This window comes from Talpa europaea (genome assembly GCF_964194135.1).
Source record: "Talpa europaea genome assembly, chromosome: 1".
In the NCBI taxonomy this organism is placed as follows: domain Eukaryota; kingdom Metazoa; phylum Chordata; class Mammalia; order Eulipotyphla; family Talpidae; genus Talpa; species Talpa europaea.
In genome coordinates, this window is record NC_140073.1 from 115585992 (window position 1) to 116162707 (window position 576716).

The following is a 576716-nucleotide window of genomic DNA, read 5'->3' on the forward strand; positions in this document are numbered from 1 at the left end:
TCAGAATGGGGGGGCTGCAATTGTATGGGGAATATAAAAATAAAATTTATTATTAAAAAAAGAATTCTTGAGTTGATTCATTCTTTAATAGCTTTCAAATTACTATCACTTTATTAATGCTCAGCCTTAAATGTGGTTAGGCTTTACTAAAAAATACTATAGGCTAAATGGGTGTTATGAAAATGGCATGGTTAAATTTAAAGTAATTTTATGATATAGCAGCTATGGACATAGAATTGAAATTTGATTTTCTTACAGACTCACCTGAAATTTTAGTGGACCTTAAACTCAGTCCTAAAACTTTCTAATGTTAAAATTCAGAAAGATAGATCTAATAAAAGACATCAAAGTTATTTTTCAAACATCCTCCTTAATTCCCTCACACAAATCTGTCTGGGTAGGTTAGACTCTCTTTCCAGACCCAAGGCTTATCCCTGAATTATCTAAACCAAACAGAGGCTGCACTTCACACCTTTATTAGGTCAGGTTATTGAGGCCTAAGTAATCAGCACATGAGTCTTCCTTCTTAAGTGGCCGGGGGGGAAGCCTGTTTCCTCTCTCTTTTTGGATATGAGTGAGAGTGAGGGGTAGGTAACCATAGTTGGTACTGGCAGCCATCTTGGGAAGTCAAACTGGGAACAAGGCTGATTTATGAGGGCTGGAAACCCCAAAGAACCATTTCTCCTAGGTCTGTACTGTCGACTAAATCTTGCCTCAATACTCACACAATCTGGATATTTTTTAGCCTTGTTAGTCAAAAATTTCCATTTATTATTTAATTCAGTTTGGGTTGAGTTTTATGCTATTTGCATCTGAAAGAATTTCAGCTGACATAAAGCATGATCTGAGTCTCCACAAATATCTCCTTACTTCTGGTGTCTTTCTTTCTTTTAATACAATCATATAGGCCCTCATTCTGGGAGACTGCTGTAAGTACTGTGTCGTTTCCAAGTTATCAGAGGATGGCTGGAGAGTGATTCTATCTCGTGGAGTTCTCGTCACCTTTTCTTTTTTAGCTGCATATATTTTCATAATCTAAGGTCTTTTTATTTATTTCCCCCTAGTTAGTTCAGGATAGCAACTCTGCTGTTTCTGGGAGAACTACAGCCCCAACCAGGAAATTCCAAATCAGTTATAACAATCTCTACATTTGAGGAAGGCAGGCTTTAATTAATTATGGATAAATTATTGTCCCTTCATTACACCTCACTGCTTGATTATGCCCCAACTCCCCCAAATGCCACCCTAGCATCAAAATGAGGCCTAATCTTGCCTAAACAAAAAATCATTAATTTTTTTCCCCAATAAATGGACAAATTTCCTCATGGAAGTTGCAGGTAATTCCATTTATATATAATACACTTACTTTTTTATGCTACTACATATGAGAACTATGCAATAAATGGGTGAGTATTGCTAAACTTTTTCTAATCCCTAAAATTGCTTTGTGCATTTTAAATGGTGAATAAAATTTGAGAAAAGTAGTAGAGAGTATGAAGTGTCTTTATTAACTCTTACAGCATAGGGCAAGGAATGCTCAGAAGTTTAATAAATATCACTTAATGTTTAGATATAAAATCAGTAAAACAAATTTCCAATTTTATTGGGATTCTCTTGGATATAATTTAGCAGATGCAATTCTTTTTATAGTTTCGATAACATTATTATTTCATTAAGAAAGGCTTTGGTTAAATCTCCCTACTCATCAAAAATGCCTTCATCTGATTTATTTTTGTATTTCATCAGTGAAGGAATAGGCAAGTAAACATCACTGGGGAAGCATTTGAGTCTGGAAGATGGTATTATGATTAATATTGTGCTTTAATTAAGTTACATTGACATTCATAATAGATTTCTATCTGGCTAATAAGAGCTAATATTTTCTTGGATAAAGAACAATGCAAATTACAGACAGTGATCAACTACTTGCACTTGGTTTTAGCACTTCAGATAAAATGGATCATATTCTGTGGGAGAGTAAAGAACTAATTACAAAGAGTAATGATGAGCTGGAAAAAAAAAGATTCTTGGTAGGAGGTAATTGTAACACATACTGATAGGTCTAAAATGTTTAATATCTGAAACTTTCCATGATTTGTTTGGAGTTCTACACTGTAACTTTCTTTTCAAGAACCACCATGATTGTGCAACCTTCAAAATAATTCAAGATGAAACATACACTATAAAGTGATAAGATACCACTTCAGATATGCCTGGTGAAGTGAAGATCATTCTAAAAGATTTACTTGTGAGCACCAACAGAACTCAAGTCAACCCAGCCCCAATCTGCAAAGCTTTTTCCTTCCTGTGCAGCCGTTAAATAACCATGGGCAATATAAGCATGTGGAAGCACAGCAGAGTTTGGGCTTTCAGCCTCATCCATTTTCTTCTTCTCATCTCCATCTTCCCCACACCCACTACTGCAGAGGAATATACCAGTTCACTGAATCTTCGCCCACATATTTTTATACTTACCATTCTGCCTTGATCAATTGAACTGCACATACTGGTAAGCTTTTGTTCCTCAAGCATTCCAAATTTAATCTTGCCTTGGGACCTCTTTTGTAGCTGTTCTTTACCAGAAGTCTCTTTCTGAAAGACTTGAGTGGTTAACTCCCATTCAGGTCTTGGAGTAAATGTCACATTCTCAGAGAATCTTTGCTTGATGATCATTCTGAAGTTACTCACGGTTTCTATTCACAATCTCCTTATCTTGTTTTGTTGTTGTTTCTCTATATGTAGCAAAATAATTTTTGTTTCTATGTCTGTCCATTGTCTCCCCGTTCATATTCTAGAATTCAGTTTCCCCAGAGTAGAGGCATTTTTAATTTATTTTTTTTTTACAGTTTTTGCCAACCTATTGATTTCTAAACACCAGTGTGTTCTTTTGCCTTGATTTCCCTAAGCCGTAGATGTCCTGAAACTAATGCAAAGATGTGAATCTTTTCTTGCTCAAACTCTACTTATCTCTATCCCTGTGTATGTAGGCATGTACAGGATTATATTAGTGACAGAGACACCAGAGGCAGACCTGGGAAAGTTTGCTTGACTGTGGCATGTGCATTTTAATGGGTTTAAGTGGGAACATTTCTTTCATGTCTTATTACTGAAAGATTTAGAGCAACCAATAAGAAAATGTACAAGTAAACCCTCACCCTCCATCAAACTACCAAAGTAAAGGATGGTGGGAATATAGAAACACTGTTAGGAAATGTGCTTTCTGTGTGTGAATGATTCACTCATTTATTCATCCCATCTACTGTGCATCTGTTTATCAAAGCCATGCTCTAAGTGTTGGAAATGCAGTTTCTTGTCCAAGTCATACTGTTAGATGAGGCAGTGGGATTTAAGCCCAAGTAGTATTACTGTAGAATTTATGGGCAAATATGATTCTTCAAAATTAGGTTAGCTTGTTCACAAAGAGGGAACAGAAGCCAGAGTCAACCCCAAATCTCAGAACCTAAGTCAGTGGTTTTCATATGTCAGTGTGCTCAGAATTAATTAGGGAATGTTGTTACAATGTAGATTCTGATTCAGTAGGTCTGCAGTGGGGCCTCTATAACAAGCTTATAAATGCTGCTGCTGCTGGTGGTCTGCAGACCACATTTTGGAGAATAAAGAGATTACTAGGAAAGACAGGTGCTGACAAAGTTGACTGTATAGTCACTGATAGGCTGCCCTCTTGTGGCTCCTGAAGTAATTGCCCTTTGTGCTTCATTCTTGGATTAACTTCTGTAATCATTTTCTAATTAACTCTGGCAATATGTTTGTCAAAACTTTAGTCTTCTCGAAATACTTTCATGCTCTTTCCATGCCCACATGCCACACATTGCAATCATAGTTTTTTTTTAACATATCCATGTATAATCTCTTCTCCAAACTAGTAACTTTAATAGCCTTTCCTTTCCTTAAATAGATTTATTTTCCAAGGACACTTGACATTACTGCCTCAAATGGAAAGACCAGTATTGTTTATAACAAATAAAGCATAGCTATAAAAATAATTCAAAAACAAAGCAACGTTCAGCAGGTCCAGGTAGGTGTATTTCAAAACTCCAAGTCTAACATTTGCTCTGCCTTGATGTTAGGAGAGATTAACAAGGGTTAGTGGTAAAGACTCAGAGCACTATATTGGCTTTTCCTTGATAACATCAGGAGGATTGAAAGAGAGCCGAATAGAGATTAATTCCCATGAAATTCAGTGATGTTTAAAGCAGGGGCTATGCACCACCTAAGTCATCTCTTGGAGAACCTGCTGCAGATAATGTATTAAGGTTTTTGTTTCCTTCTGCACACTCACATTGTTTGTACTTGAAAAGTGTATTTATAGATCTAACTTAATTAGAATCACAACAGGATTGGTCTAAAGCAAAAGCATGTGTGTGAGAGAGGTACTCTTACACCCTTTCTGCATAATCAATGGTGTGGAGGCATTGTGGGCATTGAGACCAGACAGGTTTGGTTTATTTCTGTGCCAATTCACTGTTTTCTGGATGGTACTGGAAATTTCACCTCTAGTCATAGAAAAGTTGTTCTTATTCATTCATGAGAACAAAAGCAGTAACTGAACCCTAATATATAAAATTTCTGATGATTAGTCAATTATTTCTGAAAATCCACCTGCTTTTCAAAGTGAATATTGAGCAGCCTGAAGCCAACATGGTCAGCGAAATGTAGAGATGCAAGGGAATACTAGCTGATTGTAGGAAATATGTTTTCTTATCTTTACTAGTCTTCTCTTCTCTCAGATGTGTGATTGCTGCTATTTACCCCAAAGGTGACCATATTGCTCTCTCACCATTGAGGGACAGGAGCTTTAGGGAAAAGCAGAGTCTGTGGAAGGAGCAGAGAAAAAGACTCTAAGGTCTTAAGGAATTAACTGCCCCTCAAACCAGTTCTGGCTACCCTCCTACGCAAAATAATTGATTTTCTTCCTGCTTAGCCCATTATAAATCTGGCTTCCAGAACATGTACCCAATAGCATTCTAACTGACACAATGAGGATAAAACAGAGTATGATCCATAGGATTTTTAATCTAGCTGGGGGGACTATATCTCATAAAAAAGTTAAATATAAGTGCATTTCAGTATTAGGAAAGAATGATATGGTCATGTTCTAATATTTATTAAATGCCTCATATGAGCCCAGCACTGTGCTCCATGTTTTATATACATTATCTCATTTACTACTTCTAACACAGTAAGGAGATGTTGTTATTCCAGTTTTTGGAACTGAGAAAATTAAAGCTCAATTCGTATCTTAACCTATTACACAGGGAGTGAGTTGAGAATGTGAGTGGATTTTATGTCCTTTTATGGAGTAGCTGAGAGTAGAAGGTTGGATAGAAGTCAGTGTAGCAGATTGGTTAGTCAAGGAATGGAAGTAGAGTTGTTTGTTTGCAAACACTTTTTAAAAAAATGTTTATGCCCTTTGCTATACACAATGAGGATTATACCTAGGCTTCTTGTGTGCCCACAGCTGATTTCAACAGTCTTCCTACTAGGGCCTTGTGTTCACCGGTCCACCGCAGTGCCTCTGCAGTGGGCATCTGTGAGACCTTGAGCAAAGCCCACTGGACAGAGGCTGACCCAGCAGGAGGGTCCCCAAACTCCCAAGTTCTTCAGAGATAAGAGCTTATCTCTCCATCATTCTGCTCATGGAGACAAGGGCATAGGAGAGAAACTGCCAACTGATGTTTTTTGGAGGAAATTCTGCATTGCAACTGCTTTATGTATTGCAAGCCCCACTCCACCCCCTGACTTCCCTTGTGCCCACCTTTGTGCTTACCCTGAGCCTCATCCTTGTGTCTGGTGGGCTCATTTGATCATCTCCAGCTGCCAGGCTTATTCTACAGTTTGTTTCTCCAGTTTCATGGAGGACTGACTTTATCTTCTGGCTTCTGCCACTGGCAGGCAAAGCTGTAGTAGCTGTGGAGGCCCAGATCCTACCCTCATTTACTGGCATATTCTGTCATCTTTTCAGAGATGCAAGGGAATACTAGAAGAGTAGGATCCGAGCAGCCTCAATGGTGAGGATTTTTCCACAGGCCTTCCCAATGCACCCGGCAATCTCATCTCTGGTAGTGTCAAGCAGGATGTCCATGTAGAAGGTATCGCTCTCAGTGGGAACATTGCATTTGGCGAGGACAATTTGCTGTAGTTGCCCTCTCTTAGGATTGCTTGAAGGACACTGGCTGCTTGATGTATACATTGGTATACATTGATGTGTACATTGGATGTCCTTGGCAGGACACAGTCCTCGGTTCTGGGACAGCAGTAAGAGGTGATTTAGGCTCATGAGCTTGTGTGTGTAAGCTGACTTGGGAGTTGTCCTTATAGTCAAAGTAGCAGCATTTGAGCTGGGCCAGTACTGCTTGAGGGAAGGGATGTCCTTGAGTAGGATGTATCACTGAGCTGGGATCTCTGGTATGTCACAGGCAACATTGAGTTGCCTGTTGGGCAGCTTGGTCTTTATGGTTGGTGGGAAGCTGAATTCCAGCAGGGAGATAGCCTGGCTCTGCTCTGCATGTGCTAAGATTGGGGCGTATATGGTTCCACTGGCTCTTGAGTTACTTGACCATGCCTGCAGGGCTGCCCTCAAGACCACAGCTGGCTCAGAGCTCTGGATGCCACCCCTGGGTTACCTGCCAAAGCTCCCATTTTCTGTGATGCATAACCCTGCCTGCCAGATTTACCATAGTGACAAGAGGGGTTTTGAGATCTGATAGACCAGGTCTCTGCTTCTCACTGTCGTATAATTTTTCAACAAATGACTAATTTCTCTGAGCTTGTGTGAAATAGGGGATAATAATATCCAGCTCAAATGGTGTTTGCCAGGATGGGTAAGAAAATTTATTTATAATGAGATCATGATACTCCTTATAAGCAACTATATAATGATCGGGATGCAGAAAGCGGTTGAGGAGGCTTCTGTTAAAATATCACATTCATACACACATTTTATGTAGAAAGTATAGTTCTGTGTTTGGGTAGGACCTATATTTGTTTGTAAACTTTTTTTTTTTTTAAAGATTTATTTTTATTTATTTATACAAGCACTGGGTACAGTCAGAAGCACGGGAGGGTGACAGAATTCACCAGAGCCAGAGCGGGGAGCAGAGCAGGCAGAAGGACCGAAGGACACTGCTGAGGGGAGCAGCGGGCGGCAGGAGAGGTCTGCGCGCCATGTGGGACCCTCCTCCCGTGGCCGGGGAGCAGCTGGGGATCGAACCGGCGTTGCAGAGGCTGCGGGCAGCTTCGCAACCCAGCGCTCAACCGCTGCGCCACCGGGGAGGCCCTGTTTGTAAACTTTTTATTTTGGAGTGTTTTTGAGTCACAAGTCGCTTCCACCGATACCCAGTTAAAAGACTTAATGTGTGAAGATTTTCCTGTACATCCTGTTACACTCTATTCTCTTGCTTTAAAAAGTTTACTTTTAATTCAGTAACCTTTGGGCAATATAAAATGGAGAGTTCAAATGTAGCCAGACTTTGATTCTGAAGCTGTAGATATTTGAAGATCAATAGCTAAATCAAGGTGTCCCAAAGCTCAGAAGTCTCACACATCCACCCTCCCAGTCCTGTCTATTACAGGAGCAGAAGTCATCTTTCCTTTTAAAGGGTGAAAAGACGGAAGGAAGAGGCCAGTGGGCAAAGACGAGAACTCATCAGAACTCTGTAGTCCCAGTTGAGGGCTGAGCGCCACCTCCTTCCTTCTAAGTAAAGGAATTTTCCACTCATAGCATTTTCATTTATGAAATAGGATTTTGCACAAACTCTGTGGAATAGACTTTGTACCTTTTGCCTTGTGTGAACTTCTCGCCCACTTTCTTGATCTTCCTGAATTTGCTCCCTTAGAGAGGAACTCAGTAAGTCCTGGGAAATGATTCTGTTTTCTCAATTGACTGCAGCTGCCCATAGAATGTCTGGTGCTCTCCTTAGTGACTCAGCATCTTCGAAAGAAAAATTGTTCTGCAGGGAATGCGAGGACAGGCCATGCTGCTATTTACAGGGAAGAAAGAGAGCAAACATGTCCAGGAAGGTCGAAACACCAAACTTAAATATTGAAGGAAAACAACAAATGATGGAAATCCTGTGAGGACAAGGTAAAGGAGAAAGGGAGTGACAAAGTTCTCTTAAGCACACACAGGACAGGTTATGCAACGCTGTTCTCTTGTTGCCGTGGTAAAGAGCCCCTGATGGAAGATCTGTGTTGAGGAGTAGGCAGAGCTTACACTCCTTTTTAACTCTTGGCTTGATCCTCACTTTTTTGAAGTTGAAAATTTGTTACCAGGGGAGATTGTGTAATGAGTGGTTGTGATGTAGAGTACGACCTTGGAAAATTACAAGGCAAGAAAAAATTCACTTCTTTGGCTCTCTGATTTGCCCACTTGAACCCAGCCCAACTTTCCCTGAGGAAATAATCCATCTTAGGTTGTCAGAGAAGATCTATCCAGAACTGTCCATGAACAGGCACTAGGACTCTCATCCTTCTTGAAAGCTGTTAGTGGGGGAAAAATCTTCCATTTGTCATGTTTTATCATGTTAGCAACACTTGACTCACTGAAGATTTTTCTAGAAAAACAAATAAAGCAACAAAACTCTTCATTGTGTTGATTTAGAGTCATAGTGATACGTTCCCATTATGATTTTTCATTCATTCATTCATTCATTCATTCATTCATTCATTCATTCATTCATGTATTTATATCTCCTACCTCTCCTTTCATACTTTTAAGGAACACATGAAATGTAAAAAGAAAGGACATCAGTGCCAGGAGAAAATCAGAAATAAGTATACCAAATATGTATCTGGACATTTCCTAGAGGGACGCTGTATATTTGGCCCAGAACTTTACAGCAGCAGCAAGACAGAGGAGCTAAGATTAAAATAAACCCCTTGCTTAGAAAGAGCACAACAGGGCCTCCCCCTGGCGCAGCGGTTGAAGGCTGGGTTGCGAAGCTGCCCGCAGCCTCTGCAGCAACGGTTTGATCCCCGGCCAATGGGTGAGGGTCCCACATGGCGCGCAGACCTCTCCTGCCCCCGCTGCTCCCCTCAGCAGTGTACTTCGTCAGTCTGCCTGCTCTCTTCTCCACTCTGACTCTGGTGAATTCTCTAACCCTCCAGTGCTTGTGACTGTACCCAGTGCTTGTATAAATAAATAAATCTTTAAAAAAATAACCACATTAATTCTAAAAAGAAAAGAAAAGAAAGAGCACAGCAACTCTTGGCCTGGGCAAATCCCGTCCACAATTATATATATATATATATATATATATTTTTTTTTTTTTTAATGCTTGCCATCTCTTTTTTTTTCCTTTAATATTTATTTATTTATTTATACAAGCACTGGGTACAGTCAGAAGCGCGGGAGGGTGAGAGAATTCACCAGAGCCAGAGCGGGGAGCAGAGCAGGCAGAAGGACCGAAGTACACTGCTGAGGGGAGCAGCGGGCGGCAGGAGAGGTCTGCGCGCCATGTGGGACCCTCCTCCGGTGGCCGGGGAGCAGCCGGGGATCGAAGCTGCTAGCTTCATGGCAAGTTTCAGGTCAATAAAGGTAATTCTGTAAGGAGCTCAATCAGCACAATGTGGTTGTAGAATTCTGCTGTAAGATTTTGTGTTAAAATGTCAAGTCCCAGAGAAAAATAGAGAGACTACATGGCCACCTGAAGTTTTACCTGAATTGTTTTAGTCATTCGTTTTTTGGACAAGAGTTCAAAGTTATGTTTTCTGGACTGACCCCCTGATATAGATAATCTATGACGATGATGAAGGACGCATCATCAGAATCAGTTGAGCTGGTGGTGGGGTTGACATTTTCTTATAAAAACTAAGGAAACTAGTGCAAGAAAGGATTGGCCAGGAGGTCATCTACTTCTGGTCATGATTGTCTCAGACAAAAACAAAAACAAAGCACTTCTTTAGAAATTAGGAAAAAATCATTTTAGGAATTTTAATGTTTTACTGTGTTAATATTTGAAATTCAAAGGTAATAGATGGCCATCTCAAAAAAAATTAAAAATACAGAAATAAAGAAATTAAAATAACATTTAATTCAATCAATAGCAACAATCAACATTGACATTTTATTATTTTAGAACAAAATTGGGATTTTACTGTGTAGCACTTTTTCTTTTAATATTATATTTTAAACATTTCCCTATGCCATTAAATATTTGCAAAATCATTGTTATGTTTTATTATTGTTTGGTAATGGATAAACCACAACTTATTTAGTCATTTTGCTATTTAAAGATTTTCATCTTTTCTTTGGTAGATATTCTAGCCAGAGTATCATATCTCACTTGACTTCTTCAAAGACACAAAACATCTGCAGAAAGATTGCTTACATTCAAGTGTCAGTTCAACTACTGTGTGACCATGGGAAAGTTACATAATCTCTCTGATTCACAATTTCTTCATCTGTAAAGTGTCTTCTAGAGTTTTTCTGACAATGATGTCTGTAACAGAGCTACCATCTAGGAAGGACTCACCAAATGATAGATATTATGGTCGTCTTCCATAGGAAACTATCCAGAGTCATCACATCAAAAATCCAAGTTCATTCAGGTCTTGGGTTCCATACCCCAATCACTGCATCCTGCTTCTGAGAGGATTAGGATTTTACAACTCTAAGCTTCAGGAAAAAGGGAAGGAGGTAACCATCACAATGAATACTTCAGTATTTATAATAAAGGATGAATGGTAAAGAGGAAGGAAATTAAGTGCATTTGGGTTTGGATTAGTACTTTGTTTTAGTACTTTGTATTAGTAACAAAGTACCAAAAAATGGGTAATATAAACAATGGAAATTTATGTTTCCCAGTTCTGGTGAGATGTCCAAAATCAAGGTGCGGCAGTGTTGGTTCCTTGTCATGGCTCTTAGCAGAGGGTCTGGTCCAGGCCTCTCTGCTTGGCTTGTATATGACCCTCTTCTCCCTTTGTCTTCTCATATAGTCTTCCCTCTGTGTGTGTCTCTGTGTCCAAATTTCCATTTTTGTAAGGACACAATTTATATTGAAAGAGCGTTGACCCTTGTGACCTCATTTTGATTTGATGACCTCTGCCAGCCCCTAACTCCTAATAAGGTCATATTCTGAGGCATTAGAGGTTAGGACTTCTCTGTATGAATTTTGGGAGGGACACAGCTAAAATCACAACAGTTTCTGAAGTGAATTTCATCCATTTTTATTTTGGAGGAAAATCTCTTCATGAAGAAAGATAAGAGCCATACCTGTTCTCACTTTTTTTTTTTTTAAAGATTTATTTGTTTATATATACAAGCACTGGGTACAGTCAGAAGTGCGGGAGGGTGAGAGAATTCACCAGAGACAGAGCAGAGAGCAGAACAGGCAGACTGACAAGGTACACTGCTGAGGGGAGCAGCGGGCAGCAGGAGAGGTCTGTGCGCCATGTGGGATCCTCGCTTGGCAGCCGGGGATCGAACCGTTGCTGCAGAGGCTGCTGGCAGCTTCGCAACCCAGCGCTCAACCACTGTGCCACCAGGGACGCCCCTGTTCTCACTTTTTAAAGTAGCCCACAGCTGCATTAAAAGCATGTGTGCCCAGTGTAAGCTTTCTGTGAGAGCTGGCAAAGGAGTGACTGTGGGGGAAAGACCTAGATCCCACAATAAAAGAGTTCTATAAAGCCATTTTCTCAAATTTTACTGTTCAAATGATCTGCCTTTTCATCAAGCAATTCTTTCATGAGTCCAGAGGTATTCGTTCTATTCTTGAATTACCTATATGAACGTTTTACAAGACGTGCAAGATGCTGTACTGTGAAATTTGATACTGTTTCAAATCTAAAGAAACCTCATTTGACCTTGATAAAATTATTAGAACAAAATTGAACTTCTAAAGTGACCCAACAATGGATTAAAGAGATAGGAGAAAAGGATATTATAGAGAAAAAGTGTTCTTTCCTAGGACTAGGGTTCAGGGAATGGGATGCCCATTAATGAGCAACAACTGAGAACAAATATTTTTGGGGTAGAGATGGAGTCTGTACTGAGACTACCCTATCCATAGTCATTCTTGTGAAACTACCAAAAAAAAAAAAAAAAAACAAGATTCAAGTGAATTCACCGATGAATATATGGAATTATAGAACTTAAAGAGGCATTAAGTGTGAAACTGGCAAGCAAGGAGCTACTGACAAAATTATATTTCAGAGTTGAGTTCTCAGCGTTATTGATGATTGTTTTAAATTTGGAAACTGATATTAGGCGGAGACTCAAGCTCAGTCTTTTGCTTTATTTCCCAGGCCAAGGACTCAAAACTGATGCAGGCCTGTGACAGGCCTACAGACTCTTCCTCCCAGATTACATTTCTGACTTCCTTTGGAGTGGCCATTCATGGAGTGCTATCTAGGATCTCCCAAGTTTGCCAAGGAGTTCAGCATGAAGCTGCATTTTCCCTGGAATACTGACCAACATTCCTCTAGAGGCAGAGCTGAGAACCGCAGAACCTTTAGAAAGGAGAGGAAACTGGAAGTAGGACAGTACTTGAGAGCGCATTTGTCCCAATGGCTTTTCATGAGTTTTCAAGATATTGTGGAAATTTCAGGTTTCAAGAGTTTTAATGTTTCTTAACCTTCCTAAATAAAATATGACTTCCTCCTTTTTTAAAAACGTCGAAGTATGATGCTACCAACCTTCTAGATCATTTAGAAGCAAGATACAGAAATAGATTTTTTTTTAAAAGATTTTATTTATGTATTTATTTTAAGCAGGCAGAAGGACCAACGTACACTGCTGAGGGGAGCAGCAGGCGGCAGGAGAGGTCTGCAGGCCATGCGGGACCCTCCTCTGGTGGCCGGGGAGCAGCCGGGGATCGAACCGGCGTCGCAGAGGCCGCGGCCAGCTTCGCAACCCAGCGCTCGACCGCTGCGCCACCGGGGAGGCCCCAGACGTAGATTTTTGTAGTGTTTTTACCCAGAGTTAGATGAATTGGACAGTAGCAAATCATAATTGGACAGTAGCAAATCATAGTTCTTCCTCAGAAGAGTTTGCTTCTGTATTTTGCATTCAAATCGCAATCTATTCTGATGTGTGCAAATAATGAGGCTGTTTGGAAATTGTGCTGCCTCCTCCCCACCCCCAACAACTTTCTTCTCAGTTTAGTAATAAGCCAAATGCATCATTTCTTGGTCTTGGAAATTATGATATTTATAAATACCTTATGATTTATTTCAGTGCACTCATTTTAGTGGATGGGTAATTTAAATCTCCTTGCAGAAGGCTCTAATGCAGAGGAATCTTCCTGAATTTTAGTTTTATAGTTGTGATAGAAGTACACACAGAAGTGTCTATAAATAAAGAAGTATGAGTAACTCCTTGTCATAAATGTTTTATTTTTAAGTTTATATTTCTATTTTCATCACATAGACCTGCAATATGTGGTTGAAATACACATCTGTAACAAACCTTTATAGCAGATATTTGATATGAGTAATGAAAGTGACTTAGCAACTTAGATTTTTTTTTTTTTTGGAAGGATAACAAGGACATACTTCCCTTCCTGAAAAAGTGGTCCACTACACTCTTAATAAGCTTAAAAATAAGAATGAGTTAACTTTTGTCTCCTCTTAAAAATCAAAATGAGGATATCTTTCTCCCAGTAATTCATACCACACTATAAATAGTACTTGCTAATAATATTAACAAGGAACTGACCTACTTCCTCCCTTTAACCAAGACATAAAAGGTAACTGACTTTCCAATTACTGAGTGCTGCTCTTGTTATCAACTTGTCTCACTTCATAAATATATTGAAATAATTTAAATTCCACACCTAGGGAAAAACTGTTAGAATCCTCTGCCTTTCTTATCAGGGCAAATAGGAAAGTATGCCTCACATCATATCTAACTCCTTGGCATTATAGCTCCAGAAAAAATATTTGAATGTTTTCAATTAAAACCTAACAAAAGATAAATTCTGCATGAATGGAGGAAAATCAAATGCCAATTGTATTAGCAGGAACCTATTAGGGAGGCCCATTAAAAACAGGAATTGATGGCAACTTAGTGTTCTGAGAGACAGAAAATGGGTCTGTTGTCACTCAGAAAATGTTTCCCAGCAATATAAAACAAATCCAACATATACAGATAATGCAGTTAGGAATCTTCGTTCTTTGGATCACCAGGAACCAGCCATTCTCGTCAACTCTATCACTCGGGGGCTAATACCTGCACTTTATGCACTGTGTTTCCCAAAGGCAAGAGTTGTATTCACTGAACCTTTGAAGCCAGAGATATAAGCTTTTATAAGATATAATTTTATAAAAATTCAAGTTACTGAAAATATTCCGTGAAAAAAAATTCAAATCTCTATGACCCTTTCCCTTGACAATAATTTATTGGTGACAGTGGGTAGCCTGTCACTGAGACTTCATAGACTTTTGAAGGGTTATTTATACCTATCATTCATTATAATTGAGACTGAAAAAAATACCCTAACGAATGATTGAGTTAAAAAGTGAATCCAAGGTGTAGATTGATGGCTGAATTCTGAGAATAAGGCAGAATTTTCTGTGTGAGAAAGAGGAGTTTTGTTTTTTTTTCTTCTTCTTCTTCAAAAACTGGGCTGAAGCAGAGTAGACAAGAAATAATCAGAAATTGGTAAATGAAGGGGAGGAGAAGGGAGAGAGGAGCTCCAGGGGGCTGTGTGGAGGTGTGAAGAGAATTTGTGCTGTTGGGTGCCAGGAGCATGAGCAGACCTGCCTTCTCTCAGGGCAGCTGTGTGTACTTGCTGTGTAGGGGCAACACCACTTCTTTCCTGCCTCTTGGGGTTCAGTCGAGGCTGTTAAATCCCACAATAATATTTGGTGTGAGTTAGGTTTTCTTGGGGAAACAATCAAGGGACTAAGTATCAAAATGGTATGGAAGCTGTGTGAAGAGGCCCCCACCATAGGCAGATGTGAAACACAAACCTCTTCTTCCTCTGCTGTCTGATTCTCATGATATTGAAGAACACAGTCAGCGGGGTGGGGAATTGGAGGATTGTTTTAGAATTTACAGGAATTGAAATTGAGGTTTTGAACTATTTTTTTCTGGAAGTGTCAGAAATACCCCATATAGGGCTTCCCTGGTGGTGCAAGGGGTTAAGCACAGCACTTTGAAGCATCCCCAGCCTCTAAAGCATGAGTTTGATGCCCAGCCAGCCAGGGAGTTATCCCACATGGCACAGCAGACCTCTCCCGTCTCTCCTGCTGCTCCCCTCAGCAGTGTATTTTCAGTCAGTCTGACTCTTCTGTTCCCCACTCTGTCTCTGATGAATACTCTCATGCCCCCCTCCCCCCGCACCTCTGGCGTGTACCCCAGTTCTTGTATGCATAAATAAATAAATCTTTAAAAAAAAAACAAGCAGAAAAGAAATACCCCGTATACTATCTGGTTTATAAATACTTTAATCCATGACAATGAAACTGCTCCTCAGTCTTCTATAATGATTTGTGTAGAATCTTTTATAAAGAAGGGCTTGCAGATATTTTCTAATGGGTTTTTGTACCTAACATGGCTGAGGAATACATCCCCGTGGCTTTTCCCTTCTGGTTTCCTCTTATCAAAGTTGTCTTTGCTCCAGACATGATACTCACCATGTCTAATCCAGAGGACATGGGAGCCCTTTGGCAGTAACCACTGCCCATAAGCATAGACACACTCCAGTATTTGCCCTCAGTCCTGTTAAGACTTACAGGTCAGGGACCACCCTGCCAGGAGTCCCCTGTGAGCTAAGCCACCTTTTTAACTTGTCATCAGCTTGTCTCCATGTGGTTGAATACAGGTCAGGGCTTCTGGCACCTCACAATCTCTTAAATCTCAAACCTAATGAAAAGAGGAAAATTTCCTCCACATTTCTCTCTAGTTCTTGCTCACTAAATCCTCAATTCCTGTCTCTACTCCAAAGTATTGATAGCAAAGAAACTCCCTCTCTTACAGAGAACCCATGTCCTATATATAAGAATAAGACCTGGTTCTGTCTCCCCAAGAAAAAAAATCACATAGATGTTGCTTTTTCCATCATCTGGGTTTGATGGACTACCCTTCATTAAATTCTTATAATATTATTTAAAAAATGAAATCTATAAAGCAACTATGGTTGTCCATTTCCATTTACTCATTTTACTTGATAATGTATCTTTTTTTTAAAGATTTATTTATTTATCTATTTATTTATTTATTTATACAAGCACTGGGTACAGTCAGAAGCGCGGGACGGCGAGAGAATTCACCAGAGCCAGAGCGGGGAGCAGAGCAGGCAGAAGGACCCAAGTACACTGCTGAGGGAAGCAGCGGGCGGCAGGAGAGGTCTGAGTGCCATGCGGGACCCTCCTCTGGTGGCCGGGGAGCAGCCGGGGATCGAACCGGCACTGCAGAGGCCGCGGGCAGCTTCGCAACCCAGCGCTCAACCGCTGCGCCACCTGGGAGGCCCTTGATAATGTATCTTGTACATTATTCCATATAAGAGTGTATTCCCATCACTCTTTTTAATAACTTCATGCTATTCTATAAATGATTACTCTAGTTTAATGATGAACATTTTGATAATTGTTTTTAAGGTACTGCAGCAAATTTATTTAAAAAATACTTTAATAGATAATTTAAGTATAATGTCTGCCCTAATATTCATCACCCAACCGTTTTTAAAATTACATGTTAATATACATAACAAAATTGAATTTTCCATTTCAATCACTTTTAAATTTATGGTTTTGTGGCATTAAGTATATTCACATCGTCTTGCAACCATCCAGTATCCATCTTCAGAACTTTCTCATCTTTCCCAAGTGAAACTATACCCATTATAATTTGACACCCCAGTCTCCATTCAACCCCAGCCTCTAGCAAACACCATCCTACCTTCTGTTTATGAATTAGACTCCTTTAGGTATGTCAGTAAGTGGAGTCATACAATATGTCCTTTTGTGACTAGCTTACTTCTGTTGTCATAATGTTTTCATGTTTTCAATTCATCAATGCTGAACATGTATCAGAATTTCTTTTTTAAGGTTGAATAGTATTTCATTGTATGTACATGCCACATTTTTAAAATCCATTTATCTGTCAATGGATAGTTTGGCTGTTTCCACCTTTGCTTACTATGAAAAAATGCTACAATGAACATGGATGTGTAGATATCTGTTGAAGCCCCTGTTTTCAATTTTTTGGAGTATGTATCTAGTGGAATTACTATGTTTTATTAAGATTATATTTACTATTTTGAGGAATTGTAATATTGTTTTCCAGAGTGGATTATTTTTATTTTATTATTTTATTTTTTTTATTATTATTTTATTATTTGGATTATTTTTAATAATATACAAACTATGTGTATAGTTAATCACACACTTGATGATGAAAAGCAGGATAAAGTACTAGAAGCGTGGAAGTGAAATTATTGAGTCAAAAAAGCAGTTTAACAAATACTGCCAAACTAATCTTCCAAAAGATTGTTTTATTTACATTCTTACTTAACAGTACTAGAACTCCATGCTTCAACACTTTCACAAATGTTGCATTATAAACTTTTTATTTTTGCAGAGATCATTAGTGAAATTTGTAGCCTGTTTAGATTTGTGCTCTGTCATCACTGGTGGGGTGGAGCATCTCTTCATAGCTTTCTGCCCTTCTGTGCTTGTTTGCCTGTGGTTTACCTATTTGTCTTTTGGCACTTTTTCTGCTTGGGTGCTTCCTCTTAGTGACTAAAGAGAGCTCTTTATAAGTTAGAAAATTGGTACTTTGTGGTAAAATAATGTAAATGGTTTTCCAATTTTGCTTCTGACCATAATGATGGAAGACTTAGAAATATTTTAGAAGTTTAGAACTGTGAAGTGTTGTACTTGCAAATATTTTTCTTTATGACCCCTGGGTTTCATTTTATACACAGAAATGTTTTCCTTACTCCAAGATTTATTAAAATACAAATTCTTATTAATTTTCAACATTCTATTATCTATTAAATTTTAATTCATGGGCCTAACTGGAATATATTTTAGTGTGAGGAGAAAAGTAAGGCTTTGTATTTTTTCTCCAAATGGTTAATTAGCTGTTTAATATTTTCCTCATCCATTCAAAATGTCAATGCTAGCATTTGCTAAAATACCACACATAATGTTTTTCTATTCCATTGACATACCCCCCTTTTACTATTTGATAAATGCTGTTTTACTTACTATGGTTTCATATTATCCTTGAAAACAAATTAAATCTAGTTCTTCCAATTAATACCCTATTTTAATTTATTGTTGCTGTTATTTTCACTTGTACATTCTTTCAGATAAACTTGAGAAGCATTTTGTGAAATTTATTAAAACTCAGTTGGGATTCCATTGAATTTATGAATTAATTTAGGAAAATTGACATCATCTTTAAATACTTAGTCTTTTTACCCAGGAACAAGATTTTTTAAAATATATTTATTAAAGTCATTTTAATTTATGGTTATCTCTTGATTATTCTCAGTTGATCACAAGTCTTAAACTTTAAGTTTCTGTTAGAACTACCTGCTATACTTGATTACATTCTTTCTTTTTCTTAACTGCTTTTATTATCATCTATAGACAAACTGTAACTCATTAGGAATTGGAGGCAAAAACTTTAGAAAAAACACTTCAATTCCTTCTTAAGCTGTATGTGGAGAGAGTTACAACAGCTCTTTTAAAGTGTGTGGTACATCTTAGGCTGGAGAGAAAACAGAGTGGGGAAGACAAAGCAAAGAAGGAAAGAAAAGTGGATAAATTCCTAGTTCTTGTAGAATCAGGAGTTCCATGTGTGTCTTCTATATTTTATTTCAAATGTGAATTCTCAAAAAATTAGATGTGCTTATTACTAAACATGAATAAAAGGGACTTCTGAATGAAAATATAAATGATGTTTTGGGATATGTAAAATGTTATAACAGTATTCCAACATGGAAAAGGAAGAATCACATTTTTAAAAATGTGGGATAAGGGCCTCCCCGGTGGTGCAGCGGTTGAGCGCTGCGTTGCGAAGCTGCCCGCGGCCTCTGCGGCGCCAGTTCGATCCCCAGCTGCTCCCCGGCCACCGGAGGAGGGTCCCACATGGTGCGCACACCTCTCCTGCTGTCCGCTGCTCCCCTCAGCAGTGTACTTCGGTCCTTCTGCCTGCTCTGCTCCCCGCTCTGGCTCTGGTGGATTCTCTCACCCTCCCGCGCTTCTGACTGTGCCCAGTGCTTGTATAAACAAAACAAACAAACAAACAAATAAATAAATAAACATGCCTCTATTTAAAAAAAAATGTGGGATAAAATATGAGGACAATGAGTTAATCTCCTATGATACCACTTTTGATATATTTGTAAACACCATGGTAGTGCATTCAAATGTTTTTTCTCTTAAAGATTGATAAAATCGCTTTATATTATATAATTTACAGTATAAGTCCAAATAATGAAATAAATATACTGCTAATTTATGATAAAAGACTGAAGAACAAAATATGTTTCTAAAAAGAATGTCACACTCACCACTAGAGGGTACAATAAACAACCTTTCTTTCAGTTATGTGAACAGAAGGATATTACTGAGAAATAAAAGGCAATTTAGAATCACAATACTTGAAAAGCCCTCCATAGGTCATCTGGAAGAGAACTAGCTTTTAGAAATGTTCATCGGATTTGACATTTAACCAAGGCAGTAATTTTCAAGTAACCTTCAAGAGCAGCGTTTGTTGGGGGTAGAAGTAAAGTGAGTTCATCCAGAAATACAGAACTAAAGTAATTTTGCCTTTTATACTTGGATTTGTGCTTCCACCTACTTCATCAAGTCTGATGACTGGAGTAGCTGCTACAGTGATTTTACTCTGGAAAGATAAACTTCATGAGCACTTCAGATGCAAAATGATGACATGCACTTTTAGAAGATCCACATTGGCAGTAAAAGAAAGAGACAACACTCTCAAACCAGTTAGTGGGGAGTGGTGTGAGCCAGATGGAGCACAAATAAATTACTCACTTCAAATGTTTCACCAGACCAGTGGAGCCCATGTTGTGAAAAATGAACATATTCCTCATTAGAATTGTAAGAGCAGGTTTTTGTTTGTTTAAATTGGACCATCTCATCCAATGCACTACCTAATCTGCTGTAATGTTTCTTGAAGAAAAAAGTAATCCTTTCTATAATACAGGATTTCCACTATATCCCATTATAAACATGCTTCCAACCTTCAAGCTTTGAATAATACTCTGTAGTCCAGAAGAATCGTGTTTCTTAAAAGGAACACACCAAGCTTTGCAAACAAACCTCATTATAAAAGGAAAATTTCAACCTTCTTTTAGTAGCATTATTTCTCAGTATAACATTGCTTAACAGGCACAAGGTGCTTTACAATGTGTAATGTACTTTTACAATAATCTTTTGATCTAGTCTTTACTCTATTTTCTGAGTGATGAAACAGACTGGGAGCAGTGAAAGGCTTAGCCAAAATGCCCCAGTTAGTAGAGGATGTGTTAGGAGAATGGAACTTTGGGCTCCTTCTTAATCCAGTCCTATGGCCACTATACTCTGGCTCCCATGCATCTAGGATGATCAGTGTTAGAACTTCCCTTAGTGGCATGTTTACTTTTCTCTGAAGGAACTTTAAACTTACTATAAGAGGATTCTATAAGAGGATTCCCAGGTTGATTTTTTCAGTCAACCTGAAAATCCTTGTGTTTGTGCCCAGAGTGTCAAATAACTAATAGTTTTGATTTCTTGGTCACTTTAGCTTTTTAGGTCCATTTCATCATCTGGGCATGACACCCCAGGTCACTAAAGAATTTCCTTTTCGTGGTTGAATCCCTTGGCTTCCGTTATAACATTACCTTGTCTTACTTTATTGATTAGGTGAAAAGCATTCTCAAAATATGTAATCATGGGGCCTCCCTGGTGGCTCAAGGGGTTAAGACGCAACCTATGAAACTATCAGCAACCTCTGCAGCACGAGTTTGATCCCCAGCCAGCCAGGGAGCATCCCCCATGGTGCAGCAGACCTCTCCTGACGTGCCCGCTGCTCCCCTCAGCTGTGTACTCTGGTTAACCTGCCTGTTCTGTTCCCTACTCTGTCTCTGGTGAATCCTCTCACCCAACCTCCCACACCTCTGTCCTGTACTCTAGCTCTTATATGCATAAATAAATAAATCTTTAAAAAAAAAGTAATCACAGAGTGTATGCTTAAATCAATTTAGCATTTCTTAAAACACTAGAAGAGTTTATACTATTTGCTTATATTATTGTTCATCAATGCTAATACCCATATATAGGATATAGAAAAATATTTATCATATTTTTATATTTTAATATCTTGAAACAGCGATGTCATTCAAGGATTATAGAAACCAAACAGAAATGCAGAAGTATTTTCTACACACTAAATATTTCAACATAATTTGGAGAGAGAGTGCTATAGACAATTTTTTTTTCTAAAAATATTCTATTTCTATTCAAGTCTGGACTTAATGTGGCCACAGGATTACTTTTGAACAAATTTTCAAGATGTTTATAATTTCATATGAACTTGATGTGATAAAGGTTCCAAATTTCAGTTATTTCTCTTTAAGATTTTTGCCAAATCTCTACGCCATCTGTACTTATATTTACTATAAACACATACATACACATATACATACAATCAAAGTTGATACAAATTATTTTTCTAATATATATATAAAGTGTATAACTGCTAAAATGTTTTTTCATGAACTATTTAAAATAATCTTGGATATCATATTTTGAGGACACTGGTCCAGTAGAATTTTGAACTAAGAAGTAAGATTTTGTTTATCATATGAATATTACCATTTTCTAATTTCGATCATTGAACAAATCTGTTGACTCCCTTAAAATGAACCATTTAAAAAAGCAATGTTATAAAGGTCTTTACACATGCAATGTACTTAAATGTTAGTTTGCATCCCATATAAGTAATTCAACTAACGAAAGATATAGTCAAGACAATATGATTTGAATCCAAACACCTTATTCTCTGCATAATTCTTATCCACATGATATGCAACAAAATACTAATGAAAGGCACAGAAGCTGTTTCAGAGAGGCCAGTTATCAATGAAAAGCAGTGGAGGCAAATCCCCAAGTTAATGCTTTGCAATTCAAGTTCACACAATTATCTATGGCACTCCCTTACTAGCTCTATTTCTCTTTTCAAGGCAGTAAGAACTGAGGCCACTAAAACAGCTCACATCAGGGCCTCCATGGTGGCACAAGGGGTTAAGACATTACTAGCACTATGAAGCTGTCTGCAGCCACTGCAGCACGAGTGCAATCCCCAGCGAAGGAGGTGACCCACATGGCGCAGCAGACATCTCCTGACTCGCCTGCTGCTCCCCTCAGCAGTGTATATCAGTAGATCTGCCTGTTCTGCTCCCCACTCTGTTTCTGGTGAATCTTCTCACCCACCACATCTCTAGCCTGCACCCCAGCTCTTGTGTGCATAAATAAATAATTTCCTCAGAAATCTCTTGGAGTACAGGATACCTGGTGGTATACAGTTAAGTCTCATGTTAACTAGACCTGAAAAGCCAACCTCCATCTTTCAAAGACTCTATGGTCTCTTCTATCTGTCTTCCTTGTAGCTCTTTCTCATCACAGTCTCCTCTGCTCACTTATTTTTCTCATGATCCCAAAATGGCAGTAAGAGGAATCTAGTCCAGCCTAACTATTTCCCTGCAATCAGAGGTCTCTGACTAACCAATAGATTGGTTCCTTTGGGCATCTGCTTCAGAAACAATGAACTGCTTCAGAAACTTCAGAACTGTGGCCACCCTGGATCAGTTGTCCTTCTTTTAATCAGTCATAAATTTATAAATCCTTTTCCTCACTCCAAAGTATAGATAATATTTTGCTAGAACATAGCAAAGATTTACAGGAGTACATGGCTTGAAGATTGGTGTTTTTATATAATATACCATTTATCAAATGTCAAATCTCTGTGAGTATGATTTACTCTATTTTTTTTTAAAGATTTATTTATTTATTTGTTTATTTATACAAGCACTGGGTACAGTCAGAAGCACGGGAGGGTGAGAGAATTCACCAGAGCCAGAGCGGGGAGCAGAGCAGGCAGAAGGACCGAAGTACACTGCTGAGGGGAGCAGCGGACAGCAGGAAAGGTCTGCGCGCCATGTGGGACCCTCCTTCAGTGGCCGGGGAGCAGCCGGGGATCGAACCGGCGCTGCCGAGGCTGCGGACAGCTTCGCAACCCAGCACTCAACCGCTGCGCCACCGGGGAGGCCCCATGACTTTACTCTATTTTAATGCTGCTACCCCAGGTTGTTTTGGCTTTCAAGTTAAATCAATAATGCTTTCCAGAGCTAGGTCAGATTTGTACTTTAAATTAAAAAAAAATATATTTTTTTTCAAAGAAATTGGATCTGTGAATCATATGCCTCTAACTGGAGAAACATAGCCCCACCAAATCTTTCTAAAGTGGGGACTGAGGAAACAGTAATAACACCATACTAACTCACTAACTTTAATATAATGTCATTAAATATTTTAGTCTTTAAGCAGAGGGTTGGTGGTTAATTTCTCTTCCATATATTGATATCCATGTGGACATAGAATATAATAATACCATTAAAGAAATGAAAATTTACATTTTCAGTACTATTTCATATAAAGAGTAAATTAAATACAATGTATGTAACTTCCTTATGCAAAATTTCACTGGACTCAGTACAAAGATATGGGCCTTTTACTCTAACATGCTTTAAAATCAAGTGAAGATTTCTTTTCCATGGGGTCTGAGATAGTACCAAAGAAACGGCCTTTATAATAAGTCCCCCAAATTTTACTGGTGAAAGTGGTCTGAGAACACTTTGAGAATCATTTTTGAGGAACTGCCTTGCATAGAGGAGAACAATCTAAAGGAGCTCTGATGGCCATGATTTGGTTTCTGCTTTCTACCAAGAGATGGCACGGCATGTACATAATATTTGGGACAGTTGTGCACTAGTTATATTAGCACATGTCCCACTTACCTACTTTGAAATCATTATATAACCACTGATTTTTAGGAAACAGGGTTCTTCAGTGCTCTGGAGAGAGCCTGGACCCTACTGAGTTAAGCATAACCAGGCCAGTTTGGTGCAGTGGGATTTAGGTGTTGGTTCCTGTTAGTCCACACTTTAACATACATTGCCTGGGTGGTGTTCTAGGTTGTCAAAGTGTGCTGGAAGAAGCTTTGTTTCACTTTATACAGGTGTCTTGCCAGGGGAGAGGTGTTTTTTAAAATAGGTACATTTGCTTGGCTGTTAGAACACATTATTATAACAAATGATAATAGAAATTCTCTGATAGTCTTTGGGGCTATTTTAAAATGTCATACCTAATGATTTTTGAGTCATAAAAAATTGTAAGTGGTACCAGTGCAAACTGAATATTCCATGACTAAAGTACTTAAGATATACTGAAGCCCACAGAGATTTTTTTTATCCCCGTATCTCTAAAGGGATAAAGGTAGAAAAATTGTAGGCATGAGATAGCACAAGAGACTTTAGGTTGTTTATCATAAAGATCTGTGTTTTAAATGGAATTTAAAAAAATGATTGTGCCAATCTGGAAAGGAATTTAGAAAGCAATAAAGACCATCTTATTTTCCAAAGTTTAACCTGTGTTTCTACATGTGATGCTTCCTACATGCTGGTTACCATGCCTCTATTATTTACTCCTATGTTTATACTGGCCTCAAGTCTTTAAAAACTTTCATCTGCTTTAAAACTTTTCTTTTTATTCATGGTCAACTTTTTTTTTTTAACATATTTTTAATCTTTGTGCCACAAAGAAAGTTAGATTTTTGAAACTTACTTCTTTTTCCCCTTGGAGATTTACATTAACAGCCACTACACTTTTTCCAATCAAATTTTAAGATACCTTCAGTGATTTTAGATTTGATTTAACTCCTAATTGCTGCACATACTATTAAAGGAAAACACAATTTATTTTCAAAAACTAATTAGACTTGTACACCAGGAGTGCCTTGTCATGATGTCCTTGCTATGAAGCCTGCTTTTTCTTCAACCTCCAGTTTAAAATCTTTCCATTTATCCATAGAGACTCAGCCCAGAGCTTCTTCCTCTTAAAGTCTTTCCTAAGACTTTCCTGCCTACTTTGGTGGTCTTTTTCCTATTTTTCAACCACTACTTCTGCAATTATCCTATGGTAGTGTGGTCATTCACATATCTATCTCCACATTAAGTAGTATGTGATAGATTTGTCATTAGATAGAATGACAAAAAATGCTAAACTTTCAATCATCTCTTATTTATAAATTTCCTCAAATACCTTTAGCTAACTTTTGGGGCTTTTAGTTAATATTCTAATATTTAAACCTGAACACAGTCCTTAGGTCTATATTGGACTTTTATTTTTTTTTTAAAGATTTATTTATTTATCCATACAAGAGCTGGGGTACAGGCCAGAGATGCAGAGAGTAAGAGGATTCACCAGAGACAGAGCAGGGAACAGAACAGGTAGAATGATTGAAATACGGTGCTGAGGGGAGCAGCAGGCGAGTCAGGAGAGGTCTGCTGTGCCATGTGGGTAGCTCCCTGGCCAGCCGGGATCGAATTTGTGCAGCAGAGGCTGTGGATTGATTCATAGTGTGGTGCTTAACCCCTTGAGCCACCAGGGAGGCCCCCTATATTGGACTTTTAGAACCAGGACATCAGGGATGTTTGGAATACCAAACATTGGATATCACCCCCGCCTCTCTTATTACCAGAGAAAGGGCATCCCTATGTGTAAGCATGGAGGGAAAATTTTTCCTGGCATGTGGTATGTGCTGATTCACATAATTATCCTTAGAGATAAGTCTCTTAGCAAATTCTAGTTCATATCTTAGTAGTTATAGCATATCTAAAGTATATATGAAAAGCTTACCAACTAAGGTATGCAGATTATCAGTTGACATAATTTACTGGGCTATACCACCATCCTTGACAACTCCAAATCTCTCCTACTTTCTAAGAGGTGATATTATTTGCCAGTTTTTTCACTTTCAAGCAAGAGGAAATAACTCTGGCTAACATAATTAGAAAATGAATCTACTGGAAGATAATAGCAAGAAGAATGGAGAACTCAGGCTTGGAAAATAACGGTAACTATGTTATCCTCAGGAGTTTGAAGAAAATCAAATACACAGCGGTCTTCCCAGAATGCTGTTCAAGTCATTCTTACTTTTGATCATCTCAAAGTTCAAAGTCTTGATAGAGTCCAGTTAGCTAGTATTTGTCCCTGGCCCACCCTGGGGTAGGGAAGGAAAGACACTCTTGATATCTGGTTCCAAGATTGCATACAACAGAGGCAGGAATTTTCCAAAAGAAAGAAAATGGAGGATAGGGCAGCAAAAACAACATATGTGCCCTTTGGTGGCCAGTGAAAACATGTCTTTTTCCCAGAAATATATTGCTAGTTGGTACCACAGAGAACTTATTCACCCTAAAAGCAAACTCAGTAGGCCTGGCATTGGTGTTGTGAATGTTTTTTATTTTTATTTTATTTATTTTTTTTTTTAGGTTTTTTTTTTTTAATAAATTTTATTGTTATATTCCCCATACAATTGCAGCCCCCCCATTCTGACCCCAATCCCTCCCCTCCCACCCCCGTCACCCTAAAAGTGTCTCTGGTTCATAGTTTTTTGTTGATTTTGATTTTCACTTTCTTATAGTTATTCATTTTCCTGGTCCCTTATTTAAGTTTTCTAGATTCCTGCTATGAGTGAGACCATCCGGTATTTTTCTTTTTCTTTTTGGCTTATTTCGCTGAGCATGATCCCTTCCAGCGCCATCCATGTTGCTGCAAATTGCATGTGTTTATCTTTTTTGAATGCTGAGTAATATTCCATGGTATATATGTACCACATCTTCTTGATCCAGTCATCTATTTTTGGGCATTTGGGTTGTTTCCAAAGCTTAGCTATTGTAAACAGTGCTGCTATAAACATAGGGGTGCAGGTGTTCTTTGGAATTGATGTTTCTGTGTCCTTTGGGTAAATACCTAGGAGTGGAATTGCTGGATCATATGGAAGCTCTATGTTTAGTAGGTCCAGAAATCTCCATACAGCTTTCCACAGTGGTTGGACCAGTTTGCACTCCCACCAACAGTGCAGAAGAGTTCCTTTTTCTCCACACCCTCGCCAACATTTGTTGTTGCTAGTTTTTTTAATATGTGCCATTCTCACTGGTGTAAGATGGTATCTCATGGTAGTTTTGATTTGCATTTCCCTCATGACAAGTGATGTTGAACATTTTTTCATATGCCTGTTGGCCATTTGCATTTCCTCTTCAGAGAAGTTTCTTTTAAGCTCTTCTGCCCATTTTTTGACTGGATTATTTTCTTTGTTGTTGTTGAGTCTCATCAGCTCTTTGCAGATTTTTGTGATCAGTCCTTTATCATTAGTGTTGGGTGCAAAAATGTTCTCCCAGTTGGTGGGGTTTCTCTTTGTTTTTGTTATTGTCTCTTTTGCTGTGCAAAAGCTCTTTAATTTGATGTAGTCCCAGCTGTTTATCTTTGCCTTCACTATCACTGCTTTGGGTGATGTGTCTGTAAAGATGTCTTTGATGTGCAAATCACGTAGTGTTTCGCCTACATTTCCTTCTATATATTTTATGGTTTCAGGTCTTATGTCTAGTTCTTTAATCCATTTTGAGTTGATTTTTGTGTATGGTGTGAGGTGGTGGTCAAGCTTCATTCTTTTGCATGTAGCGACCCAGTTTTCCCAGCACCATTTATTGAACAAACTTTCTTTGCTCCAATGCATATTCTTTGCTCCTTTGTCAAAGATTAGTTGACCATAAATCTGTGGGTTTATTTCTGGATTTTCTATTCTATTCCATTGGTCTGTATGTCTGTTCTTGTTCCAATACCATGCAGTTTTGATGATTATGGCTTTATAGTATAGTTTGAAGTCTGGGAGTCTGATGCCTCCATTCCCTTCTTTTTTTTTCAGGAGAGCTTTGGCTATTCGGGGTTTTTGGTGATTCCATATGAATTTCATCAATAATTGTTCTATTTCTTTGAAGAATGACATTGAAATTTTGATTGGAATAGCATTGAATCTGTATATTGCTTTTGGTAGGATGGCCATTTTAATAATGTTTATTCTTCCAATCCATGAGCAGGGGATGTCTCTCCATTTCTTTGTGTCTTCTTCTATTTCTTTTAACAGTGTTTTATAGTTTTCTTTGTATAGGTCCTTTACCTCTTTTGTTAGATTTATTCCCAAATATTTGATTTTTTTTTGTTTCAATAACAAAAGGGATGGTCTTTTTGATTTCTTCTTCTTCAGATTTATTGTTTGTGTATAGGAAGGCTACTGACTTTTGTGTGTTGATTTTGTATCCTGCCACTTTACTGAACTGATTGATGAGTTGAATTAGCTTTTCTGTGGAGTTTTTGGGGTTCTCTATGTATAATATCATATCGTCTGCAAATAGTGATAGTTTGACTTCTTCTTTTCCTATTTGGATTCCTTGGATGTCTTTCTCTTGTCTTATTGCCCTGGCTAGGACTTCCAGTATTATATTGAAAAGCAATGGTGAGAGTGGACATCCTTGTCTTGTTCCAGATCTTAATGGAATTGCTTTCAGCTTTTCACCATTGAGAATGATACTGGCTGTTGGCTTGTCATAGATGGCCTTTATGATGTTGAGGTATGTTCCTTGTATCCCAAGAATTTCAAGGGCTTTTATCATGAATGGGTGTTGCACTTTGTCGAAAGCTTTCTCAGCATCTATTGATATTATCATATGGTTTTTATATTTCTTTTTGTTGATGTGTTGGATAACGTTGATTGATTTTCGGATGTTAAACCATCCTTGTGCCCCTGGAATGAATCCAACTTGGTCGTGGTGAATTATCTTATGGATACATTGTTGGATTCTGATAGCTAAAATTTTATTGAGGATTTTTGCATCAGTGTTCATTAGGGAGATTGGCCTGTAGTTTTCCTTTTTTGTGTTGTCCTTGTTCGGTTTTGGTATTAGTATAATGTTGGCTTCATAAAACGTGTTTGGTATTGTCCCTTCCTTCTCAATTTTTTGGAAGAGTTTGTGAAGGATAGGCACTAATTCGTCTCTGAATGTTTGGTAGAATTCATTTGTAAATCCATCAGGTCCTGGGCTTTTGTTTTTGGGGAGGTTTTTGATTACCATTTCAATTTCGCTAATTGTAATTGGTCTGTTTAGGTGTTCTATTTCTTCTTTATCTAGCTTTGGGTGATTGTAGAGTTGTAGGAATTTGTCCATCTCCTCTAGATTGTTAAACTTGTTTCCATATAACTGTTCATAGTAGTTACTGATTATTCTTTTGATTTCTGCTGTGTCCGTTGTGATTTCTCCTCTTTCATTGATGATCCTGTTTATTTGTGCTTTCTCCCTTTTTTCCTTTGTGAGCCTGGCTAGGGGTTTGTCTATTTTATTGATTTTTTCAAAGAACCAGCTCTTGGTTTCATTGATCTTTTGGATTTTTTTTTAGTTTCAATTTCATTTATTTCTGCTTTGGTTTTTATTATTTCTTTTCTTCTACTGGTTTTGGGTTTTTTTTGTTGTTTTTCTAGATCTTTGAGCTTCGAGATGAGGTTGTTTCTTTGCGTTCTTTCTTGTTTCTTGATGTGAGCTTCTATTGCTATATATTTTCCTCTTATTACTGCTTTTGCTGCATCCCATACATTTAGGATATTAGTGTCCTCCTTGTCGTTCAATTCAAAAAATTTTTTAATTTCTTCTTTGATCTCCTCATTAGTCCAATGGTCTTCCAGTAGTGTGGTTTTTAATCTCCATGAGGTAGGAAAGTTCCTTGCCTTCTTTTTATGGTTTATTTCTAGTTTGATGCCTTCATGGTCAGAAAAGATGGTTGATATGATTTCAATCTTGGTGTATCTGTTGATGTTTGTCTTGTGCCCCAGTATGTGATCGATCCTGGAGAATGATCCGTGTGCGCTTGAGAAAAATGTGTACTCCGTTTTTTTGGGGTTTAGTGTTCTATAGATGTCTGTTAAGCCTAATTGCTCTAGGTCCTTATTTAGAGCTTTGGTTTCTTTACTTATTTTTTGTCTCGTTGATCTATCCATTGTTGATAGTGGTGTGTTGAAGTCTCCCACTACGTATGTGTTTTCTCTGATGTCTGTTTTCAGAGAGGACAACAGTTGTCTGATATATTTTGGTGCTCCTTCGTTTGGTGAGTATATGTTAATGAGTGTTATTTCTTCTTGAAGTATTGTCCCCTTGATCATAATGTAGTGACCATTGGGGTCTCTTTTTATCTTTTTGAGTTTGAAATCTGTTTTATCTGATATAAGTATAGCTGTTCCTGCTTTCTTTTTTGGTCCATTTGCTTGTAGGATTGTTTTCCATCCTTTAACTTTGAGCCTATTTTTATCTTTTGTAGCTAAATGTGTTTCCTGGAGACAGCAAAAGGTTGGGTTTTGTTTCTTAATCCAGGCTGCAACTCTGTGTCTTTTTATTGAAGAGTTTAGTCCATTTACATTTAGAGTTAATATTGATATGTTAACATCTGTATTTGCCATTGTGTTTGTCTTTCCTTTGATTTTATTTATTTATTCTTTTAATAACTTTTTTTTTTTTTTTTGGCCTTCTTTCATTGTTATTCGTCCCTCTGAGGTTCTGGCTTTAGGACTCCTTGTAGTATTTTTTGGAGTGGGGGTTTAGTTGCAATGAAATTCCGGAGTTTCTGTTTGTCTGGGAAGGTCCATATTCTTTCTTCAAAGAGGAAGGAGAGCTTTGCGGGATAGAGTATTCTTGGTTGGCATCTGTTTTCTTGGAGTCTGTTGACTATGTCCCTCCACTCTCTCCTTGCCCATAGTGTTTCTTCGGAGAAGTCTGATGTCAGCCTGATTGGTTTTCCTTTGAATGTTATCTGTTTCTTCCCTCTTGCCAGCTTCATTATTTTTTCCTTGTCCTGGATTCTAGGGAGCTTTACTATTATGTGTCTTGCTGTATTTTTCCTTTCGTCGTGGAAGTTTGGTGTTCTTCTTGCTTCTTGTATATCAATTTTCAGCTCCTTCTTCACATTTGGGAAGTTCTCTTCAATTATCTCTTTGAATATTTTCTCTGTTCCTACATCTCTCTCCTCTCCTTCTGGTATTCCTATAACTCTTATATTTCCTTTCCTCATGGAGTCAGATAGTTCCCGAAGTCTTTCTTCGTTCTTTTTCCTTCGTACTTCTCTTTCCTTTTCTGTTTTGGTTCTTTTTATTTCTGTGTCTTCAAGATTACTTATTCGTTCTTCCATTTCATCTATTCTGCTTTCATTGCTTTTCCCAGAATTCTTTAGTTCTTCCATTAATTCTTTGATCTCCTGCATTTCTTTTACTTCCCTCTTTAGGGACTCAATTTCTTTCTTCTGACCATTGTTTTCCCTCTCTAGGGACTCAATTGCATTCTTCTGATCGTTGATTATTTTTCCCTTATCATTGTTTTCCTTTATGACTTCTGTCAGTTTTTTAATCACGGCAATTTTAAATTCTCTTTCTGGAAGGCTCAGAAATTCTTCCAAGTTATTGTCTTTGCAATCTGGGGGCTGGCTTTCTTTTTGTGGTGTGCTTTTTCTCTGGAGAGTTGCTAGGTTGCGTGTGGTTCTTCTCTTCCCTACTGTCTGTTTTCTAATTTGACGTATGCGTTGGGACACTGTGTTGTTGGGACTGGCCGGCATCTTGGGTGGGCTTCTCTGTTCCCCTCTGGTTCTTCCAGGAGTCATCTGTCAGTTTCAAGCAGCCTTTACTGGAGAAAGGTCCCTGTTCTAGAATGCCGATGTGGGGACACACTCCCCTGTGCGCCTGGTCTGCCCCGGCGGTGGGTTCCTGCTCCCCTCTGGGCTTGGACTGCAGGCCAGAGGGGGTCTGGCGTGGGCGAACTTCCCCCGCTCACCTCTGGCTTCTGAGGAAGCCTTCTGCAGGTAGTCTTTACTGAAGAAATGTCCCTGTTCTAAAATGGTGATGTGGGACACACTCCCTGCGCGTCTGGTCTCAGGCACACTCTTCTGCGCGCCTGGTCTGCCCCGGCTGTGGGTGCTCGCTCTCCCTGTGGGCTCAGACTACTTGTTCGGAAGGGGCCCGGTGTGGGCTAACTCCCCAGCTGGCCACTAGCTCCTTCAGTAGCCTGTGCTGGGGTCAAGTCGCTAGGTGGCGCCAGAGATCTCTCCTAGAGCCCTTGGGGAGCTGATTTTCCACCCCGTGGGACAGGGAGCAGAGCAGGGATGGTAGGGTACACCTCAACGGCTTTGGGGTGCTGTGTCTGCCTTGTGCCCCACCGTCGTGGGGAACCCACGCCCCTAATTTCGTGCCCCGGGTCTCAGTTCCAAAGCCCTCAGTTCCAGGACGCGGGCTGTAGCCCAGATCAGTGGCGCGGGAATGGCGCCTTTTGAATCCCGCTCCCCTGCCTGGGCGCCTTGTTCCTGCTCACTCAGGGAGGGCCTCCGCCGTCTCCCCGCAAGCCTAGGTCGCAGGCGTGGGGACCTGGGCAGCTGTGATCCGGTCCGGATCCGCGCCACTTTCCGCGCAAGCTTACCGGGCGGCCGGGGCTGTGTGCTGGTGCTGGTCTCCTCTTGGGGGGCGGGGCTCTCTTTAATGGCGCCTGGAGCTCACCTCCGTGGCGGATCCTGCCGGGTTCGCCTCAGCTCCCGTTCACGGGGTGTGGTGGCTGAAATAGTTCCTTTCCACTCACAGTCCCACTTGCTGTGTCCGTTTTTCTTGTTGGCCGTTTTGTTTTGTTGTTTCCCTCCTCTCTGCCGGTTGGAGAGTGCTGCCTCTGTGGGCGGGGGAGGGGAGCAGGGTTCTGCGCTTCCCTCCCTTCTCGTCCTCTTTTATGGCAACTTTCTTCTTTGGGCAGTTTGCTGGAGTCGTCGGTTTATCTTCCGTGTCCCAGTTCTCACTGGGACCTGCCGCTTTTCCTCCCTATTAACTTTTTTTAATGGGAGATCTTACTCGCAGCGTCTCCTCGCCGCCATGTTGCTCTGCCCCTGTGAATGTTTTTTAAAAGACTCTCCATACCAAGGCAAAAAATAATCATTCCTATGATAACTATGAGAATAAAACATTATGTCTGAGCAGGAACTGCTGTGACAGAGCTATTAAATCCTGAAATTATATTCTCAACATAAACATGATGCCATTTAATTAGAAAAAGATAAGAATTGTAACACTTGAACTATAATTTCTGATTGATGATTATTACAGACTGAATTCTGTTCACCCCAAATTCATGTGTTGAAGGACTAACATTTAGTATCTCAAAATGTGACTGTATTTGGAGATAGGACTTTTAAAGAGGTAATGAGTACTAAAAATGAGATCATTATGATGGAATCCTTATAAAAAGAGAAGATTAGGACACAGAGGTGCACAAAGGAGAGTCTATGTGGAGACATGGAGACATGGGGGAGACCCAGCGACGAAGCCGGAGGTCTCAGAAGAAACCAAGCCTAAAAGCCATGAACAAGAACGTCCAGCTTCCACAATTGTGAGCAGTTTCTGTTGTTTGTCATCCATCCTGTTCTAGCAAACCAATATAATTACAAACTAGATAGCAGATATACAAATTTACCAGGATGACAATATTTATGTGGCCATAAATAATAGCCCCTTTATTTTTCAATAACTGACTCAATTTTTCATGTGTACCACTCAATAACAGAGAGATAAACAGGACCATGGAATTGTAAGCCTATTCTATGTTGGTCATGTTAACTAATTTAAATTGTTTCCTTATATTATTTATTCTCTTACTGACCAGGTACATGCAGATTTGTGTGCTCTTTTCTGCCCCTCTTTAAGATAGATGTGAAGACAAAGGATAGAATTATATATTATGTGGCATTCTGGAGTTGGATGAAACAGTGTGTGGGGCCATCTGTATCATTTCAGAGTGGTCAGGCTACTCTCCTGCTGAATCTGATAATGATGGAGGTACCACTGGCTTTTCAGGGATCATTCTTGCTAACTTGTTTACATAGGTTCCTAGTCATTTGTCCTGGACCTGAAGTCCCTATCAGGAAGTTCTCTGTTGGCTTAGTGATGGTCTTAGTGACTCCCCATACCATCACCAAGAATGAGGATATTGTGGATCTTTCAACATGGGGGGAGCTGGGCTCACCTATCTACCATCTTTTGCCTCCACCTCTATTCTGTGTTGAAAATGGTTGAATGCAGACATCCTTCTGGGCTTGCAACAAGGCCCTGAGGTTTCTGGGCTCCAACATACCTATGAGGATATTTCTAAGGCTCCGTGTGCTTTCAGGTTGGGTGCTGGAGAGAAGGAGGGAGTCAGCAGCCTGCATGTTTCTCCCACTCACTCTCTCTTGCTCCTTTCTGACCTGTCTTCTTTACTCCATAACCAACAGGACTAGAATGGATTGGCTCTCCATCTTCCTCCTCCTGGGTTGATGGTATCTCCCTTATGCAAAACAGTATGACTGAGATTACCAATCATGCCTCCTTAAAGGAGGAGGTAAAGGAGTTTAGAATATCCTTTTGTTTTCTTTTCCTCCAAAATATGTTGCTGAATTTTGAGCATCAAAAGCTGAATATTATTATTTTTCCTCTTTGTATTCCTCTTTTAACCATTCTAAATCTCCCCTACATAAATTTATTGGCAGAATAGAAATAAGATTAGTATAAGAAAATGCAAAACAGTAAATCTCATGAATATTTTTAAAAACTCTCTGCTATTACTAGCTTTCAAGTACCGTTATGGGGTTATTCACCTCTCCCATTAATATAATCACATTTAACATAAATTCACTACTTTGTAGTTAAGGTTGGTAGAATCCCCTTTGCTCAGAGTGTTTCTCTGAGGTAGTTGATGATAGCATTTCTATCCCTTTAAAGAGAGGGAGCAAAACAGGGAGGGAAGGGCCTCCCTGGTGGCACAAGGGGTTAAGCACAGCACTATGAAGCAATCCGCAGCCACTGCAGCAGGAGTTGGATCCCTGGCCAGGGAGCAACCCACATGGCACAGCAGATGTCTCCTGCCTCACCCGCTGCTTCCCTCAGCAGTGTATTTCAGTCAGTCTGCCTGTTCTGTTCCCCATTGTGTCTGGTGAATCCTCTCACCCCCACACCTCTGGCCTGTAACACAGCTCTTGTATGCATAAATAAATAAATCTTAAAAAAAAAACAAAACAGAGGAGGGAATGTGTTCTTACACAAGGGACTATGGTGATGTGGTGATGGTGCACGTGTGAATTGGTGATGGGGATTTACTAGGGGCTACACCTGAAAGGAGAAAGCATGTATTGCACAAAAAGGAAGAACAATGTAAAATACATATAAAATAAAATTTAAAAACAACAACAAACAAACAAATAAAAAAACTAGGTAGGGGTCTCCCTGATGGCACAGGGATTAAAGTCTCAGCACTATCAAGCTATCAGCAGTCACTGCAGCATGAGTTGATCCCTGGCCAGCGGATTAACTTAAATGGCATAGTAGACCTCTCCTGCCTGCCCGCTGCTCCCCTCAGCAGTGTATCTCAGTAGACTTGCCTATTCTGTTCCCCACTGTCTCTCTAGTGAATCCTCTCATCCCCCTCACCTCTGGCCGACATCCCAGTTCTTGTATGCATAAATAAATAAAAATAAATCTTAAGGGTTTCCCTGATCGCGCAAGGGATTAAGACACAACCTATGAAGCTGTCCATAGCCACTGCAGCACGAGTTTGATCCCCGGCCAGGGAGATGACTCACAGCAGACCTCTCCTGCCTCGCCTGCTGCTCCCCTCAGCAGTGTATTTTAGTCAATCTACCTGTTCTGTTCCCTACTCTGTCTTTGGTGAATTCTCTGGTCCCCCATGCCTCTGGCCTGTACCCCAGTTCTTGTATGCATAAATAAATCTTAAAAAAATAAATCTTAAAAAAATATTATAAAGCTCAGTGTTCTCCATTCCAGATAAAACAAGCGCACCAGTAGAAACCCACAGAGAACCACCAAGGCATTCTTGATTCTTGTTCATACTTCTATATACGTGGCTCACTCCAACCACATCTGAGATTGGGAAGAATTCAAATTCTCCCTGCCAAGCTTAGGTAACTGCAACATATCTGAGAGCTGGAAGATAAACCCTACTCAAATTCTCACTGCTGTTCTCCAGTCACATAAGCACAGCTTAGGTTGGTTGAAAGAGAGAAGACACAGTCTGGCAATGTGATAACGTACATTTTTTTCAAATAAACCTTTTTTTAAAAGATTTATTTATTTATACAAGATCTGGGGTACAGGCCAGAGACATGGGAGGGTCAGAGGATTCACCAGAGACAGAGTGGGGAGCAGAACAGGCAGATGACCGAGAACATTGCTGAGGGGAGCAGTGGGTGAGACTGCAGATGTCTGCTGCGCCATGTGGGTATCTCCCTGGCTGGTGGGGACTCGAACCCACGCTGCAGAGGCTGCGGACAGCTTCATAGCACTGTGCTCAACCTGCTGTGCCACCATGGAGGCCCTGATAAAGTACATTTTGTTTTGAAAAGTGTGTCACTTCAGATTTTCACAGAATAAAGTTGGATTAATTCTCCCCATTTATGTATACTCTTTAGTTAAAACTCACATCCTCTTGGGGTGGGGTGGATTTTCTTTAGGGGCTCAAAACTACTGTTCTGGATCTAAAGCAAATGAATTCATATTTCACAGAGTGAGTAGGGGAGAACTCGGTCAGGAAGTCTACCACCAATGTTGAATCACCTCCCTTCTCCTCACAGGTACCTATTGAAAGTCATTATTATTGGGCTAGATTTATCACAATTCAAAATATTGATCAGCTGCTATGCAGCTAGAATGAGGCTGAGCAGGATGTGGAATACTAAGTACCTGAAGCTTATAACCTTGTGGGGATAACTTGGCACTTTGAGTGGAAAACAGTGTGAGTTAAAATAAAACTTGTCAAAATATTTAGTAATCCAAAAGAAAGATAAGTATATTTGTATACAAGTGTTCATATAGCAACTTTATTTTCCCTAGCCTAAAACCTGAAACAAACACTATTTATAATTTCCTTTTGCTATGCAATAAGTTACCCCAAATTTAGTTACTAAAGCAACAAACATATATTATCTCGTAGCCTGTGGATCTGGAATTTGGGAGTAACTTAGCTGCCTGGTTTCGGCTTTGGGTCTCCTATGGGGTTGCCATGAAGCTATCAAGGGACTGTGGTCGTCAGAAGTCTAGACTGAATTGAAGGGCTTGTTTTCAACATGGGTCATTCAGATGGCTATGGACAGAAGTCTTTTGCTAATACATCTTTTGCAAGATATATTATTACATATTGCCACAATAGTATGTATGGTAACAATTTCAGCTTCCCTATAGAGTTTCTTGAGTTTCCTTACCGCATGGCAGCTGGCTTCTACAGAGAGGGTGATCCAAGAGAGAGCAAGGACAAGTCTAAATCCTTTCCAAAAGTTGCATGTCATCACTTCTGCTCTATTCTGTTCATTAGCAATGAGTAGCTACATGCATTCACCTTGGAAAGGAGAGGGAAATTAAGGATTAGCATAAAAGAATTTTTGGATATATTTTAAAACCACCACCCAACCTAAATATCCACCAACAGAAGAATCTATGAGGAATGTGTTCACTTATCATAAATGAAATACTATTTGGCATTAAAAGGGAATGAAGTTTTGATAGAAAAATATGTAGAGATCTTAAAATAATTATTGTAAATAAAAGAAATCGGACCAAAGAAAAAGACACTGTGGGATTTCACTTATTAAATATATTAAAAAAAAAATCTACACACAAAGCTATGTATGAAGCAACTCAGCTGTTGCCTGGGGCCTCTGTTTGAGGGGATAGATGGTGAAGTGAAGGAAGGAGGGATTTCAAAGGAGCACAAAGAAATATTTGCAGGTGATGGACATATTCATTATCTTGTTTATGGTGACAATTTAAGAGGTCGGCACACTTGTCAGAACTCATCACACTGTAGGTTTTAAATATATATAACTTGTTATATGTCAATTATACCTTAATAAATTTGAAAAAAAAATTACACTAAAGGCAAGAATTTTCTTTTCAGTTCATATGCCAGTGATATTTTTGAGAAATTTACTTTTAGCTCTAACTTTTTATTGACCAAATATAATTAATATGTCTGGGCCTTGTAACCATTGTGGGGTAGTTTTCAGGGTGGAAGTAACTTATTAATCTCTTTTAACATAAGATATTACTTTTGGGACTCTGGGTTCTTATTCAGTTAATCAATACACTTTAGGTTATTTTCATTTTAAAGAAACTCCTTAAAGAATATTAATATACAAATCCAACAATGTCTATTTTTTGTGTGTGTTCATCTAAACTCCATAAATTCACTCCTTTATCTCAGTTTCTTAAATTATCACTCACCTAGCACCATGCCCTCTGACCTACAACTACTACTTCTCCTTCATCCCTCACAATTAATTAATTTAAAAACATTCATGAAATAGGGCCTCACCTGGTGGCGCAACAGTTGAGCACTGGGCTGCGAATCTGCCCGCAGCCTCTGCAGTGCCAGTTCGATCCCTGGCTGCCGGCAAGGGTCCCACATGGCACGCAGACCTCTCCTGCTGCACCCGCTGCTCCCCTCAGCAGTGTGCTTCGGTCCTTCTGCCTGTTCTGCTCCCCACTCTGGCTCTGGTGAATTCTCTCACCCTCCCATGCTTCTGACTGTACCCAGTGCTTGTATAAATAAATAAATAAATCTTAAAAAAAAATCCATGAAATAACTATGACATACCAAATATACTATTGGTTTGTTGGAAAAATCATGACACATTTTTGCTTGAAAAACATAGAAAATAAAGTTTCTATGAAAAACAGAAAAAAATATGTCATGACTTTTCCAACAACCCAATAGTTGTTAGGTGGACAGCAGTGAGCAAAGAGATCTGATTCCTAGCCTTGAACACCTTATATTTTAGTGGAGGATATAGTCTGGCCAATTGCTGAAAAGGGCTCTTATTTCCCTTCTGTCTTCCACTCCCATTGCTACTAATTCAGTTTAAATACTCATCATCTGCTGCCTAAAATGATTTTCTAGTTGGTCTCTCTTTATTCTTGCCTCAGATTAATTTGTCCTCTCTATTGCTGTCCATGTCTCCTTTCTAAAATATAGATATTAGATTATTCTCTGATTCAAGTAAGTCTTGATGGATCCAAATTCCAGCTGAATGAAGTCAAGCTCCTTTCTGACTGCTGCCTGCTGACTTAGCATTCAACTGACCAGCTGACTTCTCTTATCTAGCGCATTGTGCTATGCAATCTGCTTGCATTTTGCTTCTCCTTGGAAATAAACTTTGACCTGTCCTTCACCCATTAAATGCCTGTGTATCCTTCATCACATAGGTTTCTAAAGAACACCTATGCCTAAGCAGAATGTATTATTGTCTCAAGCTGCCACAACATCTCTGCATTCTTACCATCCAAGGTATTCTGTGCCTTAGTATTGATGAAGAAAAACAACCCCCTGGTTTATTTCGCTGAACATGATCCCTTCCAGCTCCATCCATGTTGCTGCAAATTGCATGAGTTTGTCTTTTTTGATTGCTGAGTAATACTCCATTATGTATAGATACCACATCTTCTTGATCCAGTCATCTATTTTTGGGCATTTGGGTTGTTTCCATAGCTTAGCTATTATAAATAGTGCTGCTATAAAAATACCGGATGGTCTCACTCAAAGCAGGAATTTAGAAACCTAAATAAGGGACCAGAAAAAGACTAATTATAATAAAGAAAAAAATCAAAATCAATAAGCAACTATGAACCAGAGACACACTACAATGGGGGTTAGGGAGGGAGGAGAGGAAGGATTAGGGTCAAAATAAGGGGCTGGAATTGTATGGGGAATATAACCAAAATGAAAATACATACATTGTGCAAAAATGAAAAATGTAAGAATTATATAAAATAAAATATATTAAATTGAAAAAAAACAGCCCTACTTCTCAGCTAGGCCATGGTGTTACCCTGTGGACCTAACATTCCAGGAAAACCAAAATCAAATGACATTATTTTGTGGATAATCCACAGAAAAGATTAAAAAAAAAGACAAAAACCCTTTATAGTCATGTCTAAACACAACACAAAAATACTGTGCTAACCACAAAAATGGTTACATACACTTCTTTCCCAGTGTAAAGGCAGGACCAGGACACAGAGCAGGTTTTCTGATCCCATGCAGACCGGATAAAGGAGTCAGAGTCCTCAGTGGTTTTGCAGGTTTTTATTGGGGTTCAGCGGGTATGTGGCAGGCAGGGGTGCTGGGGGGCTGGGAGGCTGGCAGTCCTCCCAGCCCCCAGCAAATCTTCACTCTATCTGGGCTCTCTGGCGTTCTCTGCTTCTGCTTCTCTTCTCTTTCGGCTTCTTTCTCAGCTTCTGCTGGCATCCCCGTGACGCCATCCTTAAAAAGCACAGTCTTAGCTCAGCTGAATCCCATCTACCTATGCCCACACCCTATTCCAGGTGCCCGCCATCAGGCATGCATTCAGGACAAGGATCCATCATCTATGATGGCGGAAGGACAGAAAAGCCTGACATTTTCTTTACCCTACAGTCCACCCCCTCAGGGTTTTCTGCCATACAGTCTATATATATATACACTTTTCTTATCAAACAAACAATGCAGCCATGGCCCACAAAAGCAAATACATCACAACAAAATACAACAGAACACAAATAAGTCCAGGCAGGGCTCCAATCTAGTGCAAAAGACAATTATTGGTACCAGCAGATGAGCCACCAAATCTGCTGCCGAAGGCACTGCTCATACAAGGGAGGGGAAATCACTCACGGCATCTACTATAACACACCAGGAGCCGTCAGGCTTCCTGGCTTCTCTGGCTGTAGTCTTGGCTACAAGCCACACACAGCATCCACCCCCAGGATGCACTCGCTCTGGGATTGGTGATTCAATTCTGTTGGGGGTAATCGCCAACCCTCAGGGTTTCTGTCTGCAGTCGCTCCAACACTCGGCCTTCATAGCCACCAGTGCGACTCGCAGACCCCTGCACTCAGGCCAACCCACTGCACAAGCACATGGGTCAGGGATCCAAACTCTGCATTTGGCTTGGGGTCCACCCCAAGCCACGTTCCCCACCTGTCCCCCAAGGACAGGTTCCTCAGCTCCTCACCCTCACTCAAGAATGAGCAGGGCATCACCCACAGGTGATTTTACGAGACTCACAGGTCTTCAGCATACTCAGGCTGCTTAACAGCCACTCAGGGCTTCTCAAACTTAGCATCAGCACCAGCTTTTGCCTTCTCAGTTGGCTTTTCTCCTCTGCCTGGCTGCTGGGCATACACAGGCTGCTTTTGGCCACCAAGGCCCACTGGCCACCCACAGATTCCCATCTCCTGGGGTTTACAAACAAAACTGTTCCACCCCCAGGGTCCCAAAAACCTATCAACCTGCAAGGTCCTCCGCCTTCTGGCGGGTTTGTCAGTCCAAATTAATCAGTCCATGTCCAGCAGTTGAAGTCCGTTGGCCTCTCCCTGCATCAGCACTGGCGAGCTCTGAATCGTGGTCCACTCTTCGCCAATGATTCTGCTGCCTTAGGGGTCGTTGGCTGGTCCTCTCAGGTGTTGTTGGCTGGTTCTCTCGGGCGTCTCCTTCACGCCAGGTCTCATCCTGTAGCTTGTGGACGTTGTCCACCTTCTGTGCCGCCATGGCACCTCCAGCGTCATCACAGGCAAACAGTCTGTTCTCCTTAGTCCCTCCAGGTCTTCAGAGGGCTCCAATACCCGTCTGCATGGATCATCTTGCCGACTTAGACCAATTGTAAAGGCAGGACCAGGACACAGAGCAGGTTTTCTGATCCCATGCAGACCAGATAAAGGAGTCAGAGTCCTCAGTGGTTTTGCAGGTTATTATTGGGGTTCAGCGGGTATGTGGCAGGCAGGGGTGCTGGGGGGCTGGGAGGCTGGCAGTCCTCCCAGCCCCCAGCAAATCTTCACTCTATCTGGGCTCTCTGGCGTTCTCTGCTTCTGCTTCGGGCTTCTTCTCCTTCAGCTTCTTTCTCAGCTTCTGCTGGCATCCCCGTGACGCCATCCTTAAAAGCACAGTCTTAGCTCAGCTGAATCCCATCTACCTATGCCCACACCCTATTCCAGGTGCCCGCCATCAGGCATGCATTCAGGACAAGGATCCATCATCTATCCTGATGGCAGAAGGGCAGAAAAGCCTGACATTTTCTTTACCCTACACCCAGCTAATGTGACTGCTGCTTCTTTACCAATTACAGATTTAACCTCACTCCATTCCTTTCTTCCTAGATAAAAATCATTAAGATATCCAATCATAGAATTGCTTCCACTTTCTGACAGCACCTAATGCAGAGAAAACCCCTGCTTCCTTAAAGCTTTCTTGAACCCTCCTCAAAATTACCTAACATAAACCCAAATCCTACACCAATCCCCTCTTAAGCCTTGTGAGGTTCCCCTTTGTTCCCATGGCATGAGGTTTCTCTTGTTGCAGCAAATAATAAACCCAACTTTGTTTGAATGTGGGTATATACTCCTAGTGGTGTTTTGCAGCCAGGTATCAAAGCATTTATACATTTGATCTTTCCACCAGACTATGAAGACTTAGAAATCTGGGACTTTATTTATTTATTACTTATTATCCATTTATTTATTTATGTACCCCTTACCAAGCATAGTGCTTGACTAGATATTGAGCACATTTGTAGGATAAATGAATGAATGTGTATTTTATGATTGAAGGCACACACTTTAACAAATAGAAGAAGCTGCTTAAATAAAACATTATCTTTCATCAAAGTGCTCTGCCAGTCTACTACTGACGAGTTTGTTTTTATGTGTGAAGGTGCTCCTATGGTTTTGATGATATTGCCTTTGGCCACTTCCCACCATCAGCAGAACTTATGTCTCCATTTTTGAAGTGACAGTGACTTGTATCATAGCACCACAGGTCTTCACATTCCTGGCCATTCCCAGTATGCATAACTACACAGCCCACCAGGTGTGAGAATGCTGTTATCTCAACACATTACTGGGAATAAGTCACAGTAGGAAAGCAGATTAGGACAATTTTAAGATGTGAAGAGAGAGAAGCTATGAAAAAGTAGAAAGAAAATTGATTTTACAAATAGATCTCATACTTGTTTTGACTTCATGGATGATTCAAGGAAGAGTATAGTTGTCCCTTCTCTCCAGGGTTTATTTGTATCTGTAAGATTTCCAGATCCTTCTCAACCTTAATCGTATATTTATCTTTCTCTTTTGTGTTTTAGTAACATACCATTCAGAATGGAATAGAAAGTGCAAGTTCTATTCAAGGTACTTATCACATTTTTGTCCAGGATAGTGGAGTGATTAAGAACTCAGGGTTTTTCATCAGAAAGACATGGATTGGAATTCATGGATCACTCTTCCATAAAATAGGGATATCAATAGTAAATAGTCTTTAGAATTGTGATGATAATGACATGGCATAAAAACTTTTGTACAAAAATTCTCAAAAATTACACCTCTTATTAATATAGTTAGCTTATTTTTATTAACTGAAATTGCACTTATGAATTAAAGTGAAAGTTGAATACTATCTATGCAATATTATATTATATATTTTAAGATACATTTTATGTAAATTATAGTATATAAATTAAAATGTAATGGTTTTTGTTTTTACAGGATTTAGTTAAACTTAGTTACAAAAACTTTTGCAAAATGGGTTCATGTATTATATTATTATATCATACCTGAAATAAACTTCTAAATCTGGCGAGAAACTGTATAATACCCATCACAGTGGGAATTTTACTGACTGGACTGGATGACTTTCAAGGTTCCCTGTTGTCAGAAGGAGAAGAGTGAATTTGATAAACAGCAGGACAAACTAAGCCAAGCAGAAAAAAGAAAACTACATGTCCTTGGGAAGAATGAGCATTATTATTATCATAACCAGCTCAGTCAAACTAGCAGTATTGACCAGAACGATAGTCGTTAATTGATTGGGCTAAGAAGGCAGGCACCATCTTCTGAATTAAGAGAAATTAATTTGAGCATATTACAACTGGGTGAAATATGTGAATAAGATGTTTTACTATTAGTAGTTACTACGAATGGTTTCTTTTGATGTCCTAAGGGATGTTCTGAGCTTTTCTTGTTAGCTTATTTAATTCTCATAACATCTTGGTGCAATGAATACTATTATTATTCCTACTTACAGAAAAGGAAATGTGGGTTAAACAGATAATGACAGAATTTGATTGCAAACAAAGGTAGCCTTTGTTAGGTCAATTTGGGTTATATTTTCTTTCAGGTATTTTAAGTCTCTGACATGCATTGTTCATATATAGAAGATGAATAGGGCCATTTTAATGTCTTTCATGTCTTTCCTTAACATGCTTATTTTATTTTATATTTGTGAACACATGGCTATCAGTCAACTACTCCAAAATATTTATTTTATGAGTTTAAGTCCCTCATAGAAAAGACATTTCTGTGAAGGTTACAGGGCCCCTGGAACTTGGTCTTTGTTTATGCTAACTTCATTCTTGTTTATTACCTTACCTTCCTGTAGTTGAGTTTACCCAGTAAAATCCCAGCCATCCAATATCCTGTTTTCCTGTTAACCTGCCCTGGTAATGAGTCCCATAAAAGTAGGGCTCCATATATTTTCAGGTCAAGAGAATGGCTCAGGACAATTGATGTCCCCCTCCTATTGTGTGGTCCACAATGAATGCTTCTTGCTTGAATCCTTCATGCTTGAATCCTTCATTGAGTTTCTCTCTAAATTCCTTTCATCCTATCAAAAAAGTCAAAAGGTACTCTCAAAGGTCGATAGCATTAACAACTGTAGAAAGTTCTTATGTTGTGTCAGATTAGCTAGCCTTGGATTTCATGGCCATTTTATGCTCAATCACTGTGGTCTGTTACAAGGACTGGTCTTAAGTTCTCCTGAGTCATATGGGGTGGTTATCCATGAGAAAGTGGGGTTCTGTTATCAGATAAAGAGATGAGATCTTTGATGCAATGAAGTCAACTAATTTAGGCCAAGTGACCTTATCTATGAAAATAAGATACTCTGAGAATAAGGCCTCCCTGGTGGCGCAAGTGGTTCAGGCGCAACCTATGGAGCTATCGGCAGCCACTGCAACATGAGTTTGAGCCCCAAACAGGGAGCTACCCACAGGGCGCAGCAGACCTCTCCTGACTCGCCCGCTGCTCCCCTCAACAGTGTATTTCAATCAATCAGCCTGTCTGTTCCCCGCTCTGTCACTGGTGAATCCTCTTACACCCCATACTTCTGGCCTGTACCCCAGTTCTTATATATATACATAAATAAATAAATCTTAAAAAAAAAGATACTCTGAGAATAGATAACCATTTCTACCTTTAATACTGTTGCCCTCTTGGCTGATAAACATTCCTTACTTCTGGAAACATTTTACTCTCAGTTTTTCTGTCTCAACCATTGCTATTTCAGTCTATCTTTTGCTGGTCTGGCCTCTTGTCTATTTGATTTCTAAAAGCTAAGTCCTTAGTTCTCTTCTTTTTCTATAGCCTTTCATTAGGTGATCTCAAAATGTGCTGGTTAATCCCAAATCTGTCTCCAGCTGGAGCCTTTATCCTTAGCTCCAGATTTGTACATCCAACTGCTAGGCTGACATTTTCATCCAGGAATCAGACAACCTCGAAAAGTCTGCTCATCCTCCAGATTTTGCTCTCTCCAAAAATGCTACATCCATTATGCCAGTATCTCAGGCTACAAACATCTTTCTTGGATTGTTGCTTTCCTCCAAACATCACAACCCCTCCTTTATCATATACTCTCAGCTCTATCTCCAGATATATCCCAAACATGATCACTTCTCATCAGTTTCACTGATATAGCAGTTACCCAAGCATCCATCATATTTAACTTGAGTGCTGCCTGCCCCACATAATGACCAGGGTTATCTATTAAAATACATACCTGATTATCCCATTTTTGCTTCCCATTGAAATTATAATACATTCCAAGTGTCTTATCATGACCAAAAAGACCTCCTTGTTAGTTCTTTGACCTCATATCTCACTACTTTCCCCTTCTGTTCCCAGTTTTCAGCCACACTGACCTTTTCCATGCTACATAAATGGTCAAAGCTCTATTCCTTTTCAGGGATTTTGCATTTGGCACTCTCTTTGCTCTCAACACCCTGTCCCATTATTTCTTCTTTGCTTTATTCAAGTCTAAACTCAAATTTCAGTTTAGAGACAACTTCCCTGGTGAGCCAGCATAGAACTTCCTTCTCCCCCACCCCATCTTACCAGTAACTTTCTGTCTCACTGTGCTATTTAATTCTTTTCCTGGCACTTAAAACAATTTGAAGTGTTCTTATTTATTTGTCTCTTTCTGTACTGATTTTCTACATGCCTTCATATTAGAATGTTACTTACATGAAGACAATAACTGTCTTTTTATTTTTTTGCCTTTTTTCCAGTACTTGAGTAGTGCCGACATATAATAGGTGATCAATAAATGCTTATTGAATGAAATGTTAATTGTTGAATGAAAAAATCAGTAAAGTCACATAAGGCATGTTAGTGACCCAAACCCAATTTATATTGTGTATTATATCACTTCACAAAAATAGTCTCAGAGTACGATAATTTAATAATGCCTGCATCATTTCCTTTCAGTAAGACAGACAAGTTACCCCAAAATTTTGCCAGTCCTTCACTTTCTCAGTTCTTTATCTCACTATAATGACATCTCTTATTAGACATTTAAAACTAAATAACAAATTTGAGAAGGAATGCTGCTATCCAGTCAAATTTATTTTCTGTCTGAAATACAAAAGAGAAAATAAAAAGGACAGGAAAGGTAGAAGAGAAAGATGAAAGAAAAACAAAATACAGGGCCTCCCTGGTGGCGCAGCGTTTGAGCGCTGGGTTGCGAAGCTGCCCGCGGCCTCTGCGGCGCCGGTTCGATCCCCGGCTGCTCCCCGGCCGCTCCCCGGCCACCGGAGGAGGGTCCCACATGGCGCACAGACCTCTCCTGCCGCCCGCTGCTCCCCTCAGCAGTGTACTTCGGACCGTCTGCCTGCTCTGCTCCCCGTTCTGGCTCTGGTGAATTCTCTCACCCTCCTGCGCTTCTAACTGTACCCAGTGCATGTATAAACAAACAAACAAACAAACAAATAAATAAATAGAAAAACAAAATACATGAAAAACAGTTTTCAGTTTTCAAGGTGCTGGACATCAGGCACTAGAAGTCAGTGATCCCTGTCAGACAGGAAAGAAAAGGGCCAGTTTGGTCCAACCACTATGGAAAGCTGTGTGGAGTTTTCTCAGTGTGCTAAAGATGGAGCTACCATATGATCCAGCAATCCCACTCCAAAGTATTTACCCAAAGGGCGCAGAAACATTAATTCAAAAGGGCACCTGCACCCCTATGTTTATTGCTGCACTATTTACAATAGGTAAGCTATGGAAACAACCTAAATGACCAAAAATAGGTGACTGGATCAAGAAGATGTGGTACATATACACCATGGAATATTACTCAGCAATCAAAAAAGATAAACTCATGTCTTTTGCAGCAACATGCATGGAGCTGGAAGGGATCATGCTCAGCGAAGTAAGCCAGAAAGAAAAAGAAAAATACTAGATAGTCTCACTCATAGCAGGAATATAGAAAAACTAAATAAGGGATCAGGAAAAAGACTAATTATAATAAGGTAAAAATCAAAATCAACAGGCAACTATAAGCCAGAGACACACTACAGGGGGGGAGAAGGGAGTAGGGTCAAAACAAGTGTGGGGGGGAATTTTATGGGGACTATAACCAAGATGAAAATGCATACATTGTACAAAAATGAAAAATGATGTAAAAAATATGTAAAATAAAAATAGAAATAAAAATAAAAAAATAATAGAAAAAAAAAGGGCCAGTTTGGTAACTACCTGAGCTGTGGTACAGGGAGGAAGAATCTGGCAGATTCCCTGAATTGAGATGAATTTGAAGTCAGGGACACAAGAGGCAAGCACTGCTTAGGAAGGAAATCCATTATCTGCTGAATGTCTAATAGATCATTCACATTCCATTTGTCACTTGACACAATAATACCTTTTATAATACTTTGTATTTCTCCCCTGCCCACTCTAGAACATTTAAGATCTGGGATTGCACTTAATTGCTATGTCAAGCCTTTTTTAATTTGGAACATTTCCATACCTTTTCTTTGTCTTTTATGATACTGACATTAAAAAAATTAATCACTTTCTCCTCTTTCTAAATGGGATATCATCATTTGGGGTTGGCTGATATTTCCTCATAATTTAATCCAAGTTGTTTTGTTTTTTTCTTTGATGGTGTTGGATACTTTCTGTGTCTTTCAAAAGCAGCCACTTTATGTCCATCGTCCCTCATAGCTGTCAATTTTGATCACTTTTTTAAGGTCTTTCCAATATTTAATTACTGTTTTTTATCCTTTACAACTAGTAAGTTGTAAGGCCAACTCTAAGGTCAATTGTGTAAATACCCTTTCCTTACCAAAACATTCCCTCCAGATTTAGCATTCATTGATGATTCTGACACAATATTTTTGTGAAGTCACAAAATAATGATTTTCAAGGATGCCTGCATTTACCAATTTTGCTTTCTACTATAAGCAATAGCCTTGCTCTCATGTGTTAACTTATCTATTGGTAAGAACTAATAAATTAACTGTTTTTCAATGGTTTATGATTCATTAATTATTTTGATGGTCATTTTTGCCCCAGATTTGCTCCTTCACTTTGGAACCTGTGTTCTTGGGATGTGCTCTCATAATTTTTTTTACTTTCTGGCATAATAATATGTTCTAAGCTCATCTTGAACTTCAGTTGGAGTCAGCCATTTCTTTAAGGATCCTGGTTCCTTTTGATGGAGAATGGCAGTGTAGACCCAGATCTGGGTTCTAGATAACTGTCATATATTTTAATACCTTTCCTATTAACTAAAAAATATTTTTTTAACCATTAATGGAGCTAGGTTACCTGAATCTAACTGTGCCATTAGCTATTTCCCCTCTATTCTGTTTTAATATTTAAAAAGCTTAAAATTATGTCTATAAAATATTACATGATCAGTATTAAAAACAATGAAAATATAACAGTTGAGACAGATATGAAAATGCTAAATAAACAAACCAAAACCCAAAACATTTGAATTTTTGCCAACCAGTCATTTCTCCCTCTTAAATATTTTGGGTTGTTTATTTCATAACTGATTGTTGTGCTGGAGACTTAGTGGTGGTAAACTGTTGACTAGGTAAAGTATCTTTTTTCTTTGTTTTAACAAAAAAAATCTTTGTCTGATCTTGAGGATGGAGATAGAAGGGTGGAATGATTTATCAATGGAGAACATAAGGCATACCCTCACCCCTAACGTGGTTAAGCAGGGCATATGTGTCTAAGCTAGAGACCCCTTCTGAGAAAGGAACCAAATAAGCATTTTGAGTACCAAGGTCTATAAGGGTGTGTGCAGGAATGCGGGTGCTATGAGAAGTGAAATGAAGGTGACATACCTTGTGGTTATTCCACAAGGGGTTAACAGACTTTCAGGTTGACAGTTTTGGTCTGATGTTGAGGAGCCATAAGTGTCGAAGAATAGGCTGTGGTACAACATGGGGTGGATGGGGAGAAGGGATGCCACTGTGTCACCCTGATTATTGGTCTATTGTAATGGTTTCTGGCTCCCATGTGCTAAGGACTCATCTATGTCTAAGCTTCAGGTATGTCACCAGAGGGTCATCTGCTCATTCTGATTTTTTACATAATTTATAGAAATTCCTCTTTCTGGTATTTAATAACTTACTTCATAAAAGGAGAATAAAATATAATTCAGCTCATAACCATAATTTTTAGTGCTTATTAGATATCAAGCACTATTCTTTATATGAAGGATTCAAATATGGAGAAAGCCTTTCTACCTCATAGTGTATTAATAGTATTGACTGGTTTCACAAAGTTGTCACAAAGTACATTTGGAATGAAGGAAAAGCTGTATCCAAGTCCAAGTTTGCAGGAAACATAAATTGTGTGATTTAGAAGTTCCTGGTCCCTTGGGCCTCCCTGATGGTACAAAGGATTGAGATGTAGCCTTTGAAGCTGTCAGCAGCCTCTGCAGCATGAGTTCGATCCCCAGCTCTCCAGGGAGCTATCCATATGGCACAGCAGACCTCTCTTGACTTGCCTGCTGCTCCCCTCAGCGGTGTTTTCGGTCCCTCTGCCTGTTCTGCTCCCCGCTCTGTCTCTGGTGAATCCTCTCACCCCCCGCACCTCTGGCCTGTACCACAGTTCTTATATGCATAAATAAATAAATCTTTAAGAAAGGAAAAAAAAAAAGAAGATCCTGGTCCCTACAGTGTCAAGCTTGGTCAACCTTCCATCTTACCTAACCATGTGATTTCTCTCTGGAATTTGAAATGTGAACATGTATAGAAAGTTATTGGTCATAGTTGTCTTGGGTTGGGATTCTGGAGAGAAGATCCATAAGCTTTAGCAAAGGTCCCTGGAGTTGTCTGGTTTCTGTTCCTTCCAAGGCTGGGTTGTTTAACTTCTCCTGATATTTTTGGGAAGCATCCAGGAAACTTCCAATAAATCTTTCATTTCCTTTCCTTAGTCAGAATTCATTTCTGTTCCCTGCAACCCATGAAATTTACCAAGGACTGGAGGCTTCAGAAAAGAGGGAATACATCAATAATATAGATAAAAAAAATAAAATAAAATCAGTGTTGAATTAAATAAAATTTCCTTTTTGAGGACAATTGCATTGGCATAGCTAGAAGAAACTGAAGAATTAAAGGCAAAAAGATAAAAAGTATTGATCTCAAAACTGGCCAAATCCTTTTGGTCTGATCATTCTCTGCATGGGGCAAAGGGGTATTTCAACAGCAGCTTCCTGGGATGAGGATCTACATACCGCTAGGCTCCTGGAAGGGAATCAGCAATTTGTTTTTGTTTACAGACATGACAACTTGCATAGACTTGTTCTCCCTGAGTGTAGTGGCATGGCAGGAATTTGTCAAGCTAATCTAATTTTGCCAAGTAATTCACAGATTTAAACACATCACCTCTCTTTAGACCCTTCAAAGAACCCTAAGAGATTTACAGCTTTTTTTCTGTCTGAGGGATTTGGGTTATTTTCTGACCTAAATTCCTGGTATATTAGAGATTACTTTAGACAATTTCTTATACTTAGGATTTGTGTATCTAAAAACTCACAAGACTTCAAGGAGCTAAGAAATTCTCAGGGGCCTCTTAACTGTGGGGTGCCCACGTCCTTTGCTAACAGAGCCAGTAGTCGCACAAATCTTAGGTTAGAATCCTATCATAGAAATGCAGGAAAGGACCGGGTGAAATTAAGTAAGACATCAGCTATATGCACTCCAATAGATTACACTTATGGAATCGACAAAAACATTTGTCCTTAAGTGTCTAGAATTTTATCTGTGCAGACAAACCAAACGAGTTTGTCAACATGGCTAGCCTTCAGAGCTCTAACGGAAAGCCCAGTTTAGTGAGACAGGTATCAATGTTATCAATTGATACAATATCAGGTATCAGATATCAATTTGGATATCGCTTTGTTTTCAATTTTTGTGTCTTTTAGCATAGTTATTTGTGCAGTAAAAAACACAATAATATATTCAGATGGTTAAAAAATCATAAAGTACCAATAAACTTAAAAAAAAATCAGTCCCTGACCAATCTTCATTCTTGCTACACAAAGACAAACTAGATTTTTAAGCTTTCTTCTGTTCTTAAAGACATATTTCTAAATGATATAATTATGATCCCATTTCCTCAAGTTATTAATTTTAGGCATCCTGTCTTGACAGATAAGAATCTTATACCACCTTACCTCTTACCCACCTCTTATTATATGCTACTATTTTTAATTAAACCAATACTTAGCATAAAATCACTATAACCATGTAAACACTGTTTACTGTAGAGCTAAAGCATATGGTATGCTGTATCTCCCCCCACACCCAACTCTTTTTTTTACAGTTTTTCAGTTGCCGTTTTTTTTTTTTTCCCCCCACTTGCAGCACTGGCTAGCCACATACCCCCACCTTGTCTCCAGCCCAAATGCTCCATAACATGAACTGAACTTCTGAAGAGTTTTCCCTGGAATACAGCTGATTCAGGTCACTCTGTCCTCTCGCTCCCATATGGGCTACACGGCCAGTTACCTAAGAATCCTTTCTGCTGTTTTATTGGCTCGGTTCCATTTTCCCTTTCCTATTCTCTTCTTTTTTATTTTTTGCTTTGATTTTACTGAAGGCCTTTCTTCAGTGACTCCTTTTGAAAGAGTGCAGAGAAGGTAAAATATCTTACCTTCTGCAACGCTGAATATGCCTTTACCCTCATCTCTGAATGGTAATTTGAGAATGAAAATTTTGCCTCATCATTTCGAAGGTATCACTCCATTGTGTCTGAACTTACAATGATATTTCTTGAGAAGTCAGTGCCCTTCTCCATCCCACTTTTTTTTTTTTTTTGATGTGACCTAATGTTTTTATATTGGAAGGTTTCAACATCGTCTTTTTTTTCTGATGCATTATTGTGGGCCTCTTCCCACTTAATATGCTACACATTTGAAGGTCTTTTTTTTTTTAGAGGCATGTTTTATTTATTTATTTGTTTGTTTGTTTTTGTTTATACATGCACTGGGTACAGTCAGAGGCGCGGGAGGGTGAGAGAATTCACCAGAGCCAGAGCGGGGAGCAACTCACCCTCACACCAACTGATTGCATATTCTTCCACATCACTTCACTTTATTCCTTAGACTTTGACTTTCCACCCAAATCATCAGCTTCTATTCTTCTTTTGTTTTTTGCCTTACAAAATGTTAAGTTCTTTTATTTATGAATATTCCTACCTCCATTCTTGTGATTTTGATTAGTTTATTCCCTCATCTTAGTCAGTTCTTGGGAGGGAAACGGGATAAATATGGGCGGAAAACTGTCTTCCCACCTTTTCCTTATCCCTGAGAGTACATGGCTTTATTGGGATCCTTAATTCTAAGGGTGACTCCTGACTACAGAGGTAAGCATGTAACTCAGTGCTGGTGAGTTACAAATTCTTTATTTTTTTAATTTTTACAAGCACTGGGGTACAGGCCAGAGGCGTGGGAGGGTAAGAGAATTCATCAGAGTCAGAACAGGGAGCAGAACAGGCAGAAGGACTGAAACACATGGCTGAGAGGAGCAGCAGGTGAGACAGGAGAGGTCTGCTGCTCCATGTGGGAATCTCCCTGGCTGGCTGGGAATTGAACCGGTGCCGCGGAGGCTGCGGACAGCTTCACAACGCTGCACTCAACCCACTGTGCCACCGGGGAGGCCCACAAAATTCTTTTATATATCTAATTTTTTTCAGGTGTAGATATGACCAAAGAAGAGGTAATCTGATGACTTGGTACTGGAGGAAACATAGCCCTTTTCTAAAGATCACAGAAACTTGATCTCGGTGGAATTGCAGAATGACCAGTGGTCACATTATCTCTACACGGAGAAAATATACATGAGGCAAGAAAGAAAGATGTTACTCTGAAATGAGAGATGATTAATAGAGATTTAGCAAGGTAAAATAGTGTTTGAATTCTTGGATGCCATCATGCCTAATCTTGTTCCACTTCTATAAAATATTATAAAGGTAAACAAATAATGAGAAAGGTACTCTAGACTTAGATGTGATTGACATGGTTTCCAATCTAATGTGTAACACTAATGCAGTGTTGTTCTATTGGGTATAGTTAGGATTTTGATAGTAATATCTTGCCTATTTCTGAATGAGAATAAAGTCCTTTAAAAGATTGGAACTCCTAATTTTATTCAAAAGAAACATGATTTAATCTAGTCTAAGCAAATCATTACTTTCATAGAAATGAAAAGTTAAAGGATTGGTTAGGTACAATTGGATCTAAGTATTAAAGAAAATCTTTATAATCTGTTTCTTTTCCTCTCTTTGCTTTTCTTTTATAGCAGCATTGTCTTCAATTCTTCCTCTTCCATCAACTCTATTCTTAAATTCTATCAGCCAAGAAAACCCTGGAGGAAGGACAATACTCTTCATGGATTGACACAGCCTAGATCCTGTAATTTTCCCTGGACCAATTGCTGTGACCTAACAATGAGGGGAAGTGGTGGTGGAGTCAGCCTTGCCTGAACCACATGGATTCAATCATATACGACTTTGAATGGAGTTAGTCAAAAGCACAAGTCACATTGGGCATAAAATGTTAGTGGAATATTATCCAAACCTATAAGGATGAATTGATATATGACCTTATAGAAAATGATGATAAAGTGGTAGAAGAACAAAGTAATGGGGAAAAGTAGTTTGAAAGTACACACATGCACTGAGGCAACTTCCATGTGGAAGTTATAAAGAAAGTAGGAAGAATTTTATGTAGACAATAAAGACAGGCCCTTCTTCCATGGATACATGTGTAGACAATGTTTTTATTGAGATCAATTTCTTTTATAAGATGTTTCTCTCATTTTTCTACCCAAAAATGGATAGTGTAGTCAATTTAATTTTGTATTTGTGGGTCTATCTAAGTAGCATACATATGATTGATGGCCAACCAGGAAATTGTGAACTAAATCACTATTTGTGATAAAGAAGGGAAATATATTCATTAAAAGGAAGGGGTGAATATTTTCAGTGCTCTGGAAATTGAGTGCTAATTAATTTATAGATTTAAAAGGCCACTCTGACTCAACCTCATAATTTGAGTAATAAAACTCTTCTAATGGCTTTATAACTGATTTATAAAATAAATGAGCAAACTTAATCAAACCACAGTGCTTGGCCAATACAAACATTTCTGTTGTCATCCATTTCTCTATCAATTGAGAGATTTAGCCATGAATTTGGATGGTGACATGCCTCATATTCCATGAATATATTAGTGGGTCCTTCATAAATGCATTCTCTATAGTAAATTAAGAAATTCTTAGCAATCAGCTAAAATAAAAGATTCTTTATTCTTTATTACAATGAACAATTTCTTTGCAATCCCATAGATATACATTGAATGAATTTTAAAATAATTAGTTTTATATTTACTATCATTTCGGATTACTAGAATATGTAGACATGTCCATTTATTAGATGTTTTATGTCCCTGTGGATTTAATTTGCAAATACAAAGCCAGAAGACATTCATTTTTAATTTACATTTTAAAATCATGAGCCAGAAAGTAATGTAATTGTAGTCTATAGTGCTTTTCTTGGAGAAATAGACCGAGATGGAGCAAAGGCATTGTGTACAGTGAGGGAGAAGTGTCAAGGAATCCCTCTTGTCCATCAGACAGTGGTTAGGCTGACCTCATTCATATGTATATAAAATTCATTTCAAGATTGAAAAGCTGATTTTACATTATGTGGGTCATGGACTTTTTTGAGAATCTGATGGGTGCCAAAATTCCCCTCCCCCTAATAAAATACACATAGGTACATACATGCACAGTATATATAATTTCAGTACTCCCTTTGTACTCCCTTTGAAGGTCAGTTATGAGATCCAAAAATCTTTGCATCACTTAGCTGTAGTCTGACATTTACAAAATGTATGGTCTTTTATATACAAAGGAGATAATATCTTCTCTAACACATATGTTGAAATGAACATGTAAAACAGGGCCAAAGACACTTAGATATTAGCGTATTGTTTTAACCTGGGAAGTCACTTGCATAGAAATTTAAAGTATAGATTATGAAGAAATTTTAGATTCGCTCTTGCAAACTTCCTGTTAAAAAAAAAAAGCAAAAGGTGCCTTGTTTATGCAGTAGGTAGTACTTCAGTTTCATATTAAAAAAAAAAAATTGCAATAAGGGCCTCCCCTGGTGGCACAGGCAGTTGAGTGCAGCGCTGTGAAGCTGTCGGCAGCCTCTGCAGCGCAGGTTCAATCCCAGCCGGCCTGTGGGAAACCCACATGGCGTGGCAGACCTCTCCTGTCTTGACCGCTGCTCCCCTCAACAGTGTATTTTGGTCAATCTGCCTGTTCTGTTCCCCGCTCTGTCTCTGGTGAATCCTCTCACTCTCCCGTACATCTGGCCTGTACCCCGCTTCTTGTATGCATGAATAAATAAATCTTTAAAAAAAAGGAAGAAAAACTACACTTGTTTGGCAGTTGGGATAGGTACCTCCACTGGGTCGATGGAAAATGGGGGGATATAGAGCCAACCAAGCACTCCTAATATCCAGAGGGTTTCAGGCTGGGGGTGTAGGAGAATTAAAGGACAAGCTCGTGTAAAGTTGTGGGGCTTGGAAGCAAGAGACATTAGTTGGTGAAAATTCTACAGTCCACGTGGAAACTATTGAGAGGAAAGCAAGGGGGAAGAGAATTTGTAAGTGCATCCAATTGCTTTGAATAATGTGGATTAAAATATCAGATAACAATTAAAATGGAGGCGGGTTGTCAGAATGGGGGTAGTCCAAGGTCTTTCTACTGTTTGGAAGACAGATTTTTTTTTTCTTTTTAAAGATTTATTTATTTATGCATACAAGAGCTGGGGTACAGGCCAGAGATGCAGGGAGTGGGGCTGGGGTTAGTGAGAGGATTCACCAGAAACAGAGTGTGAAACAGAACAGGCAGATTGACCAAAGTACACTGCTGAGGGGAGCAGAAGGTAAGGCAGAAGAGGTCTGCTGCACCATGTGGGTTGCTCCCTGGCCAGCTGGGGATGGAACTTGTGCTGCAGAGGCTGCGGATTGCTTCATAGTGGGGTGCTTAATCCCTTGTGCCACCAGGGAGTCCCCGACAGGTTGTTTTTTTTTTTTTTAAATTATTGATTCTGGACTTTGTTAACCAAAAGAAAAAAGCACAGACATAAAATGTATTACTTTTAAATTAGTAAAGTAAAAAAAAAAACAGGGCCTCCCCTGGTGGCGCAGTGGTTGAGTGCTGGGCTGCGAGGCTGCCCGCAGCCTCTGCAGCGCCAGTTCGTTCGCTGGCTGCGGGAGAGGGTCCCACAAAAAAAAAAAAAAAAAAAACCAACCCACACAAAACAAAACATGAAATCCCCACCGGAATTTTAAAAAAGAAACATGATTAACAGAAAAAAAAAAGATGGTAAAAATAAGTTCCAATGTATGTTAATAATAATAATACAATAAATGTGAAACATATCTTTAAAAAGATAAAGCTTGGGCCTCCCCGGTGGCGCAGCGGTTGAATGCTGGGTTGCAAAGCTGCCCGCTGCCTCTGCGGCGCCGGTTCGATCCCCGGCTGCTCCCCGGCCTCCGGAGGAGGGTCCCACATGGCGCGCAGACCTCTCCTGCCGCCCGCTGCTCCCCTCAGCAGTGTACTTGGGTCCTTCTGCCAGCTCTGCTCCCCGCTCTGGCTCTGGTGAATTCTCTCACCCTCCCGCGCTTCTGACTGTACCCAGTGCTTGTATAAATAAATAAAATAAATCTTAAAAAAAAAAAAAAGATAAAGCTTATCTATTTAGTTTTTAGCTCTGTGCTCTTATAAAAGACAAATCGAACACAAAGTAAACCATGAAAGTTGAAAGTAAACAGATGGGGAAATTTGTATCAAATAAATTCTGATAATAAAAAGACAATGTCAACATTAATACAATAGTAATATAACACACACTTACGTAGCCTTTAAGTGAAAAGCTTTATGAAGGCAGAGAGGGTTATTAACTTTATAAAAATAAACTTATTTAGTTGTTCAATATGCTTTTATTTAAAGGTGTGTAATGTAATGATTTAATATATGTATATAATGTGAACTGATTACTATATTCATGTTGGTTAACATTACCCTAACCTCATATAGGTGGCATTTGTGTGTGTGTGGTGAGAACACTAAAGATCTACTAAAGAGGGTTGCTTTTAACGACAAAAGGAACATTTTAACAAGAAGTTATGACTAAGATTGTAGGTACCTAAGGATGCCTATACATCTATGAAATAAACAGATTTGGTTTTCTCACCAATCCTTGTATCTTTTTACTTTCTTCCCTTACTGAATTTGTTAGGATAGGAAAATACAAATGTGCTAGGATGGGTCATCCTGATGTGCAAGAACAGAAGTGTCATGTTGTATACAAGTGGTATAGTCGTTCTCTTTTTATCAATACTGATTTTTTTAAATGGAAAATTTCTAAATGTTTTCATTAAAAATGATACTGCAGAAATTTTTTGGTAGATAAGTTTATCAGATAAAGAAGTATCATTTTTTACAGGAATTTTCTAGTGTCTGGTTGCATTCTAGCACAGAGAGGACTTTATCCAATAATGGCTGGACATTTGTTTTTTAATTACCCAAATACCACACTCATCTAGTTCTTAAGCATAGGGTGTCATTCCTGGAAGGGAAAAGGAGGTCAGTGACTGAACTGTTCTTAAAATTTGAAGTTTCTGGCCATCTGCATTGCTGAGGACTAGATCTCTGAAATTATTAGAATTCTTAGTGGAAGCTGTGGCACTGAGTAATTGCTACTCAGACTTGTTTTTGCAAAAAGTAGCATGTCTGGGACTAGAGAAATGGATTTTTGGTGGGCACTAACAGAAAGTCAGTAAATGATATAGTAGTGGAAAAACGCAGATGATTGAGAAATACTTTCAGCTAAATTGTCCAGTCTATGGCAAATAACTCACTGATTTAGAGAGGGCATATGTTATGGTAGTCAGTTAGTGAGATTCATATATCAATTTGATTACCAATCTTGGAGAAATACTGCATCGAGTTGTACTTCTTGGAAGAACTATTGCATTGTGTCGTCCACCAGGGGGCAATAGAGTGATGCCTGGAGCCCTAAAGTTCCTGAATGCCATTTCAGATGAGTAGAGTTGGGATTCAAGCAACAGTGCAGTCCAGGAGCCCCAGGAGGGCTGGTGTCCTCCCCATATTTTTTAGGGGAAACCCCAGGCCTGATCGGGCTGAGAGTGGCGGGGGCTTGTATCACAGGGGAATCATTAATTTTTCTTTACCAGAGGATATCCTCCAGACTTGTGTGTGGGTGGAACAGAATCATCAACCACTTTCAAGCTTCATAGAAAACTGGAAGTGGGAAAGAGTCCCATTTTTGTCTCAACTGTGAACAGAGACAGTACTTACATCAGCAGGGAGACAACCAAGTCACTTTACAGCTAGTACTTGCAAGGCACTGGGATCAAACCCTTATGAATGATTGCTTCCTGAAAGTTCTTCTCCCAGGTTCAAAGTTTGTGAGTATGGTGGGCAGACCTAAGAAAAACCCTGCTTACGCAAGAAGGAAAAAGATGAGCAAGAACAGAGATGGTGAATTTCCCTCTTCAAAAAGAATCGGAAATGTTTAAATGGGACACAGACTATTTATTCATTAGCTGTTGGAGTTTTAGGCTAAGAGTGAAGATTGATTTTTCATTAATCCCACACCTGGTGTGAGGCAGGACAGGAAGATACAGTGAGGTGCTGTAGGGTAGCCTTGCCATGCAGAAAGAGAAACAGCTAAAGTGTTTTGTTTTCTTTTTAGTGTGCAGTGGGTATGAAATCAAAGGGTCTGATGACATCTTTGTTACAGTAATCCTAAAATGTAAATATGCTGCCATTTAACCTACTCATTCCTTAAAACAAGTCAGTAACGTTAGCCTTCAGCATTAATTTTGTGTTCTAAAAGCTTACCCATCTCTCTTGGCTCTTTTTCCTTCTATTTACCTTCTGTTTGAAACACATTGAAAGTTGGTGATTGTGAAAGGTTGAAAAACTTTAGGTTGGTTGAATAAATGAGTAAAAAGCTTCTATCACAGGATCAGTGGTAAACTACCTACTTTGTGCGACTTAGTGCAAAATGAAAAAGTATGACCCTTATTCAAAAAGGAGTAAAATATGCCATTAAACTATTATTATATACCTTTCCCTTTAAAACTATTTTTATTACTTATAAGTCATAATAAGGATAGCTGCCATCCTAAAGAAAAATTGAAATAAATATTATTAGATGAGTTTTACTGTTGAACTTTATATTATATAGTTTCTATGTTAATAAGTAACTCATATGTGGAATCAGCAGTATTTCACAGTTCATATGCATTTCACTCTTGACTGACCAATTGAAATGCTGGATAAAGCACCCGCTTTATTAATTTCTTGTTATGCACACATTCTGTCAAAACATACTATCTTTGACTTATCAATAAGAAGAACTGAAAAGAAAAGGGACTATGGGGTGTTCTATTGTCACTTTTTTATGTTTTAATTTTTAGCATAAATTTTAACTAGGTGGTGCAAATAAGAAAGACCACGATAGGGCTCATTGGATATTCCTATTTCCTAGAAGGTGCTTTCTGTCTTAGTTTGAAGCAAGTTCTGGTTCAAATGAAAAGCATGGCCTCTTTGATCTGTCAAGGTCCCCACTTATTCGATCTTAGGCTTGTCATTATAGAAATGACACAGAATTCTGGTGAATCCATGACTCACAGGAGTTAAGCAAGACTCAGAGTTTGTTAAATCTGTTAAATCTGTTATGGAAGCTGCATATCGATACTTGCACTGTTGGAAGTCACTGCCACCCGCGCATGCCTTATCCCCTCCGCACCAGTCTCATCAAACTTTTTTACAAAATAAAAGTTCAAAGATAAAACTATCAAAAATTGAAGGTGGCTGTTGCAGAGGCTGTGGCAAGTACAGGCGCTTCTGAAAGTGGGTCTGTGCATTTGCTGCCTGAACCTGAAGCGACCCTGGAAGCTAAAAATCCAGATCCATCAGCCCTGATATGGTTCTTTTCTCATTTGGGACTTCCAGGTTCTGCCTGGAAATTACTTTTTTTTTTTTTTGTTTGTTTGTTTCTTTTGTTTTTACATGCACTGGGTACAGTCAGAAGCACGGGAGGGTGAGATAATTCACCAGAGCCAGAGCGGGGAGCAGAGCAGGCAGAAGGACCGAAGTACACTGCTGAGGGGAGCAGCGGGCGGCAGGAGAGGTCTGCGCGCCATGTGGGACCCTCCTCTGGTGGCCGGGGAGCAGCCGGGGATGGAACCGGCGCCGCAGAGGCCGTGGGCAGCTTCGCAACCCAGCGCTCAACCGCTGCGCCACCGGGGAGGCCCTGAAGATTACTTTTGCGATACTAAAAGCTGACCTGCTTTTAGAGCTGCCTCCTTGCCATTGATCTACTTAAGGTAAGCACTGGGAATAGAGGCAGCCATCTGAGTAAACTCTGTCTGGGATTTGGGGGACGCATCTTTTAAGGATAACATGTCTTCTCCCCATCAGAAAAAAAATCTGAGACACAGAAGAGGGCTGAGTTTTGTCATCATGTAGATTACATTTTGATACATGCCTCTGCACAGCTGATGTCCCTCACATGTCTACTGTCTGTCAATGAGGAAACACTCAACTTTGCTGAAATGTCTTAAAAGCCTCACTAAAGGTCTGGCACTTCCATGGTGTCAGCTATTACTGTTCTGATGACGACTAATCTCTCTAGCCCAGGGGATTTTTCTTTGCACTCCAAACTAATAGTTCCAACTACCTACTTGACTTTTCACTTGGTGCTTTACCCACATTTCAAACTGAAAAAATATATATTTTAAAAATTTTAATTACTTTTAATTTGGGAGTTACATTTGTACTTCCCCATCTATACACATGTTCCATTCGCCATCAAGTTACCTGCCTCCCTCCCCCATCCCCTGTGGGGATCTCTGAAGTCATGGCTTCATACCTCAATACTCTCCTGCCCCTTCTTCATGAATTTCCATTTTTGGTGGGCAGTCACATCAGCCTAGTCTTCTCTCTGTCTTTACATCATGCCCCTTCATTGGGGCCCCAAGTATCTTGACACCAGTTTTTAAGGTGTCTTGAATCCAGGTCCCTCTCTGCAACCTCACTGCCCCAGCATAATCCAATTCTTTTTGATGCCCCCTGTACAACTGTCTCCCTAAATTCCCTCCCTGTTTCCAGACTCCTCCCTTCCCAACTAGCTCCTAGACGGCTAACAGACTGATTTTTTTTATTTTGAAAAATATGCAACACAAAATACTTCACAAAGAAGTCTAAGTTTATAATAAAGTTTATAAATAAGTACAGTTTATACCAACCTATATACTCAGCACCAAATTCACTTACTCTTAGTTTGCCAAATTTGCTTCACATTAAATATACATATATTTGTTTAATATATATATATATATATATAACATACCATATAGTGAGACCCATTTGTGTGGTTTTTCCTATTCCACCCCCCCTTTTTCTTCCCCCCAGAGAGAACTACATTAGTGTTTCTCTTTCCTGTTTCCGTATCTATGTGTTTGCTAGTCATGGATTTTATCTGTAACATGTATATGATTATGAATTTAAAAGAATTTCCATAAATGATGTCACACTGTTCATATTCTTCTGCAACTTACTTATTTCACTGAACATTGTATTTTTTAATTTAATCATATGAAAGCTTGCCATTTCAAGATTTATTTCAACTGTCATTTTATGTCTTTTTTTGAATGTACCCAAATTTGGTTATCAAGAGCTCATGTAATATTGAGATTGCTTTCACTTTTCACTATTATAAATGATGAACAATATTCTAATCCATATTTTCCTTTGCAAATTTTGAGTTTTTCTGGAGTATAGTCTTAAAAATGGAATTTGGGGGCAAGTTTCACTTAAACATTGACAAATTGTTCTCCAAAATAATGGCAGGTCTATCAAAGTTTCTTTCCTTTGTTCAGTGGTTCTGTTTATACTTGGAAGTATCAGTATTTACATTTATGTCAATGTGATGAACATGTGTAATACATAGTTGTCATTTAAATTATTTTCTTTGATTATTAAGAAAAACTGTTTTCCTATGCTTGTTGGCCTTTCAGTGTCGTTTTCACTGAATTTCCTTTTCACATCATTCATCAATTTTTTCGGCTGCATTATTTGTCTTTTCCTTATTGATTTATAAAAATTTATAATTTCTGGGGCCTCCCCGATGGCACAGCGGTTGAGCGCTGGGTTGCAAAGCTGCCCGCAGCCTCTGCAGCGCCGGTTGGATCCCCGGCTGCTCCCCGGGCAATGGAGGAGGGTCCCACATGGCACGCAGACCTCTCCTGCCACCCGCTGCTCCCCTCAGCAGTGTACTTTGGTCCTTCTGCCTGCTCTGTTCCCCGCTCTGGCTCTGGTGAGTTCTCTCACCCTCCTGTGCTTCTGACTATACCCAGTGCTTGTATAAATCAATAAATAAATAAATCTTAAAAAAAGTTTAAAAAAATTTATAATTTCTGTATACTAATCTTTTTAGACATATGCATTACAAATATCTTCTCTATGATATTTTTACTTTGTAGTATCTAAAAATAAAGATATAATATAAAACAATTCATCAATTTTATGAATCTTGACATTTTGGTGTCTGTGTCATATTTAAGAAATCCTCTTACCTCATGGTAATAGAAAATTCTATATTTTTCTACTAAAAATGAAAACCCTTTGCTTTTTAAATTTAGGTAAAGGTTTAATCAACCTAGAACTTTGTTATCACATCCTAGACATTCCTGCCTCAGCCCAGCTTCCAGCTAAATGCAAGTACATTAGTAACTCTCATTCACATCATGCGAAGCAGAACAAGCCAGCTGAGCCACACCAGATTCTTGACTCACAGGATCACGAGAAATAACAAATTGTTGTCTTAAGCCATTAATTTTTAAGGTGGTTTGTTTCACAACAACAGATAATGAGACAGTGCTATTTGCCAGAAACATGAAGGGTTTTGTTAACATGCAGATCCAGCATAATACATTTTTGATGACTGTCATACCCAGAGTATAGTGGAGAAGACAGACATGAACACATAAAATTCAAATATGATTCAGTAAATACTATAATTAATATAGCACAGCAGTGTTATGAGGTAAACCAGCTTGTACTAGAGGAGGGGAAGGACCCAGCTGCCTATAGTCTCCCCTAAACTTCTGTTTGACTAACTATCCCATTCCTTTTGGACAAGTGACTACACCTTGTCATTTTTTAATGTCTACCACCTAGTATGGCTTTGGGCTCATAGTTGACATATAATTGGCAAATGAACTTAATATGGTCTAATTTGGAAAAAATGAATTACACCATTCTTCTTTTACTAAGGATATATATACTGATACCATATTAAAGTTGCCATGACTCAAGGCTTGACCACCCATAGCTGAATAGACATGGAGTGATTTCAAGTGCCTTGTAAAGTAAAACCCCAAGTTATCTTTCTGACTGTCTGCCTTCAGTCTCAAATTTCAGCAGACGTGCACAGCTCCTTGAGCTGAGGATTTGGAGTGTAGTCAAAATATACCTTCTTTTCCCAGGGAAATTGTCACTTTAAGCTATGATGAATTATTTCTACCATTTTGAGTTTCTCTGAATTTTTCAACTTTAACTCATATAGTGGAACTATACAGTATTTGTCCCTTTATAACTGATTTTCACTTTGCATTATGTCCTCAAGTTTCACTCATATTGTGACATGTATCAGAATTTCCTTCATTTTTAAGACTGAACAGTATTCCACTGAGCAGAAGAACTAAACAGACATTTTTCCAGAGAAGACATAGATAGAAAAGAAAAACATCATCATTCAAATGCAAAACAAAACCACAATGAAATGACACTGCAACCACATTTATAATAGCCAAACTATGGAAGCAACCTGAGTGCCCAAAGACAGAGGAGTGGATCATAAAAATGTGATGTGGTATATATAAACATTGGAATACTACTCAGCTATGAAAAAGATAAACTCTTGCCATTTATGACCACATGGTTGGAACTAGAGAGGATAACTCTAAGCAAAATAAGCCAGAAAAGAAAGACAAATACTAAATGGTTTCACTTACATGGGGAATGTCGAAATAAAACAAAGGATCAGACAAAACCAAACCAATAGCCAGTCATTGACATCTAATTGCAAAGTTGAAGCAATCAGAAGGGGAAGGTGTCTGGGTGGGGGTTGGGGAAGGAGAGGACATAATGGAGCATGGTGGAGGATTACCGGGACTTTGGTGGTGGGCATGGTATGAAAATATACAATTGTGGAGGTTTGAACCTATAACTTTAAAGACAAATACAAAAATGTAAACCAACTTTACTTCAATAAATGTATCTGGAAAAAATGAAGTTGAAAGTAGATATAAAGGTTATGTTTGTTTGATATGATGAACATGTTCTAAAATTAGATCTTAATGATAGTAGTGCAACTCTGTAAATACACAGAAAGCCACTGAGATATACAATTTAACAGGTAAACTATATTTCTAAATTTCATATCAATAAGGCTATTAAAAATATTACTCCATTTTCTAGGCTACATTTTATGTAGCCATTCACTCATTGATAGACACTTGTGTTGTTTCCATAGTACAGTGCCCACAGTATTTTGGTTATTGTGAATAACTGCTATAAATACAGGTGCGTAAATATCTGTTCAAGTTCCTCCTCTCAATTCTTTTAGGTATATAGCCAGAAGTGAAATTGCTGGATCATGTGGCAATTCTGATTTTAATATTTTGAGGAAGGGGGCCAAACTATTTTTCATATCAGTCACACATTTCCAGTCCCTCCAGCAACACATAAGGGCTCCAATTTCTCCTTGCCAAAACTTATTTCCTGTTTTGTTTTGTTTTTTATGATAGCCATGCTAATGGTGTGAAGTAGCATCTCATTGTGATTTAGATTTGCTTTTCCCTGGTATGCTGGTTTTTATGACCATCTTTCCAATGTTTGTTATTATTTCTTCTAAAGGAGTGATAGCTCATGACGTAGAAAGTTAGTGAGCATAGAAAGAAAGAGGACCCCTTTATATACGAGAAAATCAAAATGGATGTTGATTTTGGAGGTAAAAATTTAGAATAATTGATTTTTAATCTTAAACACATGGAAAGAACGAGGCTCTGGATTTCTCTCTGACCCTTTGCAAATGGAGTTCCTTGTGTGGAGTAGTACCCAGGAGCACCAGGAGCCTACAGCTTAGCTTTAGGATAGCAGGCTGTCTGCATCCTGTCATCAGTCCCTTTGTTTCCTCTGACTGTACAGAATTCCTAGGTGGGAAATTTGAAGAAGAAACAATTTCGGGGCTCCCTGTTGATTCTGCTAGAACTGGGGAAGAGTTAACAAAAGTATATTCTCTCATGTCCCATGAACTTAATTTAACCCTCAAGAGAATGACCTGAAAAACCAAGGGCTTTTGGATCACACCAAGGTTATGGATTGTTTCACCTCAACGACAGAGGAAAGGAAATAATTTTTGTGTGCCAGGCATTGAATCAGATACTTTTCACATAGTGTCTTATTAGCTATGCAATATTGTTTTATTGAAAATATAATAAAGGTTAGCATTTGACAAGGTCACAGAACTGATAAGTCCAAGAGACAGAATTAAAATCCAGGTCCAATTTAGAAGATGCTCCCTTTGGAAATATCATGCATCGGGCATAATTATGGTTATTTTTATTATGTTCACTTTAAGGACTGAAGAGATGATTATTTCTGCAACTCATAGATTAGATGATTTATATACCCTTGGCAGCATCATGGAATTTTGAAACCCTCTAAAATCAATCCAGTTAGGAAAGAATGCTGATTCTGGCTTGACACTTATTGAAAAATAAACTACTGTATGTTCTATCATTTACTTACAAACTCTTGAGCTTGTCCAAGTCACAGAAGTAGACTTGGCTTGGCCCTGTTTATAAGAACAAAGTTCCAGCAAATGTAAAGCCCAGAAAAATTAGGACTTCTATTTTTCAAACTGCTTGTGCAGTAGTTGAATATAACAAAGCAGTGTAAGCTAAGTGGTGATTATACCATTGTTTATGAGTTTTGTAGGAATACAATTTTATTCCCTTCACTTCACATGTTGATCTAAAAAGAAAAAAAACACCAAAAAACAAACAAACACAAAAAACCCATTTAAAATATAAAGCTTGCCCTATTATGACACTCAGTGGCCTATCATGTGATAAAATGCTCAGGAGCACTTTTAATCTGAGGGTCTCACAGTGTTTTATACATTCATTAACATCTGTTTTACTATATTTTATAGTGGAGAAGTGGATGCACCATGGAAACCACAATATGTTGGTGCAGTGGTTTAATAGCAACTTTTTCAGCTTCCAAACATTCAGCCTATTTGCTCCTGACTTAATATGAATTCCCAGATATGGGGAACAAGGGATATAAAAACTAATGTTATTGAGAATCTATTAAGTTTTAGACTTTGTACTAAAGGCTTTATATATATTGGCTCATTTACACTTTTAAGAATTCCATGGGGTATAAGTTCCTTTTATTAGACAGGAAAACTGAGGACTAGAGAGCATAAGCTACTTGCCAAATTACAGTGAGTGATGGAGCCAGGATTCAAACCAGGTATAACCCACGTACTTACTCGTGACACCGTGTCTTTAAACATATTGGAGTTTAGTGGCTCTAGAGAAGGCACTTATTTCTCTGAAATATATAAAATTGTGAATCAGAGTATTAGGTCCAGAACCAACAAGATGTACCTACCTCCCTACCTACATATGGAGTGGGGGGTGGGGGGGGGAGAGAGAGAGAGAGAGAGAGATTGAGGGCAAGTGTACTATATGTAGTTATTGTAAGGAATTTGGGCTCACATGATTGCAGAGGCCTTTGGCAGAATACATTCTTGCTCAGGAGAGGTCCATCTTTGTTCTATTCAAGCTGAAAATAGATTAGGTGAGGCACACCTACATTAACAAATCAAATGTTGGTCTCATTCAAAAAACACATTCATAGAAATATCCAGAATGTTTGGCCAAATATCTGGGCACCATGACCCAGGCAAGTTGACACATAAATTTTTTTTTTAATCCCTGTGTCCTATTAACCACTGTGATCAGACAGTATCAGGAAGCAATTTTTGTGATAACTAATAGGTCCTCTAATCAGAACAGGCAGAAGTCTCTGTTGCTATGAGTAAAACAGCACCCTGAGCCTTGCCTTTATAACTCAGGCTGTGTGAGATACAGGGCTTGTTCCAGGACACACTGTTCACTGTGGGGTCCACTTAACTTGGGTGTTGGGGATCTTACCCTGCAGTCAGGGTGCATCTTCTCTCAACTAGTCATTTTTCACAGTTCTGGGACACTAAGGACACTGGAAAATCTAATCATCTGAATCATATACTGGCACCCTCTTCCCTTTTACCTCCCCTCTGAAATTCATCTGGTTTTAGTTTCGGGTCCTCTGTAGTTGGTTCTCCATACTGCTCAAGGTGACAGCTAATTCAAATAATCTAGAAATTCTAAACAAAAAGCTCTTAATCTCCAGGGGAAGAAAGGAAACAAAGCTAAATTATTAACTCTTCTAAATTTAGGTCTTCTATTTTAAACCCCCATGGAGACCATACCGGGCACTTATTGATTGCTCAGAAAACTGAGTAATGTGTTTGCCACTTTGACCTACTCTTTTAGCCTCTTTCTCTGTTTCCTCAACTATAAAATTGTGATAATACTACCTGGATCTTCAGGTGTATTGGGAGGTATACATGAGAACAGTTGTGTTAAGATGCTTTTATCCCAGCCTCGAGGCTCAGGTGTGCACACTTACACATGCCCACACCCATGCTCCAGGTGTCCACTATGAGGCACTCGTGCCCTGTGCCACGCATCCAAGTGCCTTCTGCATTAACACCATCAAGGCCACAGATGATAGCTATGGAAACTAGTGGTGAAAAAGCCTGATGAATTCATTTACCCCCCAACAGCCTTCAGTAATTTTCATCGTTACAATATTAAATGGAGAGGTGCTAAAAAAACGTTTCAGTAAACTGCGGTTTTAAGGGCCTCCCTCATTTACTCCAGAAATGCCCCTGTGTTTTAGAATATACACCAATACCAATTCCCAAAAAAATGACTTTAAGACGGTATTATTTAAATTAGGTAAATGTCCCTCAGCCTTCCCAGTCTGTAGATACAGATTGGGTCCCTGAGACATTACACCCATTTTGTACTGACTTCGTGCTTGTGCCCTCCCAGATTGAGCCCTGGTCCCTGTGGCTTTGGTAGGTGCTCCCTTAAGGGTTGCACAGGTGTGGCATTTCCATGGCATCTGTGCTTGCTGGGCACAGCTGTCCAGTGCTGGTGGCTATCTGAGTGCCTGGGGTGGAGTGGGTGAGACTATCCTCCCCGCTGGAATAAAATCCAGACACAGGAGAGCAAAGCAGTGCCATTTGGTGGCCAAGTGTGTCATGGAAGTAGTAGTGCAGCAGCCTCCTCTGTGCTCAAGAGCAGGCCTGCATCCATAGGGCAGAGGCTGCCATGCTGTTCTCATTCAATGCTCAAGAAGCCGGAAAGGGGCCTCCCTGGTGTGGGGCAGGTGGTTGAGCACAGCGCTGTGAAGCTGTCTGCAGTCTCTGCAGCGTAGGTTCAATCCCGGCCTACTGGCAAGATACCCACATGGCGTGACAGACCTCTCCTGTCTCACCTGCTGCTCCCCTCAGCAGTGTATTTCAGTCAGTCTGTCCTGTTCCCTGCTCAGTCTCTCACACATCTCTCACCTGTCACCCCCCACACATCTGTCTGTACCTCAGTTCTTGTATGCATGAATAAAAATTTTTTTTAAAAAAAGCAGGAAAGTGCTTCCAGGTTCCATGGAAACACAGGTGGTGACCCACAGACAGTCCTCCAGGAGGCTAGAATGCCCTTTTCATTATATATGAAATGCATTGTTATAGGTGCAAGGGAAAGTTTTTCTGTGGAGAGGTCTCAATACTTACACTAGATTCTCAAAAGGGTCCATGAAAGATTAAGGGCTGTGCCCAGCAAAGCACTGAGGTTAGGTCATGCTCCTCACCTCAAAGCTCTGTCCTCCCACCCCAGGGACTCTGTAGGTCCCTCCACTTGGGGCAGGTGACATCAAGGAAAGTCTATTTGCTCAGCTCTATCAATACACTTTTCTCACCACCTGCCTCCCCTAACCTCTCCAAATATGCTCAAATACACCCAAACCCAGTAGGAAGTGACCCCAAAAGACATCCTTATGAGTATAATTAAATTTAGAAAAGGTAAGTTTGCAATTTTTTGTCATTCTTCCTGTAAGAGACTATATTATCATTTTAAAACAGTCTCATGAGAAAAAAAAAATCTTAGAGTGACAGCTTATTCTAGGGAAATAGTAGGAAAGGTAATGGTGAGTGTTGATTTAATGAATTTTATTGGCTATCTACATCACCTGTGAACAGATGAAATACAACATAAAATGGTAACATTCCATCTTCATGGTCCCCACAAGCAAATCATTTAGTAAATTGTGGAACCCACTGTGCAATGTACAGTTCAAAGAATACAACAAGAGCCTGAGGTCCTGGGGTTCAGAGACAGCTACCCTGGGCCCTCTGAAGCTGGTTCCAGTGGGAATGTGGGCACCTGTACAGTAAAGGGATGAAGCTGGACTGGGGAAGGGCATTGCCAGGTTAAGGGTCATGGCTGGAAGGGGACAGGGACAGGCATGAAATCTGGTGGGAGGCATTATTTTCATGGGAGCCTTGTATTTCCTTAATTTGTATTATTTCATACTTAATTCCATGCTTTTCCTGTTTAACTTGCTCCAGAGTGGTGTAATTAATTAACAAATAGCCTGTTTATCTTTTTCTAGAACATCCCATTTCCTTCCAAGTGTCTTTGGGGACCCTAGGAAACAGCTTCTCACTTACAGGTGGGGCAGCAAAACTGCAGGCTTTCTTCTTCCGTTGGCTCCTGTAGTTGTCATGGTTCCCATCTGCTCCCCAGAGAAGGAAATGAAAGCTGCACCACATTCCACACGTGCTGGATCAAGGTTTCCCACTGATGGTGGGACCAGAGTCAAGTAAGTTTGCAAACATTACAGTCCTTCTTCTCACTCATTGAACTATTGGGAGGGGGGAACTGTGCCACAAGGCAGGCCCCCTGCTCAGAGCCCGTGCATCAGAGATGACTGCTGGTCTTCCTGAACGCCATCTTGCTCTTCGTCTAAGGATGTTGAATCGTTCTAAATTGCCAAATCCCAACACTGCCTAGGAACTCGACTCTACTACCTGAGTTTGCCTGTAACAAGTGCTATTGTGTCTACTTTTTGAGACAATGAAAGTAGGTGAGCAGGCTAGGGAACCCAGGTCTGAGTGGGGAGCCCAGCTGGTGGTTTCCTCCAAGCTCAGTCCTGGGGAACTCAGCCCCAAGAGGGCAGCAATACCTGCCAGAATCTTAAACCCTTCACAGCCTGTCAAATCCACCTGTTTTATTAATCAGTGCAAACCCTGCTCACCTCTCCTCGTGCCTGCGCTTGTTGAGGACCGTTCTTAGCTTCCGGGTGTGAGGGAATGAAAACAGGTGGAGGCTTCCACACCTCCTTTATTTTTTTTAAAAGATTTATTTATGCATACAAGAACTGGGGTGTAGCCCAGAGGTGCGGTGGGTGGAAGGATTCACCAGAGAGTGGGGAGAAGAACAGGCAGACAGGAGGGGTTTGCTGTGCCATGCGGGTTACTCCCTGCTAGCTGGGGATCAAACTCATGCAGCTGTGGCTGGCCAGAGCTTGATAGTGCTGTGTCTTTAACCCTGAGCCACCGGGGAGGCCCCGGCTTCCATACCTCTTGATTTCTCTATTCAGTGGGTGGTCAACGGGAGGTCAAGACTTGGAATCCTTGGTGAATTAATGTGGTTGCATATCTTCCTCTTATGCAGATTTTTAGCTTTGCTTTAGTAAGTGTTGCAACAAATACAGAAAAGGAGTTGCCCCACTTTTCTCTAGATATTCATGGTCTGAACCCACACATGTCATCAGTACTCTCCCCACCCCCCACCCATACCAGATAGGGCTTTCCCAAAGGATCTTTATGTGGCTAATACAAAATGGGGCAAATTCTAAAGAGACAAAGTAGGGAGATGCACCCCCCCCCACTGTCTCATAAAATAGGACTCTCTGCTCATAAAATACAATCTCTGCCTCATGAAATATGATTTGCCTTTGCTTTTGGAATGTTAGCTATTCTCTGGGAAGTTTTCCTTGGCAGCTACTCACTCTGCACACGTGCCACCCCCTTCAGTTACCAGTGGGACTAGTTGTCGTTCCTGTGCGCTTGTATTTTGAAATCGTGCTCACATGTGTCGTCACAGCCACTTCCTCTCTCTAGTGCTCCTTTCCTCTGCTTCTGAGCACTTGAAGCAACTTGAAGGCAGGGACCATTTCTTATCTGTTCACTGTATTTCTGGAGTTTGGCATCAATAATAAATGGCTGTTTAATGGGACTCAGTCAAAGCCCTTTCCCCTTCATTTTTATAACTTAGATGCTTGTCTCAGCAGTACCTTTGTAAATAGTTGACAAGCTCTTTGTTCCCACAAATGGGTCCCAGGATTTGATGTGGAATCTGATGCTCAGAGTGCTGTGGGAGTTCAGGGAGCAGGGGTGCTGGCAGCTGGCTGAGATCAACTTGTGGCAGAGCCTTCACCTCTGAGACAAGCCAATACCATGATAGCTGAAATTTATTGAGCACAGATCACTGTTTATATTTTTTTCTCACAGAAGATTTGGGTATATGCAGAACCAAAGCTACCATCCCATTTTATAGATGACGATCTTTAGTTTCACACGTGTTTCGGGTAACATGCCCAGTAAGTACAGTTTCTAGGACTGGAATTTGGGCACTCTGACTTTCGGTTTTGTGTCCTTTCCGTAACTATGATCTCTGCTATATCGTTTGTGTGCGGCTATGTGCCACAAATGAGGGTTTAAGGATGAACTTGAATCATCAAGATTACAGCCAGTGTATCATGCATGCGAAGCTAAGACAGTAGACAACACATTTTAAGCAATTCCATTTAAGCGTTTAAATGAAACAAAAAAAATGTGGTTCTGAAAAGACTGAGAGCAATGGATGTGAAAGATAAACTTACGGTGGCCAGCATATTCCCCGATTTATAAATCAAGTATTGTAGCCAAGTTTTAGTATCATTTGTAGATTATAAGGAAGTAGGATAGTGGCATAAAAAGGTTGTTTGAGATAAATTCTAGAGCTTTCTCATGTTGGTATAAAACAGGCTCTTCCTATGCCACATTGTGATGGATACGGTGTAGGCCTCTGGCTTTGAAAGTCACCCTTAGTGATTCCCTTATTTTCCTAGAATTGCTACTGAAGAACTAGCCTGAATCTTTCACAAACACCTAACATTTCTCCCTTTTAAACTAGAGGTAACCCTATTTATCGTGAATCAATGGGTTCTTTTCCATACTACAAATTATTTGCTGTTTGTCTTTAAGAATTATACATAGAATTTTGTTTCCAAGGGGAGAAAAATAAGTGGATTCATTTGAACATTTAAAGTCTTTGTTTGCCTGTATTTGGTTGTTTGGACATAGACCTCCTTGTGGTCTTAGTGTGAGGTTTGGTTTACTTAATGTAATCTTTGGAAATTATTTATTGCTTTAATCTGGATTTGTTATGCAGCACTCCCTAGACAAGAGGGTCGAATAGGTGTCCTGAGGCCAATAAAGCTTTCTTCAGTTTCAGGAGCTGACTCTTTTCTGTGTTCTTCCTGTTACCCTGGAGGTAGGGGGAGGGAGGGAGAGAGATAGAGAGGGGGCTCTGTTAAGATGCAGATTTCTGGGAATCACTCTGAAACCTGAGATTTCCCCCCTCCCCCACCTCAGGGCTCCAGAAATTGGCCCCAGGGTGCTGCTTGCTGTCTGTGCTACAGCAGTGGCCCCACTGGGGCTCAGGCTGCTGACAGAGACCAGCAGTGATGGCAAGGTTGCCCTGGGTCACAGCAAGCACCAGCATAGGAGGCCACTGCCAGTCCTGCAGCCCCTGGCAGGACTGGAGCCCCTGGCCCATAGGGCCAGCTCCAACTCCGTGGCTCCCTCCAGCTGCAGGCAGTAGAGTGGCCTGTGGATTAGGTGCCTGGATCACAGAATGAACCCATCAGGTGCAAACTATGAGCTCTCTGGTAAATAGTTCAGTCAGCCACAGTTTTGAAAATGGTGCAATCAGACTTGTAGGTGGGGTCCCTGAATGAGGAGATAAAGCAGGAGAGAAGCCAGCTTGGGATTCTCTCACTCTCTGGACTGGAGTCTCAGACTCTCTCTGGATGGACAATGCTGGATGCTGGACCAGACAGTAACAGAGGCAGCAACACTGAGAGGGGGTGCTGGATGATCAACAGCTCTCCAAAGGTGACTTGGACAGAGTGCTGATCACCCACCTATAGTGCTGGGCAGCAATGACCAGTAGTGCTGGTCACCGGTCACTAGCGTTACAGCTCTCTGACTTGTTGGCCCACACCACCACCAAACAGCTCTTTGAGACTCCAGGCCTGGGGACTTTGGGTGAGTTAAGGGAAGCTTCTGAGATAAGGGCAGAAAAATTCAGGAGGGTCAATGAGGGCAGTAAATTTTAAGGCTAAAATGTGAGGCTAATTGGGATAGTAATTTTAGGAAAACTTGGACAGGGAGGTAAAAAGATAAACTAAGAGATGGGAAAATGGGCACATCTGCCCGGAAGAGTATAGCCACTAGGAAAAAGAGCTAATCACACAGTAGGGTGATGAGATTTTAAAGAAAAAAAAAAGGGTTTAAATATTCTCTAGACACGGGTCCATAGCAGCATCATTTGCCCCTCCTTGGCAACACTAACTTGGAGTCTTTACTTTTGTTCTTTTTCCTCTAAACCATTTTTTACTCTCTTGAATAAAGTTTGCTTCTCTTTGCCTACTCATCTAAAAAGTGTGAATTCCCTTTGTGGGACAGTGGTTCAAGGGCTAAATTAACAGCCCACACCACAGGCATGGGAAGCCAGAGGCAGATGCAGCCCCTGCCTCTTTGAAGCTTTTCTACTTATTGTTTTCCTATAGAGGTCAGGAGCTGAGTCAGTGAGTGTCCCAGTGTCCCTTTGGAAGCAGCAACCGAGAATCAGAACGCAAGTCTGAGTGTGCCGAGAGAGCCCTAGAGAGTGAGTCTAACCCATGCTAGTCCGGACCTGGCTCCTGCCCTTCCTTTATATTCTCTTTCAGCCCCCACCCTGCTCACCTTCCAATCTGATTGGACCAATTTCCATCCTATGGCTGATTGGACCATTTACCAGTCAGCTCATAGCTGCACCTGATGAGTTTGTTCCATGATCCAGGCACCAAATCCACGGGCCTCTCTACTGTCTGCAGCTGGAGAGAGCCACATCCCTGGAGCTGGCCCTGTGGGGCCCCATGCTCCTCCTTACACCTCTGAACTAGGGGCTGCAAGTCCTGGGGAGGTGTGGTTGGGGAACCACTGCTGCCTGCCATCCCTGCTGGCCTCCACCTGTAGCCTGAGCCCCAGAGGGGTCATGGGTGATGGACAGTAAAATGCCCACCACCAGTTTTTTGCCCTGATCACAAGCAGTGGTCTGGGGCCTAGCACTGGAGCCCTGGGGATGGGGAGGAGTCTCTGGTTTCGACTCTTGCCCTCCTGAATAATAATCTCTGGGGTTGGAGAACATATAGCCACATTTTAACAGATTTTCTGGGTGATTCTTCTGCACTACCCTTTGAGAATCTGTGATTGAGACTGTACTTGGTACTTCAGTGAAGACTCAGGAGTCAATTCAAGTTTTTTGCTGCTTTCTGGCTTGGGACCAGTGGCGCTTTCCACTTGGTTCTGCTTCCAAAGCCATTTTAATGCTTAATAGCTCAACTCAGTATATTGATTGAAAGTGGACTCAGTCATGTTGCGAATTGTGTGGCAAAGTTAAAGCTAGTCTTTTGTTTTAACAAAGGTGTTGTAGGGGCAGGACAGGACACAGCGCAGGTTTTCTGATCCCATGCAGACCGGGTAAAGGAGGAGTCGGAGTCCTCAGTGGTTTTGCAGGTTTTTTATTGGGGTTCACCAGGCATATGGCAGGCAGGGGTGCTGGCTGGGGGGCTGGGAGGCTGGCAGGTCTTCCAGCCCCCAGCAAGTCTTCACTCTATCTGAACTCTCTGGAGTTCGTTCTGCTGCTTCTCGGCTTCTCTTTTGGCTTCGGCTTCTGCTGCTTCTGCTGCTGCTGCTGCTGCTGCTGCTGCTGGCGTCCCCATGACGCTGCCCTTAAAAAGCACAGTCTTAACTCAGCTGAATCCCATCTACCTATGCCCACACCCTATTCCAGGTGCCCGCCATCAGGCATGCATTCAGGACAAGGATCCATCATCTATCCTGATGGCGGAAGGGCAGAAAAGCCTGATATTTTCTTTACCCTACAATTGTGAACTTGACTATCAGCTATTCCTAATGAGATTGCATCTGAGGAGAGCCTCCTAGTACCAGGAGCTGCAAGGATGTACCTGCTGGTCTTTATCTTGGAGAGCCAGAAATTAGCACAAAGTGTTTCTTCACTCCAGGATTTTCCTATTTATCAAGCAAGCGTCTATTTTTGTGTTCAGTCCCATCCCTGCCACATATTTACTATATTTAGTACAAACAGTTATTGACATCCAAGATAATGATTTCTCTTAGGGAGATTGTCTGGATCGGCTTCTCACACCTTGAGTTTATTTACATCATCCTTTTATCATTTGAAACTTCTGGGCTTTGTAGGTTAAATGCTGTCAGCTTCTCTTCAAAGAAGTTTAACTAGCCCTTCAAACTCAATAGTTTGCTCTTGGCATGTGGGATTCTTCTTTGTCTAAATTACAGACAATATCAGACAAATGTCTAGATGGCCATCTCTTAGAGGGAAAAGGAGTGTTGTCATTTTCTTTTAGTTAGTGTCTAATCACCCAACTATGTATTTTATAGTAAAAATGCTTTTCCAATCAATAAAATCAAGTGCATTTTGATCTTCATAACAGAGACATTCCTAGAAGAAATCTGTTTAAAAAAATGGAGTCACTTGAATTTATGTGGTGGTTATACAATTCCCAAATTACTGGTTTTTAGTAATAAGACACAAAATTAGTTGAGAAATAGAAGAACCCAGAACACAGGAGGAAGGTGGGAAGATCCATATGAAAGGCATTGAGAATCATACACCTCAAGGTATTACATACATTATTTCATCAATTGGGTGTTTCCGTCTTCAAAGTAAGCTTATACTGATTTCTGAACATGTCATGAAAATAGTATTTCTCAAAGCAGGACAAAATATCTGAAATATCACTAAAACTAATCATAAAAATTATTTTTATAATTAATGATTATCATTGGATATTATATATTTATTTTCTAATTAAAATTTCTTGGAGTCTTTTGAAATTGTCTCCCTGTTATTATATAATGGAAGTCATCTGTTTTGGTTACAATGGGACATTTGATTACATGATTCTGCACCACCTGTTTATTATTAAAAAAATTTGAACTACCCCCCCAAATATCAATAAAATATAAAGCCATAAGAAAATCTATGACTTCGGGGCAACTTCTATCAATCTGAAGAACACTAATCAGACATCTTTCCACATATATGTGTTTGTGTGTGTGAGTGTAGGGGCAGGACAGGCCACTGAGCAGGTTTTCTGTGAGCCCTCAGTGGCTTTTGCAGGCTTTTATTGGGATTTACCAAGTACATAGCAGGCAGGGGTGCTGGGGGGCCGAGAGGCTGGCAGGACTCCCAGCCTCCAGCAAGCCTTCACTCTGGGCACTTCTCTCACGTTCTCTCTGCTCTTCTCGTGGCTCTGCTTCTCTCTCAGCTTCTCTGCCTCTTTTGTTCTGCTTCTCAGCTTCTACTGCTTCTCTTCTCTCAGCTTCTGCTCCTGCTGGCGTCCCTGTGACGCCACCCTTAAAAGCCCAGTCTCAGCCCAGGTGAATCCCATCTAGAGATGCCCACACCCTACTCCAGGTGCCCGCCATCAGGCATGCATTCAGGACCACAAGGATCCATCATCTATCCTGATGGCGGGAGGGCAGAAAAGCCTGATACCTTTTACCTTACCCTACAGTGAGTAAATACACATATGTACAGACTATCATATAGTGCTAAAATGTAATATGATGTGATCATAGTCAACATTTTGTTCTGTAACATTTTATTTTCCCACATGGACACATATCATGGACATCTTTTCATGTCAACAGAGAATTGTTTTATATGTGCCATTTCCCACAGCATGAGCTCTGTAGTGCCAGCAAAGCATGGGGCAGAGTCTCTATTGATTCAGGCAGAGAGTCCCAGAGCCCTCAATGGCTTTTTGCAGGATTTAATGCTCTTTCTACACTAATTGTTGTGGGGCAAGCCAGCAGGCGGAGAGGCCAGGGGAGCCTGGGAGTTGGGGAGCCCAGCAAACCTTCACTCTCTCTGGGGTCTCTCGAGTCATCTTGTGGTTTCTTCCTCTCATAGTCATTCTTCGCTGCCATCCTCCCTGTGATTCTGCCCTACAGCCTCCAGGCTCAGGTGTGCCCACTGACACATGCCCACATCATACTCCAGGTGTCCGCCAACAGGCATGAGTACCCTGTGCCCACGCTGCTCCCAAGCACCTCCTGCATTCAAGGCCACAGGTGATAGCCACAGAGGCTAACAGTGCAAAAGCCTGAGCAATCTTCATTTACCTTACAAGCTCCATAATTGATTTACCAACTCCCTAGCATGGACTTTTTCTTTTACTATTTGGAAACACACTTGGGTGTAACTCTTTCTCTATTCGTAGGATTAACACCTGAGGGTAAAGCCTTGGATACAGAATTCTTGGGCCAAATGTTGTGTGTAACTGACCAAATGACCCAATGATTTAACTGACCCACCATGATCCAGAAAATTTGAATAGTTTTATTTACAATATCTAAGCTTTGGAAACAACCCAAATGCCCCAAAATAGATGACTGGATCAAGACGTGGTACATATACACCATGGAATATTACTCAGCATTCAAAAAAGATAAACACATGCAATTTGCAGCAACATGGATGGAGCTGGAAGGGATCATGCTCAGCGAAATAAGCCAGAAAGAAAAAGAAAAATACCGGATGGTCTCACTCATAGCAGGAATCTAGAAAACTCAAATAAGGGACCAGGAAAAAGAATAACTATAAGAAAGAAAATATCAAAATCAACAAACAACTATGAACCAGAGACACTCTATGAGGGGTGGGGGGCGGGGAAAGGAGGGATTGGGGTCAAAATAAGGGGGTTTTACAAAAAACTATGAACCAGAGACACTTTTTGGGGGGTGGGGGGAGGGAGGGGAAGGATTGGGGTCAGAATGGGGCGTTTGCAATTGTATGGGGGAATATAAAAATAAAATTTATTATTTAAAAAAAATAAGGGGGTTTTAATTGTATGGGGAATATAAAAATAAAATTTAAATTAAAAAAATTTGAATAGTTTTCTTAAATACCAAAAGGGCATGAATGTGTCCATTGCCCCTCTTTCACTGATTCAAGGTTTAAAAGATTTATAATTTTTGGCCAATATGCTAGATCAAAATATGTTCATTTCATTAGTATTACTTTAGTGACAATATCTTTTCATATTTATTAAGCATTTGTATATATTTTCTCTTCTGGATTGCCCTTTCACCTGTTTTTCTGTTAGCTTTTCTTTACCAAGAATTCTTCCATGCCCCATTCCATGAGTTCTATGTATAATTAGGATATGAAACTTTATGTCATGTGGATTGTAATTTTTTTGTTTGTCTGATATACTTAAATATTTTATAGTGTTTTCAATTTTTTACATAAAAGGTGTTGTGATTTTATTCTTTACAACATGAAGTTTTTAATTTTGTACAACTCAAAATTCTGTTTTGATATATGGAAAATAAGGCATAAAATTCAAACAAACTTATGCACAAACACTTTACAATTCCTTTGGCTCTATAATCTTAGTATTATTCCTATTTGAATTATAATTTTGAGAATGGGAACATAAACTTACATTTAATGAATTGTCTATTCCTTTTCCACTGCATACATTTTTCTCTAAGTTTAGATTACTATATAGAATTAAAATTGGCTAATTTTTGAGAATCTCACTTAAAATTCAGAAATTTAAAATTGATTTTATCTATATATTATGTAGATACATATAGCAAGCTGTAATTTCAGAAACATTTTTGCATGCTTAGTTTTATTTGCTTCTCAGAACTACCCTCAAAATTGAATTCTCTTATATCTGTGTTTTGCAACCATTCCAGGCCAAGTAGGTTCACCATCAATTCTAGCAATTTGATGGAGAATTTTGGAGCCTTTGGCATCATTTTCACAGTTTTTTAAAAAATATTTATGTATTTATACAAGAACTGGGGTACAGGCCAGATACATGGGAGGGTGAGAGGATTCACTAAAGACAGAACAGGGAATAGAACAGGCAGAATGACGATATACACTGCTGGGGGGAGCAGTGGGCGCAACAGGAAGGGTCTGCAGTGCCATGTGGGACCCTCACCGGTGGGCTGGGATCAAACCAGCACTGCAGAGGCTGAGGACAGCTCCACAGAGCAGTGCTCAACCGCCTGCACCACCAGGGGAGGCCCATTTTCACAGGTTGTAATGGTAAGTAGGGGAAACAAGCCAACAGGGAGACAGTAACTTGAGCCCTCTTCCTCAGGGTGATGTTGACCTTTATCTACTCCCTCCTAAGCACAGGTGTGCACACTTGCACATATGCACACACCCATGCTCAGTTGTCCACAATCAGTCACACCTGCCTCACACCCACGCATCTTCTATGTTAACAAGATCAAGGCCACAGGTTATATATAGCCACAGAGGCCAATGACATAAAAAGCCTGATCAGTTTCATTTACCCTACAATCTGCTTTATATGTGTGAAGAACTATGGCTCTGAGAAATTTACATGACATTATATTCTGACATAAAATCACCAAACTAGCGAATGCATGAAAGGCATTGAGAATCATACACCTCAAGGTATTACATACATTATTTCATCAATTGGGTGTTTCTGTCTTCAAAGTAAGCTTATACTGATTTCCTGAACATTTCTGATCAGGATCTGAATTCAGGTCATTTGAGTACTGATTATGTATTATTTTGATTTAATTCTCTGTTCTAATTTTACTTTTTCATGGTAATAAAAATGAAAAACACATGCTAAAAAACAGGCTGCCCAATCATCTGTAGATAAATGACTTCTTAAAATGAGTAGTATAACATGAAGACATTTTAACTGCAACCAAGAAGGGATTATATCGGCAACCAGAGATTTGATGCAGTTTGTGCATTTGGAGAGGAGTAGAAGAATACATTATATTGTCACCCTGGCTTCAGAAATTTCAGCCAAGGAAATCAGGATAATTCCCTACAGTTACACTCCATAGCTGCTGAGAACCTGCGTCACGTCCCTGATGAATTCCCCCATGGAGCTAATTACGTAGAGGAAGGAAGGAGGCAAATATGACCATCCCTGGTGGAATCTGCATTTGCACTATACAACTTCTTCTCCACCTACCAAAGCACTAAAGGGGTCATGAATTCTGGTATTGAAGGACAGCCATTATGTTAACAAACCAAGGATCTGATGAAAGAAACACTGAAGAGATAGAATCCACACAGAAGACCTACAAAGGTGACGAGAAAATCAACTGTTACCTGCATGTTTGCACTTTTCTAGGTTGTTTTGATGCTGACTTCATCTATGAAAGTTTCTGGCCATCTCTCTCCTCCCACAATGTTCTCTCTCTTCGATGGCTCCTTAGGCAGTGGGCACCATTTCTCAAAACATCTCCAAACTTAATCTCCTCAGTGAGTCTCTTTACACCTCCTTTGGGAGTCTTAGCACAGCAGAGTTTCCACCTAATGCTCTGTTAGCTCTTTATTTTTTTCTCCAGTGGGAATCCTGTGGTTTTCTTTTTCTACTACATTAACTATAGTGTAGTTTTCCAGAAAGCTCTTTGTAAGAGAAATATTCCACATGGCCATATCCATTTCTGGAAATATCAGAATTGCTCAGAGAGGATCACATCAGAGTGTTTTATTTGGTTCATGATACAAATGAAAATTTTGTTTTTTGCCCTTACAATAGTTTCATTTTGTTAAACTGGTGTCTGTGTATCTTAAGTAAGAAGCATCTGTAGCTACATTTTCTCCTGTTCCGGTCCTAGCCAATTTCAACATATCATTAACTTTTATTTACTTCAAGTTCCTCCTTCTGCCTATTGTAAGTACATTTCACAATGTGCCTTTAAAACACCCTCATTATTTAGTTTTTAATACCCATGAGTTTGCTTTTCTCCTGAAGAAGCTTCAGTTGAAAAGGAATGCTCCTGAGACAAGGGTTGCCAGATTCAGCAAATAAAAATACAGATGTCTGCTTAAATTTGAATTTTAGATGAACACAATCTTTTAATATAAGTATATCCTAAATAATGCACACTTATTTATGAGACATGCTTATACTATGTGCCAATCATACTAAAAATTATTAAAATATTATTCATTGTTTATCTGAGATTCAAATTTAAATGGCTGCTTTATTTTATCTGGCGATTCCACCTGACACCAATTTCCAGACTCTACAGAGACCAGAGTTGGACTATATCAGAGTAAGCAGCACATTTTTAAACTTTCCTAGTAAGCAGAGGCAGATTAGTTGTCTTTTCCAACTAGCAATGACAGAGGAAGGGATAGTGGTCAGATGTGTATCTCCCTTCAGAAATGACCTACTCTAACACCTCAGAATCAGGGTGGATAAGAAAGATCTGTTTAATATTATTTTATAAATCATTGCTTGAAGTGACATGTTTTCTTTTCGAGCCATGCATTTTAATTAATGGCAATTCGCTATCTTCCTGAGGTGATGTTTAAAATCTTAAATTCAATAAGTCTAATCATTAAGTCTATTTAAATATTGACATGAAATTTTTTGAGGATTGCAGTAATTTTAGTGAAATATAAGATAGTACAAGAAAAATGTAATTGTCATTGGCGTTCACAAGAATAAAATTTTTTTTTTCCAAAAGGTTAAATGAAAACACAATTCCGGGCCTCCCCGGCGGTGCAGCGGTAGAGCGCTGGGTTGCGAAGCTGCCCGCGGCCTCTGCGGCGCTGGTTCAATCCCTGGCTGCTCCCTGGCCACCGGAGGAGGGTCCCACATGGCGCGCAGACCTCTCCTGCCGCCCGCTGCTCCCCTCAGCAGTGTACTTCGGTCCTTTTGCCTGCTCTGCTCCCCGCTCTGGCTCTGGTGAATTCTCTCACCCTCCTACGCTTCTGACTGTACCCAGTGCATGTATAAACAAAAAACAAACAAATAAATAAATAAAACATGCCTCTATTAAAAAAAAAAAAGAAAACACAATTCCTTCCGTACATGATGTTTATGAGACATGTTTGAAAGTCAAACCAAGGCTTAGTATACTAGTATTAAATTTCAAATGAGTTGCACTGAAATAAACAAATTCTGAATGCCAAATTGAAATCTTAAGTGATTAAATTCTTAATCTTAAAACTAACCTGGTTAGAATATTAACTTCAACTATGCTGGATAAACTTATAGTGAAAGTCTATTGCCATGTTACCACAGTTGCACGATCATCTACTGACCTTGGAAATTTCTCAAAATATTAAAAGTAGATCCACAATATGATCCAGAAATTCTAAATCTAGGTATCTATTTGAAGATTAAAAAAACACTAATTCCAAGGGATATATGCACTCCTATGTTCATTGCAGCAATATCTATAATAGCTAAGCTATGGAAAAACCTTTGTGTCCAAAGACAGTTAAGGGGATTAGGAAGATGTGTATATATACACAATGAATATACTACTCAATGGAAAAATACTACTCAATATATACACAATGGAATACTACTCAGCTACAAAGAAAGAAAGATAAACCCTTGCCATTTTCGACAATGTGGACAGAACTGGAGGAGATTATGCTAAGCAGTCAGTAAGACAAATACTTGATGGTGTCACTTATGTGAAATAGAAACAAAATAAATGGTCAGATAAAGTCAAACCAGTAACAAATCCTAGAATTCTGACTGTAGAGTGGCTATGGGAGGTGAGGGGAGAGAAAAGTGGAGGCAGAGCACAAAAGATTGTGGTAGAGGACTATGGGTGTCTTGGTGCTGGGTGTGGTATGGTAACAACACCTGAAGAGGGTGATTCCATACTTTAAGTCATATGCAATGTTTTAAATCAATTACCTCAATAAAAAAATAGAGTACCCCCCAAATAATTTTTTAGAAATGGGAGCTGAGTTTTTACTCTATACCAATTCTTTTCATTTTTAAAAATCGACATGGTTAGGCTTAAAGTGGTGGCAAAGGAGATCTGTAATAGTTTTGTTACCACTCCCCTCAAAATTCTGTAACATAATTAATGTAGGTTAAAGATAAAAACTAAACCTTTTCTTCACATTGAAAAGTAAAATATAATATATACAATGTAATATTGTTTGGCCAGTTATAAATCAGAGACATCCTGCAGGGGAAGAGGAGGGAGAGGGGTCAGAGGGAGGGAGGGAGGAGCACAGGGGACTGAGGTGATGGTGCACAGGTGCATTGGTGAAGGAAACTATGGGGAATATTGTTTAAAAATGAACAATGATGTAAAAAACAAAAAAAATTAATATAAAAAAATAAAGTGAAAAAAAAAATGAAATCTTGCGATTATCAACACCATGAATGAGTGAATCCTGAGGGCATTAGGCTTAAGTGAAGTAAGTCAAACAAAGAAAAATAACTTATTATCTACTTTTATATGGAATCTGAACAAAACCAAGCTTCAAATCTTGATAATAGATTGGTGGTTGCCAGAGGTAAGGGCTTGGGGGTGGTGAAAGGGGTGAAGATTTAAAGGACAAACTTCCAGTTATAAAATAAGTCATCGGGATATAATATAAAGCATATTGATTACAATTGACAATGCTGTAATGCATAATTGAAAGTTGCTAAGAGAGATCCTAAAAGTTCTCATCACAAGAAAAAAAATAGTAATTATGTGTGGTAACAGGTGCAGATAAGACTTACTGTGGTGACAATACATACAAATATCAAATCATTATACTGTACCCCTGAAACTGACACAATGTTATATGTCAATTGCTCCTCTAAAAAACAAAGGAAGTGTAATTTTTCTTCCTTTTGAATCCTGATTGACCTTAGTGACTTGCTTGATCAGCAGAAAGTAGTATAAATGACAGGCTGAGAGTTTCGATGCTACTTTATAAGAAGCAGTTTGCCTTCCACCCAGACCTCCTGAAATGCTCTTTCTGGGGGACCCTGAATTACTAGGTTACCTAAGATCAAAATGCTGGGGAGGCCACATGTAGGCTCTCAGTAACTGTTCTAGTAGTATTCAGTCTTTGAACAATCTCCATCCAGGCAGACAAATGAGTGAAACCATCTGAGACCCTGCAGACCAGCACACCCACCAGCTGGATACCACCTAAGGGACCTCTACTGATATGTGGGGGGACAGAACAATTCAGTCAGTTCCTGGTGGGATTCCTGACCCTTGAAGTCGTGATATAATGAAATGGTTGCTTTTTAAGCCACTAAGTTTTAGAGCAACAGATAACTGGAACAAGTTAGAGTAGGATGATTAGAGAATGTGAAGGCGGAGCAGAAGAGAATTCTCTGAAAGAGGTCATAAAAACTTTGGAAATGAATTAAAAGTGAGCTAGGGATTCAGAAAACTCACAGCAAGTTTGAAAAAAAAAAATCAGAGTCACAAACTTTTAACAGGCCGCTTCTGTGATTTTGAGCCTCACTCACAACTTTGGTTCAACTTCTTAGAGATTCAGAGGAAAAACAGCAGTCAAATCTAGCCTCATGCAGATTCTGTGAACAGTAATGAATAAACATGACAAATGAATATGCTGCAAATAAGAGCTGAAAATGCTAAATATGTAAAAGCAATCTTTGCACCTACTGAAAATCTTCCATCAGATGATTTCAATTTGGAGATGTCTCAGGGGAAAATAACTTTCAAAATACAGATTTTTATTTTTTGCACTTTTATTGAAAAGGTACATTTAAAAAAATACACAGACATTTTACCATTTACAGATTGCAGATATAGATGCTCTAAAAGAATTCACCCTATTTTGTTGTTTTATGATACCTCTTGCCCCTGATATCACAAACATTCCAGTCTTGTTACTATCAGTTTAGAAAGGGGGGCATGGGAGCATGACCTGCAACATATTCAGTGAACAGAAAGACAGATTGTTCAATTATAAATTTTTTATCTTCTGTACATTATTGCATCAGGGAGCCACAAAGTTATGTAGCATCATTACAAATGAAAACAGGTTAAAAATGAAAAAGATAATTACGTAGAAATACATAGATTCTTTGTCTTCTTGCAGAATGCACTAGAGGTGCAAAAATGTGCAATTTAGGAAGCTCTTTTTCTGTGTGTACACATTTGCTTAGCAACTCAAACCAGTGAGGAAGCTACCAAATAAGTTAAACAAAAATAGCAAACAGATAGTAATTATAGCTATGTTATATGGCTTTCTATTTTGTTTAAATATCACCAAATAAAATGTAAAATAAAGGAAACACATTACTTTATCTTTTGTTCTCTTAAAGAGAAAATTCAAAGCTACTTTGCTTCCTAACGTTTACACAGCAACTAAAAATGTTTAATTCAGACAAGAGATACAGATCTAGAACTACACAGGATACAACAGTACTTGGGTCTAAAACAGTACACAATCCCTGTCAACAAAGTACACCAAAAAGAAGACGTTGCGATCGTCGGGAAGATGGTAGCCACAAGTAAGCACTTGTGTTCATCTATTTTTGTTCCACACTTGAATGTGCCCAGTTGGATTCCAGAGTTATGTACAGACGTGTGAGGAAGACCCTAGTTTTCAAGTCTGTCAGGAAAATATTCCATATTGTTTCTAAGCCAAATCACACCCATGGAAAAATAGTCAGAGAATGATATATATATATATAATTTTTTTTTTCTGACCAATACATTTGCAAGAAACCAAATATCTCAGATGCACGAATTGATTGGGGGAGGGGGATGTAAGAAAGGGGATAAGGAGATAAAGCCTTGCTGCTCAGATTCCTAAATGACAGGAGCGGTCTCTAAAAGCACTCATGAACTAGTGATTTGTTACTCTTTGGAGTCAGGGCTCGGGTAGTCTGCTGCATTTTATGACTGGGTGGGAGCACTGCAACACAAAATGCTTCAATTGCTGTATCCTCGTGGCTTTCCTTCTCTGTTTTGCTACTGGCCTCAACATCGCAGGGGTGGGGGGGGGGGCGGAGGGGCTTGCAGCCCTCAGTATGGAGCGAAGAGGATGGAGGCAGGCGTGGCGCGGATGGGCCCGTGGCCAGGTCTCAGGAGCGCTGGAGGTATAGCTGGAGCCTGGAAGAGCGAGGCTGACGGCCGAGGTGGCAGTGACAGTGCCGAGGTTACGGCCGCCGCCGCCGCCAGGGGCGAGGACAGGAAGGCGGGGGTCAAAGGCTTCATCATATCCTTCTGGAATGCAAGTTTTGCCTAATGGAGGGAGAAAAACCAGGAAAGGGATGAAGATACTGTTTTGAACAGCAGCAGCACATCTAATTTCATAAGTAAAATAGCAAATTAAGTCAATTTGTAAAAGTCTTTACTATGAGAAATCAAATGGTTATTTTCACGAAACTGGTTTCCAAGAAGCTTGGCAAACCTGTACTTGGATTTGCTTCTTTCTCGACTCTTTTCTGGTAGTGTCTGCCCCTGGGCACTGGGGCATAGGGCCACCTCTCTGAACAGACACTGGGGTGATTTCATGCTATAGCTCAGAAAGAACAAACATACCCAGAAGGTTTCCTGCTTTAGATAATGGAGCTAAATTCCAGATTCTGATTTGTTTAGACCACAATGAGCCTTGAGGGAGTATTTTTTATTTTTTTGACAGTATGCATGACCCTTCACTTCACTTCTCTTGAAAATGCTCACTGAGCTAGGTAACTGAAGTTTGGAAAATTAGAGCTCCATGAAGAGTCATGAAAACAGTCTCAGCTCTTTTTCTCTGACCACTCAAAGAATGTTTCTTGAAAAACTGCAGCTAACTTAAATTTCTCATTGGGAATGATTGCAAGTGGGCTAGAAACTTTATTAAAAGAAATCCAGGGAGGAATCATTAATTTCTCTTTTGAAATCAGGAGGCGCTTTGCAGGCTGGATTTGCTTAATGCAGGTAACACCTGCTTGCAGCATCAGACAGTAGCTTTGAAGAAACTGAGAGGTAATCTCAGCATTGTATCCAGCTGGCCAATCTGAGCTTTACCCTCACAGGGATTGCCACACTGGGCAGAGTCCCAGGAAGATGATGAAATGATCCATCTGGGATGGATATATGACACCTATTGCTGGACCCCTGGTAGACATGGAGAGAGAACACAAACACCCATTTTACCTCTGGGGGGTGCGGGGAGTAGGGAAAAAGAGAGAGAGACTTGTTAAAGCGTAAGGCATTGCACTTCATGAAGTTCAGTTTCTCTTCTGGAAGGAAGCTCTCTTCAAGGTGTTCCACAGAAGGGACAAAAGCACTTCAGTCTGAAACTTTTGCCTACTAAGGCTATTTGAAATCAAAACCTCTCAATGACCAATGAGTCCCTAGGCCCTCCTTACCCATGGTCCTTGCCAAGTTAGCAAGTCTACCCCACAAATAGCTGAGCAAGAGAGGTGATCTTACTGCTAAAATGCTTGGGCTCCGCTGGAGTTTGTTGTAAGGGCTGTATTTCGGCTTCAATGGTTTCCCTGCAACACGATCCTTATGCCTTCGACTAGAAATGTGCTGGAAAAAAGATGATGCATTAGCTGAATCTAAATGTGATATTTATCCTGTAAAATATATTTCCTAAAAAAATAATGGTAAAATACATTTCCTAGATAGAGGTAGCTGGTTTTTCCATTCTTAATCCTAGGTCCATAGTTTCAAGATGGTTTGGGTAAAATCACCATGTTCTCCACATTAAAACTCTTGCCACTCCCTTGTAATGCTTTTCTCCCTGTTCTTTCTCTATTGCATTCACCCCACTTTGCCTGGTATTACCACTGTGACGGATGAGTCTCTTTCCCTAACCAGATAATGGCCTTGGAAGACAAGCGCTGGCCATCTTACTATCTTTCCAGAAGATCCTTCTGAGGACTGTAAGCTCCAGGTGATGGCTGTGCTCACCTGCCTCATACCTGACCTGCGATCTGACAGAGAGTAATACAGGTGTGTAAATGTTTGGTACTGACTCTCTTCTACGTACCTTCTGTATGTTTTCAATTGCTGTATGGATCCCATAAAGGTTAGTAAATTTAACTGAGCACAGCGAAAGCCATTACATAGATTCAGAGATACACAGTCAAATGGCAATGCTAAGCAACAGTAGCTACTAATTCAGGATATACTACCTGTTTGAGTTGAATTTCTGAGTTAACATGAACATCACAGATTTCACAATGAAATGTTTTATTCTGTAGTCCTGAACCCTTACTGCCATTCTGCATCTTTAACCTTGAGCCAGGTCGAGGATAGGATTTAATTGGACCAGCTCCATTACGAGCTTCAACCATAGTCTTGTGTTTAGATCCTAGGACAGAAAGAGACATATTAAATAGTTATTTAAGAATGATAGGAAATGCTTTCTTTTCATATCCCTGAGAAATTTATTTTTAATGTTTTCAGGCTGAATTTCCCATTGCTTTTTAATGACCATTTTGATAGTAATTATACATTTATAACATTTTCATTGTAAAAAACAGGAAAACATAATAGTGTAAAATAAAGAAAATATGGATAGTAGAGTGAAGCATCAGAAAATAAAGATTACTCTTATTTTCACCAACCAGGGATTGCCACTGGTTATCATTTTAGTGTATTTCTTTTCAGGTTTTTTTCCTTAGTATACTAAAATCATACATAAATATCTTTAAAATCATACTAACATCCTAAAAATTTCATGTATACATATTTTCTTGTAATTAAATTTTAATGACTAGGTAATATATTTTACCATATTCAGTTACTGTAATTTATTCAATATTTTCCTACTGAGGAACTTTTAGGTTGTTTCCATTTTATTCTCTTTTTTTAATGTGTACTGCAGTGAACATTGTGCACAGATATTTGTTTCCCTCTTTGAAACTTCACCAACATGAATTTTGGAAAGTATTAGAGGTTTTTGAGGGAATAAAGAACAGAACAAGTTTTATCTCCAATCTGTTTTTGCCTTGCTGTTTCCAAAGTCATGATTATACTTTTGTTGAAAATAGTCCTTTGAATCAAAAAAGTAGAGAAGACATTGAACAAACTGAATGTCTGAACAACAGATATGGCATTCTGATGGGGAAAGCTGGGCTTTGTTATAAACATTATTTAAATTCAAATGGTAGCTGCTAACCTGTATTGTGTGCTTCTAGCTGTGACAGGGAGTTCACAGCCACTTTGCATAGTGAACAATAAAGTAATTTTTTGGCTTTTTCTTCTTCTGATTCAGAAACAGTACCAGGAGCTCCATTTGTGCTCTTGGAGGGAGAAGTGGCAGCTCCAGGTGCCAGGGGTGCTGTGCCAGATTTGAGGAGAAATGAGCCACCTTCAGAGCTGGATGGCTGACTGGAACTGTTCACTTTTAACTTCCCTTTATCTTCTAAGAGAGACACAAGAGAGATGACATTAAAATTTCGTATGTCATATAAACATACATAAACTGCCATAAAGGAATTAAAACCAGAAATTTGCATTTCTATATGTAGTTTTTATGCCAGCACAGATTTTTAGTTAATTGAGTCATCTCAGATCATGATGACTTATGAAAAACAACTTTGTTCTACCACTTAGAACAGGTAACTTTCTGTCTGGTATGCTTGAACTGTAAATTCTGTTCTAGGGAAGTTTTTAATATACACGAAAGCCAACTATTCTGTAATGTGATTACATGACATGAAGATAACAGGAGATAAGTCATGATAGTTTCATTTGAATATTCAATTTAATTATGACATAAATATAAAATCAAAATTCAATTTTGTACCAAGTTAAACTTTTAGCTTTGGTGTGCAAGGTAGAGGAGAGGGAGGGAACATGGTTCATTTTGATTAGGTTTAGTTAAGTTTTTGCTGCTCTGAGTGGCAACTCAATTTATCCAAACTACAAGACGCAAAGATTCTACTCATTATGCTTATTAATTACTGCCAGTCTAAATCATAAGTTTTAAATAATGACACTAACTTAAGCACAAAATGAAGATTAACCAAATCATTTACAGACATCTTGGCATTTTGATCATGTAGCTACTAAATACTTATAATCCTCAGGGCTCATGTGCAGACTGCAAGAAGGGTCAGAGTGACTTTAACAGAATCTAACTCATCAGACCTCATTTACTATTCAACATAGATTCTGTTGAGTGGCTCCTTTGGGAAAGAAACTGGAACTTCTTAGGCAACAGCAAACTCCATCACATGTTTAATCCTAGTAGAGCTAGTGCTCTTAGAAATTGTCTAGATATGCTGTCAGACTCTCATTAAGAGAGAAAGGGAATTGAAAGTGAAAATGTATTTGTTAAGTGCTCTGTTAATTGGAACTATGTACCATGGGCTCAGGTGACCAAGTGGGAAGGACTGAGCAGGGGAACAGAGAAATGGTAGTATGAGTCTGTTCTGTAGAGGGGACAGACCTACATAACATACATTAAAAGTGACTGGAGATCCTATTTCTACTTAATCAGTAGTTGATTTTCATCCCTTTTCCTGCATTGGAACCATCCAGGTCAAGACCAGACATAGCAAGGATTCTATAGGTAAGTTCTAAATCTGGTGGTCTCTGGAACAAATGAATGTCAGTAACCTTTTTATCCTTGGGTTTCACAATCTATATTCATTTTCAGCAAGTTTATTAAAAGTTCAGGATGCCATGAAGATAATGGAAAAGATCTAAAACTTATTAAACTGACCTCAATAGTATGAGGGAAGGAAAAAAAATCATTCTTCCTAAATGGTAAGACTATGTAAATTAAGTTGAGGATTACTTTCAGCCCACACTCATCTATGACTCCTCAGATTGAATTTGTAATTTTATAGAACTCACAAAGCAGTGAAATAATTGAGTAATCTTAATATTTGCCCCTGCGGAATGACTCAATTTCTGGTGATGGAAACAAATTATTACACACCAAAACCTTTCTTTCCTTCATATTTTATATAAATTTAACCTAAAGAATATGACCTGTCAATTACACAATCTTAACTTATATTACTATTTTAATATCCCTTATATTGATCCTCCTTATGTTCTCTTACATTATAACTATATAATTATACAGAACTTTGTAATTTACTAAGTGCTATTACTTATATTCTTCTTATCACTCACAACAAACTTGTGAAATAGGTAAGTCCAAATGGTTATTTCTATCTTAAAGATGAAACTGAGCTCATCAAAGTGAAAAAATGCCCTGCAGACTAGGATGTGGCATAAATGGGCATGATGGTTTCTTTCACAAATCACCAGTCAGGGCCTCCCTAGTGGCGCAAGGGGTTAAGCACTGCACTATGAAGCAATCCATAGCCTCTGCAGCACGAGTTTGATCCCCGGCTGGCCAGGGAGAAACCCAATTGGTGAAGCAGACCTCTCCTGTCTTGCCCGCTGCTCCCCTCAGCAGTGTATTTCAGTCAATCTGCCTGTTCTATTCCCCGCTCTGTCTCTGGTGGATCCTCTCACCCCCTGCATCTCTGGCCTGTACCCCAGCTCTTGTATGCATAAATAATTAAATCTTAAAAAAAAAAATCACCAGTCAGTGGATTAATCTGCTTGCCCAAAGGGAGGACCTGGTAAGGTACACAATAGCCACCCAGAGATGTGAAATAGCTGTGGCTTTGTTATATAATTACTGTTTGTTTTTAAAGCATATTTGCCTTACATGAAAATATCTATTCTATTCATCAATCATGGAATTCAGATTACAGTAAGACAAACACAATTTTGTTTCTTCTCTATAGCCTGATTTTTTTTTAAAAAATAGATTTCCTTTTCCTAAGTCCTTTTCAAGAGACCATTTATTCATTAACAAGTGCATATTAACTATGCTAATTGCTGACAGTGTGCTATTCTGCCCACTGAAGAGAGCAGTAAATACAGTAGGTATATGCTTCAGCAAGTAACGGTTTCCATAGAGAAGGAGAGAGTTATTCAGAGACATCTAATTGGTGATAGAAACTGGGAAGAGGCATGAGAGCTTAGAGCAGGAAATGATTACCTCGGGTTAGGAAGGAGACATTTTTCATAAAGAAAATAGTATTTGGCTGGATTTTGAAGGTCAAGTTTAGATAGGCACAGAATAGAGATGGAAAAAAAGTAGGAAGTAGATGGTTAGAAGTGAAAACATGAGGAAATGCTTAAGTCTTAGGAAGCTGCGATTTGCTTGTTGAGAACTTGATCACTGGGAATTGAATGAGGACAACAGTAATAAGAGGTATTAATATAAAGGTGGATTGGGTCAAAGAATATCTTAAAGTAATTAAAGTAGACACTAAGGATAGCAATTTCCTTTTAAAAACAGTAAGAGATATGATGTAATTAATATTTACATGATCTAAAAATTAGATAAAGTATGTTTTAATTTTTATCCACCACATAAGGTTGGAGTCTTAATCTTGGAGAGCAGGGAAAAGTTCTGACTTTAGAAATGTATGACTTGTTCCATCATATTTACGCCACTGGACTAGCTTGTCAATAAAACAAATCTTAAAATCAGGAAAGTCACTGATGCATTAATACATTTAAATTGTGGCACTCTTTCTGGATATGTAAATTGATAAGTTTCAAAGACTAATTTTATTATTTCTCATTTCAATTGCTTGGTGTTTTAAATCAAAATCCATTATATTATTTCTCTTTCCTTATGGCATTTTAAGTCCTTTTATTTTGTGTATTTGAAAGTTTAATGAATGTACTGTTTACTGCCATTTCTTTTTTTTTTAATATAAATGATTATCTTTATTTATTTATTTATTTTTTATACAAGCACTGGGTACAGTCAGAAGCACAGGAGGGTGAGAGAATTCACCAGAGCCAGAGCAGGGAGCAGAGCAGGCAGAAGGACCGAAGTACACTGCTGAGGGGAGCAGCGGGCGGCAGGAGAGGTTTGCGCGCCATGTGGGACCCTCCTCCGGTGGCCGGGGAGCAGCCGGGGATTGAACCGGCGCCGCAGAGGCTGCGGGCAGCCTCGCAACCCAGCGCTCAACCGCTGCGCCACGGGAGAGGCCCCACTGCCATTTCTTTTTAATAAAGATGCATGTCATCTGGAACTTCTAGTTAATACAAATTCCATTTTCAAGTATTCCCTCACCTAATGTTAATTAACAGGTCTTTTGACTGTCTTAATAATTTCCTGATTACTCAAACATCTTTTTTAAGGTTTTATCCTACAGGATTTTTTTTTTTTTAATAGAGGCATGTTTTATTTTTATTTATTTGTTTGTTTGTTTTGTTTATACAAGCACTGGGTACAGTCAGAAGCGCGGGAGGGTGAGAGAATTCACCAGAGCCAAAGCAGGGAGCAGAGCAGGCAGAAGGACCGAAGTACACTGCTGAGGGGAGCAGCGGGCGGCAGGAGAGGTCTGCACACCATGTGGGACCCTCTTCTGGTGGCCGGGGAGCAGCCGGGGATCGAACCGGCGCCGCAGAGGCCGCGGGCAGCTTCGCAACCCAGCGCTCAACCGCTGTGCCACCGGGGAGGCCCTATCCTACAGGATTTTTGAACAAGATTTGCTTAGCTGCATCAGAATTGCCCTTTGTAACAAATAAACATAATTTATTCATCCAAGTGAATTTGGTTTTTCAAAGTAGCCTCCTTAGGAGGTTTCACTTTGATTCACTTATTTTCCAAAGTTCTGAATATTTTGAAAACCTCAATTTTTGGAACTGTTTTCATATGCAGTTGACAAATCCTGTGAAGAAAATCTGCTTTCAATATGTATTTGTCACCCTTTTTTTTCACTCCAAAAAACTACTGGAATTAACTCACCTATTCATGAAATTTAGCACTATATTACTCAAATACAGCCTCAGAAGACCAAGATGTTGACACAGAAAATGAAAGGAACATGCCAAAAGCTCTGAAAGCAGTTTTCAGAAACTAGTCCTGTTGGCAAATAGAAGAGTTATTCCATATATGGTCTTAATTTTTAAACCAATCAACATTAACTGCATCATAGATCTTGTATTTGAAGTAGAATGTTGGAAGTGATAATTAAATTTTTCATGATTCCATGAAAAATATAAGGTTTATTTTGAGTTTAATGTGATTAATATGTTTTTTTCTAAACAGGTTAATGGTTTAATAACAGACACATGTCTTCACGATAAATTTATGCTCACTGTAGAAAATAAGAGTCAGACAAAAATTAAAAATCACCCATTATTCCTTCATCCAGAATAAAAGTCAGCAAACTTTTTCTGTAAATTACCAGATGGTACATACATTAGGCATTACTGACCATATTGTCTCTGTTGCAACTACTCAGCTCTGCTCTTGTAGCAGGAAAGCAGAAAACACATGACTGAGATCCAGTAAAACTTCATTTACAAAAGTATGCAGCAGGCCAGACTAGGTTTGCTGACACTTGACCTACAATGAATATGTTTTGTTATCTATTTCTCCACACTATTTGTTATGAAATAGTGAGTATGAATGCACAGAAATAATTATTCTGTAACATTGCACTTAGCAATAAATCAACAATATTTTTCCATGTCAATAAATGTAAACTGGACCATGATATATAACACCAAAAGAGATTTACTTATATGGCTTCACTAGAATTTATTCAACTAGTCTTCTTTTGATATTTGAGTTATTTCTGGTTTATACTTTTACTAATGTTAAAAAGGTATCAAATGGGACTTCTGTTGCCTCAGATTGATGGTCACAGTCTCAAATTGAAAGCAGTTGGTAGTAACAATCTCAGCATGTTAGAGAAAGTCCACAAAAATTCCTTAGACACATACCAGTAGCATTTATAAGAAACAGTATACTGCTACCAACACCATATCACTCATCTCCCTGGATTATATAAGGATTGGCGATTAGAAGACTCACTGGCATTCTAAGTTGCTGGCCTGATTGGGAGCTTCTCAATCAGCCAAGTGAGAAAAACTAGAAGGGTCACTGGCATTTCATTTCCTAGTCTTGGCAATCTATCAAGTAAATTAGGGACATGAAAGGTGGAGAGAAAGTGGGCTGGACCAAAAAAGGGTTGAAGAACCTGCAATTTCAGTTTGGCATGTCAAGGTAGAATGAGTTATCTTTGGGTCTTTAGGTCATTTTGAAAGGTGGCCAGACTTATGTCATATAAGTGCCCAACACAAAAAAAGGCTGACTACGAGGACTCTGTCAACAGAGGTTAAGGAGTGGACATCTGGTAGCAGAAGATGAGGAAGGATTGGAAGAACCTTGGAAAAACTTTACACTTGGTCCCAGAGAGAAAGAGAGGAAGAAAAGGAGGGAGAGAGGGAGGGAAACAGAAAGAGAGCAGAAGAGAGATAACATCTGAATGCCTGCCATGTACAGGGCATGATTTAAATGTAAAAACATTTGCTCCTGTCCCCCCTCTAGTTCTTCCGCCTATACCTAACAACTGGAAAGGGCAAGAATTAGAACTGATGATAGGGAAGAAGGAAGGAACAAACTATGCTCCTTCCCATAGTCCACTCTGCATCAGGAGGAAGGGAAATTAAAGCGTCAAGTGGATGAAGGCCTGACGTTTCAAATGAGACCAGACTTTCTGATACCCAGAAATGTCTTTGAGGAGTGAGAATGAGAAATTCAACAGAGTATATAGACAATGATATCTGTGGTCTATTGAATCCATATATTCAATAAACCAGTTACAAGACCACTGTCCTGCTCTGTGGCCGAAGGCAGGGGTATTTATCCAGAGTTACAAGGAGTGGAAGGGGGAGTGGGCAGGCTCAGCAAGTTTATCCTTGTAATTGGTTGAGTGACCAATGAATACATACATTTTTTGAGCTTATAATGTACACTGCTGACTGGTATTCCAGAACGATTACACAAATGAATACTCTAAGAATTTGTAAGAGATCGTGTTCCCTCTACCATCACCAGTCTAATCATCCATTGTCTTTGACCAGTAGCTCATTGTTTATGTTAATTTTCTTTTAATATTGAAAGAGATGAATATCTTTTCATAAGAATAATTATGATTTGTGTTTCAAAGTAATTGTTTTTTAAATCTTAATTCTGAGAGGGAACAAAAAACTCTTGACCTGAATGCAATTTGAGGAGCTAAAAATTTTAAATAAACAAAAAGTAACAAGATTCCTTTTACAAACAACTAATAATATTAAGATGGTTGGAGCATGATTGTTAGAAGCTGAATTCAGAGGCTCAGTCACTATTTAGGGAAGTCTGCCTTTATGCAGGAACACAAAAATAGGCCTAATGGCTGCTTCAAGCAGTTATATCTTACAGTGATAGTAAACATAATAATAATAATCACAAATCAATAGCTGACACTAATTGAATATTCACTAACCATACAGCAAACACTACGTTAAGAAATTATAATCATTACCTCATTTACTTTTCATACACTCTAATGAGGCAGATACTGTCTGCACCTTCAAATTTCTTTTTTTATTGAGGCGAAACATAATGTAAGGTACATAAAGTTAAATGAATTTAAACACATGTATACCTTTGTATGAACATGAGATATATAGAAGATAGGAGACATTGATGTATTAAATACACAGATATAGAATGTTTCCACCATCCCAAAAGACTCCTCCAAATCAATTGGTACTCCCCCGCCTCCTTTTCAAATAACCACAGTTTTCACCTGTCAACTTAAATTAGTTTTGCTTTTTGTTTTCTTACATTCTGAGGGAAAAGAGGAAGATAGCATCTGAACTGCTGACCACCAGGTGATGGCAAAAGCAAGCTGGCGTCACTCAGCCAGTTACAAGGATAAACTTGCTGACTGCCCACTCCCCCTTCCGCTCCTTGTAACTCTGGATAAATCCTCCTGCCTTCTGCCACAGAGCAGGACAGTGGTCTTTGAGATTCAAGTCTGCTGCCCTCCTCAGTTTGTTGACAAATTAAACTAATTTCCTTCTCCTCAAACTTTGTTTCCTTTTATTCCTGAGGACTCTGAAAGGGGCATTAGGTATCAGAATCACATATGTCTTCTTTTATGCCAGGCTTCTTTCACTCAACATGTCTGTGGGATTCATCCATATTTCCAAATTGCTACATATTGAAGTTTTGTCTTTTTAGTGGCTGGATGGTATTTCATTAAGGAGACTTTTCAATGCATGATTTATATATTTCATAATATGACTATAACACAATTCATTTGTCTGTTTTACTCTTGAACATTTAGAATGTTTTCAGTTTTTGGCTATTCTGAATAATGTTACTAGAACTTTTTTTTTTTTTTAATGAGAAAAGGCTGTAGAGAAGTTTAATAATAACATGTAGACCTCCTATATACATGGGAGTGACCCAGCATGGCTGAGTAACTTGCTCACAGTCTTAAACAGCCTAGGAGAAGGGAGATTGGGGAAAGAAAGGGAAATCAGTTGGGGCATTTACTGGAGAATGCAAAGGTACTTCTGCCTTTGAGCCTTTAAATCTTCCATTGAGAAGATTTAAGGGGATTAAATCTCCCTAGAAAAGATCCTTAGATACAAACATTATTAAACATGTTTTTGGTAGACATAGGTACTTATTTATGTTAACTATATATATACATGGGAATAGAAATGCTGGACCATAAGATATGGCTTTAGCAGATTCTGAAGACAATTTCCCCCAAATAGTTGTATGGTTGTACAGATTTACATTTCTACCAGCAACGTACGAGAATTCCTATTGTTCCACATGCTCTCTAACACATGGCGTCTGTGTTATCAGTACTTTTTATTTTAGTCACATTTTTGGAGGTGTGGTAGATCACATTGTGGTTTTAACTTGTATTTCCTGAATATCTAGTGACATTCAGTACCTTTGCATTTGTGGGATCAGTCTTCCCAAAAGGTCTGATAGGCTTTTCTCAATTTGCCCACAGTAGGCTTTTTGTCACCTTGGTGTGGGAATTAGATGCTATTTTAATTACTCATCTAGCCTCAGAAGAACCCAGAACTATACAGGATGATTTCTTTTATGCACTGGCACATATTTTTATTGGTTATCTGTGTACCTTCTTTTGTGAAGTGCTTGGCCAAATCTTTTGCTTTTTTTTAAAAAACTAAATTCTCAGCTTTGTTTTATTTTGATATATAGGATTCTTACTATAGTAAGAAGGTTAGATAGATTAAGTAATTTGCCCACAGTCTTCAATTAATAAATGGTAGAGCACAAATTCAAATGTAGAATTCTGAATACTGAACCAGGATTGCTTAATGCTCTTCTATTTTAAAGGAGAACAGAGTAAAAAGGCTCAGTTTCAGTGATATTTTCCTGAAAGACTGACATTGCTGAAAGTTGAATGCATGGTTATGTCTTTACATATCTTAGTTCAATGATGCCATACAAAATATAGGATGCTATAAGCAACTTGCTGGAAACCAGATAAATGTTTGTTTTAATACAATTTCTTTAAAGTTAAAACTTTGCATGTAAACTAGGAAAGCAAATGACAACAATATGCATTTCAAGCAAAATTTATTTAAGCATTGCTTTTTCTGAATTTTCATTTCTTAATTAATGGACACCTGAAAGAAGGTCTCTGATTCCCTATGAAAAGTAAATATTTCCTCTTGTTTTTGCTTCTGCTAACAAGTCTTGATTTATTAAGCTGTATAAATTCAAGCCACTAAAAGGCATCATTTTCTGCCATTGAGAAATGTAAAGTATTGTATTTAAAAATTATAATAAGAAAAAGGTAGATAAGATGTAGGCACACACACATATACTTCTTGATGAAGTGATAAGTAACATAACCATTTTGAAGCATATGACATTCATACTATTTTACCAACCAAGACCTCTTTAGGATTATATCCTATGAAAATAATCATCCATCCATCCATCCTTCCATCCATCCATCCATCCATCCATCCATCCATCCAACAAATCTAACAAATAATTAGAGAGCACCTATTATGTATTATACACTATTCTAGGCACTAATTTACAGGTGAAAAAGACCAAATCTTTGACTCAATGTAATTAATCATCTAGTGTAGAAGACAGAAAATAAAACACACACATTTATAGTATTTGTAGATATAGATCATAAAACACAACATAAAAGTATATTTTATATACATCTATATTAAACATGCAAATAAAGTATGTTTATGTATTATGTATCTATAAAATTATATGTAAACATACATAAAGTATATATACTTTGTATATGCATATGTACTTTATATATATACATATTAAATGTACATATGTAGTCTTATTGTAATAAGAACGCTAAAAAGAAATAGCAGGTTAAGGCAACCAAATCAGTTTAAGCTTGTTGGACAGTCTTAAAAGGTGATATTTGACAGACTCTTGAAAGAAATAATAGGAATTATAAAAGGAAACACAATCCAGGAAAAAATAGGAAGGATAAAAGTCTTGAAGTGAAACAAGATTGAGATGAATGAGAAGGAGGTGAATACAGGTGTGGAGGAGCTGACAAGGGGTCAGACCACATACAGTCTGGTAGTGCATGAGAGAAATCTGAATGTCATCAAAGTTGTAATTACTGAGCAGAGGGCAGGGATATCTGATTTGTTTTCATAAGATCATTTTAACAGCAATGTGGAAAACAGAATGGGAAAGGATAAATACAGGGCTAGCAGTTAGGAGACTACTGTAGTTGTCCACCAGAGAAATGAGTTGCTTGGTTGGTAGAGAATTGAGGAGTATTCTCGGGATTTATTTGTAGATAGAACTGACTAGACTTACTGATTCAATGTGGATGTCAGAGAAAGGGAGGAATCAAGGATCACTACTATGGTTTTGGCATGAACATGCAGTGAATGGTGGGTGAGGTCTGAGATTAGAAATTATGACATTTAGGTTGCTAACTAAACTTCCTGGTCTTTCATCCAGAAAAATTTGGCTATTCCTCGTTTCCTCTCTGACTGATTTACCTCAAGTAAATGATTGAAGTGATTAGTGCCTTAATCTGGACTAAATGACTACCATTTTTGCTCATTGGGATCTAAGAATCTAAAAGATGGTAAAGGTGAGGCAAGGGTTTCAGGTAGAAGACACAATAAAAACTAATAGTTCTGCATATTAACTCAGACAACTCAATTGCTAATGAGATCAAGATCATGGGTTCTGTTCCATACTCAAGGGCTATGGATTTCTAAATCCAAGTTACCGCTCTCTGAGAGACTGAAAAGAAAATGTGGGACAGTCTTCATAAACGAATCATCACAATTGGAAATCCCAACTCACACCCCATGCCCTAAACCAACGATTTTAATATTTAATATTTTTGTGCACAAGGTTAAACATCCACTTGTATAATATTTTTATCACTATGATTTAAAAGACAAAACTTTTGAATAGAGTTTTAATATGTGTATTTGCTTTCAATGAAAATGTAACAGGTTCTCTGCTCCTGGTATAGTCATTCACCATTTGTCAAAATGAGTCTTTGAGCTGTGCTCAGTTTTACCTACCAATGCAGTGAATGGTGGGTGAGGTCTGAGATTAGAAATTATGACATTTAGGTTGCTAACTAAACTTCCTGATCTTTCATCCAGAAAAACTTGGCTATTCCTAGTTTCCTCTCTGATTTATTTACCTCAAGTAAATGATTGAAGGAAAAACCTTCAATGCCTTTCCAAGGCAAAACCTTCCAGAATACTAAAAGAATCCCAAAACTTAAGAAAAGTGCTCAGGAAACCAAGTCTATAATTTTAGTAGCATTGTACTTTGTGACTTCTGGGTACACAGAAGGCTACTGCTTGTCAATCTTTACAATTAAATTTTGCTTTTTATATTTAATATTGCACTAAAAAGAATTAAGCAGTAAAGACACTCACTGAAATGACTGCAGGTAATATTATTTCCTGTATTCACAAACACTTTGTTCAACATCTCATTATTATTTCAAAAAACAAAGCAATCCCTATATTACTGCCTAACACTCATTAAACCAAGTTAGCTCACTTTGATAAGGAATTCTGAAATCATCCTCTTCTGCTCTATTGTGCCACTTTCTGAATAATGAGAAATTAATGGGTGTCAGTCAGCATACCTACTTCCTTAGCAAGCACAATCTTGAGAAATAAAACTGAAAAGCCCATGGGATCTGCACCAGAGTAGAAGACACTGGAAATCTGTATTATGTCAATTTGTGTGCTGTGCTGCAGAAGGCTTCTTAAGCCTTTGCCTCATTTCTTCTTCCTTATCTACACACTTGACTTAGTAGAAGTGATAGAAACCATTAACTGATGACAGAGAAGCTTAAAGTAGAATTCCATTAAAATAGGTAATCGATTTACAAAAAGAAAGAAAAAAGCAGCACACAGGCTGCAAGTTGAACAAGTCAAATTGGTACCTTGAAGTTCTTTGTAAAACAAAATGTAATAAGAGATGTACAGATGGTAGAGCATCATCACGGTATCAGTGGATGTACAAAGAAAGGGCTACTCTAGTAGGCTACTCTAGTTTGTAGTAAGCAGGACTGCAGCTGTGCAAAGGAGCAGGGAGCAAAGACCTATTTTATATAGCACCTATATAAAAGCACTTTTTTTCTTTACATCGCTGAGGAAAAATTTATTTCCCCTGAATTGTCTTTCCTTTAAATTGCTTCTCTCTTTCTTATAGAGTCGACTATTCTCTTTCTATTGGGCTCTTTCTGTTTACAGAATGCTGAAAATTATACATTTCAAAAGTCATTCCCTGACTTGGTAGACTCTCTACCTATCTTCTCAGTGGTACTGAACTTACAGTGGCAGTGAAGTGGCTCTTTCCACTTCATCTCGATCTGTCCATCCTCACCCTCCTGAAAAAGCAGAACTGCGTGTGCCTTAGAGATGATGCCACCCAAGACCAATCCAAATCCCCAGGGTACTTCAGCTTTATATCAGATGGCCTGAGAGTGACCCAGTACACTGGATTACCGATTCAGGTTTTCTCCAATGGATGCTTCATTTCAACTTGATCTAATTCTAAGAGTCCCAAGGGTTACCTACGCATGGAATAGTAAAGACTGGTTTACCTCACAAAACCTCTTACTGGGAGCTGACTTACTAAGAGCTGACTTGCTCTTTAGTCACAGGCCTTCCTGCTGGAAAATATCTGATCTCTATGTCCCCTTGAGCGGTAAATAGTTGAACCTTTGGAAACCAAAAGACTTCTCTATATGCTTATGCTATTTTGCAGATAATGGAAACCAGAGTATTTCAGTGACAAGATCAGAAACACCAAGTAGCCAAGGACATACACTGAACTTAAAGCTAATTTTTGAAATTCTCAAAGTACTAATTTCCAGAAACCCTGTCTCTTCAAGAATGGTTGATCACTGTGAAGCATGGTAATTCCCAATTAACTATGTTTACATCTAATTTTCTTATCTTGGAAGCAGGAAAAATTGTCTGTAAATTAAAGTGTCTCTTCACTGATTCATAATCACATGTCCTTACCTTGGGGGAAAAAAAGCTTACTTAACTTAGGACACATGAGAGTCAGGTGACTATTCTCACAAGTTCAAGATAGATCTTGGAATTTTTTGCCAGCCCTGACTTAGCTTATCCCTGCTCTTTCCATTTCTAAGACTATATCAAAAGAGATCTGGACACTGGGCTACACCCTGCAGGAAGTCTGTGGTCCAATGAAATGGCAGCCCTTGCTCTCCTTGTCTGAGCACCGCATGACAGCCACCCCACTGTCCCTTGTGCCACTTTGTTGGGGAGCAGAGGCTGCCAGTCTCACACTTAGATAAAGCAGTGGCATCTCCAAATATCTCCATGTTGAAAGTTGGCAGCCACACTCTGTATCAATGAGCTGGCCCTGATATTAGTGAACTTGTCACTTTTCCAAGTGAGCACAAGAGAGGACTTGTTTGCTAGAGTTTGAATTTAATGAACAGCTTTCCCCTATTTTGTGTAGTTTTCCAGCAATTTGACTCATACAATAGCGACATCATACTTTAACTCCTTCAGGTTGAAAAACTGCCCCTTTTTGATTTGTCACCAAGAAATGTGAAACAGTTATTTCTGAGGCAGTTTTATTATGGAAAATATAATAAGTAACTCATGTCACTCAAATCAAATCCCTCAGGGAGTAGGTCCAGCGATTCAAAAGTCAGGAATGAGATTAAAAACTAATTTTCTAGGAGGAATGAAAAGCAGGTTCTTCTTTTAAAAACACAGCCCTTTACAGAGAAACATGGCATCTCCAAATCTCTCCATGTTGAAAGCTGGCAGCCACACTCTGTATCGATGAGCAGGCCCTGATATTAGTGAACTTGTCACTTTCCTAAGTGAGCACAAAAGAGGACTGTTTGCTAGAGCTTGAATTTAATGAACAGTTTTTCCCTATTTTGTGTGCAACCTTAGAATTCTGCTCCTCCCGCTGCCTTCTCTAATGCGGAGTTGATGGTTTAACTTTGATAGTCCAGGCAGGGTGAGGTGCACATTAAAAATGGAAAGGTCAGCGTGAGACGTGTGGAGGAAACTGAGTCTTTCTTCATCCATCCAGGGCAGAGAGTTACTGTTAGCACACAAGCTTATTGCCTCTGGCTGCTCCGGGGAGGTGGGTCTTGGTGCTCACTCTTTTTTTTTTTTTTTAAGATTTATTTATTTATGCATACAAGAACTGGGGTACAGGCCAGAGGGGTGTGTGTGGGGGTTGAGAGGATTCACCAGAGACAGAGTGGAGAGCAGAACACGCAGGCTGACTGAAATACACTGCTGAGGGGAGCAGCGGGCGAGACAGGAGAGGTCTGCTGTGCCATGTGGGTAGCTCCCTGGCTGGCTGGGGAGCGAACTTCTGCTGCAGAGGCTGAGGATAGCTACATAGTGCTGTGCTTAACCCCTTGCGCCACCAGGGAGGCCCTTGGCTCTCACTCTTTATGGACTACACTGGGTCCAGCTTGCCCTGAGGAGACTGTGTAGACATTCATGGGCTGGGATGCCCAGGTATAAAAAAAGCCATCAATACTTTAAAAACATTGCTAAAAGTCAATCATACCTTTACATTTCAAATGTAGCATTTGTGCCTAAATTCAATTTTCTGTTTTATTATGAACTTGTCAAAGCAGTTTTATATTCAAGACCTATAGGTTGCAATACAAAGTCTATGAACTGTAGAAAGTCTCCATTAAAAAACTGATGTAATTTAAGAGGCTTGGATCCCCAAAGGCGTTTGTCTGGGGTTTTTCATCAGGCATGTAGGAATACTGCTGTATGGAGACTGATGACTGCAACATAAAAGCATTGAACAAGAAAGAGATACGACATTGCATGGCAGATTGTGAAGCTCCCGACTACAATATAAAACAAAGGATTCTTGGGAAAAAAAAAAACAAAACAAACACCAAATACTTATCAGAGTGAACTAACTTGGTTTAATGAACGTTAAACATTAATATTGGCATTGGTTTGGTTTTTTTTGGAATAATGAATAATAATGAAATGTTGGACAAAGTATTTGTAAATACAGGAAAGAAAACGACCTGCAGTCATTTCAATGAATGCCTCTGTTGCCTAATTCTTTCTTTAGGAGTTTCTATACCATTCTACCAGTATCCCAAGATCTATAAACCTCATTAAGTCATGAGAAGCTATTATGCAAATAATGTTGAATGTGGAGAACAGAGAAAAGAACCCGTAATCATCTCTCACTAAACAAGGGCTTTTACTATTTTTTTTAAATTTTTAAAAAAATTTTTATATTCCCCATACAATTGCGACCCCCTTATTTTGACCCCAATCCCTCCCCTCCCACCCCCCACAGAGTGTCTCTGGTTCATAGTTTGTTGATTTTGATTTTCACTTTCTTTTTTTTTTTTTTTTTAAATTTCCAAGTATTTGTTTTATTTTTTTTTTTTTTATAAATTTTATTGTTATATTCCCCATACAATTGCAGCCCCCCATTCTGACCCCAATCCCTCCCCTCCCGCCCCCGCCCCCCTAAAAGTGTCTCTGGTTCATAGTTTTTTGTTGATTTTGATTTTCACTTTCTTATAGTTATTCATTTTCCTGGTCCCTTATTTAAGTTTTCTAGATTCCTGCTATGAGTGAGACCATCCGGTATTTTTCTTTTTCTTTTTGGCTTATTTCGCTGAGCATGATCCCTTCCAGCGCCATCCATGTTGCAGCAAATTGCATGTGTTTATCTTTTTTGAATGCTGAGTAATATTCCATGGTATATATGTACCACATCTTCTTGATCCAGTCATCTATTTTTGGGCATTTGGGTTGTTTCCAAAGCTTAGCTATTGTAAACAGTGCTGCTATAAACATAGGGGTGCAGGTGCTCTTTGGAATTGATGTTTCTGTGTCCTTTGGGTAAATACCTAGGAGTGGAATTGCTGGGTCATATGGAAGCTCTATGTTTAGTAGGTCCAGAAATCTCCACACAGCTTTCCACAGTGGTTGGACCAGTTTGCACTCCCACCAACAGTGCAGAAGAGTTCCTTTTTCTCCACACCCTCGCCAACATTTGTTATTGCTAGTTTTTTTAATATGTGCCATTCTCACTGGTGTAAGATGGTATCTCATGGTAGTTTTGATTTGCATTTCCCTGATGACAAGTGATGTTGAACATTTTTTCATATGCCTGTTGGCCATTTGCATTTCCTCTTCAGAGAAGTTTCTTTTAAGCTCTTCTGCCCATTTTTTGACTGGATTATTTTCTTTGTTGTTGTTGAGACTCATCAGCTCTTTGCAGATTTTTGTGATCAGTCCTTTATCATTAGTGTTGGGTGCAAAAATGTTCTCCCAGTTGGTGGGGTTTCTCTTTGTTTTTGTTATTGTCTCTTTTGCTGTGCAAAAGCTCTTTAATTTGATATAGTCCCATCTGTTTATCTTTGCCTTCACTATCACTGCTTTGGGTGATGTGTCTGTAAAGATGTCTTTGATGTGCAAATCACGTAGTGTTTCGCCTATATTTCCTTCTATATATTTTATGGTTTCAGGTCTTATGTCTAGTTCTTTAATCCATTTTGAGTTGATTTTTGTGTATGGTGTGAGGTGGTGGTCAAGCTTCATTCTTTTGCATGTAGCGACCCAGTTTTCCCAGCACCATTTATTGAACAAACTTTCTTTGCTCCAATGCATAGTCTTTGCTCCTTTGTCAAAGATTAGTTGACCATAAACCTGTGGGTTTATTTCTGGATTTTCTATTCGATTCCATTGGTCTGTATGTCTGTTCTTGTTCCAATACCATGCGGTTTTGATGATTATGGCTTTGTAGTATAGTTTGAAGTCTGGGAGTCTGATGCCTCCATTCCCTTCTTTTTTTTTCAGGAGAGCTTTGGCTATTCGGGGTTTTTTGTGATTCCATATGAATTTCATCAATAATTGTTCTATTTCTTTGAAGAATGACATTGAAATTTTGATTGGAATAGCATTGAATCTGTATATTGCTTTTGGAAGGATGGCCATTTTAATAATGTTTATTCTTCCAATCCATGAGCAGGGGATGTCTCTCCATTTCTTTGTGTCTTCTTCTATTTCTTTTAACAGTGTTTTATAGTTTTCTTTGTATAGGTCCTTTACCTCTTTTGTTAGATTTATTCCCAAATATTTGATTTTTTTTGTTTCAATAACAAAAGGGATGGTCTTTTTGATTTCTTCTTCTTCAGATTTATTGTTTGTGTATAGGAAGGCTACTGATTTTTGCGTGTTGATTTTGTATCCTGCCACTTTACTGAACTGATTGATGAGTTGAATTAGCTTTTCTGTGGAGTTTTTGGGGTTCTCTATGTATAATATCATATCGTCTGCAAATAGTGATAGTTTGACTTCTTCTTTTCCTATTTGGATTCCTTGGATGTCTTTCTCTTGTCTTATTGCCCTGGCTAGGACTTCCAGTATTATATTGAAAAGCAATGGTGAGAGTGGACATCCTTGTCTTGTTCCAGATCTTAATGGAATTGCTTTCAGCTTTTCACCATTGAGAATGATACTGGCTGTTGGCTTGTCATAGATGGCCTTTATGATGTTGAGGTATGTTCCTTGTATCCCAAGAATTTCAAGGGCTTTTATCATGAATGGGTGTTGCACTTTGTCGAAAGCTTTCTCAGCATCTATTGATATTATCATATGGTTTTTATATTTCTTTTTGTTGATGTGTTGGATAACGTTGATTGATTTTCGGATGTTAAACCATCCTTGTGCCCCTGGAATGAATCCAACTTGGTCGTGGTGAATTATCTTATGGATACATTGTTGGATTCTGATAGCTAAAATTTTATTGAGGATTTTTGCATCAGTGTTCATTAGGGAGATTGGCCTGTAGTTTTCCTTTTTTGTGTTGTCCTTGTTCGGTTTTGGTATTAGTGTAATGTTGGCTTCATAGAACGTGTTTGGTATTGTCCCTTCCTTCTCAATTTTTTGGAAGAGTTTGTGAAGGATAGGCACTAATTCGTCTCTGAATGTTTGGTAGAATTCATTTGTAAATCCATCAGGTCCTGGGCTTTTGTTTTTGGGGAGGTTTTTGATTACCATTTCAATTTCGCTAATTGTAATTGGTCTGTTTAGGTGTTCTATTTCTTCTTTATCTAGCTTTGGGTGATGGTAGAGTTGTAGGAATTTGTCCATCTCCTCTAGATTGTTAAACTTGTTTCCATATAACTGTTCATAGTAGTTACTGATTATTCTTTTGATTTCTGCTGTGTCCGTTGTGATTTCTCCTCTTTCATTGATGATCCTGTTTATTTGTGCTTTCTCCCTTTTTTCCTTTGTGAGCCTGGCTAGGGGTTTGTCTATTTTATTGATTTTTTCAAAGAACCAGCTCTTGGTTTCATTGATCTTTTGGATTGTTTTTTTAGTTTCAATTTCATTTATTTCTGCTTTGGTTTTTATTATTTCTTTTCTTCTACTGGTTTTGGGGTTTTTTTGTTGTTCTTTTTCTAGATCTTTGAGCTTCGAGATTAGGTTGTTTCTTTGCGTTCTTTCTTGTTTCTTGATGTGAGCTTCTATTGCTATATATTTTCCTCTTATTACTGCTTTTGCTGCATCCCATACATTTAGGATATTGGTGTCCTCCTTGTCGTTCAATTCAAAAAATTTTTTAATTTCTTCTTTGATCTCCTCATTAGTCCAATGGTCTTCCAGTAGTGTGGTTTTTAATCTCCATGAGGTAGGAAAGTTCCTTGCCTTCTTTTTATGGTTTATTTCTAGTTTGATGCCTTCATGGTCAGAAAAGATGGTTGATATGATTTCAATCTTGGTGTATCTGTTGATGTTTGTCTTGTGCCCCAGTATGTGATCGATCCTGGAGAATGATCCGTGTGCGCTTGAGAAAAATGTGTACTCCGTTTTTTTGGGGTTTAGTGTTCTATAGATGTCTGTTAAGCCCAATTGCTCTAGGTCTTTATTTAGAGCTTTGGTTTCTTTACTTATTTTTTGTCTTGTTGATCTATCCATTGTTGATAGTGGTGCGTTGAAGTCTCCCACTACGTATGTGTTTTCTCTGATGTCTGTTTTCAGAGAGGACAACAGTTGTCTGATATATTTTGGTGCTCCTTCGTTTGGTGCATATATGTTAATGAGTGTTATTTCTTCTTGAAGTATTGTCCCCTTGATCATAATGTAGTGACCATTGGGGTCTCTTTTTATCTTTTTGAGTTTGAAATCTGTTTTATCTGATATAAGTATAGCTGTTCCTGCTTTCTTTTTTGGTCCATTTGCTTGTAGGATTGTTTTCCATCCTTTAACTTTGAGCCTATTTTTATCTTTTGTAGCTAAATGTGTTTCCTGGAGACAGCAAAAGGTTGAGTTTTGTTTCTTAATCCAGGCTGCAACTCTGTGTCTTTTTATTGAAGAGTTTAGTCCATTTACATTTAGAGTTAATATTGATATGTTAACATCTGTATTTGCCATTGTGTTTGTCTTTCCTTTGATTTTATTTATTTATTCTTTTAATAACTTTTTTTTTTTTTTGGCCTTCTTTCATTGTTATTCGTCGCTCTGAGGTTCTGGCTTTAGGACTCCTTGTAGTATTTTTTGGAGTGGGGGTTTAGTTGCAATGAAATTCCGGAGTTTCTGTTTGTCTGGGAAGGTCCATATTCTTTCTTCAAAGAGGAAGGAGAGCTTTGCGGGATAGAGTATTCTTGGTTGGCATCTGTTTTCTTGGAGTCTGTTGACTATGTCCCTCCACTCTCTCCTTGCCCGTAGTGTTTCTTCGGAGAAGTCTGATGTCAGCCTGATTGGTTTTCCTTTGAATGTTATCTGTTTCTTCCCTCTTGCCAGCTTCATTATTTTTTCCTTGTCCTGGATTCTTGGGAGCTTTACTATTATGTGTCTTGCTGTATTTTTCCTTTCGTCGTGGAAGTTTGGTGTTCTTCTTGCTTCTTGTATATCAATTTTCAGCTCCTTCTTCACATTTGGGAAGTTCTCTTCAATTATCTCTTTGAATATTTTCTCTGTTCCTACATCTCTCTCCTCTCCTTCTGGTATTCCTATAACTCTTATATTTCCTTTCCTCATGGAGTCAGATAGTTCCCGAAGTCTTTCTTCGTTCTTTTTCCTTCGTACTTCTCTTTCCTTTTCTGTTTTGGTTCTTTTTATTTCTGTGTCTTCAAGATTACTTATTCGTTCTTCCATTTCATCTATTCTGCTTTCATTGCTTTTCCCAGAATTCCTTAGTTCTTCCATTAATTCTTTGATCTCCTGCATTTCTTTTACTTCCCTCTTTAGGGACTCAATTTCTTTCTTCTGACCATTGTTTTCCCTCTCTAGGGACTCAATTGCATTCTTCTGATCGTTGATTATTTTTCCCTTATCATTGTTTTCCTTTATGACTTCTGTCAGTTTTTTAATCACGGCAATTTTAAATTCTCTTTCTGGAAGGCTCAGAAATTCTTCCAAGTTATTGTCGTTGCAATCTGGGGGCTGGCTTTCTTTTTGTGGTGTGCTTTTTCTCTGGAGAGTTGCTAGGTTGCGTGTGGTTCTTCTCCTCCCTACTGTCTGTTTTCTAATTTGCCGTATGCGTTGGGACACTGTGTTGTTGGGACTTGCCGGCATCTTGGGTGGACTTCTCTGTTCCCCTCTGGTTCTTCCAGGAGTCATCTGTCAGTTTCAAGCAGCCTTTACTGGAGAAAGGTCCCTGTTCTAAAATGCCGATGTGGGGACACACTCCCCTGTGCGCCTGGTCTGCCCCGGCGGTGGGTTCCTGCTCCCCTCTGGGCTTGGACTGCAGGCTAGAGGGGGTCTGGCGTGGGCGAACTTCCCCCGCTCACCTCTGGCTCCTGAGGAAGCCTTCTGCAGGTAGTCTTTACTGAAGAAATGTCCCTGTTCTAAAATGGTGATGTGGGACACACTCCCTGCGCTTCTGGTCTCAGGCACACTCTTCTGCGCGCCTGGTCTGCCCCGGCTGTGGGTGCTCGCTCTCCCTGTGGGCTCAGACTACTTGTTCAGAAGGGGCCCGGTGTGGGCTAACTCCCCAGCTGGCCACTAGCTCCTTCAGTAGCCTGTGCTGGGGTCAAGTCGCTAGGTGGCACCAGAGATCTCTCCTAGAGCCCTTGGGGAGCTGATTTTCCACCCCGTGGGACAGGGAGCAGAGCGGGGATGGTAGGGTACACCTCAACGGCTTTGGGGTGCTGTGTCTGCCTTGTGCCCCACCGTCGTGGGGAACCCACGCCCCTAATTTCGTGCCCCGGGTCTCAGTTCCAAAGCCCTCAGTTCCAGGACGCGGGCTGTAGCCCAGATCAGTGGCGCGGGAATGGCGCCTTTTGAATCCCGCTCCCCTGCCTGGGCGCCTTGTTCCTGCTCACTCAGGGAGGGCCTCCACCGTCTCCCAGCAAGCCTAGGTCGCAGGCGCGCGGACCTGGGCAGCTGCGATCCGGTCCGGGTCCGCGCCGCTTTCCGCGCAAGCTTACCGGGCAGCCGGGGTTGTGTGCTGGTGCTGGGCTCCTCCTGGTGGGCGGGGCTCTCTTTAATGGCGCGTGGAGCTCACCTCCGTGGTGGATCCTGCAGGGTTCGCCTCAGCTCCCGTTCACGGGGTGTGGTGGCTGAAATAGTTCCTTTCCACTCACAGTCCCGCTTGCTGCATCCGTTTTTCTTGTTGGGCGTTTTGGTTTGTTGTTTCCCTTGTCTCTGCCGGTCGGAGAGTGCCGCCTCTGTGGGCGGGGGAGGGGAGCAGGGTTCTGTGCTTCCCTCCCTTCTCGTCCTCTTTTATGGCAACTTTCTTCTTCGGGCAGTTTGCTGGAGTCGTCCGTTTATCTTCCGTGTCCCAGTTCTCACTGGGACCTGCCGCTTTTCCTCCCTATTAACTTTTTTTAATGGGAGATCTTACTCGCAGCGTCTCCTCGCTGCCATGTTGCTCCGCCCCCGATTTTCACTTTCTTATAGTTATTCTTTTTCCTGGTCCCTTATTTAAGTTTTCTAGATTCCTGCTCTGAGTGAGACCATCCGGTATTTTTCTTTTTCTTTTTGGCTTATTTCGCTGAGCATGATCCCTTCCAGCGCCATCCATGTTGCTGCAAATTGCATGTGTTTATCTTTTTTGAATGCTGAGTAATATTCCGCGGTGTATATGTTCCACATCTTCTTCATCCAGTCATCTATTTTTGGGCATTTGGGCTGTTTCCAAAGCTTAGCTATTGTAAATAGTGCTGCTATAAACATAGGGGTGCAGGTGCTCTTTGGAATTGATGTTTCTGTGTCCTTTGGGTAAATACCTAGGAGTGGAATTGCTGGATCATATGGAAGCTCTCAGTTTATAGGTCAAGATCTCCACACAGCTCTCCACAGTGGTTGGACCAGTTTGCACTCCCACCAACAGTGCAGGAGAGTTCCTTTTTCTCCACATCCTCACCAACATTTGCTGTTGCTAGTTTTACTATTCTTATTTTTTAATTTAACTTTTTTTGTTTTAAGGAAACTGGTTTACAACACTGTATATGATTCAGAGGTACAGGATCACACCCATCCAGATGCATATTATTCTACTGCCAAGGGACACACAGTCTTCCACTACAGTCCACTGGACCTTCTCTCAGCTTTCCTCTCCACCTTCCTTCTCCCCCTCTGGTGGCCTCACTTTTATAGTCTGATTTCTAGAATTATTGGTTTGGTTTTGTCTGACCCTTTGATCTGTTTCTCTATATTTCACGTATGAGTGAAACCACCTGGTACTTTTCTGTCTCCTTTTGGCTTATTTTGCCTAGCATAAGTCCCCCTAGTTCCAGCCATGTTGCTATAAATGATAGCATATATATATATGTATATATACATATGCACTTTTATACATATATACTTACATATATATATACACACACGTTGTTGATGAGTAGTATTTCATTGTGTGTGTGCGTGTGTGTGTGTGATAGCTCCTTAATTCACTCATCAACACAGGTTGTTTCCATAACTAAGCTATTGTAAATAGTGCTGCAATGAACATACCCTTCTTAGTGTTGTACATTCTTTAGGTAGATACCTAGGAGTGGAATTACTGGATTGTATGGTAGATTTACTGGGTTATTGGAAATGTCATGAAGTATTTCTTCTATGCTTTTCATGCATCATGACTTTTCTGACAACCCAATATTTTCAGTATTTTGAGAAACGTCCATATTGTTTTCCATAGGGGATTGATCAGTCAATATTCCCACCATAAGTATACAAGTGTTCTTTTGTCTCTACACCCTGAAATCTTGTTTTTTTTCTTGTCCATTCTCTCAGGTGTGTGATGGTATCTCATTGTAGTTTCAATGTGCATTTTCCTAATGATAAATGATGATGAGCATATTTTTTAGGTGCCAGCTGGCCATCTGTGTATCTTCTTTGGATAACTGTCTATTTAGTGCTTATGTCTATTTTTTGATTTGATTGTTGTTTTTGAATTTGTATATTTTAGGTATTAGTCACTTGTCTGATGTATGATGTGCAAACATTTTCTCCTATTCAGTAGGCTGTCTTTTCATTTTAATAATAGTTTCTTTTGCTCTGTAGAATTTTATTACTTTGATGTAAACCCATTTGTTTATTTTTGTTTTGTTTTTTCCTTACTGTTGGACTTGAGTCCACAAAGACATCGCTGAAGCCAACTTTGTGGTGTGTTTCACCTTCTATGTATTTTATGGTTTCAAGTCTTACATCCAGTCATTAATCCATTTTGAGTTAATTTTTGAATATATGGAAGTCTAGTTTCATTCTTTTCAAGTGGCTGTCCAATTTTCAAATACCATTTGTTGAAGAGACTTTACTTCTTGCAAATGTATACCTGTGTCTCCACTGCAGATTAACTGTGTTTTTTAAAAATACCTATTAACTATTGTTAAAAATATATTTAAAAAATATTAAAAAAATTTTTTTTTGTATAGAAGAACTGGGGTGTAGGCCAGAGGTGTGGGAGGTGAGAGGAATCACCTGAGACAGAGTGGGGAGCAGAACAGGCAGATTTACTGATATACACTGCTAAGGGGAGCAGTGGGTGAGACAGGAGATGTCTGCTTCACCATGTGGTTAGCTCTCTGGATGGGGATCAAACTCAGATGTTAATAGTGATAGTGCTGAGATTTAATGCCTAGGCCACCAGGGAGGCCCTCCAGATTAACTGTTGATATAAGAGTGTGTTTATTTCTGGGCGCACAATTCTTTTCTTTCGTCTCTGTGCCTAGTTTTGTTCCAATATCATATTGTTTTGATTACTATTGCTTTGTAGGATAGTCTGAAGCCTGGTTGTGAGAGATCTCTGTTCTTCCTCCATATTGTCAGGATTACTTTAGCTATTTGGGGTCTTTAATGGTTCCATAAAACTTCACTAATGTTTTTTCTATCTTTGAAATATGCCAATGAAATTTTGATAGGGATTACATTGAATCTGTATAATATCTTGGGCAAGATGGCTATTTTTAACAATGCTAATTCTTCCCATTCATGAGCAGAGAATATCTTTCCATTTCTTTGGGTCTTCTATTTATTTTAACAATGTCTTTAGTTTTCATTGTACAGATCCTTCACTTCCTTTGTTTAGTTTATTCCTAGGTATTAAATACTTTTTTTGCTGCATTAATAAATGTGATTGATTTCTTTCTCATCAATGATGTTGTTTGCATATAGGAATGCAATGGATTTTTGTAAAATTATTTTTTAACCTATCATTTTACAGTACTGATTTATTGTTTCTAATAGTTTTTTTTTTTATTTAGCAGAATACTTAGGATTTTCTATATATGTCATTTGCAAATAGTTATAATTTTACTTATTCTTTCCCAATTTGGATTCCTTTTTATCTTTCTCTGGCCAAATTGCTCTACTAAGACTTCCACTATGTTAAATGGTAGTGGTGAAAGTGAACTTCTTTGTCTTATACAAGGAAGCTTTCAATTTCTCATAATTTAGTATGGCGTTAGCTGTGCGTCTGTCATATATTACCCTTTCATGTTTAGGTAATTTCCTGCTATCCTCATTCCTTCTATCCAATGCTTTATTTGCATCTACTGTCATCATAGTATGAGTTTTTAACCTTCCTTTTGTTGATGTGGTGGATTACCTTCCAATATTTTGATCAATTTTTGAATGTTGATCCATTTTTGCATCCATGGATTAAATCTCACTAGGTCATGAAATATAAATCTTTTAATGTATTGCTGAATTTGGTTTGCTAAGATATCACTGAGTATCTTTGCATCTATGTTCATCAGGAATATTGTTTTGTAGGTTCTCTGTGTGTGTGTGTGTGTGTGTGTGTGTGTGTGATGTCTTTGTCTGCTTTTGTTATCAGAGCAGTGTTGGCTTCATAATAGGTGTTTGTAAGCACTCCCTTTTCCTCAGTTCTTTGGAAGAGCTTGAGAAGGATAAATATTAGGCCTTGTTTGAAGGTGTGATAAAACTCATTAGTGAAAGCATCTGGTCCTGGGATTTTCCTCTAAAGGTAGCATGTAGTGCTTCCCAGGTAAGACTCTGGCCTTGAAATTACATTTTATGTAGGTGTCTGAATGACTCTGAGTCATTATTTCCCCTTCTAGTTCTTACTTTGTAGTATCCATCAAATGATTGTTACAGTTATTAAATAAGATAACATATATAAAATGTTTAGCGTAATGTCAGGCATTTAATTATTCATTTACATGTTAATTACTAGCATTGTTGTTAGAATTGTTTTTTGCATGTCAGTCTAATGAGCATGAGTCTGATTTTCTAGGATATACTATTTAGTAAGTACAGTAATATGGAAGATGACAATAGCTGGACAACCTAAGTGGCAGTTGTAATCTCTAAATGATAGCAGCAAGAAGGGAAAGCCAAAAAAAAAAACCCAAAAAAACAAAAAAACCACCAGAGGATTAACCCCCTCCTCTCCAAACTGTAAAAAAAATACTAGGTATTTTTTATTATGCTTTACATTTTGCAAATCATTCATTTGATTCATACAACATTGATGTGATGTAGGGAGGGCACGATTCCTATTTGATTGGAGAATTTAATGCCTTCTCTGAAATCATAGCTAGGTCAAAAATAGCAAAGAGAATGACAGTGCTATCTAGTACAACAGCTACTAGCAATGCGCTGCTACTTAAAATTGAATAGTCAGGTCTTCAGCAGTCCAGTCCATCAAGTGCTGTCTAGTTATGTGTGGCTCATGGCACTCATGTTGAAAACATATTGTAGACTATTCTCATTACCACAGAATATTTTATTGGATAGTGCTGTTCTACAGAAATGAGAGCATCAAGTCATACTATGTCTGGTGTCCATAATAGTAAACTGGACTCTCAGAAAAAATAGGGAAGAGAAAAATATTAGAAATATTTCTATGAACAAAACTTTAAGATATATACTGTAAAGTTAAAATTGTCTTGCATTAGACTTTAGTAAGCAGCATCAGAATTATGCCTGCAATCCCCCAAAATGTCTAGTATTAAAGTGCTTTATACACTGGATCTACAGATACTTATTGAGTTGTTCTGTTTGATCATCCATCCATTTCAGAAAAAACTGTCACTATAAGAGAATTCTTCCTGAAGCAAGTAAGTGGAATGACATAAAAATGTAAGTAGTAACCTTTGTTTCAATTTCAAGACAGTTTACAATTGTACATTTAAAAAATTATTCAATACACATATAAAACCCTTTTATATTCAAGTATCTTTTTCTTGCAGAAAGGAGGTTGTAAATAAATGTAATCAAGATGGATACCAGTTAAACAATAAACATTTTAATATATGACTTAACAAGGATATCTCCAAGGTCTGATTTTTTTAATGGTTTGTAATATATCTAGTAAATTATAAGTCAGACTCAACTTTTGGTTTACTTTCTCAGAGAAACCTTAAGAAAAAACTATTTGAAGTGTAAAAACTAACAATAAATGCTCAGTATTATTTTGAAGCAATAAAACATGCTTGAAAGTTTCAGAAGTTCGTTTTTAAAGGATGACAAACACTTCACTACCTAAGAATCTTCAGCCTTGCATAGCAGGAGGCTACTGTCAAATCCAAGGTACATGAACAAAGATGGAGGCAATTTCATTTTTTAAATTGATTTTGAAAGTCCTAATGATATATGTACATTTCATGAAAATATGAGCCTTAGTATAATGTTCTGTTCACTTTAGACAGATGGAACTCAATTTATGTTCTACATGATTGTACCCCAGAATTTCAGACTTAAGATGTTTGTCATATAGTTAATCTATTACTTTATGAGGGATACTAAATCTTGGTCTCCTGGATTTGGATAGATGGATGGCAAATTTATGATGACACTTGTCTATAAGTGACAAGTGCTGCCAAAGCAGAAAACCATTATTTTCTTCTATTCAACAGCACAAGGTCCTGTAGTTGGAGACGGAAAGGGGTAAAGAGGCAGTTTCAAAGACCTTGCAGGCTAATCAATGGAGTCCTGCCAGAGTCAGTGAAAACGAGTTGTCATTTGGAAAACGTGTCCTATTTTGTAAGAAGACATAAAAACAATGAAACACGCAGAAGACCCCATAAAAATGATGAGGCGAGGGTCCATTTGTATCCTAAGCAGAAAAACTCTGATAAAATTGAAAATGCCCTAATATAAGGCAACAAGGTGACTATAAAAAGCTGATCATAAACAGCTTTCCAGACAAATCATACAGATCGATTAGTTAATAATGGCTCTAGATTCACATCTGAGAAATTGCCACCATGCAAAAGTGCAATGCACTAGCGATTAAAATGAGCTATTTTGGATGGAATACTTTTTCCTCTTTCCTTCCTTCTTATGTCTTTTTCTGAGATGGTCATCTCATAGTCTCTATGATGGGTATGGGGATAAACAAAACAATCTCCCTGCCCCCAGTGGGAATCTTTTAAACTGAATGAGTCAAAAAATGCTATTGCAAATGTGGACAGTGTTCAGGACAATTCAACTATATTCCCTTTAAGGGACAGTTCAAGGCTTTGGTCATGGTGGTGATGCAGTTGCCAGTGTTAGTCTCCATTTTGAGTGAAAAGATTTGGCTCTGGACAGGAAATGTCCACAATTGTCAAGCTGTATGTAACTTTGAAAACATTTGTCATTTACTTGAAACGAGAGTATTTGTTCAAAATTTGTCCTTTAAAAGATCTATAACTTGTATAGTTTTGTGCTATTATAATTAAATTCTACAGATAATAACAGTACTAGATTGGGAGCTCTATGAGGGTGAGAAAAATTATCTTTGTGTTCATTGCTGCATCCCAGTATCTGACAAAATATGCAGATATACTGTAATATTTAGTATAGATAATAAACACTGTTGATATTAAATTTGTTGCATGAACTAATAAAAAAATATACTAATTTCAGCCATACTTATAACAGAGTTGTTGAGAAGGCTATTCAAAAACATATATGTGACTGGATTTTGTAAACTGAATAAATTTCAATGTTCCTGTGGTTATATTTCAAGCAGAGCATGCTGGTTCTATCATTTTTTGTTCTTAATTGCATTTATAAATATATCTATAGCATTTTGAATCATTCCATCTGCTTTCATCTGTTTAGACAGCAACTGATTAAAGGTTGTTTAGCTCTAAATAGCTTTAGATACTATGAACTAGAAATATATTTTCCCCATCTTGACATCAAATTAATTAAAAAAAAATCTCATGCTGAAGAGCATTAAGTGATTATCACAATATTTTACCATTAGGTGATTATCATAATATTTTACCATTAAGCTGAATATCACAAGATCTTATGATTTTCAAGAAATAAGGTTTTTGGAAGGTTCTGTAAATTTTGAACCTGTCACAAAAGAGCATTCAATTTGATGTATGGAAAATATTATCACAGGGAAGTTTACTATCATATGGCATTATGGCATTTGAACTCCAGAGAGAAATTTGGGGACAGTGTCTGGTCAATGGGTTCTAGCCATCTTCCTGAAGCTGCCTAATGCTTGCTGTGTTTTGACCTCAATTCTCCCTAAGTACATTTCTCTTCCCTCCTACCATGTTTTGAACTCCCACTGAGGCATCATTAAAAGTTTGAATAGGTCCTACGAGACCTTAAAACCATTACTTTGGATTTTACAGTTAATTCTACCCCAACTTCTAAGAAGTTAATGGGACAGCTATTCTCACTTAACTGTCTTTAATGAAACATGCTTAATTTTTTTCAATCATGTGGTTAGAACTTCTCATAATAAATGAAATTCCTGCTAGTGTGATTTAAAGTCATTTTGTTTACTAAACTGAGAGAATGAAAAAAGCTTGCTATTATACCCTGAAAATTTATATCTGATAACTCCATATATATAATTTATACCTGAAAACTTACATGTGATAGCTCCATATTATAACAAATCTCTTTGTATTGCACAGATCTGGATATAACATGAGCCAAATTTATGGCTCCAAATTTATGTAAGAAAGAAAAAAAACTTGTTCCAAATACCAAATGATCAGATAAGAAGACTTTTCTAGTTCTTTTTTTTTAAAAAGATATTTTTATTTATTTATGCATAGAAGAATTGGGGTGTAGGCCAGAGGTGGGGGGGATGAGAGGATTCACCAGAGACAGAGTGGGAAGTAGAACAGGCAGATCTACTGAGATACATTGCTAAGGGAAGCAGCGGGTAAGACAGAAGGGGTCTGCTGCGCCATGGGGGTCAGCTCCCTGGCTGGGAATCAAACTCATGCAGAAGTGGCTGGCAATTGGGCCTCCCTGGTGGTGCAGGCGGTTGAGCGCTGCGCTGTGAAGCTGTCTGCAGCCTCTGCAGTGCGGGTTCGATCCCGGCTGGCTGGCAAGGATCCCACACAGCGTGGCAGGCCTTTCCTGTTGTGCCCGCTGCTCCCCTCAGCAGTGTATTTCTGCTCCCCGCTCTGTCTCTGGTGAATCCTCTCACCCTCCCACGCCTCTGGCCTATACCCCAGCTCTGGTATAAAAATAAATAAATCTTTAAAAAAAAAAAAAAAAAGAAGTGGCTGGCAATATCTCGATAGTGCTGATTTTAACCCCTGTGCCATCAGGGAGGCCCTAAGTTCTTAGAAGATTTTTAGGCTATTTCTTAAAAGAAATAATCTGTACTCTTGAAGAGCAGAGAAAGATTATCTGTGGACCCCATGATCCTTGTCAAATTCTCTACAATCACACACGACACTAGTCTGATGTTCAATGAATTCCAGGGGTGACTCTCCCAGAAGTTCTCTTCTTAACATCTGGCTATTTCCTCTCTCTCAGGATTTGCACCCATTAAACAAATTCTCTGAGGCTAAGTTATTGATGCTAAAACATGAGTGTGGAAATTGAATTGAATGCTGTGAACGTCTGGACATTTAAAATCTGGTAGCTGAGACATCAACTGTAATAACTAACATTTCACTTTTCATTCAAGTGTCTAAGAATCACATAGAAACAGACAAAGCCCACTTGACAGGAGCTCTTCATTCAGAAGAAAAAAGACCAAAGCTCAGGAATTTCAGGCTCATAAGAATTGCCAGTCAACCATGACTTCTCACTGTGACTGTTACTCTAATGTCTGTTTGACTCCTTAGAGGAAATGTTGTCTAAAATAAGACATTTCAGGGCCTCCCCAGTGGCACAGCGGTTGAGCACTGGGTTGCAAAGCTGCCCGCAGCGTCTGCAGCGCCGGTTCAATCCCCGGCCTCCAGCCGAGGGTCCCACATGGCGCACAGACCTCTCCTGCCACCCGCTGTTCCCCTCAGCAGTGTATTTCATCAGTCTGCCTGTTCTGCTCTCCGCTCTGGCTGTGGTGAATTCTCTCACCCTCCTGTGCTTCTGACTGTACCCAGTGCTTGTATAAATAAATAAATAAATAAATCTTTAAAAAATTAAAATAAAATAAGACATTTCAGTCAATTAAATTCCAGAGGCACCATATCTCTGCCCTCCACCTTCCTCTCCACATCCCACCTAGATCATTTATGAAGGAGTGGTTTTTCATGTCTTCTGTTCTCCTAATACAGAGCTTTAAATGAAATAATAATCTATTACTAATAAAGACTCTGATTCTGATAAAATTGTGGGAGCTTTTTAAGGATTTAGAAATAGGTGGTTAACAATAGGCTATGAATTACATTATTTAGACCAGATCTCCCATCTGGACAAATCTTCTAATTTTCCAACTTGAAAATTCTACAAAACATATGTGGGAATTCTTGTTGAGAAACTGACATATCAATTGAAGGTGACAAAAGAACATATATCTATTTAGCAAATGCAGCCCACTTTATCCTTAAATAGTACTATCTTTCAACAGCTTTGGTACTGCTTTTGTGGATATAATAGGACAATTAAAATACTTTAGTATTTATTTATATGAAGTGAGAAGTTATAAAAAAACAATTTGAGTGATCCAGCCAATGGTTTACCAAATAATTCATAGAGATTTTTGAATAAGGAAACATGGAAAATGAGGTAACCCCAAATTACTGATAGGTTTTGTTACTTCTAATCCAAGTCTGGACAGTGAAATGGTGAGTGAGGTCAATACTGTTGAACCTCAGGTACTTAGCTACAGGGACAGGGAAGTGGCAAAGAAAGGATGAAGGGTTAAAAACCTGCATGTAGTTACTAAAGAAGAGATTTGACTGAGGCATTATTCCTCATTTCCACTTTTATCCTTTAGGGTTCCTCTAGATCTCAGTTTCCTTTCTTAGTTTATACCACTGCTACACTTGACTCTGCTGTGTTCTGATTGCTCACTAGGCAAACACCTGCTTAGGCAATCTCTTTCACTGAGCTTTCTCTAGCAGTGGAGAGTCAGAATAAAAGCCTTGATGAGTTAAACTTTCATTTTAATATATGCTCATTGGGTGTAGGTATAAGCATGCTGTGTTTGTGACTTAGGCATCTTAATTTGCATTTCTATTTTTATACTGCTCTTTCCTGGGGTTTATCTCCTAATCTTTGACTCCCCTCCCCACCTCTGCCACCTTTTCCTTTTCTTCCACGCCTTTGTTTCTCCATTTAATTAAAATATTGATTCTATTCTTTTTTTTTTTTTTTTTTTGGTGGGACCCTCGCCAGCGGCCTGGGAACGAATTGGCCTGCAGAGGCTGCCAGCAGCCTCACAGCCCAGCGCTCAACCTCTGCGCCACCAGGGGAGGTCCTGAGGAGCACTGAGCACACATACAGTGATGTTGGAACAATTTCAGGAACTACCAATTGTACTATTAGCTGAAGTTATAAAATAAGCTGAAAGAATGGACTGATACCAATCTCCACTGTTTTATCATTTTGCTTATGACCAGTTATGTGAATAAAGAATATAATTCAGGTAACGAAACATTTGACAGAGTATTGTTTCACAGAGAAAATAGCCTGTAAAAAATTAAACCACGAACTCAGGAGATGATGGATCCTGTTTCTCCAAACACCTTCAGCAAATAATTGCCACAATGTGGAGCTCCCTTCTGTTTGCTATTTTATAAACCAAAATATAGCATTTGACCTTAATATCTCATGGATATGGGTTAAATATTAGATAACAGAACAGAGACTTTCTGTCAGAAAGACACAGAAAAACATAGAAAGTCTTTGTTCTCTCGAAAGGAAGAAGGGTGATACAATACTCCAATATTTATTATCTGTTCATCAGATAACATGATTCTATCACATCTTCCATAGTCTCTTTGCCTAAGCTTTTCTGAGTCTTCCGCTTAAATAAAGGGATTGCTCTTCTCCAAAGACCCTGGAGGGCCTTTCCTTATACAAAGGAAAGTATGTTTACATCTCCTACTCAAATTCTACACCAAAATGGATAGTGGGAAAGAGTGAGAATTTCGTGTACATGTTTCCAACAACAGAGGTCATTAGAGAGAGTCAAACATAAGTGAAAGGATGTATTCTTTTAGTCTCCTTTAGTGGACATTGCTCCTAAATTAGTCACTGAAACAAGATGACTTATCTCTCTTATGCCCTGAATGGTAGATGTGTATGTGTTAAAATCTGTTCAACATCACTTTCATGATATACATGCTAGAAAAATGAATTTTTTCTCTTTCCACTGAATCATTTCGTATGAGCCTATAAGGAAATACTGTAAATTCATGGAGATGATGAAACTGATGAAATACAAAGTCTTCTTAAGAGATAGCTCCTTTAGAAGCCCAATTCCATCTATATAAAGTTCTTCTGTTAGTCAATTCATAATTTCTATAAATATTTCCCTTAAAATTTTTGGCTATTTGTAATTCTAAGGGGAATTCTATGAAGATCTCAAAAAATCAAAATATTTTATTATTGAACTCATCACCAGGTTGCTTTAAAAATGCTTCGCATTTAAGTAACTTCACCTTTTAGATCCTTCACTCCCCTTTGTAGGGGTAAGAGAATAAAAACAATTCATCAGTAAACAAGTTTAATAGTTCCTTCACTAAAAAAGTTTATAGTAAAAAACAAACATAAGATGAATAAAGGAAAAATAAAGCCAATATTTTAGATCCATTGCTTGATTTTTGGAATCTGAACACAATATAGCCTCTACTTATTTTCATGCATAAATACTTATTATCTCTAGCTACATTTACACACACACACACACACACACACACATATATACTTACATGTATATATTTAACAACATGGGATGGTAACAGATCAAATGCTTAGATACCATGCAAACATACAACCCTTGCTGTGAAGGAAACATATTAATATTATAAAAACAAATCATGGAAAGTCACATGCAGCAGCTGAGGAGAGGAGAATGGGGTGGGGCAGAGGACAAGGAACAGCACAAAGAATGCAAAGAACAAAAAGTGTCATTGACCTGATTTGTCAGAGCTGTTGCCTGTGATTGGAGTGATGGAGCAGCTGGGATTAGCCTTTGCGCTGTCCTTGGAAGAAACCATTTTGGGTTTATTTTTCGTTGCCTCTAGTGCTTTGACCTTCTTGGCATGTTTACTTCCTTTGTAGTGGGCCTCGGCCTGGCTCTACAAAGGAGAACAAATCAGGCTCATTTTTTGCTACTTACAAACACAATGGATGATCATGCAGGAAAAAAATACACCCAATCATAGGCACCACAGACATTTACAACTCAGCACTCAACTATGCTTCTGGCATTTAATGAAGTGATAGACCAGTATCTAAGGAAGTTTTTGCGTACGGAAACCTTCCACACAACACAGAAGACTCGATGTCTTTAAAAACCAGACACCGTCTAAGTGGATGACAGGGCCAGGGAAAAACTGTGACAAAGGCAAGCTTTGCCATCAGTGTCTTCCCAGCATGGCCTGTTAGGGTTACTTTTAAAACATTTGGCCAGCAGCAAGTTGCTTTGTGTGTTCTACCCAGGCATGTCTTTCTACAACAATTCCAAATTGTTTCCCTTCAGCTAAAAAGAGCAACTGATGTGACAAAGCAACTTGCTAGTGAGTGGAAATGGATCTACACTTTGGAGTCACCTACATGCACTTCATGCATCATTTTGATGAGTCCAGGTCAGCCATAATGTAAACTAAAAAGGAGGTCGAAACTCTCCTTGCTTCTGCTCTCAGAAGTGACTGTGAAGTCAAAATAGTTAGTGTTACATTCACTTATCCACAAAGCAAAGGTAAAACTATAATTTTAATACTAGATCAAAAGGAAGAAAAGAGATCAAGATAAGAGACTATTTAAGATTTTCAAGACAAAAACAAATTACAGCAAAAGAAGAAAACAGCCAATTTACTAATATTTGGGAAATTCCCCTCTGCTTAAAGAGAAAGGATTTTGTTTTTTGGCATCTCCTAATACACATTTAGCAAAAGAATCTAAGTATATTCATTTTAATTTTATTTTGATTAGACCCTGTGAGTATAAACATGCATTTGGTAAAAAAAAAAAAAAAAGGAGTAAAACATGTATTATTTAGCATATTAGCATAGATATAAAGGTGAAATGGATGATAAACTTATCATGTAAAACAAGTTATTAGAGGACTTCCAAAGTAATAACTTTTTTTTTTTTTTTTTTAATTTAAAGAGCAGGTTTATTAGGGAAAGGGAAAGGGACAGGTTTGCTGAGAGAGGCCTGCATGGTTGCAGGCGGGTGGCCTTGAGGAGAGCGGCCTCCACTGAGGGAGGTCAATGAAAAGAAGACCCGGCATGATACAGGTCACGGGCAGGCAGGAGGCTGCTGCCCTGCAGAGGGAGAGAGAGTTGGTGAAAAGAAGCACCTGCATAGTCACAGGTGGGCAGTGGGAGTGCTGCCAATAACTTTTTTATATCAGTTTTCCTTATGTATCCATGTATTTGAAATGATCATACTAATGTTTCTATCTGTTTTTCCCAGCAAGCAGAGTACAGATGGGGGGTGTGTGTGTGTGTAAGGAGGGAGAGAAAAGTGAAATTGGACAGGAGTTACCAGGTTTTAATTCTGTATTTCACCTGAAGATTTTCAGCATATAACTCTGATCACCCAAGAGCTATAGCCTTGAACTGATAGTCACACTCCCTAACTTCCTGAATATTTTTTCATAAATATCTTTTTAGTTCATTAGGGACTTCTCATTGCACTTAGTTGGCTTTCTCAAGGACTTCTCATTTTGTTCTTTGTCAAGCTAAAAAAAACAACATACAATTACAAGGGAGGAGAAGAATATAACACTACTTTAAGGACTTTAGTTATTACTAACTAAGAAAGAAAGAAAAATCCAGTTACTGTAGTAGGGTAGATATAAATATATCTAAGAAAGAAAGCATAAACCTGATAATTTAAAAATTGATATTGTGAAGTAATAATAGCAACGAATATTATTGAACCTGTGCCAAATACAGTTCTAAACACATTAAATGTATTAGCTTATTTGTTGCTTATAATACCCTGTGAGGTAGGTATTACTATGAGTGAGTAGTTTACCAACAGAAAACCAGATGCAGAGAATTTACATAACTTATGAAAAGTCACACAGGTAGGTGTAGCAGTCATTCTGTAGATCTGAAAATGTTTATATGTATACCCCTATTTAACTAACAGCCTACACATCATACACACATGTATTTATACTGTCAACATTTTATTAGAAATGGAAAATTACAAAGAAAGCACAATTCTTTTAACGACTCAGTGAAAGTTTTTATTTTAGCAGAAGTTTCTATTAGTAGGGAATATCTACTTAATTCATGGGAAATATACTAACATAATACTGTAGGCCAGATCCCTCTAGAGCATAGCTAAGAAAGAACCACTTTTTAGGTATATAACAATTTCTACAAGATATAAGGAGACCTACTAATAAACCATCCTTCCAAGTATACTGAACAGTGCAATGTTGCTTTAGAAAACTTCCTAGAACAAGATAAGCGTAGTGTCATTTTCTCATTACTATTCCCTGGCATCACTGTAGAAAGTAACAGCATCAATTAACACTTGGTACAAAGATCTAGCTAAATGACACCTCACTGGTTGCCAAGATGGAAAGAACTCTCCATAACCACAATACACTTTCCTTTTGAGTTCTGAGGCATGGAAAGAAGTACAAGAAGGGTTCTTAGCTTCTGCTGACTTCTGTTTGGGAAAAAATCGTGAAATTAAGACAGCAGGACTTACATTTGGTATCTTTCTAATTCTCTTTTGGTATTCTTGGTAGTAATGCTTTGCTATCCTCAGTACTGTATCTGAGGCAGTGTCTACAGCTTCTAAACACTGGGCATATCTTCAAATGAAACTGAGATACTGCTAAACAGAACAAGATTAACCTAGTGATTTATTATTATCTAGAAATTACCTTAATTGAGGAGTGAAAAAAATAAGACAAGAGCCAGAAAACACATGAGCTGGGGAACACACTCAAGTCCAATTAACGATGGCTTTTGTATCACTTCTAAGAGATTTCGTTGACCAAACAGGCTCACGCTCTATTCCAATGAATAATCAACAGATACAAATTTGTCTAGTGCTAATGACTTGCTCTCTGCTTCCTGCCAAATATTTGTGTGTCCCAAACTGGCAGTGACCAAAGGAATCTCTTGACAAGAATTGCCAGAATAAAAGAGTTACCTTGCCCAAAGAACCATACTAATCTCCACTCAAGCATTCATTCATATCTAGGTACTTTTCTGAGAGTTCACTCCAATAGTTACATGCCCACCTACTGGCAGAGGAACAGTTTTGACAGGAAATGGCAAGTTGAAGTTTTTCTTCTATTCATGTCCATCTTTGTTATTAAAGGTCTTCATTTTCCCAGATTCTCTACATTTCTCATGAACCCACTGCTCCAAACAAAAGAAAGTAAAGACTGAAATAATACACTGTACTAAAAATAAAAACATAATAATGGGAAATTATAAAATTCACTGTGCTTCTATTTCTGGTTTTTATCCTATTTCTATTTTGGACTTCAGAGAGGTGGCTAGCATCTTAGAAAATGACGTTGAATTGTGTTTGTGTTGTACAGAATGAGGAGTCCATGCACAAACTCACAAAGTAGCTGGGGAAAGGCAATGCACTCTCTCCAAAGTACTCAACTACTTATTTACCAAGAGAAGCGATCTTTTTGCATTTTAAAAAGTAATTGGAACTGTTCCCTTAATTAAAGAAAGTACATCATTAAAATTACTGGCATCTGTTTTTCTTCCCAAGACTTTAGATTTCAGTGTGATATGGGAAACAGGTCAGTTAGTTTTCAGAAAAACTCTTTACACTGAAATGCCAAATAAAACAGATGTCAAATGAACTACCATAAAAACAGATTAACAAGGGGAAGCTCTGATTATTCCACAAGGAATTATTTACCAGTTGTCATGTGCTACATATTATGAAAGATTAAAAACAAAGACCCTTCATATAAGAACGGTGGTGGGAAGATAAGACAATTCAATAGTAATCCAGAGTGGAGAATAGAAACGTAAAAAGCAGCAAAGAAATAAGGAAATCAGAGGAGGGACGAATCTCTTCTCATTGGAGGGGATGAGGGAAGCTCCCCAAGAAAGAGACTTCAGAGTTGGGTCCTGCTGCAGGGGCGAAGCTGTGACGTGGCAATGCGGAGGAGAAGGAATTTCCAGCCAAGGAAACTACAGTGGGTAGGACAGTGATGTCCTGAGGTTCACAGAATTACGCAATATTCCATGGACACATCGGCTTTTCAGCATTACGAGAACACACAGATATAAATGGAACAACAGGGAAAAATTGCTACACTCTGCTACCTTGAAAATCATCTCCTGTAAAACAGAAAACATATGATATTATACACTTTTTTTTTAAAAAAAGCTCAAAAAGTTCTGTTTGTAAGAATCTTGTATAGAAAGTGGTTGTGAAGTGAGATGTTTTTACATTACAGATTTATCCTCTGTTCCATATAGTCCTATAGTCCTATATTCAATAATATATTCACTATGATCCTATATTAAATTATATTAACCTTCAATAATTATTTGAGGTAAAAGTATGACCCTTAGGATACTATAGCTAAACATATTAGAAAACAAACTAAAGATTACTGAGTAATAGTAAAATACTAACTTAAATCATTGCTTTAACATACACGATTATTTTAACTTATTTGTTTTTGGCATATTCTTACTGTATTGACAAGGTCACACATGGTCAGAGAAAAAGCTACAACATAAGAAAGATAAGATGTACCCAAGAAAAGCCTTGGATACTTAATCCAAAGGTCACTACTAAGTCTTTCTGCTGATAATTGTATTACAAGGTCTGCAATATCAGTAGGGACATGCTACTGGCTTTGACATTCACTTTGTGCAGTCCTCATCTACTGGAATTTGTTGAAAAGAAAGGTGAGACGAAATTATAGCCATTGTCAGATTTTAAGCCTAAAAAGTCACAATTTCTTTGCTGACTTGTAATTTGTAGCTAAGTGAAGCACTCCTGGTTGCTACGGGCTGTGTAGGGGCACCAAATTGCATTCCTCCAGTGGAGGCCAAAAGTGGAGAAAGGAGGACCATTCAAAGTTAATTCAATTAGAGTGGTGTCCTCTGGATTTCTGCAAGGCCAGAAATCTTCTAGCTATTACATTTCATATTTTGAATGGCTTTAGAATATATATGTGAAAAACCCACCCATCAACTGTAGATATTTCTAAATTTCAAAAGAGAAAAGTGGAGGATCTCTAGGAAGAAAATAATGCACATTTTAGCCTGCTAATTCTTTGGGCCTAATTTGGATTCTGTCAAATATCACAAGACATAACTAGGCTGAAGCTTCTTTAAAATGCTACTATTTGAATATACCAGAGTTACATATATGTTCATTCAGATTATCAAAAAATTTCCATGTAGGCAAATTAACTTATTTCCTAAAATGCTAAGATCTTTAATGGCATTAAGTTAAATCTCCAGATGTAGCCTATTAGCGGGTAAGAATTTTGATGTCCCTGTTTCTGGTGCATGAGTCATTGATGCAATTACTTTACACATTGAAACATGAAGAAACTACAAGTGGATTTAACAGCTATGACAGAATTTACATGATGAATTAGAAAAACACTGCAGTTTGAGTTTAAAATCATTGGGAATACAGGAAAAAGTGATTTTTTAACAAAATTGGTTTCTTTCAAAAATTGTTTATTCTAGAGTTTCATATGCACAGAATTTAGCCTCATTTTTCTAATGGATTTTATATTTCAATTATGTGAAGGAGTATTATTAATTGTAGGTGATTCCCAGAAATCTGAGATTCTTACTCTGGACATCCAACTATACTCTGTATTTCCAATTCAGTATTGGTTAGATAAAGGCATGAAAGAGACAGCTATTTGAGCTAGACTAAATCAACTGTAATATGAGTGACAATTTCATTTGGTGACTTTTGCTCTTTCTCTTCCTGTTCTCTCCTTTTTTAAAAATTAGACCATAATTAAAAATTATCTTCTTTTAAAAAATTTATGTATGTGTCAAGGTAAAGTTCATTTCAGAATATTAATTTCTTAATTCTATTCATGAATACAATAAATTATAGTGATTGTATTTTTGCATAAGATTTCCCCTGACCAAATTAATGCAAGTAGGTTTGTATGAATTTCCAACACAGATAATGAATAATGAAATTGGTTTATTAAATGTCACAATTTCTTTACAGTCACCATAATTTAAAGAGTTCAACGAAAAGTATCTGAGATGCTGACCCTAAGAAAATAAAATGATTTATATCTCTATTTCATACTACATTTCAATTTTTGAAAGGTGTATTTACTTTGTCTTTTGGGTTGAAGGTCATTATCTGAGTCAATGTAATGATAACTGTGTATGTAAACTCCCAGTATGTGCATTAAAGTTCAACTGAAGCTGTAAATGAACCCTGGAAAAACATTAACTTCTCTCCCAAGTCATAAGATCAGCAAATCATGAACTCCACACAGAATGGATCTGGTAAGCTATATCCCCTGAGTTATTATGCCCAAAGTGGAACAATTAGTATTCTGTACATTATCATAATCTTGAGTATGAAATAATGGGAACATTTATAATTAACAAAAATACATAATTTTCTTAAGGAACTATGCATACGGGGACCTAATCCCGTATGAACTTCTAAATCTTAGAATTTTTATAAAACCCATGGATATCATCCTTTATTTTTATAATACATTATGAAACATTAAGGATTTATTAATGATCACTTAATATTCTTGAGTAATTTATGATTTTCCCCCAGAGTATTTAAATGCAGGAATTCTCCACTTCTCTCAAATTTGTTTCATATTTATTATTAAACTGGAAATTTTAGTAATACTTCTCAGCTACCTTGAAATTTAAAGAAGAATATTTCAGACTTTATAGTGATTTCATAGTGATTTCACAGTTACATCCTAACTTTCTAAAGTGTTTGAGAGTGGTGCTATTGTTCAGTGGGGAAATCGATTATCATTGTGTGCTTTCTAAGAGTGATTTTTGCAACACAATGATAAGTAACGCAATATAATTCAAGTCTCTGCATTAAAGCTGTGACTCTACAACTAACTTATTCAGGTCTTCCGATGGTCTTTAAAATTAGGGTCCCAGGCTTGTACACATTAATTTTTAATAAGTCTAGAAGGTATTACGTTTACTTCCATTCCATATAAGAGAAATTTACATAAATGACACAAAATAAATCTAAAATTAGAGCTTGCATCGTGTTCCTTTATAGTTGATATATAATATCCTTATGTAGACAAGAGTGGTAAAGTGACTTTGAAAGTGCCATGATCAGAAAATTGAAGAATGGCTTTAGTAATTATCATTACCCATTTGAAAACCTCTTCTACAAAACAGCTCTTTGCAAATCTCATACCTAAAAGTCCTGAACCAATTTTTAAAATCCAGCAAACATTTTATAATTCAGAATTAAGTAAAATATGTTGATGTGAAGATTAATATCATATCCTTTTCAAAACATACAAGTAAAACTAAAACAATGAAACAGTACATTTTTCAGTAATCACTTAGCCAACCTGAGTCATATTAAGGCTGTTACTAGAATACATTAGAACCTTCTGATTAATCTGATCCATCTTCCTCACATGTAAGAGGATTGGTCCACTAGAGATTAAACTAAAATGTCTACAACTTAAGATTCACCCATAAATACAAAACTATTTCACTATAATCAGGGAATGCTAATTATAATTCTAATTTCAGACTCTGTACTCACCAATGAGAGTTACAACAAAGGTTGTTCATATAATATACAAGATGGTCAGTGTGTACTCTGTCTTACTCAGCTCTGAGTTTTCTGAAACACTTATTACATGGTGCACACTCAATAAAGAGTTGTCACATGAAAGCAAAATATATGACAGAGTAAGGAAAACATTTTAGAAGCAAGAGCTTAATGCTAATAGTTCATGTTTTCATTCAGAAAATATTTATTGAACATTTACTCTGTTTCAGACATCATTATAAATGTTATGGAATACAGATCTAGTGAAACTTATATTCTAATGAGGACAAAGGTATATAATATAAACTCATGTATAAAGATATGTAATATAAATTCATGTATATATATGTTAGTGTTAAATGATAAATGATACATTTATGAATGTGTTATGTGGTACTGTTATAAAATAAGGAAAGATAAGTAGGGTGGATTTTGCTGTGCTGGGGCATTTGCAGAGGCCTGAATGATGGGAAGGAGTTAACCAGGTAGCTATTTAAGAGAAAAGCATTTTGGGTGCAAGAAACAGCAAATGGCCATTGCAAGGATTTTGACATTTATTTTGTATAGAAAATAATAGCAGTGCTTTGAAACAAGCTATGTATGCATGGTGTGGAGGTTGGGGTGAGGCATAGTACAAAAGAAGGCTATACAAGCATCCAGGCAAGAGACAAAAAGGGATCAAAATCAAATCCTATTAAAGAATGAGAAAGAATGATTGTCTTATCTAAAAGATATATTATTTGAGAGATTTGTAATCTTTGAATCAACCATGAACTTTGATTCAAAGTTCAGGAGCATAAAAGAGTATACACAGTGAAAACTCTACATCTCAAACTCAGCAAATAATTGTTACTATTAGTGTACCCTGCCAGATGCTTCCCAAGTAAATAAATACATTATGTGTGTGTTTTACCTTTCTTCCATCTTAATTTTATCATGTATTTTTATTATTATTATTGAGGTAACATTGGTTTACCTCACTGTATATGATTTAAAGATATATGATTACCTCATCCCCTTTAGGTGTTGTTACTACATCACATCCACCACCAAAACATCTGTATTCCTCCACCATGGTCCATGGTGCTCCCTTTCTTCTGTATTCTCTTCTGACCCCCGTTCCCATCAATAGGTTTTAGAGATTTGTAAATGAGGAATTAAAAACTTCCAATTTTTTAAGTGTTCGTATATATGTATTCCATTGTAGAAGGGATCCATAATTTATTTGAGCAGTATCTTGTCACCCATGATGCGAAAATAAGCATTAGATATTTTACTTTTTTTTTTTTTTTAATTTTCTAGAGGCATGTCTTATTTATTTATTTGTTTGCTTGGTTGGTTGGTTTATACAAGCACTGGGTACAGTCAGAAGCGCGGGAGGGTGAGAGAATTCACCAGAGCCAGAGCAGGGAGCAGAGCAGGCAGAAAGACTGAAGTACACTGCTGAGGGGAGCAGCGGGCAGCAGGAGAGGTCTGTGCACCATGTGGGACCCTCCTCCGGTGGCCGGGGAGCAGCAGGGGATCGAACCAGCGCCGCAGAGGCCGGGGGCAGCTTCGCAGCCCAGCGCTCAACCGCTGCGCCACCGGGGAGGCCCAGCATTAGTTATTTTAAATGATTATTTTTCTTCCTTTAATAACTAGCAATGATTTTGTTTTTATTTTTTTTTAAAGGTTTATTTGCAGGTGTAAGATTTTCTTTTTAAAGATTTATTAATTTATTTATTTATACATACATAAATACATACATACAAGCACTGGGTACAGTCAGAAGCACGGGAGGGTGAGAGAATTCACCAGAGCCAGAGCGGGGAGCAGAGCAGGCAGAAGGACCCAAGCACACTGCTGAGGGGAGCAGCGGGCTGGCAGGAGAGGTCTGTGCGCATGTGGGACCCTCGCCAGTGGCCGGGGATGGAACCTGCGCTACAGAGGCTGCAGGCAGCTTCGCAGCCCAGCGCTCAACCACTGAGCCACCAGGGGAGGCCCAATGATTTTGTTTTTAAAAACATACTTTAATTGAATTAAAGGAGACATTTAACATTAACTCCTAAGTAATCAACTCCTAACATTAACTCTAATGTGTGATTATGGATATATTGTAATTATATGTCCTCCTAAGCATATTTCTGGTTGTTAGGCAATAAAAGCCTGCTCCAGATTTAATAAGATGGTAATAAAATTGGAGAAAGTAAAGAAACTTGAGGTGGACCTTCAATAATAGAAAGGATTTCAAAGGCAAGAGACATATACTCACAATAAGGAGATGGTGCTGATAGGAAAAAAATGTCTGGGAAAAAATAATTTATGTTTAGGAAAATGTAAATAATCCAGTTGAGTGAAATGTGGGTGTTTATAGAGTAGGAATAGAAGACAAGATTAGAAAGGCAAGTGCCGTATTATTTAGTCCTTAAATATTACGTAGTGGGAAGGTAGTTAAAAATAGCATACTAAATTAAGTAGGTAATGAGAAACCACTGATAGCTTTTGTTCTAGAACAATTTGTAGCAGCAAAGACCTACCAGAAGGAAAAAAAAGACAAGAGATTAACTGGAAAGTTCTTACATAGCGAGACATGGAGTAGCGGAGTTTTTTTAAAACACAGATTTTAAATTTCAGGGACATAATAAACCCAAACCCAAAGTTTATTATTTTTTTTAATAGATAAGGAGCTATTCCTCCATTAAGACATTTCTCTATCTTTCCTTGTCTTAATATGTTCTTTTTGCCTTTCCCAGTCTACTATCCCATCTCTCCCTACATTTATATTCAATGCCCCTTAAACAAATCCCTATAATCGGTGTTTTAATAAGCTCGGATTTTCCCAACCCAAAATAAAACATACCACCAAACTATAGACTCTCACTAACACTTTACCCTATCTCTCTGCTCCTTTCACAGACTAATTAGCTAAATTAATTGTATCTGCATCTCTGTTTTCTCTCTCTATTCTAATCTGGTTTACCTCAATCCAATGAAACAGACATCATCACGACACCAATGCACTAAGACATAAAATCAAGAACAGCTTTTTTATTTAGTTGAACTAATTCACTGTAAATGGCCCTGCTAAAGTCTCACTTCTTTTTTGAAAAGCACTCTTTCCCAAATTCTCCCTAGGTTGGTATTTCCCTACCATCATTTTTGAACCATTTGCTGATTCATTCTCCCTTGCTCAGTCATTGAACATTGCTATATTTAAAGGTTTAGTTTGAGGACCACATGATAAGATGATAGATGAATCACTGGGGATGGACGAGATTCCTGAAGAAGTAAGTACAGAAAGGAGAAAACCTATTGTGAGGGAAAAAACTTAACAAACAGTATATTTAATAGATAATATGTGGCCAAAAAAGTCAGAAGATTTCAAAAAGAGACCGCCAGAAAGTCTGGATATACAAGAGTGAAATAAAACAGAGATCAAGGGACGTGAAAAATGCAAAGGAAAAATAATTAAAAATACATACACAACACAACTATCAAAGAGGAACCATACTGTTACTAAAGTACAATAATACCTTAAATGTTAAAATACTCTTCAGTGTTGACAAAGTAATCTCATAAAATAACTGGACATGAGGTCTTTGAACCCTGGAAGAATATTTGATAATGTTGCACAGAGAGTAAAGAGGTAGCCATGATTGTGTGAAATAAAGGATCTACTTTAAGCTCCTGCTCCAAGGCCAATTATAACATCTCACTTATCATTTAAAAGAGCTGAGGAATGCAGAGCCATAGAAAGAACACAGGAGTCAGGAAGACTGCAAACACAAAGTCGGTTACAAAAACTACTCTGAATTCAATAATAAAAAATAGTGACAATTATCATTTATTGCTTGCTGTGTAGCAGGAATTGTGCTAAATGCTTTACAGACAATATCTCATAAAACCATGTGAGGCAAGTATTATAAGCCCAAGTTCACAGAGACTCAGAAAAGTTAAATAATTTTCCAGTATCACACTGTCATAAATGAGAGACCCTGGATTCAAGTCAAGGATAAAAAGATGGCTCTTAACTACTATACTACAGGGCCATAAAACAAATCTCAAATGTAGGGATCAAACAGCCTTCACCAGGACAGAGCCAAAACAGAATGGACACTTTTCCCTTAGACTATGATAAAAGATGATCTTCATTTCTTTAGGATAATCTGGTTTGGGAATGTAAACTTTAAGGGCATATGTAGTGTTCATTGATTAGGTAATTCTCAATCAATCCTTGAGTTGTCACAAAGTAGAGTTCCAAAATCCTCTTTTGGAACCACTTACTCATTCAGGAAATAGAGAGTCACTGTGTTATATACCAAGGAGAATGCAAGAGACAAAAGGGACTTGGTTCTATCCATGTGGAGTCAAAAACCTAGTGTGTGTATGTGACTTGCAAACAGGTATTAAACAGTTACTTAAACAAAGATGTATTAAGTATCATACATTTCATAGAGAAAAATTATTGGGTATTGTAAACTATTATTGGGACTAGAGCTAATTTAAATCAGGCGATTAGAAATGCTCCTCTGAAGAAGAGACTTTAGAGGTGAGACCTGAATGAGGAGTACTGACTAGAACAAAAGTGGAGTGGTAGAAAGTGCCTGACAGGTTAAAGGAAGTAAGAGTATGTCACTGCGGCTGAAAGCTGAAAAGCAAAGGGACTAAAGGTAGAACTGTGCTAAAGATAAGCATAAGAGGATAGAAACCTGAATTCTGAGGATACTAGGTGACTAATAGAGTGAGGATTTTTATATCAGGAGTGATCATACTCAAACCAGTATATTTTACTTTCTCCAGATTATTGATTTCCTTCTATGACCAGAGGCAGTGAACTGAAGCTGGATTACAGTTAGTTTTTGGCATTTGATTGTTTGATCAATCTCAGTATGGAATAAATAGATTCAACAGACTTACTGCTTGATTATTTGAAAAACAATTTTATATACAGTGGCTCAATCCCTTGTCTATTGAGATAGCCTCAGGTCAGAACAATTAGCGTTATATTGATTATTTGGTTAGCTTAATTAGAATAGATGACTGAGTTGGATAAATCCTACCTCAATGTCTGTTTGGTCTGGAATATGAAATTTAGACATATCTAATGACTCAGAAAACTTTCAGAAAAATGTTAACCAAATCACACAAAGATTTGTTTTAAAAAGAGAATAGTAGTGAATATAATTGAATGTTATATTTCAGAAAAAACATTGTTAATGTAGACTAATTTGGGTGAAGACCATAGTGAAATATTTAAAGAAAGGAAAAAAAAACACTTTTAGTTAAATGATCTTTTTTGATAATTATCAGAGATTCATAGGTGATTTATTAAAATATGTAAGAATTATTTTATTATATCATAATTTGAATTTTAATGAGTACCCATAAAGTGCTTAAGTAATTTTGAAAAAATTGGTTCGGTTGGTATTCTGTATCTCTAAACTTCAATTTCATTTGCAAAATTCATTTGCATTATCTTTGAATAAGAATTTAGACCAAACAGAAGTACAATTCAGTCTATACCTGAATTATCACCAATCCCTAATTAATATAGTGCAAATTAATAAAAATTTATTGCATTTATAAAAATGGAAATTTATGCAGGAAACAACTATCCTATGCCTAGATCTTTAGAAAACTAGCTTGAAGAGAATGTATTCAAATTCATATTTTTAATTACATCTGCAAATTTAATAACTCTATCCTGTTATGTTACAAATACAGACATTCCATAATCTCCCCAACATTTACAAATGTTAATGCATACCCCCTTCTACAACTATCTGTATTAAAAAGACATTGGTGGTGTTTTTAGTTTCAAAGTGCATTGAGGGCATTTTGTTGACTTAAATGGATTAAATTATAAAACTGTAACTAATAACCTAACTATTCCTTTAGTGAGTCTATCCTTTCAAATGATATTAAAAAGGCCAATAAAAATTCATGACATAAATAAATAAATCATCACATAAAATGATTCCATAGGTGTCTCTCAAATAATATAGAATGTTATTTCTTTTCAGAGCAAAGTCCAGGTAATCACCTCAAGCTCACAATTCTGAGGTTCTGAAAGCTACATTTCAGAAAACGCTGGGTGAGCATTATCAAAGAGAAAAGGGAACTATTTGGTGATAACCAGTATGACAGCATGATGGATCTTCTATGCTAAATGTTAACTTGTATTTAAAGCAGAACTAGCATTTAATTAATTGAATTACACATCAGTGTTATATTGAAGGTGGGGCAATCCATCTCAGTTGCATGAAATAAAAGGTAGCACTGTCTGTAAATAATTTAAAACAATAATAAAACTCACTAAAGATCAGCCTGCTTACTGTTATCTCTCCATATGGGGCAACCTAAACTTACTAATAAAATACTCCTGGGGCGGGGGGAATTGTTGGTTGAAGTCCTAAATAATTGTAGCTACAGTTGAATTTTAATAATATATAAGTACACTTAAAATTGGCACATTTTGATTACTAGTCTTTTAATTAATTTTACATGGAAGATAATAGTTACTGGAAACTCCCAAATTCATATTGACTCCACTATACTTATGCTTTTTGTTATTTCCTATGGTTGTGAGTCACTCAAGTTCATTTCAGATGCAGTTCAAATTTGCAAACCACATGTCACTCATCTCGCAGCATTTCAATTGCTGATTTCAAACAATAATAGTCAGTGACTATAAAAAGAAACAGAACTTGAGATACTCCAATTCTCTCATTTTACCTGACTGCTTAGAATTATTATTTGTGTTTAAAATTTAAGAGTGAGACAGGGGCAAATGTGATGTGTATTATTCTTGTTTGCTAACTATGGATTTTAGCTTACACATAACTTTAGCTAATATCTTTAAATTGAAATGTATGCTTCTTTTTAAGTTAGATGCTTTAGAACCAAGGAAAGAAGAAGAAAATAATGTTACAATTTGGTAGGAACATAAATTGGATTTTTTGTATAATTTCAAATTTATTGAAATTCACTTTTTTTTTTACTATAGTGTTACTCATCACTGTAAGAATTATAGGATTTTTTCTCATGAAAACACATTAGTGAAATTAAAAATGATTCATCCCCCCATAATATTAAGTGGTATCATAATATATCTGCACTTTAATAAAAAGGATCTGAATTTCTTTTCTGGTTATTGTTATTATTCATGTAATTTCATAATTATTTTTGAAAATGACTCTGTCCTCTAAAGTCATGTTTAATGACCTGCTTGCAGTGTCAGATGTTAGGCATATCAATGATAAAGTAATACAATATTATTTATATGAGCAAAAATATACTTTTGTTTAAAGGAAACACAAATTAGTAAGAGGTGAATTACATCGCAGCCCCCCAAAGTCAGAACCTCAAAAGAGTGATGTATTCTTGGGAGTTCTTACTTATCACATCTGTTTTCTGAATAGAGATTATAAAATTTGCTCCTCTGTGTGCCCTGGAGGACAGAACCAAAGTGAGGGATAAAAGACCAAGATATATATTTTTTTAACCTTTCTTTATTTATTTTTAAGATTTAGGCAAGATGAAATTGTAATCACTAAAAATGATTAAACCCTGGATTTCAGTTTTCCAAAGGAAATTGTGGAACATTCATTCTCTGAGAGGGGAAGATTTAATCAACTTCACCATCATTAAGTGATCATGGTTTCAGGTATGTATGCAGACAGCTAAAATTTCCTAATTTTAGGGGGCTCTTGGATCTTCTGCAGTCCCTCATAGATCATACTCTTAAGAAGCCCGATCTGTTTAACTCTACTATTTTATAATTCTTAATTCTCTCTCTCTCTCTAAAATTCTGACTACATTTCAAGTCTTTCATGGTTTTACCTTCTTCATGAACCTATTTTAACACAGAGATAATATATGTGAAGTATATTGAGTACAGAATCTGGCAAAACATTTATCCATCAACTATTAGCTTTTTACTTGTGTTTATTCTAGCACACATGCTGTCTCCTTTCCTAAGTTTATATCACACTGCAGTTAGCATCACATTGTTTAGCAGTGGTTCTAAGTGTAACAGTTTTGCATCCCTGGCTAGACAAGCAGGTCTATGAGGATAGGGAACCTGTCATATATTTTCTTGAATTATTCTTTTTAGGCAGGAACTATTATCTTTTTAAATAAAATTTTATAAGTTTCAGGTGTGCATTATTATTATTTGACATCTGTATACACTGCATCACCACCACTGCAAAAGTTTTACTTTCCATCCACCACCATGGATGGATTCCCTCCACTGTTGCTTCCCTCCATCCCAGCCCACTTCCCTCTAGTAACTACCATCCCACCACATTCTTGTCTGATTCAAAATGTTACTTGCTTTGTTAATTTATATTCCACACATCAGGAACTGTTTTGACACTCTTCTCCTATCTGTGGTGAAGTTCACTGTTTCTCTACACTCCTTGAAGAATTCACATTAACCAGGAATACTACTCTTTCAACAAAGTCTTCCTAGAGTGGAATTTTAGAAACAGGCTAAAGCAGGACTTCATCTGCTGTCCCACGACTCCACCCCCTCTCCCACAAGCCATCTATCACAAAGTTTTTTATGGTTAATAGGGTTTTCCAAGAAATTGCTCTTTATGCTTATCTACCGTATGAAATATTCTCTGGCTTTCAGAGCAAATACTGTCACTTTCTTCAAAAAAGTTGTTTTAGAGAAGAAAATAGCTGAAAGTTACTATTTTTTGCAGGATATTATAAACTTATCATTAATTCCCCCACTTGCTTGAAAGTAACAAGGTAGATAAGATTACTTTTTATTGTATCTAGCTTTCTTTGTTGTTGTTTTGGTTTTTGTGTTGCATAAGTAACACTTCTTTCTAGTTTCAAAGGTTGTAATAATTATAGCCAATTGTCCACTGAAGCATATAGGTTGAAAACCAAACTATGGGAAACCACGTTTTCTCCCAACCCCCAAATAGCTAAAAATCTTTTTAAGTTACAAAAATCATTGACAAAATGGCTTGAAAACTCAAGAATCTTTTACTTTTGCTTAAAGGCATCATTACTAAGACATGAATTTTATGCAGGAAAAAGGGCGACTCAGTATTTTTAAAGGTGTTATTAATGTTTGCTAAACCAACTGATATTTAATGGAAATGTTCCTAAAACTTAAGAGTACTGAAGATCAGTTATAGGTACTTATTGGTTTTCTGTTGAGAACACATTCTGTGTGTGTGTGTGGGGGGGGGGGGGTTGGTATCTTCCTTGTAACATTTTTTTTTTTTTTGCCATTGTTCAGAACATCATATTAGGTCAATTGTTCTAATTTTGAATATTATTGAGCACATGTAAATAGCTAAAGTAATGCATCATGTGAGACATCTATGTGCTTTAAGAAATGCCAGAAAAATACTGAATTATGTGTGTCACATAATTTCCCAATTAACTATAAGATCTGAAAGATTTTATGTCATAAGCCTCTCTTTTCTAAACCTTACTTTTATTTTCATCTTTCATTCAGTAATGATTTTAAAATCAGTCCTAAATTATCCAAATGCCCACTTAAAAGAAAGTAGTGCTGAGAAAAACATTTTTGGAATATTATAGTGTTACTTTGGAGGCAAACTTTTTTTTTTTTCCATTTAATAAGTAACTACTCTATGCTTCAAAAAGCTGATGAAACGTTGTTGAGAGCTCTGTTAAATAGCAGCTATTGAACAAAACTTTTAGCACAGGATGTTCCTTCTCCCGGTAACCACGCTATATTTCTGTCATGTTGAAGCAAAAAATGTTCATCATTTTGTCAGCTCTGTCTGCAAAGCAGAGAATTACCTTCCCAAGCTCCTGAGATTTATGCTTTTAATTACCTCCTATCTGCTTCACTACCACCTAAACCTAAGAATCAATATAAATAGTCTTATTTATGGGAAAAATGTAAAATGTTTGACAAAAGTAGGCTATCATTTTTTAGATTTCCATTTGATGCTATTGATTCCTTCTATCTTCACTACCTTTTGACTTGACAGAGTCAGTTTTTCAAAGTTACAAAATTATTCATTTATCTAATAATTTGCACTGCTTCATAGTAGATATAAACTTTACAACTAGCTTCTCAGTTCCCATCTAACAATGAGATTATCATCACTTTGGTGTCTCTTCATTTAATCATCAGCTACAGAATTCAGTTTAAGTGTTGCTTTCTCTAAATCCTTTCACCATAAATTCACTTTTCAGTGTGGATAACTTCTGTGGCTTTTTTATGACAGGCTACTGTTAGTGCAGGGGAAAGCTAGCAGTTTGGGCACTAGTACTTTTAAAATTCAAATCTCTCATCTATCTCAGCAGCATCAAATCTTAAAAAACACCCACAACAAATTATATACATATGAATATATACATATAGATTATATAAATATAAATATAGACTAAATTCATACACTACAGGCGCATCTATCTTAAAAACTTTCAAGAGAAATAGGATATATATGGGTGGCAGGCAGTGATTATTATGTATACATGAAGGGGGACAACAGTTCATCTGTAGAATTAACACATGTAAAAATATGCTGCATATATGGGACAATGGTGATCTAGAAACAGCCAATTATGGAAAGTGACTGTTCAAAGTTTTGCTTGACATATCAATTAGGCTAACACACCACTGAATGCAATGTTTCAGAGCTCAAAAAATATAGGCTAAACATTTTGAAACAGTATATTGGTTAGAGTTTTCAATATTGTGCTCAATATTTAAAGAAAAAAATTTAGGAGCGTTTTTCAAATGAAGAAACTGAATTTAAAGCAATAAATCTGGTGATTAAGCTAAAAATAAAGCTTAGTGAAGACAGTATGAATGTTTAAGAGAGGAAAAAATAGTGTATTTTGCAACAATTATTTTTATTTATTTTTTTATAAAATTTATTTATTTATGCATACAAGAACTGAGGTACAGGCCAGAGGTGCGGGGGGTGAGAGGATTCACCAGAGACAGAGTGGGGAGCAGAACAGGCAGACTGACTGAAACACACTGCTGAGAGGAGCAGCAGGTGAGACAGGAGAGGTCTGCCGCGCCATGTGGGTATCTCCCTGGCAGGTTGGGGATCGAACTCGTGCTGCAGAGGCTGTGGACAGCTTCATAGTGTGGTGCTTAGCCCCTGGCGCCACCAGGAAGGCCCACAGCAACTATTTTTAAACTATAATTTGTGCACTAAATACAACATGAGTTTTCCTATTTCTCATAGACATTCATAGTATGCCAGAGAATAGGAGGAAGGGGGAAAAGAGAAGAGCCAGATGTGAATGAGAAGACTGAGTAGAGAACAAATGAAGCAAGGATGCAATGGTTTAGAAGAGAACACATTCTGATGAGGGAAAGGAAACACTGATAACTTGTGGATAGAATTTCTAGGGTTAAAAGCAAGCACTAGGCAACCAGCAGCAAAACGTGGAATCCCTTAGAAGTAGGTTAAATATTGACAAATAAAAAGCTTGATCCTAAGGAAACGTAAGCAGATGCCCTTGCAGTTGAGTTTCTCTCCTACTGTTGCTGCAAGGGATATCCTCAGATGCTGTATCCATCAGAAGCCTGTTTCCCAGTCATTCTGACTTCTCAGGGAAGGAACCACAGCTGCTGCAGGGACTTGCTGCCCATGGCAGCAGGGGGAGAAGTGGAGTTTGGTGGTCAAAGGAGTTGTAGAGTCAGTCAATAAGGATAGGGCATTTATATGGAAATAAATAAAGCCAAAGTTGTGGCTTTCCCCTACCCTCATGACTACTAAGCTCTCTGTTGTATGACAGAGAATGCTAGGGCTTCTAGAAGAGATGACACTAAGGTCCTTCAAGTAGCAGATGGGGGATGAGGGCAGTTTGCTATGTAAGAGAGAAAATTCATATTGCATTATATTATATTAACTCTAAAGAAATCAGGATGTGGGAATAAAATTTGAAAAAAACAAAAAAGAGATTTAAGCAGAACGAGGGCATACTTAAATAACCTTAACCAAGTGAAAACTGCTAAGATGACAAAGATAGAAAATGTAGAACCACAATGAATTGTGGATGCGTCAATTAACACTAATTGCAGACATGGGGGAATTGAGAATGATTGTTGAACAATTGCACTTTCTGAAAATTCAGACAGATTTATTGTAAAGAACAGGAGAATCAGTTTGTCCTCAGAAACATTCACACAAATAGTGCCATCTTAACTTCTAAGCAAACCTTTAACTTCCTGTCCATTTATACTTGATCAGTCTAACGTAAGTCAATGAAATTGCATGAGGCCATATCCTCATGTGTTGAGATACAAGAAAACGGAGCACAGTATAAAGAAGAGTGGGCTGAAATTAGAGATGTATTGGATAATCAAAAACCAAAAAAAAAAAAACAAAAAACCACAAAGCAAAGAACAGCACACCAAATTATAAACCTAGAGGAACCACAAAGTAGGAAAAAAAAATTGAATTTTAAGTGATTTGAAGCATATAATACTATTCAAAAGGTAATACTATAAATTCAGAAAAATCAAATGGGTTAGTTGCAAATGGGTAATGGAAGACTATGTGGTCATTAAGAACACTGCACGTCATGCTTAATCAATTGTGATATGAATGCGGAGTATCAAAATTTCAGGGTCAGTTCCTGAATTAAAGTATATAAATCTGATTAAAAATATCATTAGGCTTTCTTTTCAATTTGCCTATGGAGCATAAAAGACTTAATCATATATTAAGGGTATTTATGATTAACTGTGTTTTGAGATAAAAATAATAAAGGAAAATGTACTTTATTCTTAAACATTTGAAAGAATTAAGCTGTCTTGATTTTGCATAAGAGAGTGTTTAAGGATCAGTTTCCTTCATTCTTCTGCAACTTTTCTCCAAGGAATTGAAATTAATATATAATTTACAAATTATTTGGGATCTGCTAACATATCTAGCCTAAAAGAGAAGTGTTACCCTCAAAAATATTTTTAAAGCATGTTAGCTCTAGTTTCTGGTCTTTTCTTATGAGAACTGAAAGCTTAATGCATCTGAAAGTCTTATATACAAACAACTACAGAGCAAATTGGTGGTTGCTGGGTGGGTGGTGGGGGGACTAGGGTAGATAAAATGAGTGAAGAGGGTCAAAAGTACAAACTTCCAGTTATAAAATAAATAAGTCATGGTGAAGTAATGTTCAGCATGGTGACTACAGTTAGTAATAATATATTTCATATTTGAAAGTTATTTAGAGAGTAAATCTTAAAAGTTCTCATCACATGCAAAAATATTTTCTAACTATCTATTGTTATGGATGTTAACTAGACTTACTGTGGTGATCACTTTGCAACATATACAAATATTTAATCATTATGTACCTGAAACTAATGAAATATGTCAATTGTACCTTAATAAAAATGAATGAATTAAACCAACTACAGAAGAGTATAGAAGACCAATTACCCAGGCAAGGCTTAACTCTAGAAATGTTATTTCCAAGCAAAAGGATAAAGATTCAGATTTAGGTTGGGCAATTTACAACCATACTACTGTTGCAGTGCACTTATTCACTGGAGAAGAAAAGGCATTCAAGCTTAGGACAGCCTCATTCAAATGCTCAGCTTAAATCATAAGGATAGCAAAGGAGAAAGTAGGGATTTGGGTGCTACACACATTTGTGTAAATGTCTGGGACTCAGTTGGAAAGACATATTTTTCCTGGACCGCAATCCTTGCCCCCTGGCAAAGTTAATGGTGTTAATTTTCAAAGGTTCATTTGGGAAATGTTTGTGATTAATGCCTGCTCATTTACATAATGCAGTATTGTGTAAATAAAGCTGTAGCCTTTTTCTTTCCAAAAGTGGAGGTCTAGTGAGATGATAAAAGCTGGACAAAGTGAGCTTTGGGACCTTAAATTAGGTCACATTGAATTTTAATGCATGAGACCTGTCCTGGTAGATTTTATATGGGTAATGGAGAACTGTAGAATGTAGTCTGTTTACTGTGCAAATCTGCCTTCCAGATTTTTCAATAAATATATTTTCTACACTGAAGAGTGAAGCCAATTCAGTCTCAGGCTGATTTAGAAGTGTTATTAAAGAAAATAAGGATGAGCATCTTCTTAATTCTTACATTAAAATGTAAATAGGGTAATTATGAAATAATAAACTCTTCCCTAAATAAAAAATGCTCAGTTTTAGAGCTCCGTTATGCAGATTATAGCTCTATTACTAAATACTGAGAACATGTGTATGTCACACTTGTGAATTTGCCACCCAGACTCTGGGTTTACTTCCCAGAGTCAAAGCATGATTCAGAAATGTAATTTCTTTCTCCATTACTAACATAGTTTTTGAGTGGTCAAGGAAGCTTTGGTGGTTACATGTACAAGTATGTACAATTTTGCTCATGTCCCTATTACTAAATACAAAGAAAATCATTGACATTGAAGAAGTTCAAGTCCATGGTGAATTCTGAGCAATCTTTCACACAGAAAGAGGAAAGCACACCTCCCTCTACCCAACCCATGACACAAATAAAAAACAAAATGTGTATCACTTTGTTCCATATGATACCTTAATCTCCCTTTGCCATATAAAGTAACATAGTAAAAAGACTTGGAGACTAGGATATGGATATCATTACCTTCTAAAATTGTTAAAAAAAAAAAAAGTGAGGGAACTCTTTTATATTCTGATACAAAAATATTCTCCAGGATATATTGTTATGTAAAAAATGAAAGGCCAAAAAAAAGTATAAATATGCTATTTTTTATGTAGAAAGGGGAGGAAATAAGAATATATATTCATACTTTGTTACATTTGCATAAATAAACTGAAGGAAGATGTGTGATATTAAAGTGGTTATAGATAGATAGGGAATGGCATGGAAGGTAGGAGAATAGGGAATGGGCTGAAACAAGCTTTTTCAATGTATCTTTTAAAATTAATTTTTTTTATGAACCATTTAAATTTTACGATTTTTTTCATTAATTTGAAGGATTCATAATTGTCCCAAAGGCCCTACTGTTAACCTGATAGTTAGAATGTTTTGTTCAACCTTGTTTTTCTGTTCTTTAACACCTCAAGTAGGCAGATTCTCATTGAACAGTTTTAATATCAAGCAGTTCTCTAACATGACATTCAAGGACTTTATGAAATTTTTCATCTTTTGCAAGATTTTTGCAATTTCACTTTATAATCTAATTGCACATCTATTATGTTTTTAACATATGGCACTGCTGCAGAGGAAACTAATATTGCTAGAACTAAATATGAGGCATGTTTTCAGGTGGTTATTCACTTTGTAAGTGGTGAGTTAAGTAGTTAACATTTTCATTTTATATTCATATAGTTAGACTCTTACCATGTGATTGTATAAATTTGGATAATAACTGCAAAACTATTAAACATATTTTAATTGACTTCAGTATCTATTATTTTCTTGTGAAAGTCCTTTAGTTTATTGTACCTTTAATCTGGTAGCAATACTGTAGTTTTGCAGTTATCTTTATTTTGTTCCATGGAACAATTTATGTACTAATCTTCCACTACTATCACAATTTTGATTACTATACATTTTACAGTGAGTATTGAAGTCAGAAAGTGTTAGGGCCTCAAAATTTTCTCTATCTTAAAAAAAATTATTTGGTTATTCTAGGGATTTCCTTTTCTGTGTACCTAAGAAATGGTTGGGATCTCCTACCAAAAAAAAAAATCCACCAAAAAACAGCTTTCTGGGATTATGACTGGGGCTTTGCTGGATCTCTAGATCAATTGGTGAGAGAACTGACATCTTAACAATATTGAGACTTCAAATGAATTGATGGCATGCATGTCTTCACTTACTTAGGTAACTTTAATTCTTTTCAAATTGAGCTATAATTGACATTATATTAGTTTGAGGTACATAGCATAATGATTTGACATTTTCACATATTATGAAATGATCACAATTAGTCTAGTGAACATGCAATCACACACATAGTGACAAATCATTTTTTCCTGATATGAGGGCTTTAGATATTTACTTTCACAATTTTAAAAATGAAATAGTTTTATTAATACAGTCATCATGCCTTATGCTACAACCCTGTGACATTCATTTTATAATTAGAAATCTGAACCTTTTGAACATGGAAGTTGAGAAAGATTTTATGAAGTGCCAAAAAATTTTTCACATGACTTTTGACTGAAATTGCATTAATTAAACTTTCATAAATCATGATAAAAATATCTCCTCTTGCCCAACAAATATACAGAATTATCAAAATATCATTTAATGGTATACAGAAATAAAGATTTTTGTTACTTTATTAAACAAAAATCAGAAATTCTGTTATATGCACCTTAGAAAATGGCTCTGAGGGTGGAATAACTCAGGAAATACCACATGTAACATATGGTCTTTATAGTCAGATCTGCATTGGTCATTGGCTTTACTTGGTAATTGGGTATTATGAACATTCGAATATTATTTATTTTGATTTCAGGCTACTATATTTTTATCTTTAAAAATTTACTTTCATGAAAGATTGATTTTCTTCCTTTTCTTGTTATCTTTTTTTAGCAGCATGGTTATGCTGGTTAGATAATATAATTTACAATGCTTTCCCTGTATTTCCTTAGTCTGGCAAAATATAAATTTTATAGTAAATTATTCTCATGATATTTAATGTAATTTGGAATACACACGGAAACATGATACTTGCTATTAAGAGGAATGGCAATGGTTTTCAGCATTGCATTGCATTTTATTTCAATGCATTTAAAAACTTTTCATATTTTTTGCTATTCAAGTAATTTGAAAAGTATAATTGGTAGAATTAAGTGTAAAACATAAAATGATTACACAGAAAAATCCTTGATTTTTTATATTAACCACTTACTCTATTACTCAAATTTCTAGTCTTGAATCCAAATCCTTTGACATTCTGACAGCATAATAAGCAGGCCACCAAAAGGAGAGTCTGCTAGAGAGTATGTAAAGAAGAAACGTACATGTTCAAAAAATCAGACTTTCAGTTTGACAGACTACAGGGAGCAATGAAAAGGTGATACTCACATCCGAGTTAAATCGGAGCTGACAGACATTACAAGAAATAACTTGTTTCTTCTTTGGGGGAATGGACACTCCAAATGTGTGGTTAATGACTGCTTTTTGCACAGGATCCATCTAAAGAGCAAATGATAAGATAGTCAATTTATAACTTCAGAGGATAGCTATTATATGAGCAAATAAAACTAGCTGTATAATTTCTTAAGGTTTTAAATTTCAGTACCAAACAAGGATAATAAAGAATATCATTCAATATAATTCAAAACTTATTCAAGGATAATAAAAGATAATGACTTTCTTCCAAGAATCAAATACAAAACTGCTTTGAAATCATAACACACATACACACACCAAATCACAGAATCACCACATCCTAAGAAATCTTCTGTCTATATAAAGAATCTTGAAAAACTTTAAATGAATCATAAAACAAGAAATTCTTAGATGTCAAAATCAGGGTTAAAATTAACTTGCTGGGCTTCCCTGGTGGTGCAAGGGGTTAAGCACCACACTATGAACCAATGCACAGCCTCTGCAGCACAAATTCTATACCCGGCCGGCCAGGGAGCAGCCCATATGGCGCAGCAGACCTCTTCCGACTCGCCCACTGCTCCCTTCAGCAGTGTGTTTCAGTCTGCCTGCCTGTTCTGTTCCCCACTCTGTCTCTGGTGAATCCTCTCACCCCCCACATTGCTGGCCTGTACCCCAGCTCTTATATGCAAAAATAAATAAATCTTTAAAAAATAATTAACTTGTTAATGTTCTCCCCATAAGAGGAAGTAATACTTAAGATAGTTTCAAATGACCTCAGTTACAGTTATTACATATGTATGTAGATTTATTAATTATAGATTTATGGTAAAGTCATATATGACAGGCTAACATCACAGCATAGAAAATGATGATCTTTATTTTACTTTATTTATTTATTTTTAAGGATTTATTTATTTATTTGTACAAGCAGTGGGTACAGTGGGAGGGTGAGAGAAGCGTGGGAGGGTGAGAGAATTCACCAGAGCCAGAGCAGGGAACAGAACAGGCAGACTGACGAAATCCACTGCTGAGGGGAGCAGTGGGTGGCAGGAGAGGTCTGTGCGCCATGTGGGACTCTCGCCGGACGGCCAGGGATGGAACCTGCACTGCAGAGGCTGCGGGCAGCTTCGCAGCCCAGCACTCAACCACTGCGCCACCAGGGGAGGCCCTGATCTTTATTTTAAAACAATTTATTGCTTTTCATGTACTACAGATTGAAATTCATTTTGCTGGAAATGCACATCACAACCGTACACTCAAATGCCCATAACAGATTTATTAACATACTGCTCTTGTTTACATATTGATCAAAGTTTTTACTTGTAACCTGTGATTCTCCTCCCATTGTCTGGCATATATTTAGAGAAATATACAGTGATAAAAGTACTCAACCATAGCACAAAGCCATTAAAACAATTGGATAAAGAAAGCACACTATCTGCAAAGCTTATAAAAAGTGAGACACAGCAGTGATTCTCTTGTGTACTCTGGATAATAATCTTCAGCATTAACATCAGACAACTGGCAGTTCAAAAAACAATGCAGATGATGAACAAAGCATTACTTATAAACAGATGTAATATGAACAAGGGCATATTCACTGACACCATCGTGTAGAAAGCCTCCTGAGGTTAGAGCTTAGGACTGGATTAAGACTGGATGATATTTGGTAGGGGAGAGAAATGAATACTATGCCTGATCATGAGTATAAATCAGCAAATTGCAAAGTGAGCAACTGAATGAACTGAAAAACATTCGGAGGAAGGGTCATTACAAAATTCATTGAATAGAAAAGTAGCCTATTTTTTGTATAAGTTTAAGAGAGATGATGATAGGACAGTCATCCATTACAAAGAACAGTTTTGTAGTTTAAGACCACATTCTAAAATGTGAAGAGGGGAGCTTTCTGGAGTCACGGAAATATTCTATGTCCTTACTATGGTGGTGACTACACACATTTATACAGTGTTAAAACTCACAGAATTAAACACAGCTCCAACAAAGTCCATTTTGTATATGAGAAGTTAAAAAGTAAAAAACTCTTAAGATGATGATGTTTAACTATTAAATGTAAAATATCTTTAATGGAAAATCTGGGGATTTTTTTTTTTGTTCATGCTCATAATTGTATTAAACTTTATTTAAAGAGAATTAAAAAACAAAACAAGACAAACACAACCTTTGTGGGCAAAGAAAATCTCAACGGTCAGTAATATAAACCCCTAGTTCACTTTCTTATTTCCTCATGGGTACATACACTTAAGTCTCAACCATTCATTTGTAAAACTTGAAAGCATACTTTCTGATTGTTACTAGAGATGGCAATTTGGACAGGTTTAAAAATAAAATTGCTTAATATATTGGCAGGACAAAAAAATGACACTTTTGCAAAGTTAAAAAATAAGAACATTTTATTGAGATACTTTCAGTGCTTGGACTCCAAAAAATACATCTTGTGATATCTGAACTACATTAAAACAACCATATAAATATTTCCCGATACCAGCTTTCTGAATGCCTTTCCTTATTTTGCGATGCCCAAATATTATTGTGCTATTATGTACTTAGTGTTTTTCTCAAAATCAAATTAAAATGGAGTTTAAAAATGAAGTAATAGTCATAAATTCACAGTTTTAATGTATTTTCTTCCTGGTTACTCATTTCAAAAAATATACTGAAAGTTAACATTAAAAATGAAACTATTCATCATCTAACATAAATGTGCACATCCCAGTTGTTCCCATACCACAATAAAGGAAGAGATAAAAGATACATCTATAAAATATCTAGTTCCAAATTTTTAGTAATATCTAAACTAAATATCTGTTGACAGCTCCACCATGACCCTTTATAAAAATTTCCTTTAAATTCTTGAAATTGTGAGCCATCTACTTAATTTTTCAAATAAATCCAGATACAACTTGATTCTAGTAAAAAACACATTTGCAGCATATCAGCCTGTAAATATATCTTCTTATATTCCTAAGGCTGAAAGCTGTCTGTCTGGAAAAGTGAACTGTATGTGCTGGGGAGTAATACGGGGAAGTTTGGGGGTGGTGTTGGACATGCTGGAAGACTTCAAATGCCAAAAAAGGTGAGTTTCCAGCCATCTGTTCTCTGAAAATCAAACTAAGAAGGCTCTTTCAAGGAACTTTGATTAAGATTGTCTTCTTTACTTTACATTCCTAATTCTATTAGTCTTCATAAAATCAACTAAATGAATAGTTCTTTTACGTCATTTCTTTAACAGTCATTACCTCTTATTGCCTTTCTATTCTTTGAATGACTTACCACTAATCATAAGAAAATTTTAATTCTTTCTCCATGTTTTTCACTTGGGACAGACTTTCTCTATTTTCCATTTGATTTACTATTTTCCTATACATATTCTTGGAAAGTTCCATTCCCCCCAACCCCCATCTAATTCTTCTTTTTCTTCCTCTGCTATTTACTTCAGAATTGTATAATTACATGTCTAAATCAACTATTATTTTAGGGAATATGATTTTTCTAAAAGAAAATGTTAATTGGTATTAAAAAAAAGAATGCTCCACTTGCTAATTCACCTGATACCTTAAAATAGACAACTGTTTAGCTGATATTTTGAATATTTCCCATTTAACACAGTAACAACAGATTCCTGAGGTACTTAAATGGGATTCAGATTTGGTAATAATATAAAGGTTTTCAGAGCTCTCTCTTAAAGCTTACAATGGTAATCATGAATTTTTTAATATTTATAAAATACCCTCCAAATTAGATGAAAATAATAGTGTTGTTAAACTTATATCAATTCAAAATCCCCCCCCCACAAAAGTAATGTCAGTTCTCTGAAATCATAATGAGTTATGTGCAATTAAATCAATAAATCTTTTATTCAATAACCAATTTTCAGGAGGAATAAAATGTTCAAAATAAATAAAAATATTCTCATTAATCCTAAAATGTGATAGATGCAAGTAATTCAGTTTGGTATAGTAAAAACTGTATCTATTTCATCCATTCTACCTATTTATTTCAAACACTCAGGAAAATTATTGGAGGTATTGCAAGATAAAATCTTATTTTTTATAATATCAATTGGCCTATAGCCATTTGATCATTAAAAATGGACAAGTATGTTAAATTTCTTCATTAAAATATTTATATTACTTTTAAATGAACAAATGCCTTGTAAAATAATTATTAAATTATGTTATGTTAATTCACATTGCACAGGAAAACTGTCTAGAATTGAGAAAATTATGATTCTTTGGTAAATAAGGTTAAAGAAGCTTTTTTAAAGGGAAAAATAACTACATGTAATGTTAACTACCAATATTCCTTACCTGCCACAATTTATTGGTTCCTAATAAGAATCTTCTTTTCTAAAAAAAGTATAAGTTAGACCAAATCATCTGGAATTTTGAGGCTAGCTAGCACATTTACAAAAATCCATTTTACTTGTTCAACTCTGATTAAAAAGCCTGAAATGCTTACTAACTAAAAAGTACTGAGAGTTAACACTTGAAGCTTTTTCTAATGAGACTATGTAGAAATGAAAAGCAAAACCTATTAGTGCAATTAACTGGTTGGTAATAAAAATGAAATACAGGGTTGTGGCTGCTACCAGGAATGGAAGAGATAATTGGAGGCTATGTATGGACAAATTAACTATTATATTATAGTACTTATAAAATAAATTAATGAAGCCAGCCTTACCACATCATCATCTACTATATTTTCAATATCAAAATAAGAATAAGCAAATCTCTTTGGTGTGTTCACTGATTATCGAATCACAAATCTGTGTGAATCTTTAAAAAGATCATTACTTTTACTGAGTATGCCAAAAAAGTAATTTACACTTGCACAGTGTAAGCAATCATATAAAAGTATGCAGCTGCAATTAAACCTAGCCACAGGGAAAAGAAACACACTGCAGCATTTCACTGAATGTTGGATGAATGCTGTGGGAAGTGAGAATATAAGGAAGGGGCTACATGATCAAATGATTTAAACTTAGATGTTATTTAGATTCCAGATAATTTTTCTGGTTGGGACTTTAGGCAAACAAAGTAGGATTACACACTCTCAACTACCTCACTAATTTCCTGTAGGCCTAACAGTTGAATTGTATTGTTAAAATCTTAAAATGACTTCACTAGCCATCAAAAAGGGGCTGGGTATAGGAGTAAACTGACCCCTGGCCAATTAAAAAGCAAAAATGAAGGCTTATATTTGTAAAGGCTTTCTTCTATTTGTTTAAATGGCTGAATATCACATTATTCTTAAAAGTGGGGATATTTCACCTTAAACTTAGTCATCTATATTAATCACACTCTAAACAAGATCTGGTAAGAACTTATTGTATAATCAAGGCTAGTTTTTCTACTAAAACAAAAAATAGAAACCAGGTTTCTGAATTTCTTAAAATCATTCAACAAACATTTCTGGAGGTCTATTATGTCTTAGCTGCTGTCCCAGACTATATGGGATAGGATAAGGTAGACACAGGAAAGGAGAAGTCCATTGTAAAAGTTAAAAAAGTGAGAAAGACAGCATCTGCTGTATTTAACTGGCTGGGAAAAGAAGTGGCCATTAGCAAAATAATGAGGCATGAGAAGACATAAAGGTCCACTTCCTCCTCCCCATTTTGTGATTTACTCAGAATATCTTTAATACTGATATTAACATGTTATGTTCCCAAGGTTACCTGTCTTTAAATCCCTTTATTCTGTTTGTGTAATATTAATAATAATAGACATCGTAATGAGAGCTGCTTAGATTTACAGAGCTCTTACTATGTGCCAGAAGTATACTCAGGGATTATCTGGTATAGTCTCCACCATCACATGAGACACATATGATTATCAGCCTCCTTGTACAAATGAGGAACCTGAGACTTTGAGAGATTTAATGACTTGCCACCCTCAAGTTTATAGGGGCTGAAGCTAGAATTCAATCTCGGGCAGAAATTCCTGCCCTCCTGCTGCAGAGTAGGGACCACACATTAGGGAAGGTAGGGATCCTGTGAGGCACTGCTCTTGGGTGTGAGAACTGGGTAGAAAGGCTGAGTGTTCTTAGAGCTTCTGCAGACTGGAGAGCAGCCGCCAGGTCACTCTACATGAAATGTCTACTTGGTGATGAAATAAGTTTCCTGGAAGTGTCTCCGTTTTTCTCTTTCTGTCCTATTTAAACCCATTTTAGGATAAACCCATTTCTTCTCGTGCAACTTCCCAAAAGCCATAAATAAAAATATGGACTACACTGTTCCATCCCCCATAGTAACCATTGGATTTACAGACAGAAGAAAAAAAAAAAGTTCCAGAAATACTTAGAGATTACATGTTAGGAGGTGACAGTTATCATTTGCAGCTGTCCTAAATTTACGGCAATGAGGACCTGAATTACTAAACCCCTGTGACTTAGGACTTTCTGGAAGTTTGACAAAGCATCAATTTTTTAAGTACAATATTATGAAATTACAGTAGTACAAAAAGGAGTGACTATTTTTCACCTCTTCATTTTTCAATATGGAAAAGAATGTGACCATAGGGTCTCACAAGAACTTCAAACAGTCATAAAGTGACACATTTAAAAGTGACAGCTGCAACCCTGAAGAGCTCTATTTCTCTGAAGCTACTTCAAGAAAATTTTTGCCTTTTATATTTAAACACTCTGGCCACATGTCTCTATATTAGTTTTACTTTTTTAATTGATAAAAACTTAAACAGAAAAATACAGTTGCAACTATCACAAAGGCAATTTTTTTCCCCTCAAAGATGAAGAAATATAAACTGCATATTGTTGGCAACATTTGCTCAACAACACATTTTGTTCAGTTTTGGACCTCAAATCAGAAGTCTGAATAAAAATAAACCACATGCAATGTCCCACTGAGACTGCACACTACCACGGTACCTGTATTTTTGCATCTGGAATGTAAAAGCTGAGACTTGCCATAATGACACTGCTTTTCCTACCCAGAGCACCCTGATGGGCGTCCATCTGAGTGCCTTTATTGTCACTGAAAGGAAGACAAGGGGCATGTCACTCGCCAGATTGTTGTTTCAACCTATGGCCATATCTGGAAAGGTATTTCCCTCACAAATCCTAAGCTGTTTGGAAGGACCATACTTTCCAAACAAAATCAATTATGCCCTGTTCCACTGGGATGCCATTACTCCATCAGAAAGTCAGTCATTCAGAACTAGTATAAAGGCTAAAATAATGCAACACCATTTTGAGAACAACAGATCATATTACCTAAAAATCTCAGATCCAAAAAGCTTTCGCTACAACTATAATGATAATGAGGACTACTCTTTTATCAAAATGTTAAATATTTTTAGACTGGTTGACAATTAGCAGTATCAGGTTGCTACAGACATTAAGTGAGACCCCAGACCTCTTTCAGAGCCTCATTAGTGGTATTCAATATTCCCAGTAGAAAACATAAGTGGGGTTGGTCCAGAGACTTGAAGCAATCAATTAGAATAGCACACGAATTACTATTTCACATTTTCCCTTTAAAAACTTTCAAAAGCTTGATATTATTCACTCAAACTCCATAGTCAGACTTTCTCTGAAAAACTCTGGGATTCATCAAACAAGATTTTTCTATTCCACTGATAAAAAGGATGACTAGAATAAGAAAATAACAACTTGTGATTTTTGAAGATTTTGAAAGGAAAACCATGTCTGCAAGATCCAGTAATTTGTGGGAAGAAATTCCATACTGGTTTTATTTTTGGAAGAATAAAAAGAGATATACAGAATGCTAAAAGATGTGTATTTCTGCCATAAAATAATGTCTTTTTTCTAGATCACTCTGATAGTAAAAGATACAACTTTTTCAGAGGCTAAGTGTTTCATATCAACTTTGACAATTCTGTTATTGGAAATTTTTGCTCTTTTCCATGACATCAAACTTATAAAATGTATGATTTTCAATTTGCATAAATACTTTATTTTCTTGACTATTAACAAAATTTAGTAAGTAGCTATCATGTGCTGTTTTAGGAAATGTGTATGCAGTCTAGCTGCTGGAGAATTTTAAAAAAGCAACATTGTAGTCAGGCAACCCATGTATCTAAAGTAAAAAACAAGGTATTTTCAAGTACCATGAAATAATAAAACAAAAATGAAAAACAGACTTTTCCACGGATCTCTAAGAAAATCTTTCTTTCCAATATTACCACGGATAATTCCTAAAAACATTTTGGTTGTCTTGTGAGAACTGATTCTGAAATTTTTAACATGTCAAACCATACCAAATACATGAAATAAGGACAACATTCCATGACGTAAGGAATCTGATGCAGAATTAGAAACATGCAAGTGGTAAAAACTACAGAGCCAGAGGCCTCCTCCACAAAGCTGTCTGTGAGAGCTCGGCAGAGGGTTTTCTTCAACTATCAAGCACCAAGGCCACTGGATCTCTACATCACTGCTATCATTCTCTCTCCAAAGAGAAAGGGAAACTAAAGTGATCTGCATTTTGGAAGTTCTTTATAGAGGAGTGCTAAGTGCTAGATGCATCTCATTTGGAGATCTTCCTAGTGGGGTTAGATACACTGTGATGGGCCTGCCATTTGGTTTACCAGTAGTAAAAATGACCATAAATTATTTCGTTTTTTAATTAAGTGTACATATTGTATAATAGCTAAAACTCTTTTTGAAGATAATACAAAAAAAAATGTTTTTCATTCTTGGTCCCGACCCGTGGGATTCGAGACGCATGGAAGAGGGGCTGGGGATGAAATGAGAGGCTGACACACTGGATGAGAAGCTGCAAAATGGGGGACCTTTACTTCCTCTAGCACATGCCTTATAGACCCTGTGCTGTGCCTGCGCTTTGCCTGTGTCTCATGTTCAGGCTGCGTGCTTCTTTTTGGTTGGTACTTTCCCTGCATGCCTGGCTCGTGCACAGAGCGTGCCGTACACATGCGTTCATCCCATTGGCTGCTTTGTCCCATTGGCTGCTTGCTTAATGATAGGCATTCTTACTGCGCCACAGCTCGCCGGCCCTGAACAATTTTTGACATTCTTAGAGTTTTAAAGAGTTAATCAGAAGGCAAAAGAAAAATGCTAAACAGAAATGAATGGGTGGTTTCACCATCTATTTTCTGGAAAATCCAGTAACACTTTGGACAGATAGTTTTTAAACTATTTTGAGTAGAAGAGGTAATTTTTTTAAGTTCTTTTTTTCAGACAGTCATTAGTAACTGGAAATGTCTGGAGATTATACCTGTGTACTGTACTGGAATTGAACATATAACAGTTGATCCTTGTATGTAACAAATATGGTCAGTACAAATGCAAAATGTTCCATTTTCCTGGCTAGCTCTACATCCCTGGTGATTTTCCATGCTGCCAGGGATCAAGGATGATGCAGCAAAGCTGTAGTTATGCTGCTGGGTAATTTAAGAAGCCACATCAAAGAGCATTTCAAAAGTTCAGTTTAACTTTAAGACTTTCAACTTAGGTCTGCAGTGGGCATGACACTTAATTGAAGGTTCACTCATACCTCATTGCAAGGACACACACATACCCAGCAATATTTTGGGTGCTGATATTTATATTCAGACATCAGATAAGTAAAACTAAAGATATGAAATTAAATGGCCTATGTTCTCATATTGAAGTTAAAATGCATATTGGAAGGTCTAATTGGTTAATGTGATGTATTATAGAAGCCCAGACCACTGTCAACATCAATTGCCACTGCTCCTTTCAATGTGGGAAGAAAAAATTAAAGTACTTAACTGAATTAGGTCTCCTAAGAAAACCCAGAGCTTTTCTTTGTTTCCTTTTTTGAACTAGCAAATGCTTAGATGTGATGAAACCCACCAAGAGAAGAGACATTTTTTTCATCAGTATGCAAAGAAAGTTCTTGGAAGGATTTTTATTTTATCTTCAAGATCTGTTGTTCCTATAATTGAAATATTTTTTGGCCAATGGATGCATACAGATTTGATCTGTAACATCTGTCAAATATAGGGTAAAAAATTTTCAGCTGCCCTTTTGAGAGAATATGAAAAAAGTTACAACCTTTCTAAGGAAAATGAGAAAGTATGGAATTAATAAGAATTTTTAGCTCTGTTGTGTGTCTCTTCAGGGTGAAATAAAACAAGAAATCTATAATTTCAGGGCTATGGACTGAAGCCAGGTTTTTCAATAGATGTACAAAATACTAAATAAGATAGAGATTTGTTGAAAGATAGGTCTTGAAAAGTGGTTATTCTATAGCACATTGGAAGAAGAGATCCATCCTGAGGTTTTGGAAGGACAGATTAATTTCTAATATAGCATATAGTCTTCTAGATCTTGGACTTTCCTTTTGCTCTTTTAAAAAGAGTGACGTAGGCATGCAGACCTCTCCTGCCATGCCTGCTGCTCCCCTCAGCAGTGTACTTCGTCAGTCTGCTTGTTCTGCTCCCTGCTCTAGCTCTGGTGAATTCTCTCACCTTCCTGAGCTTCTGACTGTACCCAGTGCTTGTATAAACAAACAAATAAATAAATAAATAAATAAATAAAATCTAAAAAGAGTGACCTAAAAACAACTTCCAAGACTTATCTCCAAGAATGCACTTTGATAGTTTATAATTCAGTGCCAAAAATAAGTCTGAAAAATTAAAAAAAAGAATTTATTTTTCAAGGAAAAAAAATGTATGCAAGTAACCAAAGATCACTTTGCTAATACTAATGGATACAGTTTTAAAGATTATTGGTGCTAAGTTTCCAAATCTATTGGTCTTTCTTCTCCTTGTAGGCTCACCTACCACACTTAATGTTTTAGCACTTTTATTGGGAAAGTGGTCCCTGAGTGGTTTTGTGGATGTAATATAAAAAATATTTTACATAATATATTCATCTTGCAATTGTCTTTTTGGATGGAAGTACGTGTGTGTGTGTATATATATATATATATATATATATATATATATAAACTATTCTTGTCAAAAAAATTTTTTTAAAGATTTATTTTTATACAAGAGCTGGGGTATAGGCCAGAGGCGTGGGAGGGTGAGAGAATTCACCAGAGACAGAGCGGGGAGAACAGGCAGACAACTGAAATACACTACTGAGGGGAGCAGCAAGTGCGACAGGAAAGGTCTGCCATGCTATGTGGGAAACTTCCTGGCCGGCCGGGAATTGAACTGGTGCTGCAGAGGCTGCAGATAGCTTCACAGCTCTGCACTGAACCCGCTGTGCCACCAGGGAGGCCCCCCCCAAAAAAAAATTCAGTTCAACTCTGAATTTATGCTACAAAACATATCATACTTGTAAAGTAAAATAAAGAGCTTTAATAAAGTGCCCTACACTGCTTTCTGTGGTGAAAATTGCTTTATTGAATAAGGCTCTGTTAATGGTACAGATTGACATTCAACATTTATCCATTTGATTTATAATTCTCTTTACATGATTGCAAGGAGGCTATAGTTCAAACCAAAAGTAGTTTAAATGAACTGTCTTCCTTTTCTTTGCAATTTGTAAGGAAGTGTAGTCACTTCTAAGTAAAACTATTTTATCTACCAAATTTATTTCAAATATTCACAAAGCCCTTTCTGCCTCTATGTTCTGCATAGAGTGACATACATATGAAAACATCAAACAACTGCATCAAGTTAAAAATGTATCTAGTTTAGCAACAACAAATGTTGGCGAGGGTGTGGAGAAAAAGGAACTCTTCTGCACTGTTGGTGGGAGTGCAAACTGGTCCAACCACTGTGGAGAGCTGTGTGGAGATTTCTGGACCTACTAAACATAGAGCTTCCATATGATCCAGCAATTCCACTCCTAGGTATTTACCCAAAGGACACAGAAACATCAATTCCAAAGAACACCTGCACCCCTATGTTTATAGCAGCACTGTTTACAATAGCTAAGCTTTGGAAACAACCCAAATGCCCAAAAATAGATGACTGGATCAAGAAGATGTGGTACATATATACCATGGAATATTACTCAACATTCAAAAAAGATAAACACATGCAATTTGCAGCAACATGGATGGTGCTGGAAGGGATCATGCTCAGCGAAATAAGCCAGAAAGAAAAAGAAAAATACCGGATGGTCTCACTCATAGCAGGAATCTAGAAAACTTAAATAAGGGACCAGGAAAATGAATAACTATAAGAAAGTGAAAATCAAAATCAACAAAAAACTATGAACCAGAGACACTTTTAGGGGGGCGGGGGCGGGAGGGGAGGGATTGGGGTCAGAATGGGGGGGCTGCAATTGTATGGGGAATATAAAAATAAAATTTATTATTAAAAAAAATGTATCTAGTTTGCTAATATTTTGGCCAGGGACATGGCATCAAGGTTTCCTAATGAAGCAATGGAGAAAACCTTCATGAACCACATAGCAGATTGTCATGAAACACAAAATCCCCTAGAATGTTCATTAAATGTTTTAATGATATGAAACAACCATCATTAGTATTTATATTTTATCTACTTATGAATATTTTCAGAAATGTTTCTGAATTATTGTTTTCTATTCTGAAATGCAGCCTATTAGGATGCTTGAGATTTTGAATTTGCAGAACACATCTGAGATTATTGTTCATTCTTCTGTCTCCCCCTTCCAACACATTTATATATAGGATAAACACCTATATCTAACAACATAGGTTATGTTACATCATGTAAAAGATTTTGTATAATTAGCAATCACCAAATTTCCACTTCACAATAGAACAATATCACAATAACAATTGTTGGTAGTTATCAAACCACTGCTGTCTGAATGGCCTCTGAAAACTAGGGTTAAAAGCTGGTCTCTGGAAATCAATCATGCTCTCGGGGAAGAAGAATATTTCAGTGATATGAAAGCTGAAATGGAGACTATAATCTTTTGTGATTACCCTCAAGGCCAAAGCCAACGCAAAAAGGAGTCTATGAATTGCTGATAATTTCCTGTGATGACCGATTCCCAGGAAATTCTGATAATACTCTTGCTCTGTAAGAAAATGACAGCTCCCCAGAAGTGTAGCTTTCAAAGAACTCCACATCTGGGTGTTACAATGCTTCTTTAGAAGCTACTCACACATTAAAGGGCCAAGCCTATGAGGCAGCATCTCACTCGGAAGACAATGGAGGTCTGACTGCATAAGGAGGAATGAGCTGTGTGTTACAGGCTGTCTTTCTAGAAAGTTCTTTATATGAAGGAATTGATTTAAAATGGTCCTCTTTTAAATATTCTCTGCCCACCAGAAGTCTAAACACAATAGCATTTCTCTGCTGTTTGTAATAGCTATGGAGCTATGAACATATTCACTCTCATAATCTTTAAAGTTTTATTGAAGCTGATATTTGTATTCTGGAAAAAAAATAGTTTTCAAAGATATGTACATACCCTAAAGATCTTTATAATATTTAGGGGTAGAATATAAAGCTATTAATCTTTTTTGAGTAAACATCAAATTTACATTAGATGCCACTGCTCAGAAATCAGATTAAGTGGGTGTTTCTAGTATGATTGGCAATTTCAATTCAGAAAAAAGATGGAGGCAGGGTAAAGGCAGATTCATTAAGTCAAAGCTCAAAGGATTTTTGAAATAAATGTCCATTATCAACACTTGAAGGACAAGTCAATATTTTGAATACTATGAGTTTAAAATAGTTTTCAACATTGCCATTTTTAACCATGTGAGTCTGATTAGTAAATCAAGTGATAATGAAGATTTCATGTTTGGAAGACAACATTATATTAAAAATGAAATAGAAAGCATCATTTTGTTTCAGGAGTCAAAGAGAATGTGTCATCAGGGTTAAGTCTCAGCACTATGAAGCCATCAGCAGCCACTGCAGCACAAGTTGGATCCCTTGCCAGGGAGAAACCACATGGCTCAGCAGACCTCTCCTGTCTCACCTGCTGCTCCTCACAGCAGTGTATTTCAGTCAATCTGCCTGTTCTGCTCCCCACTGCCTCTGGTGAGTCCTATCACACACCCCCACCACTACTGCCTCCTCTGGCCTATACCCCAGCTCTTGTATGCATAAATAAAATAAATCTTTAAAAAAAAGATAATGTGTCATTTGACTGTTCTTAAGTTCAGAATATCTTTGTATGTAGCCTTTAAAATCTAAATATAGTTGAAGATAAACAAAAAAATGGAATCCAACCAAACCCATTAGAGTTATAGTCTCTCCCCATTCCTGATCCAAATTTAGTTGCAGTGCTTCTTCACTTCTTTTAGGTCAGGTGATACTGATTTTTAAGTATGTCCCTTGCAGTTTCATTCAGCTAACATAAATTGAGCACCTGTTTGGTACCAGACATGACTAAACCACAGTGTAAATTTCTAAAATTTAAAAACTAGGATTTAGCCATATGTATATCCTTAGCATCTGTCTTAATTAGGACTGCTCTAATGCAGTCAGCTCCAGTGATAAAGATAACTTTATTATGCAATTGTTTAGGAAGCAGAGATCAAAGTTATAGAAATATTAATAAAATATTATTAAAAAGAATAGAGTTTTGGTTTTAAGAGTCCTTTTATAAACATTATTACATTTGCTATTCGTGGGTACTTTACACTATTAAAAACAGCATAGTGATATGTTATCAGGTTCTGTTTTTTTCACAGACTCTCACTAAATTCCTGACATTTTCTAAATATCCAGTCATACCATCAATGATATATGTGGCTTAATTTATATGTGGGTATGTAAAAAGAATTAATTGTTGACTGTCTTTAAAATATGCAAAATCCTCCAATACTAGAATTCATGTAAGTAAGATATATTGTTCCTATAGTTTGTTTTTCATCTTATTTCCAACATCAGAACATTAAAAGGAGGGTAAAAAAATGTAAATTGACAGCTAAGTCTGTGAAAAAAAGTAATTTTCCACAATTCCTTCTGTGTTCCGCAAAGATGCTAAAATTTCACAGATTGCTAAATAGCACTCCATCTTTAGCACTTTTTCATGGCAATTATAAAAGTAAAGGGACTGGAACATTCCAAGATATGTTTGCATATAAGAATATAAGAATCTAAGGGGAAAGAATGTAAGAATCTATAGGAAAGAAGAAAACCCAGTCTGTGCTATTGGATGGGTCCCCAAACTTTTGATAAATGTGATTACCGCTGTCAATGCGCATCGAGGAACAAATTTAGAAATATCTTTTTTGTCTGTGGGAATGAGCTGTACAATAATATTTTGCTTTTTTAATGTTTATTAAGATTTCTACTTTATCACGGGCACATAAATCTTTGGTCACTGAAAGAATTTTAAGAACAAGGTTGTTGTGGTTTCTTAATTAACTGAAGATTTATTAAGATTAAATTAAACTTTTTTTCAGAAAAGAGCCTGACATAAACACTTTTTTTCAAGTTGACTCTACTCTTGAAAAATGCTGACCTGGGATAACGCCAGGACTGAAGACCTGTCTTGCCAGAAAATTTGATGTGCCCTCCAAGTACACATAATCCTTGAAACTCTAGCACTAAAGATGAGGCCCCAGAGCTATGTGAGGTTGAGACCAGGGTAATGAAAGTGACACACAAGAGGACATAGTGGGTGGGACTGAGGGTGCCTCTTTTTTGGGGCTCCTAAAATTTTGTGTTCCCTCACCTTATAAGGGTTCATCAAAGTCTTAATCTGATGTTTCTTGGCAGCTTCTTTCACTTGCATTGACTATGCACTATGAGCAGAACCTCTTATGTTATGATGAATTGTACAAGAAGAGGATGCAATTCCTACTAGACAGCAGTAGGCAGCTTCTGTCTTAAGCTTCTGACAGAAGCTGCCTACTGCTGCCTACTGCCTACTGCTACTATAACACTACCTTAGCACAATGACCTGCACATGTAGATATTCCGTAAGTAGTTGTGAATGAATGCCTTTTCTGAGACTCTCTGAACAAATAATTTAATTACATGTGACCACACATGTAAGTATACATGTAGACATACATATATACCACATGAATGGTATCTCACATATTCTAAAAGGGTCTTAAGAGTAGACAACAGGGAGATTTAAGGACAAAATCTTTAGTAGGTAAATCATGAGATTTATCTAAAGAGATCAGGAGTTAAATTTTAAAATGACATGCTTGTGATTTGAAGAGGAGAGGGATCAACAGTACAGTGGTCACTGTATAGTTTTATTTTCCTCCCATTGGTTATATTTAGATCATTTTTCTCTGTATTGTATTTAATAGGGATGTAAAATTTTCTAGGCAAGAATCTATGTTTAAATAATTGTGTAAAATCTTTGTTCCAGATTTCAAAGATTTCCCATGGCCATCTTTTTCTTATGATCTAAGGAATATAGTTGCTGACTTTCCTAAGTATGAAAAGAGGCAATGATCCTTTGCTTTCTTCAAGTAAATTTGAGAAACCATGGAAAATTTCAACTTGGAATATTTTAATACCATGTTTCTTTAGAATAGATAAATGAATATGACCCTTCAAAATATTCCAAGAATACCACAAAATAAACATTCAGCCATATTATCTTTTTTATTTGGGATGTATGTGCCATTTTAAGCTGTTGGATATACAATATCTTAAGATATACAATTTCTTAAGAATATATAACTTTTAAATGACATCAAAGCACTAGCATAAAAAAGAAGACCTAAATGGCAAAGATTCATATTTGGGTTGTATTAGTATTTTACTTAAAATCAAATACAAGAAAAAATATGTATCCAAATACTTAAATAAGGACTTCATTAAATAGATCAAAGTATTAAAGGCAGGTAAAAAAGCCAAATCTTCTTTCTTCAGGTTTCCTTAAAATTACACCTCATGAGCAACAGGCATGACTTAGCCAAGTAAATGTGATCTTGATGCAAAATTTCTTTTTGACTTCCTTAAAAAATACATTATTACTTCTACTCCAAGAAAGAAAAAATTTAAATTCTCATTGATATTGCCAAACTATGACTCTTAAACCCAGAATGTGAAAATAAATGATAAACCTATAGATCATTTCACAACTGGCCATGAGTGATTCAAAGGCTCACAGGGCAATTTGGGACTCTATACTTTTAGAAATAATCTTTACTCTGCTCCATGTATTGTTCATGAGTCAGGAAGAGATAATTTCAAGGTAGGTATTATAGATCGGACTATTTTTCACAAAATTGAGGTAGATTACTAAGACTCTTGCAGTAAAGCAGCAGTGACCTCCATTATGTTTTCTTCACATTCCTGGAGAGCAGTTGTAAAAACATGGCAGTACTCACAAAGACTTTTGAAACAAAGAGGAATGGACAATGCCCATTAATTTGCAGAGGAACTGACAGATTACTGTGGTCTTGAGGTATCCCTTAATATAGCTATAGTGCTGGAGAGGTGCACCTATGCACCTATGCTTGTACCCAATATGTGGCTGTTGAAAGGAAATTTTATATACTTATCACATGCGATATATAGATTGCATATGTTTCCTAGTCTGCCACAACAAAGTACCAAATACTGGGTGGCTTAAGTAGCAGAAATTCATTTTTTCACAATTCTGGAGGCTAGCATCCCAGATCTGGAAGCCAACATGGTCAGAATCTGTTGAGAGTTTTCATCTTGATTTATAGATGGCTGCCTTATATGTCATTACATGGAGAGAGGACAAGCTCTCTGGGGTGAGGGGAGACGGTGCCTCTTCTTTAAGGCCATTTATTCCATTATCTGGGTCTGGGCACCACCCTTATGACTTCATCTAGCCCTAATTCCTCTTAAAGGTCCCATCTCACTTGGGTGTTAGATATTCATATATTAATCTGGGAAGGTTCATATGGTTTGTGTATGTGTCTTCTATAAGGATTTATCATATTAACCCTGATACATTCCTCATGATAAGTATGCAACTTATTTAAATTCTAAAGAAGTCTCTTCCTAAGGGGAATTAAACAGCAAGTATTATGCCTATACCAGATGTTAAATACAAAGTGTAGCTGGGTTAAATGATGATAAAAGTTGTATCTACAATAAAGGAGATGGGAGGTTTTAATTTTAATAGGAGAGATTATTGAACAGATTTTGGCAGTTACCAAAATTTATGCATTAACTAAAGGATGACCATGGAGCATCTGCCAAGTTTAAAGTGATTAACAAAATAATGAAAATAGCACTACTAGTATAAAAAAAATTCTTTATGGTTTCTTGAACATGTAAACTTGAGTAACTATTTTCACTTTGCCTGTATTTCTTGGTTTTTACTATTCTCTTGCTTTTTCTAGTCTATTTATGCTCATAAGTTTCCTGGGGACTAGGAAATTTTTGTTTTATTTATTTAGTTTATCCTCTTCCCCAAACCTAGCACTCTTCTGTGAATATATTATGTTTTCAGTAAAATTCAACAAATAGTGACTTTGTTAAGTAAATGCTTTTAAGAGTAGGGTCTGGGAGAAGGAATATAGTAAATACTTGCAAAACTTTCATGCCATCCACACACAGAAAGCCAGAACTATAACTGGTGAACAGTTTATAACTAATTACTGTCTTCAAATTAAAAAAAGGATGATGATAGTTCTCAGGAAAATAAAAGCAAACTGGACTTAATACTTTTACTTAGAAAGGGCTCTTAAGCGCTTTTGCTGGATGTGGAGATGGGGGAAAACCATTGAAATCCAGCAGCTGAGCCCTCTTCCTCTGTCCTTTTCTCACTTCCTCCACCCTCTCCTTCAAAAAAGTTTTATTGAACTCCTGTGCCAGACACCAAGCACACAAAAATGACAAGATATAACCCCTCTGCTCAGGGATCTGACATTTTAAGTGAAGATAGATAATCATGTAATTAGAATGTGGTGTGGCAACTTCTATAATGGAAGTAGTCTGGAAGCTTGTTGGAAATACAGAGGATGGAAACTTCATTCAGATTTGAAGAGTCACAGAAGACTTCCCACATTTAAGTTAAGCCCTGAATGACAAACAGTGGAAGGCGGGGGTCTCAGTGATGGAAATAAGCATTATTGGGTAGCCAGGCAGAGAAGCCTATTACACTTTAGATATAAAGATCAAGATCTTTAAAAATTTATGTCTTGGTTTGCACAGTCTTTTACCTATAAGCGGATCAAAACAGTCCCGCTATAAAATACAACTGCTGAAGTACAGTGTTAACATCATCATTCTCCAGACGTGCATCCTTGACACATAGCCCATCATAAATTATCTGTGATCCAAACTCCATCTTTGTCTGTATGACTCTTTATAACTCTGCTTGGACACAAATTATTTGCTTATTCCTTATATACACACTGAAAGAGATTTTGTCAGTGCGGAATATAAGACAACTACTAAATTAAACTCTTCATTGTGTACAATTTAGAAGAGAACAGGCACCTATTTTGTTTTGGAATATGAAAGAATCTCACTTCATTCTTGCTATGTTTCTCATGAAACATTATCATGTTCCACCACAAAAACAAAAAGAAAAAATTGTTTTTTATATAGCTATGTATATATATACATATATAATTTAAATTTACTTATACAGCAAAGCTTCAAAACCCCAAAATTTTCAGTTATAGTCTCAGAGTACAGTGTTTTCATTCTTCTGATAATAATTCTGAATTAAAATGTATTTCTTATATCTACTCATAGTACTCTTGATTAATAAAGTGATTATAATAGCTTTCACCTTGGTTTACAAAGAACAAGGGAACTAGTAAGTAGCATATACTTTTAAAATTTGTTAACAAAAAATTATAACTTTTAAAAATATATTCTGCTTCACAGACTGTAGAGGTTTATTTTACACATTCAAAAAAGCTTTTCCTTTCTCTACTTAATGATTCTACTGAAAATTGTCTACTATGCTTCCAAAAAAGAGCACAAAAGATTTCTGATTGAGCTTTGTTCACAGTGAATGAGGTGGGAGGTGACATAGACCAAAAGAACCATAGAAAAGCCAGAACATGAGTTTTAAAGTTAGAAGATTCTAATTCAAGTCTTATTTCTTCCTTCCTAACTCTTTCCTTCTCTAAACAATAGGAATAATAGTCAACTAAAGTGTTATAAGATCTGAGTTTTTGAAGGATGTAAAATCACAAATAAGCTAAGTTTGTGTAATTATTGTTATTAGTGACGCAAAAATTCTTTCCTGGGAAAATATGGACAGCGATTTTTATGAAATTGCCCTAGGAAATATGTTGGATGAATTGTACACTAAAATGGAAAAGTCTATGGAAAAAGGATTAAAATCACTGAAAGTGCAATTCAGTGAAAAATCAAAGTGACCCACTATCTTGCAAGTTCTTTTATTTTGGCATGATAGAGGATTCTGCTTGTGAGATCTTAATTTTTAATCATACTCTCAAAGTATATAATACTCTGTCTGACAAAAGCCTTGGTTATACTGTAGAAACAGTAGAAAAATTATTTCATGTAGTTTTTTGCTCCATTCTTGACCTTGACAGAAGGTAATTTAATTTGAAAATTACAAGTTTATTTTTCTTTCAAGAATGAAAAAAAGTGAGCTGTTGTTAGTAGAGTAATTCTTTGGTTTTTCTTATACCTACCTTAAACTTAATTTCTAGCTACGGTAAATAAGTTAGGCAGCAAGAAGGCAAGTTAGTATACCTCTAAGCCATATACATTAATAATTCATTATGAAACTGCCTTTTTATCTTAAAAAATTTTGTGAAAAAGTTCTTTCCAATTTCATTTTATAGGCCTGAAGAACAGATAGTTATATGTAAGACATTCTGATAATTGAAAGAAGTGGACTTAGATAATAGTGTAATTAGATGACCACAGTTGTGAAAAGGCAACTGTGATTGGGTTATTAGGTATGTACATTTCATATTTCTAGAAGGGGACTGGAAAGATGACCAGAAGGATGCAAATCAGCTGCTCAGGGCAATTTCCTCTATTAAAGGAATTAAGTATGTACACAGGGACAGGGAATGGTAACTTTCACATTTTGCTTTCAAAGTTAATGTTTAATTAGAATTTTTGAAACATGTATCTATGTATTGTGCTAAAAAAGAGAAGTGAACCACAGTAGGAACCAATTATTCTGTCCATATTGTTAGGTTGACTTCCAGATAGCGATTAGACTTCTGCAGTGGCTACAAACGCTGTTTTCCAAATGTACTTTAATAAAAACACAAATACTTAATGACTATCTAACAGTATAGTTTAATTCAGTTAAGTCTGGAATGTAGCATCCACATTTTGATAGAAGATAACATCAGCACGCTTAAGATCAAGTTTTCTGAAATGGCATGGGTGATGCTTTTGAGCAGTCACTCCTGATGGATTAATATGACCAGGGCAGACATGATTTATCTTTACTGAGATGCTCCACTGCACTAGAAATGATACTCAACTTTTATGCTTCTTTTTTTTAACTGCCTGCCTTGCCTCTAAAAGACCCAAAGAAGACAAAAACATACAACTGCTTACTTGCTAAGTTAAGGTCGGTGTTCTTTAAACAGTTGGCTGGACCCTTACCCTCTAATTACCTTATAATGCTAAGCCATGACAGAAGGCCTGTCAGCAGATTTTATTTACAACCCTTGAGGAAAAATCCTCTTGCTGTTTTCACTTCTTACAGAAGATAAATTTGCAAAAGGTAACATCCAAAGGTATTTCAGATGCTCACTGTCTGGAGGTGTTGATAATGCAATTCTTTTTCTTAATTATGGTATATTCTATAATGCTTTGTCACTCATGTAGCCCATCATGCCCCAACTGAGTGAATTTATTGATTGAAGAGATACAATTCGTGCAATCACTTGGAGTGTTTACCCTTTCTCATACTATAAACTTAGATTCTGGCTATGAAGTAATTTTATGCTGAATTCTACTGTTGAGAAAGATGCCACGCTCCACTAGACACACCTACAAAATGTCTTTCATCCAGATAAAGTAAGGCCAGCTGACCTGAATAAACACTATTGGTAATTATCAGAATTCACTAATATTTATCATATATTAAATATCATGTGTCAAAATATTATGCAAACAATACATAAAAACAGAGTTTCTTTTTTCTTTTACTAATAAACTAAGAATCACATAATCCACAACAGCTGCCAAATAAAAATTCTGTTTGTGTAAGAGTCTATCTAAAGTATCTCCCAAATAAAAATGTACTGAGGGAGATAAAGTATTCACTTTCCCCTTCAAGTAGTAGGGAAAAATCAATGTGGCTTGATATTTCTAAACTGTGTTGCTGAGCATGTGAACAGCATCCCAAAAGTGATATGGGTTCTCAGGCCAATGAAAAGTCTGTCAAAATCATACAAAGCAGCAAGTGAAAAGTCAACTGTGGAAATACTTGTAAAATAAATATGCTGGCTATTGTTTGGACTAACTCTCATGGGTGAATCACTATCTTTCATAATACCACTACGCAGTATAAACAATAAATGATCTAAAAGTATACATTTTAGAAACCGGTTACATCTTCAACTGTTCACAAATATAATAAAAGAAAGAAATTAAAGAGGGCACAAATAAAAGAAAACTGCATTTACTTACTGTGTTAAAATTTGGAAAGAGCCCAACAGCGGAATTACTGTCCATTGGAAAAGACATGAATGGTTTAATATCCAGTGAAGGCTGCATCATCAGGGTAGGTGTGCGCACCAGAGCAGGGAGGGTAGTAGTGTGGCATGTACTACCTGCCCAAAACAAACAAACAAAAAAAATGAATTCAATCTCTCACCCACATCCATATCCCTCCACAACCTACAACACAAAAATAACAGTGCTGAGCTGCAACTTGCAGGAAAGAAAGTTGCCCTGGAAGTGACTGGCACAGGAGGAAGAAATAAGAGCTAAAAGGGAGTAATCCTGCTCATTTTCTAAGACTGTGATTCAGAATGTGTCTGTATGGTAAGAACCAAAGACTCCTCTCACTCAGCTGAGATACATAGTACCCAGATTCTTGCCTGCAAGTGGGGCAGAATATTGTGGTGTTCAATCATTGCTGTTGATTAAAATGTAGGAGGAGGGGAGCAACCTCTTGAAATGGCATGCTCTTTACTATTCAGAATAACAGAATACTAGTAGACATGTTTTATACAAATTAGAGATAATTATTGGGTCTTTACAAGGAGAAGAAACCTTGGTCTCTTATAGTTATTGTCTGCTCCCAAGAATGTTATGACTCAAACTATTTGTTCTCTAAAAAAACAAGTGGAAATTTCTTCTTACTTTGAGGGAAATAGGTTGTCTAGATTTTGGATATCTAAATCTCTAAATCTAAAGAGAATCTAAAAGGAATGATTATAGTGTGGGTAAGAGCAGGGTATTGGGGGACACGGAAGAATCAGGACAGGAGCTCAAATTTTTGTCTTCAACTTCTATTTCTAATAAGTTTTACATTATTTTAGCACCTCTCCCTTTTAACAATTACATTAGCTGTCATCTCTTTAGATATCTGTTTTAGCACATGTGTAGGGGATTTAAAGCACTCTTTAGCAATAAGCATTTTTCTTCAATCTGTAGCCTCCAGAGCCTGCAGATAAGTAACTGCTGATGCAGATGGCTCACCAGGAGACAGGCTCTGGTAAGACTTTTTAAAAATATATATATAATAGCTTTATTGAGATAAAATTCACATACCAGAGAATTCACCCACTGTATCCAAGTGTACAACTCAATGTTTTTTAGCATATTCAAAGACTTGTGTAACTATCGCTACAATCAACTTTAGAACATTTTCATGACCCCTAAAAGAAACTCCATATCCATTTTAGCAGTCATTCCACATTTTCTCCCAAAACCCTCAGCTTCTGCCAACCACTAATTTATTCTCTGTCTGTATAGATCTCCTTATTCTGGACATTTCATTTAAATGAAATCATCTGAGTTTTTTGGCGAATATTTTCTTTCATTTGGCATAATGTTTCCAAGGTTCACTCCTGGTGCAGTGTAAGTTTTTTTGTATCTATCTATCTATCTATCTATCTATCTATCTATCTATCTATCTATCTGTCTATCTATCTATCTTCAGTTCTTTTAGGTATGTCTCTAAGTGTGGAATTGGGGATGGTTGTGTCACATGGTAATTATATAATTGATCCTTTTGAGAACTTCAAGAATGTTTTCCAAACAGCTGAAGCAATTTACATTTCCACTAGCAATGTATGAGTATTTCAATTTCTCCTGGCTTGTCCATATAGAACCTCATGTAACTATATGCCCTAATGCCCCTACTAACTTCAAGGAAAAATGAACATGGGAAAATGCCCCAACTATTAAAATGTCTACCAATGTTCTTATCGTGTTCCTGAATAATTAAAATCTTTATTTCAATGAATTTTTTGTAATGTATTTCCTTAAGAAAATCTGCATCATATTTCAAATCATTGCAGAACATTTTTAGCAATAGCATCCAGGGGACCTTCAACCTCATTTACATTGATCCTAAAAACAGAAAAAAGAATAGTGCCATCTAAAACATTTATCTGTAGTGGGAGTCTTTATATCTATGCCATTTGTCAGGGAATAGAGTATCAGTAAATGAGAGAAAGAAGCAAAAGAAGAGATCAAACAGTATTGTTTTTACTGATTTCCAAGTAAACACTCTGAACACAGCCTACCATTCACATAACCACCCTGTATTTAATTCCATGTTTCTTCTAATTAGTTAAGGTGACATTCATTGCCAACTTTGGAACTTATGGATTCAAGATGATGTACTATATCGATATGACAAACATTGCAGAGGCACTTATTAAAATATTTTAAAAACTTTCCTTTAAAATCTTAGCTAAATTGCAAAACAGATATTTCTTACATTAAAGCAGTGACTTTTTATAAGGTATAATTATTATTGTTGTTAAAAAAACTAAAACATAAAATGTATACCTTAGTATTCTACTTTAAAACTGCCTGGTGAACAAATGTATGATTTTGCCATGATGGATCTCCCAAAGCGAAGAAAAAAATTTTCTTCCCAAGCCTACAAATAGACACTCTGGTAATACTGTGTAATACATGGCCCCCTATGGGCCTGGTGAGAGTCACTTTGTACTAACAAACTCAAAGCAAATAGAATGCAGCAACTTGACAAACAGATTGCTCCATCAACAAAGGTCAGAATGCACAATGATCCTCCCTTACCCAATCAAATATCTATGCTAATAAAGACAAGGCTTGTGAACTACTTAGATGCCACCATTAATTAGCATAAAAAACTTAGCAGCTGTTTACCATTTAATTAGCATTTTAATGACAGACAATTTGCCATGTTAAACACAGATTGTTTTAAAGTACTGGTAGATCTTCTGAATAAATATAAACTATGCTTTCATCAATTCCCTCACCTCAGCCTTGTGCTTTTCACTTTGAAACATGCTTTTTAATATTTCTTCACCAAGAGGAACACTTCAAAGGAAGTTTTTCCAAAGGAGAAATGAACGGGGAAAAAGTGCATTTTTTGCACAGGTTAGTTCATGCTTTGATCCCTCTGCCACCTTATTTTAGATTATACTGTTGCTGCTGCTGCTGTTCAGAGGCATTTCTTCTCACCTCAGAATACACCAATGCCAGGATGCAGAAATTTGGTGAAAATGCATTGCATCCTGCAAGAAAACACTTAATATCTCTAAAGCTCAAGGATTCCAAGAAATAAATAGGGTTGAAAATATAATGAGCAGGTTTGTAAACACAAAGGGTGGTTTGGGACAGGACCAACTTTTGTCTTTTGTGTGTCAACCTTATATAAGATACCTGCTTTAGCTACTTCTGTTTCAACGCATAGGATATAATCTTGTATATATCACAATGAATCAGTTCAAAACAGTGTTCCAAACCTCATTTGAAAACAAAGTACTTTACAGCACTTGATGTACACATATTTATCTAAATGTTCTAAAATTAAATACATACACAGGCATGCATACCACAAAGATCTAACAGTCACCACTCTTGCCACAGAAATTCCACAGGTTCATGTACTCTCTTATAAGAATACACTTGTATTCTTCCATAAATTTAATTTTGATGGTAAATCTAAGTTGTATTCCTCTATAACTATGAAAATAAGAATATGTGAAAGACAACTCACTACTGTGATTATAAAGAAAACTATTATTTCAGCCAACTGTCTCTGTAACATAATAGGTACTTTATTATGTCAACGGTTTATGTCATAATCCATCACAATAAAGCCTCATTTGAGGATCAGGTGACGATGAAATTGCTGCTTTAGTCTTTGACCTTTAGAAATATAATCTTGAAGGTCTATTTAGGTGATACCCTTGAGGCTTCTGTACTGGCAAGAAATATTGGGGTGAGGCCAGAGGCACTGTGATGAAAGAATTCATTAGAGACAGAGTGAAGAACAGAAAAGGTGGATTTGTTGAAATATACTTTTTTTTTAACTGTAGTAGTATTTTTCAAAAAATTTTTATTTATTTTTTACATTGTTCATTTTTAAACAATATTTGCTTCCCCCGCCCCTCCCACCATATAGTCCCCACAGAATTTCCTTCAGCACCCGAAGTAAGAAAGCAGGTGAAAATGGAGTATAATACACTTCTCTTAGTTTTCCCTAATACTACGTTATTTGCTGGGATATCTAGTCTTAGGCATTGATCTTTGACACAAAATGTATCCTGGCCCTGCTTCCCCGTTCACGGAGGAAATGATCAGGTCTTTTGGTCTGGTACCCTATTAGCAGCTTTATCAATTCCCTTATCTATTCAAACTACCCAAACCTGTGGGCTGGGCAAAGAGTGGGGGCTTAATTTTACCTTATTAAATGGTTACCCTGGCAGCTTCCTAGCGGGTCATTTTTTTGGAACCATAACTCAAACAAACATACTTCAGCTTTAGAAAGGCAAATCTGCATGGGAAAGGATTTATAAAATGAACTAAAATCTGTCTGTCTCTCGCCTTACCTACCTATCTTTCTTATAAACCCTGAAGTATTTCCTTTTTATGCCACTATTATGTGTGTCTGCTTTAGTGAGTATTAAAATTAAAAAAGTATAAAAATCTGTTGGGGGTGTAACAGGGTGGTCCTCAGGGAAAGGGGAGGTTCCAGGCTCCCTGTCTCACCCAAGGGATGGTGGAGCTGAGCAGGGAGGAGAAGCTGGAGAGGAGACTGGGGAAGGAAGGAAGCAGGATGGAGAGGAAGGAGACCTGGAGGAGGCACATGGAGCAGAGAGAAGTGAAGAAGCTTTGCTTGCTTCTTAGCCTTGGACTGGTACCAGGGACTTGGAGGACATGGAAGGAGATATTTGAAACAGGTGTGCGTCAGAGACCTATGGGAAGGTTAACAATGGCAGCATTTATCTTGATTTTGATTTTGCTCATTTCCTTCCAGGCTTGTGTGGCCTTTTCTGCCTCTTTCCTATGAGTTCCCACCAGAAGGTGATTTAGACTTATGGCAAGCTTTTGGGCCTCAGTGGCCCTGCTTTGGGCCAATGCTGTTTGGGTGGGCATTTACCCATGAGGGGATGGGTAACTCTGGGTGCTTGATTGGAAACTATTTTATCTAGTCTTTCCCTTTTCTTGTCTTTATTGCACACTAATTGTATTAAAATTCTTTTCCATTAAAGGTCTTACACTCTAGAGTAGGTCTTGATGTGGTGGGTCTAGAACCTATTTAAAGCAGGCTGGTTGGGGGTTCAGGGGTACCCCTCACCCTGTCCAGTAAAAGGGGAGACAATGTCAATTGCAGCACCCTCAAAGGTTTATTTAAAGGAATTAAAACGAGATGCATTTCAGATTTTCCACCAAACTTGTTTTTGTCTTTTCACTGCTTTTCTGTTGCCTTTAGACTGAGTAACTTTCACTCTTACCAGTACAATCACCAACCAATATCACCTCTATTCTCTTCAATTTCCATTCTTTTACCACTTTATCATGTAGGGAAACCAATTTACCAAGAGACCAGGAAGCCTAGCCATTAGGAGGTGGCTATTGATATGCTAAGATATGCTATTGATACAGGGTATGGCTTCTGAAAAGGCCACAAATCATAAGAGATAATACTTTATAGTGCATACAATGTGACTAGAGTCTATCCTAAGCATATTACATCTTTGCACATATGTATACAGACCTATAAATATGTTTGTGTGTGTATATATATATTTATTTCTATATACTAAATTACATATCACTATATAAATTTAAAATAACTATTATATATTAAAGATATACTCATATATATGTCAAATTAATATAGTCATAAGTACATATATTAACAATAACCCAATAAAGAAGGTATTGTTATTAGGCCCATTTTACAAATAATAAACTGAGGCACAGAGAGCTTAAGCCCAACTTCACACAGTTTATATATGCAGAGGGAAGAATTCAAACTCAGGCAATATGACTACTCCATTCTGTTCTTTGCTACAAGCTTTTGGTATTAAACTGCCCACCTGAAAACACTTCAGTTATATAGACACATTCTCCAACTGTAGATAGAAGCATTTTCCCATCAAACTACGAGATTTTTTTTTTTAAGATCTATTTATTTATGCATACAAGAATTGAGGTACAGGCCAGAAGTGTGGAGGATGAGAGGATTAACCAGAGACAGAGTGGGGAGCAGAACAGGCAGATCTACTGAAATACAGTGCTGAGGGGAGCAGCAAGTGAGGCAGGAGGTCTGCTGCGCCATGTGGGTAGCTCCCTGGCTGGGGAGAGAACTCATGCTGCAGTGACTGCAGATAGTTTCATGGGTTGTGTCTTAACCCCTTGTGCCACCAGGAAGGCCCCAAACTAAGGGATTTAAAATGGACCCCTTTGCAGTTGGGAATTAGTTGAAACTTAAATTTGACCTTATCGTACTATCTGATACTAAAATAACTGTAATATGTAAGATTTAAAAATGTACTATAAGGTCTGCTTTTAGATCTCATTTATTTATCTAAAATACTTTCCCCCAAATAGCAGTGTTATTTAATTCAATAGATAGTTGCGGGGGGGCGGCTGTTCAAAATACAGTGCTGTCAGTTAGGGGCATTATAAATTGAGTGAGATGGAATTTCAGCTTTTAAGAGAAGAAAATAACAATTACTACCATTTGGTGATAAGTTATTTGTGTCCAGGATTTAATACAATAATATAAAGTTTGTATTACTATCCCCGTTTCATAAATGAGAAGGGGGAGGCTTCAAGAGATTAAGATCACTTAGATGTAGTAGGGCCTGTGTCCACATTCCTGTTCATCTGACTCTAAAATCCATGCCATCATCCTATACAAAAGCTATATATATAAAGTTGTTTCATGAAAAAGATCCTGTCATCAAATACACTTATAAAATGCTGGCTTCAACCAAGTTTAAAACAGTTCTTTTTTTGCAAGACATCTCAGAGCTTTTAATATACTAACAGGCACTGTGAAAATCTAGGAAGATATAATTTCTACCCACAGTTTTTGGAGCATGAATCAATTCTTCACCCTCCCCCCCAAAGCTTCTGGGTTGAGCATGACACTAAGGCATGTCCTTCAGGAAGGATAGTTTTATTCACATTAAAAGTATCAATTTAGGAGAAATATAACTTCTGAACTACCATTTTCTTGTACATCAGGGAATAGTGATTTTACTTCTTTTTATGTCTTTTTTCTTTTCTATAAATTGGAGGAAATAAGGGTACCTATATCATGGGACTGGTATGATAACTAATTGAGATTTTTCTATGCGTTACCTGATCCAATACCTGACACAGAGCAGGTGTTTAGTAAGCTTCAGTTACTGTTGTTAGTAACAATTCCTACTCCTCTGACTCAATGCTGTATCTCAAGAGAGCATATAGTTTATGCTTCTAAAAAAGCAGGATATGTCAGGAATCACATAAAATGTTAAAGAGGGTGAAGAAGGAAGGAAATTATATCTGGTTAGAAGCTGGATTCATAAGTGTTTCCATAGTGAGCACTCTCTAAAGATAATATCTTGAGGAAAAACTAGTATTTGGAGAGACGGATGTAGAAGGATGGTAGAAGGAATTGCATAAGCAAAAAGTAGAAAAATGGAAAGCATTAAATTAAAAACATTTAGTTTCTCAAAGTTTTCTAAGAGCTCTGGATTAGAAGGTAAAACAGTGGAGAAAAGCAGAACATTTTTGTGACCTGAGAATAAGCAAAGATTTCTTAAACAGGAAAAAGGTACTAATCGTAAAAAAAAAAAAAAAAAAATGATGCATATACTCTATTAAGCATAAGAATGTATTAAGGGAGTGAAAAGACAACCCACAGAGTGGGAGATAGTTACAGTAAATATATACTAACAAAATACTTTAATCTAGAATAAAGAACTACAGGTCATTAAGAAAAAGACAACACAAGAGACTTGAGTGGACACTTCACTAAAGTAGGTACAAAAATGGCCAGTAAATGTGTCAAAGTGCTTAACTTCATCAGTCCTCAGGGATATGCAAATTAAAACTGCAAGGATTGGTCACTATATACCTACAAGAAAGCCTACAATGAAAAAAGATAAAGAGTATCAAATGTTAACAAGGATATGAACAAGAAGAACTCTTATCTGAAATGTAAATTGTTACAACTACTTTGAAAAACTATAATATCTACTAAAACTAAGGATATACATACCCTGTCATCTCACTTCTAGATACACAGCTAACAGAAATGATATATACTAGAATATTCATAGCAATACTAATACACCAAGCTGAATATTAGCCAAATTCTCTATCAACAGTGGAAAGAATTAAATAATGTTGGTATTTCACACAATAAGACATAATGGAATATAGCAATGAAAAGAAAATATACAATTAACACGTGAAAAACAAAAGATCTTACAAACATATTAAGAAAATGAGCTAAAATAAAGGAGCATATCAACATTCTGTTGCCATTTTTTCAAAGCATGAAATCAAGTCAAACTAAAACTAATCTATGCAGTTAGTTAGGATAGTGGCTATATCAACGTAGTAAGGTTGGGGTGGGGGAGAAAGGCAGAGAGACCATAGCCAGCTTGAGAGGGGGTTCTTGGGTGCTAAAAATGTTCTTTTTCTTGATATGAATGCCAGTTACATAGTAAGTTTGCATTCATTCATTCAATTATACATGTATGTGCTTTTCTGTACGTTATACTTTAAGAGAAAAATTTTAAGAGTAATGTGCTCAATGCCATTAATTTAAGTAAATCATTTTGACAAATGTACACAAAATGCTGCAATAAAAACATCTTCAAACACTGTCAAATTTGTATATTTTTAGGATGAATATGATATTTTTGAGTTCTTTTTTCCACTGCCAGCTTGATTTTGTTCAAAATGATTTATGAGAAAATAGAAGTTCCCTTTAATGCTGATGCTTCCTTTCTGAATTTCAGAAGTAGATAGAAGAGACTGACAGAATCCAGTGATGCCAAAGAGAAAAATGTGTATCTAGAACTCTGAGTCTATAAAATCTTAACAATTGGCAGTTCTGTGCCTGAATTTCCCTTGGGTCAGCACAGGGTTATTTCCAAAGATTTCTAACAGCAGCATCCTGGCCGAATGCAGTATTTAAAAATAAATCCTTCTGAGTACCACACTAAAGTTTATAAGCAATAATGAAGTGCTGTATCAAAAAACAGCAGTGAAACCACATCATGATAGATTTTAAGTCACCATATCCTTTGGGTTTAGTAGTTGCCTTTACACAAAATGATGAATCCTTTACTAAGATACAAAATATAGCTTTTTTGATGTGTGGCAATAGAATACATAAAGTCAAGTGGTGATTCATTTATACTGAATATCTTGCTCATGCACTGAGTTTCTTATATTTAAAATGTTGGTGAGACGTATTTACTATATGGGTGACGTTTTACTATAAAATAGGTGACACGTATTTACTATATGATAGTACAAATTATAGTTTGGCTACAAGTGACATACTTTATTACTGTAATTCTTTTTAAAAGCAACATTGCAAAAGCTGAAAATTTCAGAATTAAAGTACAGAAGACAAATAGTTTTCAAAAAGGAAAAAAAAAAACCTTGAGAACTAATTTTCTTTTAAGTGGAATAGAATTTTTTTGGTTTTGTTATAGTTTTTCCACTTGCAACCCAATGGTATTAAGCATGGCATGAAAGATAGGAAAATGGTTCTGACAAATGCTTTGACAAGCTTTTCGAAAGTTTTTAATATACCTGACTTATCAAAAGGGAATGTCATGTGCTTAGTTTCTAAATTACTAAGTCTTTAGAAGCCAAAATTATCTTCAGACAGGGCTTTACTAAAATTGTCTGAGGTCAAGAATGGATTGGGAGGTCACAGCAGCTTGACGAAATTTTCTGGCAAAAGATCCAGGGAGATGGTCCTGAGCTACATGTGCCCAGGGACTCCTGTCTGTGGCATCAAGATGCTTTCTGAGCTCTATTAAACAGAAAGAATCCTCTTTCTGTTACAGAGGAGCTATTTGCTCTCCCTTACAACATGCTTAGGGACCTAATGACAGCTTGGAACTATGACTTATTTTAGAAACCGTCCTAAAATACATATTTTTGTAGAAATGTCGTAACAGCTATTCTTCTCCAACCACTGGATATTTCTAGAGGAATTATATTTCATAAAATTTTAGAGGTAACCATAATCTAGGAATCGACCTAGATTCCTAATGACAAAAATGGAGTTTGGAGAAGTTGATCCAACATGGTACCTGACTATAGACTCAAGCCCAGAGATCCCTGGCAATGGGCTGTTTCAGACACTGCAGTCTGTATAATCAAAGACATACAAAAAAGTACATCTCATAGTCATTATCTTCCTTAAAAATGTAAGCAGATTATTTGATAGAAATTTTAATTATCTGATCTGCTTTCTTTTCATATTTTGACTGATATTTAGGCATATTCATTCTCAAATGAGATGTTAACTTTAATATTTTACTAACATGAACAACAGAAGAAAGAAATTACATGAAAGAACGGCCAGGATGGCCGAGAGCCAAGATTTCCTTCCATTTTTAAAGAACGGCAGGAGCTAGACTGCAACATCTCATTTTAAATAATTACCTTAATATTCCCAATGGGAAAAAAGAGAACAACAACTCCTATTAAATGATGCTTTTAACTGTACCATTTGGATCAATATAACTAATTTAAATAGTCTCATAGTTGGAGGCACACTCACATTTCTGTTGGTGGTTTTTATACTGACATTTTATGTTATCAGAACTGCAACAAAAATGATATCTGTAAAGACACATTTTTTTTCCAGGCACTGCAATTGACCTTCCCTTAGAGCTGATCAAAGTAGCAGGACCATTTAGACCTCTGCCTGTGTCTTCCGCCTCTCCTCTGCTGCTCACAGAATGGCCAGGCAGAAGCAACTCAGAAGGTCAACACACCTGGCTGCTGCTATGAATCCCAACTCCAGGGCAGGAGGTTTAGCTCCCTAGTTTCAGAGAATTTCAGTTCTTGAATTCAGTGTCCAGGTTATTTACATTTAAGAGCCAATGGGGAGATGGGGAAGGAGTAGTGGTTTACTTAATGGTCCTTTCCAGAATGATCCTTTTCCCTTAGAAATGTGCTCAATTTACAGAAGCAGATTTAACATTTGCTCTGGTTTGCCAATATTCTCTATTCCCATGTTTGTAGAGAAAAAAAGTTTTCCTTAACTGAAATGTTAACCAAATATTTCAAAGATATTCAAAAGTTGTAGCCCATTAAAAAAATAAATAAATAAAAAATAAAGGAACAGACTTCTAGAAAGCACAACTTGGTAATAAAAAAAAAATAGTAAAAACTGCACAGTGACTTTTTCCCATTCTGCACATGTATCCTTGGACTGCCACAATTATAACACACTGTAGAGTATTCAGGAAAATTCTTTTTTTTTTTTTAAAAGATGTATTTATTCATACAAGCACTGGGTACAGTCAGAAGCGCGCGGGAGGGTGAGAGAATTCACCAGAGCCAGAGCAGGGAACAGAACAGGCAGACTGATGAAGTATGCTGCTGAGGGAAGCAGTGGGTGGCAGGAGAGGTCTGCGTGCCATGTGGGACCCTCGCCTGGAGGCCAGGGATCGAACCTGCGCTGCAGAGGCAGCAGGTAGCTTCGCAGCCCAGCGCTCAACCGCTGCGCCACAGGGGAGGCCCGTATTCTGGAGAATTCTAATGGAGTGTTAGAAGTATGGTGACTAACATAGAAGAGGTAACTCTTGGTCCTCCATCAGCAAGAGACTTTTTTTCCCCCAGGAGCAGTAGAGATGGCTGCCACCAACATACAAGGCTGCTGTGCCACCAACATGCAAACCTCTATTCTATCCCTATGGAAACCTGGTTTGGGGTGATTAATCTGGCCATGCTATGACGGATACAATGAAGAAATAGTGATTGGAGGAAAATGAATGCATGAGAGGGGGGGAAAAGTGGGGTTTGGGTAGACTATATACAGGGTGGACTAGGACTAGCATCAATTCCTTATTTGGAATTTTCTGACTTCTAAAATGATTTTCTTCCCACATATCTTTTAATTGCATAGCAGAAACTGCATTGTAGTTATTCTGAGACAAATTACACAGAATGAAGTAGAGGCAGGCAAAATGTTATGCGCAGGACATCTAATTCCTTCAAAGGAGTGGGTCATTAGGACACAATGTGCTGTCACCCTTATCCTAAGAAACACAGTGTCCTGTGACTCAAGGGATACTTGCATTACAAAGGGTCTTTAGTGGGTATTTAATTGAATGGCCAATTGCTGGCTTGATATTTTGGAACTCTGCCACTGTCCTGACATCCTAGAAATTGATGCTGCTTGCTTCAGTCACACAGGCAGCTCCTGAGGCACTAGTGATATGCAAAGTAGTGTCAGATAAGGCCCTCCAGCGAATGCCCAAGGAGTTCCTGCATTTGATGTGATTCATTATAAGTGGTTGCTGCTGCTCCTGTGTATCATGGTTTTTCTTGTACCACTGTACTGACTTTGTACCAGTTTTTCCTCTATGGGATTTCTTTTTGACTTCCCAAATGACTCCTCTCACTGCTCCAAATGAACACTTAAAATCAAAGACATAATGACTTTTTAATAGGAAGCCACAAGGAAAGTAGAGAATTTAATCATAGCACTCATCATTTTCCTTTTCAATGATTTGCTTTATAAGGCAACAAAAGAATGGAAATATTTTCTTTTAGAGGAACATTTGTTTTGACTCATGGTCTTTTCTGAAATTCAAAAAACTTTCTAAGCTGTCTTCACTTCAAAGGACACAAAGGGAATGTAAACAACTGATAAAAATGGACCTGGTACTCCATGTATTTAATTTGACAACGTATGTTTCTAGTTGAAGAAAATGCAAAAGGAATACAAAGTCCCCAAATTGCAGAATATCTGCATGCAAACATCAAGTTATTTCTCTTTCTCTCTTCCCCTTCTGTTTACCTATGCTCTCTCCTGTTTTTTCACCTGTTTGTCTTTTTATGCTTTACCATCTCTCTTGTCTCTCATGTCTCTGGCTTCTCTGCCTCTTTCTATATGTACAGATGCTTTTCTGCCTCTCTCTCATCTCTTTGTCTCTGTTTTTTTCACCACCATATTGCTAGAGAATTGGAAAGCACTCATAAAATTTGTCATTTGCCTTGCTTTGCAGCTATATTATGTTAATTTTGTTTTCAAAATTTGCTTCTATAAATCAAAAGATTCACAGCAAGTTTTTACTAATATCAGGATAAGTTTGTCTAGAACAATGGAATTAGGCCACATCTCTGGTTATGTCCCAAGTAGTCATGTCAGTTGTGGCAACAGAGGTTTTTCATATGCACTCACATGACACAGTGGGAGAAGTTAAGAACTTAAATCCACCAGATTTTAATGGTGTATTTCTACAGAAACTTATCTGCAGTGCCCTGGAGTATATAAATAATATACCTTTCCATTGGGAAACACAAGGTGCATTTGCATATATTATGTAGACTTCTAAAATACTACATTGTTTATTTCTTCCTTTGAAGAAAATGATGAGCAGGGATAAATAATTCCATCACAAAGTAAATACAAAATGAGACAATATACAAAATGAAAACAAAGACAGGGCTAGAAAAAATTTTCTTTCCAAGTTTTAGGTACTAGCCTATTGTGATACCTACACAGAACAATGGTGTCTGCTAAGAAGTCACACCTCACAGAGTCTCTAGAACTAAGGAAAAAATAATGTTCATTGGTTTTAATCTACTCATTTTTTTCAAGAGTGTACTGAACCCTCAGTGTTTACACTTCTAGTCTTCCAAGAGAAGAAGTCCAACCTCTTTCAATATTTTCCAAATCACCTGAAATTCCACTAGGGACTATGAGGGTAAAACATCTCCCAAGTGCCAAGTTTTTCTAAGCCCTTTCCTAACAGTAATTTGTTAATATTTTAAGAATGGAAAACTGGATGAAGAGGGATTTTTAGGCAGGGAAAACCAAAGTGATAACATTAAAATAGAAATGAGAATTTCACAAATATCTATTTATACAAACAAAATGCATTTACCCTCATGACAGACAATATTCCCGTTTGAGGTGCTAAATTTACCTGATTTCTACAGGGATTTCCATGTGCAAATGTCTAAATAAACATGAAGCGATTGAGTTCTGATATGAACTAGATGAAACACTAAAATCTTGAACCATGTCTACCATAAAAATCACGTGACAAGAATTCAAACTGCCCGATCACTCAATTCTATTACTGGCTACCAGCCATTATTCAATCATTCTGAATGTGAATTCTAGAACATGTATACATCAGCTTAAATATACTTCTTGACAAATATATGGTGAAAAAGGAGAGAAGGCTCAAACATGCTTGGATCAAACATAACTCATTTTTACTTAGTAGTTATTTTGAGACAAACTTTGAAACAAAAAGGAACCGGAGCTCATAAAGATGAGGGAAATGCAGAACATCAGTCACATCTTCATTACATTTAGCAGTGACTCAATATAGCAATTTAAATAAAAATAAGTTAGGAAAACCAAGATGATACCGGTGGGGGTGGGAGCGTGAAATTAGCAAATTCTGCTTGTTTTAATTCTACTTCTCTTTCCCCAAAATTGATCTTAACTGCATTACATTTTTGTCACATCACAAAAAAGTTCCCTGAGGTGTAAATGCTGATCAGTTAGCAATGCTTACCTTGATTTTTTAAGAATACAGTCCACGTTCACTTCTGCATTCGAGCACTGAACAAGGCATTACATTTAGAGATAAATAATTCCATCATTTCAACCTGGTGCTCCTGTGAAATGTGGTGCTAGGAAACAGCCGACAGGCACTGTGTCTGAACAAATCATAAGTCCTGTAATTGCTGCTTAGCTCTAATTACTATTGAGGATAGTGTTTGCAACTTGATTCCAGGGAGAGGGCAGACTACATTCTGACGACATTAAACCAAATATATCCTAAAAGACTGACAAGTACTTTCTTCCATGAAATTTTTCTAAGTATCTCCTAGCTACTCAGAAACTACCACTCTACTAGGATAAAAATAAAACCAAGGGATCTGTCACCCGCTCCTTCCTAACAAAGAAACTCAAATTTTCTCAAAATATTTATTACAACAATTTGGAATTGTGATTATCACTTAAAGAATTGATTTTTTCTTTTCTAGGTGGACACATATACATCTTTATTTTAAATTTGTTTTTATTTTAAAAAGGAACTTTTATTTTAAATAGGAACTTTATTTATATTGTTAGTCCCAGATTAATTTAGTTGCATATTATTACGCCTGAATAATTTGTTTCCTTTTCGGTGGATTTACAGACTTTAAGTATTTACTGCAGAGACTTCAAAAAGACTAAACAGATGACTGTTTGATATCATTAAAATTAACAGGAGTATTTATGCATCTCAACTCAAACCCTAATTTCAGCTATATGGGTGAATTATCATGGTGAAATTAGAAGTTCTCTATGCTTTGAACTAAGATAATGCGATATTTACTCATATTTATCTAATTTCACTCTCCATCTACTGGCATCTGGCTGTGTGATCAGAATAAGGCTTCCAAGGTGTCCATGTTATTTACACACTGTGACTATGAATGAATGGTTGTTTTCTTATGCTGAAGTGATTGTCATTGGTCCTGAGCAGTTAAACTAGTGGACATTTGACAGAATGAAAGAAACCTGAAATGACTGATGTTTGCAAATACCAGGGAGGATTTTGCACTTTTGCTTGTGCAACTTAGTACATTTGCCAACTATAGCCAACACTTCAGTGACATAAAGAGCAAATTATACCTGCTCAAATTAGGAGACTTGATATATCTGCTTACGTCAGATTTGCAAGGTAACTATCAGGGATAGGTAAAACTTAAGGAATAATTAGATGCAGCAATCAAAATGGTAATTATAAAACCAGCTCTTGGAAATGGTACATTTCTCCAGGACCAATGATCTCAGTTCTTACGGAAAATAACAAAGTAACAATGTAAATAGAACATAGTAGGCTAGCTCTATACTTATTTTCTCTCAAATAACAATTGTACACTTGTTACTTACATAGTATTTACCGCTTCATGATTAAAATAAAATTATAATCACTGCTGTGATGTTCAATTATTTTTTTTTTGTTTAAAGTCTATACCAATGACATATTTAAGAAAACTTCTAGCTCATCTAGAAATAGACAGATGCCTCCTTCAAAGTATTTTTATTTCATGGAGCTAGGCAAATATTTCATTCTTTTCTGCCTGTCCGTAAATGAAACCTGATTCTTGTTTTATTTTTCTAGGACACGCCAGATCTGGCGTATTAGTCTAGCCTCAAGCTCCCAAGTCTTTTATCTGTACCTCTCATGGCTTCTTAGCTTCAGCAGATACAAAGGGTGGTCCCTAGACAAGTAGCATCATCATCACCTGAGAACTTGTTAGGAAATCAAATTCCCAGGCTCTATCTCAGACCTGCAGAATTAAAAAGTCTGGGGTGAGGACCCACCAATCTGTGTTTTAAGCAGCCTTCCAGGTGCTTTGAAGCATGCTGATGCCTGAGAACCACTAGTCCATGGTGTACGTGTATTACAAGAAGAGTTGGAGAATGGGATAAGGAACATGAGATACTCCTCAATGGGGAGAACCATGTGAGAGATAAAGGCTGAGCAGAGAAGAGACATTTAAGTGGTGACCTAAAGGATGGGAAGAGTCTGGATGAATCTGGAAACACTGGGCAATTTCTTACTCTATGTCACTATCATTCTTTATGACATCTGTCACCTCCTTCCCTTCCCATACCCAACAATGTTACCTTCATTTAGGTCCTCATTAGCTGTTAATCAGCATAATCCTTTAATCTTTGTATCCCCCACCCCACCATAGTAAAATGCATCTTTAAGAAGGACAGCTAGAATTAATCATTTTTGTCTTCAAATGTCTTCCACAGCTAGCTCCCGTAGCTAGTGACTTACAGGCCCGGAAGCCCAATACACCTGTTCAAATCACTGCAACTGGGCAACATTAAATGAATTAACTGAGTTGGTATGCCCCAGTTTTTCCAGTTGAAAAGTAAGACTATAACAGTAATTCTATCTCACAAGGAGACCTACATGTAAATTCGTACTAAAGTGTATATAATATTGGAAAATTTAGAAAATGATATGCATCATTATCATCATAACCATGGAATATAATTCCTACATCTGAGTTCAGTATCTGTCCCCACCCTAAATGTAACTGAAAATCATTTCTCACTCTCAATTTCTAAGATATGTCAAACTGAATTATTCCTTAAGAGCAAGGACCACATCTTATTTATCTTTCGGTCTCTGGCTCCTCAGATAGTGGCTTACACCTAATATTAGCTCCAGAAATATTCATTACATGAGGCACTAGATGGAAGTTCTTGTATGTACACACTTTCTTAGTTCTAATACTTTCTTTTTGCTATCATGCCTCACGGATATCCTTTCTTTTCCATCCCCTTTCAAATTCTCTTCATTTTCAAGTGGCATTTTAAATGCCATCTCTTCTAGGAAGCCTTCCTACTGTGGTACATATACACAATGGAATATTACTCAGCATTCAAAAAAGACAAACGCATGCAATTTGCAGCAACATGGATGGAGCTGGAAGGGATCATGCTCAGCGAAATAAGCCAGAAAGAAAAAGAAAAATACTGGATGGTCTCACTCATAGCAGGAATCTAGAAAACCTAAATAAGGGACCAGGAAAAAGAATAACTATAAGAAAGAAAAAATCAAAATCAACAAACAACTATGAACCAGAGACACTCTATGGGGGGGGGGCGGGGAAAAGAGGGGTTGGGGTCAAAATAAGGGAGTTGCAATTGTATGGGGAATATAAAAATAAATAAAAAAAAAAAAAAACCAATGTCCTAAAAAAAAAAAAAAGTATATTGTCTCCTATGACCATGTATAACATTTCACTTACACCTCTCTTATGGTACTTAAGACATTCTACTGTGTATTATTTGTGTATGTGTCTTCTTCCCCAAGGAGTTATAAGCTCTTCTGGGTTAGAGACAAGAATTGGTTTACTGCTGTTTTCCTAGCACCTTGCCCAGAGAAAGTGCTCAGTGAAAATGTTGAATGAATGAATGAGGTAAAGGGAATGACATCTGTATTCTTATTATCAGAACTGGGCTGCTTGCATACCAGTTGATTAAAGGTTTTCTTTCCGCTGGGTAATTACGATAGTCTTCAGAGTAAACAAGGTATAAAATTTACAAAGAGCAAATAAATTTAAGAGGGTTTAGAAGTGCAGTATGTTCCTAACTTGGATTTAAAGTGTGTATTCTAGAACTCAGAACCATTTTTCATAGAAACAAATAATAAATTGTTGTTAGAGTTTTGGAATAGTCCTCAAAAGCTTATTGAACCTACAGGATGAGTGTATTAGATAAAACATTACATTAGCAAGAGCACCTCAATGTCAACATTATAAATGATCTTGAAAAGGAGTCAATATCCACGAGTGTTTAGGAATATGCTTAGTCTTTCTTGCAAAGCTTTATAAAACCATGAATGTTGTTTTCTTCTTTATATTTTAAGACCTACTCAGAAAACCATAACAAGAAACCAATTTTCTTGTGTATTCAAATGATTAATTTCATTGCCAAGATGAATGTGCTCAGGTTAAAAAATCAATTTATACTTGTCAATTAAATCATAAATTTGGGAAATAGAAGTCCTTTATAAAACTGTCTGTATGTTTGACCTTTAAGAAATCAAAACTTATTTTCTTTTTTACTTATAATTCAAAGTTTTTTTCTGTCTTCATTTTGGATTACTTTTAAATCGACTGTGGCCCCTGATATTCTAGTTTCAGTTCCTTTACCAGTATCCCCTGACAAATACATAATGACCTGTTAACAAACTTTTAATTACACTCATTAGGGGAGTCTATCATTTTAAAGTAACTCTTGAGTGAGTAAATAATCCTTTTTTAATGGAAAAATGATTGCTTTTCCAATTATATGAATTACAATCTTGGATTTTCATAAATTTACTTAAAGTAGGCAAGTCTATAAACAAATTATCTATGAAAAAGACATACTTACTGTTATTTTTGCTCTCCCATTAATGAGTTAAATATTATGATAAATTGAAAACTAAGGTACCTGGTCCTTAAGAAGAAAAACAAAAATAATGTATCTGAAACAATTAGGGACTAATATAAAGACACATAAACTTTATTTCAAATTACAGTGCCAGATAGAGAAGTAGTACACAAGAAAATATAACCTCCACCAGGGTTAGGATCCTTCTTTTGTTCACTTCTTTTGTTTCAGTGCCTTAGGCACTGAAAATCATATTTGTACATCTTATGAACTCAGGGAAAAAAAAAACTGGAAAGGCAAAAGTGGGTTAGGATGACGAGACAGTTTCACTGTGAAGACAGGACTTGAATAAGACCTTAAAATAAGAGATTCCTCGGTTCCTCCTTTCACTCACCACCTATAGATAAGAATATTAGCAAGTCCCAATCTTTCTACCTCCAACATATATTGTAAATCTTTCTGCCTCTCTCATATCACTGACACATTCATGCCCAAGTCATCAATACCTACCTAAACTACAGCTAATGACTCTTACAAGGTATTTCAGGGACCATTTATGCACCCCTCTTGGTTGTCCACATAGCAGCCAAGCAAACTTTAAAAATAGAGATCTTAGCATGCTACTCCAGCATATAATGACTCCCTAGAGCACTCTGAATAAAATCAAACACTTTAGCCTGGCCTACAGTTATCACACATAAGTCCCTATTTACTACCAAACCTTGCCACGTACCACAACCTCTTGTCCTCTTCTCTACTCCCAAGACCTAAGTGTCCTCTCTTTCCCAAACATGTGAGATTCATTCTTGTCTCAAGGCATTTGATGCTGCTATCCTTTCAGCATGGAAGTCTTTACCCCTAATTCAGTTGTGTCTCAGCTCAACATCAGTAAGGCCTTCCTTCTATTACATTGCTCAATTTTACGTGTCTCTAAAATTACCTTATTTCATTTGCTTACTTGTTCATTGTCTCCTCTCACTAGATTACAATTACTATAAGAGCAGTAAGTATATTCTAGGTGTTCTATTCCCAGCTTCTAGAAGAGTACAAGGCCTACGGTCATTACTCAAGACATACTTTAAATAAATAAATGACAATACTCCAGGCTTTTCAAGTAGGAAGGCACTTTTTAAACATGAAATGGTTTGAAGGACTCCTTACATTTTACTACTATTTTACCTTAGTATTCACTGATAAAATACAACCCTGTTAGGAAGTCAGTAATATTTAAAATAAAAGTATTTCATTACTGCAGAAAGGCTTACATGTACTTGGCAAGAATATATTGGGTATGTGTAAGACATTGTATTTTTTAATCGCAATGCAAATACTTGGTACACTTTTCCATTTACAGATATATGAGGATTTTCAGTCCACAGATGGTATGAGGACCCCTAACTGACATGTAGACTTAGTTCATATGGGCACAAAGATTTGCAGCCATCCTGGTTAGAGCTTTCTTAATACAGAGATAAGAATACACTTTACATAAAGCTTTATCTTAAACTAAGGATAAAATAACCTATATTTTGAACTCTCTACCACCTAAGGTAGAGTTTATTGGTTAGATTTACGCATTTGTATAACAATAGTTACCATTATATAACATTTATTATATGTCAACACTGTTCAAAGCATTTTGTACATATTAATTCAGCCAATATTCAAGTTAACTCAGTAATGAAGGAATTTGCTATTACCTGCATTTCATGGGTGAGGAAAGAGCACACACAAAAAGTAGCAGGGTTGAGATCCATAGCCTGGCTCTAGAGCTCATACTTTAACCACTGCATTGTGCTGCCTTGATGATATAAGAAGGGACCATCTGTAAACTCAGATACACCATACATACTTCATAAGAAAAATTACATATCAGATACCAGCTATTTCTAAATATGCATGATTCACTCCCATTTCCAAGCAGTTGTTTTTCTCATTACTGCCAAATAGAGGTCTGAAATGCTTAGCAGCAAGTGACTTCAATGAAGCAGTTCTATATCATGTGGGAAATCATGAGGAAAATCTAAATCAAATACCAAATCTTACTGTGCTTTTAATATCACTGTGAAGTCAGCATGGTCTTCTAGGACACATTGTGAAGTCTGAGGTGATAAGATAGCTTATCTTAAAATGACTTGGGACCAGAAATAGATTTGTGAATGCTATTTCCAACTCACCAAGAAAGTTAGAACATGAGGACAAAGATATGAACTTAATATATAAGGAAACTTCATGTGTGCAAATCTCAGTGATTTCTGTAAAGTGTTGGGTCAAGGTATTCATGAAGAAAGTTGAATATTAGCTTATAAAACCAAGACAGAAATCCAGTCAGACTCAGGCTGTTCTGTCATTCATGTAAGGTCCTTCATTTATGCCATCTACCCCCTCCTTTTTAAAAGAGATTAATTAGCTATCATGTGAAATGTGAATGAATCAAAAAGGAGTCGACTCTACTGAGCTTAGCTCATGTTGTGTAACATGACCCTTATGTAATAAATCTTTTGGAAAGCAGATCTTCTGTTCCAAATGGGAACTGTCTTCACTTTTCTCATGTAAGACTTGGCAAATGGGACATTCTGAATCTGACAGGTCACTTCTCTGTTCCTCAGCTGACAATTCTTTTACACAGATGTCAGCTGAAACCTTTACTGAGGCACGTAGGGGATCAGAACTTTTGAATCTCTTCCAACCAAAAGAATCCATCATCACCTTTAGCTCACTGCCTGCCTGTCCTATCCCAGCAGCAGTGCAGCACCTCTGCAAGTCAGGCCAGCACCAATGAGATGGCACAGAACACTGGAGAGGGGAAGGACTGGCTTCAACATGAAGTGGCTTAAGGAATTCCTTATTCAGAAGTTCACGTAAGGAAGAGAAATTTCTGCATTTTTGCAATCTACTCTTTATAAAGCTTTAGGAGACTTAGGAGAGATGTAAAGGAATTTAGGCCTTTAATCGTAAATCACTAGTTTTAGAGTTAGATTTCAATCAACTTTTGCTTCTATCGATGTGATTTAAGAAAATTACTAACTACCTCAGCTGCAGTTTTTTCATCAGAAACATTTGCATTTTTAGATTTGGAAAGGGCATGAGCAATGTATCACATATAAAATGTTCAACACAGTACCTGGATGAGAGTTATGTTTTTTTTAGTAATATTAGCTTTCTCTTTCTCTAATATTGAAAAGGGCCATTAGAAATGCCTCCAATATCCTCAGCATAGTCCATTTTCATTGACCCTTGTTTTGTTTGGCTTTATGCCAGGGACTTATTTACTTGTTTATTTACTGGTTCAACATCATGTATATTTTTGGAGTACAGGATAATAGTTCTTCAAATATATGTTACCATAGCATGTCCACCACCAAAGTCCTAATAACCTTCCATACTACATAGTTCATTGGGCCGCCTCTACCCTTTGCTCCTACCTCCTTCCCCTTCTGGTAACCTCACCTCATTGTTTGAATGTTTTGTCTGTTCATTTGCTTTGCTTCTTTATATTCCACATAGGAGTAAAATCATCTTCTATTTGCTTTCTCCTTGTGATTATTTCTGCTTATCATAATCCCCTCAAGTTCCACCCATATTGTCACTAATGGCAAAATTTCGTCTTGTTTTTTACAGCTGAGTAGTAGTCCATTGTGTATCTTTTTTTTTTTTTATATAGAGGCATGTTTGTTTTATTTATTTATTTGTTTGTTTGTTTGTTTGTTTTGTTTATACATGCACTGGGTACAGTCAGAAGCGCGGGAGGGTGAGAGAATTCACCAGAGCCAGAGCGAAGAGCAGAGCAGGCAGAAGCGAAGTACACTGCTGAGGGGAGCAGCGGACGGCAGGAGAGGTCTGCGCCATGTGGGACCCTCCTCTGGTGGCCGGGGAGCAGCCAGGGATTGAACCGGCGCTGCAGAGGCTGCGGGCAGCTTCGCAACCCAGCGCTCAACCGCTGCGCCACCGGGGAGGCCCCATTGTGTATATCTAACTCATCTTCCTTATGCAATCATCTGTTAATGTATGTCAGGGATTCTCAAGTTAGAATGCATGGACCCAACCCCATTCTAAGAATTATATGCAAAAGTGCAACCATGCTCATTTTGGGGAGAATTTAATCATATATAATTAATTCTCAAAGGATTCTAGGAGTCACATAAATCAAAAATATTTGCATGTTTCTGAAAAGTTACAAGCAGACTGAATACCTTTTACAAACCAAATTTGATTTGTAATGTACCAGAAGAGCCACTGAGTAAAAGAACTTTACAATGTATCTTTCTTTAAAGCAAATATTTACCCCACATACTACACATTAACCCACTGATTTTCAGTTTTTACAAAAGATTCAGATTTTTAATAATCAGCTTCACTTAAAATAGAGCATATCGTGATAGTATAGGCATAGTACTAATGTTGATTAACAACTTAAGATGTAGTCTGGAGGTCAAGTCCAAGTTTAATGTAATTGGAAAAATAAAAGTAGAACACCAAAAAGTCCCTGTTCTTAAGGACAGAACCTTAGTAATCTTCTGCTCCAAAGACCTCATTTTATGGGTGAACAAACTGAGGTTCTGAGAGGTTACATGACCTGCCCAAGGTCAATTAGATAGTTACAGACAATAAGGAATAACAACTGCAAAAATAATGACAGTGATTATGATGATGATGACAGCACTATGATCTATTGAGCATTCACTTAAGCTAAGTCTTTTAGAAACTTTAACCTCACCTACTTTCACTACAACCCTACAGGGAGATTTTATTACCTTCACTCAGCAGATTAAGCACCCTGCCCAAGGCACCAGTCAGTAAATGGACAACTAAGAAGACAAATCAACCCCCAACTCAGAACAGTGTTTTAGCTCATAAGACTGCTGTGAAGCACTACTTTAAACATACGTAATTAATTCTCAAAGGATTCTGTGATTCACATAAATCAAAAATATTTGCATGTTTCTGAAAAGTTACAAGCAGACTGAATACCTTTTACAAACCAAATCTGATTTCTAATGTACCAGAAGAGCCAGTGAGTAAAGGAACTTAACAATGAATAAGAGTGATGGTATGAGTAACACTGGCTTTGCTGAAGGAAAGTAACTAACTGCTCATTAGGGCTTCAAAAAGAACACTTCTAGAAAAAGTGAGGTCTGAATTGAAAACATGAAGAGTTCTCATTTGTAAATTCCTTTGTTAAAGAGAATCATTTGTTTAAAAGAATTGACTGTCATAAAAGTTAACAGGACCATCCAATAAATGACAATATATCTGAATTTATACAACTGTATTTGATTTTGGGGTGTCTCAAATATCCCAGCAATGATTCAGACATAGTCGATGTTTCAAGATTTTGCTCTTAAGTGTTTAATGTTAACCGAACAAACGTTTATCCTTCAAACACTATACAAAAATCAGTTGTATTCCTATATGCAGACAATTAGTTAGGAGAGAAAGTTATCAAGAAAAAAACCCTATTTACTCTTGCATCAAAAACACTGAGAAAATGACTAATTCATATTTCTCTTTAACATTTCTTCTCAGACTTTACATATGCATTTCACATTTACAGCTATATCAGAAGTGAATCCTTATCAGTTTATTCAATTTATAGTCTTTTCCTTTATCTCCAAGAATTTCACAGGGGCTATTAATACCAAAGAAAATCCTAACTTATAGCACTCAGTTTCAGATAAAAGGAATGATGTGATTTTTATTTTTTATTTTGTGAGACTAAACAGCAATTGATAAGCTAATTATTGTGAAGCTAGCAACTACCAGAACAAAGCAAAACAAAAAACAAACAAATGAAAAAATCTTTAGCGGATGAGATTTTTTTCTTGAAAACAAGTTTTTCAAAAGCAAAATGTATCATTTTTTCCTCAAAATTGATGAATAATAGTCTGCATTATTCATGAACTATATCATATGCAGCTTGGTTGGGTCTTTTAAAAAATCTAAAGTTCAGGCTAAACGTCAAATTTAAGAAAGATATTTTGAACTTATAAACAATTGTGCTATGTGAATTTTTGAAGCTAAAAAGTATCAATCAATTCTATAGAAGAAAAAAGAAAAATAGATGAGAAAGCATTCGTCAAGGTCCCCATCAATATTTTAAGCAAGCTTAGAGGAAAAAGTCAAATTGTTGTATCGGCAGTGCCAAGGTTATTCAGATTGAATGCATACATGGCTTTGGGAAAAAATACTGAATTTCTTACATCTCAGTTTCCTTATGAATAAAAGAAAGAATCAAAACAAATGCACCAAAATGCCATCGAAAATAGAGTTTATGAGTTCTGACATTCGCTTCATAAAAATTAGAGTACTAGGGTACTAGGTCCATCTTTTTTTTTTTTTTTTTTTTTGAAGTAACATTGGTTGACATCATTGTTTGTGTATTAGAAGCACAAGCTTTCCCCATTCAAATGTGGTTACCACACCACACCCACCACAAAGACACCCATAGTCCACCACCAATGCTTGGTGGCCCATCTTATTTTATCTTAACACAGACCTATATCCCTGAGAAACAAAAGGAACGATTTTTAAAAAATCACTCCTCTGTGGTAATGCTGATTAAGATTGATAACAAAATCTTTCCCCAGGAGGGAAGGACAAATAAAGGTTAATAAAAGGTGTGCATTTTAACAGAAATACTACCTATGTCTAGGTTTAGGGGTTTGAATCGTACATGTGAATTTCATCACAGAGTTGGGCAAATACAGCTAACACACAAACTATTCAGGGAGAAACAGAACTGTATTTTCTGAGGATATCTGCTTTCTTTGGGTAAAATATAAACCTAAACTGATCTGAATCAGACAGAAAGGGTTGCTCTTGCTCAGAACACTGTACAATAAAATGAGCTTTTTGGTTTATCCTTCTCAAAATTGTTAGTTCTTTTAGTGCAAACAACAAAGTAGAAAGTCCATGGAATCTAAACTATTTCTGTTTGGCTCCAAGCAATGTATTTATCGGTTTCACATTGAACAAGGAGAAGGGACCAAAAAAAAAAAAAAAAAAAAATCCCTGAATAAATAATGGTAAATGCCAGGTAACCAAAAAAATAATGAGTATTGAAATACTTGTATTAGAATCAAATAAATTGTAGCTACTTATAGGAAAAGATCATTAAAATTCACAGTCAATAAACTAGCTGAAAGCAACTTTAAAAGAAGCTAAAGTCATACTTGCACACAGAGGAAATATATACTTCACATCGCATAAATCATTAATACCTTCTAAGTATAGAAAAAATGATAAACTACCACCTTCCCATATGATTCAGAAGAGGTGAGTAAAGTTGGAGAACTGTTAGGAAGACAGGTAGGAGCATGCATGAGAAGTTGGTTTTACCCAAAAAGTTTTTTGCTTTACTTGCTCTTTGCCTCCTTCCTTCTTGAATTTCTCTTTAGCCTTACTTTCTGGTGTATGTCTCTCCAGCCCCTCTCTGTTCTCTCTAATCAAATTACTCTGTCTCTTTGGGGCTTGTTCTTCCTTTTCCGGTTCTGTGTATGCTGATGTTTGTGTTTCACTATTGATTTTCTGCTGGGCTCACTACACCCTCTCTCTGGATGAATGATTCTGCCTCCTAGGCACTGTCTCTGCTGACAACTACTGCTCAGAACCCACCTCTACCCCACAGTTCACCTCTGTATATCCATACACCTGCTAGGTATTGCTTCTACACCCACAGTTATAGCTATTATCTCGATCTATAAACTTACTCAGGCTGAGAGATTTTACTTTGAAATGTGAGAGAATAATGTTACAAATCTTAAAGGAAGATCCTGAGGTCATAATAGATATAGTTAGAAGAGGATCAGTGCCAAAAAGTGAAAAAGCAAAATACTAACAATATATATTATTGTCACCTCTTCAGTGTGCAAGATTTGGATATAATAACATAACTTTTAATTATCTGAATACAAAGTAAATTTAATATTATTTGAACTTTAGGTTCAAATGAAGAGTGTCCCTTTGTTTTGTTGGGTTTGTTTTGTGCCTCATCAAATATTAAAAGTAAAAATTATCTTTATTTGGCTTCCAAACATTGCTCTTTCCCATGCAAAATGGAGAAACAGTCAAAGGCCATTTTTCTGGGATTAAGGCTGCATGCGGATCTCATTCCACCCTCCTTTCCACAGAATGGTTTGTCACTCCAGCTTTATTCTCCTTATATTCATCTCCCAGTCTGCTGCTATAAGAATCCATCAAAATCCAAATTAAATCACATGACTCGTCTACCTAAATTCCTTTTTAATTCATCTCTTCAACAAATAATTTTGGGGGGCCAGGACAATGCACACATGAATGTGAGAATATGGCATGAACAAGGCCAGTGGGGTTTCTGTGCCTGTGGAGTTTTGCTTTCACCATTTGATTCACACAAGTATGGTCTTACATGATGAGATTCATAACTATAAGCTGGACTTCATTTCTTACCATTCTGCTATGTCAAACGCTGTATGAGCAATACACATCTATTTATAGCTCCTTGTATACATCATGCCATTTCTCACTCCTGTAATTTTCTCTTGCTTAAAATGTTGTTCTCCCCATTTTTATTTGCCTATTTCTATCCTTTCTCTAAGAGAGGTCTCTCTTTGACCAATTCAGGCTGGACGGCTGGGTAAAGTATCCCTCCACTATCTTTTTGTAATATGTTCCTCAGTAGCATATCACCTACTCTGTGTTGTAAATATCTGTATATATTTACACACACACACAATCCTTTCAGAAAACCCAGTACTAGACAAACACTTATTTTAACAACTACCAAACTCAAACATGATTCACATATTCTATAATGATTCATATATTCTATAATATAATTCATATATTCTATGGTGACTCAGCATCATCAATTGCATAAAGATATTGATATTACAGAGACATATAATTCAGGGAAGAGAACAGAAAGCAGGAAGTATTTGAATTGCAGCTCTAATCCCACATCCACCGTCAGTTTAAAAATTTCAGGCAGTTCAATAAATATAGAGAAAATGCAATCAAGTGTATTATTCCAGTAATCTCTACTAGACTAGAGTGTCTGTCCTCTTGTTTGAGGTATTAATAATTGAGTTGTGGTAAAAGCTGATCCTTTTGATAGAGAAGATGGTTTGAGAAAAAAAATCTCTTAACAGATGATTTCAAGCATTCTTTATAGAGGATATAAGGAATCACCTGAAAATTGGATATGAACTAAACTATGGGTCAGAAAGAATGAAACAAACAAACAAACACCCCCCCAATTATGAATGTAGAACTGAGCTATATGAGGGGAAGAGGGAAGGTTAAAAGTAGGTTATGGATGGGGTACAGTGGACCATGGTGGAGGACTACAGTTCCTTGGTGGTGGGAGTGCGGTGGTAACATTTGTCTGAAGATGTGTGATCCTATACCTCTGAATCATATATAGCATATAGTGTTGTAAATCAATGTTACCTCAATTTAAAAAAATGTTACCTCAATTTTAAAAAAGAAAATTGAATATGAAAATATATGTTGAGGTAGTAGAATATAATCATTCCCTGAAAATGGACATTGAAACATGGAGATGCCCTATACCATGGGACTAACAGAGTAAAAATTAAGACTTTCTTCAAGGTCTTCATACATCCCATGAAGCAATATGCTGGCTAGTCAAGCCCAAATAAATGGATTGAAGTTGTCTTACTTTTAAGGCCCAGATTAGTGAAAAGTAAACAAAAACTGCTTTTTCAACTGAGATCTTGGAATATTTTACTTCCAATTTACTCTACTTCTGGTTCTAATTGAAATAGACAATATAAAATTGATTACATATAAAATATATAATCTCACAGTGAAATGTAACATTTCCCCAATAACATGTCAAATAGTACACATGAATATTGCTCTTTTGTATCTAGAATTCTCCTCTTTAAGTAAAAAGTTTGCACATGAATGTCAGTAAATTTCTAGTAGAAAATATGGCACATGGACTTGTGCTCTTCTATAATGACTGACTGTGGGGAAATCAGGCTGTATAACTTCTTATTTTTATTAGAGTAAAATCTGTAATTGCTTTTTTAAAACAATATGTATAATTATGTTTCAGTATTTTTAGTAAATTACAAAGATGAATAATACTTATGCACACAGTAAGAAAAACAATGAGTAAATTAATTGCATTGTAGTTTTTACTGAAAGTCTACCTTTAATTTAAAAAACAAGCAACCAAATAACTGCTGGACATGAATACATGTGGATGTGCTTAAATTTCATTTAATTTTCTTAGGCTGATCTATTTAACTCTCATAATGTTTTTAAACTGAACATACATTCATTTTCATAGTAAGAAATTAATAAGTTAATTTTTTTGCCTGCTTGAAAAATTATTTGCTATTTATTTACATATTTATATGGCATTACTGCTTATCAGACACCATAGATATTACTTTCCGTAACTAGTAATGATACTAAGAATACACAGAAGAAAGGATATATTTGTGTATGCATCCATATACACATTGTTAAGAGTCTTCACATCAGGTTTATATTTATGCATGTTTTATATTTAAGTACTCTGGTCTTCAATTCATAAGCTCAAATCCATTTATCCATTCCTTCAGATATTTATTAAATAAAAACTGAACCAGGTCCTGTGCTCCCCCTAAGTAAGACATGGTCTGTGTTCTCAAGAAGCTCATAGGGAAACAAAACAAATATATGTGATAAGTGGACCAGGTAATGTGTGACTCCCTTTCTGAGTTTATACTATGTTAAACCACTTCTTAATATAATAATTATATATAAAAACAAACTGACAGTAGGTAATGGTATCTTTCATTCTCAAATCAAAACCATCAGAGTGTGTGTGGGTTTATGTCCATGTATGTACAGTCACTCTGAGACCATCTGCAAGGCATGTAATTGATGTTACAATCCACCTCACTCACCTATGTTTTCAGAGTTCTCTGTCCAGTTACCAAGACCATTTGGTATCAATACAAGTCATCAGTAGCATTAATTACCAATCAAGACAGTTTAGAATTGACTAACATGCATACCTAGTAGGAAGCAGTTCTTTCATCTTTCAAAGTCATTGGACTCTGTTCTTAAAGCTTAAGTCACCCTGGCCCTTCACTGTTTGTTTAGCTGATCACAAATCAGAGGTAATGACATTTATATTGCTAACAGACTTTGTTCCAAATGTGCTAATTTGGGTTTGGTATAGTTTCTCCTACCTGAGAAAAGCTTACTTGACCTCTCGCATGACACCTTAACTGGAACTAATTATCTGAATAAAAACATTCCCTTACGCCCACATCCACAAACATGCACACATATTAAATCTAGAAATGTATGAAATTCTCTAATTACCTACTTCCTATGAAAATCAGGATTGATGTGCACAACAAATTAAAGTATGTGTTATTAATTTATCTTGACATACATATTACATTACCCAACAAATCTGTGAGCATTTGAAGTGTACCTTCTAGTCAACTATGGATGACATAAGTCTATGTGACAATGACCTCTAATGTTAGTTTTTAGAACTAAAAGAATAAAAAATATGGATTCTGATGTAAATTATCTACTTAACTTTAAGATTAAATCCTGGATAATGTGAACAACTTGCACATAATTTGACTTTACTCTATACCAAATTCCAAGCAGCTAAATTCTTACTTCTTTAATGTTGCTTTGATCACAATGATTAGCATATGGTTACTAGTATTGGCTGACTGGTGAAAATGAAAATGAGAGAGTGCCATATTCAGTTTTCTTTATTAACAAACACTAAATTACCTCAAACTAAAGCCAGATAACTAAAAAAATCCCATTGATCTGCTTAAAGTATAACTGGTAGAATTTAAAAAAGGAATTAATTGTTAGCTGTTTTGATCTGTTACTTGATTAGGCAAGAATAAAGAGAGAGAGACAGATGTTGAGGTGACAAGATGCTCATATCTCAATAAAGTCCATAATTATGGATTTCATAAAAAACTTGTAAAGTGTTCTAAAATCATTCAAGAGTTTACATAATTTGAACAATATTTTAACGAAAGTCCAATGAAAAGTATACATTTGATTTCAGAGTTAAATCCAATGCAATAGGATTTGATATATGCTTAAAAATAATAACCAACAATTCTGAATACTTTTCTATGGAGCAGGTGCTATGCTAAGTGATTTCTATGCATTATATAATTTAATTTTCATTAGAACTCTGTGAGGTGGACTCTATTATTTCTGTGACACAGAGAACACTGAGTAATTTCAGTGAGTTAAGTAACTTGCCCACTGATTGTTAATAAGTGACAGAATTTGGACTGAGACCAAATCTTAGTAATTACAGACACAAATTCCAGCTCCTATTTGGTCTACTGTGGATTAAAAACTAGAAGAACTGGAATGGAGTTTTAGTGTCAATCATTTATTAGCCTGGAGACCGTGGGGAAATCACTGAACTTCTCCAAACTTCAATTTTCTAAAGTATGAAATCGAGCCAATAAAATGTCCTGACCGTTCTCATGGAGTTACCATGAGGATTCAAAAATAAGGTAAGCAAGAAAACTGTGGAATGCTCTATAAATATCATTTTATTACATTGTAATACCTCAGTATTTTATAACATCCAAGGCATTTTGTGTGACCAAACACTGACATTAAATGAGATACCTCATTAAAGAAAGAGACTTTAGTAAGCCACTAGAGTAATTTTTTCTTATACTATTGGAAAATTTAGGCAGATTGCCCAGAATGACACAGGGCATTACTAGACAAATCGTTTACCTTTTGTGGACACCATGATAAATGAAAGGGAGATCAATATTTTGGGATGAATGTGTTCTGTCAGAGTTCAAATTGAACTTTTAGGTTGAAACCCTAACCCTCCATTGTGTCTGTAGTTGGCCATAGGGCCTGTGAGGAGATGACAGTTAAGTGAAGTCCTAAGTGCAGGGTCTCTGATCCAAATAAGGCTCATACCCTTACAATGGGAAGAGATAGCAGAGTGTTCTCTGACTGACACAGGAGAAAAACAGAAACTGAGTTGGAGGGAACACTGATCATGAACTCCCCAGGCCCCAAAACTCTGAAAAATAATTGTCTCTTATTTAAGTTACCTGATCTATATATAACATTTTGTTAAAGCAGTCCAAACTGACTAATAACACTAATATCAAAATCACCCTTCATGCGTCAATGCCATTCAAAGAGCAGGGTCACCTGAGCCCTATCTAGCTGCCAGGTGGATAGTAGTGCTGTTTGATAGATGGCATGAGGAACTGACCACTACACTTGGGGCCCATGACTAAAAGAATGGGTTGAGGGGCCTCTCTGGTGGCACAAGGGGTTAAGTACCGCACTATGAAGCAATCGCAGCCTCTGCAGCACAAGTTCGATCCCCAACTAGCCAGGGAGAAACCCACATGGCGAAGCAGACCTCTCCTGTCTCACCCTTTGCTCCCCTCAGCAGTGTACTTCGGTAGATCTGCCTGTTGTGTTCCCCACTCTGTCTCTGGTGATTCCTCCCCTGCCATCTCTGGCCTGTACCCCAGCTCTTGTATAAATAAATAAATAAATCTTTAAAAATAAATAAATAAAAGAATATGTTGGGTAAGTTTAGCAAGAAGGGGTCTCACTAAAAGTTGCTTTCCTCCCAAAGGACAAAGAAACATCAATTCCAAAGAGCACCTGTACCCCTATGTTTATAGCAGCACTATTTACAATAGCTAAGCTTTGGAAACAACCCAAATGCCCAAAAATAGATGACTGGATCAAGAAGATGTGGTACATATACACCATGGAATATTACTCAGCATTCAAAAAAGACAAACACATGCAATTTGCAGCAACATGGATGGCGCTGGAAGGGATCATGCTCAGAGAAATAAGCCAGAAAGAAAAAGAAAAATACCGGATGGTCTCACTCATAGCAGGAATCTAGAAAACTTAAATAAGGGACCAGGAAAATGAATAACTATAAGAAAGTGAAAATCAAAATCAACAAACAACTATGAACCATAGACACTCTATGGGTGGTGGGGGGTGGGGAGGGGAGGGATTGGGGTCAAAATAAGGGGGATTGCAATTGTATGGGGAATATAAAAATAAAATTTATTTTAAAAAAAGTTGCTTTCCTTATAAAACTCTCAAAGTTCATCAGGTTACAGTAAATATTTTCAGGAAAACAAATCAAACCAAGAGAAAAATGAAAAAACTTCCTAAAAATGCAGTCCCACATGTGTAAATATAAATTATTACTAAAACTTGAAACCACATCCATGAGAAGAGCAGAGAGTAGAAAAACTTGAGTTAACAAAATACAACTGAGTAAACAGAATTTCTCCATTAAAAATAAGAAACATGGTTCACATTGGAGCTTTCCTTTTTCTCCAGAGCACACTTCCTTCTAAATTAATCTATCAGAGTTTCCTGAGCTGGAAGGGAAGTTAGCTGAAGTCACTACATATAAAAACAAGTGCACTTTGAAATATTACTTGTGCACCTATTTTCCTCAGGATGAATTTACTGATAAATCTTACTTCCTGAATGTTGAGATTCAACTTACAAGAAGATGAGCAAGTTTTCAAATGCAAACATAACTTCCTAGGAAGATATTAAATTGAGTGAATGCAAGTCATAGTTGATAATATGTTTCTACTTACCTTTTTTCACACTAATCGTCTTCCAGATGATTTAAAGAGAACATCATTTGGGGAGTACTTATTCCACTTCCGGCATTGCTTCACCTACTTATCGGAAGTTCTGCCAGTTTTCTTGATACGCTCGGTGGTACCGGAAGTTTAGCAAATAGCTTCAAGCAAAAGAAAACACTTCCCAGTTTCCTTTGCAGTTAGTTGGCAGTGGGGGGGGGTGGGGGAGTGTCACATGACTAATTTCTGGCCAATGAGAGATGACGGGAAGTGATAACTTCCAGATCATTCCCTTGGAAGGAAAGGTGCATTTTCTCCAGATTTACGCCTTCCTGTGGTCGGCAACGAGGAGGTGGTAGTGAGTTTAACATGCAAATATATAGATATGTACAGACCAGAGGTAGCTAAGCTGCAAAGTAGAGTGGCGAGTGCACCCCAAAAGCCGTTATATTATTCCTGCATTGTTAGCTGACACAGAAGCAAGCCTCTGTCTTGTGAGGGCTACTGTATTTTTGAGCTCTGGTATTTCCGTTACTAGAAGACTGTACAGGAACCTCGTGAGGTATTATTATCCGAGTTTTTCTAGAGAATTGAGGTTTAGAGGGATTAAAGAACTTCCTCATAATGCATTGGTATTAGGTGATGAAATTAGGATTATAAGCAAATGCCTTTCCCAGTAGATCATTTTTATACTAATAGAAAATAATAATTTGTACGATGTAGGTCTAATCTCTGATCTATTAATCTCATAGGTTTATAAAAAGACTTCAATTTCCTTGAATTAGAATCACTGCAACAAATCCCTGTTTTGTTTTTTAATAAAGCACCTGACAGTTATCAATCCTACGGAATCTATATCTCACAAAAGGTGGAAAAATTGGGAAAATAAAATACACTGATATTCCTGGTCTGTAAAAATCGAGGGTTAGGCAGAATGCCCAAATACAATTTACAAAATGATACAGTGAAAAAAATGACAATAACTCAGAAACATCAGTTTTTTGGGGGGGGGGTAAACATTTTTTTCACTGGTATATCCTTAGGTTAATAAATTGGTTCCCAGAAGGCACCATATGTCCATTCATTCAGAGATAATATGTAGAGATTATAATTAAATGCATCTATAAACCGCTGCATCAGGTAAGACAATGTCTTACATTAGTAAATAACACAAAACAGGATTTCAATATGCCAGTAAATTAGTATTTTTTAAATATTTTATGTTTTGGAATGATTTTTAAATTTACAGTAAAATTACAAAGATAAAACAGACTTTCCATAAACTTATCATCCATACCATGGTACATTTGTCAACATTAAGGAGTTAATAGTCATGCATTTCTATTAACAAAATTTTATTCTGATTTGTTTACACTAATGACCTTTCTCTGTCCAGGATCTAACCCCAGAATACTATGTATTATATATACTCATCATGTTTCCTTTGTCTCTGCTAGTTCTGATGATTTCTCACTTTATCATGATTTTGAGTAGCTTGGGGAATAATTATATATATATAGTTATATGTACACATATATATATATATACTATATATATGACATATCTGAAACAACCATTTTGGGGTTATCACTTTTTTCTCATTACCAGATTGAAGTTTGGGGTTTTGAAAGAATTTCAGAGAGATAAAATGCTATTTTCATCACTTTATAACAAGGAATAGATAACAATACAACTTGTCACTGGTGATGCTAATCCTGATCTTCAAGAATTCCTGATTTTGTTTATTGGAGAATGATATTTAGAAACTCTGGCCTGGGAAATGAGTATGGTTATTGTTACTGGGATGTCACTGCTATTTTTCAGCCTTTAGTAAATGATGTAATTTTCAAAATTGAATAATTTTTGAACGTCAGAACTAATGAGGTCCATTTCTATAAGTCTGCATTAAATATAATAAATATATGTAGGAGTACATATATACACATACACATGAATTTAGAGACAGTAAAACAGTATTAGGTATAGAATGGTAAAATGGATTTGTAAATGCTACAACATACCTCCCTTTTATATTGTAAGACACTGGGTCCTAAGGAATTTATACTTGAGCACACTTAGTATAGCAGAAGTAGGTCTTCGAAGGCTCCTTAAAAGAATGAAGTTATAACCTTCTACTTCTTCCTCTGGTCTGCTACTTGGCATACAGAATTGGTGACTGGTACTCTAGCAGGCATTTTGAGTACTATAACCATACTTAAGGATTAGTCAAGTGTTGAATTAAAAAGGACCTAGGTTATTTAATGATTATGTGAATACATAAAATAAACTCTGATTACAGACTTCTGATTTCCAGTTTCTTTTGTGTGGAAGAAATTTACTGTTTAAGTCATTATTTATCAAGGTTCTGAGTCAAATGCAATTCCCAGCTAATATAAGTAGTTTCCAAGAGGCAGAGGGAAGTAACACTAATTGAGAGCTTAAGTTCATGTAATCATCAAAACAACACTATTCTACATAGGTGAGAAAATTAAAGTTTAGTGACACTAAGACTCTTGCTTAGGTTTACACAGCTCAGTATTGAAACTAAGCTAGGATTTAAACCAAACCTTATTTCTCATCACAATATGCTCAAATGTCTTTATTATAGTAGGTATTCAGACCTATGTTTCTTACTAGAAATGAGGTCAAACACAAACATTGTTATACCTCACTCAACAAGTAATACAGGAAAATAATTCTATAAGTAAAATGATATATATTTAAATATACAACAAAACAGAAAAATGCATCCATTGTTTGAATCTCACTACTTCTCTCCATTATCAGCACCTATAACAGAAATGGCGATATGGCCATTTCAGCAGTGAAACCCCAGAACTTAGTGCCCTAAGTCTACATCTAAATGTAGTTTTTTTGGGGGGAGGGTTATAATGGCAAATCATTCAAGCCATCCACCAATCTAACCACTTATATACTCATATTTAGTGATTGTATACTATATGCCAAGCAACCTGTCACTTTGTACAAAGGAAAGCAAAGTCTAGTCATAACAAGAAGTTGTGATCAGAAAAGGCAAATGTTTGAGAAAGGAGATCAGTTCTGGATGTGTTGAAATTGAGTTGCTAGTGGGACAACCAGGTGAAGATATCCAAGAGAGAGTTAGATTATTTCTGGAACATAGAGGCATATAGACATTGAACACCATCTATAGAGAGAAGGGTGGATAAAATGACCCAGGGAGAGTTTAGATGGGGAAGGAAAAGCCTACAAACCTGACAAAGCAGACAGAGGTGAGAAAAAACAAGGGTGATCCTGATATCACAGAGGGCAAATGAGGAGAGAGTTTCATAAACATGAATAAAGGTCAAGTAAGATGAGGAGTAAGACACATCCACTGGAGTTGGCAATTAAGAAAACATGGTGGCCTTTTCAAGAGCCAACATATTGGTGTACTCTGGGTAGTAGCCAACTTCCAGTGGGCTGGAGTAAATAGAATGGTATCAAGAAGAAACAGTTTCAAGAAATTTGCAGAAAATACTGGAGTGATGCTGTGATTTACTAGAGTGATCTTTCTAGAAGAGCCAATCTAGTAGGTCACAAGATCTAATTGGAACCACATCCTTACTTCTCATGAATTCTAGAATCCTTGGCAGATAAAGTCTTTTCTATTTGTTCCAAATATCTCTCACTTATTTCTTCTCATGTTCACATTCTAGTCATAGATGACCTCTGTTAGATCCTGAGACTTTATGCCAACTCACTCTTCCAGGCCTATGTTCTTACATCTCCCTGCTTCTGTCAGGAGAATGATAATCAAACTCAGTTAAAATAGCTTCTCTGTAAACTCATTGTCCATCTCTGCTCCCCCCCCAAACCCAGAGAAGACTAACAGCTCTGCTTTTGTGTATAGCACTGAAAATACCTGCTAGAGTTACACAAATTTCTTTAGTACTATCAGAACCACATAGGTGCATGTGTTATTTTTTTTAGGTGCCCTTCCTACTAAATGCTCAGCTCCTTAAAGGCAGGAGTTGATTTTCTTTCTTTCTTTCTTTCTTTTTTTAATGATACCAAAAACATAGCAGATATAAGGAGCTCAATAGATACCTGCTGAATGAATCTAGCCCAGTCTATATTATTGCCATGGGCAAACAAGGCCCAAAGAAGTTAAATGAGTTATGTAAGGTCACCTATCTAGTGAGGGGTAGAATGGGGAATAGAAACTAGAAATGTATAGGGGCGGAGCAACATGGCGGCGAGGAGACGCTGCGAGTAAGATCTCCCATTAAAAAAAGTTAATAGGGAGGAAAAGCGGCAGGTCCCAGTGAGAACTGGGACACGGAAGATAAACGGACGACTCCAGCAAACTGCCCGAAGAAGAAAGTGGCCATAAAAGAGGACCAGAAGGGAGGGAAGCACAGAACCCTGCTCCCCTCCCCCGCCCACAGAGGCGGCACTCTCCGACCAGCAGAGAGGAGGGAAACAACAAACCAAAACAGCCAACAAGAAAAACGGACACAGCAAGTGGGACTGTGAGTGGAAAGGAACTATTTCAGCCACCACACCCCGTGAACGGGAGCTGAGGCGAACCCTGTAGGATCCGCCACGGAGGTGAGCTCCAGGCGCCATTAAAGAGAGCCCCGCCCCCCAGGAGGAGACCAGCACCAGCACACAGCCCCTGCCGCCCGGTAAGCTTGCCCGGAAAGTGGCGCGGATCCGGACCGGATCGCAGCTGCCCAGGTCCCCGCGCCTGCGACCTAGGCTTGCGGGGAGACGGCGGAGGCCCTCCCTGAGTGAGCAGGAACAAGGCGCCCAGGCAGGGGAGCGGGATTCAAAAGGCGCCATTCCCGCGCCACTGATCTGGGCTACAGCCCGCGTCCTGGAACTGAGGGCTTTGGAACTGAGACCCGGGGCACGAAATTAGGGGCGTGGGTTCCCCACGACGGTGGGGCACAAGGCAGACACAGCACCCCAAAGCCGTTGAGGTGTACCCTACCATCCCCGCTCTGCTCCCTGTCCCACGGGGTGGAAAATCAGCTCCCCAAGGGCTCTAGGAGAGATCTCTGGCGCCACCTAGCGACTTGACCCCAGCACAGGCTACTGAAGGAGCTAGTGGCCAGCTGGGGAGTTAGCCCACACCGGGCCCCTTCCGAACAAGTAGTCTGAGCCCACAGGGAGAGCGAGCACCCACAGCCGGGGCAGACCAGGCGCGCAGAAGAGTGTGCCTGAGACCAGAAGCGCAGGGAGTGTGTCCCACATCACCATTTTAGAACAGGGACATTTCTTCAGTAAAGACTACCTGCAGAAGGCTTCCTCAGGAGCCAGAGGTGAGCGGGGGAAGTTCGCCCACGCCAGACCCCGTCTGGCCTGCAGTCCAAGCCCAGAGGGGAGCAGGAACCCACCGCCGGGACAGACCAGGCGCACAGGGGAGTGTGTCCCCACATCGGCATTTTAGAACAGGGACCCTTCTCCAGTAAAGGCTGCTTGAAACTGACAGATGACTCCTGGAAGAACCAGAGGGGAACAGAGAAGCCCATCCAAGATGCCGGCCAGTCCCAACAACACAGTGTCCCAACGCATACGGCAAATTAGAAAACAGACAGTAGGGAGGAGAAGAACCACACGCAACCTAGCAACTCTCCAGAGAAAAAGCACACCACAAAAAGAAAGCCAGCCCCCAGATTGCAACGACAATAACTTGGAAGAATTTCTGAGCCTTCCAGAAAGAGAATTTAAAATTGCCGTGATTAAAAAACTGACAGAAGTCATAAAGGAAAACAATGATAAGGGAAAAATAATCAACGATCAGAAGAATGCAATTGAGTCCCTAGAGAGGGAAAGCAATGGTCAGAAGAAAGAAATTGAGTCCCTAAAGAGGGAAGTAAAAGAAATGCAGGAGATCAAAGAATTAATGGAAGAACTAAAGAATTCTGGGAAAAGCAATGAAAGCAGAATAGATGAAATGGAAGAACGAATAAGTAATCTTGAAGACACAGAAATAAAAAGAACCAAAACAGAAAAGGAAAGAGAAGTACGAAGGAAAAAGAACGAAGAAAGACTTCGGGAACTATCTGACTCCATGAGGAAAGGAAATATAAGAGTTATAGGAATACCAGAAGGAGAAGAGAGATGTAGGAACAGAGAAAATATTCAAAGAGATAATTGAAGAGAACTTCCCAAATGTGAAGAAGGAGCTGAAAATTGATATACAAGAAGCAAGAAGAACACCAAACTTCCACGACGAAAGGAAAAATACAGCAAGACACATAATAGTAAAGCTCCCAAGAATCCAGGACAAGGAAAAAATAATGAAGCTGGCAAGAGGGAAGAAACAGATAACATTCAAAGGAAAACCAATCAGGCTGACATCAGACTTCTCCGAAGAAACACTACGGGCAAGGAGAGAGTGGAGGGACATAGTCAACAGACTCCAAGAAAACAGATGCCAACCAAGAATACTCTATCCCGCAAAGCTCTCCTTCCTCTTTGAAGAAAGAATATGGACCTTCCCAGACAAACAGAAACTCCAGAATTTCATTGCAACTAAACCCCCACTCCAAAAAATACTACAAGGAGTCCTAAAGCCAGAACCTCAGAGGGACGAATAACAATGAAAGAAGGCCAAAAAAAAAAAAGTTATTAAAAGAATAAATAAATAAAATCAAAGGAAAGACAAACACAATGGCAAATACAGATGTTAACATATCAATATTAACTCTAAATGTAAATGGACTAAACTCTTCAATAAAAAGACACAGAGTTGCAGCCTGGATTAAGAAACAAAACCCAACCTTTTGCTGTCTCCAGGAAACACATTTAGCTACAAAAGATAAAAATAGGCTCAAAGTTAAAGGATGGAAAACAATCCTACAAGCAAATGGACCAAAAAAGAAAGCAGGAACAGCTATACTTATATCAGATAAAACAGATTTCAAACTCAAAAGATAAAAAGAGACCCCAATGGTCACTACATTATGATCAAGGGGACAATACTTCAAGAAGAAATAACACTCATTAACATATACTCACCAAATGAAGGAGCACCAAAATATATCAGACAACTGTTGTCCTCTCTGAAAACAGACATCAGAGAAAACACATACGTAGTGGGAGACTTCAACACACCACTATCAACAATGGATAGATCAACAAGACAAAAAATAAGTAAAGAAACCAAAGCTCTAAATAAGGACCTAGAGCAATTAGGCTTAACAGACATCTATAGAACACTAAACCCCAAAAAAACGGAGTACACATTTTTCTCAAGCGCACACGGATCATTCTCCAGGATCGATCACATACTGGGGCACAAGACAAACATCAACAGATACACCAAGATTGAAATCATATCAACCATCTTTTCTGACCATGAAGGCATCAAACTAGAAATAAACCATAAAAAGAAGGCAAGGAACTTTCCTACCTCATGGAGATTAAAAACCACACTACTGGAAGACCATTGGACTAATGAGGAGATCAAAGAAGAAATTAAAAAATTTTTTGAATTGAACGACAAGGAGGACACCAATATCCTAAATGTATGGGATGCAGCAAAAGCAGTAATAAGAGGAAAATATATAGCAATAGAAGCTCACATCAAGAAACAAGAAAGAACGCAAAGAAACAACCTCATCTCAAAGCTCAAAGATCTAGGAAAAGAACAACAAAAAAACCCCAAAACCAGTAGAAGAAAAGAAATAATAAAAACCAAAGCAGAAATAAATGAAATTGAAACTAAAAAAACAATCCAAAAGATCAATGAAACCAAGAGCTGGTTCTTTGAAAAAATCAATAAAATAGACAAACCCCTAGCCAGGCTCACAAAGGAAAAAAGGGAGAAAGCACAAATAAACAGGATCATCAATGAAAGAGGAGAAATCACAACGGACACAGCAGAAATCAAAAGAATAATCAGTAACTACTATGAACAGTTATATGGAAACAAGTTTAACAATCTAGAGGAGATGGACAAATTCCTACAACTCTACAATCACCCAAAGCTAGATAAAGAAGAAATAGAACACCTAAACAGACCAATTACAATTAGCGAAATTGAAATGGTAATCAAAAACCTCCCCAAAAACAAAAGCCCAGGACCTGATGGATTTACAAATGAATTCTACCAAACATTCAGAGACGAATTAGTGCCTATCCTTCACAAACTCTTCCAAAAAATTGAGAAGGAAGGGACAATACCAAACACGTTCTATGAAGCCAACATTACCAAAACCGAACAAGGACAACACAAAAAAGGAAAACTACAGGCCAATCTCCCTAATGAACACTGATGCAAAAATCCTCAATAAAATTTTAGCTATCAGAATCCAACAATGTATCCATAAGATAATTCACCACGACCAAGTTGGATTCATTCCAGGGGCACAAGGATGGTTTAACATCCGAAAATCAATCAATGTTATCCAACACATCAACAAAAAGAAATATAAAAACCATATGATAATATCAATAGATGCTGAGAAAGCTTTCGACAAAGTGCAACACCCATTCATGATAAAAGCCCTTGAAATTCTTGGGATACAAGGAACATACCTCAACATCATAAAGGCCATCTATGACAAGCCAACAGCCAGTATCATTCTCAATGGTGAAAAGCTGAAAGCAATTCCATTAAGATCTGGAACAAGACAAGGATGTCCACTCTCACCATTGCTTTTCAATATAATACTGGAAGTCCTAGCCAGGGCAATAAGACAAGAGAAAGACATCCAAGGAATCCAAATAGGAAAAGAAGAAGTCAAACTATCACTATTTGCAGACGATATGATATTATACATAGAGAACCCCAAAAACTCCACAGAAAAGCTAATTCAACTCATCAATCAGTTCAGTAAAGTGGCAGGATACAAAATCAACACGCAAAAGTCAGTAGCCTTCCTATACACAAACAATAAATCTGAAGAAGAAGAAATCAAAAAGACCATCCCTTTTGTTATTGAAACAAAAAAAATCAAATATTTGGGAATAAATCTAACAAAAGAGGTAAAGGACCTATACAAAGAAAACTATAAAACACTGTTAAAAGAAATAGAAGAAGACACAAAGAAATGGAGAGACATCCCCTGCTCATGGATTGGAAGAATAAACATTATTAAAATGGCCATCCTTCCAAAAGCAATATACAGATTCAATGCTATTCCAATCAAAATTTCAATGTCATTCTTCAAAGAAATAGAACAATTATTGATGAAATTCATATGGAATCACAAAAAACCCCGAATAGCCAAAGCTCTCCTGAAAAAAAAAGAAGGGAATGGAGGCATCAGACTCCCAGACTTCAAACTATACTACAAAGCCATAATCATCAAAACTGCATGGTATTGGAACAAGAACAGACATACAGACCAATGGAATCGAATAGAAAATCCAGAAATAAACCCACAGATTTATGGTCAACTAATCTTTGACAAAGGAGCAAAGAATATGCATTGGAGCAAAGAAAGTTTGTTCAATAAATGGTGCTGGGAAAACTGGGTCGCTACATGCAAAAGAATGAAGCTTGACCACCACCTCACACCATACACAAAAATCAACTCAAAATGGATTAAAGAACTAGACATAAGACCTGAAACCATAAAATATATAGAAGGAAATATAGGCGAAACACTACGTGATTTGCACATCAAAGACATCTTTATAGACACATCACCCAAAGCAGTGATAGTGAAGGCAAAGATAAACAGCTGGGACTACATCAAATTAAAGAGCTTTTGCACAGCAAAAGAGACAATAACAAAAACAAAGAGAAACCCCACCAACTGGGAGAACATTTTTGCACCCAACACTAATGATAAAGGACTGATCACAAAAATCTGCAAGAGCTGATGAGACTCAACAACAACAAAGAAAATAATCCAGTCAAAAAATGGGCAGAAGAGCTTAAAAGAAACTTCTCTGAAGAGGAAATACAAATGGCCAACAGGCATATGAAAAAATGTTCAACATCACTTGTCATCAGGGAAATGCAAATCAAAACTACCATGAGATACCATCTTACACCAGTGAGAATGGCACATATTAAAAAAGCTAGCAACAACAAATGCTGGCGAGGGTGTGGAGAAAAAGGAACTCTTCTGCACTGTTGGTGGGAGTGCAAACTGGTCCAACCACTGTGGAAAGCTGTATGGAGATTTCTGGACCTACTAAACATAGAGCTTCCATATGATCCAGCAATTCCACTCCTAGGTATTTACCCAAAGGACACAGAAACATCAATTCCAAAGAACACCTGCACCCCTATGTTTATAGCAGCACTGTTTACAATAGCTAAGCTTTGGAAACAACCCAAATGCCCAAAAATAGATGACTGGATCAAGAAGATGTGGTACATATATACCATGGAATATTACTCAGCATTCAAAAAAGATAAACACATGCAATTTGCAGCAACATGGATGGCGCTGGAAGGGATCATGCTCAGCGAAATAAGCCAAAAAGAAAAAGAAAAATACCGGATGGTCTCACTCATAGCAGGAATCTAGAAAACTTAAATAAGGGACCAGGAAAATGAATAACTATAAGAAAGTGAAAATCAAAATCAACAAAAAACTATGAACCAGAGACACTTTTAGGGGGGCGGGGGTGGGAGGGGAGGGATTGGGGTCAGAATGGGGGGGCTGCAATTGTATGGGGAATATAACAATAAAATTTATAAAAAAAAAAAAAGAAACTAGAAATGTAATCTGACTTTAAACTCAGACTCTTAACATTATATCTGGACACCATCTCATTTCTTTGAAAAGGGCCCAGCTTGCTAACTTGGTTGAATAAGGCTTCAATTTTCCATTTTTTAGCAAATATTTGATGAGTAACTAGTATTTCTTTCTGGCTGAGAGGAAAGTGAGCCAGAGAATATTTATTTTAGCCAGAGAACATTCTTATATTCTTCCCTATTTTTCAGTGCTTCTATTCAGTTGACCATACCAGTTGGCATTTACTTAGATATATTCAAAAGTTCAAGATCCTGGGGTACATACCAGGTGAAGGTAAGCCAAGCATTACCATATTATTACTGACAGAAGGAAAAAACCTATCTCATACTTAAATAATCAATAGTGGGTTGAAATTCTTTTTCGTTTGTTTTCACTAATGATAATCAAATGGAGAGAGTAATACATTCAAGGCATCTTTGGAATGATGTGACTAAGCTGCCTTATCTGAGGAGACTAAGTTTATGTTAGGTTATAATATGTTTTTCTAAATGACCATAAAGATAACCAGCCTGTCCTTCTCATTCACTATCACAAATAAAACAGAACACTTAACTAGTAAATATGTTTTGTTTGGAATGCTTTAATAGTCTTTAGTATGCAACATTAATATGTAAAGGCCCTAAAGAGTCCATTAAAATGCTACACAAGTTACATTTTAATAATGCAGAGACAACGTGAGATGGGAGCCAATTTCTGCTATTAAGGTAACATAAGCAAAAAACAATTGTCAGAAAGAGCTGAAGCTTATAAGTAAAAGGGGTTCAAAACATCCATGTCACACAGATAGCAGAACTTATCAGCCACAAAAGCCAAGGAAATAGAAAGGGTTAAAATAAATTCCCTTCAAATCCAGACTTTTTCCACTCAAAAGAATGATCAAGGGTACTAACGAATATTCAGCTTTTGAATTCCTCTAATACATTCCATCTCTAAACCTATGAAGTAAAGCAAATTTGTCCTATTAGGTTCCATCAAAGGATAAAGTAGTCTTTCATATTCCTCCAGGAGTCTATGGCACTAAACCATGAAAAGACTTAAGGCACTGAGGTGAGATGAAAAGCCAAGTCGCCATTTTGTCAACCTCAGTTTCTAACCTCCATTGGTAAGGAAACCAGTTTGCAGGCCCTTCTCTGGATCAACAGGCCTTCTGATATAATCAAATCCTGTTCTATTTGGGCAATTTTTATTTCAAATAGAGGGAATGAATAGGGAAGATTATTTTTGTTATCTTTATATTGAACATTCCACAGGTCAAGACCCACCCCTGCCACAACTCACGCAAGCAGAAAGGTAGTGAGTGGTATTTGAATTCTGTGAGCCTCACACACCATGATTGCTAAAAATCATCTTCCAACTTTGTCTCTACCTCTTGGGAAGGAGCCTGAGGCTACGAAAGCCACCCATTCATCACCTGCCACACCATAGTGATTCTCTGAGCAGACATCCTGGGTTGGCATAATTTGCCTGACAGCCCTGAGGTCTGCTTTCTTAGCAAGTGAAAAATTTTTTCCATCTTCAAATGTTACAATGCACTGTCCTTTGTGTACATGGATGATGTTCCTGACCTACCATCAGTGATGGCAAAACTGAAAAACAAAATGTGATGATACAATAGGACTGAGCTTGAGGGCTATACACAGAAATGTCACAAAATGACAGGAAATCTTGCAAAACCCTGCCCAGCACCACAGAGAGAGAGAGTTCTGCAGTACTCTGTGTCTTAGGCTTTCAAAAACCTGCTCCCATCTGAGACCACACTCCATCCTTGCTGTTATTTTTCACATCTTTGTCCTATTTTTTGACAGATTTCCAGTATTTGGAACAATTTCAAATGTTGATTGCTTTTGCATATATTTACAGGGACAAAGAAGTATTAAATAATAATATAGTCAAGCAGCTTGGGAGCTTGGGAGAAATTAAAGAAGGCGTGTCAGGCTTAATTTGAAGTTTCTTATTACTTGTCACTTTGTCTCTCATACTTAATGCCAGGAGGAAATAAAAATCATCATTAGACTCTACCTGCTTAATGGCATACATGAAATGAATAGGGGACTTAACTCTCATCTAATTGGCTCAATTTCAGCTTATATCAGCAGAGAGCTATATACAGAGAGGAACTGATTGCAGTCCCATCAAATCCAAACCAGGTAGCATTTCTCAGAATCACACATTCTACAGGGAAAGGAGAACAATACAGAAGAGAACAAAAGAAGACTGAGGAATGGGAGAGCATGAGTATATATAAATTGAGCTAACTGGGAAGCTGTTTTGGTTTTTAGTCCACAGCAATTTCCTGACTACCAGAGAAGGAGAGACAAATGATAGTTCTTTCCTACCCCAGCCAAAGCCCAGATTACATATCTATTTCTTACTTGTATATAACCATTATATATATATTCCTTATTTGTATGCTTGCTACATAGCTTTCTACTACAAAGTCCCAGAATTTAGAAGAATCAACCAATCTCAATTTCCCTTGCTACTTTCACGAGGAGAAGGGAGAATATCACTGAGATAACATCAGTTGAATCACTGTAACACCAGCAGTTTAGACTTGTGAAATTGTCATCCCATTTTGGTTGTCCCACTTTGAATTTTATGGAAAGTCCTACAATAGACCAATTTAAAGAAAAGGATGTTATTGCTTATTGTTCATCTGAAACCTAGGGTTGATTAGTGTTGACTTTTCTTTTGTGAGGCAGATTTAATTACAGTCAGATACTCAAGTCATTATTCAATCCAATAAAAACATTCTTTGTTATCACATAGCACAGTATATTAGAAAATGCATGTTTGAAAAGAGCTGGTTTAACATACTTGTTGCAGAGTCTGTGTGAAACTCAAGGGAAGTCACCTAACCTCCTCCTACAATGGGGAACTATTATCTACATTAGTGGGTGATGATCATATTACAGGGTTGTCAGAATTGAGAGAGGGGGAAAGCAGAACCATGAGACAGACCACTGTGGTTTGAACTCATGTTCAATCACCTCACTAGACCTTGGGCAAGTGAGTGAACCTCTCCTTCTCAGAGCATCTTTTGTAAGGTAGGGGATAAGTTAGAATTTATTTCACAGGATACCACAAGGCAATGCAAATGTGGAGTTTAAGCCCAAAGCTTAGCTTAAATAAAACCTATTTTATCTGTGACAGTTGTTACTGTTGTAATTATTACCATAATTTTATACCCCAAATGTGGTAGTGACTTTATTTTAAAGTCAATAAATAGTGACTTTATTTTAAATTCCACTTCTGTCCAATAACAGTGGCTTATTTTTCCTTTTAAATCCCATTTCTGTACCCCTTCTGAGAATTTTATGTGTTTAATGCTACACAAATACTATTTGATAATTTCAGTTTTCCCTTTAGATATCGTTTTACCTGACTCATACTTATATGTGATAATGGATGGCAGCAATAATCCTACAAAGTTAAGGTATAATGAGACCTTAGAGAGTCTCTAATTATTCAGCTATTTATTACAAGATAAAGTATCTCAGCTCCAGAGTGGCTTATTACCTCTAAGAAACAAAGTATCACTGTGTAGTTTATACACACACACACACACATATACATATGCATATATGAATAGACATAGGTATTATATATCACTCTTAGAAACTCTCTTTGTAAACATATGAAATTCTTTTATTTTTTTCATTGTGTATTTCCCACTTGTTCCACACAATTAGAAATGCTCATTCAATTCATTCTATATTATTTGTAGTGTGATTTCAAAATGAATTTTGTTCAACTTCCCAGTGATTCTTGGACTAAGGAAAAATGTGGAGATTTATTTTAAAAGATATTTTATAAGATATTTTACTTTGAATAGAATATATACTTTGCTGACTAGGAAAATGCAAACAGCAATTAAAGGGCTTTAGGGGATATAAATGTCAAGTAGAACAGACAATCAGAACCCAGAGGGAGGCAGGGGAGCTACCTTTATTTTTTTCCCTGTAGCCTTTCTTTCTATATAATTTCTTAAACAGCTATATAATAATCATCCCTAGAAAGTTGCTCACCTAGCAAAATTTTCATTTAACCTCTTCTAGGCAGGGTTAACCCTCAAAGCACCTCAAAACTATTCCACCCAAGTGGTGACCTCAGCACATGACAGAGCTTTGGAGTGGAGGACAGAAGTAACTTCTTCTTCCACTTTGCTTTATGCTTTGCTCTGCTCTGCCTACTTACCACTAAGAGTGGGCTCTCTTGGGGTTTCACATGGACTTTCTCTCTTGCCTTCATAAATTGGATGTGATGGAATCCATTGGTTGACCTCATTCATAGATAAATTGAGGCACAGGCAGTCTTTCAGTGATTTATCAAGCTGATCTTAGAGCTGCTGGCTAAATCTCAGGTCTCTCTACAGGGACCATTCCATAAGGTCACCTCACCCTAAGGTTCGTTCTGCTCCAGTGACTCTCACTCTCAGTACAGATTACTTTCTTTTCCTTTGGTGGAAAACAAGACCCAGAGCCTGCCCAATGGTCCATAATGAGAACATGGAGTGGTGCTGGCAGTAATATGATTAGGTATCTTGTGATTACAAACTGGGCAGGAACAATGTCCTTTCAAAATGACAGTACCAAAAACTGTGTATATTCTATTTATGAAGAATAAATAGTTTTGAATTCCCTTAAAAATAAGAAAAATCTAGGGCCTCCCTGGTGGCGCAGCGGTTGAGCGCTGGGTTGCGAAGCTATCCGCAGCCTCTGCAGCGCTGGTTTGATCCCCGGCTGCTCCCCGGCCACAGAAGGAGGGTCCCACATGGCGCGCAGACCTCTTCTGCCGCCCGCTGCTCCCCTCTGCAGTGTACTTGGGTCCTTCTGCCTGCTCTGCTCCCCGCTCTGGCTCTGGTGAATTCTCTCACCCTCCCGCGCTTCTGACTGTACCCAGTGCTTGTATAAATAAATAAATAAATCTTTAAAAAAAAAAAAAAAAGAAAAATCTGAGATTGGCAGATGTCTCCTTTCTCTCTCTCTCTCTCTCTCTCTCCCCCCCCTTCTCTTCTTCCCTTTTGCACTGTCTTCTAAAAAAATGGGTAGCTCTCCTAGCAGTGATGCAGTGAAGAGCTCTCCACACCCTCTTCTGTTAGTTGTTCACACAGGCAAACACAATGTCTACTTGTGGGGAAAAAAAAGCTATTTCCTCAAACAACTTAACTGCCATTTTTATTAACTCATAATTATAGCACTGGCCACTATAATTAAATAGTCTCAGTACATTGGATGATGAAAACACACGATTCAATCATAACAATCATAACATGGGCTCCATTTTTGTTCATAGAATGCTTTCCTTTGCCTGTAAATACACCTCATTAAAAAACAGCACAAAAGCATGACATTGTGATTAACTCCAGGTTATCATTACTGAAGCAGAGCCCCACAGCAAATTTCATCCTGTATAAATGCTAGTATTTAGTAACTGGGGAAAAGAATACTGAACAAAAGTACACTATAAGATCTTTGCACAATGTTTACTGAAAAAAAATTATATTATGTTCTATTATTTCATGGTCCAGATGGAATTGTTGCATTTTGTTAACTATCAACAAGATAACAAAATATTAATCTGAAAGTGAATTAGCTCTAATTGAAAGTTGTACATTTAAACTACTTATGGAAAGTTTTTGGCAGCTCTACTCATCACATACTTTATTCCTCTGTGTCTTTTTTTATTAATAGCAGGCTCTAATGGCTTCTTAAAAATCCCTACAACCATCTATTATGTATATTTTAAATGAACACTGTGAAATTTCATATGGGAATATTGTCTTTTACAACCTACTTAGGGATTCTAAAATCTAAGCCTTGCACTGAGTTTTATTTATTCAATCCACCACAAAAATTTATTGTTAGAAAGGAAGAAAATGGAAATACTTCTCTTGGATTCCATTCCATTTCTCAAAAATATTAATATCACTTTCATTTATAAAAATGAATTACTTGCTATCAGTGAGAATGAAAACCTTGTTTGTGGCAAGAAAAATTTTCTTTAAACTGTAAATGTAACAAACACTAAAACACAACAGAAAATAACTTTCAGAAATTATATATGAAGAATATTAAAATATCTGAAAAACATATCATTCTATTAAGTTTATTCTGCTTACTGGACATTTCAAATCTTTTCTATTTAAATAATTTTTCTGTTTACAAAAAATAGTGTCCTTGGAACACTTGGAACAGCAATAATGTCCTTGGAAAAAAGTTAAAAATCATCACGAATGCATTTTATTAAATTACAATTTATTTTTCTAAATATTATTTTAACAAATTTTTAATTAATGAAAAATATTTTATTTATTAAAATTCTTAAAGAATCTGTGTAGTTTCAATTTTTAATCATGTAAACAAGAAAAATTACTTAAATATTTGAAGATACTCTCAAGAGATAACATAGTTCTGAAGAATGCATAGAGATCCCAGTGTCAAGAAAGGCAACACTGTGATGATCATTTTAACAAGATAGTAACTTGACTTTACTGAAATTTCAACGACTATCAACATTTTTAAAAAGCACCTGCATTTTTCTATACCATCCTTTGGCCCATCTTACTTATAGCTAGGATGACTGTAATTCATCATCCAAACCGGGGCAGTTGTGAGAATGAAAAAGTATGTGGTTCATAGGCATAGACTGGGACTGTACTATGAAAACTGGGATAGTCATATTCATATACTCCTTTCACTGTCAGTAAGTTTAAGCAGCACATATATGTTGTCAACTCTAAATTATAATTTCCATCTCCAGGACACATCAGTAATAACTGGATAGGAAGGGGTGGGAATAAAAACAATCAGGAAGATTACTTTCAATTTTCAAGTGGAAATACAGGCAAAAAGGAAGAAAAGACCAAAAAACTATGATCAGTAACTGGAAGGGGCAAAGGTTAATAAGAATTAAGGATTTCTCCCTAAGGCCCAGGTCACCAGGCATAAGTTACCTTATGCATTAGCTCATCACTCATAAATAAAACCCAAATGGTATAATCGTCACACACATGACAAACTTTCATGTCCCTGAAGGTATGTTTTTTGCAGACCTCCCCACTGAAGATAAGGAATGTCTGACAAGGCTGGTTGCAAGGAGTGGAGACCAGCATCAGGAGCAAAGACATTCCTGAAGATTTCCCTTCTACACTACACTACACTATATAACTTGACCTTGCTGTCCCTTCTATGAGATAGTTTCTTTTGAAACACTCATTTCATTGTTTCTATTACTTGGCATAAGGAAACAAATACTTTCCTTTTTGTCTCCATCTTGATAGTATCTTTTATTCAGCCCACACACCCACCAAGAGAACAAACCCTTGCTTGGTCCCACAAATGTTTGTTATATTATGGATTTCACCACAGAAACTTCCTTGTTCTATATTCTCTCCATATAATGGCATGGTTCTGATGTGTTTGACTCTAAGTACGTATTGATAAAACATGCTGGGGTCTTTATATGATGAATAAATTATTTGATATATTTGAATATGTCAAAGATGAAGTGTGTTTACAATGTACATAATATGTATTGCTATAGTATGTGTTACTAAAACAAAACCTAAGTGTATGGAGGGTATGTGGAAATGTGTGTGTGTTTTAACAGACAATAATAGAACATCTCTGCAGAAATAAGTAAGTATTTATAGCTTTTTGACTAACAGATGGCATTTGACTATCCCAATTGACTACTTGTTATCTTTCTATTTTCTATAGAATCTCTTGAGTGATATAATTATGGGTGTGCTTGTCTGTGGTTCAAAAAATATTCACTTTATGGATTAGAAACTGAATCCCAGGAAGGCAAAGGGACAAAACTATACGACTTGAATTTCAAAGCTGAGTCTCAGACCAGATTTTCTGATAATGAAAACCAAAGGTATCTACTCCTTTTTATATAACTTGGTATTGAATTCATGTGGATGGAAAATAATTAAAATAATGGGACTTAATAGAGACAAAGTGAGAATTTCTGATAAACTTATATTGCATATTGTCATACTAAAGAAAGAACAGCCAAATGTTTCATTTCAGCATTGTCAAAATTTCTGTTATAGCTAAATTAATACGCAAAACTTAGAAAAATTCTTTTTTAAACTTTCTTAGTATTTCCCCCAAATAATTTTAAGATAATGATATATTTTGTAGTTATATATAGAATTTTCTTCTTAAACATTTTGAAAAATGAATGATGTAAAAAAATAAAATAAATTAAAATAAATATTTTTAGTGGAAAAATTCCTTTATTAAAGGAGATTATACTTTTTAAAACGTTATGGTATTATATGTCAGTTATACATTTTCTTAAAGAGGGTAGCCAATAAGTACTTTGAATGACAAAAGTAGCTTATGGCATTTCTTAAGCTACCATAAATAGACCAGAAGTAATTAGATCATCCTAGGACTTCTGTAGGTAAGGGAGCTAGCAAAGCATTTTTTTTTTTTTTTTGAAATTCAAAACCATTTGGAAAACTGGTAGTCAGTTTGACGAACCAGTTAAAAGATAATAGAGTATATAATGGTAATTCAGGAAGAGATTTCTACTGTGGGAACAGGTAAACACATTTCCCTTGTTCTAAATGGTTACAGACAATGTTTCTGGTTCTGGGCTGTTCTGTATAGTTAATTCCTCAAGGAAGGTGGACTGTATAAACTATTTTGAATATGTCTCCCCTAAGGGGTGACAGAAAATGTGTACACTAACCTGTACTTAGATTTCTCATTTATTGTGCTGCTTGTTTGTTAGTATACCTGAAAGGAAACAGCTCTATATAGAGTCTGAATCTTTGGGCATGCCAGTCTTTGTACCCAGAGTTGATGGGCTGCCTTGGTATTAAGGCTCAGCCATTACAGACTAGTGAATGTCTGCAATAAGAGGGATTACAGAATAACTGATCTAATCTGAATTCTAATAAATACCTCAAGAAAGAAACTAACACCAGCATACTGGTAATAAAATGACATTTAAATATCATTTCAATATGCAATGAAGAAGGGGGTGCAATTTTTACTGAAAAACTGCAACTGTAAATTTGGACACTAGTAAATTTGACAATAGTAATAGTTAAGTCAACCAGTGGCAATCTAATAATATTCTAACCAAAAGAGAATTTCACATCTTCCTGAGGTGGCTACTTCAAATGAGAAAAATATCTGAATATCCAAGTTTGGGAAAGTTATCATGTATCCATTCCTGTATCTTTTCGATCAAATATTTTATTACTCAAATCTCTGTGTACTCCTTTACACTTTAAGAATAATTAATGTAATTCTTATGGGGTTCTAGAGAGGAACATAGCCATTCAAATTGCTTAATAAAATTAAGCTATTTCAAGTGACTCAAAGATATGATTATCTGTCATAACTGCGTCCCAAATTCAAATGATAATTGTGAATATTCCTCACATCATTTGGACACAAGCTTCATTTCTTGTTTGGTATAATACTGCTTGTATACAGAGCAATCTTGACTGTCATATTGTGAGATCCTTACAGGCAAGAGCCAAATCTGTATTATTTGCTTCCCCTATATTACAGCAACCAGTACATGGTGAGAACTTAAGAAAAGTTCCCAGTTTATATCAATCTACTAGAAAGACCCACATTCTATTTAGGAAAAACATTTCCAGCTTGCACTATTCCTACATAATAGCAGCATTTAAGCTCTCATTGGAGAAGGGAATGGTGAAGTACAGTTGAGTTTCTCAAAAGTTTTTTTTTTTGTTTTTTTTTTTTGGGACCCTAGCCGGTGGCCAGGGATCGAACTGGCGCTGCAGAGGCTGTGGGCAGCCTCACAACCCAGCACTCAACCGCTGCGCCACCAGGGGAGGCCCTCTCAAAAGTTTTAAGAATATATATTAATAGAAAAAAAAGCTAAGGTGAAAGTGACATTATAAACACATAGACCATTTCATTCTTGGATGAATGAAGGCACATAACCCACTTGGGTATCCCAGTCAGCTCTATTTTCTTGAATAAACAAAACAACACCACATAATCTTACAACTCTTTGAAAGCATTTAGAGACTCTGGGTATATTTTTCAGCATTTAGGTTTGGGGATGCTGCCAGCCATTTGAAAGATGTATTCTGAGGGAGGAGGAGTAAGTGTTTGGGATTGCATAAATCAAAAATAAGATATTTTGAAGTTCACTAAGCAAATTCTGAAAATATCCCAAAGCAATAATAAAATATTCATTCCATGTATAAAATTCTTGGTTATAATCTAGTATTATCATTTTATGCCTTATGAAACTGGGTAACAGGTATGGGATACAATTTTCTGACTTAACATAGTAGTAATTAGTATGTAAAATTTCTAAATTTAATTATAACTGTTTTATGTTATTGATTCTATTTTTAATAGTCTGCCTTTATGTAAAAGATATAGAACTCGATATATATATATAAAAAATGAATCTTGTGCCCAAATGATGTGAGGAATATTCACATTTATCATTTGAATTTGGGATACAGTTATGACAGATCATCATATCTTTGAGTCACTTGAAATTGTGTATTTATTGCAGTACACCCATTACAAATATTCCTTGGGGTTAATAGGTACAATATCCCTTAGAACCAACAATAGTTACAATAAAATTTCATGATCAAAAGAAAAAGTTTCCATTTTTTAAAAAAAATTCCCCCAATATACCAGTTGAACAATTTGATTTTTACTAGCTGTTTCCCTATGTAACATCCACAATCTGCTATAACCTTGACTATGATAAGATCCAAAGAGTCAACAAAAAAGAGATTTCAGGTGTAGTACCAAACCGATTCCATTTTAGTGACTAAGCTACAATTCTCATTAGACTGATGGGAGAAGTATGCAAAGACATAGTGTCAAATGAAATTTAATGCCTCTTTTTTAATATGTTCTATCTCAAGGAAGGAATATAAAAATAGCATGTTATAGAAGGATTTTTAGGATTATTGACCACTGGCTTGTTGCTCAGTTCACTCTAGAAGTAGTTATTTTATTTTATATACTTTCTGAAACTTCATTAGAAAAATACCCTGAGAAAATATTATGCAATACTCAAAACTTTCCAGTAACAAAGTGTCCAGTTATATCAGAATATATTTATGAGTTTATTTTTAAGACACTGTACAATTAAAGGTTTGGAGTCTCATTAACCAAATACAGCATGCAAGTTCTCTTTACATTTTGTAAGTGTTACAATAATTATAAGCATTCTTCTCAGTAAATCCCCAAGTCTTACCAAATTGGAATTGCATTTTAGAATATGTCAGAATTTGTTTCTCTATTCACCCATCTAGTCATAAACTCAATCCTGTTTTTTTGCCTTCTACAATATTAACCACCCTTCAGTTTTTAAAGATCATAAATAACTCCAATAAATGATAGTATAGGAAACCAGAATGATTTTCAACTGGAGTAATTTTTATCCTTAGAAATGGAAATTATCACAATTTAAAATGGCACATTAGAGAACAAAATCCATTAAAATATATCACATATCTATGAAATTCATGCATTGCTATCAGGTATATCTTAATCAAGCAATAGCTCATTTAAGATGTATATTTTGATGTTTACTTTTCATTATTCATTACTATTTTAAAAACTTTTTAATGCAAAATTGCTAAATTTTTCCTTAGCTACCTCTGAAGATCAGCATGATTCCACAGGTATTTTCAAACCAACTGAGATTTTTCAAGCCCTATTTTAAACAATGTGGTTCTTGCTATTAGGTTTTCTTTCTCATGGATTTGAATTGTTAGCAAATTCACTGGGCTTTAGCTCAGTGTATTGCTAGGACAGTAAAGAAGAAAATAGTATTGGTGCTAAAATAAATCAAATGTGAATTCAGATCTGTCTGTGCTCCTTTTGATCTACATGGCATTATACTCATTAGTCTTTCTAGGCCACAACCTCACCTACAAAGTAATGATGATAACTGCTCACCTTTATATACAATACCGAGGATTAAATGAGACAATGTGCTTGAAGCTCTCACCACAGCTTAAGAGTGCACATATTCAATATATATTAACTGCTATTAATATAGTCTTCCAAGGAAGCCTAAAATAAGTTCTATTGCAATGGAGTTTGGTTCAAACTATAAGCATTGGTAAAGTTTGAATCTTTTAAAATAGGGTTACATAATGGACTGCGGTAGAGGATTATTGGTACTTAGGCGGTAGGCATGGTGTGGTAACATGTAGTTGAAAAGGTGTAATCTTATACTCCTAAAACACATACAGCATTCCAAGTTAACATCGCATCAAAAACAAAGCAAAACAAACAAAAAAACCAAAACAGGGTTTCCAGGATCTTAATTTTTCAAAAGGAAATCTTTGTATCTCAACCACAGTATAATGGCCAAGGACCATAGGAATCAATATTATTTTATAACATTCAGTATTTCATTATAAAGACATAGTATAATAATCATACAGTGCATTTTTATGGAACTTTATAGTACTCAGAGTATCCTACCTTATACAGTATTTCATATGATAATATCAATAATTCTATGAGGGAGGCAAAGTAAATAGTATCTCCAATTGATCCTTGATAAAGGTGGGTATTTGGCATGGTTGGCTATTTGGAAAAACTTAAAGGGCTAGTCATTGATGGAACTCCCTCATTCAGCACCTCCTCTACACTACTTCTTGATTGAACTGCAATAATGTTCTATATATGGGGGAATAAAACAATGTTATATTATTTATTGAAAGTTAAACACAAGTCTCCCTTAAGAAAATGCATCTCTGGTGATTTGTGATCAATTTTAAAGCCATGTGGCTTTCGATAACTTTTCAAAAGCCATCTCTCAGGATTGGCACTGTGGGAGATAACAAAGTGAGCTTGTAGAGACTACTCTCAATAAGTTTAAAAAGCAAGTAGAAAAACTGCCACAAGCAAAATTCACTGAAAGTGTAAGTGTAGTCCATTAAAAAAATTTTTTTTTAAGTAGCTATCAAAGAAGGGCTAATGATGGCTAGGAAAAATGAACCATCTCAAGGAGTGGAAATAGAAAGAAATAATAAAATTAATTCTGTCCCAATAAAAATAATGTCCTATATCATCTGGAACTTATAAGTTAATTAATGCTAAATAATTTAATTGGAACTTAGAACTTCTATCAACACTTTCCCAATTTAAAAATATTTATGGGGCCTCCCCGGTGGCGCAGCGGTTGAGCGCTGGGTGGCGAAACTGCGCGCGGCCTCTGCGGCGCCGGTTCGATCCCCGGCTGCTCCCCGGCCACCAGAGGAGGGTCCCACATGGCGTGCAGACCTCTCCTGCCGCCCGCTGTTCCCCTCAGCAGTGTACTTCGGACCTTCTGCCTGCTCTGCTCCCCGCTCTGGCTCTGGTGAATTCTCTCACCCTCCCGCGCTTCTGACTGTACCCAGTGCATGTAAAAACAAACAAACAAACAAACCAGCAAACAAATAAATAAAGCATGCCTCTATAAAAAAAAAAAAAAAAAAAAAAAAAAAAATAAAAATATTTATGTTGGCAATCTATTTTGAATTTTGTTTTTTATATGAATTTAAATGCAACCAATATACTAGAGTTTAATATCTGGAGAGGTTGATCCAAAGGAAATTTTTTTTGAATTATAAATATAGTTTTGAATTATAAATATAGTTACAAAACTATATACAGGACTTTTCCTATTCATATTTTAACTTGTTGCAGAGTAAATAGCAAGACTGTTTGGGGGAAACATTCTTGACTTCTTAAAAATACTATTCTTGACAAAGTGGTATGTAGAGGGAACATTTCAAAGTATATTTCCAAAGAGTATTATAACATTTAAAATTGTAAAATGTCACTATGCCTACACATACCTTTTAACTAAACTCAAAAACATTTTATATTCACTAGCACAAGGGAATAATATTTCCTTCACAGGCAAGCACATAATTGTGAAGTGATTTGTTTTCATTATTGCATATTTTAAGAAGTAATCATATGATATTTTGTTTTTGGCTCCCTGTCTGTTGAAACAATGTATCTCATATATTTAAAAGCCCTTTCTCAATCTTAAGGATCTCCAGTGTCTAACAGAAGTATGTTAAAATACACAGTATGATTTTTAAATGTATTTAGCAATGTATTTTGACATGCCAAATACTATTAATAGTTTTATAAATATATATACATATATTTATATATATTTTAATCTCACTACATGCTGCCTTACTTAACACTCTAAGGTTGACTAGAAACACTTTAGATCTAGAAAGAGTCTTCTTTCTGTGATACCTACTTTCTGATTAATATAGGATATCAAGGCACACTAGTTCTTGTGCTATTGCATCTATGTTATATGCTCTGGTTTATCAACCAACCCAACTACCTACCAAGTGAATAGTCATTCTCTAAACATGAAGCAATCGAAATATTCATTGGAATCACCAGATGTTACTAAGTAGTTTCTTTTTTTGTAGATAAATGAGACCAAGATGTGGTTTTGGATTTGAAGTGTATTTATGGGTAGTCATGAAGGTGGGATCTCATGACCATTAATATTTTATCACCAAAGTGAATATCATTGTCCACTGTTTAACAGACAGGGAGACTGCAGGTCCTAATTCTGTAAAAGGCATGTACTGGCAGGCACCTACATGAATACTGAGTGGTTTGCTTCAAATGTGAAATGCCAGGAATCTTTATTCCTAAAGATGCATTTATTTTTGTACTTTATCAAATGAGCATAATATTGATAATTACAGGGAGTTCAAGTGGCCATAACTAATTCATGTCCGTAAGTCCAGTATTCTCAAGTGAACAAACCTAGTAAATACCAATGGTAGTAGAGGCCTGAAACCTCTAGTGTCCCAGTTAATTAGAGTAGTAAACACAATGAGAAGGCAGAATTTCAATCTTACTGATTGAAACAGGAATTTTATCCCAAGACCTATAAAACCTTCCGGAGGGAATACTAATATCCAAGTGAGGAGTGCTTTTCAGTACCAGTGATTTTTGAACTGATTCATAAATAACAGTTAACTAATTAGAACCCATTATCTTGGGCCTCCCCTGGTGGCACAGGCGGTTGAGCATAGCTCTATGAAGCTGTCCACAGCCTCTGCAGCACCTGTTAGATCCCTGCCGGCTGGCGAGGGTCGCACATGGCGCCGCAGACCTCTCCTGTGTCTCCCGCTGCTCCCCTCAGCAGTGTAGTTCAGTCAGTTTGCCTGTTCTGTTCCTTGCTCTGTCTCTGGTGAACCTTCTTACCCTCCTGCACATCTAGCCTATACCCCAGTTCTTGTATAAATAAATAAATAAATCTTTAAAAAAAACCCATTATCTTGTAAATCTGAGTAAAGATTATTATTTTTGTAGTGTAGTAAGACATCTACATAGTAGTTGGCAGTCAAAAAATTCATAGAAACAAATTCACCACGTATGTTAACAAATACACAAAATTACCTCTGATGCACTGAACAGAACTGATCAAATGATTAATTAGTGGAAAACATGTTTCTATTAATTAGTTGGGCAGCATATAGGTTGAGAGTCAAAGTTGAAGTAGAATTTAAGAACGACTCTCCTTGTTCAGAGGGAAAAATTACATAAAAAGATCAAGTGTCCTGTGACCCTGAATCCTTCCTTAAAAGTTCTCAAAACTTTCAGGCTGACCAACATCACACAGACAGTTTCAAAAGCCCTTCTCATTACTTAGGGCTGGATAGTAGAGTGTCTGTGTTTCACCAGCACCTGGGAGGCAGAGACATTCCTGAAATGCCTCATTAGACATTTGGCAGTATAGTACTGCCTTCAGAAAGCATGATTTCTGCTTGCTGATTCTTCATATATTTCTTCTCATTTGCACCAAGAAAAAGACTTTGTCTTTTATGTTTTGGAAGCTGTGAAAATTTAGATTTTTCAACTCTAGACTAGAGTTTAGACAGATTTACTGAATGTCTATAAAATATGCAAATAATTTAAAATTTAATGGCTTCCATGTCATCCTGGTTTTTTATTATTCTAAAGAATTTCCTTGGCAAAATATATTATTTTAAAAAAACTGAAGAGATTCTTTTTTCATTATAAAAGCAGTATAACTTTATCACTTGAAAACTTTGAAAAGCATAGGAAAAATGAAAACCTTTATTTCTACTGCTTGGGGATAACTACTTATGACATTTAGGTATTTGTTACATCTTTCCAAATTCCCACAGGTTCCAGATGGAGTGAAATTTGGATGATCTGAATGAGAATTTCTCATATGGGGAGGGGGTAAACACCTGGGAAAGTATGGACAGTGGTATATACTGGTACTAGATTTGACTCTGGGATCTTTGGCTTTACTATTTGCTTACTTACACTTAGTAGCCAAGATTTCTTGGCTCTTGTCTAAGGATGAGAATGTGGTTAGTACACTGAGTGGGTTGGGATGGGTGTAATGTTTGAAACTCGGAAGGTATAGATAATGTGCCCATTACCAATCATGTGAGGAAGAAGGGCTAGAAATCTAGGGAGGGAAGTGGCTAATAAAGTAACAGATGTTTAGACATCCTGAGTATTCTCAAAGGAACAGCAGGTCATAAATCAGAAAGTCTGTCAGTGCTCAGTGAATGTGAACAAAAACCTCAATAAGTCCTAGTCATGGTGACAAAATTTAACATTGCAAAATCCAGGGTGGACTTGCCTTTTTTGGCAAAAGGTATCTATGGCTTGCAAATGTCATTTCTCTGCCATTCTGTTAGTTTACCTGGATTGAATTTTCCTTATATATATCTTGTTTTGAAGCACGACCTTTGTGTATCTCTGAGAAACCCCTAACTGCTCCCTTCTTTTTGTTTCTCTTGGTCTGCATCCACCCCTCCACTTTTAGACTTGGATAGTATAACCCAGAAATTCAGGGGTAGCACCTTGCACCACTATGGACCTCTATCCTCAGAAAACAGTAGGCAGGATGGAATAAGGTGTGAATCTTCCTTGCAGCTTGTCTGGAGAGGTTTCACATGCCAAGCATACCTCCCTGCTCAATAAGCTACTATGCCCCTTCCAGATTCAGTCTGCGGTAACAGTCAACACAGTTTCTCATAGCTGTATAGCTTCCTTTGCCTGTCCTCCTTTTTTCCCTTATTGTACACCTTTGGATTCTTTCTGAAATAAAAATCAGGCTTTTAATCCTCAATTCAAGTTCTGTTTTCTTAAGCAGTGATTCTCAAATTTAATGTCTACACAAATTACTTGGGGATCTTGTAAAAAAAATACACATCCTGTGTGAAAATATCTGAGATGGAGACTGAGATGTAAATTTCTAAAAACTTTCTTAGTGACACACACAGTTTGTTCCATACACAGCAAATTTCTAAAATATATAGAGTAAGACAGACCAAAAGACCTCATCACCACACAATGTTAGCTCTAGCATATTATGTCTATCAACTGACCGGCCTACTGACCCACTGACCTGTTTGTCCGTCTGTCTGTCTATCTGATCATAGTTCTCTCCCCTGACTCTGTAACAATGCCTAGAATATAGGAAGTACTCAATAGGTACTTATTATTGAACAATAAGTGAAGGAAAGGAATTCTCTTAAGTCACTTCAATAATTCCTACTCACGGTGAAAATTTTTAATTTTCACATTCAACACACATTGGCAGTGGGTTTTCTATATATCTGGTGACTGACAAATAAATGTTTGCAATGGACTAAACATTTTATAGCCTTCCAAAATTCATATGTTGACTTTCTAACCCCCAAGGTGATGATATTAGGAGGTGATTAAAACATGAGATGATTGACACATGAGTGTGGAGCCCTCATGAATGGGATTAGTGTCCTTGTAAAAGAGGGAGCCCAGAAAGATTCCTTGCACCTTCTACCATATGAGAGTATGACAAAAAGAGAGTTACCTAGGAAGGAGCTTCTCATTGGACATTAAATCTATTGGATCCTTGATCTTTCACCACCCACCTTCTTGAACTCTGAGAAATGAATTTCTAAGGTTTATAATTCACTCACTCTATGGTATTCTGCTACAGCAGTTTAAAAGGAAAAAGATGATGTTGAATAAATGTCAAATATAGCTGCATATTTATATTACCCCAGCATCAAAGGGTTAAACTCAAAAGCCAATCAAATGGAAAAGTTACATTTAAGAAATTCATTGTTGGTTTGGAAGACCATATAGACAGGACTGGAGTAGCTAACTCAGACATTCAGAAAGCATCTGTTAGGTTTCCACAATTAACCACCCCCTTTGAAAAACCTAGTTGTCGTCCATCAGGTGTTAGAGAGCAAAGAGAAGTGTGCTTAAGATCCCTGATATTGGTAGCATCTCATGTTTACTCACCCAGCACTTCACTTTTCATATAATACCTTTTACGATAGAGGGTAAGTGGCAGTTTTCTGCTGAATTTTAAAATAACGCATCATGTATAATTCATAAAAACTGCCAGTAGCATCAACATCCTCTTCTGGTATTTGTCCTACTTCAGAAATGTCATACATTAGACTTCTGTGATAAGAGTTATGCCTACTATGGGATGTAACTGATCTTGTCCTACTGTCCCTTCCACTACTTCCTACAATAATTTGGACATTTACGATTTTTTAGCTGACACACAAGTGCCTATTCTTTTCTTATTACACTTTTACTGTTGTCATAGAGACACAGAAACAGTTGAGTAGAATATGAGTTCCTGATGAAGGGGTGATACTAACCATGCTACGATATGTCACTGAATTTGTTTCTAAATAACTGCATCAAGGTCAGGCTCTTGCCCTTGAATTTTAGGAAATTTACAAAGACAAAAAGAAGAGTTGCCACCAGAAATTCTCACTTGGCAGCACTATTTACAGTACTTCTTAAAGGGTGTTCTCTGTACCAGCAGCATCTGTAACTTGCAAACCTGTAGAAAATACAAATTTTAGGTTTGTGATGGCTTAGGAACTGAGTTAGCTAGTAAAACATTATTTCTGATGGTGTCTTTGAAGATGTTGTGGAAGATGTTAGCATTTGAATGAGTAGGTTTAGTAAAGACAATCTGTTTTCACTAATGGGTAAAGGTAACTTCAAACCACTGAAGGTTCCCCACAGAGCAAAAGATAGAAATAGAGCAATTTTTTCTCTTTTCTTGAGCTGGGATGCTCATTTTCTCATGCCCTAGGACATGGTTCTCAGCTATTCAAACTTTGATTGAATTCTACCATCAGTTAACATGGTTCTCAGTGTGTCCATCCGTCCAACCATGCATCCGTCCATTCATCCAGTCATCCACTTGTCTATCTATATTCTGTTTGGTCTGTTTGTGAACATAATGTAAAATATTTGGGGAAGGACCCATCCCACTTGAGTATGTTGCCTGTGGGTAAAGCCAGTCTTTTCACTAATGACCAAGTTGCCTAAAAAAAAGAAGATTTTAACAATGGATAGCATTTATATCTCCACAGTGCATTCTTTTTTTTTTTTACCTATATTAAAAAAAATTATTTATTTATGCATAAAATAACTGGGGTACAGGCCAGAGTTGCAGGGGCGAGAGGATTCACCAGAGACAGAGTGGGGAACAGAACAGGCAGAATGACTGAAACACACTGCTGAGGGGAGCAGCAGCTGAGACAGGAAAGGTCTGCTGCACCATGTGGGTAGCTCCCTGGCTGGCCAGGGGATTGAACTTGTGCTGCAGAGGCTGTGGTATCTGTACAGTGCTGTGCTTAACCCCTTGCACTACCAGGGAGGCCCTCTACAGTGCATTCTTTACAGAGGAAAAGATTAAACTCCAATATTGCCTTCCTCTGCTCTTAGCATCAACATTTCTTGAGGGTGAAACCAGAAGCCCTCTTGTCAAGAAATTACATTTTTGGTATCTGTGGCCAAATGCTCCTACCTATATAAACTAAACTCAAACTTGGGATTACTGGAAGAGTTCTCACAGAGTAAAATCTATCTGGGTTCTAATCCTCACTTAAATTTCAAATAAACTCTTTGTCTGCCTATCATTGAGACTTTATCCCAGTTAATGTTTCTCTGAAGAATTCTGACTACTTGAGTTCCCAACCCATTGAATCAGAAACTCTGAAATTTTAATAAGTCCTCAGATAGTTACAAACATGTTAAAATTGAAGACCCAATTTTCTACTAGGTATCTTCCTGTCTCTGAAAGACAATTTTAATGAGAAATATTAAGGTACTTTAGAATCCAGAGATAAACTGAATACAAGATGTTCTACAAAGGGATATTTGAAAATCTAGGTATAGAAGAATATTTTTAGAACTGGACATGAACTATATATAGTACCATGGGAGAGGTATTTATAAAATATATATGTCTTGATCCCACCCAGAGTTAGTGAACCAGAGTGTCTGGGCTGTGACTGATTTTTCTCTTAAAGGGCACCTCAGATAGTTCTGAGGTACCAAGACTGATAACCATAGAATAAAGTATAGCTTATGTTAACATCAGTTATCTCTGGTGATGATACCAAGAATGATCTTTATTTTCTATATACTTTTTGAATTTTTTTAATTGGATGCAATGATCACATATTGCTTTTATAATATGAAAAAATAATATTTAGAAACCCTATTTAAGTGAGGCCAGGAATCTAGAATAGAGTTCCCACACATGTACAATCAACTAAGTACAGGACCCAACATGTCTCAAATCTCTGACAGGAAGTGATGTTTTCCCTGTCCAGTGGAAGGACAAAGGAGATGTGTCTTTTTGTAGTGACAACCTCCCCCTAATGTCTCACCATGAGACTGTACTTCCCATATTGCCTTTTTTGTTATTTCCAGATAAATGCATTTGTTTATGAAATAACTGTTTGCTTTTAGTTTGAGGTCAACAATAACCAGAAAATTACAAAGCAAAAATTATTTTAAAAGGATAAAATAAGACAGAATAAAATCAAATCATCTTGCAGACCTGAGAACGTGAGGGACTTTTGTATTTTCCTTTAATATTTATATTAAAGTGATAAAGAGGCAGAATCTGGAGTAGGGTTGCCTGGGTTCAAATCCTAGAGGTTTCTTGACAATCTGTGTAACTTTGCTAGGAAAAGCCTTGATTTCTTCAGCTCTTAGGCAGAAACTGTATCTATTTCATAGAATTGCTATAAGAATCAAATGAGATTACTTAGCACAGTGTTTGGCACAAAACAAGAACTTAATACATTAGCTCTGAGTAACTAAAAAGGAGCAGAGTTTGCCAGATGAAAATATGCCTTTTGGCATGAGGATTATTTTGGGTTGGCTATTTTTAAGAAATAGCAACTCAGGAGAAGTTATGAAAACCAAGTAGAAGTTATCTTTTTGTAAGGGACATTTATATTTATATTTATAAGAAAAATCCCCATTTGTAAGGGCTATCCCTTTCTGTGTCTGGAAGAGAAGAATCTCTAGAAACTAAATCTCTAGAAACTAATTAATAGTGAAGGCAGTGACTTCAATCTTCTTGACAACCTCACCCTACTCTCCTATGCTTTTCCTGGTAACCTCCCATAGCTGGCTTACCTTTCCCCAACACCTACTTTTGTCATTAGTTGGAGATACTGTTTAAGGTGGTGACGTGAGCCAATTCTGGAAGTTACTCAGTTTTCCTAGGTACTTCTGTACACATGCGGTATACTTGTTATAAACTGTTTTTCTCCTGTCTTTTATTATAAGAGGCCTCAGCCAAAAACCTAGATGGGTAGCTGAAAAATTACTTATCTCATCTACATAATAGAAGGATAGCTACATTTTATGGCTATTCATGACGCAATGTTTCAGGGCTATTTTTACTCTATTTTCGGAAAGAGTCCTATATTAATCAAACAATTTTTGGTAATGTTTAAAAAGAGCTGGACATGACTATAAATGTAGGATGTCCCCCTTTTTCACAGACCCTGGGCCCCTCTCACATAACTCATGTCTTTTGGCATGATTTGCCTGCTCCCTTTTCTTGACAGCAAGTCACATCTTAGCTCTTTTTCCTTCCAGAGCCTCAAACTTTCATGTTTCCACTTTTCCTCTTTCAGTGTGCCTTTGCCATATTTGTCCCAAAGGTTGCAACTACCAGTCATCTCTGCATTTAATAAATATTTACTAAGTTCTGTTAGATCTAAAAGTACACCATTACTGGAAATTGAGAGCCATTACAGAGAATCACTGGTCCTTACAAATTAACCCAATCACGCCTTAGAAATGATTAATTTCACAACAGATAAAAATTTCCCAAAGGAATGACCTCCCTGTAGGGTAAAGAAAATGTCAGGCTTTTCTGACTCCTTAACCCGATCTGCATGGGATCAGAAAGCCTGCACTGTGCCCAGTCCTGCCCCTTACAATTGGCATAAGTCGGCAAGATCCATGTAGACTGGTATTGGAGCCCTCCGAAGACCTGGAGGGACTAAGGAGAACAGACTGTTTGCCTGTGATGACACTGGAGGCGCCATGGCGGCACAGAAGTTGAATATGGTCCGGAGCTGTGGGACGAGACCTCGCATGGAGGAGACGCCCCAGAGGACCAGCCAACGACACCGGAAAGGACCAGCCAACGACACCGGAAAGGACCAGCCAACGACACCGGAAAGGACCAGCCAATGACCCCTGAGGCAGCAGGCCTCTGCTGACGCAGGGAGAGGCCAATGGACATGGACTGATAAAACTTGGACTGACATTCCCGCCAGAAGGCGGAGGACCTTGCAGGTTGATATGTTTTGGGACCCTGGGGGTGGAACAGTTTTGTTTGTAAACCCCAGGAGATGGGAATCTGGGTAGCCAGTGGGCCTAGATGGCCAAAAGCAGCCTGTTATGCCCAGCAGCCAGGTGGAGGAGAAAAGCCAACTGAGAAGGCAAAAGCTGGTACTGATGCTAAGTTGAGAAGCCCTGAGTGGCTGTTAAGCAGCCTTAGTATGCTGAAGAACTGTGAGTCTCGTAAAATCACTTGTGGGTGATGCCCTGCTCATTCTTGAGTGAGGGTGAGGAGCTGAGGAGCCTGTCCTTGGGGGACAGGTGGGGAACGTGGCTTGGGGTGGAGCCCAAGCCAAATGTAGAGTTTTGGTCCCCAACCCACGTGCTTGTGCAGTGGGTTGGCTTGAGTGCAGGGGTCTGCGAGTCACATTGGTGGCCATGAAGGCCGAGTGTTGGAGCGACTGCAGACAGAAACTCTGAGGGTTGGCGATTACCCCCAACAGAATAAAATTGCCAATCCCAGAGCTAGTGCATCCTGGGGGTGGATGCTGTGTGTGCCTTGTAGCCGAGACTACAGCCAGAGAAGGCCAGGAAGCCTGACGTCTCCTGGTGTGAAATAGTAGATGTGATTTCCCCTTCCTCGTATAAGCAGTGCCTTCGGCAGCAGATTTGGTGGCTTATCTGCTGGTACCAATAATTGTCTTTTGCACTTGGTTGGGGCCCTGCCTGGACTTATTTGTGTTCTGTTGTATTTTGTTGTGATGTATTTGCTTTTGTGGGCCATGGCTGCATTGTTTGTTTGATAAGAAAATTGTATAGATGTATAGACTGTATGGCAGAAAACCCTGAGGGGGTGGACTGTAGGGTAAAGAAGATGTCAGGCTTTTCTGCCCTTCCGCCATCAGGATAGATGATGGATCCTTGTCCTGAATGCATGCCTGATGGCGGGCACCTGGAATGGGGTGTGGGCATAGGTAGATGGGATTCAGCTGAGCTAAGACTGTGCTTTTAAGGGCGGCATCACGGGGGGACGCCAGCAGCACCAGTAGCAGCAGCAGCAGCAGAAGCAGAAGCAGCAGCAGTAGAAGCCGAAGCCGAAGCTGAAGCCGAAAGAGAAGCCGAGAAGCAGCAGAACGAACACTAGAGAGTCCAGATAGAGTGAAGACTTGCTGGGGGCTGGGAGGCTGGCAGGCCTCCCAGCCCCCCAGCCAGCACCCCTGCCTGCCATAAGCCTGGTGAACCCCAAATAAAAAACCTGCAAAAACTCACTAAGTACTCTGACTCCTTTACCCGATCTGCATGGAATCAGAAAGCCTGCACTGTGTCCAGTTCCTGCCCTTACACTCCCCAATAGAGGAAAACCACACAAGAAGAACTTTTGCCTGGCAAGATGAAGCTCTTGCCCCAAGGCTGCCCATCTGTGTCCATGCAGGCATCTCATTTTAACAAACATTTCCCTTTCAAAAGCAGCAGCAGCTGCATCAGCAGCACTCTGTCTGCCTGTGTCTATGCAGGGGCCTCTTTTTTTCTCTTTCTCCTTTTCCTAATAAACCTGTCATTTGAAAATTCAGCCTTTGCCTGTTTGAGTCCATGCAAACATTTTCCCCCACTAGCAAACATGCCCTGTGCCACTAAAAGGGAACTCTGCTGAAACTCTTCTCAGAGGAACCCAAGAACCTGCTCAATGAACTCCAACATCTCATCAGAAATCCAACAAACACCAGCTAATTTTTTCCCTCTTGAACAGAATTAATCATTTGGGCTTTCTGAGTCCAATGTAACACTATGAGGCTCAGATTAAGAAATGATTTAAAAAAAAAAAAAAGCCTTCCTGTGCTTATATACCTCCAGGGCAGGGGCTGATGTACATCTGACGCAACCCAGCTGGGTGTCCTGCAGCTGTCCAGTCAGTCACACATGCACGTCTTTTTCAAATAGAGATTCCTATGTATGTGTCCAAGACTTAGCTCTGATTGTGACAGATTCCCTCTACCCCCAGATTTAATCAGAATTGTAAAACAATGAGGAGTTTAAGGGAGAAACTTATTAATTTTCTACTTTGTGGAGCACTTTTATACTGAAATCAAATACTTTAAGCTGTGGCTTTCACATTTTTAGCAAACATGACAATCAACTACTAAAGATTGATTGCTGAGTCCTTCCTCCATCCCACCCCACTCCACCCCACCTGAACCCCATTCAGTTTGAGATCTAGTCCTTAGAGTGATAGCCTTAAAGAGGTAATGAGGTCATGAGGGTGGAACCCCATGAAAGAGATCTCATCTAAATCCCCTATCTCTTCTGTTCAGTTAAGTTAGTCTGTAAGGAAGGAAGTCTCACTAGACACTGAATCTGCCAGTGATCTTGGACTTGCAAGTCTCCAGAATTATGAGAAATGTTTCTGCTGCTTATCTGTCCCCTAATTTATGGTATTTTTCTTACAGAACTACAACAGGGCTTATTAAACAGATTGCTAAGTCCCCATCAGAGCTTCTGATTCAGTAGCCTTAGATAAGGCTTGAATATTGGCACTTGTAACAAGCTCCCCGGATGCTGATGCTGCTATACAGGGGCCTCATTTTGAGAGCTACTCCTCAAGCATCTACTCAAAGCATCTTGAGAACCTGGTCCCCTGAAAGGGGAGGAGAGTTAGTTTAGCTCAGCTGGGAGGATTTCAGTCAATTTTTTCTATTTCCCTGCTTATCAAATATTACTCAGATTTGCTGATTCCAGCCTAAGAAAGGGATCATTCTCATAGTCAGCACATTTCAGAGAACTTTATCAAAGGCGAATAAAAGTAACTTCTAACCTTGCCTTGTCACCTGTTTACCAATGACTATAACAGTAAAACATAAGATTTAGTGATACTGATGCCAACCTCTGTATTTTTGACTATGTATTTCTCATCTCAGCATATACATTTCTCAACAGTGCTTCATTCCCACTTTACACTTTTGTAATTGAAGCTTCCCCTGCCTTGAACATGACTTTATTCTCTGTCTTATAACTTATTTTAAACAGTTTCCTAACACTCAATTCCTCTAAAATGTCTTTCATTAGAAACTTTGACTCACACAAATGATTGGCTGGTTTTGCTTTCTAGTGGGTACAGTTCATAGTTTCTTTATTTTTCTATTTTCTAGTATCTTCCACATTACTTAGCTTCAGCAGTCCCAGATCCGAAACATAAATTGTTCATTCTTCCCTTCCACTTAGACACAATTTCCATGCTTAGGGAGGTAGCACAGCCAGAAGAGTAGTGCCTTTTGTTTTTTGCTTCAATGTTCGGAGGATATATTATGCAGCTATTGTGAAACAGCACCTGGTCTATTTACTAACACAATATTATAAAAGTAAAACATAATTAAAATAAAAAAAAAACTGGATGACTCAGCTTCAGGGCAAAACTCAACCACAAATTATCACCTGACATTCATAATTACTACAATAATTTGAGTGTGGAATAGATGCCAAATGACTCAGGCCAGTCAGGTTAGATTCCCCTCCTGTGCAATGAACATTTCAGATGCTTCCTAACATTGCTTTGCTGTGAATATCAAAGACACAGTGAGGGTCCCTGTCTAGCTGACAACAGCCAATAAGCTCAGAGACTTGGGCTTCCAGGAGCAATATATATTCAGCAGTTGTTCTGTGAAAATGATTTATTTTATTAGATCAGTGGTTTTTACATTTCACATTTACTACTTTCTTTACTGACCTTCCTTTAACTTTGATGTTCAACATGTATATGCAATAGCTCCTACAAAACCTGGCTAACCAAGCTCTGCCCATTTCTGTCAAGTTCTCCCATTCAACCAAGAACCTCTGTATTTCTTGAAGCATCTTCTGCAAACCTCTATGATGCCACAGAGCAGAGGTGAAAAGGCAACAGTAATACTTTCTATTAGAATATATTTTATTGATTGATAGCAAGAGCAATACTAAAGCACTAGGATACAATCCAATCTCTGTCTCTCTTTCCTTGCATAGGGCTTTCATTTCTGGAGATGGGCACACATTCTTACTATAAAGCAGTCTGAACAGATTTTGGTCAGTTCTAAATATTTATTCCTGTTTCTTTGAAGGCTATGCTCTCTAAACTAGGTAATATACATGAAAAACACATGTAGAAAATAAAGTTCCATTAACCTAAGAAATTATTATTAAGGCATTCATTCAACACAATGTGAGTATTGTGGCTGGCACAATAAAAACAAAATTGGTGCTAGCAAGATATGAGATTAAAATCCAATTCTCCTATTTACTAGCAATATAGCCTTGGCAAGTCTCTAAATCTCTCTGAATGTTAGTTGTTTTGTTTTTTTAAATGGCATTAATAGTATATTTCAGAATAACTGTGAGCCTTGAGTATTGACAAAGTCAAACACAGACCTTCCCCTTTTGCCCGAACCGTCTGACAAAGTAAGATATAGATAATTTTTCTTATTACTTTTGCTACCAGTCAACTTCCTATTCTTGTCTCTTGAGTGATTAGCTAAGATTATAACAGCTTTTCTCCAGAAGTTAACTAAACACAGAGATAAGCACTTCCTGTTCGGCTGATATAGATTCTCCCTGTTTGAAAAATAAAAATGTAAATGTCTGCATCTATTTCTTTTCTACTCCCTCCTACAAAAAAACTAGGCAAAACCACTTTGTGGAGACACACCCTGGTCTTCAGATCTAGGGTGTTTTCCATATTGCAATAGTCTGAACAAAATCACTTTCCTTACTTTCTTGCCTTTGGCAGTATCACATATGTAAAACTACCCGATACATAATTGGACTTTAGATATTGGAAGCTTTTACTAAGGACTTTCCATAAACAATGTTCCAAGTAAAATACACCTTCTGCACTGGTATCTGCTGCACCTGGTGACAACTCCATATATTTATGGCAATAAAATCTTATTTTAATTAAGTTTGACCTCATGGCAATAAACTAATGTTAACAGATAGTAAACAATGTGAACTAATTCACAAACTATTTTAATGAGAAATTTATAGTCATCTTTTCATAAAAACTATAACATTGAGGTTTAATGTGCATACCAACTCCTTCAGGCTAAGTTAAGATGGCTCCATTTTTATGAAGACTTCTCTGATTTCTGTATTCAGAAATAATCTCTATTCCCTGTGTCCATCTTATATTTTTTGTGTGTGTGCATAGAAGAACTAGGGTGTAGACCAGAGGTATGGGAGTGAGGTGAGAGGATTCACCAGAGACAGAGTAGGGAGCAGAACAGACAGATTTAGTGAAATAAACTGCTAAGGGGAGCAGAGGGTGAGACAGGAGAGGTCTGTACCATATGTGGGTTTGCTCTCTGGTCAGGGATAGAACTCAGGCCACAGTGGTGATAGTGTTGAGACTTATCCTCTAGGTCACCAGGGAGGTCCTTTGCTTATATTTCTCTTTGTACTTTTTAAGAATAGCATCTTAAACATAATATGCTGCATTAGTCTTGTTTGTATATGTATCTGATTTTCTCCCTAGATTTTATGTTACTGGAGATTAAGTGTTGTGCCACCTCATTTTCTCTGGCATAATATCTTAAGCAAAGAAGATATTCAATTACTGTTTGCTGAATTAAGAGTCTCTAATAACTTTTAATGCCTTTGCTCATGTTAACCAGGCAGGTTATGAATGACTACTTCATAAAATATGAGAGTCTACAGTGAGGAGACTTAAATAATCAGACAGGATAATAGAGAATGGAATTAAAAAAGCTAGGGGGTGAAAAAGATAACTAACACTGCATTGAGAAGTTTAACAAGTTTAAATTAGACAGGAAACAAATGCATCCTGAATAAGTTTTAGAGAACATATCAACCCTACAAATCTTTAGTACACAAAGGTTTGGATAAGACACACTATAGTCAAGGTCACTGGAAATTTCACCTACTTGCATAATTGTACCTAACCTGTAAGTCAGGAATCAGGAAGTGACAGTAATGGGAAGGATGTGACACAGTATGTTCTTTTCAGCAGCAGATCACCAGTGGATGCTAGCAAATATTAGCAACTGACCCTCAGGGAGAGGAAGCCCTGATTTATAGCACTGCCAATTTCTTAGGTGTAAATATTCCTGCTATGATTAATTTTAAGCTATTAGCATGTTCATATGAATATTGGAAAAGATACACACAATTGGCTTTCTTAAACCAGTAAGAGTTGGTTTCACCTCACTACTGCCAATTCCTTTTATCCATCCTTCCTTTTCCTCCCTTCTAATGAAGAGTAACTAAACTATAGCAGGATTAAAGGAAAGTGCAGCCGTAGAGCTCCACACAGAGCCTTGAACTTTGATTTCCCCATTGGGGAAATTTTTTTTTAAAGATTTATTTATTTTTATTTATACAAAAAATCACCAGAGCCAGGGCGGGGAGCAGAGCAGGCAGAAGGACCAAAGTACACTGCTGAGGGGAGCAGCGGGCGGTAGGAGGGGTCTGCTTGCCATGCGGGACCCTCGCCCAGTGGCCGGGGAGCAGCCGGGAATTGAACCGGCGCTGCAGAGGCTGCGGGTAGCTTCACAACCCAGCGCTCAACCGCTGCGCCACAGGGGAGGCCCCCCATTGGGGAAATTTTTGAGGGCAATGTTTGGTTCATTTTGATTAGTGTTTGAGGACAATGTATAACTGCCAATTCATACTCTGTATCTCACTTTCAGTGAAACCTAAAAATCCAAGATTTTCAGGAAACAAAATGAAAAACTACCATCTATCTTGTTTTGGGGCACTGATGAAAATGTTAAAAATACTGGTGTTTCATGATCAAATTACTCCCAATTTGACAAAACAATGTGGATTTTCCTTTTCTGACTCTTGTGCAAATTCTATCATTATACACAGGGAAGACAAACCACTGAATTATCAGCACCAGGATACAGGTCAGACACACGGAGGGTGAGAGAATTCACCAGAGACAGAGCAAGGAACAGAACAGGTAGACTGACTGAAATACACTGCTGAGGGGAGCAGTGGGTGAGACAGGAGTGGTCCATCCCGCTATGTAGGATTGTTGCCAGCTGGCTGGGATGGAGGCCGCACTGCAGGGCAGCGCTCAACCACCTGTGCCACCAGGGGAGGCCCCAGAATCTTTATCTTTACCAGTGTTATACAAAGCTGTAACATTCTAGCAACAAGTTAGAGCTCATCAATTGAGGCAACATTTGCTTATCAGGAATCAGCTTGTTTTCTGTTAACACAAAATATGCTGAAATAAAAAGAAAAATTTAGCATGGTTCTGAGGACTTATGCAAATTTGTAAGGGCTCAAAGAGCCATGGCCAGGAATGAATTGGATCTGAAAATATGCAACTATTAATAAAAATGTGATAAAATGCCCATCGCCAGAAATTGTTCAGGGTCACCAATATCAGATACATCAGTACCGTGACATCTTTCAGCCGGAGTTGGGCTGGCATCAACAATAAGCCCATGGTGTTTTCCTGGATTTATCTTCAAGGATATGCAGATGAAATCCAGCTTTGTGTAAGCACATACTTTGTCTTTGGCATTTAATGACTCTGGAAAATCCCTGAGAAGACCTTCCTGGAATAACTCAGAGAGGTACTAAACATACAAATAAACCTTTTTTAAGTCTAGGCTAGAACAGCTTGGGAGGGCATACTCACAGGAAAGTTTACAGAAGTTATTTTGATTCCAACTGTGTATTTTAGAATCTTATAGGAGTTATTTTGATTTATTTTGCTTTCTCATACTCTTGTCCCTTTTGAACTACAATTATAAGAATAAGGATTTTTAACCACAACTAGTTGAAAATTCTTTCCGTGTCCCTACTTGTACAACTGCCACACCAGAATGTGGTCTGGCATGAGTCTTTGTAACAACTAACAAGAGAGAAAAAGAAGACTGGCCTGCACTCCAAAAGAGGAGCAGCTGTAGAAAGAACTGGGGTAGCTGGCAGAGAGTTTGATGAAGAATGCAATATGCCTACACAGCTGGTGCCTGTGAGGGCCAGTTTGTATACTCCCATCATTACTGAGGTTTCCCTGGGATCCCTCAGAAGCCATACACATGGTAAAATCCCAAACATTTAGATTTATTTTCAATTATTCCATTTAAAGTATGAGTACCAACAACAGAATGAATTTGATGTCAAATCTGAAAATGTTGGCACACCATACTAAGAAGTTGTGATGCACGAGGCTAAACTAGATCTTCAAACTGGCAGTGGCTCTGGGCAGATGTGAATTTCATTATTTAAACCGGAACAGAAAATAAAGACTCATTGGATTGTCTATTCTAGGATGCCCAGGGAATATAACTGTAAAATCATCCAAGAAGTCAAGAATATATGATGATTTGACAAAGATGGCAACAGAGGAATTTATTTCCTTTGCTCCAGAGGAATATCTAACAGTTAACCAGAGGGATGTTATATCCAGAGTGTTCTGGGGCTTGGGGTGAAACTGGAACACTCCTTGGACATCAGACACCAGCAGAGGCTACACAGAAGAGACACCGAGGGTAGTCATGCTTCACTGAACAGGAAGTGGGCAGACAGAAACACTCCAAGTCTGGGTTTGGGGCAGGAAACACAAACAACAGGGCTGCCAGCTCAGCCAGGGACCCCGTGGAGGGACAGTGAAACTTTTTGAATACTCATACCCTTTACCAAGTGGAAATATGTGGAGGAACTGGGGTGACACACAGAGGTCAGGTCCCCAGTAAGGAGACAGAGACAGTGTTCTAGACTCCACCCTTTTCCCATCCGCAGTACTTGTACTGACCTGGTGAAACACACTGAAGGTGCACAGACCACAGAGCCCCAGATCTTGGATCTGGAACCCAGAGAGGAAGAATATTGGCGATGCCAGTGCTACACACATGAGCCAGACGCACCCCACCCCAGCACATACGCACCAATGACTGGACCCCTCTAGATTCCCACCCTCTGACTCAGCAACTGCAAAAACAGGGCTCAGTACCTCTGGAAGCCTGCAAAGGCCGAACAAAGAAATTATGTAACTCAACAAAAGAAAACAAACAACCCAATCAAAAAAATGGGCAGAAGAGCTAAAAAGGAGCTACCAAAGAAGACACACAGATAGTCAATAGGCACATTGAAAAAATGTTCATTATTACTTTTCATCACAGAAATGAAAATCAAAACCACAATGAGATACCATCTCGCCCCTGTGAGAATGGCCCATAATCAGAGCCCAGAAACAAGTATTGGTAAGGGTGTGGAGAAAACAGGACCCTTGCACACAGTTGGTAGGGATACAGGCTTGGCCCTTATGGAAAACTTTATGGAGGTGTCTCAAAATATTAAAATAGACCTGCCATATGACTCAGCAATTTCATTCCCAAGTATATAGGACACCTCCAAGAGGTGAACCCTCCTCTATTTCTCACTTTTTTGTGACCCACCTTCACTGGATACTGTTTACTATGAGCTTTTAAGTTCTAGAAGTAATTCTTCCACCACTGCATGAAGTAGGTGACTCATAAATACCTGTCCATTCTTATGATTCTCTTTGGTGCCCCCAAATACTAGCTCTTCAGTGTTTTTAGTTCACTGAACATACTCTGTGGTAAAAGAGAAAATGAGATCCTAAACAAAACTCCTGACCTCCAAATTCTTGAAATCTAATGGATTTTTTTACGGTTATATATACACACATTATCATATATATACTTGTGAGTATATCTGGACAGAACAAGGAGTAGTATCCTTATTGTTTAGGAAGAAATTAAAACACACAGAAGCTGCATCTCCACAACCAAGTCCCCTTAGAGTGCAATTCCCCTCTCCATAGTGCTCTCTGTTGCTGCAAATGTGGCCTGGGCAGACTCATCAGATGCTCTAAATTGAGGAATTTTTTTGGGGGAGGGGATGATTTTCAACATTTCAAGAATTGTTCATCTAGATATCATTTTGATATGTACATTAAAAAGAAATATTGTTATTTTCATTGACTGATTTTAATTTTTTCTAAAGCATTTTAAAATTTCAATTTTTTTCCACTGTGACTTAATGAAAAATAAGAATTACTGTACACCTTAGAATGTACACACACATATACACACAGCTGAACCACAAGTTTTACAAAAATACCATTGATCCTTAAGATGTGGGACACACTACTATTTTCTACTCTATTTTGTTCTATTTTAGTTCTTAGAACATTCTCATTATGGCCCACTAAATTCAATTTAGTATAAATTGCAATGTTTTTAAGAAAACAGGCAGTTTGAATTTCTATGAGGTAAATGGTTATGTCTTCTGAAAGACAACTATTCTTTTAAAGAACAAAGGCAAACTTCAGGTGGATATTGCAGCTCACTGCTTCTTATCTTTTAATTATTTGTTCAGAAATCCAAATTTTGTAGTTATGATTCATGTAACTTTTTTCCAGAAGGGAGAACACATCCCCAAGTTGTATTCCCAGTAGGAACACATCAACCCACAGATGTAAATCCAATTTTAAGTGCCTTTAGTATTAGTGTCTCCAGAATCTAAATTGGAGCATGATATATAATTCAGCTTCTTTCTAGCCTTGGTTATAATGAACTTACAAAAAATATTTTATACATGCATATAATTCAGGAATTCTGAAAACTGAATCATTACTAATCAACGATGACCTTAATATTAGATTTCTATACAGAAAGGATAAATTGTTCAGGAAACAAAGGAAAAAACTCTCATTAGCTGATTCTATGTTTAATCACCAACTTAAAGAATTTGGAAAATAAAATGATACTGTTATTAATAACTCTGCTTAAACATTAATCAAAATTGTGAATGGAAACATTTCTGAAGTACCAACATAACCCTCAGGTTTATTCACGCCAGAAACATCTCAGCTTGGTCTTAATATCCCCTAACAGAATATTAAGTAAGTCATAGGCTTTTTACCACATCAACTCCAAGATAATAGTTAATTCTTACTGTGTGTTTGCAGTGCCAGATCACACTGAACAGAACACCCTACTGTTAACAGATAGTTCTATTCTAGCCATAATCATATCACATTAACTTCTCAGACTACCTATTAATATCCAACCAAATTACAAGTTGGTGAGCTTCAGGCAGGTTTGTGACACTGTGCCTGAAACCTGCAATTGTAACTAATTATAGAAATTCTGGGCAGGAAGCCCTCTGAAAAGATGATAATTTCATTTCTTTCTTTTGAAACTTTAAAACCACCCCAAACCAAAAATTCTGCTTCTATTTTAACTTGAAGAAAGGATATTACCATGAAGAATCACTCACCAGTGGAACCATACTTGGTCCATTACATTTGATCTTATATCTTAATGTAGTAGGAATTATTGCCTCCACATTACAGAGGGGAAAAACAGGCTCAGAAAAACTAAGTTAGTTGGTCAAGGACAGAGAGTGAATTTAGAATTGGATGTCTGATCAAGGGGCTGACTCCATAAACGAATCTTTCTCTATTATCTCTCCCAGGAGTGAGGCCCAGCTGGCCACACAGCCTCCTGAGAGCCCGCTGTGTACATCTCTCCCCAAATTCACATCCATTCAGTGACATCACATCGACAGCTTGATGTCAACCATGGTGGGAGGATTTACACTGTGCAAACTGGCAAACACTACAAATCAGGACTTTCTTCTTTAGAGTCAGGTACCACATACTGCTACCTTTTACATTACATTTTGTATTTATGATTCACATTTGTATTTATGATTCACAAATGCCAGAATTAGATGTTTCTATTGGCCTTTTTCTTTTTTAAAAACAAATCATAACAAGAGTATAGGTAGAGTATCTCTCAACCTGTAAGTTCCTCATTTACTTGCTGTTACCTTTGCCTACCTTTAGGAAAACTTGTTATCTAAAAGTATTAACAACCAACAAATAAATTGTTATGTCTTCATTATTCAGATTTAATAACTATCCAACTTATTTCACTTATATTTCCCAAGTACTTTTTTCTCCCCAGTTAGATTATTTTTAGACAAATCTTAGATATTGTATCAATTTATTTGAAAATATATCAGTCTGTATCTCTAAGAGATAAGTTTATTTTAGAACATAAGAATGCCATTATTGCACTTGTAGATTATCAGTACTCTCTTAATGTCATCTAATGCCCTATCCATATTTACTCAAAGGTACCCAGATCAAAATCCAAGAATCTCAGAAGTGGTCTCCTTAAGAAAACCTGCTCTTGTATGCAGATTATTTTGAGTTCAGTGCAATGAAGACCCAGCATGAGCTCCTATCCTTCCTTTAGTTTTTTGCCTTACCCCTAATCAAAGAAGATATCCTCACTCCCCTAAGCATTTGCCTTTCCCTAATCCAAGAAACAAACAATGCTCTTCTCTTTGTGACCTAGGAGAATGTAGTTTGGGAGGCATCACTCAGGTGTAGGTTTACTTTATTTTCTTTCTACAGCAGAAGTTGCCATCTTACCATGGGATCTATCAGGTTAAATGTATAGAATATAATATTGATCATAACCTAATTCATTATTAATTGCTTCAAGCATATTAATGAGTGACTAGCTAGAAGACCACCCTTTATGCACACTTTATATGTTAGTAGGTCAGGCAGATTCAAAATTTGTGGGATTTGAAGTCTAAACAATTGGGAGGGGATGCTCTTTTTAGAAAATGAATATGAAATTATAAATACAATGTTAGATAATAAAGTATTTATTAAATATAAATATTTTAATGAATTGATATGATGAAATTACATATTAAAAATGTTTTTAAAAATATTTTTAAAAGCTCAAAAATCCCGGGGCCTCCCTGGTGGCACAGGCAGTTGAGCGCAGTGCTGTGAAGCTGTCCGCAGCCTCTGCAGTGCCAGTTTGATCCCCACCAGCCTCGGAGCAACCCACATGGCGCAGCAGACCTCTCCTGTCTCGCCCGCTGCTCCCCTCAGCAGTGTATTTCGTCAGTCTGCCTTTTCTGTTCCCCTATCTGCCTCTGGTGAATCCTCTCACCCCCCACACCTGTGGCCTATACCCCATCTTTTGTATAAATAAAATAAATCTTTAAAAAAAAGCTCAAAAATCCCAAAATTTGAAAATAATATATTATTAGTAACTTGTCCCTACATTTTTGGTTGCCTACTTTTTGTTCTCCTTTTCATACAGTAATAATTTTGTGATATAATTCTATAGAAAGCCCAGAAACATACAATAGTTTTTCCTCTACTATGGTTGACAAACTTTTCTTTTCATTTTCCATAACTGCAATTCATAAAAACTTGTGACAGGGTCAAAGGGCAGAGCCAAGGTGGGAAATAGGTCATTGCCTTTGGATTCTTACCTGTGCACACAACTGCAAGACTACTTAGGCTCAGGGCCACAACAATAGGGTTTATTTAACAAACAGGAGCTTGGGGAAAAGGAAAGTTTCTAAGGATACTAATGGCTGGCTGTCTCACCCCAGGTAGTCTCCACAAAGTACTACTTTGTCCCAAACAAAGGCAATGTGTACAAGATGGCACTGCCCCATCAACAAGGGCCTCGAGCTGGTGGCACACCAGCAAGCAATGGGCCAAGATCCAACTCACGGTGCAGATGGTGGTGCTCACAGATGCTGCTGCTGAGTGACCTGGCAGCAGCCCACAGCCACAGTCTGGTCCACTTATGATCCAAGTGTCAAATATAAAAGTGAAAACCTGGAGTCTGCAGAGACCTGACCCTGTATGAGGTCAGAACAGGTTCATGGAATGGTGGTCTCTGACGAGCCATGGCAGGAGCTGGTGTCAATGCCCCTTCAGCAGGACAGGGGGCAAGAATGCAAGGGGATGGGCTACAGCAGCAATGGATATGGGTCTCATCTGTTTCAGATAGGCTCTGCTGGAAGCCTGACATGTTAGCCCAGCAATCCAGCACCTCTCTGCCTATGGCTCCCAGTGGGGCACAACACTCCTCCAAGTAGCCTAGGCAGGCACCTTGGGATTGGGTTTTGTCTTCACTACTGGGGCTTGCTCTTGCATGAGGCAACCTTGCCACTGCAGGCTCAGTGGGGCTGCATGCCCTGGTGCGACATCCAGGGGAACCACCACCACTCACTGAAGCTAGCGGCCCCCTGAATCCCAGTGGGGCCCCTCACAGTGGGGGCAGCAAGCAGTAGAATGCTCCAGCTGCTTTTGCCAATTATAGAGTGACCTGGGCTGGCTAGCCCACAGGAAGCAATTGGGCCAATGCCTTCTCCCTCAGTGATGCTGCCAGAGCCCAGGGGGCTCCTATGCTCAAATTCTGCTGGTACCCAGGGGGAGGGGAGGGAGAATGCCTCAGGTGGGCTGAGCAGTGCATCTCAGCAAACAAAGCTGGTGTGCCCGAAGGCCACTGGCACCATGGGGATCTGTTACAATAAAACACAAACATCCTTTTATCTGTACTGCTATTATGGAATATGCTTTCCTCACTCAGGGATTTAAGTAAATTTTATTTTAAGCAATTCCCACCAAAAAAGGGGGCAAATGTATGAAGCATTTCTGATTCTGCACACCAGAATTTTATCTGGTATATTTTTGATAGGAGAGAGCGTGTATTGTGACTAGGGATCAACTAGAACTAAATCATCCAGTTCCAAGTTTACATGTCTGGTGATTGAAAGAAATTTTACACAGATTAGCTTCTGGCTTTGTACATTTTGATCATTATTTCTTCTCTACTGCTTATCTCTTCCAGGGATGGGTACTGTAGGTCACATTAATAACATAGCATAGCCTTTGGCCCTGATGAGTGAGTCCACAGAGTAAGTGAAAGCATCGAAAAGTCATGTCTTCCCTGAGATGGCTAGCAGTAATTAAATTATACACAGAAGCAATTGCAGACCCTACATAGAACCTATTAAACTCAGAGTAAATCTATCTCTGACCTTTGGTCCTCTATGCTCAAAGCTATCTCCCATTCCATTCAAATGTGACCAAAAGTGAGATGGAAGGGACACTAGAGTGGAAGGACACAGTGTTCTTAACCAAATATGGTCAAAACACCTTACTTTAGCAGACATTACAAAAGCATATGCCACCTGAACACATTGCTCAGGCCCCACCCAGGAGGAAAGTGAGAGGCTCTAAAGTTTAAACTTCATTGGCTTCAAGATAACTCTCAATCTCGAGAGAATCATCACCTCACTGCTCAGCCTTTTCTTTTTCAACCACTAATCAAAACATTTCAAACTTTCTGGCTGGAATCCTTGAACATTTTATGGAGCTATCCTGTATCTCACTGGGCCCATCTGAGATGAACTCTGCACACTGACAGAAATCAGTGCTTTTCACACCTTTCACATGGATGCAAAAGTAGCATAACTGCACTGCTTTGAAAACAACCTCTGTGTTTAATGAAACAGTAACAGTGTCAGATATAATTTTTCTCTTATCCAAACTCTTGATTGGTTGAATTGTTAGGTCATATGAAGCTATAGTTTACAAGAAGCTGCTTGTAAATTTGAAATATAGGATATTATCTAAACATATCTAGCCACTCTTGGCATAACCCCAGACTACTACAATAAAAAAACATAAGAAATCATAGCAAATGATTTTCAGCTATTATTTTGGTTAGTACTACTGCCCTTTTATACCAAGAGTCAGAACAATGTACTTACTTTAGTTACGTTATACCCTGACAGACCTGGAGTTGCCAGCAAGCACTTCAGGAAAATTTCCAGAGTTATTGTTACATATAATATAGACGTTCCTAGCTAGTTTTCCACCCTGAGATCCTGGCAGATGCCTTGATGATTACAGCAGAAGCAGTGCTGGGCATCCTGACACAGACAGACTGCCTCGGGACTAGCAGTGGCAACTGACTGTGGTTTCACAGGAGAAATTTTTATTTTTATTTTTTAGATAAATCAAAACAAGGACAAGGTCATTCCCTATGCCAGAACTTCTAGTGGAGCCATAACTTTTCCTTGCATGTCAAAAGTACTGGGAGGAAAAAATACAAAACCGAAAACAACAGAGCCTACAGAAACTCTAGTTACCCAGAAAATTTATTAGTGTTAGGAACTCTGGATGTCCAGAATATGCTTCTTCAAATTTAACAGCAGCATACCACTAGCACCAAAACCATAGGTCAACACTTATTTTATACTTACTAGTCATTAAGCATTGAACTAAATGCCTTATATTAAACTCTGCAGTCTCCCAAGATTACACAGGAAGACAAGACAGTGAAAAGATAATAAACTCAATCTGATTGTAGCGAGTCATTGTCGGGTAGGGTGGGCAGTGGGCCAGGATTTGCTCTCAGGGAACATAATTCCAGGGACCATTTGTTACCTCCTGCTCGATACTGCCTTGCAGTTAAGAGTAGGCCTGAAAAAACTCTTGATGATGAACCTGAAGTAGTAACAGAAATTGAAATCTTTATTAACATGAAAAGGAAAATGAAAATTATTTATGCTTTCCCTGTCTTAGATCTCAAGATCTGTTTCTAAGCAGATTTTTCATATGAAGACAACATTGGATTTTGCATATAATTAGAAATGTAACATTTAGGTTTCTACTATTTAAAATCAGTTTTTTAGCATATTCAAAAGTATAAGAAATTCGTAAGTTGAATATATTTAAAAGTGAAGTACACCTAAACTTATCTCAAGAGAAGAAAAAAAAGAGTATGCATAGAAGCTGTTTTGGGAAAAATTCTTACTATATATAGACATTACTCTAAGGATATAAAGAATTGTAGGAAATCTTGGACCTGACACCTTAAGTTTGTTGGTATCTGCATCATTGCAGCAGATGTAAAACTACTTTGTGTGCATAGTAAGACTAAGGAAATTAGTAAATATATTGATGTTGTGGGGAATAAGGATTCTCAAATTGACGGGAGCAGCACAGCAGTATCATGCTGTAATACTGTCATCATGTATATTTGTATAAGGTTGTGTTTGTAAAAACATGCACATGTTCTAGTGTTTACTGAAAGGCCTTAGAAGAAATGACACACCAGTAGCAATGAGCAATGAGATCTGGATTTCTGAATACATTCCCTACAAAAGGAAGTAGGCGTCTTGGGACAGAAAGTACAAGTGAAGCCTGATAATTGGAGGAATCACCGTGAATGTATTCAAACTGAGGAGGATACAGCAAAAGAAACAGAAGTCAAGAAACAGAAGTCTGAAGGGCTCCCATAGATCAAATTTTGCATAATTTGAACATCAAAATGGATAATGAAAAGAAAATATTATAATAATCTTGAACTGAAAAAGTGTACTCATAAGTACACAGAGATACTAAAAACATGTGGGAGAAGACAAGAATAGAAAAGCAATGAGAGAAATGAAAAAGCAGAGTTTTACAACCACATAATAACTGATTCAGGTGACAATTATCAAGAGTTTAAAAAATGTGGGGACAGGGCCTCCCTGGTGGTGCAACGGGTTAAGATGCAACCTGTGAAGCAATCCGCAGCCTCTATAGCATGAGTTCAATCCCCGGCCAGGAAGCAACCCACATGGTGCAGCAGACCTCTCCTGATTCGCCCGCTGCTTCCCTCAGCAGTGTATTTCAGTCAGTCTGCCTGTTCTGTTCCCCGCGCTGTCTATGGCGAATCCTCTCATCTCTTGCATCTCTGGCCTGTCCCCAGCTCTTGCATCCTTAAATACATAAATCTTTAAAAAAAAAAAAAAGTGGGGGCAGGACAGTCACCCAGTCTAAAAATTTCACTGTGCAGATTATATTTTAACTATAAGAAAAAGAAATCACTTTACAATGAAAAAACCATGCAGACACTATCTCAACTTAACATCACCAGTAATGGAACACCTTGACATTTTATGTCTCCTGAAAAGGACATCATAGGGAAAGACACAGCTTTATCCATGTAGATAATCAGCCAAAAATGCTTAATCTAATCACAAGGGAACAAGAAAATAAAAAATGAAGGCTATTTTACAAAATAATCAGATCTTATTTGTCAAAAGTATGAAAACCACTAATAAAAAGCTGGAGACCTGTTTAATATACAGGAGACTAAATAACTATGACAACTAAATGCAATATATGATCCTGTATTGAATTCCAGATTAGAAAATGAAGAACTGGACATCACATTATTGAGACAATGGGGAAAACAGGAGTAGATTGTGTGTTCTATAATAGTAGTCTATTCATAATGCCCTTTTAATACTCCCAGGTTTCTCAGAGAATGTTCTGGTTCTTAGAATATCCATGCTGAAACATTTAGGGGTGATGAGTCTGGTTGTCTGTAGTAATTCTCAAAAGGTTAAGCATGAGTACACTTATTTGTGGATTTTTTTTCAATAAATATTTAGATGTATTTTCTTTTCCTTATGATTTTAATAACCTTTTCTCTAGCTGACTTTATTATAAGAATATATTATATAGTATCTATAGTGCATGACACATATGTTAAGCAATTGTTTATATTCTCAGTGAGGCTTCTGGTCAAAAGCAGATTATTAGTTAAGTTATTGAGAAGTCAAAAATCATACAAGGATTTTTTATGACATGGGGGCCAGCACACCTAACCCCCATATTTTATATATATATATTTGCATTTATGAAATAAATGTGGAAACATAAATATATGAAACATAAATCAACATTCTATGTACTTTAAGAGCAAGAGATCTAATGTGTGGAAAAATTAATATTCAGAAAAGCTAGGGGTGGGATTATAGAGGTGCACCCTGTACTATATTTTGCAGTTTGATATAGTTTGAAATTAATCAGAATAAAAATTAGGAGAATTATGATTGGAGATATTTAGGTTCAATTTGAAAGCATGACCTGCAAATTGGTGAATGGAAAGAATATATTGCTAGGGAGATGATGGGAGTGAGCCAACCACCTCACTGAAACAGCTTGGAGTGAATTGGGGAATTAGAGATCAAGTGAACTCAGGAGGCCCTATTGGATGGTATAATTGATAAACGGAGAAAAGAGTAGAACTAGGGAAAAAAAGTAAAATAACATTTCAAGGTTACTTTGATAGAATTTAAAGGTTTCATTTTTTTCTTTGTGAATCATCTTCTTAGGTCAAACTTACGGATTCATATGGTCCACAATTCTTTAATTTCTAGTTCAAAAGTTATTGATACATTTATCCCCCCCAAAGAGCTATTCTGCTTCACCTTTTATTATAACTCTATTAAACATGAATTTTCCTAGATCCTCTTTGAATCTTTTTTTTTAAAGAGGTCTGTGCCACCTACTGTGGTGATGAGTTCCATAATTTGACTACTGTGTGAACAAGTGATTCTTTTTATTTATTCTATTTTGTCTCTTTAGAATTCGAAAGCTTTCCCTTTATGGTACCTTTCAGGGATTTGATGAACCAAGAGACTTATTCATATGCTACAAAGTTTTATAGTCTTCAATCACATTCCTTTGTTTTTCCAGACTGAAGAAATGACATCCTAATCTATTTAATCAATCCTGCTATTGCCACTTTAATGCCATGCCACTCACTTTTAACAGCTCTTCTTAACTCTTCCTCTTGCAGTTGTATTTTTCTAGCCGCAGAACAACACAAAGAGAACATCTCAAAGTCTCCATGCAGACTTCGGTTACATTTAGTCTCATTTCTGAGACCTTAATGATGTCTTGGAGTTACTTATCTTTTTTAATGAGATGAATTTTGTTTACAACTATATGTTAGTTTATAATTTAAAGGGACAAATTGTAGGACATTTCTTCAAGCAGAAATGGAATCTTGGAAATTGCCATTTTCTAAGATATAATTTAGATTTTCTCCCTCAAAAAGCACACATGCACAGAGCAACAGTGAATTTTCTGTGGTCTCTATCAACATTTAAAATCAATTTATGATACTTTCAATTCTATTATTTAATCACCAGTTTCAAAGGTGGAGAAGGGTAAAAAAAAAAAAAATCAACGGACAGCCTACTTCTCCTAGTAGAGAAATCCTGCCAACCAGAGAAAAGCTTGTCCACCCTCGCAAGCAGTAAGCCAAATGAAGGAGGCTACACGTAGAATAGACAAGTGAACACAGACTATCTTGGCCTGTGATGCTTTCAATGTCGGTATAAAGGAGGTATAACTGTTAATGATTATCTGTCCTCTTTCATTTGTGGAATGTGTGTGAGCAACATGTGGTTCTCACAGCAGCACTGACAGTCTGTAAGAATTTGATTCAATTCTAACCTGCAAGTTATTAAGAACAGCATCTTGCCAGGGTCTCATATAAAAGTGAGGACTGATTTAGAATGAAATTGAGTTTTCAGATATATTGAAAAGTTTGCTCTAAAAAAAATGGAAACAAAGACAAATATACTTAGAGATATTATAAGTCATACATCCTTTGGGAGCACAAAATCATAATACTGGAACTTGGAGGAACGTCACCAAATCATTTGATCTGGTCTTTTTACCAGACATTTGAAATAGCAAATGTTTTAAGAGAGTAAATAGTATTCTGCTTTGAAGTTCTCTAGGGTATAAGACACATCTTCCTTTTTAATGGTAAATAATGTTTTCCTTCTAGTTTTACCTACATCCCTGGACCATGACAGTAAATGATTTTCAACTGACCCCACACACCTGGAGACTTAAATCAAACTCTCCATTACCCATGTTTTTTTTATGTCTAAATAACCTTATTAGTCTTTCTTTTTTTCACCATAGATCTTGTATTTCATCACGATTTTAGTTACTCTTCTTTGAACAATTACAAAGCATAAAGTAACAAGCAAATATGGTCGACAAACCCCTGAGGACACCAAGGTAACTCCAACACCAGGGTGTCTGTGAGTTCAAAACTATTTTCATAATAACACCAAGAAATTTTTGCTTTTGCCTTTTACACTTTGTTGATATTTGCACTGATGGTACAAAAATGACAGTGTGCAAATTTGATGGTGCCGTCAATGAGTAAAGGCAGCATCACCAAACTATCCTAGTAATCCTTATCTCTACCACCACATGCAATTTTTAAAAAAAAAAGGAAAAGAAATTTATCTTAAGAATGTCTTTGATAAAGCAGTAAAAATGATCAAATTTAAGAAGTCAATCCTTCAGTAAAATCTTTTCAATATTCTCTGTGACAAAATGGAAGCAGGCAGAAAGTTCACTGCTGTAACACCAAAATATCATGGCTTTTTGGGGGTAAAAAAGAATCTGAATGGTTGAATTGTGATCTGAAATAGCCACTTTTTTATGGAACACTATTTTCACTTGAAAGAGCGAGTAGCAATTTGGTAGACATTTTCTTTAAAACAAATGAAGTGAATTCATCACCTCAAGGGAAACTGATAGTATTTTCTTAGCCAATAAAATAATTTAAGATTTCAAGTAAAATTAAGATTTTGGAAAACTAGTATTTGCCAAGGACTTTTCTGCTGAAATTGACAATGATATAAATGAACAATTTTTTTTGACATTGTATAAAGAAATTTATCAATATATAGAAGATTTACATATCTCAGGAGACCATTATTTTTCAAATGAGCAATGCAGAATGTTCAAGAATTATGCATGCTAAAAGATGCATTCAAAGTACAGAGAGATCAATGTATTTCTTGTAACAGCATGAAAGGTTCAATGATATGGTTTCAAATTCCATGTTGATACTAATGTTTAAAAAACTAACACTTGTCAAATTCTGGTGTAATAGCAAATGGAATGGAATACTGTTCATCAATAAAAGGGAATGAATCATTGATATATGCAACAAGGATGAATCTCAAAGACTCCATGTTAAGTGAAAGAGGTTAGTTTTAAAAGGTCACATACTATATGATTTCATTTATTTAATATTTTATGGAAGGTAAAAATACAGTGATGGAGAATAGCTCACTGGTTGCCAAGGGTTAGGATAGAAAGGTTGTAACTATTGATACACGGATACAGCACTAGAGAAACTTGTAGGGTGAAGCAATTGTTTGAATCATGATTGTCGTGGTAATTACACAAGTGTGTATATATATATATATGTATGTATATATATGTATGTGTGTGTGCACATTAAAACTCTTGGAGCCAAAAAAAAAGTTATTTCATAGTATATTCATTTAAAAAAGAAAATAATAAAATATAATAGAATAATGTTAACTTATAGAAGATACTAAATAAGTATTTGTTTTGAAAAATGCATATTTCAAATAGTTTTGAATTATAGGTATATTTCAAAAGCCTAAGTACTATTCTCAACCCAATAATTTGATTCTTTGAAAAAAATTCTACATTGATAGATAATACAAAGCCAAAAATATTTCACTGATGATATTTGTGCTCAGTCAGATTTCGGAACTTCTAGTCTTAAAAATAACATGGTAGATGAAATCCTAGAGTTTGCTTCCAATGCTGCTTCAAATTATAGTAAAGCAGATAAAATCCATTCTAGTATCACTGTCCTAGATATTAAGAAGTTCTATTTGCTAGTGCCGCTAGCATTTTTGAAGGTAACGGTGACTGTTAACTCTTATTGGTGAGCTGTAGATACAGGCCTTGTGCCAAATCTTATAACCAATTCTCTCATTTAAACCTCAGAACACTTCTACCAGTTATGTCATATTATGTCAAGATCATATAGCTCACAGTCAGACCACAAAATGTATGCACCTAACCTTTGTGTGAGGCAAGTTCTGTTTTCTAAGTTATCAAGGTCTAAAATTTATCAAAAATAGATATAACAATAAAGTTGCCTTTATCCTATGTGATGTAAGTCACAATCTTTTAAAACGTACTACTTTTAAAGAACTATTTCTATCCCAAACAATTTCTGGTGAAAGATCTACTTTTATTGTGAAAATTCAAACATCGATGACAAATTCACCAAAGATAATTTTGGCAACTTTTTATCCCTATCATTTCCTGGATGGTGGGTGATAGAATTGGAACATTAGGCTAAAATAAAAGATTAAGAAAGTCCAAATTAATCATCTGATCAAAAAAATTTGCTCATTGCCCATGGATACCATCATACTTTAAACCTCCTCTATCTTATTTTCCTTAAAATCATCTCATTTGGCATCTCTCCTACCCTAGTGTGTTTGAAATGGTAATTTAGGAAGTCGATATAGCTAGACTAAATTAAATTCAGTTTAATTCTTCCTGAATTAAAGCTTCATTTTTGTACATCTTCTTACTGCTTATTTAGACATCATTTAAAACAATTTTGTTATCATTTTTTGTAAGTCAGTATTATATATATTGCCACTTTATTAGATTTATAAGACAAATGGGAGAACAGGCTCCTTCAATGTGACTCAGCACAGCAGCTGGAACAACTACTGTCATTTCTAGAGGATATGTCTTGTGACAACCAGTCTGACAAAAGAGACACTCTGACAGTGTGATTGAGAAATACTAAATTTTTCAAGGCTGGGTCTTACCCAGTTTTTATTCTAGTTCTTGCACTGATACAAATAAGCCATCACTACCAAAGAATCTTTTATTGAGATAGATAAACATTAACATCTCACTGTTTTTTTAATCTTGCTAACAATACTAACAAGTATGAATATTGACTGCAGTCTGGGTATTGGGCCATATGCTCAGACTTTCATATGACTATCACATGTAGATAAGAGGAAGACTTCTGAGATAGGTCCTGGACACAAATTATTCTTGAAACTCAAGCTTTGTGATTTCCAAAATACAGTTCTTGAAGATCCATAAAGTACAAAAAACAGAGACTACATATGTCAACTGAAATGATTCCCACAAGCCACCTTGTTGAAACCTGCCTTTTTTTAAGTTCCAGGTTGGCACCATCTCCCCTGAGGACCCTGCTCTCACAGCCCAGCCTGATGTGTGCCTTCCCTTTTTGAAGTACTATAGAGTAGGGTTCATGGATGAGTGTCCCTTGGGACCTCTAGGGGCCCCAGATCTGTGCCCCACTTTTCTGAAGGGGACCATAAAGAGTGAGCCTTTCTGAACCTGAATTTGTACACATTCATCTTTCTCCCTGTGGAGATTTATTTTGATAATTAAAGGGGATCCTAACCCTGAGAAGTTAACGAGCCTTACTGGGTCTAATCTGTTCCCTCCTCTCCGGTCCACTGCCCTTGCCTCTCATTGGCATCTTTCCCCCTGAATACTGAAGTGTTCTCTTGCCTGCTCTCTTGCATTTGCCTCCCCTTCCTGAGTTCCATCCCCCACAATGCTGTCAGAGTTTGAAAAACATAAACCTGATGTCATATTCAATTTTGTATCCTGTTAGATACTTAACAGTATGATGAGCACAGGAGGTACTCAATAAATATTCACTGAATAGATGAATGGATAAATGAACTCTTGCTGACAGCTTGAGACCTCAGTCCGGGAACCAAAAATGTCTCCCTGACTTGCTCCCATAACCACCCCAAGACCTTTGAGCCTAAAGGTCCCATTTAAAACCATGATCTCTAACTTGCAGAATGAATGCATTACAAAACTATCTTCTTAGTTTAAATGTCACAGATAAACAGATTATAATCAGGTTAATAGGTGGTACTGATTTTGTTTAAGGGGCCAAGAATGTCTTCCATTGGGGAGAAGATTGACTCTGAAGAACCTTTACGTAAGTGAATATACCATTTAACATGTTATTTTAATAAGTAATCATATATATGAGCAAAGCTGTAATTGAAGTGCAGAAAACTTTTGGGGATAAAAATTTCATACAAATATTTCTTTTTTTTTAATATCAGTGGCAGATGTCATAGCTTTGACTTTTAGACAGAAAGACTATCTGCCCTCTAGGTCAGGCTGACAAGAAAACTGATCCAGAAAGTACCAACCCCCTATACCATATCTAAGCTACCTGTGACTAGAACACAAAATGGCTGAAAATTTGTACTATAATCTGGAATACTCCCTGGAGAAAACTGGTTAGGTTCCCTAGTTAGCAAAAAAGAGCCTAAGATACCCTAATGTGGCCTATGTTGTCTGTGTACTAGCTGAGGACCCTCAGGTTCCCTAAGCCCTAAAGTTCCTTTAATCTTGAAGCCAAGCAATGCTCAAACTGAAGCACTGAATCTGGAGCTATTCACTGCTGTCTGGAGCCTCCCACTCCCAATACCAGTCCCAGTCCTGAATGCCATATTGCTAAATCTTCACTCTAGCCTAGGAGATCACTGAGCTTTATATCATCAAGAGGTGATCAAACAGTGCTATAATCGCCTGCATTAGTGGTTGTGATACTGAAGTGAGGTTTCCCTCAATAACAGCTATGCCAGAGACTAAAAAGAGCAAGCATGTTGCTAAGGAGATCCCAGGGATGGAGAAAAACAGAAGAGAGTGTTCAGGCATACAGAGACTCATAATGCTCATAAGTTAATGACTGTCTACATTAAAAAGCCAAAATAGGGCCTCCACTGGTGGCGCAGCGGTTGAGCACTGGGCTGCGAAGCTGCCTGCAGCCTCTGCAGCGCCGGTTCGATCCCCGGCGGCTGGCGAGGGCCCACATGGCACGCAAACCTCTCCTGCTGCCCGCTGCTCCCCTCAGCAGTGTATTTCGTCAGTCTGCCTGTTCTGCTCCCCGCTCTGGCTCTGGTGAATTCTCTCACCCTCCCGCGCTTCTGACTGTACCCAGTGCTTGTGTAAATAAATAAATAAATCTTAAAAAAAAAAAAAAAGCCAAAATATACACTAAGAGCATCAGTAACAGAACTGGGGGTGAAGGGAAGAAAAGAGAGGTAAGGCAGTCTAAGCCATAATATTAGCGAAAGCATTTAATGATCACAATTTTTAGTCTTCCTTTATAGTTGTTAATCTTCATCTTGAATATTTTTTTCCTAAAGTCAATAGATGGGACAGAGCAAGATATAGCTTGTATCAAAGCGGGGGAGGGGTGACTCAGAATAGGGTATCAGAACAGAAAAGTTGAGCAAGGTGTGTGGCAGAAGATTTGGGGAGTCAGAATGCCTGTAAGGTAATGGTGTCCACACCTGGGGGCAGTTTAGTGCCAAGTGTGTGATCTTAAGTTTGGGAAGAGTGAGTAGTTGTGGAGGACTTCCACATGAAGAGACGGGGAGGGTGGGGTTGAGGCAATCCCTTGTGGTGTGTAAGAACCCTGGTGGGATGAAGAAGGCATCTGCATGAAGGAAAGATGTAGTGACAGTGGAAGAGCAATTGATCAAATATGTAAATATATTAAGAATAATGAGAACCAGTTTCTCACTGTTGGGAAAGTGAGTTACAAACTGGGAAAGGGAAAACAGTAAACTCTGGGGAGATGGAGTGGTGTTCTCCATGTAAATTCATGATTTTCAAAATATACTTATATAGAAATAAAACATAGGGCCTCCCCTGGTGGTGTAGCAGTTGAGCACTGGGCTGCGAAGCTGCCCGCAGCCTTTGCAGCGCCGGTTCGATCCCCAGCCACTGGCGAGGGTCCCACATGGCACGACAGACCTCTCCTGCCGCGCCCTCTGCTCCCCTCAGCAGTGTATTTCATCACTCTGCCTGTTCTGCTCCCCGCTCTGGCTCTGGTGAATTCTCTCACCCTCCCACCCTTCTGACTATACCCAGTGCTTGTATCAATAAAATAAATAAATCTTAAAAAAAAAAGAAATAAACATAGATGTCTCTGTGTGTGTGTGAGTGTGTAAGAAGACAGTGTCAGAGAGTCAAGACTGAAAATTAAAAGGACAAAAAACACTGAGAAACTATTCCTCATTACTGGAGACTAAATAGAAATGGCTACTAGATCAAATGAGTGACTTTGAAATGGATCCCTTAACTACCAACAAAGCACATAAAGAGGACAACAGCCAATATTTTGGTCTCTGAGGAAGAGACAAAGGAATATATGTAAATTTCCCAGTTCTGGTGATTGCATTGTAGTTGTGTAGGAGATTGACTGGCTTAAACAAAATACATATTAAGGTATTATAAAATAACAGGGTAACTAACTCAGAAAAAAATGTTCTTGGTACTATATTGACATTTTTCTATATGTTTAAGATTGCTTAAAAATTTTAAATGTCTTCTAAAAGAAATGAGGTAAATATATAAGTCCTATATAAAACAAAGATACATCAGCACTAATACTACTGAAAATATTGAAGTCCAGAATATACCATGATGCTACTTGTGTGCATGCTAATATATATATGCATATATGTATATGTATATATATATATTTAAGCATCTGTGTTATGTTTTTATCATTCTGTTTTGAAACAAACCACAATATCCATTTGTGGATTCATTTAGAGAAATGAGAATTAGGAGTTTGGGTAAAAGGAAAGGAAAATTATTTTACTTTTCATTACATACCTTTCTGGATTCTTAAGTTTTACCATAATATCCATTAATTTAATTTAGAAAGATAATATTTAGCTTAATAAAATCATTACAAAATAAAAACTTAATATACAGCATTCTATATTTATATTTACTAATACTAGTATTCTTTCTGCTCCTACTTTCTATTTTGCTAGGTTAAGAGAAAAGATATATAACTACTGGATACCTAGTGCTTAGCACAAAGCTTACCTAGTACATAGCAGACAATAATTACATATTGTTGCGTAAATGCATGAATCAGTGATTCTTATTTATAACCACTTCACAAATATGTGATTAAATCATGTCTGTTTATTGAGGCACAGAAGACCTGTGTTTATTGTCAAGTCTGTAGACTATACTCAAAAGTAACAAAGTTTCTCTCTGTGAAGATTCCAGAAAACTAAAAAAGTGAGAGATTTAACTTAAAAACACAGTGTCTATGTAATGTTTTGTGTGAAGGGAGTATATTTGAAGTATGAGAAAAGGAAATAAATTCTGATTTACATTTAGCTCCATTATATCATGAAGATGTTTAGGGTACTGGTCTATTAGATTTTTGCTTGATAAGGATGGATATATTCAGGGGCAATCACAAAGAATAGGTAGATAGAAAAGAAGGTGACATACATTATTCAAGGTAAAGGATGCTTGAAGACAAACAAAGCCCGAGTAAGAGATTACTAAATCTTGAAAGGGTAATATGATATCTTTCCTGCTTGTGTTTGATGAACAGGCTGTGGGGGGGTGGGGGCTTTAATGTTGAAGGAGAAATCTTGTAACAAGTTGTCATTTTGAGATTGGCACTGTGCCTTTTTCAGTCATTTGGCTATATCAGTAACTCACATTTATTCCATACATGGTGATATTTCACTGCCTTTATCAGAAGTAGAAAAAAAGCAAACCAATAAGGTAGGGAGGTAACAAATCATGACGCAAAGTCTTTTGTGGTTATCTATATAAAATTATGAATTTTCTTTGAATCCATGTGTCATAGCACAAGACTTGGCTGACTGATAGCTAAACCTTTCCCTGGCTCACCAGACAGCGAAGAGACATTAAATCCACTACACAATAGATACAATCATGCCCTGACACAAGGTAATAATTGATTAAGGCAAAATAGCAGTATAATAGTTATCTTCTGCATCAAAATCGCAAACATTTGAAACAATGCTTCTTGATCCCCTTTTACTCATTGGCATAACTCACTGATGAAAACACAATCATGCACATTAATTTCACTGCATAATATAGGAGAAAGACAGAATTGTTTAGAAAATTCTGGCTTTAATATTTTCAGATATAAAAATTAAGATGCTTGTCTTCCACCAAGATTATTTTTACCATTTGAGGAAAATCTGGATCAAATTACACAGGATGTCTGAAAAGTTAGATAACTAACATATGATAAACATTTTTTTAAAAGTATATAAGTTACATTTTGAAGCAATATGGTCAATAATCTGTTAAGGGAAGGACCTCTAAATGTAAAGTAATGGTTTATCTAAATGTTTAATGGTGAATCTGAAAAAAAGCTACTCAACAAATATGTTTTCAGTGTCCAAGAAGTCTAAACACACAGGGAAAATAGAGCATTTGTTGCACTTTTTTTAAGATTATCAATTAGAAATACTACTTAAAACATAGGGATTCTTTGCTGTTGGGGGCGGGAAGAAATGTGTCTACAGGCTTAAGAAAGGCACACCAACTGTAATATTTTAAAATATTGCTAACATACAGTTTCAAAATAAGTTTATGCTTTTAACCCTACCTGTAGGTACCTACTGTATTATACCGTCAAAACCACTTTCACCACAAATAAGTGCAAGAGCCAAAAATTCCAATAAGAAGGCACCTGAGGGCCTCCCCTGGTGGCACAGGTGGTTGAGTGCCCCACTGTGAAGCTGTCCGCAACCTCTGCAGCGTGGGTTTGATCCTGGCTGGCCAGCGAGGGTCCCACATGGCGTGCAGACCTCTCCTGTCATGCCCGCTGCTCCCCTCCGCAGTGTATTTCAGTCAGTCTGCCTGTTCTGTTCCCCACTCTGTCTCTGGTGAATCCTCTCACCCTCCCGCACATCTGATCTGTATCCTGGTTCTTGTATAAACAAATAAATAAATCTTTAAAAAAAAAAAAAAAAGAAGGCGCCTGAGCCTTTTTTTATGAGAACTCCAAATATGTATGTAATGTACAAGTTGATAAAGAAGGATGTTAATATTGTCCTGTAGAAGCCTCGTAGGTCTTTCAGGGTCAAAGCATTGTAACTGGATGTATGCAGTGCCCTGAGGCCACAGGGCAAGGCTGCTCTGTTGGGGCTGAGGCAAGGTGGCATCAGCCTACCACCTATGGATGTTAACCCTCCCCCAGCTCATGAGGCCAGTTCCTGCCATGGAACTGGAGCAGACAAATCGACAAGCCTGCCCTGCCCTGACTCTAGGATTCTAAATGAACCAACCAGTTTTGAGCAAAATAGACCAATCAGGTGCAAGCAAAATGGACCAATCAGGTACAAGCTTAGTCATTAGTTATTTGGATTGAAAAATGACAATCTATTTGTTAAGTAAAACTTGTTGTTGGGCCCTGAGCCTGAGTGATCTTGTAATTGTGTAAGCAGGTGAGAACCCATTGACAGTGACCTGTCCCCATATGCTGGGCACTGTCCTTTGACCCTGTTTTGATACTATTTAGAACTGTTTTTAAGTGCTGCTGTAGCACTGTTTCAACATCAGCTGGCTTCTGTGTATATGGGCTGTGTTTAAAGTGGGAGCTAACCTGTGAACCTTTCACTATGGCTATGGCTATATTGATGAAGCTGAAGAAGACTGTTCTCCTCAGGGAAAGTGGCTGACACTAGCTTCCCTAGTTATCTCTTTTCAAAGTAAATAAGTAAATGCTATTCATTTAAATAAATACGGTAAACAAGTAAATAAGGTAAACAAGAGTCAGGAAGAAATGAAAATACATTTCATAGGAATGTCTCCTATCATTTAGAAAAATAGAAGAACCTCACTGATCATGACAAAACTCTGTTTTCAGAGAAAAATTTTAGTGCTAGATTAAAAATAGGACTGTTGAGCTTCCATTTTGACATGTCAGAGGATCAGATAACTCTGGCCTGTACAAAGCATTTTAAGGTATAGATTTGGACACATTAACAAAAACTATGGTCTCCTAAGTAGTTATAGAGTTTAGTTATAGCTGCTAAGATAAATAAATAATGTCAACAACTATCAGGGTGACTTTATCATAATTATGTGCCTTCATTTTCCACAATTTCAAAAAGTAACTTTCCAGAGTACAGATCTACACTACTAGTATAAAGGACAGTACATGTGCAATGAGCTCTTCAAACCATAGTTTCTACTAAGCCCCCTAATTTACAGTCATGTGGTTCATCCCCAAACAATGTTCACACTGTGCTTGGAACTGCTTCGTGTGTGTTTCAAAGAGTTGAATAGTTTGTGCCAATGGATTCTGGAAAATCCCTGCTTTTACAAGTGAGCACTTAGGAGATCCTATTAAATAAATGCACACATTACTAACAGTAAGGCTTTAAACTGCTCTCCTGAGCAGTCAGGAAATTGGGCGTTATGGTTATAACCACAACTCTCATAGTCACCCTCATCCAAAACAACGGAATTATTTGCTGATCCATAGTCCTTGAGACCTTGCCGTCATAGTTATTTGCATGTCTGTTTCCTGACTAGAGGAACAATAAGGATATTTTAGAGCAGATGAAAACTAAGATCTTTTACTAATTTTGTAGCTCCTACATACACTAACTATAGTCATAGCCAGAAATTATTCTTTGAATGAATGGAACAACAGTGGTAATATAAATCACCTATTATTTAATAATCACAACAGTTTAAAATTCAGCAAAGCACCAAAAAAAAAATGGGGGGAGGTCAGGAGATTAAAGATTCTTAACATGGTCTGTGAAGTCTTAGTTAGTCAAAGTGTTAGTTTAGGAAAAAATTCCTGAAACTCCATAATGTAAGGGCATTTTCCGCTTTGTTCACTGAGATAACCTCAAGGTCTGGCACTTGATAATAAAAATGTGTTGGCCGAATGACTAAAGTAATAGTTAATTTCTTTTCTAACTGCATAAAAAATGAAAACAGTTGAATTCAGAACTAAGAACTGGAGCTACAGACATGGTGGCTGAGGTATATGCCAGCTGATGCCACAGAACACCAATAGATCATAAAAAAGTGGTCAAAAACACAAGTTGTGATCATTTCTTTTAGGAAAAAATAGATCTTAATCCCTCACTACAACCTGTGCACTACCACTACACAATACAATTAATATTTACATTAAGTATCTAGAGTAAAAATAAAATGTAAGAAGTCAGACAAAATCTAGTATATTAAAGAGAACAAAAAAGGAATGGCATGAACTAATGGAATACTTCTATCAATTATTATTCAAATTAAATGTTAGGTGGGGAAGATATTTTGAGGGGTGTGTGTGTGTGTGTATGTGTGTGTGTTAAGTGGGAAGAAGAGAGTATTTTCTTTAGGTTTCCCTGCCTGCATTCTGTCAGTGGCATTTTTTATGATAACAACTGCTTTTGATGAGTAGCCTCTCTTTCAATTCCAGTTTCAGTTCTCATGAAACCTAGATACCCAATGAATGGAGGAGCTTATTATTTGTCAATAAGAACCTCAAAATACATTGTTGACTCCCCTAAATCTTACCACACCTCTGTACATGGGTTTTTCATTAAATTCTCTTTGGAAATTCCAGGTGATTATGATTATGATTCTACAGTCAGAACTCTGACTAATACATTGCAGAATAGAGTCAGGTCCTTCTACTTTGTATGAGACATAGAAAAAACCATCTCTATTACCTCCCACCAAGTGGAAGTATACCCTGCAAGATTCAAGACAATAGTAAAGAAGGAAAAGACAGAAACAATATGTGACCAGCAAGGACAAGTGTTCTCTTCTTGCAACAATACCCAGACTAGTAAACAAATCCAGAATGACCAGTTATTTCCCCACATCAGCTGAGGTAACATTGTCTTTCTAAAGGAATGAAAAATAATTGATGATGCTTCTCCAAATTATTTTGAAATGATTCCTGGAAAGAAACAGAAATGCATATGGGAGAGAAAAAGTAAAATCATTTTAACATAAAAAGGTCATGGTCAGGTTCAGTGAAGTTTCTAGTAGTCTATAGACGAAGACCTTTGATCTGGTGATCCAAATATTGGCACAAATAGAATCAAGGAATATAGCAGTGGGTATTACATGTGGGTAGGGTTCTTGTTCATCTTGTCTGGGACAGAGAAAGAAAAATTAATGGATGAAAAAAAGTACTGGATTGGATTCTAATTCCAGCTTTCCTGGAAGAGAACATTACGGTTAAGTCATTGAGGCTGTCTTAACCAAAATAAATAGCAATGATAACAAATACTACATTAATCCCCTATGATGCTGTGGTTCCAAATATATGAAGACTACTCTAACTTCTTGGGGATGATTCTTTTAGATTTCCCTGTTTGGGGAAATTATTTCATTGGTCAGTTCTAAAAGTGGCTATTTTACAAATCTCACAATTTCTGCTGTAACATTTGCCTTCTTGAACACTCTCAAGAGTCTTCTGGTAAAATGACAGTAAGTGTACTTGAGATAATCCCATACAGATTAAAGATACCAACTGTGCACCAGAACTAAGGGTGTCATTTAATAGATATGTATTCTTTAACCCAACTATATAGCTTACTGTTTTTTTAAAGTCAAAACTTCTACAATCCTCTTGGAGTGTGATTTTCAAAGCATATGGAGACAGAATCTGAGCCCATATATTTTATTCCAAATGGGAATCTGACTTCTTACATGCTTTTGAAATGTGATGTTTGTCTACCTTGCAAAATTCTGCTCTCTGGAAAGTGAGGAAGAATGTTAAATACTTTTATCATTGGTGTTTTCTGAATTCTACTACTTATGGATCATTTCTACTGGATAAATGTGTTGCCTGCTTATTAACAGTCTCTTAATTCTGTTCTTCAAACTCCTGTTTTCTGTGATCAAAGCCAAGAATACAAAGTCACACTTTAGCATGGAGAACATTTCTCCAAGATTATTCATATTTAATGGATTTCTATTGCAGAAAAGTAGAATTACTGTTGACAAGATAAATTACCTAAAAAGAAGATAAGCTGAAAAGGTAAGAGGGAATATATCATACATTTCAGTTAAGCATTTGTTCTATTTTGCACATCACAATCTTTACAATAAAAGCACATTTCTCCGTCAGATTTTCATCTGCAGAGGTATGTATTAATCTTACAAAGTAAAATCACCCAGAAGCCTATAATTTTAAGAATACATTACAAAAGCAGAACCTGAGGGAAGGAGGCAGGAAACAAAGGAAGGAGAGAGAAAGCATGGGAAGTGAATTCTCAAATTTGAAATATTGGCAGATTATCACTATTTCCTTTAATTAATGCCTCTATCCTACAATTCCACAAATGTTGATAAATTTCTAAATGCAAATATCATCTCTACAGAGAAAGGGACTGTCAACATTCTAGATAAAGGTGATATCACACGCAGACATGAATTCCAAATGATACTGAGTTCTATAGTACTAGGGGTAATAAAACAATGACTTACAGCTAAATCCAATGTACTATTTAAAGAAAACACATTTCAACAGAACTGCCAGAATAATTAATCATTCTACACTTAATTGAATAACATTAGCTCCATATTAATACACCTAATCCTTAGAGATGTTAAACATAGAATTTAACTTTTATTCTTTTTGTAATTTATGTGAAAGAGTTAAAGGTAAACTAGCAACTTATTCTCCTTATGGATAGCATCAATATTTTCCCTAGAGATCTATTTTATGAGCAATAATGCTTTTATCTTCCAAATTTAAATGTTTTTTATAATAAGTTTAAAAGCACAACACATAAAATTAAGGTTACTGAGTGACATGCATTTATCATACACCGGCCAATGTGCAGAAAGTTTTATGTACGTTATTTTGATTAGATCTTATGCTAATGGAAATTCACAAAATGGACATGATGATCCCCATATAAACTGAAGAGGAGGAAACTAAGGCTTAGAAACAGTAAACAATTTGCCAATGGTCTCAGAATATACCAGAGATGGAGGTGGAATTCAAGTGTATTTATTCTCAAATCTGTCTTCCGTCTCCTTTTATAACTACAGAAAGTAAAAAGTACAACAAATGAACATATTTGCCTTATTAGAACATAAATATTGGTTTCAAATATAAGTACTAAATCAGACATAAGTTCCTTCCTACTGAAAGCATTTGGAAACAATTCAGAAAAAAATCGTTTCCAGGCTTTAGAGTCTTTTGGCACCCTCATTTAAAGTTCTGCTTCTCAACCATTTTTTATGCCCCCTTCACTGGTCTTTTTAGACCATTTTTTTCTTTTTTTAGTCCCCCATGAAATTTAAGTGCCACAGATATACCAGATGGTTGTTTATGTACTATTTATTGATCTGTGCTTTATATAAATAGAATAAGGAATTTTTATCTTATAAAATGAGTTTGTGCCTCTTGGGCGGGGTGGGGGGGCAATGAGCATGCATAATCTAGAGGATGTTTCTGTTTCTTTAAAACCTTTGAACCCATGAGAAAATGTTCTAAAATCATGTTGATGGTAACTCATGTCTATGACTACACTAAAAACCATAGAATCATAAAAAACAAACAAAAAAACATTGCTTGAGTTTAGGGTTTGAGATTTTTAGCTTAAAGTTTTTTAGTGTGTTAAAATATCAATACACAGAAAACATTGATGCAGAACGACTGTCAATTTTTATCTCAATGTGGATAGATCAGTTTAATAGAGAAAGTGAAGTGGGAGAATGTGAGGGCACGCCCTACTGGCTTATAAGAAGAGGGGAACAGTTTGTGGAGCTAAAAGCCTATCAGGGTGTGCTTCAGTCTAGCCTTCTTGAATATTAACATTAAGCAAGTTCTTTAAGAAATGATGCTAGCCCCCACTCATGATGAACAAGGAATTGTAGTCATAAGCCACCTCAGTGACCAAAACCCTATTGATTAATATGTAAATATTAGGTTTCCTGCCTCTGAAGAATTTGCTGTTTGTTTCCATTCAGACCTGTTTGCATATTCCCAATTGCTACAAGGCCAAGAACAAGTAAGTTTATGTAATGTTCCAAAGTAACTGCTTGACACCAGGGCTCATTTTAACCCAGGTATGAATAGAAGGCAGAAATGAATTCACAAATACTTCTTTCACATGCACTGTAAAATATAACTTTTTATTCCCAGAGGCCAAAATGGCTTTAACCATTGCAGTAATTATAGCTCACAACTATAATTTAAAGTTAGCTGTGGTTAACTCTAAATTCACACAGGAAGATAATTCACTCATCTTATTGGAACACTGAAATAAATAACTTCACAAAAATCCATACAATTTCAGTAATCCTAGAATGTATGGTGAATCCAAACAGAAATCAAAAGTTGATTATTTTATAAGACAACAAAAATAACAGTCTACTATTTATTGATCACCAACTTTAAGGCTAAAGTACCACACTTGACATTTTATAAACATGTGGACCTTAGGGCAATCCTCTGAGATAAATATTTGTATCTTCATTTACAGAGGAAATGAGTTCAGAAAGGACAGATGATTTTCTTGGAACCACTTAGAAATGAAAGAAGAATTCAAACTCTTGTTATCTGAAGTTTATGTTTTACCACTTCAGAGAAAGAAAAAAACAGAAAAAACTCAAGAATCTACAATCTAGAGTCTGAAAAATTAATTTCCAATCAAATGAAGAACATCCGGCAAATGGAGAAGTAGACATGTCATATAACGTATTTTGAAATTTTGCATGTAAGAAGCAAGATGTAGATGATTTGAATTTCAATTCTAGAACCCCTCCCTCCTTTTTTATAAATGTCTGCAAGAAGAAAAATAGAATTTTCTGACTTTGAAAGTTGTGAAACATATGCTTATGGATCAGGACTTTGGTAAATGATAAACAATGCATATAATAGTATCTATTGGGATGGAATACTCAAAATTAAGAGAATAAAACTAGAATAGCAAAAATAAAAACTCTCAAATTATTTTATAGAGGAAGTAACCCAGGTTAGGAATAGTGTTGAGGAGCCAGGGCCCAGACTCGGGTGTCCTAATTTCTAGGCCAGTATTTCAGGTAGAATAATAGACTTGAAATTACAGCAAAAATTGATCTTCCAAATGCATCATTGTAGGCTTCCTCTGTGTAGATCCAACTAATATTTAAACACCCTGACAATGAAGTAAAAAATATAATGTATCTTTTAAACTAATAACATAGTTATGTTTACTATGTCCCAGATGGGTTATCAAACAGCCCTGAATAGTGACACTATGAATAATTCCAAAATAAAGGCTAAAATTGTTTTCACATGTGAAGTAATGTGTACAACAGCTAAAGTATAACCATTGCAATACAAGATGTTTTCACTTAATTTCCTGGAGTCTTCAGATGTTTGTTTAGCCTTTATTAACTGGAAAAATTTTCAACTCATCATGTACTTACTGACACATTCTATTAAGAGAATATTTGTTCCCCAATAAATAATCCAAGACATAAAATCCAGCTACTGTTTCACAAAATCAACGACACTAAATGATTTTATTAATAAGATGGTTTTCTTTAAATTGTTTGTGTCTCCCAATGATTTTTTTATTTAATTATACTCTACAAAATGAGATAGCCTCCTCTCAGATTTCCCCTAAAAGGTATTGTAGATTGCTATTAAGACTAATGCAAGCAAATGCTGTATTCTAACATTCTTATATTATATATACAATTGTGAATATTGCTAAAATATGCAGCACACTAATGCTGTAGCTTTTCAATGTTCTACTACTTAAAACAAATATAAAAACTGACAGTTTAGGCATTTTCATAGAACCAGATCTTTTTAGGAGACATAGCATTTTAGTAGCACATGGAAGTCCAACATATTTTTAAACAGAAGTTATGTTAACATTTAGATCATGAAGACTTTTTCTCCGTAACAACCCCCAAATGCTCATCTTCATGGAAGGAAAAAAGTACCATTGTGTCAGTCATTTCTGCCTCATTAACTTACACATGCATTCCCAAGCTCATTCTAAATTGCCATGCCTCATCACCTAAAATCCCAGTAGGACAAACAATACTAATCATGGCATTGCCCAGCACTATATGAAATCTGTACAAATCTGGAAAATTTCAGCCTAAGTCAAGCATACTTCCACATATATCTATCACTTTAAAACAGATCTATCATTTGTAAGATATATTACTTACCTAGAAGCATGCTTCTTAGAATAGTTAACTCAGCAGGACTTTAATTTTTGTATAGCAAATGTATCAAGAGCTGAGAAGTGTGTTAACCTGCCACAAGTTTTATTACAGATAGAGTGTGAACCTTCACAAACTCTTGCTTGTATCCTAAGCCTGCTGGAGTACAGCAGGGGTTCTCACTCACTGTGCACCTCTGTTGAAACTAATAAACAATACAGTGACTGTCAGTACATGTTGCCTCCTTAGCCAACCAAGCCAAAAAAAATCATGGAAAAATAGGTTGCTTCTCTGCAAGTTAGTGATGAAGTGATTATGATGTTCCTCTAAAATTCCAAGTAATATTTTCTAACTTCACAAAAAATGTTAAATGCATACAACTTTATAATATCAAATTTATAATTATATAGTTGTAACATCAAATAAATTACATTTATAAGGTCAAATTTTAAAAATGTAAATTTTTTCAAGGTTTTCTTTTCCTCTAGGAGTTTAAAATATATTTCACTATAAACTATAAAGAAATGCTGTTACAAAATAAATTGTATGCATGCTTTTAGGGAAGACAGAATATTAAAATTATATACTCATCAAGGATCAGAGAATGCAAATATATTTATTATTTGGTGTTATGAACTGGAGACTCCAATGAGCTTTCAGTTTCACAAAGGGTTGTGTGTTGGACTCCAATACAAAGATAATTAGTTCTGAAATAGGTTTCTCCTGAGAAAACAAACCATACAGTTTTCAAGTAATGAGGATATTGCAGTTAGCATTTAACAAAGGAACATCTCATTTCTTTTTATTTTTCTGCTGGATGTGCATTAACAGTTTGAAAAGAGAAAAATCTATCTGAGTCCAAATGCACTGCATGCCAACCAGCACTAAAACCAATAATTTGAATGTGATTTCTGAAACCATGTTTTCTAAAAAAGAAAAAAAAATGTGTACAAATATATTGCAGCAATTTTTAAATTATCTTGTAATGGTATCACTTTTGAGACAATGACAGAGGATATCACTTAAACTATAACCTCCTGGGTTCCAAATACTTGACTAGTCAAGTTTCACAGATATTTGTTCATTTCTTTCTTTCCCTATTCCTTAAGTTAGGGATTCAAATTTTATGTTACTATTTGCTTTTATTTTTGTTCAAATAAGGTTGAAACATTAAAAACAGGAAAAGTGAGGGAGTGTCAGAAGAGTATGAAGGGAAATGAATTTATGTGATTAAGGGAGATGGGGAGAGACTATGGATAGTTTGGAGCAAAGAGAATAAAGGGAGAGAGTTGGTTAAGCATAATGATAAAACACACCAAAGTCTGTAAGGGCTATATTTTTACCATTACAAAATGTAGGCCTCTTGTATCAGAGATACATATACTCGAGTGCTGCAATTTGAAGGATCATAAATGTAAATTCTCATGTTGGGTGAACCAAGTAGAGGTGTGTGTGGGTATGGATGGGTTTGTGTGTGGTATTAATGATATTTCCCTGGAGATGTGTAGGGAGGATTTTCCTCCTGCCTTTTGGTTTCCATTCACTTTAACCCAGCTGTTTTCACTCTTGAGTATGTACCAGAATACAGACTGGTTTGTTCAAACACATTGCTGGGATCAACTCCCAGAGTTTCTAATTCAATCTGTCTAGACTGGAGCCTGGAAATGTGCATTTAGAATAAATCCTCAGGTGATGTTGAATCCTCTAGTCCTAGGACAATTCTTTGAGACCCATTGCTCTAGCTCATTATGCTATCTTAGCATCTAGCATGAGAAGTTTCCATTATAAATTGTTTTTAATTAACATATTATACAGACCCTAAGCTCTGTTTTTCTCTCCTATATTCTCACAATTCTGAATTAGGATATGTCAATTAGTAATCACATCATATGATCACTATACACAAGGCAGTACAATCATCTGTAGTGGTCAATGTCAGTGTGTGCATCAACTTGGTCAGACCTACTCATATTGTTTCTTTGGTTGAGCAACATCATGGGGTGAGTTTGGCTCCCATTTAAAACCAATTTTTAGACCAATTTTTACATGTTTTACTTTAAAGCCAAATAATGATTGAACTTTATAAATAATTTGTTGTTTACAAAGGTAGCATACAAATAGGTGTGGGTATTTACTATTTTTTTGTTAATTTTATTTTTTTTACATCATTGTTCATTTTTGAACAATATTTGTTTCCCTCTCCCCCTCAGGTGTAGTCCCCACAGAGTTTTCTTCACCAATGCACCCGTGCAGCATCACTTCAGTCCCCTGTGCTCCTCCCTCCCTCCCTATGATCCCTCTTCTGCCTCTCCTCTGCAGTGTATCTCTGATTTATAATTGTCTGTTTTTGCTTTGTTGTGTTTTGTACTGTTATTTTTTACATTGATGTCTTATTTGCTTCCCCTATATTCCTGCTATAAGTGAAATCATCCGATACTTCTATTTTTCCTTCTGGCTTATTTCACTGAGCATAATTTCTTCCAGCTCCATCCACATTGCTGCGAATGGCATGATTTTATCTTTTTTGATTGCTGGATAATATTCCATTGTGTATATATACCACATCTTCTTGAGCCAGTCATCTATTTTTTGGCATTTGGTTTGTTTCCAGGTTTTACCTATTGTAAATAGTGCTGCAATAAACATAGGTGTACAGGTGTTCTTTTGAATCAGTTTTTGTGTCCTTTGGGTAAATAGGAGGGAATTGCCAGGTCACATGGTAGCTTCATTTTTAGTAGACTGAGGACCCTCCAGACAGCTTTCCATAGTGGTTGGACCAGTCTGCACTCCCACCAGCAATGTAGGAGAGTTCCTTTTCACCACATCCTCACCAAAATTTGTTGCTTTTTGATATGTGCTGTTCTTACTGGTGTAAGGTGGTATTTCAATGTGGTTTTGATTTGTATATGCTATTAATGAAGCAGCTGTTCATCATAGGAAGGGTGGAATCAATTTCAGATTTTCTTGGAAAGCAGCATTTTATTGCATTAGAGGATAGAAGAAATGTAACAAGTGGGGAAGCTGTTGTACATATACAAGTTTTGCCTATCACAGGCCCAGTAATGCAACAAAGACAAAAGAAAATGCCAAATTCCCTTGAAAAGAAATTTAAAAATAATGAGTTGCATAGTTTATTGGTAGTGCTTTTTTTCTTCCCATTGTAAGTTATATAATCATGGGACTTACAATGAAAAAATAGATTTGATAAAATATGATATTATTGGGAAATAAAAAATTCTTCTTGGTAGCAGCTATTTTTAAAATTTATGATCAATGTGTTGATTAAAGCAGATCTTGTGCTGTTGTTCCAAGTGTGAATGAGGGCCTCCCTGGTGGCGCAAGGGGTTAAGCACCGCACTATGAAGCAATCCACAGCCTCTGGAGCACAAATTTGATCCCTAGCAGGCCAGGGAGCAACCCACATGGTGCAGCAAACCTCTTCTGACTCGCCCACTGTATTTCAGTAGGTCTGCCTGTTCTGTTCCCCACTCTGTCTCTGCTGAATCCTCTCACCTCCCCCACTCCCCAGCATCTCTGGTCTGTACCCCAGCTCTTGTATGCATAAATAAATAAATCTTAAAAAAAACCCCAAAAAACAAAAAACAAAGTGTGGAATGAAAATCATCTAAAGAGTCATTGGGATGCCTGTTAAAAATGCAGATGTACTGGAGTTCCAGAGACTTACTGAATTAGATACTTACTGAATTAGACTTTCTGAAAAAGACACTTACTGTATCTTTGAGGTCCAATGACCATTTCACCCTCAAGTAAATGCTACTTAATAAGAACAGAACCACTGAAGAATTGCAAAATGTTAGCAATAAAACATATTTCTGAAAAAAATCCACCTCTTATTCCAAATAAAGCTGCAATAAGCCTTTAGTATTGCCTAATGATTAAAACCATACAAGGACAACACTGCGACACTCTTTACAACAGTGTTTAAAAAAAAAAAATACCAAGCTCCAGATATTTTGTGAAGACAGAGGAGGAAATGTCAGAGACAATGGTGGATTCTCATCAGCTCAGACCTGGACAAGTGCTCCATGATAGGAAGGCATGAAACTAGGAGAAACAAGTACATAGGAGCCCATGGTCCAGGTCAGAGACTGCAGCACTGGCCCACTACTATGAGGAATTTGGCAGAAATTATACTAGAAAATCAAGATATAAATCACTGACTGGAGAGATACCCACTATCACTGAGTGTATTTTCTTAGCAATAGAATAAAGATACTGTGACAGTCAAGTTCTATGGGCTATTCCAGCTGTAAAAAATCAAGTAATGTTTAGAAGCTTTCATAAAATAGGGTGTGGCTCTTTACAACTTTTATAGGAAAAGCCTCATGAATGCAAATGACTGGCTCATCAAAGTAAAAGAGCATCTGTTAGGGATTAAAATAATAACCCCCCCATACATATGTTCAAGTCCTAATGTCCAGTGTATCAGAATGTGATCTTATTTGGGGATAGAGTCTTTTGCAGAGGTCATCAAGTTAAAATGAGGTCATAATCCAATATGACTCGTATCTTTATGAAAACAAGAAATCTGGTTACCAACTAGTACAGAGGGAGGATGATATACAAGAAGCCTGCTATCCACAAGGCAGGAGTGAGTGCTGGAACAGATGCTTTCTTCAGGGTCTCAGCAGGAACCAACCCTGTGGACACCTTGACTTTAGACACCCAGTCTCTACACTTGAGGGCAATAGCTTACTTTTCTTTAAGCCACCCAGTGTGTGAGACTTAGTTATGACAGCGCAAATGAATGAATACACCTTTACCAGGTGCTTGACATGAAGTATAAGCTAACTTCATAAATGGAACTGGAGAGTTGAACATCACTCACTCAGTCTTTATTAAATCTGAGTAGCAGCACAAGAAGTTATTTTTGGAAGGTTAATTAGAACGCAAGGTGTTTTATATTTGTACATTCTTTGACTTTTCCTTAATCAGATTTGCTATTGGTCTGAGTAGTTTTTTTTTTTCCCCCAAAGGAACATTTTTTAATACTTGCTATACTTTTTCTTGTGTATTAGTTTCTACTCTACTGATATCTTCTATCTTTATTAACATCTGCTTCCTAATGGCTTTTGATTAATTTTATACATGTTTTCTAGTTTTTAAGATACAAACATGACTCATTTATTTTCTTTTTGTTTTTTGTTTTTTTTAAAGATTTATTTATTTGTTTATACAAACACGGGGTACAGTCAGAAGCGTGGGAAGGTGAGAGGATTCACCAGAGCCAGAGCGGGGAACAGGCAGAGTGACGAAATTTACTGCTGAGGGGAGCAGCAGGCATAGCAGGAGGTCTGTCATGCCATGTGGGACCCTCGTCGGCAGCCGGGGATCCAACCGGCACTGCAGAGGCTGCGAGCAACTTGGCAGCCCAGCGCTCAACCACCATGCCAACAGGGGAGGCCCGACTCATTTACTTTCAATTTTAGACTTCTAACACTAAAAACCATCTAAGTACAGTTTTTCATAAGTTTTCCTTTCCATTAACTTTTAGATAATCTCATTTTTTGATTCTCCTCTTTTCCTCTTATTATTGATGATTAAAGGAACTGAAAGATGGAAATAAAAAGGTATATTTTATTCAGTCCTTAGTATGGATTAATTTAGTTTGAACTTGGGTTAATCACCAACTTTCCATAAAAATTTAGGTCATTTTTTTGTTATTTAGACCAGTTAACTAGAAATAAAAAAATTAGAGTATCTCTGGGGACACCAGAATTGCTTAACTTTGGAGTTTTAACTTTCATTTCTCTTTGGTGTATTATTAATCATCTCTCAAATTATATTTATAATTGTATGGCGGAATGACAACTATTTACCTGCTTCCACAGTTTTAGTCAATGGCTTTATTCAACAAGAGAGAGTAATTAAAAAATCCATCTCTTGAAATAATGTCATTACCACTTACAAGCATAGTGATACAAAAGCAAGAGCCAGTTATGAGTCAAACACTCTTGGAGGTGTTTTACATTCAATTCTCATAACAACAATTTCACAGATGAAGACAATGAGACTAAAGGAGAATAGGCAAATTGCCCAAGGACACAAATTTTCCCATCTAGTGCTCGTTCAAGCTCCCTTTTTCTAAAAACCAGTGAATAGAAATAGCAAAGTTGAACCAAAAGCTTTTTTCTAATGATTTCCAGAAAATGGAAAATATTTCATTGTTTTTAGGAATTGAAAATACAAATTATTTTAAAATGAAGGTAAATAGTATTTCAAACAAACAAGTGATTCTTTTTTTCCCCTCCTTTGGCGAAGATTTTTGCTTTTTTTCCATCAGGGGAAAATTAAAGTGTCTGAAAGTATTTTTTTTTTTACTTTTAACTATACCACTATTTCAGATTTTCCTATCATGATAAATACTAAATTTTAACACATATTAAGTATTAATTTAAATTTTTATATGAAGTATCTAAAACATTTGTAAAATTCTTTAGTAGCGTTTATTTTTAATACTTAGTGCTTACTTTTGATTTAATACACCTTAAAGGTAACATTTCTACTATTATTTCTGGTGAGATTATGTTTGATTGATGGAAAAATTCATCCTAATCAGTTTTTCAATTTTCTACAAGTACAGCTTTCTGTAGATGAAAGATAATCACTATTAACTAGGCTGCCACTTATTTGAATAGAGGGAACACTTAGGGAATTATATGAGTTGTGAGTCTGAGAATCCAGAATATGCATAGAAAAGAGAAATAAAGAGTAAAAAGGAGCTAAAATTGTTGAATGAGTGAAGATGTTCATTACACTATGTACAATCACAAATACATGGAAACACCTGAAATATTCAATAGCAGAGGAATGGGTGTGTCAATTTGATATTATGTTATCATATATAATATATTCATATTTTTATAGGAAATATGTTCAATACAGGACAAGTGGAGGAAATGATACAGAATTAGATATACAGCACATATTTGACATATATGCCTATTTTTACATTTGTGTATATCTGCATGGAAGAAAACATTCCAAAATATGTTAACATTGTAGATTCATAGAAAAATTTACTTTATTCTTTATTTTTTCTGTATATATTTCTTGCACTAGACTGATAAAACCTTGTTTTAAAAATTGCACTGAAATTTAGCTATTTAAAATTAAATTTATATCAAAAATCTGGAAGCAGAACTAGCTAATGTGATAATCTCACTTTAAGCCTTAGTAGGTAAAGGTTGAAAATGTCAAATCCTTTTCTTTTGGGCCCTAATGATCCTCTGATTCGACTGGAGTAAGGTTATGGACCTGGCCAAGCATGCAACTTAAACACATGAAGGAAATTCACATTGATCGCTGTCACAGTGCAAATGTAATAAGTGGTGTGAAATAAACAAGATAAAAGGGGGTGAGGATAATGGTAATACAATATAATACTTATAGTGAACTTCAGTCATCAATTCCCACAACTTCTTAGTGACTCAGTCACTTCACCTATAGGGTCTGTATCCATATAGATGAACTTCAGCAGTCTGTGGAGTGGTGGTGGGAATCCAGCCTAGGGACAGGCTTCATGCATGATATTTTTCAAGACATTCAATCTTTGTAACATCTATGGTTGCATTGCCATTTCTACCTAACTGTTTAATGTATATGAAGGAAATAATTGCACAATGGGAAGATGTGACTCCCCAGAAACATGGCCTCCACTAGAGTATTTTCTGTTAATGTCATCAGGAGATCTCCAAAAATATATGGTGACACATAATTAACATGATCCAGACACGTCAGCGCTCTGCAGAAGTGGTCATAGCAAAAGAATTATGTCATCAATGCTGCTATTGGACAGAGAACCTGCTCCCCTCCTACACTGGATAGCAGATGTTCAAATTATGCAATGTAGGTTTTCTTAAGCTAGATGATCAGATGTGTCAAGATTTTCAATAGGGTTACATTAGAAATTCTACCATTGTTTTCATTTAAAAAAATCTTTACCTGTATAAAAGGCACACACTGAACCTTATTTTCATACAAAGCCAACTTGTCCTCTCAGGCAGAATTTGCCTATGGCAGCAAATTATTTAACCCATGTGAGTGATAGGCAGTTTAGAGAAACTGTTAGTTTGCCTATGATATATATTTGGAGAGAGATGACAAGACCACTAAAACTTTGAACTTGGGGCCTCCCTGGTGGTGCAGTGGGATGCATGCAGCACTGTGATGCTGTCCACAGCCTCTGCAGTGAGGGTTCAATTCCTGACTAGCCAGGGAGATATCCACATGGCATGGCAGACCTCTCCTGCCTCAACTGCTGCTACCCTTAGCAGTGTCTTCAGTCCATCTGCCTTTTCTGCTCCCTGCTCTGTCTCTGGTGAATCCTCTCACCCTCCCACACCTCTGACCTGTACACCAGCTCTTGTATAAATAAATCAATCTTTTTTAAAAAAAGAGAACAGAAGGTTGGGTTTAAAAAAAAAAAAAACTTTGAACATGTTGGACAATGAAGTGAGAAGATTCTGCAAGCAAAAATATTTAGGTACATCAAACTCTGGGAAGATGAGAAACCATGGGGATTTACAGATTTGTTCTCCATTATCATAAAATCCAAAATAAAAAAATCCCATTAAAAATTCACCAGTGGGCTTTGTTTAATTTCAAAGGCTGGTGGCAGGAGGTGTTTCAAAACAAGACTGCGAAATCACTTTAAATAGTCTATAAAAGGTGGATTCACTGGAGTCAAACTGTGAATATAGAGTTTTTAGAGGCACTTGAGTATATAGCTTCCCTTCACCTGGCTTGTATAATTAAATTAGCTATACATACTTTCTCAATATAATTCATATATATAAACTCTAAATCACATTAATAAGGAACAGATAAAAGATTTGGATTTCTTTGTAGAAAAAGAATTTTCTTGCTTTAAAATGCAATTTTATACAATTTAACATATGTTTTGAAATTTTGAATACATCATATAATCATAGAATAACAATATTTAAAATTACTTCAAAACTGTCTCATTTTATTAGTGAAGAAACAGAAACCCAGAAGGACAAATTATCTTATTTACTGTCACCCAGCTGGTGGAATGAAAAGTCAAAAGAATATTTATTCATTTTCTAAATCTTTATGGAATCCTATTCTATGCCAGGCACTGTTCCAAGTGCTGAGGCTCCAGGAGTTCCTGTGCTCATGGGATTATATTAGACTTATGTTATCTTGCTTTCATCACAGAGCTCTTTTCACACACTCATACTCTTCTCTTGCCAAAAGGACTAATCTACATTACATAGAAAAGGGCTTGAGGCACAGCAGACCTCTCCTGACTCACCCGCTGCTCCCCTCAGCAGTGTATTTCAGCAGTCTACCTGTTCTGTTCTCCATTCCGTCTCTGGTGAATCCTCTCACCCTCACCCCTCCACACCTCTGGCCTGTACCCCAGTTCTTGTATGCATAAATAAAATCTTTAAAAATAATAAATAAAATTCTTAAACTTTAAAAAAAAGAGAAAGAAAAAGGCTCTAATGTCTGATATAAATGCCTATGTTTTTGTTGCCATTTTCCACCTAGAAAATGGTTGTTTTCTATTGGTTGTTTTCAAATGGTTGGTCATCTATTATGGTTGTTTTCTTAACACCCTCCACCCCGATTTTTAAGTTGTATGCCTATCAATGAATAATTTTCATGATAAAATTTGTTCTCTTTTTATATTAATGTAACTTATTTAGGATATGATGACATAAAACAATTGGAAATGTTTCCAGCTTTCATTTCTGTGTCCTTCCAAAAGAGAGAGATTCTGAGATTCAGAGATAATGATTTCTTATTCTTTTCCCAGCCTACTCTTAGGTACCTCCATTAACATTCAGCTGTCATAATATTATGGTTTAAATGAATGAATCTATGAAATATCCAAATAATACCAGATGACCTTGTAGCAGTCTATAACTACAGTAGTAAATCAGGAAGAATCTAACTTGTGGTTTTACTAACTCTGTAGAAATCATGTGCCGCACAAGTTCTACAGCTTTTTAGCAGGAAAGGCCCTATATAGCCCCATTCTAAGTCAGAATATAGTGCATGTTTCCAAAATTTGCTAGCCCTAGGCTCTTCTGCCTAATATGACAACACTCTGTACCATATGATTATACCTCGTGTCAGTCATGTCTTTTTGGATCAGTACTAGGTATATACATATCATTTATGGGGAGAGACATATTTTCAGTGGCCTGATTCAAATCAATGAACCAATCAACCACCCGAGAATTGGGAAAATGAGAAAGCAATGGTGTAAGTGCTGGAGACTGCCAACCTCTGACCAGGTTTACTGTGGATCATGTTTAACCAAAGTTAATGGGGAAGAAGGACAGGCCACTTGAAAGGAAAATGGAGCAAAAGGTACTGAGAAGGCATGAGATTGTGAACACTGAAGATTGACTGCGAGAAAAGACAATTCCCTGTGGTTTCTGGGTCACTAGCACCCGTTTCCACAAACCCAAGTCTCTTGCAATTATTGACCTTAGATTTCCTGAGATTTGTTTATCCTTACAACAGATCTCCTTGTAAAATTTGCTTGTGTCTCCTTCATGCAACCAAATAAATCCTGTTTAAGAAGAATGGCCTTTCATGTATCTACACTTAGTTTCTACCACAAGAAAAGAGCAAAAGTCAATCACAAGTGATGGCACACAATTCCTCTTAAGTCTTGGAAAGATTATTGTACCCATATGACAAATTTGGGACCTGGTTACTATTGCTATGTCATTAATGTTAATGACATGGTGGTATTTGCTACATTAATTATCTATAACCTTCTAATATAAAATCATATGAAAGTTTCTGAAGACAGTACAGAGTAAATCTTTTCCAATTTTCTATTTCTAAAATTTTGATGATGCTACCTCTCCTCTCGTTTTCTCTATCTGAGGCATTGGAAAATAGGTTCCCAAGGAGATCATACTAAATGGTAGATTTTTAGTTTGTCATGTGATAGTCTCCTTTATCAAAATGTGTTCTGGATATTTTTCCCAATGAATTTTGCTCTTAAAGTAGCATATTCATGAGGACATTTTGTTTATCTTCCATCTAATTAGTCATCAGTCCTCAAATTGAATGGATGAGAAAACATATTCTCTTCTTTGTTTTGCTTTAAGGATTCAATCAAAGTATTTTTTCACTACTTGTTCGTCTTTCTCACACAGTTTCTGTAGCAAACAGATTTTTTTCTTCTGTATTTGTTTTGTTCCTATTGGGAACAGAGTCTATAAAAACTATTATGCCACCTCATGTACTGGAAAGAAAAGTTTTATTCTGTATAATGTAAAGAAAACATCATTCTCAGTCAATGCAATTGCTTAATTCCAAAAGTTTACTGAAATTACAGAGCAGACATTGCCCAACTCTGAATTTGAGCCATCATGACCGGGCACTTTACTTTGTCTGGGACTTTCAAATTAAGGGAAAATGAAAATATTTGGTCAGTTAAAAGGGGACATATTTATATGACTAATGACTAGAAAACAGCAGAGAAGACAGAAAGTACAGTGTAGCCTTCAAGTAGGAGGATGGTCTCATGTTACAAAGCATGGAAGTGACTTTTAGAACTACTAAGAGAATGTTCTTAGGAAATAAGATTAGCAATAAACACTTCAATGCTAGATCCTTTCCTAAATGTTTACCTGTCTAAATGTTTACTTTACTAAGTGAAGTATTACTACTATTATTATTTTATGTAAGACAAAATGGAAGCACAGAGACAATCAGTAATTTATCTCAAGTTACACAATGATGAAGTTTATGAGTGAGAACTGGAAAGCACACTTAATCACAAGCTATTCACCCTCTTTGTTAATATTTTGACCAGTAGTTCTCAAATCAGTTGTACATTAGAGCCATCTCAAAAGCATTTCAAGGCATACAACCATCTAGACTCCAACCCCCCCAAAATTCTGATATGAGTCTGGGTGGGACTTGAAATTAATGTCCAGATGATTCTAAAACACAAAGTCCAGTAAAGCAATGTCACCTGGTTATTTAGTGGTTAGACAGGAGCAGAAAACAATTATCTTGATTTTTTCCCCTCTACATTACAGTGGCTTCCAATTTCAGCAAGTTAAGGGAGAAAATGCAATAAATTTTTACTTTGCAGTGATAAATTTGAGCTTCTTAAACCAAAGACTTAGTTCATAGGGAATCATGAAAAACAAGGATGGTGTTTATCTGGGTGGTTATTAAAGAAAAGATGGATTCTCAATTTTCCAAAATAATTGTGTTAATGAGAAACTCATGAACATTTCCAAACTGCCTTCATTAAATATTATAGCATTAATATAAGGTAGACACCAGAGGTCTCTGCTATACAACTTACACACTGTATATAATACAGATCCTTCATGAGAATCAACTCAAGGCAAAATATTTTAGAGAAGGTATGGTAAATGTTTAATTATCAGCTCTCTGGGGGAAAGCCCTGATTTGTAGTGTTTACCAAATGATGGTACGAATATTCCCACCATTGCCAATTTTAAGTAATTACTGTGATGGATGTGATTGAATATGGAGCTGGGGAGAGATTCTCAGTAGCATATTATACAGTATTTCCACCAAATATATACAATAGATATAAAAAAAAACACTTAAGAGTACAGATAAGAGCATAATGTACTTAAATAATTAGGAAATTAATGGACTTTGAATATGTATTGCTTTGCTTTAAATATAATTCATTTAATGTACATTTATGTAATTTAATTTTAACACTATATTTAATAACTGACTTGCAAAATTTCTGAAAATTTAATAATCAGTTTTGCAAGTGGGTCCAAAACAGCACTAAAAAAGTCTTCCAGTTACATGTTTTGTTAGAGAAGGGCAATATTTAATTGAACTAACTAAATAAATTGAACAACAATAAGGAGGTTTTTATGTAGAGTAGTAGTTTTTATGTAGTAGAGTCTATGGGGAAGCAAACAAACTTTCTTTCCTTTGTTTTCTTAAGAATGAGATCTTTTGATTAAATCATCCAGGGTAAATCCAGACTTCATTTTGAGCAACATAACATATTAGAGTGTGGGCTCTAAGGTCAATAAGTCTGGAATTACAGGTCATTCAGTCCTGAATCACACACCTGCAACTCTATGACAGTAGGAAACTACTTAAAAAGTCTCACCATCTGCAAAAAGGGTTGATAACAGTATTTACCTCAGAGAACTCTAACAGAATTAAGTGAGTTGCTACATGTGAAGCATTTATAACAGTGCCTAGCCAGTTGCAAATGCTCAGTGAATGCTAGCTATGACTCATGAAGTGTCTTCAAATATCTAAACTATCCATATCTGAGGTGGCTACCTACAGTTAGCTACTTAAAGTTCCCTGAACACACCAAGCGCTTTCAAGCATCATAGCCTTTTCTCATCCTTTTCCCTCCATCTGATTTGATGAAATATTGTTGTGTCTTTTTAAGTTCAGCTCAAAGATATTATTTCCTGTTAATGTTTGCTGATTAGTCTGTGTGATGAATGATTCAATAGCCCTTTATAAGAATATATTTAAACTACCCTTAATATGTACTTAGTAAGTTTCCAAAAAAACATGTTCTAAGGTTAAACATTTGAAGGGCAAATAAAGCCAAGCCTGTCATGAGGAAAGATGTTTTCTGGCATCCTCTTTCTTCAAGAGCCAATCATTTCTTAGCAGAATGTAGGCATAGAGCAGCTTCCTCAGGTGATAGCTCAAAATTCTCTTTGATTTTGGTAAACAAAAGACTTGTTCAGGGCATGAATAATCCAGTTACTAAAGCTTGGAGACAGCTAAGTATTGTGTGCAAAAGTGAAGTTTGTATTAAATTTAAAATTATTAAATTTAAGGGTGACCAGTACTTATGTCTTTCCTCTTTCCCTTCTGTCAGTTTTAAAAGGCTTTGTATTTCAGCATCTATGTATCTGCATAGCAGTTTCAAGTATAACTAGGTGATCAGTAAATGTTGGTTGTATTTAATTTCATTTAATCATTTAAAATTTCAAAGTTTAGGAAATTAATAGCTGTGGTATGTCCTGTCAAGTGAATTTTGTTTGTATAATAATGCCATAATGACTATAAATTCCCTTTTCCTTTCCAGAACAGTGTTGCAAATTGATATAAATCCTTAATTATATAAGATCTAAGGGCTAAAGGGAGGAAGGAAGGAAGGAAAGAAGGTAAGAAAGAAGAGAGGAAGGGAGGAGGGAGTAAAGTTAAATTTTATTGCCTTAAAAAAAGTAACTCTTTAAATACAGACTCGTTGAATTCTATTTTTAGCAATGTAATGAATTGATTGTATATCCTAAAGAACCCTTCTGAAAAATGAATAAAATAATTTTAAGTCTTTTATAGGTGCATGGGGAAATAAGCAAGAAACTATGGAAAAGCCTCCAAAGACCAAAAGTAGAAAGCCAGTTTGGAAAGATGGCACTAATTTGGAGACTGTCTCAAGGGCACTTGAAGGTATCTTGGGGTCTTGGGATCTGAAAACTGAATGACAACAAAACCAAGACTACTCCTCTTAAAGATGGGGAGTTAAAAATGAAAACTCAGAGTCAGGTCCTTTGAAAAGAAAATCTACTCACAAACAATGGGGTATGGTAAGAAAATTTTTTGGCCAGAGATTCAGGAGAGAGGGTGTTTTTTTGAGAACTTATAATTGCAGTCTTACCCTTTCATGGTTCAGGATTTAGATATTCAATCAATATGTGGTAAATAAATACATATGACCCAGGATTGATTGCATTCCAGGGCAACTAGACAAAATTAAAATAATTCTTTCTGGAGAGTACAGGCTTTACAGATTCCCAAATTGAAAGCCCTGTGAAACATGAACTCACAATCAGAAATTTAAAATTTACAAGGAATAAGCCACCATGAATAAGAGACAGGGAAAAAGAAAACAGCACACTTTAAATCTTTTCTTGGATATCTTATATTAGAGTTATTAAATACAGAATATAATGTACATCAAGTATTTGAAGAATGATGGATCCCATAGTGGTCGTTAAATGATTCTAGTGACTTGCATGTATGGTCTATGTGGAGGTAGGCTATAGAGAAAATTTGAGAATATATGTTTGGAATTATGAAATTTTTCATAAGGCCCTGGGTAGAAAAAGGCAATGTTTTTTCAAGTCTGCCTGTTACTTCCATTCTTTCTGCCATCTTTACTTGCCTTCATTCTTCTCCAGGCCCTTCGAAGAGCCTGGAATGTTCACTTTGACTCACTTCAGATTAAGGCCAACCTAACTACATAAGCATCACTGTGATCAAGATGTTTATAATCTGCAGACAATACTCAGTTCAAGATATTTGAAATTACTGTAGTTAATATTAACAAAATATTCACATTATGGACTATTTTGAAACTTGATTAAAAAAACCATGCTATTTTATTTGAATATGGTAGTAAATAAAACAACTAAGCTTAAAATCACAAAATTTTTATCTCAAAAACAAAAGGTTGTTTGTGAAACTAAGTTAAATACTGTGTTTCAAGAAATAGTATACTATCAGATATTCTTATTACATGTATTCTTATATAATATATATACACACATTCTTATTGATATACACCCTTGCTGTTTTTACAGAATTATATTCAGGATTATTAATAACTTTCTTAAGATCAGGATTTGCTAGCAATGTCAGTATTATATATCAGGAAGTTAACAGAAAATTATTTTAAAAAATGAAAGTATTTACCTATTCAACAACATTTAAATGAACAACAGCTTTTTGCCTTATACTATGATATGCTTTGTGGATAGTTAATGAACGACAACAATAAATGTTCACCATGCCTGCTCTCATGGAGTCTACAAGTAAGTGAGGGACACAGATTATTAGTAGAGCAATTCACCAATAAATTTAGAATTGAAATTGGGCAATTATATTATCCTTGAGTATAGTCAACAAATACATTAGCTTTAAGACTTTTAAAAGACACTTAATTTGTCAAAAGTTAGGAGACAAGGTATGCTTCAGACCTCTTGGCATTCTTATAAATAAAATCTAAATTCACATGGCAAATCTTCACCTGATATTGATTGTTGAATCTTTCAGCCATTATAAATTTTGCTAATATTTTAGAGTGTTTATGATCCTTTCATCATAGTTTGAAATGATGTATTGCTGAATTTATTAATTTTAACACTTTATAAATTTTGCTTCTTTACTGAAAAAGTCTGGTATATTTTAATATATTTTGAAAAATTCTGCTTTTCAAAGTATTATAACTGCATTTTAAATTTTTAAACTGCCCATTGATGGAAGCTGAAGATAATAGCACAGAGGGTGGGCTGGTTTGCTAGTGCTAGAGAGGGAAAATTTAATGGACAGTTTAGGGCTCACAGGTAGAGAGTGTGAAGAACCCAGAATCCCCCAATACTGAATCCTTATAGTCCCCATAGCTCTCTAAACCCATGCAGACCTAACAGTAGAAAATTCTCTATATAAATGGTAAAAAGAAAACAAGGATTTGTTAAATGTGTATATTTGGTGACTAAGTTCAGTAATTTGGTCCTTAGCTAATTTGGCTCATAGGTAATAGACTTCAGTCCACTTACCTACGATGACCTATAACAGGTAAACCTGACTTAGTTCTAAGATATCAAATAAGAATATTCTGCCAGAATTTAAGGGTGAGTGAGTCCTCGAGGTGGGTAGGGAGAAGTAGAGAAAGGGAAGAGCAGAAGAAGAGCAAGAATAGAGACCTGAGCTGGCAAGAGAAACTGGGTTGAGATGAAGCCAAGGGGTACTCTGGGTCCAACTGGATTAACACTATAGACTAAAGAGTTCTATCTTAGTCCTAAGTGATGGAGAAGCACTGATGGTGTTTTAAGAGGTAGTAGCTAGATGAGATTTGGTTTTAAATCACTCTGGCTACACTTTGGAGAGTAGACTGGAGAGTAGGTCCGACACAGACAGGGCAATGCAGCAGGAAGAAATTGTAGTGGTTTGCTGGGAGGTAACAGTACCCTGGAGCAGGGCAGGAATGAAGGAGATGGAGAGAAGTAGAATAATGTTCCTCAGCTGGGGGTGATTTTACGCTATAGAGGTTATTTGGCAGAAATGAAAACATTTTTGGTTATAACAACTGGGGTGGAGGGAAGCGCTACCAGCATCCAATAATACTTAGCTTCTAGGGATGCGGCTGAACATCTTACAATGTAAAGGTAAGCATCCCCAACAAAGAATAACCCTATCCCAAATGCCAATAATGCCAAGGCTAATAAACAATGTATTGGAGAAATGTTTAGGGAATAACATGGGCTTTATGTCAGACATTTAAGTATAATGCCAGATTTATCAAAATAAAATGCAATGACCACATTGAAAACAACACAAGTGACAGTAACTGCTTTAGAAACAACAAAATTTAAATGAACAGGTGCAAATCAAAGCAGTCATTAAATGCATTTGAATAATAGTTAAAATGCTTAGAAGGGATGGGAGCTGTAAACTGCATTCCTAGCTTGACAGAAATACACAGTGACTAAAATTTAGCATTGTCTGCAAAAGAGGCATGCACTTCACTCCAGTAACAGTCAGCGGGATCTAAATTTAGTTTATACTCTTAGTGCATTAAAATAGCATCGCAGCTCAGGAAGTCTAAAACCATCACACTCCAAGTTTCTGTCTATACTGTTAATAGCTACTTGCCAAGATCCCTGTTGCCTGTGTGATTATAGCCTATTAAAAACATGTCCTCTGCAAAGTTCTCCCAAAAAGGAAAAAAAAAAAAACAAAAAAAAAAACAGGAAATGGAATAAAAGGAATGATTCTAGATAAAATAATTGGAAACACCTATTATAAGGTAGACATTCTTAAGGAATATACCATAACTTTCAGTTTTGTGAGAAGCTATATGAGGTTTTTTTATTTACTGTTATTATACATGTTAAAATGCTTTTTTTGGTAAAGCAATGGTAAATTAGAAAAGGAAATAAATTTACTTTTCTTTTTTTTTTAAGATTTATTTATTTATTTATACAAGCACTGGGTACAGTCAGAAGTGTGGGAGGGTGAGAGAATTCACCAGAGCCAGAGCAGGGAGCAGAGCAGGCAGACTGACAAAGAAATACAATGCTGAGGGGAGCAGCGGGCGCGGCAGGAAGGTCTGTCGCGCCATGTGGGACCCTGGCTGGTGGCCGGGGATCGAACTGGCGCTGCAGAGGCTGTGGGCAGCTTCACAACCCAGCACTCAACCGCTGCGCCACCAGGGGAGGCCCGAAATAAATTTACTTTTAAGAAAAGGTGTACTAATTGTCTATCATGTCACCTGGGTGAAAGTTGAACTGAAGAAGGAAAGAGCTTGGCCTATAACTGAAAATGGGAAAGATTTAAGATTTTACCTTGGCACCCTACCTTACTACTTAATCTCTCTTCTATTCAAACAAATACCAGGAGACTAATCTAAAGTGATTCATATTTTTTATTTAATTTCATGGGACTTTTTAAAATATAGTTTGAGATATTTAGAAAAATTTGTTTACTTTCTGAAATTTTAGTTGAAGACACATTCCTCCCAATAAAGTACTCTATTATTACATTCTGAACTCTCTAAGCAGACACATACCACTAGAAGAAGAAAAGTGGAAAGAGTTTAGAATTGCTGTCCTGCAGAAGGGATCAATTAATAGTTTGTTTTATCAAAGGGCCATGAACAACCACAAAAAATCAGCCACTTCATAGTTAATGTCAAATTAAATAATGCTAGAGTTTTCTTCTGACAGAAATCAACACAATTCCCTATATTGTGGCTGCGTTCTTTTCCTTTGTTAGATACCTGGCATACAAATATTATCTGCTTTTGTCACTGTGTCTGCACACTTCTGCTATACTCTTCATGCCTACACTCCTGAGCCTTTGACTTTATAGATTTTAGCTCTGTATCAGGCTACCTAGAATAAAGTCTACTTTGCTTAGCCTCACCTGAAGCTTGGTGTAGCCACACAGGTGTTGAGAAAGGGGTAATTCCTTAAAGGAAGAGGATGTAACTATGCTTCTTCTTTCCTGGAATATAGATACAATGATTGATGCTGCACTGGACACAAAAATGAAAGCTGTGTGTTGAGTATGTCAGTACAAAATAAATTAGTAGTTTGATTCCCTGACACCATGGAATACCATTTCAGATATGGATGACCTAGAAAGTGTTCAAGTGAAGAAGAAACACATTTCATCTTTGCTTCTCACTGTAACTTTGGGCTTGCTGTCACTACAGATTACTCTAAATTAACACAATGCCTTCACAACCCTACGTTTCTGACCAGCTCTGTCCTCTGCCATACTCTCTGATTCTAATTTTTATAGTCAGGTTTTGTGTTCTTATGGAATTCTTCAAGTTCCCACAGAAATTTCTCTTTACATTGAATTAACACTTGCTATCCACACTTTACAACTGATTTTGAACTTTAACAATATTGAGTATAAAAGTTAACTAATTCATATTTACTCTATGATTCCCCAATTAGATGATAAAATTCTTAGGGTGAGTAATTATCCTTTCAGCCTCTTTGTATTCTAATAGTTTGTAAGAGTTAGTAGATGCTCACACAAATGCTGATAGTTCAACAAATAGAAGGGGGAAGGAAAGGAAAAGAGGGATTGAAAGAAGAAGAGAGAGACAGAAAAGGAGAGAGGGAGGGGGATAAAAAGAGAACAACAGTGCAATAAATGGTTAAAAGAATGAGTAATAAGGGCCTCCCCTGGTGGCGCAGCAGTTGGTTGAGCTCTGGGTTGCCAGGCTGCCCGCAACCTCTGCAGTGCCAGTTCGATCCCCTGCCACCGGCGAGGGTCCCACCAAAAAAAAAAAAAAAAAAAAAGAAAGAAAAAAAAGAATGAGTAATGAAGTTTTGCCTCAATATATATTTAACAAAACTTTTACATTTTCAAAACTAGGTATTTTTGGACCATTATAGAATAAATTTAAGTACCTATTGGTGAAGTGAAACATTCCTAAACAGCATTTTGAAAAGCTTTGAAAAGCATAATTAGGTGGAAATCTTTGGGAATGGGAGGTGGCTAAACCTGACACAATAATGCCCTATGAATCTAGAGATAAGAATCAGCTCAAATCATTCAAAAGTTCTTCTTTGTTACTAATAATAGTAACTGCTAATAACAATGAAATTGAAGAAAGCTTCAAATTTTGTTGAAAATTCAGAATGATTATCAGAGTCACCAGAATATCTCCTGAGTCTAAAGACAAAGCAAGACAGAATATAAGGATTCTTCTTTACTCCAGGGTCAATTTAGGACAGTTTCTCACTGGTGCTGATGGAGATTAAGAAACTCAGCCATTTTATGGAATTTACCAGATTAGAAATGTCTTCTACTTGTGTGAAACAAAATTAGTTCTTCCACTCACTATATAACAGATTTCTAATCATTCTTTATCAACTGATTACAGATTTCTGAGTCTCAACAGTTTTGTCTGTGTATGTTTCTTATTTATGCTTTTGGCTACCCTATCTGAACCTGATTTCTGATTTCTCTTCATTTTTGCCTTAATTTTGTTTGAAACTCATGACTTTAAAGTGAATTCTGACTACATCTAGCTCTGTCTAGTAAGAAATGGCGATGGCCTTGTTATAGGACAGGGAGAGGGGTAGCCCAAACCCCGCAAACCTGCCTATTCTAAATGGGTTCTGCCATCCACCGCATCAACACAAAACATATGAGACTTTAATGGGAAGGAACTTTAATAAAACTAGGAAACAACACAGGTAAGGCAAAGAGTCTAGTTTCTAAATGAAGCACCCAAAGTTACCCGTTCCCTCGTGGGTAAAAGTCCATCCATATTGTATCGGCCCAGAATAAGGCCCCAAAGCCTGCCACAAGTCTAAAGCATCTTCCAGTGGGGACCCACAGAAAAGGGTCAGAAACTACCAGACAAGCCCGGAAGGAAAAGAGCAAAATCAACATCAAGATAAAAGCTGCCATTGTCACCTCTCCACGGGTCTCACCCACATCTGTGTCACCCAGTCCACGACCAAAAAGACAAGCTGTTTCTTCACGTGTCTCTGGGCTCCATGCGCCTCCTCCAGGTCTCCGGGCTCCATCCTGCTCCTTCCTTCCTCAGTCTCTTCTACAGCTTCTCCTCTTCCTGCTCAGCTCCACCCTCCCTTGGGTGGGGCAGGGAACCTCCCCCTTTCCTGGGGACCACCCTGTTACAGCCTTAGAGATGGTTAGATTTTGATCCTTAAGTTCACACAGCTACAACGTGGCAGAGTTCAGTCTAAGACTTCAATTCTTGATCTCGGTACATAAGGTCTTTTAACAATCTATGATCCAAATAACTGGGTTTCTTACTTGATTTTGACTAGACTTGTGAGTCTTCAAAATTGGAATGCTGTTTTCTTCCAAATCTGTTTTTAAAAATAAACGCATTTATGGGCCTCCCCGGTGGTGCAGCGGTTGAGCGCTGGGTTGCGAAGCTGCCTGCGGCCTCTGCGGCGCCGGTTCGATCCCCGGCTGCTCCCCGGCCACCGGAGGAGGGTCCCACATGGTGTGCAGACCTCTCCTGCCACCCGCTGCTCCCCTCAGCAGTGTACTTCAGTCCTTCTGCCTGCTCTGCTCCCCACTCTGGCTCTGGTGAATTCTCTCACCCTCCCACGCTTCTGACTGTACCCAGTGCATGTATAAACCAAACAAATAAATAAATAAGACATGCCTCTAGAAAAATTAAATAAATAAATAAATAAATGCATTTATGGAGGTCAAGAACAGAAGGGCATTTTACATTCATCTTCCCTCCCAATCAAATAACGTGTGTGAAAAAGTTTCATTCCTTCTTAAATACAGCAATAAATTACAAATGTGGTTAGGAGTCTGTTTTTGATGGTCCTTTCAACCTAAACTATAATATTACTTAGCTGTTCTTTAATATGTTCTAAAGTTTTCTTGTTGATCTTTCTAATTTTAGGGAAAAGACAACGTATTTTTTTCCTCTCTAGTGATTTTACAATTAGAATGATGAATGTCAAAAATTTAGACTGTGGTTACAGAAATAGGTTAGAATACTTTGTTAATTGTATATTGAACATGATCACTCTATAGCTCAAATATTCTTTGATTATGGTCACTCGCTATAGTTTAAATATTCTTTGATCACTGTACAATATAGCTCTTCACTTCTACCAGCTACCTTAAAATTACATACTTTCAATCACAGTGGGTTTCTGGATAAAAGAGTTCATGTGACTTAACTGACATTATCTGCACTACTAGAAAAAAAAACATAATTCAGAGGTTTATAAATCTGATGATGTGTTAGGAATCTCACCCTTAAATGTGGGAAATGGTTGCTTTTCAATTGCTGATGGTAGTATACATTGTTGCAAACTTTAAGGTCTTATAACTCGAGTTAAACTAATTATTTAAAGGAAAAAACTAATGACACAAAAATGTTTATCTACAAGGACATTTTCTGTAACATAATTTTTATAATAAAATCTTTGCTGTAGCATGAATATCAAATAATAAAAAACATTATTTACCCAGGCACATTGACAAACAGATACAATTTGGAGTCATTAAAAATAACTGTAAGTGAAGAATTGTTGTGAGATGGTATTTAGTCAGGCATCACCAGAGACACTAACAAAGTGCATACATATCTATGTGACAGGATCAAACAAAGGACTATGTTATGCTAAGGCTCCTATGAGTTTAATATTTAAATGATAGCAGGAACAGTTCTTCTGGTACATTTTTCCTGCATTAGCAGGACCTAACTTTTCCTGTCCGCCACCCCCAACTTCTCCTCTCCTCTGTGACCCTATTGCTCTTAATGCAGGTCCAAAATAAGAATTTTGAATTCTTCCCTGCTTCATTTGATGATTTTTCTTATTCTATTTCTATGTACTAGCATGATTTTTTGAACCTATGTTTCCTTCCTTAGGTTTCTTACCATTTCCTACTGAAGTTGCTATAACTACAAGATAAACACTTTTATTTTAAAAATGGATCTTTTATTGCTGCTTTCTGATCCCTTATATTCCAATTTCAACCTTAGCAATAGTTTCCTTGTTCATTTACCCATTCTGAGGCCATTTTCCCAGCTCACAGTGGTTTAATTCTGTCTCCGGACAAAACTGTTTACTGGAATTTGAGCTAATTATGGCACAGGCCTGTGTAATCTTGGCCCTTGGTTTTTGATAATTTCACTTAATTTTTATTCTTCCTCAGTCCCATTTTGTAGGAATCTGCAATCTTTTTTTTTTTTAATATATATTATTAACTCCACCATACCATGAAGTTAAATCAATACTCTGGGTATCTGAAGTTCATAGTTGCAATTAGAGCTCACCCACTGTTGGCTAAGTATCCTTGATTAAAAAGGAAAGTCATTGGAAAGGGGTGTAGAGCTACTGGGTGTTGGTGAAACAGCCCAGGTATACGCAATCACAGCATTCTTCTTTCTTCTTTCAAGTCTTTTAGTGACTTATAATGCTAATAATTTAAGTGGGACAAAAACTACCTACCAAATACTAGGTACAAATTTGAATATATAACCCCCATTTTTGTTTAAAAAATGTCTAATACATCCAACCATAGAATTAAGGTAAGAAGATTAATTGTGGCATCTTAAAAGTACCTAATCATAGTTGTCTCTGATGGTAGAAACAGCATGGTGGGGTGGCTGAAGGGGTTAATTGCTGTTACATTTTTGTGTCCATGTTTTTAAAATGCTTTACCAGATAAACATTTCTTACTTTACTGTTAGAGAATATTAATACTCATTTCCTTTTTTAAATATATTCACCACTCTATCAAACACCCTTAGCACACCATGTTAAAGGGCCTAAGATCCTAATAATTTTTTAAATTTCCTATTTCCCCAGTTTAATTATTTTTTAGTACCATTCTGATCTGGGATTCCCTTGTTTTTAGTTTTAAAATAAGAAATGTTATAGATTTACAAAAGAATAGCTTTTCACCTTTCTGGAAGATGGACCTTACAGCCTTTCTAATAATAAAAATGGTGAGCACATATATAATTTGGTTTTCAAGTCCTAGCTTTCCAAAACTTCCCATTTAGATCAGTCTGCTAGCAGGAGTCTCCATTAACAGATCAAAATCATGCAAATGCCAGTTACTATTCTAATCATCCTAACTGTGTGTTCTGTACCACCTTTTTGCTCACATTAGAAATAATTCCTGGACACATCTATATTCAGAGCCCAGCTTTTTGGTGTATTATAGTTCTACAACTGCTTTTATTTACCCTTTTGAGGTAAACAGTTACTTCTTCACTCTCTGCCTATCAGCAAATACCAGAGATACTATATAAGAAACAAAACAAGAGACACTGAGGTTATTCAACACACCTTCTAAGATTTTCCCACTTTAAAATGTAAAAAAAAATTCATGTGCTACCATTATGTGGTTTCTAAGTAGGAAGGCATTTCTTCTTGAATTAATTCATGATTGTCCATAGTCTCAAACCAGTCAATTATTTACACCCTTATCTATTGCATATGAATGAAATGGAAAAAAAAAGATGCAAATGGTGTTTGTCAAATAACATTAGAATCAATAAGTGAGACAATCTTATTAACAACACGATAAACACACCACTCACATTTTAAACTTCCATTGCTACTTTGAGGGAAAAAAAAATGCACCACCTAATTCAACCTCAAAATAACTGCTTCCCAAAGGGACGTCCAAAGATGCCCAAGGCATCTTCCCTGAGAATTGAGGAAACATAAATGAATACTGAATGCTAGTATATTTTTTGAATTAAAATTTTAAGCACTTTCAGTGAAGTAGCAATACTGAAAGTAATTTAACATCTTTTAAGATAATTCAAAGTGCTTAACTCATTTAATATAATTATCTCTTAACATTGTTAAAGAGTCTCTATTTTCCTAGTGCTCTTAGAAAGGACAAAATATCCTTCCTTTTACCATAATTTTCCCCTTGTCTATATCTAATTGAAGAGTTTTCTATCAGGAAACGTGAAAAATAGATAATTACTGCTCTGGGGCTTCTCGTCAACTATGAACTTGGGAATTAGAGTTGCTGGCCTTGCTTAATGAAAAGTGGCACAATTAAATTTTCCTCATCTAACAAGTATCTTTTTCTTTTGGTAAAAAGTTTCCCAGAGAATCATCTTAATAGCCACTGGCAAAGCCCATAATTCTACTACTGAAACAATGAGATCTATTTTCCAGATCATCAATCTTCATTCTTCAGACAGATACAATTGTTTGAAGAGTTGCAATTACATTATCCCTTGGTGCTTCTTCAGCCTCCACATTTGACTGATTCCACAGTTAACAATTAAAAGGCCAAAAGAATTTAGGATTAAGTTTTATCTCTAATAATAAAAAGTTCATTGCATTGAATTTCTTGGTATCAGCATCATTGCCCTCCTAATTAAAAGTGCAATACTTATATAATCTTGCAAAAGGAGAATTGGAAGTCAATATCCATTCATGTACTACATAATTCATGTGTAGTAACTGTAATCATCCTGACTGTATGGCCAGCACAATTTTTTTTTTCACTACACATAAATGAATCAATTTAAAGTGCTTGACTTAGCCTCTGGTATTAAAACTTAATCTATCCCCTGATGTTAAACATTATACATTTTGAATAGAAACTATATTTAGCAAGAAATCAGTCAGGCGACCAGCGAGGCACCTTTTTTATCTCCAGGGTATGCTTCCCTCATTGGATCCGAAGACATAGTTGGTAAGCACCAGGAGCTCACAGAAATTGGGCCCAGAACCACGAGACTATCACTTATATCACCTGTGTGCAGGAAGTTGCACCACAGCCCCAGTGCTGAGCAAATGCATGGATAACTACAGGAAAGAGAGCTTGGAAGAGAACAGGAAGTGAGTATGGCCTACAAGTGCAGAAAATGGGGAAATAAGTTTATGGGACTATGCAACCACACCAACCATGGACCCAATTAAAATAATATCTCCACAATGAGGAAATGCAGAGAAATTGTACTGTTATAGAGCAACCCCGATATTAAATGGGTTCCTGGCTGTGGGTCCTCACCCGCACGCTTTAAAGGGACTTATGAATACTCTACTACAGACACACACAAAAGGGTTAATAAAAGGTTTATTTACAAGAGAAAAAGAAATAAGGAAAATGTACAACTCAGGGAGAAAATAGGGAAATAAAGTCTTTAATGCGTCCTACCCGATCCAACGACCTGGAAACCCAAAGTCACTCTCAGAGCTGGCCGGACGCTGCGAGCTGGCCAAGAGCCCAAAAATGGAGAGTCCCCAAGCCCACGTATCTGCCTTTTGTATCCGCCTGGCTGCTTAACCCCACCCTCAGGTCCCAGCCACCTTCCCTTTGGTGGTGATGGGATTTGGAGTTCCCAGTGTCTTTGGCTTTGGCCTGGGGTGGGGGTGGAGTCCACAAAGCCTATATGGAATTTGCTTTGGCACATCCTTTTCCCCCTAACAGTACCACCTTCCTGAAGCAGGCAGGAGATAAAACATGACACTAGAACTGAAACACTGGGCTGAAGACCCAGAGTTAGAGAATGTCCTTTAACTTCACATAAATACAAAGCTGAATGTAGGGTAAAGAAAATGTCAGGCTTTTCTGCCCTCCTACCATCAGGATAGATGATGGATCCTTGAGGTCCTGAATGCATGCCTGATGGCAGGCACCTGGAATAGGGTGTGGGCATAGGTAGATGGGATTCACCTGGGCTAAAACTGTGCTTTTTAAGGGCGGCGTCATGGGGACACCAGTAGCAGCAGAAGCCAAGAAGCCAAGAGAGAAGCTGAGAGAGAAGCCGAGCCATGAGAAGAGCAGAGAGAAAGTGAGAGAAGGCTAGAGAGCCCAGATAAAGACTTGCTGGGGGCTGGGAGGCCTGCCAGCCTCCTGGCCCCCCAGCACCCCTGCCTGCTGTGTACCAGGTAAATCCCAACAAAAAGACCTGCAAAAAGCCACTAAGGACTCTGACTGCTCCTTTACCCAGTCTGCATGGGATCAGAAAACCTGCTCAGTGGTCATTCCTGACCTTACACTGGATTAATAGTAACATGATCTACTTGCAATTATTTTCAACGGTGATTGTAGGGGCAGGAATGGACATAGTGCAGGTTTTCTGATATCCAGCAGACCGGGTAAAGGAGTAATTCTGGAGCCCTCAGTGGTTTTGCAGGTTTTTTATTGGGGTTCACCAGGCATATGGCAGGCAGGGGTGCTGGGGGGCCGGGAGGCTGGCAGGCCTCCCAGCCCCCAGCAAAACCTCACTATCTGGGCTCTACGGCCTTCTCTTGGCTTCTCTTTGGCTTCTGCTGGTGTCCCCGTGACGCCACCCTTAAAAGCACAGTCTTAGCCCAGGTGAATCCCATACCTATGCCCATACCCTACTCCAGGTGCCCGCCATCTGGCATGCATTCAGGACCGCAAGGATCCATCATCTATCCTGATGGCGGGAGGGCAGAAAAGCCTGACATTTTCCTACCCTACAGTCCACCCCCTCAGGGTTTTCTGCCATATAGTCTTCATATACACAGTTTTCTTAGCAAAGATAAACACCGCAGCCATGGCCCACAAAAGCAAATACATCACAATATAAAACAAAATACAACAGAACACAAATAAGTCCAGGCAGGGCCCCAACCTAGTGGCAAAAGACAATTATTGGTACTAGCAGATGAGCCACCAAATCTGCTGCTGAAAGCACTGCTCATACGAGGGAGGGGAATCACTCACGGCATCTACTGTAACACACCAGGAGCCGTCAGCCTTCTCTGGCTGTAGTCTCGGCTACAAGCCACACACAGCATCCACCCCCAGGATGCACTCACTCCTGGATTGGGGATTCTCTACTCTTTGGGGGTAATCGTCCAACCCTCAGGGTTTGTCTGCAGTCGCTCCAACACTCGGCCTTCATAGCCGCCAATGCGACTCGCAGACCCCTGCACAAGCACATGGGTCGGGGATCCAAACTCTATATGCGGCTTGGGCTCCACCCCAAGCCACGTTCCTCACCCATCCCTCAAGGACGGGTTCCTCAGCTACTCACCCTCACTCGACAACGAGCAGGGCATCACCCACAGGTGATTTTACAAGACTCACAGGTCTTCAGCATACTCAGGCTGCTTAACAGCCGCTCAGGGCTTCCCAAACTTAACATCAGCACCAGCTTTTGCCTTCTCAGTTGGCTTTTCTCCTTTGCCTGGCTGCTGGGCATGCACAGGCTGCTTTTGGCCATCAAGGCCCACTGGCCACCCCCAGATTCTCAAAAAAAAAACATAACCTGCCAAGGTCCTCCGCCTTCTGGCGGGATTGTCAGTCCAAGTTCATCAGTACGAGTCCATCAGTCCAAGTCCATTAGGCCAAGTTCGTTGGCCTCTCCCTGAATCAGCACTGGCGAGCTCCGAATCCTGGTCCTCTCTTAGCGGATGATTCTTGCTCCCTCAGGGGTTGTTGGCTGGTCTTCTCGGGCAACTCCTCCACAGGAGGTCTCATCCTGCAGCTCCTGCACCTCGTCCATCTCCTGTGCCGCTGTGACGCCTCCAGCATCGTCACAGGGAAACAGTCTGTTACTCCTTAGTCCCTCCAGGTCTTCGGAGGGCTCCATACCCGTCTGCATGGATCATCTTGCCGACTTATGCCAATTTTAAGGATAGGAATGGGCACGGTGCAAGTTTTCTGATCCAGCAGACCGGGTAAAGGAGGAGTCAGAGTCCTCAGTGGTTTTGCAGGTTTTTAATTGGGGTTCACCAGGCATATGGCAGGCAGGGGTGCTGGGGGGCCAGGAGGCTGGCAGGCCTCCCAGCCCCCAGCAAATCCTCACTCTCTGGGCTCTACGGCCTTCTCTCAGCTTCTGCTTGGCTTCTCTCTCGGCTTCTCTTTGGCTTCTGCTGGCGTCCCCGTGACGACGTCCTTAAAAGCACAGTCTCAGCCCAGGTGAATCCCATCTACCTATGCCCACACCCTACTCCAGGTGCCCGCCATCAGGCATGCATTCAGGACCACAAGGATCCATCATCTATCCTGATGGCGGAAGGGCAGAAAAGCCTGACATTTTTCCTTACCCTACAGTGATTTAAAAAAAAAAAGACTATTTTTCAGGATTCTGATATTAGAATGGATTGATATGCAATGTAGCACAGTAGAGACTTAGTTTCAAATTCTATTTTCACCACTTACTGTGTTACGTTACTTCACCTTTCTATGCCTGAATTTTCTCACCTGGAAAATGGGGGTCATAATACTTTTTCACAGGTTTCTTATGAGAATAAATGCAACCATGCTGCACACAGGCTTGCTCACAGTAAATCCTTAACAATTGACAGTTATGCTCATTATTTGTGTACATCATTAAATCCTTTGCTGCCACAGGTGTCTCTATTTAAGAACTCTAACAAGATTGTGCTTTTAGTAAAGGTGCTCAAATCTGGGTGAGCCCAATGAGTTCCTTCAGCACAGATTTAGATCTAGCTGAAGATTACTGATCCACTCCACCTGAACCCACCTCGCTGGCAGGGAAGCTGTGCCAATTTCCAGCAATCAACACCCCTGTCATATTTTCCTTTGGTGAAAAATTAGATAAAAATATTTATTTTTCAGAAATATTTCCAAATGACATAAGCAGTGCTCTGTATCACACTAAATCCTCAAGTTATAAATCAATTAAAATCCTAAGAATTACCCTTAAAATTTCGAAAAAGAAAAAAAAAAACTAGTGATACAGCATTTAAAACCTTCAAAGGACTCAAAAATTCATTTTTAAAGTCTTATTTTTCCTTTGGGCCACAATTGCCAGAGTACACATTCTTGAGACATTTGTTCAAGATGTCTTCTGGAAAATGAAATATCAAGCACAGAGAACATCTTTATGAACAAATATCTAAATCTAAGTTCTGTAGTATGTTAAGCATCTGAGATGGCAGGGTAATTTTAGTGCCACACCTTCATTCACTTACTCAATAAATATTTACTGAGTGCTATACACTGTCCCAGATTCTATGGAAACTCCAGGAAATAAAAAACAGAAACTCATACCCTAACAGAATTTACAGTCTAAATACTTCCTTATGTCTTCTATATCTCTGTTTACTAAAAAGTACCGAATTTTTGACTATTGTTTCCAAATAAAATATAGACCAATTGGTTAACGTTGTATTTCAAATCAACAGCAAGTAATTTTTTTAAGTATAAGAATCTCACAAATATAGTGTCTGACAACAGGTGTTCTTTGGAAAATTTTACATTAAAAAATATTTTTGGTGATCTGCTTTCAAATTTAACTTGGCATTATGTCATTTTTATAGCCTAAATCAAGTAGTTCTAAAGGGGTTCCCACTTGCTGAATGACTTTGTACGTACAGTTTAGCTTTTCTGAACCTCTCTTTGCTCATATATAAAATGAGGGTTCTAGTCTAAAGGCTATTTATGACTCCCTGGTTTTGGTTCCTTCCTATGCAAGAGATCTTATCATCACATTTCTCTATTCCTCTATTCCTGGACTCTTCAACATATGGTATCGGGAAAATTGAAGAGACAAATAAAAGAATGAAATTATTATCACCATCTCACAAAAATGAACTCAAAGTGGATTAAAGACATGGATGTAAGACTAAAACCATAAAACACATTGAAAAAAACATAGACAACACAGCCCATGGCATTGGTTTCAGTGATGCATTATGGATCTGTCTGCAATAGTAAAAGAAACAAAAGTAAATATAAACAAATGGGACTACATCTAACAAAAAAGTTCTGCAAAGCAAAAGAAACTATCATTAAAACAAAAAGACAATCACACTTGAAGGGAGAAATTATGTTCAAAAATTAAAAACGGGAGCCTCCCTGGTGGTGCAAGGGTTAAGATGCAACCTATGAAGCGATCTGCAGCCACTGCAGCACATGTTTGATTCCTGGCCAGGGAGGAGACCCACATGGCGCAGCATACCTCTCCTGCCTCGCCCGCTGCTCCTCTCAGCAGTGTATTTCAGTCAATCTGCCTGTTCTGTTCCCCACTCTGTCTCTGGTGAATCCTCTCATCCCCCGTGCCTCTGGCCTGTACCCCAGCTCTTGCAGGCATAAATAAATCTTTTAAAAAAATTAAAAACTATGTAAGAAAAAAGCCCTCAAGAAAAAGCCACCCTACTGAGTAGGAGAAAACATTTGCACATTATACATCTGACAAGGGGGTGATATCCAAGATCTATAAAGAATTCACACAACTACAGCTCAATGGATAAAAACATATAATCCAATGAAAAAAATGAGCACAACAGCTATATAGACACTTCTCCAAAGAAGACATACAGATGGCCAATAGGCACATGAAAATATGCTCATCATCAGTTATCCTCAGGGAAATGCAAATCAAAGCCATAATGAGTTACCATCTTACTCCTGTGAGAATGTCTCATATTAAAAGAAGTCCAAAAACAAGTGTTGCTAAGGATGTGGAGAAAAGGAACCCTCATACAATGTTGTTGGGAATGCAAACTCGTGCAGTTCTTATGGAAAACACTGTGTAGGTTTCTCTACATATTAAAAATAGATCTACCACATGATTCAGCAATTCCACTCCTCTGTATCTTCCCAAAGAGTGCAAAAACCAGTAATTAGAAGGGATATATGCACGCCTATGTTCATTGCAGCACTATATTTACAGTAGCCAAGTTACAGGGTTTTTTTTTGTGTGTGTGTGTGTGTGTGTGTGTGTGTGTGTGTGTGTGTGTGGGACTCTCACCAGTGGCCGGGGATCGAACTGGAACTGCAGAGGCTGCAGGCAACCTCGCAACCCAGAGCGCAACCGCTATGCCACCAGGGGAGGCCCGAGTAGCCAAGTCATAGAAATAACCTAAGTGCCCAAGGAGAGAGGAGTGAATTAAGAAGATGTGGTAAATATGCACAATGGAATACTACTTAGCTATAAAAAAAAAGATGAACTCTTGACATTTTGGGGAACATGGATGGACCTGGAGGGGATAATGCTAAGAGAAATAGAAGGAGAAAGACAAGTATTGCTTACTTACATGAAATATACAGAAGCAAAGCAACGCCAAAGCCAATACAATAGCAAACATTAGAAATTTGTTCATATAATTCTGGCTAGCAGAGAAGGAGGAGAGAGGGTGAAGTGCAAAATGTGGGGGCTGCTCAATGAACTATGGTTTAGAACTACGGGTGTGCTGGTGATGAGTGTGATGTAATGATATGACATGACAGTTGTAAACAAATATTACCTAAATAACAAAAACAAAAAACCCTGATTGTCCATACAATGGACATTATGGCTGGCATTATGGCTCCAATTCTTTTCCTTCAGTCCTCACTACCCCTTGGTAATAACTTTGGTTGGACCCCCAACTACATGTTGGTTGGCTTGCCTAAAGCTATTAGCATTATGTCAAATGACCTACAAAATGAGTTGCATTTTATACATCACAAAGTGATTTCACATAGGTTACCACATTTTGATATATCAATTTCACTTCTGTGTTCCATTTAAAACGTTTTGTTGAAGTTGTCTTTTTTTTTTTTTTTTACAAGCCTCCTGAGAACAGGATAGATTGTTTTTTCAAAAGATTTATTTATTTATACAAGCACTGGGTACAGTCAGAAGCACAGGAGGGTAAAAGAATGCACCAGAGCCAGAGGGGAGAGCAGAGCAGGCAGAGTGACGAAATACACTGCTGAGGGAAGCAGCGGGCGGCAGGAGAGGTCTGTGCACCATGTGGGACCTTCACCCAGTGGCCAGGGATCGAACCGGCGCTGCAGAGGCTGCGGGCAGCTTCGCAACCCAGCGCTCAACTGCTGTGCCACCAGGGAGGCCCTGAAGTTGTCTTTTATGCCATCGTGTATATAATCTTTCCATCTACCTCTGTGAACACCAGGTAGTGTTCCTTTGTCAGGTGTGAAGTTCACGATTTTATATTATTAAAAACTGTTATACAGTTAGGATAATTAAATTGAAGTCCTTAGATTAGAATGTGTGAAGAAATGACAAGTCTATTGCCAGACCATAGAGAATTTGGAACAGTCCTCAGTTTAGATGCATTAACACTTAAAAAAACAAACAAACCCTGGCTATATCACTGAGGTAGCTATATGAAAATTAGTCACTAATTCATACCACAATGTATGAAATTTATTTGAAAAATATGTATTTAAATTATTTAAGAAAAAATATAAAATTGCCCATGAATCCACATTTCAAAGTAATAGATACCCCACCAAGTACTATTGGCATATAATCACCCTGTTTCAACAGCAGAAACTGAATAAAGTGTTACAGGAATGGAAAACTTCTAGGCATTAAAGTACAGCAGTCGGAGACTTTTGAAAGAAGACATCTGTGAGTTTCAACTTATTCTTACCCTTTGACTCAGTCTATCTTAAAAAAAAGTTTTCTCTGTATTTCCTTAAAGCCATATAACTTCCTTTTATATATGGCTAATTGTGGTCAACTGTGTTGAAATGTGATGTTATTGACATTGCACTAGAGTTAGGATAGTCTCGTAGGTCAGAGAGTTTTACGCTATTTCATATTTTATTGCCTGTATCTTTAATGAGTATGACCATATAATTTATCATGCAACAAGTGATATTTTTGAGAATGAAAGGAGGTAGAATTAAAAAGTATACCAGCTTTTATCATATGCAAAAATTTACACAAAATAGATGAAAGACCTAAAAATAAGAGTTAAAACTAAAACATAGGGCAAAACTTCATGATTCTGGATTTTGTAAATTCTTAGATATGACACCAAAAGGATGTTAGCAAAAAAAGAAATAATAGATCGCTTGGATTTAATAAAAAAATTAAAAATTATAAAGGATACCATCAAGAAAGTGAAAAGACAGCCCACAAGGCAGGAAAAAATATTCCCAAACCATGTATTTGATAAGTAACTTGAATCTAGACTATATAAAGAACTCTTAAAATTCATTCATTAAAAAAAGACAAAAATATTAATCTAATAATGCATATAGGATTGAATAGGCATTTTTACAAGAAACTACACAAATGATGAATTAAAACACAAAAAAATGCTTAACAATCTACTATCAGAAAAATGCAAGTTAAAACCACAATGAAATACCACTTCACACTCACTAGATGGTCAGAATAAAAATGCTGAGTAAAAATAATTGTTGGTAAGGATGGGAGAATTGAAACCCTCATATTTTGCTCATATAAGTACAAAATGGTACAGCTATTTTTGAAAGCCAACTGGCAATTCCTACAATGATTAGATACAAAATTATTATATGACCCAGCAATTGTTCTCCTCGGTATATACCCAAGGGAAATGAAAACATACATTTACAAAGAAACGTGTATATGAATGTAGCAGCATTATTCATAATAACCAATTGTTAGGAGGAGGAAACACACCAAATGTTAATTAATATATGAATGTATAAATAATAATATGGCATAGCCATACTAAGGAATATTATTTGACCAGGAAAAAGAATGAAATACTGATACATGCTACAAGATGGGTGAACTCTGAGAACATTATGCTAAGTGAAAGAAATAACTCAAAAAGACTACATACTATATTGTTCCATTAATACTAAAGACTAGAATAAGGAAACTTCATAGGGACAGAAAATCCCATCAGTTCTATACTTATACAGACTTTGTTTGAAAACAAAAGTCAAAATGAAGTGAGTAGGAAAGAAATTTCAAACAGAAAATATTTTGAGTCTTTTAGAGACATTTCATACACAGTGGCTTCTAGATTCCTTTTCAGTAAGCATGAGTCAGTAGCACCGTACCACCTAATAGGTACCTAAAACACATATCCAGGGTACCTACAAAGTCACCCCTCCCCATTCTGATAAGGTTAGCTGCAAAGAACTTTTCAAGAAATTTGCATTTAAGGCGGTTGAGGGTAGTGCTGTGAAGCTGTCTGCATCCTCTGCAGTGCCAGTTCGATCCCCACCGGCAGCGGAGCAACCCACGTGGCGAGGCAGACCTCTCTTGTCTCGCCCGTTGCTCCCCTCAGCAGTGTATTTCAGTCATTCTGCCTGTTGTGTTCCCCCTCAGTCTCTGGTGAATCCTCTCACCCTCCTGCACATCTGGCCTGTACCCTGGTTCTTGTATAAATAAATAAAATCTTTAAAAAAAATAAAAAATAAAACTACAGAAAGTAACTGTTTTCATCTCAGCATACATATTATGCCTATACCTGCAATCCAATGGAATTCAAATCCATATACTAGGTTTTGAAAGTTCAGGTTGACTTTTATTTTGACTTATAAATTCTCAGAACTGAAACCATCCACAGGTTCTAATCCAGCCCTGTGATGAAGGAGAGAGGAACAACAATAGTCAAACGTTGATGCTTAAACTTTGCATAGTCATGGACTAGTGAGAACCAAAGACTAAAGCAGCATTCTCGATCCCCCCTATTTCAGTCAGTATAAGGGCACAACATTTCCAAAGTTCCAAAACCTGGAGTCAGATTGAATATTGTTGTGAAAATAAAACTATGAGTGACTTGTGTGTGTGTGTGTGTGTGTGTGTGTGTGTGAGGTAAAATTCATACCTCCCTCACTATCCATGTCTAACTTACTGTAAGCTAAAGCTTTTGCTTTAGCCACAGTTCTGGGAAAATTAGAATATAAGATATTTCCAAATGCTATGGTTTCAAAATGATTCTACTCACAAGAATTTATGTACTCTTCTCCTTTTTCAGTAAACTCAAAACAATATTGTAAATATGTAAATAGCACAGTTGAATTCTGTAAGAAATTGAATCACTAAAAAGAACCTGCCAACTAGGTAAACATATATATTTGAAGAGAATTTTCAGCAGGAAATATGGATTTTTATTAGGATACATAGTTTATTTCAATAAAACATGGTGAAGGCAATAGGTATGGTAAAATTAAAATATTTATATCACAAAGGTTTCAAACTGGGTTTTTAGATAACCATCATATAGTGAAGATTCTTGAAGGCAATTATATTTATCTCTGACATCTCACAAAAGCATTTCAGCATCTTATATGACAGAATAACTCAGAGTATCACATAAATTTCAAAATCATTTATTGAAATCAAATACCCATTTTAACATCAAGGGCAACTACTTCTTCATAGAAGAGCTGTGTAATATATTACCTAGCATTGAATGTTACATATTTATAACTCTGGCTGGTAAATCCCAGTCATACTATTATTATGCCATTAAGCTGCAAAAATATAGAGTTGAAAGGGGAGTGATCATAATAAAAGCACTTTATTCTGCACATAATACCTGAAATTCAATCTAATATAACTTCCAAATACCAGAAGTTTAATGTTTATGGTCTTTATTGAATAATCTCTTTCTTCGACTAAAGTCAATAAAAAGTCATCTCTAAAGTTTTCAGTCACGATAGAAACCATCACATTAAACTACAAGGTCAACAAGACAAGAATAAAATCAAGAGATCGTCCTTCTGACCCCTGCTAGATAATGCTTTAATGTCTCTCTTCTCAATTAACACCAGTTTATTTAAATATTTTCACTAGATTGAAATTTGAACAATGTTTTACATTAATACACTCTTTTATGCATATTCATATTTGATTTAGAGTTTTTTCAAGGAAAAATAATATTAGCAAATAAAGCTTTAAATATGCTGGGAAGCCCTTTAGGTTTGGAAGAGGCAATTAATAATGTTTTATTATGGTAAAATATGCATAAAATGTACCATTTTAACCATTATAAAGTGCACAGTTCAGTGATTCTAGGAACATTTACATTGTTTGCAACCATCTCCAGAACTTTTTCATCTCAATATGAAGCACAATGTCCATTAGATCTCACATCCCCCCACGCCTATGGAGAAGAAACTTTAATGTTTTTTTAAGTATGCTTTTGTATGTTGTAATTAAAATACCCTTAAGCAGAAAACCTCAAATAGCTCCAAATTCTGCTTTGTTCTTTAGAAATAATAATTGAACATAATTTGTTGAAGTATTGCTGACATCAGTGACATAGTAGGCAAATTCTTTATATTATTGAACAGTCACACATTTTCGATGTTGGCTATGCAAAATCAATGGCTTAAAATCAATTGAATTGCAGCAAATATTACAGAACAGTAAAATTTCACATGATTTAATAATTCCTTCTTTTAACAAAAATTTGAGAATACACATGGGAGCCTGAATATCAAATAATATATTGCCAAATGTGTATCCACATAACTCTGATATACTTGAATGTGGAGATAGTTTGTATAGTTTTCCTAAGAATGGCTCTATAATTTTAAGGATTCATCTGTACTTTCATTTTTCATTATGGGTAGGCAATGGCATATATTTGTAAGTAGATGAATACAGAACATAGCATAAAACAGAGAAACTTATTAACAAGAATTAAAATTAACTTTAAAATTAAAAAAGGAAGAAATAATGGCTTGTAAATGTCAAAGAAGGGAAATAAACCAGATCTTGCACAAAAAAGGTAAAATTTTAGGAAAAGAAACATTCAAAAAGCACATAATTCAAATAACATAACCTAGGTGGAAGACAGGAAGTATATATATATATGTGTGTACATACATGTCCCCTCTCTATTTGTACTTACTCAAACTTTACAGTTCGGGATTCCCATATGTAGCCTTGCATAGTGAACAAGTCGCTGGCTGCATCCTCACTGGCTACATTTGTCCCACCAACCTATGTCCCATTGCTGGCATGGTACAGAACCCTTTCCACCAAAACGTTCCAAAGCCTGAGTATATAATATTCATTCATCCTAGCTTTTTTCACCCTCATTCTCAAATTCAAACTATCGTATCAGTATATCATATTACCATGGACTCACTGCCTCTATGCCATTTCTGCTCTTTTCCAGTGTCAGCTCTTAATCTTCAGATTATTGTCTAGACACCCTGAGTGATAACAGACAATAGAGTATGATATCAAAGGAAAATGATCAGTCTCAATGGAGCACTGAATGAATTCAGTTTGAAGGATGGTAGGACTGGGAAAGCAGACAATGTGATACAGTTTCATGGTGATTATTAAAGTTCATCATGGTATCATTTGATATTATAGTCTGTCTACTTCATTTTTAAGAACACACTAAAAATGATTGCCAATCTGGTCACCATCTTAGCTTTCTAATATGTTATTAATATTGATACAATATCTTAGGGTCCATACATTTTGAGAATCTCACATGCTGTTTAGAAGCACTCTACCTAGTTTCTGGCAATAATATAGCTACTCATCCATTGATGAAAGTAAAACAGTACACCAAGAATAACCAGGATTAAGATTCCACTGCAGTTACTCTTTCTTTACTTTAAAGCAGTCTCTTCTTAACATATCATTAACATGTAAACTTGAAGAGTTCAAGTAAAATCTTAAACAATTATAACAGCTAAGGATTATTGAGAGTTTATGAAGTGATAGGAACTGTCCTAAGAGTTTTATATTAAACTGTTCATCTAATCCTCATGACAATCCTATCAGATAGTACGAACTATTATCCCCATTTAATATAATGTGCAAAGAAAGTAAAAAGAGATTAAGAAATCTAGCCAAGATTAAGAATTGTAGACAATTCTTAAGGTTACAAGAGACACTAGATCATACTCTTAATAACTAATTTTAAATGTCAATATTGATTTTCACATGCAACTTCCCAATTTTACCTGCTTATAAAAATATTTTCAAAAAGTAAATGCAATGCATATTTTTTTCTCCAAAAGCCCTGGCATTTGTTAGTCATGCCTGATATTTCTGCTATCCCAGGGCACTGGCCTTTGTTGGGCACTTTGGATATTTCAACTCAGTAATTAATATCTCGACAAAATCTTGCATACATTTTATAAATAATTCAGTGCTGAAGCTCATAAAAAGGCCACTTGTATATTGGTAGTCACAGTGCTACCTAAATAACTTCCTAGAGTTTAAAGTCAAATTGAAGGATCTCCTGGGAAAACAACACAAAGCAGGCAATTTTATTACACCTAAAAAATGGGTCTATCTCTTGCTCTCTCATATATCATAAAGTCAACTCATGGAAAGGAACAGTCATACTCTAAATAAAAACTGATTTTTTTCATCACTGCTTCCAAGAGATGAATCCTCACTTCCTAAGAGGTAGGAAAAGGGAACAGATATCAGTTGTTTAACACTGCCCAAAGAAGCCAGTGTGCTTTTTCAAGAGACTTTTTATATTTTTACCTAAAAACAGTGATAGAGCCACTATTGAGATGAGTTTCATCATTAATTTATACATACCTCATATATTGAATTATTTTAAAACTCATACTGGTTCAAATCTATTAATATTACCTTGTTTTAATATTTGTAACCCTGTATTACTGCTTTGAGTAATTTAATCAAAATAGAAAACAATTAGATTATTATAGGTACTTTACTCCCATTTAAAGCAGTTAATTTAGTCACTAGGAAATTAGTGAGTAAAAGGCAGGCTTGCTTTATTTATTAATTCATTTAGAGTCACCTGGACTCATTTACTAAAGAATGATCCAAGTGCTGAGCAAATGCAATTGAAAATTCAGGGAAATTTTATTACTAGAGAACCATGGTCCAAGAAATTTTATGACAGATATTAAAACTGAATTTGGGTATTGCATGTGATGTGCATACTAAATAATGAGACTGATTCCTGTATGACACTCATACAGGAGTTTCTTCAATTTATAGTGACACCAAAACCAAAAATGTTCAAATACAGAATATTCTTTCTGAGACAATTTCAATGAAATATATTTAGAATGGGTTAAGTATGACCCTGAAATTGGGACAATGGGGCAAAAATTAATTCCAGGGAAAACAGAAAAAACTTCGTTTTTATGTTTTGAGAGATTGAGAACTTCAGTGTTATCTGTGATTCTGTCTTTCTCTCGCATCCTGTATCTGATCCAGGAGCAAACAGCTTCAAAAGAAATATAGAATTCAGTCATTTACTGCCACCCTCACTGCCACCATCTCGGTCCAAATAAAATGATGTCTTGTCTGATTTATTGCAGTAGTCACCTAATTATTCAACTTTATCCTCTTTCCAACACAGTTTCCAGAGAGATTCTGTTAAAACAAGCCATATTAATATACTTCCCTCCCCCCACAACATGGTTTCTCTTGAATTTAAGCACATGCTGAAGTTCAGATAAGCTGTCTGGCTTGCTCTAGTCACTTTGATGTCATCCACTCTTCCATTAGTTCTCTCTGAATTGGGAACACTGCCTCCTTGCTCTTCCCCTAATATGTCCATGTTCCTGCCTCAGGGACTTTGCACTTGTTCCTTTCTCTGCTGCGACCGCTTTTACCCCAAAAGCTGTATGACAAGATCTCTTCCGCCTTGACAACAGTTTCTCTATCCTACCTTGTTTAAAATATCAAACTCACCTCCAGCATCAGACAGAACTGCCAAACCCCTTTCCTACTTTATTTTTTCTCTTTAGCACTTACACTTTCTAATACAATACTTGTCAGATTTTTTACTTTGTTTATTGCCTGCCCTGTCTACTCAACAGAAAGAAAGGTCCAGGAGGTTTTTCTCATTACTTCCCAGTACCTGTAACAGTGACTGGAACATAATAGGTGCTCAATCAGCTTTTGAGAAATGGAATGAATGGGTAAAATAAAAAATCAATTCAAGATTAACAGAAAACATAATCTAAGACAAAAAAAGGAGAACACTCATTAAACTATTTAAAGTGAAAGGGAAAAATAAGGAAGACTATTTACCAGTATGTATGTATCATTCTGTGTTTCACACAAACAAGTATTATTACATGTAATTCTTTCCAGAAGATAAAGCACCACATTCCTGAAGGAATCTGAAGTATAGCTGTGAAGATGAACAAGTCAATACACACCAATAATACACTGTGATGGAGGCATTATTGGGACATCCTGGACCCTGGGCTGAATTGAGAAATCAGGATGGAATAAGGTAGGTCAGTTTACAAATGACTTTTTTTTTTGTTATGCTAAATGATTTGGCTTAATCTTGATGATTACAGGCTAGAGAGCCAGAAAATAATTTCAAGTTCAAATTATGCCATGGCCTTTTGTAGGGTAAGGAAAAATGTCAGGCTTTTCTGCCCTCCCGCCATCAGGATAGATGATGGATCCTTGCGGTCCTGAATACATGCCTGATGGCGGGCACCTGGAGTAGGGTGTGGGCAGAGATAGATGGGATTCACCTGGGCTGAGACTGTGCTTTTAAGGACGGTGTCACGGGGACACTAGTAGAAGCCAAGAACGAACAGAAGCCGAAGGAGAAGTCGAGAGAGAAGCAGAGAAGCAGCAGAATGAATGGAAGAGCAGAGAAGCAGAGAGAACGCTGGAGAGAACCCAGATAGAGTAAAGACTTGCTGGGGCAAGTCTTTAGAAAACCTGCTCAGTGCCCCTTCCTGCCACTACACCTTTTATGAAAGCCATTCATATAAGGATGTTTCTTATATTATTATATATAGCAAATAAATATAAACCTTATTTAACAATATGGAATTGGATAATAGAGCACTAAGTAAAACCATAACAGATTTAGACTAGAATACTAAGCCTACATTAAAAAACGACTTAGATAAGAATTTATTTATACAAGAGTTTCATGATATATTGTTAGAAAATAATGAATTTTAAGAGAGCACATATAAAGCCCCACTAAATTAAAAAAAAAAGAATTGCTTCTCTGCAATTCTGCAATGTCTGAATATATATAGCAAAATGTTTGTTAGTAGCAGTAATCTCTAGGTTGCAGAATTTGAGATAATTTTGCGTTCTTTATTATGCCGTCTGTGTTGTCTGAATTAATTTTACAGTCATCATGTTTGGTTTTGTAATGATTTTGTGTTTGTTTTGGAAACAAAAAAAGGAAACAATTTTGGGGGTGGATTCTGGAAGATAGAACATTATTAGGAGAACGTAACCGCATATCCAGGGGGAGTGTGAAGAATGAATGGAAAGAAATGCAGGAAGTAGATGAAGGTGAATGGGATGTTTCTGTCTTGAGCAGCCATGTGATGATAGAGTCAGACCAAAGAAGTCTGAAGTTTCTCACCCACCAGAGCCTGTATCAACTGGTAACACCTGGTTGCAATCCTGAGCATTAACTACCACTGTGGCCTGCTGATCACCTGGCTGAGGTTTTCACATGGTGCAAACACTCCAGGCCTTATTGAATACAGGTCTCCTGTGTGTTACCACTTCCTACCACGTATATTCTTTTCTTTACTCTCATTCCTGTACTTGTCTGTTCCTCTTCTCCTATGACCAAAACCCATAGAGTTTACCTCACTCTAGAATCTTCTATGTTTCATCCCAGAATTCCTATTCTATAGTAAAAAAAAAAAAAAACATACAAACAAAACCATCTCTCTGTTATCTTCATTTTTTGCCCTTAAGGCTTCCTCCACCTTTTACCTCCAAATGAAACTTACCTCTCTGCTGACAACATGACTCCCATGGATGTCTCAATGAGCACTGTTCATTCTCTCATGATTGAGAGTGACTCACCAGTGTTCCTGTTCCACCCTCACACCATTCCTTCCCATTCTGCATAAAGTTCATGTGAATATGTCATATTTCCTTCTGTCCTTCCTTGTATCTGGGTTACAAAGTTTTGTCAAGCTTTGTTTGTTGATTGGTTTCCAAGACTGGTATGAGCTCACTGTTTTTCTCTCCACCCCCAAACCCATCATCATCCTATGCAATTTTAACATCAATTGTGGCAATCCATTTGATGCTCCCATGTTCCTTAACTGAGGAAAAATTTGTTGAACATCAGAGACCCAGTTTCACCTCACTTACCATAACATCACTCTGGGCCTTGGCAACTCTTGGAAACTGTGCCCCTTTGTCCTCTCTTACCTCACTTCCCCATCCTCCCTTCTATTGGACACTCTAGTCTTCATGAGAAGATGAAGAAATGAAGAAAATAAATTAAACCAGGGTTTAGCAATCTGTAAAGAGCTAGATTAATATTTTTAAGTTTTGCAGAACTACTTTTGCAAATACTCAACTCTGCCATTATAGCACAATGTGACTACAGAGGATTACAGAGGACAAGGAGCCACAAATACATGAGTTTGTGTTCTAAAAGGTACACAAAAACAAGCAGTGGGTCTGATTTGGCCCTCTGGACATTTGACCCTTGAAACAGATCTTCATTCTCTTCCCTTTCTTCCTTCTTAATGATTGGTTCTTGATCCTCCTCTTTGCTTTCAATTCCACCATTTTCTCATCGACAATGACACCTCCACTAATACACTATCTTGGTCAACAAGTCCAGAAAAACTCAAATCTTAGATTAATTCAACTATCAATATTCTTTGCTTCTGGGTTGTTGAATGCTGAGGGTTAAAAAGCATTCTTTTTCCCACCGATAGTACTATAATTCCTCATCTTCAATTCCCATCTGTCACCACTTCATAGTTAACTTTTACATTTCCTTGATCAATTTTCACTTCTTTTCTCTCCAGTAGCAACTTCAAATATTCTCCATTTTCTTCAAGAAAACTACCCTATTAGTTTCCTAGTTCCCAGCATATTATCACTTCTATTATTTCACAGAGAAAACAAAATGTCAAAAGAAAACTCTCTAGACATTTTTTTCTTTCACCTACAAATGTACTGTCACTCAAACCTATATTTCATTCCCTTCCATTTTAATGAAAGAGATCTTACTCTTTCTTCAATTCCCCCCACACCCCATACTTACTTCAGCTATACTGACTTCTTTCCAACAGAATTTTAATGTGCTTAGATTTCTCAGAAAAATTTCAGTATGTTTACAGATCTCAAAGCAAAGTTTCATGAAATGGTACTTATTATTACTACATGTGATATATTCTACGACATTTCATTTTTTCCACATGCTGACCAAGACCCACTTGACTGATTTCACACCCAATTAATAGGTCTTCCTAAAAAAACTTGCATATGTGCAAAGCAAAATATATATAAGAATTTATTTTGCCATATTCCTTATAGTAGCAAAAAAAATGGGAATAACCTAAATGTTACATGTACTAGAGGTAGATACATCTCAAAGACAAAATACTGATTGATACAAGCAATTTGTATAAGTAAAGACATGATACAATATTCTTAATACCTCCCAAGGACCCCCACCTCTATATACCATCAATACCAAATACCAGCGGGACTTAGGGTTTCAATAAATGCCTGTGGGGATACATATTCAGTCCATAACATAACACCTCTGGGCCTGCAACATCCATGTCCTTCTTGCATGCAAAATGAATTAATCACATCCCAGTAGCCCTAAAATCTTAACTCATCCCAGCATTCCAGCATCATAGTAAAGACTAAAGTTCACCAAAAATAGATGACTGGATCAAGAAGATGTGGTACATATACACCATGGAATATTACTCAGCAATCAAAAAAAGATAAACACATGCAGTTTGCAGCAACATGGATGGAGCTAGAAGGGATCATGCTCAGCGAAATAAGTCAGAAAGAAAAAGAAAAATACTGGATGGTCTCACTCATAGCAGGAATTTAGAAAACCTAAATAAGAGACCAGGAAAAAGACTAATCAATACAAAGTCAAAATCAAAATCAACAAGCAACTATAAACCAGAGACACACTGGGGGGGGGGGGAAGGCCGAGAGTCAAAATAAGGGGGGGATGCAATTGTATGGGGAATATAACCAAAATGAAAATGCATACATTGTGCAAAGATGAAAAAAGATGTAAGAATTATATAAAATAAAATATTTAAATAAAAAAAAGACTAAAGTTCAAAGTCTCAATTACATAGGATATTGGTAGCCTTGACATATGATTCTCTCTGAGGCAAAATTCCTCACTAACTGTGGACCTGTGCAATCATCAGGGCATGAACTTCCAAAATACACTGGAGGGAAAGGCATACGATATACATTCCCATTACCAGTGGTTATTATTACCAGAGTTATACAAATCAGAAACTTAGAAGCACCCTTGATATCTTCTCCTATAACCATCCTTCTCATTAAATTCTTCACTTTTGCTTTTGCTTCCTTAGTCTCTTCATTCTGTCTCCTTTTCTCCATTTCTACTACCAGTAATATAATAGCACTTACACCATCACTAATCAAAGTGAGATCTTTAGACATATAGCACAGGAATCACATAGAGATTGTTAAAAGTGCAGATTCTCAGGCTCCCAGCACAGATATAGTGAATATTAACTTTCATTTCAGCAAAACCCTTGAATGACTCATATGCATATTAAAGTTTGAAAACATTGCTCTGAGAATGATTTCCCTATGAATTTTGCCTTCCTTCCAATCCATTGCATGTTCAGAAGTGGAAAACAACATGAATGGGTTGGAAAATATAGAATTAACGTCTTAACTATATCTACCTCTTTAACATCATTTCTAATACCCATCTACCTCTCTCTCAGCACCAACTACCATAGCCTTCTTTTAGTTCTTTCCATACTCTCCCTTTGCTTCGAATGTTCATTTGCTTCTCTAACCAGTTAGCTCCTATTTAATATTCATTCTCAATTAGCCCCTACATAACTAGAACCATTATCGCCCCTATTTACTCTCATTTTACATATACATTAGGTATATGTATATTTTACAGATACATTACATTTTACATATACCTATGTATCTGTAAAATATACATATTTTTGTGATTATTTTATCAATAATTATCTTACCCATTTCACTGAAAACTCCATGAAGGCAAGACCCAAATCTGTTTTACTTACCGTCTATCTTCATTACGTAACAGGACTTGGCATAGAACAAGTGCTTGATAAATATGAATGATGGGTTGAATCAATAAATATTATAAAAGGAATGTCTCCCTTTGGGTCAGAGATGGAACTAGAAGGCCCCTAAGAGCTACCTAAAAGACTAAACTGTATGTTTCTGTTTCTTGCTTGATTCATAAACATTAACTTTGGTCCACTCACAGTGTCAGAATCTTATATAATTCTAGTCCTTCCTACCTACCTTAGGTAAGATTAGAACATTTAATTTTCCTTACAATATAGCTTCTAGAATGTATATCATATAAAATAACACTCCTTGATAAAAATTGGTCATGTCAGGAAAGATTTTAAACAATGGGACTGAGTGGTGAACATAAGAATATGGAAAGTCAAGCAAAATGACATGACAGTTTGCTTTGACCTACAGGGAGTCTTGACACCTTGTCAAACAAACTTGCTGAAGAAAATCTACAGTGATAAGACTCCATTTTATACAGGCTATCAATTTTCATGAAACCTTAGGCTTTATTCATTTATTTCTCTCTCATGTTATGCTTTAGAGACAAAACTAATCAAACATGAAAATCTTTATAATCTATTTTGTTAAGTTAAATGAACCTAAGTTCTTGATCTGTGGTGTCACAGACTCTGGCACAGAGTACTCTATTAGCCCTCCATATTAGGTTGACATGTCTCCCTCTGACATAATTCCCTCTGAGTTAGTTGAGACAGTAATATGGATGGTTAGTGTCTCAAGAGTGCCTGTGTCATCTCTGAGAGTGCCCTGCTCAGTGCCACATCATGGGAATGCTCAACAGCTATAAGGCCAAGTGAACCAAACTGAGTCTCTATGATTATGATATCTGATCCAGTAAGAAGTGATAAAACAGAGTTGTCCTTTCCATGGTCAAGTATTTTCAAAGAAATGCATCAAGGCTCTTACAGTTTCCATTCATTTTCAAATTGGTTTGTGTACCCCAAATATTAATGAGCTATTGAAGACTTCTGTCATTTAATGTATGAAAATATATAACTTTTATGAAAAAAATCACAAAAAATTAAAATTTTCTAGTACTTATCACCTGGGAAATTCAGACTAAGGAAATATTCAAGTAAAACCAATACAATAAAATAATTGATTATATTAAATTAGAAACTTAGCTTTTGCAAATATTCAGAACTTCAAGTTAACATTTTGTTTACAAAGGACGTTTCCTGAATAAATTTTAAAAAAATATCAAATTTGTCATGAGTTGTTATTATTTGTGTAAAGGTATCAAAATACTTGAAAGCAGCCTTTCCTTAGAGAGATTAATATTGCCATCTGAAGGCTTATTTTTGCTATTAAATTACTTGGCAAATAGGCTTCTTGACAGGAAGCCTAATGTTTATGCTATGCTGAGCCAGTGACATTCATAATGTCTAATTAGCAAAGGTTGAATTAATGAGATGTCATTATTCTAGTAATATTTTAAATAAAATATGATATAAAATATAAGCATATCTAAAGAATGATCATTATTAACACAAAGGGTATTGTTCTTTAATGCAGAATGCATTTATCTAAAACTGTATCCACATTATATTAACTCTAAAATAATGAGAATTTTAGCTTCACTGCTTGTGAATAGTGGATCTTAAAAGCATTTTCCTCACTTTATGATCAAAAGATAAACATACATTCCTTCTTTTATAGAACAACTCTAACATCTGTACTTTGAATTATACTTAAATGTACTTTTACATGTCATTACACACTATATTAACAAAATAAACATTGAGAATTTTGAATGCCTGGCTTTTAAATGAATACTTGCATATATTGTTTCTTTACAAACTACTGTTTTATTTTAAAGGTAATCAATCACAGATTCACACAATAACAGAAATGAGATTATGTTATTAGAAGGTTCAAATTTATTCATCCTTTGTATATTACTGTGTTACAACCTATATATCCATGAATCATTCTGTGGTTGGGGGGTCTCCTTAGACTAATGATCTCTTCTTATGTGCATGCATATGGTATGTTTGTGTATTTTAATTTTTTTCTATACGGGTGATTATATTCTGGATATTAGGGTGGGTCACTTTCATGTACCATACTGACCACCCCAAACTTTAGGGTCATTATCCCTAGCCCTTGAGTCACTCTCTAGTTTCCCAAATATGAACCCTTTGGCCACTATCACCTCCCCCTCTCTAAACCCCCAAACCTGTGCAATTTCACCATTACTTCAAGCAGGACCCTAAAAAATAGCAACAAAAACAAAAACAACAAAAACGAATATGATCCCCCCAAAAAATCATTCAAATTCTCTTACAGTAAATAAATATGAAAAAAAATGTACAATTAATCCAGGTTTCAACAGATGACAAGTTTATTTTTTTAAACTACTGAAACTAACATATCAAAATTCACATAGAGCAAAAACAATTGAGATTATGTTCTATATTTAACACAGCAGAAGCTGAAACAAAGAAGCTGGTATGAAGCCCATAATGGCAAAAGAGAAATGTCTTCAGCATTTTGGTCTCAGAAACATATGTTCCTCTTAAGGGAATCTGATGTAAGATCTCGGTCACTGACCACACTGAATGCTGAAGCTTAACACACTGTGGACCTCTAAGACAACACTGTCACTGTTTACATGGGGTGCTGAAATTTTTAACTTGTCTTAGGAAATAACTGCTATCTGAACACTTCAAAACCAAAATTAAAGTTATACAATGGCTGAAGAGAGATGGTAACCTAATATACATTCTGGAACTAGAAAAATAAATGACAACAACTAGGTTCCTTTTTTAATAAAGCAAAGAAATGAGTACATTTTTGTTTAAAAATAAAGTGTATTTAACAAAAGATGTTCCATCCACTTTTAATGAAAATTATAAAACTTTATAGACTATAATGAAGATAAAAATTAATGGAGCAGTTGTCAATGCTCTTATATAAGGAGACTCAACATTTGTACAGAAGAGCAAAAGCTAAGATAGACATCATTCCTGAAAGCAAAAGAGGGAAAAAGTGTTTGATACAACTATAAAGACTTTCTAACTCTACAGATATTAAGACAGTATGGGGTTGGTAAAGACAGACAAACAACAGAACAGAATAGAGTTCAGAAACAAACTTGATTTTTAAAACAAAGGGTACTGAATACAGGTGGAGAGAAGAAAATATTTACTAAAATACTCTGGAACAATTAATTATATAGAAGAAAGAAAATAGTATATAATTGATTGTGTTAAAATAATTATAGGTAGAAGAAAGTTTTAAAGCTAGATACAGTACTTGTAGATTAATATATTTAGGATTTGTATGAACTTAGGGTAAGAATACATCTTAAAAGAGTTCAAAAGCATACATCATAAAAGCAATAGTATTAAAATTAATGATTAATTCTATGAAGTGACATCTAAAAACAATGAAAACTCAAGCAATAAACTAAGGATATATCTATAGCATAGAAAACTAAAAAGGAATTAGTATCAATACTTTAAAAATAATTGGTACAAATAATGACTCAAAAATGTACTGATATGAGGAAGAATTTCACAGAAAGAAAAACAAATGACCAATAAACACGAAAAGATGCTCAACCTCATTAGTTATCAGAAATATGCAAATTAATTCCCCAATGAGATAACATTTCACAACTACCTGATTGTCAACAATTGAAAAAAAATCAGTCTCAAGTGTTGCCAAGGATGTGACACAACAGAACCTTTACCTGCTGTTGGTAAGAATGTAAATTGTTACCTCAACTTAAGGAAATATTTAGGCATTCATTCATTCATTAAAATATATTAATTGACTAGTTACTATGCATGTGACATTATTCTAGGGCTACAGCATGAACAAAACAGATGTAAATTACCACATTAGTTTGAACATATACATCTGTTAATGTTCTAAATTTCACTTCCTAGAGAGGATATGTCCCATTGGAGGTTATTATATAACAGAGAGAAATCTATACATTAGTACACACATAAGTTTTCAAAATATGACTCATTATAATCAAATTAATAAAGATATATATCATCAATTTAATATACAAATAAATTGGAGTATGAGTTATAAAGAATATAAAACAAGACTGAAACTGAAATACAGATAGATGTCAAAAATTTGAATCAAAAGTTATGTTAATGAAAGATTATGTAATAGTAGGCAAAAGTTAAACATATTCTGAAGACATACAAATTTAGTGGTAAAAAGCAAGGGAATAATTAACCAGAAAAGAATTACTTCCAGTAGTATGGAAAAATAAGGACACCTAATGTAGTTATTGCTTCAGGTAGTGGGTATACAGAAGTGTGATTTTTTTCAAGCTATATCTATGTTGTGAATATATTTTGCAAATGATCTATATCACCCACTAAAAACACTCTATGTCCTTAACATATTAGTTAGGTTAGATTTCTTTGCTTGCTTATCAATTTGGACCAAAACAATAAATTGAAAAATTCAAGGACTCATAAATAACATTGTTTTTCCATCATGTAAAAAAATAGTATAACCTTGTATTAACAGTATAATCTTGACTCAGTAAAATAAAAAAGAAGCAATATAAAGTCATTAGAAAATGGAATAAAGGACAAAAGATAATATGGTTATCAAGAACAAAATCTAGTGGGAAGATCACAAGGGACTATGGTGATGGTGCACGGATGAATTGGTGGTGAGAATTTCAGGGGGACTATTCCCAAGATGATAAAGCATGCATTGTATAAAATTGAAGAATGATGTAAAAATATATTAAATAAAAGAAAAAAGAACAAAATCTACAGTATGGTATGGAATTGTTTAAAGGCCACATTGAATTGGTTCTCAAAAAATATTTGGCTGTGTAAATTCTTCCAGAGACATGTACCATGGCAGCATTACTCTATAATTTGACCCATTAAGAAATAAACCTTGAAAACATTAGCAAACATGTCAGAAAATTATTTATAATGGTTTAATGTACAGAAAATAATTCATATGAATTAATTCAGCATATGTATAATATTAGAAATCATATCTAATAACTATTATCCATACACAATTCTATTTCAAACCAGCAGATGAGGAGGTGGTATTGCTTTTCAGAATAGAAGTATTGAAGTAGAAGTTCTCTCCGATGAAATAACTGGAGATCAATAATTATCTTGATTAACCTTTAAAGGAAATTCTAATAACAACCCTCTCTAGACAGTAGTTGGGAAGTTAGGAAGAGACTGTATTTACTGTCCTAGATACATCAAAGGGTGCTTGCACACATGAGTTAATTAATTTTATAGAAAATTCTTCATATAAGAATTTTAAATTCTTCATATAAGAAATTGAACCATTAATATTTTTCCCTTAATATAAGCTTATTTAATGGCCAATATATATTTTGAAAATGAATTCTAAACTTATGCCACCATTGGTAACTATATTACACAAATATAATGGGGAAATTTTCACTACATATGTAAAAAATGATCATTACAGTGAATTAATAACTACCATATGTCTATAGAAATTATGCAATAATAATTAAATTCATAAAATGCATATTTAATTTCACCATCATATCAGGAACTGCATATTTTTTCAAAATTTCAGTTTAGCAAGGAAAAAAGGCATCTGTGATTAAAGGTTCAGTGTACACAGTTCAATCAAATCTAATTTCTAAACACCTAAGTATTTAGAAATGTCAAGTTAAATTAGTCTAGGAGAGTTGTAGACTTTCAGTGAAAAGGTTAGACAGAAATGCAATACTGCTTTAACTACATTTCCTTGTGACATAATTTGAATAGTAAATAACAAAGGCAAGATTTACCTTAAAATTGTCTACCACATACATGAATGTATGTTTGTATATATGTATATTTTTTTCTTTTGAGATAATACACACACACACACACACAAGAAGGTCATTTTAGGATTTTTGTCTAGATGCTATAAAGATAAGATGTTGGGTTTTTACACAATGTATTTTTGGTATGTAGTCACAATGTTCTCTATTTCTCTAGCTCTGTCAGTTTCACACAGCTTTGCAGTGTGAAATTGACAAGAAATGGTGCAAAACCGACAACTGGAAGCACAAAAATTTAGCAAGAAGTTACTATGCAAATTGTTTGAGAAATGCTGAAAAAAATAAATAGTTTATAGCAATGACTATGCTCCAATTTGAAGAAATATTTCAGATAAAGAATCCCAGATTCTTCTAAATGTATATAAATCTTTACACAGGTATAAATGTTTAAAAAATGAAAGGAGGATAATCTAGATATGAGCACACTACCTCACTACCTAACAGGAAAAAATGCAGTGTTCTTAGAATGAAATTTTATAGCCATAGCTTCTACTTATCTCCCTAAAGTTGTAGTTCTCACTTTTCTATTCTTATGGATATTTGTCATTTCAAGCCCTCTCCCCAGATTAACCTGTTCAGCTTCCTTTACAAGTGTAATATACCAGTGAAAAAGAAGGAATGATGTGGAAAGTCATCTTTGGTATTCTGTCTTTTCCATCATTAAAATCTCTTGTCTATTCATTACCCGTACATCAGTTGCCATTACTTGGGGTCTTAGAAGTAGGAGACCACTTGTACCTCCTTTCATCTTCTTAATACATGTCTTGTACTTATCCATATTCTCTCTGAGATATTGTTCCTCTTTGCCTCATTCAAAGATTTGATTGAATAATGCTGCTAGACAAGTCTGGAAATACATTCCTGTGTCTTCTATTTACTCGCTGAGTGACATAAGGGCAGCGACCCTTGGGACTTCTATTGCTCGCAGAATATGGGAGTGTTAGTACCTATATTGCAGCAACATTTTAAATATTGAATGTGATTTTATGTCTAAAGTACTTAGCATCGTGGTTGGCTCATGGTAAGACTCCAGTAGAATGTGGTGGTGGTTTAGTAATTTTACTACAAGTCACCCTTTAGCACTCCTATTCTAAACCTCCATTATGTCATGATGGCAAAGTTCAGTATCTGTAACACAAAATAGCCAGAAAATTATGGGCTACACTGTTTACTTAATGAGTGACTATCAGTGATGATGAGGAGGACATAATTGCTCTTTACAATTATCTTTCATAGACATAACCTCACATACTCTCAGAGCACCTCTGTAAGTTTTATACAGCAGATAGCATTTTCCTTGTTTTAAGGAGGAGGAACTTAAAACCACAGAGAGGCTGAATAAGTAGCCCAATCAGATACTGACTATACATTGAACCAGTTAATGAAGAAAGGAGTCCAGGACCCACATCTTTCCAAGATATTGCTTCATCTTGGGATATTAATGCTTCAGTGCGGGTAGAATTTTATACATGTAGTTTTTTAAAAGATTTATTTATTTATGCATACAAGAGCTGGGGTATAGGCCAGAGATGCGGGGGGGTGAGAGGATTCACCAGATACAGAGTGGGGAACAGAACAGACAGACTGACTGAAATACACTGCTGAGGGGAGCAGTGGGAGAGACAGGGGAGGTCTGCTTTGCATGTGGGTTGCTCTCTGGCTCGTCTGGAATCAAACTCTTGCTGCAGAGGCTGCAGATTGCTTCATAGGGCAGTGCTTAACCCCTTGCGTCACCAGGGAGGCCCAATTTTATATATGTATTTTGTGGACCGTCTGGACTACAGTGATCAGTTCAACTGAGACAAACAAATTTTCAACATTAAAAGTAGATCACTGCTAAAAAAAAAAAAAAAAAAAAGTAGATCACTGCTTCCTTGAAAGATGATTTGAGTGCAGCAGCAAAAAGGTAACATCAGATAATTGTATGACCTTATTATTTTTATAAATTCAAAATGTAACATAATAAATTCTTATTTTAATGATCCTTAAATTTTATCTTTCAAAAAATAACACTCCAAATAATATAAAATACTAATGATTTAATTCCTGGTTTACAGAACTTTCAAGAGGAATATGTAAACTATGCAATATTAGGATCCTATAGCATGAACTTTTTTATAATGAAACACTTGGGAAAGGTCCTATATAAATGGGAAAATAATATCTGAAATGTATATAATTTCTATATATGTGCACATATACTTCTCATAAATATACATATATAATTGCTATTATATATACATAGAGTTATATATACATGAAATGACTGTCTGACCTTTTAAGGATTAACCATGGGAAACAGCAGTAATGCTCACTACCCAAAATGTATAATATACATATATGTAAAATCTACATAAGAAGGCTATAATCACGGCCTTTTTGCTTAGACACATGTTTTATTTTTATAAATTTAGAATTACATATAGGGATAAATTGGGAATTATATGATTAAAAATGTAACCAATGAACATGTCCAAATAACTGTTTTTAATAACCACCATGGAAAAATCATGTGACACCTAAATTTTACATATTTAAGCCATATGGAGCACATCAAAGCCACCATAAAGAGACTGAAAAGATTTATTTTGAACATTGAGGAAATCTTACTTATGAGCAGATGCTGAGACTAGCTTGGAGCCAGCAGGTTTTCACTGGGTGACTAATCACATCACTGGGGCATTTTTGTGAAGTCTATAAAAAGGGTATCCAGTAGTAAAATGCATGCATATTGATGATAACAAACAATATGGGCACTTGAAGACATTTCTGAAGAGCATCATTCAGAGAAATGCCTTGAATCTTACAGCAGAGGCAGCTCATCTCTATTCTCAGAAAGCAACTGCCCTTTTATCAGATTTTAACTCTTTCAGACAAAAATCTGAGAAATTTTCCTGAATAAAATACACATGACTAAACCTTTGCAACATAGTTAGCTCAATAATAATCTCTCATTTAATTCATAGTAGTAGCACAACTAATTCTGGAAAAACTAAGAACATCTTACAAATTTTTCTTTATTAAATGATGAATGCAGTCAATCCTCAAAATTTATGTGAAGGATAAAAATGTGGCCATGAGATGAAATTGCATAAAAATATCCTGAGGTTTTCCCTAGAATTTTCTAGCTTAAGTGCTTCTTAAAGAACAGAAATGTAGGGCCTCCCCGGTGGCACAGCGGTTGAGCGCTGGGTTGCAAAGCTGCCCGCAGCCTCTGCAGCGCCGGTTCGATCCCCGGCTGCTCCCCGGCCACCAGAGGAGGGTCCCACATAGCACGCAGACCTCTCCTGCCGCCCGCTGCTCCCCTCAGCAGTGTACTTCGGTCCTTCTGCCTGCTCTGCTCCCCACTCTGGCTCTGGTGAATTCTCTCACCCTCCCGCGCTTCTGACTGTACCCAGTGCTTGTATAAATAAATAAATCAATCTTTAAAAAAAAAAAAAAAGAATAGAAATGTAATAAAATAGACCAACAAAAATCTAGTCCATATCTCTCAATTTGGAGCTAAGGTCTTTGAAGTCCAAAAAGTAGCTTGACTTACTCAAGGCCTCAAAGTCAACTAGTGACAGCCTCAAGATGTGAGCCCATAAAACCCAACTGTCATCTATAGTTCTTTCCACTGCCATGACTTCTTGTATATGAAAGGGAGCAGACAATGAGAAAAATCTGCACAAGTAAAGTTTGGGTCTTAAAATTTTATCTTTTTAATATTTTTGGTTCAAAACAAAACAGCATTATGATATGTATAGATATCTAACAATAACTTTTTTATTGAAGTAACATTGCATTCTAGCATTATATAAGTTTCAGATGTGTATCATTCAAAATCAACATGTGTATTTACTACATCAAGTTCACCACCTAAAGTTCAATTCTATAACTTTTGTATTAAGTATACTATTGTGTATTGTGTATGTGTCAACATTGCACTTTCTTCCTGAAGAACTTATGTCATCAGAAATCTTAATACTGGTTAGCAAATTTTAGTCTTTAATTGCTAAAGATGAGATTTGTAAACTCTCAATTAAAAGGACTTTAGGACAGAAAGAAAAACTAATTTAAAACATTAGTGATAGAACTCAATGTGGAAATACTCTTCAAATAAACAGTAATGTCATTTTATGTGTTTATCATTTTAAAGCCCATTTATGAATTTTTGATAAAATACTAGGTAAGGAAACTATTAAAAATTATTACAGAGATAGCACAAATACTTTTAAAAAATCTTTTAAACCTAGCCCCCAAGGTAATGTCTTCTAAAACGATTCAAATAGTTTATATTTTAGAGTACATATTTACAGAGTAGGTTAAATTCTAATGACATAATGGAGTTAAAACATGACATTGAAGAATATGCACTTCATATCTGGAATCAAAGTGGATTAGAAAAAACTAATAAAAATACTTTTTTATACTCAATAAAAGGGAAGTTGATTTCTTTTTAGTTCAAATTTCCTGAAAATCCCCAGTGGAAACATTTAATTTTCTAGGACATGCTGAAAGACATAGGTAAAGAAGACAACACAGCTAGAGCTGAATTAATCAAGCAAACATCACTGATAATCAAGAGAACTTTCCTGGTGATTAAACACCATTTGAGACAGCTGGAGGTGGACCCAATCTAGTTGGAGGTTCCATGGAAACAATCTTATGAGTGCAAAATGGTTTTAGAAACAGAATCTGTAAATAGTTGGAAACCTCTCTTCATTTTTAAGACTTACAGGGACAAAATCTGACTAAAAACCAAGAGTGAAAACTGCATTTTTAAATTTAGTGATATATTAACTAGTACAGCCTCTTACCTAGTTTCATTGTAAGCTTTCAGGTTGCATAAAGCTTATATGAAATACTTTCTTCTTCAATTTCCCAATTACAAGAATCATGTAACTATTAGCAATCAGGAAAGCTCAAATGCCATAATATCCCAAGATTAGGACTGCTTTAATTGTTAATTCTAAATTGTCAGATCTAAATATATCTGGATTCTTTTTCAACATATTTAACATTTTCACTGGAAGATCAACCACCCCATCATCAGAGTGACCCACATCCCACTATGAGGCAATCTGAGGTTATTCCTTGGTCCTGGTATAATTACTAATAACTCTTAAGAGTGTACCATTTTGATAAGTCTCATGATTGCCACCCACAAAGTACGTTTTTTTTAAAGATTTATTTATTTATGCATAGAAGAACTGGGGTGGGGTGGGAGGATTCACCAGAGACAGAGAGGGGAATGGAACAGGCAGATAGATGAAATACACTGCTAAGAGGAGCAGCGGGAGAGTCAGGAGAGGTCTGCTGTGCCATGTGGGAGCTCCCTGGCCGGGGATCAAACTGGTGCTGCAGAGGCTGAGGATAGCTTCATAGGTTGTGTCTTAACCCCTTGCACCACCAGGGAGACTCCACCCATAAAGTACTTTTAAATGGCCTCTTTCCTTACTCACCTAGTACCCAAGAAGAGTTGATCGCAATGTAAAGTCATTCTGGAAAAGGAGTAAAATGTTGACCTTTCCATGATGGACACATTTTAATATACATCTTGATTTTTAGGTCCTACCTCCTGCCACCTTTTTTCTTTTTTACTAAATTCTATTACAAGTATAAATTTTGTTTCTTCCTGTGGAAATAGTGTGTTCTTCTTCTTTTTAGATATTCTCACCCTCCAGTGCCTAGTTAACTGGAAGCATAGGCCTAATTTAAAATATTAAATCTATAGAAAATGCTTCAAAACCAGTAGTTAACTTACAAATCAATTTTGAAATATGGTTCATTTGCAAATTGACCACAGTGTTTGCATTGATTAAAAAATCCAGTAAATATTACTAAATGAACACTTGAATGAATTAATGACTGAATAGTTAAGAAAGGAAGTTATAGATAAGAGATTTTATATGAAGAAATAGAAAAATTCTTATGTTACAAAGAAAAAGATGGTAACAAGATAAAAGAGAAACATAAAACAAAAAAAAATAATTGTTTGAAAGAATCTCTGTCATGCACCAATTTTCCACAAAGGCCAGCATATCCTAAGGCACTGAAACTTATAAACTAGATCTACAGGGACATTTTTTTTCTTTTTCACTGTAAAAATGTAACTCAGACTTTATTATAGGAGTCACTAGCTAAGATGGTTTATGTTCCTATTTTGCAAAAACAATTGTTAGCCAAGCCTGCAAACTCAGAAAGCAATACCTCTGCTTTTATTTTTCAAATCACGATGTTTTACATATGCAAAAACTGAAGTTTTTATAGTGGTTTCTCATGCAGTTCATAAGAGTGAGGTTTGGGTTTGAATCTGGGGCTACTTGATGCCAAATCACAAACTCTTTGCCACTGTGCTCTATTATCTCACTTTTAACAATTCCTTCTCTCATTCGTGGTGCTGCTTTAACAAATTCTCCATCACCTGCACAGCAGAGCACCACCTACTATTTAACCAGGAATTCTCATAGGTAGTTTTAGAAGAAAATGAAGAGCTTTTAAAAACACCAAATTCAGCAATTCTAATTTTATCGATCAGAGTGGAACCTGGACATCAGTGCTACTTAAAAGTTCCTCAACTGATTCTAAAGTATACCAGGGACTGGGAAGATCCCTGGAAACTAATCTACTGGCTCTGCAAGAGCCTGTTCTGCTAAAATTCTGGTTACTGAGAGTTCTGCATAGCTGTCCCACCCTCAGGCACACCATAAGCAGACCACTCTCTGGTGTTAATCTTTACGCAAAGATGTAATACCTATTAAAGGAAAGAATCTTATTTAAATCAGGATCTCTCTCCTTCTGTAAAATATTCATTCCTTATAGTTTAGGTATCATAATCCCTCAAATGGGTAACTCCTGATACTTCTTTGCACTTATTCTTCTATTTCTGCCATCATTTTTAAGATCAGAGAAAGGCAGAAATTTATAGAGTATAAGCACTAGGTCAACACCCAATGTTATGAGTTTCTCAGAGAATTAAATAAATGTAAGAGATTAGAAAATAAACTCACTGCATAACAGGGCAAACTCAGTGTAACACTCAATGCTGTCATGTTTATAGATTTAAAGTATGCCTTACAATTATTTTAATGTAGTTTTGGTCTTTTTTCCTTATTTTTATATACAATAGTATAACTTATATCAACATACATTGTAAGTTTTCAATTCACAATGCTGAAGTTCCCCTAAGGTCCTGGTGTTTTATGTAGTCAATCAAAAATAAGACAAGTAAAAGTATTTTATGAGAGGGATACTTAACTGATTGTGTACAAATGTGAATACTTTGAGTAGTGTATATCCAGCAAGTTCTGGAAAGAAAAACACACACCATCAGACAGGCTAAGGTTATAAATGAGGAATGACCATAGACAGTCATTGCAACACCTACTCGGGACCTTTACCACACACCAACTTTTCACACTGAACTTGTATGGATCGAAAAATTAGGAAGACAAAGAACAAAAGGCTCAATCCTCCTACAATTACCTGGTGAAATGGCTTCTGCTCCACATTTTCCATCACCCCCTTCACCTCCCCCACCCCCCCCCAAACTGCCAGCATCAACTAGGTAGAAATCATGAAGTCATCTTCTGGCAACACTATGAGCTCTCACTGTGATAACTTTTGATCAAATCACATGTCTTGTATTTTCCCCTCCACTTTTTTCATCTTTTATTTTTTATATGACTAAATCTGCCATAAGTATGTTAAAAAAGAAAATACAAAAGAGTATAATAGGTAAATAAAAGTCTTACTTCAAAGAATACAAAGTCTACATACTTAAAAGTAATTCTACTTTGAACTCAGTCCCCAGATGCCCTATGAAATTTATGTATCCCTTCTTTCTATATTGCTTTTCCTCTTCTCCCACTTCTCCCTTTCTCCCTCTCTCTCTCTGTACATGTGTACACACATATAAACACACCAATACATGTATCTTTTATATAAAACATATACTTTGTTCTACATATTACTTATTTTATTTGTAGATAATTCCAAGTCAATTTTTTGAGATGTTTATTATTTTAAATTATTGCACAATATATGTTATGACCTGAATGTCTATGGTCTCTCCTGCCACCAATTCATATGCTGAAACTCTAATATCCAATATTATAGTATTAGGAGGTATGGTGTTAGGGACATGCTTAGGGCATGAGGGTTGAGCCCTCATGAATGGTATTATTGACCTTTTATAAAAGACACACCACAGATATCCCCAGCCATTTGAGGATTCATTGAGAAGTTTGTGATGCAGATATGGATACTCACTTGACTGTGTTGGCACCTTGATTCCCGACTTCCAGCCTCCATAACTGTGAGAAATAAATTTCTGTTTTTTGATAAGCCACCTAGTCTGTGATACTTTGTTAGAGCAGCCCAAATTGACTAAGATAATATCACAGAGCAGGAATGAACCATAATTATGGCCATTACCTTTCACTGGGTATTTTTTCCTACTTCAAATAATATTACAATAAAATCCTACATGTGTATGTATATAAACATGCAAGAAAATGTACTCCTCTATGTGTTTTTAAATATACATACAGCATATATGATGACTAAAACCTGGGGTAACACAATTGTAGGTCAAAAGATATGTATTTTTAAGTTTTGATAGTTATCACCACATAGCCAATAATCACACAAACTGATTTAAACTCCATTGATAAATTTATGAGTGGACCTATGCCCATATATTTTCTAAGGCATTGTATTATCTTAAAGTTCGAGCTCTATCTGATAGGTAAGAATAATGGTATCTCATGTAGTTCTAGTTGAGAAAAATCTTTTCATGAGCATCATCAGCAAATAATTTATCAAGTTTGTACAATTACTCATAGATTCTGTATTTTAGCGGCTTATCCTTTAGCCAGTGTTTTAAGAAAAGCATTTACTATGAGTTATATTGAGAACCACATATTTAAAGAATTAGGACATAGTCCCTATCCTCAAGATACTCACAATTCAGTTAGGAGAGAAAGATAAAAATAATTAACATATGTAGGTATAAGTATAATAACAGACTACAGAACACATATAGTGTTTGGTTGCAGAAATGATTAAATATGGTTAATGAGTTTGCTACTTGCATATACCTTACTTATTTTACTTTTTACATTTTATAAATACATTCAGATGTGATAAGGGAAAATGCATTATAACTTGGTCAGCAAAAAGAATGATTAGGCAATTACAGCTAATAACTAAAAGTTCTGATTAGGTGAAAAAATTATTTTAGCTGACTCATCTATACTTATAATCTATATTTATTGAAATAAGAGTATGCAAAATAATTTCATAAAATCTTTTGTTTTATACTTGTTTTGAAGGAACTTACAACTTTGTCAAATTAATAAATGATAGTATATATTTTCTTCATCCATTTTGCAGATACTTTTTAGTTATTTTGATTAATAAAATTAAAAACACAAACATTAGTCTCCTACTCCAACTCATGGAACCACCAAAGTGTTCATATATGCTGTATTTGCTATATCATACCAAAAATGTCTGTACTTTAATATGAAGTATTTAAAGGAGTTGATTATGTTACATAGAAAGCCCTTTGAGTAGTCAGAGACTATAAAATGTGCTAAGGCAACTAGTTGAGCATTTAATAATTATTCCAACCTTATTTAACAACTGTCTTTCAATCAACAGAAAACTTTAAAACTATCCCTAAATGCAACTCATTGATAACATTCCCTTTTCACATCTCTCCTTTATTTCTAAATTTCATCCCATTGTGTGTAGTCTACTGATAAGTTCTTTTTTAAATGCAAATATTGAAGCTTGATTGCCCAGTGAATTGGGAAAAGAAGCTAGTGTGATGTAAGAAAACTGTTGAGTGGGGGAGATCAAGTCTCAGTTCAACTTCTGATTCTCCTTTCTTTGACAAGTAATTTATCTTTATATTGATACCAAATTATTACCAGTACAATAAAAAAATACTACTTTATCTATTTCCTATAGTTATAACAAAGATCAAAAGAAATAATAAATGGAAGTGGATAAGGCATTAAAAGCAATAAGGTTCCCTGTATTTACATGTTTTGGGTTTTATCTCTCAGATTCTACATTATACTGGAAGATAGTTATAATAGGAAAACGTAATTTAAAAATAATTTGTAGAATTTATTCTTGGAAGCACAGGGGTTAAAGCCTCAGTGCTATCAAGCTATTGCCAGGCATTGAGGCATGAGTTTGATCCAAATCCCTGATTAGAGAGCTATCCCACATGGTGCAGTACACCTCTCCTGTCTCGCCCACTGCTCCCCTCAGCAGTGTATTTCAGAAGATCTGCTTGTTTTGCTCCCCACTCCATCTCTGGTAAATCCTCTCACACCCCAATCTCTGATCTACACCCCAGTTCTTGTATGCATAAATAAATATTTTAAAAAATAAAAATAATTTGTTACATTTATTAAATGAATATTTACCACATGCCAAACCATAAGTTATCATTGGCAAGCTTATAGTTTTTATTATGGTTAATTATATCATTCTGCCATTTACCATCAACTTACACACAAGAAAATTTATATACATTACTCTTCCTTAATCTTTACAACAATTCCATGCAGTGGAGTCTATTTTTGTTCTTGTTTTACAGATGAGGAAACTAATACTTGAAAGGTAAAATAATTTGCCTATGGTCATGCAGCTAAGTTATGGTAGAACTGGGTTTTGCACCACCAAAACTGCTCCCATTACCACTGTGCTCTGCTGCTTCTCTTAGATACAAAATTAATGTAATAAACAAGTGGTCATCTTATTAATTTAATGCACTCATATAATCATCTAAGACCTAAGAAGATTCTCTTCTTTCTTTTTTTTTTTTTTTAAGATTATTTATTTATTTATACAAGCACTGAGTACCGTCAGAAGTGCAGGAGGGTGAGAGAATCCACCAGAGCCAGAGTGGGGAGCAGAACAGGCAGACTGACGAAGTACACTGCTGAGGGGAGCAGCAGGCATGGCAGGAGAGGTCTGCACGCCATGTGGGACCCTCACCAGCAGCCAGGGATTGAGCCGGCGCTGCAGAGGCTGCGGGGAGCTTCGCAGCCCAGCGCTCAACCGCTGTGCCACCGGGGAGGCCCAGAAGATCCTCTTCTTTAACTATCTATCAATAAACAATCCTTATCTCCTTTACCACATACTTTCATGGCATTCTTTCTTTTGACTGAACATCACCAATGAGGGACATGTACAATATCCAAAAAACGAATCCCTCCATCTTCAAACAGTTTTAAGTGGGACGTTCTTTCTAATGAAAACCTTTCTTCTTGTGAAAATCCCATCCCCTACTCTTAATTTCACCTGAAATACTTATTGAAAAACTATAATTCAAATGTTATAATAAAACTTCTAAGGAGCTCTTCTCCTTGACAAAATGCTCAATGTACTTGGACCATGCTGGTCACTCTCCAATGAAAGCATCTTAAAGCTCTCTCTGCATTTCTTCCAAATTCCAAGCATGCTCTGACTAGTTGAGCAAACTTCATTCTTAAAAAATATCTTTTCCATTTACATGATCAATTGTTTTGATCATGTTGGAGTTGATCCATATTTCTAGAATAGTGCTTCTAACTGGGGCTGCATTGGAATCATGTTGGAAACCTTAAATATATTGACTCTCAAGCTGCATCCAGAGAAATTGTGATTTACTTAGTATGGGATATAGCTAGGTCTCACAACTATATTAATTTTTCATTCTATATATTTATTATCTCACTTCATGTCATCTATAAATTTAATGACCAGGTTATCGATATTCTTACAAGTCACTGTAGCATTCTAGAACCTTACCTTAGGTTATCCAGGTACATTTTGGATATAGGCATCCAATCAGTTATAAATCCATAAATTATATCATCAGTCAATGCACATTTTTCTATTTTGTTCACAAAATATCAAGGTAGACTTTGTTAAATGTCTTTCAGAGAGCTAGTTTAGGGCAGTGATTAAAAGTCATAGATTCTGGGGCCTCCCCGGTGGCGCAGCGGTTGAGCGCTGGGTTGCGAAGCTGCCCGCGGCCTCCGCGGCGCCAGTTCGATCCCCAGCTGCTCCCCGGCCACCAGAGGAGGGTCCCACATGGCACGCAGACCTCTCCTGCCGCCCGCTGCTCCCCTCAGCAGTGTAATTCGGTCCTTCTGCCTGCTCTGCTCCCCGCTCTGGCTCTGGTGAATTCTCTCACCCTCCCGCGCTTCTGACTGTACCCAGTGCATGTATAAACAAAAACAAACAAATAAATAAATAAAACATGCCTCTATTAAAAAAAAAAAAAAGTCATAGATTCTGAAGCCTGACTGCCTGTGCTTAAATCCCAAATGAGCTACCTGTATAACTTTGCACAGGTAATTTAACTTCTCTGTACTTCAGTTTCCCAACTTATAAAATAAATATAATAGCACTTACTTTCATGGTTTATGATAATTAAATGAATTTATACATGTAAAGAATCTAGTACATAGTTAATTCGAAAATGTTGGTTACCAGTGAGTTTATTTCCAAACTCATACACTGTTTACTGCATTTACTGGATTAAAAGAAAATAAGAAAATTTCCTGATCCAATACTGGTTAAATCAGTTGTAGCTGAAGCAAAAGGTAAATGTTAGCGATTATTTCTAAGCCATTCCTGTTTTTCCTCTTTCCCAAGTAAAGCATGATTCACAACCCGTACGATCTCTAACTACCTGTATACACAGTGACAGCCACTGCTTTCTCAACTTAATTTACATAAAAGTGTTGTATACTAAAATCACAGAAAATCTGAAAGCTCCAGTTAAGTGAAAGTTAACTAATTTATCATGAATACAATATTATTTATCATACATAATAAAAATATATAAAATGTAGAAAAACAAAAGAAAAAATAAGTCCTTGTGGATTCATTTTTGAATCTGCTCTTCCCCCTTAATATCTTGAAATTTCTTTAAAAATCAGATTCTCCTTTCCAATACCCCCCCAAAAAAACTTGAGTAAAGTAATGCCACCCTTTGGGAAAAAAATAACAATAAACCAAAAACCAAAATTAATAGGCAACTATAAATCAAAGACATTCCACAGGGGAGGGTAAGGGGGGAGATCAAAACAGTGGAGAGAAGAACACTGGGACTATGGTGATGGTGCATTGGCGAATTGGTGGTGGAAATTTTATAGGGAGTACACCTGAGAGAAGAAAGCAAACACTGTACAAAAATGAACAGTGATATAAAATATACATAAATAAACTACATATACATACATATGTGTGTATAAATATAAATATAAAAGAAATGCCACTTTACCATGCAGGAAGGAACATAGGTTTCTAGCGGTCAAGTCATTCACTCCATCATCTTCTAATACTCAACACTAACAAAATGTGAATCAGAGAAAAAATAAAATAAAATAACATTACCATAGCTCTCCAAATGAAATGCATGCACCAATTTTGAAATGTTGGCAAAAGATGTTCAGCTAAATTCCCAAGGGGTGTTGCAGGTTCTCTGGACAAAATCAAAAGACAGAAGTCTCTTCACTCTGACAGTGAATAGGTTTCTCTGTGGGAGGCACCTATTCATTATTCAATTGCCATTTGCTAACTATTCAGCAATCTTGCTGTTTATGAAATTAAAAGAGAATCCCTCAAAGTACTAGAAACTTTAATTTATCCATCAGTGATTTTTCAAAAAGTTTGAGGAAAATTACAAAGAAAGAAATTTACAAAAAGTTTGAGGATAATTACAAAGAATTATTTGAGGATAATTACAAAGAAGATACTAAGTGACTGAAATTTAAATTGTGGATTCACATTGGTATTTGGCACAACAAACAGACCACACAGCCAAATAGGACTGACATAAGTAGGAGGACACTGACATGTCCTCCTGACATGCAGATTAGAACAAAGTTATATTTAAGGTGAAGTGGAACCAGAATCTTCTCCCAAAGAATGCAGTCTAGATGGCAGATAATACTACCAGTATCATTTTAAAATTCAGAAGTAGTAATACATAACACAGTATATTTATGACTAGACAAAGGTGGAAAATAGATTGGAGAGGGGCAAAAAAATACATATTTTTTGTTTTGAGATCCAAAACAATCAAGATTGAAATAGCAGTATATTATTAATAGATATAAAAAATGAAATAAATAGAATCTGTCTCATAAGACAGTAGGCTTTGAAAAAATTTGGAGGGCATGACTTAACTGAATAAATATGGTTTACTGAACAATATTTTATTGGGATGGTAGAGTAAATCCATTTCCAAAACTTGAATTAAATACTATCACATTTAATTAACCAGTAGGGGATCCAAACAGGTTTCCTTCTTTCAAAAATGGTAGAGGGAGGGAAATACTAGGAATTGAGAGGAAAGAAGCAAGGTAATGCAGAGGGCTGAATGAATAGAGAGGATTTTGCAATACAGCCTTAGGTGAGATGAACGAAGGTTTAAGAACCTCCTATGGGGAGGTTGCCTAAGTATAAAGAGTGACATTCAGAGCCAGGATAAGAATGTTCTGTTTCTGGTATGATTAAAATTGGAGTAGCACTGGCCTGGAAACAGGGGTTTTTAGAAATAGCTTAGTATATGTACAATGAGTACTACATCAATATATTACACAGTTGTTATAAGAATTAAATAAAAACCCACCTGTATATTTTTATATCACATAGGCACATGGTAGCATACCTCAAAACAAACTACAAACTATAATCACTGAATGTATACAATGGGAAAGTTCAAAGAACTTTAAGAGTACTTTGATGTAATCATTTTTCTCAGGTTTACTACATCTGTTACATTGCATAACTAGTCTTTTAAAAAATCTGCTGAAGAAAACTCAGAATTGCTAGCTTTGACAGAAAAGTGAAGAGTTGCAGGTAACTTGCTGAGATTCGTAAGATTTACATTCTCATGGTAACTTTCTAAATCCTAATTCAAGAAATTGCTGCTAAGACTTGAGGCAGATATGCTAAACTATCCTTCACTTCTCCTAGAGAATGTTCTCTGATCTATGTAACATGACAAGTTTCGTTACTATAAGAGAATTCTGATACTCTAAAGCTTCTCTATGTTTCATTTACTAAACACATTATATCACCAGGAATTAAAAATAAAAATCTCAATGCCCTTCTAACCTTCGGATTCTCAACCTACAAACCCAATTTGTTCCATGAACTTTGGTGAAGTGGGACAAATGAGATATTTATTTGTAAGTCAAAATGTAAAGCAAAACCAATCCTCCATGACAATCCCCATGACTTGTGACATGACAATCCCAAAGACAGAAAAAATTCAGTTGCTTGAAATTATGCTTTATGTAAAAACAGAAAATCTTCTGATTATAATGGCACAGATTATATCACTGCCTTTCAATAAATAACATTTTATCTGATCCTTAATCATGTGAAATTACTTCACCTAGGCAAAGATCGAAGGATTAACAAGAAAAAAAAAGAAATTCAAGATTTCAGAGGTGTTTTCAGTTCCATTGCCAAGACTGTATAAAAGTATATTAGCACCATTACAATATGTACCTGAATCCACTAGTATATCCATTACCACCACACAAAGAATAAACTCAAGAATAAATACTTCACTAAAGATAGTTAATTTAGATCACACTTATTTAAAAATGCTTTAAGACCAGAACAACTTTCAATAAAGGCTATTTTCTAATGAAAAGGAAAGGCTAAGGAAATCATTCTTACAACATTTACTAGTGCATCCCATCTATTACCACTCTGTGGAAGCAAACAGAACTATTTTTAATATTTCTATAAATTCAGCACTTGAAAGCTTTTACTTTGCAACAGGAGGCAGTTGTATGAGAAAAGACATTTTTCAATATTTTTAATGTATCTTCTGACAGTTTAATTTATTCCTTAACTGACTGTGCTCATAGCACATATATGTATAATGAGGTCTGGGTAGTTTCTATCAACTATAAAATATAAAAACTGTGCACTCTCTCCAACACTAGCTGTAGGCTGTATTACCAAACAAGCAGATAAGCCTAAAGATGAATTATACAATACAGTCAGGATTAAGAGACTGCTTTTCTACAAATACATTGCAAAATGATGAACACTTTACATTTCAGAACATAGCTATTTTGATGTTGCATGTTCAGTGATGTCCAAAGTGGCAAACTTTAAATCTGTAGATCCCAGGTGAAACAACATACAGGAACTTTGGAGAAATGACAGTGCATTCAGAAAGTAGACTAGGTAGAGGTAAGAGTCTCTTCTTTTCTTGAGGGTCTAATTAGGATATCTCCCCACCCCACTTTTTAAAAATTTATCTCATAGAGACACCTTAGCAGAAGCTATCAGCTTTGACAGAACATGGAAATCCTGGCAGTGAACCATAAATTGACCATTACCATAAAAAGAGATGCTAAATGAGAAACCATGTGCTCAGTATAAAACTAATTTCATGCTTTCAAAAGCACACAGTGGCTTCTAGCAAGATAGTGGCCGTGGGACTTGCTGAGACAGATTGGCGAACACAAATGGCTTGCTCCTGATGCGTCTGCTTAGCCAAGCTTTACATGTACAGGCAATGAATAGGGTTCTCGAATCTTCTGTCAAACAAATACACATTTAGCTAAAACTTTAAAACTGAAAGCTATAAAGCAGCAGCCTCAAATTTAGTAAATCATATGCACACAAATATATATGTACATACCCCATGTGCCGTGTTAGTTTCTAATCAAATAAAGATTTCTCTGCAAACCAAATATCCTGAACAGACATTCAATAAGCATAATGCTATTTGAATACATCATAACACTCATATCCCTTTCATCTTTAGAAACAGCTTCTCATCATGTAAGAATTATAGTTCAGAAGAGTCTAAGCAATAGGATGCCATCTACTCAGAGGCTAACTTTGAGCCTGCCCTTATCTAGTTGATTTTCTAAACTCTGTACTTACAATGCCACATCAAACCTTTCTGAGCATGATGACCTAGTAATTTAACTTCCCAAGTGAGTGTCAATACTTTATTTACATTGAAATACTAAATTCTGCTACATTTAAAATGTCATATGTAGTTAAAACAGATCTTAGGAAGAAACGTTGCTGATTTTCTCCTTCTGTCATTCAGTACACCATCACTAGAAATAAATTACAGCAGGTTTCTCAGTGCATGATAGGTCATAACTTTTAATAATTAATAATGTCAAGCTTAGCAATATGTCAATTTCAATATGCAACCCATTTCACTTACATGCTTAGTTATCTGGTAAACATCACTTGTTTCCACCTTTACATTTTTCACATTAAAATTCTACAAAGTACATTTAGCGCATAGCCTTCTTAAATATACCTGAAGCACATAATAACACTGCTAATTACCTACTCTCAGTAATGAGAGCAAATCACATAATATCACTGACTTGTTCTAAATGTTTAAAATGCAAAGGAAGTCACCTACTAGTAAGATGTCCTCGGCAAACAGCTAACACAGGAAGAAAAGAATGCTATCACACCCATTTAGGGAGTTACTTCCCAATAAAATGAAAGAATCATATATTTTGCTCCTCACTGTTGCCCCTTCAGATCTGTCAGCATGACGTGATAAACACAATTGATAACTCCACAGGATTCAACACAGCGTACGAAAGAATCTGTTACTGACACCCCAGTTCCCAGCATCCAAGTTTTAGAATAAAAATGCTCACCTCTGCTAGGAAGTCCACTCCACATCCTGGCAGGGCTTTCACCAGCTTCAAGAGCAACCAAGTTGGATAAACAAAACTTCCAATATGTGACCAGGGTAAAGCTCACTGCTACCGAGACTTTGCTCCAGCCCTGATGATCTGTGTGACAGTACCACGCTATATCAGTGCAGCTCCAAACCTTCCCAGATGCTGGCTTATTGCACTGCTCATTGAAAATCCTTTACACGCTGGCAACATTTTAGGGAAGGACAAGCACACTCTGAGTCATTTGTAAAGAAAGCAGAGCAATTTCAATTCTCTATCTCCATGCGTGCTGAAACCCAGAAGCACTGTCAACCTACAAGTCTGAGGTGGATTTATGCCGAGAAACAGGCAACCTAAGCCTTCATTATCAATGCATGAAATCAGCCACTGTGATCAAATTCAAGCAAACCACAAAAAGGATATGATTATGAAAGGCTCCACAGATTTAGCACCAAACCTTGTGGAATGAAGAATCATCTATTGAAATTGTGCAAATGTTAAAAATAGCTCTGGCTTTTCAACAATGAGCAGGATACAGAGAAGAAATCAGTAGTCTATATTATAAGGACTTACAAAAGCTGCAAAAATCAAAATAGCTGTAGGTAACTGGGACTTCCCTACAGACAAATGAAATCACTGGAGGCTATTACAAACTATAATTTAAAAATTCCATATATTTGACACAGATGTTGATTAAGGAGCAAGTTAAATATCCTTTAACCCCTAAGTGCCTGTCTCTAAATTTAAATAATGATAGTAAAAATGTGCAGGGATATGTTAGCATCAGGGCAAAATACTATCAATTTTATTCCAAGACAAATTCTTAAACAATAAGGATTTTCATGTATTCTGCGTCACAATGAAATAAGGTAGAGAACATTTTTAATACCCTAGTTTTTATTATTTTTAAAAACTTTACAACTCTTTAAATCTATACATACCACCCATAGCCACCCCAAAATTTATACCATCTTCCTCTTTCATCACTAAATTATAAGATCAAGAACAAGTTGACATAATCTTAAAAAGGTGAATGGCAGCCACACCCCAGAAGGTAGCAGCAATGATTTGAGAAATGGAGAGAACTCTGACATGTACATACAAAGTCTGAAGCTAGAAGGACAAAAAGGAAAGCACTTATCAAGATCTTAAAAATACCTGGAAGGAATTCCTAGTAGGTAGCATTGACAAAGAACACATTCTATTCAGATTGTTTTTAATGAATTTTAGGTTCTCATTGAGACTCTTAAAGGCAGAGCAAATCAGGATCCAATAAGGTAATTCTTTATTTGAAGATCTGTGAATGATTGCGTTAGTTCTAGTAACACTACTAGCTTTCAGGTGTCTTCAATCTAAAATATCTAAAAACAAGTATTATGCCCAACATGCATTGACATAACACAGCAGAATGGTGCAGTGTTAAAACATGTCAGTCCCATGGGTATCCTTATTGTGTCCCTGTGTGCACAGCTGACCCCCTACACGCCAACTGTCAGACATCCATCCTTGGAGACAGCTTTAGACAAACATGAGTGGGCAGGCACATTTGCATGCAACACCTGTGTGTGTATACATATACCCATATCTTAGGAGAATATGCTCATCCTTTGCAGTTCCTTTTGCTTCCTGAATTCCATTCATTTTGTGCCTCATGAAGCTTGCAGGACAACACTTGGCTGTATTATAGTAATGGCTTTGGGCATCACTGATTCAATTTCTCAGTATTCTCTTTCCTTTTCCTTTTTCCATTCCCTCTCTTCCTCCCTCCCCCTCCTTTTCTTCCCTTAGAAAACAGGCTGTGAGAGATTGTGTGCCTAAACCTGTTTTTATTATCATACATGCAGCTCCTTACTAAGAAGATAAAAGTTTAAAACTGAATTGTAATATTTTATCATAGGTTCTCAATATATTTTCTAAAGCCCTTAGTGCCAGATGCATTTCAGAATTCAGATTCTTACGGATTTTAGAAAGATAATACTCTGTATATACCATGAACTATATAATAACTCCAGTAAGGTCCTGAGCAACACTCTATAATCAGGCACATTAACATTTCTGTAGCAAAATACGTGCATATTCATGCTAAATGGGATAAATCAAGCTATCATTAACTTCACATCAATTCAGGTCACATTTTGCCATAAATATGAATTATAAAACCTTCTCATTTTCAGTTTCAAATAAGGGATTGTGGACCTGTAGAAATGATGAAATGGTTGTTATAAGTTTACGGATTGGAAAATAGTACCTAAGCATTCTCAAGTGTGGGTAAGAGATTTGGAGATTAACATTGCTTTAACAGGGTAGGCAAAAAATTATGAGAGAAGGTGCTATTAAGACACAAAGCAGAGCAGAAATGTGGCTCTAATGCAAGACAGACAACACTAGGATATGGGAATGAAAGGCAAGAAAAAGCCATTCATAATTATAATAAAATAAATAGTAATAAAATGAAAGGATGATAGTACTAATCACTCGTTGATTACCTACCTTATACCCAGTAATGTGAAAGCCACTTGCCATAAATATTTCTTTTTAAACAAAAATTTATTTTATCTTAATTGAATATTGCATTGTGACATCACTTAAGTTCTAGATATTCATTATTAAGAATCAGCATGCATATATGCATTAAGTTCACTGCTAAAGGACCAAATCTATCCTTCAACATTCTTTTCAAAAGGAAACTTTAAAAGGAAGACTATACTTTCAGAATGAGGCATAAAACACTGGGATATTTCACATTCTTCTCACTGTACCCCAAGGTAAGTCGTCCATAATGTTGAATATCACATGTCAGAATGCCAGAGACAAACAAAAAATAAGTTTTATCTTATGAATTAAAGGTCTCTATTTCATTTTTACACACTATATATAGTATTTGATGTCAGAATTTTTTGAAGAGACTCACCAAAAAAAACAAAACAGTAATATTCTTTACCATCAATATTCTAACTGCTTGACTTAAAATTTTTTTAAAGAATATTACTAAGAAATATAAATATCATGTTGTATTTACTTGGAGTTTTCCTATAAGCATATGTTACAAATAAATGTTTTTTTTATAGTAAGTACACTAAAGAACATTAACATATAAAATCATTAACACTGGACTTTGGTCCTATAGAATATGCAATATCTTCTGAGAGATCATGGTGAACAAGTACAAAGTTGCATTTATGTAGGATGAGTAAGTGTAGAGATCTGAAGTACAGTATGAGACTAGCGTTAATAATATTGAATACTAAAAATTTGTCAAGAAAGTAGATTTCAGGTGTTCACACCACACACCAAAATCTGATGGTTTTATGAGAAGATGGATTCATTTAATTATCTTGGCTATAGCAATACTTTCACTTGGAATATGTATATCAAGTCACCATGTTGTAGACCTTCAATATATACAACTCTATTTACAAAAATTAAAAACCAAGGGCATTCCCCTGCCAAAATAAAAGCATTTCTTGAATGCTTTGTGGGGCTCAGATTTGAAGTAGGCAGGAACTACAGAGAACACTGGTTTTCCTACTCACTGTACAAAGTAGAATGGCATGTATGACTCTAATCTTAGTGTTTCGAATATGATCACAAATTCATTTTTCCTGTGAATAAGGGAACTGCATTTATTCATTTTTGACAGTGTAACATAATTTGGTAAATTATTTCTTTAGGAACCAAAATATTGCATTAGTGGTTTAATAGAATTATTACAACTTCTACAAGTAACTATCTGGAGTAGTTAACTCTCCAGGATCAAAATCAACATCTCCTTCTACCTTTTATATCACATCTACATAAGGACAGATTAACTTCTAATGTCTGCAGGCCTCCAGTCTCTGGTTTACAAGGAGGTCTCTGCTCACCAGACAGCAGGCTCTTGAAGTGAAGTGGGTTAATGTGACATGAATGCCATTATACTCAGTGACAAAAAATACAATATCTGGCCCACCAAGTTCCTCCAACTCCTCAGGTAATTAGGAGACAGTCAAACATATTTCACAGTTGGCCTAAGAACCAGCTCCTGAAAACCCATCAATGCCAAGGATAAAAACCTGTGGTCAGTTCTAACATTCCACAGATATACCTAACATAGAGCAATGTCCAACATCTTCCTTGACTGCAACACTCTAGAACATTCCCCTGTAAAGAAAGTTGGTCCAAAAAAGCATACATTATGCAAAAATGATATAAAAATATACAAAATTTAAAAAAAAGTTGCAAAATGAAAAAAAAAAATAAAGTTGGTCCATCAGGGTGACAAAACATCCATCCCACTGTGAGAAATCAAACTCGCTAATTTTAAATTTCTATTAAGCCAGTTACTGAAAGCATTTCTCCCTACATTCATTTAAAATAGGTAACACTTCTATTCTAAGAAGACACCAAGATTTCAAGTGTGCCTTTGATGATTCAAATCACTCAGCCACCCAAACACTTGCCATAATTATCTGAGTTTCAGCTAACGCACTGAAAGGTGCCAATTCTTGGTTTTTAAAATCTAAAAATCAAGATGATACAAAATAACACTTATCTACTTAAAAAATATTGTATATGTAAAATTTCATAGTGGAAAGCATTCTTAAAGCAAAAGGCTATCTGTCCTTCACTAAAAAAGGCCAAGCACATCTTTTAATATTTTTATTAAAAAAGTTCCCTTCTCAAGCTCCTTTATATACTGATTCCTTAGGGTTCTGTGCTTACACATTTCACACTATTGTTTCACTTTTTTTTTTTTAACCACAGAACTACTTCAGAATATGGATTTGTTCTTTTTCAGGCCTACCTTTGGCATAGTTCCAGACTTCTGACACCATCCCAAACAGCCAAGGCTCTGTCTCAAGATCCGTTTGTAATCTGAATCTTCACCTTATTTCCAAATTGTTCTACTCTCACTCTTAAGGAACCTCAATCTCAATAAGCCTTACAATATAAATCTCAGTTAAATTTACCTGGGGAGTAGAGATATGGGACACTAATGTTTTTCTTATTTAGAAGAATAGATCCAGGGCTTTACAAAATACTTGGAAACATACAGTGATTTATTCTGGGCAAGAGAGTGTCAGAAAAGTACATCAATATTCCTTCTACTGTATCATCTGAGTCTAAATTATTCCAAGTCTGAGACAATTCTTTGGCTCTTAATAACTATTCACACTAAGGAAAGTAAATGCCCTCTTCTCAAAGATAAAAGTTGGTACATTTTGACCAAGAACTTATCCCCTTCTAAGTCTATTCATGGAAGACCATAAGATATTATATAGGAGCCTCCCCGGTGGCACAGCGGTTGAGCGCTAGGTTGCGAATCTACCCACAGCCTCTGCAGCGCCGGTTCGATTCCCAGCTACTCCCCGGCCACCGGAGGAGGGTCCCACATGGCGCGCAGACCTCTCCTGCCGCCCGCTGCTCCCCTCAGCAGTGTGCTTCAGTCCTTCTGCCTGCTCTGCTCCCCGCTCTGGCTCTGGTGAATTCTCTCACCCTCCCGCGCTTCTGACTGTACCCAGTGCTTGTATAAACAAATAAATAAATCTTTAAAAAAAGATATTTAAAAATAAAAGATATTATATAGGCTGTATTAATAAATGGGCGGTATAATTATTATTTCACAGAGAGATTTCTGGAGACTTAAAATTAAGAGGTCTAGGGAGAAAGCACATTGTGATTGAACCCACCTGCCTCACACTGAAATGCTTCATTTCCTAGTACACTTACTGTTAGAAACTCACTGGTACTTCATCAATATTTGCTTTATTTTCACCATGGTACCTAGATTTTGCAAAAGACTCCTTAGTTAAATAATAAACTCCTTGGTTAAATAATAAATAGCCCCATTTCTGCATGTACCACATAAATAAAGTTTGTATCATTAAACATTTATTTTCTAATATTATTATCTCTTAAAACAGGCTACTTTTTTTATATAGAAGGAAATATAGGCAAAACACTACATGACATGCACCTCAGAAACAACTTTACAGACACATCACCCAAAGCAGTGATAGTGAAGGCAAAGATAAACATCTGGGACTACATCAAATTAAAGAGCTTCTGTACAGTAAAAGAGACAATAACCAAAACAAAGAGAAACCCCACTGACTGTGAGAAAATTTTTGCACACAACACTAATGACAAAGGACTGATCACAAAAATCTGCAAAGAACTGATGAGACTCAACAAAAACAAAGAAAATAACCCAGTCAAAAAATGGGCAGAAGAGCTAAAAAGAAACTTCTCCAAAGAGGATATGCAAATGGCCAACAGGCATCTGAAAAAAAGTTCAACATCACTTGTAATCAGGGAAATGCAAATCAAAACTACCATGAGATACCATCTTACACCAGTGAGAATGGCACATATTAAAAAAAACTAGCAACAACAAATGTTGGTGAGGATGTGGAGAAAAAGGAACTCTCCTCCACTGCTGGTAGAAGGGCAAAATGGTCCAACCACTATGGAAAGCTGTGTGGAGATTCCTCAACCCGCTAAAGATGGAGCTTCCACATGATCCAGCAATTCTACTCCTAGGTATTTACCCAAAGGACACAGAAACATTAATTCCAAAGAGCACCTGCACCCCTATGTTTATAGCAGCACTATTTACAATAGCTAAGCTTTGGAAACAACCCAAATGCCCAAAAATAGATGACTGGATCAAGAAGATGTGGTACATATACACAATGGAATATTTCTCAGAAATAAAAAAAGATAAACTCATGCCATTTGCAGCAACATGGATGGATCTGGAAGGGATCATGCTCAGCAAAATAAGCCAGAAAGAAAAAGATAGATACCGGATGGTCTCACTCATAGCAGGAATTTAGAAAACCTAAATAAGGGACCAGGAAAAAGACTAATTATAATAAGGTAAAAATCAAAATCAACAAGCAACTATAAACCAGAGACACACTGAGGGGGGGGGGAATGGAGGGGAGAAGGAGGAGAAGAGTGATTAGGGTCAAAATAAGGGGGGGGGAGTTTGATGAGGAATATAACCAAAATGAAAATACATACATTGTGCAAAAATGAAAAATGATGTATTAAAAAAAAGAATTCTGATAAATTCTGAAAAACCTAAATAAATAAATAAATAAGTAAATAAATAAATAAATAAAGCCCAGTTCTGCTTACTAGGTGAGGGGAAAAAAAAGAAAAAAGACGCTACTTTTTTTTTTTTTAACAGTCAGGGGCAGTATTATGATAAAATAGTAATTTATTAGGTAGTAATTAGTCTTTCAAGTGCCCACACATGTATGTCCACACACATGATCTCTTAGCTATTTCTTTGCTTTCCATACTCATTAATAAGTTCTAGCTATGATGTGAGAAGGGAGAGTTAAGAAAATAGCTACTTTTATATTCTTATGGCACCATCTTGTGGTGACTGTTTGGTGTTGCAGTTTCCAGTTTAATTGTAAAGTTACTCAAAAATGCCTGGAAAACGCTTTTGAGGATACATTTTAATTTTACATATATAAAACACTTCGTGAGAAATTTGGTCTATATGTTAAAAAGCCTACACACATATTTTAAGAGTCACAATACCAATCACAGTACCTAGCTGGAGGATAAATGAATTAATCAGATTTTTTATGCCACTAGCCTCTGTGGCTATCACCAACAGCCTTGATTCTACTAATGCAGGAAGTGCCTGGGAGTGTGGGCTCGGGGCACATGTGCCTGAATGTGGACACCTGAGCATGGGTGTGGGCACACGTAAGTGTGCACACGTGAGCCTAGAAGCCAGGGCTTCAAGGGCGGCGTCACTCAGAGACAACGTCACCAGAGGACGACGTGTAACTACAGAAGAGGTGAGACCACAAGAGCCCAGAGAAAGAGTAATGATTCCAGGGGGGCTGAGGGGCTCAGCTGCCTGCCTGCTTCCCAGTGCCACCCTGCTCAGCCCTTGCTTGTCTCCTTGCATGCCAGCCTCCCTGCCTGCTGTGCCTGTGTACCTGGTTCCCTGAGACAGCATTAAAGCCTGATAAATCCACCAAGGGCTCCAGAACTCTCCTTTATCCGTCTCCCCAAATCGATAGTGAACCTCCCCTGTGCTTGCTTGCTGGCGCAACAGTGATGCAAAAGGCGTTTCTTGAAGGTAGAAGAGGAATGAATATGAGATCATCAGAAAGAAGAAAACCAGCCAGGGGTCCCAAAGGATCCTGATGGCATCCAAGGAAAGCACAGAATGTGCCAACACAGAAACTGACATGTTAGCACAATGACAACTTGCTCCCCGATTCCATCTCCAAACCTTACTTCCACTTCCTGCTGCAAAATCCTCTGTTTTTACCATCCTGACCTTCTCCCTCACACTACCCTCCCTCCCAGTTTCCTCTACTTAAAATATACTCAAAAAACTCAGTTCAAAAAGGGAGGAGCACAAGGATGGTGGTGATGGTTCATGGGTGAATTGGTGAAGGAAATTCTAGGGGGACTACACCTGAGGGGGGTGGGGGAAAGCAAACATTGTTTAAAAATAAACAAAGATGTAAAATATATATAAATTTTAAAAAAAATCCCCCAGGCGAAATAAAAAATACCACTTCACACATCAAGAGGCGGAGTTTATTCTACCACTTGAATTTGAGCTGGTCCTGTGACAGGCTTTAACCAAAAGAACAGCTGTTGCAGCTACTGCTCTTGATGCTGGCTCTGTGACCCCTGTGTAATGATGCCTAGTTCAAGCTCCCTCAGCAGGAGAATGCACTGGGGAGAATAATCTGGCCTACAGCTACCACATAGTGCCAGACTCGTGCAGGAGGCTGTCTCATATTCCACTTCCACATCAGGTATACTGTCATAAACACAAATGAGGCAATTTCTGTCTATAAATGGAAGTTAATAAAATCATAGGAGGAATCAGCCAATTAGGCTGCCTTGTTCCAAATTCTTCCACCTGTTAAATAACTTTTTTATTTCTCATCCATACTGTATGTGATCATACTACCTTCTTAAATCTGCTGTGAGGAATCAAATCAGATAACTTCTTAGCATAATACCTGGCACAAGGTAAAGCCTCATTCATCCATTTAACCATAGCATTTTAGTCTGCCCTCACTGTTTATATGATGCCGAGAAAATGTAGAGTTGCTTATAAAACTCCTAGTTAGGGGTAAGGATTGGTTGATGGGGTCTAGGGGTCATGTCAATCTATTTGCATGGTACCATCCCTCTTTTTCCATGGGCCACTGGGTGTTCCAGCAGAGGACAAAGCACAAGAAGGTCATCTTTCCTCTCCCTATTCATTTCCCAATTAGATACATTTAAGGTAAAAATTTCCTTTTCTGGGCACAAATCATCCTCCATGGGATAGATTGGTGTTCTCAAAATTTTGGACCAGGAACTTCTGCATCATCTTCGAACCTGTTAGAGATCAAGTTCACAGGCTCCTGAATCAGAAACGGGATGGAGCCCAGTGATGTGCTCTTTAACAAACCATTTTAAACCACCCAGGCGATTCTGCTACATGCTAAATTTTTGGAACCATCAGGTTAGATAGTTATTCACTCATCAATTGGTTTAAATTCTTAAGTTCAGACCTATCCTGGAGAATGAGAATAGTGAAAGAAATAGCAAAGATGGGAAAAGTTTAGAGTGGTAGGTACCCAGGGTAAAGAATAGGTTCGAAGGTCACTAGCAACTTTACAAAGAGAGTAAATGGTGGGGGTTTTATATGGACTTGGAAAACTATATGGAAAATAATCTCTTTGGTAACTTGGAGAAACAACATCTAAGCTGGGATGTCTGGACTTGATGGGGAGGATCCTGGTTGACATAGGCCAGAGAGTAGACTATGAAAAGAACTTAGGAGAGCTGTAAAGTCCAGCAGTTCTCTCTGGCTTAGTTTTATATTTCTTTTAGTATATAGATATGCCATTGGTTACTGTGTGTTGATCCACTATCCTACAAACTTGCTAAACTCACTTATTAATGCTGGAAGTTCTTTTGTAGCTTCTTTGTAGTTTTTTATAGCTTGTTTATGCACAGACCATCATGTGATACACAAGAGTAATAGTTTTATTTATTCCTTTCCAATTTGTATGTCTTTTATTTATTCTTGCCTTCTAAAAGTGATTAGAATTTCCAGGATTATGGTGAATAAGAGAGGTGAGAATGGACATCCTTACCTTCGGGAAAACTTAGAGAAAACCATTCAGTCTTTCATCATTATGTATGCTACTAGTTGTAGGCTTTGGTAGATGTTCTTTATTAAATTGAGGATATTTCCCTCTTCTTCCACTTTGCTGAGAGTTTTTATCAAAAATGAGAGCTGGGTTTTCATGAATATTTTTACTGTATCAATTGATATGCTATTTTAACCTAGCTGTTAACATGGTGTAGGGTAAGGTAAAAGGTATCAGGCTTTTCTGCCCTCCCGCCATCAGGATAGATGATGGATCCTTGCGGTCCTGAATGCATGCCTGATGGCAGGCACCTGGAATAGGGTGTGGGCAGAGGTAGATGGGATTCACCTGGGCTAAGACTGGGTTTTTACGGGCGGCGTCACGGGGACACCAGCAGAAGCCAAAAGAGAAGCCAAGAAAGGAGCAGCAGAAGCCAAGAGAGAAGCAGAGAACACCAGAGAACCCAGACAGAGTGAAGACTTAATGGGGGCTGAGAGGCCTGCCAGCCTCCCGGCCCCCCAGCACCATTGCCCGCTGTGTACCGGGTAAATCCCAATAAAAGACCTGCAAAAAGCCACTGAGGACTCTGACTCCTCCTATACCCGGTCTGCTGGATCATAGAAAACCTGCCCTGTGTCCATTCCTGTCCTTACACATGGCATTTTACCATGGTATTTTACCAGCTTCACAGCGCTGCGCTCAACCCACTGCGCCACTGGGGAGGCCCACTCGTCAGTTTTTAACCTAATAACAATTTTATTTTTAATATGTAAATACAGATGTATTAATGTATCTGAATATTTATGATAATTATCATCATAATATAAAATGTATAAAATGGAATAGTGACTTTTTTACCAAGTGTATATCCCACATCCTGTAAGTTCCTTTAAGTTCTTTTCACAGCACAATTAAATATTAATTGGGAAAAACAGCTTAAATGAGATTAAACCATACACTGTTTAAAAAGTAGTTAAGGGTAGCTTAAAATTTAAAAATTATTTACAACACACATACAAACAGTTCTCACTGGAACTTACATGGACACTGGCATGACTTCCCAAAATCAAAAATTATGTAACAGCACTAAATGAAATCCAACAAATGGCTATTCTGCATCCTCTCACTTCAATCTGAATCCTCTACCAGAACAAACACTTGCTAGAGTGGAATTTGGAGCTCTTCCATCACATTGAGGAGCAGGCCTCTCCCATGTAAACCTGGGTAAGAGGCCCTCTTTTGTAGAAATCTTCACTAGGATAAGAGTAAGTTTCACATTTTTCTTGAATTCTATCATAGTGAAGATACCCAATGACCAGAAATGTGGAAGAGGAAGGGGTGGCCCAAGAATATGATAAAGGATTTGAAAGACTGTTCAGAATTCAGGACAGACACAGGAATAAAAAGTTCCTAAGCTTCTGCCTCTAGCCAGCCCATAAGGAAGAGGTGAGAGGTAAGAGTGAAGGGAGAATAAAAGATGAGTGTACCGGTTGCAGCAGATCTCAGAGGTAAGCCTTGTTAGTGTTGGCAAGGCCTGTCCTATAGTTCCATAGTTAGAACACCAATTCCCTAAAAGAATATAACAAGTCTAGGGCCTCCCCGGTGGCACAGCGGTTAAGCGCTGGGTTGCGAAGCTGCCCTCAGCTTCTGCAGAGCTGGTTCAATCCCCGGCCGCCGGGCGAGGGTCCCACATGGCACGCAGACCTATCCAGCCGCCCGCTGTTCCCCTCAGCAGTGTATTTCATCAGTCTGCCTGTTCTGTTCCCTGCTCTGACTCTGGTGAATTCTCTCACCTCCCATGCTTCTGACTGTACCATGCTTCTGACTGAAGTACCCAGTGCTTGTATAAATAAATAAATCTTAAAAAAAATATATATAACAAGTCTAATAGGTAAGATTGATGATTCTTTCCTACAGCATGGGATGTTATATATGTCGTACTTTTTCTGTATTATCAAATAGTACACTACCCTGACAAATGAACCAAAGAAAGGCTAATTTTGCTGAGAGGTGGAAAAAATTGACACCACGATTCATTTTAAACACCTTTCAAAGTACATTATATAATGCTGACAGACTTTGAGGATATAGGGATAAATCAGAACCAAGTCTATGGTCCAATATATGGTCTATGGTATGTGTGTGTGTGTGTGTTTATGTGTATATTTAAGAAATAGAAACAACAGACCTCAAAATGAAGTATTTCATGCTAGGTCTCAACCCAGATTTAATACCTAATCTCACTGCAGTTTCAACCTCTCCCAAAAGTGAAATACCAAAGCAATCAATCAGGTTTTTCCAATCAGCACCAGTGAGATAATCTATATAAGACACCCTTGCCTTCCCCCCCAGGAAAGATGACTTTACCTGAAATAATCTTTTCCTTTGCTTATAACCTTATCTTACCTTTTTCTGTCTATAAATATCCTGGATTTTGTGAAACCTCTTGCATTTCTAGTTGAGGTGTGCCTGATTCATGAATCATATGATAAAGTAAATTAGAGCTCTAAATGTGTGAATTTTGTTTTTTAACAATATCTTTAAAAAAAAAAAAAAAAAAGAAAGAAACAGGAGGCCTAAAATGGAGTCCATTAATGAATATCCCCACCAAGACTTAATATCACAGTTTCAGCTTCTCCCAAAAGTGGAATTTTACATCAATGTGGTGTTCCTCGGTCAGCATCAGTAAGGTAATCCCCTTGCCTTCCTAAAGGGAAGGGAAAGGAAGATGGCTTTGCCTGAAATAACCTCTTCTTTTGTTGTTAATCACCTTTTCCCACCTTCTTTTGACTATAAAAATCTTCCATTTCCTCCAAATTCTTGCAGTCATTCTACTTGCTAAGTGTGATGCTATCTGAGAATTGTTAAATAAAGCCAATTAGAGCTCTAAATATATTTGGATGAATGTGTTTTTAACTATGTATATGTCCATATCTATATGTGTATATATAATATGACATTCATTTCTAATATATATTATGAACAATAATAATTAAAAATATACTGAGAAGTAACTAACCATTCTTAGATTTTACCTGTAGGGAAAAGAATATAAATTATTGTGGTGGTAGTGTTAAGGTTAAATGGTTAAGTCTTGCTCTCAACCCTTCATTTTCGAGAACAGAGCCATCTCCCCCAGCCATAATAAATGGAGCGCTGGGCCCTCCCACCTACCTGCATTAGTGTTGGAGCTGGGGCTGGCCAGCAGCAGCCCTGAGCCCTGAGTTGGGGGTGGAGGCTGCCCATCACTCAACTGCTTTACTCGTTTGCGGTGGGATTTGCCATTGTAATGAACCTGGGCCTGGGCTGCAGAGTTTAGCTGGATGTTGCACACCTCACAGAAGGAGAACAGAATTTTCTTTTTCTCTTTATTCAATTGGTCCTCAGGCCTGTCGTTCTTTATTCCCCTTTCTTCAAAGCCCCGTAGAAAAGTTGCCATATTCATAATTCCATCTTTAGGGTAGTTGTCAGGGCTTAAGGAGTACTTCATTCCTGAAAGAAAAAGTACAAGTGCTTGTGAAATATGTGCCTTGTTATTTTCTATTATGATCTAATGTGATTGCAATTAATTTTCATGTTATGGTTTAAACTGAAAGTCTCCTGGCTACTCAGTGGTCACTTCTGGAAAAAGTCATCAAAATTACCTAAAAGAGCAAAAATGATCTTTGAACATATGTGCCCTCTGTCTGGTGCACTTTCTTTTCCATTCTTACCCCTCCTCTTATTACCTCCCAATTCCTTTACCTTTTAACTCCTGCCCACACCTGAGAGCTTTGCTGCAACATTACTGTCTCCAGAGACCTTATCTGACCCTGCAGAAAAGGCAGAACCCCAGTTACAGAATCACATAGTGGTATGTGACCCTCCCTTAACAGCACCCTTCATGGTGTGCATTTCATATATATTTGTGCAATTATTTGGTTTATGTCTGTTTCCCCAATAGTGTGTGAGCTCTGTGAGGGCAGTAACCTCATTTCTGGATATCCCTAAGCCTAGAACCATACTTTTTTTTTACATAATAGGCATTCAGATATCTGTTCAAGGAAGAAACACATGATGTTATCAACTCAAGAGTTTTGAAAAATATATGTAGACACACTTGCACACCTGCAAATAGACAAATTACCTAAGTCTTGGAGGAGGTGGATAGCAAAGACTAAAACACATTATCTCTGCAACTTACATTAGGTTATATCCACGAAAGCGCCTTTATAAGTCAGTCCATGGGGATTTGAACATATTTTCTTATAGATGTAATCAAATCACTTTTATTTAGATTTCCATACTAGCCCATCATCAATTTAATCTTTGATGAAGTTGAAATGCAGAGCATCTGAAATACAAAATAGAAATATATGGTAAATTAGTAATAGGAAAATGGAAAAAAACAAAACAAGATATAATTTTATATATTTTTAAGAGCTGACTTTTTCCTTCATTTATTTAGATAAGGGCATAATGATTAATTATAACCTAAGTGAAGGTGTTAAAGGATACTTTTCAATAACTCAAGCATCTCAATCATTCTGTTCAGTTTCACTTTAACATATATGATTTTTCATTTCAGTTAATACCAGTATTACTAGCATTTTCATACTTACCAGTGTAATATGACAATGTTTTTGCTTCTCAACTAGAATTAAAAAAAAAAAAAGACACTGTAAAAGAAGAAAGAGGTGAACAGTATCCAGAGACTTACTGGGCAAAAGATAAGGGAAAAGGAGTTTGCACAAGAAAGAACCAACTGAAGTGGATAGCACTGTGTTATCAGGGTTGAAGAATTCATATAAAGGAAATAGCAGCACTTGTAAGGGGTATAAGCATATGGAAAAAACTCAGAGGGTTGAAATATACTGGCTTTGAGTAGTTCTAATGATCCAAGTTGACTTGGAGCTCTGTGGAAAGGAAGGAGCAATGAGGACTAGTACATATTTGGAGTGTTCACCAATTGAGTATTTAAAATTGAGAAAGTGAGCTAAAGTAGAGGGTTTGATCATAAAGACAGATATTGATAGTATGCCAAGAAGGACACCATATTTACACTCATATCCTAATGCAAAGTATCATTTTACATTATACCACTGGCTAGATCACACCCCTCAGAATGCTGTTAGAATTTTGCTATTTTGGATAGGTAAAATCTATTTGCCCCATAAATATTTCACTCTGAATGTCACCATTTTAAGGAATTCAATTTAAAATGTATCTATTTCGGGCCTCCCCGCTGGCACAGTGGTTAAGCACTGAGCTGCGAAGCTGCCCGCAGCCTCTGCAGCAACAGTTCGATCCCCTGCCACCGGCAAGGGTCCCACATGGTGTGCAGACCTCTCTTGCTGCCCACTGCTCCCCTCAGCAGTGTACTTCGTCAGTCTGCCTGCTCTGTTCCCCGCTCTGGCTCTGCTGAATTCTCTCACCCTCCCATACTTCTGACTGTACCCAGTGCTTGTATAAATAAATAATCTTTAAATAAATAAATAAAATGTATCTATTTCTTTAACAGAACTAGTTGATAAAAAGACATATAATTTTTAAAATGAGCTTATCATTAATATAGTATGCCCTGTCAAGAAAACTAAATATAGGGCCTCCCCGGTGGCGCAGCGGTTGAGCGCTGGGTTGCGAAGCTGCCCGCGGCCTCAGTGGTGCCGGTTCGATCCCCGGCTGCTCCCCGGCCACCGGAGGAGGGTCCCACATGGCGCGCAGACCTCTCCTGCCGCCCGCTGCTCCCCTCAGCAGTGTACTTCGGTCCTTCTGCCTGCTCTGCTCCCCGCTCTGGCTCTGGTGAATTCTCTCACCCTCCCGCGCTTCTGACTGTACCCAGTGCATGTATAAACAAAGCAAACAAACAAACAAACAAATAAATAAATCATGCCTCTATAAAAAAAAAAATTAAAAAAAAAAGAAAACTAAATATAAAAAATAACTTCTTTTTCATATTACCTTATAAAAGAGTCAGTTCATCTGTGCTTTTGTGATTAGTATTTGTTATCAAAATAAATTATGCTTCAGATTTATTAATACATATTTTAAGTAAGAAGAAAGAAATCTTTAAAATGAAATGAATGACTACTACAGAATATCCTGTAACCTCAGCAGAATACAAACCTCCTCTGTAACCTTCTTACCTACTTTTCTTTTTCCTAGAGTAACTCTCATAGTTAAAATCCACAAGCCTCCAACACTATGTTTATGTATCATTCTAGGGAGAGGGGTGGGTTTATTCTGTCCACCAAGTCCCAGTTTTTTATGCCTAGTTCTCTCTTAACCAACTTCCCTCTTGGAGGAATGTACCCAGCTACTAACAGCCACTTGTAACCAGCAACTATTTAGCTCCAGAGATCTTAGGAAAGGGACTTAGAAGTGGTAGAAAGACACAATATCAGTATCTCTCAACATCCACTGTTGGACTGAGATAAATCTGACTATAGAACTGGGGCAATGGCGGGGCAGGCAGTAGGGCAGGAGCACAATGGACTATGCAGGAGGACGAAGGTGATTTGCTGGTAGGTGTGCTATGGTGGCTGCAGGTCAGGAGGTGGGTGAGATCCTATACTCACAAAGTACTATCAACCATGTAAACCAATGGTACTTCAATACAATGTTTAAACAATTAAGAGCTTAAAATAAACCAGAAGAAGGAATCATTCTATTGCTCATTGTTGAGGAGAAAGTGGAGAATTCTTTGCTTAACAGTTCCCAAGCATACTCTAAGCATACTTCTGCAGCATTTTAGCTTTATTATATTGAAATTATTGCTTAGTATTTGATATCACTAGACAGTTCATCTAGCTCAGATTTTTTTTTTCCCCTGGTCACGTACTGGCACTTTGCTGAGTGACAGTGAAATAGATTATAATGGGGCGCGCTGGCCTAATGTCAATCCCATGAGATGTTGACACTAATTGCTGAATAAGAACAACTGACATCTTACTGCTTTTAGAGATTTGTTTCCCTTGAGGAAAAGATTTGAATTCAGCTTTTGGAGCACACTTCCTCTTTGTCTGGGGTAAAACATCTTAGAGGATCTTTCGATTATATTCGAAGACTTGTAGGTAGAGCATGGACTCTATTTTATAATGAAGATGATAGAGATAATGTGGCTCCAAAGAGCTTAATCTGCTTTTCATAATCATATAAAAGGTTGATTTCACTGTGGTACAGCTGCATCTCTGAAAATAATTTCTTTCACGAAATATTTCTTTCCTATAAGAGGATTTAAATTGTATTGTCCCTAAATGTTTTTGTTAGATGCTGGAAGATAAGTGTGTCTTATTCAAGCAATTAACCGCTGCTAATTTTATCTGAAGTACACACATGTATTTGAATTGACTAAATCTATCCTGCCAGTTCCAGGAAGGAAATGAACACAGTTCACTATAGAGAGAAGGTGCCCTGGGATTGCTGAAGCTCAAGCCAAACTATAAAACATAAGCTCCATACGTGAGGTCATTCCACATTAAATAAACTCAACTCTGGGACCTCCCCGGTGGCGCAGTGATTGAGCGCTGGGTTGTGAAGCTGCCTGCAGCCTCTCCACCGCCGGTTTGATCCCTGGCCGCCGGAGAGGGTCCCACATGGCGCGCAGACTTCTCCTGCCTACCACGGCAGCTCCCCTCAGCAGTGTATTTCGTCACTCTGCCTGCTCTGCTCTCCCCTCTGGCTCTGGTGAATTCTCTCACCCTCCTGTGCTTCTGACTGTACCCAGTGCTTATATAAATCAATCAATCAATCTTAAAAAATAAATAAATTACATAAATAAATAAATAAACTCAACTCTGGGGAAAACACTGATATTGTTCTGAACTATCTTAGAACTAAAGGAAAGATCACATTTCTGGATGGGTGGAAAATCACAAAAGGAAGATATTTTCCACTTTCATTTTTACCAATAGTTTTATTGCTAGGAAACAGACACTTACAGGGATGAACCTATGACAATATCTAAGCTTGGGGGAGAGTGGACTTGTGCACCAGGTATAGAAACTAATTCCAGGCATTCTCAGTGTAGAGAGACACACTGATCACTGAAACACAGAGACAAGCCTGAGACTGGACAGAGAAGATTTTGCACAACAGAGAATGCTCTGTGAGGGCCTTGTTCTGTGAACTCAGAGAATGTCAGTATCTAGTGACAACTGTTGGCTTCTTCACTTCTTTTAATTTTGATGTCATTAGTTAAGCCACACAAACATCACAGTGATTTTTCTATTATTGTGAGAATTTTGTGTTTCTGGAATGATACCAAGGGTTAAAGTCATACATGGAAGAGCAAGAAGGATGTTGGTGACCAACCAAAGTGTGATGCAGTGGTCCAGAGCCAGGCAGCTGCTTAAGGTTAAGATGGCAAGTAACAACTGACATGGAATATCTCAGGGATCCAAAAAAATATACAAGAAGAGCAAGTTGGGAAAATATTGAATTCTTATATCAAATAGGATAGAGTTTTAACTACTCTGAACTGGATAATACTAGGGTAAATTAGATAATATGAGGGTAAATTAACAGCTTTAGCCAAAATCTGTTAATTAATTTGACCTTGGATTTCAGAAGGCTCAGCAGTTGAATGACTATGTATACTGATGCCTTTTCTGGGACCCATGCTTTTCGAGTAGTCCAAGTTACCATTATAGACAAGGAATATAACAGTGTCAATAATGAGAACCAAAATTTGTTTTATTCTTTATGCCAGTATATAAACTTCAAATATATATGTGTATTTCTGATAAGATTAGGATTAAAACATCCTTTTATGCTTAATACAGTGAGAACATATCAGTAGAAGGAAAAAATGTGCTTCCAATTACAAGAAAATGCTGCAATAATAATTATGAAAGCTGTCAATTTTATATAAGAACAATGACTAAAAATTTTTAGTTAAATAGAGAAATAGATTTAGTCAATTTAACTAGATGTCAATTTAGATTGATAACTAAATCTAGCACTAGTTAATAACTACAGGGAGAACATACACTTACTTTGAGGTACTAATATTTATAAACAGTTGAAATATTAGAATAGAAACTAAATTATATATAATTCTAATACTTGTCCAATTATGTGGTATACTAGCTACGTTGGGACCCTTGCAGGCTAAGCTGAAGTACTAATCTCGGGAAAGTGCAGAGGTATTTTAAATGGAAGGAAAAAATCAGATCTGACTTAAGAAAATATCACTCAGCATTCAGAGTGGATTAAAAATGGGGTGCAAAGTAGAGAGGTTGCCAAAACTATTATCAGAAACTATTATCTAAATTCAGAAACTATTATCATTATTTAAGTAAAAGAAAATGGTAAATAGGCCTAGATGGTGATGGTGATGGCAGAGGAGAAAAGCACATAGATTTAAAAAACTTGAGAGGAAAATCAACAGGAGTTGGTGACAGATTAAATTGGACTGGATGAAAAGGGAGAGACCGGTGTCAAGAATGACACCATGGGGCCTCCCTGGTGGTGCAGTGGTTGAGCACTGGGTTGTGAAGCTTCCCTCAGCCTCTGCAGTGCCGGTTCGATCCCCGGCCACTGGGTGAGGGTCCCACATGGCGCACAGACCTCTCCTGCCGCCCGCTGCTCCCCTCAGCAGTGTATTTCGTCACTCTGCCTGGTCTGTTCCCTGCTCTGGCTCTGGTGAATTCTCTCACCCTCCCGTGCTTCTGACTGTACCCAGTGCTTGTATAAATAAATAAATAAATCTTAAAAAAAAAAAAAAAAAGGAATGACACCATGGTTGTAAAATCTGATCATCTATCAAAAGTTTCTTAACACAGTTTTTAAAAGTACTGGTGCCAGGATCCCATCCTTAGGGATTCTAATATGATTAGTCTGGGATGGAGTACAGGACTATTAATGTAAACCTTTCCAGGTAATTCTAGTGCACAGCCAGGCCTGGGAACCACTGCTCTAAAGAGAGTACTATGTCTTTGAAATGTTTATTTGCCCTAATCTGGGCTATCAACAATCATCTTGGACAGGAAATGATGGTGATGTGAGGGTTGGGCAATGACTTAAAACGAGCACAAAATGGACCTATCATATTTTATGTCTTGAGCGGGGAGCTGACCACACAGGTGTGCTCAGGGTACAGAAAATCAACGTGCTGTTCATTTATGGTAGGTATACTTCCAACTCTATATTATACTTCAATACATGTTTAAAAATTTATGTATTCAACATATAAAATTTTTAGAATATCGTAAAAAAGGAAGAAAAGTAATTCCCTTTAAACCCAGCATGTGAAGTATGCATTTTATGTTAGCATATTTTTCTAGATTTTAAAAAATGTGAGTGTGTATTTATCAAAACCTGGTTACTTCACAATTTCATATTCTGCTTTTTCACTTAACATAAAATGAACATCTTTCCACTCATTAAATATTCATCTTCAATATTAGTCCTAATGTCAGAAAAATATTCACTATACAGAGATAATTTAGTCAAGCTAAATTATCAAATACAAACAAATTTTGTATATATTTTTACAAACTTTCAAATAACTGAAGCAAACACTGTTATAACAGAGTAAAAATGGATGAATTATTTTTTTTACTTTTTCCCTTTAGATTTCCATCTTTTTTTTAGATCTAATTTGTAAGAGCCTCTTATTTAAAATTTTATAAGATAACTATAAACCCCTTGTCTATATGCATATTATAAACACTTCCAGTTAATTGTATGGCATTTCATTTTGTATTATACAGTCATTGCTAATCAGGTTCTTTATGGTCCATGGCTTTTTTTTTTAATTATGATTAAAACATATTTTCAATCCTGATATTATTTAAGGGAAAAAATTTCAGTCAAATTTAAATCACATTCCTGGTATAAAAGAACCCTAGGAGACAAAACACAAGCTATAAGGCCTTAGAAACATTTTCCCAAACACTTTCAGATGTGAGGGGATCAAGGACCATCTAAAATCATTTCATTTCCTCTCAAAACTGTGAAAGATGGTAAAACAGGTTTTTATTTTTCACTTTTTATTTTTTAAGATTTATTTTTATTTATACAAGCACTGGTGTACAGGCCAGAGGTGTGGGAAGGTGAGAGAATTCACCAGAGACAGAGCAGGGAGCAGAACAGGCAGAAGGACCGAAAACACTGCTGAGGGGAGCAGCGGGCACTGCAGGAGAGCTCTGCCACGCCATGTGGGTATCTCCCTGGTCGGCCGAGACTCGAACCAGTGCTGCAGAGGCTGTGGACAGCTTCACAGCGCTGCGCTCAACCTGTTGCACCACCGGGGAGACCCCTATTTTTCACTTTTGACTATTACAATTATTTCTGGAAAACATTTTTTTCTGTGTTTTCATGAATATCCACAATTATTGCACTAAGATAAATTCTAAGAAGTAGAATTACTGGGTCTGTTTTTGGTATATATTGCCCACTTGACCTGTAGATAAGTTTAACAGTAGTATACAAGAATGCTTATTTCCCTTACCCTCAACAATGTAAATAAAAGGTGTCTAAAGAGAGCTTAACAATCTAATCATTACATCATGCTTTCAAATTCACTTACATGACTATAGTATAACAGCAATTTTTTATACACATGTTGAGCACATATTATAACTTTTACTTGTGAATTCTCTATTCATGACCTTTGATTTTGTCTCAATAGGAAATAGTCGCTCTTAACATTTTAAGAGACATTTTTGCATTTTAAGAGATATTTTTGCATATTAAACATACTAACACTCTGCTAATATATTGCAAATGTTTTTACATTTAATTTACCTTTTTGTATTGTTCATGATGATTTTCAGATATACTAAAATTTTTCTTTTCCATGTCATCAAATCTAGCCACTTGTCATTTATGAGCACTAGCTTTAACTTAGAAAACTTCCTTCCTGTCCTGTCATAGAAAGTGTTAATTTTTAAAAATAATTTTGTAATTACCATTATAGTTTTAAACATGATGTATAGAAGAAAAGAAAAAGGAGAAAGAAAGAAAGAAAGAAAGAAAGAAAGAAAGAAAGAAAGAAAGAAAGAAAGAAAGAAAGAAAGAAAGAAAGAAAGAAAGAAAGAAAGAAAGAAAGAAAGAAAGAAGGAAAGAAGGAAGGAAGGAAGGAAGGAAGGAAGGAAGGAAAGGAGGGAAAGGAGGGAAAGGAGGGAAAGGAGGGAAAGGAGGGAAAGGAGGGAAAGGAGGGAAAGGAGGGAAAGGAGGGGAAGGAGGGGAAGGAGGGGAAGGAGGGGAAGGAGGGGAAGGAGGGGAAGGAGGGGAAGGAGGGGAAGGAGGGGAAGGAGGGGAAGGAGGGGAAGGAGGGGAAGGAGGGGAAGGAGGGGAAGGAGGGGAAGGAAGGGAAGGAAGGGAAGGAAGGGAAGGAAGGGAAGGAAGGGAAGGAAGGGAAGGAAGGGAAGGAAGGGAAGGAAGGGAAGGAAGGGAAGGAAGGGAAGGAAGGGAAGGAAGGGAAGGAAGGGAAGGAAGGGAAGGAAGGGAAGGAAGGGAGGAAGGAAGGAAGGAAGGAAGGAAGGAAGGAAGGAAGGAAGGAAGGAAGGAAGGAAGGAAGGAAGAAAGGAAGAAAGGAAGAAAGGAAGAAAGGAAGAAAGAAAGAAAGAAAGAAAGAAAGAAAGAAAGAAAGAAAGAAAGAAAGAAAGAAAGAAAGAAAGAAAGAAAGAAAGAAAGAAAGAAAGAAAGAAAGAAAGAAAGAAAGAAAGAAAGAAAGAAAGAAAGAAAGAAAGAAAGAAAGAAAGAAAGAAAGAAAGAAAGAAAGAAAGAAAGAAAGAAAGAAAAAGAAAGAAAGAAAGAAAGAAAGAAAGAAAGAAAGAAAGAACAGAAACTTAAAAACATATATTCCCCTCTTATGTGCTTAATATTGTAAGTGTGCAATTGCTGTGGTCACTACTAGCTAGTTACACTGAAAGTCAAGAAAGATTGGTAAGATAAAGCAGGAAAGGTTCTTGTTAGATACTAGTAGGATATTTCTTCATGAAACTGGTGATGCACAGTCCTTTTCTGTTATTTACTGGAAGGAACCAGGCTGTCTCTTGGAGACCATGCCAGGGTAACTTTATCAGATACAACAGGACAAGATCACCGACTTCCCTTCTAGTAACCTGACTTGTGAGCAGTAGAATACAAGTCCAGTAAATAACCTCCAGCAAGTTTTTCCAGTCAACATCTCTTTCTACTTTACCTACAAAATTTGGATACTATAGGCTTGTTTATATCACCATTCTGAAAACCAAAAACAAACAAAAGAATGAAAAAGAAAAAGAATTGTTGAAAACCCTGAGCAATTGTTAAGATAAAGCAATGGCACTATAATTAATTCATGGGAACAAAGTTCAAGCATTGTTTATCATATGTGCTTTCCAAAGCCACGGAATTTGTATTATTTGTGTAGCAAATGAAAAGGTTCAACACCTGTGGATATTTAATCATACAGAATGAATGTAAGTCTCCTATAAAATTACAGCCCTGTTAATTACTTTCTCAGATCAAAAAGTGTAACTTTTGACAATAATGTGATTTTCATTTTTTTCCTGCTATAATATTTTAAAACCTGATATAGAATAATTGCAAATGCAATGTTGTATGTGTACCCATATACACACACACACACACAAATACACACAGAGATAGAGGTATTAGTGAGTTTGAAGTCAGTACAATTTATAAGTAATTTTTCTCATCCTTTGGCAGATTCTTTTTTTGTTTGTTTTATTTTAACATTTATCATTTTTTTACATTTTTAGACAATATTTGCTTCCCCCCATTCCCTCAGATTGAGTCCCCCTAGAATTTCCTTCCCCAAGGCACCCATGCACCATCACCACAGTCCCCTGTGCTCTTCGCTCCCTCTCTCTCACCCCTCTCCCTCCTCCCCTGAGTATGTCTCTGGTTTATAATTGTCTGTTTTTGCTTTTTTGTGGTTTGTACGTTATTATCTTTTTCACACTGATGTCTTACTTGGTTCCCCTGTATTCCTGTTATAACTGAAACCATGCGATATTGTTCTTTTTCCTTCTGATCTACCCCTGTAGTTACCCTATTTCAAGTTGCTGCCAATAACAGGGAGCAAAGATAGATTTAGATAAGGAATCGTGTTCTGTTGTGTCAAAGCACACAGCAAGTGTAACACACTTAAGAGCAACATGAGAAGAAAATAGCAGTTTTCCAGTCTCCCTTAAGAACTTAAGAGAGCAGATCAAATTCAAAGCTGACAGATTTTGTGGGTAGGATACAGATGCCAGCAAATGACCCTGCACGCCCTGCAGGCAAAATTAATCTCAAAGGTACCACAGGTAGAAGATGACCCAATTACTGACAAGGTCATATATATAAAAGACAAAGATAAGAAGAACAGACCATAAGGACTCAGATATCAGAACAATTGAGATTGTCAAAATTAGAAACTACTGATAACAGAGAAGGAGAAAAGGCCTTGTTGAAAATCATTGTCCTGAAGTTCCTGGGAGCAAGACAAACACTCCAGGTTTCAAATGAAAGAGGAGCCTCCAGGTAATGTCATCACCCCACTGCTAGTTGTAGTAGAGGTGAAATAGAGACAGCAGGTAAAGATGACCCAGTAGAGTGGAATGCAAGATACGAGTGTTATGAAAGAAAGTTGATTTTCCCTGAACTTCTAATTTATTGCCATTCTGACTACTTGTTCTTTCCATATTGATTTTCTTTTAAGTGGTCCTTTGCCCTTTTAAAATTGATCTTTAAAAATGTTTCTTTGACAAATATCTCTACTACTTCTGATGTTACATTTGATGACATTTAAAGTCTTTATATTCTCACTTTCCCTCTGAAAGAAATGAGACTTTGATTTAATTCTGTTACAAAAAAAAAAAAATGGAGAACAGTGAAAACTAAATTATTTTTGCCCCTAAGAGTAATTGCTAAATTTATTCTATGAAATGCTCATGAAGTACATTCCCCCAACTATTTTTATGTTCTTAATTTCAAAGATATGAAGTTGTGAAAATCACTCTGATTTACACTCAGAAAAGACTTAAAGAACAGCCTGCATACAATTTGTTCAGATATGCAAATAAATCTTTTGACTACATTAGACTGCAGATCAATTTTTTAAATATATATGTGGGTACAAGGATTTTTCAGTTTATAGGTGGCTGGCAACCAACTTATTATGTCCTAAGGGGTAGGGGCTGTGGAAAAAATGACAGACAAGGTAGGATAATGCATGGTAGTGACCAACTAGCTGGGCTGAGCTGGATTTGCCAGTTTGAATTCTTAGAACATTATGTACACATCAGCAATTGAAATTTTTTATGGATCAAAGAGAGTATTTCAGTCTCTACAAATGCATTAAAATATCTACCAAACTCTTCTCTCCTCTCACCTCAGTGACCTAGATACAGATTCATAGTATGACAGAATAATTTTGAAAGGACTCATGCCAAACGTACAGAAATGTTTGCCTTTTGGGGGATGGGAAAGACAGAAATGGGAATGATAGGAAATAAATAAATACAAGAAAGGAATGCTCAAAAGCCAGTGATGAGTATTGACAGACTATTACTTGAGGAGTGTGATTAACTCAACAATCTACATCTAAGGGTAAGAAATAAGGATTTTAAAATATTTGTTTTGAAACCACTCTGATTGTGAATAATGTAGCATCACATTCCAAGACAACAGACCCTTATAAGATTCTCAAGTAGTACCAAGTAGGGCATTCAAGAACATCCTGGTTATGAGCAGAGAAAGAAAGAAAAATCCTTGCACGGTTAACTACAGATATATGCTCTTCCCATTGTTTGACTGGATAAAACTTAAAAAAGGCCATAGGTGCTTCAAGAATTTTCCCTCTTTTGCATTGTCATATGTTGCTTCAAACCACATTCCCACTCAAACCTATTCCTGAATTAATTCATATTAAGTTGTTGTTGACTGATAAAGACATATTTGTGAGGAAGAAATGAATCTACAATGAAGTTGTGCCGAATGTAGGTGCACATCAAAAACACCGAGGGAACCGTTACCAAAATCCATGTATCCAAGTTCTACTCTTGTAGATTCCTATTTAGGAAATTTGGAATTTGTGTAATTGCAACATGAGGGGAAGAAAGAAGTAAAGTATTTCTTGAAATGCCAACATTGTCTGTGTTCTGCTGATCCTGCACATTTATCCAAGCATGTCTCCCACTTCTCATAACAGACTTAAAAGCCTCTAAGCCATTTGCCTGCACAGAACAAGGGCACACTTTCTATTGCACTACTCATCTGCTAAACAAACTAACAACTGCCCCCCAGTGTCAAGTGGACGAAAGTGACAGCTCTGTCAGTCACTTAATAGTTGGGTGACCTTGAGAAACTATTCATCTGTGAGGTAATAAAATTCCTGTTCTGTAAACGGAGGATGATAAACTAGATGACTTGGAAACTTCTTCCCTGTTCTAAAATTCCAAAGGTTGTTACAGCTTCGTTTTATCTGTTGTTTATTTGCTTTTCTTCTAGGAGGAGATTATACTGCTAATTTAACTTACTGGCAAATTTTTTTTGTCATAGGAAAATGATCTGTTCTGATCCTTCTGCTCTATAGCTCATTGTTCACAGAGAACCCAACAAGTGCTGCTGTCAGTTTTGGGTCTGCATAGAGAATATTCCCTCTCATCTCACTTGGTGATTGAGTGGGCGGCAGCAGGCAATATTTCAAAATGCAAACTGACATTTAATTATACAAAAATCTCCTTCCGTGATCACTTCTCTTGCCAGACTGATTCTGATCTACTTGAAATTTTTCCCTTTTTGTTGACTCCTAAGTTTCCAGTTCTATTTGAGAACGATCGGAAATGAGTCTTAAACAGTAGGTTTATAATCTTGTGACTTCTTTCTTCTACCAAACAGAATCTTTAGGTGACACCATCATGCAAAGTGATGTTTCTTTTTGAGATTTATCCAAATCCCTGACATCCACACTAACTTTCTCAAAATGGAGGTATTCCCCAATATCTCTATCAAAAATATCTACGGTTTTGTACAAATGTCACTTAACCATTTAAGTAAAGGTTTTGGCAGAAAAAAAAGATAGAAATGGACTATTCTGTTTTAATCTATTAAACACTGAGATGATTCATCATGGAAATAAATCAGGGCCAGAACTACAGTGAAGTGAGAAAGGCACTTGCCTCCAGTGTGAAACTGAAGGGAACACCAAAAGTCTCAAAAAACAAGATTAAAATATATTACTTTCAATGCATGTTTTAAATCAGTAACTGCTGTGACAAGTTATATTGGAATATGATACAAAAGGAAATATTATAATACTGATATTACTATATTTAAAATTTTTGTATTTTGTTCATCATGGATTTCTTAATTGAAATAGAGAAATAGAGAAATTATTTTGAAATAGAGAAATAAAATATATATATTGATTACTGAATTTTCAGCATCCCTTTAACCTTCACTTCATATTAGTCTGACCCTGAAATAACTTACCTTCCATTATCAGCTGCACACAATGTTACTGCATCTGCTCTTAATAAAAGGATCCCCTACAACAAGTCTAATTATTTCAATTGTAGTTATCATTTGTGTGTGCCTTTTCTAAGTGATTGATGCCATTTTAATAATTTATTCAAAGCAGGAACTGAAGAAGTAGGCAATTTTCTTTTTACATAAGAGAAAAATAAAACCCCGAATGGTGAAAATAACCTGACAAGGGACATAATGCAATTAATATCTGAAAGTTCTTACTCACAACATCTTGTTAAATGAGATAAATGGGAAAGAACTGAAAGAGAGAGGAAAGAAGAAATTTGGGGAAAAGAGAGGATGTATACATACTGCAAGGATTTTCAAATTCCTTGTATATAAAATTCACTTGGTAAATGTGCTTAAAATGTAGTTTCCCAAGCTGATCACTTAAATTTGAATTAAATAAGGCATAAGGCAACACTCTTTACACATGAGAGAAAGTCAAGATGATAATGAAACTAAACTTACATGTTCAGTGAGTGTTTAACTCCAAATTTCAGGTTCTTTCCACTCCACTCTCTAACTTTTGTGGGAAAGAAAAGGATGTATTTGTTCACTGAGTGCTACCACATACCAGGGACATGCGATTGTGTCAAGGAATTTGGCTATAGCTAAAGTGTTGGTGGTCAACAGCTCCAATGGTAAGTGGCTGGGGCCGAGGTCAGGAGTGTGAACAGATGGAAGGAGAAAAGGTAACAGAAATATTGGAGCGAGGCAGAAAAACTCAGAAGTCAGGAAGAAAGGAATACTTCCTGCATATGGTTTATGCATGCACTGGTTTTACTTTGTCACTTAAAATTCAAACTGAGAAGTATAACCGTTATGTCATGCTATATGAGCAAATGTCATAATATATTTATAGGTATGACAATAACTTCATTTGATGAGGGAAGAAAAAATTGTGGATTGAGCCTGTTTTCTAGTTTAAGCCTGCATCTCTGGATTTATCCCCATTCTGCCTTTCTGTGCCTTCTGTCTTGAATCGTGAACTCAAGCTGTTCTTACTGGACCAGTCTTCTGTTTTTATAATCTTTAAGTCAGAATCTACTTGTAATTCATCTCTCCAGGGGAATCATCCTGGTTAACTCAACATCATCCTCTACTGGACAATTTACCATTATGCCACCCAACCTAAACCTGTGTTTACACTGTTCAGCGATAGGCTGCTTATTATTTATGCACCCATGACTGTGTTGTTTGGCCTAATAATGTCTTCAGATCATGGCTAGATTGGTAAACTGATTTTTAGTTCCAGACACTGATTTCTGGAGGCATCTGGTTATTATAAACCTTAATTATAAAAGCTCTGTCACTTAATAAAATGATACCCACCATGAAATGGGTCGATGATGAGAATAACAAAATAGTTACAATTTTGTAGGTCATTAACTCTAAAATGCCACCATTTAAGAGAGCTTTGTCCCCAAAAGAGTACATTTATAGACTTTGATATTTAATGATTCTTGCTATTTCTCTAGACATGTTTGGGATTAGTGGTGGAGGAGAATAGTATAAGAGATAGTCTTAAACTAAAAAGCTGACTTGGGAAATGAAAACTGCCACAAAATCTGAATAGAGGGAAGAGATCAACATGACTTCAAGAGGTTCTGATTACAGATAAGGAGAAGAAATTTGGCCAAAAACAGAGTGACATAGTCAAAAGCTGTAGCAGTGCTGTCATCAGACTGGACAGGACTTAAAGTCAAGAAAGTATACAAGGGAAGGCTATATGTTGAAGGGAGTTTTAAAAGAAAATGAATATTAAAAATAAGGACTAGTTACAGGTCTCATACAACAGATTCTGGATAAGAAAGGAAGAGGCTACTGGTGGCAACTAAAAAATGTTTTGTAGAGATAAGAGACTTGAACCCCTTTGAAGAAAGAATACAAAGGGCTGTAAGTTAGGAAGAGAGGAGTAATAATACAGTAAGCATCCCCAAAGGAGGAGGTAGGGATGGGATGCACGAAGTGGACTAGAAGCTTTAGAGGAAAGACAAAGACATAGCAGGGAGATAAGGATGCAGAGAACTATTGGGAAAAGTTGGAGGTATAAAAGGGAACTCACCCCAGATGGTTTCTATTACGTGGGAGGTGAGATCAGTTCCTGATGAAAAAACAGGAGTGGGGGTAGGTGGAAATATTCTTAACTGTGATGGTGAGTTTTACAGTACCAGTGTTGTCTTCATCATCTATGGTTCCACGATGCTATGTGTATGAAATCTTTTATAAATTATTCCTACATAGCAAGATTATAAATCTTACATGAAGAGATAGCTAATGCTTCTCCCTCCATATCATAAAATGTAAATAATATAGTCTAGATAAAAAGATCTAGAAGAAAAGCCAACTTTTCATTCTTCTATAATTTTTTATGTTCTATGAGTCAGTCAACTTAAAATATTATTACTCACTTTTTTTTTTGCAAACTTAGATTGTTATTTCACAATGTTTTGAAATGAAAAAGCAATGGTGTTAGTAATTTTGGTTTGCAAAGTGACACAAAGATTTTACAAGTAATGAATATCAGAGAGATAACATTAAGTTCTCACTAAAAGTAACCATACTTAAAAGTAGAAAACCTAAATAAGGGACCAGGAAAAGACTAATTATAATAAAGTAAAAAATCAAAATCAACAGCAACTATAAACCAGAGACACACTATGGGGGGTGGAGGGAGTAGGATAAAAACAGGGGGGGAGTGGGAATTGTATGGGGAATATAACCAAGATGAAAAAGCATACATTGTACAAAAAATGAAAAATGATGTAAAAATATACAAAATTAAAAAAAATAATAATAAAGTATAGAGCAATTTCTAATTTTATAGAAAATTTCCATGATCTGCCACATTTTTTTTAATTTTTTATTTTAAGATTTATTTATTCATGCATTCAAGAACTGGGGTACAGGCTAGAGGTGTGGGGGGTGAGAGGACTCACCAGAGACTGAGTGGGGAACAGAACAGGCAGAGTGACTGAAATACACTGCTGAGGGGAGCAGTGGGCAAGTCATGAGAGGTCTGCTGCACCATGTGCGTAGCTCCCGGGTCAGGGATCCAACTTGTGCTGTTTCAGCTGGGGATAGCTTCATAGGTTGCATTTTAACCCCTTGCGCCACCAGGGAGGCTCCTTCCATATATCTTGAGGCTGTTCAACAACTACATATTGAGAAGCATCCCTGAGCATAAAGGTAATTTTTAGATTCAAGACAGATATTATAGATCATGTCAATTTATTTTCCTCTTGACCCCAGGAGACAGAAACTATGGAGGGGTAAATTGCCAGGGTGTAGGGAAATCCACCCACATGAAAGTGAGGAAAACAATGAATTTTAAGTTTGAAGGGCACATATTCATATCAGTCTTGGGGAAATTTGCAGTAAACTTCTAAATAACCATTGGCTAATTAGAAGAATTAGAATTTCCTAGTACTTTTTTTAACCTTCCTTAAAGGACAATTTCATTAATTTTATATACATTATTAATTTTGGGGAAAAATTCAAGCTACCTCAATTTTAATGAAGTGGGAGATAAAAAGATGATTAGCTCAATCAAGGCCCCCCCAATCTCTACAGTGTTATATGTATTTGGAGTCAGTTGCTGAACTGCTTGAAGCACAAAACCTTATTTCAGTCATCCTCTTGGGCTGCTACTTTGCCAATAAAGCTTCAATTATCACAAACCACAATTCTAGCAAAATATGGAAAGGGTCACTTTACAAAGGATTTTACTGACTTGAGGTTTTTAATTTACTCGCCTGGAGATTATTTATGCGAAATGTTCTGACAGTTCACAGATGACTTGAGCATTCAACTTTTTAAAGATTTTATAAGCTCCCCTGGATCCTACATGAGGGAGCTATCCCCCTGGGTGAACATCAGAGTTTTACCCAAGGGCTGTTTTCATTTTTCAGTACTGAAAATGCCATTTCTTATTTGCCAGGGTTTGCCCCTGCTTTGTGCGCAGGCATTATAATGAGAAGGTCTCACCTTAGGATGCACCATCTTTCCCTTCCTGCCAGCCACATGCCATTCAAATACACTACACCAGGGAAAACTGCCTTGGAACAATTACGAATATTAAAACAAAATTGTGCTTTCACCCCATCTTGTGGGGAAGTGAAACAGCTTGCCTCATTAAAGATTCAAATAGTGGCTAGTATTGTCTTGAAGCAGACTGACGAGTTTTTGAGTCTCTAATTTAGCCAAAATGCAAATTATAATATTGCCCAAAAGGTTCAAATTGGGGCAAAGAAGGCTCATCGAGAAAACAGAAATATATACTCCATACATACAACATATATATATATATAAATATAAATATTGCAACAGACATCGTCACTCAAAATCTCCACTCCTGTTAACCATTCAGTCTGAGCAGAGCAGAGAGCATGCCAGGACTGAAAGCCTGGCTCCATTCTCTCCTTGCTGTTTAAGAAATTTACTCTCTCAGCATGATATGGAAAGCAAATATCGTAGAATTACTTCATACAATTCTGATGAATCTGAAGCAAGAAAACACATGTAAAATGACTAGAATAACTGTGTGACACATAACTTGATATTTAATAAATGTTAACTACATCTTATTATGAATGTACTTTTGGTAATGGTATGAAAAAATCCCTAATGTGAAACCTTTCTTAAGAGAATAATTATTTCACAGAAACAACTACTTATCTCCACAATATGATCTCTGAGGCAAATCTAAATAACAGCACTTTTTCATCTTCTAAAAATTTTAAAACATACATGAAAGTGGAGAGAATTGCAACATTCATCGTCAAATTTGACAATCACCATCTGTATTTCACCTTTACTTCCTGCCACTTCAAATTTGGATTATGTGGAAGCAGATCTCAGAAATAATATCATTTCACCCATAAATATTTCAGTATGTCTCTAAAAGTTGTGGATTTAACAAAAACATAACCACAACACTATTATCTCACTTTTAAAGTTAATAATAATTCTTTAATATCATTAACTGTCCCATCAGTATTCAAATTTCCCCAATCTCATATGCATGTTTTTGCCCTAAAAATTTATATAACCCTCTTAATGATTTTTTTCTTACAATGTATCAATAATCATTGAAGAAATCAGGTTGTTGTTTCCCTGCGGCATCTAAACGCTAATTTTTCTGATGGCATCACTATGGTGTATTTTAATGCATTTCTCTGGTTTTATATTCTTTTTGAAAACGTAATAAATCTAGAGTCCTAATCAAACTGAAGTCTAATCTTTGTCATGACCAAATTACAGGTGATAGTGTAGAATTCCATTAGGAGGACTACGGCTGATTTGGTGGTGGGTACTATGGTAGCAATACCTGATGGGGGCATCCTAATAGTACCTCAATTAAAAAATATTAAATAGGGCCTCCCCGGTGGTACACGGGTTAAGACGCAACCTATGAAGCTATCTGCAGCCACTGCAGCACGAGTTCAATACCCTGGCCAACCAGGGAGCTACCTGCATGGCGCAGCAGACCTCTCCTGACTCACCTTCTGCTCCCCTCCGCAGTGTATTTCAGTCAGTCTGCCTGTTCTGCTCCCCACTCTGTCTCTGGTGAATCCTCTCAGCCCCCCACACACACCTCTGCCCTGTACCCCAGTTCTTGTATGCATAAATAAATCTTTAAAAATATATTAGATAAATAAGCAAACAGAGATGTAAAGACAGAAAACCTGATTGTAGGGATATATGAGAATTCTATATACCATCATTACAATTTCTATGTAAATCTAAGAGTATTCTAAAAGCAAAGTTCATTTCTTAAAGTGAAAAAAAAAAAAGGTAAACAATGCTTTCTTGTCTCTCTTTTTGTTGTGTTTACAGCTATTTGTTGTTTTTCCCTGAACTTATGATTGCAAATGGAAATATTCTGTCATTAACTCTTAATTTGTTATCTGCAGAAAGAAAACCCTCTTTTCAAATCCTGAGGCCATGCAAAAAAGGCAGAAAAAATTGCTTCATTTCTTCCTTTTATTTATTTCAAAATATTTAATTGGTTCACTAGCATTCTGCACAAGTGGCCATTTATTTTATGTATTACTATTATTTTATGTATTTTATCATGTCTGATATATTTCAATAGATCACAGATGCTATTCCAATTGATGATCAAATTACTCCTTGGTTATAAAGAGCCTGCTCAAGTTAGAGTCTGAGTCTTTTTTTTTTTTTAAGATTTATCTATTTATTTATACAAGCACTGGGTACAGTCAGAAGCGCGGGAGGGTGAGAGAATTCGCCAGAGCCAGAGCGGGGAGCAGAGCAGGCAGAAGGACCGAAGTACACTGCTGAGGGGAGCAGCGGGTGGCTGGAGAGGTCTGCACGCCATGCGGGACCCTCTTCCAGGGGCCAGGGAGCAGCCGGGGATCGAACCAGCGCTGCGGAGGCTGCGGGCAGCTTCGCAACCCAGCGCTCAACCGCTGCGCCACCGGGAAGGCCCCCTGAGTCTTTTTTGACACAAACCCAATAGCCCTTACATCTCTTCCTTTCTTTCCAAGTCATCTCCTATTTCCCGACCTAGTCCTACATTGGGGAATTAACCTTTTCTCCAAGGATCTTAGTTCCTTTAGAAGAAAATGACATTTATTTATTTTTTCATACTTATTTTTAATTGGGGTAAAACTGGTTTAGACACTTATGTGCTCCAGAGGTATAAGTTCACACCTCCTCCAATGCATGTCACTGCACCCACCACAAAGTCACCTATACTTCTCCACAGTCCATTGAGCCCCGTCGACACTTTATTCTCCACCCTCTATCAACCCCTCTGATAATCTTAATTCCACAGACACATTTGAGTGTTTGTTACCAGTTTGGTTTTCTCTGACCCTTTGTTTAGTTTTTCTATAGTCCACACATAAATGAAACCATTTTGTATTTGTCTTTCTCCTTCTGATTTCTTCTAGCAATATCCCCTCCAGTTCCACCCATCTTGTCACAATGGCATGAGTTTCATCTTTTTTTAATCACTGAGCAGTATTCCATTGTGCACATATGCCACATCTTTTTTATCCATTCATCTCTTTGGACACTACTTAGGTTATTTCCACAACTGACTATTGTAAACAGTGCTGTAATAAACATAGGAGTGCCTATATCCCTTGAAAAAGTGTTTTTGCATTCTTTGTGTAGATACCTAGGAGTGAAATTGCTGGATCAAATGGTAGATGTATTTTTAATATTTTGAGAAACCTCCATACAGTTTTCCATAAGGGCTATACCAGTGCATTCCCAACAGTGTATGGAATTCCTTTTTTCCACATCCTTGCTAAAACTTACTGTTCCTGGAATTTTTGACATGGGCCATTCTCACAGATGTAAGTCATTATCTCACTGTGGTTTTGATTTGCATTTGAGGGAAATGACATTTAGACACCACAGTGGCAGCAAAGGGATGCTCATTGCTATGCAATTCATCATTGTTTCTATGCCTTCTTAGTGGACAGAGCTAGGAAATACTTAGTTTAAATATAAAATACATCACAAGTTCATACTGATATTATAATTCAAATTCAAAACTACAAGGTTTCTATTAATACCATTCACCTTTACTGATCTTTACCTTCATCTTCTTCTTTGATGACCAGATTTCCAGTTCTCAAGGACATCAACATATTTATACATCTGTTTTTTATCACAACACTAATCTTGGGACTTCAATATGATTACTATCTTCCCAAACACCTTGACCATAAATAAATTTTTGCTACCTTTCTTTTGTTCTTAGAGTGTATAGTTCTGGGTATATATAGTGAAATTACTATGGCTTAAATTTTTAAGAATTTATTTTGCATATGATTATACCACCAATTTGTTACACAGTTAGGTTAATTGTTTCACTTTACCTTTGACATTTAGGATTGCATTTTACATGTAACTTTATTTTATAATTATTTAAAATATTTTCATTGCTCAACAATCATATTTACAAAAAGTACATATTCAAGCAATGCTAACTTACCTACTTGTCCCTACCTTCCCTTCAAAAAATACTTTATATTTAATAGTTTAGCATTCTATTTTTAATATCAAAAAATATATCTCCTACTTTGAAGAGGTAAACTGTGCTTACATTTATCCATCTTCTTTATTTCAGTCAATAGCTGACTGCATCACATGACTTTCCTCAATTATATTAAAACAATTGCTTATGCTACCTCAAATAATGTACTGACTATTAGACATTACCATCACTCAGTAAGAGTCAGTAATGTAATCTAATGAAAAAGCAATGCTTCAGCTTAAAACAAATGGTAAGTTTTAGAAGCATATGTTACATCTCATGTAAGGTGTCGGCAGTAAGAATAGTTTTAAAGCCATTTCTCTTACAAGTTGATTGTTACTATTAAAGTCTGGACGTATTGTACTTCTTTATATGAAAATCTGCCCAAAATTAGTATATGAATTCTCTTCCCCACGTTAGGCATTTGTAAAATATCCCATTAATTAAAATCCTGACTTACTTGTAAAGCGCTCTTGAATTCACATAAGTTATTTTTCTTTTTGCCAGTCCATTGCTTGTATACATTTATGAAAGAAATTTATGATGGAAAAATTTAGAGTTAGAAGAACTGAACAGAAATCTTAGCTAAGCTGCTAACTAAATGGATGGCTTTTAGGCAAGTCTCTTCACCTGTGAGAACTTTAATTTTCTTATCAGTATTATCACTAATATCAGTAGAGTTAATTCTACCAATGCCAGAGTGTTGTTATTTGAATGCAACATGCAAACTCCATAGCACTCTGAAAATATAAAGTATAATAAAGAGGGAATTAAATGGCTGGTTTGCTAAAATCCAATCTTAAAGCTTTAATTTGTTTAAAAACGATAGCAACATCAGACTGTGAATGAGAGCTTTACAATCATCCAAGCTGCAGTCTGGAAACTGACTTTTTGCCTGAACAGAACTCAGTTATAAATATCTGTCTTTGGATTTGACATTCAATTTTGAGATGAAACGAACATGCTTCAGAATTTTAATCTAACATACAAGAGCTAAAACTCTGAAAGTAGATAAAACATTTTAGGGAAAAAAAGGCAACTTGTTAATCTCTAGTGGCTTTTAATTCCAACAATGATTATTCTATATAGAAAATCCTTCTTCAGATAGAAACTCATTTCTGAAAAATTCATCTCCAAATCTTTTATATAATCTAAGTTGAAAAGGAACTGTTTCTATATTTTGCTAAGGAAAAATAAAATACTAAAACTAATCGTATCTTCTCTAAAAACTTTTTAAACAGGCATAAACTTAAAGAAAGAATATTATACTACATAACCTTTCAAATATCATTTAGCCAATGATAAAGCAACAGGAATAAATAGGAGATTTATGACACTTTTAAAATTCAGCTATGTTAATAGTTGCCTTTTTTACCCACTGAAGTTACCCATTTTTGCCAATGAACTCCAGGCATGATTCCATGCTGAAGAAATTTGCTTGCTTTTATTTTTTTTTTAAAGATTTTTTTTTATTTATACAGGAACTGGGGTATAGGCCAGATGCACGGGAGGGTGAGAGGATCCACCAGAGACAGAGCGGAGAACAGAACAGGCAGACTGACCGAAACACACTGCTGAGGGGAGCAGTAGGCGAGACAGAAGAGGTCTGCTGTGCCATGTGGGTTTCTCCCTGGCCAGCCGGGGATCGAGCTCATGCTGCAGAGGCTGCAGATTGCTTCATAGTGCGATGTTTAACCTCTCGCGCCACCAGGGAGGCCCAGAAATTTGCTTGCTTTTAAACAGAAATCTGACTTGGGGAGTGCACATTGAAGGTTACACCTAAGTTCATATATAATATTTTTAAATACTGTGCATCATTTTTTAAATTCTAAACTAAGTTGTCCATTATTTTCCTCTTTCCACTTAAGTCCTGCATGCTATCAATAGTTCATATGTCTAAGTTACCAATCTTAGTCAAAAAACGCTCACTGGAGAAGAGAGGGCAAAGAAGCTTAGTAATGACAATTTTCAAACACTACAAAGGCAGCAAGAATAGTCGCCTGTTGATTTTAGTATTTACTTTATTATAATTACTTTTTTTTTCTTGATCCCTTATATGGATACTTTACATCCCTTCTAAAAATTAAACCATCTGGTATTTTTCTTTTTCTTTCTGGCTTATTTCACTGAGCATGATCCCTTCCAGCTCCATCCAAATTGCGGCGAATGCCCCGAGTTTAAATTAGTGGTGGGAATTTCATGGGGACTGTAACTGAGATGACAAAGCATTCATTATACAAAAAGGAAGAATGATGTAAAAAATATATTTAAAAAATAAAATAATATAAAATTTAAAACATAAGAAATCCAGGTAATTCTTACAAACACAATTTGGAAGTTACTAAATTTGATATACAAGTGTTGATTTCAAATTTTTTAAATAAAGGACCGTGCACATTTGACTAAGTTCAAAAATTTAAAAAAAAAGCATCAAGAACAGGTCAATGATTTTTCACATATCTATCACCTAGATGTCACAATATCAAGAACTTGCCATATTTACATCATCTTGCCTTTACTGCTTTGCAGATTGCTTTTGAAGCAAATCTCAGACTTTAGGCACACTTCAGCATACATCTCTGAAAAGGACAGACATTGTCTTACATAAACACCATGCCCCATGTCATTTCCACCATAACAAAATTGACAATGGTTCCTTGATATCGTCTGTTCCCAGCTCATAATGAAAATTTCCCCATTGCTCCAAAATAATCACCTTAGAGTTGGTATGTTCAATTTAGGACCCAAACAAAGTCTATACATTCCATTTGGTTGTTACATCTCCAAACACCTGTTTTAGCCCAGAATTGTGCTTCCTCTACTTTCCCCCTGCCACTGACATGAATTTCTGCTGTTGGAGAAAACTTCCCCTCTCTTTTAAACATGTAATTCAAATAAATTGCCTATTTAAACTTCAAAATACCATCAAGGGATCATGTGGCAGACACAGGTACAAAAATTTGGGCTTTGTTCCCACATGGTATGGAGTTATTCCTAGGAAGCAGCTGCCAACAGAAGCCTTTTGAAAGTGATTATCTGAGCAAAATGGATTGAGCCTGGTCTAAAGCACTTCCCAGTACTTTAAAACCTAGTTCCCCTTGGACTGGACCAGAGATTGGACCCAGTGATAAATGTCCCCAGCAACTTCCCCCCTCTGGGAGATTGTTCCCTGCACAGAGATTTGTTAATAGACACATCCTCCCAGGATGAAATTCCTAATTCCTTTCTCCGTGTTGGATGTTGTGCAACATCTATTGTATCACCTATTTGGACTATAATTGTAGATCTGTCTCCAGCTCACTACATGTTAGATCCCAATGGGAGAGAATTTTGAATCTCCAGGGCTTAGCACAGTGCCTAGCATATAACAGTTTGTAGAATAAACAAATTAAATTAATTGATTACATGTCTCATATTCAGAATATGAAGAAGGTAAATCATTTATTTTAGAGAAGCCCTCCAGTGCATCTACAAAAAAATAACAGTACGACAGAGGAACAAAGGCATGGTCAGTGATGATTCACAAAATTAAAGAGTCTACAAAGGAAACCAAGGAGAAAGATAGCGAAAGAAAGAGTCCAACAGAACAATGTACGCTTTCAACTAAGACATTTCTCTGAAATACTAAAACATAAAGCAAACCAAATTGTGGTTCATAAGAGGTCACGGATCCATCACTTTGTCTCTGCACAGGAACACCTTTGGCTGACTAGCGGATAAGCCATTTTTAGTATTAGAGTTGAGATAACAAAATTTAAATCAATGTTTAACAACCTTTATTGTTTAGAATGGCAACCCAAAATCCCTTACACTTCAGCTTAAGCACATTTTTCTTATTCCATTATGAGAGGTGAGCAGCTGGCTGCCATGCTAAGCAGATCTCTTTATATACTCTGAGACCCTCCAAATGTGCACTGCTTATTCCAATCTTTAAAATATGCAACTATCTTCACACCCTTCCTTATGCATCCTGTTGGAATGTTCCTTGATGTAATGCATCATTTTAAATCATCCATTTTTTGCTACATTTTTTAACTTTACCTCTCTCCAAACCCTTTCTGTTAGTATCGCTATATTAATTCCTTCCCCTCTCAAACTGGCATTGTGCTTTCTACATGTTAACAGAAAGGCTTATTTTAGATCATAATGTACCTTACCTTTCAGTCCTTGTTTTGAAGTGCCCAATGATAAAATTAAATCAGTCCCAATCAGAATCATGAAACCAACCTTAAAACAGTCTCCATATGTCTTAGGAAGATTTGCCTTCCTGGAGATGTGTTGATGAATTTTTAGCACAAATTAAACCTCACAAAATTGTTCTTCAAGTATGTCTACAAGTATTTTATAGTGTGTTCTGCTACATGCCACCTCTGATACTTTAAATTGGTAGAGCCATTTTGAAGCTGAATGATACTGATTCAAACAGCCCTGCTTAAACCTTTCAAATGTGGGAAATACTTCTGGGAGGTGAAATGACTGGTCCCGGGGAAAGAGTACAGCAAGAGTGTTCTCCACAATACGATGCAGATTGTCATAGGGTTTGTTATTCTGCTTTCATTTTCTGCTACCCAAAAGATCTCTATTGTCAAAATAAAGCTAAAACAAACGTGCCTTTTAATTTTTCCTCCGACACTAACAGTAAATAACAACACCACCACAATAGCTATCTTTTTATAGTACTGACTATGTGCTAGTACTGTTATAAATACTTTACTTGAATTAATTCATTCAATTTTTACAATACTTTAGTGAGGGAGAATTTTTTATCATCATGATGTTACAGATGAAAAAACTGAGGCCTAGGGAGTTTAAGTAGCGTGTCCAAAGTCATGCATGGTATGATTAGGATTTAAACCCAAGGCACAAGGCTCCAAGAGCCTGTGTTATTAATTATGACCTGGGTTATAAATAGTTCAGAAAATTCACCTTTGTGATACAGTGCAATTGTCTGTTAAGGTATTATGGATTTAAAAAAAAAAAAGGTATTACAGATTTAGTCAGTATAAATATTTCCCAAGTAATGGTTCATCGTAACAAAAATTAGAAAAAGTAATAAATATGGTTTCAAGGTGGCTATTCTTCCCACCCATGGGAAGTGATAAACTGAGCATATATGCTCTGCCTGATATTTGAAGAAAGATCTTTCTAAATCAAAAAAATATATTAAGTGCTTCCCTGGTGGCGCAAGGGATTAAGCAACGCACTATGGAGCAATCCGCAGCCTCTGCAGCACGACCGGCAAGCCAGAGAGAAACCCAAATGGTGAAGCAGACCTCCCCTGTCTCACCCGCTGCTCCCCTCAGCAGTGTATTTCATCAATCTGCCTGTTCTGTTCCCCACTCTGTCTCTAGTGAATCCTCTCACCCTCCTGCCCATCTGGCCTGTACCCCGGTTCTTGTATAAATAAAATAAATAAATCTTTAATAAATAAATATTTTTTTAAAAAGTGGTTTTAAAAAAAAAAGTATATCTAAGATGAAAGAAGATCTCTTTATTTGACCTCCTGAGATCATGCAGCCACTATCAACATCTTTTTTTTTTTTTAAGATTCTATTTATTTATTTATACAAGCACTGGGTACAGTCAGAAGCACAGGAGGGTGAGAGAATTCACCAGAGCCAGAGCAGGGAAGAGAACAGGCAGACTGATGAAACACACTGCTGAGCAGAGCAGCAGGCAGCAGAAGAGGTCTGGCTGCCATGTGGAACCCTCAGCGGCGGCCAGGGATCGAACCGGCGCTGCAGAGGCTGCAGGCGGCTTTGCAGCCCAGAGCTCAACCGCTGTGCCACCAGGGGAGGCCCCACTATCAACATCTTAGAAGCTCCTAAACTTAACTGCTCCTAAGACATCTGGACCAGGGATAGAATACGGTAATTTGAAAACCAGTTTCTTACTTAGGGCCTGAATTCTTTAATAAGGCATATAAAAATGTATGAGAGGTAGGATAAAACATGGCATTCACATATTTTTATAATCTATAGGAGCCTGGCTAGTACAGTGGTTGAAAGGGCAATCTCCAAAGATATTATCTATATTCAAATTTAGCACTAATGTTTACACAGTATATGACCATGTGCTCATTATTTAACCTATCTGTATCTCAGTTTCCTTATCTAGAAAATTGAGATAACAGTGGTCTCCACTTCACAGGTTTGTTATGAGGATAAAATAAATCATTCAAAATGCTTCAAAATATGCTTGCCACACAGTGAGCATCTGATGAATTCTAACTATTATTTCCTTATTACTGTTAAACATCTTATTAATTTCATCCCTTATAAATACATACCACAAAACTTCTATATAAATGCTGTATGCTGTTTCATTTCTTTATTGTTAACTTCGATCTCAGTCTTCTTTCTTTTATTCTCTCTGGTGAAGTCTTCCTTATCACTCACATTTCAGAACAAACTTCCTTTCTGTGTTATGCCCTCTCTGGCTGATAGTCTCCAGAGAGGGCCTCCAACCATTCCTCTGGTTTTGTATGCTCATGTAACTATGTCTAGACGGATAATTCAACACCTTCCTGTTGAATCTGAGCTGCCTTGGGACTGGCTTTGGATCACAGAGTATGGGGAAGTACATTCCCCATTCTAGAAGTACATTCTAGAATTCTCAAGTCCATCTCTTTACTTTCTACTCTTGTAGTCATTCATTGATTATGAGAATCCAATGCCAAATCGAGATACTAGGTGGGGTAGTAGTAAGGGAAAGGACTATGGCACATTATTGACAGCCCCAGATTAGCTCCTAGCTGATGCCAGGACCAACCTTCAGCCATGTGAATGAGAAATCCTGGATGGATTGGCCCAGTCAAGCCCAGATGACTGTGGCCCTAGGCATCATCATATACCCATTGTCCTTAGTCAGCTCATAGAAACATAAGAGATAATCAAATAATGCAAATATTAAATGAAATTTTTAAAATTCTGTGCAAATGAACAAGCAAAAAAATATCACAAAAGGGCAAGTCTAACACTGGGAAAAGAAATCTGTCAGAATTAGTGTTCAAAATGTATAAAGAACTATGATTAATCAATATTAAAAAGTAAATAACTCAGTACAAAGTGGGCAAGGTGATAAACAAGTCTATATAAGAAAAACTCAAATGGTTAATACCATTATTCATTAAAACTCCAAAATAACATACCTCTCAAGGAAAACAAACAGGATATTACATGCTTGGTTACTGGCCCCTTTTCCTATGCTTACGCCTGAGCTTAAGATATTTTCTGAATAGGAAGGGGGAAACAGGTAGGTGATTTGGGAAGATGTGGAATATAAGCTCCCCAAACTTCAGAATATTTCCACATCAAACTTTCCAGATAAGGTTGTTTAATAGCTATTAACCTTTCAATAATGTAAGCTGACATTTTATGTAATTGCATTTTTTGCAATTACCAATTACCATGTTTTGCTGATGTTTTGTAACAACAACATCTTACCAAAGGTTGGATGCAGTTGTAAAAGGTTCTCATATATTAACTCAGAACAACCCCATGAGGTAGGTATGATAATTATCTCCATTTTCCCCATGAGTCACAAAATGATGGCGAGACCAAGGTCACCCACACATACACAACCATGAATACAGATGATAAACTCTGAATGAAAAGGTATGGTAACCTCTGGAGAGAAAAAGATGAAGCAAGTACACACAGGCGTTTCAACTGTATCTATAATGTAGTGCTGGCTTAAAAAAATCACTAAGGCAAATATGTTGAGATTTAATAAAACTGATGGCAGGTGCATGGTATAAACTAGTTTGTATACTTGTCTCTACATTTAAAGTGTCTCATAATAAAAATATAAAAACAAATGAAATGTGGCATAACAGAGAACATTCCAAAAATAAATAACAAAAGAAACAATTTACATATATTTCATCAAAGTCCTTTTTTGAGAAACACATTGCTTTACAAGAGCATCTGTTGCTCTGAGTCTAGGTCCTTTATTTTGATGGGTCCTGCCTCCTTTCAGAGATTTTACAGAATAAATTATTTCTGCTACAGCAATAACATACAGTTTTTCATAACACACAAAGTAACCCAAAACACATATTAGGAACCCCAAAACACATATTATGATTAACAGGTAAATAAAATAAGTGGCAAAATATTTATAAAAATGTAAGTAACATATTAGTCCTTGCCTACTAAAATATGCCACAGTACAGGTAGCAGCAGGTAATATATGAAAATAAAATGCTTTCATTTTTTAAAAAATAATTATTTATATATATTTTACATCATTGTTCATTTTTGTACAATGTTTGCTTTCTTTTCTCAGGTGTAGTCCCTACGGAATTCCCACCAATTCACATGTGCACCATCACCATAGTCCCTTGTGCTCTTCTCACCCTTGTTTTGATCCCTCGCTTCCCCTCCCTTGCAGAATGTCTCTGATTTATAGTTGCCTGTTTATTTTTTATTATTATTGTTATTATGTTTTTTCCCCTGGTCCCTTATTTGGTTTCCCTATATTCCTCCTATAAGTGAAACCATCCAATATTTTCCTTCCGACTTATTACACTGAGCATAATCCCTTCTAGCTCCATTCATGTTGCTGCGAATGGCATTAGTTTATCTTTTTTGATTGGTGAATAGTTTTCCATTGTGTATTATACCACATCTTCTTGATCCAGTGATCTGTATTTGAGCATTTGGGTTGTTTCCAAATCTTACCTATTTTAAATAGTACTGCAATAAACATGGGGGTGCTGGTATCCTTTTGAATTGATGTTTTTGTGTCCTTTGGATAGAAACCTAAGAGAGTGCCTTCACCTTTTATAGACCACTGACAGTTTTTCTTCTATGCAGAAGAGAAGATATTTAGCATTGATGATTTTGAATCTTGCTGATAACTTTCAAGTTATGATTAATGCCTCTGAAATATGGAAAGGTAAAATCAAGGGCAAAAAAGTCACTTTCAAGGCCTCCCTGGTGGTGCAGGCAGTTGAGCACAGCGTTGTGCAGCTGTCCGCTGCCTATGCAGTGCAGGTTCAATCCCGGCCAGCAGTGGAGATGCCCACATGGCACAGCAGACCTCTCCTATCTCGCCCGCTGCTCCCCTCAAGCAGTGTATTTCAGGCAGTCTGCCCGTTCTGTTTCCTTCTCTGTCTCTGGTGGGTCCTCTCACTCTCCCTCATATCTGGCCTGTGCCCTGGTTCTTGTATGCATGAATAAATAAATCTTTATAAAAAAAGTCATTTTCAGACCTCCCTGGTGGCGCAAGGGGTTAAGCACCGCACTATGAAGCAATCTGCAGCCTCTGCAGCGTGAGTTCGATCCCCGGCCAGTAAGAGAGCAACCCACATGGTGTAGCAGACCTCTCCTGACTCGCCCACTACTCCCCTCAGCAGTGTGCTTCAGTCAATCTGCCTGTTCTATTCCCCATTCTGTCTCTGGTGAATCCATTCTCTCTCTCTCTCTCTCTCTCTCTCTCTCTCTCTCTCTCTCTGTCACACACACACACACACACACACACACACACCCCTCATCTCTGGCCTGTACCCCAGCTCTTGTCTGCATAAATAAATAAATCTTTTTAAAAAATCACTTTCTATTCAAATATAACTTCATAGGACTGCTATTCTATTCCAACATTTAAATTCCAGGATGAACAGTGTTCTAGCTACCAAGTGAGAGATTCATAGGTAGGGAAGAACAGATTAAGAAGTGAGAGACACACAAGGAACTCCCTCTCATGAAGAGAACCTGAGATTTCAGAAAACTCTCTTTGCTATCTTTGTATTTCTTGCCATTGAGGTATCTCCATTCCCTTTATAGCTTATTCATATTTGTATGTCTTCCTGTGTACATGCAGACACAGTAATAGCACACTTAACCAGAGTTATTAAAGTTATTAAAGTGATCTAAACTTCATGCAACATAGCCATCGTAGGAAATATAGACAAAAGGCTCAAGAACAACCAAAATACAGAGCACAGAATTCAATCTCTGTCTTCCTGAACACAGAACTAAAAAAGTTAATCACATGTTATCTAGACTGCTACAGAGGGAAGTTGTTTAAAAAGGTGTAGGTATAACTGGAGTTATTAGTAGAAGAAGATATGGTGGGAGATAAAAATTTGTCTTAGAACTTTTGGAAAACCTAATGATCAAGAATCACCACATAGTCAATCTATCCTATCTGAATAACTCAGATATGGAACAGAATTGTCTCTAAACACATGGTAGGAAATAGAGTGATCTTAGTACATATTTTTCAGTGTGCATATATATAAGCTTTATTTATTATTATATAAAGATCATTGCTCTTTTGTAATTTAAAGTTTTCACTTTCTATATTAAACATATTTTCCATGTCATCAGATGCTACTGTACATTATCACCATTATTATATCTAGTGTCTGCCAGATATCTTAGTCCGCTACAAGGAAATTTTGGAATGATAACCAAAAGTTCTCAATAATCTAGACCCAAAACTTACATTGGGAGTCTTTTTTTTCTTTTAATTTCCATAATTTCAAAATGTCTTAAATTAGTGGGTCACTGACTCAGAAGGGTCACTTATGGACTAAAAAGTACTGGAAAGTAAAGCAAACTATATATTTCCAAATATTATCTCTGTGCATTTAATTTCTTTAAAAATCAGTAGTATCAGATTCTTTTAATGCTAGTCATTGGCATTTCTCCTTTTTAAGTTATTACTTCATGTTCTTTGTTCAAGGTCCTATTTGGAATATTTTTCTCAATTTAAGAGATATCTCCTATAATACAAAATTAATAGTTGAAATTTATGTTCTAAATAGTCTTCCCCACCTAGAATTTGTTAATTTTTTGCTGGTGGAAGGTTTCAAACTAGTCATGGTTTTCAATGTTTATCCTATGCTTCTACATTTATTGCCATTCATACAAAGATCACTACCCCATGGTTATATAAATAACCCCATGAACATTTTTATATGAACATATACTTTTTCAATGCATGTTTAAATCTTTATATGCACATATTTGAGGTTTATGTTGGTATGAGTCATGAGAAGGAATTCTAACAATGCTTGTCCCAAAATTTGGATATCTGTGCCCAGTCAGTTAAGTACCTTGAACATTGACAAATTCTTATATCTATGTGGGTCTGTAACTGGGTTTATCATTCTGCCACCAATTAATTATAAATTGATCATTTGATGACTTCAAACATTTAAATCAATAAAATCATAAAGGGGGGCCTCCCTGGTGGTATTGGGATTAAGTCTCCGCCTCCATGGGCTGAGTTCAATCCTGGCCAGGGAGCTAATCCACATGGCACAGCAGCCCTCTCCTGTTGCATCCATTGCTTCCCTCAGCAGTGGATTTAGTAGATCTGCCTTTTCTGCTCCCCACTCTATCTCTGGTGAATCCTCTCATCCCTCATACCTCTGGCCTACACCCCAGTTCTTGTATGCATAAATAAATAAAAATAAATCTTTAAAAAATTATAAATAAAAACATAAAAACAAAAAGCAACAAATTAGAAAAAAAATATTGCAGCAAATATAAGTGGTAAATGATAAAATTAATATGATAAATCATACAAGGCAACAAAAATTTGCCAAAACCCCAGGGGAGTACATGGAAGATGGGCAAAGGACACAAGGGGAAGTTTCAAAGGAGAAGAGAAATAAATGACCAGTGTATACATGACAAAATGATTTATATCTCTCTTGTAATCACATAAATATAAGATCAAGAAATGAGAAAACACCTATTAAATGTCTCAATTAGCAAAATCTGTTTCTTCAAACAATAGTTTTTTAAGTTTTCCAATTTGAAAAGAATCTGAGGAAAGGCACAATCTTACACTTTCCAGTAGGTATATAAATAGACAGAATCACATTTTAAAATAATTTGCCAATATCTAACAAAAGTCATAAAACAGTGTATCTCCTTGTATTCAGCAGTTTTCTTCAGTCTCTAGCCTAAAAAATAATCTAAAATATAGTAAAAGATTTATGTGCAAAGACATTCATCCTAATTTTATCTATTTCAAAATAGAAACTAGGTATAAATCCAATAAATAGCAAATATATAAATCATAACATAACCACAGTATTGAATTCTCTAGCTATTTAAAATTGTTATTTCCATGTGACATATGGGAAGTCTTAGCATATACTGTTAGACAAAAAAGGAAGGTGTAAAGTCTGTATATAGTTAGCGTAGAGCAAACCTCCCTTGTCTCATCCACTGCTTCTCTTAGCAGTGTATTTCAATAAACCTGCCTTTTCTGTTCTCAAAAAAAAAAAAAAAGCTATTATACACAGTTGGATGCTAATCAATAAAAATAAATGTAGAAAAAATGAAGGTAGACATACATGATGATCATCTCTGAGAAGTGAGAAAATGAGTAATGATTACTTTCTTCACTCATTTCCTATTTCCAAAATACTTAACAAAATGTCTATTGTTTTTAGTGAGCTGCATGGGAATATAACTATGAGAATGGCTTGTGTTTTTAACATGGAAAAACTATGAAAAAAAATGTGTGCGCTGTAAGAAACTAAAGAGAGAGGGAGATAATTAACACTTACATGAAGGAAGTGAATGCTAGAAAGATCCTGAAGGGATGGGGCATCAAGAGAACTTGCCTATGAGGGACAGCTTTCTTTTGACATATGTGAGAAGGACATGATGGATAGGGGCAAATACAGAAAGATGTATTTGTAGGTAACAAGGATGGAACGCTGTGGAACTCACTAATGTTCATTTCACATTCTAAATCAGGCATGAATCAAGTTCATAAACTGAGTCAAACTCATAAACATAAATGGGTGGTTAGAGAACTTCAGGGCAATGAAGATTATGAACAGGAAATGGAGAGGGGGCTAACTGAAAATAGTGAAAAGAACTGTCCTGATATTTCTATTTTTTCTAAGTACATATTGAGAATATTAAATAATTTAGCTCTTGAGACCAAAGGTTGTTATGATTTTGTCTAGCAGAAAAAAGTATATTAAAATATATATGCAAGAGTTTGATTGATTACTTGATTAATTGATTCAGATATTTTGATTCATTTAACACTATTCAAGCTCTTAACCAGGTCACTAACACCTTTCACATTTGCAAATCCAGTGGCCAATGCACAGTTCTCATGTTACTTGATGTTTTATCAATATATGAAACATTTAGGAACCCCACATTCTTGAAAATCATAATTCATTTGCTTCCAGGGCATTGCTCTCCTGGGTACTTCTCCTACTGGTTAACTTTTTATGTACTCCTTTGCTAAATCCCCTTCATTTATCTGATTATAAATGTTAAAGTGCTCTGAGAGACAGTCTTTGTGCCTCTTCTTTATATTCACTCATTCAAAAGGGATCTCATCCAGTCATCTGGCTATAAATATCTTCTGTAAACTGTAAATATCTTCTGTAAACTGACTATTTACATCCATACTAATTAAACTGACTATTTACATCCATACTATATTAAGCACACACATATATGTGTACAGATAGAAAGACAGATATATAGATATATATTGGCAGACATAATCTTTCATCTTCAAACTCATAGAACTGCCTACTCTACTTAAATATGCATCAAATTTTCCACAAGCAAACCCCAAATTACTACTCACCCACAAATTACTTATCCATTCAACCAAATGGAAACTCACTTCACCTGGTTATTTAGGCTAAAAATCTATGACTCCCCATTAATAGGTCTCAATCTCTTCTTGTCCTCTTGTAGTAGAATTGCAAATCCTATTTACTCTATTTTCAACACACACCAGAATGTGATCACTTCTCACCACTTTCATTCTAGTACAAGTCATCATCTAGTACAATCATCTCTTACCTGGAATAACTTAATCCCCCAAGGGGCCTTCTCCTATCCCTCTCTCACACACATATACACAGTAACCACAATGATTCTTTAAAAATTTTAAGGGGCCTCTCTTGTGGCACAAGGGGCTAAGCACAGCACTGTAAAGCTATCCACAGCCTCTGCAGCATGAGTTCAATCCCTGGCCAGCCAGGGAGCTACCCACATGGTGCAGCAGACCTTTCCTGTCTTACCCACTGCTCTCCTCAGCAGTGTATTTCAGTCAATCTGCCTGTTCTGCCCCCCTCTCTGATTCTGGTGACAATCCTCTCACCCCCCCCACCTCTGGCCTGTACCCCAGTTCTTATATGCACAAATAAATAAATCTTTAAAAAAAATAAAATAAAATAAAAATTTTAAGTCAGGTGATATCACTCTTCTGCTCATAACTCTCTAATTATGCCCCATTTCATTCAGAGTACAAGTCAAAATCTTTATGAAAGCCTTCTAAAGCCCAAGTGGACTGGCTCCCTGACCTTGAGTCTTCCATGTTTTGCCTCTTCAACATGCCAAGCATCTTCTGCTTTTCAGCTTCAAGTATTTGCACTTGCCCTCCTTCTATTTGGAAACCTGGTCCCCCCAATTACTCAGGAGTTCTTCCACATTGGCCTCTAAATAGAAAGACCTTCTCAGCAAGGTCTTCCATGATTTACCTATATAAAAATTAGCAATCCATTCCCTCACCCTGCTTTATTTATTAATGGTAAATAATAGAAACCAACAGGAACTATGTATTTTAAAAGGATGTTATTGGCATGATCAATGGGGGATGCCCAGTCTGTTTAAGGAGGAAGGTGGAGAGCAAAAAGATCTTCCTGTAGCTTAAGTTTCCATATGGAAGACACTTTCTGCATTATGTAGAACCTTCCCCCAAAAGAAGTCCAATGTTCATCCTACTCACATTTTTCCAAATGTTTTTTATCCAAGTAGTAAGACCAATAAAGTGACCAAGTAAAGTAGAGATCTAATAAACTCTCAAAGTTTTTTAATATGAAATTTCAGATATATTAATGATATCTAACCAGATATAGTATATTATACTTTGTCATTCTCTTATTTCATCTCAATTTTTACAAAACATGCACCAATGGAGTGGATGTAATTTTTGGAATATTTTTTTTTCCCTTTTACTTCATTAGCATCAATCCCCCAAAAGTATGTTTTCCAGATTTTCTTGACGAAACATGAACATATGACTTCTCCCAGATGGTGCTTTCCAATCTTTTACACACTAAAATGAAGGTTTCACTGTGAAGAACAGTGGGCATGTCCAATTCTGTTGGAAGCAGAAGAAAAGCTCTCAATTTCAAAAATGCAAATCAACTGCTCACCTTTTAATTCAGTCTTCTGTTGAAATACTATTCTGTTAGACTTTCAATACTATTCTATACACAATTTCTTTGTCAATTATAATCAATAAAAGCAAATAATAAAAAGTAGGTGACAAAGAACGAACACTTATCTATGATATGGCAAAATAAAGAATAGTTTCTTGAATTTATGATACATTGTTTGCCAATTCCCATCTGAACCTGTAAACTCTGCTAATGTGTATGAAAGGCAAGTTTCTCGTCTTTTCACATAATCCCTTCAACATTCACTTTTGCTTAGGAAAGCAGAATAAGTTCACTAAATTCTTCTCTTAAACTACAAGCAAATAATAAAAAGTAGCCAATATTAAAATTATCAGTTTCACTCCAAATGTAATCAGATGAAATAATTGATCTGAATCATCTACCTCTAAGACAATGATCAAGGGAACAAAAATCAAAAAGAGAAAATTCAGAAGCCAGCTACAAAGCAGTGGAAAGAAAAGGAGAGCAAAACAAAACTATTTGTGTAGGCATTACCCTGTTTGTGTGTATTTGGATGTGTGTGTGTGTGTGTGAATTTGAATGTGACCATATGTGTATATTTGTGTCTGCATCAGTATGTGGGCATGTCAGCCTTAGCATGTGTGTATGTGTGTGTGTGTGTGTGTGTTTTGGTTTGAGCAAAATGGGTGTACATGTAAGTCCATATGAGCAAGAGAAAGTGTGTATGAATGTGTGAGTGTGTATCAGCCTGAGCAAGAATGTGCATGTTTGTGCTTGAGCAAGCAAATGTGTTGGTGAGAGAGAGAGAGGCTTATATAAGTATGTGATCAACTATGAATGTGAGTCTGTGTGTGAGCATTTAACATAGGAAGATCTGGAGAGTCTTCACTTCCCTCTAGATTGTATAACTGGAACATTTTCTAAAAACTCACAAAAGCACTGTTTTATTAAAGTTTGTCTTTCTTACACATGGGCAGTTACCTCTATATATCTAAATCAAACTCATTTGAAAACTATCCTAAATGATTTAGGAGACATGAAGAATTTAGTTGATTCAAACATCACCGCTTTATTCATTAACTGAATGCAATTTTTCTTTCAGTTTAAAATAAACTGACATAATGAACTTATTTTTTTGTCATTAAATGACTAAATCAGTATTACAATGGACTAACATCTCTTGATTAAACATCACATTATTTTCAATTAGGATTTTACAGATAAATAATTTCTGAACAATCATGATTAAGTTCCTTGCCAGTGTATTAGTGTTATACATAAACATAAAATATGCCCTCGCCAAAACATTTCAACCTTTAAAACTAAGTACCATGTAATATTTATACAGTGTGCTGGATAATAAATGTATTTCGATTCTGACAACACACATCAGTTCAGTTCACTCTGCCTTGGTCTTCAGAGTTTCTGGGAGAAGACATAACATATGTGCGTCAGTGGAAAGGACAGAAACATTCTCATTTCAGTGCTGATCCTAATGGTCATCAGATTATTACCGCAAGATAAACCTGGAAGAACACCAAATTCATCCAGGGGAGCTGCTTGTCCACAAAGTTCCAGTTCCCAAAGACTCTCCTTCATTAAACGGAAAACAACAAAGGCAGGTTCTCTTTTTTAGAACTGAGCTAATATTTCAGAGTGTTTTTTGCCAACATTTCATAGATATATGTGCATAAATACTTGCACATTTATACATACAAAAACACATAAAAATTTGTTGCACGACCTAATGTCGCCTTTTCTTATTGTTCTAAATCAAATCAAGTCTAGCTCTGGGAGTCTGTTTGCCAACAGTATTTGCTTATGTCACATTCCTTCCTGCACTGACCCTCCAAGAGCACTGAGAAATTCAGCAAACTTGAAGATGAGATGTGGCTTTTCTGTCTGTTGTGATCCCTGCTTAAAGGCGGGCGTCCAAACCCCAAGGACCAGTCCAAACCAGTGGTAGGTCCTGGAAGCTGTAGGTGCCTAGAAGACATCACCTTCATCCCCAATACATCTACATACATCACCTGCAGGACCGATCACCTCTTAAAAACGCCCTCCTTCCCCAGGGAGTGGCACAGCCCCTACCATCCTCCCCTCTACTTCATAACCCATTTCTTTAGGTGGGAATCTTTCACTTCTTTCAAGTCTTACAAACTCATCCCCTCTTGGGCAAGCCAATTTAATGCTTCCACAGAAAATAAAACCCAAAGGTTCCTTAGTTTTCCCTTTAGGGAAGCATGTGGAATGCAAGATAAAATAGACTCTTAAAAAAAACTCTTGGCCTCCATGGAAAAATACGGTGGTTACCAGAGGGAAGAAGGAGGAGGGCATAGAGGGAGTAATTCGATAGCATATTGGCAATGGAACTTTGGTGGTAGGTGAATGAATCATGCACACGTGTGGAGGTGTGAAGCTGTGCTCCTGAAATTAACACGGTTTTGTGGAAGAATGGCAAATCATAAAATCTGATTTAAAAAATAATAATCTTAGCATCTACTTCCTAGAAGGAATGGGAAATAGGTGACGAGTTAACATCTGTCAAAATTGCTGAGATTCTATAACTGTATTTTTTACAGATTAACAATTAGACATAGTTTTAAGAATTTCCCTGGAAAAGATGGCTAGAGACAAAAGAAAAATGTACTGACCATATTTTTAAAAAATGTAACTAGCATACCTTTTATATTATGTTTCCAGATCTTTCAAACACCCTGGGAGTATGTATGTATGTAAATATAATATATAATGCATATGTACATTATAGATGCATACATATGTATGTTTATATGTCACTCAAAATTTTCCATTGATGTATTTTCCTGAACTGTAAGAACAGTTTTCATAAAAGTCTTATATTCTCCTATGATAATTATTTAAATATATTCTTTTTAGTTTACTATGTAGCTTTGGTGTGTGTTTTTTTTTTTTTTTAATGAGAACTAGCATACAAGGGATTTCATCAAGAATATCAAGTATATTTGCAAAAAGTTACACGGGGTATTCCCAAAACTTTTAATCTCTTCCAGTTGTGGTTATTGTCTTTTTCTCATCTTAAATTTGTGTTTTTTTCTTCCTCTCTCTTTACTCCACTCATCTATTATTTCATCATTTGCTTTCAAGCCTGTCATAGATGAATCAATTTTACTATTTTTCTGTTCTCTAACTTTAAATTCTATTCTTTAAGTACTATTAATATAGTCTTACATGACTAAGTTTAGTTTTTTATTATTACATTGTTTCAGAATTTTCTTTCTTCCAAATAGGTAGAAGTAAAGATTTCACTCAATTATTTGCAAATTTTATTTTTAAACAATAAACTATTTCATGGCTATGAACTTCTCTACAAATACATTTTTAGCTACAAATCATAACTTTGATATGCAATCTTCTTTAATTACTTTCATAAAATCCTGTAATTGTATTTTTATTTCCCCTGGAAAGGATTTAGAATATCTTTCATATGCATTCTATGAAAGACACTGAAATCCTAATGATATTATTAGCTATTGATACATCTCAATTTCTCTCTCTGGCACTCCCTCCTCTCTTTCCACCTATTTCCAGTGTTTTTAAGGTAGTAATCATGAGATGAGCATTTTGGGAATGATTAGAAAGAGGCTCGCGATGAAAATTCTTTACAGCCAACAAAGGAAGAATAGGGAATTTGGGTAGTTGGGAAAAAGATAGCGGCTGCTAAGAAAATAAATAAAGCCTGCAACACAGAATTCTGTTATTTTCACTTTCTATATCCACTGATTTGAAAACCACACATTAAACCAAAAACAATACTCTTGCTAAACGACTTCTACTTTTTGTGAGAACATTTCACACCCTCACATGCAATTCTTCAGACCATTGACAGAGATCAAACTAAGAAGCAATTTTAAGATGTCATTCCTCATCTAGACATTTTACTAAGATGTACTTTACCCACGACAGACTAAATGACAACCTGTTTCCTGTCTTGGTATATGTCAGGTAAAATAGCATTCCCAGTTCAGTCTTGACTAAAGTTCTGGCAGAATATGATTAATGAGATATTCCAAACACAAGTTCCCAGGGAAAACATCTTCTCATAATTATTATTATTCTAATGAATTGGTATTGTTCATAATTTATTAATCTGATCAAGTGACCAAATAAGATGTCTAAAAAATAAAATGCCTCTATCATACCTAAAGAGACAAAACTAAGATAACTCATTGGTGATAGCACATGCCTAAAATTCACTATGTTCTGCTATATAATACAAGGTTTCTTATAAGAAAGTAACAGCAATATACTCATTATGTTTATCTTCTTAAAGAAATGGTGACTTTTAAGGAAGCTTACAGAATTTCTTCTTATTTAAGTATTTAAAATTCTTGGTTTCCCACAAAAGAAAATTTCCTATATACTAGATTTCTAAAATACATAATATACTAAACTATTGAGTTAAAAAAAAATCTGGTGAACCCAGTGATTTAAAAAAGACAGTAGGAAAGAGTGGACTAACAGATTTTTATCCTCCTCTTCTAAGAGCATTGATCACCTGTTTTATTAACCATATATTTTTCAAGTATGAGGTCATTCCTCAGTTTATAGTTATTAAATTAATGGAGCTAAGTACATCACTTTCCTCAAAACTAGATTTTACCAAATGCAATAGACTAACATATAAAACCAATTTCTTCAGATAAAGTACTTTAAAGTTCAAGGATAGCATAAAGGTAATCATGGTGAAAATTGTAATATGTGATTCAGTATAACTGTAATTATCAGCAGAACAGAAACAAAACTTAGTGATCAGGCAGTCCTGCACTCATAGAAGGCATTAAGTTATGAAGGATACTTGTGTTCTGAATGTGACCTCCACATACTGAACCTAAATTCACTAGACTTTTGAATTTTAATCTGGAACTAAGGCTGGCATGTAAATACCCTTTAGCAATAGAACAGAGTGTACCTAGATCTATCCCCTTTAGGTGAAAGACCAAAGATTCCAGATCGTTAAGCACTAAAATTTAAGTCACTGGAATGCCTTTTCCATTCTAAAGAATAATTCTCTGTCACACAAAAATGAGCACAGCAAGACAGGAATTATAGGCTTCTGAGAGTAAGCCATCCATTACATATAAGTTGTGGTACCAGTCTTGGATTTTTTATTTAAAAAAAATTAAAGTGCTATGAAGAGATTAAAGTTCTGTGAGAGATTATATAATCTTGAAGGCTGTGAGGGAAAAAGCAGGCTTCAGGTCCACACAGAAAATCTCATCTACAGGGTTCTCTCCACTTGGGAAAGGGGAGAGGTGGAAGAGCAATATAAATAGCTAAGTATTCAAGAACTCAAAATTCATGATGAATGGATAGATAACTTTGTACTGCTTGTAAAGTTCCCATAAAGAAATATTCCAATTTACTAACCTTGATTCCATAAGTGATATGAAGGAGTGAGGTAATGAGAAAGACCTACTCTTCTGCCTGGATCTTGTCCTCACAAATCAAATTCTTCAGTTACATAAAATACAGGATAGAATTGCTATGCTGCAGTGCAAGTTTCACAAACAGGTGACTTTTAATTATATATTAAAAGATGAAGATGCTTGCTATGACTAGACAAGTTTACTTCTACTTCTGGCTATCATATCCAGGCACCCAAGGACTCAAAGCTGAGTTCACTTTTAACTTTTCTTAGCTTTTTGTGAAAATTTGATTCACTATCAAGTGTATCTGTAACATTTTCCTTAACGGTCCTTTCTCTTTGTTCCCATTGTTCTCTTTGTACTGACTTGTATAATTTTTCTTTAATTTTTACAATTCATCTTGTTTCTACTTCCCTAACCCAACATCCAGCCTTGAAGATGTTCTTATATTGATCATAGAAATAGCAAGCCATGACGCTTCTCAAATAATGTTTTTCAAATATTTACAAAGGAAATGGTTTGCAATTACTTTTGAATCTTGTATTTCTTAAGAACTCTTTAGTTGCAAATAACCAACATTCCAAGACAAAAAGCCTGAGTAATAAAAGTTATTTTTGAAAAGCAAGAGCTAATGTTCATAAAAAAAAAAATTCCAGTGACAGGATTTGGCTTGATTTAGCAGCTGAACAATGAATGTCACCAAGACTCTCTTTCTAATTGAATTTGACCTCAACTGTTGCATTCACCATAAGCCTTGTTTTGATCTTCAGAAAATCTTTTAGGGCTCCTAAAACTACAGTTTAAATTACTTCAGGTAGGAAAGTCGGTGTCTGTCTCCCCAATAGTCAATTAAAATTCCACTATTCGGTGTAGTTGTAAAATCTTAGCCATATGACCATCACTAAAAAGTTCACTGTGGCTAAGGAAATGGAAAACTCTGAATGCTTAAGCTAATCAGGGTCATTTTGGAAATGGAGGAAAGGTCTGTGTTACCCAAACTTCACAGTTCGGAAATTTGGGGTACTATACTTAGCAGGGAGAAGAGCCACTTAATAAAAATCATCAAATGCTGACAACAAAACTAAACCCTTGTCATTTATCAGGGTATGAGTCTTCTATACATTCTATTCCTCACAATACCCCATACAGAGAAAGCATAATATTCTCTTCATGATCAGTGCAATATGAATAACGAAATTAGTAAAACATAGTAATAAGGGCATTTGGAATACATGCTTGCTAGACTAACTCAATACATTTGGAATCATAGATGAGAAGAAAATATAACTGATGAATCATATTTAAACAAACATAACATTAAAAAACTCACTGTGGGGCATCCCCTGGTGGCGCAGTGGTTGAGCGCTGGGCTGAGAAGCTGCCCGCAGCCTTTGCAGGGCCGGTTCGATCCCCGGCCGCCGGTGAGGGTCCCACATGGCCTGCAGACCTCTCCTGCCGCCCGCTGCTCCCCTCAGCAGTGTACTTTGGTCCTTCTGCCTGCTCTGCTCCCCGCTCTGGCTCTGGTGAATTCTCTCACCCTCCCACACTTCTGACTGTATCCACTGCTTGTATAAATAAATAAATAAATCTTAAAAAAAAAAAAAAAAATTGGGCCTCCCCGGTGGCGCAGCGGTTGAGCGCTGGGTTGTGAAGCTACCCGCAGGCTCTGCAGCGCCAGTTCGATTCCCCGGCTGCTCCCCGGCCAGCGGAGGAGGGTCCCACATGGTGCGCAGACCTCTCCTGCCGCCCGCTGCTCCCCTCAGCAGTGTACTTCGGTCCTTCTGCCTGTTTTGCTCCCTGCTCTGGCTCTGGTGAATTCTCTCACCCTCCCGCGCTTCTGACTGTACCCAATGCTTGTATAAATAAATAAATAAATCTTAAAAAAAAAAAAAAAAACTGTGACCACAAACCCATGTTTTTTTTTTGTCTTTGTTTTTCACTTCGAAAGCACCATACATTTTAAATTATACTTGGAAAGCATATAGTTCTATGATCTCTCCTCTGTGATTTTATAATCTATTGCAGAATAAAAATAAAAGTTAAATATACAGCTTTTAAATAGGTTGGCTTTATATACCAGTTTACTCAGATGATACCTGTTTTATGCCTTTTATCCCTGAGTACCAGCTAGTAATACTTACTTTCACTCTCAAGGGAGTAATAATAAATTTTATGCACAGTCTAATTTTAAACAAATGTCAAGCACCTATATTATGTGCTAAAAGAAACGGAGACAAGAAAACTACTGCATCAAATAAAAGTAGTTAAAATAGACAAAATCTATGGGTGAGTAAGAAACATAGCTCAATATATCCCATTGTAAGAAATACAGCATCACTTCTAAATTCTGAAAGAAAATTCATTGAAGCCACAGCTGTCATGCGTTAGGGATATGGGTTAAAACTCATCATTATGAGGTTTTTTTCTGCTATTACTCTTCCCTAGACGACCCAGTGGTCATATGGTATTTACAGACACTGGACACTGAGTTGACTTGAATGGCCTTTGTATTGCAATACAGATTATGTCTAATCTAAATGCTGTGTGTCCTTTATAGGACAGACAAATCCTAATCCCCGATTTACAAAAGCAAAGCCAGTTCAGTCCTGATGGCTATTCATTTCCTATTTAAAAAAAAATTAAGTGACACAAATGAAAATAAATTATAAATTTGTTCAATCTAATTTAATCTAAAAATAAATATTTAGAGGCTTTGAGCTGAGGTTAAAGCACACTTCAGATTTGATAATTTGAAGTAAATCTGAAGAACATTGTTATAAAATTACAATTATTTCCTTGTAAACAATACAAATTAACAAAGTGAATTATACTCAAGTATTTTAAAAGAATAAAGGCCAGCTTGAAAAACATCTCATTTCTTCTTTTCTAAATTACTGGAGAGTTTATATTACAACTCGGATTTAGTTAGCTTCCACTATACTTTATCAGCTCAGCTTTAATAATCTTCTAAAGCAGAAGTCCCCACAAGATGACTCACACACCACTCAGGAATGAGTCTTTCTGCATTTTGCATTTCATTGTACTGTTATCAAGCCCTACATCACCGTGAGCCTTTGTGACTGGTTGCTGCCATTTTCAAGGAAGTAACAGGGAAAAGTACAGTTGGTAGCAACCCTCCTTCCCTCCTTCATGATTCCCCATCTTCTCTAGCCCAGCTTTCTCCCCTGTCTCCCAGGACTCTAGAACTCATTGTCAGTGTCCCAATGCTGTCTCTTCCTTCAGTTCCGCAGGTTTCAGTGAGAATAAATTTGGGGTATACTCCTTTTAAAATTTCACATTAACTATGAGCCACATGACCTGGAAATGAGTCTAAAATTAGAAGATAATTGATAAATTGAAGCATAAAATATAGCTATCCAAAATGTAATTATCACTCTCACACGTGTAATAGTTTAGGATTTGTAATTGTCTTAACAAGAATGAGCTCAATGTTTAGATGCACAGGGAAATTTTTTTCTGAAGGCAATAGGAAGGGAAAGAGCATTCCACAAGGGCTAGTAGTGCTCTGTTTCTAATACAATTATATAAAGTCACAAATAAAACAACAACAAAGCAAACAAGGGCTGTGTTGTACTCATGGGTTTCCTTCAGGGATGGATGGGGAAGGTTTGTTAACAATGAAAAGATAACATTTCAGCTCTAACCTGAGGACTGATTTTATTTCTCTAAAAATACTGAGACACCACTTTCTCCATCCCCATCCATCCTTATGAAGCAAGAGTTCTATTAATAGCTCTGCTGAAAAGCAAAAATGTTCCTGTGAGGTGGCTTTAATGCAGCACCCTCCCTTAAGGCAGAGGGCCATAGTGAAATCTTTCTCTACAAAGCATATAGGTAAACTGTGGGCTTTATAAAATCTGCTATGTAAATTATCCAGAATAAAATGCTTGTCTAGATTTTTCTGTCTCACACCTACCACATAATATATACTAAAAATAAATAACTGTTTTTGATATTTATAAATAATGTAATATAAAAGGTAAATTTGAAGTTAAAATTCATAAGGTATATATATCAAAGACTAGTGGATATCTGGCTCATGTATCAGTTCAAAGTACTCAAATCATTCATCCATTCAACACTTCCTAATTTTCTACCATGTTGTAAGTACTTCAATAGACAGTAGACAAATTGGAAACTCATCATACCTGTAATGATTTTAAAACCTAACAGAGAGATAAAATTATTAAGGAGATAAAGTGATAGAGTATACTATTAGAGACCGATAAATTTTTCAAGATTTTCTCAATTTACTAATAATCCACCATGTGCCAGATAACTGTGTTAAACGCTAGGTATATGGTAGTGAAAAATGCATAAATAAATGGGAGTGAGGGGGAGAAGGAAGGCACAAGGAACAGTCAGAGCAAAGAAGTGTTAAGTGTGTGTGGGGGGGCAGGGTGGAAGAAGAACCCTCAGAGAACTGCAAGCAGAGAAAGTGTTATAAGAGTGGGCAGGGAGGGAGGGAGGGCTGAATTGCTAAAGACTTGGGGAGAATCCAGATCACAGTGGTCCCTACACACTTCCCCAAGAAATTAGAATTCTATCCTGTAGATAAGTTATAGTTAAGTTTTTGATGACTTTTAAGGGAGGATTATTTTCACTATTTCAACTATTTTATAGCTGATTTTGTAACACATATATCACTTTAAGAAAACGATTCAGTGGAAAATTAGTGGTGTATACCTTTATAAGTAACAATTTATTTGATATATAATTTTGAAATACAAAATATAAGCAATACTTTATATTATTATTTAATATGAAATATTCTTTAAAATAAACTAACAAAAACATATATCTTATAGTCAGGTGGCCTGACATTTCCTAAGTCCTTCTTATTAACTCCTACATATTAAACGCCACTGTCACCGAGGCCAAAGTATATATTAATATTGGTTTTTTGTAGCATGTTATTAAAACCTAATATATACACATACAAGCAAAGGGGATAAATAATATAGTTTATTAATGGTCATAAAGTAAACATACCCCATGTATCTAACATTAGATCAAGAAATGCAATCTTACAAAACCCCAGAATCTTCTTATATGTCCTTGTCTAACCATTTTATACCTCAAGGGTAACCACCCTCCCCACTTCTAAAAATGGGCCTGTTTTTAACCTTCCTGTGAATGGAATTATGCAATTATTTGTTCTTTTGTAAGTTTTGTATAAGTTTTGGTATATATTTGTAAATGATTTATTTTCATTTCTTTGTAGGATTCTACTGTATGAATATATCATGATTTATTTATTCAGTCGACTGTAAGTTGGCACTTCAGCATTTTCAAGTTGGGGTTATCAAATGATGCTGCTCTGAACATCCTGTGTTTTGGCACTTATTTATGCATTTTCACTACTATATTCCTAGTATAACTATGCATAGTTATACATACTAGTGGAACTACTGAGTCTGCCTGATTTACCCAGTGTTTTTTTCTTTTTCAAACATTGGTATTTTCAAAAGCAATGTAAGATAAGGATATGTGGAAAAATCATTTAAAAAAGAGGTAAAAGTCCTGTAAAGAACAGATTGACTGAAATTTAAACTTTATTAAATTGTGTATTGATTAATTAATAAGCCCACCACATCACAAATTATTTGGAGATAATGGCCTTTTGGGGGAAACTATTTGTTTGAAGTACAACATGAACCCATTTCTGCTTTGTTTCTTGATTAAGAAATATTTTTAAATGAATAAATCCTTTATTCAAATTTATCTTTTAGTTACTTTGCTTCAACATGAATCAAACCATCATACTGTTAATGGCAACATTTCTGCTAAAAGGAATGTGTCAGAGAATCTAAAAGGAAACACTGGGAGAAGAAAAGGTTCTTAGTTTTCATGAAGTTTGAGAGTTTAAAAAATACAAACCATTACAAGATCCTTAAACAATCTGCAGACTCACTGTAATCCTTATTAAAATCCTAACAGCATTTTCCACAAAAACAGAACAAAAATATTCTAAAATATATTGTATAGAACCACAAAAGACTCTGAATAGCCAAAGCAATCTTGACAAAAAGAGCAATATGGAGTTATCAACTCTGACTCTAAATCATATTAAAATATCATATTCATTAAATATCATTATTTAAATAAGTATCATATTAATTAAATGAATATCAATTAAAATATCATATTAGAATAAAAACAGACACACTGATAAACTGAACAGAATTGAGCACCCAGAAACAAACCCACACATATATGGACAAGTATTTTTTGACAAAGGAACCCAAAACACACATTGGATAAAGGACCACCTCTTCAGTAAGTGGCCTTGAGTAAGCTGGACAGTCAGATGCAAAAGAATAAAAATAGACCCCTATATTATATATACCATGCACAAAAATTTATCCAAAATGAATTAAAGACTTAAATGTGAGACTTGAAACTATAAAACATGATAGACAACATAAATGGTAATCACATCAATATAAGCCTTTGAGATGTTGTTAGGAATTCAACTTTAAAAAGAAAGAAAAGAAACTAATGTTGTAAAGGATGTAGAGAGCAGGGTACATTGATACATTGTTGTTTGGAATGTAAATTGGTATAATCATTATGGAAAGCAGTATGGAGATGCCTCATAAAATTAAGACTAGAAATGCAGTGTTTGATCCTTCCATTCCACTTCTGGGTATTTATCTGAAAAATACGAAAACACTAACTTGAAAAGACATAGCCACCCACCCTGCTACTCATTGCAGATTTATTTACAATAGTCAAGTTATAGAAACAACCTAAGTACCCATCAGTAGATGACTGGATAAAGAAGATGTGCTATACATACACAATGGAATATTACTCAACTTTAAAAAAAAAAGATGAACCCGTACCGTTTGCTACAATATAGATGGAACTTGACAGTATCATGTTAAGTGAAATAACTCTCAAGGAGAAAAATGCTATATCATTTTATTCATATCTGCAATGTAAAGAAACAAAGCAAATAGACATATCAAAGCTAAAACAAACTCTTAGCTAAAGAGAACAGACTGGTGATTACCTGAGAGAAAGGGGGCTGAAGGAGGGAGGTTGTGAGTGAAGTGGGTAGTAGGGATTATCTGTATGACAACGGAAAGAAACTAGGTTTTTGGTGTGACCATGATGGAGTAGTACAGATGTTGAATTATAATGCTGTACACCTTAACTCTACGTAATGTTATCAACCCAAATTCCTTCAATACGAATTTATTTTTAAAGGTTAATGAACAGAAGATAAAGAACTCTTCCCTTGAAACAGGTAGATGTAATAAAAGCACCGGTGATGTTTTTCTGAAAATATTTCACAAGACTTGCATGATTTGAAATATATGTGTTTTATGGATTGTCTGGGCTCTATGCCTAAAAATTTTTCCAGAGATCATCTCATATATATATTCCTAGGATCAATGTCAGCAGATGTTAAGGACTGTTAGCTAATCATAGTGATTTAAAAAGAAAGATAGAGGGGGAGAGAAGGTGAAAGGGAAGAAGAGACAGAGGGAAGGAAATAAGGAGAAAGGGAAGGAAAGACAGAGGGAGGGCGTCAAACATTACAACAATCCTTCAAACTAATAACTCAAACAATGGAATAGATTTTTTTTTAAAGTTATGAAAGTGCTTGAACAATACTATACAAAACATTTTATTGACTAGGCTTTAATTAAGGAATACAACCATCATATGCACCATTCCAGTCTTTCCAAACCATCATAAAATATAATAAAAAATGCAATAAAGACCACATGTCAAAATGCTTCACTGATAAACTACTCCATGTTCCTGATACTATTTCTCCACATAGTTGAAAAGGCTTTGTTCACTGAAAACAAATTAAATATTCACAGTGCTTAAAATATCTTCTTATAAATATCTTCAGTGATTAAAATATCTGGGAGAACTCAATGTAGTGTATACAGAAGTTGACTTATAATGCTATGTACCTGTACTTCCTTCTTTGCTTTCAGGATCATCTTCAAGAAAAGCTAAATTTCTTAACATTATTCACTTACTAAAAAAAAAAAAAATTAAACTAACAACTGACTATCCACATGCAAAAAAAAAAAAAAAATAAAGAATATAGACACCAACCTTATACCAAACTCAAAACAGATCACAGACATAAGTTTAAAACACAAAACTATAAAATTTCTAGAAGATAACATAGAGGAAAATTCAGTTATCGTGTATTTTAGTGATGAAGATTTAGATGCAACACCAAAAACAGGTGAGAAAAAAACAAGTGAAATGTAAGTGAATGATAACTTCATTGAAATTAAAAACTTCTGCTCTATGTAGAATCAATTAAGAAAATGAAAAGATAAGTCACAGATTAATAGAAAATATTTGCAAAACATACCAGATAAAGAAATAGTTTTAAAAATATACAACCCTTAAAATTCAACAATATGAAAAGAAACAACCCAATTAAAAAGGGGCAAAAGATCTGAATAGATATCTTACCAAAAAATATACACAGATGGCAAATAAGCAAAGGAAGAGATGCTTATTATCATATGTGATGACGAAAATGCAAAATAAACAAAAGAAGTCATGCCACTACCCATCTACTGGAATGGTTAAAACCTAGCAGAATGGCTAACACACTGACACTAGCAAAATGTGTTGAGATTGTAGAACAACAGGATCTCTGACTGCGAGCAGGAATTTAAAATGGTGTAGTCACAATCATGTTGGAAGACAGGCAGTTTCTCACAGAGTTAAAGTTTCACCATGTCATCCAGCAATCACACTCTTAACTACCCAAATGAGTTAAAAACTTTTGTCAATAAAACAGTATGTACACAAATGACTGTACCAGCTTTATTCATAACTGCTAAAACTTAGAGGCAACCAAGAAATCCTTTGATAGGTGAAAGGATAAACCAATCATGGTATATCCAGACAATGGACTATTACTCAGTAATAAAAAGAAATGAACAATCAAGAGATGAAAAGACATAGAGAAAAGTTAAAAGTTAAACGCACACTGATAAGTGAAAGAAGCCAATGTGAGGGCCTTCCTGGTGGCGCAAGGGGTTAAGAAGCAACCTATGATGCTATCCACAGCTACTGCAGCATGAGTTCAATCCCTGGCCAGGGAGCTACCCACATGGCACAGCAGACCTCTCCTGTCTTGCCCATTGCTCCCCTCAGCAGTGTATTTCAGTCAACCTGCCTGTTCTGTTTCCCACTCTGTCTCTGGTGAATCCTCTCACCCCCCTCCCCCACCTCTGGCCTGTACCCCAGTGCTTGTATGCATAAATAAATCTAAAAAAAGGGAAAGAATTCAATGTGAAAAGGTCACACATTGTATGACCCAACCATATGGCATTCTGCAAAAGGCAAAACTGTGAAGGTAGAGAAAAGATCAATGGCTATTGATGATTGGAGAGGGAAGGAAGGAAGAGAGTGATGAATAAGGGGAGCCTAGGGGAATTCTACCACAGAGAAACTATTATGTATGATACTATAAAGATGAATAACAATACACATGTTACAAAACCCACAGAACAGTGTAACACAGAGTGAACCCCAATGTAAATTATGGGCTCAATTAATAGTAATGTATAAATCTCAATTTATCAATGCATCAATAAAACAAATGTAGTACACCAAAGCAAGATGTTTACAACAGGGAAAAATGAAGGAGTGGAAGAGGTGGTATCGGGAACTCTGTATTTTCTCCTCAGTTTTTCTGTTAGCCCAAAACTGACCTAAAAAAATCTATTAATAAATGAAATTAAATGAATTTTTTTTCCAGCAGTTGAAATATCTGAAAATAGAATATTAAAGAATTGGAAAGGGCCTCCCCTGGTGGCGCAGCGGTTGAGCGCTGGGCTGCAAAGCTGCCCGCAGCCTCTGCAGCGCCGGTTCGATCCCCGGCTGCTCCCCAGCCACCGGAGGAGGGTCCCACAGACCTCTCCTGCCTCCCGCTGCTCCCCTCAGCAGTGTACTTCGGTTCTTCTGCCTGCGCTGCTCCCCGCTCTGGCTCTGGTGAATTCTCTCACCCTCCTGAGCTTCTGACTGTGCCAAGTGCTTGTACAAATAAATAAATCTTTAAAAAAATGAAAAAAAAAAATTGGAAAACCAGAGAAACAGTAGTTGAATTCTAAACTTCAGTTCCAAGTCTATACTGACTTCCTTTTCCAGAATGCATCAATAATAATAATTACAGTGATGAGGGATAACAGTTATTGTACTTTTACAAAGTGTCAGGAACCTTGCTACAGATTTTATGTGTTATTCAACTTAATCCTCCTATAACCACACAAAGTAGGTATTGTAATCCTTGTTTTTCAGATAAGGAAATATGAACTTTCCCAATTTACATAGATAATAAATGTAAGCAGGCAGACTAAATACCCCCTATCAAGCACTCTTAACCACAGCGCTACACTGCATTTTCTGGTGTGCTTTATTATTATTATTTTTTTTTTTTATAAATTTTATTGTTATATTCCCCATACAATTGCAGCCCCCCATTCTGACCCCAATCCCTCCCCTCCCGCCCCCGCCCCCCTAAAAGTGTCTCTGGTTCATAGTTTTTTGTTGATTTTGATTTTCACTTTCTTATAGTTATTCATTTTCCTGGTCCCTTATTTAAGTTTTCTAGATTCCTGCTATGAGTGAGACCATCCGGTATTTTTCTTTTTCTTTTTGGCTTATTTCGCTGAGCATGATCCCTTCCAGCGCCATCCATGTTGCAGCAAATTGCATGTGTTTATCTTTTTTGAATGCTGAGTAATATTCCATGGTATATATGTACCACATCTTCTTGATCCAGTCATCTATTTTTGGGCATTTGGGCTGTTTCCAAAGCTTAGCTATTGTAAACAGTGCTGCCATAAACATAGGGGTGCAGGTGTTCTTTGGAATTGATGTTTCTGTGTCCTTTGGGTAAATACCTAGGAGTGGAATTGCTGGATCATATGGAAGCTCTATGTTTAGTAGGTCCAGAAATCTCCACACAGCTTTCCACAGTGGTTGGACCAGTTTGCACTCCCACCAACAGTGCAGAAGAGTTCCTTTTTCTCCACACCCTCGCCAACATTTGTTGTTGCTAGTTTTTTTAATATGTGCCATTCTCACTGGTGTAAGATGGTATCTCATGGTAGTTTTGATTTGCATTTCCCTGATGACAAGTGATGTTGAACATTTTTTCATATGCCTGTTGGCCATTTGCATTTCCTCTTCAGAGAAGTTTCTTTTAAGCTCTTCTGCCCATTTTTTGACTGGATTATTTTCTTTGTTGTTGTTGAGTCTCATCAGCTCTTTGCAGATTTTTGTGATCAGTCCTTTATCATTAGTGTTGGGTGCAAAAATGTTCTCCCAGTTGGTGGGGTTTCTCTTTGTTTTTGTTATTGTCTCTTTTGCTGTGCAAAAGCTCTTTAATTTGATGTAGTCCCAGCTGTTTATCTTTGCCTTCACTATCACTGCTTTGGGTGATGTGTCTGTAAAGATGTCTTTGATGTGCAAATCACGTAGTGTTTCGCCTATATTTCCTTCTATATATTTTATGGTTTCAGGTCTTATGTCTAGTTCTTTAATCCATTTTGAGTTGATTTTTGTGTATGGTGTGAGGTGGTGGTCAAGCTTCATTCTTTTGCATGTAGCGACCCAGTTTTCCCAGCACCATTTATTGAACAAACTTTCTTTGCTCCAATGCATATTCTTTGCTCCTTTGTCAAAGATTAGTTGACCATAAATCTGTGGGTTTATTTCTGGATTTTCTATTCGATTCCATTGGTCTGTATGTCTGTTCTTGTTCCAATACCATGCAGTTTTGATGATTATGGCTTTGTAGTATAGTTTGAAGTCTGGGAGTCTGATGCCTCCATTCCCTTCTTTTTTTTTCAGGAGAGCTTTGGCTATTCGGGGTTTTTTGTGATTCCATATGAATTTCATCAATAATTGTTCTATTTCTTTGAAGAATGACATTGAAATTTTGATTGGAATAGCATTGAATCTGTATATTGCTTTTGGAAGGATGGCCATTTTAATAATGTTTATTCTTCCAATCCATGAGCAGGGGATGTCTCTCCATTTCTTTGTGTCTTCTTCTATTTCTTTTAACAGTGTTTTATAGTTTTCTTTGTATAGGTCCTTTACCTCTTTTGTTAGATTTATTCCCAAATATTTGATTTTTTTTGTTTCAATAACAAAAGGGATGGTCTTTTTGATTTCTTCTTCTTCAGATTTATTGTTTGTGTATAGGAAGGCTACTGACTTTTGCGTGTTGATTTTGTATCCTGCCACTTTACTGAACTGATTGATGAGTTGAATTAGCTTTTCTGTGGAGTTTTTGGGGTTCTCTATGTATAATATCATATCGTCTGCAAATAGTGATAGTTTGACTTCTTCTTTTCCTATTTGGATTCCTTGGATGTCTTTCTCTTGTCTTATTGCCCTGGCTAGGACTTCCAGTATTATATTGAAAAGCAATGGTGAGAATGGACATCCTTGTCTTGTTCCAGATCTTAATGGAATTGCTTTCAGCTTTTCACCATTGAGAATGATACTGGCTGTTGGCTTGTCATAGATGGCCTTTATGATGTTGAGGTATGTTCCTTGTATCCCAAGAATTTCAAGGGCTTTTATCATGAATGGGTGTTGCACTTTGTCGAAAGCTTTCTCAGCATCTATTGATATTATCATATGGTTTTTATATTTCTTTTTGTTGATGTGTTGGATAACGTTGATTGATTTTCGGATGTTAAACCATCCTTGTGCCCCTGGAATGAATCCAACTTGGTCGTGGTGAATTATCTTATGGATACATTGTTGGATTCTGATAGCTAAAATTTTATTGAGGATTTTTGCATCAGTGTTCATTAGGGAGATTGGCCTGTAGTTTTCCTTTTTTGTGTTGTCCTTGTTTGGTTTTGGTATTAGTGTAATGTTGGCTTCATAGAACGTGTTTGGTATTGTCCCTTCCTTCTCAATTTTTTGGAAGAGTTTGTGAAGGATAGGCACTAATTCGTCTCTGAATGTTTGGTAGAATTCATTTGTAAATCCATCAGGTCCTGGGCTTTTGTTTTTGGGGAGGTTTTTGATTACCATTTCAATTTCGCTAATTGTAATTGGTCTGTTTAGGTGTTCTATTTCTTCTTTATCTAGCTTTGGGTGATTGTAGAGTTGTAGGAATTTGTCCATCTCCTCTAGATTGTTAAACTTGTTTCCATATAACTGTTCATAGTAGTTACTGATTATTCTTTTGATTTCTGCTGTGTCCGTTGTGATTTCTCCTCTTTCATTGATGATCCTGTTTATTTGTGCTTTCTCCCTTTTTTCCTTTGTGAGCCTGGCTAGGGGTTTGTCTATTTTATTGATTTTTTCAAAGAACCAGCTCTTGGTTTCATTGATCTTTTGGATTGTTTTTTTAGTTTCAATTTCATTTATTTCTGCTTTGGTTTTTATTATTTCTTTTCTTCTACTGGTTTTGGGGTTTTTTTGTTGTTCTTTTTCTAGATCTTTGAGCTTCGAGATTAGGTTGTTTCTTTGCGTTCTTTCTTGTTTCTTGATGTGAGCTTCTATTGCTATATATTTTCCTCTTATTACTGCTTTTGCTGCATCCCATACATTTAGGATATTGGTGTCCTCCTTGTCGTTCAATTCAAAAAATTTTTTAATTTCTTCTTTGATCTCCTCATTAGTCCAATGGTCTTCCAGTAGTGTGGTTTTTAATCTCCATGAGGTAGGAAAGTTCCTTGCCTTCTTTTTATGGTTTATTTCTAGTTTGATGCCTTAATGGTCAGAAAAGATGGTTGATATGATTTCAATCTTGGTGTATCTGTTGATGTTTGTCTTGTGCCCCAGTATGTGATCGATCCTGGAGAATGATCCGTGTGCGCTTGAGAAAAATGTGTACTCCGTTTTTTTGGGGTTTAGTGTTCTATAGATGTCTGTTAAGCCCAATTGCTCTAGGTCTTTATTTAGAGCTTTGGTTTCTTTACTTATTTTTTGTCTTGTTGATCTATCCATTGTTGATAGTGGTGTGTTGAAGTCTCCCACTACGTATGTGTTTTCTCTGATGTCTGTTTTCAGAGAGGACAACAGTTGTCTGATATATTTTGGTGCTCCTTCGTTTGGTGAGTATATGTTAATGAGTGTTATTTCTTCTTGAAGTATTGTCCCCTTGATCATAATGTAGTGACCATTGGGGTCTCTTTTTATCTTTTTGAGTTTGAAATCTGTTTTATCTGATATAAGTATAGCTGTTCCTGCTTTCTTTTTTGGTCCATTTGCTTGTAGGATTGTTTTCCATCCTTTAACTTTGAGCCTATTTTTATCTTTTGTAGCTAAATGTGTTTCCTGGAGACAGCAAAAGGTTGGGTTTTGTTTCTTAATCCAGGCTGCAACTCTGTATCTTTTTATTGAAGAGTTTAGTCCATTTACACTTAGAGTTAATATTGATATGTTCACATCTGTATTTGCCATTGTGTTTGTCTTTCCTTTGATTTTATTTATTTATTCTTTTAATAACTTTTTTTTTTTTTTGGCCTTCTTTCATTGTTATTCGTCCCTCTGAGGTTCTGGCTTTAGGACTCCTTGTAGTATTTTTTGGAGTGGGGGTTTAGTTGCAATGAAATTCCGGAGTTTCTGTTTGTCTGGGAAGGTCCATATTCTTTCTTCAAAGAGGAAGGAGAGCTTTGCGGGACAGAGTATTCTTGGTTGGCATCTGTTTTCTTGGAGTCTGTTGACTATGTCCCTCCACTCTCTCCTTGCCCGTAGTGTTTCTTTGGAGAAGTCTGATGTCAGCCTGATTGGTTTTCCTTTGAATGTTATCTGTTTCTTCCCTCTTGCCAGCTTCATTATTTTTTCCTTGTCTTGGATTCTTGGGAGCTTTACTATTATGTGTCTTGCTGTATTTTTCCTTTCGTTGTGGAAGTTTGGTGTTCTTCTTGCTTCTTGTATATCAATTTTCAGCTCCTTCTTCACATTTGGGAAGTTCTCTTCAATTATCTCTTTGAATATTTTCTCTGTTCCTACATCTCTCTCCTCTCCTTCTGGTATTCCTATAACTCTTATATTTCCTTTCCTCATGGAGTCAGATAGTTCCCGAAGTCTTTCTTCGTTCTTTTTCCTTCGTACTTCTCTTTCCTTTTCTGTTTTGGTTCTTTTTATTTCTGTGTCTTCAAGATTACTTATTCGTTCTTCCATTTCATCTATTCTGCTTTCATTGCTTTTCCCAGAATTCTTTAGTTCTTCCATTAATTCTTTGATCTCCTGCATTTCTTTTACTTCCCTCTTTAGGGACTCAATTTCTTTCTTCTGACCATTGCTTTCCCTCTCTAGGGACTCAATTGCATTCTTCTGATCGTTGATTATTTTTCCCTTATCATTGTTTTCCTTTATGACTTCTGTCAGTTTTTTAATCACGGCAATTTTAAATTCTCTTTCTGGAAGGCTCAGAAATTCTTCCAAGTTATTGTCGTTGCAATCTGGGGGCTGGCTTTCTTTTTGTGGTGTGCTTTTTCTCTGGAGAGTTGCTAGGTTGCGTGTGGTTCTTCTCCTCCCTACTGTCTGTTTTCTAATTTGCTGTATGCGTTGGGACACTGTGTTGTTGGGACTGGCCGGCATCTTGGGTGGGCTTCTCTGTTCCCCTCTGGTTCTTCCAGGAGTCATCTGTCAGTTTCAAGCAGCCTTTACTGGAGAAAGGTCCCTGTTCTAAAATGCCGATGTGGGGACACACTCCCCTGTGCGCCTGGTCTGCCCCGGCGGTGGGTTCCTGCTCCCCTCTGGGCTTGGACTGCAGGCCAGAGGGGGTCTGGCGTGGGCGAACTTCCCCCCCGCTCACCTCTGGCTCCTGAGGAAGCCTTCTGCAGGTAGTCTTTACTAAAGAAATGTCCCTGTTCTAAAATGGTGATGTGGGACACACTCCCTGCGCTTCTGGTCTCAGGCACACTCTTCTGCGCGCCTGGTCTGCCCCGGCTGTGGGTGCTCGCTCTCCCTGTGGGCTCAGACTACTTGTTCGGAAGGGGCCCGGTGTGGGCTAACTCCCCAGCTGGCCACTAGCTCCTTCAGTAGCCTGTGCTGGGGTCAAGTAGCTAGGTGGTGCCAGAGATCTCTCCTAGAGCCCTTGGGGAGCTGATTTTCCACTCCTTGGGACAGGGAGCAGAGCGGGGATGGTAGGGTACACCTCAACGGCTTTGGGGTGCTGTGTCTGCCTTGTGCCCCACCGTCGTGGGGAACCCACGCCCCTAATTTCGTGCCCCGGGTCTCAGTTCCAAAGTCCTCAGTTCCAGGACGCGGGCTGTAGCCCAGATCAGTGGCGCGGGAATGGCGCCTTTTGAATCCCGCTCCCCTGCCTGGGCGCCTTGTTCCTGCTCACTCAGGGAGGGCCTCCGCCGTCTCCCCGCAAGCCTAGGTCGCAGGCGCGGGGACCTGGGCAGCTGCAATCCGAGTGCCGCTTTCGCGCAAGCTTACCGGGCGCGCTTTCGCGCAAGCTTACTGGGCGGCCGGGGCTGTGTGCTGGTGCTGGTCTCCTCCTGGGGGGCGGGGCTCTCTTTAATGGCGCCTGGAGCTCACCTCCGTGGCGGATCCTGCAGGGTTCGCCTCAGCTCCCGTTCACGGGGTGTGGTGGCTGAAATAGTTCCTTTCCACTCACAGTCCCACTTGCTGCGTCCGTTTTTCTTGTTGGGCGTTTTGGTTTGTTGTTTTCCTCCTCTCTGCCGGTCGGAGAGTGCCGCCTCTGTGGGCGGGGGAGGGGAGCAGGGTTCTGCGCTTCCCTCCCTTCTCGTCCTCTTTTATGGCAACTTTCTTTTTTGGGCAGTTTGCTGGAGTCGTCTGTTTATCTTCCGTGTCCCAGTTCTCACTGGGACCTGCCGCTTTTCCTCCCTATTAACTTTTTTTAATGGGAGATCTTACTGGCAGCGTCTCCTCGCCGCCATGTTGCTCCGCCCCCTTATTATTATTATTATTATTATTATTTTGTTACATCATTGCAAAGTGAAGTCCAATAAAATCACATGTCTCCTAAGGATTTTAAATTTATCAGATTAGATCACCTGAAAAATAGGTAAAAATGGACTAATCAACTAAATAGTGTTTTTTAAACCTATCTATGTGTAATTGGCTATACTTACATCAAATTAAAGTCTAATCTTTCTTAATTTTCCAAAGCAGACTTCCACACGAATAGATACTAATGCTTTCTTAGCCCTGAAAATTTCTCAAAAACTCCTTCCAAAAGAAAAAAGAAAGATGTCATTTTGGTTATAACAAGTAATAGTTATATAAGCAAAGAAGCCAAGCGCTAGGCTGGGAGCACAGAGACCAGCGTTGTGGTCTACATTTTGTCACTCCTAGCCCAAGCATGTCTGTCTCTTGGAACCTCAATTTAAAGAGGTTCCTAGAGAGAACTGCTGAATACCATCTAGTTCTCTGATTCATAAATTTGGGGACTTAAAGATTAGCAATTCTTTTAACAAAGAAAAATAATTCAGCCATAAGGCATGAAAAATTATGATAGGCTGTGGAGTTTTGTTTAAATTTAGGCAAGAATAACTCAGTATTTAGTGTAACATCCAGCTGCTGGTTTGAAGTTTCTGTGAAAGTCTCTTTCCAGAGATAGACAAGTCCCCGAGTAGCAGAACAGTCAGATAAGTCAAATTGTGTTGGAATTAGGAAGAATTCCAGTTGGTATCTTGGGTGATTGTGGATAAACACAGCCCCATGCAAAAGTAAAAACAGGAAAAGTCCGGCCTTGTGCTATGTTTACAAAGTATACCCCTCCTCCTATGGAAGCTGCCTACTCCATCTCTTCCCCACTACACTGGGCACCCATCCCAGAATGTTCCTTGAAGTTCTCTATGTGCTACAAAATATTCACCTCTTCTTTTAAAAACGCAATGTTGCTGCAACAACTCTAGGTTTTACAAAGAAAACAAACAAATTAAAATATATCTGACTATAGTATATATGGCTGAAAGGAGCTTAATCCTTCCTGAGTCAGTATTTGCTTCCTTAAAATGCAAATAAACATGAACCTTTCAAAAGTAGAATTTGAATATGGAAGAGGAAGTTTTGTGGGCTTTTAAAAATCATTCCTTTTTAGAAAAAGAAAGAATACTATTCTAGGACATTGTCTCTATTACCCAGCTCAACTTAGTCTAGCAAATCAGGAAAACAAGCCAGCACCAACACCAAGCACCTCACCACCCCATTTCTGAAAGACTGTTAATACAAATTCAGGCCACCTTGTAAATGCCAGTGTATGCGTGTTCTTTTGACTATTTATATTACCACTCTTAAATTGTCAAGTAAACATTTTATAATAATCATCACATTCCACATTAATAATGAAATCATCCAAAGGTTAAAGTAAGATATGCTTAGAGAAAATATTCAAGACATAACTAAAATTAATTTTTGTTGCATGAGTAAATGAACCATGCAAAGAACAGAAGTGATTTTGCTGACATTACCTTCAACAAGAAACAGTTTATGCATGTGAAATTCCTCTCGTTTGGACCCAAAATGACAATATTATATAAAAAGGTTTTCAAAGTTATCTTCTTGCTTCTCTAAAGTCAGCTCAATCCATTATTATACATTTTTCTAGGTATAAAAACCTGGAAATATTCAAAACTATGTATTTTTTTCTCAATTGGGTGCTTTGTGAAATTTTAATTTACTTAGACACAATTGAATATTTGAATACAATTATCAGTTTTGTTTCACCAAATTTGCCCATATTTTGACAACTTCAGGAGAATGAAAGGAAAAACCTTATAAATAAAATGTTTTTACTTTCCTTTGAAACTATTTCAGAACTCACAAATAAGAGTTAGCATAGGAGTTGCACACCTAAAAACACAATAAAAATGCAAAATGGGAACACATACATAGTGGCCTGCTTAAAAAGATAGTATAAACTGCTTGTATATAAAATTTAAAAAATTAACTATTAAATAGGCAAATGATTAATGCTAGAATCAAAAGAATTATCATCTGCACGTCCTTTAAAGTTATGCAAGTGTACTGATATTCATTATGCCACTTTGATAAAGCTGCCCTGCTAACTACTGGTTAGTACACACATTGCTATCTCTCTTTTTTTTTTAAAGATTTATTTTTATTTAATTATGCATACAAGATCTGGGGTATAGGCCAAATGTGCAGGAAGGGGGTGAAAGGATTCACCAGAGAGTGGGGAGCAGAACAGGCAGATGTACTGAAATACTCATCTGAGGGGAGCAGTGGGTGAGACAGGAGAGGTCTACTGCGCCTGTGGGTCAGCTCCCTGGCCAGGTATTGAACTCATGTGGCACTGGCTAGCAATAGTGTGATAATGCTGAGACTTTAACCACTTTAACCACTGTGCTACCACTGTGCCACCAGGTAGGGCCCACCAGGTAGGACACATTGCTGTCTTAATAGAGCTTAAAGTTAAAAATCACCAATGGTGTTTCTAATACTTGGAAATATTGAATATACCCAGATTTATATAGTTTGGACTTTTAAATCAGATTAATATTTACAACTCAGTAAGTTAAGTCAAAATAATAAAGGATGGGGGAAAATAACATTGATTTTTAAACAGAAAAATAATAAACCTAGTTATATATCAAATAGACAACATAAACATACAGAAGAAAATACAAATATAATGCAGGTAAATTTTGAACACAGTATATGATTTTATATTCCGAATGAATAATTCTAAGTACAAGAAGAATTGTGGCAAGATGTGGAACTCAATGAGCTTGGTATTAGTATTGGTGTAGCAATTATAAAATTTGGGGAGGGGGTTACTGTACCCACAAATTAATATTAATATACTAATACTGCTGGGAGCTAGGGTTTTCTCTGTGGGAGAAAAGACATACAGATACAAAATGGGGGAAGGAGTAAAAGAATGCTAGAGTGTTGGATTAGAATTAGAGGTATTAGTGTGAACTCATGATTCTCTGTGTGTGTGTGTGTGTGTGTGTGTATTTACTGGTCCTGTCCACAACTGAGCTATCTGTAGAAACAAGGATGCTGAAAGCAACAATACTCAGTTTTCAATAAATACATCCAGTTCCAAGATGCTGGTTTCAAAATACTTTACTCTACTAAAAGGAACCAAGCCATTTGGGAGAAATGACTCCTGGTCTAGGATAGGGAAATACAATGCCTGAAACCACTTTCTTTCTTTTTTTTTCTTTTTTTCCTTCCTTCCTTCCTTCCTTCCTTCCTTCCTTCCTTCCTTCCTTCCTTCCTTCCTCCCTCCCTCCCTCCCTCCCTCCCTCCCTCCCTCCCTCCCTCCCTCCTTCCTTCCTTCCTTTTATTTATTTATACAAGCACTGGGTACAGTCAGAAGTGTGGGAGGGTGAGAGAATCCACCAGAGCCACAGTGGGGAACAGAACAGGCAGACTGACGAAATACACTGCTGAGGGGAGCAGCGGGCATGGCAGGAGAGGTCTGTGGCGCCATATGGGACCCTTGCCTGCGGCCGGGGATTGAACCAGCACTGCAGAGGCTGCGGGCAGCTTCGCAGCCCAGCGCTCAAATGCTGTGCCACCAGGGAGGCCCCTGAAACCACTTTCTATGCTAGGAAAAAAAGAAGTGCTTAAAAACTGATTGAAAAGGTCAGTTTTGGGGCAATCATAGTATCAAAACATATAAAGACTGGAATGTATTATAACACAATGTATTTTTTTTTAATCTTGAGTCCATGCTGACTTTTTTAAAGGGGTAAGAAGAGGAAAATTTTTTCTTTATAAAAATCAGCCAACTAGGGCCTCCCCGGTGGCGCAGCAGTTGAGCACTGGGCTGCGAGGCTGCCCACAGCCTCTGCAGCGCTGGTTCGATCCCGGGCCACTGGGTGAGGGTCCCACATGGTGTGCAGACCTCTCCTGCCGCCCGCTGCTCCCCTCAGCAGTGTATTGTCAGTCTGCCTGTTCTGCTCTCCGTTCTGGCTCTGGTGAGTTCTCTCACCCTCCTGCGCTTCTGATTGTACCCAGTGCTTGTATAAATAAATAAATAGAATCTTAAAAAAAAATCAGCCAACTAATGGGTCCAAAATGAACATGAGAAATAAAATGTCATCATTTTCACAGCCACCATAGTTATAGCAATTCTAGAAAGATGTATCTGTGGATGCTAATATCATTAGGTAGAAAGCTATTAGGAAACAAGATATTCACAGAGTCTCAAAGTCTCTCCCCACAGATTATTTATTGATTGCAAAGGGGAAAAGATACCTTTACAATGGGGGAAATCTGACAGATACACCTTTACCAAGTGATCAAGTTTAATATCATCAACATTGGGACAAACTAGCATCATGATCCACATGATCTTACGCAGTATGATGGACACACCACCTATGCAGCACCTTGCCAAATATATTTAAGCTAAATCTAATCATGAGGAAATATCAGACAAATCCAATTTGAGAGAGATTTTGTGAAGCAATTGGCTTGCACTTCTCAAAAATGTCAATACCATAAGAAACAAAGAAAGCTGAGGGGCTGCTCTGAATTACAGGAAACAAAAGAAACTTGGCCAGCAAAAATCAGCCAAGGATGTGATGGAGACAATTTGGGAAATTTCAACATAGGCTGGGACATGATCAGATAGATGCTGAAACTTGTAAAGGTGAAAGGCCATGATGTCAAACAACTAGTTTTGAAATACATTAGCAAAACTAAACAATACCGGATGCATATCTAGAGAGAAGACACAAAGCAACAGCAACAAAATGTTACCAGTTTGGTGATTCCACACAGAGAGGGTTCTTGCAAATTTTCTGTGTATCCGTGAGTCCACAAAATAAATATTGTTGGGGGAGGATAGGAACCCTGAAGGTAATGAGACTGTTACGAGTTTTGGCTAGAGAATCCCCATATTATTCAGGTGGGGTCTAGTCTTAATGGGGTACGCATAAATTAAACAGGTGGGCCACAGTGCCTGTGGGGTGCTGTTGGGGACAGAGCAAAGGTCTTTGGAATGTGGCACTTCCAATCACCATCCTGCCCCTCCTTACTTTTACCTTAAGGCCCTATGCTCTCTGCCTCACTCAATCTCAGCTCCTACCTCTCCTGCCCAAATATGTTCTTTTTTATCAAAGATTTATTTATTCATGCATACAAGAACTGGGGAACAGGCTAGAGGTGTGGGGGTGAGAGGATTCACCGGAGACAGAACAGGGAGCTGAACAGGCAGACTGACTGAAATACACTGCTGAGGGGAGCAGCGGGCGAGTCAGGAGAGGTCTGCTGTGCCATGTGGGCAGCTCCCTGGCCGGGGATGGAACTTGTGCTGCAGTGGCTGTGGATAGCATCATAGGTTGTGTCTTAACCCCTTGTGCCACCAGGGAGGTCCCAAAAATGTTAATTCTTATCCCTACACTCCTTATTTCTATTGCTCATGACCGGCAAGCTCGTTCCTCCTTAAACTTCATTTTCTGTGTCCTCTGCTCTGGAAGCTCTACCTCCAGATCCTGGTGTTTGCCAGGTTTCCCATCACATGGGTCTTGATGGTGGGGTTGGGGAAGCAGGCGAGGGGGCTGTCCTTCCCTGACACCAGCCCTAGAGCGGCTCTTCACTCTTTGCATGCTCTCTCAAATCACCATTTACAACTGCTTTTCATGCATTCACTCCCACCCATAGCACAAGTCAGAAATAATCATATTTATGCATTTATTTATCAGCTTGTTATCAGCCCTCCCACGAGAGGGCCTGGCCTCTCTTAGCCACTGCTGTAACCCAGTGGCTGGATCAAAGCCTGATGAACTCCATAAACACTTACGAACTTAATGGACCAATGGTGCTAAAACACCACAAAACCCTGTGGATTAGATGCTGTATTGCTTGCCTCACAATATTTGCATTTAGAGCAATAAAATAAAAATGCAAAAGAAGAGAATTTTAGTCGATACTTTCTCTCATCTTTCTTATAAGACTATTTCAAGACACCTGAATCAATGCTTCTGTTTTCTTTTTTTTGTTTGTTTTTTTTTTTAATTTTATTTAATATGAGTCTCTTCCTGGGACATTGACTTATTCCCAGAGTGCCCACAATATCAATCTCCTGAGCTATTAAGATTCAGGACCCAAATCTGACCATGGTAATGTCAATGTAACAATAGAAGAATCTTTTGTTTTGACCTTCCAGCATCCCATCCTGTGAGGAATTCATCTTTCTTCCTTTCTTTTTCTTTTTTTTTTTTTTTTTTTGTGGGACCCTTGCCGGTGGCCAGGGATCGAACTGGCGCTGCAGAGGCTGTGGGCAGCCTCGCAACCCAGCGCTCAACATCTGCGCCACCAGGGGAGGCCCAATGCTTTTGTTTCCTAATGAAAAAAATATATATATTTGCAAACAAGCACAAATCTTAGCAAACTAGACCTTCTGTCCCTGTGTCAATAAATGAAGGAATGAAACTGCTGCATTGTTGCCCCCAACGCTGCAGTCACTGGCCAGAGGAAAGCATTCAACTCTTAGAGGTGGGAACCTAGTCTACCTTTCCATTTCATTAAATCATACATCATTTTTACATGTGAGCTACTAGGCTATAAATCATGTAAGACAGAATGAGAGCTAATTAAAGGATTAGCTGAGCATATAATTTTGAATTCCTAGGCACCCAAATACTGAGATTGACAATAAATGTGATAAAACCCAGAATCATTTGCTAACTAATAAAGCAAGGATTTTCCAGCTGCCAACTTGCTAAGCCACATTTTCATATTTAAAAGAATCTATATTGAATTCAATTCATATATGGTAATAAACTTTCAGTCATTTACCTCAAAGTACTTCAGTGAAATATACTCAGATTTTAATTTTTTTGTTAAAGATTACAAGGTCAAAAAAAAAAAAAAAGAAAAAAAATCCCAGTGAATTGTGTTCTCATATCAGATTAAAGTTCACTCCTGAGACAAGAAATTTTATCTTTCACTGATATTTACATAGTATCTTTCTTCCAAAGTACATTCAGGGAGAGCACGTTTATAAAAGAAATTCCATTGTCAATAGGGAAAATGAAAATGGAGTTAGACCAACCTGGTCAAGGTCACTAAACAAGTCAGTTAACTGTTCTGAGAGCAGAACATGAAGAGACAGCTGACTCACCTTGGTTTTCCTCCTGCAAGTACACTGCTTTATCTGAAAGGTATTTTGAGGGTATTCACATTTATGCACTTAGTATTTGCATTCCTCTTGAGAAAGAGTTTTCACATTAGAAAGAAAACTCTGTAACATTTAGACACTATAATAAATATAAAGATTATTTTCCTTCTTTTAGAGATCTTTAGTTATAACACAAGGCTTGAGAACTGACATTGAAACAGGTCAAATAAAAGTTTTAGGTTGGAGGGCCTCCCCGGTGGCGCAGCGGTTGAGCGCTGGGTTGCGAAGCTGCCCGCGGCCTCTGCAGCGCCGGTTCGATCCCCGGCTGCTCCCCGGCCACCAGAGGAGGGTCCCACATGGCGCGCAGACCTCTCCTGTCGCCCGCTGCTCCCCTCAGCAGTGTACTTTGGTCCTTCTGCCTGCTCTGCTCCCCGCTCTGGCTCTGGTGAATTCTCTCACCCTCCCGCGCTTCTGACTGTGCCCAGTGCATGTGTAAACAGAACAAACAAACAAATAAATAAATAAACATGCCTCTATAAAAAAAAAAAAAAGTTTTAGGTTGGAGTATTTAAAAGAAGAAATACTTTATATCATAACTAATTTAATAAGCTAAGAAAAATAAGGTGTTTTCAGAGTTGCTGCATTATGGTTAGAGTTTTATCAACTTTCATATTAGTTTAGCATCACAACTGAAAGAAATAAAAATTTTAAGTGTACAATATACTCAATTCACTTACTAGTTGTCTAAAAATATATATCTCCAATATTTCTTGTAACTCCTATGGTCAGAAAAAAAAAAAAACTTTCCCTCTGTGAATACTGAGGGAAATATGTGTGAATTAATGATGTGCAGATCAAGGAGATCAAGGTACAAGGTTGTATCTATATTTAAATCCTCTTTCCAAATAAAATGATATATGTTTCTCTCTTTGATTAGAGTAACTATAGGAGATTCAAAAAACACCACCACCACAAACCCAAGGGACAACATATTCAAAAGCTTACTTGGATCCTTCCTGATCATATGTGCTAAGCATGAACCACAATGCTGGTACTTCAGTATGTACACAAGAAAAACTACACAGCAAATCCTACTTGCACAATAAATTAGTTCTTTTACCCCTCATACCAAAATCTCATGCCCATGCAGTGCCTTGCTTGTGATCACACGGAAAGTGCAGGTGTTATCTTTTGCTGTATCTCACCCCAACATATCAGCTATAATACGTAGCGTTCCATTCCCTCTGCAACCCCAAAGGAAGTGCCCATTGCCATTTCCAAAAAAAGATTCCTCAGGAAAAGGAAAACATATGCTTCTACGGGACATAAAGTTATACATAGATATATAAATATCTGTATGGCTAGATCAACAAGCAAAAAATAGCAAGTGAGAAAACTGGAAACTTCATATCTGTCATATTTGTGCTCTATTCACTCTTCTCCCAAAAAGAATCAGCAATTTGAATTTATTTTTCATGTTGAGAATCATAGTGGTAAATTTAATTTATATAAAACTACCTTTAAAATACTTTTTACATAAAATAAAAATAGTATGAACTAATAATAAATAAAGAGCAAAGTATTAGTATAAACCAAAAAATGGCATTTTGCTGTTCCTTGCAAAAGCGTGGTCCTTTCAGTGCTATATATTCTGTCCCACACACAGAATACAGGGTATTATAAATAGTCTAGAGAGGGAAACTATCTCCTGAAGAAGATGCATGCCTGACTCTAGAAGAGAACTGCATAGCTATAGTCAGCTAACAGTTTTTCACTTATATTTAAGAATTCTTTGGGGCTCCATTAAAGGCCACCTGCAAAAGCTGTATCCACTGAGCTACCCAGTGATTCTGGGGTCTGTGTGCTCCTACTGACCCCCCAACACACCTAACCCCATGGCCCTTACCAGAGAGAACTGTACAGATGATGTCTTTCCCACCACCCAAGCCAACTCAGAGCTTCTTCCATTAATTTTCATTAATGAATTAACTGGCAAAATTTCCAGCCAATGGATCACAAAATAAATAATAATTCTTGGCCAGAAAATGAATATTATCTTTATTCAAAATTACTTTTAAATGTAATGTTTATTTTATAATTGTATGGTACCGTTTGAAATGTTATGAGTCAAAACACAAAAATGGAATTTAGTGATTAAGTGTTTCTATTTAGTTCAATTTTTTTTCCATTTAAATCTTTGCCATTCACAAACACTTAAAATCTCAGTATTTCAGATAGCAAGCTGTTAGTGTCTCAATGGGAAAGAAATACATTCAAGTTGGGAAAAATTAAAATAGTTAAAACACTGCTTCTAAGTGTTTAGTCTGGGTATAAAGGAGCTACAAGGATATGTATTATAGGAACCAGGGGTTAGAGCACAGGTGATGTTACCAACCCCAGCCCCAAGGAGAAGCTGTACTTGTAGAAGAAAGACAGTGAAAGAGGTCACCTTGATACCAGCTGTGACCAGCATAGGACACAGCCAACATCCTTCCAGGGAGGAATATGGGGAATGCACCCTGCTTTCACTCTCTTCCCTCCATACCTCCTACCTCCTCTCAGCAACTTCCAGGAACTAAACCCAACTCTCAGAGAATGAGGAAATTCAGCAGATTCAGTCCATAGAGGTCAGCCTCCCATAGTCGAGAACCAGGTGGACAAGGTTGAGAAAGGATCCAAAGGGGCAAATGGATGACATCTTGTAGGGTAAGTGGTTTTTTAGGCTTTTCTGCCCTTCTGCCATTAGGATTGCCCTGCCTGATTGGGCATCTGCATTTTATTACATTGTTATAAGTTGGGTTGTTTATTTCTGTGGGCCATGGAGGTAGTATTGAGACAATTACCAAGAGGCAGGAGAGAGACAGGAGAGAGGCAGGAGAGAGAAGGGGAGAAAGAAGGCCAGAGAAGCCCAGAGAGAAGACTTGTAGGAGGCTTGGAGGTCTGCCAGCCTCCTGGACCCCCAATACCCCTACCTGCCATGTACCTAGTTGCTGTACTACATGCAAAAGCTCAAAAAAAGCCTGAGAAACTCACCGAGGGCTCCAGGACTCTCCTTTACCCTGCTCTGCTTGAATCATAAAGAGCAAGCTCAGTAGGGCCTCCCCTGGTGGCACAGCAGCTGAGCGCTGGGCTGCGAAGCTGCCTGCAACCTCTGCAGCGCTGGTTGATCCCCGGCCACTGGGTGAGGGTCCCACATGGCTTGCAGACCTCTCCTGCTGCACCCGCTGCTCCCCTCAGCAATGTATTTTGTCAGTCTGCCTGTTCTGTTCGCCGCTCTGACTCTGGTGAATTCTCTCACCCTCCCTCGCTTCTGACTGTACCCAGTGCTTGTATCAATCAATCAATCAATCAATCTTTAAAAAAAAGAACAAGCTCAGTGCCCATCCTGCCACTACACATCTGCACAAGCAGAGAGAGACCACATGCATCCCCACTATGAGTCTGTAGTAAATTACCGGTGAATGTAGAAAGCACACACTCAAGTCTACATGGGACAAAAACAGATACAAAATCCCCCAGCACAGTTTGCCTTACACCCCAGAGTCCCTAGAAGGCACACAAAAACGGAAGCACTGGCTGTGGAAGGCACACCAAATTAAATCCACATTCAGAAAGATTTTGACAAGGTACTCCCAACATGACATAAAGAAGTTTGGATTGCCTGTGTATAATGGAATCACGGAAATTCTTTGGTCAGAGCATTGCATTACTTCTTTGTTTAGAAAGATTTCTTTGGTGGCATTGAGAAGCTTAGATTAGGACAGGAACTGAATGAAAACTAGGAGACCATTAAGAAAGCCATTACCTTAACCCAGGAGAGAGATAAATTCTGTATTGTCATTTTGTGGTTGATAAGCTTTGAAATCCGTGTGTGTGTGTGTGTGTGTGTGTGTAATGATACAAAATGTGTTTCTTCAATTTTTGAAGTTTCTATATTTTCCCATTGATTTCTCCTGCTTCCTTACCTCTCAGGACCAGTCATTCATCCAGTACTATTGAGTATGACTTTTTTTTTTTTTATAGAAGCATGTTTTTTATTTATTTATTTGTTTGTTTTGTTTATACATGCACTGGGTACAGTCAGAAGCGCGGGAGGGTGAGAGAATTCACCAGAGCCAGAGCGGGGAGCAGAGCAGGCAGAAGGACCGAAGTACACTGCTGAGGGGAGCAGCGGGCGGCAGGAGAGGTCTGCGCGCCATGTGGGACCCTCCTCCAGTGGCCAGGGAGCAGCCGGGGATCGAACCAGCGCCGTGGAGTCCGCGGGCAGCTTCGCAACCCAGCGCTCAACCGCTGCGCCACCGGGGAGGCCCTTGAGTATGACTTTTAACAACTTAAAAACCTATCTTATCTCTGCCGATGCTTTAATAAAGACCACATTTTTCAAAACAGGCTAACATTTCTTAAATTGTGTACAAACTGTTCTGGGGGAGTCTATGCAAAAGCAAAGTTTCCTGGTCAAATACTTTGGGGAAGTTCTAGAACAAACAAATTTAAATTTATTATATAGCTTGTGTTACAGTTGCTTATACAGCTTCTGAATTCCTAGAGAAGAGGACCAGATGCACCAGTGCTCATTATCAGAGCTATGGTGACATCTCCAGGGACAATGGTGCACCTCAGAATATAGATTACAATATGCTGACATGGACAAAATAGATTTTCCTTGTATTTCTATAAACTTAATTCAGTCTGCTGACTTTCCTGTATTTATTGTCCCTAGGAAAGAGATTACATAGCATAAAGCAGAAGAAAAAAATAACCAATTTTTAGTTTGAGTTTCTAACATTATGGGAATTCAGGAGTAACAGATTTGCAAGACTATGATGAGGAAAAGCAAAGCTTCAGATATTCACACTAGATACAAGGAAGAGAAAGGGAAATTGACAAAGGGCAAGCACAGTGAGTTTCAACTTAAGTGACTGAGAAAAGAGTCCATGTCTCAGCCCATCCACCAGCCCTGCACTGAAAGGTGATGGAGGGCAGAGTAACAGAAATCCCAAAAGGGTTGGCAGATCTAAGAACCAAGGAGATCTGTCTTTCTGGGAAGATGGAGCCCAGAGACCACAGCCACACTTTGTAAGTGAAATGGGAGAATTATAATTTCATGTCTGTGTTGGGGTTTCTCAACTTCAACACTACTAATATTTTGATACCAATAATTCTTTCCTTTGTAGAGGCTGCCTTGCACATTGTCCTGCAGCACATTGTCCTGCAGCATCCCTGATCTCTATCCACTAGAAGCCAATAACATAATCCCCACCCCAGCTGGGACAACCAACATGTTCCCAGATTGCAAAATGTGCATAGAGGCAAAATCCTAGTTGAGAACTACTATTCTAGGTAGAGTCCTAGACAGCATCAGAAAGTTTCCTCATGGTATACTATAGGTTGAAAGCAGCTGAGTGAACCATACTGGAGGTCCCAGAGCAACCTGAAAAGAAGATGTCCTACAAAGATATGGGATGAAGAAAAGAAAAACATATAATGACAAAAGATTTCAGAAAGAATTGATCATTACCAATGATAGTTTGGTACATTAACCCTGTATCATAAATGCAATGGTTAAAGCAGAAACTGGAGCATACTAGGAGGCAGGCTGCCTAGCTTCAAATCCTAAATTTTAATTATTAAAAGCTATCTGGGGCTTCCCCTGGTGGCGCAGTGGTTGAGCGCTGGGTTGCGAGGCTGCCCGCAGCCTCTGCAGTGCCAGTTCGATCCCCGGCCACCGGCGAGGGTTCCACAAAAAAAAAAAAAAAAAAAAAAGCTATCTGACCTTCAAAAATCATTCAAACATTCTGAGTTATTTGATAGAGACAATGATTGTACCAGATAGGACTAATATGGCAAGTATGGGGTCAAAATTTGTAAAGTGCCTTCTCATTATATATTAAGTTTTGAATAAGTAGTAGCTTTTGCAATGTGCACAGATACCTGCTAGAATTTGGTACAAGTTAAGAGGAGAGTATGAGTCTAAATTATAACTAAATTTCTACCATGAAATCAAGCATGGCTCACACTAGAAACTGAAATTCATAGAAAAATAAAATTATTTTTATATTACCAATTTATGTTTAGAAATTTTCTTCTTGGTTGATCTATTTGTATCCAGTCAAATATACTCCACCTCTACTCCTCAATATTATCATTAAGACAGTTGTGATGTTAATTCTCAAATCTGATCAAATAATGGGTTCCTTATTTTCCATAGCTGTGACCACACAACAAAGTCTCATGAGTCCAAGGCTATGTGAAGGAGAGTATGGTATCTGTGTAAGCTTCTTTTTTTTTTTTAATTAAATATGCTCCTTAAAACCATCTGAAAATCACTGGCCCACAGAGATTCCACCAGAGGGCAGCCAAGGCCACCCATGAGCAGCCCTTGTCCAACCCTTCAACTGCCCATAACCCAACTCCATGAGCCAGATGAAGAAAGTCAATGGTATAAAGTACATGTACCACTTGACAGTTTCTGCACATGCTTTTTCATCTGCTTGGAACAACTTTATCTCCTAGAGATGGGATGTCATTGAAGGAATCTTTTACTGATATATGCTCAGCTTTGCATTTTTGAAAGAAAAGTCTCTAGACTTTTCTACTGAAACTCTAGAAGCTTCTCCAGACTTTGGTGCTAAAAGGCCTGCTTCATGTCTATAGGATTTCTTTTTTGCCAAGGCTGGGATCTCTATGGTAAAATAGCTCCCTTTTATGTATCATATTCTCTTACAAAGTCCTGCCACAATACTGGGGCACTCCAAATACAGCAGCTCTTTAGATCCACTAAGCTTAGGAAATCAACCTTTCTCTATTTTCATATCGCCTTGCTTATTACCCTTCTCAGAGGTCCTATTACTCTTGCCCACTAGGATACAGTTCCCTCAAGGGGGCTCTAGAACACCAAAGCCAGTATCTTTAGTATGTGCAACTTCTGCTTTCTTCTCTAGGACACAACTGTCCTCTGAGGCAAGGGGAGCACAGAGACCTGGCTGCCTGCTTTGAAGGGGAAGGGCAAGGCACATCTAGAGTAGAACACACTTGCATCACAGTGAATCACCTGCTTGTACATCTCTGAGAATCACAACTTCAATCTTGATACTTTTCTGAGTAAGTTTAGATTTGTTTTATGATCAGGGAAAACATGCTACGAAGGAAGTCTTGGGGATGTAATGTCCAGTTTGGTGACCATGGTTAACAATACTGTATTGTATATTTGAAAGTTGCTAAGAGAGTAGATCTTTACACTCCTTTTAAGAAAAAAAAAAAATATCTGTGCATGCTGATGGATGCTAACTGGACTTACTATGGTGATCAATTTGCAATATATACAAATTAAAAAAGCATTATGCTGTATACCTGAAACTAATATAATATTGTATGTCAATTATATTTCAATTAAAAAGTCTAATTGTGACACATATTTATATTGACATACCATTATCCAAGTTAAAGTATGATCTAGGTGGTACAGAAAGTAGAGCCTTGCCCAATAGCTGCCTTCTTCCTTTTCTAAACTTTCAATTCAACTCATCCAGTGATTAAAAAAAAAAAAACTTATTTGCTCAGGAGGGTCACCATTCATTGCTTTCATTTGTGCATCTGTGTCTGTAGCCTTTCAATTCAATGCCACAGCCCATCAGCTCATCTCTTCCTCTGTCCCATTTGGCAGTCAGCTTCAGGACTGCTGCTGGTTTTCCATCTGTCAAACTCAATCCATCTTCAACACAGAAGCAGGGCCTGGAGAGTGGACTGAGCAAAGAACACTGAAGACAGACTGGCTTCACCCCGGATTTGATCTACTTTGAGGGGAGAAGGAGTCCTAATAACATGGAAAATTCCTTAGCAGGAGCTTGCTTCCTCACTTTGTAAGAATCTGGCTAGAAATGGACTTCCAGTTTGGGAGATAACAACCCCATACAGTGAATAGTTTTTGCAGTATATGCCCATCTACAAGGAGTCCTCTTAATCCCCAGCAAGAGACAAGTGAGGTAACAGCCATTTTGAATAATCCTTTTTATAGCAGAGTAGTCAGGAAAAAGATACCTGAACCAAGCTAGCCAATTAGATGGAATGGAATATGCCTCCTTAGCCTTCTTGAAAATAGATACCAATTGAAATCGCCTCTTCTACTTGCTAGCCGTGTGACCTAGGATAAGTCATGTAACTTCTCTTGACCTGATTCTTCATCTGCAAATAGTTTGAACTAGATGGTATCTAAATTTCCTTTCTACTCTTACATTATGGTTTTCATAAAAGAAGGTGGTTCCTAAAGTCCTAAAGTCAGTCTTGAACCCAGACCTGGGTTCAAGAGCATATGCTATCCATCACTAGTCTAAGTATCAAGTAAAATTTCTCATCTTCTTAAGCATCAGTTTCACCACCTGTAAAATGGGATGATGACAGTGTCTACCTTGTTATATGTGTTAAAATACCACTACACACAGGAAAGCAGTCTATGGTCTCTTATTGCTTAGTGCTAATTTATGTGGAACAAAATTTGAAATTACTAAAAGGGAGGAAGGAAGGAAAGGAGGTAGGAAACCAAGGTAAAGACTTAACTATTTACGCAAAGGAATTAGATGAATAAGATCAAACTATTTTGTTCATCATTAGTGTAAATAGTAAGGGGAGGGAGGACAAAGACTCAACATGGCTCTCCAGGCACAAGATGTTTCATTGTGCCCTAAAAAAGGAAGACAACACTAGTTACCTCAAGATCTGTCACTCACAGAACTTAAATAGAAATCTAATAATAAAGGGTACTCCAAATATAACTAGTATTGTGTAAAATCAAAAATCTCATGAACAATAAAGTCTATAAGCTACTGAATTAAAAGAATCATGTTGAAGAATTATTTCCTATTGGCTTTCTTTGTAACCTTGCCTTCGTGACAAGGTACAATATCCATGTACCTGGGATATTGCTTCTTTCTTATGCTCACCAATGAGAGATTATCTCAGATACAATTGAGTTTTGCAATCTAGCAGCTATCCTAGTACTCCTAAATGTGGTAATGTTTTAAGATTCTTAGAAGAATAACAACATGCCTATTACATAAATTTTTTCTTTATACAGATGGTATGCTCCTGTAGCAGTCTATTAATACAGATTTACTTGAATATGCAGCTTTATTCTAGCTCAATTCTTAATTAGGTCACATGATATGGTTGAGGACAATGAAGAATGGGAGACTATAAGATAGATAAGAGAGAAAAAAATTTAAAAGAGCCAGTGCTACATAATGTGGCATATATGATGCCATCCTCAAAAGAAGGAAATCTCAGCAGTAGTTGGGATGCAGTTAGTGAAGGCAGCTGACCCAGAGTACTTCAGCCAGAACAAAAATGTCATTCTACCTGTAGAGCTGAAAGCAACTGTCACTAAAATTGATGGGAACAAGGATCAAAGATAAAGTCATTATATAAAGGGCATGTCACACCTGCCTCTCGTATAAAAGAACTCTATGGATCACATGCATCAAATCTTTTGCACCATATTTCTAAAAGCTTGCTGTTCTTGTTCCATTTTCCGGGCTTATATATGCAAAGCAATATGTATACAAATGACCCTTTCTGATGGTCATATTAGGAAACTGGCAAGTGTTTTTCTATTGGGGGGATTCTAGGAACTTCCTATAGAATGCAAGAATTAAATCACTTATTACCCCATATTTATGAGTTGATATCATGTGCCCTAACATTCAAAGCATATTTAAGGTGGTGCTGGATGTTTTGGAAGAAAATGAATCACTGCTGTCTGTCCCATTCAGTTTTCTTGGCACTATCAAGGTTGTCATGTTGTGAGGATGGCAGGACTTTTTCAAAGTCAACTGGTTCTTTTGCAAGATGATAAAAAACAAAGGAACATTTCAATGATTCTCTTCCTAGATGGCATTCTCTCCACTGGCACATCTTCCCATGGAAATGACTGAATACATACATTTATTTGACTATGGAAAGTCATCTCCTTGGAGGAGTTTGCTGACTAGCAAAATATTAGAGATCTCTTATGTCCCAAATTTGTTGTTATTCTGCTACTTTTATTACATCTTAAAGCCATTTTTAGTAAAATATTTAGCTGAAAATGGCTATTTTCATAATTTGGAACTTTAGGAGTTCTAATAGTCTTGGCCTCCTGAAGTCATTTCAGAAATAGAAGTATAAAATTTAATTTAAATCATTCTAATTGGATAGTTTCACTTGTCTTTGGAATATAAATAACAAAAAAAAAAAGTATACTGGCAAAGCACAGCAAAAACAATTCTTAGACTTTGTGAAAAATAAAAATACACTGTTTACCAGGGAGGGGGAGGGTAAGCAGGAGAGAAGGGAGGGTGCATTAACAAGGGAGGTATGGTGGAGAGGAGTGAAGCATGTGGACATTCAGAGGAGTAAAGAAACAAGGTCAAAGTTACACAGACATCCTAATAACTGAAAAATTAAGAAACCATTCTAATCAGTCAGATGTCTAATCAAATATGTTGCCCATTTGTCCTGTTATCTTTAACTATTTTCCAATGGGAATCTGCTGATATTAGGTGATCATCAGAAAGTCTGTGCAGGGGGTAACTTATATAGCCTTTAGCTGAGACAAGCTTTCATACCCTGTGTATCAATTTATGGCTTTATTTTATTTTTAAAATTTTTTTCTAAAGATTTATTTATTTATTTATACAAGCACTGGGTACAGTCAGAAGTGCAGGAGGGTGAGAGAATCCACCAGAGCCAGAGCGGGGAGCAGAGCAGGCAGAAGGACTGAAGTACACTGCTGAGGGGAGCAGCGGGCGGCAGGAAAGGTCTGTGAGCCATGTGGGACCCTCCTCTGGTGGGTGGCGGGGGAGTATCCGGGGGTGGAACCGGCGCTGCAGAGGCTGCGGGCAGCTTCGCAACCCAGCGCTCAACCGCTGCACCACCGGGGAGGCCCATTTTTTAAATTTTTTTTAAAGATCCTTTCATCCATGCACACAAGAGCTGGGGCACAGGCCAGAGATACGGGGAGTGGGAGGATCCACCAGAGACAGAGTGGGGAACAGAACAGGCATACTGACTGAAACACACTGCTGAGGGGAGCAGCAGGAGGGACAGGAGCGGTCTGCCTCGCCATGTGGGTTTCTCCCTGGCCGGCCGGGGATTGAACTCGTGCTGCAGAGGCTGCGGATTGCTTCATAGTGCGGTGCTCAACCCCTTGCGCCACCAGGGAGGCCCTCAATTTATGCTTTAAATGAGGGTTCTTTTTATTTTATTTCAAATACAAAGTCCAGGAAGCTGTCCTGAGGCACATTGGGCAGATTATCTCTTCACAAATTTGCCTCTCAGTGACCCCAAAGGGCCTGACCCTGAGACAGAGAAGCATGGAACAGAAAAGAAATTTTAGTGAAGGTGGACCATACTTCTGTATTTCTCAGACTTTAACATGCAAACAAAACAGCTAGAATTCTAAACTGGTGAGAGCTGAGATTCTGCAAGTTTCCATGTAATAGTAATGTTCTTGGTCCTTAGACCAAACTAGAGGAACCAGGAACCCACTGTCCTCAGTGAGTCCCCAGTCCTGATATGCCACTACTGAACTATGCTCAGGCGGGAACAGTAGGTAACTTCTTAATGGTTCACTTTCCTCCTCTATGAAACTAAGCAAAAAAATAGTCTTTTAGCAAATTCAGTAATTGGAAGAAAATGTAAATGAAAAAATGCAGGTGAAAGCATTTCAAAAAAAAAATGTTTAAGGAGTTATTCAACTAATAGTCTTTAAAACCATTGAAGTTAAAGATAACTCTTGCCCAGAAAATAAGAAATTGAACTGTCGCTTCTGCTGGAAGTTTTATGCCTCAAGAGCATTCCATTCTTATATTCCACATCAAACTGCAGCAGCAGGTGACTGCTCTCTGACCAGGCTACAGCAGATAACCTGGCCTTCCACACGAAGTTATTTCTGAGTGGTCCAGGGACTATACTCTGTGGAACAGCACAATTCTCTGATAATTCTTTTTTCAAAGTCCTAGTTTCCATTAACTTAGTCTCGAAGATACTAATTATTGAATTAAATTGTAGGAAGAAAGAATGGACAATTTTTATGCCTATATTTAACTCATAATTTATAGAATTTTCTCCTTTAGAATATACCTATTGTAGGGCCTCCCTGGTGGCACAGGGGTAAGTCTCAGTGCTATCAAGCTATTGCCAGCCAATTTGGCATGAGTTTGATGCCCAGCCAAGAGGCTAACTCACATAGCTAAGCAGACCTCGCCTGTCTTGCCCACTGCTCCCCTGAGCAGTGTATTTCAGCAGATCTGCCTGTTCTGCTCCCCACTCTATCTCTGGTTATAACTCTTACCCCCCGCACCACTTCTGGCTGACACACAGTTCTTGTATGCATAAATAAAATAAATCTTTAAAAAAAAATTACCTATTGTTACCTCCTTGTTTTACACGTAACTAAAAATAAAGGCCAATAAAAAATTCCTTACCCAATTATCGCAACAATTTTAAGAATGGAATCAGGACTAGAGAACATGTAGTTAATTCCCAGTTCAATATGACTGTTCCTTTTTCACCTTGGAGGAAATTTTCCCAAACGCTTCTTTTTTTTCTAAGCTTTCCGCAAGTCACTTGCAGTCACTCTGGTTTTGTGATGGTGAATGGTGCTAGTGTCATTGAACTATAGCAATGCTGAACCAGAGCAAAGGGAAATAAGCCCTAGAAACAATGTAGAAGTGTAGCTCTGGGTGAAACAGAAGGGACTGGAATAAAGACACACGTGGCTTTAGTAGCAGGCTCTTTCTCTGTCACCTCAGGGGAGACACAGGAAAGAATAACTGAAATATTCACTGGGCCAATAGATACACTCTCGAGATATTGTTATCTATTTTAACCTATTTTAAGTAGAATATCTTTTATAAAATAGACTGCAACAAACAGGCCACCAATAATTAGTGCAACTGCTTGCCATGTGATCAGGAAGAGCTTAGATCCAGGGTTCTTGATAGCACACAGCTCTAGAAAGAGACCTGTAGCTACCACCACATGTCAAGAGGCAAGACAGTCATGGACCAGGAAGGGGGCATGCACATGAAGGGAATCAATCCCAATGCAGACTGATTAATCATAAAGAAGTGGTCATGGAAAAGAATGAATTACGGAGTTGTATGGAGAGAAATGGGCTCAGGGCAGATTTATTATGCTCCATTTCCACTCCGTTAGCAGGCAGCACAGGGTCTCAGAGGTACAGATTTACTTGGGATTGAAATTTTACATCAGTGACACTCTCAAATAATCTAATTTAGGAAGATGAGAAAATCACATCTCGTAAAACTATCATCCCTTTTCAAAAGCCCATGTAAAAGTTTACAGGCCATTAATGAATCTAGCCATAGTGCTAGCCTCTACTACAGGTCATGTGGATACAACAGACTTAAAGATAAAATAATTTTAATAAGAAATGCTACTACTTGGTATGTGCAGTTTGTTCTTTATAACCTGAACTTCATAAATTTTTATAAGGTGTCTATTTATTGTCAGACTTGGGAGTTGCTGTGTCACCATCGTGCGGTTAAAGCTTTTTCAAATAAAGGATCTTCAGCTGGGTGTGATACACTATATGATATTAACATAAATGACTCTGCACTCACTCCCAGTGTCTATGCAGTAACATTAATGTTTTTTATGCAAATAAACATATTCCCAACCACCATTAATTACATGGATTGTTCTTTTGGCCGTTATACATGAAGGCACTGAATGCCTCAGCAGGAAAAGGCCTTGAATGTCCTCTGCTAACTCTGATTAAAAGCACAATAAAGCCCATGTCAAAGAAACTTCTTCAGGACTTAAATGTGGGCATCTTTCAGGGAATGGAAAAAAGATGAGGAAAGAAAGAGAAGACTGTTTCCAAATAATAAAAGTTATCATTTTCCAAGCGATCATTATGTTTCTGGTATAGGATTGGTACTTCATATACATTATCTCATTGAGTCCTAACACTGTGAGGTAAAGAATAGTATGCCCATTTTACAGAAAGATTTTTACCTTGAAGAGATTTATAATTCTCCCAATGCCATGTAGCAAGGACCTGATGTATAGAATAACCAAGAACACAATTTTATCCCAATATAACCTTCCAACATTGCTTCTAATCTGCACCATTCTAGATACTTGTCTATCTAAGCAATTACTTCTTAGAGGAAAAGGACTTCAGATAATCTTTAAAGGAAAAAAGAGATCATGAGTTACAGCATTCCAGTCCTGAGTGAGTACCTGAAAACTATTTGGACAAACTCATTTTACCGCAAGAAACAGCAAAAAGGTCACAGGTTAGTTTTGGGTCACATAGCAAGTTACTCAGCAGGATTTCTTCTCATCCTATCACTAGTGTTCCTGAAGGCAATACATCTAGTTGGGTTGGTAAGGGAACTCTGCAAAATATGGTCTTCCCTTTTCTAATTTTAGTGATAATTTTTCTGCTTTATTCTCTTTACTACCTTCCCCACCTCCCCTGATATTTGAGATGTGATTAGAATTGGAAAGATAGGGCCAAGGGAGAAAACATATTCTGTTTTTAGTTTCTTAACATAGGGATAAAAGATATTTGTTTTGGAGGAGAAGTAAGATGGAAAGAGTAATCAAATACACAATCAACAAACATTAGCACTTACTGCTTGCTAGATACTCAAATAGTCATTAACTTGATAAATAAAGGAGTCTGTTCCACAGCCTAGTGAGAAAAATCAATACAATCAATACAGAACAGTCATTACAATCTAACATTGCAACTACCATAAGAGAAACAGAAAAAGTGATATGAAAAGGAAAGACTATCAAGGAGTTAAGCTCAGGTTAGATGGGTATGCAGGAACTCTGTGAGAAGTCCCAAAGATGAGCACAGTGTTTGACTCATGTGTGAGAGGCATGAAAACAACTGCAAAATTCTGGCAAAGATTGGACACACTCGGATATTTGCCTTTTTGACTGTTAAAGGAGATGATGTTCTGGCATCTGTAGATACTCAATAAATGTAAAGTGCTTACAAGCTGAAAAAACATAAAGTATTATTCTTTCCTATTTAAGGAGTCTAAGAACATCTCTTACCCTTTCTTTTCTCTTACCTGTCCTCCTCCACTGCCTATAGTCACTCATCAAATTAATTTATCAATAATGCCAAGAAGAGCATAGATTGTACTCATCAATCCAAAAGTGCTTCTGTTTAAAGCTGAAATTCCTTCTATGTTGTTTCTGGTGGTTGATCCTCATCCAGCTTATTCTTTCACCTGGAGCAAGCATGAAACTCCAAATATCACTATTATACTTCAATCATTAGAAAGTTCTTTCTCATACTGAATTGAAATCTGCCTCTCTATAACCCCACCCATTAAATCTGATCATGCCTGCTAGAACTTCAGAAAAATGAATCTACTCTTTTGTCCACATGTCATCCCTTCAAGAGTTTTCAGGCAGCTGCCATGTCTTTGAAACCAGCTTACCATCTTATCTGACAGCAGATGGTGAAGTACGCATCTTGTCCTGTTACTGGAGGAGATAGGAAATGGCAGCATGGGGGTGGGGAGACTCACAAAGTCCTTCTTCTTACTAGAATGCTTAAATTGGCTTCAACCAGTGTGCTGAAATCATGATCCTAATGCACACTATCTCATGGTCATGGTAAGGCTTGAGAGAAATAAAGAAGCGAGCTACCCTGAGAGACTTTGAAGAGGTACAAATTAATCACAAGCCCCAGTGACTATTAAAACTCATTCCAGGGCCTCCCTGGTGGTGCAAGGAGTTAAGACACAACCTATAAAGCAATCCGCAGCTACTGCAGCACAGAGTTCAATCCCGAGCCAGGGAGCTACCCACATGGTGCAGCAGACCTCTCCTGACTCACCCGCTGCTCCTCTCAGCAGTGTGTTTCAGTCATTCTGCCTGTTCTGTTCCCCACTCTATCTCTGGTGAACCCTCTCACCCTTCACACCTCTGGCCTGTACCCCAGTTATTGTATGCATAAATAAATAAATCTTGAAAAAAATAAAAATTAAAAAAATGATTCCAGGGAGGACCCATCAACCAACCACCATAAATATCCCCATGGAACAGTTCAGATGTTGCCTTTGAATTATTTTTCCTAATGTGAGACAATAGACTTGCCATGTGGCCAACATTACCTTTTTTTTTTTTTTTTAAAGATTTATTTATTTATTTATACAAGAACCAGGGTACAGGCCAGATTCGCCAGAGGATGAGAGGATTCACCAGAGACAGAGCATGGAACAGAACAGGCAGACTGACAAAATACACTGCTGAGGGGAGCAGCGGGCGAGACAAGAGAGGTCTGCCTCGCCATGTGGGATCCTCGCCGCTGGCCAAACTGGCACTGCAGAGGCTGCGGGCAGCTTCGCAACCCAGCACTCAACCGCTGCGCCACCGGGGAGGCCCTATACTTTGCATTTTTAAATGAGCCTATTGGAGTATACCCTGAAGACTCAGAACTGCTACACACCCACAGTAAACAATTTTACTTGGTATAATTACTGATACTTCAGAGACATGATTACAAGAAATCAAACATTTCTAAAGATCAGCTTGCCTTTTCCCCTTATCAGGCAAGAGTGCATTACACTGTGCCTTTTCCAAAGCATTGTAAGAGGAAGATAACCAATTTGAGGACCTGTGACATTCTTGACAAATTTAAAATTTGCTTATGTAAGTTATACCAGGGAGGCAAGAAAGGATTTGGAAGGGCTTAAAGGGGTCTCTCTGCTAGGATAGCAGCAGTTTGAACGTGTGCCACCACATCTGGACATTTGGCACAGGCCACATGGGGTTCTACTTGGCAGCTATGGAAAAGGAAAGACAGGAAGTGACCGGAGAGAAAGAAGCTTGTGCTTACCACCATAAAACCACAAAGCTGAGAGAGAAATGGCTGGCTTCAGGACACAGAGAAGGGAGAAACCTGGAGATGTGAGAGGGAAAAGACACTGCTGACATTCAGTAGGCTCGGTGGTATCAGGAATGACCATATGGTCACTGCAGCTGATGTGGTTTCCACAACCCCTGGGGTTGTCTGAAATAGTGAGTCATGCAGGCAAAGGCAAAGTTCCACAGAGCACTGGCTAGAGAACTTCATTCAGACATCATCATCTTCTGGGGAGCCAGGAGAAATTCTGACTCCAGGGCTTTACCTCCTTTTAGAATTTGAGGGTGAGGTTTGGGCCTAGAAGAATCTGCACACAAATATGCTTATGGATAGTGAGGCATGATATATCTATATATTAAATACACATGCACACACACACACACACACATATATATATAAAATGACTCTATGTAACTATCTACATACACACATATTATATTTATATAATAAAATACTGAGGTAGGTAGCCAGTGGTCCACATTGCCATAGAGGACCTTGGTAGATAAAAATCTGTGGGGAAAGGCCAGCGTTAATCAATGAGAGCACACAAGCTGGTTCTCTAAAATTCACCCGTGACCGGCTATAAATGGGAATTAGCACCTTAAGGAAAAAGTGTGCTGTCGTTAATACAGCAAGGAGGAACTGAGCGTGGCATATTTTTGAACTTTTACTAAGAACTCCAGTAATTCTGATTTGATTGAAAACTTGTACAAATCTTCAAGTATGTGGATCACCTGGGATACTTATAAAATATTTAGATTTCCATGTCTTACCTCAGACCTGGTGAGTCAGAACCTTCAAAGGTAAATTCCAAGAATCTGCATTTTTCGCAAGCTCTCCAAGGTTTCATTTACATGTGAAAGACTAAGAATCACAGTACTAGAGATGTGTTTAGGGCCAGCCTGTTTGATCAGAAGCATGGACACAAGGAGAAGGCTATGCAGAAGAGAAACAAGACTAAGATTCTACCTTCCACATTCTGAGTCTGGATGATTTTAAAAACTGTGCATGTAGTAAGAAGGTATATATGGACTTCAGCTCTTCTGGTAATGCTGCATATAGTTCATCAATTACATCTTTTTCTTGCTGATTACTTTGTTTACTAAATTCCAACTTAGAAAATTCAATCCAGTTATTAAAATAAATGGACATGAATCACCAAGGTGTCAATTCAACTACAATCCAGGTACCTGAGAGAAGAAAATGTCCTTGGTTCATTGTTGTCACACAGACCCTGATTACATAAGCTGGCACTTATACCTGGGTAGCTCTCTGATTTGAGTCACTTCCAAAATTGTACCAACTTCATGGAACACATGAATACAGAAGTTACATGTTAAGTCACTCGGTCTTTCCAAAAATCCTAGATGCCAGGTTACATATTTTGTTATTAAAAATTTGCTTGTGCATGGGCCTCCCTGGTGGAGCAGCGGTTGAGCACTGGGTTGCGAAGCTGCCCACAGCCTCTGCAGCACCGGTTCGATCCCTGACTGCTCCCTGGCCACCGGAGGAGGGTCCCACATGGCGCGCAGACCTCTCCTGCCGCCCGCTGCTCCCCTCAGCAGTGTGCTTCGGTCCTTCTGCCTGCTCTGCTTCCCGCTCTGGCTCTGGTGAATTCTCTCACCCTCCCGTGCTTCTGACTGTACCCATTGCTTGTATAAATAAATAAATAAATCTTTAAAAAAAAATTTTGCTTGTGCTTCATATAGTTAAAAATTTTCAAGTCTTTGTAGAGCAGACAATCCCATACCTCTGTTTTCTCTTTCATTTCATTGTTCTCCTAAAGTAAATGATGAAATGTAGATGAGAAAATAAAACATATTACTTGAAAATACAGTTTCAAACTGAAGACTCAGAAATGAGAGTTGCAATGTCCTGGCAAAAAAAAATCAGTGTCTCTATGAGGTACTTGATATTATTAAAATTTTTAATATATAGAAAGGCTTCCTTTTAAGTATTGTAGGTACCAAGAACTTTGCTAAGTATGTTGTATGATTTCTGTCATTTTACCTGATAACAAGTTCGAGTTTCACTGTCTCTTAAACTTGAGAAACTGGGACACTGAGAGGTTGAGTACCTTGGTCAAGGTTACACGTCAATAAGTGAAAGAGCAGAATTTACTTCCACAAAATCTGAATCTAGAATCTGAACTCAACTACTAGACTATTTTACTTCCCATCTTTAATAGTTCAAAAAAATGAAAATAAATGAGATACATTTAATTATCAGCATTTCCTGGTAATATTTAAGGCTATGTTCAATGATCAATTTATTAAAAAATACTTCAGAGGTATAAAATCAAAATGCCTGTGTTTATGTACAAGTATGTGTATTTGCACACCACTAATGGCATTTAATGCTTTGCATTCTCATTCTAAGCCTTATATTTTCTCTAACATACAGGGTAATAACTCTCCCTAAGTCTGTGAGGGAAAGTTTCCTACCTCTGAAGTATCAATTCTAAGGGCATCACAGGAGTCATTCAATTTCTATGTGAAATTTAAAATCTAATGTTAATACCCATAAAGGTTTTCCTCCCTTACTTGTAATTTTTAAATTTACTTGTTTCAAAATTTAAGTATTACCAATTCTCTGGGTCTCATTTTTCTAATTTGTCAATGAGGAATTTGCACTAAGATTTCTTTAAACCTTAAAAACCATGATTTTATTTGGCTGAATAGCAGTAACTCCCATATCCCTAGCTAATATTTCATAGAAATATCAATCTATTAAGACAGAGATGAATTAGAATATGAATTCTGGTTTGCATCAGGTATAAGCTGAACAAGAGTGCAGGCTTCTAAACCAAAAATATTACATAATGTACTGTCAGACTGACCACCTTAACTAACACACACCAAAAACCACAGCTCGCTGTAGAATTTTACACAATTTCAGATGAGCATATTAAAGCAAAGATTTAAAAGAATTAGCTAATCATCTCTCACAATGGGCCCTTTCTTAGTGTGACTCAAAAGTTCCTTTGAAAGTTTCATAGTAATTGTGTTATAAAAAAGTTACACATCAAAATACGGAAATAAAAACATTAGTGAAAATTTAATTGAAAATTCTCTTCCTGATCAAAAAGTAAATAACGCAGAAATGAAACATTTTATTCCAAAAGAAAAAGTTGAGAAACGGCAGCCATCTGCAGTTTTTCCAGATGCAAGGGATAACAGCGCATTCATGATTGGGTACTTATGCCAGGCCCACTAGAATTACTGACCACTTCTTATTTATTTTCAGATGCATACAGAAAAAAAAAAGGGAGGAGGGAGTGAATACAAGTCCTCATTTAATATTGGATATATCTATTTATCCAATCTTTATTTTGCTGATAGCATAATGGCTACTTCAGAATCTCATCCAAAAGAGAAGTTGTTTTGCTTCAGACTATAAACGACAGGACATCTCTCTATGTGATTTTTTTTATTTTTAAATTCTATTTCCCATTATAAATTCAGAAATATAAATGCTTAACACATTCATATTTATTTCCAAAATAAAATGCTCTCATAGACTCATGAATTTCAATCCTTGCTATATGCTGATGATAAAACTGTCTTTATTAAAGAGTTAAGTCATTTTTCATGAAGTAGGTATGAAATCTTGGTCATCATTTTGTATCAGCTGACATGTGTTTTAATCCATCTCTATCATTTACGAGATCATACAGTTGATATGGCATCAAATGGATCATTTTAACAGCTATGCCTTCTGTATTTTCTCACTGACTTCTGAAAAATATGTTCATACATTTCTTTCAAACTGATTATTTGTGCAAAATATCTTGAAGCTAAACAAAGGGTAAGTAAAGCGCTATCTGTGCCAAGCCGAGATAACCCTTAAGTGATTTGGGAAGTATAAATGTTAATCGTTTGAACAAACTACTACTGTTTCTTGAACAACCACAGTTTCTACCACACGTTCTGGCTCTCATGTCTTCCAAATAAAAACCAAATCAACCCATTTCACAGATGAAGAAACCAAGATTCAGAGAATTTAAATAACCACTTTCCACTTTCCAAGCTGATGAGTAGTAAAGACAAAGTCTGATTCAGCACAAAGCTATGTTCTTAACCACCATTCTATATTGCCTTTACTCACTTGATACTCTAAGTACTAGCTCTCCACTTAGGCTGGAAATTAGTATCACTTAGGGAACTTTTAAAAACACAAATAAATGAAATCATTCCTCTACTTAGCTTAGAAATCACTTTTTTTTTAAACTCCTGAGTGATTTTAGTGTGACTCCATGGTTCAAAACTACTAGATTAATGAGTGCCAAGGAATATTTGTTTTCTTTAAAAGATATGAGTTTTTCTCTAAGTTGTGTGACAATAACAAAAATTCAGATAGTTTACCTAGAACAGAAACACCAGAACAGAGCACACACCGACATCAGCATTATCGGGTTGTCCTGTTTCCTGTCCCAACCTGCCCCTTCTGTCCTGTATAAGCATTCCAGATGGGGTCTCAGAACTGAAGTAGGAATACCCAGGAAGTTGTGTAACTCACACCCTCCATCCACAAGTGAGGAACACAGAAGAGAAACAGCTTTGTCCAATGTCTCACTCTATCAGTAAAAGCAGAACAGGAGCTAGAGTCCTTTGCATCCTATTTTAGTGCTCCTTTCATAAAAACATTTTGGAAGTAATAGGAAAACAGTTGGGGCCGGGAGTCAGCCAAGACAGCTGAAGAGAAATTCAAGAATCAGAGAGACCAAAAAGGGGGAGGATATCACAGCAGAGTGAGAAAAGCAAGCAGTCACAATTGTAAAATAATAGGAGATGAGAAGAAATATATAACAAAATGATAGAACTAGGCAGGAAAAAAAGACAATAGGGAAAACAAGCCATTGCAGTAGTGTAGCAAAAAATAAGGGCTAAATTTAAGGGAATAACCTCTCTTTCAGCTCTGGGAAGCATGTCCATGTCTAAAGTAATTTCAAAATAAAAAGTAAGATCAAAGCAAACACTAACTGTAGGGAATTCACTAGGCAGAGAGGCAGGAGCTGCCAGAAACTCCTGAACCCACAAAGTGTCATTTACTAATTTGCTACTCAAAGTGTAACTTAAGGATCAGTTATTTCAACATCACCTGAAAATTTGATAGAAATGAAGTATCTTGGGTCCAATCCCAGACATGTTAAACCAGAATCTGCATTTTAATAAGATCTCATGATTTAGATGCATATTCAAGATTGAGAGGCACTGGCTCTATTATAAGAACCAAGTTGAGGGTTTCTAAAAACAGCTATTACAGGCAGAAGTTGGGACTAGAGAAATAGGTAGAATTCACTTTTGCTAATTAAATTGTTTACTGATGCCCTATAATATGTGAGAACCTGAACTGGGTAATTTAGAAAATGAAGGTCTGAGGTTAGACATGACAAGCAGTTGCCTTTAGGGAAGAATGCAGAATGCACACATAAAGGAGGAAGACAATGACATGTGCTCCAAGAGGAGGTCTAGCAGCGTGTAACAAGGTATAGAGGAGCAAAAGCTGCTGTTCAGAGGGAGGTAAGGAAGTCTGTACCAGTTGGCAACTGCCCTCTCACAAGTAGAAATGGTTGTGGGAATGGGCCTCCTGGTAATGCAAGGGATTAAGTCTCACAGCTCTTGGCAGCCACTGCAGCATGGGTTCCATCCCCAGCCAGGGAGCTACCCTACACAGCGCAGCAGACCTCTCCTGACTGGCCCACTGCTCCTCTCAGGAGTGTATTTCAGTAGATCTTCCTGTTCTACTCCCCACTCAGTCTCTGGTGAATCCTCTCACTTCCCCCCACCCACCTGCACCTCTGGCCTGCACCCCAGTTCTTTATGCATAAATAAAATCTTTAAAAAAAAAGAAAAGAAATTTAAAAAAAAAAAAGAAAAAGAAATGGTTGTGGGAGAGAGGGTCTGTTCCAAAAAGAGGGAATAGCACCAGCAAAGATGCAGAACTCAGAGGCCTGCTATGTGGTGGGGAAACACTTTCTTTAAGTGTTTTCAAATTATTTCAAGACAATATATGAAGATGCCTCAGAGACTTACTAAAGATAGGGAGGGGAGGTCAAGATCTATGGGATTGCTGGGGTCCCATTTCAACAAACATAACATTCTATTTTAACAGTCAATTTCACATTGAAAAAATAAAAGTTAAAACATATCAGAGTCAATACACAGATACCCTTAAAATATTACCTACAGCTTACCTGACAAGTAGGAGATACTCAAATATCCATTCAATAGATGTATAAATGAATGAACCACCAATAAGATCAAAGTAAAGATGTAGAACTACCGTGGACTAGACTGGAAATGGTGTTAAATGTCAGAGAGGTTTGCATATCATTTGGTAGGAAACTGGGGAAAGGTTTATTACTCAGAGACAGAGTGTTGCTCTGCTTGAAGAAGTATATTGTATAAGCCAAGTGTAAACTGGATTGGAGATGAGAGTAGAGGTGGAAAACAGTGAGGAAGACCCATGCTAGTTTTTAGAAAGAGATATGAAGAGTCTGAACAAGGATAGACATTCTAGGAATACAAAGATGGAGAAGCAGGCTCTGTGAGGCATTGCAGAGATTGAATCTATGGGAATTATCTGTGAATTACATGTGGAAAGGAGATATATTGGGAAGGTCCTGGGTGACAGGGAGAGATACAGAAATTGACAGTAATTCCCATTCACGTAAGGACAAAGCAGCTTATTGGAGTTTAGACCTGGTAGATTTGAGGTCCTGGAGAGTATTTTAAAGTTATATCCTAGGTGGTTCCAAATGTAAATATGAAATTTTGGAGTAAAAATGCAGACAGAACTGTAACGTTAGGAAAATAATACAGCATTAATAAAAGGATACCAGTCAATATAAAAAAGCAACAGGCAAATAGCAAGGACATTATAAAGCAAATAAGATCAAGGAAAATCTGCCAGATAAATATATGTATGTGTGTTTTTATGTATGTGTATATATACATATACATGTATATATACATATACATGCATAAAAAGACCATATTGAGACATATGAACAGAGACGGGAGGCAGAAAAGACTGAAAAACAGACAGTGAAACAGTATGTGGAAGATGCTGGGATGTCACATTAAAACCCAGAACACAAGTGTTCGGAAACTGGAACAAACATACTCATTATACTTTAGATCTTCAAGGACATAGAATCTTATAAGAACAACAGAAAGTCAATTTTGTTCTTTATTTCTTTGTATAAGATTGTTACAAATAAAGCAGTCACTTCAGTGAGGAGTAAACTGCTAGTATTTTATAATATTAATTTTTACTGTAAAAACCAAACAAACTCAACCAGAAGAAAAAAAATATCTAAAAGGGAATAGGGGTGGGGGAGGGGAGAGAGGTGCAGTGCAAAGATTAAAGATTCTTGTCTCTTCCCTGGTAGCTGGCTCCACACAGAGTTATTTTATGTAGACATTTCACTTTTGGAGTTGCGCTTGTTTTGCAAGATTTTTTTTTCTGTCTCTGAGCCAGGTAACTAGCCTGAGAAAAAGAATGCTAAGAAAACATTTGACATAGTTCAATAGATCCTCATATAATAGTTATATTTTGTAAAGTTATCTTCCAGCTCCTGACAGGTTTTACTAATTGGACACGATTGTAATGACAAGTACTAATGACAGGTCCTTCCCTGGTTTAACTGCAGAGAAAACACCTCCCTTGGTTTCCCTTTTGCCCCAGTTCAAGAAGGATATATTAATTTCATTGTTTTCTTTGTGGTCTGTGAATTTGTGCATTAGTAAATCCTGTAAAACATCAACATTGTTCTCTGTAATATAGATGCTCCTTAGTGGTTACTAAACTTCTATAAAGAGAGCCTTACTTATGTAATATAAAAATAATACGATGCAAATGAAGGGCATAAAGAATTACACTGCACAACATTTGCATCACTAGAGTGATTAGAGAGAGGAAGGTAATTTTTTCTTTGTTAAGAAAATTCATCTTCTCTGAAGCATTTTGCTACAAATGCATCCAAGAGAGGTCAAGGAGATCTACAAGAATAGCTATTTGATTTGTGGTTTTCATTCCAAGCTTCCTCAATCACTTTTGGAAATGAGTAGGAGTGTAAATTATAAATCCACAAATACTTGATTTATGGGAATATAGCATCCAAACTACAACACTGTAACCAAGCAAATATTTTTTCACCTTAAATTCTCAAATAATTTGCAATGCAGTATATGCATTCTAAGGTCATTCATCTATTACAGGGAAGGGACAGCACACACACACTGCACACACAGCATCAAAATAAGATGAAACGACTGAAAACTGGTGAAATCCGGCCCTGAAATATTTAAGGGATTTCCCTCAATCCCAAACCTTTAACTTTATCTAAGATGTAATCTACTGACTTTAACAAAAAGCCTTCTTTTTAATTTGATAAATGCATTCCCTACAGCTTCATGCACTGTGCAGAAGCTGCCAGCTTCCAAACTTTAGGGAGAACCCTAAAAAAACCAATGTTTTCTTCAATTTGAGCATCTATTCCTTTATATTGAAGTTTGCATTCATTTACCTTGATGTGATGCACCTGAGCAAAGCAAAACCAAGGTGAACTGGAAATACGTCTTTGTATGAAAATTAAGATAACATCTTCTGATCCAAGAACTTTTGAAAGCACTCCAAAATTGTTTATTTTGTACTGGAGGCGGGGGGGGGGGGGGGGCTGGATGACAATTTATTTTCCTTGAAGGACCATAACATCCCCATCCAGGTTCACCATAAAAACTGTTTGTCCTCTAGAGCCTGGTGTACCATTTGGGAAGCCTCGTCCTGCCAGCTATCCCTTCTCCCCAGAGGCCCCCGCAAATAACAGAGTCTAAGCAGATGGTCCCCCCTCCCCTCACCTAGTCCCTTCCGCAGCCCCACAGTGTCCTCCCATCCTCTGCTGACACCTTCACCCAGCGCTGGGTACCCAAGGCTCCCCTCTGGGTTCCCAGCAAGTGCAAACTTTGGGGACCTCCCTCTGCGTTGCCGCCCCCAATTTCACCTTCGCTCGGTGGCAGAACTCTCTCGCGACCCCAAGCTATCCTCCTCCCACACCTCCGTCTCCAAACTACCAATTTCTCTGTAATGAAGAGAGAGACGTCAAGCCCCAAACTTCCCAGCCGGGGTGGCGGAGGCGTTGCGGCTAACCACAGAGGGGCACTCTCCGTGCCCTCGCCGCGTCTCCACCCTTCCCACCGTCCTTGGGAATCCCAGCCCGGGAGCCTGCACCGGGGACTCCGCCACCGCCCTGGCTTCCACGACCCACTCTTAACTCCAGGGGCTCGCAGGAGCCTCACCCCACAGCCCGGGCCAGCGGCGCCTGGGCTTCCTCCTCCACAAGTGGGACCGCGGGACAAAGTGCAAACTCTGCCGGGAGGGGGGCTCCGGCCATGCCCTCGGGCTGCGCGCCCCGGTGCGGGCTCGCTCTGCGGGGGCGGCCGGGGGCCGGGAGGGCGGGCGGCGCGCGACCCCGGGGCGCGCGGCTGGGCTGAGCTGGGCTGAGCTGGGCGGCGGCGCTTACCTCGGCAGGCGCGGGGGGCAGCGGCTGCGTCCGCGGGGAAGCTGTTGCTCGGGCTCGGGCGGCTGAGGCTGTCCCGCCGGGGCTGCCCTGGGGCCCCGCGCAGACGCTCTCCCGCGGGCTGCTGCAGCCCGGGCGGTGCCAGCGGCGGTGGCGCCGGCGACAGCTCGGCCCGGCGCAGCCCCGGAACTGTCCAACTCGTGCGGGCGCCCGGCTGAGGCTTCCCGGCCGCGGCCCCAGCGCTCAGCGCCTGCGCGCCCCGCTCGCTCAGGTGAGGGGCGTGTGCCTGGAGCCCGCGGGGCGCGCCCGCCTGGGGCTGCGCTCGGGCCTGGAGACCCGGGCGCCCGCCCAGCCCTCGGGCCTGGCCGCAAACCTCAGGGCTGGGACGCGCCAGCGCCACTCCCGCGCGCTGGAGCTGGAGACGGTCTACCAGGCGGGGACTGGGGAGGCACACACCCTGGGGCGAATGAGGCGGGACCGTTCGGGGGCTCGCTGGCACTGCAGAGTCTCCCGCAGCATCGCCGCCTTTAAATCCCGCCTTTCAGGCGTGCGTGCACCGCCGGCGAGAGGAGGCTCGGTCCCGACCAGGGGGTCCTCGCGGTCCTCGGCCGGCCTCGGGGCTCTGATCCCTGCAAAAATTATTGGCAGTGGCAGAGGTCCCAAAACCCGAAGGCTAAGCGACGCGGTGGGGCGGATCTTTCAAATATTAGTCAAGCCGGAGTGAAACTCTCTTCTTGGAGATCCTCAGACCAACTATTTGTTTTTCCTCTTTGACCAGCTCTGAACTCGAAGAGCACACCGAACAGCCTCTGCATTTTTGGCGGAGCCGCTGGGAAGGCCCGCAGGGCTGAGAGCTTCGCGACCCGCGGAAGATCTGAAAGGCTTTGGGGGGTGGGGATGGGGGTGAGGGGAAGGGTGGAGGGGCGGGGGTCCCTTGCTCTTCCAGGGCTCTTTTCCGTGTTTATTTTAAGTTTTCAAAACTAAAACATGTCATCGGTTACCCTGATGTAGGGCATCTTCTGAAAATAGTGCAAACGGTCAAGATGCTGGGCTCCGATCAGGAGAAAGCTTGGAAAGAAAACATTTAAGGGGAAAGGAAAAATAATTTTAGCAGAACCGTTTTCTGAGATTACTTCTTTGGCTGCATCAATTCAAGAGTAATAAATGACAAGAGAACTGTTATACAGCAGAGATTTTTTTTTCCCCAGATGAATTTAAAATATTATACTTTGGATCTCTTCTTAGATGATTGACACTAACTCCATCAATAATTAATTCAGCAGCTGTTAATGTCTTGGCATAATAGTCCAGAGTAAATATCTTAGCGTCCAGCCAAAGCCAGTGCTGCTCTCCAGGGTGGGTTTGCGATTACACACACACACACACACACACACACACACACACACACACACACACACGATCCTAGCACTTTCTAAAGGAGCAGGTTGTGTTTATTACTGACCTAGGAATTCAGGGTTATTGCAGGCACCAGCACACCTGAGGTACTAGTCTGAGGTATTCATCTGACTGATAGTTTTTATATTTTTAAATCTAAATATCTTCACATCCAGGTAGGTGTTCTTACTTAGGCATTATTACAGACAGACATTTATTCATGTTTTTTCTTAAAAGTACAGAACTTGTATTGCAACAGGAAACAAGCACCAAACTTAAATCATTATCTCCCATAAGAATATGAGCTATGATTGCTTACATTATCTTTATACAAAATTATGGTCTTAACGTCTTTTCTGATCAGTGAAGCTTATATTGAAAACAAGTTTTTTGCAAGTCCCTGAAGGTCAGTAAGGTGGGGTTCTGGCAGACTGGGACAGGCAGGAAATTCCAGAGGCAAAAGGCTTCCAGGAGAAAAACACCCAGCTTCCAATGTCCTGCACTTCAGAGCTGGGAACAGTGTGGTTGCTACTGAGTACAGATAAGTATTGGTATCTCCACTATCTGAACAGTAGAGAAATGGGAGGGGCCCTTAAAGCTTCAAGTCAACACCTTGGATTGCACTTGGAAGCAAATGAGTAACCTCTGCAGAGTGGAACACCTGTGAGAAGTGTTCCCTGTGGCTTGCACTATTTACCAGCATGTGCATTTTTTATGTCCTGCAAACTGCAAATACATCCTTCTCTTCCCGGTCTATTTTTAATCACCTTTAGTGAAAACTTGTGGTGGAGAATAATTTAAGAGCTGCATTTCTTAACAAGAACTAGAAAAAAAAAAAAAGCTTAAAATACTTGCAGACAACTCCCAAATTTTCACCTGTGACATGACTAAGAACCGAGTCTTCATGTCTTTTAGCCAAGGCAGGATTAAGGCCTCTGGTGGCCCAAACACAGTTGCAGTGCCTCCTTCCTAACTGCTCTTCAACATGGAAACAACATTGAAGTGAAAAACACAAGATTTAGATGTACAGAAAAACAGCTTGTTTCTAGATTCTCCATAAACGTATGCCTATTGAATAACTTGGCATTGCCTGTGACTTTCCAGTGTAATCTGCTGTAGAAGGTCCTTCTGTCTTCCCACCATTATTTTCCTAGAACCATTATTGTTCATTCCTAGGAATAATGGAATAAGTCAACTTAGAACTATTAGCCCTAGGTGAGGAGTATTGGGAGGACCATTAGGGCACCAGCAATACCTAGGGATCACGCAACAAAAAGGTGTCCCTAAGGACCTCCCAGATGGCTCAGTGGTTGACCGCTGCCTCTGCAGCGCAGGTTCCATCCCCAGGCGCCGGGTGAGGGTCTCACATGGCACGCAGACCTCTCCTGCCGCCCGCTGCTCCCCTTGGCAGTGTATTTCGTCAGTCTGCCTGTTCTCTTCCACGCTCTGGCTCTAGTGAATTCTATCACCCTCCCACGCTTCTGATTGTACCCAGGGCTTGTATAAATAAATAAATAAATCTTTTAAAAAAAAAAAAGAGGTGTCCCTAAACATCAAGGAGGAACATGGCAGAAAGGGATTAATTTAAGTCATGTTTTATCTGTTTATGAGATTATGAAGCATTGGTTCTTAAACAGTGGTGAACTTAGACAAACTCTTTTTTAATTATGTCTATAGCTTTACACTTTCCAGTGGACAAGGAACGTGACGCTAACAAGAATATCAACAAATTTTAAAACTTCAGGAATCACTTAATTTTGCTCAATAAGAAATGGATGAGTGTATGCTATAAGATGTTCTAAAACAAGATCTTACAGACATATTAGTTACTTGCAGGCATCTGTGACACTATCATCTCAGGACTGGGGGACATAATTTGATAATAACCCACACAGTGGAAGAAAGCTGAACTAGGAAAAGCAGACTCCAATTCCAGTGTTAGCTGTCACTTCAAGCCTAGGGACCATAGTTTTCTCCACCTGCCACACAGCACTAATTATACCAGTCTTGTCGCAATGGGTTCCTGTAGAGCTCAAAAAACAATATATGTACGGGCCTCCCCTGGTGGTGCAGCGGTTGAGCGCTGCGCTGCGAAGCTGCCCGCAGCCTCTGCAGTGCCAGCTCTATCCCGGCTACCAGCAAGGGTCCCACATGGCGCGCAGACCTCTCCTGCTGCCCGCTGCTCCCCTCAGCAGTGTATTGTCAGTCTGCCTGTTCTGTTCCCTGCTCTGGCTCTGGTGAATTCTCTCACCTCCCACGCTTCTGACTGTACCCAGTGCTTGTATAAATAAATAAATAAATAAATCTTTAACTAAAAAACTATATATGAAACACTTTGGAAACCATATAGGAATATAGGTACCATTGGATGATAATTACCATGTTCATAGTTCACTTTTCCTCCATTGCTTTTGAAATATTTTTGCAAACTTTCCCTTAAAGTGCCTTATAACTCCTATTTGGCTTTTCAACAATCTCCGCTATGAATCTTTCTCAATGACTACTTTCAGATTGCTCCAGTGTCAGTTGTGAAGAAAGTGCAAGTCCTAGTGTTGGATGAGCAAGGCTTAATTTTTTTTTTTTTTTTTTTGGTGGGACCCTCGCAGGCAGCCGGGGAACGAACCGGCGCAGCAGAGGCTGCGGGAAGCCTCGCAGCCCAGCTCTCAACCACTGCGCCACCAGGGGAGGCCCGAGCAAGGCTTAATTTTGACTTACCATTTGTTCATTACTTAGGTGATCAGTTAGCTCATTCCCTCTAAACTTCAGTTTCCTCATCTGTAAAGATAAAGATAGTATAACTCTTGTTGAATGTTTATAGTTGCATTAATATTGCAAATATCAAAAAATTTTAGTTTATTGCAACTCCACATTTTATAAGAAATTAATGAACTGAGTATTCCCGCGACTTTAGTTGTTAAAAGCCTTAACGCATATTCAGCAAAACTGTTGTATTTCTTCAAAGACACATTAATTTTTTAATGATGTCTGCCTACTCAAGATGGATAACAACAAGTTGAAACAAAATGTTGGGTTTTTTTGATCAAGTAATTTTCACTAGCATTTTCTCTTACATCTGATAAAATGGATGAGAGGGGTGGTTTTAATGCAGAAATGAGGTGGTTTTATGCAGAAATTACAATTTTCACGTAAACATTTTTATCTTTAAAATCAACATAAAAATGTGTAAGAAGTTTGTTTTGATTGTAAGTCTGAAGGATCTTTCTGAGCTGTCAATTTGTGTTTTACATTTGCTTCATTTTTAAACCTAACTGTATGGTCTTTTAAATCTAACTGGAGTGTCTGTGTTTGGAAGGTAAAGGGATATAAAACTCATTGTTAAATCTCAGACTTACTGAGGAGCACTGCAAATTTTTATTTCTCCCTGTCGTAGGGGATTATTTTTATGTGAGTCACTAGTGTTCTGTGAAAAAGTATTGCTCTCTTCACTTACAGTTTTTTAACTGCAGATTGAGTTCCCTTTCATCTTTCTTTATTACTTGAATACTCCTAGCAAAGAAGGTTCATGTATTTGAATCCTTTGCTCACTAATATATATCTTCATTTATGTACTGAACACGTTATAATTTATTTATCTTGATATTCCTCAATTAATAATTTAACAATTTTTCCCCAACTGTCACCAAGATTAGTCACCTTTTCATCATAAAAATTTATTTTCTTGAGATTTAGTGGAATTGATGCTTTGCTGTGACATCATGCCCTCTCTCTGAGGCAATTTTGTATCTAGAAGCGATCGATATTATAAAAATGTTCCTTCTAGACCCGAACCATGGTTTTGCAGTAATAAATCTGCCTCTTCTCATGCACCTGTCCCTTTGAAACTTAATCCAGCACTGTATTGAGTCCCAAGATGAAGGTCGCCCTTACTTCACAATATCCCCAAGTCCTTTCCTGATTAGATTGCAAGGTGATTACCCTGGTTAACACATATTCCCATTTGGCTCTTTGCTCTGAGATAGATATAAAATAATTAATCTCCTTTGAACTACATTTGCAATTTTTATTTCCTTCCACTTTTTGTAAATCTAAAGATGTGGTGGTAATAACCCTTTCAGAAAAGTTGATTTATTTTTTAGGTTCAGTTCTCTCCCTGTACACTTATCTCACAACTGCCTAATAACTGAGGAAGCTCCCCAGTGACTAGATCCTTTTGATTTAAAATTATTTTAAAAGCTTTCCATTTAATCTTTGTCAAAATTTTTGATGAATTACTAGTGTCGATCTTAATTGTTGAGTAATTTTCAAAAAGCTCCAATGTCTGAACAAACAACACTTAGCCTTTATTGAAGAATGCTGTGTTCCGTGTTCTGTATGTGCATTGCATTGTTTCATTTTATTGTCATAACAGTCCTTCGGAGGAGAAATTATTAATAACATTTTACAGGTGGAGAAAATGAGAATCAGTAAATTTGTGATATGCCTGAGGTCACAAATTGGCCGAACAAAAATTCTAACTCAAGTTTCTTAGTTTTTTTAAAAAAAGATTTTGTATACTGCTTCTCGAGGGTAATAAAAAGTATTGGTTAGACTCTAATATCCACTGAGTAGAAATCATATCCTACTTATTCTTCAGTCTCTTATAATACCTAATATATAGTACTTCACAAGGAGCAAATGGTTTCTCAAGTTCTCTTTTTCACTTGCTACACTTACTGTCACCAGAACTTTTGAAAACATTTTCAACTTAGTCACCTTCAGGCAGGGTTTCAGTAAAGGGGTTGAGAGGACTGAGGAGAAAGAGCCCTATTTATTGACATGTTCCGAATATGCTGTAGCCCTTGACATCTCAATATCCTATTTGGGATAGCCATCTGGACTTTTCTGTCTGAACAGCTCCTTACAGATAGCAGCTATCCCATTTCTTAAATTTTCAAAAAGGCTATCAGATAGTTGAAGTCAAAGACTATTTCTTGTATTTTGGTTGCATTCATCCCATACTTGCTGTGCCCAAGAATGAATCAAACCAGTTGCAACATCAATGCAAGCTTGAATGTAGTTGGTGGTTTTCCATTCTTATTAACATGTGTATAGAGGGCTGGAACTGACTTGGCCACAGCAAACTAAGTGATTTTCAAGAAGCCAGGTTCTGACAGTCATTCAGTCATTTCTTTAGTAAATACCCTGTGTTTAAAGCATAAGCCTGTATTAGGCAGTAGGATATAATAGAGAACAATAATGAATTCTACAATCTATACAGGTACAGTGGCTTTTTCTTTAGACCAAGTAATGGTGGTTGTTTTCTTTCACATACAGTACTAATCCTGATGTTGTTTTCTTTTTTTTTTTTAAATTACTTTTTTTTTAAAGATTTATTTATTTATTATTTATACAAGCACTGGGTACAGTGAGAAGCGTGGGAGGGTGAGAGAATTCACCAGAGCCAGAGCGGGGAGCAGAGCAGGCAGAAGGACCGAAGTACACTGCTGAGGGGAGCAGCGGGCAGCAGGAGAGGTCTGCGCGCCATGTGGGACCCTCCTCTGGTGGCCGGGGAGCAGCCGGGTACTGAACCGGTGCTGCAGAGGCTGCGGGCAGCTTCACAACCCAGCGCTCAAACACTGCGCCACCGGGGAGGCCCCAGATGTTGTTCTCATTTTAGTGTGTAACATTTTTACATTCCTCTCAGGACTCTGCTCCCCTGGTTTTATAATCTCCAATCATTTTTCCTTTCTCTCATTCTCATCAAAGATAACATACTAGTTATTGACCCAATTTAAAATTAGTTTTTGCTCACATTTTGCATTTCCCTGTTACCAGCCAAATTTCATCTCCTCTTATAGGTCACCAGCACTCTTGGCCAGTTTAAGGAACCATTACAATCCTAAAAATATAATCCAAGATGCTGTTGAAGCTATTCCTAGTTAATGGTATTTTATCAGTGCCCTTTGTGGTCAGAGTCCTTCACCTAAATACCCAGCCAGAATTGTTAAGTCATTGGGATCAAGCCTAGAACACTAGTGACAAACACTTAACCCTCAAGCATTAGTTGAAGATGAATTCCATGCTAACAAAGGTATAGTCTATGACAGTGTTTGCCATAATTGTAGCTCAGGTGATTTTCTGAAAAGCCATCTTTGCAGGAGACAGATCCACTGAATCATCATGGAGAAGAGGGATAGCATGAGCAACATCGCAGAATTATGAAAATCCTACATATAGCAAAAGACTTGAGTTTAATCAGCTTCTTGGAAAGTGAGCTTGGGCAGTTGAATTATATTCCCTCAGCCTCTTGTTTTCCTATCTGTTCAGCTTTAGCACACTGAAGAAGCTTTCCAAATTGATCTCAGAGAGCCTGTGTTAGCTCTTTCTTTTTGAGTTGGTCCTTGCTCACTTGCAGTTATTTCACTTATGAATGAAGGTTTCTCTCTTTATATACAAACATCTAAACTACCAAAACAGAGCAACTCGATAGGTAGCTTACGATATTATTGGAAATCTATTTGCTAAAGATGAAGATTCTTCAGAGGTCTGATTGTGTTTCCAATGGGATAATTGGTGGTTACTGGAGATTCTTTTGGTCAGGGATGTTGCAGGCATCTGGTATGTGTAGGGCTGGGATGCTGCTAACCAATTTACAAAGCAAAGGACATCCCAGCACAACAAAGAATAATCCAACACTACACATGTTTGCAAAATCAATTTAAAGGAAAATTTTCTGCAGACTAAAACCAGGTATATGCAATGGTCATGCTTAATAAAGCTCAAAAATATTTATATAAAATAGCATGTGATAACATCAAATTAGCAGACTCTAAAAAACTACACAAATTTTTAAAATATGGCAAAGGTATGGTAAAATGGATACTTTATTCATTGGTAGAAATTTTTCTAGAAGCGGTATTTTGCCATATTTATCAAACTCTGTTGATTCAGTAATTTCAATCTATAACTAATGATATGGAAATAATGAACTACCAAAGATAGTCAATCATCATAGTTTTACAATAACAGGAAAAGGTGAAGAAAATCCAAGGGGCATAAACATAAATATCCCTATTAAAGGGATATTATATAGCTTTTTTTCATGCCATTTGTTAGGACTTTGTAGTAATGGAAAATTATTAATTGTAATAAAGTGGGGAGGAGAAAAAAAACTGTCATATAGCATGATCACAAGTATGCCAAATCAGTTCATGAAAAGAGCGAAAAAAATGCAAAACTCATCTAAATTGATTTTAAAAGTTTTGATTGACACATAACATTTCAAACACACTGGAAAGTTCACATACATATACTTTGCATATATCTTCATGATTAGAACCTGTGGTAACCATCTGCTATTTCTTTCAAGTAAGTTTTCCTGCTTTAAAAACCTAAGAAGACAAAGAATATGCTTTTTATTTCCTTTGTCACACTAAGGATGTAGATATAGGTTATATGAGACTATTAAACAATCCATCATGCTCTCATGCACTATTGATGGGGCTGTAAATTGATACATCCTCTCAAGAAGTTACCTTATTAGTATGTATATCCTTCAACACAGCAATCTACATTATCCTAGAGATACACTAACACATCTGAGCAAAGCAGTAGCTACAAAGATGTTCATTACATTTTAGTTTGAATAAGAAAAAAATGGAAGAATGGAAAATAAGGGGAAAATACTCAGCATCAGAGAGGTGGTAAAAAAAAAAAGTTATCCTATTCATTAACTAAAATATTTTTAAGCATATTGTATTCACATATTAACTTTTGCCGTAAAAGTATTAAAGGCTTTTCAAAAAGCAGTTAGCAGTGAATGAAGTAGCATCACTACAATCTTAACAGTGTGGTGATGCTTACACTAATAAAAAAATCTGCTGAAATATCGGGGGTTTTGATGTTCCAGTTATGTATTTCGTTTTCTTTATAGAAAAAGATAAGTATAAAGCACAATTTGGACAAGGAATGAAGCAGGATAACCTATCTGCATTATCATTAGGATGCTACTCAAACTAACCACTTTATGAAATTAAATTTCATTTGTTTGAATCTCATCCAGTCACTGTATTCCCTGGCCTAGGTGAGCTTCCCTACTGTGGGGAACTTACCCTTCTCAAGACAATCCACCATCTCTAGACAAGTTCAATTATTAAATGTCTCTTCTTCATAGTAGTTCAAAATATACTGTATTAATGGTCTCCTTTCTATTTCAAAAGCTTTTTTTCTTTTAATGTTTAAGTTGCACACCAGGCTTCCTGCTGATTCTCTTTCACTGGGGAAAATTTGGCAAGAGACCAGCACATCTTTCTTGTTCTGCATATACTCCAGCAACAACTAAAATCTAGCCACTACGACCTTCTTCTCCTCTATTCCTAACCTGTAATTCACACTCAGTCTTCCTTTTCATCACCCTTGATATCTTGATATCCCTTCACGAGGTCCTTTACAACTATCCATTTCTTCTCTCATATTAACTTCTTATGGAACATTCAACCATATCAAAACTCCCAAGCTGCCCTCTTAACTAGCAGGAAAAACTTAACTCTTGCATTCCTGGATAGTAGATGCCATCAGGCTCAAGCACCAAAAGAAACATTTTAGAATTTCTCTATTTTTTTCCTCTCCAATTTGATGTCACCTCCATGCATTCTTTATGTCAGTTTCTTTTGCTTCTTTCATGTCATCCTCTTCTATAGTCTTGATATATAGTCTATGGTTCTCTTGCTTAGCTCCATCATTCAAGATACTACCCATATCTCTGCAATACCTTCAAACTCTCCTGTTTTACTCATTTTGCCCTCTTGCAATTAATATACTCAAAAGTCTTTCTTATTTTCAAAATAAGAAAAATCAAAAAACAGAAAAACTTCCCTTAACCTGTTATCACCTTAACCTGATGCTTTCTTTCATTTTTTTCCTTTGTCATCAACATTCATTTTACTAATATTTTAAGTGACTAATTCTACCCTGCTATAGAACCAGAGATATAAAAATAAGCAATCTCTGATTTAAAAGTTTAACCTATTATAGGAGGCAAAATAATCAAGAAACTTCTTGGAAAAATAAACTGCTTCCACTTGCTGCTTGCTCTTTCCTTCTCCATCAGATACAACATCATCTCAATAAAATTCCCACTTCCAATAAAATCAATGGCCTATTGATTCCTAAATTTCAAAGCTTCTCTCAGTTCTCAACTTTTCTGACCACTCTCAATTTAGATGACATTAATGACTGAAAAAGAATTTTTACATGTGTGCTTAAATTTAATTTTTACTATAACCATATAAAGGAAATAGTCACAACCCAAGCACCTGACCCTTATCTATCAAGTGAAGCTCATGAAGAATAGTAATGTACTCAAGGTCACCCAGCAAATGCATGACAAAGCCTGCACTTGATCCCATATCTTCAGATACCAAGCCTCCAGGTGTTTTACTTTACCCCCAGATGCTTTCCATGACAGAGTAAAGGAGTGACTGAATGCATCTGCATTACTCAACAGAATACACAGAGAATGCAGAATGTTTGAAAATGTTTTCCTTTCTCTAACTAATCTGACAGCACTTCATACAGCACTAGGCATGAATTACTGCCCCATAATTGTGGCTGTTTATGTTTCAACACAAAATGCATGCTGATCTCAGGCACCCGGATGGGGATGACTAGTTCTACTGAAATGCTGTAGTTAGAATTTCTATCGTGAAGGTAAGTTACACATGAACCCACTTTATAATTGAGATCTGTTATTGCCAGAGTAACTCAACAGGCTTAGAATGGAGAGCAGATGAACTCTCCTTTTATCATATTTCACTATTAGAAGCTCGTGTTTCTATGAAATTCCAATTTACAACTAATCGTTTTATTCAGGAAGCCATGAGTAATCAAAGAAATCAGAGTATCTTAAACATCCAAACAAAATTTGCTATTGATTGTTCAACCTATATAACCTTTAATTAATGGAGTAATTCCCACATTGCTATATTATAATCATTCTGAAACTCTTATGATCCTGATATCACCTAAAGATGTTTAAATCAATGCCTCATCACTTTCTTCCTTCTAAAATTCATGAGCACAGGCTATCTAGATTTGCTGCCTCGTCTAATATGTTGCAGGTAACTTTTTTTTTTTTAAACTGTCTACATCTGTTGTCCCAGAAAAATTGTTGTCTGATAAAGGTAGCTTTCCACCTGCTTTCTCTAGAGTAAGAGATATAAACACGTCTGATTTTTTTAATCTTCTAAACAATCTCTTTTTTATAGTCCTAATTAGTCCAGTCATTTGCATTTATTTGCTACCAGTCTATTTGAACACTTTACTGCCATTTGAAATGTTTTTTTTCCCCCTGAAACTTGCTCCTTATTATCTTTCTCTACTCCAATATGTAGTTTTTCCTTAATTTGGCTTGTTTACATAGCTTTCTTCCTCCTTCACAATTTCATCCTAAATGGATATTTTTATATCTCTTCCATATGTCTCTATAACTGGCCTAAGATCTCTGTTAGGCATTTTTTTGTGTGAACTGCTGTCTTTTTCTTTCTTTTTATTTCCTTGGATAGATCACCTTAATTTTGTTTCATTTTTTTGAAGGGCTTATGATGAAATTGAGTAAAATCTTTATGTTTGCAATCAGTTAATCACTTGCTGGGTTTCCATCATATGCACAAAGTTATGCAAAGCTGTGGGGTGTAAAAGTCAGGCAGAAGGAAGTTATGAAAAAAGAATACAAGACTCCTTAAATTCAAGGGAATTAAAGTGTAACTGGTACACAGGCTATATGAAAGGCAGAATTCAAAAAGAAATATGTAAATACAATAAATAATTATAAATGAACACTGAACTCTGAAAAGTTGGAGCCTTCACTTGCGGAGTTTCTTGGTGATAATGGCTGTTGTTCCGGGAATAGTTTAGAATTTCAGGGGTCCAACTTCTGGTGTTACAGAGGTAGAAATGAGCAACTCACTCAGACACTATTTCTGCTGGCTGGGCAAGGGAATCCGAGTAAGTGAAAAATGAGAGAACAGGGATAAGTTGGTGAGAATAGAAGGGAAAAGGGGGTGCCTGTTTTAATTTGCATGAATTCCTTGTATAATTTTGACTCAGTTATGCCTGCTACAAATAATTTCCCCTGATTTCTAGGTTGTCTTCTACCTTTTTTAAAAAGATAATTTGATGAGCACAAGTTCTTAATTTTAGAGTACTCACATTTATCAATCTTCTTTATGATTAGCACTTCTGTTTCTTATTTAAGATCCTTCTCTACTTTGAGGTTAGAAAGATCCACCTATATGTTCTTCTAAAAGTTTTCAAGTTCAGCTTTTGACATTTAAGTTCTTGGTTCTTCTGTAGTCAAGGATGATCCAAATTTTTACCTAGAGTAGTTTATTCCATTGCCTTGCATCTCCCCAGAAGCCTACCATGTCTCTTCTTGACACATACAAATCTGTGTTCTATGTTCTGTTCCCCTGGCCAATTCAAAAAGCAATGTCCCTGACCATTGACACTTTTTGATGCTTCATTAATTATAATAACTCTGTAATATATTGTTATGTTGGTCAATATTAAATCTAGAGCCTCCCCTGGTGGCGCAGGAGGTTGAGTGCTGCGCTGTGAAGCTGTCTTCTGCCTCTGCAGCGCCGGTTAGATCCTGGCCGCCTGGCGAGGGTCCCAAACGGCCTGGCAGACCTCTCCTGTCTCGCCTGCTGCTCCCCTCAGCAGTGTATTTCATCAGTCTGCCTGTTCTGTTCCCCGTTCTGTCTCTGGTGAATCCTCTCACCCTCCTGTGCATCTGGCCTGTACCCTGCTTCTTGTATAAATAAATAAATCTTTAAAAAATATATTAAATCTATAAAAATTTTGGATATGGTAGGTAGGTAGGTAAGTAGATAAATAGATGAGTCTTATATGGACCAATGAGGATAGTCTTCATGAATCCAGGATTATGACTGACCCAGTTTTATGCACTTGAGATTCAACATTTGCTGTAGTTGGGAGGAAAAGGAAATTCTACCAAGTACACTTTTAGTAAAGTAAGTGGTTTTTAAAATTCAGATCATAACTGTTATTATATGACAATGAGAGAAATAAAGTAAACTCAAGAAATCTGTACCAGCCAACTCAAGTTTAGATAATTAAATTATTAGTTTGAATAAACTACAATTTTGGAAAAAGCTGTTACCTGTTTCACAGCCCACATTTTTTTTTTTTTCTAGAGGCATGCTTTTTTATTTATTTATTTGTTTGTTTGTTTTGTTTATACATGCACTGGGTACAGTCAGAAGCACGGGAGGGTGAGAGAATTCACCAGAGCCAGAGCGGGGAGCAGAGCAGGCAGAAGGACCGAAGTACACTGCTGAGGGGAGCAGCGGGCGGCAGGAAAGGTCTGCGCGCCATGTGGGACCCTCCTCCGGTGGCCGGGGAGCAGCCGGGGATCGAACCAGTGCGGCAGAGGCCGCAGACAGCTTCACAACCCAACGCTCAACCGCTGCGCCACCGGGGAGGCCCTCACAGCCCACATTTTGAGAACTTAGGCTGCATTCACCCAGCACTTAAAACAATGCTTGATAATAGTAGCTACTTAATAAATATTTAAAGGATAAATGAATAAACAAGAGAGCAACTGAGTGATACAGAGTATCATGGGCAATGTGTATTTTTTAAATTGAATCTTCAGTTTGGTTTCACTCAAATTCTTCAGTTAGTAAAAGAAGTCTGTATTCACAATTCCATGCAGCTAATCAAATTATATTCCTTCTGCATTGTCATGCAATTGTGTTAACAGCCAGCAGTGCATCTCAGCAGTCCCGTGGAATGGCACACTGCACTAGATACTGGAAGAGCAATGAGTCAAGCTGTCATGGCCCCTGTTGTTCTAGTTTTCATTCAAGCTGAGATCACAAAATGAATCAAAGAGGAAATGTCAGAACATTTAATGTAATAAGTGTAAATTAATGCTGTGCAAACTATGTGCATTGGGGCTGAAAGAATGCACACAAAGCAGCAAGTGCTTCTGTGGAAGGTGAGAAACTCCTGGAGAGTTTCCTCCTCTGGAAGAATTTACAGTAACCTATTGTTTCTTCAGTTATGGTCTCAGATCACTGGCAAGTTATGATTGATTTAAATAGAAATATATATATAATATCTCTATATACAGATATTTATAGATAAATATGGATAATGTGAACCTTCGATTTTATCTATAATTCATGGATAAATTTATTATAGATTTATTACCTCTGTATAATAAACACAGAACAGTGTTATGAAGTGAAAAATAGGGTCCATGCCTGGCATATTCCAAATGTTTACACTAGGTGTCAATTTATTAAAATTTATTAAAATTTTAATTACAAATTTAATTACATATGTGATAAATATAGGTGAGTACTGAGCAGTAATAGAAACTGTACTTCTTACAGGAGTGACCTGAGGTCTTTGAAAGGCCCTGATCTTACTTACACCGCAGTGAAGAGAGCAACAAAAAATTCCATGTAACTATCCGAAAAGGTCAGCGCAAGAACAGCCACTTTCTCAGCTGTCCACACACTACCTACAGTGTATGGTGATAACTCCTGAAGGCCAGGATCTAGTCACTATGATAGGGTCATACTTTGTTACTTTGTCTTTTCAGATTTGCAGCCAGGCCACAATCTTTCTTTAAAAAGACTTCCTCTGTGGGCCTCCCCCGGTGGCGCAGCGGTTGAGCTCTGGGCTGTGAAGCTGCCTGCCCGTAGCTTCTGCAGAGCGGGTTTGATCCCCGGCCGCTGGGCGAGGGTCCCACATGGAGCGCAGACCTCTCCTGCTGCCCGCTGCTACCCTTAGCAGTGTAGTTTGTCTGCCTGTTCTGTTCTCCGCTCTGGCTCTGGTGAATTCTCTCATCCTCCCGTGCTTCTGACTGTACCCAGTGCTTGTATAAATAAATAAATAAATCAATCTCAAAAAGAAAAGTTAAAAAAAAAAAGACTTCCTTTGTTTTTTATTGCTGCTTGCAAGGCTGGGAATTTGGTGGTGGTTTCCCAAATATTTATAGCTCTGCATCAGTTTAGAAGTTGTTCCATCCTTCAATCATTTTTCTGCTTATTCAGCTTAGTGCAACCCTCTTCAGCAGTAATGTGGAGATCCTGTTGTCCCTGCCTATTGTGTCCTTGCCAGTCTAGCAGAACAATGTCAGGATCAGCTTTAGACATGAGTGAATCTCATATTGTAATTTCCAAAAAACATATGGTTTATCTTAACTATATTATATAGGAGTTTATATTCCTTTAATGTTGCACACAGGCAATTATGCTACCCTTTAAAAGTAAATCTGAAATTATTCTCCAGCAACTTCCTTGCATCATTTCTTTTCTAGATAACTTTTATAAGTTTTTCAAATTGAGAAAATAACATTTAGCAAAGTTGAAATTGTCAGCACTTTTCCTCTACTGCTTTTTTTGTCCAGTGTTCTTCAAACAACGAGAAATAAGTTTTTGAAGAAACAGAATCAATGGTCTCTATCTATGGAGCCCGGTTATGTTAGTTTTTGTTTTGTTTTGCTTTATTGTATCACTTTCTTACTAAGAGCAAAACAAGAAATCTAAAAAACAAGATAAGGTTAAGTTTTATAGATCAATTTTGAATACTTCAAATAACACACAGTTGGCAGATACCTGCCAAATGAAGAACAACATCGGAAAGCATCAAAGGGAACACAGAGCCCAGGAGAAAGGATAGGCCAATAGGTTATAAATCGAGTGCCTCGTTGACACCATTCTTGGATATGTCCTAAATTCACTGAGAATTCTATATACACCTGGATTTCATGTGCTCCCATGTGGGCAAGAAAATCTGCGCCTGTGGGTGACAAGTAGAACGTGGAACATGAAGCTGCAATTATGTCAATTATTTGTTACAGGGGAGAGTGTCAGAAGTAAATCACACATGGGCTAATGGCTTTTAACTAAGGCTAATGTACGCAAGCAACTTGACTGGTCTTTTCAATTATATCAGTTATTTTTCATAGAAAGAGAGATGGAAAATCAGGAGGGCTTTGAAATGCAGTTGAATTTATTCTAGCCAAGCCAAGTGGATTCACCGCACTGAAAGGTAAATTTTTGAGTTTTATCAAGGAGATATCTCCTTAAGGACATATTCCATTCATTGAAGACTGGTTCTATTCTTCCCTCTGGGGTGAAACTTATGAATATTCCTAACAGAAGCCATTTCATAATTCTTTTTTTATTGTTTTCCATGTTCATTAGACATTTCATCATACTGTGATTTTCAGAGAATGGCCCATGGGAGTCCTCCAGATTGCCCTTGGGATGGTGTCAACATACAAATATCACATTAATATCTGTACCATTATTTATGAAATAAGTTGTTGGTGATCTGTCACCAGACACAGCCTCTAGCTTTTTACTCTGTTATGGTACACTGCAGACTCCTCTGAATTTGAGAAGAATGGGTTGCCTAATAAAAAGCACAAATTTAATTCTTCTTCCCCAAATAAAGTAGATTGGGTAAATTCTTCCTGGTACTAAATGTATAAATGCTTGCAGAAATATACTTTCCCTATGAGTAGTTTGTTGGTTATGAGAGTGTTGTTTATTAAATAGAGATAGTTGTATAGTTAACTATTAAAATTACATACTTTTATAAAATATGTTTAATCTCCCTCTATTCTACTTTATGCTCTTTTCTTTGAGGATTTTGAACTTGATGAGGTTTTAGAGGAAACACAGAATATCCTAATCCAGGATTTACCATATTAAGTGCATGAAGAGGTAAAGAAATACAATACTTGACATGAAAGAATTTCTCCAGTAATGTCATGGGTTCTGGAGAATGTTGGTTCCTCTACATTAGAAATTTGTAGGTGAAATGAGCAGTGCCTGTCAGTGAAGTTTATAAATAAATTGGTAACTAACAGGGAGATTGCTTCTTGTTAATTAAGAGACACTCAAGAATGGGCTCTTGACTTTACCCTCTAAAGGCTTATGAATCTTCCCCTTTTAGAGTGCAGGATTTTTATTTTTAAAGAAAACACACATCTGTGTTTATACCAGATGGTATGTAGACATCTCCTATTATTATTCATTCTTCTGTCCATTGCTACAGATGTTATAAGTATCTTCTACGCTTCTACCCTCTCTCACAGGCTAAAAGCAGAACCTAGCATTAAACATAGCAGTCAATGAAGAGGCAGAGAAAAGCTAAAATGAAAATCAGGTGCATAATTAAATTAATTTTATCCTTCTCCACAAAAAAGTACACCTGCAGCGTAGACAGCAATACACATTTTTCCCCCATAGACACTTTGAAAAAGAAATGGGCCCTTCATTGTTTAGGTTGGATTTCATGTAACACCATGGACATACAAAGTTGTTCTTAGGTTAAAAATCCTAGTTGAAGATATCTGACCTGTTGGTCTGATTCTAGCTTAATTCTCTCTATTTCTTAAGACCTGAATTAACCTTATAATGAGCAAACATATGACTCATATATCCTAAAGCCACACCATTTGATGTTTAATTTAGCAACACTTATGGAGTCAAGTCAAAGGGTGCAAGTTCTATTGCCAGGGAATATGCACCCATAATATGGCACACAGAAATAAAGCTTTAACAGAAAGCCCCCATATTTATCTAGCTACAAAAACGGTGCCAATCAGGACATATTTAGGCCTTACCTGGTGGCGTTCCCCAGCTCCATCATCCTTCTGGGATTAAGGGTGAGGACAGAAATATGCTCTGTATTCAACTTCACCGATTCATTGAACAATATTTATTGAGGGTCTAGCATATACACTGTTTCTCCTAAAAATCTTAATATCTTGAGGACTTTATTGTTGGTATCAATTGCTTTCCAAAATTTTAAGAGCTTGGAGAACTTTTCAAAAAAGTCTCATTACCAAAAAATTGAGGATCCTAGATTTGAGAACAGATCTTAGTCCATTCACATATAATCCTTTATGAAAAGGAGAAAAAAGATTCGATTATTTCTAGTGAGTAGACCTAAACCAAAAGTCCCAACTATATTTTAAAGATTCCTGAGAAAAATAAAAGGAAAGTATGGTTTTGTTAAACTGAACTTTTATCTATTTGGCTAGTGAAGAAATATTTATTTAAAATGGTTTTATGTAACTAACATTTTCTAAGGTGTAGTGTAAAAAGAGTAGAAAAACAAATGACACTGCTTAAGATCATGGAATAAAAGATTTTTGTCATTGGGGTTCTTGGAAAATTAATAGGTTCCAAACTCAAGCAAGATGATTAATACTGGCTTTTATTTGATCTATAAACCACAATGACAGGCACAGCATGCCCCTGACTTTGCCTGGCATTGTGATTTAATGAAAAGGGAAAGCTTAGAAGAAGACTATGAAGGAAAAGAAATAACCTCCTGCATTGGGTCAGAAGCTTCTTGATTGAAATCCCACCTTCTGATTTTTAAATCTTGATCAGATAAGTTCTTTGTATGGTAGATATTTTCTTTACCAATATAGCAGAGTGAAAGGTGTGAGTTTTTTTTTAAACAAAAGTGACAGATATTTTAGAAGGAAAATGACAGAAAATTTCATATTTTCTAATGGAACTGCCTTTTGCAAAGATACCAGTAATAACACTGAGGAGAGTATGGAAAGTCAATGTGGTAATCATAGATATACTTTGAATAATAAAATCACAATAAAATTTTGATTAAATAAAATCGGTTTTGGAACACAGTAATGCTAAATTAATTTGAACTGTACCAGTCATACCCTCAGTCTCAGTGATTTGAGCTGGGCTTGAAAGAGCCCATGTAGATGAGAAAGATAAAGTACCAAACCCCTACATAAAAGGTTGAAAACAGTGGAAATAGGGAGCTGCTATAAACCCCACTTAGTATCAACTTACTGTGCTTCTTAAGATTATTTTTCTGGTTGTTGTTTGCCAGCCCAGAGCTCTGCTGCAAAATGGTTTACTCACCAAATCACCTGATTCTATCTTTCATATTCTTCTTTCTGGGCACCTCAATCTGATCCTGACTCAATGTTGCTTAGGTGTCTTGTTTAATTTTGCTTCCAGAAATTTTTTTATTTTTAAGATTTATTTATTTATGAAAGAACTGGGGTACAGTCAGAGGCATGGGAGGGGGAGAGAATTCACCAGAGACAGAGCGGGGAGCAGAACAGGCAGACGGAACAGCGGGTGCGGCAGGAGAGGTCTGCTGCACCATGTGGGATTCTCCCTGACTGGCCGGGATGGAACCCGCGCTGCAGAGGCTGTGGACATCTTCATAGCACAGTGCTCAACCTGCTGCGCCACCCAGAAGGCCCTAGAAATTTCTTTAGACACCATAGATTCTTCCCTTTTCTGCCTAGCAACTCTCCAGGGAGAGTTGTAAATCAATGCAATGAGGATATGCTCTACACCTTCACAAAGAAATGCTTCATCCAGTGATTCATATCTGCCTCAATGGATAATCTTAATGGGTTTGTATTTTCTTTCATTTACTTATTTTCCCCCACATTTATTGAGCATCTGTTATACACTCCAAGCCTTTTTGCAGAATTAAAAACATACTCCTCTCTCTCCCCACAGAACCTAACCTGAGGAGAAGCGACAAACAGCTACTTTATAGACGGCGGGATGCAAGTGACTAGTGCTTTGATAGATGCTATTTAGACCATTCTATTTGAAAATATTTGGATAATTCAAAAATCTGCCAGGTCAATGAGTTTGGCTGCCTGGTCACAAAATCATTAGGTTGAAAGGTCACACAGTACTCTTATAAAATAAGAATATTATTGACTATCTCCAATGGGCCAGAACAGTTCTATTTTAGTACTGAACATTATTCTTGACTTCAGAGAGCTTACATTCTTTTGGGAATCAAAACATAAATGATAAAAATATAAACTAGGGATTATAGTGATATATACTAAAGAGGAAAATAAAGAAAGGGGGAAGGAGGTGAAATATAGTGGAAGGGCAATACATTTGGGCATACAAAGAAGGACTCCCTGAGAAAGTAATTTGTGCACAGTCATCTGAAGGAAGTGAGAGAGTGAACTGTGATGCTCTCTGGGGCAAAAGTAGTCTAGACAAGGAGAATCACTAGTACAGGAAAGTGCCTGGTATATCCAAAACCAGTAAGGAAGCCATTCAATATATGAACAGTAAGGAAGTCATTCAATATTTGAATTGATTGGTGAGAAATCACTCTCCTGGGGCCTCCCTGGTGGCCTGGAGGTTAAGTCTCAGCGCTATCACCCCTTGGGCCTGAGTTCAATCCCCAGCCAGGAAGCTAACCTATATATGGCGCAGCAGACCTCTCCTGTTTGACCGGCTGCTCCCCTCAGCTGTGTATTTCAGTATATCCTCCTATTCTGCTCCCCACTCTGTCTCTGGTGAATCCTCTCACCCACCGTATCTCTGGCCTACACCCTAGTTCTTCTATGTATAAATAAATATATAAATCTTTAAAAAGAAAAGAAAAGAAAAGAAAGCACTCTCCTTTAAAGAAGAGCAGATGAACTGTTCCCCCACCCATTTTCAGGACCCCAGGAGACAACATGGCATCTGGAGAAGGATCTAGTGATGCTGTAATAAAGGACAGTTCTGTGGGAGGGCAAAGCCCTGTTTCCCAGACCTGGAGTCATGCGTGCAAGCTTCAACTCTCACTTCTTTCTTTTTTTAAAAAAAAAGATTTATTTATTCATTTACACAACATCTGGGCAGAGAGGATTCACCAGAGACAGAGCAGGGAACAGAAAAGGCAGACTGATGAAATACACTGCTGCAAGGAGCAGTGGCAAGACAAGGGAGGTCTACCGTGCCATGTGAGACCCTCACCCGACCGGCTGGGATCGAACCTGTGCTGCAGAGGCTGCAGACAGCTTCACAGCACAGCGCTCACCCCTCTGCGCCACAAGGGGAAGCCCATATCTCACTTCTTGCTCTCAGTATAGCATTTGATGGACACACTTCTTCCAGAGAAGATGAATAGAGGTAGTAATCTTTAACAGACAATAAGAAGGAAATCAATTACTTCAGTATATTTTAAGAAAGACACAAAAGTGAATGTTCATCCTGAGTACTCAATTCTCCCCTCTTTTTTTCTTAAGACCTTCTCCCAAGGTCTTTTCTCAGCCTGACATCACCTCGCATTGAAAGTTACTTTTGAATTTCAATGGGACAAATTACTAGAAGATCTAACCAAATGCAGTTAAGAACAAAGTCTCCAGAGATCTTTGGACCCCAGATTTTCTCACTGTCTAGGAAAACATTTCATAGACACCAATGAAATTATATGGTGTCAGAAAATTCAAAACCAAAGACATACACACACATACTAAAAGCCAGTCAAAACTCTAGGCCAAAAAACAACAAAAAACCCCAGCACCATAATGACTATCTCTGAGGCAGTGGTTCTTAACTCTCATCATTCAAGATATCTTGGAGAATGTGATGACAGACATGATTTTGTCTCAGGAAAATGCATATGTATTGCATTTCAAGGGGTTTATAAATCCCAGGAAGCCCATCCTTGGATGACCTCATAGAGACGGGATTCAGAATACCTGCTTTGAAAGAAAATTATCCTTCCTCTTCAAAAGAGCTTAAATTTCTCATATTCATAAGCATTTCAAAAAAGTCAGTCACAGGGCCTCCCCAGTGGCGCAGCGGGTTGAGCGCAGAGCTGTGAAGCTCTCCGCAGCCTCTGCAGTGCAGGTTCAATTCCCTGCCGGCCAGGGAGAATCCCACATGGTGTGGCAGACCTCTCCTCTCTCACCTGCTGCTCCCCTCTGCAGTGTATTTCAGTAGATCTGCCTGTTCTGCTCCCTGCTCTGTCTCTGGTGAATCCTCTCACCCTCCCGCACCCCTGGCCTGTACTCCTGTTCTTGTATAAATAAATAAATCTTAAAAAAATAAAACTTCAGTCACAGCTCTACTATCCCCATTTACTATAAAACAATTCAGGAATCAGAATCCAATCACCTTCCTGACATCAGAGCAGGCATCAAATTAGAGCTTGGAAAAGGGACTGGAAACCTAATTCAGGGTCAGGTAAAGGTTCATCCAGTTCAGATCAACTGTCTTTGGAGATGCCACCATCAAACAGCTGCAGGAAGTACCAGCCTGCACCGGTGCATGACCCTGAACCATCTTTATGACTCTGCTAGAAGCTTCCATCCTAGGAGAAGTATTGAGCTATGCAAACTGATTTAACTGTCTAAGAACAAGGCTCCTTTTCCCTCTTCATAACAATGGGAGTTCCCCTGCCCTCCCATTTAATCACTGCACTCACATGGAACGACCTCTAGAATCTTTGTAAGCACTAATCTCTGTTTCAACATATAAAGGAGGAAATTAAGAAGAGAAGAAGATTCTGCCTGTTGACAATTTTTTCACTGATGTACCTGCTAACCTATAAACAGCCCTATGAATCTGAACATAAACACCGAGATTAGAAAAAAATGCTGTAAAATGATACATCTTTACTGCTGGGAAACAGTCCAGAAGAAGGGAGAGTTTAAACATGCATATATGCATTGCTTTTTGTTTTGTATTTTAAAAAAGGTGCCAATACTCTTATTTTAATAAAGTGCAAAATGCTTCTCCCACTCTTTTCCTGTTCCCACACAATCTCTTCTCTAGCCGAACTGGCTTGTGAACTCTTTGTTCTCATCAAGGGAGCTAGCTAGGAAGAGAACGTAATTTGTTTAGGATGATTGAAATCAACACTGCTTTGACAAAGCAGTATCTGAAGCCCTTGCTTCTTGTATGTGACACATTTGTACCCCTTGGCATTGGGGTGTGGAGGATACTTTGTGTTGTTATAAATGTGTCCCTGATGCCATCTGGGAGTGAAATGCATCACCATTAGGGAGGGGGTCCTGGGACTCAGGGACTAGATTCTTAGGGAATAAGAAGCCCCTCTCCTCTGATTAGGAGCTGGTGCTCAGCCTGCTGGAGAAATGCTCTGACTCAGCAGAAGTGAAGGGTCCTCCAAGGAGAGAATAGATGCTTCTCTTCCTTCAATGGTCTCTAACTACATGGAGATTCTTCTTGTCCTTAAGGAGTGTAACCTCAGAGAGATTAAAAGACCACAGTGGTCACAGAAAGCAGTGCTAAATTTTTTACTGTGCGTACCTAACAGGTTAGTACAGATCTCTGCAAGAACTAGTACAGGTGGGCCTCCCCTGGTGGCTCAGCGGTTGAGTGCTGGGCTGCAAGGCTGCCCACTGCAGGCCACCGGCGAGGGTCCCACAAAAAAAAAAAAAAAAAAGAAAAAAAGAACTAGTACAGGTATTACACTTGGGCTCTGGATAAAAGTGTGCAGACATTGTAGAGTCTATAGTCAGCCCCTCTTCACAGAATGGTCGTGGCAGAGAATGGTCATGGCTGAGAGGGGATGCCACTGACATCCAGTGGGTAGCAGCCAGGAATCCCAGCAAACAGCCTACAATGTTTAGAACACACACCACTCAAATCCTACCCCTGCAACAAAGGCTGGGCAGCCCAGTTTGTCATATTGTGGTCCCAAGGAGGAGAGCCCTGTGCTAGAAGGAACGAGAGCATGAAGATCTGGGAGAAGGAAGAGCACAATGTTTGGGAGCTAAATACTGCAGAAGGCCCTCTAGGTGGCAGATGTTTGACTTTCAATCAAAGAATTTGAAGACTTCAAAATACATTGGGATATTTTTCACTGAATATTTCACTTCCCAGTCACACAATAGTATCAAATTGTTGTTAAAAGTGGAAGCATTCTGGAGCCTCCCTGGTTGCACAAGGGGTTAAGATGCAACCTATGAAGGTCTCCACAGCCACTGCAGCACAAGTTCAATCCCTGGCCAAGGAACTACCCGCATGGTGAAGCAGACCTCTCCTGTCTTACCCGCTGCTCCCCTCAGCAGTGTATTTCTTCAGTCTGCCTGTTCTGTTCCCCTCTCTGTGGCAAATCCTCTCACCCCCCACACCTCTTGCCTGTACCCCAGTTCATGTATGCAAAAATAAATAAATCCTTAAAAAAAAGTGGATGCATTCTGCTATGGGTGCTTGAAGTGGAGGACATCTCCCTCTAGGTGTCCTTTGCTCTGTGTGTGTGTGTGTGTGTATAAAGGGAGGGGTAATACACAAACACACTGCCCTTCTAGAAGGAGACAACGCATAAGATGGAAATGAATAAAACCAGGTCCTTTGTGCCATAGACAATGATGATGAAAGGGGCCACACATCCTTCTTGGTGTACAAAACATTATAGACAATGGTGGACTAAGATAAATGAGCTATCTCCTGTCCTTTGAGACTCAGCACTGGATCTGAAAATTTTTCTCTGAAAGATTTCTCAGGAGTGACTTTTCAAAGGATGGGACTACCTTCCAGAAAGAAATCCTTCCTCTGTCAACAGACACCTAGGTTGTTTTCATATCTGAACTACAATGAACAATGCTGCAATGAACACAGGAGCTCAGCTATCTCTTCAAATGGGTTTAGTTCCTTTGAATATATACCCAGTAGTGGGATCACTGGATTGTATGGTAGTCTTATTTTTATTTTTTTGTGAAAGCCCATACTGCTTTCCACAATGACTGTCCCAATTTACATTCGCACTGATAGTGTATAAGGGTTCCTTTTTCTCCACATGTTCACCAACGATTTCATATACACAATGGAATGATATTCAGTATTTTAAAGGAAGGAAGCCTGCCATTTGTGACAACAAGGATGAATTTGGAGGACATTATGCTAAGTGAAATAAACTACCTACAGGACGACAAATATTTCATGATCTCACTTATATGTGGAATCTAAAAAAATTGAACTCATAAAAACAGCGAGTAGAAGAATGGTTACCGGGGGCGGAGGAAGTACAGAGATGTTTTTCAAAGGTACAGGCTTTTGACTTGAAGATGAACAAATTCTGGAGGCATAATGTACAGTGCAATGACTCTAATAATAATATATTGCATATTGAATTTTGTTAGAGATTACCTCTTACTTGTTTGCACCATCCACACAAAGTAACTATGTGAGGGGCTGGATCTGTTACTTAGCTTAATAGTAGTAATCATTTGAAAATGTGTACATCTATCAAAACATCAGGAAGTACAGCTGAAATATATACAATTTTTATTTTTAATCCTATTTCAGTGATGCTAGAAAAAAATGAAATAAGTTAGAATGAAAAATAATTTCCCTTTTCTTATCACAAGAATATCACCTTGGAAGAATTTACTGAGGGCAGAAGTTCAGGGGTGTATGAGCATGTATGTATGCACATGTGGAGTGTGTGTGTTTGTTGGAGAGAGAGACAGACAGGCAGGCAAGCAATTGGAGAAGCAGAGACAGAGACGCAGAGAGACAGAGAGAGCATGTATGAGACAGAGAATCCGTGTGCACATTTTTCTGCCTTTGTTTTAATGTACTTTCTAAAGGGACATGTTCTGCAGGTAGCAAGTATGCTACCTCCCCTGTGGACTTCAGCTTCCTAATAAAGAGAGGGCGTCACATTGGATGATCTGTAAGGCCCCTTACCAGTTCTAACATTTCTGAATTCTCTCTAGACAATCATTTTCGTGCCTGCAGAAGAATGCCAAACGGCTACATGCTTTGCTTCCTGTGTTCAGCGGCCTTGCCTTAACTAGCACAGCAGGCTGCTCTGTGGGTGATAAAACGAGGAGCACACAGGACATCCATTCCTTGCCACCCATTCTTGTTTTGAAGAAATGTTTTATATTCCTCCTCAAGATTAGGTGAGAAGGGCTTTAAAATCTGATTTTCTGTCAGGATCCAATGATAGAAAAACAGATTCTAGTCAGTGCTTTACTCAGAAAATCATTCCACAGAAACTGAGCTGTTTCTAAAATAGTCCCCAAAGTAGCTTAAAAAATAATGGAGATTCTAAAACCAGATCATTTCCTGATGAAAACTTTAGGCCTGTTCAATTTTTAATCCTTTCTGAAATCAGCATGGTTTTTCTTTTTCCCATAAAGGTATTTAGAAGAAGTCCTTGAATTTGCCCCTTGGACACATTCACATGTTGTGTCTGATTTCCTAATTCTTTTAATCAAGGCTTCCCTGCCCTTAAATCGTAGTTAACTGTCTTTTGGGGAATTAGGATGCTTATTCCTATTTGTCTGACAAACATACAGCATCAAATATTCATCACTTAAATGCAATTAAAATATAAAATCACAAAAACATCATTGCAATTATTTAAATTACTCCAGTTTTAATTAAGGGATTTGGGCAATTGGGGATTAGAAACATAATACAATACAAAATCAAGAGGCCATATTTCCATAAGTTTTTAATAATTTAAAACACTTATGACTTAAAAGATTAGAGGTATGTGGGTGTATTTGCCAATAATCAGTATTAATGGCACTGGAGAAGGGCAGGAAGACACTGCTGAAAAATATGAAAACTTAGATGTGCCAAGAGATTTAAAAAATCTATGTGCCCAGTGAAATGTTCAGCAGCCCTGATTCCTCCAGGTTAAAAGCAAGAAATCAGAATAAATCTCACATGAGAGTAGAATAGAGGATTCAGTAAGATGTTAGGAATTATAGCTCCATTTAAGAAAATTCTTCCATATTATATTTCTATTTCACTAAGATCATCTTAATTTCTTTGTGTCTCTGGGATGTGTGGGACCACCTTAATCTGAATGCTTGTAATTGATCTAAAACGTGGCCTGCTGAAGATGAGATGTGGTCAAAAACTTTGATATTAATTGACATTTTCATTATTTAGCTGGCCTCCAAAATGACTCCATATAAATTATATTGCCATTATAAATTGCTTGAACTTTAGCTGCCACATTTTCCATATTAACCAACAGCAGCTATAAACATTGTTAAGAGAAGCGAAAAGTGGTTTCCCTATGGAAGCTAGAAATGTGAAGTCTCTTATGATTTTTAGCCTCATATACTTTCATAATCAACATCTCTTGTCACATTTTTTAATTAAAGTGGTTTCAGTGCCTAACATAATACCCAAGCTTGCTGGCTATCTGAGGCCCCTGAGCAGCACTCACATCCTGAGGCGCATGTGCATGTTCTCACTTGGACCAACCTCAAATTTCTGGAAGGACAAATGGATATTGCCAGAGACTGAGTATCCATGTACTAGTTCCAATGAACATCTGGACCATAGATCATTTTTTAAACAAAAAACTTGGGCGATTATGCATCCTACATTCTGACTTTCAGCAGAATACTTGAACCACCTATTTAATGTGGTAATCTAGATTTTTAAAATATTATAAAAGCCCCCTGTGTCCTAGTAGCCACAATAAAAAAAAAAGACAGGTGAAATTAATTCTAATGACTGTTTCATTCAGTCTAAATGATAATTATTTCAATAAGCAATCAATATAAAAATGATTGAATTCCAGTCAAAAAATGGGCAGAAGAGCTAAAAAGAAACTTCTCTGAAGAGGAAATACAAATGGCCAACAAGCATATGAACAAATGTTCAATGTCACTTGCAATCAGGGAAATGCAAATCAAAACAACAATGAGATACCATCTCACACCAGTGAGAATGGCACATATTAAAAAACTAGTAACAACAAATGTTGGCGAGGGTGTGGAGAAAAAGGAACTCTCCTGCACTGTTGGTGGGAGTGCAAACTGGTCCAACCACTATGGAGAGCTGTGTGGAGATTTCTGGACCTACTAAACATAGAGCTTCCATATGATCCAGCAATTCCACTCCTAGGTATTTACCCAAAGGACACAGAAACATCAATTCCAAAGAGCACCTGCACCCCTATGTTTATAGCAGCACTATTTACAATAGCTAAGCTTTGGAAACAACCCAAATGCCCATAAATAGATGACTGGATCAAGAAGATGTGGTACATATACACCATGGAATATTACTCAGCATTCAAAAAAGATAAACACATGCAATTTGCAGCAACATGGATGGAGCTGGAAGGGATCATGCTCAGCGAAATAAGCCAGAAAGAAAAAGAAAAATACCGGATGGTCTCACTCATAACAGGAATCTAGAAAACCTAAATATGGACCAGGAAAAAGAATAACTATAAGAAAGAAAAAGATCAAAATCAACAAACAACTATGAACCAGAGACACTCTTTGTGGGGGGTGGGGGTGAAAAGGAGGGATTGGGGTCAAAATCGGGATTGCAATTGTATGGGGAATATAAAAATTAAAAAAAATAAATAAAAATAAATAACCATGGTGTATTATTAAAAATGATTGGATTATGTTACATTATCTTTTCATGCTCAATCATTGAAATCTGATGTGTATTTTATATGTGCCACACATCTTTACTTGTACTGGTAATATTTCAAATGCTCAGTAGTCACATGTGGTGAGAAGCTACTTTATTAAAAGTACATCTCTGCATTCTTGAAGTGGACCAGAAATCCTTTCTGGTATTAAAAGGGTGGAAAACATAGGAAAGGATAAACAATAAACTCTCCCTTAAGAGAACATTGTTTGGCCTCAGAAATTCAGAGCAGGTGATGGTAGTTAGGTTTTTGCAGCTGGTTACAGGGGCAATGTGCCTAGGTAAAGATAACAGACAAATTCCACTCATATAATGGAATATTAAGCAAAAAGTATGAATTTACAACTACATGCAACAATAAGAATTAATCTTAAGGGCCTCCCTGGTGGCACAGGTGGTTGAGCACAGAGCTGTGAAGCTGTCGGCAGCTTCAGCGCAGTGCGGGTTCAATCCCCGGCCAGCAGTGTGGGTTCAATTCCCGGCCAGCCAGCCAGAATCCCACATGGTGCAGCAGACCTCTCCTGTCTCGCCCACTGCTCCCCTCAGCAGTGTATTTCATCAGTCTGCCTTTTCTGTTCCCTGCTCTGTCTCTGGTGAATCCTCTCACCCTCCCGTTCGTCTGGCTTTATCCCGGTTCTTGTATAAATAAATAAATCTTTGGTAAAAAAAGAATGAATCTTACACACAATATTGATTGAAAGAAGGTAGATACAAAAGTACATATTTTTACATCCAATTATATACAATATCAAAAAAAGAAATGTTAAACTAACCCAAGTAGTAAAGAGTCAAGAGAGTGAGTACCTTTGGAAGGGGGCAGTGGCTGAAGGGGGGAGTATCTGAGTGTTGGTCATGTTTCTTGACTGGATATGTTTTATTTATGAACTTCATTGAGCTATGCCCTTGTAAAATGTTTATTTGCATTACTTGGCAGTATATGTTTTAGACTTCAATATAAGGATTTTGTTTAAGAAAGGGAATTTTTTACAAAGATTTTTTATTTATGCATACAGGAGCTGGGGTGTAGGCCAGAAGTGTGTGTGGCGGGGGAGATGAGGGGAGATGAGAGGATTCACCAGAGACTGGGTGGGGAACAGAACAGGCAGACTGACTGAAATACACTGCTGAGGGGAGCAGCGGGCAAGACAGGAGAGGTCTGCCATGCCATGTGGGTTAGCTCTGGCGGAGGAGCAAACTCATGCTGCAGTGGCTGCCAATAACTTCATAGTGCTGAGACTTAACCCCTTGCACCACCAAGGAGGAACCAAGATAGGGAACATTGAAAGAACTAAATTATACATATTTCTGTTCTAGAGCTTAAACACAGGCCATGTAAAAACTAAAAATTAAAAAGATGCTTCTGATTTAATTCTTTTTTAATTTGGCTTTCCAAAATAAAACACAAAAATACAAAAAATATCAAAGCTCTTAGTACTGATTTCTGAAGACCACCTTCAAAGGTGGCCAGAAACACAGGCACAAGACAAAAATAGCACTGGATTCAGCAGCAACATAGTAGCACTCCATAGGAATTGGACATAGACAAGACATGGACAACCAACCACACCCTATCCTCTCTTCTGAAGAATGTTTAATGTTCTTGCCTGAGTTTCTCCATTTGACACTTTATGCCTGCATTCAGAGTCTTTGCAAATGAAATAAAGAGAGAAAGATCTGCAACAGAAACCTTGTCTATCAGACCTTAAAAGAACAATTCTAAAGATGACAAATTGAAGCATCTTGGTGCATTTGGACCATAAGTGTATCTGATTCTTAGATTACTAATAACTCATGTGTTGAGCATTACCAGATTTTTCAATTATACTCCAAAGGAAATATTATATTTGGAACACTTGTCCTAAGTTTATCTTTAAAGATATTTATATTTTTATTCTTGAGATGCTTTAATCCTTGAGAAAAACTACCAACAATCACACACCTATAATGCAAATAATGGTGTAAACCAATAAAAATTATCAAAAAATAGAAGATCCATCCTGTAACCCCAAATGCTGACTCACAAACAATCCAAAATCACTTCAAGAATTTAGTGCAACATGGTTCCAGGGCTGACAGAGCCTAACAGGAGAAGGGCCTCTTTTGCCTTCTCTGCAGATGCTCTTGTGTATATTCCCATTTGACCAGAATCTTCTTCAATTATTCATGTGCTATTGGAATTGAACACTAGAATAAAAAGCATAACTTACAAAATAACTGAAATTCTTATGGCTGAAGTATGTCAGCCTTTCTAACCTTAGTTCCTCCTAGACCTATTATTATACCAGTATTAGAATCTGATGTCCTTTGTTCCCCATGTGTATGGCTGGCAACGATGGACACATTTGAAGAATGTTTTAAAAATTAGTGGCTTAGATGTCTCTCCTGATGAAGGCTGAAACAATAGTTTAATTAGTTTTATATTTTCATAGCCCTTTTGGTTAAAGCCCTGGACCCTACATATCTATTTTTGTTGATCTAAATTGATAAGATTCAAATAATATGTATTGACTATATCACAACTATGCGGCATCTTTTTTTTTAAAGTTTTTTTTTTTTAAGATTTATTTATTTATACAAGCACCGGGTATACTCAGAAGCGTGGGAGAGTGAGAGAATTCACCAGAGCCAGAGCAGGGAGCAGAACAGGCAGAAGGACCTAAGTGCACTGCTGAGGGGAGCAGCGGGTGGCAGGAGAGGTCTATGCACCATGTGGGACCCTCTCCGGTAGCCGGGGATCGAACTGGTGCTGCAGAGGCTGCAGGCAGCTTCGCAATCCAGCGCTCAACCGCTGCACCACCAGGGAGGCCCCTATGCTGCATCTTAAAACACTCCTAAAATAAACAGTTTTGCAGGTGTAACATTGAAACCCAAAGATGAGTTCTCCTATATAGAATTATGAAGTTTAACAGCTGTGACCCATGTAATCAAATCTCAAAGAGGAATGGCAGTCATCACAATAATTAATTTCCCAAAAATTCAAGTTCTTTGCATTGGGTGAACACCATACAAGGGCCATATCAAGCACTATAATTTTCCTTGAAATCCTCTTTCCATTCCAAGCATTTTCATTATTTGCCGCAGCTTCTCCTGCATCTCTTTGCATCAACATTCTGTTCTTTCTCTCCCCACTTTTCCCCCCTTTCAGCAAAATTTTGCAAAGCAACATGAAGCTTGGAGGAGACAGGAAGGCCAGAAATGAGCAGGCTAAGCCTGACTCCTTTTTAGAAGAGTAAGGGAAAAGTACAAGAGAACTATAAAACTGGTATGGCCCTCAAGAGTTTCCCTAAATCAAAATAAGAGGATCATGCCTTTGTACCCCCAATTGACAGTCCCTAGATGTGGGATGCCCCAGGAAGAGCCATCACCATGAGCTGACTGCAACTATAGCTGACAGCAGCCAATGTCCCAGGCAGCTGAGAGAAAGAACACTTCAGCCCTGAAGAGGACATCGAGGTGGGATGAACGTAACAGCACCCACTACCAATGCTGTATTAGAAGTTGTTGTTTTATACCAGATAACAGGAATTATCTGTCCCCACATTGCTATTTTTGACCATGTCTCTTCATTTTTTGATCTTTATTTCTAATTATTGTCTTGGAAGACCTCACATGAAATGAGTTTGCTGGGTTTGCTCTTTCCAACCAGGTAACCACTGGCCACTTTCCAGGCTAATTGTTCTGCCGAAAGTCTTTGAGGAGTTCTTCCTGTTTCAGGCTCCATCTATGACTGTTTCCCTTTAGCTGTCTGCACTGAAGTTCAGGTCTCTTTTTGCATTTACCCTCTGTGCATTTTTAGGCCAAGAAAAGTTCGTTTTCAGCAGTAAAACTGCAGTGTAGTTATGCAAGTTTGATGTTGATGATGGTAAGTAGCTGGCACAAATGAAATAGCTCTAGAATTTAACTGCTCAATACTACATGCCAAAGTCTCCTGGGCTTTTAGGAAATTTGGTTTTCAGCACATCTCAAGTCTGGCTTGAATTTCCCCAGCTATTTTGATGCCAATCGAGTTTGCAAGCCATAGATTTGTTTGATTCTATTTTCTCCTTTCCAATCTATTTGGCATATGCTTTGACTGGGGTGGTAAAAAATTGTTTTTGTTTCAGCTGAAATGCTTAGTTTATTTGTCCATGGTACATGCCACAATATATAACCTCAATTTCCTTTAGCCTGATATTCACTTAGCTTGATAGTGAATTTATATTTATCCTAATATATATTAACTTTCACCACAAAGGTCTGAATATAAAGTAGCCTTAACTTAGTCCCCAGCTAATGATTGCAAGAGCCAACAGTAAATTCTAACTCAGTTTTCATTGAATGTAACTGAAACATTACTTAGTAATCTTAATATGACTACCATTTATTTCATCCTAAAGTACCTGTTGGAATTTTCTGGTGAACAACAGAATTTTATTAAACAACAACAATTTCTTTAAAATTACCTAAATGTCTTGGATACCTTCTATGTGCAGTCACAACTCTGGGCATTGCTTGACACAAGTTAGTGGATATTGAATCTTGGCAAGTTCTTTTCTTAGTGTGGGGCCACATCTTAGTTGGTGGGAGGCAGGTCAAAGTATGAAACTCCAAATCCATTGACTGTAGTATGTCACAGTAGACAGCAGCCAGAACTAAGAGAACCAAGATAGGTTCTGGCACAAAAATAAGTAGGATCAGAAATTCAAAGTCAAACATCAATCCAAACATCAATCAACAAATTTGAGGCTCAGAGAAATGCAAGGTCAGGGAGCAGGCCCTGGAGATCAAGCCAAATAACTGGAGTTTATTCAATAGTGAAATGCCATGTCATTAACTCCCTTTAGGGTCTCAAAGTTATTAGATTTGTTTAGCCTTGACTTTCCACAACTAGTCACATTCCAAACCTCTCTAGTGGTTTATCTTTCATATAAGAACTATAAAGAGGAGTCACTTTGTACTATTCAGAGCTGTAAGATTCAATTAGCCTTTTTTTTTTCTTTTTGTCATCACAGTGAGCTTTTAAAAGTTAGCTAATTAATCTTCACAATATCTGTCAGTTAAGTAATAGTTTGAAAGAAAGTATAACCCCCTTCTGAAATAAAGCCCCATTTGGAACAGAAGCTTTTTTTGAACTATAACTAGATAGGAGTTTAAGACAAAGTGCTGAGGACAACATATGGGACAAAAATCCAAAGGATGGAAGTATGAAAATAGGACAGGAAGCTAAAATAGATGTGCACTCAATTTCTTTAGTATAAATAGCATTGTCTGTAATCTCAGGTATGTGATTCAGCAATTGCTAATGAAAGTCATTTTCAGTATTACAAATGGGCAAGTAACAGGTCCGTGGATTCTTTTATAAAAGTGGGAAGACTCTGAAAGACTTGAAATCTCAAAAATTCCAGTTGATTATGTTTTTCCCATTTTTAATAGAATTGGAATTCAAATATCCTAAACCACATACGAATAACTGTTGGCTCACATAAACGCTAAGTTTTGCTCACTGAAGGAAGCAAATCTCAGTAAGGGAAGGTGCAGGAAATCACAGAGCTGTTGGTCACAATACAAATGCATGACCACCCACTCATCAGTGTCCTTACAGACATTGCCATTCATTTACTCTTGCCCGGATGAATCCTTATTCCATTCACAATCAATTTTTTTCTCCCCTTTTCAGTTCTTAGCAACTTTGTGCAGTCATTCTCAACATAGTATCTCATTGTCTAAGTTTCTAATTGGTCCAAATTCTTTACCATTAATATCTAAATTGGGTTTAATTTTAATCCATCCTTTCCTCAATCCATCCAACCTCAAAAAAAAAAAAAAAAAAAGCAAAGACTTCACTCACTCTTCTACTTGATTCTCTCTTCCCACATCTTTGAGACCTTCAACTATCCATCAAAGCTCTCTAACATCATTTTTTTTTAAACTTCACCTGTTTCAGTCACCTATGATGCTAAACAGGCACTCAAAAATCTTTCAAGTTATGAAATAACAATAATTTACTTGTTCAAGTCTTTAATTTGGGCAGAGCAGGGCTCCCTAGTGTTCCAAGCAGCTTTTTCTGAGGTTGGAAATTGCAAAATGTTTTCTTTGCTTATTAATGCCTCAAGTGGGATACCTAGAATAGTTGGGGAGTACCAGAGTGTTCTCTCTCTCTCTCTCTCTCTCTCTCTCTCTCTCTCTCTCTTTCTCTCTCTCTCTCACACACACACACACACACATACTCCTTTTCCTACAACAGAATGGCGTCAAATCATTCTTATATGGTGGCTGGCTTCTACTGTAGTAAAAAAGCAGTAACTGCCAAGTGTTCCTCTGACCTTGAATCGAAAGCCTGCCCAAGAACATTACATTCTATTGGTGAAAGCGCCATTCCAGGTTCAGGGGGAGGGAACCACACAAGGATGTGAATACTGGGAGACAGTCCACGGGAAATAACTCATGTAACAGACCCCCATTTCACCTTTCCATTGTCTCCTTAGGATTATCTCTCTTTACCTAATAAAACTTTTTTTCCAACAGTATTCTCCTCATAGAGTGATAACTCTCATTTATATTTCATCACCATTTTTCAAAAATAATTCTCTCCTCTCATTTCCTCCAAGGTAACACCTCTCGTTTACTTCTCAGCCCACTGCAATCTGGCTTCTAGACTCATGAATTTATTAAAAACTAACAACTTTCTAAGTTTTAAATTTACATATTTTTCTTTGTCCTGACCTTACAGTATTTCCCTGAACCATTTGATTCTGTTGACCTCCTGCTTGAAATCCTCTCATTTGACTTCACAGATGTTGTATAACCTTTTTACAATCTTGCTCCTTCGTGGTACCATTCTCTAATCCTTTCTCTTTCTCTATGTAAATGCAGGAGGCTTCTGCATTACCCCTAATCCCTTACTACCCAGTCTGTCGCTAAGTTATCACCATCCTACCCTGGTAAAATCTAGAAACCACCCCCTCTTCCATATCCATTGCTCCTACAGCATTCATCTGCTCTTCACTAGGCAAATACAAGAAGTTTTCTGTTTGATCTCCACACTCGGGTTTCTCCAACTTCGAATACCACATTTGTTACAAAGTGGTACAAGAGTTACCTTAATAAACACAATAGTCTATGCTTGAAATTTTCCTCAGCTACTGATTGCCAATTAGAAAAGGTGGGTCTTCTTGTTTCTGTTTGCCAACCCCTGAAATAATAATAATAATAATCCAAATACTGCAGCAAGTGCTGGAGCCTAAACTTTAGCCCCACGGAACATTTCATATTTCTCTAAAGATGTCTTATGTTTTCCTGTCTCAGTGCTCATCTTTAGAAAATTGGTGCCCATTGTCTCTGCCTATTGCAAAATTCTCCATCCTTTAAGACTAGACTTAAAAGCTACATTTTCCAAAAATCACTCTATATTTTCTCAGTACAAATTATTCCACTGGTTTTATATCCATGGACATTTGTTGAGACATGTATTTGGAGATTCTCATAAACTAAGTTATAATGTGTTATTATTTTAATATTTTTCACTAGATCATAAATCCATGAGACTAGAGACTCAATAATTCTAGCAGCTAACATAGTTGATAAGAGCTCAGTATTGCTGAGTTGAATTAAATAAACATTAAGAGCACTTAATAACTTTCAACTTTTAGCCAAAGAGTCATGTAAAATGAAGTTTCCTTCAATATATGCGATTCAGTAGCCAGCTTAGAACAAAGGCTCTCTGTGGACAGGGTTGCTAAAATTCTGCCCCATTACTCAGTGGTATAAATATTAAATTAACTTCTGGAGGCATGCATAAATTATATTTAGAAGTATCAAGTAAAGCAACATTGCATTTCCACAAATTACCTGGATAATTACCTTAATTTGCCATTCAGCTTAATGGTTATCACTCCAGGATTTATCACCAACTGATACTTATTAAATGTTAATAACTCTCAGGATATATGTGACAGTGCACTTTCTTTCAAAGCAACATTCAGATGTATAAACATTTCAATCCAGTATATAGAATGATATACAAATAAATCTACAGAATGGAATAAAGAATTATTGGTAAGTATTTTGTGTTAAAAGAACAAAATATTTGATTACTCACTGTAACAACTATTAAAAAATTATATGCCTGGTGAGCAGCAATTAAGGCTCTAACTCACTTTCACAAATAGATTCATTCCTAAGATGTATAGATCAATAAATCAATTCTATTTTTTAATCTCTCTATGATTTATTTAACATTAATTTCTTATCCATCTTTGTTTAACAGTTTGTAACTTTTGTGCATTAAGCTGCTTAACTCACCCATAGATTCTCTATCAAGTAGTTAATGGTCTAGAAACAAACACTAAAGAAATTCCTGTTTTAAAGGAATCCTAGGATGAATATTTCTGCAAACCATATGATTAGATTCTAATTTACTTTAGAAATTCTAATTTGCATAAATCCAATGATCACACTGGGTTCCAAAGATAGTTTGTAAACAGATTAATGAAAAAGTAGAGTAAGATGTTTCCATCTAAATTATTTTAATGAAGTTTCCCAAACTGATCCTTTTTCACTAGAATATTGGTGATCTGTAGCACTTTTAGTATTACTAATTAATAAGGAGATGAATTTTAGGATCCTGGGACTGGGGAGCCTTGGCTGTCACAGGAAGAAAGAAAAGACCAGAGAACAGTTTCCTCTTTCAGTTCTTGCTGGGGGTTTCCAAATATTGGGTTTCCAAATATTGCTGAGCAATATTTCCAAATGACCAGATTTGCATAGCATACTTCTCTTCCCTGCATTTCTCCTTTTTTTTCCTATCTACTTGCATTATCAGAGACTTGTCCTTACGTTCTCTTTTAGTATTCTCTTGTTTGAATGGCATGGAAAGGTATATTTCAGACCTCAAGATCACTTAAACCCATCCTGTCTCTTCGAAACTGTTCTTCCATTCAGCTGGACTAAGAATATCAAGACCAGGGACTCTGGTAGGAAGAAGATAAAAAGAATCAATTTCATGTAGGACATCTATAGCAGGCCTAAAGTTAACAGGAGTTAACTTTATAAAAAATAATATATAGTATAATCCTTGACAACCTTAAAAATACCAGATAATAAGGAAGATATAAAAAGGCTACCAGGATACATCAAAAATCTTCTTTCTGGCATCGAATTTAAGACAATTCCACTGAATACAAATGGGGACAACTGAAGTTTCCACTGGGCAGCAATGGGGACAATCTGAGCATCAATAAAGATAATAATCACAATGTAAGGCAGCATGTTAAATATACAAAGTCCACAAGTTCATAATGTTTAAAAATATATACATATTCAGGGGCCTCCCTGGTGGCACCGAGTTTGTTAAAGACAGCGCTATCAAGCTATCACCAGCCACTGCAGCAAGTGTTGGATTCCTGGCCGGCCAGGGAGAATGCCATATGGCGCAGCAGACCTCTCCTGCCTTGCCTGCTGCTCCCCTCAACAGTGTATTTCAGTAGATAGATCTTCCTGTTCTGCTCCTCACTCTCTCTGGTGAATTTTCTCACCCCCTGTACCTCTGGCTTACACCCCAGTTCTTGTATGCATAAATAAATTAATCTTAAAAAAATATGTATATATACATATTCATTGCTGGAGGATGGTAAAGAACTCACTTATTATATTAAAAACTGTTAAATAGACTCAAACATTTGTTCTGCATTTCCTAAACAAACATATAAATAACCAAATATTCCAGTTAATAAATAAAGAAGCAAAGATAGAACAAGGATGTTGTACTCCCTAATGAATTAATGTATCTAGGCACTAAAAATCAATGGCCACTAACAACACATAAAAGAGACAACCAGACATTATGTTCTTGAATAAACATATCAAGAAATAATCTTGAAATAATCTTGCTGAGAAATAATCTTGCCAAAAAGATTTAAACCTGAATCTGATCAAGCTTTTAGAAATACTGACCAAGAAGAATATGTGAAATAAAACCACAAAAAATGATGTGGGGAAGGGGGTAAACTTTACTAAAAGAAATTTAAAAGACAGCAATTTCAATGTCAAACTCAAAGAAATTGCAATGTGTAGATTTTATTTGGAAATTCATTCCAACAAATAATACAAAATTAAAATACTTGTGATATAATTAGAACTTGGAACTCTGGATATCTGATATTAAGGAGTTATTATCAGTTGTTTTTAGATATCATAAGGATATTATGAATTTTTTTTTGCAGAGTCCTTGTATTTGAGAAACACACTCTCAAATTTTGCAGATGAAATAATAGCTAGGATTTTCTTCCAAACAATGTAGGAGTAGGAAAGTGCATAGCAGTTGGAGAGTGATAAAATTGCTCATTTTTAAAGCAGTTGATGGGTTTGTGAGGTCTAGTGTACTATCAGGCCTATTTTTTAAAATATATTTTAAGTTTTCCATCAAAAAATGCTTTTTTTTAAGATTTATTTATTTATTTATTTATTTGTTTGTTTGTTTATATAAGCACTGGGTACAGTCAGAAGCGCGGGAGGGTGAGAGAATTCACCAGAGCCAGAGCGGGGAGCAGAGCAGGCAGAAGGACCGAAGCACGCTGCTGAGGGGAGCAGCGGGCGGCAGGAGAGGTCTGCTGCGCCATGTGGGACCTTCCTCCGGTGGTCTGGGAGCAGCCAGGGATCAAACCGGCGTTGTAGAGGCTGTGGGCAGCTTCTCAACCCAGCGCTCAACCGCTGGGCCACCGGGGACTCCCTAAAAATACTTTTAAAAAGTGTCTCTTTTCAAATGAAAAATGATGTAGGAAATATATGAAAGAAAAAAAGAAAAAAAGGAAATAAAAAAGCTTACAATAAAGAGTTTAGTGAAATTTAGAAAAAAAAAGGTGTCTCGAGTGTACAACACTTTTAATGTACAACCTCATTTTTCTGCTCTCTCTGAAGCAAACTTCACATAAGAATCATCTCTGCTTCCTGACCGCCCATTCACATTCTTTCTAATCAGACTTTTGGCTTCCCTGACTTCACTAAAACTCCTTTTACCCAAATGCCCTATGACTTCCATCTGCTAAATCCAACTTCCAATCTCTGTTCTCATCTCACTCAAACCGTTAGCAACACTTGGCAGCAATTGGCCATTTTTGGTTTCTGGTGCTTTCCTGGCTCACAAGCCTCTCCAGGGAATACCTCCTGGCTCCTCATTTGACACATCTCACTGGCTTGGTTATTTCATTCCTTTCCATAGCTTTAAACCTAATCTAAGTGCTCATGACACCCAACTTGGCATCTCCATCCGTGAGCCTCAACTTCTATGTCCAAGTGCATCACAGTTGGTAAAAGGGGCAGAGATCTTAACATGAACGAGTGCACAATAAAACCTCTGATTCTGCTTCCTTCCCTTCTCATACTCCCCACACTGGCTCCCGCCTTGATTAATGCATCACCAGTTCCTGAGTCACTCATGCAAAAACCTTGAAGTTATCTTTGATAATTTCCCCCTACTCTGCATATTCAATCTGTCAGGAAGTCCTGTAAATTCAACATTAAATATATCCTAAATCTGATGTCTTGGTCGACTTGGGTTGCCATAACCAAATATCATAGGCCGGTGGTTTAAACATTTATGATCTCACAGTTTGAAGCCTGGGACTCTATAAATGGGGTGAGGGGAGGGGGCACAATTCTGTCAATATCATCTGACTACAATTTCAGGGATTTCATAGTTTTCTTTGTAATTATAAATTTCCTCAGGGCCTCCCTGGTGGTGCAAGGGGTTAAGCACAGCACTATGAAGCAATCTGCAATCTCTGCAGCATGAGTTCAATCCCCAGCGGGCACGGAGATACCCCCATGGCGCAGCAGACCTCTCCTGTCTCATCCGCTGCGCCCCTCAACAGTGTATTTCAGTCAGTCTGCCTGTTCTGTTCCCCGCTCTGTCTCTGGTGAATCCTCTCACCCCCACCCCCCTACCGCTGGCCTGAGCCCCAGTACTTTTTTTTTTTATAGATTTATTTATTTATTTACACAAGCACTGGGTACAGTCAGAAGCGCGGGAGGGTGAGAGAATTCACCAGAGCCAGAGCAGGGAGCAGAACAGGCAAAAGGACCGAAGCACACTGCTGAGGGGAGCAGCGGGCGGCAGGAGAGGTCTGCGCGCCATGTGGGTCCCTCCTCCGGTGGCTGGGGAGCAGCCGGGGATCAAACCGGTGCTGCAGAGGCTGCAGGCAGCTTCGCAACCCAGCGCTCAACCGCTGTGCCACCGGGGAGGCCCGAGCCCTAGTTCTTGTATGCATAAATAAATAAATCTTTTTTCAAAAATTTGCTGAATAAATGAAAACACGTCTCCTTAAATTATAACTGAAGAGTCCCTCCATCTAAGTCCTATGTTCTTTGTGATCTGTATTAGCTTTCCCCAGCCCATTTTACACTGCCTTTCTTAAAGACTTTGTAACTTTCAGATTCTTGGAATTTCTCGATGATCCTAAAGACTTAAAGATAATGACTAGAAATTTATATTAAAAGTATAAGAATATGTTGATCTTCTAAAATCACTATCTCAAATCAACCATGTGCTTTGATTTTTTTTTTTTTTTTTTGTGGGACCCTTGCTAGTGGCTGGGGATCGAACTGGCACTGCAGAGGCTGCAGGCAGCCTCGCAACCCAGCGCTCAACTGCTGCGCCACCAGGGGAGACCCTGTGCTTTGATTTCTATTTCTTTAACACTGAAGCTGAACATTAGGAAATTTAGTATGGAAAAATGCAAAACAAAAATTGAAGGGAGCTGCTGTAGCCTAACTTTCAACTGCTTTTCATCTTTATACCTACATACTTACACACACACATATGCATACGTGCATATGTATAATGTACGTATAATATATATAATATCACCCGCTTATTTCCTAAAAAAAAGAAAAAGATTTGTACCATGTGCATGAGTGCCTAACTCATTTCCTTACATAGCAACATACCCTGGTCATTTTTCTGGTTCAGCCAGACCTACATTGCTTTTTTTTTTTCCAAAAAGTTGCATTATAGTGCAATTTATAAACCACGGTTTCCTTGTTGTGCCTCAGCAAATGGCACTAAGCTTGTTTCGAGTTATTTATTATTACAAAGAACTTCGCAAGTGTGTATTTACAGACTTCTGCAATTATTTTTTAGGCCAAATTCCTAATATTGAGATGACTCTCTTAAATTTATTGAACATTTTCATTCCTGAATTCATATATCTGTTTCAATTCCCTTCAATAATATATGGCATTTTTCTTACCAGTTTAAATTGCTCAAAATATTATTAGACTTTTATGTGTGCCAAAATGATCAACAAAAATATTTTGCAGTCTTAATTTGCATTTATTAAATTCATGTAGCCATTGGCCATTTGTACACTAAAATTTTTATTTTTGTTGCTTTGTATGTATAGTAAAAATATCCTACTAAGATTTAAGAAAGCTTGTAATAGAACACACATAAAACTATTAGCAATGAATAAGATGAAACCTTGGGGACAATTAATCTTCTGTGTTGTATTTAAGGTGCAAACACAATTCCTACATATATATTTCAATATGTAGTTAAAAGATAGTTACCATAAGCAAAGATTAGTATAACCCTGTTCCTGAATTGTAACGTTTCCACATAATTTCCACATAATGAACATCCTAATAGGAGAAATTAAAATATAAAAATTGGCAATTCCATATAAAAAAAATGGTAAGCTTGCAGAGAAATTCTCCATGGAACCTGGCCCCAGGCTACCTACAAGCAGAATGGTAGTTTGGTTAATGGCTTCCTTCCCCCTGATTTCCTTTCACTCTGCTCCAGTCTTTACCTGTGTCTGGCCCTTACCCACTTCCATTTCTCCTGAAAGCAAGTCTCAGACTGAAACCTGAGTGAGAACTTGGATACCACATCTGCAGAACTCTTCTCTGCCACTGGAGGGAAGCCCTGGCTTGACCTAGTTTTCAGTCCAATCAGGGGAAGACAGTAAACCTACTTCTGTAGAGAAGACACACTCTTTACAGAATCTCCCTAGAACTCCAGGGGGCTGTTTAGTGATTCTGTAAACCTAAGCAGTTTTGTTTCAGGGCAGGGAGAGGGGCACCCCAGACCCCCCAAACCCGCCTGCTTTAAATAGGTTCTGCCATCCGCCGCATCAACACAAAACAAATGAGACTTTAAAGAGAAGGAACTTTAATACAATTAGGAAACAATACAGGAAAGGCAAAGAATATAGTTTCTAAATCAAGCACCCAAAGTTACCCATCCCCTTGTGGGTAAAAGTCCACACAAGCAGGATTGGCCCAGAGCAAGGCCCCAAAGCCTGCCCCAAGTCTAAAGCATCTTCCAGTGGGGACCCACAGAAAAGGATCAGAAACCACCAGGCAAGTCTGGAAGGAAAAGAGCAAAATCACAATCAAGACAAAAACCGCCATTGTCACCTCCTCAAGGGATTCTCACCCACATCTGTGTCACCCAGTCCACGACTAAACAGCAAGCGCAGTTTCTTCACATGTCTCTCCACTCCATGTACCTCTTCCAGGTCTCCTTCTGGCTCTCCACACTGCTTCCTTCCTTCTCAGTCTCCTCTGCAGCTTCTCTCTGCTCAGCTCCATCCTCCTTTTGGGTGGGGCAGGAAACCTGGAACCTCCCCCTTTCCTGGGGACTACCCTGTTACAATCCCCCCTTTTAATTTTTATTCTACCGTATCTATGGTCGCACAGATCTCAGGGTGTGGTCTTAGGAGGCAGTCTTTTTTTTCAGGGTTACAATGTGTGTAAGAGAAGCAATGATTAGTCAGCAGCATTATCCATGAATGACCAGTATGACTGTTTTCCATTACTGGAAAATAGTCCATTATCCAAGCCAAAAGGAAAAAAAAATCTGGAGGCATTAGCTAAAACAAGACAGCAAATATATCAAAATCACAGGAAAAAAAATCTTAAAATTGGTTGAACTGATGTAAAAAAAAAAAGTTCTCTCAACCTTGATCCCAAATTGTTCCAACAGCATAGCAAAAGTTTGCAAACTAAATCTACTTTTAAACCATATTACCTATTTTTGCATACAATCACAGGGCAGAATAACTAAACAGCAATTTTAACTGGCTTTGTTGGAATACTCCATATAGGATCAGAGCGAACTCTTAACATCCGGTCCACGTAGGCTTCAAGAACAAAATTGGTCTCATCAGACTCCACCTGGGCTTTCCTCTTCTCGAGGGTACCAGGGCTTTTTCGTTTGCCAGGTTGTCCAGTCCTGACAATGGAGGCAAGCTTCCTCACCTTCTTTGGAGGTCTCTGGAACACCATGAACAAAGCAACAGGTTCTCCTCTTCTTGGTTCAGCTGTTTCAACTTCCTGGAAGAATTCCACTCAAAGCCACACAATTACACTCGTGTCCAATTTTTTTTAGTTTAAGCAGACAAAATCCCTATGGAAGTTATGCAAAAACAGACACTGAGATAAGTAGTAAAAAAAAATTACTACCACTATTTTTATGCTGTGTTGGTATCAAAGGGAAAGAAAACGCAAACACAAGTTAGCTCTGCTGAAAAAAGAAAAAAATAATTTAACATTGTTGCAGGTCCTGGTCAGTTAAAAGAAGAAAACTTTGTTGAATCAGAACAAAATGCAAAAAATTACCAGGATTATGTCAAAACAGTAAAAATCAGGTATATCTCCACCAATCTATTCAGTCCTTTGTAGGAAAAAAAGAATTTATTTTTAAAACCCATCAAAAGTTCCATCAACAGTAATTTGTTGAGGCCTTTCCCCCCTATTTTTTACAGAAACAATTTATGTAGATATCAAACAAAGTATACAACATTACAAGGCAACAATCACTACTGACAATTTCCATGCATATCAGGCACTGAGAGGTTTTATACACATTTTAGAAAACCAATGTTAACATTTCTGTACATGTCAAAGTTTTACCATTTTCCCAAGTGACAATCTTCCCTTTTAGTTTTACTTTGCTAGGTAAACCAAATAGGACAAATTCATCTAATGCCTTTCCCAGGAGGCAAGGGAGAAACTTTGTGGAGTGTCTCAGGAGCTCTACTGAGGTTCCACAAAATTTCCTTAGATCAACCAAATGACAGGCTACCAAATTTTTACTTGAATTTAGATTTTTGGGAAGCTTTGCCATAAACATCAGAAAACAACAGCAACAATATTAAATGAAGGCACCAGCTTAGTTCAGTAGTACAATGTTGACAATCAAACCATAACCTTTATTTTTTTCTAATAACTGGAGACTCTTTTTTTTCAATGTCTATAGGCACCATGTATACCAATTTTTCAACCTCTTGAGGCCAAGACAGTTAGACACAAGGGCATACAGACATACAACATATAGACAGACAGTTTTTTAGTAATGACACATGGAATATGTTACGTAACTGCAGTTTTACTCCATAGGTTGAGAAAAAAATGTCCAAGTCCAAAAAAATGTGGAGTGTTGCTGGCAGAAATCACAGGTTCCAGTTGTCATCCTACAAACCTGAGGCTTTGGAAATAGGAAGAAAAATTTTAATAATCACAAGAGTTACCTGACCTTGTTTATCACTTTAGGGTTTTTAGTGTTCAAGCCTTTTTATTAGAAGCCAATCCTGGGGTATACTGTACAGCAGCTGAAAGAACAAAATCAACAGTTATCTTGTAAGCAAAAGGAGACATCCCTTGTTAGCCACCAAGCAGGCAATCCTTGGGTTTCCTGGAACAGAACCTGAAAAAGCAAAATCAAAATATCAGCAATTAACTTTCAATTAAAAGGAGTCATCTCCTTACTTCTGTTAGCCACTCTGGGACAGAAGCTGAAAGAGCAGATTCAATATCAAAGCACAGATTACACCCACACACACTCACTAGGGAGGGACAGCAACAACACAGGTATGAAAACCTGGTTACAGTTACATGATACACCATAAAGAGTGCATTCCACAACAGACCTTCCTCAGTAGGAAGCAGAAACCTAGAATCTTGTCTTGCACAAGAAATTAAATCCAGAATTCAAATGGCAAACATGCCCAAAACAAATTGTGTAGACAAAATTAAGAGCAGCAAATCCTTTCAGACTCAGACAAAATCTTTTTATTTTTCTGATCCAGACTTTGCAAAAATTCAAGTTATCCCCAAGAATCCATTAAGGCTACCAGCAATTACCAATTACTGCTTAAGGCTACTCTTTCCTTAACACCCAGGCACCCATTTACTAATTTAAACACCACTGTTCCACAGTTGGCTTGCAAAATCCCTCAGGCAGAGGTCAGGAAGTAGTCCAATACAAAGCAACATATCACTGAAGAATCATTATTGCCTTTAGAAATGCTAATGAGACAGCAGAGATCACAAAAAGAAAAAAGTTCCAAAGCCCTAGCAACAAGAACCTTGGAGTTTTACAAGAGCCTGCCAAGTGGCCTCAGATGCCATCTTTGATCTGGTCACATGGTCCAACTTACTACCTAATCTTTTGAGTAAAACTGTTGCACAGAACAATTTCCACAAAATCACATCTCTTGGCAAGTCACTACAAGCAAATTACACACACACACACAGAATCTTCACAAAGCCCAAGCCAGTTTTTGTACAGCAAATCTACATATGAAACAAACACGCTAAGAGAAACCAAAAATCACATTGCAGTTATGGTAGCCAGTGCCATAGGGAAGCCCAATTTCCCCACGGGGCTGACTAACCACGGATGGCTCTGTCTTCGATCACGGAGGGCGCCAAATCTGTTACAGGGCAGGGAGAGGGGAACCCCAGACCCCCCAAAGCTGCCTACTTTAAATAGGTTCTGCCATCTGCCACATCAACACAAAACAAAGGAGACTTTAATGGGAAGGAACTTTAATACAATTAGGAAACAATACAGGAAAGGCAAAGAATATAGTTTTTAAATCAAGCACCCAAAGTTACCCGTCCCCTCATGGGTAAAAGTCTACCCAAGCAGGATTGGCCTAGAGCAAGGCCCCAAAGCCTGCCCCAAGTCTAAAGCATCTTCCAGTGGGGACCCACAGAAAAGGATCAGAAACCACCAGGCAAGTCTGGAAGGAAAAGAGCAAAATCAAAATCGCCATTGTCACCTCCCCACGGGCCTCTCACCCACATCTGTGTCACCCAGTCCACGACCAAAAGGCAACCACAGTTTCTTCACATGTCTCTCCACTCCATGTGCCTCTCCAGGTCTCCTTCTGGCTTTCCATCCTGCTTCCTTCCTTCCTCAGCCTCCTCTGCAGCTTCTTCTTTCTCTCCTCAGCTCCACCCTCCTTTTGGTTGGGGCAGGATACCTGGAACCTCCCCCTTTCCTGGGACCACCCTGTTACAGTTTGTCTGGGGGACCCTCAAAATACTGCCTTGACCTTTTAAATCATTCTGTTGGCAAGATGTCAACCACTCAGCTTACAACTTCTGCAGACTTCGATGGAGTTGGTCACTTGGAGTCTTCAGTACCTCAGGGAGTATCGTTTGCTGGGATGAATAATCACCAGTACTTTATAAATGCAGGTCAGTGCAGAGCCCTGCAGGATTGCTTTAGATTTTGACCACAGGAAGAGAGATACAATATGTAGCTTATTTGCAAATAACTAATATGCAAACCACACTTTGAAGCCCTTGGGGTGGTAGGCACCCAGGAACCTGAAGGGCCATAAAAAATTTGGGAGGCTTTATATGTTTCCCTTTTCTCTGATAGACAATGGAAATTTGTGGAAAGAAAAATGAAATATTTGAGCAGTCTATTACAATTCTGAAATTGGATAAAAATGCAGAATTAGGAGCAGATCAAGCAGAGATTTCAGAGGAATTGGTTTTCCCAGGAAGATCAAGAATAGGCCAAGGCATCTCTGAACAGAGCTGTCTGTATCACTCCCCTTCGATGCCAGGATTTTTAAACAGGACAAGGCTAAAGCAGGTGGTAAAATTCAAGGTCAACTCAATACAAGATAAAGTAAAAAATAAATATTGGCCTAGTCACAAAGAGTTCAAAAAGGACTCAGGTCTAAACACGACAGTCTCTCTGTGACATTAAGATGCAGCCTATGAAGCTATCCGCAGCCACTGCAGCATGAATTCAATTCCTGGCCAGCCAGGGAGCAGCCCACATGGTGCAGCAGACCTGTACTGACTCACCCCCCTGCTCCCCTCTGCAGTGTATTTCGGTCAATCTGCCTGTTCTGTTCCCCACTCTGTCTCTGGTGAATCCTCTCACCCCCCTGCACCTCTAACCTGTACCCCAGCTGTTGTATGCATAAATAAATAAATCTTTAAAAAAAATATTATTCCAATGCTGGAGGAAGATTCTAACTAGGGGCTTCTGATTGGGGATTTCTGCAGTGTATGTGCTTTGCTGACCATAACAAGGAAACACCAAAATCTGAAGTCTGTCAACACAGAAATGGTGGCTGCCTATGATCAGAGGAGTTTCAAAGTCTGAAAGTTTTCTATCACTGATTTCTCACTGATAGTAATTTTCTAACACTATCCACACGAGTATCTGGGAGGGCATGTCCAGGGAGCCTTAAAGTTGTACAGTGGGAAGAACTGTATAACTTCTTGAAGAAGCCCACTGGCCCCTGTGTGTTACAGGGCAGCCCCGATATAAAACGGGTTGCCTGGCTGTGGGTCCTCACCCGCGCGCTTAAAAGGGACTTATTAATACTCCATTGCAGGCACACACAAAAGGTTAATAAAAGGTTTATTTACAAGGGAAGGGCAAATGAGGAAATGTACAACTCAGGGAGAAAATAGGGAAATAAAGTCTTAAATGTGTCCTACCTGTTCCACTGACCTGGAAACCCAATGGCACTCTCAGAGCTGGCCGCGAGACAACAGCCATGAAGCCAAAACAACCCCCCAAGACCCACATGTCTGGTTTTATACCAAACCGGCTGCTTAACTCCACCCTCAGGTCCCAGCCACTTCCCTTTGGTGGTGATGGGATTTGTCTTTCCCAATGTCCTGATGGCTTTGGTCTGGAGTGGGGGTGGAGACCACAAAGCCTGTATGGAATTAGCTTAGGACATCCTTTTCTCCCTAACATGTGGACACTCAGAAAGGAATAACGATCATATTCGACTGTGAATTCTCCTCAGATAGGCACCCTCCAATGTGCCGCCCTCAGAGAAGACAGAGCTCTGAAGCAATATCCTGGGTAATTGCATTACCCAGAATTGTTTATCTTCAAGTAGAAGGAGATGACAGAGACTTCTTTCCAGCATATGCAGAGATATGTGAGCCACAGAGCTACTGCCCTGTGCATCACAGGACCACAAGGCTGAACTTCTGAAGTATGAAGAAAATCTGAGGTAGGTTGTGACAGCTGCAGAAGATGTCCTTATGGGTCAAGGATGCAAGTCCCTGATAATGGATCAGCTGCGGTTGCCTACTGTCGCCAAAGATACTGTAAAAACTCTGAACAGAAAGAAGTCATCTCCCATGTGGCAAACCCAAGATTGTTAAAGGACGCTTGCAGAACGACAGGCCACCAAACCATTGAAATCCCATGGCTCAGGATTGGCCAGGTTTCTCTAGAGCTACCGGCTGGTGATGAAATCCTGGAGCTGGCTTTATAAGGCTCCAGTCTGGGGTTGCATAGAGATTTGTGTTCCTTCAGGGCATAGTTGGGTTTCTCTTCTTTGGTCTTTTGGTTATAAGAGAATTGCTGATCTTCTTTTCCTGTATTTGTCATCTTTATTTCCCTGTCTCTCTTTTCTTGAAATGGGAAAATAAACACCGAGAAAAAAAATAAATGCGTCTTGCAAAAACCTTAGGATACAGATCCACAGATTAGATTATCAATAAATATGCTAAGGTAAGACTTCCAATTAAAAAAAAAAAACATATAGGACTAGGTTTTTACCATAAGAGGTAATTGATTGCAGGTTAACATTAAACACAGATTAGATTTATATAATAAAACTGTATGTAGGTTTCAGTAGGTGAAAACAAATTTAATTTTCTCAGCAGTCAGGAGAATATGCAGGAAAAGTTGATGGATTATCTCTCTCACTTCTTAAAACCTCTGCCTGTAGATTCTATGAAGGTTTTACAAATGGCTGCATCCGTGGGGAGACTGCATTTGGCTTTCAGACGTATTCGCTCATAAAGGAGTCATAGTCTATAATAAAATATTCCCAAATATTAAAAGAAAATGAGAGTGAGAACCATGTGTGCAATTTTCTGCAAAGCTGAGAAATAAAATGCTCTCACTTTAGACACCTTATCAAACACTCCAAACTGAAAATAATTCAGTTCAGGATTTTACACCCAACATCCCAGATGCCTGCACAGTTGGAAAAGTGGGTCTGCCTTGATTCTGGTACACAGATAAGATATTTATGAGACAAAATGCAACTTCCTTTCTCCAAAACTGCCCACAGATTATACAGGGTCTGGAGAGATTGGCAATGAAGGATGGGCCTTTTTTGATCCAAGTAGGACAGTAAAGTTAGCTGCAGACTGGGACGGTCTGGTCAGGACGCCTCCATCTCACCACAGAGCTGGTTGCTCTAGCCTTTTCCAGGAGAAATTGTGTTTGTTGTTGTTGTTTCCCTTCCAAGAAGACTTGCAATCATCAGAGGGCAGTGTGGACACTAAATGTTAGTTTGATCAGGGAGAAAGAGAAAGGACACTGTGAAAAGTGGGATCAGTTTGGAGTTCTATCAGGGGGCATTAAATGCTATCAGCTCCAATGACTGGAGCTTTCACCCCAGTCACTTTTATCCTAAAGTAGCCTCAACAGACGGTGTGCTGGTAGATCTATTTGAAGAGGAAGAGAAAGCAGGGCATGTGGTCCATTCTGGGCACTTCAGTGGCTTCTTGAGTTAGGGCCTGACCTGACTTTATTGGCACCAAGTCAGTCTCAAAACTATTTTAGGGACTGGACATTGCTCCAGAGCCCATTACAGTTGAACTAAAAAGTCAGGTAGCCTCTTTCACTTGAGACAAAGATTTATGTGGCCAATTAAGCATTCTGATTCCAGTGAAAGTCCAGATCCAAACTTGAATCTAATAGGTTGAGCTTTGGTATGTGCTGAATTCTTGAGTCATGACAGACCTGACTGCAATCTGGAAGATGGATAGAAAAGTCCCTGCGTGATTTGCATGTGGTCCCCTTAAATATGCACAAAACTTAACTCTTCAGATGTGTGAGTGTGATGTTCTATGGAAAAAGGATCTTTGAGAATATAATAAAGTTAAGGATTTCAAGATGAGATCATCCTGGGGCCTCCCTGGTGGCACAAGGGGTCAAGAAGCTGTTCACGACTACTGCAGCACAAGTTTGATCCCCAACCAGGGAGCAACCCACATCGCACAGCAGACCTCTCCTGACTCGCCCACTGCTCCCCTCAGCAGTGTATTTCAGTCTATCTGCCTGTTCTATTCCCCGCTCTGTCTCTGGTGAATCCTCTTGCCCCCCACACCTCTGGCCTGTACCCCCATTCTTGTATGCATAAATAAATAAATCTTCAAAAAAAAAAAAGATGAGATCATCCTGGATTCAAGGTAGGCCCTAACTGAATGGCCGGTGTCTTTATAAGAGGCAAAAGGAGAAAAGACCCAAAGGAAAAAGCTACATGAACATGGAGGCAGAAATTGGAGTGATGTATCTGCAGTTGCCAAATATTACCATAAGCTAAGAGGCGTGGAAACTTCCCTCGGGAGGCACTTTCTTGGAGGAAAAGACTCCAGAGTGAAACAGCTGCAAATACCTTGATTTCAGACTTTAGGTTCTAGGTGCATAAGAGATTAAATTTCTCTCCTCTTAAGTCACTTATTTTTGTTACAATTTGTTATGGCAACCTTAGGAAACAAATGAATCCCACAATCCAGAACCAGAGTTAAATTACTCCTGTCTGCATGGGGAAAATCTTTAGGACACAGATGGGGTATAATGGATAGAACAGAGTTTGGAGTCAGACAGACCTTGCTAGTTATTGCTGCATGTACTTGGCAAGTCCCTCTAGGTTTTTGTCTCTTTGTGTGAGACCAGGAAAGCAGCCTGGGAATATGGGACAGGAGTCAGGAAGTAAAAGCCAAGAATGTATTAGAGGTGGTCAATTCTGGCTGCACATTAATATCACCTGGGGAAGTTTTAACAGATATTGTTGATAAGGCCTCACCTCCAATCACTTAGAGTCCCTGGACCTGAGCCATAAGTATTGGCAATTTTTAGAATCTTCTTGGGCACTACTTCACACCCACTAGCATGGTTATTTTCAAAACACAGAAAATAATAAGTGCTGGCAATGATGTAGAGAAATCGGAACCCTTGTGCATTGCTTGTGGGAAAATAAAACCAGAATTGAGAAACAGGGATACGTAGTGCCAGCTCAGGAAGCTCAGGCAGTTCAGGCAAGTCATGAAAGAGACCACTTTGACAATGAACAGGCAGCATCTTCTAGGAGACTAGGACAGGGACTCATTTGTTTTCCAGACCAAGATACTAGGAGTCAGTGACAGGAACATAGTCATTGCTAGGTTGGGTCACCAAAGACAGAGATGGACCAATAGCACCATGGTGCGCGATCTGTTATTTAAGTGATGTTCCTTTCCAACAAAACTGGTCCTGACTGTGGGAGAAAGTGGATCCTGTAGGGGCAGGGAGTAGGGGAGTACATTTGACAGTAACTCAGGAAATGGAGAACTCAAGGACTGTTACAGGCCTGGATCTGCCTTATTGTATATATCTCAACTCCACAGATTTTCTTTGTGTACAGAGAAACCCTGTGAAACCTCACTCAACTCTTAACCCCTTGGGTGAACTCCCACTCGGAACATCAGTCTGAGAGCAGTTTGAGAGCCTCGAAGCCTTGCATAAGTCTGACAGAGCAGTCTATCGGTCTATTTCCAGCAGAGAGTGGGTTGCAGGGAAAAGTTGAGCAAGGGTGCGTGGGAGCGCGATGAGGGCGTATATGAATAGATGCTGATTCTATTCATTTCAGTTTCAGAGGGAACTGTTTCTGACCTTGTCCCCAGGCCTGGGCTTGCACTCTCCTTGGATTGTACTGCTTGTCAAATCCCTTGGTCTGAAAAATGACAATAATGTCAAAACGTAATTTCAATTCTTGACGTTGAAAATATTTCAGCAATCTTACTAGCAATGAAAGAAAATACAGATTTACTCTACCTGAGCCTGTTTTTCCCAGCATGATGGCTGCATTCCATCTTCTCTCTGGTCTTAGCTCGGCTCAGTTTTGCTGCATGTGTGAGAGGTGGTAGCTCTTTAGCACAACTCATGAGAGGAAGCATGAGTGGGAAGCAGGGTTTCACCGACAGATACCATCCCTGCCAGCTTCCTAACAGCAGCTCGTGTGTAGAAGGAAAGTATTTCACCTCTTCTATTTAAAGGAATTATTAAGAACAACGGTAACACTTCCTTCAAATAAACTATGAGGGAAAAAAATGGATGATACATAACCTCAAAAGCTCTCTTATGGGAACATAGGGACAGCCTGTGTTTCCTGTACTTTTACAGTTATGTTTGTACAGAAATGGGGTTTAATTTAGTTAGTCTTGTGCTCATAGGTGGGGTGAGGGCAGACCACAAAGGCAGGTCCAAGTTCAAAGGCTGACTCAGACCTTATTAAGGCTGTTTTGTGCTTGTTTTAATGTAGAACCAGCAAAGAGTCTGTGCAAGATGGACACGCCATGATGAGAGTGGACTTTTCTTGCGGAGCATCTTTGTTCTTTAGGATGCACTCTCCACATCTGGAATCCTGACAGCTGGACAGAATCCTCCAGGTCAGAAGATTCCATAGGTGTACAGCTGGTTGCCTTTTGTACCTTTTATGAACGGGGATGGTTAAGTAGGTGCTGCAGGGTCCTAACAGCCTATATCACTCAGGCTTAGGATCCCAGTGTCAGGTTCTGAATGTCTTGCTGCCTCACAATGATGTCCTCTTTTGCTTCTTGTTAAAATTTAGAGTCTACTTGGGACTTCAGCACAGATGGCCTGGCCATGGCCTATTGTGATTGCAAAGAACAAATACAACAAACAGCTCCAAAGTCTTTGCCCTTTCTACTAATGAAACAAGAATGACAATCTGAAACAAGAAGAATGACAATGACACACAGTGAGTCCTGCAACTGAGTGAGTCCAGTGAGTCCACAGGAGAGGTGAGGCTCATTTGAAGGTGTGTTCAGAGATGGGATTCAAAGATTTGTTTTGGTAATCTAAACTCTGGTTGTTCTGAAGACAATTTCATCTACTGACTCCTTCTACACTATTGGTAGACTTTTTAAGTGACTGAAATAATCATGTCTCCCTGGCAAAGGCTTGATTAATACTGGTTAACACCTATGATTCTTATTTTTCAAGATTCTATGCAGGCCCTGGCTCACATATATAGCTTCCCACAGTCTCCTGAGTCAAATACTTTATCCAACAATTTTGATATTTTTTAATTTATCACTCAGATCATATTCATTCAAGTATTTATTTATTCACTTCTTTAAGAATGATGTATGAAGTCTCTATTATTTACCAAGTAGTGTTTGAGGCATTGAAGAAAATGATAAAGTTAAAAGACCATTTTTGCCTTCAAGGTTCTCACATTTTTGTTGGGAACATAGACAAGTAAATCCCCAACAAAAGCCTAAAAATGTTTCCAAAACCACCTATTTTTTTTTTCATCATCTTCATTTTGCCTGGTACTATGTCCAGTCTCAAAGAAGGCCTTCATGGTCTTCACCTCCTGACCTTCATCCTCTTATAAACACAGCCCCACCACTCGTTAAGTCAGTGCTAACCTGTGTGAAATAAAAACAGCAGAAATGACATCTTAGGTCATATGTGGCATCACCTGGGTCTCTTGGGATTGCTCACCAGTTTGCTCACTTATGGGGCATTAAAATGGCCCCTGAAAAGTCTACTTGAAGAGGAATTGACACACCTGACCAGCATCAGCTCCAGTTTCCCAGTTGGTCACCTTGGAAGGAAATACTCCAGTCCTGATATTTACTTTAAACCTTCATGTGAGCGCAGCCCCAGCAAAATCAAGAGTGACCTTGAGCCAGAACTGGCTGGCCAAGCCAATCCCACAATCTTTACCCATAGACACCATGAGAGATAACAAATGATTATTATAGTTTTAAGCAAGTAACTTTGGGGGGAGTCTGCTACATGTAATTAGATAACTAATAAAAATAGGCTATGCTCTTGTCTTCTGAGTCTTTCTTCTGTGGGAAATCCCTTTGTATATGTTATCCCCCTGCAATTTCTTCATTTTTTAAAAAAGATTTATTTTTATTTTATTTATACAAGAACCAGGTTGTAGGCCAGATGTGCGGGAGTGTGAGAGGATTCACCAGAGACAGAGTGGGGAACAGAACCAGCAGACTGACTGAAATATACTGCTGAGGGGAGTAAGCGGGGAGACAGGAGAGGTCTGCTGTGCCATGTGTGTTGCTCCACGGCCAGTGGGGATCAAACCTGCACTGCAGAGGCTGCGGACAGCTTCACAGCACTGTGATCAAATGCCTGCGCCACCTGGGAGTCCCTTTCTTCATTTTTTAAGGTGCAACACAAATATCATCTATTCTAACAGTGCTTTTCTTCATGACACAAGTCTTAGATTTGCACCAGTTACTTGGCATATCACATTATAATTACCTGTCTATTCGTCACAACTCTTTCTGCATTACAAGTGGTCTAAGGGCAGACTATACTATATTCAAAATTTACAACATCATAGCACTAGCAGATGGTCTTACATATCATATATATGTGATAAATATTCATTAAATGTATGTCATGAGTGGTAAATGATAGACTGCGGTACATATATTAATTTTTCCATTTTTATGTTTTATTTCAAGGTCTCTATTCCTTTTAGATTTATTTTCTCTCTATCAAAATTAGACTGGGCATGAACCTCATTTAGTAAATCTTTTTTGCCTACCTACAGCATCTAATATAGTGCTGGATACTCAATGTGTGCTCAATAAAGGTTGACTGATTAAGCATTTAATACCTTAAAACAGAAATTCAATAAATATAGTCCAGTGACCTGAAAGAGTAATGTTTTCCTTGTGTGTCTAATGGATTACCAAGGAATATCTTAGAGCCAGGATTTTAGAAATAATTGTCAATGCCAAACTCAAGGACAAAACTATCACCAAAAAGAAACTGCTTCAGAGACAGATGATTCCCAGAGGATAATAAAGAACTGAAGTAAACAATACTTAATCCATATGAACCTAGACTCCTTGGACATAAAGGACTCTCTGATACCCACACACCCACCCTGATATTAGAGATTTTCTTCCAGGAGTGTCAATATCTCACCCTAGATCAGGGAACAATCACAGCCTAAAAGTCAACATAGTGATGAGGCTATCTAAGAATATCTCAACTACTACAGCAAAAGGGCAGATCTCCACTGTGAATTCCTCTAACAGGGATATCTACAGGTCCAGCTATGACTGACTCAGGGGCCAGTGCTCACTCTGCTCACCAAGAAGGCTCCATGTGTCTTGCTCATACTGTACATTGTCCTGAAGAGTCATCTTTAGCCCTCAGCTCAAGCCCTGCCTATGGATGTCTCATTTCTCTTCATTTTCATTTATCCATACCATGTCTTAATCTTGAGTCATTGACTGACATCTTCTGGATGAATTCCCTTTATTCCAGTACAATTTATGAATTTGTAATTAATCAATTGCTTCTCAGTTTCCAAAGTAGGATATTTTTTAATTGAAGAGTAAATGCTGATATTACCCAAATTTTAAAAGAAAAGACAATTGATTTTTTTTAAAAGAAAGCAGTCTGAGTTCTCACGATGAAGTAATTTTTCAAAAAATACTTCTTTATACTAATTAATGCAAAGTAAAAATCAAAATCAACAAGCAATTATAAACCAGAGACACACTATGGGGTGAGGGCGGTGAGAGGAAGGATTAGGGTCAAAATAAGGGGAGGTGCAATTGCATGGGGAATATAACCAAAATGAAAATGCATACATTGTGCAAAAATGAAAAATGATATAAGAATTATATAAAATAAAATAAAATAAAAATAAAAAATACTTCTTTATTGGTACAAGTCAGATTTAATGGAAATGCTAATAATGTTTTTGTCAAATGAGTGAAAAATATAAAAATGAAAGGAAAATAATGAATAATCAAGTCTTATAATAACCATTACCATTTGGATTTTCAATAATTTAATATATAACCAAAGCAGGTTATTATTATTCAACATGTTAGTCTCTGGATTATGTCAGAGATATAAATGCCTCTAATTCAATAATGTTTATCTTGTAGGTATATTAACTTCACTGTTGAAGGTTTTTATGTTTTATAGTCAATTGTATGCTTGTTATTATGAAAACAAATAAATATAAATTTATAAAATTTATAAAAGATAAAACTATACAGAGTAGAACTATATCTAAAGGGAATGGAACAAAATAAAAAATACTAATAAATATTAATGAATAAATTGATTTTAAAATGAACATTTCAGAACAGATAGTTTTTAAAATTTTGTATACCCACAAGAATTAAAAATGATTCATGAGTCTTTTAGCTCTGAAATTTACTTAAATTTAATAATTTAAATAGCCTGAAAAATCCATGGTATTTTATAAAAATGTCAATCAAAAAAGGCAAATAAAATGATCACTATAATCTCCAATTGTTATTAAGCTCCTCTCTACTTTTTTAAAAACCACATTGAGTATATAAATTATAAAATAGGGTATATTAAAAATTGATCCTTGTACAGCTTCTATTTTTATTCTTATTCTTGTCTTCATTTACAACATTTTTACCACCACATTTAGAAAGCCCTCACCAGGGGTCAAAAACTGCACTTACCTCTCTAATGCATCATTGCATTTAACATACCAGACAATCCAGGGTTAAGTACTCACATGCTTTACATGGGGAAACAGGGATAGGAAGGTTAAGTAATTTGTCCTAGATCACACAGAAGTGGAAGAACCAGAATTCAAACCTGAGCTCTTACTACTCTACTATAAGAGTAATAGTTAAAAGTGGGGCTTCCCTGGTGGCACAAGGGATTAAGACACAGCACTATGAAGCTGCCCACAGCCACTGAAGCACAAGTGGATCCCTGGCCAGGGAGCTGCCCACATGGCACAGCAGACCTTTCCTGACTTGCCCCCTGTTCCCCTCAGCAGTGTATTTCAATCACTGTGCCTGTTCTGTTCCCCACCCTGTCTCTGGTGAATCCTCTCACCCCCACACCTCTGGCCTGTACCCCAGTTCTTGTATGCATAAATAAATAAATCTTTAAAAAAAAAGTAATAGTTAAAAGTGCCATTTCCTTCAAGAGATCTGCCCACTTTCACTCACATAAATCTTTCCTTTTTTGAAATCAAAGCTTTTCCTATCTATATTATGTCTTGAATATATACTGTCTAATATTGTTATGTACATGTTTAAAGTGTGTGGAATTTGTTTCGCCACTAGATTTTAAATTTAATGAGGGTAGGGTCATGTATGATCTATGCCATACTACTATATAAATACTATAACAAGTGTTGGGGAAGATGTGGAGAAAAGGGAGTCTTTGCACACTGTTGATGAGAATATACATGGGTAAAGATATTAGGAAAAGTTATGAAGGTTTTTAAAAAGTAAACCAACTAAATTTTCAAGTGCCCATATGATCCAGCAGTCTCTCTTCTGGGCATATACCCAAAGGAAATGGAATTAATACTTCAAAGAGATGTCTGCACTCCCATGTTCATTTCAAGATATTAAAACAAACTAATGCCCATCAGATGACTGGATAAAGAAGTTATGAAATGATATATATGTGTGTGTACATATATTATATGTGTACATATGATGAAATATTATTCAACCTTTAAAAAGAGTCATTTGCAACAACTCTGGAAGACATTATGTGAAGTGAAACAAACAAGATACGGAAAGAAAAAAAATTCATCATCTTACTAATATGTAGAATTTGAAAAATTCAAATAAATAGAGGCAGAGAATAGAGCAGTATATATCAGGGATAGGGAGGTGGAGAAAATGGCAAGATGCTGATCAAAAAGTACAAAGTTGCAGTTATATAAATGAATAAGTGTCGCTCTCTAATGCACAGTGTGGTGATTATAGTTAAAAATACTGTATTTAATATTGAAAATTCGCTAAGAGTAAATTCCAGGTGTTCTCCAGGTACTATGGGAAGAGTAACTATGGGAAGAGATAATATTTTAATTAGCTTTGTTGTAGTAATAATTTTGCCTTGTATATGTATATCAGATTACCAAGTTGTATACCTTAAATATAAACAATTTGTATTAAAAATAAATTAATACATACAAAAAATATGTGCCTATACTCTTCCAATTTACCAAACCATTACTTCGTAAGTAAGTACTCATTGGATGCTAGATGAATTGAATTGAATGTGACCATTCACATGGGAGTAGTGTACTAAGTACTTTACATAAATTATCATATTTAATTTTGGAGATAAATTGTGAAGTAGGCTTCATCATGCCCATTTTCTAAATTATCTAAGAAAACTTTATGTTCTTGTCATCTACTGAAGTGTTATATTAGGCCCTTACTAAAGTAAATGATTTTAACAAAAGTTTTTTTGCTTCTGGGTAGAGTGAACTTGCATTAATCAAATTGAAATGTATATATCTATATAGTTATATAAATGTTACTATGTATCTGAATACATGAGTACGTGAGACTGTGATATGACTGATAGTTTGATACTGTGGAATCAGAAAGAAGAGGACAGTAAAAGATTTCTTCTAGGGCCTCCCTGGTGGCGCAGGCGATTGAGCGCAGTGCTGTGAAGCTGTCCACAGCCTCTGCAGCATCGGTTCAATCCCGGCCCGCCGGCAAGATACTCACACAGCACGGCAAACATTTCCTGTCTCACCCACTGTTCCCCTCAGCAGTGTGTTTCGGTCAGTCTGCCTGTTCTGTTCCCCGCTCTGTCTCTGGTGAATCCTCTCACCCCCTACACCTCTGGCCTGTACCCCAGCTCTTGCATGCATGAATAGATAAATCTTTTTTTTTTTAATAAGATAGAAGTTACTTCCTCCTGTTACAGCATCTCTGATTTAAAAATAAATAAACAAATAAATAACTTCATTTAATATGAGATTGTCAACCATTTCTTTTTCTTTTTTTTTTAAACTTTCCTTTTTATTTATTTTTTTAAAAAAAGATTTATTTATTTGTTTATACAAGCACTGGGTACAGTCATAAGTGTGGGAGGGTGAGAGAATTCACCAGAGCCAGAGCAGGGAGCAGAGCAGGCAGAAGGACCAAAGTACACTGCTGAGGGGAGCAGCTGGAGGCAAAAGAGGACTGCGGAGCAGCCGGGAATCAAACCAGCGCTGCACAGGCTGCAGGCAGCTTCGCAACCCAGCGCTCAACCACTGCGCCACCGGGGAGGGCCTGTCAACCATTTCTATTGGAGATGTAAAGTAACTTAATTTTACAACTTGACTTTTTGAGATGACTTAATTTTAAGATGAGCTATTCTATAGTTCATTATTAAAAATAATCTTACATTATTACATTATTATTAAAATTATTAAAACAATCTAACATTATTAAATATTACATTATTAAAAATAATCTTAAATGTTCTCTTTCTGACTACAAATCTCTTAAGTTGCATTATTTACTCTGCCTACCTCAAGTTCATATTCTGCTATTTTATTCTGTCCCAGGGTGAGAGAATCTGAAGTCATTTCTTCACTTCTCTTTCTCTGTTCTTTCCTGATAGATGATTCACCCAAAAGAAATACAGTCAACACAAGTCACAGAGCATGAGGGCAAATGGAGAGTACTTAGCTAGCAGAGCAAAGACTGACCTCCACTGAAATTTCTCATAAACTGATGACTCAATTTCATTGCAAATACTGGATTCATTGAGTTCCCCTTTCTCTGTCCGTATGCCATTGCCAAAGATGTCCACAGTGGACCAGCAATAACTTGATTTGTTGGAAAACAATACTTTTCATAGTTTACAAGATGGCCATATAATAATTAATAAAGTCATCAAAATCCAGGTGAAAAATTGATTTTAGTATAGGTAGAAATGGAAAAAAGACTTGACAAATTTCTCCTTTGGCCTTTTTTAAAAATGTATTTACCAGTAAATCCCATTATGAGGCTGCTTCTTAAATGTTCACACATTTCCCTAAAAAAGCAAAAAGGTAAATAATTATTAATGATGAAGAACTGGAGATACAGTAGGAAAAGGCGAGTTGCTGCAGGATGAGCTACAACTAAACAAGGCAGTCATAAGAAAAAAGAAATAGTCTAACATTATAGAGGAACATTGTCTCAATTCCAAGATGGTTAAGGGAAAAATTCAATGTCTCAGGAAACTGACCCGGAGTACAACTTTTATGCTCATTACAACAATACTTATACTGGTAAAGACTTAGAGGCAATATAAATAATCTTTTACAGGGAGAGGGGCACCCTAGGCCCCCTAAACCTGCCTGCTTTAAATAGGTTCTGCCATCCACCGCATCAACACAAAACATGAGACCTTAATGGGAAGGAACTTTAATACAATTAGGAAACAATACAGGAAAGGCAAAGAATATAGTTTCTAAATCAAACACCCAAAGTTACCCGTCCCCTCGTGGATAAAAGTCCACCCCAGCAGGATTGACCCAGAGCAAGGCCCCAAATCCTGCCCCAAGTCTAAAGCATCTTCCAGTGGGGACCCACAGAAAAGGATCAGAAACCACCAGGCAAGTCTGAAAGGAAAAGAGCAAAATCAAAATCAAGACAAAAACCGCCATTGTCACCTCCCCACAGGTCTCTCACCCACATCTGTGTCACCCAGTCCACGACCAAAAGGCAAGCGCACTTTTCTTCACGTCTTTCCACTCCATGTGCCTCTTCCAGGTCTCCTTCTGGCTCTCCACACTGCTTCTTTCCTTCTCAGTCTCCTCTGCAGCTTCTTCTCTCTCTGCTCAGCTCCACCCTCCTTTGGGTGGGGCAGGAAACCTGGAACCTCCCCCTTTCCTGGAGACCACCCTGTTATAGATCAACCATTATGGTTCATTCATGTGAGAGAACACTATGCAGTCATAAAAATGGGTTGTAGAGAAATATTTAATGACATAACTAATAATTAAATATTATAAGGAAATAAAAATGCTCAAATGGTAGGTATAGCATGATGGAAACTAGATAAAAACACAGATAATCACATGCACACACTATATAAAGATGAGAAAGACAAGCACCCAGATGTTATCAGTGTTGCAGAAATAAATTCTAGCCTTTTACCCAGGCAAGGGAAGAACAAGCGATACTTCAGGAACGGTGAGGTCAGAAGAAGCTTTATGACTCATGCATGAAGTCTCATACATGGGTAGTCCCCTAAGGTCTGAGCACCTGTTTAGGGACAAAATGTTTCTTTTATACACAACCGTCTTACATTGATAACATTGGTTAGCAAGCACAACTATTTGCTATAAAACTCCTAGACAAAGGGGGAAAGATGGACATTCGGGTATGTCCTTTGAGAGATGAATCAGCTTGGCAGGCTGTACAACCTTGTTAAAATGTTACCTTGTTTAGATAAGCTAAAACTTAGATGGAAAGCTCTCTAAGGAAAGGTTTATCAAGTAAGTGAACTTGTTATTTACAATTGCATTGGATTATTTACTGCACCAGGCCTAAGATTCTTTAGCAGGAATGATTTATTTGCTTAGCAGTTCCTTTTCAACAGTATTTAGTTTTTGGTTATAAACTTGTGGATGATGATAATATTCTTCTCTTTTGTATATTTCTCAAATTTTCTATCATTAACATGTATAATCTTTACAGCTAAAAAAATAAAAAAAACTTTATATTTTCAAAAGAGAAGGAGAAAACAAAGATAAGAACTTGTTTTAAGGGCAGTAAGGATAACTAGGTAGTCTCTACAGCCCTTTAGTGAAATTCTGGGCAATGAAAAGCAAACAAATAAAACCTCTCCTTTTAAAAACTAGCAACAACAAATGTTGGCGAGGTTGTGGAGAAAAAGGAACTCTCCTGCACTGCTGGTGGGAATGCAAACTGGTCCAACCACTATGGAGAGCTGTGTGGAGATTTCTTGACCTACTAAACATAGAGCTCCCATATGATCCAGCAATTCCACTCCGAGGTATTTACCCAAAGGACACAGAAACATCAACTCCAAAGAGCACCTGCACCCCTATGTTTATAGCAGCACTGTGTACAATAGCTAAGCTTTGGAAACAACCCAAATGCCCAAAAATAGATGACTGGATCAAGAAGATGTGGTACACATATACCATGGAATATTACTCAGCATTCAAAAAAGGTAAACACATGCAATTTGCAGCAACATGGATGGCGCTGGAAGGGATCATGCTCAGCGAAATAAGCCAAAAAGAAAAAGAAAAATATCGGATGGTCTCACTCATAGTGGGAATCTAGAAAACTTAAATAAGGGACCAGGAAAATGAATATCTGTAAGAAAGTGAAAATCATAATCAACAAACAACTATGAACCAGAGACACTTTATGAGGGGAGGGGGGCAGGGGGGAGGGATTGGGGTCAAAATAAAGGGGTTGCAATTGTTTGGGGAATATAAAAATTAAAAAATTAAAATTAAAAAAAAATAAAATAAAACATATCGCCAAGTTGGTAGAGCTATACAGAAGTCTAAAACAAAGTCAAAGGGGAAACCCAGGGAGGTATGCAATTGCTCTTTCACTCTGAGGTGGAAATGAGCAACTGGTGAACTGGGCTTTGCTTTTCACAACCATGTAAGCAGTGATGTGAGGGGGCTGCTGCCCGCCAGCTCCAGGCATTGATTGTATGCATCTCTTTCTGATTTTAGGTTCAACAATGCCATGTTACTAGTTTGTAATCAGTCATTTCCATATTTACAATACAGAAACTGGCATATTCTACAAATCAGGAAACTTTTTTTCCTACCTAGTGTTGTCCTTAGTAAGCTTACAATATAGTAAACACAAAGGTCAGAAGAAAAATCCTAGGATTTGTAGAAGACAGAGAATCCAAATGTAGACCCCACATAAAACTGCTCCACCCTCCCCCCCACCAAAGAACTATATATTTTTAAAAATTTATTTATTTATGCATACAAGAGCTGGGGTACAGGCCAGAGGTGTAGGGGGTGAGAAGATTCACCAGAGACAGAGTGGGGAACAGAACAGGCAGATCTACTGAAATAAACTGCTGAGGGGAGCAGCGGGTGAGTCAGGAAAGGTCTGCTGCACCATGTGGGCTGCTTCCTGGCCAGCCTGAGGATAGAACTAGCACTGCAGCAGCTGGGGATTGCTTCGTATGTTGTGTCTTAACCCCTTGTGCCACCGGGGATATCCGAACTATATATTTAATATAAGACTGTAGCATAAATTTGTGCAACAGAAGGAATCACGAAGGTAGCACACTCGATGGTAGCCAGGGGATAAAATACCTTCCCTGAGAATTTTATAAGTTTGCCCTTGTGATGTTGTAGAAATAAATTCTAGCCTTTTACCCAGACAAGGGACGAATAAGCAAGCGGTACTTCAGGAATGGTGAGGTCAGGAAAGCTTCATTACTCATGCATGAGGTCCCAGACCTGGGTAGTCCGGTAAGGTCTGAGCACCAGTCTAGGGATAAAGGATTTCTTTTATGTATCGGGGCTGCTCCATAACATAACCATCTTACATTGATAACATCGGCCAGTAAGCACAAAAGTTTGTGACAAAAGACAGGTATTCAAGGATACCCTGGGAGATCAATCAGCCTGGCAGCTGTCTAGACTTTTTAAAATGTAACTTCCTTTAGGTAATCTCATCTATATAGGCTTTAGAGAGGTAAAACTTGTTGTTTACACTTACTTTGCATTATTTACTGCACCAGACCTATGACTCTTTTAGCAGGAAACAGGAAAGATTTCATTTGATTAACAGTTCCCTTTCAGTGACAGTTTTGGGACCTGAAATTTGGACTACCTGTGTGGCCTACAAACTTAAACTAAAATTCAAAAGTGGTCCCAGTTGATAGTATACCCGAGATTCTGACTGACTCAAATACAAACCCTCTCTGTGGAAATACACTTATAACTCAGCCTCCAAAATGAGCATAAGTAAAAATTATTAGCTCACATATGAAAAAATAAAAATAACACCCAAGAAAATAAGGCTGTAAGAAACAACAGATAGTAAAATCAGACCTGCAAAAGTTTTAAATATTTAAGGTAGGCACAAAATAGAAAACAACTTTATTCAAAGAAATAAAATAGAGAATTGTAAAAAGAACAGAGTGAGAGTCTGTTAAAATAGACTTGAGGGAAATAAAGAAAACTTCTAGAAATAAAAGATCAAGTAGTGGAAAATAATAACTCAGTGCACAGGGGCCTCCCTGGTGGCACAAGGGGTTGAGACACAGCTCTATGAAGCTATCAGCAGCCACTGCAGCATGAGTTCAATCCCAGGCCAGGGAGTTACTCACATGGCACAGCAGACCTCTCCTGTCTCACCCACTGCTCCCCTCAGATGAGTATTTCAGTACATCTGCCTGTTCTGCTCCCCACTCTGTCTCTGGTGAATCCCACTCTGTCTCTGTCTCTGTCTCTGGTGAATCCTCTCACCCCATGCATCTCTGGTCTGCACCCCAGCTCTTGTATGCATAAATAAATATATTTAAAAAAAAACTCAGTGCACAGATTTAACAGAATATTAGACAAAGGTAAAGAGGGCATTGGGAAAAATCAGAAGGAAAATGTAAAGTATCCAAGATGAGGCCAAAAATTGTCAAAGTGGTAAGGGAGAATAAGAATAAAGAGATGCGGGCCTCCCCGGTGGCGCAGCGGTTGAGCGCTGGGTTGCGAAGATGCCCACGGCCTCTGCGGCACCTGTTCGATCCCCGGCTGCTCCCCGGCCACCGGAGGAGGGTCCCACATGGCGCGCAGACCTCTCCTGCCGCCCGCTGCTCCCCTCAGCAGTGTACTTCAGTCCTTCTGCCTGTTCTGCTCCCTGCTCTGGCTCTGGTGAATTCTCTCACCCTCCCGCGCTCCTGACTATACCCAGTGCATGTATAAACAAACAAACAAACAAAGAAATAAATAAAACATGCCTCTATAAAAAAAAAAAAGAATAAAGAGATGCACCTAGGTATGTACCCAAAGGACACAGAAACATCAAGTCCAAAAAGCACTTGTACCCCTATGTTTATAGCAACACAATTTACAATAGCTAAGCTTTGGAAACAACCCAAATGCCCAAAAATAGATGACTGGATCAAGAAGATGTGGTACATATACACCATGGAATATTACTCAGCAATCAAAAAAGATAAACTCATGCAATTTGCAGCAACATGGGTGGAGCTGGAAGGGATCATGCTTAGCGAAATAAGCCAGAAAGAAAAAGAAAAATACCAGATGGTCTCACTCATAGCAGGAATCTAGAAAACCTAAATAAGGGACCAGGAAAAAGAATAACTATAAGAAAGAAAAAAATCAAAATCAACAAACAACTATGAACCAGAGACACACTTTGGGGGAGGCAGGGAAAGGAGGGGAAACCCTCCTTTCGGACTTTTTAAAAAAAAGTCCAAAAAAAAAAAAAAGAATTAAGAATTAAGAGATGCAATAGAATGACAGGGGAGGAGAAGGGGTCATGTGTACTAAATCCATAAATAAAATCATAGGAATGATAACAACTTAAACTTAGGATAACACTACTTGTGTGATGGAGTGAAGCCCTGTATCATTCAGGTATACAGGACTTCAAAATTATTGGTAATTTTAGTTTTATTTCTAAAGATTGGTGGTAGCTACCTGCCACCTTCTTTATCATTGTTATTTTATGCCTTAAAACAGAAATACTCATTTTCTATGTTGTCAATATTTAATAATGAACATGAAATACTCCATAGTGTTAACTGCAGTTGCATTTAGGCCATGAGACTATGGGAATTTGTATTTTCCCATTTTTCTGACACTTTCAAATTTTCCTTCATGAAACTATTAAATTTACAATAAAAATATAATGGTAAACACACATAAAAAAGAGAAGCACATGGTTTCTCAACACGATAAATGTCTGATGATCCTACTACCTGGGATCTTGCCTTTTATTTCCAGATAAATATTAAATGTGGAAGTGGGAAGTCGCCTTTGGGTTATGTTGTTTCTTGCTTTTTTTTTGGCTAGTGAGCAAAAATATAATATCAAGTTTCCAATAAATTAAGGAAGGTTTTTAATTACTCTGGAACTTGTGTGGGTTCTTAAACAGAACTATTTCCGTTTCTTAATTATATTTAATGACAAATTAATTAGAGATCTGGGACTGGTAAAATTGTAATAAGACTGTTGAGATTTAAACATGCTTCAAGGAGTCTGCAGCAAGGAAGATTGATTTAATTTTTGACTTAATGTGTTTATAGGAAGCAAGGGTTAGAATATGGCCCATTGGTAAGAGAAGCACTGGTAAGAAGATTTTTAGGTAAAGAATTTGCTTACACTTCAAAACGTTTTAAATAACTAATTGAATAATTAAATCCTAAAGAGAAAAGAAAAAGACATTTTTGAAGTCCTGAATTAAACTTACTACAAGATTACAGTTTGCAAAATTAGTTAAAGAAAGTGGGATTAAAAATTAAGGAAAAAAACCTCATTGGCTGCTGATAGCTTCATAGTGCTGCAACTTAACACTTGCGCCACCAGGGAGGCCCCAGCAATCAGTAATTTTAAAATGAAATCTGATGATATACATATTTCTTTTTTTTTTTCAAAGATTTATTTTATTCATACAAGAACTGGGGTACAGGCCAGATGTGTAGGAGGGTGAGAGGATTCATCTGAGTGGGGAACAGAACAGGCAGACTGACAAATACACTGCTGAGGGGAGCAGCAGGCCAGACATGAGAGGTCTGCTCGCCATGTGGGTTGCTCTGAGGCCAGTGGAGATCAAACTGGTGCTGCAGAGGCTGCGGACAGCTTCACAGTGCTGCGCTCAACCGCCTGCATCACCAGGGAGGCCCTGATGATATACACACATATTTCTACCTGATAATTTTTTAGCTGATATTTTTTCTAGCAGGTATATTTTAACTGTCTTAAGAAATTTTCTTAGTATATCTTTTATTGCAGGTCTGACAAAGATAGATATTTTTCCTGCCCTTCTCAGGTACAAATGTCTTTAAAAAATCTTAATTTTTAAAGATACTTTTTGCTGGCTATAGAGTATTAGATTGCAGTTTCATCTTTCAGCACTTAAAAATTACTTTTCTGTAGTCTTCAGTGTGCATTTTTTTTTTTCTGTTTTTAACATGCTTGCTCTTATTTACCTAGAGGCATGCTATTTATTTTCTGACTGCTTTCAAGACTTCACTTCTGATTCTTTTAACAGTTTTATTGTGATGTGCCTGTGTATATTTTTTGTATTTGCCTTGAGAGTTTGCCAAGTTTCTCAAATATGTGGATGAGTGATTTTCATACATTTAGAATTTGAGAGTTCCATTTTTCTCTGCTCTTTCCTTACAACTCCAATTACATGTATTTTATCATCATCCACCCATCATCATTTAATATCAGTGCCTTAGTTAGATTCAGTTCACAATAGATTTCAAAGGACTTGAAGGTGTGATTAGAACCTTCCCTTTGACATTTAGCATTGCTTGAGATACGACTATTTGGAGGATTTGTCTAACTCTTCCTTCCCTGTCTTTAACCTTCAGTAATATTTCATGTACCTGTTCTTCAAAGGATTAGCTATCAGTTGTCCAAAGCTTCCCTTACCCTCAGGGGGCTGCTACCTAGGGCCTGTGAGGCTTGAAATACTTGGAAGTTTCCTGAAATTCTCCTTTATTCTCAAGCATTGGCAGACCCAGCATACCTGTGCCTTAGGGAAGCAGGGATGCCTCATTCAACTTTTCTGTCACCCCATTCCCAATACAAAGAGCCACAGTGCTTGTACGGTTCCCTCAGTTCTACTTCCTATCTCATTTTATTCTTATTCTGGGGATGAGGTAGGAACTAAATCTCTCCACTTCCTTGTCCTTTCCCCAGTCTTATTACTGATGACTCTATGAAGGCATGTGGAAAAGATTTGACAAGTGAGAGCAAATTGTTTATGGGGTTCTTAGGGTTTCTTAGGGTTTCTGAATTATCATACCAGCTTTTACCCAGCCTTAAAAAATGTATAAAAAGCTCAACCATTTTCTTCTTACCAACTTTTGTAGCAATTTCCTACTCCTCCAGCTGTTTCCCGAGGATGGGCCATCTGTGGAGCTCTTCTCCACAAAAAATCATTAGATTTTTTGCACGTGCAAATCTCTTTTGTGCCCCAAAGAAACAAACGAAACTGTGAATTTGCTATTTTGTTAGGATAGGAGCAATGCTTTCCTTTAGCTTTCTATATTCTGTGGTCTTAGTTGACACAGAAGGCCAGCGTAAGAATTTAAACATCATAAGACTCTCTCTCTTTCATTTAAATCCTTCTATACAATATTAAGTTCTCCAGATTAGTTTGTACTTTTGCTGTCTCTAGGCAAGACTCTCTTGATATTAACTGGGGTTTAATCTCAGGGGCCCTCAATTTTTTTGATAAGGTTATTTCCAATATAAAAGAAGTTTCATATACTATCATAGAGATTATGTCTAATTTAAGTGAACCTTGCCTTAAAAAGTCTCTGCTAAACTGTTTCTCTCCTCTCCTTCCCAATGCCTCTCCACCATCTTATGCTATGCCCTAGGCTTTCCCCTCAATTTTGTTTTCCAAACTATTCTGCACACTGCTGAGAGATAATTTCTAAATCATAGAGATGATCCAGTTATTTGCTTTGAAGTCTTTCAATAGCACTCCTCAGCAATTTAAAGTGCTCTTTATGATCTGACTTTGCATTATATCTACAACATCATCATTCTCAATACAAGAGATGCAACTCTATTTTCATACAATGACTGTTTTGAACTCTATTCTTTCTTTACTGGCAGAAGAGTTAAAATAGTTAATTTTGGGTAACTCAGCTAAGTCATAGTTTTCTTTCTTTTTTTTTAAGGTTTATTTATGTATACAAGAACTGGGGTGTAAGTCAGAGGTGTGGTGGGGGGTGGTGAGAAGATTCATCAGAGACAGAGTGGGGAGCAGAACAGGTGGATCTACTGAAATGCACTGCTGAGGGGAGCAGCGGATGAGGCAGGAGAGGTGTGCTGCACCTTCCTGGACAGCAGGGGTTCCAACTCATGCCACAGTGGCTGGCGATAGCTTGAAAGTGCTGCCTTTAACCCTTGCGCCACTGGGAGGCCCCAGTCATGGTTTTCCTGCCTTGATTGTGTTTCTCATGCTTGATTTTCATGGATCCATCTTGTGATACTTCAGTTATCATTACTTTCTACGCTTGCTAATCCTGCGATGTCTGAGTTCTTATCCAGCTTCTAGTTTTAAGTTTTACACTGCAGCTGTTATTGTGCCTTCTCCTATTTATGAGCTCCAACACCACAAATCTAAAGGTTCTTAGCATCATATTCATAGACAAAATCTCTGGGTAATTCCCTCTCCTAATTGAGTTTTGCAAGGAATCTCTAAGACTTCCTAAAAGTTGTTTGTCTATTCATTATTTGGACATGTCCAATGTGCTTTGCAGTCGCTGTGGTGCATAAAGAAATCTGTGGGGTTTGTCACCTTCTCAGGAAATCCGAAAGGGCACAGCAGGGTATGGCATTCCTTAACTCTGAAAATTTCAAATTTATATGGAAGATCCTCGGTTCTCTTGAAGTTTAGAGAAAATTTTTTGTTTTGTTTTGTTTTGTTTTGTGGGACCCTCGCCGGTGGCCGGGGATCGAACCAGCGCTGCAGAGGCTGTGGGCAGCCATGCAACCCAGCACTCAACCGCTGTGCCACCAGGGGAGGCCCTAGAGAATCTTAATCTTTGTGACAACATTTATAAAACTGTGCTAAAAGACTAATTCTTCAAATATCTCTTCCTTATTCTTGAACTATACCTTTTGAAATTCAATGGCCAAACCTGTACATCTCTGCTCTCTGGCACTACTGGAGTAACTACTGTTGAGGACAATAGGTCAACTGATGATTTAAAAGCTGAAAAGGGTGCTCTGGGCAATAGAAAGTGATGAGTGGTAAAAGAAACATACCTGTTAATATACACATTTTTAAAGATTTATTTATTTATACAAGAACTGGGGTACAGGTCAGAGGCATGGGAGGGTGAGAAAATTCACCAGAGACAGAGCAGGGAGCAGAACAGGCAGACAGACTGAAGAAACTGCTGAGGGGAGCAGCAGGCGAGACAGGAGAGGTCTGCCTCACCTTGTGGGTTGCTCCCTGGCCAGCCAGGAATCAAACCCACACCACAGAGGCTGTGGACAGCTTCGCAGCGCGGCGCTCAACCCACTGTGCCACCAGAGAGGCCCCTACCCATTAATATTTTAAAAGGAAAACAATTTTTAAAAGTTCCATCACATATATTTTTTTTATCCATTCCAAGTTTAAAATACTTGGGACCAGTGGAAACTATAATGGAGATATAGTGGCATTGTTTCCAATGCTTCCAGGAGGTGTTTAAAGATGGTGCAATTGAGCCTCTATCAAAATGGCATGTACTCAGGTAGTTTTTCCTATTGTGGAAACATGTTATCATTCATTAGAGATGTCTTCATTTTACACCTTTGATCAGTATTATGCATCAGGAGTATCAAAGAGATAGGGGTATAGCCCACATTGCTACAGTCAGCTGAACTGATTATGTATGGTTCTCTTACTCTGATTACCACAAATTTTATAAGGTTAAGAACATGAAATTTATTGGCAAACACTGCATTGCAAAGAGATGGATACCACTTTTCCTGAGCTTATGTCTTATTGCATTTGTAGAAGAAACTGAAATCACAGGGTCTATAGGATTTTTAAAATTTTCATAAAACCCCAAGAATCCCAAAGGATATCAAATCTTTCTGACTAGGAAAAAGACAAAATAAATCACTATTTGTTCATTCATTCCTCAAATGATCATTTGAGTATATGTGAGATTTTAAATTTGAGCCAGAGACACAAAGGAATATAATCTTGAACTTCTGACCTCCGAAAAATGTCTACAGCAATTGATATTTCCTGTTTTATTCAGTTCACGGAGTGTTCCTCTCCAGCATCTCCCACTCCCTCCTCATACGTCAACATTGGCTCAGCATCTTTCATTAACCATAAACCCAGTTTTCCCTGTTTTGATAAATACCCATAACAGTTTCATTTTCTCTTTCAGACAAAAATATTATAGACATGAATTAAATCATTCTCAAATGGTGGCAATATTTACCATTCACATTTCTTTCCTGTATTTTGAGGATTTTCAGATTGCATTTATATTGTGTAAAAAGGTTTAAAATGCTCATGGTCTTCCTACTGTTCAGTATTTCAATATTGTAAAATAATCAGGAGACAGTATTGGTTTTTAAGGTAATGTGCTCAAGTATCTTTGTGGCTTAAAAGAGGTATTAAAGCTCCCCAAACAGCTGTAGTTAGTTCTTTTCACCGGTAATATGAAACCAATTTTTGTTTGTGAATTGAATTGTTGCATCTATGCAATATATTTCATAGCTCAAGAAGAGGATATGTGAGGCTGTTTTTAATAAAACATTAAGCATCAATAGTAAGATTAACTACACTTAAAATTAATCTCATTGGGCCTCCCCTGGTGGCGCAGCGGTTGAGCGCTGGGCTGCGAAGCTGCCCGCAGCCTCTGCAGTGCCAGTTCGATCCCCGGCCACTAGCGAGGGTCTCACATGGCACGACAGACATCTCCTGCTGCGCCCACTGCTCCCCTCAGCAGTGTATTTCATCACTCTGCCTGTTCTGTTCCTCGCTCTGGCTCTGGTGAATTGTCTCACCCTCCAGCGCTTCTGACTGTACCCAGTGCTCGTATAAATAAATAAATAAATAAATAAATAAATAAATAAATAAATAAATAAACATTTAAAAAAATCTCGTTAAAAATCATTAATAATAAAATTAACCTAATTTAAATGTGTCAGCAGTGTATTTCATCACTCTGCCTGTTCTGTTCCTCGCTCTGGCTCTGGTGAATTGTCTCACCCTCCAGCGCTTCTGACTGTACCCAGTGCTCGTATAAATAAATAAATAAATAAATAAATAAATAAATAAATAAATAAATAAACATTTAAAAAAATCTCGTTAAAAATCATTAATAATAAAATTAACCTAATTTGAAATCACTCATTTAAATGTGCTAAGAACCACCCAAAGATCCTTTGTTATATATTTTCACAGACCATTTTTATTGGGTCTATATTTATTTTCATTTATAGGCAAAAGGAAGGTTGCATGTAAAAGTGCTGTAAAGCAGTATTTACTACCTGGATTGTCCTGTTCATCAACAGGAATCACATCCTTAATTAATACAGATGATTTTAGTGGAAGGGGTCCAAATGAAAGCAAAAAAGAGCTCGTGTAACTGGGAAGTTTAGCATCAGCCACAATTTAGAGACTCAAACACACTTGTTAGGGCTCTCCTTCCACTGGTTTCTGCTTCCTTTTGAGCTACACTCATCCTCTCTACTATGTGTCAGCTTTTTCTGCAGGACATTGGATGCACTAGTTTCAATAAACACCTTAATTGCTCTGTGTGGTCTTATACAGGGCTGTGCTTCAAGTTCCAATTTGAAAAACTACAGGGAAAGGACTCTCTACTTTCATTTATTTCTGTTCTCATTTTATTATTTCTTTCCTTCTACTGGCTTTGGTTTTGCTCTTTTTCTAGTTCCTTAAGGTGAGAGAAAGATTATTTCTTCGAGCTCTCTGGTGGTAGATATGGTATAGGAACAGTACCTGAAGGAGGAGATTCTATACCTCTAAAATACAAAGCTGTAAACTAATGTTACCTCATAATTAATAAATAAACCCAGTAATTGCTCAGTAAAGCCCCCATAGTGGCTTCAATTGTATAAGTATCTATCTATCTATCTATCTATCTATCTATCTATCTATCTATCTATCTATCTATCTAATGAATGAGGGAAGATCTCTGATTAAACAAAATAGGAGCCATATAAAGTATTGACTCATATGGGCTCCTAATTCATACCAGAGACACTGTTATCTAGGATTTTTTTCCAGGTAGAAGTTAACTCATGACAGATTTAATCCCATTGTCCAATCTTTGAAGTCTTGTAATGAATGAAATTACTGATTAAATGACTGGCTAACTCAGTTTAACAGCCATTTGACTATTAGTAAAATGAATGATCAAAAAATTCAGGTGTTTGGATATTGGATAATTCAATTCTCTAATGCAGAATTAAAAGTAATTCAACAGTTATAGGTGGTTGATTTTCCATTCCTAAATTTTATTATAATAAACAGCTATACTGAGAACCAGAGCCGACATGGGACAATTATATTAAAAGGCTAATTATGCTCCATTTTCAGGATGAACTGCCTCTTAAAATAATAACCAGAATGTGTCTTGCCTAGAACATCAGAATATTTTGCCAGATTAAATTAGTTGTAATATTGTCTACCACTCTACTAAATGAGTTTCTCATTTAAAACAAATCTTGCCCTCACAAATGCATGAGGCAAGTAGTAGACACAGCTTTGCATGAGTGGACATAGCAAAGTTCCCAGAACAACTGGTATAGTTGTGATCCACTAAAGAATATTTCTTATGTGTTGAATCTATGGCAGGGGTGACTAGGGATGATTTTGCCTACACTGCATATATGGTAATGTCTAGTGACATTTTTCACAGCCAGGACTGTAGAATTGATCAAACTGGCATCTAGTAAGAAAGGCCAGGAAGACAAATAAGCTTAAACTATTAGAAATGTACAGGATAGCCCTACAACAAATTAACGGATCCCAAATGTCAACAGAGAGGTTAAGAAGTCTTTGTCTGCAGCAGCTGGTGCAGACAGAAAGGCAGTGCTTAAGACAAAACACCTGTCCCTGATGAACATACACTCTACTTAGGGGAATAAGATAATAAAAATGATCTTACTGTATAATATGTAAGTGCTAATTTCATGGCCTTTACCATGTGTGCCTGCACTTTGATTTATAGTAAGTGCGATAGAAGGAAAGGTAACTTTGGGCTCTACATCAGAGCAGCTTCCACATTAGGTGGAGCTAGGTGGTTAGGTGGAGCTAGGAGCAAGGTGCTTGTGTGTTGCATCTTGAACGATTTGGATAAACTGAAAAGGTCATTTCCAGTGGAGAGTTGGAGGGAAGGTGAAATGCAGAGATGACAAAGAGCAGTCTTCTCAAAGCAGTAAACAGCCAGCTACAGCGAGGTTCATGTGGCAGGCCAAGCTTAAGAAAAATAACAAAAATACTCTGCCGATGGAGTCCTGACTGCCGGATCTTAGCTGTGTAGACATCAGGATGCAAGACATACAATTAGGGAGTCTCTAAATTCACAGATGCTGTTGTAAAAATTAGTGCCTCTCACAAAGCAGTGCTTAAAGGAAGGCAGCTCCAGAGCAAACATTAAGACAGATAGGTTGAACTTGAACTTTAAACTAGAGTGACAGGCTGGGAATTTACATATCTTCTATACACTGGTCATTTGCCTTCAATGCATAAGGGAGGATGAAAACAGTGCTTTAATCTGAATCTAAGTAGATACAGGTGGTCAGGGCACTGTTTTTAGTTTTTCTGAATACCTAACATTTTTCAAAGTATATGTTTTAAACTTTATTTTTTTATTTTTTATGTTTTAAAGAATTTAGGCTCAGTTAAAAATTGGTTCCCTGTTTGTTTGCTCTTTGCGATTCTCAGCAACTAAATTCATACCTGGTACATCGTAGATGATAAATAAGCTATGGCTGAAATCTAGCCAAATTAAAAAGAAGCTACGGTGGTAGCAGTTTGGGCAGGAAGATATGTCAAAGGTTTCTACAAAGATTTGATGATTTGGGGAGGTTAAAGGAAGAGCTTTGAAAATCTAGGTCATGGAAGTTAGAAAAGATGTAGATTTGAAGAAAAATGCATTTTGGATATGATATCATGGGAAGGGAGTAGGCCAACAAAATGCAGAACTAAAAGTTTTAGAGCAAATGTAGCTACAGGGGATTCCTGAGGTTAGGCAAGTAAGGATTTTCAAGTAAGATGAAAGATTTTGTAAATGAGCTACTCAAAAGCTTATAGAGACCAATCTGAACTTTCAAATTTTAAAAAATTGTCAACATTTACAAAAAGAAGCTGAATGAAAATTGATTCTTTAATCTCTTGAAATTCTCAGGCAAATTTGTCAATCATAAGACTTCTTTTCCATAGGCACAATCGCTTGGAGTTGACAACTGTTGCTGCTTTTGAATGACTACAATCCATTTTCTAATTCCGTTTGTCTAATCTGGTATCTACCTGATTTCTGTCAATATTTGAGTTTTAATTTCTGGTCTACTGGTACTACGGTCAGCTTTCGTGTTGTTAACAACAAAACAGTAATAATAGCACACTGAGCTCTTTGTTCAGGCCCTCTTAGCATGGCACTGAGATCATTCATGTTTGAACCAGTTTACAGATGAGAAAATTGAGACCCAGAGGTCAAGAGACAGCAAGTGGTGTTTGACAAAAAGCCTAGACTTAAACGTGGAGTTAGCCAAATAGTATTCATATTAAACAGTAATACTCTGTATGAATCTGAGTTTTTTTCCTACAAACAAGTACATCCACTGCAGTCCCAAAGATTTGCTCTTTTCTGCAGTGTAGATACACACACGCATATGCCTATGGGACTTTTGGGTGGGACTTTCTTCTACCTATGTAAAGCTGGACTACGTTGAACTCATTTATCACCCGACCCTGACCCTACAAAGGCATTAGGTGGGGGGAGGGTGGGTAGTAGTGTTAAGGAGACTAATTCTCACTGCTATCTGCAAAAAACAAGAAATGCATAGACAGGACTAAAGTAAGAAATGTATGTTTTAACTGGAGATAGGCAATGCACTCAAAGGTTTTTGAGGACATTTAAAAAGGAACATGAGGGTGGGTATAAATGGAAGACAGAATGGTCCAGTCTGCACTCTCGCTCCTGTTCACCAGTGTCCTGAAATGACTCTTACACTCAAATAGTTCTGCTTGAAAGTAGCTAGGTTTTCAGTTAACTACTTTTGTAAGAGTAATTAAAATGCTGAGAATAAAAAAAAAAAAATTCCCTAAATTAAGTAGAACAAGAAACTTAACAAAAGTTTCCAGGCAAAATTTACTATAAATAAACATCTTTGTCTCAGCAGTTCTTTCTGACTGGGTTCTTTCCACGGCAATCTACATGGCTTAAGCCCTCCCTTCTCTCAATTATCTGGGCAAACAAAGCCTTACCAGAGACCTTCTCTGACCTTCTTTTGTAAAATTACCACCACCTCACCCTTCCTCCCACTGCCAATATCATACACACCCTTCTTTCGCTGCTCTTCTTCATAGCACTTATGGCTACTAGATATATTACACATTTGTTTATTGTGTTTCACCACCGTCCCTCGCAACATCAGCCTCCTAAGTTGTTGAGACTTTTAGGTCATTGTTCTATGTCTAGTTCTTATAACAGACCCGGATACATAACAGAAGCTCAATAAATATTAGTTACTCTTTAAAAAGCAATCCAATAGCTCTTCAAGGTCTTAAACACTCAAAAATAAATGGCTTTCCATTATTACATTTAGGAAATAAAATGATGACCTAAGGGCAAAGTGAAGAAAATAAACTAAAATTTCTAGTTCACTGTTTTTTCCTTCATACTAGAACAGTTAAAAATTCAACTCCTATTTATTTTCTCTAAGGCTCACAGTCTCAGCACTCCTCAAATTCAATTTGTGGAGCTTCACAGTTCTGTGAGATACATTTTTCCAGGATAGTCCCTTCTAATGGTACTTACCATCTTCTAACCAACACAGTAGGAGAAAACAGAAAAATAATTTTTCTAATATTTGATTATATTTGTGTGTGTGTGGGGGGCAGAGGATATTTCATTTACATGGGTTCTATTGCTACTCATGTTAGTAATGTAAGTAGACATGGTAATAGAAATGGTATTAGAAAACATTTGAGGGCCTCCCCGGTGGCACAGGGTTGAGAGCTGGGTTGCGAAGCTGCCCACAGCCTCTGCAGCCCCGGTTCAATCCCCGCCCACCGGGTGAGGGTCCCACATGGCGCGCAGACCTCTCCTGCCGCCCGCTGCTCCCCTCAGCAGTGTATTTTGTCAGTCTGCCTGCTCTGCTCTCCCCTCTGGCTCTGGAGAATTCTCACACCCTCCCACGCTTCTGACTTCTGACTGTACCCAGTGTCTGTATAAATAAATAAATAATCTTTGGGGAAAAAAAAAAAAAACATTTGAATGCTTGAAAGTCAAATATTAAAATGCTGGGCTCATCATTCTCAAACCTAGACATGGACTTTATGTCTTTTTAAAGTAAACAAGCACAAGTGGTTATTTAGTAAGTAGGGTTAAATGTCTGTGAGCAAACCTAAAATTTCAGAGGCAACATTTTATTTCAAAAGTAGTAAATATTATGGTCACATATTAATGGTGAAAGTTACAATGAAGGAAACCCTTAAAATTCCCATAAAAACTGGAATATTTCACAGTTAAGCTGTTCACATTTCTCATGACCATTTGTTTTTCTTTCCAGTGACCAGTTAATCCAATTAAAAAGTAAATATATTATTAACTATCAGCAGTAATTTAAATTCAAGGCGGAGGAAAGCAGTAATCACAAAGAAATTTCAAGTAAACATTCCAACAGTGCAGGGGGAAGAAATGTTATCAATGAGAGAAATCCTAATTATAAATCAGATAGCTATAGATATGTTTAAAGATTAACATACACCTGACTTCACCAAAACATCTGTGAAAAAATTTACACATCTTTATTCAAGACATAGTATGAAACTTGAAATAATTCTACTTTAAAATAGGGTAACTTACAAAAAAGATTTATAGCATCTCATGGACAAAGCAAAAATGTTAAACTGAAATGTTTCATCTACTTTGGTCTTCTGTTAACAAACAAAAAGCTACTAGCAATTCATTATAATAGTTTCAACAACGGGAAACATAATTATCAGAAAAAATATTTTGTCGAAAAAATCACTGATTCAATGAGCATTTGATCATTTTATTACCAAAATATAAGCAAGAATTATATCCCTCTCTGGTGAAACTTTTCTCTTCAAATAATTTTAAGTGGAAGGAGGGCACTGAGATGTATCAATTATAAAACATGTTAAAATGAAAACATTTTTTAAATGTACAATACAAACCAGTACTTTATACAAGAATTCTCTATAAAGTTCATTAATCAATGTAAAAAATAACTTGTTTCAACTGAATATAAGGCATGTTCAGTTTCTATAATTTTGTAGGATTATTTTTTCTGTTTTGTTGGAGATTTTTCTCTTCGTCGGTCCTGATTTTTCTTTGATTCTCTGGATTGTTCAAAGTATCTGCCAGATTTTTCCCATCGCCTCTCGGCACCATTCTGATATCTATCTTCATCACTCCTAGAATCTGAGTATTTTCTATCCTTTTCTCTTGATTTTGATCTATCTTTTCTTCTGAATTTTTCACTGTCCTTATTTCGATGTCTGTGGTCATTTTCTGAAAAAGAACTTCTTCTCTCACCCCTCTTCTTTTTGGGATCACTATACCTATATTCCAAATCTATGTGCATTTCTTGGTCTCTGTCATTCACAGCTCTATTGTAACTATTTCGTTCAGAAGAAAATTCTCTGTCTGAAGTGTGTTTTGTTATGGAATCTCTCCAATTTGGATCTCGTGAATTTTTCTCTCTGTGTTTTTCTGGCTTTCTTTCCCTGTCAGTCCTTGTTTCCTGTTGCCTTGGCCCTGGTCTTCTTTCTTCATGTTTCCTGTCATTTGTTTCTGATTTCCTGATCAATTTATCTACCTCTTTATTTCTGATCTTCCCTTGTCTCTTTCTTCTTGTATCTTTATCTAGATGTGTAAATTGAAATAAAGTTAGTATTTATTCTTAATATCGTAATTCAACAATTACATTTACTAATATACTGTTGGTTTACTAATACAGATAAATTTGATGAAAAGCCAAATTGAATCAATAAAAAAGTCTGATGACAGAATATTTTACAAGATGTGAAAGTAATACACATTAAGAATATATAATGTCAACATTACAAATGTACTGTTTTGATCCTTAGTCTTACTATAGTAAAGAGAAACTTTGAATGAATTATAGCAAATTTATAAAACATTTTTTTGGGAAATGACTAAAATTCTAAAGTCCCATTTTTAAATTTTATCCAAAAACAGAAATTACAGTCTGTATGGATTATGTCATATGAAATATGTCATATCTGGTACATAGCCAAAATACAATGATCACATACACCAGCAACATCATTTCCTAAAGGTGAGGAAAGTAGAATGACTGAGTTTGCTTATAGTATGAATATGTATTTTTCAAATATCTCATTCTACAAAAATAAGGGTTTTGTTCTCCAGTGACATCAGAGAAATATTAACCATACCAGTAAGAGAAGCTACATTTAAAAAACAAATACTAAATGTTTAAAAATCTGGTGTAGAACATTATTTGTGAACAACTTCCATTGTATAGAAGAATTCAGAGGGGGATGTCAGTAGTGAATTATTCCCAAGTCAACCTTGTCATGCAAAAACCTCTGGATGACACCACCCGTGGAGCTTTAAATATAGCTATGGAAAGGTTTCTGTGAGCGCATTTCTCCCAAAACAATCTTAAAAACAAAACTAAAACAAGTGCTAGAAGTGAGGTTACAAGTCAACCACATGAATGGTGGCTGGTTCTCAATTGTCCAAACCCTGTCATGTCTTTTTTTTTTTTTTTTTAAAGATTTATTTATTTATTTATACACGCACTGGGTACAGTGAGAAGTGTGGGAGGGTGAGAGAATTCACCAGAGCCAGAGCGGGGAGCAGAGCAGGCAGAAGGACCGAAGTACACTGCTGAGGGGAGCAGCGGGCGGCAGGAGAGGTCTGCGCACCATGTGGGACCCTCCTCCGGTGGCCGGGGAGCAGCCGGGGATCGAACTGGTACCGCAGAGGCTGCGGGCAGCTTCGCAACCCAGTGCTCAACTGCTGTGCCACCGGGGAGGCCCCCCTGTCATGTCTTAAGCGAACTCTGTCACCGTGTCATTTCATCCTGGGAAGATGGGGTTAGGTTTGAGAAGGGCCAACTGGATCAAAACATGGTCTAACTGGAAAGAACTGGCTTATCATCTCCTCAGGACCAGAAATGAGCAAACTGATTGGGGTCCCTAACATAAAGAACAGTTTTCATCATAGTCCTACCAATAACTCCTGGAAGAAGAGAGCTGAGAGGACAAAGTCTGGGGTGTAAAAGATTGGGATAAAACAGAACAAAGTGAGATGAAGACAGCTTTATAACCAAAGGCTTTATGAGAGCCATGAAGGCTGAGGTTCTGAGAAAACTCTTTTAAAAATATCTTGGAAAAAAATCAATTTTACTGATATAATCAGAAATATACATATTAAATTCAGTGAAATAACTCACATTTTAAGCTATAAAACAAATTTAACACTTTATCTGTGTTAGTTTGGGCATATAAAACAAGGTTCTGAGATGATTGAAATTTTTTGACAAATTCTTGTATATAGAGAAAAAAGAAAAAATGTGGTAGAAAACTACCTACCCTCATCCTACCTCTATTTTTACTTCTGCCAAATGCCTAGTCTTGGCAGAGTCAGTTGGTTTGCCACTAAGGACTTATTTCTCTGGTTTCTATCAAGCCGCTAGCTGAGCTGTAGCTCCCCAAGCAGAAACCATCTGGCTCTGTGCTAAATCAACACCTCTCTGACCCTACTCTATACCATTTTTCAGAGCTTTGCAGACTCTATAGACAGAGATATATAATAACATGCACTCTCCTTTCTCTTTAGTGTGTACTTTGTAATTTACAATTTTCTAATTGTGGACAGTTCATACTATTTTAATGCTATTTAATATTTTATTAATAAAACTGAAGTTTTCTCTGAAATTATATGTTGAGGCAAATTAATTTTGAATCAGCAAGCTTCCTTACTGCAGCAATTCATGCTGTGTTATCATCTGTTCTCAAAACAGATACCATGAAATAACAAATTCTTTAGAATTAAAAGAGGTAAATGTTAAATGAACAATGTTAGTATATTTCAATTCAAGAACTCAGACTTCACAGGAAGCCTGACCAAATGGAATTTTACTCTAGTAATAGAAAAAAATACCGGAGAGTCTCCCAATTCTGGAAGTCACATAGAGTGTAAACACTTTGAAGTGTAACAAGTCAGGGACCAAGAAAGCAAAGACTAGTTTTCCAAATGCAGGGGAGGTGCTATCTCTCCAAAATACGCATTTTAAAAAAGCAAGAAATGATATGCATTGTGGACAATTAGACTAGCTCTAGGATATTATGATGGAAGAAAACAAAGATAAACCTGGGGACCATTTTAAAAAAAAAGGTGTATTTTTAAAAAATCCTTCCCTATAGCACCGACTGACATAAATACATAGTTGAATTAATAAACAGGGAGGGGGAAGAAATTTATTTATTAAATGTAGAAATAAACAATTAGAAGAGCCATCATTTAGCAGCTATTAGTGGAAGACTGGCAACATTCAAATAAGATCTGCTGTTTGGTCAATAGTAGTATTTCAATGTAAATTTCCTGGTTGTGAACATTTAATTATGGTTATGTAAGCTGCTAACATTAGGGAAAGTTGGGTGGGGGGGGTACATGGGAATTCTCTGTACTGTTTTTCTTTTAATTTAAATTTTATTTTTATATTCCCCATATAATTACAACCCCCTTATTTTGACCCCAAACCCTCCTTTCCCCGCCCCCAACCCCCATAGAGTGTCTCTGGTTTATAGTTTGTTGATTTTGATATTTTCTTTCTTATAGTTATTCTTTTTCCTGGTCCCTTATTTAAGTGTTCTAGAGTCCTGCTATGAGTGAGACCATCTCTGTACTGTTTTTGCAACTTTCCTATAAGTTAAATATTAGTTCAAAACAGATTAAAAAAGCATCAGTAAATTGGCAAAAAACAAAAACAAAAACAAACCGAAGGACAGAGGGGCCAAGATTCCAGACAAGACAAAACAATAGAGAAGTAAGCTGATACGCTGCAGTCACTTTCTCCCTGTGACATATGATTCAGGGTTGCTGCTGCTAAAAAGAGAGCAGCCAAACTCTAGCAGCCTCACAGGGCTACAGACACTATAATGGGATTAGTACAGAAAACACACAGGAGATAATGAAAATTAGTGAAATTAAGGGCTGTTTCATTGAGAAGAGGAATATAACCAGCAATCCTTTAGCCGAAGGGATCAGGGGGAAAAAAAAAAAAAAAAAGGAATGACAATAGTTATTTGTAAAGCACACATGCAACAAAATATAAATATCCAGAATACATAAAGAGCACTTAGAAATCAACAGAAAACTTAATAAAAACATTAGTAAAAAATTGAAAACTACTTAAAAAGAAAATATCCAAATGGCCAGTAATATATAAAATGGTACTCAACTTCATGAGAGGACAGGAAATGAGCAATAGGGTTTGGGGGGAGGGTGAGTGAAGTATGTACACAAATGGAGGTTTGAGGTTGTACTCTCAAAATTAGTTATGTAAATGACTAACAAAACAAAAAACTGAAAACAAAAGGTTTCAACTAAATTTACACACACACACACAAACACACACAAAGTGAGGCAACATCTTTTAAACTAGATTATAGATAATTATGAATGGCAATTTCAGTCATCACTCATGAATATCTGCCTATGCAACATCTTCATTTCTATAAAGGTAATCTTAGCACTATTAAATGAAATACATTAAAGATTGCAACAGTGATAGATGATCACTTACATTAAAAATTGTGGATTTTAAACAGCTGAATTCTAAAACAAGTAAGTAATCAAATTATTGTTAACATCACTAGCAATGTACTTGTTAGGAAGGAGTGTGAAAAATGAGATTCAATACCTGAGGCAGAACTCTGACTACTGCTAGATGAAGAATCGCTCTCCTCACTGGAAGACTCTGAACTGCTGTCACTACTGTCTGAATCAGAGGCAGAAGAATCAGACTCTGAAGAGGAGGATGCAGAAGAGGATGAAGAAGGGGAAGATTTATTTGACTCCACCTCTGGTTTCTGTGCCACGATGACCTTTGGTGTATTTTTGAGATGCTCACGCAACTCATCCCTAATTAAAAATAAAATTTGTTAGATTTTTACTTCAAAAGCTATTGTGAGAAAATGTGGCAAGTTAAAAATAAAGCTCTAAAAATAATCCTTACGTTAAACCTCCAAGTCCTATAGATGTAAAGAAATTGATGGCAAATCGAGTGTTTCTTGGATTATCTCGGGGTAATAATCCTTCAAAGAAAGGCTGGAGGGTTCTAAAAATGAAAAAAAAAAATAAAAGAACAAGAGCGAACTTATTGCTTGAAGATAAAAAGGCAAAATCCTTATAGTCATTTTTCAGATTTTTAAATATATTAAGTTAGTACATGAAATACCAGCAAATAAGAAATATTGTCTTTTATTAGGTTATGCTACATGCTATCTGATTGAAATTAGGGTCCAGTCACAATTTATTACACTAGATTTCTCTTATTATACAGCAGAGGGTTTTTTTAAAAGCTTTTTTATGTACATATAGAAGAGAGATCATATACAATGCAGATAAAGATATAAATCTTGCTATATAAGAATAATGTACAGAAAAGTAAAAACACATCTCCTCTGCTATGCATACATACATGCATGTGTACACAGCACTGTGCAAGGCCCCAGGGAAGGTGGGGAGGAAAGAGTCAACAAAAGAGGGAAACCAAGGTTGAGGAGTGTACGTCATTACTAATTCTAGGGAAGGGGACAAATGGTAAAATATTAATACTATAATGTGGTTTTGGACATGAGGTGTTCAGTGCCACACTAAACGACTGTAATCAGCAGGGTTAAGAAAAACTGTTAAAAGGGTATAATCTAAGAATAAACATTTACTAGACAGCACAAGAACAGGGATTCCCAGCTCTGGAAACAGAGGTAAGAAAGCATGAATGAGGCCAACCTGCTTCATAAGCTGGGCAATGTCTGTGTGGACAGAGTGCAACTTGCTGGAGAGGGAGTAGAGGAGCCTTTTACAGTCAACGAGGACTACATGAGTAAGTATGTGAAGCTAAGAGAAGTGGGTGAATAGCTCAGAGAGAGCAGGTAGAACCCATAGATCTTTGGTGAACTCTGGAAAGGCAGGCTGGGAAGAGAGAGTAAAAAAGGAAGAGAATCAGAAGTGAGGAGCCAAAGTGAGCAATGGTCAACTGTAAGGGAGGCGGAGAAATCAAGAGACGTGAGGACAGAGAGGAATTACTAGATTGGCATAGTAGGGTCACTGAGAAATTTGAAATGATGACTTTAATAGCGAAAATGAAGTAGAAGCAAATGTAGATGGCAATGGACAATGTGAGTAAGTAAGGAAATAAGAAAGCTGGGACAGGGAAGACTCTAGTAAGCATGCAAAAATAATTCTGTGTTCTAATAGATTTTAAATGGAATTAACTGTTTTCTCTACTAGAACTAGTATTAAAAAGTTGGGCATTATCCTGTACCACAAAACATGAGGTTCAGAGTAATGATTAGTGGATGAAGTAAGTCCCAGGGGTTTAATGCTTGTTTTCAAAACCAAAGGTGAACTTTTATCTGCCAAAGGTAGTAAAAATCCTTGAGGGCTTGTGCTTAATGATAAACTTACTCATCCTTTAATCTTGCATTGAGTTTAGGAAGACCCATATATTCACACAGTTCTTGAAAAAATATTTTAACAAAAATTCTACTGGATGATGTAGTGGTTTCTTCACTCAGCTTTATACATTCAAGAACCTGAAAATTAAAATTAAAAAAGGACAATTTTATTTTGGTGTTCATAAGACAGGACAAAGTGACCAATTTTTATAATTTCAAGTGTCTCCTGAAATCATGATTTTCCTTCATTACCAGCTAGAATTATCTGTGAATATCTCCCCTTATACTAATATGTATTATTTCTTGGCAAAGTTAAAGATCAGTTCTCTATGCTAATTTTGAAAATATTAAGGTGCTAGAGAATTAGAATTCCCTTTCTTGAGTATGTGCTTTTTATAGCAGGGAGGATATTGCCTTGACCATATAATGCTGAAGCAAATATAACTAGCTCCTAAAATCTCACTCATCAAAATGTAGGTATATGACAGTTTGGGGCAAAATGCTTCTTACCACATTAGGCTATAGTTTTGGATAGCACATATAATACATGATAAGGGTAAAGACAGAAAGGGTGATGGCTTATCCTGAACACCAAGACTGAAGCTTAAATACGGAAGCTCATGGAAAGATGTTTTAGAGCAATACAAAGTTACCTCTGGTTTTTATTGGTTATATATTCCAGAAGCTCATTTGCTTTGATTATTTAAAACTTTGATTTTATCTTCCACGAGAGGGAGAAAAGTAAGCAAAAAATTGTTACGATTAGCTTTCTGAGTTAGCTTAATTACCTAAAAAGCAGCTGGAGAAACTTGGTACTTAAAATTATTACAAAAATCTAGTCAATGTTAATAATCTCAATTGATGTTACTTCGTTCTACCATTTGGTTGTGATATTCTACAATTTGGTCCTCTTCTCTCTTTCCTCCTAAATATAATTTCTTTCTTTTTAAAAAAAATTCCTTTGGTAACTCTGCTTTTCTTATTATTGACCACACTTTCTATTTTGTATTATTGCTATGTGTATATCTTATCTCGTCTCTATAAGGTATATTTCTTAAAAGTAGATATAGATATTTGGATATATTTTGATAGTCTCAGTGACTAGGCACACAGTAGGTGACTAAAAAAGAAGTTACTTAATGAACAATTGTTATACAATCAGTTGCCAGGATATTTCAAATTCTAGCCCATTGTGTATTTTCCCCACTAAGAATATCTTTCCTTGTTCTAACCATGACTGCAGAAAAGTCTCCTTATTGTTCACCTAATTTGGTATCTTTTAACTCAGAGATTCATGTGCCACAAGTTACTACTGTATGCAGATATGAGTGTGTACTAAATGTGTGTAGAAAGAGAAGATGAAAATCTATAATATTTTTCCTGAAAACATTTCTGGCCTCACTTTTAAAAGCACTGTGATATTCAGATGGTTAACATCAACCAAGATAGTATTTCATACAATTGTATGTCATTTAAGTTTTTTTGATCCCATGTTGTATGACCTTAACTACAAAGACAACTGTTGCAGTGAAAGCCTGCTATACATTTATTTTAAAGTATCTTTCCTATATAGGAAAAGTATGGTTATGTTACACTTAACAGTACTTTGAAAACAGGGGATCTGGAAGGAAGTATAAATACTGACCCATCTACTTACACTCCATGGAAGTGAATCAGTATATAAAAGGTGAGCAAACATCTTAGCAACATTTCTTAACTTGTTTGTTTCCAAGCGATGGATGGTATCATACTGTTCTTTGAATATACTTTCAAAGGATTCCATGTATTCTTTCTTTAGCATGCAAAATCGCTAATAAAAAAAATGAATGTCAATACCATATGAACATACGAAATCCGCCTAAATTTACTGACTCAAGATAATAAATATTTTGTATATCACATTACTAAATCTTTTTGTGCTATATGATTAGATGCTCAAAAAAGTTATTGTCCCGATCTCCCTGGGATTTTGAAAAGACAGTATCTAATTGTATTCTTTGGGAAATTGTTACATAGCAAGTAGAATTTCAAAAAGTTGTAGAAGAATGATATGCAAAGTTAAGGCACTAAGAAAATGAAGCATACATGGAGGGAGCTGTGGAGTCTGAAATTGGGAAACCTAAGGAAGAGAGAACAAGTTGCTTCTAGCAAAGATATATTAGAGCAGACCATAAGTGAAAACATTAATGGATAATATTCATTTTAAGAATTCCCTGACTGATTCCATTAAATTCTGACAGAAAAAAGGAGGGTGGAACTCACCCCAGCTAATAAGCCAAAAAATTTCTCGTATGTCCTTTGTTGAGCACAGCAATCAAGTATCATGTTACAGAGTTCTTTCTGTTTGGAAAAAAAATTACATTAATTAATGATTCAAACATAATAAATCCAAGCTGTATAATATTTTACCAATATGACAGAGACAGCATTTTTTTCAACAGGCTTTAAAAAGGTCAAACTTCCAAAATTTTGTGAATTTTAGTTAAGATAGATAAAAAATTCAATCTACATTAAGTTCATAGTATTTTAAAGCCTTCAGTCTGGCTGACAGTTTTCCATAGTCATTTATACTAATAAAATTGATTATAAAGTCTAAATTCATACAAGTATGAAACACTTTAAGAAAACCTAGTATCTGAAACATATACATCAATAAGAGATGGAATATGCTCTACTCTAAAATAATTCTATGCTGAATTCTTTTAAATGTAGACTCACTGATAGAACATCTAAGAATTTAGCTATATACCTCCCAAACATTTAAATTCAAATACTGGGCCTCCCCTGGTGGCGCAGCAGTTGAGTGCTGGGCTGCGAGGCTGCCCGCAGCCTCTGCAGCGCCGGTTCATTCCCCGGCCGCCTGCAAGGGTTCCACAAAAAAAAAAAAAAAAAAACAAATACTACGGAATATATTTAGTTTGTGTGGAAAAGGCAGACCATCAATCTTTAAGGAAGCATAAAGAGGAACAGATACATTGTTTACCTTCTGGTTGATAAAGGAATTTATCTATTTAAATGAAGGAAGAAATAACACCTCTGTGGCTGAATTTTCTACCGTCAAAAATTATGGCTAAGTTCTGACTATAGATGGATTTGTACAAATAGATGGAATCATTTTATAACCATTAAAATAACATATTGTCGGATCAGGTATTTACATGCCTTAAAAACATTTCTCTGAAAATTCCGTTGAATAAATGCATGAATAAATCCAAAATCAGAAAACACCATTAATACAAATAATGTATAATTAACAAATATTAATTATTAACTCCTGAAATAAACCTAATAAAACATGTACTGATTACAGCAATTTCACATATTAATAAACTCAGGCAACATGGGCAAATCACTGCAGGCAAAATGAAGTCGGGCATAACTTCCTTCACTGACCACTGCTATAGAAATGACTAAATACATTTTTCCACAAAGCATTTCTCATTGGAATGTTTAAAATAATTTTCTAGATATAGTAACTGCAATATATATACTTCTAGAAACAGAAAGTTTATGAAAATATGTATACCCTTTTCAGCTGACTTTATTTAATTTTATCTTTACATTTTCAATTAACAATTCTGACATTTTGTCACATCAAATAACACTACATGCAACTGAAGTAAACGCTGAAAATATTTTCAAAAGTCTAGCCAATAAATATTTATTGCACATATCTATGGGCAAGGGGAAAAAGGGAACTCTGGAGGACAGACATTCCAGAGCTGTGCTGTCCAGCATGGTAGCTACCAGTCACATGCAGGGATTTAAATTTAAATTACTTAAAATCACATAAAGTTAAAATTTTAGTTCTTAAAGTCACAGTCAAAAGCTACAGGTAGTTAGTGTTACTATAATGAAGAGTGTAGAACATCTTCCCACCATTGTAGAAAGTTCTACTGCACAGTGCTCTTCTACAAGTTGGTAATCTACGGATAAAACAATCTGCTTAAAGGCCTTCACAAAATAGGGTTATTCTGAGATAGCATAATGTTGCTAGATTACTGCTTTTTTAAAGATTAGTCACAAGTTGGTCCTCCCTGGTGGCGCAAGTGGTTAAGAAGCAACCTATGAAGCTATCCGCAGCGACTGCAGCACGAGTTCGATCCCCGGCCAGGGAGCTACCTGCATGGCACAGTAGACTTCTCCTGACTCTCCCGCTGCTCCCATCAGCAGTGTATTTTAGTCAATCTGCCTGTTCTGTTCCCCACTCTGTCTCTGGTGAGTCCTCTCACCCCCAACACCTTTGGCCTGTACCCCAGTTCTTGCATCCATAAATAAATAAATCTTAAAAAAAAAAAAGACTAGTCACAAGTTACCTCAAATAAAATGTTTATGAGTGCATAAATTCTGAAAAGATGTACTTTGTCAAAATTTAATATAGTATTAAAATCTTAAAATGAGGCTTTGCTGAATTCTTTCATCTTACAGTAATATGATACATTAAAATGCATTTCAACTTTTTCTACCAATATGTTATTTTACAATAACATAACAGTTAATCAGGTTTTAAACAATGTAACAGGGTAATATACTGACAGCATTGCTAATAAAGTCAGCACTATTGCAAAACAAATTACTTTCTTCCCAAGATTTAATGCAATTACAAGAGTTATTCCCTGTGGCTTATAATGATTAAATATTTTAACATTTTAATTAAATATTATAGCAATTTTAGGAAAGTCTTTTGAGTGCATGAATGTAAATGCACTAAGACAGTCTTCCAAAACATATTATTAAAATATGTTAAGGTTAGTTCTAGAACACCTATCTTCTGAATTAATACCAATAAAATTTATAATTACTTAATTATATTTCTCAAATAATGTGGCAAGATCACATAGTAATTTCAGTTTCAATTATAATTTTAATGGCTAATTTGCTTATTTTCTTTCAATGATGACATATCAAGTGCACCCAGAATTTAAATTGGTATACTATTATTAATACATAGGTAACTGATGGGAAGAGGGCAAAATAGTTTTTTAATTTGAAAAGAATAACTTCTCAAAATTATATACCATGGTGTATAATTAAGAACAAATCTATATTGTAAAACAAAGGCTGGCCAACTCTGTAAAAGGAGAAAGTATATATCTTAGGTTTCAGAGGCCTGTTCCAGCTACTCAGCTTTGCTGCTATAAGGCAAAAGCAACAACACACAATAAAACAGTGAATGAGATGGCTGTATTGCAATAAAACTTTATTTACAAAGATTGGCAACTGGCTAGGGCAACATCTGTAGATCATATTTATAAAGTCTTAAGACAAAAGACTTAATGTACTGGGAACTCAGCTCAGATAGTTAAGGTATTTTAGAAGAGCTACAAACCAAACAGCTTATCAGAGCTGTACCTGTGCTGGGTCTAACACCTGTAAATTAGCAAGGTGTGAAAAACAACACTGAACGCCTTGGCCTTGGTTTCAAGGATCTATATCCAGATGGGCAGGGAGCAATGTGCACAAGAAAACAACTAGGAAAAAAAAAAAAAAGAAGGGACACACACACACACACTCTTCCCCAATCCAAAAATAATCTAATCAATTCAATCTTTATTTTCCTTGGCAGTAAAGTTCTATGATACTTAGAATAGTAAAACATACTGAGTTATAAAACTATGAATTCCATGGGCTAAGAGGGGGATAATATGTACTTTATGGATTGTGGAATCCCTGACAGCTTGCAGAGCGCCTGACATTGAGTATGTGATGGATACACCTTTTTGTTCAAATAATGAATGAATGAAAAAATCTGACAGATTCTTCTATATACAATTAAAGCATATAAAACACATATGCCGACTTCTGTAATTTGTACCACAAAAAATGTTTCAGTGGATAAAGTACATAGATCAAGTAACTCATTCACAAACAAATTTTCTTTTGCATTTAATTCACAATTTGATTTATAGGTAACTATTCAGAAATTTATGTAAATTGGTTCAGAGAGACGTCCTCCTCTTCTCACATTCCATTCAAACAACTCACTAGAGTAAGGAGCATATATGAAGCAGCCTAAGGCTCTCAAGTTCTGGGTTATTTTTAAATTTTACAAAATCTATACTTTAAAAATGAATACTTAGCACCAAATCATTATTTCAATTTATAAAATAGTACTGACTGTCAATCATTTTTATTACCAATATGCATTTCATAATAGAAAAAGAAGCATTAACTTACTGTTTGGCTTTCAGGAAACTCCATTTTCAGCAATTTGTGAGCACATTCTTCAAAATCTAAACTGCAAAGATAAAATGATCACAAGAGTTAAGTGTAAGTGTACAGCATAGTTTAAACTGTAGGAGTCTTACATATAAACACTGTAGATTAATAATTGTTTTAAATGTTTTTCTGTAATTTCGTATTAACGCACTGCTAAATATTTACACACTCCTAAATATTTCAACTTCTCTCTGATCCAATTCAGGAAGAGATAAGAGTTGTTCCAAGACCCCATCAAGAAATCTAGTGCTTAATTACCACTTTTACAAATTATCCTGGTTCACACCCAAACAGAGGACTTCCACATTTTATAAAACCTAAGTATAAAAATAGTAAACAAAACTGCATTAAAAATATCTTCAAGGGCCTCCTCTGGTGGCACAGCAGTTGAGCGCTGGCTGGGCTGCAAAGTTGCCCGTAGCCTCTGCAGTGCTGGTTCAATCCCCGGCTGCCGGCAAGGGTCCTACATGGCGGGACAGACCTCTTCTGCCGCGCGCCCGCTGCTCCCCTCAGCAGTATATTTCGTCAGTCTGCCTGTTCCGTTCCCTCCTCTGGCTCTGGTGAATTCTCTCACCCTCCTGCACTTCTGAATGTACCCAGTGCTTGTATAAATAAATAAATAAATCTTTAAAAAAATAAAATCTTCAATATACTTCACCTATGAGAATTATCAAATGTAATGCAAACTTGATGCAGGAATTATGCTAACATATTTGTACATTTTGTAGAATGTTCAAACTTAGTTTTGTTGACAAGATTTCCAAAGTGAAATGCTTTTTATAAAATGTCACCTTCTGATTTGATGATTATATTCCATTCTTTACATCTAGCTTGGTATACTATAAACCTAAGATTTTTGTAAAATATAAAACTGAAAGTAATAGACACTAAATATCTGAAATCCAGCCTTCTTTCAAGATAACCACTGCTGATATGTTAAAGTATTATTTCAGAATCTGCCTAGTTATTTACATAGTTAATACAAATGCAACAGTACTATATAGTCTATGCATTTGTATTTTTCAACATAACATAGTATCAATTCACTTGCTCCATTAACCTAATTTTCAATGGTGGCATAAATTGGACAACTTGTTTATTGTGTTATCCAAAAAGATCGTAATTCTGTCAATGAGTTTCTTTTTTTTTTTTAAAGATCTACCCATTTATACGATTACTGGGGTACAGGCCAGATGTGCGGGAGGGTGTGAGAACCCACCAGAGACAGAGCAGGGAGCAGAACAGGCAGACAGACTGAAAACACTGCTGAGGGGAGCAGCAGGCGAGACAGGAGAGGTCTGTCGTGCCACATGGGCATCTCCCTGGCCAGCTGGAGGATTGAACCCTTGGACAGCCTCACAGCACTATGCTCAACCAGCACCAACATAAGTTGGCCCAATATGAGTTTCTTTAAGAAACATAACGAAAAAGGGTCAAATGGAAAGAATCCAAGCTCTTGATTCATTTTATCAAAAGGCTTTCCACAGTCTTTCAATTTTAATTCCCACCAATGTTTATGCGTATCTCACTGAAGTTATTTTTAATACTGAGCATTTTTGTTTTAAAAAGTAAACCACTTTAGTTATTTTACTAACAAGTAACAGCACTTATTTATCTAGAATATTTGCCAACTAACATTTATGTTTTATTATCAAATTATTTGAATCTCCCAAACATGTTAAGCCTATCAAGGTCTGTGTTTCTTTCCTAACATTTGTATAAGCTCTTAAGTACAATAATCTTTGCTATATAAATTATTTTTACCATGCACTGAGGGACTGAGAACATTTAACAAATACCAACACATATGACAACAGTTATATAATAGAGGCTGTCACTTGTTTAAAGCTTTAATTTTTCAATTCTTTTGAGTGATTCACAGATTATTAAGGTTATGATGACTAAAAAAGTTTCTTTTAAATAATTATGCAAAGAGCTCCTCGGCAATGATTCAAAGTTAATGTTGATAACAATTTATTTATTTTTTTTGTTTTTTTTTTTTCTTGATGGATATTTATTTATTTTTAAATAAATTTTATTTTTATATTCCCCATACAATTGCAACCCCCTTATTTTGACCCCAATCCCCCCCCTCCTAATCCCCTTGTTAACAATTTAAAACAATGAATCTGTGGCCTCCCTGGTGGCGCAAGAGGTTGGGCACAGCACTATGAAGCAGTCCGTGGCCTCTGCAGCACAAGTTCGATCCCCAGATGGCCAGGGAGCAAACCCACATGGCGCAGCAGACCTCTCCTGACTCGCCCACTGCTCCCCTCAGCAGTGTACTTTGGTCAATCTGCCTGTTCTGTCCCCCACTCTGTCTCTATGAATCCTCTCACCCCTTGCATCTCTGGCCTGTACCCCAGCTCTTGTATGTATGAATAAATCTTTGAAAAAAAAAATAAAGCAATGAATCTGATTACTAAAAAAGGTCAAATGAAAGGTCAAATCTGTAACTATAACATTTCTCATCTTTCCCTTTAACCTGCCATGGAAAATTAAATAGCTTTTCCTTTCATGTGAAAAGCAAAGAAATAGTTAAGACTAAACCAATAAAATATCTAACCAACATTTTGCTGTTTGATATTCCTCTTTTTGAAGCTGAATCTAAGCCAAAAAGTTTTCAGACAGACTGAAAACAAGATGACTCCTACTTATGAATCATTATTACTGTTACATCATACTAAATGGAAATATACAAAACCTAATAACAAAACTGAGAAAACATTCTCCTTCAGTATAAAATGTAAACATTGTCTCCTAAATCAATAGGTTGATTTCCATACAAAACGACAGATGAATTATTTAGTATTTTCATACATTTCCTTTCAAAACCAAACTCACAGCCTTCAAAGGGAATAGGTTTTTTTTTCATGACATCATAGCAGTTCTTACTTAACTTTACTTCAAAGGAACCTCAAAACCTTTATAAATCTAATTTGTTTCCATTTATATTCATCTCCACCTGCAGAACAAATCAGTGTCTAAAAGTTATTGTAAGAGTGTTTCTCTGCTTAGGCCAGAACAAATTAGGAAAAAAAAAACCCAAAATATTAAATTTCCACAACATCATTAAGTACTGTCTTAGGTCTGTGATATTATCACTTCCAGGCTTCTCTTAGTGATGTTTAACTCTAAGAAATGACACAGTGGGGGTAGGGGGGAGCATTTAATTATGTAACAAAATTAGACTTTCCATATATGTTAAGACAATTTGCTTTTTTTTCTTTTTAAAGCTTTTTTTTAAATTTATTTTTATTTATTTATACAAGCACTGGGTACAGTCAGAAGCACAGGAGGGTGAGAGAATTCACCAGAGCCAGAGCGGGGAGCAGAGCAGGCAGAAGAACCGAAGCACACTGCTGAGGGGAGCAGCGGGCGGCAGGAGAGGTCTGCGTGCCATGTGGGACCCTCCTCCGGTGGCCGGGGAGCAGCCGGGGATCGAACCGGCGCCGCAGAGGCCGCGGGCAGCTTCACAACCCAGCGCTCAACCGCTGCGCCACCGGGGAGGCCCAAGACAATTTGCTCTTGAAGCAGAGAACCAAGAGTGGGGACTTAGGAGATTGGGCTTGGAACAGGTGTACACAACCAGATAGTTTGAATTCCCTGAAATGGTATCTAGCTTTCTGTCATCACATTCTAAAAATCCCATTTCCTTGCCTATCTCATATCAAAAATAAGGATCAGTTGAGCCAGTATCTTACCTTGACTGAATTGCAAGATAAATTGTACGACGAAATGAGACTAGATTAATTTCTGTTTTGTCATGAATAGTTACTTTTTGACCTGAAAGAAGTTAAACATAACAAATTATGAAAATATAAAATAAAAGTGAAAAACTGAAAAGGTAACTCTGTATAATATATCTTTCTCATAAATCTATTCAGAACCTGAATTCAATACTCCTATCTACAGCATAAGTATTATTTGTAGAATTCAAAGTAACAATTTTAAGTCTTTGTCATATCTTAGAGTATTTTAATAAGTTTTGTTAACTCAAAGTCCAGAACCAAACCAAGATAACCGTATTTGTTTCCATGTCACCTGAGACATTATGAACGGCTATACAGTCATGCTATTCTTTGGTAAAATATGATATCTGAGTTATAAATAGTATTGTGATCATTTGGAAGGAGCACAATTTATGGGAAGAAATTAAATATTGTATAGTCATGATAGGTAGGACAGGTCCAATAGAAGTATGTGTATTTGTCAAAATTTTATCTAATTTATAGGAACTTCCCCAATATATATTTAATAGTTTTTACTTGAACAGTTTACATATTAAATAGTGAATTTTTAAAGTAATATGTAGTACATGAATAGTGATGTTTTAAGAAATATACTGGAAAAGATTAAACTTATTTTTATAAAATATTATAGAAGAATAATTATACCCTAAGATAGAACTATAATACACGTGCCCTAAAAAGGTAAGATTTACTGTTTTCAAAAATGTAATGCAAGTAAATAATGATGGTTAATACAAGTTCATTTTGATGTTTTAACTGGGATTTAACCAAAATAAAGTTCTAAGTTTATTTTCCTGTGAAAATATAATCAAAGCTGAAGAGGAAGAACATCATGCCTGCTTCTGTGCAAATATAGTTTTTGGCCTCCTCACTCTATTTTGCCAAAGTGAACAGCAAATATCTCTAGTCATTCTCATCTGTCACATTCATGCTGGGGTTATATAAATCACAGGCACTCAACATGAATGTACCTTTTTAATAGTTTAAAATCAAAGGCATAAAATGTCAAATTAAAATATGCTGATGACAAAAAAATGAATTTCCTGTTAAATATTTTTATCATAGGGTTTCACAATTTACACAATACTGACATTTTGGGCTAGAGACTATTTTGTTGAGGGGGAAGTTACCCCAAGTCTTCATCCACTAGATGACAGTAAGGACCCTCCCAACAGAGAACCACCGACTCAGAGAATTCTATTAAAATTAACTTAATTATACTACTATTTAAATAAGCAGCACCTTTACCTTCTTCATCTTCTTCTCCCTCTTCCTCTTCTTCTTCCTCCTCCTCTTCACTACTTCCAGCATCTTGATCTGTATTTGAGTCACTATCTCCTTCATCAAGAATTTCTTTAAGAACAAAGTAAATTTAGGATAAAAATTAATGAGTGAGGTAAATAGTATTTTTCATTCGGAGAATTGTCAGTTCACTAAAATCCATAGTGGTGTTAACAGTCAGTCAACCAACAAAGATGATCATACAGTTCTCATGTTACTATCTAGGTGGTCTGCGAGCACTGAACTGATGTGACTACTGAGTCACACATATCACCCTTCTACCAGACATATCATTCAGGCCATAAAATGAGGAAAGGATGAGAAAGAAAATGTAGATGAAGGTTTTCCAAAAGAGCAAGAACACTGCAAAAATTGATTAGGAATGAAACTAGCATAATGGAGTGTGACATCAGAAGATAGTCTATTATAAGAAGCTAAGACTAGTTAGAGAAAATAAGAATTGAAGTTAAGACGGTTCTTTGAAAGACAAGGAAAAAGAAATAAATGCATATTTAGGTTTCACGTCAAACAAATAGAATATTTTTATTAAATGTATACCTATTAAGCAGAACATTATAATCAATCTAAAAACTTTCCATTCAATGAAAATTGAGTTCTTCATTGAATTATCACCTCTTAAAATCCAACTCTAGGGTAAATGGAGGTTATCAGGTTTTTTCCGCCCTCCAGCCATTAGCATCTATGATCCACACCTGTGGGTTATACTCATGCCTGGTGGGGGACCCTGGAGTATGGTGTGGGCATGTGTAAGAAGGCACATCTGAGCCAAGACACTGAGCATATAAAGGCAGCATTAGAGCGAAAAGGGAGGGGATAGCAGAAGACCTAAAGGCAGAGTGTAGTGGAGAGCATCAGAGATTGGCTGAGAAGAAAGAACTTATAGGGATTCGCAGCAGGGCCTAAGTTGCTGTCTCCCTGCTGGCTTGTCTCCCCTAACCTGTGGGGATGATGCCAAGGGCTCCAAGGTTCTCTTTCAAGCTGCCTGAAACGATGTGAACCTACCCAGCCTGGTATGGTTGCAAAACATCAACTCGCTTTTAGAAATACATGAAAATGGTGATGCCAATAAGAAATTACCTCATCATGTTTATATTAAACAAATGACAAAAATTAAATTATATTTTGCCAAAGGGTGTGTGCTATATTAATTAGCCTCATAAAATATTTTATAAACTTGGCCAAAACTTTGCTTTTATATTTCTATTATAATCAAAGAACTTTAACATAAAGCTGTCATTTTGGGGTAAATTCTACTTTCTTTACAGTTAATTAAGTAGTATAAATCTGGAGCCACATATAATATTTAATGCTAACCGAGTTACTATGAGAAACAAATCATTTAGAAAAATAGTTATCATTTAGTCCTACTTGACACACAAACCTCAAAAAATACATCTTAACAAATATGACTTAAATTATCTGAAGTGTTTAGTTTACTATTGCATAACATGGGTTTGACAGACTTTTAAAAGAGGAAACTCTTTAGTATTCAATAGTAGGAAGAAAGGAACTCCTGCTGTTTTCCCAAATGCTATAAAACCTAAAACACAAGTACACCTGGGTCACTCTAAGGTGCTAATTACTAAAGCTGTGCCTACTTCCTGCTGTGGTTATTTTTTTATGCCAGCTCTAAAACATTTCATGACAGAATGAAGGTCAAACGATCCGTTTCTTTACATCATTTCTTCTTATCTCCACACTTTAGAATCTACTCATTGAAATTTCTTCAGCTATGGCAATTGAATTCTATTAACTGAATAAAGCAGTGGTTTTCTGTGACTCCCTCAAGGGATCACAGAAACCTGTCAGGTGCTCTGTGAGGTCAAAACTATTTCCATAATAATACCACAACAAGATCTGCCTTTACCATGCTGACATTTGCAATGATGGTCCAAAGGTGATGGGGTTAAAAAACTGCTGCAACCTGAGCACTAATCAAGGCACTCACTTGCAATGGCAGTCCTGATGCTTTTTTACTGCCACACCTACACTGAAAAAAAGCCAGTTTTACTTAAGAATGCCTATCATGAAGTAGGAAATTATTAATTTTATTAAATCTGAGATGTTGAGTACAGGCTTTTATAATAATCTGAATGAAACAGAAAGTTCATATATAGCACTTCTGTTACAGACAGATGTACAGTGTTGATGGTTATATCAAGGAAAAGCATTTGTGTAACTGTCTGAATTGCAAGATGAATTAGCTATTTTCAGTTTTACTTGAAAGCACGGCTGACAAACTATAGTTGTTAGGTATTTGGCATACATTTTTCTCAAATATAAAAAAAGTGAGATTGTCATTTTAAGGAAAATAACAATATTTGCTACCAAGTAAATTTAAAGAGAAAATTAGAATTCTGTATTCTTGTGAGTGTGATAACGTTCATTATTCAGATATTTCTGACAAGTGGTAATATTAATAAAAGTGATTTCTTGACATCCCATTATTTAATTTTGATAATGTTAATGTGTTAACACTTAGAGGATGTATTTAACTTAATAAATTAGTATTTTCCAAGTGTTTGGAAATAAAGCATGGGTAAAAAAAGATTCATTCAAAGGGATTTTGAATGGAAAGAAATTTCATGATGCTGTTTTAGGTTTCACATTGTAATTCATCTTTAAGAAACTACAATCTATTAAATATTGGCAGTGTTAGGGAGGAACATACACAATTATCTGAAAAGACTATTAAAATACCCCTCCCTTTTTCAAGTACATGTCTATGTGAGGCTAAATTTTCTTCATGTCATACTTATATCAAAATAACCTATTAGAACAGATTGAAATCAAGTAAGAGAATTCAACTGTTTCCTTTTAAGTCAGACATTAAGCTATACAAAATAAATAAAGCATCATTCTTATTAAATACCCATTTTGTAACTATTTTCATAAAAACAAAACATGTTATATACTAGGTTTACTGCTATTTTGAAAAGATTTGCTATTTTTGTATGCTCAGTTTTAATTTCTGATAAAGTAAATGTCAACAGATATAACACACATAAACAAAAGCTCTCTGGAGTCCTCAACAATTTTTAAGAGATCTTGAAACCAGAGAATTTTAAGAAGTGTTGTAATAAAGGAAAGTGTTACTTTCCTGGAACTGACCTACTGTTGTGACTCTAAAGAAATGAATGGGGAATTGTCAAGTTAAAAAAAAAAAAGAATCATGCTAGGTATAATGAGAATTCCACAAAACCATTACTATCTTTCAGGGGAAAATGTAGGAAAAGTTCACAAGGACAGAAGAAAATGTGTCTAAGAAGTTCTCCATGTCTGGAAAGTAAATTGTAATAGCAGAAGGAATCTGTTGCAATGAAATGCCCTAGGAAATCTACATCTAAGGAGAGAAACCTATTTACTCTAGCAGATTTTTAGGATATAGAACAGAACAAGTTTCCACATCTAGTATGACTAAAACACTGAATACAGATAATGATAGAGTTCTAAGTCGGCTTTCTCTTCAGAGGCTTTCCAAACAATAAAGTACTTCTTAGGTAAAATCACAACTCAAGGGCAATAAATAAAATTATAACTATAGTATGATTATTCTAAGTAACTAGGAATATGAACTTTAGAAGAAAACAAATATGAAAAAAAATAGTGTAACTATGTCAGTATTTGCTCTATGGCAATACAAAGCATCATATTTTACTTATCTTTACACAGCCATATAGCATTTAGCTTTACATTAGATCACTTAACTAGCAAAATAGCAAAGAAAGAATACAAACTAAAGTCTGTACAAAGTTAGTGCTCATAATATATTAGTGATACACAAAAGATAAACCAACTAATCAATTTATTAAGCACCAATACTATAGGTAGCATGGTGATTGATGTTATTAGAAAAACATGAACTTGCCTTCAAGAAGTAATAAAGGATAGCACTTAAAAAGAATATTCAATTGGATGGCATTTGAAACAGTAATTCTTTTTTTTTTTTTTTTTTTTTTGTGGGACCCTCGCCGGTGGCCGGGGATTAAACTGGCGCTGCAGAGGCTGCCGGCAGCCTCGCAACCCAGCGCTCAACTGCTGCGCCACCAGAGGAGGCCCTGAAACAGTAATTCTTAAGTGGCAGTGAAGTTAAATTAAGGTCACTGTAATAAACGACTATTAGGAAGCATGAGACTTCTAAAAAAATATTTGAGTAAACAGTGAAGAGAACATCTCAGTAAGGTTCAGCTCAGTAATCTATACCTCTTTGTCAGTATTATGTAATGATATAAATTGCCTTACTTATCCAAAATAAGTAAGTCCATAAAATTCTACATACCCTTCTTAATAGCTTTGTACTTCTCTTCGTTCTCCATAAAATTAGGATCCATCTTGAAAACATCTTAAAAAATAAGTTGAGAGTTAATGTTTATTTTCTATATTTACATTTATTATTCCCAACTTCCCAACCTCAACCCCCTGACTTACTAAGAACATCTTCTGGATTATAGTCATCCTCCAGAGGGAGCATATGGGTGAACTGATCATCTTCTTCCACTAAGTCAAGTCCTTCTAGGATAACTGGGTGGTCCTTAAAGCCATCCTTCCGGACAGCAAACATCACTTCAATCATATATTGAACTCTTTTGTCAATTTCAGATTCATGAAGAATGTTTCGAAGGCGTTCAAATATAGCTAAATATAAACAGAAAGACAATAAAATAAGCAATAAATATTATATTACTCTCATAAAAGCATCCATCAAAGCAAAGATCTATACTTACCATTGATTCCTCTTGGTGACACCTGTGTTAATTTGAGGCCACATTCCTTGAGAAAACCAATAGCCACTTCAACACTATCATCTGTTGGTCTTTCCAGAAGCAAAGTGAGCATCTCTAAACATAGAACTTCATGTGCCTTAAATAGAATGAACACATATATAATACAGAGAAAATGCTTTATACTTATATTAACCTAATATTAATAGTGATAATAAAAATCAGTAAATCTGTTTTTTTGCACTGACAATATTGTGCATATGATGAATATTTCATAATATCCATAGCAATACTTCAAATAAAGGATGTAACTGTTCAAATAACTGATTGCTCCCCAAATCTAATTCATTAAAATACAACTATCAGAGTTATCTCCAGAAGAAATCCTCCTCTAAATTTATTATATATGGAATATAATATACATTATCTACAGAAAATGGCTTATTTAACCTCAGAAAATAAGTTTAAAACTTATGTATTAACTTTTTACCTTGAGCTATTTTAATAGTCACAATATAAAGAATAGTAATATGATTCTTTTTATAATACCTTTCTCCATAATCACAATTATGGAGTCTAATATTAGAGTTAAGAAACTACTGCTCTGTACCACAGTTGGGAAGATCTAAAATATCTATAATTTTAACTGTTTTGTGGCAATGCCAAAAATATCTCCAATGTAAGTGCAAAACAGATTCAAAAACTGAAACATATTCTCCGTGTTGTTATAGAAATGTGAAGTTCCATGGTCTTAAGTAGCTAATCAGGTTAAAAGGTTTAGTATTTCAAGTAGGAAATAATAAAAATATTATTTAATATTAAAGAAAGAAGACTGTGTAACCTTAAAATCCTTCTTCACACACATATATATTTAGACATAATCCTATAGACATGTATGAAGAAAACTTCAGTATGAACAAAAGCAATTTTACTGTATTCAAATTTAAATAGAAGTTGAGTCAAAATTTAAAATAGATGAATACAAATTAAACACAAAAAGTGAATAAAATGGCAAAATTATTTACATTTAAAACTGATTAAAATTTTAATCTTCTACATTTAATAAGCTGATACTAAGAATATATGACCATTAACACACACATACACCCCTATACATATACATATGTAAAAGTTATGTAGTTGCAGAGAAAAGGGATTTTAAAAACAGTATCACATATTACTAGAGTCTCATGACCAGAACCCGGGGAAAGGAGTGGAGGGAGATATCAAACTTACTGTTTTTTTTTTTTAATATAAATATTTTATTTTATATAATTCTTACATATTTTTTCATCTTTGCACAATGTATGCATTTTCATTTTGGTTATATTCCCCATACAATTGCACCCCCTCCCCTTATTTTGACTCTAGTCCTTCCTTTCCCCATCCCTCTGTCCCCCTGCTCCACCCCCCCAGTGTGTCTTTGGTTTATAGTTGCTTGTTGATTTTGATTTTTACTTTGCATTGATAGCAGGAATTTAGAAAACCTAAATAAGCGACCAGGAAAAAGACTAATCAATACAAACTTACTGTTTTATGAAAGTGATTAGATCACCTTCTTTGAAGGGAATACTTTGTTTTTAAGTAATTGTGTACAGTATTAAGAATTAGATCAATTTGATAAAACTCTTATTCTGCTTCTTTACACTAAAGGATATTCAATGTATTTACTGTACTTTTAAAACTAAGTATCATCCAATATACTTTTTCCAAGGTGTACAAAGCACTATAAATCGAAACAAAAATAGAGATGACACTCTGAAGTGGCATCAAACCTGTGTACACATCTAACATGAACACACCAAGCTTTGACGATTACTTACCACATTTTGGTTAATAAGATGTGCCACAAATTTCGAAGCAGTCAGACAAAGTTGCTAAAATGTGAAAATTGAGACAAAGTTAATCTATAAACTAAAACCAATTTTCACTTACTTACAGAATCTACAAGTTACATACCTTTTTAAAATTTGTAACATGAAAGGATAATTTTCACATTATAAGTTATAGGATAAAAACTAATATGTGAAAGAGCAGCATTTTTGGTTAATTATTTTAATTATTATTTTTGTGGCTGATTAGTGGCTAGGTATACTTAATAGATGAAAAGATGTTCTCATAAATACATTTTCTAAAAAGACTCCCTATGTAGAAATCAACATTGCTTTTTATTGTTGATACTGGTTGTTAGTTGGATCCTTTGCAGTAATCTACTTACAAGCCCATCCTATATACCTTATCATTTCGTCGATAGCCTTTTCGAAAATTAAGAATTAACCTCTTGAGGATCAGTTCTCCGATTTGTGGAAATTTTGAATTGATAATAGCAACCAATGCTGCATATACATGGGTGAAGATTGGAGAAGCACTTTGTGCTTGCAAAACAGATCTGGACAAGAGGCCCCTGTTTTAATAAAGTAAAAAAAAAAGGGAGTCAACAATAATTAACAACTTAATTAGAAGAAAAAAAAACACTTAAAATGTAGCAATATTACTAGTTGGTATAATAATCACAAAAGCTAAATCAGACATTAATTTATACCAGTTATCTAGGGAAGAATTTGTCTTACTAATTAATAAAAACTACTTTTGAAAAGGCAAAACTTCACCTATGCTTTTGTAATTAGATTTTACTACATCTTTTCTCTAAATATAATTCCTTTTTGTTTATTATATCAAAATATGAGTTTGAGATTTTTTTAAACATCTTAGAAATAAATTTAACATTTATAAAAATGTGAAGGAAAAAAGGCCTACTTTAAAAGTACTAAACTAGCTAAAATAAAATTTCTCTGACTCCATCAATTATATAAAATTAATTCTGAGATTAAAAACACATTTGGGTGGTTTTCACTTTTAAACCTATTTCCAGTGAAATGAAAATGAAGCTATGGAATATTCCTATGAGCAATATAAAGACACAATCAAAACATTGCAAGAATAATGCTAAAACTATGAAGGACAGTAAAAAAATTCTCTTTGTAACTGATTTTGAAATGGTCATTTTTTAATATGCATTTGCAAAGGGAGAGATGGTAATAAGTGGATTAACTGGAGAGTCACTTTTAGCAATATAAAGACAAATAATTATTGGACTTCCAGGAGGCTGAAAAATAATGTCTTAATAGTTATCAGGTTTAGGTATGACAACTGAATCACTGGTGTAGAAAATGAGAAAAGAGAATCCAGCTCATTAAGGTTTTATGAAAAACATCTAACTTCTCTAAATAAATGGGTAAGGAATGTCTACCTTTGAGGACACTGGCTGCCTTTTGGTCAATTTTCTATCCCCCTCATAACATGCCATCCCTTAATTTATTTTCCAATGATTTCTGAGATGATAATCAAGTCATTTGCAAATGACACAGAAAAACAGCCTTAAGATTTTAAAATGGGGCCTCCCTGTGTCTTCATAGGTTAAGACGCAACCTATGAAGCTATCCGCAGTCACTGAAGCACGCATTCAATCCCCAGCCAGGGAGCAACCCACATGGCGCAGCAGACCTCTCCTGACTCTCCCACTGCTCCCCTCAGCAGTGTACTTCGGTCAATCTGCCTGTTTTGTTCCCCACTCTGTCTCTGGTGAATCCTCTCAACCCCCGCACCTCTGGTCAGTAACCCAATTCTTGTATGCAAAAATAAATAAATCTTTTTTAAAAAAAGATTTTAAAATGATAAGTAGAATATGATACTTTCATTTCCCATTCCTTTAAAATAAATATTGCCAACTTAAAAATAAACAGAAGATGCTGTATTTCTCTTCCACTTTTCTAAAAGTTATTGCTTATCTTTCTCACATCTTTCACATTCTCACTTTTTTATTAGACGTTAAACTGGTTTGAGGTAACATATGTATATACCCATTTAACTAAACTTAATTTAAATATCTGTTTATTATTGGAACTATTCAATAAACAATGCCTGCAAAAGTCACTAAATGACATCAAATCTTCTTCAAAATGCAAAAACTCCATACAGCTTCTAACAGTGAGGCACAAGTTATGTTAGTGGCTTACATTTTCGTAAGAATTTCATTTTAAATAAATATTCTCAACTACCCTTAAAATGAATTAGCACAATAAAGCAATGACTAATGTTCATATTTATATTATGTTCCTTTGATAAACTGCTATGAAATAACATAAATAACTAATGCTTACCTTCCTCTAACTATATTTTCTTGAAGAAGTTCTTGAATAATAATACCTATATTAGAAATGTTGACCTTGTTGATAAGACCATTGATTGACTTCTTTAGGGCCTCCCAGCTCATCCTCTGGTATGCTAAGCTGAAAAAAAAACAAACAAAACAAAATGATTTTAATAAAGAAAAAACAATTACAATGGGCCTCCCCTCGGGGGTCCCACATGGCGTGACAGACCTCTCCTGCCACGCCCGCTGCTCCCCTCAGCAGTGTATTTCATCGGTCTGTCTGTTCTACTCCCCGCTCTGGCTCTGGTGAATTCTCTCACCCTCCCGCGCTTCTGACTGTACCCAGTGCTTGTATAAATAAATAAATAAATCTTTTAAAAAAAATTACAAGAGAAAAATAGACCAATTACAAGAAAAATACCATGTTCCTTTATTTTTAACATTTTTTACAAAATGACCCCAAAGTGCAAAAAAAAATTATATAAATATACAAATGATATTCTAAAAGTTTTAAAAATAAGTTTAAAATATTTTTTGTACACATGATGCTTATATACAGATTGCTGCATCATAACATTACATGTAAATTTATATCCACGTGTACTGCAATTTGCAAGACTTTTTCTGTCAGTACATGCTTGTTTTATAACACTTCATTTATTAAAACTTGTCTTTAAAGGAACATTTTAAAGTAGAGGTAAGAGTTACTTGAATTACAATATAAAATACCCAAATCATAAACATAAAAAGAAAAATACTGTTTTTCTTATAGAAGCATGACATATAAAAAAATTAAATGTCTTAAACTATAAAAAATGATGATAATTACAGGAAAAGGTAAAATGATATGCTACTATGGAGCTGAAAGATCACTCTAAGTATTTTAACAAACAACTTTATATTTAAGTAGTAGTCCCTCAGTCCTTCCAGACGCCTCTCTGTAAGTCTGGTGAAACTAATGGAATTCCTGGAATACTAAACACAAATACAGAGGATTATGAAGGATTACAATTATATCAAAATATGAAAAGAATAAAATTTGATATAGTATTCTATGTGCTCTTTAACACAATAACAAATGATAGTAGGTCAAAATAATTTTTATTTACACGCATATACACAAATATTACATTTGCAACAAATATTCTGTCAATATTGTGGTCTGCTGCCTACACTCCTCCCCCAACAAAAATGATAAATTTTAATTAGAGATGAGTCAAAATAAAGATATAATGGATTGCCTGAATTCTATCCATGAATGACCTCTTGAAGGTCTATAGGTTAAGAATCTCTGTTCTGAAGTGGTAAACTAGTCCATCTTCATGGAATAATATAAATTCTTTTTGTTTTTTTCAAAGATTTATTTATTCATACAAGAACCGGGGTATAGGCCAGATGTGCAGGAGGGTGAGAGGATTCACCAGAGACAGAGAGGGGTACAGAACAGGCAGACGGACGAAATACACTGCTGAGGGGAGCAGCGGGTGAGACAGGAGAGGTTTGCCGCACCATGTGGGTTTCTCACCAGTTGGCCAGGATAACCTGCAGAGGCTGCGGACAGCTTCACAGTGTGGCGCTCAACAGCCTGCGCCACCAGGGAGTCCTGGAATAATGTAAATTCTTGACAGCCAAATTTAATCAGACCACAGGTGATTTTTTTTTTTTTCCCATATATACTGCCTTATATACTAAGTAAAACTGACATACCTGTTTTTATCTGTAATCTGTTCTTGCATCATCCTGAGCTTTGCAGGAGGAATATAGGCTCCACCAGTACGTGTAAGGAGAGGATCCAGCTCATCTTTCTTCTTCTTTATAGTAGGTTCATCCTGAGCAGAGGAACTCTGGGTTACTGATGATTCTGGGCTTCTTCTCCCAGGAGATGGTGTTCTACGGGACCTCTTCCGATCCACATCTCTTTCTCTGCGTTTTTCTCGATCCCTACTTCTGTAATATTAATTTTTAAAAAATGGAGAAAACACACATTTTTAAGTGAACGGCATACTAAATGAGTGAGAGCATAGGTCCTACAAATTCAGATAAGGAAAAGTGGTTTGAAAGGTGAGGAACTAAATCTAGGTCTTCAAGGGTAGATAGGGTTTATGCTGGGTCTGAGTGGGGGAGAGGAAAACTGAAAGGAGGGAGGGTGGTATTCTGCAACTAGAAGAGGGTAACTACTAAAAAACCAAGGAGTGTTCGGACCAGAATGAATAGTCAGGAAATTTCCTGATTCATACAAAGTATGATGCAAAATAATATCTGGAAGGATGAGTTAAGCAGACTTTGAAATGGGGAGTCATTAATAATTTCTGAGTGGAACAGTAACATAAAAAGTGTTTTAAAAAAGATAAAATGGCCCATGATACACACACACACACACACACACACACACACACATGTTGAATTGTACAAAGGAAAAACCAGAGTTTATTTCTTAGGAATAAGACTTATTAAAAATATAATACTTGAAGTTGTTACTTAGTAAAGTGGGTATTTTTATCAGAAACCTCAGAATATCAAGTTTCTAGCTAAGACAATGTGAAAAAAAAAACAAGCATTTTCTAGTCACAGTAACGCTTCCTTACTAACACAGGCGTATCCTTTCTTAAGTGAATACTTTTAAAACGAAGGTATTGCTCTCTGAACCTATTAACAACTAATAACAATGAGTAAATCCTTGCTTTTTGCTATCTTTCTAAGAAAGGAGTTTGTTCCTTTAAATACTGCCTTGGAAACTCAGATCATTCTGCTCATGCTTGGCGCAACCGTAAGTTGTATAATTACAGTGAGAAAGGAAAGTTTCATATGATCAATGCGCTAACAGGAAACCAATGGATAGACTTTGACTAAATCTAGAGGGCAACACATACAGAGAGGAAAAAACAGTCACCACCTAGACATCAGTGGAGAAGCAGTTTAGAAAAGAGACCTTAAATGAATGCTAGTGTAGATAAAAGACAGAATGAACAGAGGGAGAAAATGTGGTTTCAAATAGAAATACCAATTAGTCATAAGGCAGGTACTCTGTAATCCAGGCACTGATTTGCAACTGAGTTGCTTACTCTTACAGTAATATGTTCCAAGAGAGTAAGGATTTATTGATGTTGGTTGTGATTCTTCTGAGGAACACCTGGTGAGAGAAATCTAGCTGGCTGATAAAATCCTGTCCTTACAACTGTAATAAATACTACAGTTCCTTTAGAGTGCAGAAGTAATAGTCTTCTTTGAATCTAAACAGAAACATTTTTCTTCAAGTGCTTTCAGACTGTTGTTAGTCTTTACAGTCTGTATAATACATAGACCGTTAGCCTATTAAGTTACAGTGTGACTAAGTACATTAAATGAGACTTTATGTTCATACACTGAATCAAACACAAAAAGTTAAACTCATGTAATACAATCAGAGGTTAAGGACAAAAACATGGGTTTTGGAGTGCGAATTGAGCTCAAATTCTCATTTCATCATCTACTAGATAGGTAACTACATCCTTAGGTTAAGTTATTTAGTCATGTCAAACCTATTTTCATATATGTAAATTGGGAAAAAGTAGTGTGTAGATTCTAAGAGTTTTGACAGTATTAGATAATGTAGGTATAATGCCTAGCTTTCCAATTATGGTGGTAGTAATTGTTCTCATTAAGGTGTCCATAGCTGAGAGCAGATGAGTATGGTTTTCAGATTAATTTAATCTTACATTTTATGTAATTAGAAAGAAAGTAATGAGAAGGACGTTTTGGCTGCAGATATCATATTATGCACTTAGCTCCAAACTGCAGAGGAATCTTACGAAAATTTTTTTGGGGGGTAAGTCTCAGGAGTTATGGAAGGGATAATATGAGAGAGACATCAAGAAGGATAAAGAACTTAGTGAACAATGACACATGGAAGGTAAGTTTTTGAAATTGGATGACTAATAAGATAGTAATCAAAGTCTCCAAGATTCAAGTAAGAATAATATATATTATGTCATACATAAACTACTTTCTTTCACAGATTCTCTCAAAAACTCATATATGCCAAGTCCTCAGGTTGTATGGTATAATCGATAGAACTCTGGTCAGACAGACTGGACTGGCACTGATAAACTTCTAAAACATAAATGACTTAACATCTTTAAGTCTCAGTTTCTTCAGCTGTAAAGCAGATATCATAGCATTTACTCCATATATTTACTGCAATAAGGAGTTAAGTTGCATTGAGTCCATATCAGAAAATCCTTCTAAGAAAGCCCAGCATTTAGAATATTCATTTAATGTTAGCTGCTTTATTAGTATAGTTTTTATTATAAAGCATGAAGAAAAGATACAAATATATTTTTTCTATAATTAAAAATTTCAGTACTAACCGTGACTCCATGCTATTGTCGTAAGAACGTCCTCTTCTGGAATGCTCATAGTCTGACCTGCTGTAATCAAGGTAATCTCTGTCCCGAGGGGATCTTTCTTGTTCTGCATATCTAATGCATAAATAAGAAAGCCAAAGTTATAAGCTGAGAACAATTATGCTATAAATACTTAGGGAAGTCATGTGTTGATAAGGCTAAAGTAACTCTATGACTGATCATTGTCTTGCCAGTTTTTTAAAAAATAGCTCATTTTGTTCATGGCCATTCATTCACTCACTAAGAATTTAAAAGGAACCTTTCAGCATGTGCAAAAACAACTAGCTTTTACTTAACTAAACTTATTTATCATGATTCACTCTGTCCTCAGCAATAAGTTATATTTGTATATCAATTACAGTTAGCATGAAAAATGCTACCTTGCAAATGACTTCTTTCATTTAGTTGGTTCATTTTATCAAAGCACTGAACAAGACCAAAATCATTGGCTGACCTCAATGACCATTTTAACTCCACCCCCAAAGATTATATTCATCAGTTGTTATTCTTAAAATTGCATTATTGACTAGCAGTGAGAACGGACTGAAATTATCAGCAAACAAGAATATACAGCATAAGATCTTAGCTTTAAAAGTCAATAAAATCAGAGAATCTTTAGACAAATTATATTCACACATATTATAATAGCTACATAATCCACATTTTACACTTTATATACATATTTACAATTAATTTATGCACACATGTAAAGTATGTGAATACAGAGACTTTTTTATATATATATAGGGAGTATGAAACTGATGAAAGGTAGTAAGTAGTTGCAAACCATGGTCATTAACTGGATGTCCATTAAATAAGGGAGAGCAGAATGTAACAACAACAAAATATATATGGAGTATGGAAGATATTATACCAAAGAAATAAAGTTAAAAGGGCACTTTTCCCTTTGTTATTTAATGGTCATAGCTTATTAAGTGAAATAACTGAAGTCCCAATATGAATGCATAAAGAACATTAATGGTAACATTTCTAGATTTTTAATCTAAACACAATTCATAGATATAATACATAGAAAAATATGTTGAAAACTACAAAGAGCTACATAAAGATAGTAGTAATAGCAAAAGAACTTCAAAATAATATGATTGAAACTTATTTTCCATTTTATAAACTTAAACTATTTAGTATTTAAGATATAAAATATTCTCTTGAACAGTCATTCAAAGATCATGTGTCCTCAACAACACTCAAGTAATGTTTATAAATCATTCAAAAGAGGTTGTTCACCCTAAAATTAGCAAACTAAGAGCAAACTTATTTCTTAAACTTATTTTAAAAATTTAAATTGCATTTGGAATACATGAAACTGTTTACCTGTCTTCTGGAGAGGAAGTCCTCTGATATGAATTGTAGTTTTCCCTTCTGTCATGACCAGAAGAATGCTTTCAAAGGGAAAAAAAAGAAGGGGAGTGGGCACTTCAGATTATGTTAAAAACATACAGACAATGAAGTATCTATTTTGGAAAATCAAAAGTGTATTTATTAGAAAGTTTTCAAACTTTTTTTTTTTAAAGATTTATTTTTATTTATTTATTTATACAAGCACTGGGTACAGTCAGAAGCGCGGGAGGATAAGAGAATTCACCAGAGCCAGAGCGGGGAGCAGAGCAGGCAGAAGGACCAAAGCACACTGCTGAGGGGAGCAGCGAGTGGCAGGAGAGGTCTGCACACCATGTGTGACCCTCCTCCGGTGGCTGGGGAGCAGCCAGGGATTGAACCGGCGCTGGAGAGGCTGCAGGCAGTTTTGCAACTCGGTGCTCAAACGCTGCACCACCAAGGAGGCCCTCAAAACCTTTTTTTTTAATTATAAGAATAACTTATGTTATCCACAATGTATGTAATACAAAAGAAAATTTTCAGGACATCCAAGGTAAATGTCTATGGAAGATACCTATAGACGTGATGGACAACATAGTGTTTATTAACTAAAAAAAAAAAAAAAAAGAAATCAAGATAGAAGAGAATTCTCAATTTTTTGATGTCAATAATACTGCACTTAACTCTTAGCTCCTTTGGCTTATAAAAATTACAACTTTAGTCCAGATCATTGAATCTGAATAAAATAGCTCCAAGAAACTGACACTAATAAATGTGAAATTCATTCTATTTTCAGCAAACATTTGAGTGTCTGATATGCATGGCACCATGTTAGGCTCTAAGGATTTTAAAAACGTAACTGCTAAGATACAGCTCCCATGCAAACACTTGGGAGAAAAAAGATATAAATAAGTAACTTCAATGTAACATGAGATTAAAAAGATAGGTACATGACAAAGAGATAGGAACCAATCAGTTTGAGGACATGTTAATTCAAAAATCCAAATACATTTAAAAGGCCAAAATAATTTATATATGTAAATATACATATATATATATGAAAACAATTTTATACCACTGGTCAACATTCATATGGAGAAATTTTTTTTAAGAATTAAAATATTTTAATTAATCTAAGTACAAGGAAGGAAAAATGATGTTTTTAAAAGTCCTTAGTCTTGAAATCTATGAAAAATAGATCAAATAATGAGTAATTCGTTCTGCATACTTGTATGCTTGCCTCCTAAATGAGAAGATAATTTAAAAATAGGAAATTATACTGCATAAAATTAAAAACAAGCTCTAACTTCCTCCTCTTTTGAAACTAATTAGTAGCAGCTTGAGTCTAATATCATTGCAAGTAAATTACCAACAGTCTCATCTATTAAATTTTTTGACAATATACACTAACTAAAATAATCTATGTAGGTAAATAAACATGTAATTAAAATTATTTACAGTAGTCATAGTTTACTTCACATCGAATGAAAATCCTGTTTCTGAGGTGTATAACATAATTTAAAAATTGTTTCACTAAGTAACACATTGATGTAGAATTGTTCAATATGTATCACATATCCATAAAATTTGACCACAAGATCCTAAGGCAGATATGGAACACAAGAGTCATGCCATTCACAGCAGCATCAAATACAGTAATTGCTCATCAATATTAAAAGACATAGCCCTTCCTGTGTAGACACTCTGGGGAGTAAAAAAGGAAAAATGCTCAAGTAATTTAGGATCTTGTAGGAGAGATGGTTATCGAGATTTTTGTAGTGAAATAGATTATGTACTTCAGAGAAAGATAATGAAGAGGAGGAGGAGGAAGAAAAAGAGAGAATAATAAAACTATTGTCTGCTTTTTCTTTTACAAGGCATAGCAATTATTTTGATTACATTAGGGAGAAGGCCTCAATTCTGTGTTAATGATTTTTAACACATCTCCGCAACATCTGTTATGAGCAAGGGGGAGAAACCAAAAATATTGAAGTCGTGAATCAAGATTTCGTAAATATGATCAAGTTAACAAATGACTGGCACACAGAGTGAGTGCTAACAGGAGATCCTGAGTAGGGAACAATCATTGTGATATGGAATACTGAGGGATGACAGAGGGTAAAGAGGGATGTGAATTAGGCTTTGAGAGATGAACAGGATTTCACTAAGTGAAAAATCTTTTTGAGGTGTCATCCAAATAATATTCTGAATTCCTTATTTTCCTTTTTAGATTATAAATCAGAGCTATATAATAGTTGAAGATAATATACAGTAAAAATTACCTAAACTGTTTATTAAGCAAAACAAATATGGTACGCCATGCAATCACTTGTACTACCTAACAGTGTAGAGAGAGTAGTATAGTTGGTGAGTGGAGCAGGGCGCCTGAGTCCAGAGGCTTGGAGCATCCAAGCCTTCAAGTCTTGGAACAAGTCTTCAAGAGCGAGGGAGAGGAGGGGCTGGAAGAGGCAGGGGGCTGGCTTCCAGCTAGCTAAGGAAGATACAGTGAGGTTTCACGGAAAAACAAGGGGTCCTCAGCTGAAGCCTAATGAACAGATAGATGTACACTTCCTTATAGATAGAGACCTCAGAATATCAAGAGAAGATTTGAATTTCACTGAGGTAAGAATGGGTCCAACTGTTAGCGGACATTTTGTAGCTAATAGGATGCAGAGGGAGTTAAATTAATCTAAGATCTGGCTGAGAGGGCAGAGCCACAAAGTGTGAAGGGCATGCTGACTGAAGATAACCACAGCAAGGCTCAGGGGCTAAAGATCCAAAAGGACCACAGGAGGGAAACATCGTAAAGCATAGATTAAGGAGAGGTTCTGAGAAGGGCTAACGCTTCTTCCTCGGTATAGAAGGGATTAGTTCAAATCTGAGTGCTCTTATCTCACAATCCTCAGTCAAGAGTTAGTTCCAACTAGAGGTGTTCATTCTTTTTATGTACCCATCTCCTATTAGAATCTGCCATGTACTAGCTCACAATTAATGGAGAAGCACTCAAGCAATGAGAACAAGTTTCAAAGAAAAGGTATCTACTGACAGAGGGGGTTAGCCATCGAGACAGTGAGTGCCTACCAAAGGATATATTCAAGTATAGGCTATATGTTTAGCTAGCAGAAAGGCTGGAGAGTATCTTTTTATACTTAAAAAAATCAGAAAAGATGACAGCAGAGCCTCTAAGTCTCACAGTCTCTAAGCATATCAATTCAGTTTGGCTTTGTACCTGCTACCTAAGTTAAGGATCTTAAGTTGACTGGTTCTTGTTAAAGGAAGTTTAGGGGTACAGAGCTAATGGAGGAATGGAATGGAGAAGTACTTAGAGATGTAATCAAATAAAAATACACCTTCTCCCTTTACTAACTCTGAAATAGGAAGTGATGTGCTTGCAAACAGATCCAAGGACTATACAGATTGAAAACAAAAAGAAGTGGAATGGTTTTTTACAGCTAAGTACACTCACAGGCAGAGGAAGTTTTGAAAGCAGATTAAATTACTGATTCCTGTTACTTCCCAGATGTCATGTCCTACTATTCTCTCTTTCTCATAACCTGCTTCAGTCACATTAGATTCCTGCCTTTGAATTTGCTGTTCCCTTTGCCTAGCACACTTACTAACCTCTTATTTCCTTCACATGTTTGCTGAAATGGCTACCTTTTCAATGGGTACATCCTCTTAAAAACTGCAATCCCCTAATGCTACTGATCTTCCGTGTCCTATTTATTTTCTCCTGCAGCATAAGATGAGTTTTTAACACTCTAACATACAATATATCAATAATTACATATATATTAAAATTTGATTTGTCTTCTACTACTAAAATGCAAAATCCACAAAAGCATTCTAGCAGTTTTGGTCACCATTTTGCATAAAGTGCTTAGAACAGTCATTGTGAATAGTAAAACTTCAGTGGATATTTATTGAAAAAATGTATTAGTACAATGCATAAAAAACAGCACAGGATAAAGACTGTTTACTTATACATATGAAATATGCAACAATAGGCTCACTTGTAGAAAGACATGTAGGAACTATGACAACTAAGAAAGGAGATACCCATATTTTATTTTACATTTATTCAGTAAAGCAAACCCTGTGAGCAGAAAGGTAGAATTTTCTGCCAGGCTTGTAATTTATTTTTCTTTAGCTTGAGCCCACTCACATGCATTTTTTTGATTCGCTGAGGCATTGAAGCCTCACCTTTTAAGGTCTCTCAATTGCCATCTTGTACACTATTCCCATCTGGCAAAGTATCTACATTTGAAATTGTATGTTAGGTATCTGTATGTTGTCTACTGTCTGAATCTAATGTCCTAATTACATTAATCATTTGTGTTTAAAGGCTGGGCAACTGAGTTCAAGTTTGTTTTTTATTATAAGTTTCAAACACTTACTTTTATCTGTGCCACACTACTTTTCATTTTCTGTTGCCAGATGATCTGAGAAATCAGACTCTTTAATCAGATCCAAATAACAACTACTAAATGGTATGAATTCCTTGACAATTTACTTTTTCCGTTAGTAAACGTCACCTATAAAATACACCAAAGAAAGTTTTGTTAACAATGATAAAAATGTCTGAAATAAATCTTAGTTCTGCACAATGGACATTTGATTACCTTGTATTTCTTAATAATTAGGCCCAGATAGAATTAGTAATTAAAAATTTAAAAAAACTTAAATAGTTCTATATAACAATGCACAAAGAACACTATAAGAGAACACTATAGTAGAATGAGAACAAATTACAAGTTTAATAAGCACCATAAGCTAGATTTTTATTCTAAAGACTGAAAGTTAATTTAATAACTGATATCAGATAATTTATTCATAATATTCTCAGTAAGGGAGATCTATACCTTCCTTAAAATAGTATTGTGAAATTATAAAAAACAAATAACCAGAGGGAACAATATGTAAGATAAATTATATAAACTGAATATAAAATATCCAATGTTTCTATCTAAGTTAAGAATGATATATCCAATGTTCTTGTAATAATGATCACTCAGAATAAATATACTCCACATGGAACTATAAAGTGAGAACTAAAATAATTAAGTCTTACTGCAATCTAGCAAAAGCACAATACTTCAGATATATGCACATATGAGAACTATGTATTTGGCTCAGAATAAACCTAGTCATCGACATTAAATGCTAAAATGTCCTTCAATATCCAACTGTTAAATAAATTTTAGTTTTTCAAAATGCTGAATTGATAGTTATGTTCACATAGAACTGTCGTTCAAGTATTTTACTGAAACTAAACATCTAAATGACTTATGGTTCATGGAAATTACCTATCTAAACAGTTTATAGTGTATTAAAATTATATATCCAAATGGTTTATGGCTTATGGTATGGTGTGTGGTAATAAAATCACATAAATAAAGTGAAGTAGAATAAAAGATTAAAAGAGGCAGAGACTATAGGGAAATAATCAAAATAACTGAATATGACTAGGATTTTTTTTAATTTGTGAGAAAGGATGTTTCAAGTTATCTAAGCCAATGATTTCTTTTTGATAAAACCCCCGAAGGTCAGATAATTTATTTTAATATCCTAAGCAAGAATATCAGTTAGTTGTAGACTTAAAAACTAGAAACATGACCTAAGGATACACAGTGAATTATACTGGACTGGTTATACTGGACAACACAAATTCTAAACAATTATATACAGACATTTGGACCTTTAGTCATGGTATTCTTAAGGTTCTTGTCCCTGACAATCTTCAAAAATGGCACTAATTAATTCTTCATTAGATCACATATACAATTTGACACTAAAAAGCGCTGTAAAGCTGCTATTCTTTAATGTAGATGGGGATGGATACCAACGTCTAAGTCAAGAATTGCTTCTGCTAAAATAGCATGTAAAAGCAATATATATGAGATTATTTACAAATATCTATCTTTGAAATGCAATTTCACTCTAAAGCATAGCTCCACTTATATATCTGCAACTTCAGTTAAATAAACTAACATGTCTTCAGGTGAATTCCAGGGGAAGAGAACCAGAGAATGGGATAATTGTCATGTATTTCTTTGCATACTTATGTCCTTTATCCTCTTGGTTATTTTTCTTCTCTGCTGATTATTGCTTCAAAATCACCATTGTACAAAAAGAACTTGCTGCATTGATGAAAGATTCATATTCTGCACTGTCAATTACCACTAGGTCAATAAAACAGCCACTGGCCATGGTTGGCTCTTAAACACCTTAAAAGTGCATGGTGTAATTGAGAAAATGAATTTTGATTAGGTTTACACTTAAATATGAATAGCTAGTGGTTATCCTGGATAACACAAATTCTAAATGATTGTACAGACATTTGGACTTTTAGTCATGGTACTCTCAAGATTCTTGTCCCTGACAATCTTTAGAAATGGTATCAAATAATTCTTCAGATACTGGCAAAGTAAAATAACTGATGGCCACATTTACGGGAAAATTTTTTGGTCATTTTTCTAAGGAAAACTGAGACTATGGGAAGTAAGGGGTACTAAAATAATTCTCATCCTAGAGTTTTTCTATACTATTATCACCAATGTGTGACCTCCCAGTCTTAAATTGTGCTGTGGGGCTGCCATAATACCAAAAAGTCTTTTAAAATAAACGACAAGGGCCTCCCCAGTGGCACAGAGGGTTGAACTCAGTGCTGTGAAGCTGTCCGCAGTGCCGGTTTGATTCCTGGCCGTAGTGCCGGTTTGATTCCCAAATGGTGCGCAGACCTCTCCTGCCACGCCCGCTGCTCCCCTCAGCAGTGTTTTCGGTCATCTGCCTGTTCTGCTCCCTACTCTGTCTCTGGTGAATCCTCTCACTCTCCCGTGCCTCTGGCCTGTACCCCAGTCCTTGTATGAAAAAAAAAAATCTTAAAAAAAATTGTATTTAAAATAAGCAACTAGAAAGCTTGGCAGTAGAGATACTATTACCATTACAAACTTGACACATGATCATGACCCACTGAACAACAGTAGAGATATGGATTAAATCACATCTCCAGAAGATAATGGGGTATGAATCAAATGAAAAAATGGCCTTCCTGGCAGCTACAAAGGAAGAATTAACAACTAAATCAGAATGTGTAAAATGGGTTCCTGTTTCAAAACAGAAAAATGATGTCAGCTAAATCATGATGTACATCAGGGACTAGCTAATCACAAATTCTTATTTCTAGTTAATTCTGACACATTTGTTCCAAATTCTGACACATTTATTCCAAATTAAGGAATTGTTATCTGTGTGGACTTGTGTTCTAAAGATACCACTATTTACTATTCCAGCAAAGCTCTACAAATTTTGCCCAGCCCTACCAAGACTATCAATGACTATCTCTAGTCTTACAAACTCCCTAAGAACTTTCAATCCTAAGACACCATGATTCCCTATACTACCTTGCTAATGCAAATTAATAAATATAGCTATGACTTTTGAGAATATCACTGGTGTTCTGTTGGTGGGCTTTCGCATAGAAGACAAATGACTTCTTTTCTCAACAATTCAATAGCATGGAGAATCAAAAAAAAAAAAAAAGAAAGCAAAGATAATTGCTACAGAATAAAAGAGAATTAGACTTAACAAATATAATGTGTGGACTGTGTTTAGATCTGGAGTTGAACAATTTGCCCTAATTCAAAACACAATGTGTTTTTATAGTAAAACCCATGTAAACTTGAATTCAGCACTAATTCAATTGACTAGTATCTAATATCCTCTATCCAGTCTTTCTTTTAAACAGAGGTGGGCTGAATGCCTTATTGCTGCACAGGGACAAAATAAAAATCCAGTAAGATCGTTAACTTGCTAGCAATTATCACTGTATCCACATCATGGTTTTCTGGTTAGAAGAATAAGAATAGAGTAAGATGTGGACTCTCAGTATTATTTAAATCCTTATAGATACATATTTTCTAACCAATGAAACTTATCTTAGTATGAACTTAAAATAATACTCATTTAAAAATAACCTGTTACCTAAATACAGTGGCCAAGTTGATAATAACAAATATATTCTAAATTCTAGTATCAGTAATATCCACACTTTTTTAGAGAGTATTTTTCTCAACATATAATATATATTCCATTAAGACAAAAGTCATTAAAAAATATGGTGATGAGTGTTTCAAAAGTTACTGATGAGCACTGGTGAGGGGGAGGCTAGCCATCACATTTAAAACCAGTCAAAGGGAGGATTGTCTATAGAACTATACAGTAGCTCTGCAACTTAGTTATTAAATCTACACAAATAGATTCACAGCACATAACCATGAGTTCCTGAGAGATTCAGGTATTAACTATTTTTGCTGTTTTAGAAGTTAATAGATTGATAAATTACAAAATGGAAACAGGTAGTCTCTATTATCCAGAAAATGTTCATATCTTAAGCTGATCCATTCTTTCAAAGTTTCAGATAGCAAAGGTTTTGATGTTAATGTGAAGTACTACTCATTTTAAAACATGAATAATAATAATTTTAAGGATTTCATCATTTATTTTGCATACCTGGAATTCCCTTTTGCATACCTGGAATTCCCTTTCTCCAGGTAGAATATGAACACGTCATTTGACAAGACTTAGCATCCTCTTTTGCTACCCTCCCTAGGTCTTAGATCTGGTTTCTCTTCTCAATCTTCCAAGACCTTAAAAAATTTTTTTTAGATCTGGTTTCTCTTCTCAATCTTTCAAGACCTTAAAAAAAATTCCCTATGTATTTTATTTCAAATTACTGTATTAACGAGTATTCTTTCTGGTTAGAGTCATTTTTTTCCTTTGTACCCTTTAACCATAATCACCAAATAATTTTCTGATCATCGAGTACAATCTGTTACCTTTCCATGTCCCAAATGTAAGTGTAAAACTGACAATGTTGTAACGTAGAATGCTAATACAGTTCCAAGAAAAAAAATGCATAAAGTACTATCATCATCCAGATTTATACAGAATATGTCCACAGGGAAATTCTGAGTTCAACATGTGCATGCTTGATACTTGGACTAATTGGAAATTCCTGCTATGAGAGCAATTTATCTCGAGTTTATAGCTCTCCCAGCTCTTCTTAGCACCACTATGTAGATTTTATGATAAATTATTAAACTTCTTTCTCCTTGTCACAAATAAGCAACTCAGCAAAAATACACCTGTTCTCCTGGGTAAGGAAAATATTTTACAACAAGGAAATGCAATTTAAAAATTATGAAGATTTTCTACTAGTTTCAGCAAGCACCAGACAGCAAAATATTTAACATTTGTAGAAAGCACTTTAGACTGTAAACTGAAAACTATGAAAATGTAAATTCTGCAATTATCTCAGAAGTTCAGAAAATGAGAAAATATTTGACTAATGGCTGAAATGTACTGCTTTTTTCACTATTTCAGAACACTTTTACTACTGTCCCACTGGTATCCTCAACCCACTTTAGAGGAACTCACCAAAATATACACCACAAATTGTTAAAAGGAAGTCAACTAAAAGGATTCCCTTAAGTATGCTATTTTGTATTCTATATAGGAACAGCGGGCTTGGCAAACTCCACACCTAACAGTTAAAAGCCAAAGACCTTAGTTGCCAAATGGAAAAAATGGTAACTTTAAACAAAATTGAAAATAACTAGTTTAAATGCATTCTCAATGAAAGAATGCAATTGAGAGTAAGTAATGGTATCCCCAGGAAAACCCCAAACAGGATTCAAGACCCAGCCTCGTTCCTCGTTAGCTCCACTCCTCCCCTACACAGTCAAGACTTTTTTTGACAGATATGTCTACACCTCATGCCTCCAATTCCTAAACTCCTATTAATCCCTCTTCCTCCACTCCCACTATTCCAGAGTACTTATCAAGATTACATAGTAAGTATACACTCTCATTGTGCGATCCAGGGGCCACTTCCTTCTATTATCTGACATTGCTCTAAAATTTGGTACTGCTAGACCCCCTTGCTGAGGTTCTTACTTCATGACTTAGAGGGATACCCTGCTCATCTGGGTTACTCCTTTCTTACTTCCTCTGTCCACTCCTCTCACATTTACTATCACAAGGTTTTGTAGTCAAATCCCCTCCAATTTATGGCAAAAACTCCCCTACACTAAAAATTAGGACTACGGGGAAATGAACTCTAAGCACCCTTTGTTCTTTATACCCCCAACCCCATCTTCTATAGTTAACCTTTGGCAACTAATGCATTTCTCTCCAACTTCATTCCCTGAAAATTGGAAAATTGATCGTGTTACACTCCCAACAAAAATTCTTTGTTCCTTGGAGGTTAACAGTAACATTAAAAGAAACATTTGTTGACAGGCTGGAGGAGACACTCCTGGCAGAGAGCTGAACACCTGACTCAGGACACCTAGACTGCCTGGAACCATCTTGGACTTGAAAATCCAAAGCCTATCACTTCCTTCACATCCTGCACCCACTCACTTTCCTCCCACACCTCGTATAATTACAACACCCCGACATTTGAGGAGCCAATTATTTTTAGGTTGTCAATCCTGCTGACTCCCTAGCGGTCACCTCATATTATATGTTCTCCTGATACAGAGTTTGAGCATAGGACCCAGGTTGGTCTCTTACAGTTATCTTTGCTCGTGATTTTTGTCTATTTGATTTGTTCATGACTGTATTCCCAACCCAGAAGGTCCTCAATACTCTCCACCATTGTACATGGGAGGTTGGGAAAAGTATCCTATAGGGAAAATCCCATAATGAGATCATCTTATGTTCATTTTTGACCTCGCTAACAGGGTTTTATCTCTAGGCTATGAGAACTTTTCCAACTGGCCTTTAAAAATAAAAACAGAAATTACATATGTATGTCACTGACAGGTTCTACTGTGTTCCAAAGGCAAAAGAATCCTTTGAAAATCTGCAAAGCTGCTCACAGAGAAAACCAGGCCTTCAAATTAAAAGCACATTCCACTAGGACAAATTCAAATGTATTCTGTTTTCCAAATCTCCATTTTTTTAAATTTTAAAAAGGAAATTTTGTCTCTGCCTACTGCATCAACAATCTGTCTTCATATACTGTTTCTTTAATAGAAAAGGTGATAGCAGAGTAGCTCTATTTACTGAATAAAAACAACTCTAGGGTATATCTGCTGCTATCACACATTCAATCATTTAAATTTACAGTCTTCTAAGTTCATCTCCACTAGCCTTAGTTTACCCAAGTATCCCTTGGTTCACAGCTCAGAATTTCATTCAATGAGCAAATATTATCATTATGGGTCTTCCTGGTCTAGCAATTAAGCCAAATTTATGCCCATTTTCAGGTGAATAATAAACAAAATCCAAATATCAAACCTACACCTCAAAGCTACATCACAATCCTCACAGCTATACTAAATACCAACTTTTTGGTAAAGAAATAGCTGTAATGTTTCGAATCATGCTCTGAATACTTATTCCTTCATTTTGTGTTAAAATTTTTATTTGTGCAGTAGAATCTCCTTTGTGAGGTTATAAAAGTTGAAAATTTTTTACAGGACACATAGGAAGACAATTTAAAAAAGTGACGTTAGAGTCATAATTTATAATTATATTAAAAAGTGGTTCAAAGACGTACTGACAGAGAAAATGAGAAAGTGTAGGGTTAAAAGAAACAGCAGTGTGCTCATATTCTTTTACTTCGTTACCCCCTATTATTTGGTAACAAATTAACAGTGTTAAAAGCAGTGTTTGTGTAGAGTGGGGTGATCTATACTCTAAGTTGCACAGAAAGCACTGAGGTCTGGGAGATGAAAGTTCTCACCTTCATGTAAAGAAAAGCCTAAGGGCTGTAGCAATGTACTATGAACGCAATAGTACTAGGTAAGAGGAAGCTCAAGTGAGTGGGTCTGGGTATACAGAAAGAAGTGGCTTAAAGATGAATCTTGAGGAAAATGTAGAAAAGGGCTGAAAAGGGTCATTATCTGGGCAAGAGAGAAAGGTCATTATAAAATAATTTGGAAGATTCCAAGTCGAGTAGTAGAGAGTGGCTACAATAAGTGAAAAGGAACGAAATGGAAGCTAATGCATAAATGACTTTGTTTAAACACTGAATCTTTTGAAGTTTTGGTCACTCCTTATATATATCTGGAACCTAGTACAGTACCTACATTTAATAGATTACAATTCTTAAAATTAAATTTAAAAGGGTGTGTGTAGACTTTGGATGCTCTCTCCTATTTCTTCTTTCATACAGTTCCTTAAAATAATATTTTGATAATTTCCTTACCAAGGAATATCAGAGCAGACTTAGCCGATCAAGCCCCTACTTTTAGTAGTCACTAAGTTGCTAGTCATCAATTGCATAAAGACAGCATTATCAGGTGCCACCCTCTGTCTTCACCCAATGTTAATTTAATATGGAGGGCAGTGTAAATAAACCTTTCCACTGAGAAAAATATCATTCTCTAATAGGCACAGCAAAATGAAATCTGACCCTGAAATCGCAGTTGTTTCAACTTACATACACAAGTTTAATGAGTATGCCACATGCCTTCATACCACTTTGCTTCCCCTCTCCAAAAATCTGTTTCTCAGCTTCCTAATAAAGTATATGGATTGGATATATTCTTCCAATTCTCAAAGTACAGCTTTGAAAGTATTTCTGATTAGTTAATTAGAGTTATTCATGTACCACATTGCTTTAAAGAAAACCAGGATGTATTGGCTTCAAAAGGGAATTTTATGAAGCAGCCCCTGGACACTGTATTTCACTACAGAAGCTCCTGTAATCAATTTTAGAATAAAGCTGTTCTTTTTTTTTTTTTTAAGATTTATTTATTTATTTATACAAGAACTGGGTACAGTCAGAAACGTGGAGGGTGAGAGAATTCACTAGAGCCAGAGCAGGGAACATAACAGGCAGACTGATGAAATACACTGCTGAGGGGAGCAGCGGGTGCAGCAGGAGAGGTCTGCCATGTGGGACCCTCGCCAGCGGCCGGAGATCAAACTGGTGCTGCAGAGGCTGCAGGCAGCTTCACAGCATAGCACTCAACCGCTGTGCCACTTTATTCTGAGGTCCAGAATAAAGCTGTTCTGATAAACAAATTCAAGGAAAAACTCAAAGAGAATAAACTTTCAGGTAGAAGTGCTGAACTCTTACTAGCCTGTCTCATTTATGGGTTAGGCTCAAGGATATGTTAAATACTGGTCTCCAATGGATGTCTCCACCCCATTATGTAACCTATTCTATAATCCAGTTCTTATGTCTCCAAGTAAAGGCAACCCCTACTATCTTTTAGGTATCTGTTAATTGGAAAAGAACTACTGGCTTGGCTACACATAGGAAAACTTACTTTAATCCATTTCTTCCTTTCCTGTTGTGCTGTTTCTTCCAGTATCTACATGGAAAATATACATATTGAGATAATATATTTATGTCACAGATTTAGTAAATCTGTAAGTCTGCTGAAACCCATATCCCAGGGGCCTTTCTGTTTCACCAGCCTCCCATGCTAGCAGTCTCAGACAGAACAGAGAAATGCAACAGGGGAGTTTTCAAATTCTTCAGTGGGATCAGCTACAATGCCTTGTGTTTTTTGTTAAAACTAGCTCTAGGTCAGTCATGACTTATATCAAGTTAGGGATAAACCAGGTGATACAAAATTCAATCTAGGGGCCTCCCTGGTGGTGCAAGGGGTTAAACACAGCAGTGTGAAGCTCCTCAGGGAGCTGCCCACACCACACAACAGACCTCTCCTGTCTGCCCACTGTTCCCTCCCCTCAGCAGTGTATTTCAGTCAGTCCGCCTGTTGTGTGTTCTCCACTCTGTCTCTGGTGAATCCTCTCACCCCCCCCCAACTCCGCACCTCTGGCCTGTACCCCAGTTCTTGTATGCATAAATAAGTAAATCTTTACAAAAAAAAAAAATCAATCTAAATATAGCAGGCAATAAACA

General features: G+C 37.2%; 2 protein-coding genes across 6 annotated transcripts; both read right to left on the reverse strand.

The window, feature by feature from the left end:
- Positions 1-87121: 87121 nt before the first annotated feature.
- Positions 87122-358654, reverse strand: ZNF385B (zinc finger protein 385B; the record flags this gene model as incomplete). 4 transcript variants are annotated; one of them, XM_084250567.1, is made up of 9 exons in its annotated part: positions 87122-87340; positions 88520-88621; positions 89230-89408; positions 90219-90464; positions 124167-124329; positions 148971-149081; positions 171431-171573; positions 345020-345157; positions 358339-358654. In XM_084250567.1, the coding sequence occupies 9 exons, from the start codon at positions 358652-358654 to the stop codon at positions 87122-87124; spliced, it is 1617 nt and encodes a 538-aa protein (XP_084106693.1). The 4 variants fall into 4 exon arrangements, with proteins under 4 accessions (XP_084106693.1, XP_084106695.1, XP_084106696.1 ...); XM_084250569.1 differs by lacking the exon at positions 345020-345157 and adding an exon at positions 153326-153364 and having other exon boundaries at positions 171431-171569; positions 358335-358654; XM_084250570.1 differs by lacking the exon at positions 345020-345157 and having other exon boundaries at positions 171431-171569; positions 358335-358654.
- Positions 358655-530561: 171907 nt separating this feature from the next.
- CWC22 (CWC22 spliceosome associated protein homolog) lies at positions 530562-567379 on the reverse strand (the record flags this gene model as incomplete). 2 transcript variants are annotated; one of them, XM_084252975.1, is made up of 19 exons in its annotated part: positions 567223-567379; positions 562823-562890; positions 561452-561562; positions 558813-559052; positions 557113-557241; positions 555188-555356; positions 554776-554829; positions 552956-553091; positions 552660-552866; positions 552511-552573; positions 548178-548282; positions 546882-546963; positions 543136-543196; positions 539221-539298; positions 538616-538768; positions 536969-537096; positions 535515-535616; positions 535200-535420; positions 530562-531148 (listed from the first exon to the last, which is right to left on the reverse strand). In XM_084252975.1, exons 1-19 carry the CDS (start codon positions 567247-567249, stop codon positions 530562-530564), a joined length of 2721 nt encoding a protein of 906 aa, XP_084109101.1. In that variant the 5' UTR covers positions 567250-567379. The 2 variants fall into 2 exon arrangements, with proteins under 2 accessions (XP_084109101.1, XP_084109100.1); XM_084252974.1 differs by having other exon boundaries at positions 548172-548282.
- Positions 567380-576716: the final 9337 nt, after the last annotated feature.